Below are 499,191 nucleotides of genomic sequence, written 5' to 3'. Positions count from 1 at the left end.
TTCCTTGACAGATGTGTCCAGCATGACTTAGGTAGTTTTCCCTTTTTAACCAAAGTGTCACGGCTGACTCCGTTTTGTTTTATATAATCTATGCGATCTTGACTAGACCGCTGTCGTTTTATTGGTCCTGCTCTCCACAACGATCAGGTACAAAAGCTCTCATGCGGTATGATTCCATTTCTGCAGAAAAAGGAGCGTAAGACTGGAAAGCAACTTTGGTTAAGTAACATGTTATGTCTTTAGTTATTTGCAGTTGAACTCTCTCCCCCCCTCCCCCAAGTGAAGAGCCACGTGTGTTATATTAATTAAGCTACTTAAAATCTAAGATGCACTTCGCCAAACATGAACGCACACCATATTTCCAGGGGCTACCCTGAGAGCGCGTTCACGGAGATGCTGACCTCGCCCAAATCCGGAGACCAAACTGCCGGATCTCCGTAGCTTGAGGCCGACCCGCGCAGGCCTCATCCCATTTCCGGTCTCTTTACCCAGCCCACCTTGAAGCTCCGGATCCTCTCGTTGTCCTTGCTCCACCGGCCTCCCTTTTGCTCAGTACTGCCCCTCTTCTTTGCGGTTGTCTGGCTGTGCGGCTGAAACTTCTTTAGTTTGCGACTCTGTCGTGTAACGCTACACTTTACGGTCGCGGGTACGGACCAAGCCGGCGCCAAGGCCACACCCTCCGGGAACGAGTTCGGGAGAGTGACGTTGAAGCTCGGCGGTGCGGCTAGCGTGGCGTCTGGCCGGCTTTTCCCCAACGCGGAGCAAAGACGGGTCCCGGGAGCTGCGGGGTCGGCGTCCAGGGACGGCTCAGGGAGCTTCTGCAGCGGCGGTGGAAGCGCAGCAGGCGGCTCCGGGACTGGGAGTGGAGCCCCGGTGGGCTTCCCGGGCAGGATGAGCTTGACCCCAAAGGAGCTGTCGAGCCTGCTGAGCATCATCTCTGAGGAGGCGGGCGGCGGCAGCACCTTCGAGGGACTGTCCACCGCCTTCCACCACTACTTCAGTAAGGCCGACCACTTCCGCCTGGGCTCCGTGCTGGTCATGCTGTTGCAGCAGCCGGACCTGCTGCCCAGCGCGGCTCAGCGGCTCACGGCACTCTACCTGCTCTGGGAGATGTACCGCACCGAGCCGCTCGCCGCCAACCCCTTCGCTGCCAGCTTCGCGCACCTGCTCAACCCCGCGCCGCCCGCCCGCGGCGGCCAGGAGCCCGACCGGCCGCCGCTCTCAGGTGCGTCCCGCAGGCGTCTGAAGCCCAGGGTACGTTGTGGATAGTTAGGTTCGTCCGCTTTCCACCTGCAAGTGAAATGAAATCTTTTAAAACGATTTCCTCCGCCTCCAGCTCTGAAGTGTGGAGAAATGGTAGTTTAATTTCAAATTCATGGCACCGAAAATAATCCTCTCAGTAGTACAGGCCTTTAAGTCATGCAGCGCAAACGTGGAGCTAGACATTTTTAATACCTTAAATACAGTTCGTTTTTGTAAAACCCCTCCTAGGAGTGTGACATTGTAACTAATGACACGCTGCATCTCCTGGTTTTAAGTCTCAGACGAGTAAATAGAGGCCATTATTCGGAACCCGAAGTTGTTAGGCGGAAACACATAAAACAGCATTTACAAATTTTGCAGTCACCTTCGCTGGGCTTTTAGGTGGCCTTGGATAATTTGATGGAAGCAGAGGATAGAAGGTAGTTTCAAATTCACGGCCTAGGTCAGAAAACGCATGATTAATGAACATTGCGTAAAATGTGTGTGCAACATATATGAGATCGGATCAGTGGGTCGATGCGAGGCTGCCTTTTTGTTTTTCCTTCTTTTAAAACTCGAGATGCTTAATGAGACTCACAGGAGAGGAGCAAGGCACAGTGGGGATTGTGAGGGTTCCTGGAAGACTTAGACAAGGACCAGTGTAGTGGGGGCGGGGCGGGGGGTAGCAGATAGTTGGAGGTGGGAAACGGCTTGATCTTACAGTATTTAACGCATGGGAAAAAGGGCAAATCACTCCCTAGGTAGGGGCCACTTATACGGGGAGTCAAAAGGTTAAACCGCGGAGGTTTTCATGGCACAGCAAGGCTTCTAAATTTTAAGCTAGCCTGTGATTCTGCTTGGAAACCCTCTGTATCTAGAGCATCTCCTGGTTTGTTGTTTCCTTTGCTGCCCTTGTCTAGGAGGGGAACGTTTGTGGTGGTTGAGATGCCCTAGGGTTTCAGGAAGTTTGAAAGTGCCGGGAAAATGAATGTAACCTGCGTATGCGTGGCCAAAGCCCACCACCGTAAGATGCCCTTAGCAGAGGATGGGGACAAGGTGGGATTTAGGTCACATGGCCCTTTGAATTCTTTAGACAGGTTAGACAAAGGAACTGTGATTTATATGATGTTATTTTCAAATGCTATGATCCAGGTGGTAGACGGCATTGTAAACTCAAATTTGTCAGGGAAGAAATCCATGGATTGGTTATTTTCTCTCTGTGCTTTAGATTTTTCATCTGGAAAAATGCAGTAATTTCTAGGTGGTAGACATGAGGAATAAATGTTACCCATTGTCATCATTACCTTCATTAAATTAGGTAGGGATGGTGCTGAATATACAACATATGGAATATTGGTGCCAAGACTCAGGATATTGTATGCATAGGGTACATCTAATGGGTATGTATGTTGAAGTTTTTCACATGATTTTGATGCAGAGTCAGGGTTGAGAATGTATCTGGAAGTAAATAAGAAGGCTTCCTTGTACTCCTTAAGCTTGCAGTCTGGTTAGGAAGATGTAAAAAACATAGTCACAACACAGTGTGTGGTAAGGGCTGTGCTACGTGTCACATACAAAATGCTTGATAGCATAGAGGAACAACTACCTGAGTGTAAATGAAGAGATTCTCAAAAGGAGTGATGTTTTTGCTGGATATTGATTGGAGATGGGTGGTGGGGGGAAAAGGTATGGCTCTGCCAGGTTTTAAAGAACTGGGTGTATTAGATGTTTTGAAATCTGGAATTGGAGAAGCAAAGAGAATTTGCAGATGGAGTGTAGGGTACATGGATTAGAGAGGAATTCAAGACATGAGTTTAGGAAAGTGGGTCAGGATCAGATTATAAAGGGTTTTATAATGGTGCAGAAGTTTGGGTTTATTTCTGTGTAAACAGTTAAGTAATAGTAGCAGATTTGTATCTAGAAATGTAACTAAATGGTAAGTGGGAGTGTGGACTGTGGGTGGTGGTAGAGGCAGAAGTCAAAACTGGGAGCTGCAGAAACCAGGAAGGCTGTCCTGAATGTGGTTCAGGCAAGAGAAGGGGACATGGAATGGTGATGTGGGAATGGCATCTGGCAACATTGCTTTGGTAGGATAGACAAGGCTTGGTGAGCAATTGAATATGGGACAAAAAGGAAGCAACATTTAGCACTGGGAATTTTGCAGCTGCATTATGTATTGTGAAGCAGGTATGTGAAGTGTATTGCTGATGAGTGTTTCTTTGTCTCTTCAACCTTTACACAGTTGCTGGTAGCAGCAGAGAAGAAAACAATTTTTGAATGTTGCAATTTTTAAATTTGTTTTTGCTTTCAGGAATTGAGGCATGTTCAAAGCAAAGTTCTTAATAATAATAAAAATCTTAAGTTTTGTTGATACTACCACAAATCATAGAATTTCAAATGACATTTAATTAAATTTTAATAAATATATATATTTGGGTAACTGAAACTTAAAATAATTTTGTTTTCAAAATGTGTAAGTTGAGATGGCAAGTAGCAAATGCTAATTTTACCAGATTTGTATTAATTTTTAAAAATAACCACTGGAGAAATCATTATACATCTTTGTTTGCAGGATTTTTACCTCCTATAACTCCACCAGAAAAATTTTTTCTTTCCCAACTAATGCTGGCACCCCCAAGGGAACTCTTTAAAAAGACACCGCGACAGATTGCTTTGATGGATGTTGGAAACATGGGCCAGTCTGTGGACATTAGTGGGCTTCAACTAGCCTTGGCTGGTAAGGAGGAATTGGTGGTTTGGGCATTCTTGTGTAGTAGTATTAAGCCTTCTTTCTTAAGGTACTCCACTTAAAATGAAGGTTTGTGGTTGCGCCAAAGGTTAATATTTTCCATGAGAAACAGAGGTTCAGTTTTATTTGAGTTTTCACTTGAATGGATTGCTTTTCCAATTTAAGAAGAATGCTGGATAAAATTTAGTCTGTTAAAAAACTTAAAAAAATTTTCATCATGTCAGTTCTACTTATATTCAGTGCAATTCCTATCAAAATCCCAACAGTATGTTTTGTAGAAATGGAAAAACGCATCGTAAAATTCATATGGAATCTCAAGGGATGCTGAATAGCCAAACAATGTTCTCTTGGCACCATTGTTGAAAATCATTTGAGCATATATGGGAGTGTTTATTTCTGGCATCTCTGTTTTGTATCACAGTTTATACGTCTGTATTTATTCTATTACCACACTTTTGATTATGGTAGCTTTGTAGTAAGTTTTGAGATAAGTGTAAGACCTCCACTTTGTTCTTCTGTTTCAAGATTGTTTTGGCACTTTGTGTTACATATGAATGGGTGCTCTTGAAACAGAAGCTTGTTCTGATAGAAAATAGGGGGACCTTCTTGAACTGCGTAGTGAGAGAACTTCTCTGATGAGTGAAGAAGAGGCACCTTTTTGCTTGCTTGCTCTGAGCAAAAATACAGATGTTCAGGTCTTACCACTTGAGAATGATTCATTAGGGGAATTCCAGTATATAGCCAGATTTGTGACCTTTGACCTTGTGATTAAATGAGCAATATTAATTTTGACTGCCCCACACTTAGACTAAACACACCTGTGATATTTCTCTGCTTATAAAAGGTGACATCTTTCAGTAAACTACTTTTTCCTTGCACCATTCTGAATCTCACTTTTTAACTACTGGATATTAATAATATAACAATGGTTATTTTTTTGAAAGCAAGGGAAATTGTTTTAAGACTTCTAAAATTAAAGGTACACAGAAGTACTTATTAGTCACTGGTGCCACATATGATCTGATTAACAGAAATAAAATGATAATTTCCATAACCAAAGATAGTATGAAAATGGGGTACAGAAGTGATAGACAATTTCAATCACCTGAACTTTTAGAAGCGGTATGTATTTTGAGGGTTCTAACTTTGTATTCCATAAAGTGAGAATCAAATCTGACTCCTCAAACTTGTGATGGCTTGAGTCAGCCTGTGAGAAAGTTTTAAAGCATGTCAAACTCAGAAAGGAATATGTGACTAGAATTAGGATTGAGAAGGTTGGCAGAGTGGCTAAGTTTGCTGCTTGCTGTCCCCTACCCAAATTGAAGATACTGTAAGCCATTCATTACACAACTGCAAAAAAAAAGTGCAAGGTCACCTATCTTCTCTGACGCTAGCGACACACATCATCTTTGCAGAGGCCTGAAATATACGTCTCACAGTGAGATCCATGGACCAAAGGTGTGGTATAAATAAGCACAACACATTTTCTTTATCCATTCATCCACCGGTGGACATTTAGGATACTTCCATAACTTGGCTATTATAAATAATGCTGCAGTGAATATAGGGGTGCATATATCTTTTGAATTACTGTTTTTTCCTCTTTGGATAAATACCCAGAAGTGGAATTGCTGGATTATATGGTGGTTCTATTTTTAACTTTTGAGGAGCCTCTATATTGTTTACCATAGTAGATGTAGCAGTTTACAGTCCCACCAACAGTGCATGCGGGTTCCCTTTTCTCTACATCCTTACCAGCATTATTGTCTGTCTTTTTGATGATGGCTATTCTGATTAGTGTGAGGTGACATCTCATTTCAGTTTTGATTGGCATTTCTCTGATTACTGATGTGGAACATCTATTCACGGCCATCAGTTTGTCGTCTTTGGAAAAATGTCTATTCAGATCTTTTGCCCAATTTTTGGTTGGATTGGTTTTTGATATTGAGTTTTAAGTATATATTCCAAATAATAAAATACCAAGTTCTTTACGTGCTCTACTGTTGATGGACATAATGTTGCTATGAACATTTTTGTATATTCTCCTGGTGTGCATGTGAAAGAGTTTCTTCTGGATGAAAAGATAAGTGTGATGTAAAAGACTTTAATGGCAAAGTGGTTTCCAAAGTTGTGCCACTTTTTATTCCTATTATCAGTCTGCCAGTAACCCTACAACTTCCTCTGCATTTGATAATGTCAGGTTTGTTAATTTTCCCCAGTCGAGTGGGTGTGTAATAGTATCTTATGTTTTAACTGATTTTCCCCAGGTTTCTAATGGGATTGAACATTTTTTGTCAAATGTTTAGTGCCCCCTTAAGCTTTTGTTTTTTAAAAATAAAATGCTTGTTGAAGTCATTAGCCCATTTTTTCCTATTTATAAAAATTTATTTGTAGGAGTTTTGAAAAAAATATATACATATTCTGAATCTGGCCCTTTGCTTATGTGTTGCAGATAGCTTTTCCCAGTTAGTAGCTTGTCTCTTTCACTTTCCTCACGGTGCCCTAAATTTTAAAATGTCTCCTTTTTTAACCTTTTCAGAACGCCAGTCTGAATTGCCAACCCAAAGTAAGGCTAGCTTCCCTAGTATTCTCAGTGACCCAGACCCGGATTCTTCTAATTCTGGATTTGACAGCTCAGTTGCCTCTCAGATCACGGAAGCATTAGTCAGTGGACCAAAGCCGCCTATTGAAAGTAAGTATATAGTTTATACTCTTGATTTTATTTTATCGGCTTGCCTGTCAGATCACGGAAGCATTAGTCAGTGGACCAAAGCCACCTGTTGAAAGTAAGTACATAGTTTATACCCTTGATTTTATTTTATTGGCATCCCCTGAGATGGTTTTCTGAAACACTGTTATTTTCATTGCTTCCTAAACTAGAATTTAATGAGAAATTTCTTAGTATAGTGCCTGGAACATAGTGGAAATGCTTGGTAAAGGCTACCTTCTTTAATAAAATTATATGCCAAATTTTTTATCACATATCTGTCATCAGCATATCTGAAGATGTAAATTGTCTGATTTTACTGAAATGAGTCTATTTTTGTAGCTTATTAGCTGTTTTATACCTCTTTATTAATTTAATCACTATCATTCTTCATTGTAAAGTTTTACTAATCTTATAGCTCTTAATTTACCTTAATTCATTTTTTTTATTATTCTTTTATTCTTCAAATACATTTGTTTCCATTTTCCCGCCATCACTTTCCCCTGCCCCACCCACCCCCACCTCCCACCCTCAATCCTTCCCTACTTTGGCTTTGTCTGCAGGTCTTTTATACATATTCCTTGATTTGATCCTTTCCCTTTTCCCGTTACCTGCCACCCCCCCCACCCCCCGCCTTCCCCTCTGGTAACTGACATTTTTTTTTCTTTCAATTTTGCTGGTTATATTTTTCTTGCTTGTTTGTTTTTGTTGATTAGGTTCCACTTATAGGTGAGATCATATGGTATTTGTCTTTCACCGCCTGGCTTATTTCACTTAGCATAATGCTCTCCACTTCCATCCATGCTGCTGCGAAGGGCAGTAGCTCTTTTTTTCTTTCTGCTGCGTAGTACTCCATTGTGTAAATGTACCATAGTTTTTTGATCCACTCATCTACTGATGGGCACTTAGGTTGCTTCCAGCACTTGGCTATTGTAAATTGTGCTGCCATTTACCTAATTTACACAAAACATCTATTGAACGTGAAATATTATAGCTGCATCTTTTTGGTTTTATAGGCTTCTATGTGGTTTTAATAATGGCCTTTCTGCTTAGGGATAAGAACATGTTCTCCAGATTACAGTATCCACATGAGATTAAAACTTACTTTTTATGCCATTTACAGTAAATCTTTGGCATAAATGGATTTAGTATTTAAGTCTCAGCTGGTCACAAGTGTGCCTGAAGGTCCAAGGCACATACTCACTCAGGTGCAGTTTTGACTGCATGGGCTGCCAGAGAGGTGTGTGAAAAGCAAATCTATCAGACAGTAATTGAGTAAACAAATACCCAGCATCTTTACCTCATGGAAATTTGATCATATTTTGTTGGCCAGAAAGCTCATTTAGTTTTAAGTAAAAATAAAAGACACATTTTTCATTTTCACCAATTACTTTATTGAACAGTGTATTCATTGTTTTGTTCCACTGCCTTCAGGCAACTTCGTAACTCCATCTTCCCAAAACTTATCTTTTTGAGTAAAAAAGAACTGTTCAGGTGCCTTTTGCAGTCCTCCAGGAATTGAAATTTTTTTAATTAAGAGAATTTTGTAAAGACTGAAAGAAATGGAAACCTGAAGGTGCAATGTCTGGTGAATATGATGGATGAACCAGAACTTCCCAGCCAAACTCTTAACAGTTTTTGCCAGGTCATCAAAGAAATATGTGGTCTTGCATTACCCTGATGGAAAATTATGTGTTTTCTTTTGACTAAATCTGGATTGTTTTTCCTTGAGTGCTGCTTTCATTTGGTCTAACTAGGAGCAGTAATCATTTGGTTTTCCAGAAGGAGCTCATAATAGAAGACTCCCTTCCAATTCTATGATATATACAACATCACCTTCTTTGAAGACTGGCCTTTGGTGTGGTTAGTGGTGGTTCATTTTGCTTGCCCCATGATCTCTTCTGTTCCATGTTATTATAAAATACCCACTTTTCATTGCCCATCACAATTTGTTTTCAAAATGGAATGCTTTCACCCTGGCTGGTGTGTTTCAGTGGATTGTGTGCCTGGTTTGATTTCTGGTCAGGGCACATGCCAGGCCAGGCCCCCAGTGAGGGGTCCATGAGAGGAGAGGCAACCACACATCGACACACATCGATGTTTCTCTCCCTCTCTCTCCCTCCCTTCCCATCTCTGTGAAGATAAATAAATAAAGTCTTTAAAAACAACGTTTTTGTTATGTTTAAGTAGGGAATTGCTTGTGGAAATATGGTCAAGGTTTTTTTTCATTTAACTTATGTGAGACCCGAACATCAAAATGATTAACATAACCAAGCTGGTGCAAATGATTTTCAGTGCTTGTTGGAAATTTTGAGTATGTCTGCATAGTGTAATATTAATTGTTCTTAATTACTGTCTCAATTTGATTGCTGTCAACTTCATCTGGTCCACCTGATTGGAATGTCAGTCAAGGGAGAAAGCTCCAGCACGAAACTTTGCAAATCACTTTTGACACATTTGATCAGTCACAGCACCTTCTCAATATACTGCACAAATCTTTTCTTTTGCATTTCCGTTGCATTTTTACCTTTCTTGAAATAGGAAAACATAATATGCTGAAAATGTTGCTTATTTTCTTTCATCTTCAATATTAAAGTGGCTACACAAAAATTCACCAATTTTGATGTTTCTTTAAATGCATACTGATGATGACATCTGTCACAATATAGCAAAATTGTTTCAAATTAAATTAAGACAACAAAGCTCTACTAGAGCCAGCTTACAGGGAAACCAGACAAACTTTTTGGCCAACCAAGTAGTGCTTCTCACGAAGAGATTCAGGTACTAGTTCTGGTGATATATAGTTTGAACTAAGGTGATTAATTCTTAGCTAGAAAACAGAGATTTTCAATAAAGTAGAGTATAATCTCAAATTTGGTAGGGGCTAGGATCTATGATAGAAACAAAACATCTTGGGCCTTATCTGGAAACCAGAGGTGTGAAACTTGTTCAGAAGTCCAAGCCAGCATTTACTTCAGTGGATTTCTAACTTAGGGATCAGTCTTGTTTTATGAAATAGGTGTTGTGTCTTTTCCTGTTGTACTTTAACTGTTTTATGGAAATGAATATGGTATTTGTGAATTTATGGAAGTCTTCAGATTCATTTGAAAATGTCAAGTCTACCATACTTTTTTCCTCCCTGACTTTTCATCTCCAGTCATTTGCCACTTCAAGGTTGTAAGATGCAGAGATATAACTACAACTCATAGTGGTCTCTGAATAAAATAGTGGTAACTAAGAATAGGATGAGTGAGATCAAATAGTATTTCGTTTTTCCCATTGAAAGACTTTTACCAATATAGTAGGTTATGTCCTTTTGCTGTTGAGTGGTAATCATGCTTGAATGGAAAGTTGTCAGGTCATGGCAATACATTGCTCTCCTCTCTCTAAAATACATAGATTTGGTCTTTGGCATAGTAATGTTATATTAGTGTTTCACTTTCTTCTTTGTATTATGAATAAAACCCTGACTTTCTATATCCCTTCTGTTTCTGGTTTTGAAGTCTCAGTTTTATTCTGTTATCCTTATTATAAAAGGGTGATAGTGTAATTCATTAAGTCTAACGTATGAGATGTATACAGATGTTTACAGGTGTTGGCTTCCTGACAAAAGCAGTCACATGTTACTATGCTCCTTTACAGGCCATTTTCGGCCAGAGTTTATTCGTCCACCACCTCCACTCCACATTTGTGAGGATGAGCTGGCATGGCTAAATCCAACAGAGCCTGACCATTCAATTCAGTGGGATAAATCAATGTGTGTTAAGAATAGCACAGGTGTAGAGATCAAGCGAATAATGGCCAAAGCCTTCAAAAGCCCCTTATCTTCTCCTCAACAAACACAGGTAAACCTTTTCTTTAATCCCTCAAGCATTTATTTCTGTTTTTCATAACATCATAAATGACCAATAAAATGATATTCTCAACATGAACCAGTAGTAGGCAGTTTTTGGGGATCCAGAATCTTTGGATCCCTGTAGTTCTTTTCTGCCGCTCCCACTGTGGTGGGGCAAGAACTCTGAGGACTAAACACATACCAACATTTGTTTGGGATCATTGTGACTCTGGGAGGAGGGATGGGATGGGTCTCACTTTTTTGGTACTTTGCTCCTGTTCTCTGCCAGCTAGACAAGTTACGTACTGTCACATTGAAACTGGACAGTAACTCTTCCTGAGGGTAAGTGGGTTTACTAACATTTTGGAAGAGGAAAAAGGCTCAGGTAAGGTAAATGAGCCCCCCTGTTGCCCAATTAGAAGACTCCCCTTGGGGGAAAGACAAGGACAGCCTGTGGGTAGTTTCTGGTTGGTGAGGTATATTCAGATTGCATGCTTTCACATTAGAACTTGTCATAAGATGTTGACCATCTCCAGTGCAGTTTATCACCAAAAATACTATTTTCAAAGTCAATAGTTGTTTGTAGTTCACTTTACTTAGTAGACCATGCTGAAACATATTCCACTGTTGTACATATAAGTAGATAGGGAAAGAACATAGAATTTTTTAAAGAAAAAGCAATTATTTGGCAGGAAAAAATTGTTTTAGAGGATATCTCTTCCAATTGCACAGTGTGAATGCAACTTGAACCATAAATACTGCAAATGGATGGGCTGTAGGACAGATCTCCCTCTTCCCATCCTAGTTCCTTCTTAGGAATTTCTCTTCCCCACCTGGAGCTGGGCTCTGCTCTTGTTTTAGATGCTCCTCAGTTCCGTAAGGTCTGTGCTTTTTGGGAGAACTAGTTGGTAATTAAAATTATTTTTGGTTATAATAGATGACAGAAAAACCCACAAAGGACTTAAGGACAATGTAACAATCTATACAGTATTTTATTCAACTGAACAATATTGAGTCTGGTTTAATGCCTGGGAAGAATCACTGGCGTATTTATAAACTATCTTAAAAGTGTTTATACTTTAGTATCTTTATAATGCAAATGTAAATTGAAAAATATCAAGTTGTTATGAACATGGCTTTCAGGGAAGAAAGTTATGAAGTTGGTTCAATGCAGGTAATTTTAGTTTTTTGTGTAAAATAAAAATTTTTGTATGCAGGAAACAGAATGTGCACTTTGACTAAAGAACTCCTTTCTGTTTTTAAAAATCTGATTGTGTTTAGCTCCTTGGTGAGTTGGAAAAAGACCCCAAACTTGTTTATCATATTGGCCTCACTCCAGCCAAACTTCCTGACCTAGTGGAAAACAACCCTCTAGTAGCCATAGAAATGTTGCTGAAGTTAATGCAGTCAAGCCAGATCACCGAGTATTTTTCAGTCCTGGTCAATATGGATATGTCTTTACATTCCATGGAAGTTGTAAATCGGTAAGTTCCTACACTTGACTGGGGGTATGTAGATCCTGGTTACATGACCAGGAGGGAGAACTAGCCAACAATTTTTTCTGATCTTGTTAGCCTGAGACAACCCATTAAATATGAGCTTTAGGGGTTCACAGGAAAAGAACCCAGAAAGTAGGATTTCAAATATTTAGCATTAATAGACATAATTAATTGCTGAAGTTTATTTCTGTATATAATTGTATATTCTCTACCTCTACACAAATAGATGTTGCATTATTTTTTGTTAGTGACTAACAGCTATATTGTGGCAAAGTATGGGTTTTAAGACCTGCAAGAATTCTGGGAACGTCACCCTAGAAGTCCTTGCTCTGTTTTCCCACCCTCTTGACTCTTCTTACTCTGTTGTCATTAACTATCAGAGAAATGTAACGCATTCCCTTTCTGATACTCTCTGTACAGTGTCTTCCCATTTTATACTATTTTCCTTAAAAAAGTTTTAGGTAAATTATAGATTTACTAGGCTTGTGGGGGTTAGCTTGCTAGCCTACTATTTAATGAAGCTGTTTATATATAGAGTAGCCATATGCACAGGTTTGTTTGAGTAGTCCCAATTTAGGCTTCCCTTGTCCTTCTTTCATGTGGTGTCCTGTCTGGGGTGCTAAATTATATTTATATGGTCTTCCTGCTACGTGGGGAAATCCACTCTGAGGGCCAAGCAACTGAACTTCAATTAGAGCAAATTTTCTGACACCTGTTAATTTTTAGGATTTTTTAAAACCTCCTTGCAGTTGTACTAGAGAATATGTCATTTTAAGTTGATCAGCTGGTGAAAAAAGCCTAGGTGAAGACAGGGGACTCCAAACATGAGAGAGTGCATCCTTTTCTGGGTGGGAAAAGCAGGATAAGGTTTTCAACATTTTTGTCAGCGGCAAAACTGGTTAGCTGCTTCTTTAAAACATGCTACTTCATTTCTGCCTTCTCCTTGTTCAAGACTTTCCCCTACTGTTAAGACTCACTCTTCTTTTAGGTGCTGCATTCTGTCAAGTTTTTTGGGTTGACAAAGCTCTGATCACTCTGAGAGCTCACTTCTTCCCCTTCACCACATTCTTGTAGGAGTTATTGTCTACCAGACATTTGGCACTTGGTCCAAGAATAACTACGTCTTCCTATCAATAATTTCAAGGACAAGATCTGCTCTTTGTGCTCTACCCCCCAAATCATAGAGCATCACCCATAAGTGTGGAACATCTTGTGACTGCAGCAGCCTATGGCAGTGTTAACTTGGAATAGTAGTTTGTCAGTGCCTTATGGGATAAAGTTCTACACTCAAGAAAGTTTAGTTTCTTCTGGAAATTCATACTGTATAGTTAGCACGCATACTTTTATATGAACATGGAATCCCCACTTAATTTTTTCATTTTTCCTTAAATCATCCCATTGAATCCTTTGAAAAATACCAGCCTCCCCTTTTGAGACTCTAAACTGATCTGCTGCCATGCCATGCCTTTTGCTAACTTCCAGCCAGGTCTTGCCCACTGTGCTAATCCCTGATTCCAAGCTTTACTCACATCCTGTACTTCTCCACTGAGCTGTCAATTTAAGTAATTTGCTCTTTTAAGATTTTTCCCAACTCTTTTCACACATTACTTTTTGCAAGTGCCTCATTTTAGCATTTAGTTAGTAAACTTACACCCCCTTCAGACACACTGCTTTGCATAGCACCTAACATATAATCACGGTTTAGTAAATGAATAGTCATTACCAAGGCTATTAGAGCTTGGAACATAACAATTATATGATTCAGCTAAGAACACACTGGGTCATTGTGCTCAAAGAATTGGCATAGACAAAAAATGGACGTACCATTTATTAACAAATGGGTGTGGCTCTTAGGTTTATTTGCATTAGGTATATTTAAAACTAGATAATTGGTCATATATCAGAAATTTGCACTAAATGAGCAAGGGAAACTTCCTATTTTATGGTTAACAATGTTTTTTAATGTTAGCAAATATAATGAACAGCCCTAATCTTCTAACTTCATGAAACAGACTGACTACAGCTGTTGATCTACCTCCGGAATTTATTCACCTTTATATATCAAATTGCATCTCTACCTGTGAACAAATTAAGGATAAATATATGCAGGTAAGTAATAGAAATTTTAGTAAATTTTATAAATACCTGCCAAGAAAATGGGCACATGAATTTTTTTTTTTCCTTCCAGAATCGTTTGGTGCGTCTTGTGTGTGTCTTTCTCCAATCCTTGATCCGTAACAAAATTATTAACGTTCAGGACTTGTTTATAGAAGTGCAGGCATTCTGTATTGAGTTCAGCAGGATACGAGAAGCTGCTGGCCTTTTCCGGTTGTTGAAGACATTGGATACTGGGGAAACACCTTCTGAGACCAAAATGTCGAAATAATATCCCATCAGAACCACCCCATTCATTGTTCAGCTGTACTGTGATTTAATTTTTAAAACTGTTAAAACCCTGAGTGAATTTTTTGGTGTAATAGATATAAACAACACTTGAGCTACTTAAAAGAGTTTTACTTTTCTTTACAAGAATTTTTGGTAAGAATTTGCTGCTGTAGTTTTCAGGGTCCTCCCCGCCCCTTGAGATGTTCATTAGTTCTTTTGTTATTAGTCTTAGATAGCCATTTTTTGTTTTAAGGAGAAACAGTCAGTGCTTTGGAAAGTAATACCATCGCTGAGGATCTGTCATGTAAAACTGCTTTGTGAATAGACTCTGCACTCTGGTTTGTGGTGGGGCAGGCACACTGAGAAGTAGGAGAGCAATAGGGCATTGTGTGGGCTGTCATCACTCATTTAACTTTGGACAACAGTGCCTTACATTAAAGTTCTTTTTTATAGATTCTGTATTATCTGAATGTATTTTTTTCTTGAAGAAACCGAAAAATTCTTTATGTACTGAGGTATTTTCAAAGCACATTTTATAGGGAAGTAATCTGTTAAACAGTAATTACCTTCCAGTTCAGTCCTCAGCAAAAGTTTAAGAAAACCAACTCTAGTGGTTTGGATATAAATTTCAATCTTGAAATACCTGCAAGAGTAGTACTCTTAGATTTGTAATAAATTTAATTGTAAGTATCCTTATGAAAATGAGGGATTTATTAATATTTACTTAAAATGACCCAAGTTGAGGTAACAGAGGAGCACCTTCAGACATCCAAAATGATGGTAACAAACTTGATTTTTTCTAAATACCTCAAAATGGGCATCACTATTTTTTGTGTATTAGCCTGGGGGCAGAAGTAGGAGGAGTTCATTATTCAAGTACTTCTGGGAACAGCAAAGTTTCAACCACTGCCACTGTTGGAAGCAGCCCAACGTTAGGCTCCTGATTCTCTGATAACATTGAACTCATGGCCAGTAGTACTGGAACTCTTGCCTGAACAAAGCTTATTTAACATACATTTTTTCTGTGAGGCACATCACATCCTTGTGCTTGGGACCAGTAGACAGCATTTAAGCACTATACTTGGGGCCATTTTAAAGAAACCATGCACAAAAAGTACAAACTGGCAGTAAATAGACCATGAAAAGACCATTAAAAGGTCACATGTTGACAGTTTGAGAGCTGAAACAAGACTCTTCCTCAACTGGAGCGTGCATGTCCACAAACAACTGCAAAAGCACTGCCTAAACTGATTTTCAGGTTACAAATAAATTTTAGTAGGCAAAGTCACAGACAAGGACTCTGAGTAGAGTGATGGATGCTGATCATTTCAGGATCACAATATTGGCGTTTTCTTGAAAGAGGAAAGGCTTTCCAATTTATTTCAAATAGCTTTCAAAAAGTAGTTATATTTACAGAACATAATATATAAACCAGATTTAAGATTTATATTTAGAATATCAGCAAAAGGTTCTTCATTAAATAGGTTTAAAAGCAGAGGGAATTTATCTGAAATATAAGAAACTATAATCCTGGGATTAAGTAAGCACAATCAAGTTTTCATTTGTTTTTCTTTTTTTTCTCTTTTTGTGCAATCAACTTTTAAGCATACTCAGAGGAGTTCAGTTTAACTGTTGTCTTTAAAAAAAATCTGTAATTCTCTGGATTTTCCAGTTCCAATTTTTTGCTTTAATATCTTCAAACCATCTGTTAAAAAGAAGACAACACTAAATAACAGGGTAGAAAGAAGTTACTTCAAAAACAGTATTTGGGACCCTAAAATACAATTATTTAAAATAATTTAACAGTATAGTATTCACTTAACCTTAAGAAATGGTATGGAAAATAGTACCATTTTATTCTTGAAGGTACATTTTCACATAAATTTAAGCAGCACACACCATCTTATATATTCTGTAATGATTTACCTTCCCATGACGAATGAGGGAGCATATACCTACTAGGTCAGCAAAAGCAGGTTTACAGTTCTGTGTATGCAAGACAGTTTAATTACTATATTTTCCATATGACAACTAAAACCTGCTTTTGCCCCATCCTACATTTTAAATAAAATTTTCAGTGATAGCCCTTTAAGACTGTATTTTAAGGCTATCTGGAAAACAACTGGAAGAACTATTTACATGTTCATTAAAATTCCTGCACCTACTAAGATGCAAAATTTTTTTGTTGTTGCTGACTTCATATTCTGTTTCCTCTTTGCAGTCACTGCTGTTTTGCAGAAAAACCCCAAGCCACTTCCAAAAGCACTCATAACATCCTGGGATTCAATGATGTAAATCAGTGCACAGAAGTAATGGTGTTCCTAGATTTCTCAATAGCCCATAATACACAAGCCTACAACTCATCAAAAAAAGAATGGATTGACTTTTTAGTGTTGTATTAATTTTAAATTAATGCAGTACTTTTCTCAATTTACAACTTAATACCTTGTCAATTTCTAGTGGTATCACTGACACTAAAATTTTCACTTTATAACACAAATCAGTATTTTTAAAAATGAAATGCTTATAAGTGCTTTTAAAACTTCAAAAACTAGCTAGGAAAGGTGTAGGTGGCTTTTCTAATTGGTTGTGTCACAGGAGTACAACATATTTTATGCCGCAAGACTAGCTTTGGTTCAGGCCAACATCCTGTGCTTTGTAAATTCCAGAGTAGGGTTTACACAGAGCCTAAAGAAACTGCTTTTTAACTAAGACCTACAATTGCCTCATGTTCAGGTTAGTAATAAATACACACTGATTTAATCTCAGCATTCACTAAACAAACTTTAGTGCTAAAAAGAAGAAACTTGCCAAATTAAGCTATTTTAACTGGGAAATTTGATTATGTTGGGTCGTTCATCCACATGGGGACACACCTGTTCTTGAAAGTTTATTATTATGATTCCAGCCATCTTTGATTCAGCCAATATATTGTAAAGTACACAGGCATTTATTATTCATTTAAGGCGTAGTGTTGTCCAAGATTCACTTATTATTTTTCCTTAAAAATACCTGAGCTATTTGGAGTGTTCCTTGGAAAGCTTGCCCAAACATGAAACTTCCATCCTTTTACTGAGGTCAGACCAATGGTTCGCTTCAGGAGATTTTGTCATCGTGCACCCACAGAGAGCAAACTGCTGATGGAAGCACTGCAATTCGGCCTTTTATTGTCATCATTCCTCAGTAACCACAGGGAGCAAGCTTTTTGGAAAGGCTGTGTATAGTCAAGATCCCTAAAAAGACAGCATGCAAAGAATTACCTGATGTGGTACTGTTTCCATGCTTCTCCTCCAGACCTTCCTGGCAAGAAGCATGTGGGCAAGCAGGGGACCACGTTGGATGCTTCAAGTTCATGGACACACTGCCTCCTTCACAGGCTGCCTGCCAACTTTCAAAGTTAAAACTTTTTACGTTATTTGTGAAAAAATAGCTTTTATGACAATTATTAGAATGAAAATGATTATCCTGCCATAAATAATAACTACTCTTATTTAGTATACTTTCTTCACTTACATTCCTCGTATTCCCAGCAATTTATCAACTTTTACATTTTCAGCCCAAATTTGAGTAGCATTTGACTGTTTTCCTATTTCTTTTCATCTTTAAAAATACCTACCAAAGGAAATATTTTCCTTTTGAAGTACTGAATGAAGAGTTTATCTTCAGTTTTTTTCTGTTGTTAGAGATCTGTGTTTCTAGAGAAGAAACCTCAATTTTTACACTCTCTTCTATTTATAATTTAGTGTTCAAACTTTTGAATTAAGGAAAGCTCTATCTGACGGTCGCTGATTATAAAATTACAGTATTCTTTTAGAACTCAGCCTCATTGGCTACTGGAAAAAGTTGTTAAAGCATTTTTCCCTAGTATGTTTCTTATAATACAAAGAAGCAATTTACTCAGTATAGAACCAAGGACACATTTTCCTATTCACAATGAACCAGACAAGGCAGATTTTAAAGATAATGATTATTATGAAAACCTACTTTGAGGCTGTTTAAATGAGAGTTCAAAGTACAATAAATTTTCTATTTTAATAGCTCTTCAAACAATTCACTGAGTGGTTACAAAGTGTGGTAAATAGTTTGAAAAAAATATGGTATCTAAAACTTTGTATCTTAGATACAGCTATTAAGTTCTTTAAATTTTGTAAAATATATTCTCAACATTTATTTTTACCCCCCCAACACAAAAAAGATATACACAAGTAACGAGAATCAAAGCAACATATGACTACAATTTCAAATTCTAAAAAAACTCTAGGCCCTGGCTGAGTAGCTCAGTTGTTTAGAATGTTGTCCCAATATGCCAAGGTTGTACGTTAGAAAACCAAGGTTGCCCATTAGAAAACATAGAAGAATGAACTGATGAATGCATAAATGAGTGGAACAACAAATCAATCTCTCCCTAAAATATCAATAAAAACATAAATTACTGTCCCTCATCCTCCTCAACTTCCACCACTAATGAGTGACAGAAGAGCAGGGTGTGTGTCTTTAATCACTTTGTATAAGTCCATCTCCAAATGTTTTCTTTATATTTGCCTGCTCCTTTCACTTACAAGAACAGCAAACAAAAGTAAATAGAAATAGATGATTAAACAAGGTCATGGTCACTAAATTTGCTTTAAAATAAAAAAACTGGCTACGTGTTTATTTTGTTACAACAATCAAAAAGTCTCCATCCCTCACCTTTATGACTGTAAATATTAAACTGTAATTGGAATAAATCAATTACATTCATCATTTACAAAGAAAATGTTTCTACTTGATTTCCTAACAAAGCAATGAAGAACTTAATGCTCATGTGAAATACAGATTCTTAGTACTTTTATTTGTTGAAAAAAATGAACAAACTTCCCATCAAGGTGTCATAAGAAATTAGATAATATAATAATGAAAAAGTGCTCTAAGGTTTTGAAATCTCTGTAATACCAGTGTACACGAAAGCTGTAGAGTTCTCTCATTTGTAAGTTTAATGTTCTAAAAAAAGAGTTTCCTCCAGGGAAAATTGATGTGGTCAATTTATAGAATTTAATTACACAATTTCATTTCAACTAATCAATTCAGTGCACTTAAATCTAAAACCATCCTTAAGAGATAGGATTAATCTTGTTTATATAGTACCATAGGAGCTAGTCTAGTATTTAGAAACACTGTCCATCCTGACATTATCCTGCCTTCCCTAGTCATCTCTTCTGTAAACAACCTGGAATAACTATTTATTATAACTGATACACTTTAGTAGATAAATATATGACACTAATGAAATAGTCTCTTTAAGAAGAAAGTATCTTAGTCCTTTGTATATCATTTCAGAACATGAAAGGTAAAGGAATGTTCATTATTTTCAAATAAACAAACTACGTGTTAAATTAGAAAAAATAAAATGTCTTTGAATTCAAAGTTCTGTCTGTGCCACTCTCAGGGGCTAATGTGCTAGGAGATGGGTCCTTCATGCTGAAGGTTGCTCTGGCCCATTTCTACAACAAAGCAACAAAAGCCATTGGTCAGTTGGCATATTCTGAACTTCAACTGAATGAACAACAATACTCACGTAGGGACTGTAAGGCAATCAACAAATTGCAAAAAATTCTAAATAAAATTTATATGTAAAAATGGCAACCCATTCAAGACAGTCAAGTCACATATAGTTTGAGACGCTTTCCAGTATTAGCCTAACCAACATTAATCTGATCAACACGGTGTCATAAAAAAAATGATGGCGTCTAAATTGGTGTTTCAGTGTGTTTCCAAAAAGTAAAACGTAGCTTTGGTGATGACGATGATGAGGTCACTGCCCATGAAACCAATAGCTACCATTTATCAGGCAATATATATTGACCCAAGGTAGACACTATATATTATCCCCATTTTACAGATGAGGAAACTGAAGCACAGAAAAGTGAAAATATCTTGGAATCTGGTATTCAAATCCTGACAGTCTAATATACTAGGCAAAGGAGTACAAAATAATTTTAGCACAAAAGATTTCTTAAAATAATAGAATAGTTCCTTAAATGCATAAGAACCAAACACTTTGAACTCACCTACATTAGAGCTAAGTGCAAGGGAAACTGGACAAGTGAAGTAGAACAAACCAGAGAAATATATTCTCTGGTGAGTGGTCTACCATTGTTACTTTGTAATCTGGCTTCTTTTTATACAACTTTACTTCTATTATTTGAAATTATATTATCTTAGTTTTAAGAGGGCATTTGAGGAAGGACCCTGACAAACATGCATTACAGGTAACAAGAATGAAGAAAAATCTGGAAACTATTTTTTTTTTTTAAAGATTTACTTATTTTTAGATAGAGGGGGAGGGAGGGAGAGAGGGAGAAAAACATCAAGGCGTGGTTGCCTCTCACGCACCCCTCACTGGGGACCTGGCCTGCAACCCAGGCATGTGCCCTGGATTGGGAATCAAACCTGTGACCCTTTGGTTTGCAGACCGGCAATCAACCCACTGAGCCACACCAGCCAGGGCTGGAGACCACTTCTGAAGGATGTTCAGTCAGGGGAGAAGTTTTATCTGTCTTTAAACATCTCAAGGGTGGCCAAATATTAGAGAAGCAAATTTCCTTTCCTTTCTGGGGACTGCCAGCAATGGCACAAATTACATTGGTATGCACTTTGCCTCAACACAATGGAATTCCTAAAAATAAGAGTTGTGTATATACAAAGGCACTACCTTGTAAGGTAGTTTACTCCAAGCAGGCCAGAGAATTAGTTAGAAGAATGCCTACAAGATATCAACCTCCCAACTTTTTAATTCTCTAAAATACAGAATCTTGCTTTCCTTCCACAGTGCAGTCTTTCTTCCTCTAGTACCCATTTAAAATTTAAGCTCTAGCTCTAGTATTTCTACCTTTGCCTCACAGATTCGAAACATGTTAAAAAATGAGAGAAACTGATTCAGTTTGTTACAAATTTGGAAAAACATACTTCCTCTTCCAGGATGGCAAATTTTAAAATTAGAAGCATCAATTATTTGTAATGTAATTCAGTTACAATAAAAATTCTGATGGGACTTCCTTTTACTTGACAAAATGATTTTAAGATAATCTTAAAAAATGTAGAACAGCGCTGGTCTGCAAACCAAAGGGTTGCTGGTTCAATTCCCAGTCAGGGCACATGCCTGGGTTGTGGGCTGGGTTCCCAGTGAGGTGTGTGAGGCAACCACACATTGATGTTTCTCTCCCTCTCTTTCCTCTCTGTCTAAAAATAAATAAATAAAATCTTTAAAAAAAAATGTAGAACAGGCCAGATTATTTTTTCATTGCAGCACATTTCAAAATCACTTCGTACTGATTTAAGACTAGAACACACACTATCATTCAAACTCCAATTTATCTTCTCAAGTGAAAGTCTAAACACAGGCATTCAAAGACTTCTACAATCTACAAAGGTTTCAATCAAGTGAATACATTCCTGTCAGAGTATCTTAAGAATATAGATGCTAAAATTTAAAGTCTTGGGATTTATTTGATAATCAAAATACATCATCACTTACAATATTGATGATCAAATACTGCCTAGACCACGAAAATTAAAGTTTTACTTTTATAATACCATTGTGTACAATGTTATGCCTGAAGATGAAAAGTTAGAACATATATATGAGAGGTGTCCTCCTCCCCCACAAAACGAGAATTATCTTCTCCAGGGTGGGCCCCTGTAGTACAGGCTCCCCCTGGTAGGTGACTGTTCTAGGAACTGAGCTGTATCAGTGTGCCCGCTGGTGGTATTTTGAGAGGCTGCGTTCTGCATCAGTGAATTTTTTCTTTTTGGAGACTCCATGTGTTCGCCCATTTCATGATGGGTGATTTACAAGCACACCTGTCTATACCATGCTAAGTGTTCAGCAGTTTTTGATCAAAAATGGCATGACTCCCGTGCACCACCATCCCTATTCACCCAATCCTGGTCGGATGAAAAAAAGTCCTCAAGGGGAAACATTTTGCCAATGTGGAAAAGGTGAAACAAAAAATGGCAGAAGCACTAAAAGACACCAAAATCAATGAGTTCAAAAAATGTTCTGAGCAGTGGAAAAAACATCTTGATAGTTGTATTGCATCAAATGGAGAGTACTTTGAAGTTGACTGAAGTTTAAATGTGTAAGAATATATACACAATTTTTTATAAATAAATTTGGTTTTTGGCAGTCCCCCCTTATTGTTGTAAATTTTATATACTACAAGTATATATTTACCATTTATGTATTTATTACAAAAGTGATTTTCCAAATAAATTGCAATAGTACAAAAAGTTATTTTAAATAAAATAATAAAAGTACTATTTACTTAAATGTTCCAACAAATGAAATATTTTTGCAATACAATTTTTTAAAAAGTCCAATTTTCCTCTTGGTGTTTATTAGAAAATAAATGCAACCCACAGAATGAAATGTACACAGTAAAACTTCATTAACTGGAACCAAGGGAAGGACATATGAATGGTAGAATATTTATTAAGAAACGCAATTTTGCTAACCTCCCTAGTCTTGTACCTTTATTTAGCCTGTCAAAATATTAAGAGGCAGTACTTGGCATATAATAATATGAATGTTCCTGCATTCATTCAAAGTATAAAGATGTTCATGTCTATTGCAATTACTCTGTTAGTAAGCAAACACCCTTTTAAAGGGCAAGGCTTTCATCTCTGAAGCAGCTAGTTTCCTTAAAATCTTTTAAACTTCTCATTTTTGTTTTTACATGATGTAAAGCAGTAAAGTCCTAATTAATTACCCTAATTAATTTTTACTATGTTTGGGAATTCATATATTAGACACTGTTTTGATATCAAAATAATAAGAATTCAGTACACAAATCATTTCTCCTCCCCCTAGACGTGAAATTTTGTTTTTCTGAGACAAGGTCAACTAGTCATGGCAAATTAAAGTCTGACTTTCCAATACTTAAAACATTCATGCTTTTACCTCTTTTATACCAATCTATGCTGTTTGAATATGCTCAATGAATACAAAATAACTTCATATTACAACCAAAAATAGGAAATACAAAATCAAAACAAACCATATGGCATTATGAAGTTAAGATTTAAGTTATTCCATGATTATGTGGCTTTAGAATTATACCCTCCAACAGTATATACTCTAAAAAGCTGACTTTTCTAGACAAAAATAATGTGAGTTCCTAAGCTACAGTGAAAACTATCTTGAAATAAAAGGTTTTAATAATCTCAATGCCCTTTTGCAAATGCTACCTAACTTTTGTAAAGTCAAATATACTCAAACCAGTGACATTATATGAAGGTCACCAATACCAAAGAAATCAGCAGAAACTATGACTATGTTCTATGACTTTAGAAAACTATGCTAGTTACTGTAATGTTCTAGCATTTAAATAATACAATGTAGACCTGGGCTGAAAGGACAGTGAAGTGAGAAATACAAATAATTATTAAGTAGACAAACAAATGAAACACCATACTATATTTCACATGATCTTGAGGACTGCAGGAAAAGTTATTTTTTAATTGAAAATATACTTTAACCAAAAGAAACACTAACTGAATAACCCCGTATTGCTGTGTGAGAGGTTTAAAGGGAGATACAGTACAATATTTTAGCTAGATTCAGCGAGAAAAAAATTTACTATTTTTTTCGCCAAATCTGGTTAAATAAGATATCCCCAAAGTAATGAACACTCATTTTAAATGATAACTGCTTACAAGTTTTATTTAAATAGTAATTGTTAATAGTGGTTTTTACTGAATTCCTCGTATTTACACTTTATGTACATATTTATACTTAGAAGGTAAACTGTACAATAATAAAAATGAGAAAAAGAAATACAGTAACTTAGGTCCAATTCAGGAAACAAGTAAACATAAGTAAGATTAGATTCAGGCAGGTAGTATAACCTCAATGAAATTACCACCAGGGTTTACAGTCCCTCCATCAGGGCTACCGTAGGAAGGAAACAATTACCTCAGTCAAAATTAATCTTAAAAAAATGCAGAACAGGCCAGAAATTTTTTAAAAAGAATAAAGATGAAAGCATTTGCATTGTCTTGCAAATATCAAAACATATTATTCATAAATAACTTATTTACTACACAATATTAGGATAATTGGTTAGACACGTGGGGAAAAATAGGTTAGCTGAATCTCCCTTTAAACTATGTGGATTAAACATTTAAATGTAAAATTAAAAATCACAAATATTAGATAAAAATTTATAATTTCTTTTTAAGCAAAATACATCAGAAAATCAAAGGATACTGAAATTGGGGGGGAGGCACTGATGATATATAATACATATGACAAAGACCAAAGTGCTCTTGGAATCAGTGTGAAAAATTAGTTTCTCTACAGAAAAATAGGCTAAGAATGAAATAGAGAACTTATAAAAGAATGACCAACAAATATGAAAAGGTAATCTCATCAATAATTTAAAAATACAATTCACTCTATTTTACCTATCAGAATGACAGAAAACAATTAAGCAACTGATAAATATACGCATAATGATATAAAAGTATTACTGACAGAAGTTCATCAACAGGGTGTGGTTTAAAGAAATGACTATAGTAAACCCAAAATGTAACACTATGCAGCTATACAAAGTTATCTATCTAGAGCCCTGGTCAGGTAGCTTAGTTGGTTACAGCGTTATCCTGATCCGTCAAGGTTGTGGATTTAATCTCCGGTCAGGGCACATACCAATAATGCATAAATCAACCAATACATGCATAAATAAGTGGAACAAATAGATGTTTCTCTCTTCAAAAATCAGTACATTTAAAAATCATATAAAATAATGTATCTAGTGATATAGAAAGAGCTTCATACACTACATAAAAATAAACAGGTTACCTAGTAACACAGAACTGACATTCTCCTCATCCTTAAACACAGAAAAAACTTCAAAAAGATATTTATTAAAATGGCACTTTATGTTTTTCTTCATTTTCTTTCAATAATTAATAGTGTCAGTTTGTCTTATAATCTGCAAGCTACTTACCTAGTAAGGCTGAGTTTTCACCTGCATCTTCTTTAACATGTACATCCACTGTGCCATGGATTCATTAATGGAAGGTCATGGTGAATTGCTCCCATCACTCCTGTTACCATCTGGTACAGTAATATTCAAATTTGCAGCCAAAACACTTCCCAAGGCCAATTCTGGAGTGGATATCCTTAAGCTCTGCTTTGAGAGTTAGCACAAAAGAAAATGTCTTTTCTAAGTAACACAACCAAAGCTTATCTATCATCTTTTGTTTATAATTCACACAAATGTTTACTTACATACAGAATATGGCAAAAAGCACATCGATGTCTTCTCTATGTGACAATGAATTACTTCTCAATAAGCAGCTTTCCAGGACCTAAACATTTTTATTCTAAAAACCATTTTTCCCTTGATATAAGCAATGCCACTGTTTAAACTATTTTTTGACAGAAAGTGAAATGTTACAAACACTCTGCTGCACTCTTGAACAGATGGTGGAAATCAGCCTGGCTGTTTGCTGCAGATCACTTCTGGCCTTGGCCGTGAGTTCCAGTCACTGCCTGGAACTGCTCTACTGTTTTAGAGTGAGGTGCTAGGGTGTCAGAGATGAACAAGGTTTCTGAACAACACAGAGCTTCAGACTGGATTTTGGTTCACTTAAAAATATTGGCTGTCAATTTGCCTCAAACTTCCCCTCTTCCCCACTTGCTGCTTTAAAGAAGAAAATAAAATAATAAAAGGACTGAGACTCTAGATGATTACTACGTTAAATCTCAAAATTTGGGGGCTATCCAGAAACTTGTTTGATTAATGCCAGAGTCAAAGCTGTGTTGTGATTAAATGAAACTGCTAGTGACCTATTATATGAGGGGTGACTGTGGATTTACTGTGAGCCTTGCCTGAGACTGTCACCTTTGCTTCAAGTGAACACTTCACAGTCCTTCCCTCCGCCCCTCCTCTGGGCTCTCAAGGCCAAAGGCATATTGGCATGCTGCTCCCGTTGCAGCTCCACCTGTGTCCTAGAACACCCCACACCTGTCGGCTACTGTGTGGTATACTGCCGCCTTCACATCAGTAATGAACACTCAGGACATGACTCCTGACATATCACACACCAAATTTTGCGGAGTTTGCATAATGTCCAAACTTGCTCAGTCTACCCTAATCATATTTTCCAGGTATTTCTCTAAATACGTGCCAAACTTAACTACCTGCCAGCCTCAAACCCTACATGTTCACGCCCCTGCAATCTGCTCATCTGTCAGACAAATCCTTTAACTTCCAGCTCAGGTGTCCCTCTATGAAACCACTCCCTGTCCCTTCCCACATACACTTGGCACAGAAAACCCTCCTTCCTCTGCATTCCTTCAGCCTCCTCTGCCATGTTGTGTTTGGGTGGATGTCCTGGCCCCCACCAGCCCAGATATTGAAATCCCCAAAAGCCCAGAGTGAAAGGGCTGTGTCTTACTCATCACTGATTCCCCAGAGCTGGGTTCAGATCCAGCACCTTAGACAGTATTTCTTTGATAAATGCTTGCCAAATTAATGAAAACAACAGTGATAAATGGCACAGCAATGTGGTTAAAGCTGCAAACCAAAGGTCTACCTTTGATGTCTGTGTGAAGGACACAGGGAACAGATGACTGGTCTCCCACAGGGAACATTTTCTTGGAAATGACAACTAGTTATAGTTACTACATGAGAGTGTATCATAACTACCTATGAATCCAACAAAGGGGGGGCCAATGGATCAAAAGAAAATGGCTTATTTGTCAAAAGATTTTAAAAAAATTAAAAGCAAGACAAGTTAATTACTTAGTTTAATTTACTTAGTAATTACAGATTAATTACTAAATTTGATTTAAAGTTACTACAGGTTTACCTTCTTCAAAAAGATATTAAGCTTTCTAGGGATACATTCTAGCTTTCTGAAACTAACATAAGAAAACCCAATCTTATGTAAAATGAAGAATCTTAATTTTGAATACATAAATTATATTTCCAAAAACAAAACTCATGAGGATTAAAGTCTTAATACTAATTGTCAGTGAAATTCCTTTTATACAAATTTTTAGAAATGCTAAACAGGTTTAAAATCCCTAACTCATGAAGTTACTTTAAATGAGCTTCAGAGTGTAACTAGGGAAGGGAAAAGGAAGAAGGAAAAATTTGTCAAGAAAATATGTCAAGCTGCCTGGATTCTGTTGTGTAAAATGCTGTTCCAAGAAGGTGCATTGCCGTGTCTGGAGCAGAGAGGGGGTGGGTCTAGTTCACTAAGAAAACATGTTACAACATTCTACACAGAGCTATCATTATGAAAAACTATGGAATTCTATAGGAAAGACAAATTTTCTAGATATCAAAGCAAATGAGATTTAAAGAAGACAGTTCTTGAATGCTGATCCTTCTTCCTTTCTTTGTACCTATGGTGAGGGCATTCCAGAACTCACATTTGAAAAATATAATTCATAGGAAATTATGCTGGTTACTAAGGTAGTGGTCTCTCAACTATCTTCTGCAGATATGTTAAGCTAGAAGACCTAGAGACTTAAGGGCTATTATGGCTTTAAGAAGAATAAAATGATTATTAAAAAAAAAATTCTCTGTAGTTTCTAACTATAATAAATACTAGAAGAAACTCTAAAAATATGTTTAGCAAGAAGAATGTACTTTATATTTACATTAGTTCTTTCAAAGATCTTTATTCCAAAACTATTTACTATTTAATCAAAAATATATTGAGACACTGATTTGATTATATGAAGACTAAAAACAATAAAAAATAGAACAATCTAGAAAAATCTGTTTTCTTCTCTTTATGTCTCCCCTTTTGGGTAGTACAGTAGTTAAGAGCTTGGAAATAAGCATACTTGTTTCTGAAAGCTGACTCCCCATTAACTAGCTGTGACCTTGGGTGAGCTATTTAGCATCTCCTCAATTTGAGTTTCTAAGTAACAAAACAGAGATGGTGCAGTACTTACCTCATACAGGGCTGTGACGGGCAAATGTAATAATGTATATGGGATTTAGCACATGGCGTGGTTGCTATTATGTGCTCTCTCTCACTTTGCCCTAGTGTCTGTTTTCTGAGAAAGGTCCTATGACCATCTAAGTATCAAACTGATGGAGTAAATTCAATACAGGACACATTTCCCCAACAGCATTTGACTCTGAAACCCAGGAATCAAGAGAACTGGTGTCAGGAAACACTGGCTTTGACTTCCTCATGTGCCAAGATGTGCACTTTGAGCCAGAAAACATCCGGGGCTCCTTCCACTTCAAACATTTCATAATTCTTATTTATACAAGACTGACCACCACATACACATTCTGCAATGTATTATACCAAAATATACTGCTCTAAGTAATCACAAACTCTCTAAGGAAACATCAAGCATATTATTCTATAATCACAAATTTAGTTCATTAATTTTTTTGAAATGTCTTAATTCGTTTTTAATGAAAAAGAAAATTTCTTCAGAGAACCACAAGGATGTTAGAGGGAGTATTCAGTCTATCTCTCTTGCCTCTGGTCAGTGATGACATTGCATCCCTCAGGGAGAACCAGGGCAAAGACTGAATATTAAAAAAAAGGTAACAAACCAAATATCCCAGGGCTCTGATGACATCAAGTTTACACATGTGACACGTGCGGTGATCCAAAAACCATGGGTCAATGCACATTCTATGAAAAATATGCCTAAAAAATTAAGTGAAATCAATATTTGTATTTCATAAAGGAAACAACACATTCTACCAACTTATCTTCTCAATACAAGTTAAATAATGTCCAATCAACATTCTAGTTTATTCACTTACCCTAAGTTCTTATCTATTTTCCATGTTAAACAGAATCTTACAGGGAAATATCCCCTTCGTTCTACAAAAAATAGCAGGGTTTATTTGTGCTTTATGCTAGATTATGCTTTTATGTGCTTTTGAAAGCCTTTTGGGAACAAATGCAGAGTAAGTTAACCAACAGTAAACTAATAGTGATAAACTAATACTAAACTGATAGCATCTTATGTAAGTCTATAAAATGGCTCAAATGGAAAGACACCAAAATATTGCAAGATCATCTTTGAGTTGTAGGCTTTAAAAAGCACATTTCCTGTCATGTATTTTTGTATATGCTATATATTTCTGTAACATCTATCACTTTCAGATAAAAAAAATCATGTACATATTTTCTTTTTACTGACTTGTCTTTAGTGGCTCTTATGTAATGAAGATAAGGAGTTAAGTGTACTAGGTGTTGGACCAGACAGACTGGGCTCAAATTTCAGCTGTGTGACTTGATGCTGTGACTTTGAACTAGTGCTGTTACCTCTCTGCACCTACAATGCAGGTTCTTTTGAGGAGCAAACATGTAGTGTGCTTATGGTATTGCTGGGAACAGGAATTACTCAGGAACTGTTCATCATACAATAATCTGCTAGTGCAATTAAAAATAACAGTACTTAATTACACAACACCATCTACCCCAGTTCTTTTTTGACCTTTCCATCTGCAAACTGAAGCTGACTCACTCAAAGGAAATATTTTTACAAAAACATAAAAGAAACATGTTGGCTTTATTGGGAAATTCATTAAATAAAGCATAGGAGAAAATGGAGTAAAAAACATCAAAACCCATAAGGAGACCAGGAAATGTGCACGTCTTGTCACATGTGTGTTTATGAGGGTCAAGTACAAACCCCAGTTCAGCCATCAGGATATATCTGGTGCTTCTCTGTGCAGAACCATGAACATCATTTTTAAGTCCTTAACCCACTTAGAGTAAAAATACTTTCCTATTTCAATAATTTTCTACAGGACGTGATCAACCTGTATTGACCCCAGTTCATTAAGTACCTACCACACCAACCAACTATAAATGCCTATAGATTTAAATTATATATTTTTATTCAGGAAACTTTTGTTATTCTGATATTACTCATTTCCTCCACAATTACTGAGAACTCCATCTACTATAAAGTACTTGTATATACATTAAAATACTTGTAAGCATAATTATGTACAGGGTAGGGCAAAAGTAGATTTTCAGTTTTTGTATGGAAAATAATACAATAATTACTAAATAATACAGGAATAAACTGTGTTTCATGTACTCACAACTGTAAGCCTACTTTTGCCTTATCCTGCCTGTGTTAACTGTTGACTTGCTTGTAATAGCTGCAAAATATAATTAAAACTGATTAGACTTAAACATATTAATATTGTAAACTTAGTACACCCTTCCGCTAAGAAAGTAGTTTTTAAAAAAGTTATTAAACTATCCCATTATTAAAAAGGAAATATAACTTCCTGTTGCTAAAAGCCCCCCAAGCCCCTAATGTACTTAAAGAGAGGAATATTTATTTTATGCAACCCCCAAAAGAACCCAAACCTAGGGTACAAATAATAGCAAACCACTGCCCTCCCTGACCTCCTCTCTGCCACCCTATTCTAGCCCCTGACCAGGGCCTTCACCTATCATGCTTCAGTTTCCTTGCTCATTATGCCAGCACACTTTTAAAAAGCCCATCCATGACAAAGATATATTATGGGTCTCAGAAGGTCTTAGCTACAGTTTCCTAAAAAGCAATTTTAAAGGTATTTAAAACAGGAGTCTTGAAGACTGGAAAATGTTTTTTGTGAAGATCATCATGAGATCATCACGACAGCAAGATCTTCATGCCATGAAGACATGAAACTCTTCTACTGGAAACGTGAAGCCTGTCAAAGAATTTTTAACATCTCAGGAGGAAAAAAGAACATACTTGCATGGCAGAATTCTGATAACATCCTTCACTTTAAAATTTTCAATATATATTGCACAATTCTCAGCATCAACATTGATTCCCTGTAAAAAGAAGGGGAGAGAATATTAACCTGGGTAGACAGAATATCCTTGGTAAAACTTACTGTACACCTGGGAAAACAGTGATGAATTCTAGTCTACAAGGGTACAACCTGAAACTAAATGCACAATTTCTACTTGGTATTTACTTTTTACCACTATCAAGAGACTATTTAAAGAACTTGTGTGAAAAAAAAATTTCAATGCCTAATCAGATATGAACAGTAGTTATATACTATGATTGTGTTCATGGTTTTATGTGTTCATGCTTTAAAGGCTTTAGAAATGCAAATGTCTGCTTTACTCTGTAAAATTAATTATTTTTCAAAGACAAAATTTCTAAAGAGAATGAATATCCAATAAGCTGCTTGTTTACTGAAATCATTAATAAGAAAAACGAGCATATTCACGAAAATTTGCTGAAGTACAGTTACAACTTGCAAAGGAAGAAATGCAAATGGCTAAATATCTGAAAATATTCACCTCACTGGTGATTAAAAAATTACAAATTGAAATGTTACCATTTTTTAATCTATCAAGCTAACAAAGGTAGAAAGAAACAAAAATTGCAGAGGAGGAAGCAGTCTTATGGCAAGATTTCCACTTCTAAGAACGCATGGGTCAAGCCCTGTCCCCCGCCCCCCCCCTCAACTCCCCAGCCAATTTTCCTGGGTAGCAAAGCTCTACCCACCTGGCCTCATCCCATCAACGAAAGCAGGTGAGGCCAGAGTGATCATCTAACCCAGAAGGCTAATGAGATGGGGGATTCTCATTCTGGGATGGGGATTCAGGAACCACTAATCAGTGTCTGCAGGTGGCTGCAACTCTAATGAGTTAATTTTATGGAACTTTGGCTATACCATAATTATCTTAAAATATATTTAGTCATATGTATCACCTGTTAACAAGCAAACAATAAAAACTGACTTTTTATGTAGCTATGATTATCAAAGACTGTATTAAAATGAACCTTATAACAACACTTAAAATTGTATGTTACAACTAAATATTATCACTTACTATTTATTGTGTGCCATGCAAGAGTGATGAAATTATTTTAAAGTCCCTAATGACTGACAAGCTTATACATTACTGTGAATGTGTCTACAAGAGAAAAATTAGAAAACAAACACTAATCTCCAGATTTAAGAAAACAGTATTTTTCCATATACATTTAAAACATAAAATCGTCAGAAAATCCACGTATATTATCTTGTGGACCATATGGATCCTCTTTTCTAAACCACCATTTTGACAACTTTCAAAAAACAGTACATGGAAGCATATTTTTAAAAATGTTCTATATAGAAAGACGATAATATCAATTTACTTATGTTCTCAAAGACCTGACTCAGTAAATTATTACATATAAATTCTATGTCTTCTCATTTAAGGACTGAGAATTCCTACTATGAAAAGATCTATTCCAACAGAAACATAAACCTACACGCTTGTCAAGTCACTGGCTATACCAAATACATGTAGTTTGTAATAGGCATTCATCACTGGAGACTTTGTCCCCAGGGACCCTTGTTTTGTAAATTGGATACTAATCTAAACAGTTAAGATGGGAAACTTTTTTTTAGCTTTTTCTGTTCAGTTCACTTGCATGGCAAGAAACCTTGTACAAACTATTAAAACTCAACTGTTATTACAATGTGAAGGCTTTAGGGAAGGAATGATAGCCAACAATACAATGCCAGGAATATCTTAATATTAATATTAAGTTATTAATATTAAAATTAAAGATATCACATAAACCATTAATATCAGATTCCAAAGTTTTTAAATCAAAGACCTGTATGTTATTTCTGTTTTGATTCTTTAAGTAGGTCAGAGGAAGAGGTAAGTACCCTAAGTGCAGTTTTTCTTTTTTTTGAAGGAGAGACTAGATTAAGGAGAATAGATTAAGTTTCAACAACTTGGTGAGATAAAATCTAAATCAAAACAACTGAACCAACTCACAGCTACATCAACACAGTTAACATTAACGGCATAAAAAGAAAAACACCACTGCATTTTAGCACCTGTTTTCCTTTTAAGGAATCCACCCTCTCAAATATGAGATTCCAGACTCAGGATCTGTCCTAGTCTACAAATGCTTCAGCTCTGGTATAATTCTGGCCTGTTAAGTCTCAGGTTGACCATGTCAAAGTGTTTGCTTGTTTTGGTAAAAAACTACATTTGAAAACATTTCTTCTCCCTTTCTCCACACATTTTCTCCCTGTAATTAAAGGAATCAGAGAGAAGGAACATAGAGTCTCAGATTCAAAACAGATAAATTTAAATTTTCAAGGGTCTGTGGTAGAGACTTTAGCATATATATTTAAGAGTTTATTTATTTGCTTTTAGAGAGAGGGGAAGGAAGGGGGAAAGAGAGGGAGAGAACATTGCCTGGTTGCTACTTACATGTGCCCTGATCCTTGACTGAACCCCCTACCCAGGCATGTGCCCTGACCAAGAATCAGTCAGGTGCCTTTCGCTTTGTGGGACAAAGCCGAACTAGCTAAGCCACACAGGTGAGGGCTCTCCTTTATCTTCTTTAGAGTGATCTAAGTGTGACCAACAGGCAGAAGTTTTTTCAATGACAGACTTACTGGCACTGTCCAGGATGGTAGCAACTAGCCAATGTGAGTAATTTGAGCACTTGAATGTAGGTAGTGTGATGGAGGAACTAAATTTTGAGTTTAATTTAATTCATTTAAACTCTAGTAGCCATATATGGCTACTGGCTACCCTTAGTCTGTCTCAACACATACGCAACAAAATTATTTCTGACAACCCTGCTTTAAAATGAACACACATAAAATAAGTCAGTGCTAATTCAAACTAGTTAGAACTCCACGTCTAATACTGTGAATTTGGCAGATTGGAAAGCATTACTTAGATACAAAGACACACATAATCTAAACCAAAAACAAAGCAGAAGAATACAAAAATATTACCTTTTCTCCATGTTTTATAGTAAGAAGTGGAAGCTATCCCATAACTTTCTTGGTTTCTTTTCTATGGCTCTTAGGTAGGAAAAAATTATTATTATTGCAAATTTTATGTAAAATCACTTTTTAAAAACATAACATATAAGGTAATTTATAGAAAAAATTCACTTAAAAAGTGAAGTTAACTGATTATAATGAAAATAACTTTAAATATTACCACTTGTCTTAATATATAGAATAAGCACATATAACTTAAGAGCTGTTTGATCAATAATACTTATTTTCACTTAGCATAATACCCTCTAGATCCATCCATGCTGTCGCAAATGAGTCAGAGAAAAACAAATACCATATGATTTCACTTATATGTGGAATCTAAAGAAAAATATAAACGAATAGATAAAACAGAAACAGACTCATAGATACAGACAGACTGATGGTTGCCACAAGGGAGGGGACTCAGAGGACTTAGGTGAGAGCAGTGAAGGGACTGAGAAGTACAAATTGGTGTTAACAAAAAAAGCATGGGGATGTAACGTATAGCATTGGAAATATAGTCAATAATATTGTAATAACTATGTATGGTGCCAAGTGGGTACTAGAAATATTGGGGGGAACTCTACAAAGTATATGATTGTCTAACCACTACAAAATAATGCTGAATGTAAACAGTAATTGAGGGGGGTGGGGGGAATAATACTTATTTTCAATGCTATACCTGAACAAGAACCCAATTCCAATTCTTATGTTCAAACATTGGAAAGAAAGTAGCAAGATGAGGATAGGGCTACCGTCTAGTAACTTCCCTAAAAGAAAAGAGGTTTCCTAGTCATCAAGTAGAAGACTACTCAAAAATGACTACCTAATGCCTACGAAGTCAGGAAACATTACTTTTCAAGACAACAGAGATAAGTGTGAAATTCAGTAAGTCTGTTCTGGAAGCCTCTGGCTCTTCAACTGCCCCCCTCTTTGCTGTTACTGAGACTGTTGCTGCAGATAAATAAATGGCCTGAAAGTTGTCCCACAGTGGAAACAGGGAAGCCCCTCCCAGTCCGCTCTTCACCTTAAGGCCCAGAGTTCTCTTTTTAAGCACAAAACCTCATCCCATCTACGTCATGCCCTTTTGTCATTTCCTCACGTCAGGAAAAGGACAAAGACGGTATTTTCAGGAGCACAACATGCAAAAAGTGACCTGGATTTCAAGATATCTAATTTTCCACTGAAGAGAAAATTTAATACATTCTAATTTTAAGTTATTTTCAGAAAAATAATACTAATACTTAAATTATGAGAGTAAAAGTGAAATTAAGAATAGGGTCCAACACAACTTCAAGAAATACATATGGCAAATATTTACAAACTATCTTTGAAAAAGCAAACTTAGAGTTACTCATAATTATCTGACTTATAAACTGTGAGCCAATATATAGGAAATGCTGTATGTAGTAAAATATCAGCCACACTAAAGATAATCATCATGGCGATGAAGGCAATGGCCACACAATACAGAAGACTGACAACTGATGAATTCCTGTACATGGGGGGTGCCCACCCCTATGGTCATGTAGACTTGAATTTTTTTAATATATATATTTTATTTTAATATTTTTATATATTTGATTATGCTATTCCAGTTGTCCCATTTTTTCTCCCCTTTATTTCCCTCCACCATGCACCCCCCTCCCACCAGCATTACCCCCACCTCCTTAGTTCATGTCCATGGGTTGTACATGTAAGTTCTTTGGCTTCTCCATTCTCTATGCTATTCTTAACCTTCCCCTGTCTATTTTGTACATACTATTTATGCTTCTTATTCCCTGTACCTTTTCCCACTTTCTCCCCTCTCCCCTCTGATCTCCATTTCTGTGATTCTGTTCCTGTTCTAGTTGTTTGCTAAGGTTTTTTTTTTAAGGTTCAGTTGTTGATAGTTGTGCGTTTGCTGTCATTTTACGGTTCATAGTTTTGATTTTCTTTTTCTTAGGTAAATCCCTTTAACATTTCATATAATAAGGGCTTGGTGATAATGAACTCCTTTAACTTGACTTTATCTGCCCTTCCATTCTAAATGATAGCTTTGCTGGACAGAGTAATCTTGGATTTAGGTCCTAGCCTTTCATGACTTGGAATACTTCTTTTCAGCCCTCTTGCCTGCAAGGTTCCTTTTGAGAAATCAGCTGATAGTTTTATGGGAATTCCTTTTGTAGGTAACTGTCTGTTTTCTCTAACTGCATTTAAGATTCTCTCCTTATCTTTAATCTTGGGTAATGTAATTATGATTTGCCTTGGTATATGCTTCCTTGAGTCCAACTTCTTTGGAACTCTTTGAGCTTCCTGGGTCTCCAGGAAGTCTATATCCTTCACCAGATTGGGGAAGTTCTCCATTATTTTTTTTAAATTAAGTTTTCAATTTCTTGCTCTTCCTCTTCTCTTTCTAGTACCCCTATGATTTGGATGTTGGAATGTGCAAAGTTGTCCAAGAGGTTCCTAAACTTCTCATTGTTAAAAATTTTCGTTTATTCACTCTGTTCTGGTTGAATGTTTATCTCCTCCTTCTGTTCCCAATCATTGATTTGAGTCCCGGTTTCCTTCGCTTTACTGTTGGCTCCCTGTATATTTTCCTTTATTTCTCTTTACATAGCCTTCACTTTTTCCTCCATTTTGTGACCATACTCAACCATTTCTGTGAGCATCCTGATTACCAGTGTTTTGAACTGTGTATCTGATATGCTGCTTATCTCTTCACTTAGTTCTATTTTTGGAGCTTTGATCTGTTCTTTCATTTGGGCCATATTTGTTCATCTCAGCGTGCCTGTTACACTGGAAGGAGTGGAGCCTTAGGTATTCGCCAGAGTGGGGCAACCCAGGTCACTGCATTGTGGCACTGAATGTGGGGGAGGGGTCAGAGCGGGAACAATGCTGCTTGTTCAGCTCTTGGCAGGCTTTCACTCACTTCCCCCACTACCCACAAGCAAATTGGGCCCTTCTGGTGCTGATTCCTGGCTGAGTGGGTTTGTGTATGTTCTAGGACCCTGTGGGTCTCTTCAATGAACTTTCCTGTGAGGCTGGGAGTTTCTCCTGCAGGTGCATCCGCCACAGTTTTTTACAGCCAGAGGTTTTGAAGCTTCCTTTTCCTGCACTAGAACCCTGGATTGCACAGTCGGTCTCACTTCCCAGCTGTTCCTCCCAGTTTATCCACGTGCAAATATGGGAGCACTTGGTCTGCCAGACACTGCCTAGCCATGCCTCCCCGCCCCAGCTGCCCATCTCCGCCCCTCCTACCAGTCTGGATGAATGTTTCTTCTTTAACTCCTTGGTTGTCAGACTGCCATGTAGTGATTTTTGGGCAATTGTGGTTATTTTTTGTTTTAAAATTTGTTGTCCTTCTTTTGGTTCTGCGAGGAGGCAAAGTGTATCTACTTACGTATCCATCTTGGCTGGAAGTCCTTGACTTGAATTTCTTTTTGCACTAGATCCAAAATCTCTTTTCCTTTTGGGTAGCTAACCATAATGACCACTATATTTCCTGTTCCTGTGAGAAAGAACAAAGAAATCAATATAAGGAACACAAGGTAAGATACAGAGTAAGAGTACCATAGATCATCCATGCATATACATCCAAAAACTTTGATAAAATGAGTATTTTTAAGAAAAGCATAAGTTACCAAAACTAGCCCTAAAAGAAAAAACAGACTGATTACATGAGAAGTAGAATAAGTCTCTAAGAACTACCTCCTCAAAAGCAAGAGCCCCACTCAGTTTCACAGGTGAGTTCTACCACCAAACCTTTTAAGGATGAACACCACCAATAATATTTAAATTGTTCCACAGCAGATTTTAAAAAAATGATTTCTAAGATCATAAAACCTAACATGGTAATAAAAAAAGCAAAATAACCATAAGGCCCAATTTCCCTTATGACTATAATGCCTAAAGCATGCACACTGTACCTAGGGAGGCAAGCTGAGCTCTTGTGATCACTAGTATTTAACACTCCTCTGGTAAGACAAAACATAAGTGAAGGAGTGAAATAATCAATTTCATGAGTATCTCTGGAAGTTAATGCAATAACTGTAAAAAGTCAATAGGATTTTAAAAATCTTAAAAATGCTGCTCCTGAGGTCCACTTCGGGGAAAAATAATCAAGGATAATCAGGAAAACCTTTCGAACAGTAAAACCCGGACTAGCCTTTTTTTAAAAGTAATTAAAACAGTGTGTAGTAACATATGAAGATGGTAAGAATAAAGCGGCAAGATTAAAAATCTAGGCTTTAGACCCAAATACATAAAATAATTTAAGAAATAATAAAAGTGGAATTTCAAATCAATGGGGTAAATGAATTATTTTTAAAGAATAGTGAGGGGAGGCAACTGGGTATCACCTGAGGGAAAAAACTGGCTATTGTCCCTTCTTTACAACTTATGACAAAATAAAGTCTCAAGATTTAGAATCAAATACTTAAATATTTAAAATGTAAATACAGCCCAGTCAACGCAGGGAGGCCAGCACGGCTGTCAGCTGAGTGCAACTGGGTGGGGTCGTGAGGCTGGGAGTCACCGGAGGCTCTCAGAGTACACGCCACCCTGGCACTGGTGGCCTTGGGCGGCGTCTTTATCCGGATCCAGAGCCCTGCCCCAGTGGCCACGATGCCACAGAAGCTGTGACCGGGAGTAAGGCGGTAGTGCAGGGGCTGGGGATTGGGAAGATGGCAGAGGAGTGAATGGGAGTCACGCTGACCTCCTCCCAAGACCAAACTGGAACTGCGACTAAATAGTGGAGAAATCACCTGGAAAACAATGGAACGACAGTGGGACAGGAGACCTGGAGCTGCGGATGGACAGTGGATTCAACTCTCACACATCCCAATGGGTGAGAACTGTGGAGGCTCGAGAGGGTGGGCTGGGTGCCCATGGGGCACCAGCACCAGAGGGACATTGAAATGGCCAGATAGCTCCCCCTGAGAAGAACGGGGTCTGAATCATAAACAGGGACCCATAGACTACAGCAGCTGAAATTAGGAAAATCCACAGACAAAACGCAACCCCACAAAGCTTAGGGGGGCTCTCTGCCAGAGACAGGTGGCAGGGAATGCAAAGAGACATTTAAAGGGCCAACAGAAAAATTGCAGTGGCAGCCACCCTCATTGATCTCTGGGTAGAGGTGGCAGCAGAGTGGGCTGGTGCCTGGGAAAAGATTGGTGAGGAAAACTTTGTGAAGAGAACTGAGACAGCGGCCAGTGGAGCCCGGTGATAACGCACCTCCCACTCTGCAGCTACCATCTCGCTCAGGCATAAGGGAATCAATTAATCTGCCTTTTGTGCACTCCGCACACAGCTTGTGCGCATGTGAGCTGGGGGCTAAGTGCAGACAAGCTGGAAGAAATAGAGGATCCCTGGCCAAAGGGGTCACACAGCTGCATTGAGAGCCTTGAGGAGAGACTTGAAATGGAGGCGTTGGGGAAAGAACGGGAGGAGGAACCGGGGAGTCCCGACTCCCTCCCCATTCCGTAGTCTTCATCTTGGGCAGGCAGGGAGTGCCCCCAAAGAGGAAAAAGCAGAGCGCGCAGGAACCAACCTGCCCGTGATTGCAACGCGGTCCATACAAATAGTGGATCCTTGGCCGAAGGGGTCACAGAACTGCCCCGAGACCCCTGAGGAGATTGGAGACGGCGGTGTTGGGGAAAGAACGGGAGGAGGAATCGGGGAGTCCCGACTCCTTCTCCTTTCTGTAGTCTCCATTCTGCGGGAACAGGCCACACTCCCAAAGAGCCAAAAGCTAAAAGCACACAATAGACAGCCCAAAACCACCCAGTGCAGGTGTGCACACTTGCACCTAGTGGCCTGCGAGGGTTGGTGAGCACGTGTGTGGACCTGCATGAGCTGGCGAGGGCTCGCGCAGGTTGGCTCCGACGGGGCCTGCAAGGGAGTGCGCAGATTGGCGAGGGCAGGCATAAACTGACCTGCGTGGGCCCAAGAGTGCAAAGCGATACGCAGAAATAGTGGATCCCGGGCCGAAGGGGTCACAGAGCTGCCCAAAGCAGGAGTCAGACACAGACAAGAGATTCCTGGAAAGCTAAACCAAACGACCCAAGGACATATAGGGTCAACAACTGACATCATCAGAGGCAGGCCCAGAAAGAAAACTAAAGAATAAACACATGAATAAATAAATAAATAGACCTGACTACTACCATAAAAAATTAACAAAGTTAGGAAATCTAGATGGCCCAAATGAAGCAGAAGCATCAATCAATCAATCAATCAATTAATTATTGAAAAGACTCTCACAAAAATGGGAAGAAAAAGAAGTTCCCCCCAAATGAGTGGAAAAGGGGACTCCCCACAGAGAGAGCTAAATGAAATAGAGGCAAGGGAACTATCAGATACTGAATTCAAAACAATGGTTCTAAGGAAGCTCAATGAGCTCAGCCAGCTCAAAGATAACTATGAGAAACTGCAAAGAAACTATCAAGATCTTACAACAAACTATATTTACCTGGAAAAGGACAAAGAAACTATCAAGACACAAGAGGATATGAAGAATACCATTTCTGAATTGAAGAACACAGTAGAAGGAATCCAAAGCAGGCTGGATGATGCCGAGGATCGAATCAGTGAGATGGAGGATAAGGCAGAAAAAGCTCCCAGAAAGAACAAGAAATGGAAAAAAGACTCAAAAAGAATGAAGAGGCATTTGGGGAAATGCAGGACAACCTGAAATGCAGTAATATCCGCATACTAGGAATACCAGAAGGAGAAGAAGAGGAGCAAGGGATAGAGAACCTCCTCGAAAAAGTAATGATGGAAAATTTCCCCAATTTGAGGAGAGAAAAGGTCTCATGCATCCAGGAGGCAAAGAGGGCCCCACTCAAGAGGGACCCAAGGAGGTCCAATGCAAGACACATCATCATTAAAATGGCAACTATCAAAGACAAAGAGAGAATCATCAAGGCAGAAAGGGAGAAGGAGAAAGTAACATACAAAGGGCCCCGATGGGGCTGGGAGCTGACTTCTCAACAGAAACACTACAAGCCAGAAGGGAATGGCAACAAATACTCCAAGTAATGAAAAGCAGGGGCCTACAAGCAAGGCTACTCTACCCGGCAAGGCTCTCAATTAAAATAGAAGGGGAAATAAGGAGCTTTCCAAACAAAAGAAGGCTAAAAGAATACGTCTCCATCAAACCAGCACTACAAGATATGCTAAAGGGACTGGTTTAAGAAGATGAAGGAAAAGAGTGAGAAAAACATAGGTATAAAGGGAAAAAAAGAATAGGTTTCTATCAGTAATAACTCTCAATGTAAATGGTCTAAATGCCCCAATCAAAAGACACAGGGTAGCTGAATGGATAAGAAAACATGACCCACACATATGCTGCCTACAAGAGACCCACCTCAGAGCCAAAGACCTACACAGATTGAAAGTAAAGGGATGGAAAAAAATACTCCAAAGAAATGGGAAAGAGAAAAAAGGAGGGGTTGCAATACTTATATCAAAGTAGATTTTAAAACAAAGGCCATAAAAAGAGACCCAGAGGGACACTTTATAATACTGAAAGGAAGAATCTATCATGAAGACATCAACATTGTAAACTTACATGCGCCCAATATAGGGGCCCCCAAGTATATAAGGAAATGCTGGACAACTTCCAAAAAGATGTAGACAGCAACACACTGATAGTGGGGGATTTCAACACCCCACTGTCAAAAATGGACAGATCTTCCAAACAAAACATTAATAAACATATTGTGGCGCTGAATGACACATCGAATCAGAGACTTAACTGACATAGATAGAACCTTACATCCCAAAGAAGAAAAATACACATTCTTTTCAAATGCTCATGGAAGTTTTTCAAAGATAGACTACATGATAGGACACAAAGCAAGCCTCAGCAAATTCAGGAAAACTGAAATAATACCAAACTTTTTCTCGGACCACAAGGGCTTGAAACTGGAAATCAACCTCAAAGAGAAACTTCAAAAACTTGCAAACTCATGGAGACCGAACAGTAGACTATTAAACAATGAATGGGTCAATAATGAGATAAGAGAAGAAATCGAAAAGTTTCTGGAAACAAATGAAAATGAACAGACAACAGTCCAAAACCTATGGGACACAGCAAAGGTAGTCCCGAGAGGGAAGTTCATAGCAATACAGGCTTACCTAAAAAAGAAACATTTCAAATAAAAGACCTAACGCTACAACTCCAAGAGCTGGAAAAACAAATATATCTCAGAGCAAGTAGAAGGAAGGAAATAACCAAGATTAGAGCAGAACTGAACACATAGAGACAAAAAGAACAATTCAAAGGATCAACCAATCCAGGAGCTGGTTCTTTGACAAGATCAACAAAATCGCCAAGCCTTTAAGCAGACTCATCAAGAAAAAAAGGACGAGGACCCAAATAAATAAGATCAGAAATGAAAGAGGAGAAATAACAACTGATACCACAGAAATACAAAGGATTGTCAGAAACTACTATGAACAATTATATGCCAAGAAATGGGAAAACCTGGATGAAATGGACAAATTTCTAGAAAAGTATAATCTTCCAACACTGAAGGAGGAAGAAACAGAAAGCTTGAACAGACCTAACAGCTGGCGATATTGAGGCAGTAATCAAGAAACTCCCGGCACACAGAAGCCCAGGCTGGACGGTTTCATAGAATTTTACAAAACATATAAGGAAGAGCTAACCCCTGTCCATCTCAGACAGTCCAAAAAATCGAAGAGGAAGAAAGACTCCCAGACTCTTTTCATGAGGCCAGTATCAACCTAATCCCATAACCAGATAAAGACCCTACAAAGAAAGAAACTACAGGCCAATTTCACTGATGAACGTAGATCCTAAAATTCTCAACAAAATATTGGCAAACTGCATACAGCAATACATTAAAAAGATTATCCACCATGATCAAGTGGGTTTCATCCCAGGGATGCAGGGATGGTGCAATATACGCAAGTCAATAAACGTGATACATCACGTAAATAAAAGACAAAAACCATGTGATCATCTTGAGAGATGCAGGAAAAGCATTCAAGAAGGCACAGCACCCATTTATGATCAAAACACTCAGCAAAATGGCAATGAATGGGGCATTCCTCAACGTAATAAAGGCCATATATGAAAAACCGACAACCAACATCATACTCAATGGGCAAAAACTCAAAAGCTTTCCCACTAAGATCGTGAACACGACAAGGATGTCCGCTTTCACCACTTCTTTTCGACATCGTATTGGAAGTCCTAGCCACAGCAGTCAGACAAGAAAAAGAAATAAAAGGCATCCAAATAGGAAAAGAGGAAGTAAAGGTATCATTGTTTGCAGATGACACGATAGTGTACCTAGAAAACCCTGTAGACTCCACCAAAAAACTCCTCAACCTAATAAGTGAATTTGGCAAAACAGCAGGATACAAAGTCAACATTCAGAAATCAAAGGCATTTTTGTACACCAGCAATGAAATAGAAGCTAAGAAATCAGAAAAAAACCCCCCAAAAAACCCAAAAAACAATTCGATATAGCAACAAGAAAAATAAAGTACATAGGAATAAATTTAACCAAAGAGGTAAAAGGCCTGTACGCAGAAAACTATACAACATTGAAGAAAGAAATTAAGGAAGACACAAATGAATGGAAGCATATACCGTGCTCATGGATTGGAAGAATAATCATCAAAATGTCCATACTACCCAAAGCAATTTATAGATCCCTATTAAGATATCAATGACATATTTCACAGAAATAGAACAGACACTTTGAAAATATATGGAATCATAAGTGACACTGAATAGCCGCAGCAATTGTGAGAAAGAAAAATAAAGTAGGAGGGATCACAATACCGGACATCAAACTCTACTACAAAGCCACTATACTCAAAACAATCGGGTACTGGCACAAGAACAGACCCATAGACCGGTGGAACAGAATAGAAAGACCAGAAATAAGCCCAGATCTATTCGGGCAGCTAATATTCGACAAAGGGGGCAGAAGCATAAAATGGAGCAATAATAGCCTTTTCAACAAATGGTGTTGGGAGAGCTGGACGGCTACATGCAAAAAATTGAAATTGGATCATCAGCTGACACCATACACACACACAAAAAATGAAGATGGATAAAAGACTTAAATATAAGTCGCAACGCCATAAAAGTCCTAGAGGAGAACATTGGCAGGAAACTCCCAGATATCTCACGCAGCAGTTTTTTCACTGATATGTCTCCTAAAGCAAGGGATATAAAGGAAAGAATAAACAAGTGGGACTTCATCAAAATAAGAAGCTTCTGCACGGCTAAAGAAAACATCAGCAAAATGAAAAGGAGCCAACTCTATGGGAAAATATATTTGCTAATGATACATCAGAGAGAGGTCTGATCTCCAAGATATATAAAGAACTCACTCAACTCCACTCCAAGAAGACAAACGATCCAATCAAAAAATGAGCAAAGGACCTGGGCAGACGCTTTTCCAAGGAGGAGATACAGAGGGCCCAGAGACATTTGAAAGGATGCTCGGCATCACTAGTCATCAGAGAAATGCAGATCAAAACCACAAGGAGGTACCACCTCACACCGGCCAGAATGGCCCTCATAAACAGATCAACAAACAACAGGTGCTGGCGAGGTTGTGGAGAAAAGGGAACCCTAGTACACTGCTGGTGGGAATGCAGAGTGGTGCAGCCACTGTGGAAAGCAGTGTGGAATTTCCTCAAGAAGCTGAAAATGGAAATGCCTTTTAATCCAGGGATTCCCCTGCTGGGACTATACCCTAAGAACACCAAAACGCCAATACAAAAGAACCTCTGCACCTCAATGTTCATAGCAGCACAATTTACACTAGCCAAGTGTTGGAAGCAACCTAAATGTCCATCAGTAGATGACTGGATCAAAAAACTATGGTACATTGACACAATGGAATACCACGCAGCAGAAAGAAAAAAAGAACTACTAAACTTCACGGCAGCATCGATGGCACTAGAGAGCATTATGTTTAGCGAAATAAGCCAGGGGGCGAAAGACAAATACCGTATGATCTCACCTATAAGCTGAACCTAACCAACAATACAAAGATACATGGAAAATAAGACCAGCAACACTGAAAGGAAAGGAAAGCAACAGAGACAAGAGGGAAGGAGGGAGGGGGGCGGCGGGGGGAAAAGGAGAGGAAGGGGAAAGGCAAGGAACATATAGCAAGGACTCATGGACAAAACCAAAGGTGAAGAGTTGATGGAGGAAGGGAGGGAGGGAGGGGGCAAGGGAAAGTGGTGGGGGGAAGGCAGGGAGAAATGTATTTGAAGAAATATATAAATTAAAAAAAACCCCCAAAATTAAAAAAAAAACGTAAATATATGAGCCAGAAGAGCCCTGGCCAGTTTCGCTCAGTTGGTTGGGCATCATCCTGCAAACTGAACGGTCACCAGTTCAATTCTGGTCTGGGCACAAGCCTGGGTTGTCCGTTTGGCCCAGAGTTGAGGCACATCCAAGGGGCAACCAACTGATGTTTCTTTCTCATATTGATGTTTCTCTCCGTTTTTTCTCCCTCCCTTCCCTTTGCTCTAGAATCAATAAAAGGGGAAAAAAAAATTTAAAGAGCCAGAAGAAACATGGGGATTTAAAAATATATGATACTGAAGAAAAACTTTTCAAAGTATCGAAGACCACCTCAAAATTCTAAAAAAAAAAAAAAAAAAAAGAAAGAAAAAGAAAAAGGGATTCGATCAATGATATATAAATACAAATTTTCTACATGGCTGAAGAGTAAAATCAAAAAATCAAGATCAAAAGAGTAATTGGACAATTGGAGAAAAATACATGTACTATTAAAAAAACAAAAACCAAAACCTAATTTCCTATACAAAAAGGAACAGAAAAACAAAGTAAATGTAGTTTGCAGAAAGAAAAATAGAAATGGTTCTTATTTTTTAAAATAACAGCTTTAGTGAGGTACAATTCACATGCTGTAAAATTCATCCTTTTAAAGGGTACAATCCAGTAGCTTTTAGTATATTGGGTTGGCCAAGAAGTTTGTATGGTTTTTTCCATAAAATAAAAGGCACATTTTTCATTTTCACAATTAACTTTATTGAGTTGTATATTTTGAGTAGGTTGGCTATCTCCCGCATGGTGTAATGCTGACTGTTCTCAATTAATGCCTCAATTCAATTGCTATCAACTTCAAATGGTCTACTCGACTGTGCAGCATGAACCAGTGAGAAATCACCAGCATAAAACTTTGCAAACCATTTTTGACATGTTCGATCAGTCACAGTACCTTCTCCATTCACAGCACAAATCTTTGTGTTTCAGTTGCATTTTTATCTTTCTTGAAATAATAAAGCAAAATATGCTTTATTCAATATATTCATTCAATATATTAAATATATATTTAATATAGATTTGTTATGTATATATTATATACACATAAAATATGTATATAATTATATCAAATATGTAATGCTTATAGTTATGTTAATGTTTATAAATAGGTAAAATTTACATATTTATTAAATTAAATATAAATATGTAATTATATAATGTAATTATATAACTATAAGTAATTTATATATAATTATATAAAGTACGTATATGTATATAATATACAAATTTTGTTATATAATACATATTTTACATAATTATATAAAAACTATATATAAATTATATATATCTTATATGTAATATAAATTCTATTATTTATAAATTACTTATATATTTATTTAATATATTAATACATAATATATATCTTATATAATATATAAGTATATAAAATATAAATATGTAATATATATAATTATTATATATTATGCATAATGTAAATTATATTATTTATAAATCATAAGTTATATATTTATATAATTATACAAATAATACATACTTTATATAATTATATAAATAATTATATATAACACATATAATTATATAAAATTTGTTTATGTATATAATATACATAATATTAACATATAAATATATTAATATATTTATATTTAATCTAGATTGGATATATCCAATCATTCAATATATTAAAATGGCTACACAAAAATTCACCAATTTTCGTAAGTTTTAAAAATGCATGCTGATATGACAGCTGTCACAATACAGTCTAACAAAATTGTTTTGAATAAGTTAGAGATAACTAAGTGCAACTAGAACGATCTTACAGAAAAAAAAAATTAACTTTTTCGGCAAGCAATATTTACAAAGGTTGTGAAACCACTGCCATCTAATTCCGTATCATTTTCATCACTCTAAAAAAGTCTTTACAGTTTCTCTCCAATAAATAGATTTTAGACATGAAAACTTGTACACATAAAAATATACTTATAACACTGGCAAAGATAATGTTTTATATACTATACTGGCAAGAGTGAACACAAATCTGCATTCTTGCACACTACCAGGTAGTGAATTATTACAATCTGGTATGGAGGGCAATGGCTATCAAACTTTTTTTTGTAAATGCACATGTCTCTTTGACCCAGTGATTCCATATCCAAGAACTAAATTGCACAAATATGCCTACACATGTACACGTGAGGTATCTATATAGATATTGACTGCCAATGATTTTTCTAAGTTTTTGCTATCACAATTGAAATGTCCACCAGTAAGAAAAGTTATATAAAGTAAATGTACACAGAGGTAGCATCTCTGTCAATATGATAGCATCGAGGTATGCAAACAATAGAAAAAGCAACATGTAGAACTGTGTGACCCCGAGATTCATATGGTCACGACAATATAGACAACCGCTGGAAGACAACCCCAGAGCCTGGGAACCCTACTGCCTCGGCAAGGAGTTGGGCATAGTAAAAATTCTGCACCATGTGCACATATTAATCAAAATTAATTTCAAATTAATCAAATTAATCAAAAATTAATTTCCAAATACATATAAGCCCTGACTGGTCTGGCTCATTTGGTTGGGCATTATCCCACAAGGCAAAAGGTCGCCATTTCATTCCCAGTTAGGGCATATGCCTGGGTTGTGGGTTTGGTCCCAGCTGAGGCATGTATGAGAGGCAACTAATTGATGTTTCTATCCCCCTTCCCCTCTCTCTAAAAATAAATTTAAAAAAAATTCAAATCTTTAAAAAAAAATAAAAAATACATATATAATATTCTTTGATATTACACTAAAACACATTATAACAGTAGTTTAACTTAGAAATATAATCTGTAGCAAATCCACTGAGGCCCTGAGTCATCATGATTTGGTTACTGAAATACCAGAAGGGCATCCTTCTAAGTGGCTGCCGTCTGGAAGCTGGATCATATGACCTATATTAAAACTGTTGCCTCACAAGAACTTGAAGTTGTCACACAATCTACCATGTCATCACTAGAAGACATAATGAGGACTAAGACATTTCCTGCCTTCAGGAAAATAAACATCTAGGAGCTAAGAAAGACAACTATAGAAACAATTATGATAGTTATACCACTTACAATTATATGGCCCTTTACAAGCTGAAAGCCTTTTTAATAAAGCTCCTTTTGTGGAAATTTTCAGGAATGTACTAAAGTAGGAAGACCAGTATAAGGAACTCCGTGTACCTGTCTCAGTTAAAAACTGTTATACAGAAGACAAACTGTCTAAGCCAGCTGGGGAAAAACAACTTTGAAGCACTTTCACATTTATATTTCACTTGAAGCAGAAAGAGGCCACATTATCACTTTACAGATGAGGGCACAGGAGTTGTTAAGAGCTGCCCAATGTCATAAAGTACCTGGAAAAAGTTGATTCTAGAAGGATAATCACCTATGTGGTCATGGGGGGGGGACACAGTCTTCAGAGCCACAGGGTTCAAATCTCACTGTGTTACCACTGTCTGGGTCAGGAGAATCTGTCCTCTCTGAGGATATTTCTTCAGCTATAAAATGGAGTGAGAGGGAAAAAGATGGTGGTGAAGTAGGTGGGAGCTGAGCCCACTTGCTCCTGCGCCCAAATGAGACACTTAGCTGATTTTCAGAAAAACAAAGTGAACAGCAAACAGAATCTTAGCTGATAGGAACTTTGGAAACCAAAGTGTGCAGAGGATGTTTCCAAATGGGTGGTAAGGAGGTTTTATAGGTGGAGAGGGAAAGTCCTAGGGCATGGCCCCAGAAACAGTGGCTGCCTTGGGGAAAACATCAGAGGAGAGCTGGATCAGTGATAGCAGCCTAGTGGCTCCCTCCCTTTAGGGTAAGAAAATCAGAGACCAGCACCAGAAGAGACTTGAAGTCCCCGGGGGAATAAAAGACAGCACACATGCACACAGCTTGGTAGTGACACAAGCTGGGGTGGTGGTCTCCAACAGGACAATGCCAGAAGAGTGAGGGGGGATCCTGGTGGCACTTGGAGCTGAGAGAAGACATGGGCCATGACTGGCTGTGACTGAGATAGACTATGGACCTGTCAGAGAGGTGGAGTGTGTGGAAAGTTGCCCGACTCATAGCAGCAGCGGCACGCACAGAGACTTTTTTCAAACGTGAGTGATGCACTCTGGGCAGGGACCTCTGTGTACAGCTGCCTGGCCAAAAAGGAGGGAGGGTTGTGGGCGCAATTTCCTCCCACTCAGTGCACCTCGTGGATTGATCGAAAGGGTGCAAAAGTTTATCAGCACCAGCCCAGCACAATTGTACAGAGTGTAGAGGGTGGAACGCACAGTGCTCTAAGAGCCTGGGCTGGAAACTGGGCACCTGTGATTATTGTAGCCCAGACTGAGCTGGAACCAGCAGAAAGGGAAAACTGAGCCCAACCCCCTACCACAGGCAGGAGCCTAGGAGACCTGCAAAACCCACTGGGCAGGCTTAACCAGCTGGTGTCATTTTTCCCTGCCAAGAGTAAGACCTGGAGTTGAGAGAAAACCAGAGACAGATCCAGAAAGAAGTCAGAAGACAAACACCAACAGCTGAGACAAATTTCACCTTGCTCTGCATCAGAAACTTGCATGTTTTTAAAAAATTTCTCTACTTTTCATTTGTTTTAGTTTTCTTTTTGTTTTTTGTTTGCTTGATTTTGCTCCCTTTCAGATTGCATTTTATTTTTTCTTCTTCCACTTCACTTGTATTCCAAATAACTTAATACTCTTGGTCTTTTACTTTTTACTCTTTTAAGCATATTATCACTACAAATCCTGCACAGCAGCCTTCCCTGGTCTTAATCCTTTTCACCATCTTCCTGAACTTTATTACTGATGTTATAAACGTTATTTTCTCTCAAACTAGGCCATGTTCCTATCCCTTACCCCTACTCTTCCTCCTCCATCTAATCCTCCCATAAGTGCTTTTCTTTAAGTCAGCTCACATTCTTTTTCCCCTCTTGTAAGAGTCTTATTTCTTTTCCACATTTTATAGAGTGGCTAGTTGGGGGAAATATCACAGTTATTGCTGTTCTTTTCCAATGGAACTCCTCTATTTGTTCACTGTTTGTTTGTACTTTAAATCCTACAGAATACTCCCAACCCTGACTTACTCCATTTAGCTTCTACCCCATGCTCTCACCAGTTGAGTGAGGAATTTTATTTCATTGTTTTTCCCCACCCCCGCTCAGCTTGGCCTTTACTCCTTATTCTTATCAGTTTCCTGCCCTTATCTGCTCAAATCCATTTTTCTTTACTACAGACATCTCATATTCACTTTTTGCTTTTCTACAATATTGTTTTTTTAAAATATTTACTATTTTTAGATTTTATTTTTAAATAATATTTATTCTACTACAGTTGTCTCAATTTTCCCTCTGTTGCCCTCCTCCACACATCCCACCCCAGTCAATTCGCTCTCTCTTGTCCATGTCCATGAGTCATTCATAAATGTTCTTTGTTTAGTCCCTCCTCCTCCTTTCCACCATTGTCCTCCTCCCCTTTCCCCTCTTCACTTTCAGTCTGCTCTATGTTTCCTTGCCTGTGGTTTATTTTGTTCGTTACTTTATCTTGTTGAATAGATCCCACTTATAGGTGAGATCAATATGGTATTTGTCTTTCAACGACTGGCTTATTTCGCTTACCATAATATTCTCCAGTTCCACCCATGCTGTTGCAAAAGGTTGGAGATCCTTCTTTCTTTCTTTTTTTTTTAAAATGAAGATTGATTTTATTTGTTTTTTAAAATGTCAAGATCCATTATAAAATATTTAAAAAATTTAAATCCATTATAAAGTCTCAGCAATTAAAACATGACATCAGCACAGAAATAATCAAGTAGATCAATGAAATAAAATGAGCATTCTAGAAACAAATGTATGTATCTACCTAACAATGGAATATATGATGAAATTGATATTTCAAATCAATGGGGAAAATAAGGCTTATTTAACAAATAAGGTGCATGGACCACTATTACTTGAAATAAAACAAATCTAGAGCCTTATTTCACACATTACATAAAACATTTTCAGGTGAGTTAAAAATCAATATGTAAAGTCTAAGCAGTTTTTGGAGAAAATACAAAATAATATTTTTCATACCCTGAAGTAAAATATTCAAACCCAGAAGCTATAAAGTAAAATATTGACAATATGACTATATTAAACATTTAAGGCTATACAGTAATATACATATAAGAAGTGAAAGGACAAGTAATAGGAATAGGATAGAATAGGAATGTATTTGCAACACATCTAAAAAAGGATTAATAGTTTGTTTTTGGCTTTTTCTTTAGGGCAAAAATTCCACAAACAGTAAAAAAATGGATAAAGAATACCAAAAAGTTATTTAAACCTTTTTAAAAATAATAGAAATAAGAAATATACAAAGACAGGTTTAGTTTCAACAAATAATAAAGTAACAATTAAAATAACACATCATTGTCCTAATCAGATTACTAAGTAGTAAAAATATTGGTAATATCAAGTATTGGTGACTGTGAAAGGGACTGGGTATTCATAGACTCTTTCTTCATCTTCTTAAAGCAGTCCCTTTAGCATATTTTACAGTGCTGGTTTGAGGGAGATGTATTCCTTTAGCCTCCTTTTACCAGGGAACCTCCTTATTTCACCTTCCATTTTAATTGTGAGCCTTGCTGGGTAGAGCAGTCTTGGTTGCAGGCCTTTGCTTTTCATGACTTGGACTATTTCTTGCCATTCCCTTCTGGTTTGTAGTGTTTCTGCTGAGAAGTCAGCTGCTAGCCATATCAGGGCTCCCTTGTATGTTACTACCTGTTTCTCCCTTGGTGCTTTTAAAATTCTCTTTTTGTCTTTGAATTTGGCCATTTTAATGATGATATGTTGTGGAGTGGGCCTCTTTGGGCTCCTCTTGAATGGGACCCTCTGTGCCCCCTGGATTTGTGTGACTTTCTCCTCAAATTAGAAAAGTTTTCCATCATTACTTTTTCAAAAAGGTTTTCTGTTCCTTGTTTCTCCTCTTCTCCTTTTGGTATCCTTATTCTATGGGTATTATTACATTTCATGGTGTCCTGCATTTCCCTTAATGCCTCTTCTTTTTTCTATTTTTATTTTTTCAGTCTTTTATCATTTTCTTGCTCTTTCTGGGAGCTTTTTCCACCTTGTCATTCAGCTCGCTGATTTGATCCTCTGCTTCATCTAACCTGATTTTGATTCTACTGTGTTATTCAATTCAGAAATTGTATTCTTCATTTCCTCTTGCCTCTTTTTGAGAGTTTCAATGTTCTTTTTCATGCTGATATAGTTTGAAGTAAGTTCCTCATAATTTCCCTGTAGTTTTTGGTAATTCTCCCTGAGCTTGCTGAGCTCACTGAGCTTTCATATAACAATTGTTTTGAACTCAGTATCTGATAGTTTACTTTCCTATATTTCATTCAGTGCTCTTTCTGGGGACTTCTCCTTTCCTTTTGATAGGGTGTTTTGTTTGTTTGTTTGTTTGTTTTTTGTCTTCGCATTATTTGTGAGACTGTTCTTGTTGCTTCTGCCTCTTAAATCAATCTGTTTTGACTCCCTGTTTTTGTGGTATGAACTTCTATGGTAGGAGACCTGTGAGAATCAGTAGTGCAATCTCCTTGATCTCCTGAACCTGATGCTCATTGGTTGCCTTTATGCCATTTATGTTGACTTCCTGGAAGTAATTGGGTTTTGATTGTCGTTTGGTCATTACCTGTCGTTTGGCAGGTCCTGCCCTCCAGGTGGTTGACTGACGGTCACTCTGCCCATCACATCTTGTGTGTTTTTGTGCAGGTGCTTCCAGAACAAAACCTTAAAACCTAGGAAACAAACTCACATCTGCAAAATAACTTCTCCCTGCAATCTCACTATCAACAGCAAATGAACCAGTATTAATACAGCTTTAAAGAGATTAAAAATTTTATAAGAAAGGAGAGAAATAAGCTGTTAGTATAAAAATCTAATGACATAATATGCACAAATTTGATGGAACCAAAATGAATGTTAAAAAGCTGTTAGTAACGAAAATACTGCAAATCATGAAGAAGACCACAGTGGATTTCCTCTCAGTAGCCTCTTGTATTTACAGCTGTTTTTTCTTTCTGGATCTGCCTCTGGTTAGATCAGATGTTGACCCTATCTGACCTTAAGCAGTCTGTTTGATACTTCCAGCAATCTACTGTCTGTGGCTGCCTCCTTCAGTTGTTAATCTAGTCACTCTGCACTCAGCCACTAGGTTATGCACCACAGGCCTAGGGCAGAGTCCCTCCTGTGGGTGCGGCTAATTTTCCTCTCACTCGGTGCCCCTCAGGGGAGTGAGCTGCCTGAGCACTATAGTTGCTGCTGTATGGAGGATGACTCACTGTTGGTATCCTGGGGGCTAGTCTGTCAGTTCTCTCCCCAAAGCCTCCATCTCCAGTCTCTCCTCAAATGTCTCTAGTCCACTCTGCCCCCTCCCCATTCCTTTGCCAGGGATCTACTATCTGTGGTTGCCACTCTGCACTCAGCAGTCAGGCTTAGGCACCATGGGGTCAGGGCAGAGTCCCTCCTGGGGTCGGGGTTACTGTTTCCTCTCATGCTGCTGCCGCTCAGGGGCGTAGTCTGCCTGAGCATGATGGCTGCTGCCTTATCCTTATGGGTGATGACTTAACACTGGGATCCTGCCAGCTACTATTTCAGTACTCTCCCCAAAGCCTCCATCCCCAGTCTCTCCTCATGTGTCTCTAGCCCACTCTACCCTGCCTTTGCTGAAGCGCAGGGTAAGTGGCTGCAAATAAAAATATATGTGTTGACCCTTTAAACGGCTCTTTGCGTCTCCAGCTGCCTCTCTCTGGCAGAGAGAGAGCAACCCTGCCACTTTTCGCAGCTGGCTGTTATCTGTGTACTTTTTGGGCTCTGGCGCTATAGGCTGGGGATCCCTGCTTATAGTTTAGACCCCACTCTTCTCAGGGGGACCCAACTGGCTGTTTCAATATCGCTCTGGCTTTGCCTCTTGCTGGATCCCCGCCTGCCTTCTCGCGTCTCGACTGTACTCCTTACCAGTCAGGTTGTACTGAAGCTGATTCTTCTGTCCGTCCAAGGTTATTAGTCTTCTCTCATTATTGTTCAGTTGTTTGTTCCGGATGACTTCTCTCCAATTTAGTTGTAATTCCAGATTGGTCCTGGGAGGAGGTCAATGTGACTTCCATTCACTGCTCTGCCATCTTGCACCTCCTCCGTGTATGTACTCACTTTTCTACAACATTCTTATACCCATTCCACTTTTATTAAACTTCATTTTGCTGTTGTCGGTATCAACCCTGCTGGGGTTTTTCTGCCATTTTGCTCTTATTGTTCTAATACCATTTCAATTTTACTTCTAACCTCATAGTGCAGTCTTCTCTTTTCTTACCCCCTTGTTCCCATCCTCCCGTGTTTTACCTAACGTTTTAAATTTTGTTCTCTCCCTCTCTTCACCTCGGTTCTATCCATCGTCATCACTGTCCTCCCTCATACCACTCAATAACAGTGTCCCTTTTTTTAGTCTTCTCATATTCCCTTTGTCATATATTATAATATTTGTAATCTCTCTTCATCTTTATTAATCTTTGCTCAATTGTGGTTGAGACTGCTGATGTGGTAGCGGGGTTCTTTTTGCTGGCTTAGGTTTGGTTGTCTGGTAATACTGCTTTGTTAACCAACACCTGTACAACAGCATACAAGACAAGGTGAGAGTTGTGACTAACAGTAAGCACAATGGAGGAGAGAATGCAACAAGAAATAAAGCCCATGTTCAACAGGAGAGCCCACACAAACAGAAGGAGGGGCAACCATAGAGCATCCAGACAAGCAGATCAAAGAAACCACCCCACTGAGTCCCACAAAACTCCTATTACAGAGGTCCACCTGACAAAGACAGGCTGGCAAAGCAGAGCACCCTGAGGCACAGTAACAAACAAAAAGAGTCACCTAAAATGGGTAGACAAATAAAGAACCCCCAAGCAAAAGGAATGGAAGAATCCACAGTAAGCTAAATGAAATTGAGGCAAGCAATCTATCAAACAGAGAATTAAAAATAATGGTTATAAGGATGTTCAAGGAACTCAGTGGAAACTACAAAGCAATAAAAAAGAAAGAAAATTAAAACAAGGAAGAAATGAAGAATACAAGAGCTGAAATAAAAAAATACATTAGAAGGAATTACAAACATGCTAGATGAAGCAGAGGGCTTAATCAGTGAGCTGGAAGAAGACAAGGTAGAAAAAAATACACTAGTAGAACAACAAAATGAAAAAGAACTAATGAAGTACAGGGATAACTTAAGGAAACTTCAGGAAAATATGCAACATAACACTGGTATCACAGGAATAGTACACGGAGAAGAAAAGGAGCACGGGAAAGAAACCCTGTTTCAAAAAATGACAGAAAACTTCCCTAACTTGGAGGGGGTCAAGCCATGCAAGCTCAAGAAGGACAGAGGGTCCCAATCAAGATGCTCCCAAAGAGGCCTCCTCCAAGAAACATCATATATAAACTACCAAATTTTAAACACAAAGAGAGAATCTTAAAATCAGCAAGGGAGGAACAATAACATACAAGGGGACTCAGATAAGGCTATCAGCTGATTTCTCAAAAGAAATACTACAAACCAGAAGGGAATGGCAAGAAATATTCCAAGTCACGAAAAGCAAAGGCCTCCAACCAAGAATACTCAACCAAGAAAGGCTCTCAATTAAATTAGAAGGTGTAATAAGGAGTTTCTCAGACAAAAGAAGGTTAGAAGAACCCCAGCATTGCAAGAGATGCTACAGGGAATGGTTTAAGAGAATGAAGTTATAGAGCGAGAGATAGAGGAACACAGGGACAAAAGGAAAAAATGGAAATGAGTATGTACCTATCAACAGTAACCTTACATGTAAGTGGATTAAATGCTCCCATCAAAAGACATAGGGTAGCAGAATGGAAAAGAAAACCTGATCCACATATATGCTGTCTACAAGAAACTCACATCAGAACAAAAGACCTATACAACTGAAAGTGATGGGTTGGAAAAAAGTAGTCCAAGTAAATGGACAGGAAAAAAATGCCGGGTTAGCAACACTTCTTTCAGAGGAAATAGATTTCAAAACAAAGAAGGTCATTTCATAATTCTAAAGGGAAGACCCCCCCAGGAAGGAATAAACATTATAAACCTATATGCACCCAACATAGGAACACCCAAATATATAAGGAAAATCTGGGAGGACTTCAGGAAAGATACAGACAGCAATGCACTGATAGTAGGGGACTTTAACAACCCACTGTCACCAATGGGTAGATCTTCCAAACAAAGAATCAACAAGGGCACTGTGGCACTGAAGGACACACTAGAGCAAATGGGCTTAACTGATATATACATAACCTTTCACCCCAAAGAAGTGAAATGTACATTCTTTTTTAATGCACATGGAACATTTTCAAAGATAGACCACGTGCTAGGACACAAAACAAGCATCAGCAATTCAAGAACACTGAAATCATATCAAGCATTTTTGTCAATCCACAAGGGCTTGATGCTAGAAATGAACCCCAAGAAAAAAACTCAAAATTATTCAAATACATGGAGACTGAATAATATGTTATTAAACAATGAATGGGTAAACAATGAGATCAAGGAAGAAATAAAAAGTTTCTGTAAAGAAATGAAAATGAACATACAACAGTCCAAAACCTATGGCACACAGCAAAGGCAGTCCTGAAGGGGGAGTTCATAGCAATACAGGCCTATTAAGAAAAAAGACAGAAAATTTCAAATAACCTAACCCTACATCAACAAAAACTAGAGGACCAACAACAAACAAATCCCTGGGTGAGTAGAAGAAAGGAAATAATCAAGAACAGAGTAGAATTAAATGACATGGAGACTATTAGAACAATGCAAAGGATCAATAAATCCACAAGCTATTTCTTTGTGAAGATAAACCAAATCGACAAGCCTTTAACCAGATTCATCAAGAAAAAAAGACAGAGGACCAAATAAGTAAAATCAGAACTGAAAGAGACGAAATTACATCCGATACCACATTACTACAAACAAGTATATGCCAAGAAATTTGAAAACCTGGGTTTAATGTACAAATTTCTAGAAACACATAATCCTCCAAAACTGAGTCAAGAAGAAGCAGAAAGTCTGATTAGACTGATAATAATTAGTGAAATTGAAACAATAATAAAAAAAAATCCCAGTACACAAAAGCCCTGGCCTGGATGGCTTCACAGGAGAATTTTACCAAACATTTAGAAGAGCTAACCCCAATTCTTCTCAAAATGTTCCACAAAATCCAAGAAGAAGGAGGACGCCCAAACTCCTTTTTATGAGGTCAGTATTATCCTAATTTCAAAACCAGATAAAGACACAAGAAAGAAAGAAAACTCTAGGCCAATACCACTGAGGGACATGGATGCTAAAATCCTCAACGAAATATTGGCAGCCCAGATCCAGCAATATATAACAAAGATCATACACCATGATCAAGTGGGATTTATCCCATGGATGCAAGGATGGTTCAATATACACAAATCAATAAGTGTAATACATCACATAACAGAGGAAAGAGAAAAATCACATGGTCGTATCAATAGATGCAGAAAAAGCATTTGATATGTACACCCATTTATGATAAAAACACTCAACAAAGTGGGAAGAGAGGGAGTGTATCTCAACATAATAAAGGCCATATATGAAAAACCTATAGCCAACATCATACTCAATGGGCAAAAACCAAAAGCTTTCCCCCTAAGATGAGGCACAAGACAAGGTGTGCACTTTCACCACTTCTTTCAACATAGTATTGGAAGTTCTTGCCAGAGCAAACTGACAAAAAAATGAAATAAAAGATATCCAAACTGGAGAAGATTAAATAAAGCTGTCACTGTTTGCAGACAAGATGGTATTGTTCTATTAACACCCTGTCATTTTTTGTAGGGAGTCTAAAACCCAACAGACTCCACCAAAAAACTACTCGAGCTAATAAATGAATTTGGCAAAATGGTGGGATACACAGTCAATATTCAGAAATTGAAAGAATTTTAGTATACCAACAATGAAATATCAGAAACAGAAATCAGGAAAAAAATCCCATTTACTATAGCAACAGGAAATATAAAATACTTAGGAGTAAATTTAACCAAGGAGGTAAAAACCGATATTCAGGAAAATACTGAAAACTGAAGAAAGAAATTAAAGAAGACATAAATGGAAACATTTACCATCTTCACGGAGTTAAAGAATTAACATAATTAAAATGTCCATTCTACCCAAAGCAATATACAGATTCAATGCAATCCGTGTTAAAATACCAATGATGTATTTCACAGATATAGAATATTCAAAAATTTTTATGGAACCATAAATGACCCAGAATAGCCTAAGCAATATTTAGAAAGAACAAAGTAGGAGGGATCACAATAATTGATATCAAACTTTATTGCAAGGCCACTGTAATCAAAACAGTCTGGTGCTGTCTTAAGAACAAACACATAGACCAATTAAACAGAATAGAGAGCCCAGAAATAAATCCATGTCAATACGGTCAGTTAAACTTTTTTATTTTTTAATTGTTAGAGAGGGTAAGGAAGGGAGAATGAGAAGGAGAGAAACATCAATGTGTGGCTGCATCTTGCATGCCCCTTACCGGGGACCAGGCCTGCAACTCAGGCATGTACCCTGCACTGGAAATTGAACTGGCAACCCTTTTGTTTGCAGGCTGGTGCTCAATCTACTGAGCCACACCAGCCAGGGCTATGGTCATTTCAACTTTGACAAAGTGGGCAGGAACATAAAATGTAGTAAAAATAGCTTCTTCAATAAACAGTGCTGGGAGATAAGGACAAGAATGTGCAAAAAAAGGAAACTAGACCACCAACTTGTACCATACACAAAAATAAACTCGAGATGGATAAAAGACTTAAATATAAGTTGAGATGGAATTTCCTCAAAAAACTAATATACTCATAAAAGTCCTAGAGGAGAACATAGCCAAGAAAATTTCAGGTATCACATACATCAATATTTAAACTGACACATCATCTAGTGCAAGGGATATAAAGAAAGGAATAAACAAATGGGACTAGTCACACTATAGAACTTCTGCACGGCTAAAGAAAGCATCAATAAAATGGAAAGGGAACCAACCATTTGGGAAAACATATTTGCCAATGATAACCTTGGACAAGGGTCTGATCTCCAAAATATATAAATAACTCACACAACTCCAAACCAGGAACACAAACAATCCAATTAAAAGATGGGCAAATGACCTAAAGAGCTATTTCTCCAAGGAGGATATACAGAGGGCACATGGACACATGAAAAAAAATGCTCAACATCACTAGCCATTAGAGAGATGCACATTAAAACCACAATATGATACCACTTCACACGGGTTAGAATGGCCATCATTAACAAATCAACAAACAACAAGGGCTGGGTAAGGTTGTGAAGAGAAGGGAACCCTATGGTACTGTTGGTGGGAATGCAGACTGGTGGAGCCACTGTGGAAAACTGTGGAATTTCCTCAAAAAACTAAAGATGGACTGTCTTTTGATCCAGCAATCCCAGTGCTGGGGCTATATACTCAAGAATCTTGAATCACCAATTCAAAAGAACCTATGCACCCCAATGTTCATAACAGTGTTACTTACAATAGCTGAGAGCTGGAAACAGCCTAAGTGTCCCTAAGTAAATAAGTGGATCAAATAACTGTGGTACACTTACACAGTGGAATACTATGCAGCAAAAGAGTTCCTTGGAGCCTCGGACAAACTGTGGAATTGGCTTTCGCACAACCTAAAGGGTTGAGAAGTGCAATGGAGGCTCGAGATGGTGGGCTGGGCGCCCCTGGGGGGCTAGCACCAGAGGGATATTGCAATGGCCAGTTGGATCCCCCTAAGAAGATCAGGTTCTGAATCATAAGTGGGGACCTCTAGCGTACAGCATCAGAACCTAAAAAAGCACAGACAAAAGACAGCTGTGGAAAGCGTAGTGGTGGTCTCTGCCAGAGACAGGCAGCTGGAAACACAGAGACATTTAAAGGGCCAATGCAAAAATTTGCAGTGGCAGCTACCTTCCTTGGTCTCTGGGCAGAGGCAGGGACAGAGAGTGGGCTGGAGCCTGAGGAAAGACTGGTAAAGAAGGCTTTGGGGAAAGAACTGAGACAGTGGCCAGCAGGGCCCCGGTGATGACTCACCTCCCACTCTGAAGCTTCCATCATGCTCAGGCATAAAGGACACAATAGCCTCACCCTCAGGACACTCTGCCCCAGCCAGGAGTTGTGCAAAGGCCTGGGTGCTGAGTGCAGAGGGGTTGGCACAGAAAGTGGATCCCTGGCTAAAGGGGACACAGAGCTGTCTAGGGATGCCTGAGGAGAGACTGAAGACTTGAGGCACTGGGGAGAGAACTGTGGGAGTAACTGGGCGGTTCCCGGTATTGACCCCTTCCCCATTCTGCAGTCTCCATTTGCTCAGGCAGGCCATGTCCCAGAGAGGCAGGAGCAGGCAAGGAAACAATAGCCCTGCCCTCCAGACACTGTACCCTGGCCAGGAGTTGTGCACAGGCCAAGGTGCTGAGCGCAGAGTGGCCAGCACAGAAAGTGGATCCCTGGCTAAAAGGGACACAGAGCGGTCTAGAGACACTTGAGGAGACACTGGAGACAGAAGCATTAGGGAGAGAACTGAGGGAGAAGCCAGGGGGAATATCGGTGCTGTTTCCTCCCCCACTCTTCAGCTTCCATGTTGCTCAGGCAGACAACTTCCCTGAGTGGCAGCAGCCTGTAAGGACACAATAACCCTGCCCTCAGGAGGCACTGCCCCGCCCTGTGGTGCCTAAGCTAGATGGATGAAGGCAGAGTGACTACGTTAACATTTGCAGGAGAAAGACAGACAGTAGATTCCTGGAAGTCTCAAACACACTGCTCAAGATCAGAAGAGGTCAACATCTGACATTATCGGAGACAGACCCAGAAAGAAAATAAAAGAAAAAAAAAAGACCCATCTCCTACCATAGAAGTTGGCACCATAAAGTCAGGAAATCAAGACAGATCAATTTAAGAAACAGAAGAAAAAAGAAAAGTCTCACAAATTATGAGAAGGAGAAGAAACACCCTACAAAAAAGGGGAGAGGAGGAATCCCCACAGAGCTAAATGGAATAGAGGCAAGTAAACTATCAGATATTGAATTTAAAACAATGGTCCTAAGGAAGCTCAATGAGCTCAGTGAACTCAAAGAGAATTATGAGAAACTACAGGGAAACTATGAAACTTACTGCAAAGTATATCAACAAGAAAAAGGACATAAAAACTCTCAATAAGAGACAACAGGGAAGGAAGAATACAATTTCTGAATTGAAGAACACAGTAGAAGGAATCAAAAGCAGGCTAGATGAAACTGAGGATCGAATGAGTGAGCTGGAGGATGAGGAAGAAAACCCCCCAGAAAGAGCAAGAAATGGAAAAAAGATTCAAAAAGAATGAAGAGGTGTTTAGGGAAATGAAGGACAACTTGAAACGTACTAATATCCATAAAATAGGGTTCAGAAAGAGAGGAGGAGCAGCAGGGATAGAGAACCTCTTTGAAAAAGTCATGATGGAAAACTTCCCTAACTGGAGGAGAGAAAAAGTCTCACGAGTCCAGGAAACACAGAGGGCCCCATTCAAGAGGAACCCAATGAGGCCCACTCCAAGAAACATCATCATTAAAATGGCAAATATCAAAGACAAACAGAGAATCCTAAAGGAAGCAAGAGAGAAAGAGGTAGTAACATATAAGGGAGCCCCAATACAGCTAGCAGCTGACTTTCAACAGAAACACTACAAGCCAGAAGGGAATGGCAACCAATATTCCAAGTCATGAAAAGCAAAGGCCTGCAGCCAAGACTGCTCTACCCAGTACGGCTCTCAATTACAATGGAAACTCCCAGAAAAAGGCTAAAAGAATACACCTCCACCAAACCAGCACTGTAAAATATGCTAAAGGGAGTGATTTAAGAACATAAAGAAAAAAAGAGTATGAAAGAGAACAGAGGTACAAAGGGAAAAAACGAGTAAGTATCAAAAATAACTTTAAATGTAAATGGACTAAATGTCCCAATCAAAAGACACAGGATAGCCAAATGAATAAGAAAACATGACCCACACATATGCTACCTACAAGAGACCCACCTCAGAACAAAGGACCTACACAGACTGAGAGTAAAAATATTGGTTAGAAAAAAATATTTCAAGCAAATGGACAAGAAAAAAAAAGCAGGGGTAGCAATATTTATATCAGGCATAATAGATTTCAAAACAAAGGCCATAAAAAGAGACTCAGACGGACACTATAATACTCAAATGAAGAATCCATCAAGAAGACATAAACATTGTAAACATATATGCACCCAACATAGGAGCACCCAAATACATACTGAAAATCTTGTAAATCTTCTCCTTCTCATAATTTGTGAGACTTTTCTTGAGGACTTCAAGAAAGATATAGACAGCAACACATTGATATGAGTGGCATTAACACCCCACTGTCTAATATGGCTAGATCTTCCAAACAAAACATAAAAAAGGATATTGTGAAAATGAACCATGCATTAGATCAAATGGGTTTAACTGACATATATAGAACCTTTCATTCCAAAGAAGCAAAAATACACATTCTTTTCAAATGGACATGAAACTTTTTCAGAGATGGACCACATGATAGGACACAAAACAAGCCTCAAAAAATTCAGGAAAACTGAAATAATAACAAGAATTTTCTTGGACCACAAGGGCTTAAAACTGGAAACCAACCTCAAGGAAAAACCTCAAAAACTTTCAAACTCATGGAGACTGAATGGCACACTATTAAACGATGAAAAGGTCAATAATGAGATCAAAGAAGAAATCAAAAAGTTTCTGGAAACAAATGAAATGAAGACGCAACAGTCCAAAACCTATGGGACACAGCAAAGGCAGTCCTGAGAGGGAAGTTCATAGCAATACAGGCCTACCTAAAAAAAATAGAAACATTTCAAATAAATGACCTAACCCTGCAACTTCAAGAACTGGTGAAAGAACAACAGAAACATCCCAGAGCAAGTAGAAGGAAGCAAATAATCAAGATCAGAGCGGAAATGAATGACATAGAGACTAAAAGAACTATTAAAAGGATTAACCAATCCAGGAACTGGTTCTTTGAAAAGATAAACAAAATCGACAAGTCTTTAAGCAGACTCATCAAGAAAAAAAGGGAGAGGACCCAAATAAATAATATCATAAATGGAAGAGGAGAAATAACAACTGATTGCACAGAAATACAAAGGATTGTAAGAAATTACTATGAGCAATTATATGGAAGAAATTTGAAAACCTGGATGAAATGGACAAATTTCTAGAAAAGTATAACTTCTCCGCATTGAATGAAGGAGAAGCAGAAAGCCTGAACAGACTGGTAACAGCTGGGGAAACTGAAGCAGTAATCAAAAAAAATTCCAGCACACAAAAGCTCTAGACTGGATGGTTTCACATGAGAATTTTACAAAACATTTAAGGAAGAGCAAATCTTTTCTTCTCAGATTATTTAAAAAAATCCAAGAGGGAAGACTCCCAAACTCTTTCCTGAGGCCAGCATCACCCTAATCCCAAAACCAGATAAAGATACAACCAAGAAAGAAAACTAAAGGCCTATATCACTTATGCACATTGACGCTAAAATCTTCAACAAAATATTGGCAAACTGCATCCAGCAATACATTAAAAGGATCATCCACCATGATCGATCAAAGTGGGATTCATGCCAGGGCTGCAAGGATGGTTCAATACATGCAAATCAATACACGTAATACATCACATAAACAAAAGTAAAGATAAAAACCACATGATCATTTGAATAGATGCAGAAAAAGCATTTGATAAGGTACAGCACGCATTTATGATAAAAACACTCAGCTAAATGGCAATGAATGGGGCATTCCTCAACGTAATAAAGGCCATATATGAAAAATCTACAGCCAACCTCATATTCAATAGGAAAAACTAAAAGCTTTCCCACTAAGATTGGGAACAAGACAAGGATCTCCACTTTCACCACTTCTATTCAACATAGTTTTGGAAGTCCTAGCCATAGCGTTCAGACAAGAAAAGAAATAAAAGGCATCCACATTGGAAAGTAGGAAGTAAAACTATCATTGTTTGCAGATAACATGATCGTACACACAGAAAACCTCACAGACTCCATCAAAAAACTACTAGACCTAGTAAGTGAATTTGGCAAAACAGCAGGATACAAACTCAATATTCAGAAATCGAAGGCATTTTTGTACACCGACAAATGGTGTTGCGGGATCTGGACAATGAAATAGCAGAATGGTAAATCAGGAAAAAAATCCCATTTGCTATAGCAACAAGCAAAATAAAGTACCTGGGAATAAATTTAACCAAGGAGGTAAAAGACCTGTATGCAGAAAACGAAACAACACTGAAGAAAGAAATTAAGGAAGACACAAATAAATGGAAGCATATATCGTGTTCACTGATTGGAAGAATTAACATCATTAAATGTCCATACTACGCAAAGCAATTTATAGATTCCACACAATCCCTATTAAAATACCAATGACGTATTTCACAGACACAGAAAAGACATTTCAAAAATTTATAAACAACCATAAAGACCCTGAATAGCCACAGCAGTTTTGAGAAAGAAAAACAAAGCAGGAGGAATCACAATACCGGACATAACTATGTTACAAGGCCACTGTAGTCAAAACAGTCTGGTACTGGCACAAGTACAGACGCACAGATCAGTGGAACAGAATAGAAAGCTCAGAAATAAACCCATGTCTCTATTGTCTATTAGTATTTGAAAAAGGGGGCAGAAGCATAAATTTCAGTAAAAATAACCTCTTCAACAAATGGTGTTGGGGGATCTGGACAGATACATGCAAAAAATGAAACTCGACCCACGACTGACACCATACACAAAAATAAACTCTAGATGGATAAAAGACTTAAATATAAGTCGCGACACCGTAGAAGTGCTAGAGGAGAACATAGGCAGGAAACTCTCAGATATCCTATGTAGCCATATTTTCACTGGTATGTCCCCTAAAGTAAGGGACATAAAGGGAAGAATAAACAAGTTGGACCTCATCAAAATAAGAAGCTTCTGCAGGGCTAAAGAAAACGTCAGCAAAATGAAAAGGGAGCCAACCGTATGGGAAAATATATTTGTCAATGATACTTCAAATACGGGTTTGATCTCCAAAATATATAAAGAACTCACATGACTCCACTCCAAGACGACAAACAATCGAATTAAAAAATGAGCAACTGACCTGGACAGACACTTCTCCAAGGAAGAGACACAGAGGGTCCAGACACATATGAAAGGATGCTCAGCATCACTAGCCATCAGAGAAATGCAAATTCAAACCACAATGAGACACCACTTCACCCCGGTCAGAATGGCCATCATAAACAGATCAACAAACAACAGGTGCTGGCGACGCTGTGGAGAAAAGGGAACCCTAGTACAATGTTGGTGGGAATGCAGACTGGTGCAGCCACTGTGGAAAACAGTTTGGAATTTCCTCAAAAACCTAAATATGCAACTGCCTTTTGATCCAGTGATTTCCCCACTGGGACTATATCCTAAGAACTACAAAACACCAATTCAAAAGAACTTATGCACCCAATGTTCATAGCAGCACAATTTACAATACACAAGTGCTGGAAGCAACCTAAGTGCCTATCAGTGAATGAGTGGATGAAAAAACTATGATACATTTACACATTGGAATACTACGCAGCAGAAAGAAAAAAGCACTACTACTCTTCGCAACAGCATGGATGGAACTGAAGAGCATTATGCTAAGTGAAATAAGCAAGGGGGCAAATGGTAAATACCGTATGATGTCACCTAAAGTAGAATCTAACCAACAAAATAAACAAGTAAGGAATATATAACCAGCAACATTGAAAGAAAAAAGAAACCAACAGAATCAAGAGGGAAGGAGGGAGGGGAGACGGTGGGAGGTGGAGAAAGGGAAGGGAAGGGCCAAGTCAAGGAACATGTATAAAGGACCCATGGACAAAGCCAAAGTGGGAAAGGATATAGGGAGGGAGGTGGGGGAGGGGGACAGGGGAAAGTAGGGGAGGGAAAATGGAGACAAATGTATTTGAACAATAAAAAATATATTAAAATTTAAAAAAATTTTTAAAAAGTATTTTGCAGTATATGGAGAAGGTGCTGTGGCTGATCAAATGTGTTAAAGTGGTTTGCACAGTTTCTTGGTACTACTGACATTTTGGCCAAATAATTCTTTGCTGTGGGGCTGTCTTATGCACTGGAAAATGTTTAGCAGCATTCCTGTCCTCTACCCACTAGAAGCCAAAGCGGGAGATAGACAACATACTCAAAATATCTAAATCAATGAAGTTATTGGTGAAAATGAGGAAGGTGTCTTTTATTTTACAGAAAACCACACAGACTTTTTGGCCAAAGCAATACTATAAATTAATAAAATTCAGAATGAAGACTCAGTCTATCCTGTGATTTGCTTTTCTGGGACATTTGCTGGGGTAAACAGGAGGTAGGGCAGTTGAGTCAAAATGGACTAGCTTGGGGTCATTCTCTGCACAACCCCAAGGGCGCTTGTCTTGTCCTCTCGTGATGCATCTCTGTCAAATCCCGGAGAGTCTCAGTGGCAGATGATAGTACATCACAACTTCTTCTTAAATAAATAGCTGGATTTCTTCACAGAAGGCAGAGACACTCTAAGACTTGGGACTGGTGAGAAAAAAAATCCTTAGAATTATTTTTCTTCCCTAGGCCTTAACATTGCGACCAATCAGATTTGACTAAAAGAAAGTCATCTTGCGCAACCCTCCCATGCTCCCCAAAATAATCTATACACATCACCAGACGAAAATTTGAGGCAGTTTGTTTTATACTTATCACAGGTTTTTGCACATAGTACATAATTAAAAAACCCATTTGTCAAATTATAATAAATACCAAATAAAGTATTCTTTAGCAAGCTAAATTATCTACAAAACTCTTCTATGCCCATAATAAAACTGGATGTATTTCTGTTTCCTTTCAAATTTCTGTGTTCCTCCTACCACCTTGTCAAAAACAAAATGTTAAAAAAAAAAATCTGGTTGGTAGCTAATAGCTTCAAAAGTCTAGAAAGTGACCGTTGAGTCTAGTATACCATTTCTTCTCCCAACAAAACTATTTCAAGAAGATTTCAATATTCTGTTGAAGGAGATAGGAACTACTGAAATATTTAAAGTAGTGGATTAGATTTCTGTTCTACAAAACTAATTTGGTAGCAGGAAATACATTTTAAAGTTCTAGCAAAAGAATTCCATGAACTTTCAGGTTTTCTTATTTCCAATAACTTAACTTCCATAACCTCTCCACCTTTTTTCCCCAACCTGGAGACTTCCTGGTAAATATTGAAGGTTCAGCCTAAGCTCAAACTAAGGTTTTTCAGCAGCACCCATTTTTGAGTATGCAATGCATCAAAGTCTCTTAGATATACCTCTTTTTATGCACTTACTATAAATTCTTTGTAGGTCTCTCTCCCTCACTAAACCAGTACTATCTGCTCTTATTTATTGGGTTTTGTACCCCAGCATCACACTAATGATTTATAGAAGGGTTTCTGAATGAGTAAATCTGAAAAACTGACTTATCTCCTAGTATTAGAGTTGAAATGACCCAATAAGGAGACTATTAGCTCCTTTGCAGGGGAAATAGTACACTAAATCTGAATGTAAATGTCTCCAAAATTTGAAGTTATTTCACATATTTTTATGGTTGGCTTTGAGTGAGGGAAGAGGACCCAAAAATAAACACAATTCTCTTTTTGGAATTTTAAATTATGTTTTGATAATTTAGTTTGCTCAAAAATATTTTGTATTTGTTGAACAAACTACTCAGCAATCTTATTGGGGACATTTTGCTGTATTTCTAAATGCATTACTTTATTTCAGGCATTCAGCCTTTTGCAGTGCTAATCCCACCACCCAGAATGCCCTATAGCCCACCAACCCTTACCTAACACCATACATCCCAGAGACAACTTCTCCATCATCTTCAAAATTCAATCTTTCTGGAAACTGTTCTTAGTTGTTTCTACCATTTCTGTCTCCCCATAGCACCAAAATACATTCTACATTCAAAGGTAAATTTTTAGATCATTTGTGGGAGAGCACTGAAGATCATCAAGAATTTATTATTTGAGTCTTAGGGTCAAGATGGAGTTGTAGCTAATCTGGTACTTACCTTCCTCCACAACCACATCAAAATTACCATTCAACTGCAGAATAACCATCATTCAGAACCACCTGAATTCCACCTGAACAAAAGTCCTACAACTAAGGATATAAAGGAGAAGCTACAATGAGACTGATAGGAGTGGCAGAGACACAGAACAGAATAGAATTGGCAGGTACCGTATACCCACGTGTGCCAGATAAAATTGGGAGGGACCTCTTGGCTGTGGAAGTCCCCCAGAAGAGCCAGGGGACCAGGCCCATACCAGGCCCTCAGCACAGAGTGCCAGTGCTGGGAAGAGAAGTCCCATAACTTTTGGCTGTAAAAACCAGCAGAGATTGAAGCTGAGTGAGACAGAAGAGTCAGGTGTTCCTCTTAAACGGACCCCACACTAACTTACTCTGACTTACTCCTCCTAAGCTCCAGTGCTGGGCCAGCAGCTTGAAAGAAACCAGGGACACATGGGAAGAGCTGAACTGTCTGGCTTCAGGGTGAAAGCTAGTGGGATGCCTTTCTCCCAGACAGAAGTGCTGGCAGAGGCCTTTATTCCTTTGATAAGCCCTCCTACCATAGAGCAAGCAGGCAGGCACCTTATCTGAGACTCCATCAACCTGGCTAATACTGTTCACCCATCTGTGGTGATTCCCTGAGACCTCATCCCATTCAACTTTCAGCGCCCCCAAAGTGGCTTTTTCCACAGACACAGTCTGCCTTGGCTCATGCTTCAGACTTCCCTAAAATCTCTCAAACAAGCAGCATCTGGCCTCTTGCTAAATTGCCCCAGCCCCGGCACTGGTGGCAGCTGGCTTTGATTCACAGCTTGGCCTCTTCTGGGCACCTCCAAACCCAGTACAAGTAGCATCCATCTGTAGATCATATTGTAGCTCATGCTAGGTGGCCCCAGGCAGAACACAGACACTGGCTGACCTTTACCTACACCTCCCGGAAGGCCCCAGAGCCAGCACAACTGGCGGACAGCTTCAGATCACATCAAAGCATCACCCAACCACCTCCACAAGTGATACACTCAACGGGTGGGCTTAGTAGGCACAGGAGCCCCACTTAAGTCCTGTTTCATGGACTGTGCCCCTTTACAGCTGATTCTCCATGGTAGCTGTAGCCAGTACTTGCAGCTGATCAGCCTAGGGGTAAATACACCCCACTGATGTGCCAACAGCAAGCAAGGCTCAACTATACCAGGAAGGTGTACACAACCCACATGAGGGTGGAGTGGTGGTACACATGGAGTTTGTAGCTTGGGTGATTGGGGAGGCTATGCCACTGGACCCTTCAGGACACCTACCACATAAGGCCACTTTATCACACCTGGGAGACACAGCAGCTCTATCTAAAACACAGAAACAAACACAGGAAGGCAAAAAAAAAAAAAAAAAAAAAAGACAAAGAAACATGTCCCAAATGAAACAACAGAGCAAAAAATTCAGAAAAAGAACTAAACAAAATGGAGACAAGCAATCTACCAGATACAGAGTTTAAAACACTGGTTTTAAGGATGCTAAATGAACTTAGGGGAAGAGTATATGAACTTAGAACTTCAACAAAGAGATAGGAAACATAACAGTACTAGAAAACATAAAAAAGAAACAATGAGAAATGAAGAATACATTAACTGAAATGAAGAACACACATGGGAAATCAACAGTGGAGCAGATGAAGCAGAGGATCAAACCAGACATCTGTAAGTTAAGGAAGCAGAAAACACCCAATTAGAACAACAAAAAGAAAAAAGAATCCAAAAAATGAGAACAGTATAAGGAGCCTCTGGGACAACATCATGCATACCAAAATTTGCGTCACGGAGGTGCCAGAAGGAGAAGAGAGAGCGCGCAAGAAATTGAAAACCTATGTGAAAAAATAATGACAGAAAACTTTCCTAACCTGGTGAAGGAAATAGACATACAAGTCCAGGAAGTGCAGAGATTCCCAAACAAGATGAACCCAAAGAGGCCCACACCAGGACACATAATTAAAATGCCAAAGTTTAAAGACAAAGAACCTTAAAAGTAGCGAGAGAAAAGCAGTTAGTTACCTACATGGGATCTCCCATAAACTGTCAGCTGATTTCTCAGTAGAAACTTTCTGGGCCAGAAAGGATTGTCAAGAAGAACCAAAGTAATGAAAACCAAGGACCCACAACCAAGATTACTCTACCCCGCAAAGCTATCATTTAGAATTGAAGGACTAATAAAGTGCTTTCCAGACAAGAAAAAGCTAAAGGAATTCATCATCACCAAACCAGTATTATGTGAAATGTTAAAAGGTCTTTTTTAAGGGAAAAAAAGATTAAAAATATGAACAATAAAATGGCAATAAATACACATCTATCAACAAATGAATCTAAGAAACAAAATGAACAAGGCAGAACAGAAATACGGTCATAGATACAGAGAATATTTTGATAGCTACTAGATGGGAGGAGTGTTGGAAGGGATAGATGAAAAAGGTGAAGGGATTAGGAAACACAAAGTGGTTATTACAGAATAGTCATGGGGATGTAAAGTACAGTATAGGAAATATAGTCAATAATATTCCAATATTATACCAATGCATGGTATCAGATGGGTACAAAACTTATCAGGATCTCTTAGTAAGTTACATAATGTTTAATCAATGGGTTGTACACATATATACCAACTGTACACACACACACACACACACACCCCAACTGTAATTAAAAAATAAAAAATCATTTAAAGTAAAAGAAATACTATTCATAAATTTTACTGTGATCTGCAAACACAAATTGCACATCTTTCTTACGGTTAATGACTTCTTACACCCTGTCATCCCTCTACACTCCAACTCTGGTCTCTTCCCCAAACACAACTCTAAGCCTTGCCAGTACTTGGCACTTAGTAAACAACTGTTAACAGTATAAAAGCACCATTCCTAAAAAGGTTATCCTAAGATTTCAGCTAAATCATCATCTTATTTATTATTCCAATAACTACACTAACGCCAATACTCCATAAAAGTTTTTATTTTAATTATTTGACTTGTATCCATTTTTACCCATCTTGTTCAAACCAACCTCTAGTCATCTTTACAGTATCCCCATTACATGTCCTTCAGTTATGCTTTCTAAGTACCTGTGCATATAATTCTGTCCAAAGCACACTGTCTGGAAAACTGTTTATTGCTCTCATTAGGCCACTAACTCCTCAAAGGCAGGCATGTGCCTTATGCATTTCTGCCTTTGAGAAGGCACATTACTTGGCTCAGTATTTGTCTGCTAAAGGGAATTAACTCTGGGCACTAGAGAAACAGTTCTTACAGTTGTTTCTGACAGAATATTACTTGAAAGTCATGATTTATTTTAGAGTCACTATTTAATACTGATATAAATCCAAAATATCTTTTTTTAACTGGAAAATTGTTTTTAATCTTCCCCTGAGGACATGTATATTAATTTGAAAGAGAGACATAGAAACATTGACAGATGGGTTGACTCCTGTATGTGATGGGTGATTGCAAAGACCCACAATCTGAGAATCCTGACACACTAAACTCTTGTGGGATAGAACTACCAAACTTGGGGAACACTACTGATAGGATGTATCTGGAATGCTATGTGAAATCTGACAGGCAGGACCTTTCATGAGAGTCTTGTAGAAACATGGCTTGGATACAATGACAACTGGGCAGATTTGTAATCACTAGAATAATTACACCAGAAGTGATGCCTAACCCAATGCTATCAATGGACATCTGCTCCATTTCCTCTCCAAATCCACTGCCTTTCTGTTTTAACTAAGGAATTTTCCCTCTACTATCTGAGGCCAACTCCTCCACAAGTATTCTGGACATAGCCTCTCAAAGACCTTCCTCTTTCAGTTACTTCGTCTCTATCCTAGATCTCTACCAGATCACTCTCCTTCAATTTCAAATATGCCACACCACTGTCCATCCCTCTCCCTGGCCCCACAGTTTCAGCCCTTTTCTCAGCACCTCTCAAGCCCTCCCAGTCAATCGTCTTGAAAGCGTTGTTTTATCTCCACTTCCTCACCTCTCAACTTACTTTAGTTCCTATCACTCTGCTAAAATAGGACAAATCCAGTCATTTTTCTGTCCTTATTTTACTGTTAGCATCTGAACTTCACAAAGCCAAAACACAAAGAAAAACAAAAGTACAGGAAAAAGGATACCCGACTTGCAGCCGCAGGGACTTTGAAAATAGATGTTAATAACAGTAAGTTGAGAATGGGTCATGATCTTGGCAGGAAGGAAATACACTACTCTGTAGTGCACTGGTCGAAAAGCATTCGGATTCAGTTCTGAAGGTATCTTACGAAATAGCCTTTTTTAAACGACCACTACCGCTTGAAGATGCAACCTGTTGCCCTAGGGAATACGTGTATGTAAGAAGGCTCGCCTTGCAGAGAGCAAGATCTTTTCTTGAACGAACAAGGTTTTAAAATTTTCATTTAAACTCAAGACTAAACAAATCTCACAGGCAGTCAAGCCAGTACTATAACCCTACGTTTTGTGAGACAATATACCCAAATTTAAATCCAGGCTTTCAGATTCAGAGTTAAATCCGATTTTCTAACTCACAGTTTAGAATATTCAGACATATTCCAAGAAAGTCAAGAAACCAGAGTGCTACCAAGCCACCACTTTCCCCTAGTGAACGGGCAGCCAGACCCTAGAGTCCTTTGCACCTGACTTTGGGAAACACTGAGTGGAAAGGGACCCATGATGAGACCTCCCAGGTTAGAACCATACTCTTTTTCCAGTGGGTTTTAATTTCTCTCGTTCTCCCTATTGTCTCCAGGAGATTGGCCTCACAAGACTCCAAAGGGCACACCGAGCAAACCTAGTGTTTCCGTGAAAGTTCCCGACTGCCACAGGCCGTGAAAGTCGCACCACCGCTGCCCCTCCATTCGCTCAGGGATACAGTTGGAAGGAGACGTGAAGTCCGTCCGCCAGGACCGCGCTGCAATGACGCCCCCGCCACCTCCCGGGGTCCATAGCCCGACTCACCGGCATGGGACGTGGGCGCAGTGAGGTTCCCGTGGCGCTCCTCGTTGTAGATCACGACTGCCGAAGCATTCCTCCGCGCCGCCACCGTAGTACTTGTCCTTGAAAATGCAGCCCCCGCGCGCCGCCGGGACGACCCAGGACACTGCACTCCGGCCACCTGGCCGGGGCACAACGAAGCGCGTGTGCGGTGCGCAACCCTCAGGGTCACCGTCTACCTCGAGGGACGCCCACCATGCTTAGTGCGCCCTCCTTTAGTGAGCTGTCGCCATAGCGGACGCTCTCCCAGACGCTACACATGGTCCGGATGTTCTGCCTGTCCACGTACTCGACGTTCCCCACGGCTGAGTACCGAAAAGAGCGCCCGGCGCGGGTCGCGCACCAGGCCAGCGCCAGTAGCCGAGCGCTCTGCGGCCCTCGCAGCTCGCATCGGGCCGCCGCCACCTCAAGGCTTCACTGCCCGCCGACGACGACGCGGCCGATCGACTTCCAGAGGAAGAGCAAGCGTCAGTGAAAGCCTCTGAGAAGCATGGGCTAAAAACCGTTTCTAGCCCAGCTCGAGAAGAGGGAAGCCGGCCGCTGGGCGGGGCCGGCGCAAGCGCACCTGGTGCAGCGGCGGGGGGGCGGGGGGAGGGGGGGCGAGCGCTGTGAAGGGCGTAAACCCGGGCCCGCCCCATTCGGGTGAGTTGCGCTTGGGCTGGAACCTCCCCTGTGCTTGTGGTATTCTGGTGCCTTGCCGTCCCCTAGTGCTGAGACCGCGGAAGCCTCTCGGATTGAGAAGGTGCTGCGTATAGCCCACGAGATGGCTTGCGTTATGCCTGCCCAGTTGTGGCTGACCTCGGCCAGGAGAAGCTCTGGCGACCCGGAAGCCAGAGGAAGTGACTCTCAGAGAAACAGGAAACTTCTTCGCGAAGGGTGGGAGCGGGATTGTGTAAAATCACTCAACGGATGTTTATGAAGGATTTACTGTAGCAAAGAACTTACTTATCTAAAACATTTAAAAGTCCAATTTAAAAAATCCGAAGCTACACACATTTTCCAAATTCTTGCTGTTACCAGTTTTGTAATTCTAATTGATCCTTGATGGCTTTTCTCAAGTATTATACTCACAAGAACCCTCTTTATTATGTATCTTGTATATAATCTGCAGTTTTGAAGTAAGTGCATCAAACACATTGTACAGCAATAAATAAATGAATGAATGAATAAATAATTTATTTGGAAATAAACTTGCCGTGGATACAAAACCTTACTGCTGCAGGAAAAACAAGTTAAGAAAACCTCTGACTCACAAGTATCTAATGGTTGGAAGTAGGTTGTTGCCACTCACACCAGGTGTTTTTGTTGGGCCTTACACTCTTTTACATTTCCCGTTATCAATATTTTGTGGACTGCATTTTATTTTATTTTTTAACAAACAAATCATTTTTCATTAAATATTTTTTTGGACTGCATTTTAAAACTGCTCCAAAATGTAGTCTGGCCCACAAACTGTAAGTTTTACTTGAGGTTGGAATTGCCTGTGTTGCAATCTCCCTAGGCTGGGCAGATCCACTCCAGACTCGGGTAGACCGAAGAAGATGCCTGGAGCCGTGGGGATGCTTGACATGCCTTTATTCAGGAGAGTCACACAAGCTGCAAGCCCGTGTCTGTGTCAGTGCCTGACTCCCCTCCCTTATCCAAAGCTCCTACCCCTTAAGTACTAGCCCAGACAAAGCCAGCTGCAGGCCAAGTGAAGTAATCTAGCGTGAACTGCGCATGCAAGCCTATTCAAGGTGTGAGACCCAGGCCCAAGGCTGTGAGAGCACTGCTTTTTGTAAGACTCCTTCAAGGTTGTGAGAAGTTGCTCCCTCCAGTTACCCAGGCATCTGGGTGAGGAGGCCAGACTGAGTACACTTACCCTAGAGCCTCTCACTTTCCCATCAAGAAACTAGTTTTAAAAGACTGAAAGGGTCCCAAGCCTAGAGTAAGGTACTATGGGACAGAAGGACTGGCCCTGAGTGGGTCTGCCTAGGGCCAGCCAGTAGTTCTCGGCTTTGTGTAGGAAAGATGTCACAACAGGAGTTCAGGAGACTATGAGGGTTATGTTTATTAAAGCTGGGGACAGTGAAACAAGGAAAGGCTTAGCATAGAAGAACCAACAGGAGAGCCCTGGCTCTCTGGAAAGTCAGAGAAAAGGGGGCACTGCGGACAGGTTTGGCCTGGGACAAGCTGCTGCTGCCCATTTCTTACCTGGTTGCAAGAATTGTGGGGTCCCTTAGAGTTTAGGAGATTTGTGGCTGTGGGGGAAGAAGAATGGGAAGGAAGTGGCCTGGGCTGCTCCACAGACGGGAGCACACTTGAGCTGGGTCCTTTAGGCTTTTATCTTTCTCTTCCGCAGGAGTCTTAGGGGAGGTCTCAGGGGAGGGTTTCAGTAGAATATTTATCAGTTCTCCAAGTGAGTCTTTCAGGTCATGGTCTCCACTGATTGGTCAGGGCACCGGGTCATTAGTCCTTACAGTTGGTCCTGGAATTACCCACCTGGTTTTGTTGCCTTTCTGTGCCTGGAGCTGAAATACAACTGAGGCCTGATAACAGCTGATAACATCAGCTAACAACTGATTTTATCTCTCAGGAGGTGACCTTCCGTATCTGGCTGTAAATGGCTCAGCCAGTTTGTTCAGCTATATGTCTGTTTCCTTATTCCACTTGCCAGGGAATTTTCTTTGCCTGGTTTCTTTCTATCTTGTCTCAAAGCAAGATAAAGTATGGTGGTTGCAGCAGACTAGGGGCAGGTCCTAGGACCCCCACATTGTATTCCAACAAGGAAAATACTTGTGGTCTTGTGGTTCCCAGAACAAGCCTTGCAATTTCATGCTATGTTTTACTTTTTCTTTTTCTTTTTTTTACTACTTCTTGAAATCCTGCTCCTTGCTCTTGTCCTGGAAGACACCAACTTAGTCTTCAAGTTTTAACTCAAAAGTTCTTCAGTGAGACCTTCTCTGGTTCCTACAGGCAAACCAGCTTAGGCGCTCCTCCTATTTTCCATGTTGCTTGTATGTAGTTATGCTTACACATTAATGTTGTATCAGGAATATTGCTTTCCAATACAATTTTTAGCCTTTTTATAATACTGAGTATCCTGAGGGCCAAGATTGCATCTTTGCTGTTTTTCATGAGTCTCCCTCAGCTAGCAGAGAATCATGTGTCTAATCAATGTGCCTAAAAAGAGCAAAATATCTCTTTTGACTGCTTCAGAGTCAAGGACTGATGATTGTTGTCAGGCTTGTAGCTCAGTGAAGTCCAACAGGCTATTAGTAACAGGTCTTAACAGCTATTGAGCCCCAAGGCCCACCCCAGCTTTTTGGTTTTTATTTTCTATTATCAACTCCCAGCCTCAAGCTGGTTTGCCACTGATCCAAAGCTGCCACCACTGACTCAAACCTGCAGAGCTTTCATCCCCTACACTAGTTGCCAAGTACCACTCACTCTCTTCCCTACTGTCTCAGAAGAAAAGCCGATAGGCTTCACCCACCACTCTTTACCCAGGAGGTGGGTTGGTAGGGGGAGGCAGGAATCATTCTTTTCCTTCAATAGTTTTTTTTTGGTAAAGATTTTATTTATTTATTTTTACACAGAGGAGAAGGGAGTGAGAAAGAGGGAGCAAAACATCAATGTGTGGTTGCCTCTCACATGCCCCCTACTGGGCACCAGTCCTGCAACCCAGGCATGTGCCTCAACTGTGAATATAGCTGTTCACCCTTGGGTTCCCAGGCTGGCGCTCAATCCTCTAAGCCACACCAGCCAGGGCTTTTTCAATAGTTTATTATGGAAAATTTCAACTGTTTCCAAAAGTAGATGACTTGTATAATGAAGCTCTATGCACCCGTAGCAGATTCAACACTGATTGACTCACGGCTAATTTCATTTTGAGTATACACCCAGTGACTTCCAAATACCACTATTGGATTATTTGAAGGAAGTCCCAGACGTTGAGGGGAAGCAGAATTCGCCACTCCAAAATATGTCTTTTTGGGATATTGATTATTTTAAGCTGGTTATTTTTAAGAAACATAAGACTCAGAAAGAAACTTTGATCCTCTCCCATTACCTGCCTAAATGAATTCTGATAAAAACACTTGCTTTAGGAAGAGAGCCTTATTATATTCACCTTGGCATGTAAGAATTAAGTGTGGCAGACAGGGAAGATCCACGTAAGCCTTTTGTTAGAATCCCTCTGTGTCCCATTGTGTCTGGGTGGCCTGGCAAAAATTTGCCCTTTTTCAACTACCTGTGAATTACCTACTATCTCTTTGAAATCCCAGACCCATCCCTTCTGCTCTTTTGTCCAGAATGGCATATAAATCTCAACTGCTGAATGGCTCTTGGGTTTCATATTTATTCTTTTTTTCTTTTAAAATCATTTTATTGTTTTTTAACCAGAGAAATTTATTAGAAAAATTATTTATTTATTTATTTACTTTATTGATGTTCTATTACAGTTGTCCCAGTTTTCCCCCTTTGCTCTCCCCTGCCCTGCCCACAACCCCAGAGTCAATCCCCACCCTGTGTTCATGTCCATGGGTCATTTATACTTGTTCTTTAACTAGGCCCTTCCCCTTCTTTCCTCCCTTATCCCCCCACCCTCTTCCCTCTAGTCCCTGTCATTCTGGTCCTTGTTTCCATGCCTGTGGTTCTATTTTGCTTTTTTGTTTGTTTTGTTGATTATGTTCCAATTATAAGTGAGATCATATGGTATTTGTCTTTTGCCTCCTGGATTTTTTCACTTAGCATTATACTCTCCAGTTCCATCCATGCTTTCCCAAGGATAGGAGTTCCTTTTTCCTTTCTGCTGCACAGTATTCCATTTCTTCTAGTGTAAATGTACCACTATTTTTTGGTCCACCTTTTACTGATGAGCACTTAGGCTGTTTCCAGCACTTGGCTATTATGAATAACGCTGCTATGAACATAGAGGTGTGTAGGTACTTTTGAACTGGTGTTTAAAGATCCTTAGGGTATAATCCCAGGAGCGGAATTGCTGGTCAAAAGGCAGTTCCATTTCTAGTTTTCTAAAATTCCAAACTGTTTCCCACAGTGGCTGTACCAGTCTGCATTCCCACCAATAGTGCACTAGAATTTCTTTTCTCCATATCCTCACCAGCACTTGTTTGTCGATTTGTTAATGATGGTCATTCTGACTGGTGTGAAGTGGTATTTCACTGTGATTTTAATTTGCATTTCTCTGATGGCTAGTGATTGTGAGCATCTTTTCATATGTCCCTGGGCCCTGTGTATGTCCACCTTGGAGAAATGTCTCTTCAGGTCCTTTGCCCATTTTTTAATTGGATTGTTTGTCTTCCTGGAGTGGAGTCGTGTGAGTTCTTTATATATTTTGGAGAGCAAACCCTTGTCCGAGGTACCATTGGCAAAAATATTTTCCCATTTGATTGGTTCTCTTTTCATTTTGCTGATGTTTTCTTTAGCTGTACAGAAGCTTCTTATCTTGATGAAGTCCCATTTGTTTATTCTTTCCTTTATGCCCCTTGCTCTAAGGGATGTATTGGTGAAAATATTGCTGCATGGGAAACTCCTTATTTCACCTTCTATTACAAATGAGAGCCTTGCTGGGTAGAGTAGTCTTGGTTGCAGGTCTTTGCTTTTCATTGCTTGGGATATTTCTTGCCATTCTCTTCTGGATTGCAGTGTGTCTGTTGAGAAATCCGTTGCTAGCCTAATTGTGGCTCCTTTGTATGTTACTACCCGATTATTCCTTGCTGCTTTTAAGATTCTTTTATTTCATAATTAAACTTGGCATTTTAATTATGATGTGTCTTGGAACAAGCATTTTTGGATTCATCTTGATTGTGAATGTCTGTGCTTCCTGAATGCGGTACCCCCTCCCCCCCCCCCAGGTTCAGGAAGTTTTTCGTTATAATTTTTTGAAACAGGGTTTCTATCCCTTGCTCCTTTTTTTCTCCTTCTGGTATTACTAAGATTCAAATGTTGCATTTCATGTTGTCTTGTAGTTCCCTTAAGCGATCGTTTTATTTTTTGAGTCTTTTCTCATGCAGCTGCTCCGCTTAGGTATTTCGCTCCACTTTGTCTTCCAGCTCACCAACTCAGTCTTCTGCCTCATCCAGCCTGTTAGTAATTCCTTCTAGTGTACTTTTTATTTCAGATATTGTATTCTTCATTTTTTCCTGGTTCTTGTTTATAGATCCTTTTTCCTTTTTCATACTGTTGTAGTTCCCACTCAGTTCCCTGTAGTTGTCAGTGAGTTCCTTATGCATCCTTATAAGCATTCTTTTGAATTTTCTATCTGATAGTTTGCTTTCCTCCATTTCATTTAGCTCTTTTAGTGAGGAGTCTTCCATTCCATTCAATGCAGGCTCTTTCTTTGTCTCCACATTTTTGGTGACTCTTTTTGTTTGTTTCTGTGATTTGCGATGCTCGGCTTTGCCAGCTATCTTCATAGTGTGAACTTCTGTGGTAGGAGTTCTGTGGGACTGAGTGGTGTGGTTTCTTTGATCTCCTCGTCTGGATGCTCTAGGGTTGCCCTTTCTTCTCTTTGTATGGCCTCTCTTGTTGTACTTGGGTTTTTCCTGTTTGAGGATCCTTTGTTGGTGGGTTCTCTCCTCTAGCAGGTTCACTGGTATTCACAACTCCCACCTTATCTTGCATGTGATCAGGGGAAAAAGGAAGATGAACTAGATTAGGACAATGGGAGAAAATTCTATGGGATTTAAAATATCAACAAGTAGAGAAGCAATAGGAGATCCTTTGGAGAAGTACAATAACTGTGATAATTCACCCAACTGGCCACTTTTTATAAAGGGTAAGACTGTTATTAGAAGGGAAAAAGAATATGATCAGATTCCAGAAAGGAGAGTGCTTATGTGAGGTTAGAGGGTGAGATACATTGAGAGTAAGAGGTAGAACATGGGGTATTATGGTAGAGAATAAAGTTATCCACAACAGTAATAAAGCTAAGGAAGATAGAAAAAGAGACCAAGACCAGTGAAGGGTGCTGTGTGGGATTCGGAACAATAATAATATGACTGGAAATATATAATCTGAACAAAAAGAAAAAAAAGTAAAAGACCAACAGCAGTGTGTTATTGGAATATGAGATCAGTGACAGAAGAAAGACTAAAATACAATATGAAAGAGAGAAGAAGAAAAGCAGTCCAACGATGAAATCAAACACACAAACAAAGAGAACTCAATGGAGGGACAAGAAATAGAAAATAAATTTAAAAAATAAGAAAAAATAAAAGGCAAGTTCTAAAGTATAGCAAAGTAAAATTTTTTTCTCAGTTGTTGACATTAGCCTTCTGATCTCTCTGTGGATCTGTCTTTGGTCCTTTCTCAACTCTAGGTCTTATTGTCTTACACTTGCAAGAAAAGAAAAGAAAAAAAACAGAAAAGAGAGAAAAAAGCCTACTAGTGACTTTAAACCCTCCAAGTGGGTTCTTCCCTGATGCTGCTGGTCTTTCCCAATGATGCTGGTCTTCCCCAATGCTGCCAGCAGAGGGAGACTGGGCTCCAGTTTTGTTCCTTTCCTGTGGATCTTTGAGTTTGGGGGGCTCCTTCTGGGCTGAAATATTCCTGGGTTCCCAGCTTCCAGCTCAAGCCCTCAGAGTGCTGCATGACCCACACTGTCCATATGCATGAGGCCAGTACCTTTAATCTGCCTCGATATGCAATTCTTTGATTAGTCTGTGAGGTGAGGTGCACCGAGTGGGAGCAACTTGCACCCGCACTCCTCACTCTGCTGGCGTGGGCACTGCATGCATGCAAAGTCCCTTCAGGGCAGTTTAGTTTCCCTATTAAATTAAGTCTCTCTGGGACTGCTACCTCTCTGGTCCTTGCTACCCTTCTTTGATCAATCCATGGGGTGCTCTAATTTGGACCACATCCCACTCCTCCTCCTTCTTTGCTGTCCCAGCCACTGCATGCAAGAAGTCCTTTTACAGTGGCTGAGAGCCTTTTTTTGAGTGACTTCCCCTTGGTTGTGGGCGGTCTTTCCTAACCAGTGCTGGGCTTTTCACACAGCCCAACTCTCTGACAAGTCCAGGGACTATCTGGGTCATGGTCAGTTGTGGTCCATCTCTTCTCCCACCTCCTGGTGTCACCTGGCCCCTCAATTTCTCTGGTACTGCTCCAGCCTGTGACCACAGTCCCCAATACCACTCAAAGCACCCCCTACAATATCCCTCCCAATATTTATCTGCACACACGGGTGTGGAACCATCCCATTCCATGTCTCTACCTCTCTTACCAATCTCAATGTGGTTTCTTCTTTAATTCCATAGTTAGTTTCTTCATTAATTCTATAGTTGTAGGATTTTCATTCAGTTCAATTTCTGATGGTTCTGAATGATGTTGTTCTATAGTTTAGTTGTAATTTTGATGTGGTTGTACAAGGAGGAGACCCATGTTTACCTATGTTGTCATCTTGACCAGAAGTCTTCCATTCTTTTTTCCCTTAATTATACTCATACATTTATATCTTCATCCATTATAAGCCAACAACACAGTTTTATAATTATTGCTTTATGCAGTGTCTTTCAAATCAGATAAGAGAAGAAAAGAGTTACAAACAAAAACCACAATTAAACTATCTTTTTGTGTTTTATGCAGTAGTTGCGTTTATCAGTGTTACCTATTGCTCTGTGTGGGTTCAATTTGCTGTTTAATGTTCTTTCATTTCAATCTGAAATACCCTCTTTAATATTTCTTGTGGATTGGGTTTGCTAACAATATGTTCTCTTAATTTTTTGTTTTTGTATCTGGGAATGTTTTAATTTCTCTTACTTTCTTGAAGTATAGTTTTTCTGGGTTTAGATTCCTTGGTCAACAGGCTTTTAATTTCAGCATTTTAACTATGTCATCCCATTGCCTTCTGTTCTCTAGGGGTTCCATAAAAAATCATCTATTTATCTTATTTAGGATTACTGATATATGATGAGCCATTTATTTTTCTCTTGCTTCTTTGAAGATTCTCTCTTTCAACAGTTTGATTGTAATGTGTATAGATGTGAATCTCTTTGAGTTTATCCTACTTTGAATTTTTGAGTTTCTGTGATGTGTAGTAAAATGCTTTTTCATCAGATTTGGGGAGTTATAAGCCATTATTTCTTTAAATATTTTTCTCATACTTATCTCCTTTGGGACTCCCATCACATGTACATGGAATGCTTGCGGTGTCCCACAGGCTTTTGAGGTTTTTTTCATTTTGCTTGATACCTTTTTCTTTTTCTTTCCCAGACTGGATAATCTAAAATAAACTATCTCCAATTTTGCTGATTATTTCTTTGGCCAACTCATATCTGCTCTTGAGCTCCTCTAGTGAATTTTTCATTTCAGTAATTGTACTTTCAACTCCAGAGTTCCTATTTGATTGTTATATTTATTTATTTTTTGCTTTTATTTTTTATTGTTGTTCAAGTACAGTTGTCTCCGTTCCTTTCCACTACCATCCTCTACCCCTCTCAACCCCACCTCCCACACTTGATCTTACTCCCCTTTGGCTTTGTCCATGTGTCCATTATACATGTTCCTTGATGACCTTTCCCACTTTCCCTCCTCTTATCCCCTCCCTCCCCTATTTCAATGTCTGGTTATGTTTGGCTTCCTTATTTTTTTTTTTTTGTTGTTGATTAGCTTCTACTTATAGGTGAAATCATATGGTATTTGCCTTTGACTGCCTGGCTTATTTCACTTAGCATAATGCTCTTCAAATCCATTCATGCTATGGCAGAGTAGGAGCTCTTTCTTTCTGCTGTGTAGTATTCCATTGTGTAAATGTACCATAGTTTTTTAATCCATTCTATTTGACTGTTTTAAAAAATCTTTTAAAAATAATTTCTGTATCTTTATTGGTATTATTTATTTGGTGAGACATCATTCTCATACTTTAATTCTTTTTTCATCTTAAAATCATTTTTATTTTTTGATTATAGTTGGCATACATTATTATATTAGTTTCACATGTACACGACACTGATTAGACATTACATAACTTACTAAGTGATCATCCCAATAAATCTTGCACTCACCTGACACCATACATAGTTACTAGGATATTACTGACTATGTGCCCTGTGCTGTACTTTACCTCCCCATGAATATTCTCTAACAACCAATTTATACTTCCCAATCCCTTCACCTTTTTCACCCATTCCTTCAACCCTCCTCCACTTGGCAACTGTCAAATGTCCTCTGTAACGATCAGCCTGTTTCTATTCTACTTGTAGTTTATTTTTATTTTTTAGACTACATTTTAGTGATTATGCTATTGCAGTTGTCCCTTTATTCTCTTCCACCCTGCACCACTCCCTGCCAGCATTCCCTGAACTTAGTTCATGTCCATGGATTGTACATATCAGTTCTTCGGTTTCTCTGTTTCCTATACTATTCTTAACACCCACCCCCGTCCATTTTGTACCTATCATTTATGCTTTTTATTTCCTGTACTTTCCCCACATTCTGCCCCCTCAGCCTCTCTATTGATAACCCTCCATGTGATCCCCACTTCTGTGATTCTGTTCCTGTTCCAGTTGTTTGCTTAGTATTTTTTTCTAGATTCACTTGATGATAGTTGTGAGTTTGTTGTCATTTTATGTTCATATTTTTGATCTTCTTTTTCTGGATAAGTCCCTTTAACATTTCATATAATAAGAGCTTGGTGATGATGAACTCTACCTCGACCTTATCTGGGAAGCACTTTATCTGCCCTGCCATTCTAAATGATAGCTTTGCTGGATAGAGTAATATTGGATGTAGGTGCTAGCCTTTCATGACTTTGAATATTTCTTTCCAATTCCTTCTTGCCTGCAAGGTTTCTTTTGATAAATCAGCTGATAGTCTTATGGGCACTCCTTTGTAGGTAACTGTCTCCTTTTCTTTTGCTGCTTTTAAGATCCTCTCCTTCTCTTTAATCTTGGGTAATGTAATTATGATGTTCCTTGTTGTGTGCTTCCTTGGGTTCAACTTCTTTGGGATTTTCTAAGCTTCCTGGATCTCCTGAAAGTCTATTTCCTTGGCCAGATTGGGGAGGTTCTCCATTTTTTTTTCAAATAAGTTTTCAATATCTTACTCTTCCTCTTCTTCTTCTGGCACCCCTATGATTCAGATGTTGGAATGTTTAAAGTTGCCCCAGAGGTTCCTAAGCCTGTCCTAATTTTTTTGAATTCTTGTTTCTTCATTCTGCTCTGGTTGAATGTTTATTTCTTCCTTCTGTTCCAAATCATTGCTTTGAGAGCCAGTTTCCTTTCCTTCACTGTTGGTTCCTTGTGTATTTTCCTTTAATTCACTTTGCATAGCTTTCATTTTTCCCTCCATTTTGCGACCATGCTCAACCATTTCTGGGAGCATCCTGATTACTAGTGTTTGGAACTCTGCATCTAATAGGTTGCTTATCTCTTCATTGCTTAGTTATATTTTTTCTGGGGTTTTGATTTGTTCTTTCATTTGTGCCTTATTTCTTGGTCTCAGCAGGCCTGTTACATTGTAAGGGGTGGAGCCTTAGGTATTCACCAGAGTGGAGCAACTTGCATAGCTACATTGTGGCACTGTATGTTGGGGAGGGGTCAGAGAAAGAACAATGTCACTTGCTTAGCTCTCAGCTGGCTTTCAGTCACTTCCCCCACTACCCACAGGTAACCTGGACCTTTCTGGTGCTGATTCCTGGGTGGGTGGGTCTGTGTGCATTCCGGGAATCTGTGGGTCTCTCCAATGAACTCTCCTGTGAGGATAGGAGTTTCTTGTGCCACTGCAACACCCACAGTTTTTATAACTAGAGGTTTTGAGGCTTTCTTTTCCCAAGCTGGATCCCTGGGTTGCACCATCTGTCTTGCTCCCCAGTTGTTCCTCCTGGTTTACCTACATGCAGATGTGGAACCACCCATTTGCCAGCCATTGCCACCCTCACTTGGCCCTCCAGCTGCCACATTGCCTTGTGCCCTCTCTGCCCTGGCTTCCTGTCACTACTCCTCCTACCACTCTGGATGAATGTTTCTTCTTTAACCTCCTAGTTGTCAGACTTCCATGCAGTTCAATTTTCTGGCAGTTCTGGTTGTTTTTTGTTTTTAAATTTGTTGTTACCCTTTCTTTTGGTTGTGCAAGGAAGGAAACTGTATATACCTATGCCTCCATTTGACTGGCAGTCTATTTATTTTGAATTTTAGATTCAATTGTTGATAGATATATATTTATTGCCATTTTATTGTCATATTTTTGATTTTCTTCTTCTTATTAAAGAAGACCCTTTAGCATTTCATGTTATACTGGCTTGGTGGTGATGAACTCCTCTAGCTTTTTCTTGTCTGGTAATTTCTTTTTCAGTTCTTTGATTCTAAATGATAACTTTGCTAGAGAGAGTAATCTTGCCTGTAGATCATTGCTTTTCATCACTTTGAATATTTCTTGCAAATTGTTCTGGCCTGCAATGTTTCTGTTGAGAAATCAGCTCAGTCTCTTTTTTGAAAAGATTTTATTTATTTATTTTTAGAGAGGGGAAGGGAAGGAGAAGGAGAGGGAGAGAAAAATCTATGTATGGATGCATCTCACATGCCCCCTATCAAGGACCTGGCCTGCAACCCAGGAATGTGCCTTGTACTGGGTATCGATCCTGCAACCATTTGGTTCACAGGCTGGTGCTCAATACACTGAGCCACACAAACCAGGGCTTTATTTTTAAATTTATATTTTTATTGTTCAAATACAGTCATCTCCATTTTCCCACCACTTCTTTCTGCCCCCCGCACCCATCCCCACCTGCAACCCTCAATCCTTCCTCACTTTGTCTTTATCCATGAGTCCTTAATACATGTTCCTTGACTTAACCCTTCCCTTTCTTTTCCCCATTACCCACTCCTGCTTTCCCTCTAGTTACTGTTGCTTTGTTTTTTCTTTCAATGTTGCTGGTTACATTTTTCTTGCTTGTTTGTTTTCTTGATTAGGTTCCACTTATAGGTGATATCATATGGTATTTGTCTTTCACCGCCTGACTTATTTTGCTTAGCATACCATGCTGTTACAAAGGTTAGTAGCTCTTTCTTTCTTTCTGCTGCATAGTATTCTACTGTGTGAATGTACCATAGTTTTTTGAGCCACTCATTTATTGATAGGCACTTAGGTTGCTTCCAACATGTGGCTATTGTAAACTGTGCTGCTATGAACATTGAGGTGCATAAGTTCTTTTGAATTGATGTTTTGGGATTCTTAGGGTATGACCCCAACAGTAGAAATTGCTGGGTCAAAAGGCAGTTGCATTTTTATCTTTTTGAGGAAATTCAAAATTGTTTCCCACAGTGGCTGCACCAGACTGCATTCCTATCAACAATGTGCTATGATTCCCTTTTCTCCACAACTTCGTCAGCACTTGTTTGTTGATTTGGTTACAATGGCCATTCTGACTGGTGTGAAGAGGTATTTCATTGTGGTTTTAATTTGCATTTCTCTGATGGCTAGTGATGCTGAGCATCCTTTCATATGTCTCTGGACTCTGTGTATGTCATCTTTGGAGAAGTGTCTGCTCAGGTCCTTTGCTCATTTTTTAATTGGACTGTTTGTCTTCCTGGAGTGGAGTCCTGTGAGTTCTTTACATATTTTGGAGATCAAACCTTTTTCCGCGGTGTCATTGGCAAAAATATTTTCCCATATGGTTGGTTTCCTTTCCATTTTGCTGATGTTTTCGTTAGCTGTATAGAAGCTTCTTATTTTGATGAAATCCCATTAGTTTATTTTTTCCTTTATGTCCCTTACTTTAGGTGACATATCAGTGATAATATTGCTGCATGGGATATCTTAGAGTTTCCAGCCTATGTTCTCCTCTAGGACTTTTATGGTGTTGCAATTTATATTTAAGTCCTTTATCCATCTTTAGTTTATTTTTGTGTATGGTGAAAGTTGGTGGTCATCTTTCAATATTTTGCATGGAGCTGTCCAGGTCTCCCACCACTTGTTGAAGAGGTTATTTTTACTTCATTTTATACTTCTGCTTTCTTTGTTGAATATTAATTGACCATAGAGACATGGGTTTATTTCTGGGCTCTCTCTACTCTGTTCCATTGTTCTATGTGTCTGTTCTTGTGCTAGTACCAGACTGTTTTGAGTACAGAGACTTTGTAATATAGCTTTTATGTCAGGTATTGTGATCCCTCGTACTTTGTTCTTCTTTCTCAAAATTCCAGCAGCTATTTGGGGTCATTTATGGTTCCATATAAATTTTTGAAGTGTTTGTACTATGTCTATGAAATACGTCATTGTTATTTTAATAGGGGTTGCATTGAATCTATAAGTTGCTATAAGTTTGCTTTGAATTCTGCATCTAGAAGATTCCTTGACTCCATTTTGTTTAGTTCTTTTTTCTGGAGTTTTATTCTGTTCTTTTTTTAGGGACATTTTCCTTTTTACCCCCCTCGTGGCAGCCTCTTTATGTTGGTTTCTTTGTCTTAGGTAGAACTGCTATGTCTCCAAGGCTTGGTAGAGTGGGCTAATATTGGTGTTCTGTACAGTCCAGTGGCACAGCTTCCCCAGTTACCCAAGTTGGGCAGTTGAGGGCCACACCCCTTGTGGGATGTGTACACCCTGCTCTTGTAGTTGAGCCTTGATTGCTGTTGGCATGTCAATAGAAGAAATATACCGCTGGGCCAATCAGTTGCAAGAAATGGCTGTGACCACTGACCACCAATCTGAGATCACTGTGAAGGATCAGCTGTGCTGGGATACATACCATAGAGCGGGACTTAATTTGGTGGGGCTCTCGTGCTTTCTGATTCTGTCCATTGAGTTTGTTGATTGTGGAGGTGGCTGGGTGGTGATGCTTTGATGTGGTCTGAAGCTCTTTACTGATAACACTGGCTCTGGGGTTCCTCAGGAGGTGCAGACCATGGTGAGTTGCCACCTGTGTTCTACTCAGGGCCACCTGTCATGAGCTACAAAGTGATCTGCAGATGGCATCTACTTGTGCTCAGTTTGGAGGTGCCCTGGTGAGGCCTAGCTCTGAACCAAAGTTGGCTGCTGCTAGGGCTGGGCATTGTGCAACTTAGCTAGAGGTATGGGGCACACTGAGGCCAGATCCTGCTTCTGTGAGTGATTTTAGAAAAATCTGAAGCATAAGCCAAGACAGGATACTTGTATGGAAAAGACACTGGAAAAAGCTTGGGTAGATCGGCAAATTTGGTGAGACAGGGCCTCAGGGACTCAACAGCATGGGGCAAACAGTGTTAGCCAGGTTGATGGAATCTCAAATATGGACCCTGCCTGCCAGCTCTGTGGAAGGAGGTCTCATCAAAGGAACAATGGTCTTTGCTAGCACTTCTTTTTGGGAGAAAGCTGTGCCTCCAGTACTTCCCTGATGCCAGCAAAATCAGTTCCTCCTGTACGTCTTCATGTTGTTCAAGCTGCTGCACCAGCACTGAAACTCAGATGGAGTGAGTCTGACAAAGTCTGTGCATGGACCCTCTAAAAACTGCCTGAGATTCTAGAAACTCTCCATTTCTCTCAGCCTCAATCTACCCTGGTTTTAACATCCAGAAATTATGAGAACCTCTCTCCCTGACACTGGAACCCTGGTCTGGCCTGTTGTGAAGCTGTCTTCTTACTCCTCACAGGGGACCTTCTCAGCTAAGATATCCCTCCCAATTTTTGTCTGCCACAGATGGGTGTGGGACCCACTTGTTTCCAGTCTCCACCCTTCCTACCAGTCATGTTGTAGATTCTTCTTTAATACTTTAGTTACAGAACTTCCATTCAGCCATATTTCAGGTAGTTCTGAATGATGGTTGCTCTGCATTTTAGTTGTATCCTTAGTTCTTTAGACATAGTTTTCTTTAGTTCTTTGAACATATTTATAATTGCTAACTTAAGGTCCTTGTTTAGTAAGTCCCATGTCTGGGTTTCCTTAGAGATAGTTTCTACTGACAGCTTTTATCTCTGTAGATGCTTCTGTTTCTCTACTTATCTCACATATTTTCATTTGAAAACTGGACTTGAAAATAATATAATGTGGCAACTCTGGTAATTAAACTCCTCCTTCCTTAGGGTTTGCTCTCGTAGTTTGCTTGTTTAGGAACTTTTCTGAACTTATTCTGTGAAATCGGTATTCTTTCTTGGGTGTGCTCCCTGAACTCTCTATCAGTTAGCTTTTGGCCTGTTAATGACTGGCCTGAAATTTTCTTAAATGTTTTGAACCAGTACATCTCCTAGCCTTTGCTAAAGAGTTCTGCGTATGTATGTGTGAAGGAGAGGCATGTTTTCGATGTTCCAGAAGGCAGCTTACAATTTTGTCTTACTTCTCACTTCTGGATTGTGAAGCACCTCAAGGTCATCCAGAGAAGAGAGATTAGGGCGCTTTCCTGAACATGGACACACTTCTGTACAGACATGTGGCCTTTTAGATTCACCAAACTATGCTGGATGTGTTCATAGTTCCTATAGCCATTTCACTCTTCAGTTTTTCAAGTTTTTTGGTCAGCTTCTCATTTGTTCCAACTGTTAATACCACCTCAGGCAGGTGAAAAGTTAAAAAATTGTTGCTGGTTATTTTCAAAAAGTGTCTCCAGGAAAAGGCCATTGCCAATGTACAAGCTCTGCATGAGGTCAAGTACAGATAAGCTTTATTGTAGGGATTTTCTGAGAACTTTCACATAGGTCAAATCATTGAAGTCCCTGGGAATAGAGTATGAGAAGCTCTGAGCCCATTATACTAGGCTGAGTTGGTTGCTTGAATACTGGTTTTCATGCCTATCACAATCACAAGGCTGTTGATTTGAAAGGCTACTGTGGAGCAGGTGGGGATGCGGATGAAAGTAGAGCATGTTAAACCCATAGAAAACTCACAGTTCTCACCAAGATTCGTCCATTTTTCTTTTTCTTTTCTTTTTTTATAAGATTTTAATCATTTATTTTTAGAGATATGGGAAGGTGGGGGGAAAGAGAAAGAGGGAAACATCAATGTGAGAGAGAAACATTGATCAGTTGTTTCTTGTATGTGTCCCGACTGACAACTGAACTCACAACCCAGGCATGTGCCCTGACTGGGAATCGAACTGGCAACATTTCACTTTGCAAGATGATGCTCAACCAACTGAGCCCCACTGATAAGTGCCACCCATTTTTCTTGAAATAATGTTCCTTGGATTGTTACAAGTCTTTGGTTAACTTTCAGAGTTCTGAAGAATTAATTTTGACCCTATTCTGGCAGTGTTTTTGTTGCTTTTGTGAATATGTAGATATTCAGAGGTCCTTAATCTGCTATAGAAGTACTCTTTCCCTGTGTATTATATTTCATAAAGTTGTCTTCATGTTAACTTGCCAAGATGAAAGAGACTGTATGTTAAAAGGCAATGAAAAACTTAAAAATATCTTAACTTCCTCAAAGAAGAAAAGTCAGGTTGGGAGAATTCAGGAAAAGAAGGAAAGTAAGGTTGGGAGAAAGCTCAATGAGTTCATTTTCAGTGGCAGACACTATTGTCACCTGCTCTATACTTTATAGGAAATTGCACATTTGGTCTCAACAATTCCTGATGGGCCAATATGTAGATGGTAGTAACTTGTGGCTAAATTAATAGAACTATCCCTCCATTACAATCTCAGAATGAAAGAAGGAAGTAGGATAGTATTATGGGTTGAATTATGTTCCCCTCAGAATATGTTCCCCCCAGAATATGTTCCCCCTCAGAATGTGACTTTATTTGGAAAAGTCATTACAGATGTAATTAGTTAAGTTGAAGTTAACCTGGAGTAAGGTAGGCTCTTAATCCAATATAACTGGTGTTTTTGCAAGAAGAATAGATGCTCTGATTGGTGTGGCTCAGTGGGTTGGGTGTCATCCCACAGACTGAAAGGTTGCTGGTTCAATTCCTAGTCATGGTATATGTCTGGGTTGCAGGCTAGGTCCCAGTTTGGGGGTGTGCAAGAGGCAAATAATTGATTTTTCTCTCACACATTGATATTTCTCTCCCTCTGTTTCTCTCTCCTTTCCTTCTCTATAAATAGAGAGACACACATAGAGGAGAACATGACATGGAAGCACAAATAAGAAGGAGATGGACATGTGATTACAGAGGCAGAATTTAGAGTGATGTATCCGAAAGCCAAGGAACACCAAAGATTGCTGGTAAACATCAGAAGCTAGAGGAGGCAAGAAAAGTTTCTCTTCTACAGGTTTCAGAGGGAGCATGACCCTACTGACACCTTGATTTCTGACGTTTAATATCCAGAGCTGTGAGAGAATCAATTTTTCTTGTTTTAAGCTGCTTAGTTTCTGGTATTGTACTTTGCTATTTTAGCTCTAGGAAACTAGTGCAGTAGGAAATTATCAATAGGGCCTAACAGCTGACATTAAATGGGAATTAGTTAGTTAAAAGATCATTGGCAATGATTTTTACTAGAGTGGAGTAAGACTGTCCAATGGCCAAGATGTTCATTCATTTAAAATGTATACTGGACCTTACTGTGTCTTAGGATAGTACTACTTGAAGTGTGGACTGGTGCCAGTCAGTGAGTGGTTTGTTAATGGTCTACCATGAGGTAGGAATCTTGTACCAGTGTGTAAATTAATGTTTTATTTATAAAAAATGTCTTGATACAAAAAGAAAAATTTCACCTTGACTGAGCAGTGGCATAATGGATGTGGGCTAGACTTTGACTGTATGTGGCACTGTTTGAGGGGATGCAAAGATAAATCTGACATAAGCTTACTTACAACTGAACACCAGAGATAAGATGTTCATATTCCTGTCTTGTTTCTAGGTAAACTGTAGTAAGTACCAAAAGAAGCTCCAAACAATAGGGAGAGAGCTTCCAAGTGGAAAAATTTTGAAATGTTTCATAAAAGCAGTGAATTTGAACCAAACTTTGAGTGAGAGTTAAAATATTTTTTAGGGAGAGGCATAATTGACAAATAAAAATTGTGTATATTTAAGGTGTATAATGTGATGACTTAATATACTTACATGTTGTGAAATCATTACCACAGTCAAGAAGACACATCAATCACCTTGCATAATTACCCTGTTTTTTTGGTTGTGAGAACCCAAGATTTTTTCTCTTAGTAAATTTAAAGTATACCATAAAGTATTATTAACTGCTTTCACAATGCTGTACATTAGATATACAGAACTTATTTACTTATGACTGAAAGTTTTTTCAGTTTGACCAACATCTCCCCATTTTCCCCATCCCCTAGCTTATAGCAACCATCGTTCTACTCTCTGCTTGTATGAGTTCAACTTTTTAAAATTTCACATATGAGTGACATGATGCAGTATTTGTCTTTCTAAATCTGGCTTATTTCACGTAACATAATGTCATACAAATTCATTCATGTTATTGCAAATGGCAGGACTTCCTTCTTCTTTTTTATGGTTTAACTATATATATCTCACATTTTCTCTGCCCACTCATCCATTGACAGATGACTAGGTGGTTTCCACATCTTCTCTATTCTGAATAATGCAATGAACATGGGTAGAGATATCTCTTTAAGATACTGTTTTATTTTATTTATTTATTTATTTATTTATTTATTTATTTTTTCAAATACATTTGTCTCCACCATCCCCCAACCACCTTCTCCTGCCCCCTTCCCACCTCCCTCTCTCAATCCTTCCCCTTTGGTTTTGTCCATAAGACCTTGCTACAAGTTCCTTGACTTTCCCCTTCCCTTCCTTTTCGCCCATCCCCCCCCCCACTCTATCCCTCTTGTCTGTTCATTTCTTTTCCTTTCAGTGTTGCTGGTCTTGTTTTCCTTGCATCTTTGTATTGTTGGTTAGGTTCCGCTTATAGGTGAGATCATATGGTATTTGTCTTTCGCCCTCTGGCTTATTTCTCTTAGCATAATGCTCTCTAGTTCCATCCATGCTGTCATGAAGTTTAGTAGTTCTTTTTTACTTTCTGCTGTATAGTCTTCCATTGTGTAAATGTACCATAGTTTTTTGATCCAATCATCTGATGATGGGCATTTAGGTTGCTTCCAACACTTGGCTACTGTAAATTGTGCTGCTATGAACATTGGGGTGCAGAGGTTCTTTTGTATTGGCGTTTTGGTGTTCTTAGGGTATAGTCCCAGCAGGGGAATCACTGGATCAAAAGGCAGTTCCATTTTCAGCTTTCTGAGGAAATTCCACACTGCTTTCCACAGTGGCTGCACCAGTCTGCATTCCCACCAACAGTGTACTAGGGTTCCCTTTTCTCCACAGCCTCGCCAGCACCTGTTGTTTGTTTATCTGTTTATGATGGCCATTCTGACCGGTGGGAGGTGGTACCTCATGGTGGTTTTGATCTGCATTTCTCTGATGGCTAGTGATGCCGAGCATCCTTTCAAATGTCTCTGGGCCCTCTGTATCTCTTCCTTGGAAAAGCGTCTGCCCAGGTCCTTTGACCATTTTTTGATTGGATCGTTTGACTTCTTGGAGTGGAGTTGAGTGAGTTCTTTATATATCTTGGAGATCAGACCTCTATCTGATGTATCATTAGTGAATATATTTTCCCATAGGGTTGGCTCCCCTTTCATTTTGCTGATGTTTTCTTTAGCCATGCAGAAGCTTCTTATTTTGATGAGGTCCCACTTGTTTATTCTTTCCTTTATGTCCCTTGCTTTAGGAGACATATCAGTGAAAAAATTGCTGCGTGGGATATCAGGGAGTTTCCTCCAAATATTCTCCTCTAGGACTTTGATGGTGTTGTGACTTATATTTAAGTCTTTTATCCATCTTGAGTTTATTTCTGTGTATGGTGTCAGCTGATGATCCAATTTCAATTTTTTGCACGTAGCCGTCCAGCTTTCCCAAAACCATTTGCTGAAGAGGCTATTATTGCTCCATTTTATGCTTCTGCCCCCTTTGTCAAATATTAGATGCCCATAGAGACCTGGGCTTATTTCTGGGCTTTCTATTCTGTTCCACTGGTCTATGGGTCTGTTCTTGTGCCAGTACCAGATTGTTTTGAGTATAGTGGCTTTGTAGTAGAGTTTGATGTCCGGTATTGTGATCCCTCCTACTTTATTTTTCTTATTCAAAATTGCTGAGGCTATTCGGGGTCTTTATGGTTCCATATAAATTTTTGAAGTGTCTGTTCTATTTCTGTGAAATATGTCATTTATATCTTAGTAGGGATTGCATTGAATCTATAAATTGCTTTGGGTAGTATGGACACTTTGATGATATTAATTCTTCCAATCCATGACACTGTATATACCTCCATTTATTTGTGTCTTCCTTGATTTCTTTCTTTAATGTTGCACAGTTTTCTGTATACAGGTCTTTTACCTCTTTGGTTAAATTTATTCCTAGGTACTTTATTTTTCTTGTTGCTATATTGAATAGTATTTTTTTTTCTGATTTCTTCTTCTTCTATTTCATTGCTGGTGTACAAAAATGCGTTTGATTTCTTAATATTGACTTTGTATCCTGCTGTTTTACCAAATTTACTTATTAAGTTGAGGAGTGTTTTGGTGGAGTCTACAGGGATTTCTATGTACACTATCATATCATCTGCAGAAAATGATAGCTTTACTGCCTCCTTTCCTATTTGGATGCCTTTTATCTCTTTCTCTTGTCTGACCGCTGTGGCTCGAACTTCCAATACAATGTTGAAAAGAAGTGGTGAAAGTGGACATCCTTGTTGTGTTCCCGATCTTAGTGTGAAAGCTTTTAGTTTTTGCCTGTTGAGTATGATGTTGGCTGTAGGTTTGTCATATATCACCTTTATTATGTTGAGGAATGCCCCATTTATTCCCATTTTGCTGAGTGTTTTGATCATAAATGGGTGTTGAACCTTATTGAATGCTTTTTCTGCGTCTATCGAGATGATCATGTAGTTTTGGTCTTTTCTTTTATTCATGTGATGTATTGCATTTATTGACTTGCATATATTAAACCATCCCTGCATCCCTGGGATGAATCCCACTTGATCATGGTGGATAATCTTTTTAATGTATTGCTGGATGAGGTTTGCCAATATTTTGTTAAGGATTTTAGCATCTATGTTCATCAGTGAAATTGGCCTGTAGTTTTCTTTCTTTGTAGGGTCTTTATCTGGTTTTGGGATTAGGGTGATGCTGGCATCATAAAAAGAGTCTGGGAGTCTGCCCTCCTCTTGGATTTTTTGGAATAGTCTGAGAAGGACAGAGGTTAGCTCTTCCTTAAATGTTTTGTAAAATTCTCCTATGACACTGTCTGGCCCTGGGCTTTTGTGTGTTGGGTGTTTCTTGATTACTGCTTCAATATCCCTAGCTGTTATTGGTCTGTTCAAGCTTTCTGTTTCTTCCTCCTTCAGTGTTGGAAGATTATACTTTTCTAGAAATGTGTCCATTTCATCAAGGTTTTCAAATTTGTTGGCATATAATTGTTCATAGTCATTTCTGACAATCCTTTGTATTTCTGTGGTATCAGTTGTTATTTTTCCTCTTTCATTTATGATCTTATTAATTTGGGTCCTCTCCCTTTTTTTCTTGATGAATCTCCTTAAAGGCTTGTCAATTTTTTTTTTATCTTTTCGAAGAACCAGCTCCTGAATTGGTTGATCCTTTGAATTGTTCTTTTTGTCTCTATGTCATTCAGTTCTGCTCTAATCTTGACTATTTCCTTCCTTCTACTTGCTCTGGGATTTACTTGTGGTTGTTTCTCCAGGTCTTGAAACTGTAGTATTAGGTCTTTTATTTGAAGTGTTTCTATCTTTTTTAGGTAAGCCTGTATTGCTATGAACTTCCCTCTCGGGACTACCTTTGCTGTGTCCCATAGGTTTTGGACTGTTGTCTGTTCATTTTCATTTGTTTCCAGAAATTTTTTGATTTCTTCTCATCACATTATTGAACTGTTCACTGTTCAATAGTCTGCTGTTCAGTCTCCATGAGTTTGCAGTTTTTTGAGGTTTCTCTTTGAGGTTGATTTCCAGTTTCAAGCCCTTGTGGTCTGAGAAAAAGTTTGGTATTATTTCAGTTTTCCTGAATTTGCTGAGCCTTGCTTTGTGTCCTATCATGTGGACTATATTTGAAAAACTGCCATGAGCACTTGAAAAGAATGTGTATTTTTCTTCTTTGGGATGTAAGGTTCTATATATGTCACTTAAGTCTGTTTGATTCAGTGCGTCATTCAGCTCCACAATATCCTGATTGATGTTTTGTTTGGAAAATCTGTCCATTTTTGACAGTGGGGTGTTGAAATCCCCTACTATCAGTGTGTTGCTGTCTATATCTTTTTTGAAGTCATCCAACAATTTCCTTATATACTTGGGAGCCCCTATGTTGGGTGTATATAAGTTTACAATGTTTATGTCTTCTTGATAGATACTTCCTTTCAGTATTTTAAAGTGTCCCTCTGGGTCTCTTTTTATGGCTTTTGTTTTAAAATCTATTTTTTCTGATATAAGTATTGCAACCCCTCTTTCTTCTCTTGCCCATTTCCTTGGAATATTTTTTTCCATCCCTTTACTTTCAATCTGTGTAGCTCTTTTGCTCTGAGGTGGGTCTCTTGTAGGCAGCATATGTGTGGATCATGTTTTCTTATCCATTGAGCTATCCTGTGTCTTTTGATTGGGGTATTTAGACCATTTACATTGAGAGTTATTATTGATAGAAACCTATTTCTTTTTTCCCTTTGTACCTGTGTTTTTTGCTTTTTCACTCTTTTCCTTCATCTTCTTAAACCAGTCCCTTTAGCATATCTTGGAGTGCTGGTTTGGTAGAGATGTATTCTTTTAGCCTTGTTTTGTTCTGGGAAACTCCATATTTCCCTTTCTATTTTAATTGAGAGCCTTGCTAGGCAGAGCAGCCTTGGTTGTAGGCCTTTTTTTTTCATGACTTGGAATATTTCTTGCCATTCCCTTCTGGCTTATAGTGTTTCTGTTGAGCAGTAAGCTGCTAGCTGCATCAGGGCCCCCTTGTAAGTTACTTTCTCCTTCTCCCTTGCTGCCTTGAAGATTCTCTTTGTTTTTAATAGTTGCCATTTTAATGATGATGTGTCTTGGAGTGAACCTCTTTGAGTCCCTCTTGAGTGGGGTCCTCTGTGCCTCCTGGATCCATGAGAGCCTTTCTCTCCTCAAATTAAGGAAATTTTCCATCATTACTTTTTTGAGGAGGTTCTCTATCCCTCGCTCTCTTCTTCTCCTTCTGGTATCCCTATTATACGGATATTATTTCATTTCAGGTTGCCCTGCATTTCCCTAAATTCCTCTTCATTCTTTTGGAGTGTTTTTTCCATTTCCTGTTCTTTCTGGGAGCTTTTTTCTACCTTATCCTCCATCTCACTGATTCGATCCTCGGCTTCATCTAGCCTGCTTTGGATTCCTTCTACTGTGTTCTTCAAATCAGAAATGGTATTCTTCATATCCTCTTGTGTATTCTTCATAGTTTCTATGTCCTTTTCCAAGCAGATATAGTTTGCTGTAAGATCCTGATAGTTTCTCTGCAGTTTCTCACAGTTATCTTTGAGCTGGCTGAGCTCATTGAGCTTCCTTAGAGCCATTGTTTTGAATTCAGTATCTGATAGTTCCCTTGCCTCCACTTCATTTAGCTCTCTCTGTGGGAGTTTCCCTTTTCCACTCATTTTGGGGGAACTTCTTTTTCTTTCCATTTTTGTGAGAATCTATTAAGTAAATAAGTAATTAATTTATTTATTTTTGCTTCTGCTTCAATTGGGTCATCTAGATTTCCTGACTTTGTGGATTAAACTTCTATGGTAGTAGGTGGTCTTTTTATTTATTTATTTATTTATTTATATTTTTTAATTTTTTAATTTTTTAATTTTTTAATTTTTTATTTTTTTACTTTTCTTTCTGGGCCTGCCTCTGATGATGTCAGTTGTTGACCTTATATGACCGTGGGTTGTTTGTTTGAGCCTTCTAGGAGTCTACTGTCTCTGTCTGACTCCTGCTTTGGATACCTTTGTGACCCCTTCAGCCAGGGATCCACTATTTCTGTGGATCACTCTGCATTCTCATGCTGGCTCCTTGAGCACGCTCCCCGGCCGGCAGGATCCCCCACCCGCCTGTGCTCGTGCAGGCTTGCCCCTGCCCTGAGGTGCTTATTCGTGACCTTGCACACTTGTCTGGCCCCATGCCCGGCAGGCACCCCGGAACTGGTCAGTTTAGGGTGTTCTATTGTGTGCTTTCCCTGTTTTTGGCTCTTTGGGGTCATCCCCTGCTCACGCAAAATGGAGACTACAGAAATGGTAGGAAGTCTTCTCCAGGGCTCTGGTTAATCCTGTCCCCAGTCTCTCCTCCAGGGTCTCTGGGCAGCTCAGTGACCCCTTCTGCCCAGGATCTACTATTTCTGTGGATAGCTCTGCACTCGCGGGCCCATGTGGGCCAGTTTACGCCTGCGCTTGCCAATCTGTGCACTCCCTCATAGGCCCCTTGGGCGCCAACCTGTGGGAGCCCTGGCCAGCCCTCAAGGGTCTGCACACGCGTTCGCCAACCCTCACCGGCCACTTGCCGCGTGTGTGCGTGCCTGCACTGGGTGATTTTGGGCTGTCTATTGTGTGCTTTTTAGCTTTCGGCTCTTTGAAGGCGTTGCCTACCCACGCACAATAGAGACTATGGAAAGGAGAAGGACTTGGGATTCCCCATTCATCCTCCTGTTCTTTCCCCAACGCCTCCGTTTCCAGTCTCTCCTCAGTGGTCTCTGGGCAGTTCTGTGACCTTTTCAGCCAAGGATCCACTATTTTTGTGGACCGTGTTGTATTCACAGGCCATCTGGCTCCTGTGTGCCTGCTTCTGCCTCTTTGCGGGTGTGCCCTGCCTGCCCAAAATGGAGACTATGGAATGGGGAGGGAGTCGGGACTCCCCGGTTCCTCCTCCTGTTCTTTCCCCCATGCGTCTGTCTCCAGTCTCTCCTCAGGGATCTCTGGGCAGTTATGTGGCTCCTTCGGCCAAGGATCCACTATTTCTGCAGACCACGTTGCAATTGCGGGCAGTCTGGTTTGTGCGTGCCCTGCTTCTGCCTCTTTGGGGGCACGGCCTGCCTGCCCAAAATGGAGACTACGGAATGGGGAGGGAGTCGGGACTCCCCGGTTCCTCCTTCTTTTCTTTCCCCAACGCCTCCGTCTCCAGTCTCTCCTCAAGGCTCTCAATGCAGCTGTGTGACCCCTTTGGCCAGGGATCCTCTATTTCTTCCAGCTTGTCTGCACTTAGCCCCCCAGCTCACATGCACACAAGCTGTGTGCGAAGCGCACAGAAGGCAGGTTAATTGATTCCCTTATGCCTGAGCGAGATGGTAGCTGCAGAGTAGGAGATGAGTTATCACCGGGGCTCTGCAGGCCGCTGTCTCAGTTCTCTTCACAAAGTTTTCCTCACCAATCTTTTCCTAAGCACCAGCCCACTCTGCTGCTGCTTCTACTCAGAGATCAAGGAGGGTGGCTGCCACTGCAATTTTTGCGTTGGCCCTTTAAATGTCTCTTTGCATCCCCAGCCGCCTGTCTCTGGCAGAGAGCGCCCCTAAGCTTTATGGGGTTGCGTTTTGTCTGTGTGTTTTCCTGGTTTTAGCTGCTGTAGTGTAGGGGTCCCTTGTTTATGGTTCAGACCCTGTTCTTCTCATGGGGAGCTAACTGGCCGTTTCAATGTCTCTCTGGTGCTGGTGCCCGTTGGCGCCCAGCCCACCCTCTCGAGCCTCCACCACTCTTCTCACTCGTTGGGATATGTGAGCTGAATCCACTGTCTGTCCGCAGCTCCAAGGCTCCTCTTCCACTATCATTCCATTGTTTTCCAGGTGATTTCTCCACTATTTAGTCACAATTCCAGTTTGGTCTTGGGAGGAGGTCAGGGTGACTCCCATTCACTCCTCCGCCATCTTCCTTCCAGAATCTACTAGAATTGATAAATGAATTCAGCAAAGTAGCAGGATACAAAATTAATACTGAGAAAATCAGTTTCATTTTATATGCCAATAATGAACTAACAGAAAGGGAAATAAAAGACAATCCCACTCTAATTGTTTCAAGAAGAATAAAATACCTAGGAATAAACTTAACCGAGGATGAAAAAGACCTGTACTGGGAAAATTATAAGACACTGAAGAAAAAAATAGAAGAAGATACAAGTAAGTGGAAGTACATACTATGTTCATGCATAGGAAGAATTAACATCATTATAATGTCCATACTACTCAAAGCAATCCATAGGTTCAGTGCAATTTCTATCAAGATTCCAATTATGTGTTATCATAAATGAGTGCTGGATTTTATTCCAGTGACAAATATTTCAAGAATGTATATGGAACCACAAAAGGCCCAGAAAAGTAAGAGTGATTTTGAGAAAGAACAAAGTTGGAGGAATATGCTACCAAATATTAAACTATACTATAAGGTTATAGTAATCAAAACAGCATGTACTGGCATAAAAACAGACACATAGATCAACAGAACAGAGTAGAGAGCCCAGGAATAAACCCACACCTTTATAGTCAATTAATGTTTGACAGAGGAAGCAAGCACATGCAATGGGCTAAAAGTAGTTTATTCAATAAGTGGTGTTGGGAAAACTGGGCAGATATGTGAAGAAAAACGAAAGCATACCACTTTCTCACACCACACACAAGGATAAATTCAAAATGGATCAAAGACTTAAATATTAGATCTAAATCATAAAAATCCTAGAAGAAAACATAGGCAGCAAAATGTTGGACATTGCTTGTAGCAATATTTTATCAGATACATCTCCCCAGGCAAGAGAAACAAAGGAAAAAATGAACAAATGGGACTACATCAAACTAAAAAGTCTTTGCACAGCAAAGGAAATCATCAACAAAATTAAAAACCCATAGAATGGGAGAACATATTCACTGATAAAACTGGTAAAGATTTAATATCCAAATTTATTAAGAACTTACAACCCAGTTAAAAAATGGGGAAAGGACCTGAATAGACACTTCTCCAAAAAAGGACATACAGATGGCAAATAGACATATGAAAATATGTTCAAATGTCATGAATCATCAGAGAAATGCAAATTAAACCACAGTGAGATATCATCTTATACCTTTCATAATGGCTACTATTAATAAATCAACAAACAAGTGCTGGCCAAGATGGGGAGAAAAGAGAACCCCTTTGCACTGTTGGTGGGAATGCAGCCTGGTGAAGCAGTATGGAGATACATCAAAAATTTAAAAATGGATCTTCTTTTTGACCCCACAATCTCACTTATGGGAATATTATCTGAAGGAACCCAAAACACTAATTCTAAAGAATATAAGCACCCCTATGTTCATTGCAGCATTATTTACAATTGCTAAGATATGGAAGCAACCCAAATGTCCATCAGTAGATGAGGGATAAAACAACTATGGGACATTTACACAATGGAATTCTTCTTGGCCATAAAAAAGAGACAATTTTACCTCTTTGAACAGTATGGATGGATCTGGAGAACATTACGCCAAGTGAAATACGCCAGTCAGAGAAAGACAAATACCATATGATTTCACTCATATGTGGAATCTAATGAACAAACTGAACTAACAAGGAAAATGTGGACAGACTCATGGATGGAGAGCAGGATGACAGCTGGTAGTGGAGGTAGGTAAGGGGAGAGAGGGATTAAGCAAAAAAAAAAAAATAAAAGGACTCATGGACATGGACAACAGTACGGTAATTGCTGTGGGTAGGAGGTTATAAGGGGACTAAATGATAATGGAAAAAATTATAATAAAATTTAAATAAAAATTAAAAATAAAATAATCACTGGGTCTAGATGGGAGTGTGACTGAGGTTGGAGGCAGGACAATCAACTGACTAGGAAGCTACTGAAGTAGGCTAAAGGAGGGACAGAGAGAAACTGAGGGCTTGAGTTAGGGCAGGTGGTAACATGATCCCAGGAAAACTGAAGCAGGCTTCTTTTCTCCTTTCACAGAAAGTCTCAGACCTCATGTTCTCTCTGCAGTGTCCCTACCCTACTGCCTTCTTGACTGGAACCTGTATGACCCATGAGCTCACACTGGGAAGGTAAAAATTTCCAAATGGATCAAACTAGGATCAAGATTCCCAACATGAGTATTGAACAGGGTGCAGGGATGGTGGGTAAAAATAGACATTATCCTATTCTGTGGGCAGTCTGTGAGAAGCCAGCAAACAATGTGCAAAGATTTATTGAAGAGTAGGGAGATAGCTGGGGCAAGCTTGGTGATGACAGTGGCCCTAAGCTGACCAAAGGAAAGTAGGACTGGATGGGGAGGGGACGTTGGAGAGAGCTCTAAGCATAATGGAGAAACTTCACACTGGCAGAAGGGGGAAAACAGCGATTTCCAGAACCATAAAGATGGTACCTACACAGCAGGTGTATACTAGTGTTTAAAGGAAGCCATGGTTAGCCTTGAACAGACAGAGAGCCTGGTGAAAGTTGTATCAGAGACCATAACTTGGCAGCTGAAGGAAAGTAAAAGTGTTCTAGAAAGTCAGCAGGGAGCCAAGACTACAAAGAAGAACACGCTGATGCCCCCATAGGCTGTGAGAAACTTAAAGATATGGGAGGACTTTCTAAGGAGAATTGTGTATTTTTTGAAGCTTCTCTGGGAGACCGCATAAAGCACAAAGATGTGGAAGAATGTTGGCCAGAGCCTGCTAGAGGGGCAATGAGTGAAGATTGCAGACTGCCCCAGGGAGCTAGTTGAAGAATAATGGTATTCAGCAGGCTGCCTGGAGGCACCAGCCACATTCTCTCTGTCTTTATGACAGTCAGGCACCTTTTCCATACCTTTAACCCCTTGAACCTGTCAAAACTCCATGATATTATTCATTAGAGGGAATCAGTAAAAGGGTGTGGATGGATCAGCACAGGAATACACCACTGGCACTAAAACACAAGCCAGGTGGTCTGAAGCGGAATTGTATTTGTGCATGTAGGGGAAAAAGCGTTACACAGCTGAGAGATCCTGCCCAGTCTGAAAGCCGAATTCTGTATCTACTCTCACAGTATTTACTTTTCCTGTTAAAACCTACCTTTGAGTTTGGAGATCTGTAAGAGGGCTGGAAAGCCATCCAAAGTATTAAGCAGCCAAAGTTTAAGTTTCTTACTAAATAACTGGACAGATTTCCAGTTATGTAAATAGAAACATCTTCCAGAAAATCATTAAGGAGAACATCTTTAATTCCCCACAACAAAAGTGAAGAGATATTATGACTGCTGGCCAGTGCAGGTATCCTCTAATTACAAGTAGCCAAAGGTCACATATGCCACGAATTCAGAGAGAAGGCCCCACCTAGTCAAAGCGGGCAGCCATGCTGCAGCTGTTGCCACAGTTCACTGAGCAGGAGCAGAATTTGAATTTTATTTGAAGGTGTTAAAATATTGATAATGGATTCAAAAAATGTTTTTAATCCTTACCTGAGGAAGAGAGAGAGAGACACAAACACAGAGACAAAGAGATCAGTGGCCTCCCACAAGTGCCCCAACTGGGGATCAAACTCAAAACCTAGGTATGTGCTCTGATGAAGACATGAACCCACATTTTAGTGGGTATGGGAAAATGCTCCAACTAACTGAGTCACCCAGCTAGGACTGACTTAAAATTTAAAGCAACACTATACTGGCCAATAGTAGGTGGGTCAAACCAAAATATTTAATGGCTGAACCTAGGCCCTGGTTTTCAACATTTGTATTAAAAACTCAGAATCACAAGATTGTTTCCTAAAAAAAAAAAGAAAAAAGAAAGATAATGGTTCATGATTGCTTAAAAAACAAACAAACAAACAAACAGATATTCACCACAGAAACTGTAGTGAAAATATAATTGGCCCCCAAACTATAATAATCACTCTAGAGATAGAGTATAAAAACAAACAAACCCAAAACTCCTGGCAGTTATGTATATTTTATTTTAAAGCACTTATTCTAATAACTCATTTTAACATGTCTTCTTTTATTGAAATTACCTGAGAAAGAATTTTGACTCAGTTTGGGGTTCTTTGGTCGCTGAAACCAAAGGCTACCATGTGTACTGGCTTCTACCTTCCATGAGGTAACTCAGACTCTCACTAAATTCAGAAGGAAAAGCTGAGTTTTAGGGAACTATCAAAAGCTTGTGATCCTCCAACCCTGCTCTTTACTGCTCAGACCCCTAAAGTCCATGGACACTGTGGAGAAGGGCTGTGGTTCTACCCCAGCCTTTGGCACCCACTTCTGGAAGGATAAAAACCAGAAACTCAACTGATATTTTCTTACCTTGTACTTCTGTACTTCATAGGGTTTAAAGAGCTGGCACACCTCAGGCAATGACATAAGCATGACAGTATCTTGCTGCAGAGATTTGCAGAAGGAAGTAAGGAAGTTCTCCACCTGAGGTAAGGAATGGAAGGTATCTCCAAAAACTTGTTTTGGGTCTGGTGAGACTGAGTCCCCATATGTACTTAATTAGCCCCAAGTGATAATAGGATGAGTTTCATTCCAATTAATGTAAAACTTAACCTATCAGCTTTTCCATTTGGGTAGAATAATGAGGAACACATTTTCATGAAGTTTTTTTGAAAGGAAAAGAGTTTGAACCACAAGAGGGCCTCTGTCGATTATAATAGGATGAGGAAATGGCCAGGGGGGTACAGAGCAGAGTTTAGAATGAATGTTCACTGACTGGTTGACCCTGTTATTTTTCAGGTCTGAAAAAGGATAACAGTACTTAATAAAAGAGGCTTCCTCCTTGACCTTGAGTTAGAATTTACCTAAGGTTTCTGTAAGCAAAAGCGGCCTGGAGTCATTCTACACAGGAGCCTTCTTTAAAGACTGATGTGGACAGCTTTTATTGAGGAACATGTGAATGAAAAGGGGCCACATATTAACCTGACAAGCTCAGGGAAGGCCTGTGAGGCAGACTTACAAACTCAGAGACTTAAAGTAACCACAAAGGATGGTCTGAAATTAGAACTTATTAACTAAAAGTAGTCATGGTAGGTAGTCATGGCCAAGGCTGGTATTTTTCCCTAACAAAGATCAATTTTTACATTAACTGAGCCTGTCTGCTGTCTTTTTGCACCTATGATAACATACTTTGGAATGTCAAGGTCACTTTTCTTTTTCCAAACCCCTTGGGACTATAAATTCCCTCATTGTTATTGTTAACATGTAAATTTTTTTCTGTTAACTATCCTGTATTCACCTGTATAAAACAAACACGTGTTTTATCATTTTACCTTTTAACCAATCCCAAAGTTCCCCCACCCCAACTTTTTTGCTTTTTCCTATCTCCTTACTCTATCATCAATGGATTTCAGGTAGTCCCTTTATGTTTCCTCCTTTGATTGTAATGTATAAAGTAAAGTGCTAAACTGCCATTCTCCCAGAGCATTTCTCAATTTGTTGAGACTTTGCTTCATGGCAATTGTTGTCAGTTTGGCTCAAATAAACTCACCAAAAATTCTCTACACATTCAAATGTTTGTTACATTGACAAACAAAACAGCAGCTTCCTTTTCTTTATTTTCTCCCATGTTGATTTTTCAGATTCTGTGGCTGAACCTTGTGGCCAACCTGAGTTGCCAGTTATTAATAACTCTTGACTATTGGGGATTTCTGCAGGTTCCAGTATTCTAAGGCATGCAGCCCTGACACAAGGGCCCACCAGGGACTTCAGGCGAGGCACTGCTCCCCCTGTGCAGGCTGTCAAGGAAGTTGGGGCCAACCCTTGAGTTACCCGATCTAAAACCCTGTTATTAGGTGCATGACTAAAGTGTATAGAACAAGCCATCTCTACAGAGACTCATAGTTATTCAACAAGATATGCAGTAGTGGGACAAGTGGGATATGTTAACCCTTTCCTTCTTAGGTCGGTAAGTTTGGAGCATGACCTTTTGGGGTTGGTGGGTTTCAATGAGAGTAGCTATGGGCTCATCTCTGTTTATTCCCTCACCTCCCATGTCCAAGTTATCAAATCCTGTTGCATCTACTTCAGAAATATTTCTCTCTGATGCCATCGTCACTGCTCCCCATCTGACAGCCCTCATCATTTCTTACCTTGCCTATGACAAAACATCCTGACCATACTCTCTGCTCCAATATGGCAATCGGTGTCACTGCTCCCACACTGTCTTCTCAATAATCATGATTCTTTACAGGGCATACAAGGCATTTCCTAACACCAGCCTACTTTCCCACCTCCCCTTTGGCTTCCCTCCTTTAAAGATACTAGCCACAGTGACGTTTTTGTCATTTGTCTGTACACATCTTGCTGCCTTTGAATGCACTTATTATTCTACCTGGAATCCCTTTCCCACTCCCTTTTAGTCTGTTGAATCTCTGCTTTTCCATTGGAGTCCAGTGCATGGCCACCTCTTTGGAGTCCACCCTAGCCATCTCTACTTCTGGGCACTCACAACAATCTAATCATGCTGCTATTCTACAGTTTACTATACAGTAAAATACTTATTGGCTTATATTGCTCCTTTTAGTACCAGACTACAACTTACCAAGACTTATGGACACTACTTTACTAGTTTCAGAAATGGTACTGGTCACAGGGTAAGAATAAGTTAATATTAATGAGTGAATGAAGAAAAGGAGAAATATAATAGATATCCAGTGTGGGTGTATATTTTAAACATTGCATTAATAGGACAGGGGCCACTTTTAAGACATCTTGGTCTCTACCTCACTACTATGCCTTATACTGAAAAAGTATTTACTAAATGTGCTCATGCTGAATGAATATAATCACCCAAAGCTGAAGTATTTCAAACACTAAAACATCAGAAAAGCTTTTATTTAAATGTGTACTTGTTTCCCTAGGTTTCCATTTTTCTACTGCAAAAGATAAAACTCAGGATGGTTAAAAGATTTATTTGTGTTTTCCACAGTTCATTTATGATAATATCCATGTCAAATCATCCTACTTGAAAACCATGCTTCTTTTTCAGTTAGCATGCATCAATAAAATGACTAGCATTATTGAAAATCCCAGGATGAATATTACCAATACTCTATTCAAAATCAGCTGGAATTAGGATCTAAAAACATAACTGAATTATATTTAAAGCATAAAGTTAGATATATTAGCACCTTGGAAAATTCCCAAATGATTAAGCTGAATAAAAATATCACCCTCAAGAATTCATTAATTGTAAAATAGCTGAATTCTGTGCCCTTCAGTGCAGTGAATTACCAGTAGACATGTCTTGTGGGGTTCTTTCAAGTAAAATGGTTAATAGTGAGTCATAAACACTTGTATTTTATAGATAAAATCATACCCTTTCAGGTTCTTGGTTCTTCACATTTTGTAAAATGCCTTGACAATAGTTGCAGTATTCATCAGCAAGAAAAGACATTTAGGAAAGAGGTGAAAAATTATTTCAGTTTGCAGTCTATTTTAAGAATGAACTTGCTCCTTAAAGGCCATTATGAAGTCTTTGGAGGCTGTTGCAATTCTGATATGACAGTAGTTGAGTATCTTTGGAGTAATGCATACTTTATTGGCCTAAAACTGATGTAGCTTCAATTTAAATATCGTAACTCCAGGGTCTGTACCACCCTTTATAAATGTCATCAATCATTGATACCTTTCTCCTTAAACCCCAATTTCCCCCCTCCATAACCCCAGACCCAGTTTCTAAAAAATCCACATTCTGTTCCCTTCCCAGTCATGGAAGGCTCTCACTCTAGAAGATGATATAGTGGTCCCAGGTATAGCCTTTCTATAGAACAAGAGAGGAAGACCTGAATTTCCTGACTACCACTAAGCCCAGGAGGAAAGGTTGGTCTTCATGTGCCTGAGAGAAGGCAGATATTACTCATCTGGTACAGCAATCATAATAGGTAAATAAAAAGACATTTACTGCCTGGGGTATCAAAAGCATAAAAAGCAAGTCTCCCCAGAGTGCAGGGCTACCATTTCATAGTGGTACTTCTTTGCCAGTTCTTGCTCCCAGAATAGACATCTCCTGAATTCAGACAAAGGCAATCCTACTGGCTCTGTTATCAGTGAATGATTTTCATACTAGAAACCATTTACACATGGATTATTTTTTTAATAAAATGTATTTTCTCACATATAAAGCATATAATAATCACATCACTACCATAGGTTAGTGTTCTGTGTAATCTTTTATCCATACCTCTGCAGACTTTATTGATCCCAGCAACTTTCCCCTTTATTTTATTTCAAAAGATACTTTCTGTTATAATTCTATTAATTATGGTCATCAAGAAAGAGTTAGAACTTAATATATTAGCCAGATGTATCACTCTCATGATCATGTATTACAAGTGCTGTATAATTACATGCAATGAAAATATTATCTATAAATAATTTAATGCCACAAATATATTTTTACACCTCTTGTCCACCTAATTGTCCCTCCTTGAGTCACCACATCTGTAAGTGGCTAGTTCTATCAGAAATCTTAGGCCCAAACTAACAAGGAAAATGAGAGGTGCAGACTTTCCTTTAGAAAAACAATTTACGGAAAGGTAAACTGTTTCTATCAAGGAGGAAAGAAGGTAACCCTTAATGATCAAAGCCAGCATTTCTTGAGTGTCCTGAAAACATCTATCTTAGAATCTGTGGGGGTGCTTGGGGGTCATCTCCTTAGGGTTTTCGTAAATCAGATGAGGCCAGAAATCTAATTTTAACTAGCTTCCTAAGTGAGCCCTATGTACACTCAAGTTGAGAACTTCAGCTCTAGGCAGACTGTTCTTTGTCCAACTTTGCATGAATCTATATATTGCCACATGGAAAATGCATCATAATTTCATCTGTTCTGAAGAAGTCACTTGAAAATACACTATTATAGTACTTTAAGAAATTATTACAAGGAGAATATGAGTAAGCATATATTGTAATAATAAAAATAATAAAAAGTAAATTCATGTGTCTCTGAGGTCAATTCTCTCAGGCCTTTTCCTGTGAAAGGAATTAATCTTTCGGTAAACAAAAAAATTTAAATCATAAACTGAAATATTTTCTTCAAAATATAAACAATTATAAATCTAAAAAAGTGTGGGAAAGAACTTCACTAAAATTTGAAACTGTCCAGGAGAAGGCACTCAGTAAAAAATTAGAGGGATTCCCATGCTAGAAAAGTCATTCATCAAAATAACTTTGGGATTTTCAAAAGATCCAGAAATGTCATTGGAATTATTGTCATTCATTTATTCCACCAACCTTCAGTGAGCACATATGATGTGGCAACCTCTAGAGATACAATTGGTGGGGGGCTTCCTGTCATGGCCCACCCCTTTAGGCACCATCTGCCTCCCCTAAGTTACTCCATAAATTCTCCTTTATGCTTTTTGTTTTTTTCTGTATCCTTGAAGATATTACTCCCAAAATTACCACCCCAAAGCAAATGTATCCTATCACTTTCCTTCGGAAAATGCCTCAGTGGTTTCCTACAATCTTCGGGTGAAACCCAAATTCCTCAGCCTGGCATTGACAAGCTATCTATCATCTGGGCCTCACCCAGAGTCTCTTGCTGCCCAATGTCCTTACTTCTGGCTCCTCACTGCCCACATACCTCCTAGGACAAATGCAAGCTAATGCCCTCAAGGTGAACATCTCCTAAAGAAGGATTCTTGTAACCCAGAACTAGCTCAAGGGCAGTGTTGCATGCAGAATAATGGCTCCCCAAAACTTCCACATCTTAATGCCTGGCAAAAGGGACTTTGCCGATGTGATTAAGGATAAGGACCTTAAGATGGAGAGATTATGCTGGATCATCCAGGTGACCTTGGTATAGTAAAAAAGGTCCTTAAAAGCAAAGGACCTTTCCTAGGTGCAGAGAATCATAGAGATGGAAGCATGGAGAAAGACTCAGCTGGCTGGCTTTGAAGACTGAGAAGAGCAACAAGCCCAGGAACAGGGCAGCTTCTAGAAAGTGGAAAAGGCAAGGAATGGATTCTCCCCTAAGTCCTCCAGAAGAAACACAGCCCTGCCAGCCCTTTGCTCTTGGCCTGGTGAGAACTGTGTTGGACTTGTGACATGTAGAACTGCAGGACAATAAGTTTGTGCTGCTTTAAGCCATCACATTTGTGTTAATTTATTACAGCAGCAATAGGGAATGAACACAGGCTATCTTTTCTGAGAAGGCCCACCCTTCTTTGAAGTTCCATAACTACTGATAGCCTTCACTGTGCATTGAGTAGAACAGTTGTTTCATGGCTACCTGAATTCTCCAGCTACAAAACAGTATTCTACTCAGGTAAAGGGACCATGAATATTTTTTTTGTGTGTTTTTAGTTTTCTTTCATACTTCATTCAGCCTTCACTAGTGCTGGTCACAAAACAGGTATTTAAAACATTTCCATTCAATGACATTTGTCAACAAGACTGCATCAAAATGCTATTGTGTTGTCTTGGCCAACTAAAATAAAATTCAACTCATGATGTCCTAGCTATTAACAGTTCTAGTATTCTAATTCAAAGAGCTATAATTGTAATATAGAGACATTTTTACACAGATTTATTGTTCAAAACCTATGCATCCATTTAAGTTACAGTGAAAGAAACACATTAAAGAGCAGATGGGCAGCCACAGAGGATGCTGCTTGATGCTGCTTGATGCTGCTTGAAGACAGGGACCTTATCTCTCCCAGCATAATGTGTGGCACATAGTGAACATTCAACAATCAATGATGGTCAAATGGGTGAGTGGTTATGGCTACACATAATAACATTATACACAGGAAAATAGTGGCACCTAATTAAGCAGTTACTAAATATTTCAGGGTCTTTTAGAGTAAATCTATTTTATTCAGTACTCATGATACAACTTGTTGGATAATGCCGTAATAATTAGTAGATTTTTCAAAGGCAATGACATCTCCATTGTGACAGAACAGATAACAGAATAATAATTTTAGTAAGACACCTGTTTCTGAACACAGGGACAAAGTTTCTTTCACAGTGAGTCTATTTGTATGAGATAAAACTTATTTCAAAACCATCTTTCAAGTTTCTATCTACAACTCACCAGTTATTGCAGTTATAAAAATCCATTCTGTGATTGAGACAAATACATATTTATTTTTAAAGGTTTATTCCTTATAAAAGAAGGATATGATATCACCATGGGTAGAATTTGCTCCTGTGAGAAAAGAAAAATCATCATGGATATGAAGTCTTATACTTTTATCTTTACAATTTTATTTTTATTTTTTAAATTTATAAATCATGTTTATTCTATTATAGTTGTCTCAATTTTTACCCCTTTACCCCCTTCCACCCATCCCACCTCCTGCCCCCACAGTCAATTCCCACTCTGTTGTCCATGTCCATAGGTCATTCATACATGTTCTTTGTCTAGTTCCTTCCCCTTCTTTCCACCATTGTCCTCTTTCCCCATCCCCTCTGGTCACTTTCAGTCTGCTCCATGTTTCCGTGCCTGTGGTTTATTTTGTTTGTTAGTTTATTTTGTTGAATAGAGTCCACTTATAGGTGAGATGATATGTTATTTGTTTTTCATCAACTGGCTTATTTCACTTAGCTTAATATTCTCCAGTTCCATCCATGTTGTCTCAAAAGGTAGGAGTTCCATCTCTCTCTCTCTCTCTCTCTTTCTTTCATGCAGACTGATTTTTTTAAAATGTCAAAGTTAACTATAAAATATTAAAAAAAATTTAAAACCATTATAAACTCTCAGCAATTAAACCAACATTACACCAGTACAGAGATAATCAAGTAGATCAATGAAATATAATAAGCATTCTAGAGAAAAACATATATATCTGTCTAACAAGGAAATATATGATTAAGTTGATATTTCAAATCAATGGGGAAATAAGCTTATTCAACAAATAAGGCACATGGTTCACTATTATTTGAAATAAAACAAATATAGAGGTCTATTTCACACATTATACAAGAAAGATTCAGGTGAGTTAAAAATCAATATGTAGAATCTAAGGAGTTTTAGAAGAAAATACAACTAATATTTTTCATGACCTGAAGTAAAATATTCAAACCCAGAAGATATAAAGTAAATATTGACAATATGCCTATATTAAACATTTAAGACTATATAGTAATATACATATAAAAAAAGTTAAAGAACAAGGAGTAGAATAGGAAAGTATTTGCAACACATCTAAAACATGGTTAATAGGGGTTTTTTTTGTTTGTTTTTTTAGGGAAAAAGTTCTATAAATCTTTAATCAATAAATGGATAAAGAATATCAAAAAGTCATTTAAAGCTTTTAAAAATAATAGAAATAGGCAAGAAATATACAAAAACAGGTTTAGTTTTAACAAATAGTGAAGGAACATTTAAAATAACATCATTGTCACAGTCAGATTAATGAGTATTAAAAATATTGGTAATATCAAGTATTTGTAACTCTGAAAGGAACTAGGTATTCATAGAAACTTTTTCTTCATCTTAAAGCAGTCCTTTTAGCATATTTTGCGGTGCTGGTTTGGTGGAGGTGTGTTCTTTTTAGCCTTCTTTTGTCAGGGAAACTCCTTATTTCACCCTCCATTTTAATTGTGAGCCTTGCTGGGTAGAGCAGTCTTGGTTGCAGGCCTTTACTTTTCATGGCTTGGAATATTTCTTGCCATTCCCTTCTGGTTTGTAGTGTTTCTGTTGAGAAGTCAGCTGCTAGCCATATCGGGGCTCCCTTATATGCTACTACCTCTTTCTCCCTTGCTTGCTTTAGGATTCTCTGTTTATCTTTGATATTTGCCATTTTAATGATGATGTTTCTTGGAGTGGGCCTCATTCGGTTCCTCTTGAATGGGGCCCTCTGTGCTTCCTGGACTTGTGTGAATTTTTTTCTTTCCTCCAATTAGGTAAGTTTTCCATCATTACTTTTTCAAATAGGTTCTCTATCCCTTCCTCATCCTCTTCTCCTGCTGGTATCTCTATGATACAGATATTATTACATTTCAGGTTGTCCTGCATTTTCTTCAAAGTCTTTTCATTCTTTTTGAGTCTTTTTTCATTTTCTTGCTCTTATTTCTACCTTATCCTTCAGCTTGCTGAATTGGTCCTCAGCTTCATGTAGCCTGCTTTTGATGTCTTCTACTGTGTTCTTCAACTCAGAAATTGTATTCTTCATTTCCTCTTTTCTCTTATTGATAGTTTCTATGTCCTTTTTCATGTTGATATAGTTTGCAGTAAGTTCCTCATGGTTTCCCTGTAGTTTTTTGTAATTCTCTCTGAGCTCACTGAGCTCATTGAGCTTCCTTAGAACCATTGTTTGGAACTCATTATCTGATAATTTACTTGCCTCTATTTCATTTAGTTCTCTTTCTGGGGATTCCTCCTTTCCCTTCGAGTGGGGAGTGTTTCTTTGTCTTCCCATTATTTGTGAGGCTCTTCTCTTTTGCATCTTATTCTTAAGTTGATCTGTCTTAATTTCCTGACTTTGTGCTGTGAACTTCTGTGGTTGGAGACCACCGTTTTTACTTTCTGGATCTGCCTCTGATGATGTCAGCTGTTATCCCTGTCTGACCTTAGGCAGTCTGTTTAAGACTTCCAGTAATCTACTGTTTGTGGCTGCCTTCTTCAGCTGTTAATCTAGTCACTCTGCACTCAGCAGGTTACCTTAGACAGCTCAGGGTGGGGTGGAGTCCCTCCTGGGCGTGGAGTTACTGGGTCCTCTCTTGCTGCTGCCATGTGGGGGAGGAGTCCTCACTGGGATCACGCCGGCTACTCTCTCCATTCTCTCCCCAAAACCTCTGTCCCCAGTCTCTCCTCAAGTGTCACCAGACCTCTCTGTGCCCCTCTTAGCCAGAGATCTACTCTCTGTGGCTGCCACCCAGGACTCAGCAGGTGGCTTAGACAGTACAGGGCAGGGTGCAATCCCTCCTGGGGGCTGGGCTATTGGGTCCTTTGATACTGGTGCCGTTCAGGGGCAGTGGTCTCTGCCTGAGCTAGATGGCTGCTTCCACATGGGTGATGAATCAGCACCAAGATCCCACCGGCTATTCTCTCAGTTCTCTCCCCAAAGCCTCCTTCCCTAATCTCTCCTCAGGGTCTCTAGCCCACTCTGCCCCCACCTTTGCTGGAGACCATGGTAAGTGGCTGCAAATAAAAATTTACACGTTAGTCCTTTAAACAATTCTTTGCGTTTCCAGCCGCCTGCCTCTGGCAGAGAGAAACTGTGCCGCTTTTCACAGCTGGCTGTTTTCTGTGTATTTTTGGGATCTGTTGTTGTGGGCTAGAGATCCCATGCTTTTGGTTTAGACTCCACTCTTCTCAGGGGGATCCAACTGGCCATTTCAATAGCCTTCTGGTGCTGCTGCCCATGGGTGTCCCACTAGCCTTCTTGAATCTACTGTATTTCTTACCAGTTAGATTGCGCTAAAGCCGATTCTTGTGTCTCTGAAGTTACAAGGCTCTTCTCTTGCTATTGTTCAGTTGTTTGTTCCAGGTGATTTCTCCACAATTTAGTTGTAATTCCAGCTTGGTACTGGGAGGAGGTCAGTGTGGCTTCCACTTACTACTCCGCCATTTTGAAAAATTTGAAGTCTTATACTTTCTGATCTGGGTTTTTTTAAATGATCAATTCAGAAACAATGATATTCTCTGAGTTGAGAGATATATCAGAGAACCTTCACAGAACAAGAAAACTGAGAATAACATGTAAGTTCCATCTTATTATGCCTCTTGAATACATATATTACACTGGAGACATGTATGTATCATGAAGAATAAACTCAGTATTGTCCAAGTGGTGTGGTATATTTTCCCTTTAATTGTGGGCATTTGTGAAACTGGAAAATATGGACCCTCGCTTTGCACAGGGAATGTGCATTCTCCAAATGCCAGACTTGGTAGCTTCACCTTCCCAGTGTCCTTGCTATTCAGAGGTGCAGCAGCTCTGTCCACTCCAACACATGTCCTCACACCTGATTGTTACATCTCTACATAAACACACTCTGCTTCTGGAAACAATGTCTTCAAGGCAGAGATGGCCTGGGATGGGAGGTGAGTCAGAGAGGAGATGAAAGGAAACAGCTTTCATCTCACACATCCCACATCCCCTTCCAGCCTCTCCAAGACCCCAGGAATATTTGTGTCAATTCATTCTCCAACCCAAGTCATGGAAAATTGGGCAGAAAAATTGACATCCATCTGGTCAATGTTTCCATGTAACACTCTATTAAAAACAGGGCAGATAGATTGAGGGTCTGGAAATAAACCCACTAAAAACACTCCCTTTTAAATTACTTAACAAGAGTTGTTATCATGATAGGAATTGAACTTTGAACTGCTTAATGGCAAGAAAGTTTCAGGACATAGGATATGTTCAAACTGGAAGATTAGACACACACACATACACACACACACAATTGACCCTTGGACCGTACTGGGGTGAAGGTGGGCATGGGTGAAGTTGATAGAGTTAGAAGCTCCCACTGCCTGCAAAGTTGAAAATCTGTGTATAATTTAAGCTGGTCCTTTGAATATGTGAATTTCCAGCCACCAGTTGACCCTTCAGAAACTAGGTTTGATGTGCACAGGTTAATTGAACTGAGCAGGCCAAATGAAAAACAATCTGCATATTAGTGGATCCACACAGTTGAAACCTATGTTGCTCAGGAGTCAACTGTATATCTCTACATAGGATGATGCAACGAAAGCCAAAGGTGAAGAATTTAAAATGTTAGTATTCTATTTGTTATGTTTTGATGATTTTTTTTCAATAACTGTGGACAATGGTAGGGTTTCTCCAAGTAAAATTTATAAACAGCTCATTGCCACACAGATTCTAGGGTATTGTAGCAACAAAAAACTACAAACAATAAAAACAATGAATAAAACCTAGAATAAAAGAAGACTGAAGAAAATATTGGAAATAAAAGTTCACTGAATAGACCACGCGCTCTTTCTTTCCAGCTTGAGCCTGGCATAATGGCTCCCGCAAAGAAGGGTGGTGAGAAGAAGAGCCATTCTGCCATCAACAAGGTAGTGACCAGAGAGTACACCATCAACATCCATAAGCGCATACATGGAGTGGGCTTCAAGAAGCGTGCCCCTTAGCCACTCAAAGAGATCCAGAAATTTTCCATGAAGGAGATGGGAACTCCAGATGTGCGCATTGACACCAGGCTCAACAAAGCCGCCTGAGCCAATGAAATAAGGACTGTTCCATACCGTATCCGGGTGCGGTTGTCCAGAAAATGAAATGAGGATGAAGATTCACCAAACAAGCTCTATACATTGGTCACCTAAGTACCTGTCACCACTTTCAAAAATCTATAAACAGTTAATGTGGATGAGAACTAACTGCTGATTGTCAAAGTTATAAAACTACCTTTGAAAAAAAAGTTCACTGAATAAAGGGCTATGATAGAAAAGGAATTTAAATAGAAAAATATGATCATCAACCTTTAAGACATGTCTTAAAAATCACTTGAGACTTTCTTCAACTATGATCATTCTACACTGTGTTAACATGCTACTCTTAATATGTTTTCTTTGTAAAATGAAAGCAAGATCATAGTACAATATGAATATATTCCATTCCACCCACCACCCATCTCTCATTCATTTATCAAGCAGTCATTGTGTGCCTAACCTATGTTGTGCATTGTGTGAGGTCCTAGTGGCTATAACTGGCAGACAGGTCTGTTCTCACAGAGCTTATGGCCTAAGAGGAGAAAAGATAGTGCACAAATAATTTCAAAGATAGAGTGAAGGTTTTGACAGCTGAAATACAGGGTCTTGGGGAACATATATCGGGGGGCATCTTATTCTCTTCTTAGTTCAACAGTTTACATCACTGTGAACTGGCAGCTGGATAAGCTCAAGGAAGTTCACTTGTGATTGCTTCATCTGATTTGTTGGCACTTATTACAACACCATACTTGGACAGTACTTAATGAAACCCTTTCCATGATGACAATAACCTTCATGGGACATACCTTTGAATACTCAGAAACAGGAATCTGGAAGCTGGTTTTTACTTAAAGAAATAATACAGGAAACCCTCACCTATTGCTCATTCCTGTCCCCTCCTCTCACCATGGTAGCTTTGGAGGCCAGTAAACTGAGTGGTGCTGTCAATTATTTTGTATTTTTAAATGAAACTCCCAAGTTTGTCATGTTTTCAATGTAGAGTGAGCTTAATTCAAAAGTTAATGAAAAGAGGTTGGTTTCATCATCTTCATTGTTATAAGGAAGACTAAAAGGGAAATTCCTGCCATAGAGAAGTCGACATGTGGCAGACATAGGGGCAAAATCTCAGTATAGTCACTGGGGACCTATGTTGTTTTTGTGGTTTCAATAATTGTTTCAATGTTATACAGGGATTTTATGTATTGAAACAACAATAATTGGAAAAAGAAAATTTATCAGCCTCATGGAAAGATAAGGTTATCTGTGAAAAAATAATCATCACCACCTGGCCAGGCAATGACAATTGACTTGTTCAAAGGGACAGTGAGGCTATCTTTCCCCACCTTTGGAATGCCCTAAGTGAGATGAATGGATCATCACATGGATTGACATGTATGTTTGGTGGTAGCCTATTTATTTATTTTAAAATTATCTAGTCTTAGAGAACATATACAAGTAAAGATATGCATGATTGCCTTGGCTTATGTGGCTCAGTGGATTGAGTGCTGGCCTGCAGACTGAAAGGTTGACCGTTCAATTCCCAGTCCCAGCTTGGCCAGGTCCCCAGCTGGAGAGAGGCAATGGATCGATGTTTTTCTTGCACATCGATGTTTCTTTCCCTCTCTTTATCCCTCCCTTCCCCACTTTCAAAAAATAAATAAAATGTTTTAAAAATTTTTAAAGAAAAAAAATATGCATGATTGGAGGGTGAGTGAGAGGCAATATTAGAACCAGGCTACTGAGCAGATGAGCAGGGAATCAGTGCTGGAGGCCTGCCTCAGGCAAGAGGGTAACTGTGAGGGGCCAATTTAAGGGCATTGGCACCTAGAGTATCTAGACAACTATGTTGAATGAACCCTGCAAACAGTGACTTTGCTTTAATCTTGCAGGTAAGGCTGGGCTGGGCTAGAAAGTGAGACTATGTAGATAGGCACTCTGCCAATGGCACCTCCTTTCCCATACTGGGGCCTAATCCCCAAAAGGAGAAATGGTGAAGGTGAGAAGGCCAAAGCAGCATTAGAGGTCACAATTTCAGCTCACAGAATGCCAGCTGGAATGGACTCATGTTCTGGGGTTATTGCCTCTGGGTCATTTCCTGTGTGTGATTCTGCATAAGTCCTTTGGGATATTTATTAGGTTATAATCAAAAGCAGTCGTTACTAAAATATGGCTCTAATAAAACCACAGCAAACATCCAGGGCTAGCTTTGTTCTGAAAGAAGGTCTTCCTCCATTGTTCTCTGAGGTTTGATATGCTGTAATTGTGCCAAACCATGATGACAGAGGAAAAAGGCCCATGACACAGGAGTGAGTGACCTGAGGGAATCAGCCCAGTGAGGTCACTTGGGTTCCTTGTGAGCTCTTTCCTCAGCATCTGCTCCACAGGTCCCAAGCCAGGCAGGACCAGGGTGTTAAGATTCAGCTACTGAGGAAAAGGGAAAGGGCTCAGAAGTTTCCAGGAAGGATTAGGGGAATGGAGGAAGAGAGAGCAGACAGAGTGGTACCAGAGACAGAAGGAAGGTCTGGAGAACAGCTCTGTCACTAACTTGCTATGTGGCCTTACACACATTGCTTGCACTTTGAGGATCTCAATTTTCTATCCCTATAAAGGGAGAGAATGGGATTTGAAGTTCGTAAGAGTTTTTCTAGCTCCCAGAGTCTAAAACCTTGTGAACAAGTGGCCTCAGTGCTGCAGGTCTTCTATGACGGTTAAAAGATTCTTTCTGGGCCTTGTACAGGGTCAGTGCAGGGAGGTCTCTCTGGAACCCACAAATTGTCCATTGTACTCAGTGCAGTGCAGATACAGCACAGCAATCACATTTTACCACATTTTACATTAATTACTTTTCATGATCTGTTTGGCTAAAAAGGATCCAGCATAAAGAGAATTGAGACATGATTATATGGCTCACAACTTATCTCCCCATGGTCCATAAAACTTTTCAAATGTAGTGTTAGCCTGATATGCTTTTTGGCTTTTAACTTTCTTTTAATCTAACTACACTTTGTATTCACATTCTCAGGTTTTGACATCATTTGTCATTAATCCAAACTTCCATTTACATCATTTTGGCATTGTAATTTGCCCTCTCAAATCACTCTAACACCAAAGGAACAACTTGAAGCAATTATAAAGGTAAGAGGATAAAAATGTAATAAAACCTATTTCATGTACCATGCTTGTTTAGTGTCAGTTTGCAGAGCAAAGATGCTTTGTCTTCCAATCATTAAAGGATCTTATTCCAATTCTTACTCAAAGCACACAAATTAATTATTTTGGTTTTGTTTAGGAGAAGAAACCCTTAATTTAATGAATATTTTTATATCTAAAGTTAAAATAGTAAATATATGTATTCATATAAAGGCATGTGTCATTATGATTACAAAACACTATATTTAATATCATCTTGATTATACTAATACTAATCACTAAAATATACTGAGCATTAACTCATTGCTAAGTGCTTTTCTCGTATTACCATAATTCTCACAATGACTCATTAGGTAGGTAGATAGTAATTCATTATTATCCCAATTTTACATATAGGAAAAGAAAAACAGAACTTTAGAAATGGAAACCCTGCTCTGACTTTACGGCCTCACTTCTATTATCCACTGTAATCCATCTTGTAAAATATATGTGTGTGATAAAAAATAATGTACATAAGAAGAACAAAGGAAGTCAAAGTTTTGAATCTTAAAACAGAAAAAAACAACCTTATTTTTAAATGCGGTTTGCTAAGAATTGTGGATTAGTCATTTTCTGCATTGGAAATGGGTGCTATTATACTGTTTAACTCTATCCTAACCCATTTGATTTTATGAACAATTTAATTGCAAAATGACAACCTGGCTGGAAGTGTTTAAAGTCAAACTTATTCACATTCACCTTCTTGACGCAAAATTCAGTAGCTGGAAGTCAGTGTTCATTGGCAAAGAGCAGAGATCATGTTGCATTGTCATGGGCACCTCTGGGCTGGGGATGGGTGAGGGAGGGATGTTTTGTATAAATGAGACAGTTCCTCGTGTTAGGGAGCTTAGGAGCATTACTAGCTTTTCAAACCTTTCCCAAGCAAAGGTGCAGTCTAAAGCATAATTCCCCACACATGCATTTGTTTGAGCTGCTAGAAAACAATCAGGTAATGCATATATATTTTTTAACTTTAATAAGTTAACCAGCCTTGAAAACCATAGTGTGGACAGGGCCAAAAAGTGAGTGGCAACTTGGACATCTTATTAGTATCCAAGAGTTGGGTCCTCTGGGCTGATCAGAGCCCTTGCAGGGGGCCCCACACCCAAGAAATCTCAGGTGCCCTGGCTGCACGAACAGAAGGAAAGGAAACTCTTGTTGGGGCTGAAGAGCACCTCCGAAGGAACTGCTGGTGGTGCTCCTGTGACATCTGTAGATCTGTGATGGCCACAAGTGCCAGGCTGACAACTCTGTGACCTGACCCTCCTCCAGTGCAGTAAGGCCTAAAAGATAAACCCTGTGCCTTTCTGCTTTGTTGACACAGCTAGCCAGCTGCAGACCCACAGCCTTGGATTCTCCAGGACCTGTTGAGGCCCAGGCAACCCCCTGAACTCATGAGCTGGCAAAAGAAGAAAGGAATAGAAGAACAAAAGCATAAAATGTTGAAGGCACAATTCTAGACGCTTTTTTAAAGGCCTTTAATATGTTAACTTGGACAACCTCTGTGTGTGCATGTATGTGGGTGGACTGAGGAGGTAGGAATGAAGGCAAGGGTTAGTTTCCATATATCCTGATAGAAATATGAAACTCTATACAATGAATTTCAGAACTTACATGAGATAGAATGGGGATTCATCTATTTGGAAAATGATAAACAAATTTTCTTTGAAGCATATTACCAAGGGATTTTGCCTAAGAGGTAGACAATAAAAGTGAGTTAAGCAGAAGTATTTCTCCAGATGTGAGAAAAATACACACACACACACACACACACACTTCTCCTTTCTCCCCAGACAATAATGAAACGCTTTCTACTTTGGCCTCAATTCTTCAGTAAATTTCTAGGTCAGCAATTATACCAGGGTCCAAGTCTCAATCTGGTTGCCAGCTAAACAAGATTGAAATCTGGGGACATCTATTCCCTGTGAAATGATGTTATGCTGGAGAGGGGAGCAGGGAGGCAAAACATTCTGGATTTTGTGAAGGGGTCCCTTTCATATGGTGCATACTGCATATTTATACTCATTTTCTTTTAAAAAATAGCCTCAAGCTTTTCATTTGTTTTAAAAAATCAAGCCTTGGTTTCTCCTTGGTTCAGGGCAGATGCTGCCTCAGCAGTTTTTAGTGAGATTCACCACAGCCTCCATTTAGTTTTTAGAGAGATTCACCACACCAGTGAAAATGAAAGCTATTGAGAGCAGGACTCCTTATCTGCTCTATGGCCACTTATTCAGATGTACATTTTAAGGGGGTCATCAGTGTCATTGTCCCTGGCTCAAGACTACATCCTCCTGCTGCTTCTGCTGGCATGAAGAAAAGTGGTATGATAGATGGTGTTTGAGACCTGGGCACAGAAATTCTGTAGTGATGGGGCTTCGGAGGAGCAATATGTGGAACATAGGAAAGATGTAAGGGCTTAGCTTGAGACAAAATTAATTTTAATTAGAAAGTAAGCGTATTTGCAGTGCCTGATAGTGGTGGGCATGAAGAAACCAAGTCATCAAAAGTCCCTCAAAGCGACTTCTTTGCTACCAATCCTGTTTCCAGGCCAGATCTCTCTATGCTCTTAGTGGTGTTTCCATTTCTTTCCTTAACAAAAGACCAGGAAAAAACGACAAACAAGATTGCAGTAAGGCAGTTGGAAGTTACACTCACCTCCTCCCAGCACCTAACTGGAATTACAACAAAAATATAGAACAATCAACTTGAATAACAAACTGAAGACTAGCTAAACAGAAGTCTTATAACCAAGGATTTACAGAAGCAGCCACATTGAGATTGGTAGGAAAGACAAAGACAAGAAAATGGCTAAACTTTTTCCCACAGGTGGCAGCAGAGAACCTGGAGGGATATCTCAGCTGCAGGGGGGTTCTCCTGAGGAGCATGAGGTCTCAACCCCACATCAGGTTCCCCAGTCTACAGCACCAGACCTGGGAAGAGGTGCCCACATAACATTTGACTGTGAAAATCAGTGGGGTTTCTGTCTGCCAGGGAGAGACAGTCTTCTAGAGACCCAGGCACTCTTTAAAAGAGCCAGTGCACAAGATCTTGTCTGCAGCCATTCATCCAGGGCTCTGGAAAGGAGATGGCAGATCTGACTAGAATGGTGTGAAAAGAGACTGGGGTTTGTGACTCTGGGTAGGATCCCTGTGCTGAGATAATTTTCCACACATTAGTCACCAACTTTCTTTGGTGGAGTACTCTCCTCAGTATGGCATCAGATTGAGAGAAAGCAATTGCCCCACCCTCAGGACTCCCTATGACCCACCCTTAAAATCTTATGCTTTATGAAGGAGTCAGCTGCCTGGGATGGTGTGTAGAGATCCAGAAGGACTCAGGGGTGTCAGTGACTGAGTTGCCATTCCCCCCACCTTCTCACAAACTGATGCCTCCCCTCCATGAGAGATCCACTAGCCCTATCCTTGTGGACTCCCAGTGGCTGCATTTTGCCCATCTCAGGCTCTCCAAAAGGACTGGCAGAATCTGGGTCAGATTGATTGGTGTGGCTTTAGGAGAAGGCCCGTTTTTCCCTTGCACACTCAACTGGTGCAGAGCCCTCCCTTCACATGGCCAAATCTTGGTCTGTTTGGGTGTAATAACCTTTGCTGGCCTCACCCTGACAACCCCTGGGGACTCCACAAATGTATGCATGCATATGGCAGGTGGCAGCTAAACTTGTATGCCCTGAGACTTTTTCTGAGTGGCCTTACGAAAAGCACTGGCACTGAGTTTGAACCAGTATCAGTCTGCCCCTACCTGGTGACTCACTTAGAACTTACATCATGCACTTGAGTAGAGCTAGAGGTTCTAGCATGCAGAGACACATCTCAGGGTGCCATGGGCCTTTTGCTGAACTGTCCCCGGGCTTGGTGTTGGAGAAAGCCAGGCTTGGTGCACAGCTTCGTCCATTCTTTGTCAAGGTTATTTGAGCTATTTAGGGCCTTGCCTTGCCATATAACTTTTATAATAAGCTTGCCTATGTCTACAAATAAAGATTGCTGGGATTTTTTTAAAACTTCATTGAAAGATAATTCATGTACCATACAATTCACCTACTTAAAGAGTACAATTCAGTGTTTTGTTTAGTATATTCACAGGGTCATGCAATTGCACAGAAAAGAGATCACAGAACAGTACTGAGACTGCTATGCCTAGACATGCCTGCTTGCAAGACTGGTCCTTGGCTGGCTCTGGGAACTTAGTTCCCAGGATGTCCCCTGTTAACAATGAACTGATAAGGGAGGTCCACTGTGCCTAGAATGTTTGTGCAAACAATATAGTAGTTTATGCTGAATAACCTGCTTTTTTGGGGGGAGATCTATAATTTTGGCACATGCCAGGAAGAAGGGACTTATGTGACTAGCTCCCCCCAAAATCTTTGAAAGTGGAGTCTCTACTGTGCTTCCCTGGGCAGAAACATCACAATCGTGTTGCTGAATTTTCTCTGCTGAGGGAGGATACGCTTTGTGTGACCCTAATGGGAGGGAGGAATGTGGGAAGCCTACATGTTGATTCCCCAAGACTCTGCATTTTTCCCCATGTGATAGACTGTGTATGCCTACTAGATCTCTGCAGGAAATTTTAGTTGGATATGAATATATTATTTTTGTTTTCCTGGTTTATCTGGTGCCTCCTGGGCCCTCTGCTGGTGCTGCCTGAAGGGCTGGAGGACTTTTCTCTCTGTAGGGGAAGGGGTCCCTTTGTTTGTGTCCCCTCAGCTGCCTTTGGCTGGAGTGGGGGACAATGAGACTCCTTGAACCAGGCTACTTGCTGTAGCTGGGTCTCCCTCACTGAGTCTACCTGAGTTATCTTCTCCTGCGGTGTCAGCAATGGGAAACACTGGGTCTGGGTGGAGCTGAAGGATGCCACTTTGCTGGTTATACCGTTCTGGGGTCTCCAATCAGCTCAATTTCCTCTTACCACTTTTTGGAGTTTTCCTTTGGTTTCCTCTTCCATTATTTCAGGGTTTATAATTGTGGATAGCAAAAAGGAGCAGAAAGAAATGGGTCTATACCATTTTGTCACAACCAAATTTGCCACCATCATATTTTAATTCATCGTATTTTCATTTCTTAGGCACCATCATATAATTAAGTGGGCCATTCACTGGAAACATTGATTTATAATGAATATATGGTCTGTTTTCAAATGTTTCTGAGGTAGCTTGAATTAAGTACAGGGAATAAGATAGTGTAGGTTCACTCTTCCTTGTTCCTGCCCTCTAATACAAATAAATACCCTGAGAATTATTCAATAGACCACGATAAAGGACTCTGAAAGCTGGAAACAAGAAGGTGGGTTAACCAGGGAACACAGGACTAGAGAAGACATTGTGGTGAGTCCCCTGGATTTCCTTTTTCTTTCTCATATATATCTGCACTGGGGACTGGAGAAAACTTTAACCCAGAAATGTCAACAGGCATAGACAAAAGTCCCAAGAAAAGCTTGAATTCTGTGGGGAGAAGGCCAGAAACGATAAGCCCAGTGGAGACCTAGAGGGGCTACAATCCTTGTTCCACAAGACGATGGGCTGGCCGCCCAATCTGCCCACAGTGGCAGCTTCAAAATCTTGATGAGCTGACCCAACTCCCCTCCAAAGCATACTCAGGGCACGAACAGGTGGGCTGGTCTCCCCACATAGACAGTATCATAGCCACTGACCAATTTAACACCCAATCTACACTTGCAGTGAAAGATAGGCATTCTATCTATAGTGGCAATGCCAGCAAAAGCTGGTATCTCTCTGCTCTACAGCAAGTGGCATAAGGGGGCCCAGGCACAGCTACTGTGGCTCTCCCCACTCCCTGCAGAAGGTGGCCCCAGGAAATGGGGTCAGTCCCTATAGGTAGCACTAGTAAGGAATTGATCAGAAGTCTTAGTAGTGCCATAAGAATGAAGCAGACAAGAATAGCACTCAAAGGTTCGGAAAAGAAAATTATCTTTGGAACTACATCCCACAAAAGTAGGTCAGAACCAATATGTTAAAGGTGACTGGTGCTAAAATTGATTTAAAGAGGATAGAAAATATCCTAGCATCATAACCCAAATGCCCAGGATACAATGGGACAGAATAAAGAGTTCAGAAATAAACCCATGTGTATATGTTCAATTAATTTATGACAAAGGAGGCAAGAATATATAATTGAGAAAGGACAGTCTATTCAATAAATGGTACTGGAAAATTGGATAGCCACTTGCAAAAGAAGGAAACTGGGTCACCACCTTACAATATGTACAGAAATTAATTCAAAATGTTTTAAGGTCTGAATGTAAGATCTGAAACCATAAAAGTCCTAGAAGAAAACATATGCAATAAACTCCTTGACATTGGTCTTGGCAATGATTTTTTGGATTTGACACCAAAAGCGTAGGCAACAAAAAAATAAATAAATAAATAAATAAATAAGTGGGACAACATAAAACTGAAAGTTTCTGCACAGCAAAGGAAACCATCAACAAAATGAAAAGGCAACCTACTGAATGGGAGAAAATAGTTATAATTCATATGCAAGGGCTCAGTGTCTAAAATATATAAAGAACTCATACAACTCAATAGCAAAAAAATAAATAAATAAATAAATATTGGGCAGAGGAACTGAATAGACATTTTTCCAAAGAAGATATACAGATGACCAATAAGTACATGGAAAGATGCTCAATATCACTAATCATTAGGAAAATGCAAATCAAAACCACAACCACAATTTCACACTTGTTCAAATGGCTATTTTTAAAAAAGAGAGAAACAAATACTGGCAAAGGTGTGGAGAAAATAGAACCTTGTGCACTGTTGGTGGGACTATAAACAGGTGCAGCTGCCATGGCAAACAGCCTGGAAGTTCTTTAAAAATGAAAAGTAGAGCTATCCTACAATCCAACAATTCCACTGCTGGGTATTTGTAAAAGGAAATGAAAAGACTAACTAAAAAAAAAATATATGCACCCGCATGTTCATTGCAGCATTATTTACAATAGCCATGATAGAGAAACAACCTAAGTGTACATCAGCAGATGAATGGATAAAGAAGATGTGCCACATATATACAATAGAATATTAGTTAGCCATAAAAAGAATGAAATGTTGCCATTTGCAACAGCATAGATGGACCTTGAGGGCATTGTGCTCAGTGCAATAACTCAGACAGTTTACTAGTAGTTGAGCCAGGAAGTTTGTTCCAGGGTCTCTGCTCTTATTAATGTGCGGTATTGCATGCTTTATGCTGCCTTTTGAGAGAATTACATTTATGTCAGTGAGAAACTTCATGAGCCATCTCTACCAGGGCTGGCCACTCTACCTCTTCTCCCAGCCCAGTCTCAGCAGAGTTGACTGGAGGATCTCCATTTAGAATGCAAAGCAGACTACTTCACTCCCCATCTTGAAACTCTCCAGTGGTCCCTGTCACACTCAGATTAATACCTCATCTTCTTCCTCAGACTTAGAGGTCCCTGCCTGTGTTTTCACATTCCTTTCCTCCCACTCTCCTACTCATTCACCAACCCCAAACCTTAGACTTTCTGGCTGTTCTTTGCATTTTTCCCTGCATCACGCCCTTTGCACTTGCTCCTTCCTCTGCCTAGAATGTTTGTCTCTCAGACCTTCACTTGGCTGGCTCCTTTGCACAGTTTACTGCTCAAAGCGCATCTTCTCAGGGAGGCCCTCCCACGAACTCCAGATCAATTGTCTTCGGATCAGTCTCACTATTGCTGTTGTTTAATTGTCTTCTCCTTCACTAAAAGTGACAAGAGGGGAGGCCTTGTTTATCTTGTTTACTGCTTCATCACTAGTAGCAAGAACAGGGCCTGATTTATTGTAGGAATTCAAATATTTGTTGAATTAAACAAATAAATAAATGGATGAGTTACATAGTTTTAATTATCTGAAAACTGGAGATAAAGGTTGTATTTTGAGGATTATTTTTAAGAGGAATTTGTCACACATGTCCTTACATAAACTATATAATAAAATAGAAGACATTTTCATCAGTTTAGTTCATAGGCTATTAACTACAGTATATCACTTATTATATTTTTGCCTTCTAAAATAGGTATTTAGTATTTCTTAAAATGTGGAATTGGTAAGGAAACTACCCTTAAGTCTTAATGCTTAAAAAAAAATCTTTTAATTGGCCAAGGCACTAGACTTCCTCAATTATCAAACACAGGTTGAGCACAGGGTACTTGTGAAGTGTTTGCTGCTGGGCTTATCTCATGAATAAGCTAATATCACCTTTGTCCTTATCTTTGTCTACTGACAGCCCTCCTCTGTAGCTGAGGATAAAGTCAATTTTTTCCCCCACAAAGACCAGTTCCAGTCTCTCTTTCCGTTATATCAGCCCAGAGTCCTCAGGATGCTAATGGCCTCTCGCCCCTGCTGATTGCCAGGTTTGTCATTGTTTTACTCTGGTGAGTTTGTGTGTAGGGCTCTCCAAACTGTCTGTTAGTTGACAGACTGCTGGGTGCTCTGGAGCAAACCAAGAACATCAGATTCTGGGCCTAGCCTTACAGGAGTGGATGAGTCAGTCAGTAGGAGAAAAGATTTGCACAAAGAAAGTTCTCATTGTTATTGGAAAAAATCTCTCCCTAACTTCTCTATTTTAGATGATGTAATTTTTTTCATCATTGTTCCTAAGGGATGAGTAAGGGATTGAAGAGGAAGCACTGGTTGGAAGCAGAACATAATGAATATATTCAACCTCTATTTGAGGTTGAATTTGAGGTTGAGTTTGAGATTTCATTGGGACAGGCTGGGCTCAGTGATCTCTGACCCTTCTAATGACACTGAGACTCAAACAACTAAAGACACTGCATGAACAGGCCTTTCCAACCTGCCTTTTTTGTAGCTCAGGCACTCACTTGAGTAGCTGTGGCAGCCTCTCCAGTGGTCACCTTCTCCTCAGTCTATTCTGCAACCTCTATTCAGACTTCTTAGTTCTTCAACAGCTAGTTCAATTGCCACTCTACTTCCAAACAATACTGGGTTAAGAACAAGTAAAACTCCATTGCTGCTACATTTGTGGAAATTCCCATGAGGATACCATCCCGTTTCTCAAAGGAAGTCTCAAAGGCTTAAAGACGGCCAACCCCCTAGCCAGGTGTTCAAGGCCCTCTGAACTCACCCTCCAGGTTTACCCTGTGCTACAGCTCCACACATTCCCACGTTCCCACATTCACACATAGCAGAAAACCTCTGACTTCTCATTCCTTTTTCTTCACTCACATTCCTCCCCAAGTCTGCATGTCCTCCATGTTCCTGCCTCCTTCTCTCCCTCCATCTGCCCTACCTGTCAACACTCTAAACTCTCCTTCATAGCTTCACTCAAATCATGACTCTCTCATAGATCCCCATGACTGTCTGCTCTAGATGTCTGCTCTCTGAGTTCTCATGGGACCTTTTGTATACTTCTGACACCCATCATGTTACACCTGGCATCAAGTTCAATGTGTACCAATCTCTGCTATTAAGCTATCAGAGAGAAGGGTCCCTGTCTTATTCATATTGGTGGCTCCACCTCAGCAGCTGCTTTACATACAGGGTAACTTCTACAAAAATTGATCATATAGTTCGTTATAATTTATTGCCCAAGCCAGGACACTTTTGATAGTGAAAGGGCCATTCTTAATAGTTATGCTGGGCTACAAGTAAAACTAAAATTGTTCCTGGCTACTCAGTCACATGGTAGTCTATTTATGCCAAATGAAGCCTCAATGAATAGCTTATGAATTAAGTGGAAATGCTTACAATGTAGTAGCCAGTCATCAGTGTAAAGAGTTGGAGGAAAGTGTCTTTTGTAAAGCTGGTATTGCTGAGGATGGTTCCACTGAACAGGTGGTCCCTGAGGTATGACTAGAGGGAAGGAATAGGATTCAAGAAGGTCTACTTAGAGAAAAAAAGGGATGACAGAACCACATTTGATACATTCAGAGAAAAGGGTTCATGGCTGAAATTGATGGTTTATATTGAGGAAAAATAGGCACCATGGTTGGAAATTGGAGCAGGAAGAAACTGGAGTGCTAACACCAGGATGTATGTGTGGGGGGAGGGTATTATAGTCTTTATGAAGGAGGTAAGAGCAGCAAGCACCTGAGTGTTTCTGAGCAAGAAAGAGACAAAGAAAATGTAGCATTTTGGGAGACTGTTCTCATGGTCATATATAGAGAGAGGTGAGGCTGAGGAGACGGAGGCCACATGGATCCATGGAAATAATCTCAATGTAAGATGACAAGAATTTAAAGGAATGAGTAAATCAGGACAACTGAAAAAGTAGGACTAACAGCACTATGTGACCCAAAGGAGTTGGGGATAGTTTTGGGGTAATAATAGGTACAGATTCATTCTGTTGGAACCATAGATTGAAATAAGGAATCAAGAAGCAGAGATGATTTGGATGAAGATTATAAATTTATTGTAAATTTTTACCCACTAATTATGAGGCACCAGCAAGTCATCTAAATGGGAATATCCAGAAATAGCCAGACAGGAATGCCCAGGAGGTGGGAGAAATGAGACTGAAACCAGAAAAGCTGGGGTTCATGCTGCCTGTCACCTACCAAACCCAATAAGCAGAGACAGGGATTGAATCTTTATGAGTGCTTTATTCAGATGGCTGGCAATCTGAGAAGACAGCAAGTATATACCTTAGCAGACCACCTTACACTTCCTTTCAAGCCAGCCCTTTGAATAAGGGGCAAAAGTATAGGTTAGAGGTCTGGAATTAAAGAGAAAAAATTGTAGATAAGGGATTTGGAATTCAGGAAAGAGGTTAATCAGATAAAAGCTGCAGTCTGGTAATTTCCCTGATACCCTTTCATTCACTGACTGGTCATTTTCTTTATCTGTGTCCTGTACCCTGTGTCCTAGGTGATTTTCTTTATCTGTGTAAAGACTGTCTCTCCCTGGAATGCAATGGCTCAGATACCACCTTGATTGCTTATGGTCTCTTCTGGAGCACAAAGGTCACTTATCTCCTGGAGTCAGGGTGGGTTTGAGGCAGGAGATTAGTCAGGAAGGAGGAAACTCCAGAGGTGCCCCAGGGCTAAGATAAAGAACCTGGATAAAGGGTGGAGACCCTGTTCTAAGACTGATAGTTCATGCTTTCTGGAAAAGCATTGAATCCTAGTGAATGCACCTCTGTAGAAGATGCTACCTGACCCCTCCTTAATTATAATAGCATTATAATAAATTAGCATTGTGGGACCCCCTTCCCAGTAGCCAATCAAGGAAATCATGGTAGACTTACCCTAAGAAATAAAAGCCCTCTAGCCCCTGAGTTTGGGGCTGCTGTGAAGCTGCTGCTGTTAGGCTCTGCTTTGCTCTTTCTCTGCTCCGCTCTGCTCAGAGCTGGCCTGCTCCCATGTGCTGTGTGGCTTAATAAATCTGCTTTCTCTTACTTTGTGCTATAAACTCTGTGTGTTTGGTTCAATTTTTGCCTGTGATCACCAAGAACCTGGTTACCTGTGCCCACCTGTGACAGGCTGTACCTGCAGTTTGTAAAACAATAGCTTTTTACATGCATTAACTACTAGGCTTATTAAATATTACCTTAAACTCAAATTTTCCAACTCTTGAGTCCCCCATTAAGACCAGAGGGGATGATTTAGGGGGAGCCACCCATGGGATTGTAACAGGTGTGGAACAAGGTTTAGAACTTGGGATGCCTAGGAATATAGGAAAAAACTCCCACAGCCATTGCTTGGAGGCTGGGGAAGTGGACAGACCAGTTAAGAGGTACTTTGCATATCAGTAACAGCTGGCTAGCTTCTAGTTATGTTAAGTAGCTGTGGCAGGGATTTGGAGTGGGAGAGATGGGCATGGGTTTAATCCTTGATGTAGCCAGGAGGTGGTTCCTTGGTTGCTGTGCCTGCATGAGAGGAGGAAGGAGGTTCCCTTACTTCACAGGGCCAAGCCTGCCCAGACTAACAATGACAACCGAGAAAGGCAGAAGAAACCAGATGGGCAGATGTAGCTGATTGTGGGAGGATTTGGAAATAGGGTTGAGGAGAAGGTTCAGGGATTTAAACTCAAATGTGAGGCAGCCATGTTCTCTGGACCATGTGGCTTGGAAGGGAGTAGGAGAGCCATGAGGGGTTCTCTCTCTCTCTCTCCCTCTCCTCTCTCTCTCTCTCTCTCTCTCTCTCTCTCTGGCATGTGGCTTAGAAAGGACAATTAAAGCAGGATGTAGCAGCTGTGTGGAGCTCTCCTGACCATGTGCGTTGGGAAAGAGAAGCCCTCTTGGCCATGTGAGGAGTAATAGTAAGGGAAGAGACATGCTGTCTGTAGCAAGAGATTAGGCCATGCACTGCTACTATGATCCTGTCTGCTCTAGCTGACTCCAGAGCTGCAAAGGACTTCTTTGCAAGATGCTGTCTTGCAGACTTGGACTTTACCTGGAATATTAAGACTTGTGCTTTTCCTGAGTTTTACCATGATCCAGAGTAACACAAAAATGCTTTCCTGGACTATGATACAATGGCTGATGGTAATATATTCCAGGTCCTGAACAGATAAGGCCATGGGGAACATTTGGGGATGTCTTTGGCTCACAGTCTGCTGGGGAGCATGGGAAGTAAATGGGTCTCATGGGAAAGGAGGGCTCTGAGCTTAGGTGATCTGAGCTTCTCTGAGGTTAGAATGTTATAAAGATATGTTCCTTTCAGTATTAATTGTTGGGTCTTTCACCAAGGCACTATGTGGATAGGCCCTGGTCTGCTTGCTTGCAGTTGTGGTGAGCTCTGTAACAGGATGAGCAGTAGGTAAAAGGTATAAAAGGATGAGGTGTCTTGTGGCCAGGCAGTAGGAAGATTACCAAGTGTTGGATCTCAGAAAAATGTCTGCACTTAAAGGGGAGGGGAGATACAAAGAGTCTGAGAAAGGACCACTATCCAGTGATTTGGCAATTGAGATAATAAGATAAAAAATATCTAAGGAAATGAATTGTAAATGCATTTCTCTGTCTCATGGTATTGCCTGAGACGGATTTTCTGCCCATGTCAAAAGCATGTTGAGGTGCTATGTGTGTTTCCATCCTGAAAAAAGATTAATGGCAGAACAGCTTAAAAGCCAGTTAATTCAGCAAAAGTATGAATGGTTCTAATATTACTGAGGCTGTGACTCATGACCAAAATCTTAAACAATAGATACTAACCTGTGATATCTTTTTTTCAGTCAGAAGATAGCCATATTGGGCATAAAAGAAAGAACTTTTCTTGATACAGATTCCATCATAATGATGCCTGAAAAATAAAGGTTGTCTTAAAGATTATGGCAAACCACTGACATGTTTTATAGGAGACACAGCACAGACTAGCTAATGAAGGCTTGGAGGGGGGTTCTTCTCTGGGTTTTATCACTGACTCTGGTTATTAGGAAAAGCTAATTAGTCATTCAGTCTGATCAGGCTCTGATAGGCAGAAAATTTCATACTATTTCAAAAGCATCAGTATTGAAATGGGCTTGGAATGTTCTACTATGCTTTCCCAATTTATGATAATCTAATCTTAGGGGTGCAACAGGGAAAGCCTCCTGTTGCTGCCTCCATTAACCTCTTCAGAGTGAAGTAAAGCTACACCAAGGTTCCCTTCTCCTGGGAACTGGACTCTGGTTCCCAGAAACCCTGTGAATAAGCTGGTTCCCTTTCTGCAGCCCCCACCCTCTTCTGTTCAGCCCAGGAAACTGCAGCAGCTTGTCTGGGAAGAACAAAATTCTTTCAAATGTACTATTGCACAATGTTCAATTTGGCAAACTCTTCCACTGTCTTCAATTCCTTCATGGGTGGCAGGCCCCTTTCCTAATTTGGTTTCCATTTCCTCTTACCGATTTCCTGATTACTCCTGATTTTTATTCATTTAAAACATCAAATAACAGTAATAATTGAGTGACAATTATAACACCATGTACCAAATAACACTGAAATTTCCTTTTGTGTTAAAAATATAGCCTAGGTATCTAGCCTGCTGAATATAATTTAAATGTGCTAATTAGATGTTGGAAATTTTAGCTTAAACAGTAACTAAAACAGTTCTAATTATTTAAATATTTCAACAATTAGGTATTTACATATCTAAATAGTTAATGTTTTGATACAAAAATATATTGTAACTTGTGTTTCAACAAAATTCCTAAGAAAATAGAAATTAATATTTGGTTCTAGCATTACCTGACTGACTTTCGGCACTGGGATTTCAGTTTGAATTATGAGACCTTTATGGTAAGAGCTGATACTTATAATTTGTTCAGTTTTGTATTTTTGGTTGTTACGGAAAGCCAAACTCAAGACACGATTCAGGGAACGGAGTAAGCCTTTATTCACACGCGCGGGCTCAGAGGAGGCAGTCTCCAAATTCTGAGCCCCGAATCGGGGTTAGATAGAGGTTTATAAGCCCTAGCATTCCGGGCGGGAAACGGATGGGCTTCCCAGGTGGGGGAAGGGATTAGCATTCAGGTGGGAGATTGATGAGATTGATGTGCTACCCAGGCGGGGGAAGGGATGTGAAAACGGGCTACAGGAACAGATAAGCAATGATTAACAGTTAACCTGGGAGGGGTCTCTGGCTAGGCTGCTCCTCCCAAGTCATCTTGCCCTTATCATTCCCCCCTTTGATGCTAGACGAGATTGGCCTGAGTCTTAGCATCATCACACAAGCCATGGTGGTCACTCTGTTGGGGTTGGATCGGGAGTCTTTGGTATCGGTGATGCTGGAGGAGCAGCACTCGAGCAGCGGCTCGTCTGGTGACCGCGGTCTCTAGGTTATTAATGAGGGTGCGCAGCAGCCAGGGTCCTAGACTTATTCCTAAGAGGAGTAATATCAGGGGGCCTAGGAATGGAGCCAGCCAGCGGAGCCAGATTTGGGTATCTAAGCTCCATGTCCCTTGCCCTGACTCTCGGTAGCGCTTCGCACCATCTTTCAGCTCCTTAACCTTCTGGGTTAAGATTCCAGCCTAGGAATAGGCAAGTCCCCCCCTTTTCTGCTGTGAGGAGATCTAGGGCTCGCCTATTCTGCAGGGATCATGCCTTGGTTGCCGACTAAGATGGTTGGTCACTACTCTGGGGTGGGATCAGGTCTCTGGTTCCTCGGGTAGACGGCCCACTGTCCTTCAGTTCTCTTCAGCCGGACTGTGGGGGCTCCCTTCGAGGTGGAGGTTCGGTGGCTCCAAAGTCCTGGCTCGTCTGGATCTGCTGCTGCCTTGGCTCGAGTGTAGTGGATCCAGGGGGTTATTCCTGTAACTTTAAGGGCAGTAGGGGTGGTTAATAGTACTAGATGTGGGCCCGTCCAAATGGGTTGGAGTGGTTCCTTTTTCCAATCCTTTACCCATACATACTGGCCTGGACGGAAGGGGTGTGCTGGCCTCCCTCGGGGTTTGGGTTCCTGGCCCAACTGGGCCCTGTAGATCCTGTCTAGGGTCTTACCCAACTGTTGTAAGTACTGGGTCTGCTGTAACTCCCCCTTCTGTCGAAGATCATTGGGACTTCCTATTCTAGTTATAGGTGGGGGTCTTCCAAAAACTAAGTCATAGGGAGTATACCCCGAGGGGTTCGGGGCATTCCTAACCCGTAGCAGGGCTAGTGGTAACAGGTCTGTCCATGGCAGGCCGGTTTCTTGATGGAACTTAGCTAGGGTTTCCTTGAGAGTTCGGTTCATTCGTTCCACTTTACCGGAGCTTTGGGGCCGATAGGCCGTGTGTAGCTTCCAGTCGATGCGCAGGAGCCGGGCGACCTCCTGAACCACCTGGGCGATGAACGCCGGGCCATTGTCACTACCAATGGTGAGTGGGAGCCCATATCTGGGTATAATTTCCCTGAGTAGGATTCGGGTTACTTCCCGAGCTTTCTCAGTTTTGGCGGGGAAGGCTTCTACCCAACCCGAAAAGGTGCAGATCAGGACCAGGAGATACTTAAATCCTCGGCTGGTCTTGACTTCTGTAAAGTCAATCTGGAGGTCCTCGAAGGGCTGGGACCCCTTGTGTTGGACTCCCGGTGGGGCCCCTTGATGCGGGGCTGCATTGTTCCTTGCGCAGGTAACGCATTGAGCCAAGGCTGTTGAGCACAGGGTTGACAGGTTGGGGAAATAGAAATACCTTTTGAGCAAGTTTTCCAGGGAGGTCTTACCCAGGTGGGTCAGATGGTGGCAGTTTCTGACTAAATTGCTGGCCTGGCTCTGGGGCACATATACGCGCCCATCAGGTAACCTCCAAGTTCCCTCGGGGGGTTTCTTGTCCTCCGGCCTGTTGGGCCCATTTCATTTCTGCTGGCTCATAGTCCCAACGGTTAATGGGGTTCCCCAGCAGGGGTCCGAGAAGGGAGGGCTGTACTTCTGCCATCTCACCACATACTGCGGCAGCCTTTGCTGTCGAGTCGCCTTCTGGTTCCCGCGGGCCGGTATGGTGTCTTGTTTGGAATGGCCTTTGCAGTGGATGACGGACACCGCAGTTGGGGCCCAAACTGCTTCGAGGAGACGCAGGATTTCTGTCTTGTTTTTAATTTCCTTTCCTTCTGCTGTCAGCAGCCCGCGTTCTCGGTAGATGGCCCCGTGGAAGTGCAGGGTGGCGTAGGTGTACTTGGAGTCAGTGTAGATATTGACTTTCCGGTCCCGGGCCAACTCCAGTGCTCTTATTAAGGCCCAGAGTTCCGCTCTCTGGGCCGACCATCCAGAGGGCAAGGCTTTGGCTTCTACCACCTGGTCAAGCGTGGTTACTGCGTACCCTGCCACTCGGACCCCTTCTCTCATATAACTGCTGCCGTCTGTGAAATAGGTCACGTCAGCATTGGGCAGAGGCTGGTCCCGCAGGTCCGGTCGGCTGGCATAGACCTCCTCAGTAACCTCTAGGCAGCAGTGGTCTGGGTCCCCTAGTTCGGTCGGCAGGAAGGTTGCAGGGTTTAATCTTTTTACAGTCTTTACCTGGACCCGAGGATTCTCTTGGAGTATGCCCTGATATTGTGTCAGTCTGGGGTTGGACAGCCATCGGTGCCCCTGTCCTGCCAGGAGGCTATGGATGCTATGGGGAACGCATAGAGTGGTCTCCTGCCCCAAAGTTAATTTGTCCGCTTCTTGTAGCAGGGATACCGCGGCTGCAACTGCCCTCAAGCAAGGGGGCCACCCGGCCACGATGTTATCCAGTTGCTTAGACAGGTAAGCCACTGGGCGCTCCCAAGGTCCGGCTGATTGAGTTAAGACCCCCAGAGCAACCTTGTCCTTTTCATGCACGTGTAGATAGAAGGGCCGGCTGGGGTCTGGTAGGCCCAGAGCTGGGGCTTTACTAAGGAGGTCCTTTATTTGAGCAAAGGCCTGTTCCTGTTCTTTTCCCCATGCCAGGGGTAAGGTGTCTGGCCCACGCAGGGCCTGGTAGAGTGGCCTTGCTCTGGCTGCGAACCCCGGGATCCAAATTCTGCAAAAGCCGGCTGCTCCCAGGAACTCACGTAATTGTCTTCGTCCGCTCGGGGCCGGGAAGCGGGTAATGACCATTTTCCGGTCTGTATTTAGGGATCTTTTGCCTTGGGGAATTAGGAACCCTAAATATTTGACTTCTTTTTGGCAGATTTGTGCCTTTTTCCGTGAGACTCGGTACCCTTGTTGGGTTAGCAGTTTTAGGAGTGCTCTTGTCCCCTCTAGGCATCGGCTCTGGTCGGGGGCAGCTAAGAGGAGGTCATCAACATATTGGAGTAGAGTTAAATCCTTTCCCTCGTCTGAGAAAGATTGCAGGTCCCGGGCTAGCGCTTCGCCGAATAACGTGGGGGAGTTCTTAAATCCCTGTGGCAACCGGGTCCATGTCAACTGTGTCTTTACCGCCGTATGCGGGTCTTCCCATTCAAAGGCAAAGATAGGTTGGCTGGCTGGAGCTACCGGGATGCAGAAGAAGGCGTCCTTTAAGTCTAGGCATGTGTACCAGGCGGCGGTTGGCGGGAGTCGGCTCAGTAGGGTGTATGGGTTCGGGACTACCAGGTGCAGTGTGACGACGGCTTCGTTTACCACCCGGAGGTCCTGCACTGGACGGTACCCTGTTCCGTCAGGTTTCTTGATTGGCAGGAACGGGGTATTCCACGTTGATTGACAGGGGACCAATATACCCTCTTGGAGGTGCTTTCGGATGACCTCCGACATTCCTAGGCGGGCCTCCCTTGAGATAGGGTACTGTCGCTGGCGGCATGGTTTAGCCCCCGGTTTGAGTTCAGTTATTACTGGGACCTGGTTTCTGGCTAGTCCAGGGGGATTGTCCTCGGCCCAGACCGTGGGGAATTCCTGCAGCAGGTTGTCTCTAGCCTCAGGTCTGGGGCCATGGTCACCAGATTCCTCAGAATACAACTGGTATTCTTCCTCTCATGGCAAAATGAGTGCCATGAGCCTAGGGCCGTCCACTTGCAGCGAGGCCTCCCCTGACTGCTGGAAGGTGATTCGAGCTCCCAGCTTTGATAAGAGGTCTCGCCCTAACAGTGGGACAGGGCATTCAGGTAGGTATAAGAACTCATGTCTAATCCGGTGGCCTCCCAGATCAACAATTCGGGCCTGGCAGAAGCGTTTTGGGCTACTTGGCTGACCAGTGGCCCCTACGATGGTGACTTCTCGTCCGGATGGGGGGAGCTACAGGGGTGGTGACGACCGAGTGCTCTGCCCCGGTATCTACCAAGAAAGAGAGAGTCTGGCCCCCAACAATCGCTTCGACCATGGGCTCATGGGGGCCTAGATTCAGGGAGCCCGGTCTTCCTCATTCTGAGTCTAGGCCCGCCAGGCTAAGGATGGTGGGCGCCGGCTCAGAGGGCGCCGGACCAGCCTTCTTTTTCCGGTGCGGGCATTCTCTTTTCCAATGTCCTCTTTCCTTACAATAGGCACATTGGTCTCTCTCTACCTTGGCGTGCCCTTTCTGGTCTTTCGGTCCCCCTTTGCCTTTTGCTGCCGGCTGACTGAGGGTGGCTGCTAGCAGTGCGGCCTTTTTCTCTAATCTTTTCTGGGCTGCTTTCTCAGCGGCCTCCTCCCGGTTATTGTAGACTTTATTTGCTACCTCAACCAGCTGACTGATGTTCATGCCTGCAAAGCCCTCTAGCTTCTGGAGCTTTTTGTGGATGTCAGGGGCCGATTGGGAGACAAAAGCAGTGTTTACCATTAGCCGTGTATCTGGGCTTTCTGGGTTGAAGGGGGTGTATATCCGGTAGGCCTCTAGGAGCCTTTCTAAGAAGTCCCCGGGACATTCATCTGGCCGTTGGACAACACTGGCCACCTTTGACATATTGGTCGGTTTTCTGGCCCCAGCTCTGACCCCCCTGGAGGATGACTTCCCTGTACCGGTCCAGGGCTGCTCTTCCCTGTTCGGTGTTGTGATCCCAGTCGGGTTGGGTCTCTGGGGCTGCCACCCGAGCGTACTGGGCTGGGTCTATTGTGCCCACTGGAGCGTTGGCTTCTAGATATCTCTGGGCCTCCTGGAAGACTCTGCGCCTCTCTTCCGTATTAAAAAGGGTTAGGAGCAATTGGCGGCAATCGTGCCACGTTGGCCGGTGAGTTTGCATAATGGACTCCATTAGGTCTACGAGTGCCTGGGGCTTCTCCGAATATGAAGGTGTGTGGTGTTTCCAGTTCAAGAGGTCAGTAGTGGTAAAGGGCTGATAGTAAAACACAACCGGTCCCGGGTATAAGGTCCCATCAGGCCCCGTTCGTGGCGGGCCCGGGGTCTCTCTCAGTGGCATCTGGAGGGACTGGTGGTGTCTTAAGCGGGAGGCGATAGGAGATTCTGGGGGCGCTGTTGCCTCGGGCTGCGGGGGCGAGACTGAAGGGGGCGGTGTTTCAGGCGCCTCTGCCTGACCTCCCAAGTTCCTAGCTGGGTAAGGGGGAGGCTGCACCGGGGGGTCTTCCTCTGGCGGGCCTTGATAGATAGGGGGTCTCGCCACTGATTTGGCAACTAGGATGCGGGTTACATCCCTTTCCTTTGATTGGGAGCAACAGTTCCGGGCTCCCCTGGCTTGCCCTCCCGTAGCGCCTAGGTGACGAGGTTTGACCCCCGCACCCTTCCAGAGCCAGTCGGGCATCTCTTGCGCTAGCTCCTGCCACTTTTCTATGTAGAGGAATTGGTTTGGGTGTCCTGGACTTCCTGTGACTATGAGATGGACAGCCCTAATTATGTCTAGGTCAAGGGTTCCTTCAGGAGGCCAGCCTACCCCGAACCTGGGCCACTCAACGGAACAGAAAATTTCTAATTGCCCCGGATCCATATCGGGCTGCTGGCCCCGGAACCGGTCGAAATTCCTTAACATGCAATCTAAGACGGTAGACTGTCTGCCCCCCATGATCCCTCCCGAAACGGCGCAGACAAACGGGGGCAGCAGGGATACTTTCACTTTCGCCCGCCTGGCCTCTCCTCTCGCGAGGGACTTGGGTCTGTCTTAGCTAAGGCTGCCCGAGTAGAGTCCGGGTTAGCTTCCCAGCCGTTATGCCGTATGACAGACCGAGGACCCGCAGGTTAGGGCTCACTCAGACTCCGAAGGCTCGGGGGGAACACCGCTGGCCTGTGGAGCCACACAGTCAGTCACTCACTCAATCACACAGAGGTTAACACTTTCCCTCCCGACAGGGAAACCGTGCCAGAGGCCGGTCGGCCTGAGAGGTGATCAGCCTCTCCTTCCACCACTTATAGGTGGGTCTGATTCGGGTCTGGTCCCCGGGGCACTTAACAATCTGGCGCCTTCAGGTAGGCTTGGGTCCGCTCCCCGAGTGCCCGGGTTATGGAACGGCCCGAGGTTGGGGCCAAGGGGAGCCCAGCCCCTCGGGACCCGAAATCACCGGGGCACGTGCTTCCCTCTGGAGTCTGGGCTCACCCGGTCGACCCCAGCCGTCTTCACTGGAGGCAAATGGCCTGCTCGTGTGAGTCGTTTCCTGGTCAGGGAACCAAATGTTACGGAAAGCCAGACTCAAGACACGATTCAGGGAACGGAGTAAGCCTTTATTCACATGCGCGGGCTCAGAGGAGGCAGTCTCCAAATTCTGAGCCCCGAATCGGGGTTAGATAGGGGTTTATAAGCCCTAGCATTCCGGGCGGGAAACGGATGGGCTTCCCAGGTGGGGGAAGGGATTAGCATTCAGGTGGGAGATTGATGAGATTGATGTGCTACCCAGGCGGGGGAAGGGATGTGAAAACGGGCTGCAGGAACAGATAAGCAGTGATTAACAGTTAACCTGGGAGGGGTCTCTGGCTAGGCTGTTCCTCTTAAATCATCTTGCCCTTATCATGGTCACTTATGTTGTGATTTATTTTTTTAAATAAAAAAACATGATAAACATACCTGGGACTTCCTCTCATGCTTAGTTTCTCCGTGCCGAGATCAGGAAAAACTAAGAGTGCAAGCTTAAAGAATAAGTCAGATTTAAAGTTTTAATTCAAAAATTTAGAAATAAAACATCAGATTTCTTCTCTCATACTGTTTAAATTATAGTTCCTCTTTTCTGATGATAAAGAAAATATATGTAAATGAAATTAAAATAAATCAGACATATGAAGAAGAAAACATACCACTCAGGAAACCACCATTTAAACCTCAATGCATTTCCTTCCAATCTTTTATTGAAGCCTCAATATGTGTATGTATTATATGGGTATATACATGAAATAACTGACATCACACAATTAGCATGTCTGCAATCTTGCTTTCTATTTTCTTCCCTGCATATTTCTTATCTTTTGTTTTTTATTTTTCTCTTTTTATTTTTAAATCATGTTTATTCTATTACAGTTGTCTGAATTGTTCCCTGTTTGCCCTCCTCCACCCATCCTACCCCACCCCCTGCTCCCACAGGAGTCAATTCCTACTCTGTTGTCCATGTCCATGGGTCATTCATACATATTCTTTGCCTAGTCCCTTTCCCCTTCTTTCCAACATGGTCCTCCTACCCTACCCCCACTGGTCACTTTTGGTCTGCTCCATGTTTCCATGCCTGTGGATTCTTTTGTTCATTAGTTTATTTTATTGAATAAATTCCACTTATAGGTGAGATCATATGGTGTTTGTCTTTCAATGACTGGCTTATTTCACTTAGCATAATATTCTCCAGTTCTATCCATGCTGTTGCAAAAAGTAGGAGTTCCTTCTTTCTTTTTATTTTTAATGCAAATTTATTTATTTATTTATTCATTCATTTATTTTTAAATGTCAAGATCCATTAACATATTTAAAAATTTACATTCATTATAAAGTCTCAGCAATTAAAACAGGACACCAGCACGGAAATCATCAAGCAGATCAAAGAAATAAAATGAGTATTCTAGAAACAAATGTATATATCTGTCTAAAAAGGTAATATATGATTACATTGATATTTCAGATAAATGGGTAAAATAAGGTTTATTCAACAAATAAGGTCCATGGACCACTATTACTTGAAATACAATAAACACAGAGTCCTTATTAACACAGTATACAACAAATATTCAGGTGAGTTAAAAATCAATATGTAGAATATAAGGAGTTTTAGGAGAGAATATAAAATAATATTTTTCTTACTCTGAAGTAAAATCTTCAAACTCAGAAGCTATAAAGTAAAATATTGACAATATAAGACTATACAGTAATGCATGTATTACAAAAGTTAAAGGACAAGTAATAGAATAGGAAAGTATTTGCTACACATCTGAAAAAGGGTTACTAGTCTGTTTTTTTATTCTCTTTTTAGAAAGAGTTGGGGGGGAGTTCTACAAACATTTAATTAAGAAATGGAAAAAGAATACCAAAAAGTAATTTTTTAAATTAATTAATTTTTTTTCTTTTTTTCTTTTTTTCTTTTTTTTTAATTTATTTACTTTTTAAATACGTTTGTCTCTGCCTCCCCCCAACCTCTTTCCCTTGCCCCCGTCCCACCTAAATACATTTGGCTCCACCTTCCCCCCACCACTTTCCCCTGCTCCCCCTCCCCCCTCTCCCTCCCTCAATCTTTCCCCACTTTGGTTTTGCCCATGAGTCCTTGCTGTATGTTTCTTGACTTGCCCCTTCCCAAAAAGTCACTTTAAGCTTTTAAAAAATAATAGAAAGAGGCAAGAGATATACAAAAACAGATTTCATTTCAACAAATAATAAAGGAACAATTAAAATAACACATCACTGTCACAATCAGATTAATAAATATTAAAAAAATTGGTAATATTAAGTATTGGTGACTGTGAAAGGAATGGGGTATTCATAGACTCCTTTTCTTCATCTGCCTAAAGTAGTCCCTTTAGCATATTTTGGCTGGAGGTTTATTATTTTAACTTTCTTTTGTCCGGGAAACTCCTTATTTTACCTTCCATTTTCACTGAGAGCCTTGCTCAGTAGAGCAGTCTTGGTTGTCGGCCTCTGCTTTTTATTACTTGGAATATTTTTTGCCATTCCCGTCTGGCTTGCAGTGTTTCTTTTGGGAGCCAGCTGCTAGCCATACCAGGGCTCCCTTCTGTGTTACTACCTCTTTCTCCCTTGTTTCCTTCAAGATTCTGTTTGTCTTTGATATTTGCCATTTTAATGTTGAGGTATTTTGGAGTGGGCCTCATTGGGTTCCTCTTGAAGGGGACCCTCTGTGCTTCCTGACTTGAGTGACTTTTTCCTCTCCTCTAATTAAGGAAGTTTTCCATCATTACTTTTTCAAACAGGTTTTCTCTCCCTTGCTCCTCTTCCTCTCCTTCTGGTGTCCCTATTATACACATATTATTACATTTCAGGTTGTCCTGCATTTCCCTCATTTCCTCTTCATTCTTTTTGAGTCCTTTTTCATTTTCTTGCTCTTTCTGGGAGCTTTTATCTACCTTGTCCTCCAGCTCGCTGATTCGGTCCTCAGCTTCATCTAGCTTGCTTTTGATTCCTTCTACTGTGTTCTTCAAATCGGAAATTGAATTCTTCATTTCCTCTTTTACTGATAGTTTCTATGTCCTTATTCATGCTGATATAGTTTGCAGTTAGTTCCTCATAGTTTCCCTGTAGTTTTGTACAATTTTCTCTGAGCTCACTGAGCCCATTGAGCTTCCTTAGAACCATTGTTTGGAACTCAACGTCTGATAGTTTACTTGCCTCTATTTCATTTAGTTCTCTTTGTGGGGATTCCTCCTTTCACTTTGAGTGGGGGTGTTTCTTTTTCTTCCCATTATTTGTGAGACTCTTCTTTTTAGCTTCTGCTTCTTAAATTGATCTGTCTTGTGGTGTGAACTTCTATGGTTGGAGACCGCTGTTTTTTCTTTCTGGATCTGCCTCTGATGATTTCAGATGTTTTCCCTGTCTGACCTTAAGCAGTCTGTTTGAGACTTCCAGGAATCTACTGTTTGTGGCTGTCTCCTTCAGTTGTTAATCTAGTCACCCTGAAGTGAACAGGCTGCCTTAGACAGCTCAGGATGGGGAGGAGTCCCTCCTGGGGGTGGGGTTATTGGGTCCTCTCATGCTGTTGCCATGTGGGGGAGTAGTCAGCACTGGGATCCCTCCAGCCATTCTGTCTGTTCTCTCCCCAAAGCCTCTGTTTCCAGTCTCTTCTCAAGTGTCTCTAGACCACTCTGCGCGCCCCCCATCAGGGATCTACTATCTGTGTCTGCCACTCTGCACTCAGTAGGCATCTTAGCACAGGGCAGGGTGGAATCCCATCTGGGGGAGGGGCTATTGTGCCCTCTGACACTGCTGCCCCTGGGGGAGTGTTCTCTGCCTGAGCAAGATGGCTGCTGCTGCATGGGGAATGAGTTAGCACAGAGATCCCACTGGTTACTCTCTCAGTTCTCTCCCCAAAGCCTCCATTTCCAGTCTCTCTTCAAGTGTCTCTAGCCCAGTCTGCCCCTTTCTTTGCCAGAGACCATGGGGAGTAGCTGTAAATAAAAATTTACACTTTGGCCCTTTAAACAGTTCTTTGCGTCTCCAGCTGCCTATCTCTGGCAGAGAGTAACCTTGCTGCTTTTCACAGCTGGCTGTTTTCCATGTACTTGTTGGGCTCTGGTGCTATAGGTTAGAGATCTCCGCTTTTGGTTTAGACCCTGCTCTTTTCTCAGTGGGATCCAACTGGCCCTTTCAATATCCTTCTGGTGCTGCCGCCCCTGGGTTCCCCACCTGCCTTCTGGAGTATCTAAAGCACTCCTTACCAGTTAGATTGCACTAAAGCCAACTCTTCTGTCTCCGAGGTTACAAGGCTCCTCTCTTGTTATTGTTCAGTTGTTTGTTCCAGGTGATTTCTCCACAATTTAGTTGTAATTCCAGGTTGGTCCTGGGAGGAGGTCAGTGTGGCTTCCACTCACTCCTCTGCCATCTTGATCCTCCCCAACTGGTCATTTCAATATCATTCTGGTGGTTCCGCCCGTGGGTGCCCTGCCTACCTCTTGAGTCTCTACCTCCCACCTTACCAGTTAGGTTGTTCTAAAGCTGATTTTCCTGACTGTCCGAGGTTCTAAGGCTCCTCTTTTGCTATTATTCAGTTGTTTGTTCCAGGTGATTTCTCCACAATTTAGTTGCAATTTCAGATTGGTCCTGGGAGAAGTTCTGTGTGACTTCCATTCACTTTGCTGCCATATTGATTTTCAGGAAATGTTATTTTTAAAAAAGAAGTCAGTGTTATGGAAATCTTATCCATGTAAAATGACCACTTTTACTAGGAATGAGTATCACCCATCATGTCCAGGTCTGCCAAAGGGAGCAAGAGACATTCTCACATCTACACAGGAGCTGCTATGGAATGTGGAATTGACTCCATTCCCAGGGAGGGAGGAAATGAGAATGGGTATTTTGTTGTTCCTCTTGTAAACAATATTTTGGATCATATCCTTTTCCCTTTCCTCTCCTTTCTTTGTTTAGTCACAAATTCAGCAGCACAGGGCCCATTCCCAATCCCAGCTCCACTGAACTGGCCCATTCTTCAGGTAAATTCCCAAAAAGAGCTGCAAGTTAGTGTCTTTGGGAATGGATTCTCAAGGAACGGATTAGGATGAAAAATGCTGATAAAATACCCATTGTCATATACGAAAGACAACTTCTAAGGAAATCTAAAACAGACTTTGAAAAACAGTCTTTGATTTCTTAGAAAAGAAAGTAGGGATCGTACAGAGCCAAATCATGTCAAGCTAGAGTCACCCCACTTCCATCTGGCCAAGCTGTCAGGCAGGTAGATGAGGAGGAGGCTGCAGGGCCCAGAGCAGGCCAGTAGAGAGAAGTAGAGTCCCTGTGATTAAAGAATGTACCAGACAGAGAAAGAGGAGGTACCTGATGATTCACCATCTAGTTGTGGGATGACGTAGGTGGAAACCACTGGCCACATGTAACTAATGAGCACTTAAAATGTGCCTAGTCCAAACCGAAAGGGGCTTACATGTAAAATAGACTGGATTTTTTAGATTTAGTTGGAGAAAAAAATGAAAAAAAATAGCTCAATGATATTTAATATTGATTCCATGGTGAAAAGGTAATATTTTAGATAACTTGGATTAAATTTGTAAATTATAAAAATTATTTTCACCTTTAAAAAAACTTTAAAAGTGAGGATACTCAAATATTTAAAATTATGTCTATGGCTTCCATTAAATTTTTGTTGCACAGCACTGGACTAGATTCTGTGAGGCCCAGTCCAACTTGCCATTGGATTGGGTGAGATATCCCTTTTCCTTAAAGTCCTGTCTCCTTCTGCTTTATATTGTCCCTTAGCATTTAACCCATCTAATATACTTTATATTTAACCTTATTTATCTGTTTCCCCCAAGTATAATATAATAAGTTCAGTAAGGGCAGAAACATCCTTTTCATTGTTGTATCCTCAGCATCTAAAAGAATGTCTGGAACATAGAGGCTGCTTAATAAATATTTGTTAAATGTGGAGGGTATCAGAAGACTATCCTCTGTTAACATTTTCTGTATATTGTATAATCTAAACAAAGCTCCGGATAGAGTTTTTAATTTCCAGAAGACGTTTTTAAGAGCTAATGAGTTTTCTAAGTATGACCAAATTATGGGAAACATCAGTTGTCTGACACTACTAAGTGGCTCCTAGAACTTGTGTGGAGCTGAATTTGGGCATTTCCATGTAGGGAATAATGGCCCAGCAAAACTAGCTGAGTATCTGGAGCTGCTATAGTTTCACTCTCTGAGGGGTCATTCTGTTCCTTACCTTTCGTGAGCCTTCACTGTGGAGTGTGGACAAAAAAGGATGGATTTTTCACAGGGATGGAGTACAATAGTATGTTAGCCATCTGGTTGGCTTCCCAGAGCAAAGCCAAATTATACCCATTGAGAACCCATTAGACTCGAACAAATTCTAACATTGCTTTATCAATTAACATGGGTTCTTTTATTGTTTTTTGTTTTTTTTTTTAACTCAGGAATACTACACTTTCATCTTCACAACATACTTTCCCAAAAGTGGCTGGGCTGACTTGGTTCTGGCTGGGTTGACCTGGTTCTGAACATTTTGCCCACAGATGTCCATGTAGATCTCATACATGAAACAACGAGGCATGCTTCACCCTTCACAAATGCAGAAATTGTTCACCAGCCTGGGGGAGAGGAAGATGAGGCAGAGGAAATTGGCATCAGTTTTTCTAGAACAGGACATTTTGATGAGGATTAGTGGTCAGCATAAGTGTGGGTCAGTGGTCAGCATAAATGAAACATGTTTAATTTATTGAACACAAATGTTCACCAATCAACATCAGTAATGTATTGTACTCTTTTGTTCTCAGCTTAGAGTTAAGCACAGGGTGGGGCAAAAGTAGTTTTACAGTTGTATATAAAATATCAATTAACAAGAAGCGTATTATTATTTATTAATTATTGTATTATCGTAACTGAACAACCAACCTGTGGGGTCCTAGCAGTCACTGCCCATAGGCAAAAACTCTGGAGACAGTCTGGTGGAAAGGAAAAAGGAATACTTTTTTTGAGGGGGTAGATTTTTTAAACTTTAAAATATGCACAGCAGGTTTCTTGATGCCTCTACCCACCCAGAGGAGCCTGCAGGCAGCTGGTGGATGCCTCCCATGGCTTCATGCGGAGGGAAGTAGCATGTGGCTTGCTGCCAGGTTGCAGGTCTCCCAGGACCTGCCGGTCCAAGTCTCCTCCTCTTCTTACCAGCCTAGTGCCTGCAGTGCTCCTGGTCAGGCATGGAATGCTCAAGGAGAGATGCAGGGCCTGTTCCCCAGCTACACTGGGGCCCTACTGACAAGCCTGCACTGGCGTGGGCTGCGGGCAGGCAGTTGCCATTGCAGTTTCCAATCTGGTGAAGGGATGTGGGCCTTGCCAGCCAGCCACACTCTTTAGCCCGCCACCTTGAGCCTGCCCTCTGCCCTCTTACCAGAATCTGCTGCCCTCCTGGCCAGGCAGGTCCTGGAGTGCTTGTATAGGGACGTGGGGAAAACTGGGAAGGCCTGCCAACTGAGGAACCTCAGGCAAAGTCCACTGACTCAGGAACTTCAATCTCCCAGCTGCAAAACTACCAGACAGGAGATGGGGAAGCAAAAGTGTGTATTTTCCATGTGCTCTGCTTTTTAAAACTGCTGCCATAATCCCCCGCACAGCAGAAGTAGATGGGAGGGTATGTCCCTACCTTCCAGTTACCTCCACAGCTTTTGGCTCCAGCCCTATGTGCCTTTTTTTCTTTTTTGCTGTTTCATGCTCACATTGTCCTGGTTGCCAGGACAATGCATGCATGTGCTGTTTTTAGTGCTTCTCCACCTCTTCCCATTTATGGAGGGGTCCCCCTTTACATTATTTTCCATATGAACTGTAAACCTAATTTTGCCTCATCCTGTATATTAATTTTGGGCCATTAGATTAACAAGGTGGTGGGTGTTTGTTGTTATTTGATATTTTTGCAATGTAGGCATACTGAAAAAAAGTACAAATTAATGGGCTCAGCAGACACTGTTTCACATAACTTTATAAAGGTTGCAGCCAAGATCTCTATAACTATAAAGTGGAAAATTATTTCTTTTCTAAGACACAAAGTAATGCTTTACAGCCCCTTACAGTCTATTACCCCTGCAGGTGACTGCAGGAACCAGCATGTCTGCCAGTCCCTGTGGCCTGTGACCCAGTACAGAAATGCATAGCTCATACCCCTGCCCCTTCTTCCTCTGAAGCAGTTATTCGCATGATTTTTAAACCCAAGTGATTTAATGCAGGCCACTATATTTTGATTCTTTAAATTACAATGAGATATAAAATGTAAAACACCAAGAGACAAAGAGGCAGTGTGCTTTCATTCTTCTTTATTTCCTGCTTGGGACAGAGCTAAGTGGTATTCAGGTGTGATATGCAAGCCCTAGGCCTCTGCTCTGCTTAAGTGAGATCTTCAACTGCTCAGGTTCTCCTAGACCCTGGGGCAGTTGGGGTTCCACTGGTGATGAGGGGCTCTGCTAGTGACTCATAGCTTGCAGCTTGACCCATAGGGACAGCCAGCCAGGTGCCTGTTCCAGCAACAGGTATGTGAGTGTGTGGGGGCATGTAGTGAGGGTGACTGGGGTCGGAAAGTGTGGTCCATAATGACATCCATTCACAACCTTGCTAGGTTTCTTCTCTGCTCATACTTTTTATTTTTATTTTTATTTCTATTTTTGATTTGTTTTAGAGAGGGGAAGGGAGGGAGAAAGAGGAAGAGAAATATCAATATGAAAAAGAAACATTGACTAGGCTGCCTTCCACGTGTACTCCAACAGGGGCCTGAACCTGCAGCCCAGGCATGTGCCCTGACCAGAATCATACTGGTGACTTCTTGGTTTATGGGACAGTGCCCAACCAAGTTCTGCCTGAAAACTGCTCCTCTAGGCATCTTGTAACAACACCTTCAAGGATCTCAGACTCTGGATTAATAATTGAGGGGGCTCTGTTGTTTTTTTTAAAATCATGTATTTCTTGATTGTGGTGAAACATGCACAGCATTAAATTTATTATTTAAAAATGTACAATTCAGTGACATTAACTATTTTCACATTGCAAATAACTTTTTCCGTCTTGCAAAACTGAAACTCTGTACCCATTAAACACTAACTTCCCATTTTCTCTTCTCCCATCTCCTGGCAACTGCCATTCTACTCTCTGCCTCTGTGAATTTGACTTTAGGTATCTCATATGAGTGGATTCATACAGCATGTGTCCTTTGTGACTGGCTTATTTCATTAAGAACAATGTCTTCAAGCTTCATCCATGTTTTAGCAAGTGTCAGGATTTCCTTCCTTTTTAAGGCTGAATAATAGTCCATCATCTGTGTAAACCACCTTTTGTTTATCCTTTCATCCGTGGATGAACACTTGCATTACTTTTACCTTTTTGTTATTGTCAATAATGCTGTTATGAACATGAGTCCAGATGTCTGTTTGAGTCCCTGCTATCAATTCTTTGGGGGTACATACCCAGAAGTGGAACTGGTGGATCATATGCAAGTTCTGTTTTCAAGGTTTTGAGGAACCACAGTGGCTGCACCAATTTACATTCCCACCAACAGTGCACAAGAGCTCCAACTTTGCCACATTCTCCCTAACACTTGTTATTTTCTATTTTTGTTTGTTTGATAATGGCCATCCTAATGGGTGTAAAGTGGCTGGGTCTGTGTTTTTAATGTTAGTGTTAATGCCACTGTTAGCATATGTAACTGGATATTAATAAAGGAAAAGAATGAGGGAATCAGACATTATTAAGCATAAGCAACTGAGGAGCATGAGCCTGCTTGCATTGCCAGGAAGTTACAGCTTCACACACTTCCCAGGGAACCACCAGTCTGTTCCCTGAAGATCACTGAGGGAAGATGTAAATAATAAAAAGGGAGGTAAGCATGTATGTGTGCAATAGGAGCCAAAATGGCAACCAAGAGGCCTGTCAATCTAACCTGGGGAAACGATTGGTTGGAAGGTGAGCTCTCTGCAAGCTCAAGAAAGCTTGAGAAGTTGATTGGTTATTTTGAAAAAAATGCCTGGTCCTTCCCAATCCCAAGGTGATGTAATTCCAGGGAACAAAGCCCTTCGCTTTCTCTTGCCCAGTAACACGCTCAGCCAGGCAGGCCTAGCAGCCAACCAGGGTCTACAACAGACCACATGGACTCAAAAGGACTAAGCTTTAATAAGGTACAGAATCTCTGGACATTGGCCCTATTTCTGGCCCTGATTTCCCATGGCAGGACAGACAGATATGAGACATTAGGAACCCAGGAGGAGCACTCTTTTGATTTTGCATCTGATATTACAAATAAATCTTGCCACACCTTATTCTCCCTTGTGGGTCTCCTAAAGGGCTTTCCTTGTGACACCACAAGAACCCCACTTCCACTGGCAACATCCTAAGTACTAGTGATCTGTTAAACATTCTCCTAAGACTGGATGCCTAAAGAGCAGTCCTCCAAGGGGAACTAAACCCCTCCTCATCTCCATTGTCTCACCCACTCCCCTTGAAGAGAGTAGATGAAGAAGGGGTCATATACTAAATCTGATAAGCTCAGAGGATACCTACGTGGCAGCTGTACAAACTCAGAGACCTAAAATAACCACACAGATGGTCTGAAATTAAAATCTTCTAACTAAAAACAGTTCATGGCAAATAGTCATGTCCTAAAGCAGTATTTTGCTTAACAAAGGTCAATCTTCACCTTAACTGAGACTGTCTTTTGTTTGTTGCATCTATGATAATGTTCCTGATAATATACCTTTGGAATATCAAAGTAATTTTTTTCCAGACCCCTCAAATCACATGGTTTCTTCTGGACCCCTCAAAATTATATGGATTTAATGTAAATCCCTTATGCCTCCTCTGATTGTAATGTATAAAATAAGGTGCATAACTGCCATTCTCTGGAGTATTTTCTCAATCCGAGATTTTGCTTCCTAGCAATTATCATCAACTTTGGCTCCAATAAACTCATATAAATTCTTACAGGTTTGGACATTTCTTACGTAGGTCAGAAGCCTGTAAGGGTAAGGACTTGTAGCATAGGACTTGAATTATTAATGCAACTCACTGCCAAAACGATCTATAGCCAGGGGTGTCCAACCTGTAGCCTGTGGGCTGTATGCGGCCCAGGATGGCTATGAATGCAGCCCAACACAAAATTGTGAATTTACTTAAAACATTTTTTGCTCATGAGTTTTCATAGTATTTGTGTACTTAATGTGTAGCCCAAGACAAGTCTTCTTTTTCCAGTGTGACCCAGAGGTTCCAAAAGGTTGGATGCCCCCGGCACCATCCTAAGTGATTTAGGGTACCTGCACTGTTTGTGCAACCTGTATTCCTTCAGTTCACAAACTGCCTTAGGAGGATATTCAGATAGTTTTTGAATCTCAGTTGTTCTTTCAAATCTCTGGAGCATAACTGCAAACCCCAGAAACTAGTTTACTAAAGGTGGTCTGAAATTGTTGACAAAGGCCTTCCCTGTATCCTTTCTTCTAAGAGGGTAGTGACATTCTGAGGGGTCTGAGTTAATGACTGTAAAAGAAATAGAGCACTGCTATGTAACACTTTGAAAACATCATGTTTTAATACTTATTCTTTTGATTTTTTTCTCTTAATGTAGATAAAATATATCAAAAATTTTCCTTGGGAAGAAAGGCATAACCTTTTAGGCCTTTTTGGGTTATAATCACAAACACATCTTTCTTTTTTTCTATTCACTCATGTAACTTTTTAAGAAAGTCTTTCCTGAGAAATATTACTTAAAACTTTTTTAAAAAGTAATCAGATATCTACTATTTATTCACCTTATAAAACTGAGGTTTTAGGACTGGTTTCAATTATTTTCCTACTTACGAAGAGCTGCAAACCCGTAAATTTCATTAATCCCAAGGGCTAATAGTATTTTTCTTTTCAGTTTTTTTCTGCCTCTACTTGAACAGCCAGAGTGAACGTCACAAACAATGTGGAATGTATTGTTAAAGCTAAAAATTGCTTTAAATTAGGAAACATTCTATTCTGGATCTCAGACTAAGACAACGTTTCCTCTCCTGGGCAACCCCTCCTCGCTTTCAGATGTACATGCAAGCACGGTTCAACCAACAAGCCACAGTCCTCCTCCCTCCACCCGAATCACTCTGAGCTCGCGCTCCGCTGTGGGGGCAGGCTGGATTGCTTTCCACGGGAATTACGACCAACAGGGAAGCCCCCGGATAAAAGCCACACTGCGACATCACTGACTTCCAACCCGTAGACACGTGTGTGTGTGTGTGTGTGTGTGTGTGTGTGTGTATGTGTGTGTGTGTGTGTGTGTCCAGTTCCGTCTGCAGTTCGGCCAACCAGCATCAATAGTTGCTGGTTTTGGGTCTGAATGGCTGTCCTTTTAGACTTTTTATCCAGGCCCCAGAGCGCGGGCTCTGCACACTGGCAGAAGGTCCTGGGGGCAGCAGAGGGAGCGACTCTCTTCCTAGCTCCAACCTCACCTCTTCCATTCTTTGGACCAAGAGTGCCCCTAGCCCCCACCTCCCCTGCCCAGTGAGAAGGCGCCGGCCGCTCATCACTGGATGATTCCACTGTGCAGGCCAAGGCTGACCCAGATGCCCCATGGGAGGCCTGCACATCTTTGTGGCTCAGACCCCGCAGCAGCTCCGTGGCAGGTGACCTCTTGTGGTGCTGCACAGGTTCCTCTGGGTCGCTCCTCAGTGTTTACTTAGAGATAGCCACGCGGTGGCCGGGGGGGGGGGGGGCGCCGGGGGCGCGGCGTGCGCAGGGCAGTGGGGCCACAGAGCCAGCCCACCAGTCTGGGGGGTGGGGGTAACGGGCGGCGGGGGGCGGCGCGCGTGCAGGTAAGGAGGCTCCGGTCACGCCCTGAAACCTACTGCGAAGGTTTGGGTGGGGCAGGGTCACCTCCCCTTGGATGAAAAGTTCGGGAGAGAAATACACCTTCCACCCTTCTACCAATAGATCAAACGAACAAGGAAGCAACAAATACCGATGTATATATTTCAAATCAGGTCCCATTGTTTATTAGCAGTGGTCCTAAACCCTGACTGCGCTTTGGAATCACTTGTGCAGGTTTCAAAAATATTGGAGGCCAAGGGCTACTCCCAGAGGTTCTGATGTAATTGAGATGGGGGCTGCCTGGACAAACTGGCTTTTACAAGCTCCTCAGGAGTTTGGCGATGCTGATGTGCACCCTGAGCTGAGAATAGTTGGTCTTGGGAGTTTGGGGGTAAGGGGCAGACACTGCGAATTTTTAGAAGACAACCCAAGGTGCCTCCAATGGCAGTTGGGAGTGAGAACTGCTGCCCTAGAGAGAACCCCTACATCTGCAGCCAGGCCCTGGCAGTCCTTCCCCTACAAAGCTGCTTATGTTAATATTCCTATGTGTCCCTGAGCTACTCACTCACCCAACCCCACTTCTCTTACCAGTAGTTGTGTGGTTATCGTAAGTATTAAGTGAGCTAATAAACATAGGGCAAATGGTGGCATGAGTAAGAGCTCAGGCCACTGCTACTTTGGTGACTGCTTCAGGTCCCTCATAAGGATTTCTCCGTCTAGACTAGGAACACATTTGACAATTGAACAAGAACAACACAGCCCAATTAAAAATGGGCAAAGGACTTGAATATCTTCTCCAAAAGAACATATACAACTGGCCAGTAAATACATAAAAAGATGTTCAATATCATTAGTCATTAGGGGAATGCAAATTAAAACCACAGTGAGATACCACTGCATGCTCATTGGGATTGCTATTATTTTTAAAAAAAAGAAAAAGAAGAAAATAAGTGTTGGCAAGGATGTGAAGAATTGGAACCTGGTTCATTGCTGGTGTATGTTCGAAAAGGTACAGTTGTTATGGGAAACAAATGGTTTCTCAAAAAATTAAAATTAGAATTACCATATGATGCATTAATTCTACTCTGGGTATGTATGTCAAAGAATTGAAAGCAGGAACTTGAACAGATATTTTTAATTAGTACCCCCATGTACACAGCAGCATTATTCATAAGAATCAAAAGGTGGAAACAGCTCAGTGTCCATCAACAGATGAAGGGTGGACAAAAGGTAGTATTTTATTCAGCCTAAAAAAAGGAAGGAAATTCTGATACATGCTACAGCATGGATGAACCTTGAAAACATTATACCAGGTGAAAGATGTCAGATAAGAAAGGATGATTCCACTTATATGATGTACCTGGGATAGTCAAATTCATAGAGACAGAAAGAATGGTGGTTGCCAGGGGCTGGGGAAGAAGATAATGAGGAGTTGTTGTTTCATTGGTACAACAGAGTTTTAGTTTGAGATGATAGAAAAGCTCTGGAGATTTATGGTGGGGATAGTTGCATCACAATGTATATGTACTTAATTCCACTTACTGTCATTGTACACTTAAAAATGGTTAGAATGGCAGATTTTATGCCTTTTATATGACAACACTGGGATATAGTTGTTCTAGCACTTTCCCTCCAGCATGGACACCATAATCAGAGTGTCAGGCAGGCATAAAGTTCAAGGGCAGTGCAGAGGAGAGATCACAGGACATTCTTAGAAAAGCCTGAGCCTTCAAGTTTGATAGGTCACTGGAGCCAACCCGGGTTGGCATCTAGCTCTCTTCTGGGGGGCTGTGCCAGGGATCAGCCCAATCCTGAAATTTGAGGACAGTTTTGGGGGGTTGTGGGTAGAGGTGGGGTAGATGGGTAAGTGGGAAGGACTTATAATCAATAAGTGACTGGGGCCTCCCACAGTGAGACAGGTCTTTATAACCCGTGGCTGCTGAGAACATGGCTCCTTGCATCCTTTGTGCTGCTTCGACAGCAACTCCCTGCTACTCAAGAAACTTCCCAAGATGCCCACCATTTCCAGAGAACAGAAATAAACAACAGAAGAACCTCCTGTGATTTACAGCTGACTTGAGGTCTTATTATGTCACTGCTGATTATGTAACATTTGCATATTTTTTAAATTAATTAATTTATTTTTCCAAATACATTTGTCTCTGCCTTCCCCCTACCACTTTCCGTTGCCCCCTCCATCTCTCCCTCCCTCCCTCCCTCCCTCCCTTAACTCTTCCCCTTTGGTTTTGTCCATGAGTCCTTGCTATATGTTCCTTGACTTTCCCCTTCCCTTCCGTTTCCCCTGCCCCCAGCCTTCCTTCCCTCTTGTCTCTGTTGCTTTCTTTTCCTTTCAGTGTTGCTGGTCTTATTTTCCTTGCATCTTTATATTGTTGGTTAGGTTCCACTTAGAGGTGAGATCATATGGTATTTGTCTTTCGCCCCCTGGCTTATTTTGCTTAGCATAATGCTCTCCAGTTCCATCCATGCTGTCGTGAAGTTTAGTAGTTCTTTTTTCTTTCTGCTGTGTAGTCTTCCATTGTGTAAATGTACCATAGTTTTTTGATCCAATCATCTGCTGATAGGCCTTTAGCTTGCTTCCAACACTTGGCTAGTGTAAATTGTGCTGCTATGAACATTGGGGTGCATAGGTTCTTTTGAATTGGCGTTTTGGGATTCTTAGGGTATAGTCCCAGCAGGGGAATCACTGGATCAAAAGGCAGTTCCATTTTCAGCTTTTTGAGGAAATTCCACACTGCTTTCCACAGTGGCTGCACCAGTCTGCATTCCTACCACCAGTGTACTAGGGTTCCCTTTTCTCCACAGCCTCGCCAGCACCTGTTGTTTGTGGATCTGTTTATGATGGCCATTCTGACCGAAGTGAGGTGGTACCTCATTGTGGTTTTGATCTGCATTTCTCTGAAGGCTAGTGGTGCCGAGCATCCTGTCAAATGTCTCTGGGCCCTCTGTATTTCCTCCTTGGAAAAGCGTCTGCCCAGGTCCTTTGCCCATTTTTTGATTGGATTGTTTGTCTTCTTGGAGTGGAGTTGAGTGAGTTCTTTATATATCTTGCAGATCAGACCTCTATCTGATGTATCATTAGCGAATATATTTTCCCATTGGGTTGGCTCCCCTTTCATTTTGCTGATGTTTTCTTTAGCCATGCAGAAGCTTCTTATTTTGATGAGGTCCCACTTGTTTACTCTTTCCTTTATGTCCCTTGCTTTAGGAGACGTATCAGTGAAAAAATTGCTGTGTGGGATATCCTGGGTTTCCTGCCAACGTTCTCCTCTAAGACTTTTAGGGTGTTGCAACTTATATTTAAGTCTTTTATACATCTTGAGTTTATTTTTGTGTATGGTGTCAGCTGATGATCCAATTTCAATTTTTTGCATGTAGCCGTCCAGCTCTCCCAACACCATTTGTTGAAGAGGCTATTATTGCTCCATTTTATACTTCTGCCCCCTTTGTCAAATATTAGATGCCCATAGAGACCTGGGCTTATTTCTGGGCTTTCTATTCTGTTCCACTGGTCTATGGGTCTGTTCTTGTGCCAGTACTAGATTGTTTTGAGTATGGTGGCTTTGTAGTAGAGTTTGATGTCCGGTATTGTGATCCCTTCTACTTTGTGTTTCTTTCACAAAATTGCTGCAGCTATTCGGGGTCGTTTATGCTTCCATATAAATTTTTGAAATGTCTGTTCTATTTCTGTGAAATACGTCACTCGTATCTTAATAGGGATTGTATTGAATCTATAAATTGCTTTGGGTAGTATGGACATTTTGAGGATATTAATTCTTCCAATCCATGAACACGGTATATGCTTCCATTTATTTGTGTCTTCCTTAATTTCTTTTTTCAATGTTGTATAGTTTTCTGCATACAGATCTTTTGTGTCTTTGGTTAAATTTATGCCTAGGTACTTTATATTTTTTCTTGCTATATCGAATGGTATTTTTTTTCTGATTTCTTCTTCTATTGCATTTCTGGTATACAAAAACGCCTTTAATTTCTGAATGATGACTTTGTATCCTGCTGTTTTGCCAAATTCACTTATTAGGTTGAAGAGTTTTTTCGTAGAGTCTACAGGGTTCTCTATGTACACTATCATGTCATCTGCAAACAATGATAGCTTTACTTCCTCCTTTCTTATTTGGATGCCTTTTATCTCTTTCTCTTGTCTGACCACTGTGGCTAGGACTTCCAATACGATGTTGAAAAGAAGCGGTGAGAGCAGACATCCTTTTCGTGTTCCCAATCTTAGTGGGAAGGCTTTCAGTTTTTGCCCGTTGAGTATGATATTAGCTGTAGGTTTTTCATATCTGGTCTTTATTACGTTGAGAAATGCCCCATTTATTCCCATTTTGCTGAGTGTTTTGATCATAAATGGGTGCTGTACCTTATCAAATGCTTTTTCTGCATCTATCGAGATGATCATGTGGTTTTTGTCTTTTCTTTGATTTATGTGGTGTATCATGTTTACTGATTTGCGTATATTGAACCATCCCTGCATGCCTGGTATGAATCCCACTTGATCGAGGTGGATAATCTTTTGAATGTATTGCTGGATACGGTTTGCCAATATTTTGTTGAGGATTTTAGCATCTATGTTCATCAGCGAAATTGGCCTGTAGTTTTCTTTCTTTGTTGGGTCTTTATCTGGTTTTGGGATCAGGGTGATGCTGGCCTCATAGAAGGAGTCTGGGAGTCTTCCCTCCTCTTGGATTTTTTGGAATAGTCTGAGAAGGACAGGGGTTAGCTCTTCCTTAAATGTTTTGTAAAATTCTCCTGGGCAACCGTCCAGCCCTGGGCTTTTGTGTGCTGGGAGTTTCTTGATTACTGCTTCAATTTCCGCAGCTGTTATCGGTCTGTTCAAGCTTTCTGTTTCTTCCTCCTTCAGTGTTGGAAGATTATACTTTTCTAAAAATTTGTCCATTTCATCAAGATTTTCAAATTTCTTGGCATATAATTGTTCATAGTAGTTTCTGACAATCCTTTGTATTTCTGTGGTATCTGTTGTTATTTCTCCTCTTTCGTTTCTGATATTATTAATTTGGGTCCTCTCCCTTTTTTTCTTGATGAGTCTGCTTAAAGGCTTGTCAATTTTACTTATCTTTTCAAAGAACCAGCTTCTGGATTGGTTGATCTTCTGAATTGTTCTTTTTGTCTCTATGTCATTCAGTTCTGCTCTAATCTTGACTATTTCCTTCCTTCTACTTGCTCTGGGATTTATTTGTTGTTGTTTCTCCAGTTCTTGAAGTTGTAGTGTTAGGCCTTTTATTTGAAATGTTTCTATCTTTTTTAGGTAAGCCTGTATTTCTATGAACTTCCCTCTCAGGACTGCCTTTGCTGTGTCCCATAGGTTTTGAACTGTTGTCTGTTCATTTTCATTTGTTTCCAGACATTTTTTTATTTCTTCTCTTCTCTCTTTATTGACCGATTCATTGTTTAATAGTGTACTGTTCAGTCTCCATGAGTTTGCAAGTTTTTGAAGTTTCTCTTTGAGGTTGATTTCGAGTTTCAAGGCCTTGTGGTCTGAGAAAAAGTTTGGTATTATTTCAATTTTCCTGAATTTGCTGAGGCTTGCTCTGTGTCCTATCATGTGGTCTATCTTTGAAAAACTGCCATGAGCATTTGAAAAGAGGGTGTATTTTTCTTCTTTGGGATGTAAGGTTCTATATATGTCAGTTAAGTCACTTTGATTCAGTGTGTCATTCAGCGCCACGATATGTTTATTAATGTTTTGTTTGGAAGATCTGTCCTTTTTTGACAGTGCGGTGTTGAAATCCCCTACTATCAGTGTGTTGCTGTCTATATCTTTTTTGAAGTTATCCAACAATTTCCTTATAAACTTGGGGGCTCCTATATTGGGGGCATATAAGTTTACAATGTTGATGTCTTCTTGATAGATTCTTCCTTCAAGTATGATAAAGTGCCCCTCTGGGTCTCTCTTTATGGCCTTTGCTTTGAAATCTACTTTGTCTGATACAAGTATGGCAACGCCAGCCTTTTTCTCATGTCCATTTGCTTGGAATATTATTTTCCATTCCTTTACCTTCAATCTGTGTAGGTCTTTTGCTCTGAGGTGGGTCTCTTTTGGGCAGCATGTGTGTGGGTCATGTTTTCTTATCCATTCAGCTACCCTGTGTCTTTTGATTGGGGCATTTAGTCCATTCACATTGAGAGATATTACTGATAGAAACATACTCATCTTTTCTCTTTGTACCTGTGTTCCTCTCTGTCTCATTCTTTTCCTTCATCTGCTTAAACCAGTCCCCTTAGCATATCTTGGAGTGCTGGTTTGGTAGAGGTGTATTCTTTTAGCTTTCTTTTGTCTGGGAAACTCCGTATTTCCCCTTCTATTTTAATGGAGAGCCTAGCTGGGTAGAGCAGCCTTGGCTGTAGGCCCTTGCTTTTCATGGCTTGGAATATTTGTTGCCATTCCCTTCTGGCTTGGAGTGTTTCTGTTGAGAAGTCAGCTCCTAGGCGTATCGGGGCCCCCCTTGTATGTTACTTTCTCCTTCTCCCTTGCTGCCTTGAGGATTCTCTCTTTGTCTTTGACATTTGCCATTTTAATGATGATGTGTCTTGGAGTGGACCTCCTTGAGTCCCTCTTGAGTGGGGTCCTCTGTGCCTCCTGGATCCATGAGAACCTTTCTCTCCTCAAATTAGGGAAATTTTCCATCATTACTTTTTTGAGGAGGTTCTCTATTCCTTGCTCCTCTTCTCCTTCTGGTATCCCTATTATACGGATATTATTGCGTTTCAAGTTGTCTTGCATTTCCTTAAATGCCTCTTCATTCTTTTTGAGCCGTTTTTCCATTTCTTGTTCTTCCTGGGAGCTTTTTTCTACCTTGTCCTCCATCTCACTGATTCGATCCTCGGCTTCATCCAGCCTGCTTTGGATTCCTTCTACTGTGTTCTTCAATTCAGAAATGGTATTCTTCATATCCTCTTGTGTCTTCTTGATAGTTTCTATGTTCTTTTCCAGGTTGATATAGTTTGCTGTAGGATCCTGATAGTTTCTCTGCAGTTTCTCACAGTTATCTTTGAGCTGGCTGAGCTCATTGAACTTCCTTAGAACCATTGTTTTGAATTCCATATCTGATAGTTCCCTTGCCTCTATTTCATTTACCTCTCTCTGTGGGGAGTCCCCTTTTCCACTCATTTGAGGGGAACTTCTTTTTCTTCCCATTTTTGTGAGAGTCTGTTAAGTATTTTTGTCCTTTACTTTTCTTTCTGGGCTTGCCTCTAATGATGTCAGTTGTTCACCCTATAGGGCCTTGGGTTGTTTGTTTGAGCCTTCCAGGAGTCTAATGCCTGTGTCTGACTGCTGCTTGGAGCAGCTCTGTGACCCCTTCGGTCAGGGCTGGGCTATTTTTTGGGATCTCTTTGCGCTTTCACGCAGGCTCCTTGAGTGCGTTCCCAGTGCGGCAGGGTCACCTACCTGCCTGGGCTCGCATGTGCTTGCCCCAGACCAGGGGGCTTCTTTGCGACCTTGCGTACTCATCTGGCCCCCCTTGGCACGTGAGCTTCGCGGCACTGGTCAGTTTAGTGTCTTCTATTGTGCATTTTCCCCGCTTTTGGCTCTTTGGTTGCGTTGCTTGCCCTCACCAATTGGGGACTACGGAAATGGGAGGAAATCAGCTCTAGGACTCTCCGGTTAATCCTGTTTCTGGTCTCTCCTCCAGGGACTCTGGGCAGCTCTACTAATTTTGTGGGCCGCTCCGCAATCGCGGCGGGCAGGTCAATTTACGCCTGCCCTTGCTGCTCTGCACACTCCCTCGCAGGCCGTATGGGTGCCAGTCTGTGTGAGGCCTTGCCCGCCGGTGCAAGTGTTCGCTAGCCCTCATGGGTCACACACAGGCTCGCCAACCCTCGCCGGTCACTCGGTGCAAGTGTGCGTGCCTGCTCTGGGTGTTTTGGGGATTCTATGTGTGCTTTTCCGCTTTTGGCTCTTTGGGGGTGTGGATTCTTCCCGCTCAATGGAGACTACGGCAAGGAGATGGAGTAGGGACTCCCCAGTTCCTCCTCCCGTTCTTTCCCCATGCCTCCGTTTCTAGTCTCCCCTCAGGGGCCTCTGGGCAGTTCTGTGACCCCTTCGGCCAAGGATCCACCCCCTGTGCGGACTGCATTTCAATCGCAGGCAGTCTGGTTCATGCGGGCCCACTTCTGCCTCTTTGGGGTCACACCTTTCCAGCCCACAATGGAGACTACCGAATGGGGAGGGAGTCGGGACTCCCCGGTTCCTCCTCCCGTTCTTTCCCCAACGCCTCCGTCTCCAGTCTCTCCTCAAGGCTCTCCTATCCAGTCTGCACTCAGCCCCACAGCTCACACGCGTACAAGCTGTGTGCAGAGCACACAAAAGGCAGGTTAATTGATTCCCTTATGCCTGAGCGAGATGGTAGCTGCAGAGTGGGAAGTGCGTTATCACCCGGGCTCCACTGGCTGCCATGTCAGTTCTCTTCACAAAGTTTTCCTCACCATTCTTTTCCCAGGCACCAGCCCACCCTCCTGCCACCTCTACCCAGCGATCAAGGAGGGTGGCTGCCGCTGCAACTTTTGTGTTTGCCCTTTAAATGTCTTTTTGCATCCCCAGCCACCTGTCTCTGGCAGAGAGCGCCCCTAAGCTTTTTGGGGTTCCGTTTTGTCTGTATTTTCTTGGCTTTAGCTGCTGTAGTTTAGGGGTCCCTGTTTATGATTCAGACCCCGTTCTTCTTGGGGGGAGCACACTGGCCGTTTCAATGTCCCTCTGATACCAGTGCCTGTGGGCACCCAGCCCACCCTCTCGAGCCTCCACTGCAATTCTCACCCGTTGGGATGTGTGAGAGTAGAATCCACTGTCCGCAGCTCCAAGGCTCCTCTCCCACTATTTGCTCCACTGCTTTCCAGGTGATTACTCCATTATTTAGTTGCAATTTCAGTTTGGTTTTGGGAGGAGGTCAGCGTGACTCCCATTCACTCCTCCGCCATCTTCCTTCGTTTTCTCCATTCTTATAATGTCCTTATTATCTCTCCACCTTTATTAATCTTTGCTCATTTGTTGTTGACATGGTGGTTCTTGCACTTCTTCAATTTTTCCTAGATATTCACTATTTTTGTATTTCAAATCTCAAATTTTACTGTTCCACTCTCCTAGTCTATTTTGCCTTACTCCTATTCTTTCATTTTTGCATTTTATATTTTACTTTTTCCCTCACGTAGCCTGGTTTTCATTCCTATTATCATTTCTTTTCCCTCTATCCTTTCAAAATCACTTTTCTTTCCTTTAGATGTCTCATGAGCTTTTTTCTTTCTCTTTTCCATCTTATTTCCTTTCTACCTGTATTAATCTTTACTCACTTGTTGATATTGCTGTGGTGGAAGTTTTATTTCAGTTTTGTTCCTATTTTTTTATTATTTAAATATTTTTTAACTGCATACTGTACTCTTCGTTTTTCTCACTCCATTTTTTCTTTCTTCCATACCTTTTTTAAATTTAGAATTTAAATTTTATTGTCTTTCTTCACCTGTTTCTATTCTATACTTTTATTATTTCTTCTTCCTCAAGCCTCTCAAGATAATTTTTCTTTCCATTAGTCATCTCATATTCATTTTTACTTCCTTATAATAGCCTTAATATCTTTCCACCTTTATTAATTTAATATTTGCTCATTTGTTGTTGATAATGTGATTGAGGGTGGGTATTATTTTTATGGGTGTGGGTTTTGTTTCTTGGGTTGCTTTGTTTTGTTCGGGCAACACTGACAACAGCATATAAGATGCGGTGGGTCATGTGACTCTTAGTCAGCCAGCTGGAGGAAAGAACCCACCAAAGAACAACTCAACAACCACCAAAACCTAATTACAGCAAAAGAGCCCACATGAACAGCATAAAGGGCATTCTAAGAGAATCAAACTCTCTTTGGAGTTTGATCAAGGAGACTGCACCACTAAATCCCAGAGTTCTCCTGCAACAGAAGGCCATGCCATGAAGACATGGAGTCAAAGCAGGTCAATATAATATGCAGAAACAAACAATAAGAGCCACCTAAAATGGAGAGACAGAGAAGCAACCCCCAATCGAAAGAAAAAAAAGGAATCCCCAGAAGGAGTGCTAAATGAAACTGAGGCAATCAATCTGTCAGACATAGACTTCAAAATAATGGTAATAAAGATACTTAAGGGGCTCAGAGAGGACTACAAGGAACTCTGTGGAAGCTACAAGGAACTTACTGGGCATTGCATCAGTATGAAAAAGGACATAAAAGCCATGAATAACCGCCAGAACACAATGAAGAATACAATATCTCAAGTGAAGAATACAGTAGAAGGGATTAAAAACAGGCTAGATGAAGTAGGTGATTGAATCAGTGAGTTGGAGAACAAGGTAGAAAAAAACACCCAGACAGAGCAACAAAACAAAAAAGACTCTAAAAGAACAAAGATAGTTTAAGGAAGCTGCAGGGCAACATGAAACATTTGTGTCATAGGGATACCAGATAGAAAAGAGGAGCAAGGGATAGAAATCTTCTTTCAAAAAGTAATGACAGAAAACATCCCTAAATTGGTGAGAGAAAAATTCACAAGTCCAGGAAGCACGGAGTGTCAAAATCAAGATGAACCTAAAGAGGCCTATTCCAAATACATCATAATTAAAATAGCAAAATTTAAAGACAAAGAGAGAATCTTAAAGGCAACAAGGCAGAAACGCTTAGTAACATACAATGGAGCTCCAATAAGTCTGTCAGCTGATTTTTCAACAGAAACACTACAGGCCAGAGGGAATGGCATGAAATATTCCAAGTAATGAAAAGCAAAGGACTGCATCCAAGCTACTCTACCCAGCAAGACTCTCAGATAAATTGGAAAGTGATATAAGGAGCTTACCAGACCAAAGGAAAAAAAAAAGGTTGAAGAGTACAGAGTACATTTCCAAAAACCAGCATTGCAAGATATACCAAAGGGGCTGCTTTAAGAGATGAAGAAAGAGAGGAATACAGGTACAAAGAGAAAAAAATGGCAATGAATAATTACCTATCAATAATAACCTTAAATGTAAATGGATTAAATGCTCCAATTGAAAGACATAGAGTAGCTGAATGGATAAGAAAATATGACCCACACACAGACTGTCTACAAGAGACCCACCTTAGAAAAAAAGATCTACATAGCCTGAAAATGAAGGGATGGAATAAGATATTACAAACAAATGGACATGAAAAAAAAAAAAAGAGCTGGTGTAACAATACTTATATCAAACAAAATGGACTTCAAAACAAAAGCCATAAAATAGGCAAAGAAGACCAATACATAATATTTAAGAGAGTAGTCCTATAAGAGGATATAACCCTTGTAAACATATATGCACCTAACATAGGAGCACCTAAGTATAAAAAAAATCTTGGAGGACTTCAAAAAAGGTAGTGACAGCAACATAGTCATTGTAGGGGATTTTAACACACCACTGTCAAAAATGGATGTCTTTCAAACAAAGAATCAAAGGATATTTGGCACTGAATGATGCTCTCATTCAAATGGACTTAATCGATATATACAGAACATTTCACCCAAAAGAAACAAAATATATATTCTTTTCAAATGCACATGGAACGTTTTCAATGATAAATCACATGGTAGGAAACAAAATAAGTCTCAGAAAAACAAAAATATTTAAATCATATGAAGCATGTACTCAGATCACAATAACTTGAAACTAGAAATGAACAGCAAGGAAAAACTCAAAAAAATTCAAATTCGTGTAGAATAGGTAGCATGTTATCAAGTAATGAATGGTTTAAGAATTAGATTAAAAAAAGATATGATCTCCAAGATATATAAAGAACTCACTCAACTCCACTCCAAGAAGACAAACGATCCAATCAAAAAATGGGCAAAGGACCTGGGCAGACGCTTTTCCAAGGAGGAGATACAGAGGACCCAGAGACATTTGACAGGATGCTCAGCACCACTAGCCATCAGAGAAATGCAGATCAAAACCACCATGAGGTACCACCTCACACGTGTCAGAATGGCCATCATAAACAGATCCACAAACAACAGGTGCTGGCGAGGCTGTGGAGAAAAGGAAACCCTAGTACACTGTTGGTGGGAATGCAGACTGGTGCAGCCACTGTGGAAAGCAGTGTGGCATTTCCTCAAAAAGCTGAAAATGGAACTGCCTTTTGATCCAGTGATTCCCCTGCTGGGACTATACCCTGAGAATCCCAAAACGCCAATTCAAAAGAACCTATGCACCCCAATGTTCATAGCAGCACAATTTACACTAGCCAAGTGTTAGAAGCAACCTAAATTCCCATCAGTAGATGACTGGATCAAAAAGTAATGGTACATATACACAATGGAATACTACGCAGCGGAAAGAAAAAAAGAACTACTAAACTTCACGACAGCATGGATGGAACTGGAGAGCATTATGCTAAGCAAAATAAGCCAGGGGGCGAAAGACAAATGCCATATGATCTCACCTCTAACTGGAACCTACCCAACAATACAAAGATGCAAGGAAAATAAGACCAGCAACACTGAAAGGAAAAGAAACCAACAGAGACAAGAGGGAAGGAGGGGGTGGGGAGGGGGAAACGGAAGGGAAGGGGAAAGTCAAGGAACATATAGCAAGGACTCATGGACAAAACCAAAGGGGAAGAGTTGAGGGAAGGAGTGAGGGAGGGAGCGGGTAAGGCAAAGTGATGGGGGGTAGGAAGAGACAAATGTATTTGAAAAAATTAATTAATTAATTAAAAAAAGATATCAAAAAGTACCTGAAAACAAATGACAGTGAACACACAACAACCCCAAACTTATGGGACACAACGAAGACTGTATAGAGAGGGAAGTTCTTAGCAATACAGGTCTACCTAAATAAAAGAAAAATCTGTAACAAACAACCTAACCCTGCATCTACAAGAACTAAAGTAATAAAAATAAACAAAGCATAGAGTGAGTACAAGGAAGGAAATAATCAGGATCAGAACAGAATTAAATCACATAGAGACTAAAAAAATATTCAAAGGATCAATGAATCCAGGATCTGTGTTTTTTTAAAATAAAAACAAAATTGACAAACCTTTAACCAAACTCATCAAGAAAAAAAGAGAGAGGGTCCAAATAAATAAAATCAGAAAAGAAAGTGGAGTAGTTACAACTATACTACAGAAATACAAAACATTGTAAGAAATTACTATGAACAATTGTATGTCAGGAAAGTGGACAACCAGGGAAAAATGACAAACTGATTCAATATGAGGCCAAAAGCCTGAATAGACCAATAACAACTGGTGAAACTGAAGCAGTAATAAACTCCTGGCATACGAAAACCCTGGACCGATGTCTTCACAAGTGAATTTTACCAAACATTTAAAGAAGAATGAACTCCTATCCTTCTAAAACTAGTCCAAACAATTCAAGAAGAGGGAAGAATCCCAAACTTTTTTTTATGTGGCCACTATTATCTTAATTCCAAAACCAGGTAGAGACACAACAAAAATAGAAACCTACATGCCAATATATTTGATGATCATAGATGCTAAAGTCCTCAACAAAATAGTGGCAAACCAGATCCTGCAATATATTAAGGAGATCATTCACCATGGATCAAGTGGGATGCAAGCATGGTACGATATGTGCAAATCAATAAATGTAATACATCACATAAACAATACAAAAGACAAAAACCACATGATCATTTCATTAGATGCTGAAAAAACATTTAATAAAATCCAGCACCCAATTATGATAAAAACACACAGCAAAGTGAGAATAGAGGGAGCATACTTCAACAAAATAAAAGCCATATATGACAAACCCACTGCCAACATCATACTCAACAGGCAAAAACTAAAAGTTTTACCCTTAAAAACAGGAAAGGCAAGGCTGTCTGCTTTCACCAATCTTATTCAACATAGTACATCGTTAATATTCAACAACAATCAAAGAAGAAGAAATATATGGTATCCAAATTGGAAAGAAGGAAGTAAAAGCGTCATTTGCACACATCATGATAGTGAACATAGAAAACCATATAGGCTCCACAAAACACTTGGCCTAATAAGTGAATTAGGCAAAATAGCAGGATACATAGTCAATATTTAGAAAATGAGAGCATTTTTGTACACCAACAATGGAATGTCAGAAAGAGACACTAGGAAAAAAAATCCCATTTCCCATAGCAACAAGAAAAATAAAGTACCTAGGAATAAAGCTAACGAAGGAGGTAAAAGACCTGTACTTGGAAAACTAGAGAATATTAAAGAAATAAATTAAGGAAGATATAAATAAATAGAAGATTATACCGTGTTCATCAATTGGAAGAATTAACATATCAAAATATCCATACTACCCAAAGCAATCTCTAGGTTCAATGCAATACTAAAATACTAATGACTTATTTCATAGATCTAGAATAAATATTTAACTAGTTAATGGAACCAAAATGACCCAAATAGCCTTAGGAATCTTGAGAAAGAAGGGCAAAGTAGGAGACATGACAATATCTTATATCGAACTATATTATAAGGTCATTTTAATCAAAAGTCTGGTACTGGCATAAGAACAGACACATAGGTCAATAGAAGAGAATTGAGAGCCCAGAAAGAAACCCATGTTTCAAAGTTCAATTAATATTTGACAAAGTGGGCATGACCATACAATGGAGTAAAAATAGCCTCTTTAATAAGTGGTATTGGGAGAACTGAACTGGAACAGGCAAAAAAATGAAATGACCACCAACTTACAAATATCCCAGAATAAACTCAAAATGAATAAAAAACTTGAATATAAGCCATGATACCATAAAAGTTCTAGAGTAAAACATAGGCAGTAAAATTTCAGATATCACCATAGCAGTATTTTTGCCAATATATCTCCTAGGGCAAGGGAAATAAAGGAGAAAATAAACAAATGACAAAAACCACATGATCATTTGAAATACATCAAATTAAAAAGCTTCTGCACAACTAAAGAAACCATCATGAAAATGAAAAGGAAACTGGACGTATGGTAGAACATATTTACCAGTGACACATTGGACAAGAGTTTAATCTCCTACAGAGGGCCCAGAGGCATTTGAAAGGATGCTCTGCATCACTAGCCATCAGAGAAATGCAGATCAAAACCACCATGAGGTACCCCCTCACACCGGTCAGAATGGCCATCATAAACAGATCCACAAACAACAGGTGCTGGCGAGGCTGTGGAGAAAAGGGAACCCTAGTCCACTGTTGGTGGGAATGCAGACTGGTGCAGCCACTATGGAAAGCAGTGTGGAATTTCCTCAGAAAGCTGAAAATGGAACTGCCTTTTGATCCAGTGATTCCCCTGCTGGGACTATACCCTGAGAACACCAAAACGCCAATACAAAAGAACCTATGCACCCCAATGTTCATAGCAGCACAATTTACAATAGCCAAGTGTTGGAAGCAACCTAAATGCCCATCAGTAGATGACTGGATCAAAAAATTATGGTACATATACACAATGGAATACTACGCAGCAGAAAGAAAAAAAGAAGTACTAAACTTTGCGACAGCATGGATGGAACTGGAGAGCATCATGCTAAGCGAAATAAGGCAGGGGGCGAAAGACAAATACCATATGATCTCACCTATAAGCGGAACCTAACCAACAATGCAAAGAAGCAAGGAAAATATGACCAGCAACACTGAAAGGAAAAGAAATCAACAGAGACAAGAGGGAAGGGGGGGGGCAGGGAAAGGGAAGGGAAGGGGAAAGTCAAGGAACATATAGCAAGGACTCATGGACAAAACCAAAGGGGAAGAGCTGAGGGAGGGAAGGTGGGAGGGGGCAAGGGAAAGAGGTGGGGGGAAGGCAGAGACAAATGTATTTAAAATGTAAATAAATAAATTATAAAAAAAAAAAAGAGTTTAATCTCCAAAATATATAAATAACTCATGCAACTTAACACCCCGAAGACACACAATCCAATTAAAAAATGGGCAAAGGACCTGAATAGACACTTCTCCTAGGAGGACATACAGATGGCCCATAGACATAGGAGAAGATGCTCAATATCACTAGCCATCAGGGAAATGCAAATTAAAACCACAATGAGATATCACCTCAAAGCAGTCAGAATGGCCACCATTAATAAATCAACAAACAACAAGTGCTGGCAAGGATGTAGAGAAAAGGAAACCCTAGTGCACCGTTGGTGGGAATGCAGACTGGTGCAGCCACTGTGGAAAACAGTATGGAATTTCCTCAAAAAATTAAAAATGGAACTTCCTTTTGACCCAATGATTCCACTGCTGGGAATATACCCTAAGAATCTTGAATTACCAGTTCAAAAGAGCCAATGCACCCCTATGTTCATAGCAGCACTATTTATAGCAGCCAAGTGCTAGACACAGCCTAAATGGCCAAGAGTAAATGAGTGGATCAAAAAACTATGGTACATTTACACAACGGTATACTACACAGCAAAAAGAAAGAAAAAAAATTTATTTTTGCTACTTTTTGCAGCAGCAGGGATGAAACTGGAGAATATTATGCTAAGTTAAATAAGGCAGTTGGTGAAAGGCAAATACCATGTGATCTCACCTATATAGGTACCTAATGAGCAAAAATAAATGAACAAACAAAATGGAACTAGAGCATGGAAACATAGAACAGACTGATAGCTACCAGAGGGGAAGAGGGAGGAGATAATGGTGTAAAGAAGGGGAAAGGACTAGTTAAAAAACATGTATTAATGACCCATGGACATGGACAATAATATGGGGATTAACTGTGGGAGCTGGGGTCAGAGGAGTGCATAAGGGGGAAAAATTGAGACAAGTGAAATAGAATAACAGTAAATAATTTTAAAAAGAACATGTGTTTGTATGTTTTGTTGCAGGACAAAGGTAGCTGCATCTCAATACATGCCTAAAGATAGTTAAAGTTAAGCATATTTTATGAAAAGAATCATGTCTTCACCTAGGTTAAAAACTACTAATATTAAAACTCCAAGGAGCCAATAGCTTTCCAGATGGCTTCTTTCAAATATAAATGTCACATGTCATCACTGAACATAGGCTGAGATGCTTGCCCTGTGCATCGCCTCCACATCCATGTGCAGCTGAGTGGTCCAGATTGTGCCTCTCTTACCTCCTTCTGATAGTTCCCTGGCCAGACCACTCAGCTTGGCAACACTTTTTAGAACCTTGTGGAAGAAACACATGAGGTGAGGGAAGATGAAGTGAGAGGCCCTAGAACCCAGGTGAGGAGAGCTGGAGAGAGGAGATGCCTGATAACTTTCTGGTTACCAAGTAGCTAGGCTGTCCCTCCTGAAGTAGAATTCCATGGGATTCCTCTGTGTACTTCAATAAATGACCTTTCCACTTGAGCTAGTTTGTTCAGATTTACTTTTCTTATAACAAACTGATGTGTTACTAATACTTGTCATTTATCTTCCCAGTGAGGATTCTGGGAGAAGCAGGTTGCCCCCACACCAATCTGGAGGTGACAGTTGGTGATTCATGGGTAAGCAGAATGAGGGTTAGATTTGAGCCACTCATTCAACAAATATTTATGAAGCACCCATATGAGCTACATGCATGCAAAACATTGGGCAGACATCAGTGAGGACACATTGCAATAGTAACTTCCCCCATGCTACCCTCAACAAAGACACAGGAATGAAAATAGGGCTACCCCAAAAGACTCTGTAAAATAGAACACATTAGATAATGAATGAAGGTTTAGCTAGGGACCTTGTCAGAACAGTCATGTAGCTCTAGACCACAGGGTTGGCCTCTTGGCAGGAAACATGGAGTGGGAGGGACATAGCCCACAGAGCCATCAGGAGTAAGAGGGAACAAATCCTCCAAGAAGGGTGACTGAGCCATGCTGCCACCAGAGCGAGCAGTACTCTGAGGATGAGGGCATTGTCTCTGTGTGCCAGGGCCAGGGAAGAGGGCAAGGCTTGGGAAGAGTCCCATGAGGGTGGAATTTGCCTAGAACAGTGCCAGCTTATGTCTGCTGCCTTTGTGCTCTCTTTTCCATTCTTCAGAGTGCCCTGGCTTAAACCATGAGTTATGTAGTCCTCTCACATGATTAGCTACCCCTCTGCCCAGCATGGTCTGGGGCCATCTTAGGGAAAGATAGGAGGGAAATGAAACAGAGATAAATCATGTTTGTCTAAGGAGATTGGGCATGATCTCAGAGGACTGACCGAATCATTACATTGGGTTAACTCTAGCAGATCAGACTAAAATTTAGATGCTTCTCACTGGCCCTCAGGCTATGCAGAAGGACAGCAGTACTTCTTAGGTTCTTATACAGGAGTCTGTGAGTTCACTAGTATTGAGTAGAATTGTTTACCTCATTCTATAGGGAGGAAAAGAAGACTTGAAGAGACTTAAAGTGACCTTGTATCAAGTCATACAGCCGATAAGTGGCAGAACATATAGGGTTCCAGGCTTACCTGCTCTGCTGGGGGATGGCTAAGCAACAGTTTTCTTGCTTGTAAAACAGACCACTAAAGTAGCTATTGCTGAGTGTAGCTATGAGACAAAAAGACAGTTGATAAAGCTCTTAGAACAGTGACTGGCCCATAGTAAGTGTTCAATATATTTTTGGTGTCTATAACTTTTCTTGAAAGGAAATAGTTAAAATGATTTCAGTTATTTCAACATTTTTTGGGTAATAAGAAAATCATGGTTATGTTTTTAAAGAGAATCCTTATCCATTTTAGAGATACATACTAAAATATTTACAGATGAAATGAGATGATATCTGAGATTTTGTTCAAAGTTGACAATGCAGAGGTTGGGAAAAAGATAGGGGAGGATAGAGGAAACAAGATTGATAAGTACTGAGGATGGCTGAAGCTGGGTGTCAGGTCTGAGGGAATTGTTATATTCTGCTCCCCACTTTTCTATGTGTTTGAAATTGTCCATGATAAAAAGTGTTTATATATATATACATATATATATATATATATATATACACACACACACATATATATATGATGTATTTTTTGAAGCTGTATTCTGAGAGTGATGCATAAAAGCTACTTTTACACACACAGACACACACACACACTTCAGATCTGCCTAAAAACCCTCTTCAACATGTAGAAGACACAAAGTATATTATTAACAAGCTAATTAACACTAATGTTCTAACATCATAGCTTTATTAAGACTCTATTTTAGTGTTCTGCAGAACACTCTTGTAACTAAGAGTTCTGCAAACAAACAAACAAAAAAGATTTCTCTTTTGGAAACTCCCAAACACTATATCTCTGTATCTCTGTCTCAGTAATTCACAGGAATATTGTCATATTAAAGGATCTGAGTGGTCCTACAGTAAATAAGCTTGTTTAACTTTGTAATTTGGTGTTTCTAAATTTAATTGTCTACAAAATCCTACCCCTTCTTATTTGTTTGCTTATTTGTCTTTTTTGCATAACATTATTCACCACTGATAGAGAGCTTGAAAGATATTGGGTTCCATGGAACTCAGTTTGGGAAACACTGGTATGAGGTATATATCACAGAATGTCATATCTCATGGGTTATCCTAGTACTGTATGGTGTTGTCAAATAACATGGTTTCCAGAGGTTTGACAAAAAGGAATCTTTGTGTCCTTATCTCATACCTCCTTTGTCTAGTTCTTCCTTCTCTTCTTCCTCATGGCCCAGCCACCAGTCACCACAGGCTGGAGAAGAGATGGGGTAGCCTCATGAGCACACTGGTTCACCTCTGCCACAGGAGAGCGTCTCTAACTCTGGCATAGACAGGAGGCTACAGAAGCATTTCCAGTTTCTTGAAGATGGGGGTAAAGGTTCAGATCCCATTCTTTCCTCTCCACAACTGCACACAGCTGGTATGTCAAGCAGGATTTATGTCAGTTCTTGGTTCTCTCCAAGAAGAGGTAACATGTGAAATTAAAAATATACATACAGTTTTATACATGAATGTTTTATACATTCAGCATTCTAATATGATGCAAATACATTTTCTCTGGTTTTCCTCTTAGTGAGCACCTGAACTCATGTTTTTTTCTGTGCATTGAAAAAAGCACTATGAAAACTGAATAGAGTGATCAATATAGGATTCCCTTGCTCTGGCAGTTTTATTTAAAAACAAAAAGCGTATGATCCTAACTGCTTAAGAAACACCCTGAGAGTCATAGACTGTTGATTCGCAGACTCATTTTTTTATTTATCTGCTCATGATACATTTAGCCACTTCCCCTTCTGCACCCATCTGCAGCCCCGCCAAAGGCTGGCTTGCTTCCTCCACATCCTTCAGGCAGGCTTTCCTCTATCAGCAGCCCGAGGGCTTCTGGGATTTGGAATTCCTGCATTCCCACACACTCTTTCACCTTATCTTCTTTATTTTTCTTTCCTTTCCATCTCTTATCACTTGGAGGGTTGGGAAGAATGATTAACCCTGTGATGATGGTAATGAAGATTATGATAACAACACTTATGCTAAATACAGTGTTCCTGAACACAGTTGTTACCATTATATCATGTTTGCACCTAAAACTTATAAAACACTTTTGTGTCTATCCATCCACAGCATAGATATTTTTATGGTTTTGTAGGTAAATAAATGGGTCCTTAGAGAAACTAAGCAGTTTGCTTAAGATCATAACAGTTTTAATTTTGTTGCAACTAAATCTGTGACCTGCTTAAATTTTTACCATCATTCATATTTTCGTTGTACTCTGGATCCTCAGTTTGCCAAAAATGACTGTAATGACATGATCACACACCTGAGGATTTCTTTTCTTCTTCACAGGTATAGACATATAGTTTCAGATGTTCATGCAGAAATTACTCAGATTTGAACAACTGCTTCTCTAGCCTTATCACACTCACATTCCCAAAGCATAGAACTTATAGTTCCTTGAGGAGCTGCACACTTGCATATCTCAGTGCCTTTGCACAAGCTACTCTTGCTTCCTGGAATCTCTGGACTTATCTTCTCCTGGTTAACTGCTGTCCAGCCTACTTCAGCTCAATCTCCCTTTGTCCTGGAAGGCTTCCCAGATCCCCTTCTTTTTCAACCAGTTAATGTGGGGGTTCCCCAGTGCCTTCTCATACTCCCTTGGACTCAACTCCATCTCAGCCTTGCTCAGTCTGTGTGTGTGGCTGTCCTTTCTTTATAAAGTGAGCTCCTTCCTTAAGGCAGGGACTGACTAGATATAGTGCTGGACAGATGCTGGTGGGTGCTGAATAAATGTTTGTTGAATTACTCTCATTATAAGAAATTTCCTGTAAGAATATATGATAGAAACTTCAGTTTCTGTTTCTTAAAAGGTCCACTGCTTGCATTTTTTTTTTGTTTTTTACTCAGCATAATAGTTTCTATTTTATAAGAGGGGGGATGGTGTGTGTTTTTTGTTGTTTTTTTTTTTCACGCGGGCATCAGAAACTCTAGTCTGTAATGGTAATTCATCCTGCTCAAGGGATGGTGTTTTTGATTGGACCCATCCTAGGAGCCACCACTTGAACCCCTTGACTTTGCTTCTTTAGCCACATCAGAGACAGTTCACCATGAAGCGGACTGCTGCAATAGATTTCCTCTGTAAGGAGGAAAAGCAAAACAAAACAAAAGCCTCAATTTATCACAAAACCCAACACAGGAAATCTTAAACAATGGTTCCCATACTCAGCTCTTAGTCTCTTAAAACCAACAAAGGCAACTCATCTTCCTGGATAGAGCAGCTTTGCCGGAATGAGAGGAACATTCACAATGCAGGTTGATGAACAAGTGACTTTTCCAACACTTGGCTATTGTAAATTGTGCTGCTATGAACATTGGGGTGCATAGGTTCTTTTGTATTGGCGTTTTGGTGTTCTCAGGGTATAGTCCCAGCAGGGGAATCACTGGATCAAAAGGCAGTTCCATTTTCAGCTTTCTGAGGAAATTCCACACTGCTTTCCATAGTGGCTGCACCAGTCTGCATTCCCACCAACAGTGGACTAGGGTTCCCTTTTCTCCACAGCCTCTCCAGCACCTGTTGTTTGTGGATGTTTATGATGGCCATTCTGACCAGTGTGAGGTGATACCTCATGGTGGTTTTGATCTGCATTTCTCTGATGGTTAGTGATGCAGAGCATCCTGTCAAATGTCTCTGGGCCCTCTGTATCTCCTCCTTGGAAAAGCGTCTGCCCAGGTCCTTTGACCATTTTTTGATTGGATCGTTTGTCTTCTTGGAGTGGAGTTGAGTGAGTTCTTTATATATCTTGGAGATCAAACCTCTATCTGATGTATCATTGGCAAATATGTTTTCCCATATGGTTGGCTCCCTTTTCATTTTGCTGATGTTTTCTTTAGCCACGCAGAAGCTTCTTATTTTGATGAGCTCCTACTTGTTTATTCTTTCCTTTATGTCCCTTGCTTTAGGAGATATATCAGTGAAAAAATTGCTGTGTGGGATATCCTGGGTTTCCTGCCAATGTTCTCCTCTAGGACTTTTATGGTGCTGCGACTTATATTTAAGTCTTTTATCCATCTTGAGTTTATTTTTGTGTATGGTGTCAGCTGATATGATCCACTTTCAATTTTTTGCATGTAGCCATCCAGCTCTCTAAACACCATTTGTTGAGGAGATTATTATTGCTCCATTGTATGCTTCTGCCCCCTTTGTCAAATATTAATTGCCCATAGAGACCTGGGCTTATTACTGGGCATTGTATTCTGTTCTACTGGTCTACGGGTCTGTTCTTGTGCCAGTACCAGATTGTTTTGAGGATAGTGGCCTTGTAGTATAGTGTGATGTCCAGTATTGTGATCCCTCCTACTTTGTGTTTCTTTCTCAAAATTGCTAAAGCTATTTGGGGTCATTTATGGTTCCATATAAATTTTTGAAATGTCTGTTCTATTTCTGTGAAATACGTCACTCGTATCTTAATAGGGATTGAGTTGAATCTATAAATTGCTTTGGGTAGTATGGACATTTTGATGATATTAATTCTTTCAATCCATGAGCACGGTATATGCTTCCATTTATTTGTGTCTTCCTTAATTTCTTTTTTCAATGTTGTATTGTTTTCTGCGTACAGGTCTTTTACCTCTTTGGTTAAATTTTTTCCTAGGTACTTTATTTTTCTTGTGGCTATATTGAATGGTATTTTTTTCTGATTTCTTCTTCTTCTATTTCATTGGTGGTGAACAAAAATGCCTTTGATTTCTGAATATTGACTTTGTATCCTGCTGTTTTGCCAAATTCACTTATGAGGTTGAGTATTTTTTTGGTGGAGTCTACAGGGTTTTCTATGTGTACTATCATGTCATCAGCAAACAATGATAGTTTAACTTCTTCCCTTCCTATTTGGATGTCTTTTATTTCTTTTTCTTGTCTGACTGCTGTGGCTAGGACTTCCAATATGATGTTGAAAAGAAGTGGTGAAAGCGGACATCCTTGGTGTGTTCCCAATCTTAGTGGGAAAGCTTTTAGTTTTTGTCTGTTGAGTATGATGTTGGCTGTAGGTATTTCATATATGGCCTTTATTATGTTGAGGAATGCCCCATTTATTCCCATTTTGCTGAGTGTTTTGATCATAAATGGGTGCTGTTCCTTATCGAATGCTTTTTTTGCATCTATCAAGATGATCATGTAGTTTTTGTCTTTTCTTATATTTATGTGATGTATTATGTTTATTGACTTGCGTATATTGAACCATCCCTGCATCCCTGGGATGAATCCCACTTGATCGTGGTGGATAATCTTTTTAATGTATTGCTGGATGTGGTTGCCAATATTTTGTTGAGGATTTTTAGCATCTATGTTCATCAGTAAAATGGGCCTGTAGTTTTCTTTGTTTGTAGGGTTTTTACCTGGTTTTGGGATTAGGGTGATGCTGGCCTCATATAAAGAGTCTGGGAGTCTTCCCTCCTCTTGGATTTTTTGGAATAGTCTGAGAAGGACAGGGGTTAGCTCTTCCTTAAATGTTTTGTAAAATTCTCCTGTGAAAGCATCCGGCCCTGGGCTTTTGTATGTCGGGAGTTTCTTGATTACTGCTTCACTTCCCCCAGCTGTTATCGGTCTGTTCAAGCTTTCTGTTTCTTCCTCCTTCAGTGTTGGAACATTATACTTTTCTAGAAATGTGTCCATTTCACCCAGGTTTTCAAATTTCTTGGCATATAATTGTTCAATCAAAAGGTTTTGATAATCCTTTGTATTTCTGTGGTATCCATTGTTATTTCTCCTCCTTCATTTCTCTATTATTTATTTGGGTCCTCTCCCTTTTTTTCTTGATGAGTCTGTTTAAAAGGTTGGTGATTTTATTTATCTTTTCAAAGAACAACCTTCTGGCTTGGTTGACCCTTTGAATTGTTCTTTTTGTCTCTATGTCATTCTGTTCTGCTCTAATCTTGATTAATGCCTTCCTTCTACTTGCTCTGGGATTTATTTGTTGTTGTTTCTCCAGCTCTTGGAGTTGTAGTGTTAGGTCTTTTATTTGAATTGTTTCTATCTTTTTTAGGTAAGCCTGTATTGCTATGAACTTCCCTCTCAGGACTGTCTTTGCTGTGTCCCATAGCTTTTGGACTGCTGTGTGTTCATTTTCATTTGTTTCTGGAAACTTTTTGATTTCTTCTCTTATCTCATTATTGACCCATTCATTGTTTAATAGTCTACTGTTCAGTCTCCATGAGTTTGTAAGTTTTTGAAGTTTCTCTTTGAGGTTGATTTCCAGTTTCAAACCCTTGTGGCTTGAGAAGATGTTTGGTATTATTTCAATTTTCTGGAATTTGCTGAGGCTTGCTTCGTGTCCTATCCTGTGGTCTATCTTTGAAAAACTTCTATGCGCATTTGAAAAGTATGTGTATTTTGCTTCTTTGGGATGTAAGGTTCTATATGTGTCAGTTAAGTCCATTTGATTCAGTGCATCATTCAGCTCCACAATATCCTGATTGATATTTTGTTTGGAAGATCTGTCCATTTTTGACAGTGGGGTGTTGAAATCCCCTACTCTCAGTGATTTGCTGTTTATATCTTTTTTGAAGTCGTCCAAGATTTTCCTGATATATTTGAGTGCCCCTATGTTGAGTGCATATAAGTTTACATGTTTATTTCTTCCTTATAGATTCTTCCTATCAGTATTATAAATTATTCCTCTGGGTCTCTTTTTATGGCCTTTGTTTTGAAATCTACTTTGTCTGATATAAGTATTGCAACCCCTGCTTTCCTCTTTTGCCCGTTTGCCTGGAATATTTTTTTCCATCCCTTGACTTTCAATCTTTGTAAGTCTGTTGTTCTGAGGTGATTCTCTTGTAAGCAGCATATGTGTGGGTCATGTTTTCCTATCCATTCAGCTATCCTGTGTCTTTTGATTGGGGTATTTAGACCATTTACATTGAGAGTTATTACTGATAGAAACCTATTTCTTTTTTCCCTTTGTACCTGTGTTTTTCTCTTTCTCACTCTTTGACGTCATCTTCTTAAACCAGTCCCTTTAGCATATCTTGGAGTGCTGGTTTGGTAGAGATGTATTGTTTTAGCCTTCTTTTGTCTGGGAAACTCTGTATTTCCCCTTCTATTTTAATTGAGAGCCTTGTGGGGATAGAGCAGCCTTGCTTGTAGGCCTTTGCTTTTCATGACCTGGAATATTTGTTGCCATTCCTTTCTGGCTTGCAGTGTTTCTGTTGAGAAGTCAGCTGCTAGCCATATGAGGGCTCCCTTGTATGTTACTACCTGTTTCTCCCTTGCTACCTTGATAATTCTCTCTTTGTCTTTGATAGTTGCCATTTTAATGATGATGTGTCTTGCATTGGACCTCCTTGGGTCCCTCTTGAGTGGGGCCCTCTGTGCCTCCAGGATCCATGAGACCTTTACTTTCCTCAAATTGGGGAAATTTTCCATCATTACTTTTTCAAGGAGGTTCTCTATCCTTTGCTCCTCTTCTTCTCCTTCTGGTATGCCTATTATGTGGATATTATTGCGTTTCACGTTGTCCTGCATTTCCCTAAATGTCTCTTCTTTCTTTTGGAGTCTTTTTTCCATTTCTTATTCTTTCTGGGAGCTTTCTTCTACCTTATCCCCCATCTCACTGATTCGATCCTCGGCTTCATCCAGCCTGCTTTGGATTCATTCTACTGTGTTCTTCAAATCAGAAATGGTATTCTTCATATGCTCTTGTGTCTTCTTGATAGTTTCTATGTCCTTTTCCAGGTTGATATAGTTTGCTGTAAGATCCTGATAGCTTTTCTGTAATTTGAGCTGGCTAAGCTCATTGAGCTTCCTTAGAGCCATTGTTTTGAATTCAATATGTGATAGTTCCCGTGTCTCTATTTCATTTAGCTCTCTCTGTGGGGATTCCTCTTTTCCACTCATTTGGGGGAAACTTCTTTTTATCCTATTTTTGTGAGAGTCTATTAAGTAATTAACTAATTTATTTATTTTTGCTTCTGCTTCAATTGGGTCATCTAGATTTCCTGACTTTGTGGATTAAACTTCTATGGTAGTACGCAGGTCTTTTTATTTATTTATTTATTCTTTACTTTTCTTTCTGGGTCCGCCTCTGATAGTGACAGTTGTTGACCCTATCTGACCTTGGATCATTTGTCTGAGCCTTCCAGGAAGCTAGTGTCTGTGTCTGACTCCTGCTTTTGGTAGTTCTATGACTCCTTTGGTCAGGGATCCACTATTTCTGTGGATCGCTCTATACCCTGATGCAGGTTCTTTGAGTGCGCTTGTCCCACCCTGGGACCAGCGGTCTCGCCCAGCAGTCTCACCGCACCTCGCGCTTGCCTGGTGTAGGGCGCCTGCTCCGGGAACTGGTCCGTTTATGGTCTTCTATGGTGTGCTTTCCCCACTTTTTGCTCTTTGGGGGTGTGGTCTGCCCCCACAAAATGGAGACTATGGAAATGGGAAGAAGTCAGCTCCAGGACTCTGGTTAATCCTGTCTCCAGTCTCTCCTGAAGGGTCTCTAGACGGCTCTGTGACCCCTTCGGCTAGGGATCCACTATTTCTGCGGAGTGTAATTGCGAGGCTTCTGGCTCCCACGCCGCTTCTCTGGCATTATTATTTTGTTTAATGAAAGCAATATTTGTTTATTTTGCCTATATGTTCGCCATTTTTATTTTGCTTTTTGTGTTGTTCCTTCTTTAATCACAGTACTTCCATCTGGCATTGCTTTCCTTCTACCTAAAGACTGTCCTTTAGAATTATCTTTATTGAAAATTTGCTCTTGGAAAACTCTTAGGTTTTATTTCTAAAGATATCTTTATTTTACTTTCTCTCCTGTAAGGTGCTTACACTGGTTCTAAGATTTTTAACTGGTGGTTGCTGCCTTCAGCATGTTGAAAACATTACTCCCTGGGCTTCTGGCTTCTACCATCCATGCCAAATAGCCAGGCATAAGTCCATTTGTTCTCTGAAGGCAATATGTCTTTTTTTCTATCTTCGTTTAAGTTACCTTTGATTTCAGTGTTCTTAAATTTCGTTATGATGGCTTTGGTGTGGCTATCTTATATTTTATCTTACTGGAAATTTGTTTCATTTTCTGAATGAAATAGTGTTTTCCATCATTTGAGAAAATTTTCCAGCCATTAACTCTTCAAATATTACTTCTATGTCATCCTCTCACTTCTTTCCTTTTGAAACTCTGAGTAAATGGATGTGAGACTTTTTCACTCTATTTTTTAAGTCTTTAAATCCTTCTTCATGCATTTTTTCCTTCTGTTTAATTTATTAACTGAGTTTCTTAATATTAATAATCTTATTCTTCATTTATAGAAGTTCTGTTTGGTTTTTTAACTATTATAACACATGTTATAATAAAACATGTGTTTTATAACCTTTTATGAGCTTTTATTTAAAAAAAAAAATACACCAGGTATTTGTTTTATATTCTGTCAGATAATTATCTTAAGACTTTGCAGTTCAGTTTTTCCAATTTACTATTTTACCTGTTTTTTTCTCTCTCAAGGTGTCTGTTACTTTGCATGCTTGTTTGCTTTGGCTACATGTTGGCCACTGTCCTTAAAAAATAACTTTTGAGATTTATCTTCACAAGGCCAAAGGTGCTTTTTTCTAGTGACAATCTGTGCTTATTTTTGCCTGCCATCTTGGGACACTACTAGTCCAGGAGAAGTTTAAACTACCCTCAAGGCTTGAGTTTTATTGGCCTGCCAGGTTATATGGTTAAGGACTGCAAATCCACACAAGTGCTAGCTTGTGATTATGACTTTTGAGAAATTTTTATTTCTCATATTCTTCTCAGTATTGATTCAATCTTCCTCAAGTACTCTTGTGGATGTGGCTTGAGGAATAGTCTTTTTTTGGTCCCACCATTATGGAGGGAGGGTCTCCCATAAGACCAACTTCACCTTGGTCATGCCCTAAGTGTTCATTTTTCTCCCATGGTCTCATGAGACCAAAAAAACCCATACTCAATTTTGATTGCATTTACACATGCACCCAGGACAGAAGGAATGTCAGAGCTTCACTTCACTGTTTAGGATTTCATTTAAATATTAGCCTTGGTAATTACATATTATCCTGTTAGCTCTTTGATGTTTTTAATTTAGTGAAAGTGAACTTGAAAAAAATGATTAGAGGTCTTGGGGCTGAAACAATCTCTACTATTTTCAAACTTTAAATGGGTAAGAAGGGATTGGGGAATATGGTAGAGGAGCTAGTGGAAGTCACACTGATCTCCTCCCAGGACCAAACTGGAGTTGCAACTAAATTGTGGAGAAATCACCTGGAAAACAATGGAACAATAACAAGAGAGGAGTCTTGGAGCCTGGGACACACAGTGAAATTGGCTTTTGCATATCCTAATGGGTGAGAAGTGTGGTGGAGGCTGGAGAGTGTGAGCTGGGCGCTCATGGGCACCAGCACCAGAGAGATATTGAAATGGCCAATTGGATCCCCCTAAGAACAGGGTCTGAATCATAAGTGGGGACCTCTAAACTACATCTGAACCCCCAAAAGTACACAGACAAAAGACAACTGTGGAAAGTGTAGTGGTGCTCTCTGCCAGAGAAATACGGCTGGAGATGCAGAGATGTTTAAAGGGCCAACGCAAAAATCTGCAGTGGCAGCCACCTTCCATGGTCTCTGGGCAGAGGTGGGAGCAGAGTGGGCTGGAGCCTGAGGGAAGATTGGTGAGGAAAGCTTTGGGGAGAGAACTGAGATGGTGGCCAGTGGGGCCCTGGTGATGACTCACCTCCCACTGTGCAGCTTCCATCTCGCCTTGGAAACAATACCCCTGCCCCCAGGGCACTCTGCCCAGGAGTTGTGCACAGGCCTGGGTGCTGAGGGTAGTGCAGCCAACAGAGCTAGGAGATCCCTGGCTAAAGGAGACATAGATCTGCCTAGAGACCCTTGAGGAGAGACTGGAGATGGAGGCATTGGGGAGACAACTAAGGGATTAGCTGGGGGCATCTGGGTTCTGACTCCTTCCCCATTCCACAGTCTCCATTTTTCTCAAGCAGGCCACACCCCAAAGAGGTAGCAGCCAGAAAGGAAACAACAGCCCTGCCCTCAGGACAGTTCAGCCTGGACAGGAGTTGCATGCAGGCTTCGGTGCTAAGTGCAGAGTGGCCTGCAGAGATAGTAGACCCCTGGTTAAAGGGGACACAGAGTGGCCTAGAGACAAATGAGGAGAGACTGAAGTCAGAGGCATTGCGGAGAGAAAAAGCAGAGGTAGCAATACTTATATCAGGCAAAATAGATTTCAAAACAAAGGCCATAAAAAAGGACACAGAAGGGCCACTTTATAATACTCAAAGGAAGAATCCATCAAGAAGACATGGGAGTAGCTGGGGGATCCTGGTGCTGACTCCTTTCCCATTCCATAATCTCCATCTTGTTCAGGCAGATCACACCCCTGAGTGGCAGAAGCCTGTAAGGACACGATAGCCCCACCATCAGGAGGTCCTGCCCTACCCTGTGGTGCCTAAGCCTGACAGCTGAAGGCAGAGTGACTAGATTAACAATTGCAGGAGAAAGACACAGACAGTAGATTCCTGGAAGTCTCAAACAGACTGCCTAAGGTCAGACAGGGTCAACAACTGAAATAATCAGAGGCACACCCAGAAAGAAAAGAAAAAACAAAAAGACCCACCTACTAAAATAGAAGTTGAATCTGCAAAGTCAGAAAATCGAGACTGATCAATTTAAGAAGCAGAAGCAAAAAAAGAGAATAGCCTCACAAAAAAAAGGAAGAAAAAAAACACCCCCGAAATGAGGGGCAGGGAGGAACCCCCACAGAGAGAACTAAATGAAAAAGAGACAAGTAAACTATCAGATATTGAATTCAAAACAATGATACTAAGGAAGCTCAATGAGCACAGTGAGCTCAAAGAGAACTATGAGAAACTACAGGGAAACTATCAGAAACTTTCTGCAAACTATATCAACATGAAAAAAGGACATAGAAATGATCAAGAAGACACAAGAGGAAATGAAAAATACCATTCCTGAATTGAAGAACACAGTGGACAAACTCAAAAGCAGTCTAGATGAAACAGAGGATCAAATCAGCAAGCTGTAGGATAATGTAGAAAAAACCACCCAGAAAGAGAAATAAAGGGAAAAAAGACTAAAAAAGAATGAAGAGGTGCTTAGGGAAATGCAGGACAACTTGAAAAATAATAATATCTAAATAATAGGGATATCAGAAGGAGAAGAGGATGAGGAAGGGATAGAGAACCTATTTGAAAAAGTAATGATGGAAAACTTCCCTAATTAGAGGAGAGAAAAAGCCACACAACTCCATGAAGCACAGAGGGTCCCATTCAAGAGGAACCCAATGAGACCCACTCCAAGACACATCATCATTAAAATGGCAACTATCAAAGACAAACAGAGAATCCTAAAGCAAGCAAAGGAGAAAGAGGTAGTAACATATAAGGGAGCCCTGATATCACTAGCAGCTGACTTCTCAACAGAAACACCATAAGTCAGAAGGGAATGACAAGAAACATTCCAAGTAATGAAAAGCAAAGGCCTGTAACCAAGACTACTCTTCCCAGCAAGGCTCTCAATGAAAACGGAAGGTGAAATAAGGAGTTTCCCAGGCCAAAGAAGGCTAAAAGAATACATTTCCACCAAACCAGCACTACAACATATGCTAAAGGGGCTGGTTTAAGAAGATGAAGAAAAAGCATGTGAAAGAGAAGAAAACAGGTTCGAAGGGAGAGAAGAAATACGTACCTATCAATAATAACTCTAAATGTAAATGGACTAAATGTCCCAATCAAATGACACAGGATAGCTGAATGGATAAGAAAACATGACCCACACATATCCAACCTACAAGAGACCCACCTTAGAACAAAGGGCCTACACAGATTGAAAGTAAAAGGATGGAAAAAAATATTCCTAGCAAATGGACAGGAAAATGAGCAGGGGTAGCAATCCTTATATCGGACAAAATAGATTTCAAAACAAAGGCCGTAAAAAGAGACCCAGACGGACACTTTATAATACTCAAAGGAAGAATCAATCAAGAAGAGATAAACATTGTAAACTTATATGCATCCAATATAGGAGCACCCAAATATATAAGAAAATGTGAAATACTTCAAGAACAATATAGACAGCAACACACTGATAGTAGGGGATTTTAACACCTCACTCTCAATAATGGATAGGTCTTCCAAACAAAACATAAACAAAGATATTGTGGAACTGAATGATGCATTAGATCAAATGGACTTAACTGACATATAGAATCTTTCATCTCAAAGAAGCAAAATGTAGATTCTTTTCAAATGCTCGCGGAACTTTTTCAAAGATAGATCACATGACAGGACACAAAACAAGCCTTAACAAATCCAGGAACATTGAATTCATAACAAGCATTTTCTCAGACCACAAGGGCTTGAAACTGGAAACCAACCCCAAGGAAAAAACTCAAAATGGACTAAATGAATTGGAAGAATTCATTTAGTCCATGGATTGGAAGAATTAGCATCATCAAACTCATGGAGACTGAAGAGCACACTATTAAACAATGAATGGGTCAATAATGAGATAAGAGAAGAAATCAAAAAGTTTCCAGAAACAAATGAAAATGAACATACAAGAGTCCAAAACCTATGGGATACAGCAAAGGCAGTTTTGAGAGGGAAATTCATAGCCAAACAGGCTTACCTAAAAAAGATAGAAACATTTCAAATAAAAGATCTAACACTATGACTTCAAGTACTGGAGAAACAACAACAAATAAATCCCAGAGCAAGTAGAAGGAAGGCATTAGTCAAGATTAGAGCAGAATTGAATGACATAGAGACGAAAAGTACAATTCAAAGTATTAACCAAGCCAGAAGCTTGTTCTTTGAAAAGACAGATAAAATCACCAAGCCTTTAAGCAGACTCATCAAGAAAAAAAAGGGAGAGGAAGCAAATAAATAATATCAGAATTGAAAGAGGAGAAATAACTGATACCACAGAAATACAGAGGATTGTAAGAAATTGCTATGAGTAATTATGTGCCAATAAATTTGAAAACCTGGATGAAATGGACAAATTTCTAGAAAAATATAATCTTCAAACACTGAAAGCAGCAGCAGCAGAAAGCCTGAACAGAGTGATAACAGCTGGGGAAATTGAAGCAGTAATCAAGAAACTCCTGGCACACAAAAGCCCAGGGCTGGATGGTTTCTCAGGAGAATTTTACAAAACATTTCAGGAAGATATTACCCCAGTCCTTCTCAGACTATTCCAAAAATCCAAGATGAGGGAAGACTCCCAGACTCTTTTTATGAGGCCAGCATCACCCTAATCCCAAAACCAGATAAAGACGCTTCAAAGAAAGCACATTACGGGCCAATATTGCTGATGAATATAGATGCTAAAATCCTCAACAAAATATTGGCAAACTACATCCAGCAATACATTAAAAAGATCATTGAACATGATCAAGTGGGAGTCATCGCAAGTATGCAAGGATGTTTCAATAAATGCAAATCAATATATGTAATACATCACTTAAACAAAAGGAAAGACAAAAACCACATGATCATCTCAATACATGTGAAAATGCATTCGATAAGGTACAGCACTCATTTATGATCAAAACACTCAGCAAAATGGGAATAAAGGGAGCATACCTCAACATAATAAAGGTAATATATGAAATACCTATGGCCAACATCATACTCAATGGGAAAAAACTAAAAGCTTTCCCACTAAGATTGGAAAAAAGACAAAGATGTCCGCTTTCACCAATTCTATTCAACACCGTATTGAAAGTCCTATCCACAGCGATCAGACAGGAAAAAGAAATAAAAGGCATCCAAATTGGAAAGGTGGGAGTAAAACTATCATTTTGTGCAGATGACATGATAGTGTACATAGAAAACCCTATAGACTCCACCAAAAAACTACTCAACCTCATAAGTGAATTTGGCAAAACAGCAGGATACAAAGTCAATATTCAGAAATCAAAGGCATTTTTGTACACCAACACAGAAATATCAGAAGCAGAAACCAGAAAAAAAAAACAAAAAACATTTGCTCTAGCAGCAAGAAAAATAAAGTACCTAGAAAGAAACTTCACCAAGGAGGGAATAGACCTGTATGCAGAAAACTATAAAACACTGAAGAAAGAAATTAAGGAAGACACAAATAAATGGAAACATGCCATGTTCATGGATTGGAAGAATTAGCATCATCAAAATGTCCATACTACCCAAAGCAATTACATTATAGATTCAATGTAATCCCAATTATTGCTAATATGTTAATACCAATAACATATTTCAGAGACATATAACAGACATTTCAAAAATTTATATGCAACCATCAATGACCCTGAATAGCCTCAGCAATTTTGAGAAAGAAAAACAAAGTAGGAGGAATGACAATATCGGACATCAAACTATATTACAAGGGTACTGTAATCAAAACAGTTTGGTATTGGCACAAGAACAGATACATAGATCAGTGGAACAGAATAGAAAGCCCAGAAATAAACCCATGTCTCTATGGTCAATTAATATTTGACAAAGGGAGCAGAAGCATAAATTGTATGTAGTAAAATAAACTTTTGAACAAATTGTGTTGGGAGAGCTGGACGGCTACATGCAAAAAATTGATATTGGATCATCAGCTGACACCATACACAAAAATAAATTCAGAATGAATAAAAGACTTAAATATAAGTTGCAACACCATAAAAGTCCTAGAGGAAAACATAGGCAAGAAACTCAGATATCCCATGCAGCAACATTTTCACCAATATGTCCCCTAAAACAAGGGACATAAAGGAAAGAATAAACAAGTGGGACCTCATCAAAATAAGAAGCTTCTGCATGGCTAACGAAAACATAAGCAGAATGAAAAGGGAGCTAACCGTATGGGAAAATATATTTGCCAATGATACATCAGATAGAAGTTTGATGTCCAAGATTTATAAAGAACTCACAGGACTCCACTCCAAGAAGATAAACAATCCTATTAAAAAATGGGCAAAGGACCTGGGCAGACATTTCTCCAAGGAAGAGATACAGAGGGCCCAGAGATATATGAAAGGATGATCAGCATCACTCGCCATCAGAGAAATGCAAATTAAAATCACAATGAGATACCACCTCACACCGGTTAGAATGGCTATCATAAACAGATCAACAAACAACAGGTGTTGGTGAGGCTGTGGAGAAAAGGGAACCCTAGTACACTGGTTGGTGGGAATGCAGACTGGTGCAGCCACTGTGGAAACAGTTTGGAATTTCTTCAAAAAGCTAAAAATGGAATTGCCTTTTGACCCAGTGATTTCAGTGCTGGGATTATACCATAAGAATCCCAAAATGCCAATTCAAAAGAACCTATGCACCCCAATGTTCATAGCAGCACAAATTACAATAGTCAAGTGTTGGGAGCAACCTAAATGCCCACAGTAGATGAGTGGATCAAAAAACTATGGTACATTTACACAATGGAGTCATAATTGAAAAAGGAGAAAAATTGAAAGACAAGAAGAAAGGGGGGAAAATCCCATGCAGATTATTTTATATTTTCTATGATAAAATTATATAAATTAAGGATAATGACAGCTTTTGTTTCTTCCTATACTGCTTTTATATATTTCTTTCTTTCTTGACATCACTGTTAACCTCAGTCCATACCCATGTGGACCTTTATCTTGTTCCTATCCCCCCCAAAACCATTTTGATGTTTTAGCAATTAAATATATTTACTATAGTATTAAAATTGATTAAAGATTTTTTTTCTTTAACTTGCTAGAATTTTTTTTACCACACACTAATGTATTTTATCAAATACCTTTTCTGCATTTATTTATATAATCATGTGATATTTCTCCTCTCTTTCAAACTGGTTAATGTAGCTAACTATAATTGTTATTGTTAGAAAACAACCCAAATTGGTCATGATATATTATCATTTTTATAACATAGTTTGTAATATTGCTGAATTTGAATTGCTAATATTTTGTTTAGGATTTTTTTTTTCTGTGTATGTTCTTCACTGAGAATGCTCTGTATTTTTTTTTTTTTAAACTATACTTGGTACATTGGGAAATCTAGTTCAGCTCATACACTGAATTAGGGAATATTGTCTTGTTTTGTATTCTCTAAAACATTTAATACTGGGGTTAGCTCTGTAGGACTCATTCTGGAGGTCACTTGGACCTGGATTGTTTTTTGAAAAGTTTTAATTATAGATCCATCTTTAAAATACTTATAGGATTATTTAGTTTATTTCTTTCTCCCATGTGCCAACTTGGTAAATTAAAATTTCCTACTAATTTAAAAATTGTAAGGTTCTTCAAAATATTCTCTTGAGTGATCTATAGCTATAAGAACCATATCATTCCTGATGTTAGTTGTTTGTTGCTTTTTCTTTTTTCTCTTGATAACTCTTTGCAGATGTTTATTACTTTTATTTCTCTGTTGAAATAACCAAATTTTGACTTTGTTGATATTCCCTGTTGTATATTTTTCTCTATTTTTCATCTTTTATTTAAAAATATTTTCTTTGTGCTTTTTTAGGTGGTTATTTTATCTCTTTTTTTAAAAAAAGATTTTATTTATTTCTTTTTAGAGAGAGGAAGGGAGGGAGGAAGTGAGGGAGGGAAACTTTGAATGGTTGCCTCTCATGTGTCCCAGAAGGTGGGGGCCAAACCCATAACCCCAGCATGCACCCTGACCCACAATCAAACCAGCAAACTTTTTGCCTTTACTGGATGATGCCCTGTAGGGTACATGGAGGTGGTCTGGTTCCCTCACCTAGATGCGTGGGTAACCAGAGGGTGCAGCTCTCTTGAAGGAGTCTGATAAAGCAATGTTCCCACAGGCTTTGGCCCAGGTCTCACCGCCTTGAACAATAAACTGCCCTGTAGCCTTGGGCAGGATCTTGTGCGCACCTCATGATAGTTACTTCACCTTTCTGGCCTGTTGCCTGCTTTGTTTGGGGCTAGTATTTAAGGGAAAGGAGCTTTGGACAGGGTGGGGAGTCGGGGCGCTGACTTGGATATGGGTTTGTGGCCTGTGTGACTCCTTCCACATGGGCTTGTGGACTGTGTGTGGTGCAGATATAAGCTTTGTGGCCTGTGTGATTTCCCGGGACCTGGTTTGTGCCTGTGTGACTCTCCCAAATAAAGGCATGGCCAGCATCCCCAAGTCTCCATTCATCTTCTTCTGTCTACCTGAGCCCCAAGAGGCTCAGCCTAGAGAGGCTGCAACACACGCCCAAACATCTGAATCATACCAGTGTTATCCTCTTGCGATAAACCCTTTGCTCACTAAATTTAGGCTTTTTGCACTTAGATTTGAATTCAAGAGAGAAATTTTTTAACTGCTGCTTTAGCTGCATCCAGCAAATTTTATTATTTTTATAGTATTTTTATCATTTAGTCCAATTATTTGTACCTTATATTATTTCTGTTTTGATTTATAAGAAATATGTTTCTTGATTGTAAACATGTTAGAATTGTTTTTCTTTTTGTGATTTATTTTTTGCATAACCATACTATGTCAGAGAACAGAATTATGATACCATGTTTTGAAGTTTGATGAGATTTACTTGATAGCATAGTAAATCACATCTGCTTTTGAAGAATATAAATTCTGCAAATTATTCATATTTCCTATTTCCTTTTTTTAAAACCTCATGCTACAATTGTGGACTTATCTATTTCTCTCTGTACTTTTTCAAACATTTCTTATATATTTTGAGGTCATGCTATTAGGTATAGAGTGATGTAATGTACATTACTATTAATTTTTTATGTTTTTTATGCTGTTAGAGCTGTCCCAATTTATCCTTGTTCTCTCCCCTCTGCCAAGCCCACCCCCTTCCATACTCAAACCCCACACTGTTGTCAATGTCCAAGGGTCCTTCATATATGTTCTTTGACTAATTCCTTCACCTTTCAAACAGTCCTCATTTCCCTCTGTCAGTCTGTTCCATGATTCTAAGCCTCTGGTTCTATTTTGTTCATTAGTTTATTTTGTTCACTATATTTGCCTTATAAATGAGATCACATGGTATTTGGCTTATTTTACTTACCATAGTAGTCTCCAGTTCCATCCATGCTATCACAAAGACAGTAATTTCTTCTATTTCTCTGCTGCATAGTATTCCATTGTGTAAATGTACCACAGTTTTTAATCCACTCAACTACTGATGGGCACTTAGATGTTTCCAAATCTTGGCTATTGTAATTAGGCTGCTATGAACATAAGGGTGCATAAATTCTTTGAATTGCTGTTTTGAGACTCTTAAGGTATATTCCCAACAGTGGATTCGCTAGTCAAAAGATAGTTACATTTTTAGATTTTTGAAGAAATTCCATAGTGTTTTCCACAGTGGCTGCACCGCTCTGCATTCCCACTAACAGTGCACTCGGGTTCCCTATTATCCTCATCCATGCCAGCACTTGTTGTTTGTTGATTTATAGATGATAACCATTTTGGCATGTGCGAGGTGATATCTCATTGTGGTTTTAATTTGCATCTCTTTAGTGGCTAGTGATGTTGAGCTTTTTTTCATATGTCTGTGGATATCTCCCTTGGAGAAGTGTCTATTCAGGTCCTTTGTCCATTTTTTAATTGGATTGTGCATCTTACTGATGTTAAGTCATAAGAGTTCTTTAAATATTTTGGAGATTACTTGCACATTATATCTTTGGCAACATGTTCTCCCATAAAGTTGGTTCCCTTTAAATTTTGAAGATGGTTACCTTAGCTATGAAGAAGTTTTTAATTTGATGTAACCCATTTGTTTATTTTTTCCTTTATTTCCCTTGCCCTAGGAAATACATTGGCAAAAATATCGCTAAGTGAGATATCTAAAATTACACAGCCTAAGTTTTCCACTATGGTTTTTATGATATCAGAACTTATATTTAAGTCTCTTATCCATCTTGAGTTTATTTTTGTGTATGGTGTAAGTTGATGGTCGAGTTTCATTTTTTTGCATGGGGCTGTCCAGCTCTCTGAACACCATTTGTTGAAGAGGCTAATTTTACTCCATTTTATGCTTCTGCATCCTTTGTCAAATATTAATTGACCATAGAGAAATGGGTTTCTTTCTGGGCTCTCTATTCTGTTCCATTGAACTATGTGTCTGTTCTTATGCCAGTACTAGACTGTTTTGATTACAGTGGTCTTGTAATATAGTTTGGTGTCATGTATTGTGATCCCTCCTACTTTGTTCTTTCTCAAAATAGCCATATCTATTCAGGGCAATTTATGGTTCCACATAAATTTTTGAAACGTTTGTGTCTGTGAAATATGTAAAATTGGTATTTTAATAGAGATTGCGTTGAATCTATAAATGACTTTGAGTAGTATGGACATTTTGATGATGCCAATTCTTCCAATTCATGAACACGGTATATGCTTCCATTTATTTGTGTCTTCCTTAATTTCTTTCTTCAGTGTTTTGTAGTTTTCTGAATACAGGGCTGCTACCTCCTTGAATAATTTTATTCCTAGGTACTTTATTTTTCTTGTTGCTCTAGCAAATGAGATTTTTTCCTGATGTCTGATGCTGATCTTTCATTGATGGTGTACAAAAATGACTTTGATTTCTGAATATTGACTTTCTGTCTTGCTGTTTTGCCAAATTCACTTATTAGGTCCAGTAGTTTTCGATGGAGTCTATGAGGTTTTCTGTGTATACTCTCATGTCATCTGCAAACAATGACAGTTTTACTTCCTCCTTTCCAAAAATTTGGATGCCTTTTATTTTTATTTTTATTTTTTTTGTCTAATTGCAGTGGCTAGGACTTCCAATACTATGTTGAATAGAAGTGGTGAGAGCAGACATCCTTATCCTGTTCCCGATCTTAGTGGGAAAACTTTTAGTTTTTTCCTGTTAAGTATGATATTGGCTGTAGGTTTTTCACATACGGCCTTTATTATGTAGAGCTATCCCCCTTTACTCCCACCTTGCTGAATGACTTTACATAAATGGACATTGTACCTTATCAAATGCTTTTTCTGCTTCCATTGATATGATCATGTGATTTTTGTCTTTCCTTTGTTTTTGTGATGTATTATGTTTATTGATTTGCGAATATTGAACCATCCTTGCATTCCTGGGATGAATTGTACTTCATCATGGTGGATGATCTTTTTTTGGATTGCTGGATGCGTTTTGCCAATATTTTGTTGAGGATTTTAGCATCTATGTTTATCAGCAATATTGGCCTGTAGTTTTCTTTCTTGGTTGTGTCTTTATCTGGTTTTAGGATTAACATTATACTGGCTGCATAAAAAGCGTTTGGAAGTCTTCCTTCTCCTTGGATTTTCTGGAATAGTCTGAGAAGAAGGGGGTTAGCTCTTTCTTAAATATTTTGTATAGATCTCCTGTGCAACCATCCGGTCCACGGCTTTTGTGTGCCAGGAATATTTTGATTACTGCTTCAATTTCACCAGCTGCATTTGCTCTGTTCAGGCTTTCTGCTTCTCCTTCATTCAGTGTTGGAAGGTTATATTTGCCTAGAAATTTATCTATGTCATCAAGGTTTTCACATTTCTTGGCATATAGTTGTTCATAGTGATTTCTTACATTCCTTTGTATTTCTGTGGTATCAGTTTTTATTTTTCCCCTTTTATTTCTGATTTCATTTATTCGGGTCCTCTCCTTTTTTTCCTTGATGAGTCTACTTAAAGACTTGTCAATTTTGTTTACCTTTTCAAAGAACCAGCTCCTGGATTCGTTGATCCTTGGAACTGTTCTATTAGTCTCTATGTCATTCAGTTCTGCTCTGATCTTGATTATTTCCTTCCTTCTACTTGCTCTGGGCTTTGTTTGTTGCTGTTTCTCCAGTTCTTGAAGCTGTATGGTTAGGCAATTTATTTGAAATATTTCTATCTTTTTTAGAAACTATATTGCTATGGACTTCCTTCTCAGGACTGCCTTAGCTGTGTCCCATAAGTTTTGGACGCTTGTGTGTTTATTTTCACTTGTTTCCAGAAATGTTTTGATTTTTTTCTCTTATCTCATTATTTACCCATTCATTGTTTAATAGTGTGCTGTTCAGTCACCATGAGTTTGAATGTTTTTGAGTTTTTTCCTTGAGGTTAGTTTTGAGTTTCAAGACCTTGTGGTCCATGAAAATGCTTGTTATGATTTCAGTATTCTTGAATTTGTTGAGGCTTGTTTTGTGTCCTATAAAGTGGTCTATCTTTGAAAATAGTCCATGTGCATTTGAAAAGAATCTACATTTTGCTTCTTTGGGATGAAAGGTTCTATATATGTCAGTTAAGTCCATCTGATCTAATGCGTCATTCAGTTCCACAATATCCTTGCTGATGTTTTGTTTGGAAGATCTATCCATTTTTGACAATCGGGTGTTAAAATCCCCTAGTATCAGTGTGTTGCTGTCTATGTCATTCTTGAAGTACTTCACATTTTCTTATATATTTGTGTGCTTCTATATTGGATGCATATAAGTTTACAATGTTTATGTCTTCTTGACGGACTCTTCCTTTGAGTATTATGAAGTGTCCTTCTGGGTCTCTTCTTATGGATTTTGTTTTGAAATATATTTTGTCTGATATAAGTGTTGCTACTCCTGCTTTTTTGCCCCTGTCCATTTGCTTGGAATTTTTTTTCACCCCTTTACTTTCAGTCTGTATGCCCTTTGTTCTGAGGTGGGTTTCTTGTAGGGAGCATATGTACAGGTCATGTTTTCTTATCCATTCAGTTACCCTAAGTTTTTGATTGGAGCATTTAATTCATTTACATTTAAAGTTATTATTGATAATAGCTTTATCAATTGATAAAGTTATATATTGATAAAGTTATTATTTCTTTCCCTTTGTACCTGTGTTCTTCTCTTTCTCATTCTTTTTCTTCACCTTCTTAAAGCAGTCCCTTTAGCATATCTTGCAGTGCTAGTTTGGTGGAGTTGTATTCTCTTAGCCTTCTTTTGTCTGGGAAACTCCTTATTTCACCTTCCATTTTCATTGAGAGCCTTGCTGGGTTGAGCAGTCTTGGTTGCAGGCGTTTGCTTTTCATGACTTGGAATATTTCTTGCCATTCCTTCTGGCTTGTAGTGCTTCCATTATGAAGTCCACTGCTAGCTGTACTCGGGCTCCCTTGTATGTTACTACCTGTTTCTCCCTTGCGGCCTTATTTGTTCTCTCTTTGTCTTTGGTATTTGTGACATTAAATATGATGTGTCTTGGAGTGAGACTCACTGGGTTCCTCTTGAATGGGACCCTGTGTGCCTCCTGGACCTCTGTGACTTTTTTTCTTCTCAAATTGGGGAGTGTTCCATCATTATTTTTTAAAACAGTTTCTCTATCTCTTCCTTTTCTTCTTCTCTTTCTGATATCCCTATAATATCGTTATTATTATGTTTCTGGTGTCCTGCATTTCCCTCAATGCCTCTTCATTCTTTTTGAGTCTCTTTTCATTTTCTTGCTCTTTCTGGGAGCTTTCTTTTACCTTGTCCTCCAGCTCACCGATTTGATCCTCTGCTTCAACTAGCCTGTTTTTGATTTCTTCTACTGTGTTCTTCAATTCAGAAATTGTAATCTTCATTTCCTTTTGCCTCTTGATAGTTTCTATGTCTTTTTCCATGCTGATATAATTTGCAGTAAGTTCATCATAGTTTCCCTGTTGTTTTTGTAATTTTCTCTGAGCTCACTGATCTCACTGTGCTTCTTTAGAGCCATTGTTCTGAACTCATTATCTGATAGTTTAGTTGTCTCTATTTCCTTTAATTCTCTCTGTGGTAATTCCTCCTTTCCCTTCAGTTGGGGGGTGTTTCTTTGTCTTCCCATTATTTGTGAGGCCCTTCTCTTTTGCTTCTGCTTCTTAAATTTATCTGTCTTAATTTTCTGACTTTGTGGTATGAAGTTCTATGGTAGGAGAATCCTGTGTTTTTCCTTCTGGATTTGCCTCTGATGATGTCTGATGTTGACCCTGTCTGACCTTAGGCAGACTGTTCAAGACTTCCAGGAATCTACTGTCTGTGGCTGTCTCCTTCCGTTGTTAATCTAGTTACTCTGCACTCAGCGTCAGGCTTAGGCTTCAAATGGCGGGTTAGAGTCCTGCCTGGGGCAGGGTTATTGGGTCTTCTCATGCTACTGTTGTTCAAGGGAGTGGTCTGCCTGAGCCATATGGCTGCTGCCATGTGGAGGAGGATTCAGCATCAAGATCCCGCTGGCCACCTCCCAGTTCTCTTCTGAAAGCCTCTATCTTCAGTCTCTCCTCAGTTTCTCTGGACAACTTTGCATCCCCTTTAGCCAGGGATCTACTATCTGTGACTGCCACTCTGTACTCAGCAGTCAGGCTTAAGTACTACCAGCTCAAGGGAGATCCTACTGGGCCTGGTGCTATATGTCATCTCACCATTCCACTCAGGGGAATGGTCTGCCTGAGCAAGATGTCTATGCCGTTAAATTATGCCCTGATTTTGATTATTTTCTTCCCTCTATTCACTCTGGACTTTTTTTGTTTTTGTTCATCTAGTTTTTTTAGATATAAGGTTAGCTTGTTTCTTTCTGTTTTCCTATCTTCTTTAAGTAGGTCTGTATTGCTATGAACATCCCTCTCAGGATTTCTTTTGTAATTCCTTTAGGTTTTGTGTTGTTGTATGTTTATTTTCATTTATTTCCAGATCCTTTTTGATTTCTTTCTTGATGTTATTGCTACCCCAATCATTATTTAATAACATGTTATTCAGTCCCTATGTATTTGAATGTTTTAGAGTTTTTCTTGTGGTTGGTTTCTAGTTTCAAACCATTGTGAAGTGAGAAGATGCTTGATACGATTTTAATTTTCTTGAATTTGTTGAGGCTTATTTTGTGCTCTACCATGTGGTCTATCTTTGAAAATATTCCATTTGAATTTGGATAGATGTATATTTTGCTCTTTTGAGGTGAAAAGTTCTGTAAATATCAATTAAGTCTATTTGATCTAGAATGTTTTATAATGTCATTATGTTCTTGTTGATTTTTTGTTTGGAAGATCTATCCATTGTCGACAGTGGGATATTAAAATCCTTTACAATAACTGTATTGTTGTTGATCTGTTTCTTAAATCCTCCAAGATTTTCTTTATCCATTCTGGTGCTCCTATGTTAGGTGCATATATGTTCACAATGTTTATGTCTTCTTGGTGGATTCTTCCCATGAGTGTCCTTATATGTCTCTTTTTATGCCTTTTGTTCTGAAGTCTATTTTGTCTGATATAAGTATTACTTTTTTTCATGTCCATTTGCATGGGATATTTTTTCCCATCCCTTCACTTTCAGCTTGTGTAAATCTTTTGTTCTGAAGTGCATCTCATATAGATGGCGTATTGTGGGTCATGTTTTCTTATCTCTTCAGCTATATCTTTTGATTGGAGCATTTAATCCAGGTACTAGTCTTTATCTTCTTAAAGCAGTTCCTTTAGTATCCCTGGCAATGTTAGTTTAGTGATGATGTACTCTTTTAGCTTTTTATTTATTTATTTATTTATTTATTTATTTATTTATTTATTTATTTATTTATGTCTGGAAAACTTCTTATTTCACCTTCCATTTTAAATTAGAGCCTGCTAGAGAGAGTAGTCTGGGTTGCAGTTTCTTGCTTTTCATTACTTGGTATATTTTGAGCCAGTCCATTCTGGCTTGTAGTGTTTTGGGTGAGAAATCAGCTGATAGCTTTATTAGAGTTCCCTTGTATGTTATTAGCTGTTTCTCCCTTGCTGACTTCAGATTATCTCTTTGTCTTTAAATTTTGCCATTCTAACTGTGATGTGTCTTGGAGTGGTCTTCTTGGGGTTCACCTTGACTGGGACTCTGTGCTTTCTGAACTTTGTGTGACTTTTTCCTTCAGTATTTTATGGGAGTTTTCTGTCATTTTTTTTTTTAACAGGTTTTGTATCTCTTGCTCTCTTTCTTCTCTTTTTGGTATTCCTTTGATACAAATATTGTTAACTTTCATGGTTTCCCAAAGCTCCCTTAAACTATTCTCATTCTTTGTAAGTCTTTTTTTGATTTGTTTTTCTGACTGGGTGTTTTCTTCTACCTTGTCTTCCAGCTTGCTGATTCAATTCTCTGCTTCATCTAACTCACTTTTAATACCTCCAGTTTATTCTTCATTTCAGACATTGTATTCTTTATTGTCACCTGGCTCTTATTCAAAATTTCTATGTCCTTTTTCATGCTAATGTAGTTCCCACTGAGTTCCTTCTAGCTCCCATAAACGTCCTTCTAATTATCACTAAATTCCTTGAGCATCCTTATAACCATTACTTTGGACTCTATGTCTGATAAATTACTTGACTCAGTTTCACTTAGCTCTTTTTCTGGGGATTCCTCCTTTCTTTTCAGTTGGTGTTTTTTCTTTGTCTCTCCACTTAAAGCGGATATTTTTGTTTGTTTCTGCATATTAGATTGATCTCCTTTGGCTCCCTTCTTCATGGGGTGGCCTTCTCTCGTAGGAGTTCTGTGGGACTCAGTGGTGCAGTGTCCTTGATCTCTTGAGCTGGAAGCTCTAGGGATGCTCTTCATACAGTGTGTGTGGGATCTCCTGTTGTATTTGGGTTTTGATTGTTGTGGTTCACTTGTTGGTAGGTTCTCTCCTTTGGCTGGCTGACTAAACCCTCACAACATCTTGTATGCCTTTGTACATGTGCTAACAGAACAAAACAACATAGAAAGAAATCCCACATGAGCAAAAACACCCCGTGCCAACAATAGCAATATCAAGAACAAATAAGCAAGTATTAATAAAGTTGGAAAGAGAATAATATTATAAGAAAAAAAGAATATGAGTAGACTAAAAGATAAATGATTCTGAGAAGAGGGAGGAAATAATAAGAGTAAGAAATAGGAACAAGGAATTGCCACAAAAGGTCAAAGAAAGGGAAAAATAAATTTTAAAATGAAAATAAGAAAAGGAAGAATGCAAAATGATGTAAGAAAAGGGAAAAGGGAAAATGATGTGAAATTTAAAAACTGAAAAAATAAGAAAATATTGAAAAAGAAAAAATGTTAAAAAGCTGTGTGAAAGAAAAAATAATGCAAGTAATGAAAAAGAATGAAGTCGAATTTGTCTCAGCAGAGTTTAGTGCTTGCTTGTTGGCTTCTCCTTCTGCATATGACTCTGGTGTTATCTGAAGCTGGAGTAAGACAATGTGAGATGCTGTCCCAGTTGAGCTCCAGTCAGTCTGTTCAAAGCTATGAGTTATCCACAGTCTGTGATTGTCTCCTTCAGGCTTGGCTGCATCTGGAACGATCTCAGTGCTCTGCAATGGTAGCTTTTTATCAACACAAAGTGTGAGGTGGGCCAACAAATGACAGAAAGAACCACAGGTACCACCTCCACCTGCCTTTGCCTGCAATCTTGCCGTTAGTCTTAGTCTAGCTGCTGACCTATCTGTTTCTGAGCGGGTTCCTGGTGTAATCCAGAGGATGAGGACCTGGATCTCCTGTGGGATGTGCTGTTCAGACTTCAGGGAAGATTATGGGTGTGCTCACACATCTGAGTCTGTCCCAGATTATTTCCCTGAACTAAGCAGGATAAAGCCCCTGGTAGGATAGCAGGTTGGGCCTCCAGAGCCCAGAGTTTGGGTCTGATGGAAACCAGGAGGGCATCTCTAGGCTCTTCAATGAGGTGGAAGTACCATTCTTGTCCCAGGAAAGTGTATGGAGTGCAGTTCCCTAAAGCCAGTCTCTAACACCCCTGAGTTTGACTATATGCTGTCTTTTCAGGAGGGGATGAGATGCAAGTTGGGGGAAAGTAAGTAAGAAAGAAAAAGAAAAAAAAAAGATGCTGGTTGGGGCAAGCAGGATTTCAAAGGATATAGCCAGTGAGATTCCAGAAGATGGGAGTAGGAGGTTTTCAGAAACTGGGACAAGGATTTTTCCCACAGGGTGGGTAATTGTTTTTCCCCTGGGTGGGACTTGGTCTTCTCAAGTAAAATGGCAGTTGCAGTATTATGTTATATCCTAGCATTGGGAACACAGCAACCATTTCCTGATGACTCTCCTTCAGGCCTCCCACTCCAGACTCTCCTTGTGCTACTGCAGTCCATGTTGCCCTCACTTCTCTCCAGTCAAAGGTAAGAGTGGCTGGGAATGCAAACCCTGTGCACTGGCCCTTTTTAACAAAAGAAAGGATAAAAATAAAAGAAAGAAAAAAGGTGGCTTAGTCACCAGAGAGCTTTGTCTTTTTCTAGCAGGCAAAAAACATGTGGTCTTTCACTGCTGGATGCTGCATAGGTGGGTGATCCCAACACTGGCGCTCTGTGCTTGGGAAACCAGTCTGAGTTCCAGGTCTCACTCCTCTTTGGGAGAAGCTCCCTCAGCCCTGTGGCCACCTCAGCTGCCACCCATGAAAATGGTGCTGACCCTTTTCTTGTCCCTGCCCATTCTACCAATCCTGAGGTGGTTTCTGTTCATCCTTGGTTAAGTATCTTCTTTTTAGGTAGTCTTCAGTTGTTTATTTTGGGTGGATGTTCTCTTTATTTTTATTTTCAGCTTGATTCTGGGGGACAGTGTGAGAGAAATTCTACTCCACTGCCATATTACTGCCCCTCAGTTGCCTCATTTGGACAAATCACTTCACCTCTTTATACTTCAGTTTCATATACAGCTTGTTTTGGGCACAACAGGACATTTAGGTCTCCACACCACCTGCCCAAATCTTCAAGTATACATATAGGATTTAACGGGGTTCAGTCACATATATTGTCCAGATGGTCTCAACACTACATTGCTCTCTCAAGACAGTGTACTTGAAAAAGTCACATTATTATTAACTAAAGTCTCATAGCATACAATAAGGTTTACTCTTTGCACTGTGCAGTTCTATGGGTTTTGACAAATGTATAACATCATGTATCCACCATTACAGCATCATATAGAATATTTCATGGTCCTAAAAATCCCTTTGTTTCAACTCTCCATCCTTACTCCCTTCTCCTGAACCCCTGTAAACCACTTGATTCTGTTTTTATAGTTCTCAATTCTCTGCCAAAATGGTCAAGCCTTTTTTTCTTGAAGCATAGTGAGCATAGTTATTTTATAATCTGTGCTGGCAATTTGCATATCTGAAGTCCCTGTATCTAAAGTTTGCACTTTCTTCAATTTCTTATTAATATCATCTCTTTTACACATTATAATTTTTGTTTGTTAGTGTCAGATATTTTTAATAGTTTTTATTGTGGTAAAATATACATAACATAAAATTTACCATATTAAGCAGTTTTAGATTCCATTATATTAAGTACATTCCTTTTGTTGCACAACCATCACCACCATCCATTTCCAAAACTCTTCATCTTAAAAAACAAATATACACATTAAAAAGTAACTCTCCTGTTCCTTCTTTTTTCCAGACCCTAGAAACTATCATTTTACTTTTTTTCTATAAATTTTACTACTCTAAGGATCCCATATAAGTGGAATCAAACAGTATTGTGTGTGTGTGTGTGTGTGTGTGTGTGACTGGCTTATGTCACTTGGTGTAATGGCCTCAAGGTTCACTCATGTTCTACCATGTGTAAAAATTTCCTTCCTTTTTGAGTTGGAATAACACTTCCTTGTGTGTATTACCACTATGAACATAGACATTAAAATATCCCTTTAAGGCCCTGCTTTTAGTTGTTGGGAATATACCCAGAAGTGGAATTTTTAGATTATGTGGTAATTTTATGTTTAATTTTTTGAGGAACTTCCATACTGTTATCCACAGTAGCTGCATCATGTTATGTTCCTATAAGCAAAGCACAATGTTTCCAACTTCTCCACATTCTTATCAACATTTTATTTTATGTATTTTGATAGTAGCCATATTAATGGGTATAAAGTAGGGCCTGAATGTTTTGTACTATGCGCTTAACATTATGTTTGAGAAATTATATGTAGAAATGATTTGAAGTTTAGGATAATGTTGTCTACTCTTATAAAAGATTTTATTTGTTTCTGTCAGGTGCATGGGGGCCTTATTGACATACTATGACCCTAATCCATCTTTAGAGCTAGATATTTTCTGAGTCACCAAGGGACTCAAAATCTGGTTGTCAACATGCTCAGGCTGATGTACTTAGGTTTACTCTTACTCTTTGAAACCAGGCCTTGTGGTCCCTGCCTGAGGAAGGAAATTAATTTAGCAAGGCACTCACCCTTAGCAGAGTCTCAACTCTGACTTTGTACTCCTATGTCATAAGACTCTCAAAAGTGCAACTCAGCCTGAGTCACTTATCCCAACTTAGGAAATACCCCCACAGCAAAGTAATTCTAAATGCATAGCTCATTCCTCTGGATGCCTGGACTTTCCTGGATTCTGGCCTGGTAACATTTCAGTGTTACATTAGCTCCTTGATGCTTATAACTTTTCTTAAAATTTTTGTTGTTCATTTTTTAATTTGTCTTTATCAGGCAGTTGGTCTGAATTATTTAGTTGTTATCAGCTGTATATCATCTGTTCATTTCTTTTTCCTCACCAGATCTAAAAATTATTAAGGTCAGAGACTGTGCTGTATTCATTTTTGTGTTCTCAGAACCTAGGACTTATGGATAGTGCCTGACATATTTTTAGGAGCTTACCAATTATTTGTTAATTTAATGAGTTCTTGCAGTGGGTTAATTTATCCCTATCTCAGCAAAAATATCAGAAGAACTTGTATAATGTCAAAATAAAATCTGCACAATATTGCAAAAATATATTTTAGGGACATGGCCAGGGTCAGATAGCAAAATACCTATGAAAGAAATATCTCAGCAAAGCAAATGAAAAAGAAATGAAACTGTCATCAAAACAGATAAGAAGAAGGCATAAACTATAAGATAGCTGGTAATTAACATTGGTAATCCTTCAAATTTCAATGAACAGTTTTGTTGATTATGATTTTTTATTTGAGAAATGCTATGTATCATTGTTACAAAATTGGTTATGAGATCAATTTAATAGTTCAGAATAATGCTCACTGATGCCAGGCTATACATAATTCAGTTGATAACTCACATTGCACTCATTGGAGACCATATGGCTTAGCAGAACATGAATCTTGGTAGTTGATTAAACCAGAGTTCAGAACTTAGCGCCCAGCTTTGCCACCACGTGATTGTGAACAAGCTTCTCAACATTGTGATCTCATTTCTTGGCCTGTAAAAGGAATGAGAATAGCTTCTCTTTGAGGTCGTTTGTGAACGTTAAATGATCTGAAATAATGTCAGTAAAGTGCCTGACATGAGTGGGCACTCATTGAACAGTGTCCATTCTTGTTATCTTATCCAATGAGCTCAGCAAAGACTTGAACAGGCTGTTTCCACTCCCATAATAGGTAACAGAACACCTTCCAGACACAGGCATTTAAAATATTTATTGCTTATTTTGCCTTGGAAATTAAAGGAAACAAGATAATTTCTCTGTTTCCAGCCCCAGGGCCTCTTCACTTGTGGTCAAGGTCACTAGTTTTCAAACTGACTTCCTTCCTTTGTGCCCTTAAGGCACTCTGTCTCTAAATCAGTGCCTACTAATTATTTTTTATGTCATTTAAATTAATTATTTAATTAAATAATTATTCCAAATACAGTGATATCATTCTCTGCAATGGGCTAAATGCTTCCATGTTGGCTCCTGATGTTTGAATATACTAATATGTGTTTCTCTGACTGAAAGTTACTTAACATTTTTCTAAATAAAAATGGCTACCTTCCATCCCCTTGAAAAGATCAAGACTGTCCTCAGTTTTTAGTAAGTTGAAGCCATTTAATTCCCCTGGGGTGATGTAGAATAGCTGTTTTAGTAATATAAATAAGGGATCCTTTGCTGAAAATTGTGTCAGATTTTTACAGGTGAGATCAAAGACAAGGTCCCAGTTGAATTGAAAATGGTTCTATTAGATTTTATGTCCACTAACATCCCTGAATGATGATCCTGCAGACTATCCAATGTCATGCTCCCAACAGAGCAGCCCAGTGATAAGCCAGACTGACTTCTACCCAACAGCTTTCTTATGTATGGAAGAACCTCAGTTTCCCTTGCCTGTCAGTCCTTTTTAATCTAAAAATGCTTTCAGGGCTCGAGCTCTTTGATGGCAAAAACCTGTGTTCCTTTTGACCTAAAGTAACACAAAGAAGGAAGGAGAATTATCAGAATGAACTGGAAGGATGTCAGTATTAGGCATTCTATCTGAAGTCCCAATGGGATGCTAAGGACAAAAAAAAAAAAAAGTCAAATAAAAGCTGATGAGAATGTTGGCTCACAACATACTGGTTAATATCAATATGTCATCACACATCACAAGAGTTAACAATGGAACATTTGGAAATGAGTACTCAGATGGAACAAATGTCAAATGGAAAAACAAAAAGATAATTTTATGGTTTTTTATAAAATTTATGTCAAAGTAGAATGTTTAAAATTTTAAAAACATAACTTTCGTACAAATATAGGTTTATTTAGCACATTAGTGAGAGATTCATCAGGATATTAAAACTATTTCAAAAAAGAATTCAATAACTTAGCCAGGCCCTTATTGCTGTGGATGAGTTGGTTGGGTGTCATCTTGCAAAGCAGAAGGTCTCTGGTTCGATTCTCAGTCAAGGCACATGCCTAGGTTGCAGGTAAGGTCCTGGTTGGAGTGCATACTAGAGGTAGCTGTTTGATGTCTCTTTCTCATAGTAATGTTTCTCTCCCTCTCTTTCTGCCTCCTTTTTCCTCTCTCTAAAAATAAATAAGTAAAATCTTTTGAAAAAGAATTTTGTCAGGAAAGACATGATGAAATGACTTTATTAGGTGTGTTGGTTTACAAAGACTAACATAACAACATACCACAGACTAGGGGCTTAAACAACAGAAATATATTTTTTTACAATTCTGGGGGATGGAAAGTCAGAGAGCAATGTGTTGGTAGGGCTGGCATCTTCACAGTCCCTTTTCCCCCAACCTTTGGCTTGTATATGGAGGGGTATTCTCCCAGTGTCTTCATTCAGTCTTCCTTAATTCCTTCCTCCAATGGCGCCAGTCAGATTGGATTAGGGCCTACCTTCATGACCCCATTTTAACATAATTACCCTTTAAAAATATTTAAATACATTGTGAGGTACTGGGTGTTAGGAATTCAACATATAAATTTTAGGGGGAACAATTCAGTTTATACCAGTGTTTAGAGAAAAACATAATTTCTTAACAGAGCAAGACAACTAAACTTTAATGTAACTTTCTTTACCAGACAGAAATCTTTGAAAATCTACTAGATAAAAGTCTACAATTAAGAATGTAGGCCAGGCCCTGATCAGTAGCTCAGCTGGTTAGAGTATCATCCCCATATGCTAATGTTGCTGGTTTGATCACTGGTCAGGGCACATACAAAAATCAACCAATGATACATTGGTAAGTGGAACAACAAATCAATGCTTTTTTTGCTCTCTTCCTTCCATTCTCTCTCTCTCAAAAAAAAAAAAAAAATCCAGTCCATAATCAAGCAATTCAAGCAAAGTTACACTCCCTAGAGAATCAAAAAATCCTTGAGCAGGCCTTTTCAACAATGTCCTAAAATAATATTCAAAGGAAATACAGTCACCTTTTTATTTTAACCATGTGTAGTTTTTTCTAAAAATAATTAATTAATTTTTTTCAAATACATTTGTCTCTACCTACCCCCCACCACTTTCCCTGGCCCCTCCCTCTCTCCCTCCCTCAGCTCTTCCCCTTTGGTTTTGTCCGTGAGTCCTTGATATATGTTCCTTGACTTGCTCCTTCCCTTCCTTTTCCCCTGCTCACCTCTCCCTCCTTCTTTCTTGTCTCTGTTGGTTTCTTTTTTCTTTCAGTGTTGCTGGTCTTATTTTCCTTGCATCTTTGTTTTGTTGGTTAGGTTCCACTTATAGGTAAGATCACATGGTATTTGTCTTTCGTCTCCTGGCTTATTTCACTTAGCATAATGCTCTCAAGTTCCATCCATGCTGTTGTGACGTGTAGTCATTCTTTTTTTCTTTCTGCTGCATGGTATTCCATTGTGTAAATGTACCATAATTTTTTGACACAATAGCCAAGTGTGTAGTTTTTTTTAATGTGTATAACAAATATAACAAAATGTAAAAACAGACAAGCAAAAATACAAGTGATTAGGAGGCTGAGTGATATACAGCGTGCATTCAAGAAATTGTCAGGCTTAAACTACACTCAATGGACTGCCCCCAACAGCTCCAAGTTTAGGTTATTAGCAAAATCCATTTAATAACATTGAAACTATCTTATCACCTCTTCTAATTTATATGTAGATTTAAAAATCACAACAAAACTCAATAAATTAGTAAGTATTCATTAATTAATTTAGTTACAGTTTTAAACATTGCACTATTGAAAAATGTATTTAAGAAACAAATATTATTTTTCATACATGTTTAAATTTACTTTACAATAGTTATTTTCATGTAATTAATGTATCTATTACAAATGATCCTGTCAAAAATTCCAATAAATCCAGTTGAACCTCAACTCCCAAACACTCTCTTAGCTATTAATATTATGCTGGTTTAAGCTGATCTTTGTGTTGCCTTAATGTTTGACAGACACTCCCCTGCACTCAGTCATTTCCATGTTCTCCAAATTATGCCAAGTAAATGAGATATCATTGCTTCCTTCTATGGCATACAAATAAAGAATATTCTATTCATTTTTAGAAAATTTTAATTACATACTTTATTTTTCCCCTCAATAGTAATAGCATTATTATTATTATAATAAAGACAATGTGTTGATTTGGCCAAAAAGTACATTCAGTTTTAAAGTAAAACTAAAAGATATATTTTTATTTTCACCAATAACTTTATTAAACCTTTTCACCATTTTATTTCACTATCTTTTGCAGTCTTTCAATCTTCATAATTCCATCTTCTCAAAACTTTTTATCTTTTTCAGCAATGTTCTAAGTGCTCTTTCAAGTCTTCTAGAGAATTAAAACTTTTTCATTGAAAGAATTTAGTAAAGAACAAAATAAATAGAAATCCAAAGGTGCAATGCCTGAATACAGAAGATGAATCAGAACTTACCAGGCAAGATGTAACACTTTTTACCTGGCCAAAAAAGAAACACGCAGTCTTCACTCCCCTCAGCAGCAGCACCTGAGAGGAAACAATAGCCCTGACCCCAGGTGGGACTCTGCCTTACCCTGTGGTGCCTAAGCTTGACTTCTGAGTGAAGAGTGAGTATATTAATAACTGAAGGAGACAGTCACAGACAGTAGATCCCTGGAAGTCTGGAATAGGCTACTTAAGGTCAGATGGGGTCAACATCTGACATCACCAGAGGCAGATCCAGAAAGAAAAAAACAGTAGTAAATACTACAGGCTACTGAGATGAAATCCACTGTGGTCTTCTCCATGATTTGCAATGTTTCTTTATTACATAGCTTTTCAACATTCATTTTGGGCCCATCAAGTTTGTGCCTATTAAGTCATTAGATTTTATTACTTTGTAGTAATTAAATACAGTGTGATAAATACTATGATGATATTAGCATATGTTGTTATAGTAGACTCATCTTGTTGGGAAGAAATGTTGTCAAGGTACAGAGAGCTGGCTCAATGGCTTGGAGACGTGAATTTAAAAGTGAATTTAACTACAAGTTTGACCTAAAAAAAAATTGATGTAGGTGTGTATATGTCACTGACAGAATTCAGATTTCATACATTAAAAACTTGTTTAAAAAATAAAATAAAATAAAATGGAAGGCAAAATAAGGAGTTTCCCAGACAAAAGTTGACTAAAAGGACACAACTCCACCAAAACAGCAGTGCAAGATATGCTAGAGACTGCTTTAAGAAGATGAAGAGAAAAAGCAAGAAAGAGAGGAACACAGGAACAAAGGGAAACAAATGAGTGAGGACCTATCAATAATAACTTTAAATGTAAATGGATTAAATGCTCCAATCAAAAGACATAGGATAACTGAATGGATAGGAAAACGTGACCCACAAATATGCTGCTGACAAGAAACACACCTCAGAACAAAGGACCTACACAGAATGAAAGTAAAGGGTTGGAAGAAAAATTTACAAGCAAATGGACAGGAAAAAAAGCAGAAGTAGCAATAATTATATCAGAAAAAAATAGATTTCAAAACAAAACCATACAAAGAGACACAGAAGGACAATTCATAATAATCAATGAAGAGTCCATCAAGAAGACATAAACATTGTAAACCTATATGTACCCAACACAGGAGCACCCAAATATATAAGGAAAACCTTGGAGGACTTCAAGAAAGATATAGACAGCAACACACTGATAGGAGGAGATTTTAACACCCCATGTCAACAATGGATAGATCTTCCAAACAAAACATAAACATGGATATTGTGGATTTGAACAGTGCATTAGATCAAATGGATTTAATTGATATATATACAGAACGTTTCCACCCAAAGAAGCAAAATACACATTTTTTTCAAATGCACATGGAATATTTTCAAAGACAGGCCACATTATAGGACATAAAACAGGTCTCAAAAAATTCAAGAAAATTGCAATCATAACAAGCATTTTCTCGGACCACAAGGCTTGAAACTAGAAACCAACATGAATGGAAAAACTAAAAAATATTCGAACTCATGGAGACAGAATAACATGCTATTAAACAATGAATGGGTCACTAATGAAATCAAGGAAGATATCAAAAGGTTTCTGGAACAAATGAAAATAAACACACAACAGTTCAAAATCTATGGGATGCAGCTAAGGCAGTCCTGAGAGGGAAGTTCATAGCAATACAGGCTTACCTAAAAAAGTAGAAACATTTCAAATAAATAACCTCAACCTACAATTTCAAGAATTGGAGAAACAGCAACAAACAAAGCCCAGAGCAAGTAGAAGGAAGGAAATAACCAAGATCAGACCAGAATTAAATGACATAGAGACTAAAAGAACAATTCCAAGGATAAACAAATCCAGGAGCTGGTTCTTTGAAAAGATAAACAAAATTGACAAGCCTTTCAGCAGACTCATCAAGAAAAAAAAGGAGAGGTCCCAAATACATAATATCAGAAATGAAAGAGGAGAGATTACAACTGATACCACAGAAATACAGAAGACTGTAAGAAATTACTATGAATAATTATATCCCAAGAAATTTGAAAACCTGGGTGAAATGGACAAATCTAGAAAAATAAAACCTTCCAAACTGAATTAAGAAGAAGCAGAAAGCCTGAACAGAGCAAATGCAGCTGGTGAAATTGAAGCAGTAATAAAAAACTCCAAGCACACAAAAACTGCAGACCTGATGGTTGCACAGGGGATCTATACAAAATATTTAAGAAAGAGCTAACCCCTTTCTTCTCAGACTATTCCAAAAAATCCAAGAAGAGGGAAGACTTCCAGACTCTTTTTATGAGGCCAGCATAATCCTAATCCCAAAACCACATAAAGACACATCAAAGAAAGAAAACTACAGGCCAATATCGTTGATGAACATAGCTGCTGAAATCCTCAACAAATTATTGGCAAACTACATCCAGCAATACAATGAAAAGATCGCCCACCATGATGAAGTGGGATTCATCCCAAGGATTCAAGGATGGTTCAATATTCACAAGTCATAAATGTAATACATCACATCAAAAGAAAAACAAAAACCACAGGATCATTTAAATAGATGTAGAAAATCACTTGATAAAGTACAGCACCCATTTATGATAAAAACACTCAACAAAGTGGGAGTAGAAGGATCCTGCCTCAACATCATAAAGGCCATATATGAAAAAGCTAGAGCCAACATCATACTCAATAGGCAAAAACTAAAAGTTTTCCCACTAAGACCAGGAACAAGATAAGGATATTTGCTTTCACCACTTCCATTCAACATAGTATTGGAAGTCCTAGTCACAGAGATCAGACAAGAGAAAGAAATAAAAGGCATCCAAACTGGAAAGGAGGAAGTAAAATTGTCATTATCTGCAAATGATATGATAATGTGCCTAGAACACTCTATATACTCCATTGAAAAACTATTCAACCTAATAATTGAATTTGGTTAAACAGCAGAATACAAAGTCAGTATTCAGAAATTGAAGGCATTTTTGTACTCCAACAATGAAATATCAGATACATAAACTAGAAAAAAGTCCCGTTTGCTAGAGCAACAAGAAAAATAAAGTACCTAGGAAGAAACTTAACCAAGGAGGTAAAAGACCTGTACTCAGAAACTGCAACAGTGAAGAAAGAAATTAAGGAAGACACAAATAAATGGAAGCATATGCCGTGTTCATGGATTGGAAGAATTAGTATCATCAAAATGTCCATATTACCCAAAGCAATTTATAGAGTCAATGCAATCCTTATTAAATTACCAATGGCATATTTCAGAGATATACAGCAAACATTTCAAAACTCTATATGGAACCATAAATGACCCTGAAAGCTGTAGCAAGTTTAAGAAAGAAGAACAAAGTAGGAGGCATCACAATACCTGGCATCAAAATATATTACAAGGCCACTGTAATTAAAACAGTCCGGTACTGGCATAAGAACAGACATATGATTCAATGGAACAGAATAGAGAGCTGAGAAAGAAACCCATGTCTCTATAGTCAATTAATATTTGACAAAGGGTGCAGAAGCATAAAATGGAGTAACAATAGCTTCTTCAACAAATGGTGTTGGGAGAGCTGTACAGCTCCATGCAATAAAATGAAATTCTACCTCCAACTTTCACCATACACAAAGTGAACTCAAGATAGTTAAAAGACTTAAATATAAGCCACAACACCATAAAAGTCCTAAAGAAGAATACAGGCAGAACCTCAGATATTCCATGAAGCAATATTTTTACCAATATGTCCCTAGAGCAAGGGACAAAGAGGAAAGAATAAACTAATGGGACTTAATCAAAATAAGAAGCTTCTGCATGGCTAAAGAAAACATCATTAAAGTAAAAAGGGAACCAACCATATGGGAAAATATATTTTCCAATGATACCTCAGACAAGAATTTGATCTCCAAAATATATAGAGAACTCACATGACTGTACTCCAGGAAGACAAACAACCCAATTAGAAAATGGGCAAAATACCTGAACAGGAGGAAGACAGAAACAGGGCCCAGAGACATATGAAAAGATTCTCAGCATCATTAACCATCAGAGAGGTGCAAATTAAAACCACAATGAGATACCACTTCACACTGGTCATAATGGCCATCATAAACAAATTAACAAACAACAAGTGCTGGCAAGGTTGTGGAGAAAAGGGAACCCTAGTACACTGTTGGTGGAATGCAGACTTGTGCAGCCACTGTGAAAAAAGGTTTGGAATTTCCTAAAAAAGCTAAAAATTGAACTGCCTTTTGATCCAGCAATTCCACTGCTGGGAGTATACTCTAAGAACCCTGTAACACCAATTCAAAAGAACCTATGCACCCCAATGTTCATAGCAGTACATTTTACAATAGCCAAGTACTGGAAACAACCAAAGTGCCCATCAATAAATGAATGGATCAAAAAACTATGGTACATTTACACAATGGGATACAGTACAGCAGAGAGAAAAAAGGAACTGATATCCTTGGTGAGAGCATTGGTGGAACTGGAGAGCATTATGCTAAGCAAAGTAAGCCAGGGGGTGAAGGACAAATACTGTGTGATCTCACCTGTAAGTGGAACCAAATCAACAAAACAGACAAGCAAAGAAAATATAGCCAGTAACATTGAAAGAAAAAACAAACTGACAGTAACCAGAGGGGATGAGGGAGCAGGATAATGGGTAAAAAAGGGGGTTGGGTCAAGTCAAGAAACATATATAAAGGACCCATGGACAAAATCAAGGTGGGGAAGTATTGAAGATGGGAGTTGGGGGTTGGTGGAGTTGGGGGTTGGTGGAGCAAGGTAAAATGGAGACAATGTATTTGAACAATAAAAATATTTTTAAAAAGAGGGAAACATGTGGTGTTCTGTTGTCCTGATGGAAGATTGTGGGGGACTCTGGCCCACGAAGTCCCTTGATTTGCTGAAAATGAAAGAAAGGGTCATTTCAGACACCATTTGCCTATCAAGGAAAGGGGAAGGCAAATCTCTCTAAAGGAGAATACCCTGTGCCCTGTGCTGAATGGCTTTTATTGAGAGGGTTATAAGCAGGGGAAATGTAGCAGGGATGTATAGGTAATCTAATTACATTAGTAACTTAAGTTTACAGAAAACAGATGTTGTTTAAAGAAGACAATGACAGAAACACACCGAACTGCTTGGGTCTGAATTGAGCAAATATTATGGCACCAGGTGGGATTTGGGTCAGGGTCCAGGAATTTTGTAAATTTCTTTTCCAGCCTTGAGCTCCTTATCTGATATAAGATTAACAGAGTTTGAGGGAGAAACAAAGAATGCTTCAAGGAGTGTAATTTACTTCTAGGCCTGATTTCCTTGGTGGCCCTGAGCGTTATTTTTGGGTCTTGCCTATTAACTGCATTACCAGTGTTCTGCCCAAGTCTTATGGGTCCTCTCCCAGGCACTGCTTGTGTGAAACTACAGTCGCCAATACCACTCAAAGTGGCACCCTATGAAGATTATGGGTTTTCTATTTAATTCTGTATGCTTTTCACTGAGTGCTGCTTTCAGTAAGTCTAACTGGAAGCTGTATTTGTTGGAATTAGTCATTTGGTTTTCCAGGAGGAGCTCATAATAGAGGTCTCCCTTCCAATTCCACCATATACACAACATCACCTTCTTTGGATGAAGACCAGCCTTTGGTGTGGTTCATGGTGGTTCATTTTTCTTGCCCCATGATTTCTTCTATCCCACATTAAAAAAAAAATCCCCTTTTCATCACCTGTCACAATTTGTTTTAAAATGGAATTTTTGTTTTATGCTTAAGTAAAGAATTGCATGTGGAATACAGTCAAAAAGTTTTTTTTCACTTAACTTATGTGAAACCCAAACATCAAAGCAATTAGCATAACTCAGCTGCTTGCAAATGATTTTCAATGCTTGATATGGGTATTTTGAGCATGTCAGCTATCTCTCACATGGTATAACATTGATTGTTCTCCAGTACTGTCTCCATTGATTGCTATCAACTTCAACTGGACTACCAGACTGTGGAGCATCATCCTGTGAGAAATCTCCAGTATGAAAATTCATGAACTACTTTTGACACATTTGATCAGTCACAACACCTTCTCCATACACTGCACAAAACTTTTTTTGCATTTCAGTTGCATTTTTACTTTTCTTGAAATAATAAAGTATAATATGCCAAAAATGTTTTTACATTTTCTTCCACCTTCAAGGTTAAAATCACTACACAAAAATTCACTAATTGTGATTTTTTTAAATGAATGCTGATATGAAAGCTGTCACAATACAATCTAACAAAATTGTTGTGAATGAAGTTAAAGACAACTAAATGATACTAGAGCCATCTCATGGAAAAAACTGAACAAATGTTTTGGCCAGCCTAATATTTTTGTTGTTAAACAAAAAAAACAGTGGGGTGGGGGAAGACTGAATGTGGGAGGTGGAGAGTGGGTAGGGCAGGGGAGAATAATGGGGGGAAAATTGGGACAACTGTAATTGAAAAATTAAATAAATAAAAATAATTAAAAAACTAAAAATTGGAAATAACTGACATTAAGAAAAAAACAAACGAATTCTACTTGACTCCCTCATTTTAAACAATGGAGCAATTAGGAATATTCTAGAGAGTTTTCTATACAAGTGAATGATTCTTTCCTTATGTATTTTTTTAGACATGAAATTGTTGGGTGAAGGAGCATGCCTGTTTAAATTTTTAATAGATCCTGTCAAATTGTTCTATAGAAACATTGTTCCAGGAGTTTCTGCCAAGAAGAAGGCATAGGTAGGTATGCTTTGCTCCTTGCCAAACAAACAAAAAAAAAAGGGCAACAACAAATTTCAAAACAAAAACCCCCCAGAACTACCAGAAAATCAAACTGCAAAGAAGTCTGACAACCAAGGAGTTAAAGAAGAAACATTCATCCAGAGTGGTAGGAGAGGTGGAGATGTGAAGCCAGGGTGGAAAGGATGTGGTAAGGTGGCAGCTGGAATACAGGGGTGGGCAAGGCAGCGGATGGCTGACCAGGATATTCCACATTTGCATGTGGATAAACTGGGAGGAACAACTGGATAGTGAGACAAACCACACAACCAAGCATTCCAGTGCACAGAAATAAAGCATCCAAACCTCTGGCTGTAAAAACTGTGGGGGTTATGACATCAAGAAAAATTGCCAGTCTCATAGGAGATTCTGTTGGAGATGCCCATGGAATCTTAGAATGTCAACAAGTCCACCTACCTGGGAATAAGTACCAAAAGAGTCCAATTTGTTTGTGGGTAATGGGGGAAGTGACTGAAAGTGGGGTGTTCTCTCTCTGACCCCTCCCCAAAGACAGTGCCACAAATCAGTGAAGTGGGTTGCGGCACCCTGGCCAAAACCTAAGGCCTACCCCTTACAATGCAACAGGTGCACTGAAACAAAGAAATATGGACCAAATGAAAGAGCAGATCAAAACTCCAGAAATATAACTAAGCAACAAAGAGAAAGCCAACTTATCAGATGCAGAGTTCAAAACACTGGTAATCAGGATGTTCACAGAAATGATTGAGTATGGTCACAAAACAAAGGAAGAAAGCTATACAAAGTGAAATAAAGGAAAATATACAGAGAAACAACAGTGAAGGGAAGGAAACCAGGGCTCAATCAATGATTTGGAGGAGAATGAATAAATAAACATTCATCTGGAACAGGATTAAGAAACAAGAATTCAAAAAAATGAGGAGAGGCTGAGGAACATCTGGGACAGCTTTAAATGTTCCAACATCCAAGTCATAGGGGTGCCAGAAGAAGAGGAAGACCAAAAGATTAAAAAGTTACTTTAACAAATAATGAAGGAAAACTTCTCCAATCTGGCAAAGGAACTAGACATGCAAATCCAGAATGCTCAGAGTCCCAAAATAGTTGGATCCAAGAAGAAACACACCAAGACACATCATAATTAAATTACCCAAGATTAAAGATAAGGAGAGAATCTTAAAAGCAGCAAGAGAAAAGGAGAGAGTTACCTACAAAGGAGTTCCCATAACACTACCAGCTGATTCTTCAAAAGAAACCTTGCAGGCAAGAAGGGGCTAAAAGAAGTATTCAAAGTCATGAAAGGCAAGGACCTACATCCAAGATTACTCTATCTAGAAAGCTATAATTTAGAATGGAAAGGCAGAAAAAGTGCTTCCCAGATAAGGCCAAGTTAAAGGAGTTCATCATCACCAAGCCCTTACTATATGAAATGTTAAAGGGACTAATGTAAGAAAAAGAAGAAGATCAAAACTATGAACAGTGAAATGAGAACAAACTCACAAATATCAACAACTGAACCTAAAAACAAAAACAAACTAAACAAACACGACTAGAACAGGGAGAGAATCACAGAAATGGGGATCACATGCAGGGTTATCAGCAGAGATAAGGAGAATGGGGGAAAAAGTCACAGGGAATAAGAAGCATAATTGGTAAGCACAAAATAGACAGGGAGAAGTTAAGAATAGTATGAGAAAAAGAGAAGCCAAAAAACTTAACCCATGGACATGAACTAAGGGAAGGGAATGATGGTGAGAAGAGCAGTGCAGGGCAGAGAGGAATAAAGTGGAGAGAAAAATGGGACAACTGTAACAGCATAATCAATAAAATGTACTTTTAAAAAAAGAAATGTTATTCCTTCCTTTCCTGCCACACCCAAATGTTTGAGAATGCCTGCTCATTTCTCCATAACTTGGTCAATGTTAGATATTTATGGTTTGTTTTTTAAGTCAATTTTTAAAAAAATGCTGCTAATCCAATCAGGGTTTTTTTCCTCATTTCTATTTTAATTTTAATTTCTTTGATTTTTAGTAAAGTTATTTTTCTTTCTCACATTTCATGCCTTTTGAATTTTTTTGTGCATTTATCAATCATATTATTTATCTGGTTGTCTGTTAGAGTGCTTGATTTTTTCTAATTACATTGATAAGAGTTTTACCTATAATAAGGATTAGAATTTGTATATTAACATTTCAGTTGGCTATGTGGTAAATGTTTCTCTCTGCCTTTCCTTTAATCAATTAATTATTGTGGTGAATTTTTGCCATATGCAAGTGCTATATTTTAAGGTAGAACTTTGAAAATGTAATTTGTGATTCTAATACCAAGATAAAATAATACTGTATGTACATTTAAAAAAATTTTAAATCATGTTTTTTCTAATACAGTTGCCACAATTTTTCCCCCATTGCCTCCTTCATCCATTCTACCCTGCCTCCCTCACTCACACTCAATTCCCACTCTGTTTCCATGTCCATGGGTCCTTCATACATGTTTTTTTGTTTAGTCTCTTCTTCTTCCCACCATTGTCCTCCTTCCCCATCCCCTCTGGTCACGCTCAATCTGCTCCATGTTTCCTTGCCTATGGTATATTTTGATCATAAGTTAATTTTGTTGAATAGATTCCACTTATAGGTGATATCATATGGTATTTGTCTCTCACTGACTGGCTTATTTCACTTAGCATAATATTCTCCCTTTCCATCCATGATGTTGCAAAATGTAGATCTCTCTCTCTTTCTTTCTTTCTCTTTCTTTCTTTTAAATGCAGATTGATTCTATTTATTTACTTTTTTAAATGTCAAGATCCATTATAATGTATTTAAAAAATTAAATACATTATAAACTCTCAGCAATTAAAACAGCATGACACTGTCACAGAAAACAAGTAGATAAATGAAATAAAATTAGCATTCTAGAAACAAATATGTATGTGTGTGTATATACACAGATATATATATATCTGTCTAACAGTGTAATATATGATTAAATTGAGGTTTCAAATCAATGGGGAATATAAGGCTTATTCAACTAATAAGGTGCATGAACCACTATTACTTGAAATACAACAGTAATAGAGACCTATTTCACGCATTATACAAGAAATATTCAGATGAGTTAAAAATGAATATGTAAAACCTAAGGAGTTTTAGGAGAAAATACCAAATATTTTTCTTACCCTGAAGTGAAATATTCAAACCCAGAAGCTATAAAGTAAAATATTGACAATATGACTATATTAAACATTTAAGACTGTATAGTAATATACATATTTAAAAGGTTAAAGGACAGGTAATAGAATAGGAGAGTACTTGCAACACATCTAAAACAGGGTTAATAGGGGTTTTTTTAGGGATAAAATTCTACAAACATTTAATCAAAAATTGGATAAAGAATACCAATAAAGCTTTTAAAAATAATAGAAATAGGCAAGAAATATACAAAACCAGGTTTAGTTTCAAAAAATAATAAAGGAACAATTAAAATAACACATCATTGTCACAGATTACTAAGTATTAAAAGTATTGGTAATATCAAGTATTTACAACTGTGAATGAAAGAAACTGGGTATCCACAGACTCTTTTTCGTCATCTTAAAACAGTCCCTTTAGCATATTTTGCTGTGCTGGTTTGGTGGAAGTGTATTCTTTTAGCCTTCTTTTGTCTGGGAAACTCCTTATTTTGCCTTCCATTTTAATTGGGAGCCTTGCTGTGTAGAGCAGTCTTGGTTGCAGGCCTTTGCTTTTCATAACTTGGAATATTTCTTGCCATTCCTTTCTGCCTTGTAGTGTTTCTGTAGAGAAGTCAGCTGCTAGCAATATCGAGGATCCCTTATATGTCATATAAGAGAGCACCCCTTCCTCTCTTGCTTGCTTTAGGATTCTCTGTTTGTCTTTGATATTTGCCATTTTAATGATGATATGTCTTGGAGTGGGCCTCCTTGGGTTCCTCTTGAATGGGGCCCTCTGTGCTTCCTGGACTTGTGTGACTTTTTCTCTCCTCTAATTAGGGAAGTTTTCCATCATTACTTTTTCAAACAGGTCCTCAATCCCTTCCTCCTTTCCTTCTCCTTCTGGTATCCCTATTATATGGATATTATTATGTTTCAGGTTGTCCTGCATTTCCCTCAATGCCTCTTCATTCTTTTGGAATCTGTTCTCATTGTCTTGCTCTTTCTGGGAGATTTTTTCTACCTTATCCTCCAGCTCACTGATTCGTTCCTCTGCTTCATGTAGCCTGCTTTTGATGCCTTCTACTGTGTTCTTCAATTCAGAAATTGTATTCTTCCTTTCCTCTTATCTTTTATCGATAGTTTCTATGTCCTTTTTCATGCTGATATAGTTTGCAGTAAGTTCCTCATAGTTTCCCTGTAGTTTTTGGTAATTCTCTCTGAGCTCACTGAGCTCATTGAGTTTCCTTAGAACCATTGTTTTGAACTCAAATCTGTTAGTGTAGTTGCCTTGATTTCTATTATTTCTCTTTGTCAGGATTTCTCCTTTCCCTTCAGCTGGGGGGTGTTTCTTTGTCTTTCCATTATTTGTGGGGATATTCTCTTTTGTTTGTGCATCTTACATTGATCTGTCATGATTTCCTGACTTTGTGATGTGAACTTCTATGGCAGGAGACTGCTGTTTTGTTTTGTTTTTTCCTCTCTGGATCTGCCTCTAATGATGTCAGATGTTGACCCCATCTGACCTTAGGCAGTCTGTTCAAGACTTCCAGGAATCTACTGTCTGTGGCTGTCTCCTTCAGCTATTAATCTAGTCTCTCTGCACTCAGCAGGCTGGTTTAAAGACACCACAGGGTGGGGCAGAGTCCCTCGTGGGGGTGGGGTTATTGGGTCCTCTCTCACTGTTGCTCCTCAGGGGAGTGGTCAGGAGAGTGGCCTGAGCCAGATGGCTGCTGCCTCATGGGGGAGGAGTCAGCACCGGGATCCTGCCAGCCACTCTTTCCATTCTCTCCTCAAAGTCTCTGTCTCGTCTTTTCTTGAGTACCTCTAGACCAATCTGTGACCCCTTTAGCCTGGGATCTATTATTTATGGCTGCCACTCCGCACTCAGCAGGCTGGCTTAGAAAGACGACAGAGTGGGGCCAAAGCCCTTCTACGGGTGGGTTATTGCATCCTCTCATGCTGTTGCTGCTCAGGGGAGTTGTGTGCCTGAGCAAGATGGCTGCTGCCATATGGGGGATGAGTCAGCACTGGGATTCCCCTGGCTACTCTCTCAGTTCTCTCCTGAAAGCCTCCTTCCCCAATCTCTCCTCAGGTATCTCTAGCCCACTCTACTCCCACCTTTGCTGGAGTCCAGGGTAAGTGGCTGCAAATAAAAATTTATACATGGGCCCTTTAAACAACTCTTTGCATCTCCTGCTGCCTGTCTTTGGCAGAGAGCAACCTTGCCGCTTTTTGCAGCTGGCTGTTATTTGTGTACTTTTCAGGCTCTGGTACTATTGGCTGGAGATCCCCACTTATGGGTTAGACCCCACTCTTCTCAAGGGGATCCAACTGGCCATTTCAATATCCTTCAAGTGATGTCACCCCTGTGCCCTGCCCACATTCTTGTGTCTGTACTGCACTCGTTACCAGTTAGGTTGTGCTAAAGCTGATTCTTCTGTCTGTCCCAGGTTATAAGGCTCCTCTTTCACTATTGTTCAGTTGTTTGTTCTTGGTGATTTCTCCACAATTTAGTTGTTATTCCAGGTTGGTCCTGGGAGGAGGTCAGTGTGACTTTTGCTCACTCCTCTGCCATCTTGGTTCTCTCTGTATGTACATTTTTGCAGCTTATATTTAAAATAATAATTTCTGAGGTTGTCAGGAAAATGGTGGTGACGTAGGCGGGAGCTGAACCCACTTGCTAGTACACCCAGCTGGGACTCCTAGCTGATCTTCCAAAGAACAGAGTGAACAGCCAAGAGAACCCCAGCTGATTTGGAAGCCAGAGGTTGCAGAGGATACTTAAGAAGGGATGGTAAGGAGATTTTGAAGACCAGTGGGAAAGTCCCCAGGCCTTGCACTGGAGACTGAAGCTGCCACAGGAACATTGGAGGAGAACCGAATCAGTGATTGCAACTTAGTGGCTCCCTACCCTCCCCGAGCAGGGAAGTCACAGACCTGAACCGGGAGAGACCTGGAAACTTAAAGTCACTGGGGGAGACAAAGAGGCAGTAAGAGACACACAGCCAGTGGCATACTGCGGCTGGGGTGGCTGATGCTGGCTGGGACAGAGAAATTGGGGAGCTGGGTAACACCTGGAGTTGGGAGAAGACATATACTACAATTGGACATGACCCAAAGAGACTCTGGACTGGTCAGAGAGTTGGTCTATGTGGAAAGCGAGCTGTCTGTTAGGAACAGCAGGCTGCACCCATGTGGATCTTCTCTCAAAAGAGGGTCACAGCCGCTGTGCAAGCACCTCTCATGCACAGGGACCTAGTGCACACAGGGTCCTCGTCCACAGCAGCCAGGCCAGTGAAGAACAAGGAGTGGGGGTGTGATTTGCTTCCACTCAGGGTGCCTCACGGATTGATTAAAGTGGGGCAAGAGGGACTCAGAGAGGTAGCAGTGCCCAGAGAGACTACTTTCAATAGGGGAACCAAGCTGCTCTGCAGGGACTTTGCAAGCACGCAGTGCCCAGGCCAAAAAAGGGGAGGGGTTCTCCTATTCAGTGCACCTCAGGGACCGATCAAAGGGTTGTGTAATGAGGTGGATTACTGGCACTGGTCTGTCAAGTATGCCCAGAGTGGACAGTTCAAGCCACACAGCACTCTGAGGGTGTGGGCTGGAAACTGCGCATCTGTGACTGCTGTAGCCCAGACTGAACCCCCATCCTCATGGAACCATAGGAGAGGAAAACAATGGAGCCCAGCCCCCTTCTGCCTGCAGGATCCCAGAAGACCTGCAAAACTCTTTGCTTGGCAGGTTTAAAGTTAGCAGGAGGCTTCCCCCAACCCCAAAAATAAGACAATATGATCTGGAGCTGTGAGAAAAGCAGAGACAGATCCAGAAAGATGACAGAAGGCAAACACCAACAGCTGAGACAAATTTCACTTTGCTATCCTTCAGAACTTGCAATTTTTTATTTCTCTTTTTTATGTTTAGTTTTCTTTGTTTGATTTCATTGTTGATTTCTTTTCTTATTTTCCCTTTCATACTGTATTTTAATTTCTCTTCTTTCACTTCAGTTGCATTCCAATAGCACACTACTCTTGGTCTTTTACTTTTAATTCTTTTTTTCAGATTATATATTTCTTATCATACTAATGTTGTTCCAAATCCCACAGACACCATTCCCTGGTCTTAATCCATTTTACCATCTTCTTGAGCTTTATTACTTTTGTGGTTAACTTTATTTTCTCACAACTATGCCAAGTTTCTATCCCTTACTCTCACTATTTCTCCTCCATATAATCTTGCAAAAACACTCTTCTTTCTAAATTCAGTTCACGTTCTTTTTCCCTTCTAATAAGAGTCGTACCTCTTTTTCGCCTTTTTAAAAAGTAGTAGTTGGGTAAAATATCATGGTTATTGCTGTACTTCTCCAAAGGATCTCCTATCTGTTCTCTACCTGTTAGTAATTTAAATCCCATAGAATACTCGCTTGCTGTCTTACTCCATTTTACCTTTGCACTGCCCTGATCAGTTGAGTAAGGGATTTTATCTCATTGTTTTCTCTCTCCCTTTTTCTTTTTTCATTCTCCTTTGTTCTCTCTCTTTTTCCCTTCTCTCAACCTGGGCTTTCCTCCATACTCTCATTAGTTTGCTTCCCCCATTCTCTCAAAATCATTTTTCTTTACTGTAGACATCTCATATTTTTTTACTTTTCAAGGTACTTTATTGATTATTCTATTACAGTTGTCCCATTTTTCCCCCTTTATACCCCTCCACCATGTACCCCACCTCCCATCAGCATTCCACAACCCTGAATTCATGTCCATGGGCTGTACATATAAGTTCTTTGGCTTCTTCATTTCCTATAGTATTCTTAACCACTTCCTGTCTATTTTGTGCTTACCAATTGTGCTTCTTATTCCCTGTGACTTTTTCCCCCATTCTCCTTATCTCTACTGATAACCCTGCATGTGATCCCCATTTCTGTGATTCTCTCCCTGTTCTAGTCGTGTTTGTTTAGTTTGTTTTTGTTTTTAGGTTCAGTTGTTGATATTTGTGAGTTTGTTCTCATTTCACTGTTCATAGTTTTGATCTTCTTCTTTTTCTTACATTAGTCCCTTTAACATTTCATATAGTAAGGGCTTGGTGATGATGAACTCCTTTAACTTGGCCTTATCTGGGAAGCACTTTTTCTGCCCTTCCATTCTAAATTATAGCTTTCTAGATAGAGTAATCTTGGATGTAGGTCCTTGCCTTTCATGACTTTGAATACTTCTTTTAGCCCCTTCTTGCCTGCAAGGTTTCTTTTGAAGAATCAGCTGGTAGTGTTATGGGAACTCCTTTGTAGGCAACTCTCTCATTTTGTCTTGCTGCTTTTAAGATTCTCTCCTTATTTTTAATGCATTTAATTATGATGTGTTTTGGTGTGTTCCTCTTTGGGTCCAATTTCTTTGGGACTCTTTGAGCTTTGTGGACTTCCTAGAAGTCTATTTTCTTTGCCAGATTGGAGAAGTTTTCCTTCATTATTTGTTAAAGTAACTTTTCAATTTTCTGGTGTTCCTCTTCTTCTGACACTCCTACGATTCTGGAAACCCTATGATTTGGATATTAGAATGTTTAATGTTGTCTCAAAGGCTCCTAATCTTCTCCTCATTTTTGTAAATTCTTGTTTCTTCATTCTGTTCTGGTTTAATGTTTATTTCTTCCTTCTATTCCAAATCATTGATTTGAGTCCTGGTTTCTTTCCCTTCACTGTTGGTTCCCTGTATATTTTTCTTTATTTCACTTTGTATAGCCTTCACTTTTTTGTTTATTTTGTGTCCATACTCCATCATTTCTGTAAACATCTTGATTATCAGTGTTTTGAATTCTGCATCTGATAGGTTGGCTCTCTCCTCCTGACTTAGTTCAATTTTTGGAGTTTTTATCTGTTCTTTCATTTGGACCATATTTCTTTGTCTCTGGGCACCTTTTACAGTGTAAGGGGTGGAGGATTAGGTATTCTAATAGGCATAATAATAGGTATAATAGGCATCTAATAGGTATAATAATAAGGGCAGGGTAACCCACTTTCCTGCCTTGTGGCACTGTCTGTTGAGTAAGGGTCAGAGAGGTAACATTGCTACTTCCTCGGCTCTCACCCCACTTTCAGTTACTTGCCCCACCACCCACAAGCAAATTGGGCCCTTTTGGTGCTGATTCCTGAGTGGGTGGGTTTGTGTACATTCTAGGACCCCATGGGTCTCTCCAATGAACTCTCCTGTGAGGCTGGAAGTTTCTCCCACTGTAAAACCTCCCACAGTTTTTTACAGCCACAGGTTTTGAGGCTTTAGTTTCCCCATGCTGGAGCCTTGGGTTGCATGGTCTGACTTGCTCTCTAGTTGTTCCTTCCAGCTTATCCGCATGCAAATGTGGGACCACCTGGTCCGTCAACCACTGCCTTGCCCACCTGTTCCCTTCCTGGCTGCCTGTCTCTGCCCCTCCTACCAGTCTGGATGAATATTTCTTTAGCTCCTTGGTTGTCAGAATTCCATACAATTCAATTTGCTGGCAGTTCTGTTTGTTTTGTTTTTAAATTTGTTATTGTCCATCTCACTTTTAGGTTTTCTACATCATTCTTATTCCCATTCCACCTATATTAAATTTCATTCAATGGCTGTTGTTATGGTTTTTCTGCAATTTTTCTCCTATTGGTCCAAGTCTCATAGTATACTTATTAACCCAATTTTACTCCAAATTTTACTCCAAACCTCATAGTATACTATTCCCTCTTGTTTTTTTTTTATTTTATTTTTTTTTATTTTTAATTAATTTACCTTTTAAATACATTCGTCTCTGCCTTCCCCCCCCTCTTTCCCTTGCCCCCCTCCCACCTTCCCTCCCTCAGCTCTTCCCCTTTGGTTTTTGTCCATGAGTCCTTGCTATATGTTCCTTGACTTTCCCCTTCCCTTCCCTTTCCCTGCCCCCCCTTCCCTCTTGTCTCTGTTGATTTCTTTTCCTTTCAGTGTTGCTGGTCATATTTGCCTTGCTTCTTTGCATTGTTGGTTAGGTTCCGCTTATAGGTGAGATCATATGGTATTTGTCTTTCGCCCCCTGGCTTATTTCGCTTAGCATGATGCTCTCCAGTTCCATCCATGCTGTTGCGAAGTTTAGTACTTCTTTTTTCTTTCTGCTGCGTAGTATTCCATTGTGTATATGTACCATAATTTTTTGATCCAATCATCTACTGATGGGCATTTAGGTTGCTTCCAAGACTTGGCTATTGTAAATTGTGCTGCTATGAACATTGGGGTGCATAGGTTCTTTTGTATTGGCGTTTTGGTGTTCTCAGGGTATAGTCCCAGCAGGGGAATCGCTGGATCAAAAGGCAGTTCCATTTTCAGCTTTCTGAGGAAATTCCACACTGCTTTCCATAGTGGCTGCACCAGTCTGCATTCCCACCAACAGTGGACTAGAGTTCCCTTTTCTCCACAGCCTCGCCAGCACCTGTTGTTTGTGGATCTGTTTATGATGGCCATTCTGACCGTTGTGAGGTGGTACCTCATGGTGGTTTTGATCTGCATTTCTCTGATGGCTAGTGATGCAGAGCATCCTTTCAAATGCCTCTGGGCCCTCTGTATCTCCTCCTTAGAAAAGCGTCTGCCGAGGTCCTTTGCCCATTTTTTGATTGGATCGTTTGTCTTCTTGGAGTAAAGTCGAGTGAGTTCTTTGTATATCTTGGAGATCAAACCTCTATCTGATGTATCATTAGCAAATATATTTTCCCAAATGGTTGGCTCCCTTTTCATTTTGCTGATGTTTTCTTTAGCCGTGCAGAAGCTTCTTATTTTGATGAGGTCCCACTTGTTCATTCTTTCCTTTATGTCCCTTGCTTTAGGAGACATATCAGTGAAAAAATTGCTGCGTGGGATATCTGAGAGTTTCCTGCCAATGTTCTCCTCTAGGACTTTTAGGGTGTTGCGACTTATATTTAAGTCTTTTATCCATCTTGAGTTTATTTTTGTGTATGGTGTCAGCTGATGATCCAATTTCAATTTTTTGCATGTAGCCATCCAGCTCTCCCAACACCATTTGTTGAAGAGGCTGTTATTGCTCCATTTTATGCTTCTGCCCCCTTTGTCAAATATTAGATGTCCATAGAGACCTGGGCTTATTTCTGGGCTTTCTATTCTGTCCACTGGTCTATGGGTCTGTTCTTGTGCCAGTACCAGATTGTTTTGAGTATAGTGGCTTTGTAGTAGAGTTTGATGTCCGGTATTGTGATCCCTCCTACTTTGTGTTTCTTTCTCAAAATTGCTGCAGCTATTCGAGGTCGTTTATGGTTCCATATAAATTTTTGAAATGTCTGTTCTATTTCTGTGAAATACGTCATTGGTATCTTAATAGGGATTGCGTTGAATCTATAGATTGCTTTTGGTAGTATGGACATTTTAAGGATATTAATTCTTCCAATCCATGTGCACGGTATATGCTTCCATTTATTTGTGTCTTCCTTAATTTCTTTTTTCAATGTTGTATAGTTTTCTGCATACAGGTCTTTTGTGTCTTTGGTTAAATTTATCCCTAGGTACTTTATCTTTTTTCGTGCTATATCGAATGGTATATTTTTCCTGATTTCTTCTTCTTCTATTGCATTGCTGGTGTACAAAAACGCCTTTGATTTCTGAATGTTGACTTTGTATCCTGCTGTTTTGCCAAATTCACTTAGTAGGTTGAGGAGTTTTTTCGTAGAGTCGACAGGGTTCTCTATGTACACTATCATGTCATCTGCAAACAATGATAGTTTTACTTCCTCCTTTCCTATTTGGATGCCTTTTATCTCTTTCTCTTGTCTGACCGCTGTGGCTAGGACTTCCAATACGATGTTGAAAAGAAGCGGTGAGAGCGGACATCCTTGTCGTGTTCCCGATCTTAGTGGGAAAGCTTTCAGTTTTTGCCCGTTGAGTATGATATTGGCTGTAGGTTTTTCATATATGGCCTTTATTACGTTGAGGAATGCCCCATTGATTCCCATTTTGCTGAGTGTTTTGATCATAAATGGGTGCTGAACCTTGTCAAATGCTTTTTCTGCATCTATCGAGATGATCATGTGGTTTTTGTCTTTTCTTTGATTTATGTGGTGTATCACGTTTACTGATTTGCGTATATTGAACCATCCCTGCATCCCTGGGATGAATCCCACTTGATCGTGATGGATAATCTTTTGAATGTATTGCTGGATGCGGTTTGCCAATATTTTGTTGAGGATTTTAGCATCTATGTTCATCAGCGAAATTGGCCTGTAGTTTTCTTTCTTTGTTGGGTCTTTATCTGGTTTTGGGATCAGGGTGATGCTGGCCTCATAGAAGGAGTCTGGGAGTCTTCCCTCCTCTTGGATTTTTTGGAATAGTCTGAGAAGGACAGGGGTTAGCTCTTCCTTAAATGTTTTGTAAAATTCTCCTGGGAAACCGTCTGGCCCTGGACTTTTGTGTGCTGGGAGTTTCTTGATGACTGCTTCAATTTCCCCAACTGTTATCGGTCTGTTCAAGCTTTCTGTTTCTTCCTCCTTCAGTGTTGGAAGATTATACTTTTCTAAAAATTTGTCCATTTCATCCAGATTTTCAAATTTCTTGGCATATAATTGTTCATAATAGTTTCTGATGATCATTTGTATTTCTGTGGTATCAGTTGTTATTTCTCCTCTTTCATTTCTGATATTATTAATTTGGGTCCTCTACCTTTTTTTCTTGATCAGTCTGCTCAAAGGTTTGTCCACTTTATGAATCTTTTCAAAGAACCAGCTTCTGGATTGGTTGATCCTCTGAATTGTTCTTTTTGTCTCTATGTCATTCAGTTCTGCTCTAATCTTGACTATTTCCTTCCTTCTACTTGCCTTGGGATTTATTTGTTGTTGTTTCTCCAGTTCTTCAAGTTGTAGTGTTAGGTCTTTTATTTGAAATGTTTCTATCTTTTTAAGGTAAGCCTGTATTGCTATGAACTTCCCTCTCAGGACCGCCTTTGCTGTGTCCCATAGGTTTTGGACAGTTGTCTGTTCATTTTCATTTGTTTCCAGAAATTTTTTTATTTCTTCTCTTCTCTCATTATTGACCGATTCATTGTTTAATAGTGTACTGTTCAGTCTCCATGAGTTTGCAAGTTTTTGAAGTTTCTCTTTGAGGTTGATTACGAGTTTCAAGGCCTTGTGGTCCGAGAAAAAGTTTGGTATTATTTCAATTTTCCTGAATTTACTGAGGCTTGCTTTGTGTCCTATCATGTGGTCTATCTTTGAAAAACTGCCGTGAGCATTTGAAAAGAATGTGTATTTTTCTTCTTTGGGATGTAAGGTTCTATATATGTCAGTTAAGTCTCTTTGATTCAGTGTGTCATTCAGCGCCACGATATGTTTATTAATGTTTTGTTTGGAAGATCTGTCCATTTTGGACAGTGGGGTGTTGAAATCCCCTACGATCAGTGTGTTGCTGTCTATATCTTTTTTGAAGTCATCCAACAATTTCCTTATAAACTTGGGGGCTCCTATATTGGGAGCATATAAGTTTACAATGTTGATGTCTTCTTGATAGATTCTTCCTTTAAGTATGATAAAGTGCCCCTCTGGGTCTCTCTTTATGGCCTTTGCTTTGAAATCTACTTTGTCTGATACAAGTATGGCAACGCCAGCCTTTTTCTCATGTCCATTTGCTTGGAATATTGTTTTCCATCCCTTTACTTTCAATCTGTGTAGGTCTTTTGCTCTGAGGTGGGTCTCTGGTAGGCAGCATATGTGTGGGTCATGTTTTCTTATCCATTCAGCTACCCTGTGTCTTTTGATTGGGGCATTTAGTCCATTCACATTGAGAGATATTACTGATAGAAACTTACTCATCTTTTCTCTTTGTACTTGTGTTCCTCTCTGTCTCATTCTTTTCCTTCATCTGCTTAAACCAGTCCCCTTAGCATATCTTGGAGTGCTGGTTTGGTAGAGATGTATTCTTTTAGCTTTCTTTTGTCTGGGAAACTGCGTATTTCTCCTTCTATTTTAATGGAGAGCCTAGCTGGGTAGAGCAGCCTTGGCTGTAGGCCCTTGCTTTTCATGACTTGGAATATTTGTTGCCATTCCCTTCTGGCTTGGAGTGTTTCTGTTGAGAAGTCAGCTCCTAGGCGTATCGGGGCCCCCTTGTATGTTACTTTCTCCTTCTCCCTTGCTGCCTTGAGGATTCTCTCTTTGTCTTTGACATTTGCCATTTTAATGATGATGTGTCTTGGAGTGGACCTCCTTGGGTCCTTCTTGAGTGGGGTCCTCTGTGCCTCCTGGATCCATGAGAGCCTTTCTCTCCTCAAATTAGGGAAATTTTCCATCATTACTTTTTCGAGGAGGTTCTCTATTCCTTGCTCCTCTTCTTCTCCTTCTGGTATCCCTATTATACGGATATTATTGCGTTTCAGGTTGTCCTGCATTTCCCTAAATGCTTCTTCATTCTTTTTGAGCCGTTTTTCCATTTCTTGCTCTTTCTGGGAGCTTTTTTCTACCTTATCCTCCATCTCACTGATTCGATCCTCAGCTTCATCCAGCCTGCTTTGGATTCCTTCTACTGTGTTCTTCAATTCAGAAATGGTATTCTTCATATCCTCTTGCGTCTTCTTGATAGTTTCTATGTCCTTTTCCAGGCTGATATAGTTTGCTGTAAGATCCTGATAGTTTCTCTGCAGTTTCTCACAGTTACCTTTGAGCTGGCTGAGCTCATTGAGCTTCCTTAGAACCATTGTTTTAAATTCCATATCTGATAGTTCCCTTGCCTCTATTTCATTGAGCTCTCTCTGTGGGGAGTCCCCTTTTCCACTCATTTGGGGAGAACTTCTTTTTCTTCCCATTTTTGTGAGAGTCTGTTAAGTATTTTTGTCCTTTACTTCTTTCTGGGCTTGCCTCTGATTATGTCAGTTGTTGACCTTATAGGGCCTTGGGTTATTTGTTTGAGCCTTTCAGGAGTCTAATGCCTGTGTCTGACTCCTGCTTGGAGCAGCTCTGTGACCCCTTCGGTCAGGGCTGGGCTATTTTTTGGGATCTCTCTGTGCTCTCACGAGAGCTCCTCGAGCGCGTTCCCAGCGCGGCAGGGTCCCCCACCTGCCTGGGCTCGCATGTGTTTGCCCCAGACCAGGGGGCTTGTTCGCGACCTCCCATGCTCATCTGAACTCCTTGGCACGCGAGCTTCGCGGCACTGGTCAGTTTAGAGTCTTCTATTGTGTGTTTTCCCCGCTTTTGGCTCTTTGGGTGCGTTGCTTGCCCTCGCCAAATGGGGACTACGGAAATGGGAGGAAATCAGCTCTCCGGTTAATCCTGTTTCTGGTCTCTCCTCCAGGGACTCTGGGCAGCTCTACTTATTTTGTGGGCTGCTCCGCAATCGCGGCGGGTAGGTCAATTTGTGCCTGCCCTTGCCCCTCTGTGCAATCCCTCGCAGGCCGTATGGGTGCCAGTCTGTGTGAGGCCTTGCCGGCAGGTGCAAGCGTTCGCCAGCCCGCGTGGGTCACACACACGCTCGCCAACCCTCGCCAGTCACTCGGCGCAAGTGTGCGCGCCTGCTCTGGGTGTTTTGGGGGTGTCTATGTTTGCTTTTCGGCTTTTGGCTCTTTGGGGGTGTGGCCTCTTCCTGCGCAATGGAGACTTCGGCAAGGAGAAGGAGTCAGGACTCCCCGGTTCCTCCTCCCGTTCTTTCCCCAATGCCTCCGTTTCTAGTCTCCCCTCAGGGGCCTCTGGGCAGTTCTGTGACCCCTTCGGCTGAGGATCCAACCCCTGTGCGGACTGCGTTTCAATCGCAGGCAGTCTGGTTCATGCGCGCCCCACTTCTGCCTCTTTGGGGGCGCGCCTTTCCAGCCCACAATGGAGACTACCGAACGGGGAGGGAGTCGGGACTCCCCGGTTCCTCCTCCCGTTCTTTCCCCAACGCCACTGTCTCCAGTCTCTCCTCAAGGCTCTCCCAGACAGTCTGCACTCAGCCCCGCAGGTCACACGCGCACAAGCTGTGTGCGGAGCGCACAAAAGGCAGGTTAATTGATTCCCTTATGCCTGAGCGAGATGGTAGCTGCAGAGTGGGAAGTGCGTTATCACCCGGGCTCCACCGGCCGCAGAGTCAGTTCTCCTCACAAAGTTTTCCTCACCAGTCTTTTCCCAGGCACCAGCCCACCCTGCTGCCGCCTCTACCCAGCGATCAAGGAGGGTGGCTGCCGCTGCAACTTTTGCGTTTGCCCTTTAAATGTCTTTTTGCATCCCCAGCCACCTGTCTCTGGCAGAGAGTGCCCCTAAGCTTTTTGGGGTTGTGTTTTGTCTGTATTTTCTCGGCTTTAGCGGCTGTAGTTTAGGGGTTCCTGTTTATGATTCAGACCCCGTTCTTCCCGGGGGACGCTAACTGGCCGTTTCAATGTCCCTCTGGTGCCAGTGCCCGTGCGCACCCAGCCCACCCTCTCGAGCCTCCACCGCAATTCTCACCCGTTGGGATGTGTGAGTCGAATCCGCTGTCCGCGGCACCAAGGCTCCTCTCCCACTATCGCTCCACTGCTTTCCAGGTGATTACTCCATTATTTAGTTGCAATTCCAGTTTGGTTTTGGGAGGAGGTCAGCGTGACTCCCTTTCACTCCTCCGCCATCTTTTTCTCTCCACTTAACATCTATTTAGTCTGAGTGCAGTAGCTCAAGAACTGCTAGAATGTCCTGTTTTTTCTTTCTTATAATGATGCTCAAAACTTAAGTGATCCATTTGAATGTATTCCCTCCTCTTCAATGCCTCAGAGACCCTTCACTGTTTTCACTTCTGCAGCCACTCCTATTCCCTCTTCTTAACCCAATGTTCCCATTGCCCTTTTGTGTTTTATATATGCTGTAAATTTTGCTCTTTCCTTATCTTCTTAGTTCTATACCAACTTTTGTCAACTCTCTGCCCTCTTACCACACAAAATTTTCCCCTCTTATAGTCATCTCATATTATCTTTGTCATATATAATATCTGCAAAACCTCTTCACATTTATTAATCTTAGTTATATCATGGTTCAGACTGCTGATGTGGTAGGGTTTTTTGTTTGTTTCTTTTTGCTGGCATAGGCTTGGTGGTCTGGTAATACTGTATTGTTAACTAACACCTGTAAACAGCTTACAAGACAAGGTGGGAGTTGTGAATACCAGTAAACTTGCTAGGGAGGAGGACCACCAGCAATGGAGCCACCAACAGGTAAAGCCCAAGTACAACAAGAGAGCCCACACAAATGGAAGAAAAGACAACCCTAGAGCAACGAGGCAAGGAGGTCAAAGAGACCACACCTCTGAGTCCTACAGAACTCCTACCACAGAAGTTCACCCTATGAAGACAGCTGGTAGAACAGAGCATCAGGAATCACAGAAACAAACAACATGAGTCACCTAAAAGGAGGAGACAAAGAAAGAGTCTGCATTGAAAGAAATGAAAGATTCCCCACTAAAAGAGCTGAATGAAAAGGAGACAAACTATCAGATATAAAATTCAAATAGTTATAAGGATGCTCAAGGAACTTACTGACAACTACAGGAAACTTAGTGGGAACTACAACAGTATGAAAAAGTAAATAAGATCTGTAAACAAGAACCAGGAAAAAAAACATGAAGAATACAATATCTGAAATAAAAAATACAGTAGAAGGAATACGAACAGGCTGGATGAGGCAGAGGGCAGAATTAGTGAGCTGGAAAACAAGATAGAAAGAAATACCCAGGTAGAACAGCTATATGAAAAAAGACTAAAAAATGTGAAGATAACTTAAGGGAACTGCAGGACAACATGAAACACAACAGTATTTAAATCATAGGAATGCCAGAAGGAAAAGAAAAAGATCAAGGGGTAGCAATCTTGTTTAGAAAAACTAATGACAGAAAACTTCCCTAACTTGGACAGGGGAAAAGCCAGACAAGTTCAGGAAGCACAGAGGATCCCAATGAAGATGAATCCAAAGAGGCCTACTCCAAGGCACATCATAATAAAAATGGCAACATTCAAAAACAAAGAGAGAATCTTAAAAGCAGCAAGGGAGAAAAAAGAGGTTACATACAAGGGAGCTCAGATAAGGATAGCAGCTCACTTCTCAACAGAAACACTACAAACCAGAAGGGGATGGCAAGAAATATTCCAAGTAATGAGAAGCAAAGGCATGCAATCAAGACTAGTCTACTGAACAAGGCTATCAATGAAAATGGAAGGTGAAATAAGGAGTTTCCAAGACAAAAGAAGGCTGAAAGGATACACTTCCAACAAACCAAGACTGCAATAAATGTTGAAGTGACTGTTTTAAGAAGAGGAAGTCTGGGGTGGGGGGAGAGAGAGAGAAACACTGGTACAAAGCAAGAAAAATGAATAAGTACCCATCAATAGTAACTTTAAATGTAAATGGGTTAAATGCCCCAATCAAAAGACATAGGGTAGCTGAAAGGATAAGAACACATGATCTACACATATGCTGCCTACCAGAGACCCACCTCAGAGAAAAACCAACACAGACTGAAAGTGAAGGGTTGGAAAAAAATATTTCAAGCAAATGGACAGGAAATAACAAACCGAGGTAACAATACTTATATCAGACAAAATAGACTTCAAAATACAGGCCATACAAAGAGACACAGAAGGATACTTCGTAATACTCAAGGAAATAATCCATCAAGAAGACATAACAGGGAGAGAGAAGATGGCGGAGGAGTGAATGGGAGTCATGCTGAACTCCTCCCAAAACCAAACTGGAATTGCAACTAAATAAGGGAGTAATCACCTGGCAAGCAGTGGAGCGATAGTGGGAGAGGAGCCTTGGTGCCGCGGACAGTGGATTCTACTCTCACACATCCCAACGGGTGAGAAGTGTGGTGGAGGCTCGAGAGGGTGGGCTGGGTGCCCGCAGGCACTGGCACCAGAGGGACATTGAAACGGCCAGTTAGCTCCCCCCCCGAAAAGAACGGGGTCTGAATCATAAACAGGGACCCCTAAACTACAGCAGCTAAAGCCAAGAAAATACAGACAAAACACAACTCCAAAAGCTTAGGGGTGCTCTCTGCCAGAGACAGGTGGCTGGGGATGCAAAGAGACATTTAAAGGGCCAACGCAAAAGTTGCAGTGGCAGCCACCCTCCTTGATCTCTGGGTAGAGGTGGAAGCAGGGTGGGCTGGTGCCTGGGAAAAGACTGGTAGGGAAAATTCGTAAAGAGAACTGACACTGCCGTCGGTGGAGCCCCGGTGATGGCACGCCTCCCAGTCTGCAGCTACCATCTTGCTCAGGCAAAAGGGAATCAATTAACCTGCTTTTTGTGGGCTCCACACACAGCTTGCACACGTGTGAGCTGCAGGGCTGAGTGCAGACTGGCTGGGAGAGCCGTGAGGAGAGACTGGAGACAGAGGCGTTGGGGAAAGAACGGGAGGAGGAAGCAGGGAGTCCCGACTCCCTCCCCGTTCGGTAGTCTCCATTGTGGGCTGGAAAGGCGCGACCCAAAGAGGCAGAAGCAGGGCGCGCAGGAACCAGACTGCCTGCGATTGAAAAGCAGTCTGCACAGGGGGTGGATCCTTGGCCGAATGGGTCACAGAACTGCCCAGAGACCCCTGAGGAGAGACTAGAAACTGAGGGGTTGGGGAAAGAATGGGAGGAGGAAACAGAGAGTCCAGACACCTTCTCCTTGCCGTAGTCTCCATTGGGCGAGAAGAGGCCACACCCCCAAGAGGCAAAAGCCGAAAAGCACACGTAGACACCCCCAAAACACCCAGTGCAGGCACGCACACTTGCGCCATGTGACCAGCGAGGGTTGGGGAGCGCGTGTGTAACCCGCGCGGGCTGGCGAATGCTTGCACAGGCCGGCAAGGTCTCTCACAGATTGGCACCGATATGGCCTGTGAGGGAGTGCGCAGAGCAGCAAGGGCAGGCGTAAATTGACCCGCCCGCCCGCGATTGTGGAGCGGCCCACAAAATTAGTAGAGCTGCCCAGAGTCCCTGGAGGAGAGACCAGAAACAGGATTAACCGGAGAGTCCTGGAGCTGACTTCCTCCCATTTCCGTAGTCCCCATTTGGCGAGGGCAAGCAATACACCCAAAGAGCCAAAAGCGGGGAAAATACACAATAGAAGACCCTAAACTGATCAGTGCCGGGGAGCTCGACGGCCAGGGGGCCAGATGAGTACTCGAGGTCGTGCATAAGCTCCCTGGTCTGGGATAAGCACATGCGAGCCCAGGCAGGCGGGGGATCCTGCCACGCTGGGAGCACGCTCAAGGAGCCTGCATGAGAGTGCAGAGAGATCCCAAAAAATAGCCCAGCCCTGACCGAAGGGGTCACAGAGCTGCTCCAAGCAGGAGTCAGACACAGGCATTAGACTCCTGGAAGGTTCAAACAAACAACCCAGGATCCTATAGGGTCAACAACTGACATCATCAGAGGCAGGCCCAGAAAGAAAAGTAAAGGACAAAAACACTTAACAGACTCTCACAAAAATGGGAAGAAAAAGAAGTTCCCCTCAAATGAGTGGAAAAGGGGACTCCCCACAGAGAGAGGTAAATGAAATGGAGGCAAGGGAACTATCAGATATGGAATTCAAAACAATGGTTCTAAGGAAGCTCAATGAGCTCAGCCAGCTCAAAGGTAACTGTGAGAAACTGCAGAGAAACTATCAGGATCTTACAGCAAACTATATCAACCTGGAAAAGAACATAGAAACTATCAAGAAGACACAAAGGATATGAAGAATACCATTTCTGAATTGAAGAACACAGTAGTAGGAATCCAAAGCAGGCTGGATGAAGCTGAGGATCGAATCAGTGAGATGGAGGACAAGGTAGAAAGAAGCTCCCGGAAAGAACAAGAAATGGAAAAATGGCTCAAAAAGAATGAAGAAGCATTTAGGGAAATGCAGGACAACCTGAAACGCAATAATATCCATATAATAGGGATCCCAGAAGGAGAAGAAGAGGAGCAAGGGATAGAGAACCTCCTCGAAAAAGTAATGATGGAAAATTTCCCTAATTTGAGGAGAGAAATGTTCTCATGGCTCCAGGAGGCTCAGAGGACCCCACTCAAAAGGGACTCAAAGAGCTGCACTCCAAGACATATCATCATTAAAATGGCAAATGCCAAAGACAAAGAGAGAATCCTCAAGGCAGCAAGGGAGAAGGAGAAAGTAACATACAAGGGGGCCCCGATATGCCTAGGAGCTGACTTCTCAACAGGAACACTACAAGCCAGAAGGGATTGGCAACAAATATTCCAAGTCATGAAAAGCAAGGGCCTACAGCCAAGGCTGCTCTACCCAGCTAGGCTCTCCATTAAAATAGAAGGGGGAATACAGAGTTTTCCAGACAAGAAGACTAAAAGAATACATCTCTACCAAACCAGCACTCCAAGATAGGCTAAGGGGACTGGTTTAAGCAGATGAAGGAAAAGAGTGAGACAGAGAGGAACACAAGTACAAAGAGAAAAGATGAGTAAGTTTCTATCAGTAATATCTCTCAATGTGAATGGACTAAATGCCCCAATCAAAAGACACAGGGTAGCTGAATGGATAAGAAAACATGACCCACACATATGCTGCCTGCAACAGACCCACCTCAGAGCAAAAGACCTACACAGATTGAAAGTAAAGGGATGGAAAACAATATTCCAAGCAAATGGACATGAGAAAAAGGCTGGCGTTGCCATACTTGTATCAGACAAAGTAGATTTCAAAGCAAAGGCCATAAAGAGAGACCCAGAGGGGCACTTTATCATACTTAAAGGAAGAATCTATCAAGAAGACATCAACATTGTAAACTTATATGCTCCCAATATAGGAGCCCCCAAGTTTAGAAGGAAATTGTTGGAGGACTTCAAAAAAGATATAGACAGCAACACACTGATAGTAGGGGATTTCAACACCCCACTGTCAAAAATGGACAGATCTTCCAAACAAAACATTAATAAACATATCGTGGCGCTGAATGACACACTGAATCAAAGAGACTTAACTGACATATATAGAACCTTACATCCCAAAGAAGAAAAATACACATTCTTTTCAAATGCTCATGGCAGTTTTTCAAAGATAGACCACATGATAGGACACAGAGCAAGCCTCAGCAAATTCAGGAAAATTGAAATAATACCAAACTTTTTCTCGGACCACAAGGCCTTGAAACTTGTAATCAACCTCAAAGAGAAACTTCAAAAACTTGCAAACTCATGGAGACTGAACAGTACACTATTAAACAATGAATCGGTCAATAATGAGAGAAGAGACGAAATCAAAAAATTTCTGGAAACAAATGAAAATGAACAGACAACTGTCCAAAACCTATGGGACACAGCAAAGGCGGTCCTGAGAGGGAAGTTCATAGCAATACAGGCTTACCTAAAAAAGATAGAAACATTTCAAATAAAAGACCTAACACTACAACTTGAAGAACTGGAGAAACAACAACAAATAAATCCCAGAGCAAGTAGAAGGAAGGAAATAGTCAAGATTAGAGCAGAACTGAATGACATAGAGACAAAAAGAACAATTCAGAAGATCAACCAATCCAGAAGCTGGTTCTTTGAAAAGATTCATAAAGTGGACAAACCTTTGAGCAGACTGATCAAGAAAAAAAGGGAGAGGACCCAAGTTAATAATATCAGAAATGAAAGAGGAGAAATAACAACTGATACCACAGAAATACAAATGATCATCAGAAACTATTATGAACAATTATATGCCAAGAAATTTGAAAATCTGGATGAAATGGACAAATTTTTAGAAAAGTATAATCTTCCAACACTGAAGGAGGAAGAAACAGAAAGCTTGAACAGACCGATAACAGTTGGGGAAATTGAAGCAGTCATCAAGAAACTCCCAGCACACAAAAGTCCAGGGCCAGACGGTTTCCCAGGAGAATTTTACAAAACATTTAAGGAAGAGCTAACCCCTGTCCTTCTCAGACTATTCCAAAAAATCCAAGAGGAGGGAAGACTCCCAGACTCCTTCTATGAGGCCAGCATCACCCTGATCCCAAAACCAGATAAAGACCCAACAAAGAAAGAAAACTACAAGCCAATTTCGCTGATGAACATAGATGCTAAAATCCTCAACAAAATATTGGCAAACCGCATCCAGCAATACATTCAAAAGATTATCCATCACGATCAAGTGGGATTCATCCCAGGGATGCAGGGATGGTTCAATATACGCAAATCAGTAAATGTGATACATCACATCAATCAAAGAAAAGACAAAAACCACATGATCATCTCGATAGGTGCAGAAAAAGCATTTGATAAGGTACAGCACCCATTTATGATCAAAACACTCAGCAAAATGGGAATACATGGGGCATTTCTCAACGTAATAAAGGCCATATATGAGAAACCTACAGCTAATATCATACTCAACGGGCAAAAACTGAAAGCTTTCCCACTAAGATCGGGAACACGACGAGGATGTCCGCTCTCACCACTTCTTTTCAATATCGTATTGGAAGTCCTAGCCACAGCGGTCAGACAAGAGAAAGAGATAAAAGGCATCCAAATAGGAAAGGAGGAAGTAAAACTATCATTGTTTGCAGATGACATGATAGTGTACATAGAGAACCCTGTAGACTCTACCAAAAAACTCCTCAATCTAATAAGTGAATTTGGCAAAACAGCAGGATACAAAGTCAACATTCAGAAATCAAAGGCGTTTTTGTACAGCAGCAATGCAATAGAAGAAGAAGAAATCAGAAAAAATATACCATTCGATATAGCACGAAAAAAGATAAAATACCTAGGGATTAATTTAACCAAACACACAAAAGACCTGTATGCAGAAAACTATACAACATTGAAAAAAGAAATTAAGGAATACACAAATAAATGGAAGCATATACCGTGTTCATGGATTGGAAGAATTAATATCCTCAAAATGTCCATAATACCCAAAGCAATTTATAGATTCAATGCAATCCCTATTAAGATACCAATGAAGTATTTCACAGAAATAGAACAGACATTTCAAAAATTTATATGGAACCATAAACGACCCGGAATAGCTGCAGCAATTTTGAGAAAGAAACACAAAGTAGGAGGGATCACAATATCGGACATCAAACTCTACTACAAAGCCACCATACTCAAAACAATCTGGTACTGGCACAAGAACAGACCCATAGACCAGTGGAACAGAATAGAAAGCCCAGAAATAAGCCCAGGTCTCTATGGACATCTAATATTCGACAAAGAGGGCAGAAGCATAAAATGGAGCAATAACAGCCTCTTCAACAAATGGTGTTGGGAGAGCTGGACGGCTACATGCAAAAAATTGAAATTGGATCATCAGCTGACACCATACACAAAAATAAACTCAAGATGGATAAAAGACTTAAATATAAGTCGCAACACCGTCAAAGTCCTCGAGGAGAATATTGGCAGGACACTCTCAGATATCCCACGCAGCAATTTTTTCACTGATATGTCTCCTAAAGCAAGGGACATAAAGGAAAGAATAAACAAGTGGGACCTCATCAAAATAAGAAGCTTCTGCACGGCTAAAGAAAACATCAGCAAAATGAAAAGGGAGCCAACCGCATGGGAAAATATATTTGCTAATGATACATCAGATAGAGGTTTGATTTCCAAGATATATAAAGAACTCACTCAATTCCACTCCAAGAAGACAAACGATCCAATCAAAAAATGGTCAAAGGACCTGGGCAGACGCTTTTCCAAGGAGGAGATACAGAGGGCCCAGAGACATTTGACAGGATGCTCAGCATCACTAACCATCAGAGAAATGCAGATCAAAACCACCATGAGGTACCAGTCACACCGGTCAGAATGGCCATCATAAACAGATCCACAAACAACAGGTGCTGGCGAGGCTGTGGAGAAAAGGGAACCCTAGTACACTGTTGGTGGGAATGCAGACTGGTGCAGCCACTGTGGAAGGCGGTGTGGAATTTCCTCAGAAACCTGAAAATGGAACTGCCTTTTGATCCAGCGATTCCCCTGCTGGGACTATACCCTGAGAACACCAAAACGCCAATACAAAAGAACCTATGCACCCCAATGTTCATAGCAGCACAATTTACAATAGCCAAGTCTTGGAAGCAACCTAAATGCCCATTAGTAGATGATTGGATCAAAAAATTATGGTACATATACACAATGGAATACTACGCAGCAGAAAGAAAAAAGAAGTACTAAACTTTGCGACAGCATGGATGGAACTGGAGAGCATCATGCTAAGCGAAGTAAGCCAGGGGGCGAAAGACAAATACCATATGATCTCACCTATAAGCGGAACCTAACCAACAATGCAAAGAAGCAAGGAAAATATGACCAGCAACACTGAAAGGAAAAGAAATCAACAGAGACAAGAGGGAAGGGGGTGGGCAGGGAAAGGGAAGGGAAGGGGAAAGTCAAGGGACATATAGCAAGGACTCATGGACAAAACCAAAGGGGAAGAGCTGAGGGAGGGAAGGTGGGAGGGGGCAAGGGAAAGAGGTCGGGGGGAGGCAGAGACAAATGTATTTTAAAAGTAAATAAAAAAAAAAAGAAAAAAAAAGAATGAAGAGGCATTGAGGGAAATGCAGGACAACCTGAAACATAATAATATCCATATAATAGGGATACCAGAAGGAGAAGGAAAGGAGGAAGGGATTGAGGACCTGTTTGAAAAAGTAATGATGGAAAACTTCCCTAATTAGAGGAGAGAAAAAGTCACACAAGTCCAGGAAGCACAGAGGGCCCCATTCAAGAGGAACCCAAGGAGGCCCACTCCAAGACATATCATCATTAAAATGGCAAATATCAAAGACAAACAGAGAATCCTAAAGCAAGCAAGAGAGGAAGGGGTGCTCTCTTATATGACATATAAGGGATCCTCGATATTGCTAGCAGCTGACTTCTCTACAGAAACACTACAAGGCAGAAAGGAATGGCAAGAAATATTCCAAGTTATGAAAAGCAAAGGCCTGCAACCAAGACTGCTCTACACAGCAAGGCTCCCAATTAAAATGGAAGGCAAAATAAGGAGTTTCCCAGACAAAAGAAGGCTAAAAGAATACACTTCCACCAAACCAGCACAGCAAAATATGCTAAAGGGACTGTTTTAAGATGACGAAAAAGAGTCTGTGGATACCCAGTTTCTTTCATTCACAGTTGTAAATACTTGATATTACCAATACTTTTAATACTTAGTAATCTGTGACAATGATGTGTTATTTTAATTGTTCCTTTATTATTTTTTGAAACTAAACCTGGTTTTGTATATTTCTTGCCTATTTCTATTATTTTTAAAAGCTTTATTGGTATTCTTTATCCAATTTTTGATTAAATGTTTGTAGAATTTTATCCCTAAAAAAACCCCTATTAACCCTGTTTTAGATGTGTTGCAAGTACTCTCCTATTCTATTACCTGTCCTTTAACCTTTTAAATATGTATATTACTATACAGTCTTAAATGTTTAATATAGTCATATTGTCAATATTTTACTTTATAGCTTCTGGGTTTGAATATTTCACTTCAGGGTAAGAAAAATATTTGGTATTTTCTCCTAAAACTCCTTAGGTTTTACATATTCATTTTTAACTCATCTGAATATTTCTTGTATAATGCGTGAAATAGGTCTCTATTACTGTTGTATTTCAAGTAATAGTGGTTCATGCACCTTATTAGTTGAATAAGCCCTATTTTCCCCATATATTTGAAATATCTATTCAAACATATACCACATTGTTAGATATATGATTTTTTTTAGAATGCTCATTTTATTTCATTGATGTACTTGATTACTTCATTGCTGGTGTCATGTTTTAATTGTGCGACTTTATAATGGATTTAAATTTTTTAATATTTTATAATGGATTTTGACATAAAAAATAAATAAAATCAATCTGCATTTAAAAAAATTAAAAATAAAAAAGGAAGAACAAAAATCACATGATCATATCAATAGATGCAGAAAAAGCATTTAATAACATACAACATCCATTTATGATAAAAACACTCAGAAAACTGGGAATAAAGGGTGAATACCTCCACATAATAAATGCCATATATGAAAAACTTCCAGCCAACATCATACGCAACAGGCACAAACTACAAGCTTCACCACTAAGATCAGGAACAAGATGAAGCTGTCTGCTTTCACAACTTCTATTCAATAGACTTGGAAGCCTTAGCCACAGCAATCAGAGAAGAAAAAGAAGTATAAGGCACCCAAATTGCAAAGGAAGAAGTAAAACTGTCATTGTTTGCAGATGACATGATAGTGTACATAGAAAACCCCATAGAGTTCACCAAAGAACTTCTGGACCTAATAAGTGGATTTGGCAAAACAGTAGGATAGAAAGTCAGTATTCAGAAATTGAAGGCATTTTTATATGCCAACAATGAAATATCAAAATCAGAAATCAGGAAATTAATCCCACTTTCTATGGCAACAAGAAAAACAAAATACCTACGAATAAACTTAACGAAAGAGGTAAAAGACCTGTACTGAGAAAATTACACAACACTGAAGAAAGAAATCAAGGAAGACACATATAAATGGAAGCATAAACCATGTTAATGGATTGTTAAGAATTAACATCAATGAAATGTCCATTCTTCCCAAAGCAATTATAGATTCAATGCAATTCTCATTAAAATACCAGTGACATATTTCATAGATATAGAACAAACATTTAAAAAATTTATATGGAACCATAAATGAGCCCGAATAGCTGCAACAATTTTGAGAAAGAAGAACAAGTAGGAGGGATCCCAATACCTGATATCAAACTATATTACAAGGCCACTGTAATCAAAACAGTCTGGTACCGGCATAGAACAGACACATAGATCAATGGAACAGAATTGAGAGCCCAGAAAGAAACTCATGTCTCTATGGTAAATTAATATTTGAAAAAAAGAGCAGAACATAAAATGGAGTAAAAACAGCCTCTTCAATAAATATTATTGGTAGATCTGGACAGCTACATTAAAAAAAAAAGAAACTCAACCACCAAATTACACCATACACAGAAATTAACTCAGGATGGATAAAAGACTTAAGTATAAGTTGTGACACCATAAAAGTCCTGGAGGAGAACAGAGACAGGAATACCTCTGATATTCCATGCAGCAATATTTTCACTGATATGTCCCCTAGAGCAATGGACATAAGGGAAAGAATAAACTAATGGGACTTCATTTAAAAAAAAAATCTTCTGCTCTGCTAGAGAAAACATCAGCAAAATGAAAAGGGAACCAACTGAATGGGAAAATATATTTGCCAATAATACCTCAGATAAGGGTTTGATATCAAAAGTACACAAAGAACTCACATGACTCCACTCCAGTAAGACAAACAGCCAATTAAAAAATGGACAAAGGACATGAACAGATGTCTCTCCAAGGAGGACATACACAGGGCCCAGAGACATAGGAAAGGATGCTCAACATCACTAGCCATCTGAGAAATGCAGATTAAAACGACAGTGAGATACCACTTCACACTGCTCAGAATGGCCATCATAAACAAATCAACAAACAAGTGCTGGTAGGTTGTGGAGAAAAGGGAGCCCTAGTACACTGTTGGTGGCGATGAAGCCTGGTTCAGCCACTGCGGAAAACTATGGAATTTTCTCTGTAAACTAAAGATGGAACTGCCTGTTGACTTGGCAATTCCACTGCTGGGTTTATACCTTAAGAATCCCAAAATACCAATTCAAAATGACCTATGCACCCCAATTTCATAGCAGCACAATTTACAATAGCCATGTGCTGGGTGCAACCTAAGTGCCCATCAGTAAATGAATGGATCAAAATACTGTGTACATTTACACAATGGAATACTAAGCAGCAGAAAGGAAGAAGGAGCTCCTACTCTTCACAACAGCATGGATGGATCTGGAAATCATTATGCTAAGTGAAATAACCCAGGTGGTGAAAGACAGATACAATATGATCTCACTTGTAAGTGGAACCTAATCAACAAAACAAACAAGCAAGCAAAATATAACCTGAGACATTGAAATAAAGAAGAAACCTGTGACAGTAACCAGAGGGGAGAGTGGAGGGGGATAGTGGGGAAAGTAGGGGAAGAGTTGTCAAGTAACGTGTATAAAGGCTACATGGACATAGCCAAATGGGGGTAGGGTTGAGGGTGGGAGGTGGGGGTGAGGCGGGGTAATATAAAGGCCACTGTACTTGAACAACAATAAAAAATTCTGTAATGAATTCAGAAATTTGTCAACCTAAAAATAAATTCTAATTACTTATTTTAATTTCAATAAACATTGAAAATTCTGAAAAAATTAATATCTCAGAAGGTAGGACTAATGTTACATTCTTATCCATCTTCTGGATATTGTGGAAATTGGTATTTGTTAAACAGCAACAAATATGTATGTAAGTAAAAAATTAATTGCTTAATAATAAACAATGGCACACTAAGAAAAAAATGACCATACCAGAAAAACAAAAGCCTGAATAATTTCCAACAATGTGCTTAAAGGAAAAACTAAAAGTCTACATGTGATACAATGGGTAACGGAAGTAGTAGTTAATTACATTCTTGATTTTTTTTTTTCACAAGTATACTTGCTCTTTATAAAGTTGCAGTCCCTGGAAAAAGAAATGAAAAGCTCTGGAAAGTAATATAATTTTGTTTTAAAATGCAAGAAGCTGAAGCTCTTTGATAATGTAGCCTTTTTGGGAAAATGTCAGGAATTGAGATCTAGCCACAAGAATAAACCTAATGTACTTTATGTCATGAAATGAAATAAAAATTTTAAAAGTATACTTTCAGCAATTTTATGGCCATTTTCCAGGAGATCAGTTACAACCACAGAAGTCAACATAACTGAAAAGCTAAAATATATTATTGCTGTTTTTGCCATATTCCCCAAGAAAATTCTGCAAGTACCTCCCATGTCAGGTGTTCTTCAGCCACAGCCCCTACTCTTGACCACACTAGTTTCCCTGACCTGATATCCTCACCAGTAAGCCTCAAATTACTTTAGATTTCTCCTTTTTTTTTCCTCTCACAGTCTTATATCTAAATGGTGGGCATAGGGCATTCCTCCCTTCCAGGAGTTCTCCCAAATCCTGTTGGAAAAGCTCTCGATTACACGTCTACAAGAAAGGGGCTTTTTCCGTGACTGAGCTCATCACAGCTTTTGTCTTTATGGTCCATGTACATCCCTGCAACATAATAGCTGCTCACAATGGTTTCTTGGGTTGAAATTAAATTCAAGAGACCAGTCACCCCTATGGTGTATTTTCTATGGCCAAGAAGAGTCTGGCTACTGTTTTTATCAGTGCTGCTCCTTAATCCTTGATATGCCATTGCTATAATTTTTATGATAATTCTTCTCTGGCTTGGGATTCATGGAGTTTTTTTGCAGCTTTTAGTACCTGCTTACAAAATTCTAGACTGTACCTCCAAAGCATGAATTAGTCTCTGTAAATGAAGAGACCACTGTGCTCACTTTTTATTTCTAAATCACAGAGCTACCTATGATGACAGGCATTTTGTAACCTTTGGGAAAAATACTTTTGTGAGCCATTTTCATGCATCTCATGAGTAGCACAATGAAAACATACTCCTTTTTAAAAGGAAATTCTTCTTTTTAGTCTGTTTGCAGAAGTAGCTTTCACATTATTTTACGGAATACAGTTTAAACACTTTTGTGCTCCATACACCTAAATAATGTTACTTGAGATCAGTTTGTAAACAGACTGCTGGAGCAGGAAGTTTAACCTGTCACCTCTGAAGAAAACAGTTTAATCCGCTATCAGAACCAGCCAGCTCCTCGTCAGGTGGACAATCACAGTGATGGAAAAGCTGGATAGGCAGGTGGTCATGAGAGATACATGGCTAGCTCAGGTAGCTCCTGAGGGCAGGGACTTGATCCTAGTTACCATTTTATTCCAGAATGTTTCTCACAAAAGGCCCTTGGAGAAGTTTACTGTTTTGAGATATGCACAAACTCCCCTTCAAATAGAGACTGTTCTGTGCTCATTTTCTTGGGGATGGACATGATTGTTCAGTAGGTGACAAAGTGGTTTCCTGGCTTCAGGCTCAGATAAAGTATTAGAGAGAAATAGCAAGAATAGATTTCCACTAATGCAAATTAAAATCACAGTGATATATCAGAATTTGTTATTTATTATCAAAGTTAATGAATAGCAAGTGTTGGTGAGGATGTGGAGAAAACAGAACACTTGTACACTCTTGGTAGGATTGTATATTGGTGTATTCACTATGGAAAACAGTATGAAGGTTCCTCAAAAAATTAAAAATAGAATTACCATACTACCCAGCAATTCCACTTCTGGATATTTATCTGAAGAAATATAAAACAATAATTAGAAAAGATATATGCACCCCTATGTTCTTTGCAGCGTTATTTACAGTAGCCAAGATATGGAAGCAGCCTAAGTGCCCATGAATAGACAACTGGATAAAGAAGAAGTGGTGGCATATATACAATGGAATATTACTCAGCCCTAAAGAAAAATGAAATATTACCATTTTTGACAACTGGACAGTGTTATGGTAAATCAAATAAATCAGACACAGAAAGATGAATGCTATGTGAATTCACTTTTATTTGGTATATTCAGTATATATAAATATAGAGAGAGATCAGAGAGTAGATTAATGGTTGCCAGGCTTTGGATGCAGGGGAATGGGGAGTGACTGCTTATGGATAAGGAATTCTACTTTGAATTATTGAAAATGATTTGTAAGTAGATAGAGGTGGTGATTTTATAACATTGTAAATGTACTAAATGCCACTGAATTATATACTTTTAAAATGGTTAAAATTGCACATTTTATGTTTTGTATATTTTACTACAACAGAATTTCCCGTAGCTCATAGATGGCAATCATCATCATTTAATACAAACTGTATAAAGCTGTGAAGGGCCGCCATGATAACTGCAAAAGTTTGATTTTGAATAAATAGAAACAGCCCTTTCTCTAAAAACTAATAATAGGCACTGAGAGCTTCACATCAGGTGGTAAAATGGAAACCAAGCAGATTCTGGTGACAAAAACAGGTACCATAAAAAACTGTAAGGGCTGGTGGGCTGGAACATAGTTTTCAGATTGTGGACCCTGGACCAGCAATGTGGGTATATGCAGAACCTGCCAGAAATGCAAATTCTCAGGTGTACCTTGAACTTTCTGTGTTTAAAATTTACAATGGTGGGCTCAGCAAACTGTTTTAACAAACCCTGTAGGTGATCATGATGCACACTCAACTTTGAGAACAACTGGTGCTGGTGTTGGTGCTGGGAACTCTGGTTCCTGGGCCTAGATGATAGCTATTGTCACCTGAGGGGTGGCTGGGTAGGCCAAGGTTCATTATTGGCTCAGGAGACCTCCAGGCATACAACCAGCTCTGCATTAGCCCATCTTCCAGGACCAGGCCTTAGCGCCTCTCAGAAGCTGGCATCCAGCCTCTTCTTTTTTTTCCCTTCCCTCTCTTCCTCCAATGAGTCTTGTTTCTCCTAAATTTTCCTCCTACCTCTCTGCCTCCTTTCAATCTGAGGAAAAAGCTTCCCATTCCATTTTCTTATTTCCCTTCATTCACTTTTGCTTTAGCCTAAAAGAGGACAAAAAAAAGAGTCCCTTTTTCCTCATAGCTGGGTTCTCACACCCTCCCAGAAGAGAGCAGTGTACTGGTGGTCCATCCTTCTCAAGGTAATAATGCTGCAGCATGACCATCCTGGAGTACTGCACTATTCCTAAAAATAGTCCTTTTATTAATCTCCCTTCAAATGACTCCATCTGAGATTCTGATTGTTCCCTGATAGGAACCTGAGGCACACTCATTGTAATCATTGTATCATATTCTTATTTTCTTACTTTGAGTAATTTTTTGTTTTTCAATTACCTACTTAAAATATTATATTAGTTTCAAGTGTACAGCCCAGTGATTAAACATTATATAATTTAATGATCATTCCAATAAATCTAGTACCCACCTGACACTATACATAGTAATTACAACATTATTGACTATATTTCCTATGCTGTACTTTACACCCATGACTATTTTGTAACTATTAAATTGTATTTCTTAATCCCTTCACCTTTTTCACTCAATCTCCCAAACCCCTTCTCCCTATTGTATCAACCAGTCTGAGCTCTGTATCTATGAGTTTGTTTTTGTTTTGTTTGCTTGTTTATTTTGTTTTTTAGATTCCACATATAAGTGAAATCATTTGGCATAACTCTTCCTCTGTCTGATCTACTTTGCTCAGCACAATACCCTCCAGGTTAATCCATGTAGTTACAGATGGCAAGATTTCATTCTTTTTTTTTTTATGATGAGTCTTATTTCATTGTATATATGCACCATTTCTTTATCATTAATTTATTGATGGACACTTAGGTTGCTGCCATGTCTTAGCTATTGTAAATAATGCTGAAGTGAAAATTAAGATTTATATGTCTTTTTGATTTAGTGATTTGTGTTTCTTTAGGTAAATATCCAGAAGTGGAATTGCTGGGTGGTTCTTTGCTTCTTGTTATATAGCCTTTGTTTTAAAGTCTATTTCATCTGGTATAAGTATTGTTACTTCAGCTGTTTGTTTGTTTCCATTTTCATAAAATATCTTTTTCCATCCCTTTACTTTCTGGTTGTGTGTGTCTTTTGATCTGAAGTGAGTCTCTTTTTGAATTATTTTCATTTTGTTGTTTTGATTGGGTGTTTTCTGCTTCCTTATCTTCCAAATCTTTGATTTGATCCTCTGCTTCATCTACTTCACTGTTGATTTCCTATAAGTATTCTACATTTTAGTTAATGCATTCTTCATTTATGACCCATTCTTTTTATGTTTTCTAGTTCTGTTTTTTTTTTTTTGGTTCCTATCTCTTTGCTGAAGTTCTCTCTAAGTTCATCTACTCTTACCCAAAGTTCATTGAGTATCCTTATAACCAGTATTTTAAACTCTGCATGTGGTAAATTGCTTGTCTATTTTGTTTAGTTCCTTTTCTGGAGTTTTGTTCTCTTTTTTCATTTGGACATCTTTGTCTCCTCATTTAGGCTGCCTCCCTGCATTTGTTTCTATGTATTAGGTAGAGCTACTCTGTCTCACAGGCTTGGTAGAGTGACCTTAATGTAGTAAGTATCCTATAATGTCCAGTGACACAGCCTTCCTGATCACTCCAGGCTGGGCATTCCAGGTGCTCCCTCCCTGTGTGGGCTTTTTTCACTATGTAGTTGGGCCTAGATTGCTCTTGGCACCTCAATGGGAGGGATTTACCTCCAGGTTGATCAGCTGCGATGACTGGGAGTGACCACTGTGTAGGATCTGCTGTGCAGGGACCAACCCCACAGAGCAGGATTTACTTTAATGGGGTTCTGATGCCCGCTGAGTCTGCCCCTTGAGTTTGTTGCTTGTAGAGGTGATAGGGTGGTACTTTGATGTGGTCTGATGCTGTTCACTAGGTGCCCTGGCTCTGGAGCCTCTTGGGAGGTATAAGCCAAGGTCATCCACCACCTGTGTCCTGACTTGGGCCACCAAACATAAATTACAAAATGGTCTGCAGGTGCACAGAAGAGGCCAAGCTGTGAGCCAAAGCCAGCTACCACTAGTGTCAGGCATGGGGCCACTTAGTAAGTGACCCCAGGCATGCAGAAGCTAGATGCTGCTTGTTTGAGAGGTTTTAGGAAAGTCAGAAGCATGAACCAGGACAGGACGTTTGTATGAAAAAGTCACTGGAAACGGCTTGAGTGGGCCTGCAAGTTGGGTGGGACAGGATCTCAGGGAATCACCAGGGCAGGGCAGACAGTGTTAGCCAGCTACCGAGTCTCCATCATATCTGCCCACCAGTGAGGGGAGAACTTATCAAAAGAACAATGGCCTCTAGCCTCTGCTAACACTTCTGTCTGGAAGAAAGCTGCCTCTCCAGCTTTCATTCTGAAGCCAGACAATTCAGTTTTTCCCTATATGTCCCTGGTACCTTTCTAGTAGCTGCCCCAGCACTAGAGCTCAGAGGGAGTGAGTCAGAGTAAGTATATATGGGGGCATCCTTTAAGAGGAACACCCATGACTCCACCATCTTATGTAGCCACAATCCCCACTGTTTTTTTACAGCAAGAATTTATGGGGCTCCTCTTCCTGGCACTGGAACCCAGCTGGGGAACCTGGTGTGGGGCTGGGACTTCCACAGACAAGATATCTCTCCCGATTTTATCTGCTACATGTGGGTGTGGGATCAGACCATTCCGTTCCGTGTCTCTGCCCCTCCTACCAATCTTAACGTGACTTTTTTCTTTATGTCTTTGGTTATAGGAGTTCTGCTCAGCTAACTTCAGGCAGTTCTGAATGATGGTTGTTCTATAATTTAGTTATAATTTTGATGTGGTTGTGGGAAGATTCAAGTACTGCATTTATTTATGCCACCATCTTGACTGGAACCCTTTCTACTCTTTTAATGTAATAAAAAAGACACAGAAATGTGTGGGGAAGTATAAAATAATTAGAATAAGTTAATATAAGGTAATAAGTATAAGTAGGTAATTTTGCAAATAAACCTCCTTCTAAACTCATTTGACAAAGTTATCTCTACAGCTATTGGATCAAAGCCAGAAAAAAAAAAAAAAAAAAAAAACGTGGTTGGTTGTGGCCATTCAGACATGCAAGGAAAGGGGCTCAGGAACTGCCATTTATGGCCAGACACCTCCATGTGATTATTCTCTGCCCCTTGCTATTTCCTTTGGCAAAGGTGGGATCAGGAAGTTGACACTCAGAAGATAGGTGGGTCCAGTTAACTCAGGTGGGGGTGCCTGGGCTTTCTGCTGGACAGGAGACAGAGCTCATACTCCTCATTTGCAGGAACCACACAAATATAGCATTTTATTGAATTTGGGATTGCTTTTATAATTGGGAGAGTAGGAAGAGGAAGATGGTTGTGAAGGGAGAGGAGGAAGAACTGGGAGACACATCTGAGCCTACTCCCAGAAACTGCTCCTCCCAGGGCAACATGCAGGAGGAGGCAGTGTCAATTTCTTTAGGCCTCTGCTAAAGGAGACAGATGGGTGAAGGTACATCTGGCAGCACCACATCTATGTGGTCACTGCAGGAACCATGCAAAATGACCTAGACCCATTTCCCCATGCCCAGTGTCCGATCCTCTCAGTCAGGGTGTTTCAGTCCTCCTGGCACTCTGTTCAACATCTGGGTTTTTTTGTAAGCAAGGGACTGGGGAGGGGTTTAGGGTAGGAAAGGGTGCTGAAATGTTCTCTGGTTTAAGGGGCTATTATTTAACTCCTTTTCCTCTGTGCTCTTAAATTCTTATCTCTACTAGACTCTTCATCTTTAGGAAAAGATACTTTTGAGTAGTTAGGCCTCAAAGAAGGCAAGGAAATGAGGACAGGCGGAATTTTTTACTTTGAAAAAGTTTTCTTTGCTTGCAACTAAACCAACAGCACATTTGACACAATCTTAGGTGCAGAAGATGAGAATTTTAATTTTGTGGCAGACACCTGAGTGGAAAGCTAGGCTGCCACTGATAAGCTCTTCAGGCTCTATTGATACCAGGCTGAGACCTGGGTGATAAGGCTGTGTTCCTCCTCACTCAGTGGATATTTACTAAATACCTGCCATGTGCTGGGCACTGGGTATGTGGAGACCCAGTGGAAAATAACACACAGTCTCTACACTTAAGGGGCTGAATGTGGGCCTAGAAAAGAAAAGAAGCAAATAACCACAAAGGAGAAACTCTTCTTTATCTAATATTTGCTCATTCATTCATTCATTCATTCATTCAGTGTTTATGCAATGTTGATAGCGGACCACTGGCACTATGGGACAAGCTAGCTGGTGGTGGGAGGGAGACAGGTGAGCAAGAGCAATGGGGAATTAGATGAAGGGAATATGATGGGGCTGCATGCAGAGTTCCTGGGAGGACCACAAGATGGGGCTTCAAGAAAGAAGTGGGTTGTTTTTGAGGGATAAAAAAGTTGATTATTTTTAAAAATAAATTAAAACTCAACAGAATAACAAGAAGAATAGTAAATCTTAGTAAACTCCTATAAGAAACTGATGGGTTAAGCTGACAAAAATTAGTAAGGACTTAAAAGACTTGAACAAGTAAATGTACCCAATACATAGGAATATTTTAAGAAGACATTTTTAAAAAACAAAACTAACATTTATAAAAACAAATAAATATAACATGTTCTAAAGGGGCTCCTTTAAAATGGATAGAGACCACACATGCTTTTATTTAAAAAAAATTATTGTTGTTCAAGTACAGTTGTCTCCATTTTCCCCCATCACTCTCCCCTGTCTTACCTATCCCCACCTCCCACCCTCTATCCTACCCACCTTTGTCTTTGTCCATATGTCCTTTATACATGTTCCTCGATGACCCTTCCCTTCCCCCTTCCATTATCCCTTCCTCTCTGGTTAATGTCAGTTTGTTCTTTATTTCAATGCCTCTGGTTACATTTTGCTTGTTTGTTTGTTTTGTTGATTAGGTTGCACTTATAGGTGAGATCATATGGTATTTATCTTTCACCCCCTAGCTTATTTCAGTTAGCAGAATGATCTCCAGATCCGTCCATGCTGTCATGAAAGATAGGAGCTCCTTCTTTCTTTCTGCTGCGTAGCATTCCACTGTGTAAATATACAGTTTTTTGATCCACTCATTTACTGATGAGCATTTAGGTTGCTTTCAACACTTGGTTATTGTAAATTGTGCTGCTATGAATGTTGGAGTGCATAGGTTCTTTTGAATTGAATGGAAATGCCTTGGATCCAGCAATTCCACTACTGGGATTATATCCTAAGAAAGAAGTGTTTTATAACAACAAAAACTGCTCAGGGCTCAGCCTTTTGACAGAGAAAATTGATGAAATTGTTCCCTCCTTTCTCTCCCCTAAGAAAATTTGATTTTTTTTTTTTTTGCCTGTTATTTTCTCTCCCCCTTCTCTCTTCTAAAGAAAGAACTACTTTTTTTCCTCCCCAAAACCAGTCCCCAAACTTTTTGTGGTGCAGAATGGGAGGAAAGGTAAGGAGATAGGACTGAGCAGGAGGCAGGCTCTGAGCTTTGCTTTGTGGGGGACAATCTGCATGATGGCAGAAGCACCAGAAATCTCAGGCAAAAAGCTAAATAAATCAATCTACGTAGTTGGGAAGGTGTGATGGGCAGGGAAACGTGGAAAAAGTTGGCTGTTGTTATATTGGATGACCATAGTATCTCTAAACATACTGTGACCATGTGCTGTATAAGTCCTGAGTTCCCTGGCACTCTGGAGCTTCCTCTCTCCCTGAAGCAAGTATGGGGTAAATGACTCTTTCATGACCAGTTCAACTTATGATTTAATTAAATGGAGATATGGTGAGAGATAATGTGCTCAGAGCTAGAAATATAGAGTATAACATTGTTAAGTCTTTTTCCCAGCTGTACAATTCTGAAATAACATCCTTCAAAAGGTCTGAAGTCCACAGCACAGCAGCATATCATGGCGTTACAGACTGAATGTTTGTGTTTCCTGTGATGGAATTAAAGCCTTCATTATGAAGATGAAGAGAGCCCAGAGTTTCCTTCTTTCTGCCTTTGAGGGCACAGCAAAAAGATGTCTGTTTGCAAGCCAGGAAGAGAGCTCTCCCCAGGAACAGAATTGACCAGTATTATGATCTTTGACTTCCAGCCTCCATAACTGTGAGAAATAAATGTCTGTTGTTTAAGTCCATCAGTCTCTATGGTATTTCATTAAAACAGCATACTTATAACCCAACTATTTAGTATTAGTAGTGTTAAATTAATTAGTGTTCAGTTTGGACAAAATTTTGTGGGTTTTTTTGCTAGTGATTACTGATAGAAAAAGTCCAGTCATTGTTAATATAACAAGAACTGTTTGAACAACATCTATGTAACCTGGCTGCCAAGGAGAGTGGACTGGAATGCACATGAGTAACAACTGAGTTCACTGTACTAGTCAGTGGGTATAGTAGATGCTGTTGAGTGAATATGTGTACCGTGTAGGTATCACATTCAAAATGACTGAGTGAGTAGAGCGAAGAATTTCCATCAAATTTTGTGTTAAGCTTGAACATTCCTCCTGTGGAAACTTTGGATGATTCAGAAGGCCACAGCTATGGGGAACTGGTGATTGGCAGCTTCATCACAATGTGCCTGCTCATGCTTGGCATCTCATGCAGAGTTTTTTGGTGTAATATGAAATCACCCAGGTGACTCAACCCCCCTACAGTTCAAATTTGGCACCCTGTGACATCTGGCTTTTCCCAAAACTAAAATCACCTTTGAAAGGGAAGAGAATTCAGACTGTTCATGCAATTCAGGAAAATACAGAGGGGCAGCTGATGGTGAGTGGGAGAACTGTGTGAGGTCTCAAGGTGCCTACTCTGAAGATGCCTGGGGCGTTATTGTCCTATGTACAGTTCCTTGTATCATCTTCAATAAATTTCTCTATTTTTCACATTACATGGCTGGATACTTTCTGGACAGCCCTGGTATAGAAAGTTTGATAAAAGACAATTTTACTTCATGTTTTTTGACCATTATTGTTATTTAGTCTATGTAATGATTATCATTGGAATATATTTTTCTATAAAAAAGGGAATGAGATTAAAAGCTGATAATTCCAGATGTCAGGTACACTGGGTACCCACTGCCAGTGCTCACACATTCTTCTGATAACATTATAGCATGAGGCTAACATTTCCTGCCTGTTTCCTACACCAGAGAGACCTCAGTCAGTGCTTTCTATATGTTATCTCAATGCTCACAAAGACTTCATTTTACAGATGAAGAAATAGCCGAGAGTCACATACTTGTAAGTGGAGAAGCTGAGACTCAAACACATGCCAAGACTATTAGCTATGTCACTAACTGGCAACTCATAGAAAACCCTTCATCTGCTTAAAGCAACAAGTTTTGTTTTTCTTACTGTTTGACTTGTCACAGGGTGGTCAGCACCATGATTTCTTGAGCCAACTTCTCAACTGAAAAGAACAAAAGGTGCCTACCCCTGTCCATTAGTGACTGCTTTGTACTGAACTTGGCTGATCCCACTGACAGAGATTCTGTAGCAGCAGACGTCAAATGCTTCCTACCTGACACTACCCCTGAGGTCCTGGGATAGTTAAGGACGCAACACTTGCTTAGGATATTTTTTAATCTGCTTGTCTACACGTTAGTTCTTTTAGGACAGGGACTGTGTGCAGTGCATGGGTGCAACTCCAGCTCCTCCCAGAGTCCTTGGCACATAAGATAAGCTTAGGAAAGATTTGTGGCACTTGGCTGGGTCAATGAAAACTATTGGCAGAGATGGTGCTTGAAAACTCTCTGGGAATTTTGTTTAATAAGACGAATCTGATCTCCCATGAATGATGATCAGCCTGGGTTTTTCTGCCAGAGGGATTTTCCCTCTGCAAATATGAGGCATTGAAAAAGGAGAAGAAAGTAAAGCTGAGATTCTGGTAGGATAACCAAAGTTAGCATGGTTGTAGAACAAGTTCAGTCACATTGCCAATACAAATACAATTATTAAAGCCATGCACAGATATTTCAATTCTTCTCTCCTTCTGGGAGCTGGTAGGACTGTACTTCTCTGCACCCAGTGAAATTAGGCATGGCCATATAATTTGATTTAGCCAATGAACTGTTGGTGGAGCATTAGGAGCTTGTGTGTAATTCACCATGTTACCTTCTTCATTCCTTAGGGATCAGGGAATTGTACATAGTGAAGGAAGCTCCATCAACTTGGGTCTCCCAATGATTGTAATGACTAGGAATCCTCCACCAACCCATAGACATATGTAGCATGAACAAGAAATAAACACTTATTGTATTAAGTCACTGAGCTATTTAGAGTGATTATTACTATAACAGCACCTAGTATTTTCTGACTAACACAAAGAATCTGAGGCTGAGGAGGACATCACAGACTGAAGAGTTAAGGAAAAGAGAAACAGGAAATGTGGGTCAAGAGGCCAGATGATAAAAGGATCTGGAGGACACTGAAGCTGAGACCATTGCCTGTGGCTAGGCCTCACACACTGTGGCAGGCAGGCTCCCTGGAAAGATGCAAGGTAGAGAAGGTAAATATAGGTCATGGAATGAAACCATCCAGGAAACATACCCGTGATGATTTTGTGGTATATGCTGACAGTTGGTCACCACTGAATGGGAAAATGGTGGCAGGAATAGGGTCAGGAAGCATGTGTGTCATGTACAGAACAGTTTGATCCCAGAAATTTCTAATTCTTCTCAAGAATGAATGTATTGGGACATCCACCAAAGAGGCATCACTCAGACTTCCTGTGTGGGGCACATGCTTCACTATTGGTGAGTTATCACTTTATCACACATAGCTAGTGGCTAAAACACTTACTCTGTGATTCTGCAAATACTTGAAATACTAGCCATTGAGTTTACCACAGTGAGTAGATAGGATTCATGGATATTATTGCCTGCATATAGCCAAAAATTAATAGCGATTTACAATATGGATTAAGTACATGGACAGAGGTACAGGTTGTCCAGAAGAAGAGCACATAAGGTAGGCCAGGAGAGGTACAAAAATGAGGCTGCAAGCAATCAAATTGGGAGTGAAGTACCAGCTGCTGTATAGCAAACATCCCCATACTTACAGATAAATGCAACCCTTCCTTTCATGGACCAGTGAGAACAGAAAAAAAAAATATTGAGTTGCCCAAGGATTTGAATGCAGATAAAAAATATGTTCTGAAATTTGGGTGTCTTGAAAAGAATATTTATGAGCTGAAGGCTTATGATTCATACTTTTGGGTTACTTTGTGGTCAAACAAAAAACAGCAGTTAGAGAACTTGAAGAAAGCCAAGTACATGGGATGAATCAACTAGTTTCTCCCTCTTTCTCTCTAGCGCTACTAGAAACTCAAGGGAACTGAGACTATTAGGAAATTAGAATGATAATGGGGCTGGGTGCCCCACTGTGGGCACCCATCTAAAGTTAACTCTTCCCTTTCCACAGAGTCCCACCACATCTTCCCTCTTCATTCTGTTCCACTGACCAAATCCTTTCATCTTTTAAAGCCTAGCTTAAAATCTATCTCCTGGTATCATACAAAGCAAATTCTACACAGTGGTGACCTGTTGAGAAGGGAAGTGAATGGAGGAGTGAGAGGATGGGCCACTTTTTTGCTTTTTTTTCAACTTTTATAAGCATGTATTATTTTGTTTAATTAAAACCAAAACTAAATCTACAAGGAACAAAAGTTCCACCTTCCTCATGGAAGGTTCTCTGATTCTCTGTTGTAGAGTGACCTCTTGGTGTTCAGGTCTTATTTCCTTCCACAATTAACTACCATCTCACAACTAAGTCTTTTTCTTCCTTTAGACTATAGGTCACAGCTGGAACCATCTATAGAGTGAGCATGGTATTGCTCACATACTGGCAACTCAACTAATATTTGGTGAATGATAAATCCCTCTGGTGCCCAGTTCATAGGTATGTGTGTATGTGTGTGTGTGTTCTAGAAATTCATACCTTTAACAGAGTCTCTAAAAGTATGTTGTTTTGTAGATGTAACAAAAGTTTAGTACATGTTTTTTCATTCTGTTCTGGTTTCCACACGCTCACATCAGGAAGAGGTGAGCCCACCATCTCCTCCAAAAAATGTGAAATGATAATACACAGGAGCTGATTGGAGTTGGGGAAATCTACAACTCTTCCTCTTGTGAGGGAACAGGACCTTGAGCCAGACTTGGTCCTAAAATGCCTGCTTCCATCTGTGTGGGCCTGGGAAGATGGCCTCCCCTGCACCTTCTCCTCACATCACTGTGCATTTTTCCCATGGGGATCAACTAGATGACTTGTGACAAACACAATGACTTTGAAGAGGCCCATGTTAGGAAAAGAAATACTTCCTTGCTTATCTGTTAGTTTGCTCTCTCTTATACCATTTGTCCCCATAAATACTTTGAAGTATCACTAATATAAAAAATGAATGTTATGTATTTGAGAATGGAGAAAATGTTATGTCAGAGCTAAAACTATGGTTCTTCAAGCAGAGGTTTCTGATTCTTGGCAGAGCAATAACTAATTTTCTGGGTATTGGTGTTTTGTTAATCACAACATAAACAGCTCTGCATAGAAAAAAAAAAGAAGTAAAATAAGTCTGAACCCACCAGGTATCTATTAAACTAAAGAAATGGCAAGACCTAGTATTGGTGGGTGTGTGAGATACAGCAGGTTCATTGCATGTTTCTGTTGCTCTGCAAAAACTGTGACTTTTGCAAAACAATATGGCTTTATATAAAAGCCATAAAGTAACCATACTCTTTGAGCAGGAAACTTTACTCTGAGGAAAACTCTAAAAGTTAGGAAAAAAGCAATCAGTATAAAAGTGTTTAGAAAAAACTTGGAAACAACCTGAATGGTCAAAATAGGAAGGACTCAGTTGACTGTAATATATCAATATAACATGTGGGCATTAAAATGGCTGCCTTTGCCAAGATGCTAGGAGGAAGTAGACCATGATTGGATTGAAGACAGCACAATGCAGACTTTTGGGAAGACAGTGTTGGAGGAGGTCTGAGTCCATTTGGGCTGCTATAATAATATGGCATCAACTGAGTAACTAAACAGAAATTTCTCATAGTTTTAGAGACCCAAAAGTCCAAGACCAAAAGACCAGCTGATTCAGTTCTTCATCGTGGCTCTCTTTCTGGCTTGCAGACAGCTATATTCTTGATATGAAAGGATGTCTTCATAGGGCAGAGAAAGAAAGAGCTCTGGTCTCTTCTTCTTCCTACAAGGACACTAATGCCATCATGGGGGCCTCATCCTTGTGTCTTTATCTAAATATAATTACCTCCCAAAGGCTCCACCTCAAAACACTATTGCATTGGGGCTTCAACATATGAATTTTAATGGGATACAAACACTTAGTCAATGAGAGGGGACAGTTCCACCAGCAGATGTTAGGGAGTGCACAGAAATAGCCCAAGCCACAGGAAGGCCTGAAAGCTTCTTCTTTTGTTGGACTAACTTGGTGCAGTCCTGGTTCTAATGGAGAGAAGCTGGGCACTCCAGAGCTAGTCCACACATGCACAGTTGACTTAACATCTGTTCATCTTGCATCGCTAACAGTCAATCAAAAGCTTATTCAAACCACTGCACAATTACATGTTGCACAATTTTGTATGTGACTTAGGGCCTACAGGCTTGAACTACTTTAAGGAACAGTCTGGTAATCCCAGGAAAGAAGCCTTATGATAAAGCAATATTTGTTGGATGATCAGATCCCACAGGGAGGCTTTCCTGGCATCCTTTCCACTGCAGTGAAAATGTCAGAATATAAGGCAATACTGATCATTACAACATAAAAAAAATTTGAGCACTGACAAGTTAAGCATTGCAAGTTAAGAAGGGTGATATAGAGTATAAGCTTTCTTTCCTTTCTCCTATAAGATTATAGAGTTAAAAACAAAATTTAAAAACTGCTCCAAAAGATTTCCTCAGATTTGGGGACAGCTTTCACAATTACATATTTAAAATATTTATTGGGCACCTACTGTGTACTAGACCCTGTGCTAAATATTGGGATTATATCATTGAACAACACAGACACTGTCTTTACCTTTATCAATCGCAGTCTAGTGGATAAAGCTTCGATAGTTACATAATAAATTAATGCTATGGTGATAAATACTACAAAGGAAAACATGGTGTGGGAGTGGAGAATCAGGATTTTTTTTTTTAAGTTAATGTGTTTTAAACAGAGACCTGAAAGATAGAGGTTACCTGAATGTATCAGTCAGCTTGAGTTGCCATAATAAAACACTGCAGATTGGGAAGCTTATACAACAGAAATTTATTTGTTGCAATTCTGGAGGCTGGAAATCCAATATTAGGGTGCTAGCTGATTTAGTTCATGGTAAGAATCCTGTCCCTGGCTTGTAGACATTGTAGACAGCTGGCTGTATTCTAGCTGTGTTCACACACCTGATGGCCAGGTTCTATCAGTGGTCTTAGATGTCTCTTTTTATATGGACATGAATCTTATTGAATTAGAACCCCACCTTTTTACCTCATTTAACTTTACTTCTGTAAAGGCCTTATCTTGAAATATAGTTACATTGGGAGTTGGGACTTCAACACATAAATTTGGGGGAATGCAAACATTCAGTGTATAACACTAAAGATGGGGAAGGAAAGATATTGTGAGTAGAGGAAGCAGCAAGTGTAAAGGGCCAGGGGCAGGAAAAGAAGGAATGACCATGTGGCTAAAAGGAAAAAAATGGCAGGTAGAGGAAGAAGGACAGGATTAGCCTTAGCCTGGGTCTTGTAGGCCAAGTTCTATCCTACAAGCAATGGAAATCTACTGGAGTCTGAAGCAGGGGGGTGACACTGGGGGGCAAGAATGGATGTGGGGCAAGTAGTCAGGAGGCAAGAGATGATGAGGGCCTGGATTAGAGTGGTGGTTGTGAAGATGAATATGGACTTTCAATATGTTTTAAAATTAACAGGACTTAGTAAAGGCTTGAAGATGGGAAGTGAAAAAGAGGGTGTCAAATGGGACTCATGGTATTCAACATGAACAACACTATAGATATTGGCAATCAGGATGGCTTTGTAGGAGAAGTTGGAAGGGAAATTGCGAACTCAATTTGGATGTGGTAAATTGGAGATGCCTGTTAGACCTCCAAAGATGAAACTGGACACAGAGAAGAGGTCAGAGCTGGAGACACCCATTTGGGAACAAGTGAAAAGGATTTAGCTAAGGAGAGAATGTAGAGTGAGAAAAATAGAAAAGGAAGGACTGACCCTTACAGAACATCAGGATTTATAGGTAGGGGAGGGGGAGGCAGCAAAGGAAACTGAGAAATGGTTGCTGAAATAGGAGAGAACTTAAAAGGATAGGATTCCATAGAGACAAGTGGAAGAGAGTATTTCAAGAAGAAAGTGGTGGTTAACACCAGTGAGTGCTGCCAAATGGAAAAGATTAAGACGTCCCTTTTAACCAATTTCCATTTCCTTTTTTGGAATGGCAGGTTTTGTGGCATTGTAGGGCATGGGACAGTTTGAGGTAGGTTGAGAAGTAAATGGAAGGGTGTGGGACTAGAAGAAATATGGGACTGAAGGATGGGTTCCTCAAGATGGAAGAGACTTGATTGGGTTCCAATGCTGACTAGAAGGATCTATTATTTGACAGGAAGGAGTTCAAGATCTCTTTACTGGGAAGATGAAGAGGATGGGTTTAGAGCCCAGGAGAAGTGCTCGCTTGAGAAAGACACAAAGCTCCCAGATTATCAAAGGAGAAAAGGGAGTGGAATAAATGGCCTCTCCCTTACCCCCACCTCACCAAGTCCCCAGACAAAATTCTGACCCTTAGATCAGATGGTCCTATTTAGAGCATAGTTTTGGGGAAAAAAAGGCTGATTGAATGTTTTGTTCTAGGATTGGGGGAATACTGTTGACGGTTAGCTCCTCAGCAAGGTGATCTTCCTGGGGTCATGTATTGGGAAACCCCTGATTCCAGTACTTTCAGGTCTTTTGAGCCTTCTGACCCCCTGAGGAGAAGCTTCCAGCACCACCCCCGCCCCGCCATGACAGGTAAAGATTTGTCAACTTGTGTTCTGGGAGCTGAGCGAGAAAAGAGGGCTGGCCATTGCAGCTTCCAGTAGGTACAATTCGTATCATTTTCTAATTCTTTCAGTGCAGGACCCCTGTCCTCAGTTGTGCCTGGTGTTCCTAGTCTCAAGGCTCTCTATTTGCTCTCTCTATAGACTAAATATCCAGTCTTCTGATGGGGTTGTAAAGGGGTGGTAGGGCACTTCCAGACCTAGCTGTTTCTCTAACACTTTCCAACTCTTCTCCATTACCCCCACTTCCAGAAGTACCTGGTGCAACTATTTCCTGAACTTTTTAAGAGTGCTGAAATGTAAATTGTGTATAATCTCAGCTTTCTGCAATGTTAGGTTTAGGTTTCATCTGCTTTCCATCTTCCTAAACCTTATCACTTCTTCCCCTGTTCTCTCTTTTAAAGCACTTTTTGAACTTATTGATTTTAGAAAGAGAGAGACATCAATTTGTTGCTCCACTTATTTGTGCATTCATTGTTTGATTTTTGTAGGTGCCCTGACTGGGGATTGAACCCATAACCTTGACATAATGGAATGACATTCTAACCAGCTGAGCTACCCAGCCAGGACTCTCCTCTGTTCTTCTTATTACAATTTAACAGGGTTATAGGAGAGATCAAAATCAGAGTCAGGTATTCAAACTTCCATCTTTATCTAGAAGTTAACACCAGAACCTATTGATTGTGAAAGAATACTTTTGCTTTGGTAAAAATAGAAAAGGCCCAGAGACTCCTATCTCCTATGCTGTTGTGTGGATACCAACACCTCAAACCAAGCCTGCCCATCTGGTCCCATCAACACAAAACTAATCAAAATAAACATGATACTGGAGTCTGAGGTGCCTTCAGCATGGGTTTGGAATTATGTAAGCCCAAAGCTTTTAGACCCACTGATGGCCAAAGACAAAATGGGACAAATTTAGGAATATGTTCTTCATTTTCCTAACGTAGTGATTGATGCAATGTCCTTTAAGTCCAGACAAATGATTACTCTTTCTGAAGCCTACAAGAAATTTTATAAAAATATTTGCAGAAATCCAAATAAAAGAAAAAAAGAAACCATAACCTGCTACCTACAACACATGATTTTGTTTTGTCTTGTTTTTCAGGTTTTCAACAAATCCTGGTTCACAGACATTCATAATATTACAAAAATAATCGATTTATATGTCAACTCTTGTTGGTTTGTAAAAGCAAGCTTTCCTCTAATCCATTCATTGCCTATGCTGGGCCCCCTTGGGAAGAGCATGAACTATTGGGAAGAGCAAGAGACAGAACAATGCTTTTGTCTAAATGAAGGATTGGGGCACCATCCCCTCCTACTGAGAGACTCCTTGGTCAGGTGATTAAGCAAACTGGGGAGGCAAACATTGATTTGCAGATTGTGGAGAACTTGGGCTCTGAATGCCCCCAACCTCCTCTTTCATCTGCTACATGCCTCACTTCCTCCAATTACGATCTTTTTCTGGGAGGTTAAAACATTGTGCCTCATAACAGTACCATTTTAGAGTTAGAAAGGGCCTTATAGGCCATTTGGCCTAGTACTTTGCACAGTGCCTGAATCTCCCTCACAGCACCCCTGACTAGTGGGTGTCTATCCTCTTCTTTAATGTTCCTATAGCCTAAGCTCCAATGAAGTTCAGACACATCCCTGAGACTATATAATTATCAAGCTCCTAGTTCCTAATTTATATATTCTTATGAATTAATTATGCTCAGGTAGTGTGACCAATAGAGACTAGGCCAGGTTGGGCACTACTGTGGAAGTATGAGGTACCCAGATGGAATGTGGGTTCTCAGCTGGGTGCTAGATACTGAGTAAGCAGTAATGGGCACAAAGCGAAAGCTTTGCCTATTCATGTTAGCCCAGAGGGTTCTGCAGAATTCATAGCTGAACTCTTCCTGCATGTGCAAATTCAATGTAGTCCATGGAATGGATTTGTTTATCAGGAGCTCTGCAGCCCCTAGTGACATTCCCTTTTTTAGTTATTCACACATGCTAATCTGTTCTTAACCCTATCTCACTAAGTCCCCAGACAGAGTTCTGACCCTTAGATCAGATGGTCCTACTTAGAGCATAGTTAATACTTACACCACCCCCCCACCAGAGGATACTATGGACTGTCCCATGTCATCCATTACAACCCCCTACACCCCTATCTAGGGTGCCTTCTTATTCTGTAGACACTGGAAAGGTCACAACTACATTTCCCAGGTTTCCTTGCAACCTGGTTTCTGTCTGTGATCTAGTCTCTGCCAATGAGATGCACCAAAGCAGGGACTCAGTGTAGACCTCAGCTGAGGGAGAGCAGGCAGCATGTAAGGCAGTCACTTTGCCAGCACTGGATTGCTGTGAAGAAAGTGAGTTCATAGGAGGACTTTCTGCAGTGCGGTGCTTCTGAGTCCAAGAATTATTTCTGGAACCCACCACTCAAATAATCTTCTTACAGTGATCACTTCCTGCACCTGCCATTTCTTCAAACTCCTTCAGCTTTAAACATTCAATGTCAAGATTCCATATTTGGGGGTAGCACATGCTGAACCCATAACATTGCACCTTTGGTTTTGAATTTAATCTATATCACTTATTAATAGTGTGATCTAGAGTAACTAATGTAACAGATTTAATCTCTCTGAGGCTCAGGATCCTCATCTATAACATGGGTACAATATATCAACCTTATTGGTGAATTTAAATGAACGGAGATAGCATGGATTCACTTCACACTCATTCTTTTGAGGCTATAAGATGCAGCCTCCATTGACATAGAACATTAAAACTGCCTTCCAGACAAAGCTGTTAAAATTTGAATTGGGGCCCTGATCATTCTGATCATGTGGTTAGCTCTCAGTGTACCTAGGAAAATTGATCTTAATGAAATCCATCAAGTCATCTCAGCTTACGCTTATTTCAGATACTTGTTTATTTGTGATTATTTTTTTAATCTTCACCTGATGATATGTTTATTGATTTTTGGAGAGAGAGGAAGAGAGAGTTTGAGACACTGATGTGAGAGAAACATCAATTGGTTGCCTCTTGTACATACCTGCTGGGAATCGAACCTGCTACCTAAGCATGTGTCCTGACTAGGAATCAAACTTGCAAACTTTTGGTGTACAGGATGACACTCAAACTGTTACTGAACAAAAACCAGACTGTAGCTGCTGGTCACTACAAAAGCCAAACTCCTGAGGCAGGCGCTGGTGCAAAAGGAAAGAGGTTTATTCAGGTGCCACACAGCCTGGGAGAATGGTGGACTCCCATCTCAAAAACCATCTTATCTTCCTGCTCAAGCCCACAGTTCTTATAGGGATAGGGAAGGGATGGCTTCTTTTTTCCTAATCCAATTATCTTTCTAGCTTTTGGCATGCTCAGGCCCTATCCATTCATATTTCTAGCTTTTGTAAAATTGGTGTAAGAACCTTCCCCTGCTGCCATTGGGACCCTCGTAATCTTACGAGGGTAAATGAATCAAGGTCTCATTCTCCTGCATTTATTTCTTGCTGGCAAAGGCTGTAGTCTTACCTATCTCTGGGTTCAGAGAGTCTTACTATCTAACAAAGGAAGAGGGATGGGATCAGGAATGGAGAGAAGGCTTTACACTGTCTTTGGCGGGTAGTACATACAGTGTCTAAAAGATGGCACTGTTGAACAAGTGAAGCTGGCAGACTGCTTAATGTTTCAAGAGATGGTGTTGCAAAGGGGCTTCCAAAGTGAGACCTACTGTTCAGACAATCATGTGTTTAATGAGGGGTAAGAAACTGGAGAGACTAAAGGACCCCCATGATCTAACCCTGATGGGGGTTTTGGGTGGCACACCCAACAGTAGAATAAATTTTCCGAGGGAGCCACTGTCTGGAAAATGCAGAATAAAATAAAAAGTAACATTGTCACTTAGCTTTGGAGGGCATGCCCCTTTCTGAAAGGAATTTTAAATCTCTTGCAGGAGTGCAGATCCAACTTTCCCTGCAGTATCAACAGCAGCAAGATATGAATCCTCCTTAGGCAGTACCCACTTTATCTGAGTGTGGGGAACCCAAGACTTGATTTCTGTGAGCTTTAGGGAAGAGTGTATTGTAAGCAGGACATCACAGGGACCAGTCCATTGCTCAGCTAACTGCTGTTCAGGATCTTGAGTCTTCCAGGTCTTTAAAAAAACTCCATCTCCCATTTGGAACAGGTGTAAGGATTTGTCAAACAGGTAGATGGACCTGCAATGAGCAAACTTGTGAAAAATTCTTAGTGTTTGCCCTAGGTGTTGTACATATTTTTTAAATTTTGAAACAAGCTCTAAATCTAAAGGGGGTATTCTTAAGACAGAAATTTGGGAGGGGGGTCTCTAAAACTACTTCAAAAGGACTTAACTTAAGCCTGCTTCAGGGTGCTACCCTAATCCAGAGCAAGGTTATAGGGAGTGCCTGGTCCCATTTCCATTATGTTTCCTGGCATATTTTTTCCAAGGTCCTTATTGTGTGGTTCGTTTTTTCATTCTTCCCCATAGACTAAGGTTTCCAAGATGCACATAGCTTTTACGTAATCTGTAAAATTCCTGCTGTTAAAAATTCAGAAGGACCTTCATTTGGTTTCTGTTGAAAGGCCTTTATCATATTCAGGCTCTTTTGTTTAGGTACTCCTTTATTAAGCCCTTCCAAGATGTACCTTTAATAATATTCTAGGAAGGCTAGGTCCCTTCTATTCCGGTCTCAGTTGGGCACTGTCAAGGGAATTGCTCTGGCTGGGTTGGGGGTTCTGTTAGAGGTGATGAGCCTCTTCATTATCTTTATGTATAACTAAGTGTCTTTCATCTGTTAGCAGGATGTTAAGGAGAGCTTGTATGTCTGCCCAGTTTGGATGATGAGTGGCAAAAGTAGAGGTGATGAAATATGCCATGCTGAGGATCCTTCCTATATGAGGAGTTGAAATTCTTCCAATTCAGTAAATCTGAAGTGGAAAACAGAGTATGGTCCTAGTAACCAGTGGGCTGGCTTTCCTTGTTTATTTCACCTATAGGGTATGCCTCAAAAGGAATTGTCTTGCTCTGGAGAGGGATGTTCCTTGACCAGATTAAGTGTCCTGCTAGATCTTTGAAGGGGAGATGATTCCTTCATCATACAGGGCTATTGCCCCTCTGGGCCCTATTTTAGTGCTATCTAGCAGTGGGGGTGGTAAGAGGGGAACTCTTCCCTCTGTTAGTCTTGGGTCCCCTGATTTTAGGACATTAAAAAGGTACATTTCCTCATTTCTCTTTTCTTCCTGTGTTTTACTATCAGGGAGGGGTTTTGAAGCCACATTCGTTCTCTGTATCATAAGGTTGTCCCCTATCTTTACTGAAGCCTTATTGTGTAAAGACATAAACACCTGGACATAATGGATTTCATCCCATTTCCCTGACAGTTGGCAAAAACAATTCCAACTGCATGATGGTGTAGTAATTTAGGAAACCATCTAGGGGCCATTTCTTTCTTGTAGTCTAATGTATACATAGGCCAACCAGTGTTAGAATAGAAAACCAATTTCTTAGATATTGGATGAGAGTTGTACATGGACAATCTGCTAAAATTTGGCCCAGTGTGTTCCCTTTAGGAGCCAAAACAGAGCAACCCTTGATGACATGAAACTGCAAACCATTACCATAACATTACCATACCATGTAATACCTAAACCATTACCATAGCAAGATCCCAGTCAAAGTAGGAACATTATGAACAAAACTTGAACGCACAATTCTAGTATTCTAAATGAATGTTCACAAGCAAGTCTTGGTGTCTTATCTCCTGTCAACCAGTACTCCAAATGGTCCCAGTAAGACTCAATGTCACAAAGCCTAAGTGGCAGGGATTGCCTGTCAGCTGGTACTGCAAATGGTCCTAACTGTACCCAAATGGTACAAAGGCCAAGGAGCAGGGATCGAGGACCCCTGCATGCCAGTTAGACTCACCCAGTCTTGGAGTCTGTCTCCTTCTCAGACCCATTTCCTTTCACCAGACAGGCATTTCAGACAGCTGATGCCTTGAACAGGAGCGCAGGGAAATTTCCCAAGAATGGGAAATCCCCACAGTCCCACTTTTGGGATCTACCTGGCACAGGCAGCTGGGACCTGAACCTGAGCCCTTTGGGACTTACCAAGATCCATGCAGTCCCATCAGGAGTAACCAAACTCTTACCAAACAAAATGGAGGCTCAGTGGCCTGCCACCACAAAAGCCAAACTCATGAGGCAGGTGCTGGTGCAACAGGAAAGAGGTTTATTCAGGTGCCATACAACCTGGGAGAATGGTGGACTTCATCTCAAAAACCATTTCAGTTTCCTACTCAAGCCTACAACTCTTATAGCGATAGTGAAGGGAGGGCTTTTTCCCCTAATCTGATTATCTTTCTAGCTTTTGGTGCACCCAGGGACATATCCATTCATCTTTCTACTTTCTGTATGCACCTGGGCCCATCCACTCATATTTCTAGTTTTTGGCATGCTTGGACCCTATCTATTTATGTTTCTAGTTTTGGCATGCTTTGTATAAGGACTTTCCTCTGATGCCATCTTTGTCAACAGGCAAAGACACCCTTGGCGCTTCAACTGACTGTTTTATGGTAACACAATCAACTGAGCTGTGGCTATTGTTTTAAAGGATGCATAGGCTTCCTTCAAGCAAAGGGTCCAAGAACAAAGAAGATGCATACTGCTGCCCAGAATATTGTCCCCTAGGTTCATGCATGCACAATGATTATCTGGAGTTTCAGAAATGCTTTCCTCAAGTGCAGGTGTCCAAACTCTCCTTCAACATAACTGAAAGAGGCAAAGCTCATTCTGCTTTTATATTGCGTGAACACAAATCTAAGATCACATTGCCAGGTTCAGATGGGGCCTATAGAGCATGACCCAGGTCAGAGGCAGGACTGAAAACATGCAGCCCCATTGTGAGGCAGGTGGAATATGTGCTTACAGTATTGTTTTCTTTCCTGCAATAGCTCAGCAATTTGCATATTTGAAAGGAAACCAACTGGGCTTTTGTTATTTAGTGTGAAAAAGAACCTATTCTCTGCTCTTCTAAATGACAAAAAGAGTTGAGTTGCGACATTTTAAAAATTAGTAGTAGGCATGGACTTGAGCATGCCTTTATACAGAAGATCACATGAAAATTGTCTCTGGGTTTCCCAGGATGGTGTCTATGCAGTGGGGGCTTCAAGACCATGGATGTTCTCTGCTGACCGGAAGGAATTAGGGCACTTTAATGTGAAATTTTGGAGTCTATAACCTGTGTTCAAAGTAGAACTGGCAGAAGTGGCCAAGTTCACAGCTGCCTTCCAGAATCCCTTCAGAAAAAATACTGACCAGTCAACTGATGAATATGTATTGAGGACATTCTCTCCCCAAGACCCTAGTTGGTCAAAGTTTTGAAACAGGACTATATAGTGACCAGCAAAGAAATATGAGTAGGAGGTTGTACTGTATCTAGAAAGAAAACTAACAAGAAGAAAAAATGCTCTTTGTTGAAGGAGGAATCAGACACAAAGTGACATAGAAGTTCAGGTGGAGAGAGACCATGATGCACAGGAAAAACACTGGTGTATGTGATTAATTTGAGTTGGTCAGGTAGAAAGAACAATGGCTTTGGAACCACTTACTAGCTGTGTAACTCTGAAAATTTCTGAGCCTTGGAGAAGTGTCAGACATTATAAGAAAACTAAGAAAAATAGTATCAGGACTGGGTCATTGTGGAAATCAAATAGCATATTGCATGTCAAGAGCTTAGCATATAATAAATGGTAATTATCATCTTTAATGATAGGTGCATTGGTTTTGGGAGTTAAATATTAAGAGAAAATGGATCAATTCAGAAACCTCTGAAGATAAGGCAGTAGACAATCTGTTTCTCCTCGCCTTACTTTTACATAATGTACATGAATCAGAGTACATGTACAGAAGTCCTGCCTCTGACCTGGGTCATGCTCTATAGGCCCCATCTGAACCTGGCAATGTGATCTTAGATTTGTGTTCACGCAATATAAAAGCAGAATGAGCTTTGCCTCTTTCAGTTATGTTGAAGGAGAGTTTGGACACCTGCACTTGAGGAAAGCATTTCTGAAACTCCAGATAATCATTGTGCATGCATGAACCTAGGGGACAATATTCTGGGCAGCAGTATGCAGTATACATGAATGGGACAAATATTTTTCATATAATTTAGACACAGAGATTAATATAACTAACTAGAGTTGCCAGATAAAGTATAGGCTGTCTCTATGGGACATATATTAAAATTTATTTATACTAAAATATTATTTGTCCTTTATCTGAAATTCAGTTAAACTGGGCATCTTGCTTTTAAAAAAGGGTTTTTTTGCTAAGTCTGGCAACCTTATACCTAAATTCCTATGTACCCAATACCCAGGATTAACAAATATTAGCATTTTGCTATCTTAGCTTGAGCTATTTTTATATTTTAAATAGAAAGCTACAGATCACAATAGAAATCTCTTTGTAACCTTTCCCAAGTAACTCCCTTCACCCCATACTGTTCTCCTCCAAAGAAACTTATTGTTTCTTTGAGTATCCTTAAGCGGGTCTTTTTATGCTTTTACTACATGTATGTTTCCAGAAACAAAATATGCTCTTGTTTTGTGTGCTTTACAAATTTATGCAAATGACATCTTAATGTACTTTTGGCCACATCTTTTCATTTTAAACTTATAAAATATGTGATACAAATATTATAAATGTTATATATAAGATATACATATCATGATCATCATCATCAAACCAGAACCTGTGTGCCCACCCCACAGAAGTAGACCATGCCGATACTTCTGAATTGCCCATGAGTCCCTCTGCCCCCATGATAGACCATTGCTTCCTTGAGTTAGTGTTCATTGGTTTTTTATTTTTTTTAATAATTTGCCATAATATATGTAATTCTGAAAAACACACTATTTAGTTTTGATTGTTTTTAAACTGTGTACAGAATATGAGGTCTGTCTGGCAAAAGTCCAACCATTGTTAATATAATGAGAACAGTTTGTGTGACATTGATGTACACAAAGGAGAGTGGCAGCCACAGAGAGTTGACAGGAATGCACATGCATGAAAAATGATGACTTCATTGTACTAGTCAGTGGAGGTGGAAGATGCCATGGATGAGCATGTATACTGTGTGGCCATCACATTCAAAATGACTGAGTGAGTACAGCAATGAATCTGCATCAAATTTTACATTAAGCTCGAACATTCCTCCACGGAAACTATTCAGATGATTCATAAGGCCACAGCTATGGGCAACTGGTGATTGGCAGCTTCATCATGACAGCTTGCCTGCTCATGCATCACATCTCATAGAGAACTTTTTGGCAAAACATCAAATCACTCAGGTGACTCAACCCCCTTATAACCCAGATTTGGCACCCTGTGACTTCAGGCTTTTCCCAAGACTAAAATCACCTTTGAAAGGGAAGACATTTCAGACTGTCAATGAGATTCAGAAAAATATGATGAGATATCTGATAGCAATTGGAAGACTGTGTGATATCCCCAGGTGCCTCCTTTGAAGGGGACTAAGGCATCACCGTCCTATGTACAGTGTTTCTTGCATCATTTATCTTCTTCAATAAATGCCTCTAGGAGAATCAAGATGGTGGAGGAGTGAGTGGAAGTCACACTGACCTCCTCCCAGGACCAACCTGGAATTATGACTAAATTGTGGAGAAATCACCTGGAACAAACAACTGAACAATAGCGAGAGAGGAGCCTTGTAATATTGGAAATAGAAGAATCAGCTTTAGTGCAATCTAACTAGTAAGGAGTGCGGTACAGACCTGAGAAGGGGGATGAGGCGCCCACAGGTGGCAGCATCAGAAGGATATTGAAATGGCAAGTTAGATCCTCCTGAGGAGAGTGGGGTCTAAACAAAAAGTGGGGATCTCTAGCCCACAGCACCAGAGCCCAAAAAATACACAGAAAACAGCCAGCTGCAAAAAGCAACAGGGTTGCTCTCTGCCAGAGACAGGAGGCTGGAGACGCAAAGAACCGTTTAAAGGGCCAACGCAAAATTTTTATTTGCAGCCACTTACCTTGGTCTCTGGCAAAGGCGGGGGCAGAATGGGCTGGAGACACCTGAGGAGAGACTGGGGAAGGAGGCTTTCGGGAGAGAACTGAGAGAGTTCCCAGTGGGATCTTGGTGCTGACTCATCCCCCATGTGGCAGCAGCGTGAAAGGACCCAGTAGCCTGGCCCCCAGGAGGGACTCTGCCCCTCCCTGAGCTGTCTCAGGCAGCTTGCTGAGTGCAGAGTGAATAGATATAATGATTGAAGGAGACAGCCACAAACAGTAGATTACTGGAAGTCTTGAACAGACTGCCTAAGGTCAGACAGGGTCAACATCTGACATCATCAGAGGCAGATCCAGAATGAAAAAACAGCGGTCTCCAATCATAGAAGTTCACACCACAAAGCCAGGAAATCAAGACAGATCAACTTAAGAAGCAGAAGCAAAAGAGAGGAGCCTCACAAATAATGGAACAACAAAGAAATATGCCCCACTCGAAGGGAAAGGAGCAATCCCCACAAAGAGAAAGAAATGAAATAGAGGCAAGTAAACTATCAGATAAGGAGTTCAAAACAATGGATCTAAGGAAGCTCAATGAGCTCAGTGAGCTCAGAGAGAATTATCAAAAACTACAGGGAAACTATGAGGAACTTACAGCAAACTATATCAGCATGAAAAAGGACGTGAAAACTATCAAAAAGAGACAAGAGGAAATGAAGAATACAGTTTCTGAATTGAAGAACACAGTAGAAGGAATCAAAAGCAGGCTACATGAAGCTGAGGACCAAATCAGTGAGCTGGAGTATAAGGTAGCAAAAAGCTCCTAGCAAGAGCAAGAAAATGAAAAAAGACTCAAAGAGAATGAAGAGGCATTGAGGGAAATGCAGGACAACCTGAAATGTAATAATATCCATATAATAGGGATACCAGAAGGAGAAGAGGATGAGGAAGGGATATAGAACCTGTTCGAAAAAGTCATGATGGAAAACTTCCCTAACTGGAAGAGAGAAAAAGTCATGCAAGTCCAGGAAGCACAGAGGGTCCCATTAAAGAAGAACCCAATGAGGTCCACTCCAAGACACATCATCATGAAAATGACAAATATCAAAGACAAACAGAGAATCCTAAAGGAAGCAAGAGAGAAAGAGGTAGCAACATACAATGTAGCCCCGATTCAGCTAGCATCTGACTTCTCAACAGAATCACTGCAAGCCAGAAGGGAGTGGCAAGAAATAGTCCAAGTCATGAAAAGCAAAGGCCTGCAACCAAAACTGCTCTACCCAGCAAGGCTCTCAATTAAAATGGAAGGCAAAATAAGGAGCTTTCCAGACAAAGGACGGCTAAAAGAATACACCTCCACCAAACCAGCACTGCAAAATATGCTAAAGGGACTGCTTCAAGATGCAGAAAAAGTTTTTATGACTACCCAGTTCCTTTCAGAGTTGCCAATTGTTGATATTACCAATATTTTCAATACTCAATCTGATTGTGACTATGATGTTATTTTAATTGTTCCTTTATTATTTGTTGACACTAAACCTGTTTTAGTATATTTCTTGCCTATTTCTGTTATTTTTTAAAAAAAACTTTAAATGACTTTTTGGTATTGTTTATCCATTTATTGATTAAAGGTTTGCAGAACTTTTTTCCCTAAAAAAAACCCTTATTAATCATGTTTTAGATGTGTTGCAAATACTTTTTCTATTCTATTCCTGGTCCTTTAACTTCTTTATATGTATATTACTATATAGTTAAATGTTTAATACAGTCATATTGTCAATATTTATAGCTTCTGGGTTTGAATATTTTACTTCAGGTCATGAAAAATATTAGTTTGTATTTTCTCCAAAAACTCTTTAGATTCTACATATTGATTTTTAACCCACCTGAATATTTTTTGTATAATGTGTGAAATAGGACTCTATATTTGTTTTATTTCAAATAATAGTGGTCCATGCACCTTATTTGTTGAATGAGCTTTATTTTACCCATTCATTTGAAATATCAATTTAATCATATATTGTTAGACAGATATATACATTTGTCTCTAAAGTGTTCATTATATTTCATTGATCTACTCGATTATTTCTGTGCTGGTGTCATGTTGGTTTAATTGCCAAGACTTTATAAGGGTTTTAAATTTTTTTAATATAATTAACTTTGACATTTAAAAAAAATAAATCAATCTACATTTAAGAAAGAAAGAAAGAGAGATGGAACTGCTACCTTTTGTGACAACATGGATGAAACTGGAGAATATTATGCTAAGTGAAATAAGCCAGTTGATGAAAGACAAATACCACATGATCTCACCTATAAGTGGACTCCATTCAACAAAATAAACTAATGAACAAAATAAACCACAGGCATGGAAACATGGAGCAGACTGAAAGTGACCAGAGGGGAGGGGGAAAGAGGACAATGGTGGAAAGAAGGGGAAGGGACTAGACAAAGAACATGTATGAATGACTCATGGACATGGACAACAGAGTGGAAATAGACTGTGGGAGTGGGGGCTGGGAGTGGGATGGGTGGAGGGTGGTAAATGGGTAAAAATAGAGACAATCGTAATAGAATAAACATGATTTATAAATTAAAAAAATAAATAAATAAATAAAGTAACAAAAAAATAACAAAACAGATGGGAAGGATTTGAGAATAGTATAGGAAATGGAGAAGTCAAAGAACTTAACTCATGGACATAAACTAAGGCACAGGAATGCTGGTGGAAGTGGAGATGCAGGGTGGAGGTGGATAAAGGAGAGAAAAAAAGTGGGACAACTGTAATAGCATAAACAAAAATGTACTTAAAAATAAAAAAAATAAATACCTGTATTTTTTATATTACATGGCTAGATAATTTCTGTACACACCTCATATATAGTGTGTTTTCTTTTGAGCTCATATATTTGTGCAATTCATCCATGTTGACAAATAGTCATTGTTCTTTGATTCTTTTTCCCACTGATGTGTTATGTTCCATTGGATAAACACACTATATCTTTTACTGCAATTAGATATTTAGATTGTTGCAAGTTTTGACTACTAGAAACATTACTGGTGTAAACATTGTTGTATTTTTTCTGGCATACATATGCAAGAATTTCTCTATGGCAAATACCTAAGAGTGGAATTTCTGGTTCCTTTATTATATTTGTTATTATAATTTTTCAAAGTAGTTCTACCAGTTTATACTCCCTACGAAGTTTTGACCAGTCTATACCTTTACCCACAGTGTTTAAGTGTTCTGGATATTTTATGATCTTTTCAACATGTGCCAGTCTACTAGAGACAAAATAATTTCTTGCTATAGATTAAATTTCCATTTCCCTGATGTTGATCATCCTATCATATGATTATTGGTTACTTTTCATATGACTACTGGCTACTTTAGGTTCCTTTCTATGAAGCAACTACTGTCCATTTTTCTACTGGGTTTGTCTTTTTTCTTACTGATTTGTAAAACTTTTTATATACTCCGCATATTAATCCTTAATTGGCATATATATGTTGCAAATATTTACTTCTGGTTTTTGGCTTGTCTTCTCATTTGTTATGGTGTTTTGAATGAAGAAGCATTCTCAATTTCAATGTAATCAAATTTATCGATTTTTTCCTTTTATGCCAAGCATTTTGGAGTCTATTTAAGAAAAGCTTCTTTATTCTGACAACATAAAGGTATTCTCTTATATTTCCTCCCTAGAGCTCTAAAGTTTTCCTTGTCATATTCAAGTGTTTAATCTACAAGAACTTGATGTTTGTACTAAGGTGTAAGGCAAGGATCCAATTTCACATTTTTTCCTTTTATATAACCAATCATTCCAGTGTCATTTATTGTGAAAGCTATCCCATTCCCACTGAACTTTTCCATATGTGCATGGGTTTACTTCTGGATTTCTTCTGTTCTATCAGTTTGTCTGTCTCTGCACTAATTCTGTACTGTCTTAACTATCAGAGTTTTATAATAAATTTTGATGCCTGGGAAAAAAAGTATCTCTAGCTTCTTCTTCACAGTGTCTTGAATACCTTCAGTTGTTAACTTGCAATCTAATTTTTCATACAACAAATTTTTAAAGGATTTGACCATGTAAATATATATATACACACACACATATATAAAATTCTATATTGTTTAACTGACATTTATTTACATGTACATATTATATTTATGTATTCCACTTATAAACATACCAGAACTGATTATCTATTTCCCCAGTAGTAGACATTGAATGGTTCCCCAATTTTTTCTATAGTACTATTAGTGGAGTTATTGGGTTACAGAGTGTGTGTGTCTTCAAATTTTCTATATAGTGCAAAATTGTCCTCCAAAGTGGTTGAACCAATTTATACACCCACCAGCAGCATAAATTTCAGTTGGTCTGCATCCTTTAAAACCCTTAGACTAACTTTAAAAAAAAACAAAACTACACCTGAGGATATGTTTATTGATTTGAGAGAGAGAGAGAGAGAGAGAGAGAGAGAGAGAGAAACACATCAATGTGAGAGAGAAATGTCAATTGGTTGCCTCCCATATGTGCCCAGGAAACCAGGGATCCAATGTGCAACCTAGGCACATGCTCTGACCAGAAACTGAGCTTTCAACCTTGCTCCAATAAAGAGAGCCAATGACAGACCACTTAGACTAACTTTTTTTTTCAAACGGAATGGTGTAATGTTATCACATAATGTTGTATTTTAATTTGTACTTCTCTCTTTCCTTGCAAGAACCTCTTTTGTATGTTTATCAGCTATTCCATTTTATGTTTATTTTGTTTGCTCATCTTCCTGCTGGACTCTCTCTATTCTTATTGATTTGTTCATTGATCATTCTATATTATAAACACTAATTCTTTTTTATACTAATTGAAATTATCTTCTCTAATACTATAGATCAGGGGTAGGAAATTATGGCCCTTGCCCAAGACCTATTCTTTTTAGGTCCTTGAATTAAGAATGGCTTTTATACCTTTAAGCTTATAGAAAAAGAAGAAAAAGGAAGAGGAGGGAGAGAATAAGTGACAGAGTAAAATATTTACTATTTGGCCATTTACAGAAGGTGTTTGTTGAAACATGCTTTCAATTTTTTCTAACTTGGTTTTGTTATGTTTAATTTGTATGTAGCGTAATGTATTGTTTTTTTGTTGTTATAGTTTAGAATAGAATGTGTTTTTGTCTCTCTGGTTTCATTAGTCTATTCATCTACCACAATGCTAATTTACTAGTGTTCCAAAATAATTTTTGGTGTGGGATAGGCCCACCCCAACCCCTAAACTATATTCTTCTTTAAATTGTACTTGTCAACCAATGAACTTCTTCACTTGGTAATGACCAAGTTGATTCAACATATGAATTGATTTTTATGTTTACACATTTCAACTGTCAGTACATAAGAATGAAAGGAATTTTTTTTTCTGACGGATTATTTTACTGCTATCCTGACAAAAAGTATTTTCCAACCCATGACAGGTGTGGGTATTAGTGGTAAGTAGGAAACTTTTTGAATAACGAAACTCTTTTTGGGGACATCTGTTTAGCTTTCTTTGTCCTTCTGCTTGCTTCCAGTGCAGGAGCCTACCTCTTAATTAATTGATTAGTAATTCCTGCTGAGAAGAGCAGCCGCTTTCACTCAAGAAAGCATAGCAAATAGTAAATTGCTCTAAATAGACAACCAAATTTACTAAATAGCTATTTCTTGAAATATTATTAGGTAAATAAAACCAGTCTTTTTGGAGATCTATCAGTTAAATTCATGTAATCAGTCCAGGTTTTAACTTCAGCAGAAATGGTTTATACCAGAGTAGAGCCAACTGGACTACAGTTGGATTTTACTTCTCCATACTTTGTGTTTTCAAGATATTAAATAGCTCTGTATAAGTATAATCTAGACACCTTTAAATTCGCTCAGTGAAAGTTTAAATTCAACAGTTTTTAACACATTTATGGAGGTGTGTCACTATCATCACAATACAATTTTTTAAGATTTTCATTAGCCCAAAAAGGTCTTTCATGCTTGTTAATTAGGTAAATTAGGGAACCACTAATCTGCTTTCTGTATATATAAATTTGCCTTTTTTGAACATTTAATACAAATAAAATCATACAATAATTTGCCCTTTTCTGTCTGGCTTCTTTCACTCTATTTCAGCATAGTATTTTTGAAGTTCTTCTATGTCATTGGGTATATTAGTAGTTTTTTTCTTTTTATTGCTAAATAGTATTCTATTGTGTGCATATGACACATTTTGTTTATCCATTTACTGAGTAGCAGACATTTAGATTGTTTCTAGTTTGAAGCTGTTATGAATAATACTGCTCTGACCATTTGCATACATGTTTTTGTGTGGACATGTGTTTTCATTTCTCCTGGGTAGATTCCTAGAAGTGGTATTACTGGGTCAGGTGGTAAGTTTAAATTTCTAAGAAAATGTCAGACTGTTTTTCAAAGCGACTGAACCATTTCAAATTTCCACTGGCAACATATGAGAGCTACATTTCTCTACAAACTCATTACACTTCATATTGTCTTTTTGGTTAGAGCCATCTTAGTGAGTGTGCAGTGGTGTCTCATTGTGGTTTAAATTTAAATTTCAGTAATAACTAATGGTGTTAAACATCTTTAATTAGCCAATGGTATAACTTCTTTGATGAAATGTCTATTTAAGTCTTTTGACCATATTTACATTAGATTATTTTCTTTCTTATCAACATGCTCAGAAATTTTTATAGCTTGGATATGTCTTTTTGTCTATACAGTATATGCAATTTATTGCACAAATATAGCAAAATATTGGTATTTTTCCCAGAAATCTTGAAATCTGTTTTCAAATTCTTGTATCAGATCAAAAAGTAAGGATGCATATTTTTCACTGCTCACAGGACTGTGTTTAATCAACATGTTGAAATGCATAAAATTGTTTGCCATAATTTGAGCTCGCCATATTTTCAGTTTCATTTGGAATGCTGTTATGGTTTGAAACATGATATAGATAAGTTGTTCTTCACCTTAAAGATGTATGTTTAACTCATTTAAATGAGCAGTTAAATCCGCTAAAAATGCTAAAACTGTAATCCAGTTTTCATCATCAAGTGCCAGCACAAATTTGTTTTTTAATACCATAAATGACTTGATAACATGACACAAATCACAAAATCTTTTCAACATTTGGCTTCGGCTTAGCTCTCTGACTTCTGAAAAGTAAATGATGTTGCCATAATCAGCATCAATATTTTTAAGGAATTCCTGGAATTGATTATGATTCAATTCCTTGGCTCTCATTAAATTCACAGCCTTGATGATTCGCATGATGTTATCCATTTTTAAAGCTTTCATACATAAATTTTCTTGATGTAGTGAAATGATACTTCATCAAACATGAGTTTTGGGTGAAAGTTGCATCGTCTCCTATTAATTTTACAAGCCCTTCTTTTACCTATTGCCAGGGCACCATTAATAACTATACCAGATATGTTAACAATGGACAGAGAAAATTGCTATAACTTTTTTCACGGCTTCGTATAAATCTCTTGATTTAGTTGTGTCTTTTAATAGCACTAAAGAAGCTGTTTCTTTGGTGATATTATATTTATTATCAATACTTCTAGTAAAAAAGTTGAGCCATATCGGTAGCATCAGTGCTATCATCCCTCACCAAAGCATAATATTTAAAATTAGCAGCTTTACTCCAAACTTCTTTCAAATGATTTTCCAATTTCTTCAATTCAGCTGGCCATAGTCTGGTGAGACAAACTGATTTTAGACATATCCTTCTTTTCTTCAAGGCAAATTATATTTGTCATGCTTTCTATACATTGCTTAATAAACTCACCATTAGTAAATAGTTTTGATTTTTTTTTGCTATTAAATATGACACCACATAACTGGCTTTTACAATGGAATCCACTAAGGTTGTAAGTTTTTGAAAAAAATTTTTGTTGAGCAGACAAAGGTTTTTCAGTTCTGCTATTTTGTCCTTATGACACAATCCTTCATATGCATTGAACCTGGCAGCATATTTTTGCATATGCCTTTTGAAATTATAGTCTTCAGAAATTTGCACAAATTCTCTACAAATTAGGCAGAGTGCCTTACTACAGTATTTGCCTCAACAAACAAGGAGTCATCTGTCCACTTTCCATTAAACAATCTTCCTTCATCTGTAATTTTTCTTTTGGGACGTTATTTTTTCCTTTGAGACATTGTAGAAGCCATGCTGAAATTTAAAAATAACAATAGATAAGGGATTTTATTTACTTTTATTGTGAAAAGTAATTGACAGAAAAATAAAAATCAAGGTTTGGGCCTTTCCACAGCCCTCTCAACTGCCATTTCAGGGCAAGGCAGAGAGCCAACTGTAAAGCATGTGTGAAGTACCGCCGAGGTGTGGAAGTACCTTTAACAATTAAATAAGAATGCTTACCTGACCTCTAAATAACATTAAATGCTTAACGTTGCAATGGTAGGTCGAAATATTACTGTTAATCGCTGCCTTGATAAGTCACCACGAGCACATGTAACATTTGATGATGTCAATTCTACTGTCTGCACTTGGAAGATAACACACTGGAAGCCACACACCACTGTAAAACTGAAGCCATGCATGTGTATAAATAATGAAAGCATACATATGTTTATTTTACATGACATTGTGACACATAATCACAAAAAAACTCATAATGTTTTAAGAAAAAATTAAAATTTTGTGTTGGGCCACATTCATAGCCATCCTGGGCTGCATGTGGCCTGTGGGCTGTGGGTTGGACACTCCTGTTATAGAAGAAAATTTTGGATTTGCTTTTTCACTAGTCAGTATGATGTTGGCACTGGGTTTGTTCCATGTGCCCTTTATCAGGTTGTGAAAGACCCTTCTTCTTCCTAATTTATTGAGTTTTTTTAAATTACAAATGAGTTTTGGATTTTGTCAATGCTCTCTCTGAATCTATTAAGATGATCACATGGATTTTCTTTATTCCATTAAAATTGTATTATATTCATTTATTTTCAGATGTTCAACCAACTTTGTATTTTAGAGGTAAATCCCATTTGGTCATGGTGTATCATCTTTTTTTATATTGTTGGATTTAGTTTGCCAATATCTTGTTAAAATTTAATGCATCTATGTACCCTAGGGATATTAGCCTATAGTTTTCCTTTCCTCTCCTCTCCTTTCCTCTCCTTTCCTCTCCTTTCCTCCCCTTCCCTCCCTTCCCCTGCCCTTCCCTTCCCTTCCCTTTCCTTTCCTTTTTTCCTTTTCTCTCTCTCTTTCTTCCTTCTCTCTCTCTCTCTTTCTCTCTCTCCCCCCCTCTCTCCCTCCCCTTTCTCTTTCTTTTAGGTGTTTTTGTCTGGCTTTGCTATCAGGAAAATACTATCCTCTCAGAATTAGTTGAGAAGTATACCCTCTTTCATTTTATAAGCTTGTAAATGCTTGGTACTATATCTTCTTTAATTATCTGGTATATCTTCTTTAGTTATTTGAAGTCATCAGGTTCTGAGCTTTCTTTTTGGGAAGTTGTAAACTAATTCAATTCTTCCACTTCTTAGAATTCTATTCAGATTTTTATTTCTTCATGAACAAGTATTGGTAGTTTTTGTCTTTCTAAGAATTCTTGTACTTTTAAGTTCTTTGTTATGAATTTGTTTGTAATCATCCTCTCATAATCCCTTTAATCTCTATAGAACTAGTAATGATGTCTGAGGGGCGTACCATGTCCTTCTCAGAATCCCTCTGGGTTGCCATGGATGGAGGAAAATAAAATAAGTTGTTTCAGACACTTCTCAGTCTGCCAGGAAAAGGTGGTGGCAATTCCCTCGAGTGGGGAATGCCCCAAGCCCTTCTCCTGAAGTGGCTTTTATTGAGAATAATATGCACAGGTGTATACAGCATGGATGCAAAGCTCATCAATCAATGTCAAAGGCTATGTTTACAGAAAACAGATAGAGATCATAGATAACAATTGAAGGAACACAGAGATTTGACTCACGTCAGGTCTGGTAGACAGGATGATGCCCATTCAGCCTTGAAACCTGGGAAACTGATCACATTCTATGCTCAACTTCAAACATCAGTACTCATTAACTTGAGGGCATTCTTAGAAAAGTAAGTTTCATCGGATTCAGTGCATTTATTTTCCAGGCCTAATTGTCCCCCGGAACCACCTGATCCAGCTTAGGGCTGTACCTGCCTTTAGTATTGTTTCAATACTGAGCCAAATGCGTGGAGCAGCAGCCAAGAGATAAGGAGACTTCTTTCAGATAGAATGAGGATTCCAGCCTTGACGAAGCCAAGAAGTGAGGGTCTTTTGCCCCTTTCCTGTGTCCCCCAAGTCCTTCCCGGATGGCCCCTATGTGCCTGTCTTAAGTTGCCCCTGCTATCAAGGGGTCTTACCTGTCATTGACTAACCAGCCATCCTCCAGAGCCAAGTAGGGTGATGTGAGGGAGGCAGGGCCTGTGCTCCTGCCAGGGGGACAGGTTTTGTTTCCTCAGTGGCAGATTTTTACAAGGCCTCCTTACTTAGCTCTAACCTTAGGGCCCTCTCACCCGTCAGCGAGGCTACAGTCCCTGAAACCAGGTGGGATGGTTCCCAACAGGTCTCTTCTCATTTCAAAATCATTTCATGCTCTTTTGGGAATTTGTACCTTCTCTATCTCTCTTTTTCATCAGTTTAGCTAAAGACATCTCAATTTTATGGGTTTTTTTTAAAGAACTAATTTGAATTTCACTGATTTTTCTTTTTTAAATGTTGCTTGCTTTCATTTTAAATTTATTTTCTCAGATAGATTTGTCTCTGCCTACCCCCCACCACTTTCCCTTGCCCCCTCCCTCCCTCCCTCCCTCCCTCCCTCCCTCAGCTCTTCCCCTTTGGTTTTGTCCATCAGTCCTTGCTATATGTTCCTTGACTTCCCCCTTCCCTTCCTTTTCCTCGCACCCCTCCCTCCTTCCCTCTTGTCTCTGTTGGTTTCTTTTCGTTTCAGTGTTGCTTGTCTTATTTTCCTTGCATCTTTGTATTGTTGGTTAGGTTCCACTTAGAGGTGGGATCATATGGTATTTGTCTTTCACCCCCTCGCTTATTTCGCTTAGCATAATGCTCTCTAGTTCCATCCATGCTGTTGCAAAGTTTAGTAGTTCTTTTTTTCTTTCTGCTGAGCAGTATTCCATTGTGTATATGTACCATAACTTTTTGATCCAATCATCTACTGATGGGCATTTAAGTTGCTTCCAACACTTGGCTATTGTAAATTGTGCTGCTATGAACATTGGGGTGCATAGGTTCTTTTGTATTGGCGTTTTGGGATTCTTAGGGTATAGTCCCAGCAGGGGAATCGCTGGATCAAAAGGCAGTTTCATTTTCAGCATTTTCAGGAAATTCCACACTGTTTTCCACAGTGGCTGCACCAGTCTGCATTCAAACCAACGGTGTACTAGGGTTCCCTTTTCTCCACAGCCTCGCCGGCACCTGTTGTTTGTGGATCTGTTTATGATGGCCATTCTGACCAGTGTGAGGTGGTACCTCATGGTGGTTTTGATCTGCATTTCTCTGATGGCTAGTGATGCCGAGCATCCTTTCAAATGCCTCTGGGCCCTCTGTATCTCCTCCCTGGAAAAGCGTCTGCCCAGGGCCTTTGCCCATTTTTTGATTGGATCGTTTGTCTTCTTGGAGTGGAGTCAAGTGAATTCTTTATATATCTTGGAGATCAAACCTCTGTCTAATGTACCATTAGTGAATATATTTTCCCATATGGTTGGCTCCCTTTTCTTTTGGCTGATGTTTTCTTTTGCCGTGCAGAAGCTTCTTATTTTGATGAGGTCCCACTTGTTTATCCTTTCCTTTATGTCCCTTGCTTTAGGAGACATATCAGTGAAAAAATTGCTGCATGGGATATCTGAGAGTTTCCTGCCAATGTTCTCCTCTAGGACTTTTAGGGTGTTGCGACTTATATTTAAGTCTTTTATCCATCTTGAGTTTATTTTTGTGTATGGTGTCAGCTGATGATCCAATTTCAGTTTTTTGCATGTAGCCGTCCAGCTCTCCCAACACCATTTGTTGAAGAGGCTGTTATTGCTCCATTTTATGCTTCTGCCCCCTTTGTCAAATATTAGATGCCCATATAGACATGGGCTTATTTCTGGGCTTTTTATTCTGTTCCACTGGTTTATGGATCTGTTCTTGTGCCACTACCAGATTGTTTTAAGTATAGTGGCTTTGTAGTAGAGTTTGATGTCCGGTATTGTGATCCCTCCTACTTTGTTTTTCTTTCTCAAAATTGCTGTGGCTATTCGGGGTCATTTATGGTTCTATATAAATTTTTGAAATGTCTGTTGTATTTCTGTGAAATATGTCATTGGTATCTTAATAGGGATTGCCTTGAATCTATAAATTGCTTTCGGTAGTATGGACACTAATATGATATTAATTCTTCCAATCCATGAACACGGTATATGCTTCCATTTATTTGTGTCTTCCTTAATTTCTTTTTTCAATGTTGTATAGTTTTCTGCATAGAGGCCTTTTACCTCTTTGGTTAAATATAATCCTGGGTACTTTATTTTTCTTCTGGCTATATCGAATGGTATTTTTTTTTCTGATTTCTTCTTCTTCTATTGCATTGCTGGTGTACAAAAATGCCTTTGATTTCTGAATGTTGACTTTGTATCCTGCTGTTTTGCCAAATTCATTTATTAGGTTGAAGAGTTTTTTCGTAGAGTCTACAGGGTTCTCTATGTACACTATCATGTCATCTGCAAACAATGATAGCTTTACTTCCTCCTTTCGTATTTGGATGCCCTTTATCTCTTTCTCTTGTCTGACCGCTGTGGCTAGGACTTCCAATACAATGTTGAAAAGAAGCGGTGAGAGCGGACATCCTTGTCGTGTTCCCGATCTTAGTGGGAAAGCTTTCAGTTTTTGCCCATTGAGTATGATATTGGCTGTAGGTTTTTCATATATGGCCTTTATTACATTGAGGAATGCTCCATTCATTCCCATTTTGCTGAGTGTTTTGATCATAAATGGGTGCTGTATCTTATTGAATGCTTTTTCTGCATCTATCGAGATGATCATGTGGTTTTTGTCTTTTATTTATGTGATGTATCACTTTTACTGATTTCCATATATTGAACCATCCCTGCAAGCCTGGGATGACTCCCTCTTGATTGTGGTGGATAATCTTTTTAATGTATTGCTGGATACGGTTTGCCAATATTGTGTTGAGGATTTTAGCATCTATGTTCATCAGTGAAATTGGCCTGTAGTTTTCTTTCTTTGTAGGGTCTTTATCTGGTTTTGGGATCAGGGTGATGCTGGCCTCATAGAAGGAGTCTGGGAGTCTTCCCTCCTCTTGGATTTTTTGGAATAGTCTGAGAAGGACAGGGGTTAGCTCCTCCTTAAATGTTTTTAAAATTCTCCTGTGAAACTGTCCTGCCCTGGGATTTTGTGTGACGGGCTCTCTAGATTCCTGACTTTGTGGATTAAACCTCTATGGTTGTAGGTGGGTTTGTTTGTTTATTTATTTATTTATTTATTTATTTATTTCCCCCTTTACTTTTCTTTCTGGGCCTGCCTCTGATGATATCAGTTGTTGACCCTATATGACCTTGGGTTGTTTGTTTGAGCTTTCCAGGAGTCTACTGTCTGTGTCTGACAGCTGCTTGGGGCAGCTCTGTGACCCCTTTGTTCAGGGCTGGACTATTTTTTGGGATCGCTCTGCACTCTCACACCGGCTCCTTGATCGCGCTCCCTGGCCCGGCAGGATAACCAGCCCTCCTGGGCTCTCGCGTGCTTGGCCCAGCCCAGGGGGCTTATTCGTGACCTCACGTACTGGTCTGGCCCCCCTGGCCAGCTAGGTCCCCGGCCCTGGTCAGTTTAGGGTCTTCTATTGTGTGTTTTCCCCGCTTTTGGCTCTTTGGGTGCGTTGCTTGCCCTCGCCAAATGGGGACTACGGAAATGGGAGGAAGTCAGCTCCAGGACTCTCCAGTTAATCCTGTCTCCGGTCTCTCCTCCAGGGACTCTGGGCAGCTCTGTGACCCCTTCGGCCCGGGATCTACTAGTTTTGTGAGCCGCTCCTCAATCGTGGGCCAGGAGGGTCAATTTATGCCTGCCCTTGCCGCTCTGTGCATTCCCTCACAGGCCATATCGGTGCCAATCTATGGGAAGCCTTGCCGGCTGGTGCAAGTGTTCACCAGCCCACGCATGTCACAGACACGCTCGCCAGCCCTCGCCGGTCACTCGGCGCAAGTGTGTGCGCCTGCACTGGGTGGTTTTGGGGTATCTATGTGTGCTTTTCAGCTTTTGGCTCTTTGGGGGCGTGGCCTCTTCCTGCACAATGGAGACTACAGCAAGGAGAAGGAGTCGGGACTCCCCGGTTCCTCCTCCAGTTCTTTTCCCAATGCCTCCCTTTCCAGTCTCTCCTCAGGGGGTCTCTGGGAAGTTCTGTGACTCCTTCGGCCAAGGATCCACCACTTGTGCTGATTGCATTTCAATCACGGGTAGTCTGGTTCGTGCGCACCCCACTTCTGCCTCGTTGAGGTCATGCCTGTCCAGCCCACAATGGAGACTACAGAACGGGGAGGGAGTCGGGACTGCCCGGTTCCTCCTCCTGTTCTTTCCCCAATGCCTCCGTCTACAGTCTCTCCCAGCCAGTCTGCACTTAGCCCCCCAGCTCACATGCGCACAAGCTGTGTGCAGAGCGCACAAAAGGCAGGTTTACTGATTCCCTTATGCCTGAGTGAGATGGTAGCTGCAGAGTGGGAGGTGCGTTATCACCGGGGCTCCACCGGCCGCCGGGTCAGTTCTCTTCACAAAGTTTTCCTCACCAGTGTTTTCTCTGGCACCAGCCCACCCTGCTGCTTCCTCTACCCAGAAATCAAGGAGGGTGGCCGCCACTGCAATTTTTGCGTTGGCCCTTTAAATGTCTCTTTGCATCCCCAGCCACCTGTCTCTGGCAGAGAGCACCCCTAAGCTTTTCGGGGTTGCATTTTTTCTGTATTTTCTTGGTTTTAGCTGCTGTAGTTTGGGGGTCCTGTTTATGATTCAGACCCCATTCTTCTCGGGGGAAGCTAACTGGCCGTTTCAATGTCCCTCTGGTGCTAGTGCCCATGGGCACCCAGCCCACCCTCTCGAGCCTCCACCGCACTTCTCACCCGTTGTGTTGTGTGAGAATCGAATCCACTCTCCGCGGCTCCAAGGCTCCTCTCCTACTATCTTTCCATTGTTTTCCAGGTGATTAATCCCTGAATTTCACTGATTTTTCTCTGTTGATTTTCCTGTTTTCTTTTTTTGTTGTTGTTTTTGGAAATTTGAATATAATTACTTATTTTATCATTGAATTATTCAAGTTAATTTTTTTTTGTTCAAATACATTTGTCTCCACCTTCTCGCCAGATTTTCCTATTTTCTATTTCATTGATTTCTCTCCTAATCTTTATTGCTTTCATTTATCTACTTGCTTTGTATTTCATTAGTCTTTTTTTTCTATTTTATTAATGTAGAATCTTAGGTTAATGATTTGAGAACTTTTTCATTTATTTATATTTTATATATTACATTTTTAATTTTTATACTCAAAATTTACACTTTATCTATAAAATATAAATATCCATTTAAGCACTGCTTTATCTGCATTCCATACATTTAATATGTTGTGCTTTCATTCACACTCAGCTCAATATATTTAATAATTCCCTTTGCAATTTCTCCTATAACTCAGGTATTTTAGAAGTGTGTTGTTTAATATCCAAATATTATGGGGTTTCTGGGATTTTTTTGTTATTGTTTTTTAATTTAATACCATTGTAGTCAGAGAAAACACTTTATATAATTGATTTGCTTAAATACTGTGGGACCTGTTTTATGGCCTAACAAATGGTTTTTCCTAGGAAATGTGCCATATGCACTTGCAAAGAATGTGTATATGCAGTTAGAGTGTTCTCTGTTATGCCAGAGTGGATTGGTTGAGAGTATTGTCCAACTCCTCTATATTCTTGTTGATTTTATATCTAGTTTTCTATCAATTATTAAGGGGAATATTGAAATATCCAACTACTTATTATAGAATTGTTTATTTCAACTTCAATTCTGTCAGTTTTTGTTTCATGTATTATGAAGCTCTGTTTTTTCAGTAAATATATATTTGTAATGGTTTTATCTCCTTTATCCTTATGAAATATTCCTTTATTTCTCTAATAATACTCCTTGCATTACATTCAAGGAGTACTATTAGAACAATATTGAAATATTGTTCAAAATTTGTAAGCCTGTTGGGCTCTCATATGGATATTGCTTTGAATATCTTTTTCCATCATTTTACTTTTTCCAGGTGTCTTTGTGTTTTTAATTTTTTTTATTGTTGTTCAATTATGGTAGTCCCCATTTTCCCCCTATTATTCTCCCCTGCCCTACCCACACCCTGCCTCCCACATTCAATCCTCCTACCTTATTGTATTTTTCCATGGGTCCTTTATATATATTCCTTAACCCTTCCACTTCCTTCCCATGTTATCCTCCTCTTACCTTCTGTCAGTTTGTCATTTATTTCTATGTCTCTGACATTGTTTTTCTCATTTGTTTCTTTTGTTAATTAGGTTTCACTTACAGGTGAGATCATGTGGTATTTGCCTTTCACCACCTGGCTTATTTCACTTAGCATAATGATCTCCAGATCCATCCATGCTGTTGCGAAGGGTAGGAGTTCCTTCTTCCTTTCTGCTGCATAATATTCCATTGTGTAAATGTACCAGTTTTTGATCCACTCATTTACTGAAGGGCATCTAGGCTGTCTCCAGCACTTGGTTATTGTAAAAAAAACCAAACAAACAAAACAATGCTATGAATATTAGGGTGCATAGGTTCTTTTGAATTGGTGTTTCAGGATTCTTAGGATATAGACCCAGCAGTGGAATTGTGGGGTCAAAAGGCAGTTCCATTTTTAGATTTCTGAGGAAATTCCATACTGCTTCCAACACTGCTTCCTACAGTGGCTGCACCAGTCTGCATTCCCATCAATGGTGAACTAGTGTACCATTTTCTCCACAGCCTCACCAGCACTTGTTGTTTCTTAATTTATTAATGATGGCTATTCTTACCAGTGTGAAGTGGTACCTCATTGTGGTTTTAACTTGCATCTCTCTATGGTTAGTGATGCTAAGCATCCTTTCATATGTCTCTGGGCCCTCTGTATGTCCTCCCTGGAGAAGTGTCTGTTGAGATCTTTTGCCCATTTTTTATTGGATTGTTTGTCTTCCTGGAGTGGAGTCATGTGAGTTCTCTCTATATTTTGGAGATCAAACCCTTGTATAATGTATCATTGGTAAGTATATTTTCCTGTATGGATGGTTCTCTTTTCATTTTGTTGATGTTTTCTTTAGCCATACAGAAGCATTTTATTTTGATAAACTTCAATTTGTTTATTCATTCCCTTTATGTTCCTTACGGTAGGGGATATATTGGTGAAAATACTGCTGCATGGAATATCTGAAATTTTCCTATGTTCTCCAGGAATTTTATGGCATCACAACTTATGTTTAAGTCTTATTCATCTTGAGTTTATTTTTGTGTATCGTGTAAGTTGGTGGTCTAGTTTCACTTTTTTGCACTTAGCTCTCCAGATCTCCCAACATCATTTGTTGAAGAGACTATTTTTACTTCCATTTTTTGTTCCTGCCCCCTTTATTAAATATTAATTGACCAAGAGACATGGGTATATTTCTAAGCTCTCTCTTTTGTTCCATCAATCTGTGTGTCTGTTCTTATGCTAGTACCAGACTGTTTTGATTACAGTGGCATTGTAATATAGTTTGATATTAGGTATTGTGATCCCTCCTACTTTGTTCTTCTTTCTCAAAATTGCTGAGGCTACTTGGGAAAATTTATGATTCCATATAAATTTTTGAAATTTTGTTCTGTATCTGTGAAATATGTCATTGGTATTTTAATGAGAATTGTATTGAATCTATAATTGCTTTGGGAAGAATGGACATTTCATTCATGTTAATTCTTAACAATCCATTAACACGATTTATGCTTCCATTTATTTGTGTCTTTCTTAATTTCTTTCTTCAGTGTTCTGTAAATTTGAGTACAGGTCTTTTGCCCCCTTGGTTAGGCTTATTCCAAGGTAGTTTATTTTCCTTTTTGCTAAAACAAATGGGAATTTTTCTTAGTTTATGTATCTGATATTTCATTGTTGGTGTACAAAAATGTCTTCAATTTCTGAATATTGACTTTTTATTGTGTTGTTTTGCCATATTTATTTATTAGGTCGAGTAGTTTTTGGGTGGAGTCTATAGGGCTTTCTATATACACTATCATGAAATCTGCAAACAGTGACAGTTTTAATTCTTCCTTTCCAATTTGGATGTCTTTTATTTCTTTTTCTTATCTGATTGCTGTGGCTAAAAATTCCAATACTATGTTGAATAGAACAGGTGAAAGGAGGCACCTTTCTCTTGTTCCAATCATTAGGGGGAAAACTTTTAGTTTTTGCCTGTTGAGTTTGATGTTGGCTGTAGGTTTCTTGTGTATGACCTTTATTATGTTGAGGTATGTTCCCTCTACTCCCACTTTGGTGAATGTTTTATCATAAATGGGTACTGTACCTTATCAAATGATTTCTCCACATCTATTGATATGATCATGTGATTTTTGTCTTTCCTTTTACATGATGTATTATGTTTATTGATTTGCAAATATTCTACCATCCTTGCATCTCTGGGATGAATTCTATTTGATCATGGTGTATGGCCTTTCTAATGTATTCCTGCATGTCATTTGCCAATATTCTGTTGAAGATTTTAGCATCAATGTTCATCAGCAATATTGGTCTGTAGTCTTTTTGTGTTGTGTCTTTATCTGGTTTTGAGATTAGGATGATGCTGGTCTCATAAAAAGAGCTGGGGAGTCTTCACTCTTCTTGGATTTTTTTTGAATAGTCTGAGAAGGACAGGGATTAGCTATCCCTTAAATGTTTTCTAAAATTCTCTTGTGAAAGAGTCCAGCCCAGGGCTTTTGTATGCCAGGAGTTTTTTTTTTTTTTTTTTTTATTACTGCTTCAATTTCACTAGTGGTTATTTGTCTCTTTAGGCTGTTGGCCTCTTCTTGATTCAGTTTGGGAAGATTACATGTTTCTAGAAATTGTCTATTCCACTGAGGTTTTCAAATCTCTTCGCATTTACTTGTTTGTAGTAATTTCTTACAATCCTTTGTATTTTTATTGTATCCTTTTTAATTTCTCCTCTTTCATGTCTGATTTTATACATTTGTGTCCCCTCTTTTTTCTTCTTGATGAGTCTGGATAAATACTGGTTGACTTTGTTTATCTTTTCAAAGAACCAGCTCCTGCATTTATTGATCCTTTGAATTGTTGTTTTAGTCTCTATGCCATTTAATTCTGCCCTGATCTTGATTATTTCATTACTTCTGCTCACTCTGGGTTTTATTTGTTGTTGTTCCTCTAGTTGTTATAGATGTAGAGTAAGGTTCTTTATTTGAAATGTTTCTGTCTTTTCTAGGTAAGCCTGTATTGCTATGAACCTCCTTCTCAGGACTGCTTTTGCTGTGCCCCCTAGGTTTCTGACTGTTTTGTGTTCATTTTCATTTGTTTCCAGAATCTTTTTTTAATTAATTAATTAATTTTTTCAAATACATTTGTCTCTGCCTATCCTCCACCACTTTCCCTTATCCCGTCCCTCCCTCCCTCCTTCCCTCAGTTCTTTCCCTTTGGTTTTGTCCATCAGTCCTTGCTATATGTTCCTTGACTTTCCCCTTCCCTTCCTTCCCCCCGCCCCGCTTCCCTCTTGTCTCTGTTGGTTTCTTTTCATTTCAGTGTTGCTGGTCTTATTTTCCTTGCATCTTTGTATTGTTGGTTAGGTTCCACAAAAACATTCAAACTCATGGAGACTGAATAGCATGCTGTTGAACAATGAATTGGTTAAAAATGAGATTAAGAAAGAAATAAAAAAGATTCTGTTTCCAAAATCTCTTGAGATTTTTCTGTGAGGTTGGATTCAGTTTCAGGTCCATGTGGTCTAAGAAAATGTCTGATATGATTTCAATTTTCTTGAATTTTTTGAGGCTAGTTTTGTGTCTTATCATGTGGTCTATCTTTGAAAATGTTCCATGTGCATTTGAAAAGAATGTGTATTTTGCTTTTTGGGAGATGAAAGTTTCCATATATCTATGTATCAGTTAAGTCAATTTGATCTAGTGTGTTGCTCAGTGCCAAACTGTCCTTGTTGACATTTTGTTTGAAAGATCTATCCATTGCTGATAGTGAGGTGTTAATCCTTTACTATAAGTGTGTTGCTGTCTATAACTTTCTATTTTATATTATTTTAAATTCTTTTTATTGTTCCAATACATTTTCTCCATTTGCCTACCACCACTCTCCCCTGCCCCACCCACCACCACCTCCCCATCTCAATCCTCCCACATCTTGGCTTCATCCATGTGTCCTTCACACCTGTTCCTTGATCTGACCTTTCCCCTTCTCCTCTCCAGTACCCCCTCCCTCCCTTCCACCCTCTCTCCCATACCAGTAGCTTTCTTCTTTCTTTCAATGTTGCTAGTCATATTTTCCTTGCTTCCTTGCTTGCTTTGCCAGTTAGGTTCCATTTATAGGTGAAATCATATGATATTTGTCTTTCATCACCAGGCATATCACTTAGCATAATGCTTTCCAGTACCATCCATGCTGTTGCAAAGGATAGTAGCTCTTTCTTTTTGATGCATAGTATTCCACTGTGTAAATGTACCACAGATTTTTGATCCACTCATTTACTGATGGACATTTAGGTTGCTTCCAGTGCTTGGCTATAATACCGTAAATTGTGCTGCTATGAACATTGGAATGCATAGGTTCTTTTGAATTGGTGTTTTGGGATTCTTAGGTTATAATCCTAGCAGTGGAATCACTGGGTCAAAAGGCAGTTCCATTTTTAGCTTTTTGATGAAATTCAACACTGTTTTCTACAGTGGCTGCACCAGTCTGTATTCCCACCAACAGTGTACTAGGGATCACCTTTCTCCAAAACCTTGCCAGCACCCATTGTTTGTTGATTTTTTTATGATGGTCATTCTGACCAATGTGAAGTGGTATCTCATTGCAGTTTTAATTTGCATTTCTGATTGCTAGTGATGATAAGCATCCTTTCCTATATCTCTGGGACTTGTATATGTCCTCCTTGGAGAAGTGTCTGTTCAGGTCCTCTGCCCATTTTTTAATTGGATTGTTTGTCTTCCTGGCATGAGGATGTGTGAGTTCTTTATATATGTTAGAGATCAAACTCATCTGAGGTATCATTGACAAACATTTTTTACCATATGGTTGGTTCCCTTTTAATTTTGCTGATGTTTTCTTTAGCAGTGCAGAAGCTCCTGATTTTGATGAAGTCCCAATTGTTTACTCTTTCTTTTATGTCCCTTGCTCTGGAGGACATAACGGTGAAAATATTGCTTCATGCGATATCTGAGAGTTTCCTGCCTATGTTATCCTCTAGGACTTTTATAGTGCTGCGACTTACATTTAAGTCTTTTATCCATCTTGAGTTTATTTTTGTGTATGGTGTAAGTTCGTGGTCGAATTTCAATTTTGTCTCTGTAGCTGTCCAGCTCTTCCAAAATCATTTGTTGAAGAGGCTATTTTTACACCATTTTTTGCTTCTGCACCTTTGTCGAATATTAATTGACAATAGAGACATGGGTTTATTTCTAGGCTCTTTATTCTGTTCCATTGAGCTATGTGTCTGTTCTTATGCCAGGATCAGACTCTTTTGATTACAATGGCCTTGTAATGTAGTTTTACATCAAACATTGTGATCCTTCCTACTTTCTTTTCTTTCTCAAAATTTCTGTGGCTATTCAGGGTCATTTATGGTTCTATATAAGTTTTTGAAGTTTCTGTTCTATGTCTGTGAAATATGTCATTGATATTTTAATAGGGATTGGGTTGAAACTATAAATTGCTTCAGGTATAATGGATATTTTGATGATGTTAATTATTCCAGTCCATGAACACAGTATATGCTTCTATTTACTTGTGTCTTCCTTAATTTCTTTCTTTAGTGTTGTGTAGTTTTCTGCATACAGGTCTTTTACCTCCTTGGGTAAATTTATTCCTACATACTTTAATTTTCTTGTTGTTATAGCAAATGGGATTTTTTTTCCTGATTTCTGATTCAATATTTCATTGTTGGTGTGCAGGAATTCCTTTGATTTCTGAATATTGACTTTGTACCCTGCCATTTTGCCAAATGCACTTCTTAGGTCAAGTAGTTTTTTTGTAGAATCTATGGGGTTTTCTATGTATACTATCATGTCATCTGCAAACAATGATAGCTTTACTTCCTCCTTTGCAATTTGAATGTCTTTTATTTCTTTTTCTTCTCTGATCATTGTGGCTAGAACTTCCAATGCTATGTTGAATAGAAGTGGTGAAAGTGGATATCCCTGTATTTTTCCCGATCTTAGTAGGAAAGCTTTTAGTTTTTGCCCATTGAGTATGAGGGTGGCTGTAGCTTTTTCATGTATGGCCTTATCATGATGAGGTATGCCCACTTTATTCACACTCTGCTGAGTGTTTTTTTTTTTATCATAAATGAATGCTGTACATAAATGAATCTATTGATATGATCATGTGATTTTTGCCTTTCCTTTGTTTATGTGATGTATCATATTTATTGATTTGTGAATATTGAACCATCCTTGCATCTCTGGGATGAATCCCACTTGATCCTGGTGGATGAGCTTTTTAATGTATTGTTGGATGCAGTTTGCCAATATTCTGTTGAAGATTTTAGCATCAATGTTCATCAGCAATATTGGTCTGTAGTTTTCTTTTTGTGTTGTGTCTTTATCTGGTTTTGGGATTAGGATTATGCCAGCCTCATAAAAAGAGTTGGGGAGTCTTCCCTCTTCTTGAATTTTTGGAATAGTCTGAGAAGGACAGGGTTTAGCTTTTCCTTAAATGTTTTGTAAAGTTCTCCTGTGAAACCATCTGGTCCAGGGCTTTTTTGTGCTGGGACTTTTTTGATTACTGGAGCTTCAATTTCACCAGCTCATACCAGTCTAGTCAGGCTTTCTGCTTCTTCTTCATTCAGTATTAGAAGGTTATTTTTTATTTAGAAATTTGTCCATTTCATTGAGGTTTTCAAATTTCTTGGCATATTGTTATTTGTGGTAATTTCTTACAATCCTTTTTATTTCTGTGCTATCGGTTGTAATTTCTCCCTTTCATTTCTGATTTTATTTATTTGGGTCCTCTCCCTTTTTTTAATTGATGATTCTGCTTAAAGGCCTGTCAATTTGGTTTATCTTTTCAAAGAACCAGCTCCTGGATTGGTTGATCCTTGGAATTGTTCTTTTAGTCTCTATGTTATTCATTCCTACACTGATCTTGATTATTTCCTTTCTACAAGAGTTTCTTTCTATGTTATTTCCTTTCTACATGCTTTCTACAAGAGCATGTAGAGTCTACATGCTCTGGGCTTTGTTTGTTATTGTTTCTCCAGTTCTTGAAGCTGGAGGGTTAAGTTTTTTATTTGAAATATTTCTATATTTATTAGGTAGGCCTGCATTGCTATGAACTTCCCTCTCAGGACTGCCTTAGCTGTGTCCCATAGATTTTGGACTGTTGTGTGTTTATTTTCATTTGTTTCCAGAAACTTTTTGATTTCTTCTTTGATTCCATTATTGAACCATTCATTGTTTAATAGCATGCTATTCAGACACCGTGAGTTTGAATATTTTGCGTTTTTTCCTTGATGTTGGTTTCTAGTTTCACACTCTTGTGGACTGAGAAAATGCTTGTTATGATTTCTATTTTCCTGAATTTGTTGAGGCTTGTTTTGTGTCCTTTATGTGGTCTATCTTTGAAAATGTTCTGTGTACATTTGAAAAGAATGTGTGTTTTTCTTCCTTGGGATGAATGGTTCTATATATCTCAGTTAAGTCCTTTTGATCTAATGCATTGTTCAGTTCCACAATATCCTTATTGATGTTTTCTTTGGAAGACCTATCCATTTTTTTTTACATTCTCATTTTTATTTTTTTTAATTTATAAATTATGTTAATTTTTTACATTAGTCTCAATTTTTACCTCTTTACCCGCCTCCACCCATCCCATCCCCACCTCCCACTCCCACAGTCTATTCCCACTCTGTTGTCCATGTCGATGGGTCATTCATACATGTTCTTTCTCTAGACCTTTCTCCTTCCTTCCATCATTGTCTTCCATTCCCATCCCTTCTGGTCATTTTCAGTCTGTTCTATGTTTCCATGCCCGTGGTTTATTTTGTCCACTAGTTTATTTTCTTGAATAGAGTCCACTTATAAGTGAGATCATATGGTATTTGTCTTTCATCAACTGGCTTATTTCACGTAGCTTAATATTCTCCAGTTCCATCCATGTTGTCACAAAAGATAGGAGTTCTGTCTCTCTTTCTTTCTTTCTTAAACGCAGATTGATTTTATTTATTTTTTAAATGTAAAAGTTTATTAGAAAATATTTTTAAAAATTAAAATCATTATAAAGTCTCAGCAATTAAACCTGCATGGCACTAACAAACAAATAATCAAGTAGATCAATGAAATATAATGAGCATTCTAGAGACAAACATATATATCTGTTTAACAATATCATATATGATTAAGGTGATATTTCAAATCAATGGGTAAAATAAAGCTTATTCAAAAATGAGGTGCATGGTCCAGTATTACTTCAAATAAAACAAATATAGAGCTCTCTTCCACACATTATAAAAGAAAGATTCAGGTGAGTTAAAAATCAATATGTAGAATCTAAGGAGTTTTAGAATAAACTAGAACTAATATTTTTCATGACCTGAAGTAAAATATTCAACTGCCAAAGCTATAAAGTAAAATTGACAATATGCCTATAATAAACATTTAATTGTATAGTAATATACATATAAAAAAAGTTAAAGGACAAGGAATAGAATAGGAAAATATTTGCAATACATCTAAAACATGGTTAGAAGATTTTTTTTTTTTTTTAGGGAAAACTGTTCTACAAACCTTTAATCAATAAATGGATAAACAATACCAAAAAGTCATTTAAAGTTTATTTAAAAAATACTAGAAATAGGCAAGAAATATACAGAAGAGATTGTTTCAACAAAGAGTAAAAGAACAATTAAAATAACATCATTGTTACAATCACATTGAGTATTGAAAATATTGGTAATATCAAGGATTGGCAACTCTGAAAGGAACTGGGTATTCATATAAACTTTTTATTCATCTTAAAAGCAGTCCCTTTAGCATATTTTGCAGTGCTGGTTTGGTGGAGGTCTATTCCTTCAGCCATACTTTGTCTGGGAAACTCCTTATTTTGCCTTCCATTTTCATTGAGAGCCTTGCTGGGTAGAGCAGTTTTGGTTGCAGAACTTTGCTTTTCATGACTTGGAATATTTCTTGCCATTCCCTTCTGGCTTGCAGGGTTTCTGTTGAGAAATCAGCTGCTAACCATATTGGGGCTCCCTTATACATTCCTACCTCTTTCTCCCTTGCTTGCTTTAGGATTCTCTGTTTGTCTTTGATATTTGCCATTTTAATGATGATGTGTCTTGGAGTGGGCCTCACTGGGCTCCTCTTGAATGGGACCCTCTGTGCTTCCTGGACTTGTGTGAGTTTTTCTCTCTTCCAGTTAGGGAAGTTTTCCATCACTACTTTTTCGAACAGGTTCTGTATCCCTTCCTCATCCTCTTCTCCTTCTGGTATCCCTATTATACGGATATTATTACATTTCAGGTTGTCCTGCATTTCCCTCAGCACCTTTTGATGCTTTTTGAGTTGTTTTTTTTTTTTTTTTTTCATTTCCTTGCTCTTTCTGGGAGCTTTTTTTTACCTTATACTCCAGCTCACTGATTCGATCGTCAGCTTCATCTAGCCTGCTTTTGATTCCTTCTACTGTGTTCTTCGATTCAGACTCTGTATTCTTCATTTCCTCTTGTCTCTTTTTGATAGTTTCCATGTCCTTTTTCATGCTGATATAGTTTGCTGTAAGTTCCTCATAGTTTCCCTGTACTTTTTGGTAATTCTCTCTGAGCTCACAGAGCTCATTGAGCTTCCTTGGTTCCATTGTTTTGAACTCAATATCTTATAGTTTACTTGCCTCTATTTCATTTCTTTCTCTTTGTGGGGATTGCTCCTTTCCCTTTGAGTGGGGCATATTTCTTTGTTGTTCCATTATTTGTGAGACTCTTCTCTTTTGCTTCTGCTTCTTAAGTTGATCTGTCTTGATTTCCTGGCTTTGTGATATGAACTTCAATGGTTGGAGATCGCTGTTTTTTCATTCTGGATCTACCTCTGATGATGTCAGATGTTGACCCTGTCTGACCTTATGCAGTCTGTTCAAGACTTCCAGTAATCTACTGTTTGTTGTTGTCTCCTTCAGCTGTTAATCTATTGACTATGTACTTTGAGATCACCTTAGCCACCTCAGGGTGGGCAGACTCCATCCTGTGGGTGGGGTTATTGGGTTCTCTCATGCTGCTGCCCTATCGAGGCAGAGTCTGCACTGGGATACTCCTGGCTATTCTCTTCATTCTCTCCCCTAAGCCTCTGTCCCCAGTCTCTCCTCAATTGTTGCCTGACCTCTCGGCACCCAATTTAGCCAGGGAACTACTGTCTCTGGCAGCCTCTCTGCACTCAGCAAGTTGCGTAGACAGCACAGGGTGGGGTGGAATCCCACCTGGGGGCAGTGATATTGTGTCCTTTGATTCTGGTGCTACTCAAGGGGAGTGGTTTCTACCTGAGCAAGATGACTGCTGCCACAAGGGGGATAAGTCAGCACCAAGATCCCACAGGCGATAAATGTGACCAGGATTAAGATGGCGGAGGAGTGAATGGGAGTTACGCTGACCTTCTCCCGCCAAGACCAAACTGGAATTGCGACTAAATAGTGGAGTAATCACCTGGAAAACAATAGAACAATAGTGGGAAAAGAGCCTTGGAGCCGCGGACAGATGGTGGAATCGACCCTCACACATCCCAATGGGTGAGAAGTGTGGTGGAGGCTCAAGAGGGTGAGCTGGGTGCCCATGGGCACTAGCACCAGAGGGACATTGAAATGGCCAGTTAGCTCCCCCCAAGAAGAGTGGGGTCTGAATCATAAACAGTGACCCCTAAACTACAGGAGCTAAAACCAAGAAAATACAGACAAAACGCAACCCTGAAAAGCTTAGGGGCGCTCTCTGCCAGAGACAGGTGGCTGGGGATGCAAAGGGACATTTAAAGGGCCAATGCAAAAATTGCAGTGGTAGCCACCCTCCTTGATCTCTGGGTAGAGGAAGCAGCAGGGTGGGCTGGAGCCTGGGAAAGGACAGGTGAGGAAAACTTTGTGAAGAGAACTGACCCGGCGGCCGGTGGAGCCCTGGTGATAACGCACCTCCCACTCTGCAACTACCATCTCACTCAGGCATAACGGAAGCAATTAACCTGCCTTTTGAGCGCTCTGCACACAGCTTGTGCATGTGAGCTGGGGGATTGAGTGAAGACTGGCTGGGAGAGCCTTGAGGAAAGACTAGAGACAGAGGCAATGGGGAAAGAACAGGAGGAGGAATCAGGGAGCCCCAACTCCCTCCCCGTTCTGTAGTCTTTATTGTGGGCTGGAAAGGCGTGCTCCCAAAGAGGTAGAAGTGGGGCGTGCATGAACCAGACTGCCCGCGATTGAAAAGCAGTCACACAGGTGGTGGATCCTTGGCCGAAGGGGTCACAGAACTGCCCAGAGACCACTGAGGAGAGACAGGAAATGGAAGCATTGGGGAAAGAACGGAAAGAGGAACCTGGGAGTCCTGACTCCTTCTCCTTGCTGTAGTCTCCATTGTGCAGGAAGAGGCCACACACCCAAAGAGCCAAAAGCTAAAAAGCAAACATAGATACCCCAAAACCACCCAGTGCAGGCGCGCACACTTGCGCCGAGTGACCGGCGAGGGCTGGCGAGCGTGTCTGTGACATGCGCGGGCTGACGAGGGCTCACACCAGCTGGCAAGCCCTCCCACATATTGGCACCGATATGGCCTGTGAGGGAATGCACAGAGCGGCAAGGGCAGGCATAAATTGACCCACCTGGCCCACGATTGAGGAGCGGCTCACAAAATTAGTAGATCCCGGGCCGAAGGGGTCACAGAGCTGCCCAGAGTCCCTGGAGGAGAGACCGGAGACAGGATTAACTGGAGAGTCCTGGAGCTGACTTCCTCCCATTTCCATAGTCCCCATTTGGCGAGGGCAAGCAACGCACCCAAAGAGCCAAAAGCGGGGAAAACACACAATAGAAGACCCTAAACTGACCAGGGCCGGGGACCTAGCCGGCCAGGGGAGCCAGACCAGTACGTGAGGTCACGAATAAGCCCCCTGGGCTGGGCCAAGCACGCGAGAGCCCAGGAGGGCAGGTTATCCTGCCGGGCCAGGGAGCGCGATCAAGGAGCCGGCGTGAGAGTGCAGAGCGATCCCAAAAAATAGTCCAGCCCTGACCAAAGGGGTCACAGAGCTGCCCCAAGCAGCTGTCAGACACAGACAGTAGACTCCTGGAAGGCTCAAACAAACAACCCAAGGTCATATAGGGTCAACAACTGATATCATCAGAGGCAAGCCCAGAAAGAAAAGTAAAGGGGGAAATAAATAAATAAACAAACAAACAAACAAACAAACAAACCCACATACAACCATAGAAGTTTAACCCACAAAGTCAGGAATCTAGACAGCCCAATCGATAGCAGAAGCAAAAATAAATTAAAAAATAAGTAAATTACTTAACAGACTCTCTCAAAAAAGGGAAGAAAAAGACATACCTCCCAAATAAGTGGAAAAGGGGTCTCCCCACAGAGAGAGCTAAATGAAATAGAGGCAAGGGAACTATCACATACTGAATTCAAAACAATGGTTCTAAGGAAGCTCAATGAGTTCAGCCAGCTCAAAGATAACTATGAGAAACTGCAGAGAAACTGTCAGGATCTTACAACAAACTATATCAGCCTGGAAAAGGACATAGAAACTATCAAGAAGACACAAGACGATATGAAGAATACCATTTCTGAATTAAGAACACAGTAGAAGGAATCTAAAGCAGGCTGGATGAAGCCGAGGATCGAATCAATGAGATGGAGGATAAGGTAGAACGAAGCTCTCAGAAAGAACAAGAAATGGAAAAAAGGCTCAAAAAGAATGAAGAGGAATTTAGGGAAATGCAGGACAACCTGAAACGCAATAATATCCACATAATAGGCATACCAGAAGGAAAAGAAGAGGAGCGAGGGATAGAGAACCTCCTCGAAAAAGTAATGATGGAAAATTTCCCCAATTTGAGGAGAGAAAAGGTCTCATGGATCCAGGAGGCAAGAGGGCCCCACTCAGGAGCGACCCAATGAGGCCGACTCCAAGATACATCATACTTAAAAGGGCAACTATGAAATATAAAGAGAGAATCTCATAGAAGAAGGGAGAAGAAGAAAGTAACATACGAGGGGGCCCGATACGCCTAGGACCTGACTTCTCAACAAAAACACTACAAGCCAGAAGAGAATGGCAACAAATATTCCAAGTCATGAAAGGCAAGGGCCTACAACCAAGGCTATTTTACCCAGCAAGTCTCTCCATTAAAATAGAAGGAGAAATACGGAGTTTCCCAAACAAAAGAAAGCTAAAAGAATACATCTCTACCAAACCAGCACTCCAAGATATGCTAAGGGGACTGATTTAAGCAGATGAAGGAAAAGAATGAGACAGAGAGGAACACAGGTACAAAGAGAAAAGATGAGTATGTTTCTATCAGTAATATCTCTCAATGTGAATGGACTAAATGCCCCAATCAAAAGACACAGGGTAGCTGAATGGATAAGAAAACATGACCCACACATATGCTGCCTACCAGAGACCCACCTCAGAGCAAGAGACCTAAACAGATTGAAAGTAAAGGGATGGAAGAAAATATTCCAAGCAAATGGGCAAGAGAAAAAGACTGTGGTTGCCATACTTGTATCAGACAAAGTAGATTTCAAAACAAAGGCCATAAAGAGAGACCCAGAGGGGCACTTTATCATACTTAAAGGAAGAATCTATCAAGAAGACATCAACATTGTAAACTTATATGCTCCCAATATAGGAGCCCCCAAGTTTAGAAGGAAATTGTTGGAGGACTTCAAAAAAGATATAGACAGCAACACACTGATAGTAGGGGATTTCAACACCCCACTGTCAAAAATGGACAGATCTTCCAAACAAAACATTAATAAACATATCGTGGCGCTGAATGACACACTGAATCAAAGAGACTTAACTGACATATATAGAACCTTACATCCCAAAGAAAAAAATACACCTTCTTTTCAAATGCTCATGGCAGTTTTTCAAAGATACACCACATGATAGGACACAAAGCAAGCCTCAGCAAATTCAGGAAAATTGAAATAATACCAAAATTTTTCTCGGACCACAAGGCCTTGAAACTCGAAATCAACCTCAAAGAGAAACTTCAAAAGCTTGCAAACTCATGGAGACTGAACAGTACACTATTAAACAATGAATCGGTCAATAATGAGAGAAGAGAAGAAATCAAAAAATTTCTGGAAACAAATGAAAATGAACAGACAACTGTCCAAAACCTATGGGACACAGCAAAGGCGGTCCTGAGAGGGAAGTTCATAGCAATACAGGCTTACCTTAAAAAGATAGAAACATTTCAAATAAAAGACCTAACAGCACAACTTCAAGAACTGGAGAAACAACAACAAATAATTCCCAGAGCAAGTAGAAGGAAGGAAATAGTCAAGATTAGAGCAGAACTGAATGACATAGAGACAAAAAGAACAATTCAGAGGATCGACCAATCCAGAAGCTGGTTCTTTGAAAAGATAAATAAAATTGATAAGCCTTTAAGCAGACTCATCAAGAAAAAAAGGGAGAGGACCCAAATAAATATCAGAAATGAAAGAGGAGAAATAACAACTGATACCACAGAAATACAAATGATCGTCAGAAACTATTATGAACAATTATATGCCAAGAAATTTGAAAATCTTGATGAAATGGACAAATTTTTAGAAAAGTATAATCTTCCAACACTGAAGGAGGAAGAAACAGAAAGCTTGAACAGACCGATAACAGCTGGGGAAATTGAAGCAGTAATCAAGGAACTCCCGTGACACAAAAGCCCAGGGCCAGACGGTTTCACAGGAGAATTTTACAAAACATTTAAGGAAGAGCTAACCCCTGTCCTTCTCAGACTATTCCAAAAAGTCCAAGAGGAGGGAAGACTCCCAGACTCCTTCTATGAGGCCAGCATCACCCTGATCCCAAAACCAGATAAAGATCCTACAAAGAAAGAAAACTACAGGCTAATTTCACTGATGAACATAGATGCTAAAATCCTCAACAAAATATTGACAAACCGTATCCAGAAATACATTAAAAAGATTATCCACCACGATCAAGTGGGATTCATCCCAGGGATGCAGGGATGGTTCAATATACGCAAATCAGTAAACGTGATACATCACATCAATCAAAGAAAAGACAAAAACCACATGATCATCTCGATAGATGCAGAAAAAGCATTCGATAAGGTACAGCACCCATTTATGATCAAAACACTCAGCAAAATGGGAATAAATGGGGCATTCCTCAACATAATAGAGGCCATATATGTAAAACCTACAGCCAATATCATACTCAACGGGCAAAAACTGAAAGTTTCCCACTAAGATTGGCAACACGCCAAGGATATCCGCTCTCACCGCTTCTTTTCAACATCGTATTGGAAGTCCTAGCCACAGCGGTCAGACAAGAGAAAGAGATAAAAGGCATCCAAATAGGAAAGGAGGAAGTAAAACTATCATTGTTTGCAGATGACATGATAGTGTACATAGAGAACTCTGTAGACTCTACGAAAAAACTCTTCAACCTAATAAGTGAATTTGGCAAAACTGCAGGATACAAAGTCAACATTCAGAAATTAAAGGCGTTTTTGTACACCAGCAATGCAATAGAAGAAGAAGAAATCAGAAAAAATATACCATTCGATATAGCACGAAAAAAGTTAAAGTACCTAGGCATAAATTTAACCAAAGACACAAAGACCTGTATGCAGAAAACTATACAACATTGAAGAAAGAAATTAAGGAAGACACAAATAAATGGAAGCATATACTGTGCTCATGGATTGGAAGAATTAATATCATCAAAATGTCCACACTACCAAAGCAATTTATAGATTCAATGCAATCCCTATTAAGATACCAATGACGTATTTCACAGAAATAGAACAGACATTTCAAAAATTTATATGGAACCATAAACGACCCCAAATAGACGCAGCAATTTTGAGAAAGAAACACAAAATAGGAGGGATCACAATACCGGACATCAAACTCTACTACAAAGCCACCATACTCAAAACAATCTGGTACTGGCACAAGAACAGACCCATAGACCAGTGGAACAGAATAGAAAGCCCAGAAATAAGCCCAGGTCTCTATGGGCATCTAATATTCGACAAAGAGGGCAGAAGCATAAAATGGAGCAATAACAGCCTCTTCAACAAATGGTGTTGGGAGAGCTGGACGGCTACATGCAAAAAATTGAAATTGGATCATCAGCTGACACCATACACAAAAATAAACTCAAGATGGATAAAAGACTTAAATATAAGTCGCAACACCATCAAAGTCCTCGAGGAGAACATTGGCAGGAAACTCTCAGATATCCCACACAGCAATTTTTTCACTGATATGTCTCCTAGAGGAAGGGACATAAAGGAAAGAATAAAGAAGTGGGACCTCATAAAAATAAGAAGCTTCTGCACGGCGAAAGAAAACATCAGCCAAAAGAAAAGGGAGCCAACCATATGGGAAAATATATTTGCCAATGATACATCAGATAGAGGTTTGATCTCCAAGATATATAAAGAACTCACTCGACTCTACTCCAAGAAGACAAACGATCCAATCAAAAAATGGGCAAAGGACCTGGGCAGTTGCTTTTCTAAGGAGGAGATACAGAGGGCCCAGAGGCATTTGAAAGGATGCTCAGCATCACTAGCCATCAGAGAAATGCAGATCAAAACCACCATGAGGTATCACCTCACGCCGGTCAGAATGGCCATCATACAGAGATCAACAAACAACAGGTGCTGGTGAGGCTGTGGAGAAAAGGGAACCCTAGTACACTGTTGGTGGAAATGCAGACTGGTGCAGCCACTGTGGAAAGCAGTGTGGAATTTCCTCAAAAAGCTGAAAATGGAACTGCCTTTTGATCCAGCGATTCCCCTGCTGGGACTATACCCTGAGAACACCAAAACGCCAATACAAAAGAACCTATGCACCCCAATATTCATAGCAGCACAATTTACAATAGCCAAGTGTTGGAAGCAACCTAAATGCTCATCAGTAGATGACTGGATCAAAACAGCATGGTACATATACACAATGGAATACTACGCAGCAGAAAGAAAAAAGAAGTACTAAACTTTGCGACAGCATGGATGGAACTGGAGAGCATCATGCTAAGCGAAATAAGCCAGGGGGCGAAAGACAAATACCATATGATCTCACCTATAAGCGGAACCTAACGAACAATGCAAAGATGCAAGGAAAATATGACCAGCAACACTGAAAGGAAAAGAAATCAACAGAGTCAAGAGGGAAGGGGGGGGCAGGGAAAGGGAAGGGAAGGGGAAAGTCAAGGAACATATAGCAAGGACTCATGGACAATGCCGGGACGGGGGGGGGGGGGAGGAGCTGGGGGAGGGGAGGTGGGAGGGGGCGGGTGAGGTGGTGGGGGGGAGGCAGAGACAAATGTATTTAAAAAGTAAATAAATTAAAAAAATAAAATAAAATAAAATTTAAAAAAATATATTATATCTTATTATCAGAGCAAAGTTGCATGGTAGGTGTTAATCTAGCATTCTAATATAAGTGAGTTTAATTAATAAAATGGTAAAAAAAAAAAAAAAAAACCATTGCCAGAGACATTTTCTCTAAAATAGAAACTTTCAGCAGAGACATACAGATGATATTTCACAAGATAAGAACATAGATTTTTGTGTGTTCAACACTTATAACTTCAAGTGTCACAGTATCCCATCAGTAGGATGTAGAAGGTAATATTTTTATGACCATTTTTCAACTGGCATAACTGTTATTAAAAGATGACTAACAATAACGTTTGAATGCTTAAGCACTTGACACCGTACCAACTGTTTCACTTACATTAACTGTGAGTTGGGAATTATTACAAACCCACACTTTAGAGTTAGGAAAGTAACCTACCATAAGTCCCCAGCCAATAACTGGGTTCTGAAGCCAGGTGATTAAGCACCAGAATCCAAGTCTTTATTTTCTACACCTTGTGACTTTGTGACAGCTCTTCAAAGTTACATGCCTGGAAGTGATTAATCAATAGAAAGGTGGTGAGTTTTAACCTATTTAAACATTAAAGGCAGGAACAAGGAGACAGTGTTTATGCCCAAGTCAGATATGGAAAGTATAACTGCTTGCTATAACTAATTATCCCCTAAATGTGCTTGACTGGAGTCATTCATGAGAGACTTTCAGTATATCCAGCCACTTAAGTGGCCCACACTGAGTGTGATGAAGGGCTGGAAGGGGGTAACCCCTTCTAAGGACAGTAACTTCTATCTGTGGGTGTGTGGGTGGTGCATCCTTATTGGGAAAGTCTTTCTCTTCTCAATAAGTCAAGTTAATAAGGAAATTGAGGGCCATCCAGTTTCCTCATTTTAAAGATGAGGAAATTGAGGTTTAGAGAAGTGACCCTTTCCTAATGACGCTTCAAAGGCCACTTCAAAACTGATCTCTTCCATGAAGCCTTCTTTGTTAGGACGCTAGTCATTACTCCTCTCCTATCTCTGAATTCCTTTAGTGTGACTAACTTGCTTCATTCAGGGAACCTTGTTCTGGCTGGCTAAGTGCTTTGATTCTCATGAGATATCTTAGAGCCATAGCACAAGCTGGAGACCAAACTGGGCAGTTACATTGGCCCACAGCATGAACGCTCTCTCACCATACACACTGTAGCAGAAGGCAGTGTGGCAGCCTGTCTTGTTTCTCGGGAAGCATCTCAAACACAGGGCCTTCTAATAGTGGGCATCATTTCTCAGTTACATGGTCATATATATTATTTCCTTTTCCCTCTCTTTCTTTCCCTTTGTTTTTCTCCGGCTCTTGGAGATATAAGGACAAATAGGATTGTGGGATAATATTGTACAAAAGCTTCCCAAAAGTGAGCCTCATATCCCTATGACATTGGAGTGAGAGAATTTTTTCCCCCAGCCCTTCTCTTCCCACTCTCCAAATGAAAATGATCTCATAAATATATCATGGGCATCCTTCTTCCACATTATGCACAATTTAAGAAGACATAAAAGGCTCATGGACAAAATTATTTCTCCCTACTCTCTGACATTGCCTTCCCTCAATCCTTTAGTGATATGGTAACTCCAAACCCAGAAGTTACTTTGTCATAACCAGGAACACTTCTGTGCCCAGAGGAAGTATCCAGAGTTGCCTAGTGTCCCAAATCTTCAACTGCCATCTTGTTCCATTCCTATTTCCACATCTTCAACCCTAGCAAAACCACCAAAAGTATGAAATCTAGCCATAAGAGAACTTTTAGCCCAAACACATTTTTTTCTAATAATTAATTCTAATTGTTAATACTAATTTTTGAACTTTTAGTAAGAAGACCACTGCCTGGATTCTTCTGGGGTCATAAGGTCTCTGTCTTGAACAACTCAAGGATGGATGGTAACCATGCATTGAGCTGAGGAAAAATGAGCATGTCCATGTCCTTTACATGTATGCAGTCATGACTCCTTTAGCTTGACATTAAGATAAATTGTAGTTTATTAGTTAATGAATTATATGGGCAGACATGAAGAAGAGCCAAACATGACTCAGCCCTGTCCATTTTCCTAAAGCACCTATAGATGTTGGTAGCATGGCTTCTGATGTTTTTAGAGAGAGCAATATTATATAAAATTCAAGGTGGTACATGGCTATTTTTTTTCCCAAGGTGATTATTTTCTTTTTTTTAAGATTTTATTTATTTTTATTTTTAGAGAGGGGAAGGGAGGGAGGAAGAGAGGGAAACATCAATGTGTGGTTGCCTCTTGAGTGCCCCCTACTGGGGAATTGAACCAGCAACCCTTTTGGTTCACAAGCCCCGGCTCAATCCACAGAGCCACACCAGCCAGGGCACCAAGGTAATTATTTTCAGACACATGACCAAACAGTCCAAAGTGTTTGGGCCACCTAAGCCTAGGCATCCATCCTTTTGAGAAGGTTCATTGCAATAGTATAAGAAAGACTGGATGTAATTAGAGTCACATTATTAAAGTGGGAAAAGTACTGTGAGGAGGTTTAGGCCATCAGGCAGAACATGACATTCAAAAGGTAGAGTAACAGAAGACAGATGGTGGGGCAGCCTAGAGAAGTCAATCATTGTCCTTTTCTGCTGATACTGTTGGTAACACCAGCAGAAGTGGTGGGGATGTTGTTTATGTCAGGGGTTGTCTAACACAAACAAATAAATATTAGTTGACATCAGGGGAGAGTACAGTTATGAATCCAGCATCAGGAAAGCCAGTGGGCAAGAGTATCCAAATGTTAGGGACATCTGTTAAATCTGGGACACATGTTGCGTATTGCATTTCAGAAAATTATGAGACGGAGAGCACAAGGTCATGGCAAGGTGAGTAACAAGAAAAATTTAATGCTGAGTATTGTGATAATGTCCCTTAACTTTGCTAAAAGCAGCATCTTTTAGGCAGTATCCTAAGGCCATCTGATATGGCCTTAGTCTTGAGGAGTAGTAGCAACTGATATTGATGAAGGTTCAGTCCCACATCGCTGTATCTTGACATAACTGTCATGGCTTATGTGGCTGAGAGAAAGAAGTCACAGAAGAAAGGAAGGCTGATCATAGTGGTTCAAGATCAATGTACAGAAACAAGTTGGGCAAAACAGTAACCTAAAATGAAGTCTGAGTTAAGTGACTCAGCACTGATGATTCATTGCAGAAGAGACTTAAAACCAAATATTGCATCATGAAAAGTTTCAAAACTAGAGGTATAGTGAATAGACAAGGAACTGTTAACAGACATAGAGAATAGTAAGAAAAGGATGCACTTTCCCCAGCGCCAATGGGACATAGGAGTTTAAGGAGTTACAGAACATGTGTCTTAGGATGCAGAATATAATTGAGTTTTTAAATATGTTTTACTCTTTAGCCAATCTGAAATTTTACATTTTTTAATTAGACTATTTAGACTATGTATATATAATGTGATTATTGATATAATTGGGTTTAAATCTACTATCTTGCTATATGTCTTATATTTAGTCCATCTCTTCCTTATTCTCTTCTTTCTCAATTTCCCCCTTCCTTTTGACCCATTGAGCATTTTTAATACTTAAATTTTATCTCCTTTGTTAATTTATTTGCTATAGCTATATATTGGGTTTTTACATTGGTTTCTTTATGGTTTAGCCTAGGACAGTCTATTTTCAAGTAATATACAACTTCATATATAGTACAAGAAACTTAAGACACTGCTTCTGTTTCTCCCCCACCCTCCATAGTCTTTGTGCTATTGGTGTCATGCAATTTATTTTACATATGTTAAAAGTCCAAAATATATTATTAATGTTACTGCTTTACATAACCAGTCATCTTTTAATAGGTTTTTGAATTGTTGTTCAATTACAATTGTCCCACATTTTTCCCCATTGCTCTCCCCTGCTCCCCCACACCGTACCCCCACAGTCAATCTCTACCCTGTGGTCAGTGCCCATGGGTCATCTGTATATGTTCCTTGATTTGCCCCTTCCCTTTCTTTCTCCAGTTAATCTCTCCCTCCTCCCCTCTGGTCACTATCAGTTTGTTCTTTATTTCCCTGTCTCTGGTTCTATTTTGCTCACTTGTTTGTTTTGTTGATCAGGTTCCACCTATTGGTGGAATCACATGGTATTTGTCTTTTGCTGCCTGGCTTATTTCACTTAACATAATATTCTCCAGTATCATCCATGCTGCTGTGAAGGGTAGTAGCTCTTTTTTTCTGTATGCTGCATAGTATTCCATTGTGTAAATGTACCATGGTTTTTTGATCCACACATTTACTGATGGGCACTTAGGCTGTTTCCAGCACTTGGTTATTGTAAACAATGCTGCTATGAACACTGAAGTGCATAGGTTCTTTCAAATTGGTGTTTCAGGATTTTTAGGGTATAATCCCAGCAGTGGAATCACTGGGCCAAAAGGCAGTTCTATTTTTAACTTTTTGAGGAAATTCCATACTGTTTTCCACAGTGGCTGCACCAGTCTGCACTCATCAACAATGTACTAGGGTTCCCTTTTCTCCATAACTTCACCAGCACTTCTTGTTTGTTGATTTCTAAATGATGGCTGTTCTGACCAGTGTGAAGTGGTATCTCGTTGTGGTTTTAATTTAGATCTCAGTTCCTCAGACAAAGGATCAATCTCTTGTCCAAGGTATCATTGGCAAACATGTTTTCACATATGGTTGGTTCCCTTTTCAATTTGTCACTGTTTTGTTTAACTGTGCAGAAGCTTTTTAATTTGATGTAGTCCCATTTCATTCTTTCCTTTATAACCCTTGCCCTAGGGGATATACCTGTGAAAATATTGCTGTGTGGGATATCTGAAAATTTCTTGCCTGTGTTCCCCTCTAGGGTGTTTATGGTGTCACAACTTACATTTAGGCCTTTTATCTACCTTGAGTTTATTTTTGTGTATGGTGTAAGTTAGTGGTCATTTCATTTTTTTGCATGTATTTTTCCAGATCTCCCAGCACCATTTACTGAAGAGGCTATTTTTACTCCATTTTAAAGTAGTAAGAAAAAAATTGTAATATTTACCCATTTGGTTATCATTTCCAGAACACTTTATTCCTTTGTTTGGATCCCAGTTTCCATCTAGTATCATTTTCCTTCTGCCTAGAAGATATACTTTATCATTTCTTGGAGTGCAGATTTACTGGTCATGAATTTTTCAGCTTCTGTATGTCTGGAAAAGTCTTTATCTTATCTTTGTTTCTGCAAATATATTCTTTGGATATAGAATTCTAAGATGGCAATTTTACCTTCAGATATTTGCCCCACTGTCTTCTAGCATTCCTTGTTTCCCACAAGACATCTGTTATTGTTATCTTTTTTCCTTTGCACATAAAATATCCTTTTTAAAAAAATCCCTGGTGGCTTTTAAAACTATTTACTTATCCATGTTTGAAAATAACTGTATATTCTACACCTTGGTGTATTCTTCTTTGCATTTTGTGCAATTAGGTTTTGCGAGACATCTTAGATTTTTAGTTTTCTTTATTTTATTTTATTTTATTTTTATTTTTTACTTATTTTTTCAAATACATTTGTCTCTGCCTACCCCCCACCACTTTCCCTTGCCTCCTCGCTCCTTTCCTCCCTCAGCTCTTCCCTTTGGTTTTGTCCATCAGTCCTTGCTATATGTTCCTTGACTTTCCCTTTCCCTTCCTTTTCCCCCGCCCCTACTCCCTCCTTCCCTCTTGTCTCTGTTGATTTCTTTTCCTTTCAGTGTTGCTGGTCTTATTTTCCTTACATCTTTGTATTGTTGGTTAGGTTCCACTTAGAGGTGAGATCATATGGTATTTGTCTTTCGCCCCCTGGCTTATTTCGCTTAGCATAATGCTCTCCAGTTCCATCCATGCTGTCACGAAGTTTAGTAGTTCTTTTATTCTTTCTGTTGCATAGTATTTCATTGTGTATATGTACCATAATTTTTTGATCCAGTGTGCATTGGTTCTTCAGTATTGGCGTTTTGGTATTCTTAGGGTATAGTCCCAGCAGGGGAATCGATGGATCAAAAGGCAGTTCCATTTTCAGCTTTCTGAGGAAATTCCACACTGCTTTCCACAGTGGCTGCACCAGTCTGCATTTCCACCAACAGTGTACTAGTGTTCCCTTTTCTCCACAGCCTCGCCAGCACCTGTTGTTTGTTGATCTGTTTATGATGGCCATTCTGACCGGTGTGAGGTGGTACCTCATGGTGGTTTTGATCAGCATTTCTCTGATGGCTAGTGATGCCGAGCATCTGTTCTAATGTCTCTGGGCCCTCTGTATCTCTTCCTTGGAAAAACATCTTCCTAGGTCCTTTGCCCATTTTTTGATTGGATCATCTGTCTCCTTGGAGTGCAGAGAGTTCTTATATATTTTGGAGATCAAACCTCTATCTGATGTTTCATTAGCAAATATATTTTCCCATAGAGTTGGCTCCCTTTTCATTTGGCTGATGTTTTCTTTAGCCATGCAGAAGCTTCTTATTTTGATGAGGTCCCACTTGTTTTTCTTTCCTTTTATGTCCCTTGCTTTAGGAGACATATCAGTGAAAAAATTGCTGCGTGGGATATCTGGGAGTTTCCCGCCAATGTTCTCCTCTAGGACTTTTATGGTGTTGCGACTTATATTTAAGTCTTTTATCCATCTTGAGTTTATTTTTGTGTATGGTGTCAGCTGATGATCCAATTTCAATTTTTTGCATGTAGCTGTCCAGCTCTCCCAACACCATTTGTTGAAGAGGCTGTTATGGCTCCATTTTATGCTTCTGCCCCCTTTGTCAAATATTAGATGCCCATAGAGACCTGGGCTTATTTCTGGGCTTTCTATGCTTTTCCACTGGTCTATGGGTCTGTTCTGATGCCAGTACCAGATTGTTTTGAGTATAGTGGCTTTGTAATATAGTTTAATGTCTGGTATTGTGATCCCTCCTACATTATTTTTCTTTCTCAAAATTGCTGAGGCTATTTGGGGTCATTTATGATTCCATATAAATTTTTGAAATGTCTGTTCTATTTCTGTGAAATATGTCATTGGTATCTTAATAGGGATTGCATTGAATCTATAAATTGCTTTGGTAGTGTGGACATTTTGATGATATTAATTCTTCCAATCCATGAGCACGGTATATGCTTCCATTTATTTGCATATTCCTTAATTTCTTTCTTCAATGTTGTATAGTTTTATGAGTAGATCTCTTTACCTCCTTGGATAAATTTATTCCTAGGTTCTTTATTTTTCTTGTTGCTATAATCAATAGTATTTATTTCTGATTTTCTCTTCTTCTATTTCATTGCTGGTGTACAAAAATGCCTTTGATTTCTGAATGTTCACTTTGTATCTTGCTGTTTTGCCAAATTCACTTATTAGGTTGAGGAGTTTTTTGGTAGAGTCAACACGGTTTTCTATGTACACTATCATGTCATCTGCAAACAATGATAGCTTTACTTCCTCTTTTCCTACTTGGATGCCTTTTATTTCTTTTTTTGTCTGACCTCTGTGGCTAGGACTTCCAATACGATGTTGAAAAGAAGCGGTGAAAGTGGACATCCTTGTCGTGTTCCCGATCTTAGTGGTAAAGCTTTTAGTTTTTGCCCATTGAGTATGATGTTGGCTATAGGTTTTCATATATGCCCTTTATTACATTGAGGAATGCCCCATTTAACCCCATTTTGCTGAGGGTTTTGATCATAAATGGGTGCTGTACCTTATCGAATGCTTTTTCTGCATCTATCGAGATGATCATGTGGTTTTTGTCTTTTCTTTTATTTATATGATACACTATGTTTATTGACTTGCATATATTGAACCTTCCCTGCATCCCTGAGATGAATCCCACTTGATCATGGTGGATAATCTTTTTAATGTGTTGCTGGATGCGGTTTGCCAATATTTTGGAGAGGATTTTAGCATCTATGTTCATCAGTGAAATTGGCCTCTAGTTTTCTTTCTTGTAGGGTCTTTATCAGGTTTTGGGATTAGGGTGATGCTGGACTCATAAATAGTCTGGGAGTCTTCCCTCCTCTTGGAGTCTTTGGAATAGTCTGAGAAGGACAGGGGTTAGCTCTTCCTTAAATGTTTTGTAAAATTCTCCTGGGCAACCGTCCGGCCCTGGGCTTTTGTGTCACGGGAGTTCCTTGATTACTGCTTCAATTTCCCCAGCTGTTATCGGTCTGTTCAAGCTTTCTGTTTCTTCCTCCTTCAGTGTTGGAAGATTATACTTTTCTAAAAATTTGTCCATTTCATCAAGATTTTCAAATTTCTTGGCATATAATTGTTCATAATAGTTTCTGACGATCATTTGTATTTCTGTGGTATCAGTTGTTATTTCTCCTCTTTCATTTCTGATATTTATTTGGGTCCTCTCCCTTTTTTTCTTGATGAGTCTGCTTAAAGGCTTGTCAATTTTATTTATCTTTTCAAAGAACCAGCTTCTGGATTGGTCGATCCTCTGAATTGTTCTTTTTGTCTCTATGTCATTCAGTTCTGCTCTAATCTTGACTATTTCCTTCCTTCTACTTGCTCTGGGATTTATTTGTTGTTGTTTCTCCAGTTCTTGAAGTTGTGCTGTTAGGTCTTTTATTTGAAATGTTTCTATCTTTTTAAGGTAAGCCTGTATTGCTATGAACTTCCCTCTCAGGACCACCTTTGCTGTGTCCCATAGGTTTTGGACAGTTGTCTGTTCATTTTCATTTGTTTCCAGAAATTTTTTGATTTCTTCTCTTCTCTCATTATTGACCAATTCATTGTTTAATAGTGTACTGTTCAGTCTCCATGAGTTTGCAAGTTTTTGAAGTTTCTCTTTGAGGTTGATTTCCAGTTTCAAGCCCTTATGGTCTGAGAACAAGCTTGGTATTATTTCAATTTTCCTGAATTTGCTGAGGTTTGTTTTGTGTCTTATCATGTCGTCTATATTTGAAAAACTGCCATGAGCATATGAAAAGAATGTGTATTTTTCTTCTTTGGGATGTAAGGTTTTATATATGTCAGTTAAGTCCATTTGATTCAATGCATCATTCAGCTCCACAATATCCTTTTTTATGTTTTGTTTGGAAGATCTGTCCATTTTTGACAGTGGGGTGTTGAAATCCCCTACTATCAGTATGTTGCTGTTTATATCTTTTTTGAAGGCCTCCAAGATTTTCCTTATATACTTGAGGGCTCCTATGTTGGGTGCATCTAAGTTTACAATGTTTATGTCTGCTTGATAGATTCTTCCCTTAAATATGATAAAGTGCCCCTCTGGGTCTCTTTTTATGGCCTCTGTTTTGAAATCTATTTTGTCTGATATAAGTATTGCAACCCCTCCTTTCTTCTCTTGCCCATTTGCTTGGAATTTCTTTTTCCATCCCTTTACTTTCAATCTGTGTTGGTCTTTTGTTCTGAGGTGGGTCTTTTGGGCAGCAGATATGTGGGTAATATTTTTCATCCAATCCGCTACCCTGTGTCTTGATTGGGGCATTTAGTCCAATTACATTGAGAGTTATTATTGATACCAACCTATTCATTTTTTCTCTTTGTACCTGTGTTTTTTCTCCTTCTCATTTTTTTTCCTTCATCTTCTTAAACCAGTCCCTTTAGCATATCTTGTAGTGCTGTTTTGGTGGAGGTGTATTCTTTTAGCCTTCTTTTGTCTGGGAAACTCCTTATCTCCCCTTCTATTTTAATTGAGAGCCTTGTTGGATAGAGCTGCTTTGGTTGTAGGCCCTTGCTTTTCATGACTTGGAATATTTGTTGCCATTCCCTTCTGACTTGTAGTTTTTCTGTGGAGAAGTCTGCCCCTAGGCATATTGGGACCCCCCTTGTATGTTACTCCCAGTTTCTCCCTTGCTGCCTTTAGGATTCTCTGTTTGTCTTTGATAGTTGCCTTTTTAATGATGATGTGTTTGGAGTGGACCTCCTCGGTCCCTCTTGAGTGGGGCTCTCTGTGCTTCCTGGATTCATGAGACGTTTTCTCTCCTCAAATGGGGGAAATTTTCCATCATGACTTTTTCAAAGAGACTCTCTATCCCTTGCTCCTCCTCTTCTCCTTCTGGTATCTCCATTATGTGTCTATTATTGCATTTCAGGTTGTTCTGCATTTCTCTAAATTCCTCTTCATTCTTTTACAGTCTTTTTTCTGTTTCTCGTTTTTTTCTGGGAGCTTTTTTCTACCTTATCCTCCACCTCACTGATTCAATCCTCAGCTTCATCCAGCCTGCTTTGGATTCCTTCTACTATGTTCTCAATTCAGAAATGGTATTCTTCATATCTTCTTGTGTCTTCTTGATAGTTTCTATGTCCTGTTCCAGGTTGATATAGTTTGCTGTAAGATTCTAATAGTTTCTCTGCAGTTTCTCATAGTTATCTTTGAGCTGGCTCAGCTCATTGAGTTTCCTTAGAGCCATTGTTTTGAATTGAATATCTGATAGTTCCCTTGCTTCTATTTCATTTAGCTCTCGGTGTGTGGATTCCCTTTTTCCACTCATTTGGGGGGAACTTCTTTTCCTTCCCATTTTTGTGAGAGTCTGTTAAGGAATTTATTTATTTATTTATTTATTTTTGCTTCGGCTTCAACTGATCCATCTAGATTTCCTGACTTTGTGGATTAAACTTCTCTGTTGTAGGCAGGTCTTTGTATTTATTTATTTATTTAAGGTTTTTTTTTCCCTTACTTTTCTTTCTGGGTCTGCCTCTGATGATGTCAGTTGTTGACCTATATGACCTTTGGTTGTTTGTTTGAGCTTTCCTGGAGTCTACTGTCTGTGTCTGAGTCCTGCTTTGGGCAGCTCTGCAAGCCCTTCGACCTGGGATCCACTATTTCTGTGGATCACGTTGCCCTCTCATGCCAGCTCCTTGAGCGCGCTCCCCGGCCAGCAGGATCCCCTACCCGCCTGGGCGCTTATTTGCCCGACCTTGCGCTCTCATCTGGTGCTCATACCCGGCTGGCGCCCCGGAACTGGTATGTTTAGGGTCTTCTATTATGTGCTTTCCCCACTCTTGGCTCTTTGGGGGTGTTGCTTGTCTGCGCAAAATGGAGACTACAGAAATGAGAGGAAGTCAGCTCTTGGACACTCTGGTTAATCCTGTCTCCAGTCTCTCCTCCAGGGTCTCTGGGCAGCTCTGTGACTCCTTCGGCCTGGAATCCACTCTTTCTGCAGACTGCTCTGCACTTTGGGCCCACGCAGGCGCTGGTTTACACCTGCCCTCACCCAGTCTGTGCACTCCCTCGCAGGCCCTGTGGGCGCCAACCTGCAGGAGCCCTCACCAGCCTGCACAGTCATGGGACCGCACTGGCGCTTGCCAACCCTCACTCTCCACTCAGTGCGTGTGTGCGTGCCTACACTAGGTGGTTTTGGGCTGTCTATTGTGTGCTTTTCAGCTTTTGGCTCTTTAGGGGCATGGCCTGCCCATGCACAATGGGGACTATGGAAAGTATAAGGGGTTGGGATTCCTTGGTTCCTCCTCACGTTCTTTCCCCAACACCTCCGTTTCCCGTCTCTCCTCAGGGGTCTCTGGGCAGTTCTGTGACCCCTTCGGCCAGGGATCCACTATTTCTGCCAACTGCATTGAATTGCGGGCCATCTGGCTCGCACGCCCCCCTCTTCTGCCTCTTTGGGGGTGCGTCCTGCCTGTGCAAAATGTTGACTACAGAATGGGGAGGGAGTCAGGACTCCAGGTTCCTCCTCCCATTTTTTCCCTAACACCTCTGTCTCCAGTCTCTCCTCAAGGCTCTCTATGCAGCTGTGTGACCCCTTTGGCCAGGGATCTTCTATTTCTTCCAGCTTGTCTGCACTTAGCCCCCCAGCTCACATGCACACAAGCTGTGTGCAGAGCACACAAAAGGCATGTTTATTGATTCACTTATGCTTGAGCGAGATGGTAGCTGCAGAGAGGGAGGTGAGTTATCACCTGGGCTCTGCAGGCCACCATCTCAGTTCTTTTCACAAAGTTTTCCTCACCAATCTTTTCCCAGGCACCAGCCCACTCTGCTACCGCCTCTACCCAGAAATCAAGGAGGGCAGCTGCCACTGCAAATTTTTGCATTGGCCCTTTAAATGTCTCTTTGCATCCCCAGCCACTTGTCTCTGGCAGAGAGCGCCCCTAAGCTTTTCGGGGTTGCATTTTGTCTGTGTGTTTTCCTGGTTTTAGCTGCTGTATTCTATGGGTCCCTATTTATGGTTCAGGCCCTGTTCTTCTCAGGGAGAGCCAACTGGCTGTTTCAATGTCCCTCTGGTGCTGGTGTCCATGGGTGCCCAGCCCCCCCTCTTGCACCTCCACTGCACTTCTCACCCGTTGGGATGTTTGAGAGTTGAATCCACTGTCTGTCCGTGGCTCCAAGGCTCTTCTCCCTCTGTCATTCCATTGTTTTCCAGGTGATTACTCCACTATTTAGTCACAATTCCAGTTTGGTCTTGGGAGGAGGAGGTCAGCATGATTCCCATTCACTCCTCCGCCATCTTCAAATCTCTTAGGTTTCAAATTTAATTTTCTCCCCTCTTTGCCTCTTTTCTATTCCATACCCTTATTATTTCTCATTCTTCTTTTCCCCTCAAAATCAGTTCTCTCCTTTAGTCATCCCATATTTTTTCCTATCTAAATATATTCTTAAACTCCTGCCACTTTATTAATATTTGTTCATTTTCTATTGATATTGCTGACATGGTAGGGGATTATTATTGTTGGCATGGGGTTTGCTTTTCTGGATATTATTGCTTTGTTAACCAGCACTGGTACAACAGCATACAAAAGGTAGCAGGGGTTGTGACTCCCAGTCGGCCAGCTGGAGGGGCGAACCCACCAATGAATGAGCCTAATAATCAAAGCCCAAGTACAACAAGAGGGCCAATGTAAACTGAATAAAGGTTAACCCTGGATAATACAGATCAAGACATCAAAGAGATTGCATCATAGAGTCCCATAGAAGTCCACCACATGAAGACAATCAGGCAAAGCAAGCTGAGATAAAGAAACAAACAGAAAGTATCACCTAAAATGAGGAAACAAAGAAAATAATACCCAATCAAAAGGAAAGGTGAAATGCACAGAAAAGGAGCTAAATGAAATTGAACTATGCAACTATCAGACATAGAATTCAAAATAATGGTTATAAGGATGCTAAAGGAATTCAGTGAGAACTATAAGGAACTTTATGGGAGAAACAAGGAACTTAGTGGGAACTACAACTGCATGAAAAAAGGACATAGAAACTGAATAAGAACCAAGAAGTAACTAATAATACAATATCTGAAATGAAGAATACACTAGAAGGAAGCAAAAGCAGGTTAGATGAAGCAGAGGATAAAATAAGTGAGCTGAAAGACAAAGTAGAAAAAGCCCCGTCAGAGAAACAAAATGAAAAGAGAATAAAAAAATGAGGATAGTTTAAGGGAGCTTCAGAAAAACATGAAAGGTAACAACATTTCCAGCATAGGAATATCAGAAGCAGGAGAAAATGACCAAGGGATCAAAAATGGTTTGAAAAAATAATGACAGAAAACTTCCCCAACTTGGTGAGGGGTAAACTTAGGCAAGTTTGGAAAGCACAGAGGGTCCCAATAAAGATGAAACCAAAGAGGCCCATTCCAAGACACATCATAATGAAAATGGCAAAATTTAAAGGCAAAGGGAGAGTCTTAAAGACAGCCAGGGGAGAACAGCTAGTAACGTACAAGCAAACTCTATAAGGCTATCAGCTGATTTCTCAACAGAAACACTACAAATCAGAAGTAACTGATATGAAATACTCCAAGTAATGAAAAGCAAGGACCTGCAACCAAGATTATTCTACCAAGCAAGACCCTCATAAAATAGGTTAAATAAAGAGGTTCCCAGAAAAAGAAGGCTAAAAGAGTACATCTCCACCAAGCCAGCACTGCAAGAGATGCAAAAAGGATCGCTATAAGGAGAGAGAGAGAGAGAGAGCAACACAGGTACAGAATAAAAGGCAATGAATAAGTACCTATGAATAATAACGTTAAACATAAATGGATTAAATGCTCAAATCAAAAGACATACAAGAGACTACCTTGGAACAAAAGATCTAAACAGGCTGAAAGTGAAGGGACAAAGAAATATATATTCCAAGCAAATGGACATAAAAAAAGAGCTGGTGTAGCAATACTTATATCAAACAAAATGGACTTCAAAGCAAAGGCCATAAAATAGGCAAAGAAGACCAATACATAATACTTAAGGGGGTAGTTCAACAAAAGGATAAAGGATATAACCCTTGTAAGCATACATGCACCCAACAAAGGAGCAACAAAATATATATGGAAAATCTTGGAGGACTTCAAAAAAAGATATTGACAGCAATACAGTCATTGGAGAGGATTTCAACATCCCACCATCAACAGTGGAGAGAGCTTCCAAACAAAGAATCAACAAGGCTATTTTAGCAATGAACGACACCCTATTCAGTTGACATCAATTGACTTAATTGACATCTACCAAAACTGTCACCACAAAAATACAAAATATACATTCTTTTCAAATGCACATGGAATATTTTCAAAGATAGACCACATGCTAAAACAAGCCTCAAAAAAATGCAAGAAAGTTGAAGTTACATCAAGCATATTCTCAGACCACAAGGACTTGAGACTAGACATGAACCTCAAGGAAAAAACTCAAAAACATTGAAATATGGAGAGTGAACAACATGTTATTAAACAATGAATGGATAAACAATGAGATCAAGGAGGAAATCAGAAAGTACTAGAAAACCAATGAAAATGAACATATAACACGAAACTATGGGACTCAGAGAAGGCTGTACTGAGAGGAAAGTTCATAGCAATATAGGCATACCTAAATAAATGAAAAATAATAAACAACCTAAATCTATATCTACAAAAATTAAAGGAGCAACAAACAAAGCTCAGGGTGAGTAGAAGGAAGAGAATAAGGTCACAGTAAAATTAAACAAGGTAGAGACTAAAAGACAATTCAAAGGATCAATGAATCTAGGAGCCGTTTTTTTAAAAAAGATAAAAAATATTGACACACTTTTAACCAGGCTTATCAAAAAAAAAGAGAGGATCCAAATAAATAACATCAGAAATAAAAGTGGAGAAGTTACAAGCAATACCACAGAAATACAAAGGATTGTAAGAAATGACTGTGAAGAACTATATGCCAAGAAACTGGACAACCTGGGCAAAACGGACAGATTTGTAGAAACATACAATCTACAAAAATGAGTCAAGAAACAAAAAGCCTGAATAAATTAAAAACAACTGAAGAAATTGCAGCAGTAATCAAAAAACTCCTGGCTCAGAAAAACCTTGGACCAGAAGGTTTCACAAGTGAATTTTACTAAGCATTTAAAGAGGAACTAACTCCTATCTTTCTCAATCTATTCCAAAAAAAATTGAAGAAGGATGATTCCCAAATTCATTCTCTGAGACCAGTATCATCCTAATTTCAAAATCAGATAAGGACACAAGAAAGAAAGAAAACTACAAGCCAATATATCTGATGAGATAGATGCTAATATCCTCAGCAAAATATTGGCAATCTGGATTCAACAATACATTAAAATGATCATACACCATGATCAAGTGGGATTCATCTCAGGAATGCAAGGATGGTAAAATATTCACAAATCAATAAATGTAATACATCACATAAACAAAATGAAGGACAAAAATCACACAATCACATCAATAGATGCTGAAAAAGCATTTTATGAAATCCATCACCAATTTATGATGAAAACACTCAGCAAGGTGGGATTAGAGGGAGGATACCTCAACAAAATAAAGGCCATAGATGGAAAACCTACAGCAAACATCGAACTCGATGAGTGAAAGCTAAAGACTTTCCCCTTAAGATCAGCAATAAGCAAAGGTGTACCTTTCCACCATTCTCAACACAACATTGGAAGTTCTTGCTACAGCAATCAAATAAGAAAAAGGAATAAGTCATCCAAATTGGAAAGGAGGAAGTAAAACTGTCATTGACAGACAACATGATAGTGTACATAGAAAACTCTATAAACTCAAAACTCAAAAAACCACTTAACCTAATAAGTGAACTGGCAAATTAGAGGGATAGAAAGTCAATATTCAGAACTCAAGGGCACTTTTGTAAAACAAAAATGAAATATCAGAAAGAGTAACTGTGAGAAAAAATCCAAAAACTCTATAATACTGAAGAAAGAAATTAAGGAAGATACAAATAAATGGAAGCATATACCATGTTTATGGGTTGGGATAATTAACACCATTAAAATGTCCATACTACCCAAAGCAACCTATAGATTCAACACAATCCCTATTAAAATACCAATGTCATACTTCAAAGATTTGGAAAAAATATTCCAAAAATTTATATGAAACCAAAAAAGACCGTGAATAGCCTCGGCAATCCTGAGAAAGAAAAACAAAGTTGGAGGATCACAATACCTTATATCAAACTATACTACAAGGCCACTGTCATCAAAACAGCTTGATACTGGCATAAGAACAGACACATAGATTGATAGAACAGAATAGAGAGCCCAGAAATAAACTCATGTCTCTGTAGTCAATTAATATTCAACAAAGTGTGCATGAACATACAAAGGAGTAAAAATAGCCTCCTCAATAAATGGTATTGGGAGAGCTGGATTGGTACATACAAAGAATTGAAACTAGGCCACCTACTTATACCATACAACAAAATAAACTCAAAATGGATAAAAGATTTAAATATAAGTCGTGATAGCATAAAAACCCTGGTGGGAAATGTAGGTAGTAAAATTTCAGATATCCAAGATAGAAATAATTTTGCTGATATATCTCCTAAGGCAAGGGAAATAAAGGAAAAAATAAACAAATGGGACAACATCAAATTAAAAAGTTTCTGCACAGCTAAAGAAACTGTCATTAAAGTGAAAAGAGGACCTTCCACATGGGAGAGCATATTTGCCAATGATTTATTGGACAAACGTTTGATATCCAAAATATATAAAGAATTTATACTACTCAACACCAGGAAGACAAACAATACAATTAACAAATGGACAAAGAACCTGAATAGACACTTCTCTGAGGAGGACATACAGATGACCCATAGACATATGAAAAGATGTTCAACATCACTGGCCATCTGAGTGATGCAAATTAAAACCACAACGAGATATCACCTCACAATGGTCAGAAAGGCCATCATTAATAGATCAACAAACAACAATATTGGTGAGGATGTGGAGAAAAGGGAACCCTAATGCACTATTGGTGGGAATGCAAACTGATGCAGCCACTGTGAAAAAGAGTAGGGAATTTCCACACAAAAAAAATCAAACCTAACAATAGAACTGCCTTTTCTTTTTGATTTATTTATTATTTATTGTTCAGTTACAGTTGTCCCACCATTTTCCCCAAGCATACCCTTACACCACCCCACCATCCCCACATTCAATTCACACCACACAATGTCCGTGCCTATGAGTCCTCTATTTGTGTTCCTTTGCTTGCCCCTTCCCCTTTTTTCCTGTTATCCCCCTACCACCTTCCCTCTGGTCACTGTCAATTTGTTCTTTTTTAAAATGTCTCTAGTTCTATTTTGCTTATTTGTTTGTTTTGTTGATAAGGTTCCACTTATAAGTGACATCATATGGTATTGTCTTCATTGCCTGGCTTATTTCATTTAGCATGGTGTTCTCCAGTTCCATCCATGCTGTCGTGAAATGTAGAAGTTTTCCCCTTTTTTCTGCTGTGTAGTATCCCATTGTGTAAATCCACAGTTTTTGATCCACTCAATTACTGATGGGCACTTAGGTTGCTTCCAACACTTGGCTATTGTAAATTGTGCTGCTATGAACATTGGGGAGCATAGGCCCTTCTGAATTGGTGTTTCACAATTCTTAGGGTATATTCCCAGCAGGGGGATCTCTGGATTGAAAAGCAGTTCCATCTTTAATTTTTTTGAGGAAATTCCATACTCTATTCCACAGTGGCTGCACCAGTCTGCATTTGCAGTGCACTAGGACTCCCTTTTTTCTACAACCTTGCCAACATTTCCTATTTGTTGATTTACTAATGATGGCTATTATGACCAATGTAAAGTGGTATCTCATTGTGGTTTTAATTTATCTCTCCCTAATGGCTACTAATGTTAAACATCCTTTCATGTGCCAATGGATACTCTGTACATCATCCTTGGAGAAGTGTCTGTTTAGGTCCTTTGCCCATTTTTTAATTGAGTTGTTTGTCTTCCTGGAGTGGAGTTGTGTAAGTTATTTATATAACTCGGAGTTCAAACCTTTGTCTGAGGTACCATTAGCAAATATGTTCTCCCAATTTGTTGGTTTCCTTTCCATTTTTCTGATGTTTTCTTTAGCTGTGGAGATTTTTAATTTTTTAATTTATAAATCATGTTTATTCTCTTACAGTTGTCTCAATTTCGCCCCCTTTACCCCTCTCCACCCATCCCATTCCCACACCCCGCTCCAACAGACAATTCCCACTCTGTTGTCCATGTCCATGGGTCATTTACACATGTTCTTTGTCTAGTCCCTTCCCCTTCTTTCCACCATTGTCCTCTTTCCCTATCCCCACTGGTCACTCTCAGTCTGCTCCATGTTTCTATGCCTGTGGTTTATTTCATTTGTTAATTTATTTTGTTGAATAGATTCCACTTATAAGTGAGATCATATTGTATTTGTCTTTCCCCAACTGGCTTATTTCACTAAGTATAATATTCTCCAGTTCCAACCATGTTGTCACAAAAGGTAGGAGTTCCATCTTTCTTTCTTTCTTCATTTCTTTCTTTATTCCTTCCTTCTTTCTTTCTTACTTCCTTTCTTTCTTTTTTAAATGCAGATTGATATTATTTATTCTTTTACATGTCAAAGTGAATTATAAAATATTAAAACATTTAAAACCATTATAAAGTCTCAGCCACTAAAACAACATGACACCAGCACAGAAATAATCAAGTAGATCAAGTATATATAATGAGCATTTGAAAAATAAATGTATATATCTGTCTAACATTGTAATATATGATGAAATTGATATTTCAAATCAATGGGTAAAATAAGGTTTATTCAACAAACTACTGCATGGACCACTATTACTTGAAATAAAACATAGAGCCTTATTTCAAAATTATAGGAGAAATATTCAGGTGAGTTAAAAGTCAATATGTAGAATCTAAGGAGTTTTAGGAGAAAATACAAACTAATATTTTTCTCACGCCGAAGCAAAATATTCAAACCCAGAAACTATAAAGTAAAATATTGACAATATGCCTATAATAAATATTTAAGACCATTTAGTAATATACATATAAAAAAGTGAAAGGACAAGTAATAGAATGGGAAACTATTTGCCACACATCTAAGAAAAGGTTAATAGTTTTTTTTGTTGTTTTTTTAGGGAAAAAAATTCTAGAAACCTTTAATCAATAAATGGATAAAGAATACCAAAAAGTCATTTAAAGCTTTTCAAAAATAATACAAATAGGCAAGAAATATAAGAAAACAGGTTTAGTTTCAACAAATAATAAAGGAATAATTATAATAACACATCATTGTCACAATCAGATTAATAAGTATTAAAAATATTGGTAAAATCAAGTAATGGCAACTCTGAAAGGAACTGAGTATTCATAGACTTTGTCTTCATCTTCTTAAAGCAGTCCCTTTAGCATATTTTGCAGTGCTGGTTTGGTGGAGGTGTATTCTTTTAGCCCTCTTTTGTCTCAGAAACTCCTTATTTTGCCTTCCATTTTCATTGAGAGCCTTGCTGGGTAGAGCAGTCTTGGTTGCAGGCCTTTGCTTTTCACGACTTGGAATATTTCTTGCCACTCTCTTCTGGCTTGCAGGGTTTCTGTTGAGAAGTCAGCTGCTAGACATATTGGGGCTCCCTTCTGTGTTACTACATCATTCTCTCATGCTGCCCTTAGGATTCTGTTTGTCTTTGCTATTTGCCATTTTAATGATGATGTGTCTTGGAGTGGGCCTCATTGGGCTCCTCTGGAATGGGACCTTCTGTGCTTTCTGGACCTGTGTGACTTTTTCTCTGCTCCAGTGGGGAATTTTCCCTCTTGACTTTTTCAAACAGGTTCTCTATTCCTTGCTCCTCTTCTTATCCTTCTGGTATTCCTATTATATGGATATTATTATGTTTCAGGTTGTCCTGCATTTCCCTCAATGCCTTTTCATTCTTTTTGAGTCTTTATTTTCTTTCTTTTTCTGGGAGCTTTTTTTTTTATCTTGTCCTCCAGCTCACTGATTCTCTGCTTGGCTTTTTCCAAGCTTCTTTTGATTCTTTCTACTGTGTTCTTCAATTCAGAGACTGTGTTCTTCATTTCCTCTTGTCTCTTATTGATAGTTTCTATTTCCTTTTTCATGATATAGTTTGCAATAAATTCCTCATAGTTTCCCTGTAGTTTTTTCTAATTGTCTCTGAGCTCACTGAGCTCATTGAGTTTCCTTATAACAATTGTTTGGAACTCAATATCTGGTAGTTGGCTTCCTTTTATTGAACTGAGTTCTCTTGGTAGGGATTTCTCATTTACCTTCGATTAGGGGGTGTTTCTTTTTCTTCCTAATATTATGAGACTCTTCTTTTTTGCTTCTGCTTCTTAAATTGAATCGTCTTCATTTGGTGACTTTGTTATGTGACCGTTTATTGTAGGAGTCCACAGTTTTGTTGTTCTATTCTGGATCTGCCTCTGATGATGTCAGATGTTGACCCTGTCTGAACTTAGGCAGTCTGTTCAAGACTTCCATGAATCTTCTATCTGTGGCTGTCTCCTTAGCTGTTAATCTAGTCACTCTGCACTCAGCAGGCTGGTTTAGACAGCTGAGGGCTGGGCGGAGTTCCTCCTGGGGGTGGGGTTATTGAGACCTCTCACGCTGCTGCCACTCATGGGAGTAGCTTCCCTGAGTAAGAAGGCTGCTGCTGCATAGTGGAGGAGTCAGCATCAGGATCCCCAAGCCATGGAGAAGCTTTTTAACTTGATGTAGTCCCACTTGCTTCTTGTTTCATTTATATCTCTTGCCCTAGGAAATGTATTGGTGAAAATGTTGCTGAATGGGATACATGAATTTTTTCTGCCTATGTTTTCTGCTCGGGCTTTTATGGCGTCATGACTTATATTTAAGGCTTTTACTTATCTTGAGTTTATTTTGGTGTATGGTGTAACTTGGTTGTCTAGTTTCATTTTGTTGCATGTATTTGTCCAATTCAAAGATCAACCAATCCAAGAGCTGGGTCTTTGAAAAAATAAACAAAATTGACAAGCCTTTAAGCAGACTCATCAAGAAAGAAAGACAGAGGACTCAAATAAATTAAATAGATATGAAAGAGGAGAAATAACAACTAATACCACAGAAATACAAAGGGTTGTAAGAAATTACTATGAACAATAATATGCCAAGATACTTGAAAATATCGATGAAATGGATGAATTTCTAGAAATATAACCTTTCAACATTGAATGAAGAAGAAGCAGAAAATCTGAACAGACCAATAATGGCTGGTGAAATTAAAGCAGTAATCAACAAACTCCTGCCACACAAATCCCTGGACTGGACGGTTTCACAGGATAATTTTACAAAACATTTAAGGAAGAGCTAACCCCTGACCTTCTCAGACTATTCCAAAAAATCCAAGAAGAAGGAAGACTCCCAGACTCTTTCTATGAGGCCAGCATCATCCTAATCCCAAACCAGATAAATACACAATAAAGAAAGAAAACTACAGGCTAATATTACTGATGAACCTAATGCTAAAATCCTCAACAGAATATTGGCAAACCACAACCAACAATACATTAAAAAGATCATCCACCATGATATGTGGGATTCATTCCAGAGATGTAAGGATGGTTCACTATTTGCAAATCAATAAACATGATACATCACATAAACAAAAGAAAAGACAAAAACCACATGAACATCTCGATAGACGCAGAAAAAGCATTCAATAAGGTACAGCACCCATTTATGATCAAAACACTCAGCAAAATGGGAATAAATGGGGCATTCCTCAACGTAATAAAGGCCAGATATGAAAAACCTACAGCCAATATCATACTCAACGGGCAAAAACTGAAATCTTTCCCACTAAGATCGGGAACTCACCAAGGATGCCCGCTCTCACCGCTTCTTTTCCACATCGTATTGGAAGTTCTAGCCACAGCAGTCAGACAAGAGAAAGAGATAAAAGGCATCCAAATAAGAAAGGAGGAAGTAAAGCTATCGTTGTTTGCAGATGACATGGTAGTGTACATAGAGAACCCTGTCGACTCTACCAAAAAACTCCTCAACCTAATAAGTGAATTTGGCAAAACAGCAGGATACAAAGTCAACATTCAGAAATCAAAGGCATTTTTGTACACCAGCAATGCAAAAGAAGAAGAAAAAATCAGAAAAAAAAATACCATTCGATATAGCAAGACAAAAAATAAAGTACCCAGGAATAAATTTAACCAAAGAGGTAAAAGACCTGTGCACAGAAAACTACACAACATTGAAGAAAGAAATTAAGGAAGACACAAATAAATGGAAGCATATACCGTGCTCATGGATTGGAAGAATTAATATCCTCAAAATGTCCGTACTACCCAAAGCAATTCATAGATTCAACGCAATCCCTATTATGATACCTATGACATATTTCACAGAAATAGAACAGACATTTCAAAAATTTAAATGGAAGCATAAACGACCCCGAATAGCTGCAGCAATTTTGAGAAAGAAACATAAAGTAGGAGGGATCACAATACCGGACATCAAACTCTACTATAAAGCCACCATACTCAAAACAATCTGATATTGGCACAAGCACAGACCCATAGACCAGTGGAACAGAATAAAAAGGCCAGAAATAAGCCCAGGTCTCTATGGGCATCTAATATTTGACAAAGGGGGCAGAAGCATAAAATGGAGCAATAATAGCCTCCTCAACAAATGGTGTTGGGAGAGCTGGACGGCTACATACAAAAAATTGAAATTGGATCATCAGCTGACACCATACACAGAAATAAACTCAAGATGGATAAAACACTTCAATATAAGTCGCAACACCCTAAAAGTCCTAGACGAGAACATTGGCAGGAAACTCTCAGATATCCCACGCAGCAATTTTTTCACTGATATGTCTCCTAAAGCAAGGGACATAAAAGGAAAGAATAAACCAGTGGGACCTCATCAAAATAAGAAGCTTCTGCATGGCTAAAGAAAACATCAGCAAAATGAAAAGGGAGCCAACCCTATGGGAAAATATATTTGCTAAACGATACATCAGATAGAGGTTTGATCTCCAAGATATACAAAGAACTCACTCGACTTTACTCCAAGAAGACAAATGATCCAATCAAAAAATGGGCAAAGGACCTGGGTATACGCTTTTCTAAGGAGGAGATACCGAGGGCCCAGAAGCATTTGAAGGATGCTCAGCATCACTAGGCATCAGAGAAATGCAGATCAAAACCATCATGAGGTACCACCTCCCACCAGTCAGAATGGCCATCATAAACAGATCAACAAACAACAGGTGCTGGCGAGGCTGCGGAGAAAAGGGAACCCTAGTACACTGGTGGTAGGAATGCAGACTGGTGCAGCCACTATGGAAAGCAGTGTGGCATTTCCTCAAAAAGCTGAAAATGGATCTGCCTTTTGATCCAGTGATTCCCCTGCTGGGACTATACCCTAAGAATCCCAAAATGCCAATACAAAAGAACCTCTGCACCCCAATATTTATAGCAGCACAATTTACAATAGCCAAGTGTTGGAAGTAACCTAAATGCCCATCAGTAGATGATTGTATCAAAAAGTAATGGTACATATACACAATGGAATACTACGCAGCAGAAAGAAAAAAAAGAACTACTAAACTTCGTGACAGCATGGATGGAACCGGAGAGCATTATGCTAAGCAAAATAAGCCAGGGGGCAAAAGACAAATACCATATGATCTCACCTATAAGTGGAACCTAACCAACAATACAAAGGTGCAAGGAAAGTAAGAGCGGAAACACTGAAAGGAAAAGAAATCAACAGAGACAAGAGGGAAGGGGGGGGCGGGGAAAAGGAAGGTAAGGGGAAAATCAAGGAACATATAGCAAGGACTCATGGACAAAACCAAAGGGGAAGAGCTGTGGGAGGGAAAGAGGGAGGGGGCAAGGGAAAGTGGTGGGGGGTAGGCAGAGACAAATGTATTTGAAAAAGTAAATTAAAATAATATTAAAAAAAATTATTTTTTATTTTTCAATTGTAGTTGACTACAATATTATATTAGTTTCAGATGCACAGTACAGTTAGACATTTAAAAAAAAGAACCAATGGACAAATACAATGGGGAGAAAGACTGAATGTGGTAGGTTCTGGGTGGGCAGGTCAGGGGAGAGTAATGTGAGAAAAATGGGGACAACTCTAACAGAATAACAATAAGAAATTAATAAATAAATATTTATGAATAAAAAGTGAATGTTCTATTCATGATCACTTTCTTGTCAATAAAGACATTTGAAAGAATGAGAAAGATAAATAAAAATAAATAAGAATGACAGTATGACATATCAAAATTTCTGGAGTGCAGTGAATACAGTAATAAGAGAGGAGTTTACATCATTACAGGCCTATCAATAAACAAGAGAAATCCCAAGTAAACAACCTATCATTACATTTTAAAGAACTTTAAAAAGAGTAACAAAAGCAAATCAAAGTCAATAGAAGAAAGAATATAGGAAATAATAAATATTACAGCAGAATTGAATACATAGAGAATGAAAAGACTACATTAAAATTTGAGAACAAAATGTTGGTTCTTTGGAAAAGTTAATAAAATGACAAACCCCTGGCTACATTTACTAAGGAAAAAGAGATAGATAAAAACAAAATCAGAAATGAAAGCAAAGTTACCATAGACATCAGAGATGTACAAAAGATCATACTAGAATACTATGACAGACTATATGCCACCAAATTTAATAAACTAAAAGAAATGGGTAAGTTAATATTTAACTTTCTTAGACTAAATCATGAGGAACTGGAAAATTTATATAGACTGATCAGCAATGAGAAAATTAAAACAATCATAAGGAAACCTCCCCCAAAACAAGCCCTGGCCAGTGTGGCTCAGGTGGTTGCATGTTCTGCAAACCTTTCGGTCAGGTCACATGCCTAGGCTGCAGATTCAGTCCCCAGTTGGAGTGTGTGCAAAAGGCACCTGATTGATGTTTCCCTCCTACATTGATGTTTCCCTCCCTTTTTTTCTCCCTCCTTTCCCCTCTCTTTAGAATTTAAAAGAAAAGAGAAAAAACTTTAAAACCTCCCCAATAATAAAAGTCCAGAACCAGGTGGCTTTAGCAGTGAATTCTATCAAACATTCAAAGAAGATTTGAAACCTATACCTCTCAAACTCTTTTAAAAAATTAAAGAAACAATATTTCCTAAGACATTTTTTGAAGCCAAAATAACCCTGTTGCCAAAACATGAGAAGGATAACATACAAAAAAGAAAACCACAGACCAATATCTCTACAGGGGCAAAAATTCTAAACAAAATACTACAAATCAAATATAACAATACATTAAAAAATAATACATCACAATCAAGTGGTGTTTATTCCAGGGGCACAAGGAATGTTCAACATATGCAAACTGATCAATGTAATACACTGCATTAACAAAAGAAAAGATAAAATAGATGCAGAAAAACAATCTGATAAGATACAACATCCATTTATGAATAAAACACTCAGTAAAACAGGTATAGAAGGAAAGTACCTTAATGTAATAAAGGCCATATATGACCAACCCTCAGCCAATATCACATTCAATGGTGAAAACCTGAAAGCTTTTCTTCAAAATTCAGGAACAAGACAAGGATGCTCACTCTAACCACTGTCATTCAACAGAGTTCTAGATGTCTTAGGCAGAGTAATGATGCAGGAGAAAGAAATAAAAAACATCCAAATTCAGAAGAATAAGTAAAAATGATACTTTTTGCAGATAACACGATTGTGTACATAGAAAACCCACCAAAAAGCTATTGAAAACAATACAAAAAAATGCAGTAAAGTTGTAGGATTAAAAAAATCAATGTACAAAAATCCAGTGCTTTACTATATACCAACAACAAAATTTCAGAAAGTTAAAAAAAAATTCATTTTGCAATTGCAACCGAAAGAATAAAAAACCTAAGAATAAATTTAACAAAGGATGTGAAAGACCTACATACTGAAAACTATAAAACATCATTAAAAGAGATTGAAAAAGACAGTGAAATGAAAATATTTCAAGTTCATGGAGTGGAAGAATCAACATAGTTTAAATGGCCATATTAACCTGAAGTAATACACAGATCAAATGCAATTATTATCAAAATCCCAATGTCATTTTTTAAAGAAATAAAACAAAAAATTATCAAATTTTTATGGAACCACAAAAGACCCCAAATAGTCAAAGCAATCCTGAAAAAAAGAATGAAGCCAAAAGTATCACACTACCTCACTTCAAGTTTTACTACAGAGCTACAATAATCAAAACAGCATGGTATTGGGAGAAAAAGAGACACACATATCAATGGAACAGAACTGAGAGAAGAGAAATAAAACTGCATGTGTATAGGCAAATAATTTTCAACAAAGGAGCCAATAACACAAAATAAACTCTTTGCAACAAATGGTGCAATAAATGGAAAATTGAAAAGCCACATGCAAAAGAATGAAACTAGATTACGGTTTTTCTCCATGAACAAAAATTAATTCAATTCAGATCAAGGGCCTAAACATAAGATCTGAAATAATAAATTACAGAGAAGAAAATAGGTAATAAACTTGGTATGGATCTTGGTCATAAAGAACATTTTATGAATTTGACCCAATGGCAAGGTAAGTAAAAATAAATAAATGGAACCATATATAACTAAAAGCTTCTGCACAGCAAAGGAAACCAACAATGACACAAAAGAGCAGTTGACCAAATGGGAGATAATATTTGCAAACAACAGCTCCAACAAAGGGTTAATGTTGCAAATATATAAAGAACTCATAAAACTCAATACCAAACAATCTGATTAAAAAATGGGTAGAGGGTTTAATACACACCTCTCTCAAGAAGACATAAAAACAGCCATATGAAAAGATGTTTAACTTCACTGCTATTAGTGAAATGCAAATCAAAATTACAATGAGGTACCACTTCACATCTGTTAGAATGGCTATTATCAACAAGACAGGTAATAACAAGTTTTGGAGAGGTTGTTAAGAAAAGAGAATCCTCATTCACTGGTGGAAATGTAGACTGGTACAGCCATTTTGGGAAACAGTCTGGGGCTCCTCAAAAAATTAAGGATAGAGTTACATGTGACCCAGCAACTCCTTTTCTGGGTATCTACTCCCAAAACTTGACAATATGTAATCACAAAGGTATATGCACTGTTATGTTCACTGCAGTATTATTCATGGTGGTGAAGACACGGGCACAATCAAAGTGCCCTATAATAGAGGACTGGGGAAAAAAAAGTGGTAAATAGTGGTAAATATATACCATGGAATACAACTCAGCCATAAGAAAGGATGAAATACTGACATTTGTAACAACATGGATAGACCTCAAGACTATTATGGTAAATGAAATAAGTCAGTCAGAAAAAGCTAAGAACCACGTGAGTTCACTCATATGTGAGGTATGAAGGTGAAACCCATGGACACAGACAGCAGTGTGGTAGTTAACAGAGAGAAGAGGGTAAAGATGTTGTAGGAGGTAGAAGAGGCCTAATATATGGTGACAGAAGATGGTTTGACTTCAAGTGGTGAGCACACAGTGCAATATACAGATATTGTATCATGAAAATGTACACTTGAAACCTATATGATCCTATTAACCAATGTCATCCTAATAATTTAATTAAAATGTGAAAAAAAAGATTATACACCATCAGTAAGTGGGATTTATTCTTGGGATGCAAGGTTAGTACAATGCCTACAAATCAGTAATAGTGATACACCACATAAAAAATGAAGGATAAAAATTACATGTCATATTAATAGATGCAGAAATTTAAAATTTAATATGCATATTTAATAAAATCCAGCACTGATGTATGATAAAAACTCTCAGCAAAGTAGAAATAGAGGGAACATATCTCAACATACCAAAAACCACATATAACAAAACCACAGCCAAAGTCATACTCAGTGGACAAAACTCAAAGCATTTCCCTTAAGATCAGGAACAAGACAGGAATGTCTGATTTCATTACTCTTATTCAACATGGTACTGGAACTCCTAGCCAGAGCAACCACATAAGAAGAAGAAATAAATGGCATCCAAATTGGAAAAGAAGAAATAAAACTGTACTTATTTGCAGATGACATGATACTGTATGTAGAAAACCCTAAATATTCCACAAAGAAACTACTAGAACTAATAAACTAATTAAGTAGAGTGGCAGGATACAAAACAAATATCCAACTCTGGCTAGTGTGGCTTGCTGGATTGAGCACTGGCCTGTGAACCAAGAGGCCACCAGTTTGATTCGCAGTCTGGGCACATTCCTGGGTTACAGGCCAAGTCCCCAGCTGGGGGGCATCTGAGAGGCAATTTGCACCTCAATTCTCTCTCTCTCTCCTCTCCTGTCTCTCTAAAAGTAAATAAATAAAATCTGTTATAAAATCCAGAAATTATTTGTGTTTTTATACACTAACAATGAGTTATTAGAAAGGGAAACTAAGAAAACAATCTCATTTAAGATGCATAAAAAATAAAATACCTAGGAATAAATTTAATCAAGGATGTAAAAGACCTGTACTTGGAAAATTATAAGACACTGAAGAAAGAAATTGAAGAAGATACATATAAGTGAAAGCATATACCAATCTCACTGAAAAGAGAAAGTAAGATTGTTAAAATGTCTATACTACTCAAAGCTATCTATAGATTTGATGCAATTTCTATCAAAATACCAATGGGATATTTCATAGAACTAGAACAAATAATCTAAAAATTCATATAGAACCACGAGAGACCCTGAATAACCACAGCAATCTTGAGAATAAAGAACAACGTTGGAGGAATCATGCTACCTGGTATCAAACTACACTACTAGGTCATAGTAATCAAAGCAACATGGCACTGGCATAAAAACACATAGATCAATGGAACAGAATAAAGAGCCCAGGAGTGACCACAAGAAAATTCAAAAAGAGTCAAAACAAAACAACCAGTCCAAGGCAAAGCTAAATTTTCAAGCTTCAGAATTCGGGCAATGGCATCCTTTCCGCTATCGCCCCTACTGCTGAAGCAGCTCTGGTGCATACTACTGGGGAGAAGAAAAGATGGCAGAGGAGTGAATGGGAGTTAGGCGGGCCTCTTCCCAAGACCAAACTGGAATTGCAACTAAAAGGTGGAGAAATCACCTGGAAAACAACGGAACAATAGGGGGGAGAGGAGCCTTGGAGCTTCAGACAGACAGTGGAATCAACTTTCACACATCCTAATGGGTGAGAAGTGCAGTGGAGGCTCAAGAGGGTGGGCTGGGTGCCCACGGGCACCAGCACCAGAGGGACATTGAAACGGCCAGTTGGATCCCCCTGAGAAGAACAGGGTCTGAACCATAAACAAGGACCCCTAGACTACAGCAGCTGAAACCAGGAAAACACACAGGCAAGATGCCACCCTGAAAAGCTTAGGGGCGCTCTCTGCCAGAGACAGGTGGCTGGGGATGCAAAGAGACATTTAAAGGCCCAAAGCAAAAATTTGCAATGGCAGCCAACTTCCTTGATCTCTAGGTAGAGGCGGCAGGAGAGTGGGCTGGTGCCTGTGGAAGGATTGGCGAGGAAAACTTTGTGAAGAGAACAGAGATTGTGGCCAGCGGAGCCCCAGTGATAGCTCACCTCCCATTCTGCAGCTACCACCTCGCCCAGGCATAAGGGAATCAATTAACCTGCCTTTTGTGTGCCCCGCACACAGCTTGTACATGTGTGGGCTAGGGGCTGAGTGCAGACTGGCTGGAAGAAATAGAGGATCCCTGGCCAAAGGGGCTACACAGCTGCATAGAGACCCTTGAGGAGAGACTGGAGACAGAGGGGTTGGGGAAAGTACTGGAGGATTATCTGAGATCCCCAGAGCAGAGTCCCTCCCCATTCCATAGTCCCCATTTGCACAGGCAGGCCACACCCCCAGAAGCAGAAGCAGGCCCACCATTATGGTCTGCAGAAATAGTGGATCTCTGGCCGAAGGGGTCACAGAGCTGCCCAGAGACCCTTTGGGGAGAGACTGGAGACAGGATTAACCGGAGAGTCCCGGAGCTGACGTCTTCCGATTCCATAGTCTCCATTTTGCGCTGGCAGGCCAAGCCCTCAAAGAGCCAAAAGCAGGGAAAGCACACAATAGAAGACCCTAAACTGACCAGTGCCGGGCCGCATGGTCGCGAGGTCGAGCGAGTACGTGGGTTGGGTGATCACGCTCATGCAGGCTGAAGGGCAGGTGCACCTGGGCCAGCAGGGAATTCAGCTTGGGTGCCGAGCGTGCTCAAAGAACCAGCGTGAGAGTGCAGAGTGATCTGCAGAAGTAGTGGATCCCTGGGCGAAGGTGTCACAGAGCTGCCCAAAGCAGGAGTCAGACACAGACAGTAGATCCCTGGAAGGCTTAAACAAACAACTCAATGTCAGATAGGATCAACAAATGACATCATCAGAGACAGACCCAGAAAGAAAAGTAAAGGAAAAATAAATAAATAGAAAGACCTATTACCATAGAAGTTTTATCCACAAAGTCTGGAAATCTAGATGGACCAGTTGAAGCCAAAGCAAAAATAAATAGATAAATATAAATAAATAAATAAATAACTCTTACAAAAATGGGAAGAAAAAGAAATTCCCCCTAAATGAGGGGACAGGAGGAATCCACACAGAGAGAGCTAAATGAAATAGAGGCAAGGGAACTATCACATACTGAATTCAAAACAATGGCTGTAAGGAAGCTCAATGAGCTCAGCTAGCCCAAAGATAACTATGAGAAACTGCAGAGAAACTATCAGGATCTTACAGCAAATTATACCAACCTGGAAAAGGACATAGAAACTATCAAGAAGACACAAGAGCATATGAAAAATACCATTTCTGAATTGATGAGGAACACAGTACAAGGAATCCAAAGCAGGCTAGATGAGGCTGAGGATCGAATCAGTGAGATGGAGGATAAGGTAGAAAAAAGCTCCCAGAAAGAACAAGAAATGGAAAAAAGACTCCAAAAGAATGAAGAGGCATTTAGGGAAATGCAGGACAACCTGAAACGCAATAATATCAGCATAATAGGGATACCAGGAGAAGAAGAGGAGCAAGGGATAGAGAACCTCTTTGAAAAACTAATGATGGAAAATTTCCCCAATTTGAGGAGAGAAAAAGTCTCATGGATCCAGGAAGCACACAGGGCTCCACTCAAGAGGGGCCCAAGGAGGCTCACTCCAAGAAACACCATCATTAAAATGGCAAATAGCAAAGACAAACAGAGAATCCTAATGACAGCAAAGGAGAAAAAGGGAGTAATATACAAGGGAGCCCCAATATGGCTAGAAGCTGACTTCTCAACAGAAACACTACAAGCCAGAAGGGAATGGCAAGAAGTATTCCAGGTAATGAAAAGCAAGGGCCTACAACCAAGGCTGCTCTACCCAGGAAGGCTCTCCATTAAAATAGAAGGGGATATAAGGAGTTTCCCAGACAAAAGAAGGCTAAAAGAATATATCTCCACAAAACCAGCACTCCCAAGATATGCTAAAGGGACTGGTTTAAGATGATGAAGAAAAACAGTGAGAAGAAGAAAAACACAGGTACAAAGAGAAAAAATGAATAGGTTGGTATCAGTAATAACTCTCAATGAAAATGGACTAAATGCCCCAATCAAAAGACACAGGATAGCTGAATGGATAAGAAAACATGACCCACACATATGCTTCCCACAAGAAACCCACCTCAGAACAAAAGACCTACACAGATTGAAAGTAAAAGGATGGAAAAAAATATTCCAAGCAATTGGCCAAGAGAAGAAAGCAGGGGTAGCAATATTTATATCAGACAAAATATTTTTTCAAGACAAAAGCCATAAAAAGAGACCCAGAGGGACACTTTATAATACTGAAAAGAAGAATCTGGCAAGAAGACATAAACATTGTAAACTTATATGCACCCAACATAGGAGCACCCAAATATATAAGGAAAATCTTGGACGACTTCAAAAAAGATATAGACAGCAACACTGATAGTAGGGGATTTTAACAGTAGGGAAGGAACTAGACAAAGAACATGTATGAATGACCGATGGACATGGACAACAGAGTGGTAATTGACTGTGGGAGCAGGGTGTGGGGTGGGATGGGTGGAGAGGGGTAAAGGGAGAAAAATTGAGACAACTGTAATAGAATGAACATGATTTATAAATTTATTTTAAAAAGGTGAAAAAGAGTGAGAAAGAGAGGATCAGGTACAAAGGGAAAAAATGAATACATACCTGTCAATAATAACTTTAAATGTAAATGGATTAAATGCCCCAATCAAAAGACATAGGATATCTGAATGGAAAAGAAAACATGACCCACACATATACTGCCTATAAGAGACCCACCTCAGAACAAAGAACCTACAAAAGGATGGAAAAAATATTTCAAGCAAATGGACAGGGAAAAAAAGCAGGGGTAGCAATATTTATGTGACACAAAATAGATTTCTAAACAAAGGCCATAAAAAGAGACCCAGACAGACACTTTTTAATACTCAAAGGAAGAACCCATCAAGAAGACATAAACATTGTAAACCTATGTGCACTCAAATACGAGCACCCAAATACATAAGGAAAATCTTGGAGGGCTTCAAGAAAGATATACACAGTAACATACTGATAGTACAGGATTTTAACACCCAACTGTCAAAAATGGATAGATCTTCCAAACAAAACATCATCAAGTGTATTGGGGAACTGAATGATGCATTAGATCAAATGGACTGAAATGACATATATAAAACCTTTTATGCCAAAGAAGCAAAATACACATTCTTTCCATATGCACACAGAATATTTTCAAAATTACACTACATGATAAACACAAAACAAGCTTCAACAAATTCAGGAACATTGAAATCATAACAAGCATTTTCTCAGACCAAAAGGGCTTTAAACTAGAAACCAACCTCAAGGAAAAAACTCAAAAGCATTGAAACTCATGGAGACTAAATAGCACTCTATTAAACAATGAATGGGCTAATAATGAGATAAGAGAAGAAATCAAAAAGTTTCTGGAAACAAATGAAAATGAACAGACAACAGTCCAAAACCTATGGGACACAGCAAAGGTGGTCCTGAGAGAGAAGTTCATAGCAATACAGGCTTGCCTAAAAAAAAATAGAAACATTTCAAATAAAAGACCTAATACTAAGACTTCAAGGACTGGAGAAACAACACAAATAAATCCCAGAGCAAGTAGAAGGAAGGAAATAGTCAAGATTAGAGCACTAATGAATGACATAGAGCAATGACATAGATCGAAAAGAACAATTCAAAGGATCAACCAATCCAGAAGCTGGTTCTTTGAAAAGATAAATAAAATTGACAAGCCTTTAAGCAGACTCATCAAGAAAAAAAGAGAGGACCCAAATAATATCAGAAATGAAAAAGGGGAAATAACAACTGATACCACAGAAATACAAATGATCGTCAGAAACTATTATGAACAATTATATGCCAAGAAATTGGAAAACTTTGATGAAATGGACACATTTCTAGGAAAGTATAATCTTCCAACACTGAAGGAAGAAGAAACAGAAAGCTTGAACAGACCAGTAACAGCTGGGGAAATTGAAGCAGTACTGAAGAAACTCCCAGCACACAAAAGCCATGGGCCAGACGGTTTCACAGGAGAATTTTACAAAACATTTAAAGAAGAGCTAACCCCTGTCCTTCTCAAACTATTCCAAAAAATCCAAGAGGAGGGAAGACTCCCAGACTCTCTTTATGAGGCCAGCATCACCCTAATCCCAAAACCAGATAAGGAACCTAACCAACAATACAAAGATGCAAGAAAAATAAGACCAGCAACACTGAAAGGAAAAGAAACCAACAGAGACAAGAGAGAAGGAGGGAGTGGGGGCAGGGGAAAAGGAAGGGAAGGGGAAAGTCAAGGAACATATAGCAAGGACTCATGGACAAAACCAAAGGGGAAGAGCTGAGGGAGGGAGGGAGGGAGGAGGCCAGGGAAAGTGGTGGGAGGAAGGCAGAGACAAATGTATTTGAAAAAATAAATTAATTAATTTTTAAAAAGATCTAAAACAAACAAACAAAAAAGACCCTACAAAGAAAGAAAACTACAGGTCAATTTCACTGATGAACATAGATGCTAAAATCCTCAACAAAATATTGGCAAATTGCATCCAGCAATACATTAAAAAGACTATCCACCATGATCAAGTGGGATTCATCCCAAGGATGCAGGGATGGTTCAATATATGCAAATCAATAAACATAATACATCACATAAACAAAAGGAAGGGCAAAAACCACATGATCATCTCAGTAGATGCAGAAAAAGCATTCAATAAGGTACAGCACCCATTTATGATCAAAACACTCAGCAGAGTCAGAATATAGGGGGCATACCTCAACATAATTAAGGCCAGATATGAAAAGCATACAGCCAACATCATACTCAATGGGAAAAAACTAAAAGTTTTACCACTAAGATCGGAACACGACAAGGATGTCCGCTTTCACCACTTCTCTTCAACATGGTACTGGAAGTCCTAGCCAGAGCGGTCAGACAGGAAAAAGAAATAAAGGGCATCCAAATTAGAAAGGAGGAAGTAAAACTATCATTGTTTGCAGATGACATGATAGTGTACATAGAAAACCCTGTAGACTCAAACAAAAAACTACTCAACATAATAAGTGAATTTGGCAAAACAGCAGGATACAAAGTCAACATTCAGAAATCAAAGGCATTTTTGTACACCAGCAATGAAATAGAAGAAGAAATCAGAGAAAAAATACCATTTGAGATAGCAACAAAAAAAATAAAGTCTTAGGAATAACCAAGTACTTAACCAAGGAGGTAAAGTACATTTAACCAAGGAGGTAAAAGACCTGTATGCAGAAAACTATACAACATTGAAGAAAGAAATTAAGGAAGACATAAATAAATGAAAACATATACCGTGCTCATGGATTGGAAGAATTAACATCATCAAAATGTCCATACTACCCAAAGCGATTTATAGATTCAATGCAATCCCTATTAAGATACTGATGTATTTCAATGACGTCTTTCACAGAAATAGGACAGACATTTCAAAAAATATACGGAACCATAAATGACCCCAAAGAGCTATAGGGAGGAAGTAAGCTCCAGGACTCTCTGGTTAATCCTGTCTCCAGTCTCTCTTCCAGGGACTCTGGGCAACTCTGTGACCCCTTCTGCCCGGGATCCACTATTTCTGCGGGTCCACTCTGCACTCACAGCCCGCGAGGGTTGATTTACACCTGCCCTCACTGATCTGCACAATCCCTCGCAGGCCCCATCTGTGCCAACCTGTGGGAGGCCTTGCCAGCCCACGCAGGTCCACACACATGCTCTCCAACCCTCGCCTGCCACTCAGCACAAGTGTGCCAGCCTGCACTGGGTGGTTTTGGGCTGTCTATTGTGTGCTTTTCAGCTTTTGGCTCTTTGGGGGTGTGGCCTCTTCCCACACAATGGAGACTACGGAAAGGAGAAGGAGTCAGGACTCCCCGGTTCCTCCTCCCATTCTTTCCCCAACACCTCTGTCTCCAGTCTTTCCTCAGGGGTCTCTGGGGAGTTCTGTGATCCCTTCAGCCAAGGATCCACTATTTGTGCGGACTGCATTTCAATCGTGGGCAGTCTGGTTCATGCACGCCCCGCTTCTGCCTCTCTGGGGGTGTGCCCTGCCTGCCCAAAATGGAGACTACAGAATGGGGAGGGAGTCAGGAGCTCCCCGGTTCCTCCTCCCGTTCTTTCCCCAATGCCTCCGTTTCAAGTTTCTCCTCAAGGCTCTCAATGCAGCTGTGTGACCCCTTTGGCCAGGGATCCTCTATTTCTTCCAGCCAGTCTGCACTTAGCCCCCCAGCTCACATGCGCACAAGCTGTGTGTGGAGCGCACAAAAGGCAGGTTAATTGATTCCCTTATGCCTGAGCGAGATGGTAGCTGCAGAGTGGGAAGTGCGTTATCACCTGGGCTCCACCGGCTGCCGTCTCAGCTCTCCTCACAAAATTTTCCTCACCAATCTTTTCCCAGGCACCAGCCCACTCTCCTGCCGCCTCTACCCAGAGATCAAGGAGGGTGGCTGCCACTGCAATTTTTCTGTTGGCCCTTTAAGTGTCTCTTTGCATCCCCAGCCACCTGTCTCTGGCAGAGAGCGCCCCTAAGCTTTTCGGGGTTGCGTTTTGTCTGTATTTTCTTGGTTTTAGCTGCTGTAGTTTAGAAGGTCCCTGTTTATGATTCAAACCCCGTTCTTCTCTGGGGCAGCTAACTGGCTGTTTCAATGTCCCCCTGGTGCTGGTGCCCATGGGCACCCAGCCCACCCTCTCGATCCTCCACCACACTTCTCTCCCATTGAGATGTGTGAGAGTTGAATCCACTGTCTGTCTGCTGCTCCAAGGCTCCTCTCCCACTATTGTTCCATTGTTTTCCAGGTGATTACTCCACTATTTAGTCGCAATTCCAGTTTGGTCTTGGGAGGAGGAGGTCAGCGTAACTCCCATTCACTCCTCCACCATCTTCCTCCTGAACTGCCTTTCGATCCAGTGATTCCCCTGCTGGTACTATACCCTAAGAATCCCAAAATTCCATTTCAAAAGAATGTATGCACCACAATATTCACAATAGCACAATTTAAAATAGCCAAGTGTTGGAAGCAACCTAAATGCCCATCAGTAGATGATTGGATAAAAAAATATGGTACATTTACACAATGGAATACTAAGCAGCAGAAAGGAAAAAAGAACAACTAAACTTCACGACAGCATGGATGGAACTAGAGAGCATTATGCTGAGTGAAATAAGCCAGGGGGCAAAAGACAAATACCATATGATCTCACCTCTAAGTGGAACCTAACCAATAATGCAAAGATGCAAGGAAAATAAGACCAGCAACACTGAAAGGAAAAGAAACCAATAGAGACAAGAAGGAAGGAGGGAGGGGTGGGTGGGGAAAAGTAAGGGAAGGGGCAAGTCAAGGAACATATAGCAAACTCTCATGGACAAAGCCAAAGTGAGGAAGGATTGAGGGGGGAGGGGAGATGGGAAAGTGGTGGGGGGAAGGCCGAGACAAATGTATTTGGAAAAATAAATAAATAAATTTTTAAAATAAATTAAATAAATAAATAAATAAAATCTTAAATAAAATGAAATAAAAGTGTGAGAAAATACATTTGTGTTATGGAATCCAAGAAAAAAGAAAAGAAATAAAGAGCCCACAAATAAATCAACACCTTTATGCTTAATTAATATTTGAGAGAAAGACAAGAAAATACAATGAGGTAAAGACAGTATAGTCAATAATTGGTGTTGGAGAAATCGAATAGATATATACAAAAAAATGAAGTTAGACCACATTATACAATACACAAGAATAAATTCAAAATAGATCAAAGACTTAAATGTAAGACTCAAAACCATAAAACTCCTAGAAGAAAACAGGCAGTAAAATCGCAGACACTTTTCATAGCAATATTTTTTTCTTATTTAGCTCCTCAGGCAAGGGAAAGAGAAGAAAAAAAAAAAAAAGACAAATGGGACTACATCAAACTATCAAGTTTTTGTACAACAAAGGAAATTATCAACAAAACGAAAGGACAATTCCCTGAATGAGAGGACATACTTATCAATGCTATATATGATAAAAAAAAACTCCTACAACTCAATACCAAAATAACAATCCAATGAAGAAATGGGCCAAGGTCCTAAATTGACAGTCATCCAAAGAGGACATATAGAAGACCAATAACATATGAAAAGATGCTCAATGTCACTAATTATCAGAGAGATATAAATTTAAACCACAATGTATCATCTCACACTGGTCAGAATGGCTATATCATCAGTAAATCAATGAACAAGTGTTGTTGAGAATGTAGAGAAAAGGGAACCCTCATGTTCTGGGTGGGAATACGTATTCGTGCAGCCACTGTGGAAAATAGTATCAAGTTCTTTCAAAAAAATAAAAATGGATGTGCCTTATGACTCAGCAATCCCACTTCTGGGAATATATCAGAAGAAACCTGAAATACTGATTCAAAGGATATATGCACTCCTGTGTTCACTGCAGCATTTAGAATAGCCAAGATTTAGAAGGAGCATAATTGCTTACCAATAAGTGAGTGGATAAAAAAGCCAAAGAAGCCATATTCATCCAAACTGGTAGGAGGGGGCTTGACAGGGAGCTGGGATGGAGAGGACACTGTGTGTCGGTAACGGAGTGAGGCAGCAGTGAGGCAGTGGCAGCTGGTGGAACAAGCAGTCACAGATTTACATGGTGGATAAAATCAGGAGGGATACCTTGGGAGTGAGCGATCCCAGCCCCAGGCCAGATTTGCAGTCTCGGGTTCCAGTGACAGGAAAATAAAGCCTCATAATTTTGGCTATAAAAACCAGTGGGAATTGGGGCAGCAGAAGAAACTGCTGGTTTCTCGGGGGAGTCTGTTTAAAGGGCCCACATGGTCCTAGAACAAACACAAACCTACCCACTCTGGGAACCTTTGGGGAACGCCCGGCCTCGTTTCAGAAGCTGTAACCCTGCCAACACGCTGGAGGGCCCCGAGGCTGGAGATAATCAGGAGGCCTTGGAGAAACAGGCTCCTGGGGAGACTTGGCCTGTCTGCCCCGGCAGGGGCATAGCGCCTGCCTCTCTGCTTTGCCATGGTTGGCCAATTAGCCCATGATGGGTAAGGGACTTCACGCTGAGGTTTTCAACCTAAGACAGGTGTTAGCCTGATTTGGGCAGCAGATGAGAAATTGGGAGATACGGAGAAGGGCAGAAAAGGCCCCCACACCCCATGGCTTGGCTTGGACATGGCCGGAGTCCTCATTGTTGCTGAGAAGCAGTCTCCTTATCTCTTGGTGGTTCCTTCCCCCGTCTGGCTCATGCTTGAAACAATGCAGGGGTAAAAAACAGCCCTAAATCAGTTCTGGTGGATCCCAGGTAATCAGGCCTGAAAATAAACTCTATAGAGTGTGCTCTGTTCCTCCCTCAAATCTCTGGTCAGCCCATGCTGCGAAGGACATTCACATTATTTACATCCCTTTCCTTGTCAAGACATTTGCTTTATTTACAACTTTTACCTTATATCTTTAAGACACCTTTAAGTCTACATCCTCCTTATCGATAGTCTCTATTGTTGATTCTTGCTCCCTCTCAGACCCAAGTAAATCACTGATTTTCTGTCACTTGTTTTCCTAGAGGTATCTATTCTCTGTGAAACTTATCTTGCAAATGTAATAAGTATATGTATGCTTTCCTGTTATACCCCATTGATAAGATTTTCAATAAAAGCCTTGGGAGAAGGAGCAACAGGACCTTTCCCGTTAGGGGGATGTGCCACAGCCTTCTCTGGTAGGAGAGAAGTGCCCCCGTCTGCTCTCCCAGCAAACAGAGAAGTGTTTGTATGTTTGTGTTTGTCCCCCTCATCCATGACGACCCCAGGACAGGCTCTGTGGGTTTCAGAGCCCTGATCCCACCTCAGCTGGCCCCAGACGGTTTCCCTCAGGTTTCAGGGAGTGCTGGGCTCTCTGTGGTGCTCCCCCGTGTCGGCATGTCTGCTATAGCCAGCCATGCAGTGCGAAAGGGAACCACCATTAGGACAGCAGCTAGAGGGGCACCAGTTGCACGGGAAGGGGGTAAAATGACTGGAAATTGGGTGAGTGGCAAGCATGCCTCCAACAACCAGATAGTGGCATTGTTCCCCCTCTGACCCCTCCCCCGCATATAGAACCACAAAGTGGTGAAGTGGATTGTGCTGCCCTGGGGAATACCTAAGGCTCCGCCCCACACAACTTAACAGGGGTGCTAAGGAACAGAGTCAAAGCAGCTCTACCTAATACACAAAAACAAACACAGGGAGGATGCCAAATTGAGCAGACTAAGATATGGCCCAAATAAAAGAACAGAACAAAACCCCAGTAAAAGAACTAAGTGAAATGGAGATAACCAGCCTATCATATGCAGAGTTCAAAAAACAGGTTATAAGGATACTCAGAGAACTTATTGAGTATGGCAAAAGCACAAGGAAAGAAACAAAAGTTACATTAAGGAAATAAAGAGAAATCCACAGGGAACCAACAGTGAAGCGAAAGAAGCCACAATTCAAATCAACGATTTGGAACATAAGGAAGAAATAAACAATCAACTAGAACAGAATGAAGAAACAAGAATTCAAAAAACATGAGGAAAGAATAAGAAGACTCTGGAACATTTCCAAAAGTGCCAACATCTGAATCATAAGGATGCCAAAAGAAGAGGAAGAGCAAGAAATTAAAAACTTATTTGAAAAAATAATGAAAGAAAACTTCCCTGATTTGGTGAAGGAAATAAACACACAAGTCCAGGAAGCACAGAGAGTCCCAAACAAGTTGGACCCAAAGAGGGCAACACCAAGACACATCATAATTAAAATGCCACAGGTTAAAGATAAAAAGAGAATCTTAAAAGCAGCAAAAGAAAGAAGAGAGTTACCTACAAAGGAATTCCCATAAGACTATCAGCTGATTTCTCAAAAGAAACTTTGCAGGCAAGAAGTATTCAAAGTGATGTAAACCAAGGACCTGCAACCATGATGACTCTATCCAGCAAAGCTATCATTTAGAATTGAAGGGCAGATAAAGCACTTCCCAGACAAGGTAAAGCTAAAGGAGTTCATCATCACCAAGCCCTAATTATATGAAATATTAAAAAGACTTCTTTAAGAAAATAAGATCAAAACTATGAACATTAAAATGACAACAAACTCAACTATCAACAACTAAATCTAAAAAAACAAAAACAAACTAAACAAACAACTATAACAGGAAGAGAATCATAGATATGGAGATCATTTGGAGGGTTATCAATGGAGAGGGGGAAGGGAGAGAATGGGGGGGAAAGTAAAGGGATTAAGAAGCATAATTGGTAGGTACAGAATAGACAGGGGCATTTTAAGAGTAATATAGGAAATGGAGAAACCAAAGAACTTATATGCATGATGAGTGGACATGAACTAAAGAGGGGATTGCTGGAGGAAAGAGGGTACCTGGTGGAGGAAGGCAAAGAGGAAAAATTGGGACAATTTTAATAGCATAATCAATGAAATATATGTAAAATATGAAAATAAACTAACAAACAAAATAGAAACATATTCATAGATACAGAAAACAGACTGACAACCGTCAGAGGGAAGGGTGTTTGGGGAGGTGGGTGAAAAATGTGAAAGGGTTAAGCAAAAAGGAAAGCTACTCATAGACACAGACAACAGTATAGTGATTACCAAAGGGACAAAGGTTTGGAGGTAGGTAGAAGAAGGCCAAGGGCAATAGAAGGAGATTTGACTTGGGATGATGAACACACAATACAATATACAGATGATACAGAATTGTATACCTGAAACCTATATAATTTTATTAACCAATGTCACCCCAGTAGATTCAATAATTTTTTTTAAATCTGGCCCCCCTAACACTGGGAGGCAGAAAGTCTGCCAGAAAATTAACCTGTCATTTGCCAGTGGCTGCTCATCAGTGCATGTGCTCTGCCATGGACAAGTGTGCAGTGAACGGTCCAGGAAGCACTTTGATCCTATGATTCCTGCCTCCACTCTGTAGGACTCTGTTTCCTGAATGCAGCCTGGAATTCTGTATGAAAAGCTAAATATGTCATATTTTGCCATGTATAGTGCACACTTTTTTGCCCACTTTTTTGAGGGGAAAATAAGGATGCACATTATACATGAGTAGTATTAATTCTGTATCTATATAAATGTTTTTAATTATTTTATTTATGCTTATGCATTAAAAGTATGACTCTAGAAAGCAGATGGGACAAATCTACCCCTATGACCATCTTTAAAAGAAAAACATTTCAGAAAGAATAGATTCCAAGTAGAATTATCATCCACATGCATGAAAAAGGATAGATGAATGAAGAAGACATGAAAATCTGGTTTAACAAAGTCTGGTCAGAAGTCCTGGAGGATTACTTAAAAAAAAACAGCTTTGCTTGTTTTTGATTATTGCAATGCCCATGTCACACAAAGTGCAAAAGCAGTCGCAACAGACCTGAAGACCCAGCTTGCTGTGATACCTGGTGGGCTAACCAGCCAACTGCAACCTCTTGATGAATCAGTAAACAAGCTCTTTAAGGCCCTAATGAAGAAACAGTGGGTGTCATGGATGCTGTAAACTGGTAATGATTTAACACCTATAGGCAGGATAAGAAAGCATCTATCACCCAGATTCATGATTGGATCCTAAGATTGTGGAATAGTGTCAAGAAGGAAGTGGTTGCAAAATCATTTTAAAAATGTGGCATCAGCAGTGCTATGGATGGAACTGAGAATGATAAAATTTACCAGGATAAGGAAAGTGACTTCATAAAACACCAGTAATATAGAAATTGAAGAAGATGATACTTCTGATATTGACAGTGATGAAGAGTTCTTGACTTTCTATGATGTGTAAATATTGCAAAATTTGTTACCAGTACATAAAATTTTTTGTACTTTGTATCTGTTCTTGTGTATTGTATTTATTTGTAACATAAAATTTCTTGTACCATAATATATTAAAAAATAAATGCTAAAATTCCTTTATAATACTAAAAAACAAGTATCTAAATATAAACAAACAAACAAACAAATAAATAATTGAATTAAAAAATTAAAATGAAATTTTTTTTCCTGAAAGTTTGGACCAAAACCATGGTGGCACATTATACACGGCAAAATATGGTAATCCCCAATGTAACATTTCTGGACAGGAAATGCAGTTTGAAAGTGAGGAAAGTGATAAACATACTGACAAAGGTGACGAAAACATAAGAATGTAGCCAAAAGAAAAATAATGGCCTTCATTTTGCAGACCCAGAAGAACCTATTTAAGGTGTCCTCTGTTTCTGTTTCTGTTTTAGGGAAGCCAAAGTAGGATGTGATGCAAAACTAGAACAATTCAAACTTCTTGTTTTCTTTGAGAAAACCATCAACCATAACTTAGGTAGAACATTCAGAACAGAGCATTTTAGAGTTGCTTATAACTTTGCTTTATATTTTGTTGGTGTCTTTTTCATTTTTAAATACCATCATATCTATTTTATTTGAAATACCAGCACATGAAGGCTTCTGATAATAATTGAAGTTATGCGGCTTTAGTCTGTCCTTGGAGACGCTGGCTCTCTTTTTTTCACAGCCTTTTTGACTGTTCTTTGTATATTTCACTCTCTAGAATTTCACTCTGGTTTAAAAACAGGTGCTGTTCTTCCCTTTCCACTAGCAATCTGTGTGCTGTTTCTCTAGCCCTGTGGGCATGCCCAAGTCCCCATTAATCATTCAAATGATGGGTTAACGATTCATAAGCTAGACCTGAATAGATAATTTTTTTAAGTTGTTTTAAGCTTTACACTTTGAAGAATATCAAGTGTATACGAAAGAGATAGAGACTTCTGATCGAACCTCCAAATGTCCATCACTAACCTCAGTAATAGCCATTGTCTATACCCCTGCTAGCTTCCTGCTGCCAGGTTTATTTAGAAACAAATTCCCCAAATCATAACATTTCATCTGTAAATATTGTGCATTTCAAAAATACAAAGGCTTTTTAAATTACCGAGAATACCATTTTCACACAAAAAATATTTACAATTTTTTAAACATTTAATATACCTCCACTAGATTATTTTAAAGCAAGTGACAGACATCCTGATATTTCACTGGTAAGTATTTCGGTCTCTACATTTAAAAAATAAACACCTTTTACTTTTTTGTATGCAAAACCACAGTGCCATTATCACACTTAAAAAAAAAAGGCAGCAACTAATCCCTTACGTATCAGGTATCAGTCAGTGTATAAATTTTCCCTGTGTTTTCATAAATGTTATTTTACAGTTGATTGTTTGAATATGGGTCTAAACAAATCTCTACTTGCATTTGATAGATATGTCTCTTACATTTATTTTAATTTATGGGTTCTCATTTCCTCTTGTTTTTCTTAGTAATTAATTTGGTAAAAAAAAAGTGTCTGTCTCACATTCTGGATTTTTCAAAATTACAGTCCGGTAGTGTTTTTCTTCTGAAGACATTTTGTTTTGTCTTTATTCTTTTTTTTAAAAAAGAAAGCTTTATTAGGGCATAATTGACATACAATAAACTGCACATAAAGTATATAATTTGATAAGTTTTGATGGATGTGTATAGTTTGAACAGTGCCACAATCAAGATAACATTTTTCACTCCCAGGTACATTTTGTTTTCTGAGTCTGAGCACACAATTTCTCCCAGTCTTAGTTTATTTTCTAAAAAATGAGGGTTGTAAACAGTAGGTGTATAGAGTTAGATGTTCCATATATGTAAAATTTTTATTATTCTTTCTCTATAGGCTTGTCACTCTATCAAATGTTAGATATAAAATACACAGATGGAATGCTTAGGTTAAATTAGTTCTTTTATATTTCATAGGGTTATTTTCTTTCATTGAAATAAAATAAGAGGCTACTTTCTTTCCTGCATACAAGAAAGATTTATAAATTCATTGCTCATTCACTACTGAATACTGGCATGTTTCTTTTTAAGTTTCTGCATCACAGATCTCCCATTCTGAACCTTTGCAAAGAACTGCCCTTCTTCCAGCCACACTGAACAGGGTGTAGGTTTAGTGCCATGAAATTTCAGTCTGTCCCTAAAAGAAGAAAGCATTTGGGAAAAAAGTATCAAACTCCCCCCAGGGAGGGGCTTAGAGAGGTGCCTATTTTAAAATGTTAAAGGGGTGATCAAAATGATTATGGCAGGAAAGCGTTTAAACCTGACAAAATTGAACCAAAGTCAGTTTGAATAAAGTGTTATCTATATGCTCTAGTCTGGTCAAAAACTCCTGGCAGAGCATGAGCAAATTTGGGCCTATGGTGTTAATAAAAAGTATGGCTAATATTGTCTGGGAGATTTGAAAAGTTCAATGAACTCCAAAGCCTTCTGAGAAAAACTTTGGTGCATTCATTTATTCGCTCACTTGGGGCTAGGTAGCAGGGGGGTCTAGGAACACTAAAATATATAGTCCACAGTCCCCTAATGAACAAAGATGTATGCTTGAATATCTACTATACCAAGCAGCCCAGAATTAGAGCCATAGTTTCCCTTCCCAAGAGAGTTAGACTTTAGCATTTAAAAAACAATTCAAATGAAAATTTCAATTGAATCTTTGAACATATCTGTCCTTTAGTGTAAGAGTCTCCAATTAAAAATGTCATATAAATAGACTTCAAGATGGCAGAGGAATGAGTGGAAGTCACATTGACTTCCTACCAGAACCAATCTCAAATTACAACTAAACTGTGGAGAAATCACCTGGAAAACAACTGAACAATAGTGAGAGAGGAGCCTTAAAACCTCAGACAGACAGTGGAACTGGCTTTGGCACAACCTAACTGGGAAGGGATGCGGAAGAGTCTCGAGAAGGTGGAATAGGCGCCCATGGGGGGGCAGCACCAGAGGGATATTGAAATGACCAATTGGGTCCCCCTGAGAAGAGCAGGTCTAAACCATAAGCAGTGATCTCCAGCCTACAGCACCAGAGCCTGGAAAGCACACAGATAGCAGCCAGCTGTGAAATGCGGCAGAGTGCTCTCAGGTAGAGACAGGTGGCTGGAGACAAAAAGAGCCATTTAAAGGGCCAATGTAAAAATTTGTAGTTGATGATGGGGTCTCAGTACTGACTCGCTCCGCATTCCACAGCTGCTGTCTTGCTCAGGCAGACCACTCCCCTGAGTGCAGCAGCATGAAAGAACACAATAGCCCCACCCACAGAGGGACATTGACCAGCCCTGACTGCTGAGGGCAGAGTGATGAGATTAACAACTGGAGGAGACAGACACAGACAATGGATTCCTGGAAGTCTCTTAAAGACTGCCTAAAGTCAGATGGGGTCAACAGCTGACATTATCAGAGGCAGATCCAGAAATAAAGAAAAAAAAAAAAGTGGTCTCCTACCATAGACATTCACAACACAAAGTCAGGTAGTCAAGAGAGATCTCTTTAAGAAACAAAAGAAAAAAGGAGAGACTCACAAATAATGGGAAGAAAAAGAAACACTCAATTGAGGCAAAGGAGGTGTCACCACAAAGAGAACTAAATGAAATAGAGGCAAGTAAACTCTCAGATATTTAATTCAAAACGCAGTCCTAAGGAAGCTCAGTGAGCTCAGAGCGGTCAATGACAATTACCTAAAAACTACAGGGAAACTATGAGGAACTTATTGCAGACTATATCAGCATGAAAATAGATATGGAAATTATCAATAAGATGCAAGAAGAAATGAAAAATACAAGTTCAGAAATGTAGAATGCAGTGGAAGGAATCAAAAGCAGGCTCGATGAAGGAGAGGATCGAATCAGTGAGCTAGAGGATAGGTAGAAAAAAGCTCCCAGAGAAAGCAAGAAAATGAAAACATCTCAAAAAGAATGAAGAGGCATTTAGGGAAATGCAGGACAACCTGAAACATAATAAAATACCTATAAGAGGGATACCAGAAGGAGAAGAGGAGCAAAGGATAGAAAACCTGTTTGAAAAGTTAAGATGGAAAAGTTCCCTAATTTGAGGAGAGAAAAAGTCACACAAGTCCAGGAAGCACAGAGGGTCCCATTCACGAGGAACCCCATGAAGTACACTCAAAGACACATCATCATTAAAATGGCAAACAGCAAAGACAAACAGAGAATCCTAAAGCAAGCAAGGGAGAAAGAGGTAGTAACATATAAGGGAGCCCCAATACAGCCAGCAGCTGACTTCTCAACAGACACACTACAAGCCACAAGGAAATGGCAAGAAACATTCCAAGTCATGAAAAGTAAGGACCTGCCACCAAGACTGCTCTACCAAGCAAGGCTCTCAATGAAAATGGAAGGTGAAAGAAGGAGTTTCCCAGACAAAAGAAAGCTAAAAGAATACGTCTCCACCAAATCAGCACTACAAGATATGCTAAAAGAACTGCTTTAAGAAGATGAAGAAAAAGAGAAAGAGAGGACCACAGATAGAAAATGAAATATGACTAAGTGTCTATCAATAATAACTTTAAATGTAAATGGATTAAATGCCCTAATCAAAAGACATAGGATACCTGAATGGATAAGAAAACATGAGCCACACATATGCTGCCTACAAGAGACCCACCTCAGAACAAAGAACCTACGCAGACTGAAAGTAAAGAGATAGAAAAAAATATTTAAAGCAAATGAACAAAGAAAAAAAGCAGGGGTAGCAATACTTATATGAGACAAAATAGATTTAAAAACAAAAGCCATAAAAGAGACACTGAAAGACACTTTTTAATACTCAAAGGAAGGCTCCATGAAGAAGACATAAACATTGTAAACATATATGTACCCAACATAGGAGAACCCAAATATGTAAGGAAAATCTTGGAGGAATTCAAGAAAGACACAGACGGTAACATACTGATAGTAGGGGATTATAACACCTCACTGTCAAAAATGTATAGATCTTCAAAACAAAACATCAGCAAGGATATTGTGGAACCGAAGGACCCATTAGATCAAATTGACTTAACTGACATATATAGAACCATTCATCCCCAAAAAGCAAAATACACATTCTTTTCAAAAGCACATGGAACATTTTCAAAGATAGACCACATAATAGGACACAAAACAAGCCTCAACAAATTCAGGAAAATTGAAATCATAACAAACATTTTCTTGGACCACAAGGGCTTGAAACTAGAAACTAACCTCAAGGAAAAAACTCAAAAACATTCAAACTCATGGAGACTGAAGAGCACACTATTAAACAATGAGTGGGTAAATAATGAGATCATAGAAGAAATCATAAAGTTTCTGGAAACAAATGCAAATGAACACACAACAGTCCAAAACCTATGGGACACAGTGAAGGCAGTCTAGAGAGGGAAGTTCATAGCAATACAGACTTACCTAAAAAAGATAAAAACATTTCAAATAAACAACCTAACCCTCCAGATTCAAAAACTGGAGAAATAATAACAAACAAATACCAGAGCAAGTAGAAGAAAAGAAACAATCAAAATCAGAGCATGATTGAATGACACAGCTACTAAAAGGACAATTCAAAGGATCAACTAATCCAGGAGCTGGGTCTTTGAAAAGTTAAACAAAATTGAAAAACCATTAAGTAGATTCATCAAGAAAAAAGTGGAAAGGATGAAAATAAAGAATATCAGAAGTGAAAGAGGAGAAATAACAACTGATACCACAGAAATATAAAGGATTGTGAGAAATTACTATGAATAATTATATGTCAAGAAATTTGAAAACCTCAATGAAAAAAAAATAAAAATAAAAAAAAAAACCTCAATGAAGTGGACAAATTTCTAGAAAAATATAACCTTCCAACACTGAATGAAGAACAAGCAGAAAGCCTGAACAGACCAATAACAGCTAGGAAAACTGAAGCAGTAATCAAAAAACTCCCAGCACATCAAAGCTCTGGACCAGATGGTTTCACAGGAGAATTTTATAAAACATTTAAGGGAGATATTACTTCTGTTCTTCTCAGACTATTCCCAATAATCCAAGAAGAAGGGAGATACCCAAATTCTTTTTATGAGGCCTGTATCATCCTAATTCCAAAACCAGATAGACACAACAAAGAAAGCAAAATACAGACTAATATTGCTGATGAACATAGACGCTAAAATCCTCAACAAAAAATTGGCAAACTGCATCCAGCAATACATTAAAAGGATCATTTACCATAACCAAGTGGGATTTTTCCCTGGGATGCAAGGATTGTTCAATATTTACAAATCTAGATACGTAGTACATCACATAAACAAAAGGAAAGGCAAAAACCACACAATCATCTCAACAGATGTGGAAAAAGCATTTGATAAGGTACAGCACCCATTTATGATAAAAACACTCAGCAAAATGCGAATAAAGGGGGCATACCTCAACATAATAAAGGCCATATATCAAACACCTACAGCCAACATCATACTCAATGGAAAAAAACTAAAAGCTTTCCCAATAAGATCGGGATGAAGACAAGGATGTCTGCTTTCACCATTTCTATTCAATATAGCATTGGATGTCTTAGCCACTGCAGTCAGACAAAAAAAAAAAAAAAAAGAAAGAAAGAAAGAAAAGAAAAGAAATAAAAAGTATCCAAATTCGAAAGGAAGAATAAAACTATCATTATTTGCAGATGACATGATAGTGCACATGGAAAACGCCATAGACTGAACCAAAAAACTACCCCACCTAATAAGTGAATTAGGCAAAACAGCAGGATACACAGTCAATATTCAGAAACTGAAGGCATTTTTGTACACCAACAATGAAATATCATAATCAGAAATCAGGAAAAAAATCCCATTTGCTCTAGCAACAAGAAAAATAAAGTACTTAGGAGTAAATTTAACCAAAGAGGTAAGATATCTGTATGCAGAAAACTGTACAACACTCAAGAAAGAAAATATGGAAGACACAAATAAATGGAAGCATATACTGTGTTCACGGATTGGATGAATTAACATCATCAAAATGTCCATACTACCCAGAACAATTTATAGATTCCATTGAATCCCTATAAAAAATCAATTATGTATTTCAGACATAGAACAAACATTTATAAAATTTTTATGGAACCATAAATGGCTCCAAATAGCCACAGCAATTTTGAGAAAGAAAAACAATGTAGGAAGGATTGTAATACCTGACCTCAAACTATATTACAAGGTCACTGTAATCAGAACAGTCTGGTACTGGCATAAGAACAGATGCATAGATCAATAGAACAGAATAGAGTGTCCAGAAATAAATCCATGCCTCTATGGTCAATTAATATTCGACAAAGGGAGCAGAAGCACAAATTTGAGTAAAAATAGCCTCTTCAACAAATGGTGTTGGAGAGCTGGACAGCTACATGTAAAAAATTGAAATTTGACCATCACCTGACACTATACACAAAAATAAACTCAACGTGGTTAAAAGACTTAAATATAAGTTATGACACCATAAAAGTCCTAGTGGAAAACATAGGCAGGAAACTTGGATCTCCCACACAGCAATATTTTCACCAATATATACAAGAATAAACAAATGGGGCTTCATCAAAATAAGAAGCTTCTGCATGGCTAAAGAAAACATCAGTAAAAGAAAAAGGAAAACACTGTGTGGGAAAATATATTTGCCAGAGATACCTCAGACAAGGGTTTGATCTCCAAAATATATAAAGAACTTACACAGCTCCACTCCAAGAAGACAAACAGTCCAATTAAAAAATGGGCAAAGGACCTGAAGACACACTTCTGTGAGGAAGACATACACAGGGACCAGAGACATATGAATGGATGCTCAGCATCACTAGCCATCAGAGAAATGCAAATTAAAACCACAATGAGATACCACTTCACACCAGTCAGAATGGCCATCATAAGTAAATCAACAAACAACAGGTGCTGTTGAGGTTGTGAGAACAGGGAACCCTAGTATAATGTTGGTGGCAATGCAGACTTGGGCAGCCACTGTGAAGAACAGTTTGGAATTTCCTCACCAGGCTAAAGTGGAACTGCCTTTTGACCCAGCGATTCCACTGCTGGGTTTATACCCTAAGAATCTCAAAACTCCAATTCAAAAGAACCTATGCACCGCAATGTTCATAGCAGCACAATTCACAATAGCCAAGTGCTGAAAACAACCTAAGTGCCCATCAGTAAATGAATGGATCAAAAAACTATGGTACATTTACACAGTGAAATACTACACAGCAGAAAGATAGAGTTCCTACCCTTTGCAACAGCATGGATGGAACTGGAGGGTATTATGCTACATGAAATAATCCAGGGGATGAAAGAAAAATACCATATGATCTCACCTATTAACCAGCAAAATAAACAAGCAAGGAAAATATAACCAGTAACATTGAAAGAAAAAAGAAACCAACAGAGTCAAGAGGGAAGGAAGGAGGGGTGAGTGGGGAAAGGGAAGGGAAGGGTCAAGTTAAGGAACATGTGTGGAGGACCCATGGACAAAGCCAAAGTCAGAAAGGATTGAGGGAGGGAGATGGTGGAGGGGGGCAGAGTTAAGTGGTGGCAAGAAGGTGAAGACAAATGTATTTGAACAATAAAAAAAAAATTTTTAAACAGAAAAAAAGAAAAAAGAAAGAAAGAGCTCCTACTCTTCATGACAGCATGGATGTAACTGGAGAGCATTATGCTAAGGGAACTAAGCCAGACAGTGAAAGACAAATACCATATGGTCTCACCTGTAAGTGTAACCTAATCAGCAAAGCAAGCAGACAAGGAAAATATAACCAGCAACACTGAAAGAAAGAGGAATCTGATGAGGATGGGAGGGAGAAAGGAAGGGAGGTACTGAGGTGGGGGGAAGGGGAAGGTCAGATAAAGGAACAGGTATGAAGGACACATGGATGAAGCAAAGGTAGGGAAGGATTGAGGGAGGTAGTTGGGGGTGGGTTGTTGCAGAGGAATATGGGTGCAGGTAAATGGAGACAAATGTATTTGAAAAATTAAAAAAGATAAAAATAAATAATTTTTTTAAAAAATACATAAAAATGTGATGTAATAATTCAGCATTTATTCATTCATCCATAATGTCTCTAACATTCTGGGCACAGTTTCTTCTCTCTAGAAACCTTTCCCATCCTTTTCCCTGGCTAATTCTTATTCACTTTCATGTCTCAATTTAGGGAAATCCTGTCTGACTTTTAAGTTTTAGTTAGTACACTTCTTTGTCCCCCATCATGCTACTTATCAAGTGCTTGTTACTCCTTGGAACCATCCACTTGCATTGTGTAGTAAAAAAGAGTAATTGGCTAGATTAGTTAGCTACTCCTTTTTTTTTTTTTAGTCTCCAAGGTGAATGCCTTAAAATCACTGGCTTGGCTGGCCTTGCCTAGTATCCTCAGATACCTGTGGTCATCTGGGAACTGAACGACCTGGGGCCTCCTCTGGGCCACTCACCTCTGCCCATTCAGTCTAGCTCAGAAGCTCTTCAGAGGTCCTTTCAGCCAGTCTGTTGGTTAAAAGTCACAAGCTCAGAATCAGAGGGTCAAGAAATAAACTTCACCTTTTGATGGAAGGTGTTGCAAAATACTGTGGCCACTTGCAACCCACTGTCTTGATTTTAAAACAGACAGTGTTTTCCTCAAGGAGTGTGCTTGTCTAAAACAAGGAAAGGAGTCCTCAGAGAATTGTCAAGATAGACTTGGGGAAAAAAAAAAAGAGACTTTTCTGAATGCAAAAGAAAAAAAATTTCTATTTTACATTTCCATTTGTGCCCAGTAAGTGAGATGTCTGTGGGGAGCAAGAAGGGAGGTGAGGTCTATGGCAATAATAGCTACTTTTCTGTGAGGACTAATGCAGGGCCTCATACACTCACACACATTATTCCACATTTTATTAAGGTTTTCCATTAACAGCCAGGCCATTGACACTTCTGAGAATAAGGTGAAATGACAGGTGTCCAGCAAGGTGACATGGACTGACAAAGAGGAACTGAAAAAACTTATACCTGTGTAACCTCTGATTTTTCCTTTAATATGGGCAAGTTTTAGGACATCATTTTATTTTGTATGTGCTGTAAGCAATGACACCTTTTATTTTTTTTTACATTTTATCATGGTATATTCCAAACATATACATAAAACAAACAGAACAATCTAGGAAACCCCCTTGTACCCAGATTCCTGCTCCCACCATGATCAATTCGTGACTATCTTCCTTCATTTATGTCTACTCATCTTTTGCCTACCATATTGCTTGAAGCAAATCCAGGGTCCCTCCTCTGTAAGTGGTTTAATAATGTATTTCTAAAAGGTAGGAAATTGTTTTAAAAGTGCATAACCATATACTGATATTACTACTTTAAAAATTAACAATTCCTTAAAATTATCAAATATCCTGTCAATATTCAAACTTCCGATTCATACTAAGGTTTACACATTGCAATGATTAAGTCTGTTAACCTACAAAATGCCCTAAGTAAACTGATTTGAAAATCTATTGCTTAGGCATTTTGGATATCCTCTCTTTAACATATTTATTCAACATACCAGGTCATTTGTGCTACCAAGTTTCCCCTGGTCGGATTTTGAGAGTGGCAGCTTCATGCTGCCATATAACGTGTTCATCTGGCTGCTGTGTTTCCAGTCAATGGTAATTGACTCTACAGGCTTGATTGGTTTCCAATTTATTTATTTTGGAAAGACAGCTTTGGAGTTTTGTTGCTCCAAGCCAAGGAACTACCAGAAGCTAAGAGAGAGTCCTGAACAGATCCTTCCCTAACTTCTTCCAAGGGACTGTGGCCCTCCCAACACTTTCACTGCAGATTTCTGATCTTCAGAGAAGTTCGTTGTGAGACAATACATTTCTGCTGTTCAAAGCTACTAGTTTGTGTTACTTTGTTATAGTAGCCCTAGGAGAATAATACACACTCATAGCCTTTTGGATTGACTCCCTGTGAATGCAAATGTTCTGTGGATAGAAGAAACTTCAAATACTGTAAGAAACATCATAACTGACTAACTTTGGGCTTTTTACTTAAATTCTCTAAACCCCAACTTTCTTATCTGTCTAAAAGAGATAAAGATGAGTGTGAGGATAAATGTGACCTTGAACTTAAAGCAGTTAGCTTAGCTCTCAGCACATTGAAAGTTCTCAATAACTGATGGTGGTGATATTATCCCCAGCAGTCAAGGCTCACTAGAGCAGTGACACCAGGGAGGTGTCTGGATGTGGGGCTGGAAAAGTAGGTGGAATGAGATTATAAAACTGAGAAGGATGTCAGTGAAACCTCATAGCCTGGTACCTCTTAGTTTCAGCCAGCCAATCTATTTCCTCACCTGTCTCCACCCCATTTTCATCCCCTTCTTTCTTCTTGTTGTTATACTTAAAAGTAAAGAAAATGTATCTAAGTTTGTGGTTCATGGCAATTCCATCATTTAGAAAAATGGGCTCTATTAATCCACCTAATTGGTGGAAACTAGCTTATAATAATATTTGTGAAATAAGTAAATATATAAATGGATGAGTATTTGAATGAATGAATGAATCTCTTGGTTCCACAGGCTCTAAATATTTATTCCCAGGAACCCCGCTGAAAAGTAGTTTGGTTTGGTCCCTCTGTCATCATTCAAATGGTAGCAACTTGACTTTCCAAGGTTTAGCAGTTGCATAAGAAGAAATTATGTGTAAACATGAGAAGAATGACAATGAACTTTTACACTTTCCTACACTTCCTACTTCAATAGCTAAACATAACTTCCTAACCTGGCTTTGCAGGACCTTCTACACTAGCCTTCCTTACTCATCCCATTGCTTCCCACCCAGCCCAAGCCCAGCTCACCTGGTGACTAACTTCATTGCTTATACACCCTCTAGATCCTCAAAAAATAAAAATAAAAAAACCTACATACACACATTTGCTCTAAGATGATCCCTATCAACATAAATCTTCGGCCTCTGTTCCTCTCTACATCTCTGTAAGGTTGGCTGTCACACAAGGTGGAAGCATAAAAATAACAGAAGATAATCCTTCTCTCTGGTCAGTATTTTTTCCTACCACGATGTCATAACTAACTTAAACCTTCCTAATTCATACCCTTGATGTTGAAACTGCCTGTTTGCTTCATCCTGACTCAACCTGTAGCTCACCCATGGCCAGGAGACTTGCAGGTTGCCTGCCACTATCCTGACCCCAGCGTTCCAGAGCAATGTTTTGTTCTCTTACAGTTGGGCTATCCTTAATTTGCTGCCATGATTCCATGGGAACTCATTCTCCCTGGGGACTCTGGACATTCTGTCTACTTAACACAGTCCTTATTTTCCCCCAGTACTACTCTTTACTTCTCACATACACCTGAGAAATTCACAGCTCCATCCTCCCCTTGTACATACTCAGCTTGCAATGCACTAACTCATTATTTTTCCATCTGAATTAATCATCATCTTCGAAAGAACAGACATTTTTACTCTGTTTTAGATAATTCCATGTTCTTTGTGCATAGTAGAGAAGAATCTAAATTGATCAATGTACCAGGATCTGGTCTACCTCTGGAATGACTGAGAAATTTCAACCTGAGCACTAACCTCAGGGGTCAGTGTGTCTGTTGGAGTTCTGGGACTTGAGAAATTTAGGTTCATATTTAGGCTCAGGTTGCAATCAACCAGTGACATACCTAGGCCACCTATTCACTGATTCCTTAGCTCCATCTCCCTCCATGAACATCCTTTAGGAAAGGGAGATTTTGTGGCCAATAATGGGTCGGGGGTCTCTGGTGTTGCCCAGGAACCAAACCATGAGAGTGTCTTAGTTGAAAATGACCTTTGCCTCTAATATTAAACTTGTCCCCATTTGAGGCCCAGGGCTACCAGGAAAGTGGGTGAAGCAAGATACAAAGTGAAAGACTCTGACTTCTGCAACAACCATTAATTTATCCTGGGGCCTTGGAACATCATTGCATTCTAGACAGAAGTAAGCCTTAACAAGCCAGGGTTCATTAAAGTAATGTTGTCTTTATACAATAGACTCTGGAGACTGAGATACTTGGGCTAACTGTCCACCTAACCCAAGTATCTCAGCCTAGTACTTAATAATATCTAAGAGGTTCTTTAACATGATACTTTAAGAAGGTGGAGAATGACCCTTACTGTATAATAAAACTGACTTTCTGATGTAAATCATAATTATCCAAAACAGACTGTATAGGCCTCTCAGCCACTTGGCTTTCAACCTTGAGTCCTCCAATGACTGAGGGACTAGTTCTGGTCCAGCTGGGACCTTCTTTGGCCTCTGCTCCTGCTCTGTCCTTTACTCTTATCTTCTACTGTCTGGTGGTCCCTGGACTATTTGAATCCTTGGCTCCTTCTTATGCACAACCAGCATCACATATAAAAAGTGAATACTTACCAGTTTATGTCTACAAAATTTTGCTGCCCTTCAAAGTCCTCTGCCAACTCCTGGCTGTGGCAGTGGATGGCTAGAACTCTGTCTCTTGAATGTCTGTGCCTACATTTTTCCCTGAAAAGCTGTTCTAGGAAGGGATGCTAGAATTTCTTTTGGCAGGAAGGGTAATTTCTTCTTTGGAAGGGTAGGTAAAATTCATTCCTCTATTTACATAAAACCCTGGCATTTCCTAGTCATGTTATTAGCATCTCCTTTATCACAAACCACTACGTCTTTGTAAGACAATCTCCTTCAATCACTTTGTGCCTAACAGCATGTGTCTTATACTTGGATAAATTATTTCCACTTACCTTCTTGCCACACAACTAGGAAATGGGCCTGGGGCTTGACTTTTGTGAGAAAGGTCTGGAAAAACAAGAAAAATAAATGATTTAACAAAAAGATGCTAAAATATGGCGGGGGGGTGGACAGAAAAAAAGAGCCATCTTTATTGATCTTTTAAACTCTTAAACAACAATGATGACTTCTTTTTTTTAACAAAACAACTCTCCCTTTTGTAAAATAGTCCATGAGGATGAAAATTTCTTTTTTCATTTTAGTATTTTCAGTTAAACACTAAAAATAAAGGTATGCTTTTAATATCCTTGTGTTTTGTAATGAAACATCACCTCTTCATCCATTTCACAAGAGAATCTGGAAAGTGAGAACTGAGTGTCCTTGTTCTCAATTGCAAGACCACTCCCACCAGCAAAGGTATCTTGGCTGACAGTCACCTATTGAGTCTCACCTCCACCTCCATCCCTAGAGGAGGCTGTTGAGGGCCATGGGGAGTCTGTATCTTCCTCTCACATTGCTGCCATGCAGCTACAAGTCAAGTTTTTGGTATGATTACTAAAATAATGCAATGCAAGGCAAGATTCACAAGCTTTCTGGCAATAGACAAAATATTTGCTTTGTTTGAGAGGAACTCTGGTCCTCTTCTTTCAGTGATTCTAAGATAGGAACCTACAACTGCCTCTTTGTCATTCTTGATTCAGCAAGGCCTTGCAGTGGGGAGAGCAGCTTAAGCATCAGGGGAAGCTATTGAGCACATCACCACACAGCCCACTGTGGAAGGGGCCCTCAAGGTGTCAGAGATTCAGTATCTCTTTTGCCTTCTCATCAAATCTCCTTTGTCACCTAGGGAAGGGATGTCATAACCACATTTGCATTTTCCCTAAATCACACTATTGGTTGTAGAGAAATGGGTGTATCTTCCATCATGCAGCAGTGTGAAATGACTTTGTTGCCCACCTCCCACACCTCTGAGCCAGTGTTGTGATCTCTACACTGCTATTGTGATGGTTAATTTTATGCATCAACTTTACTGGGCCACAGGACACCCAGGTGTTATTCTGCCTGTGTCTGTGAGGGTATTTATGGATCAGATTCACATTTAAACAAATGGACTGAGTATATAAAGCAAATTGCCTTCCAAAATGTATATGGGCCTCATTCAATCAGACAAGGACCTGAATAGAACAAATAAGGGATACTTCTCATATTTGACTTCCCTTAAACTGAGACATAGGCTTTTTCATGCCTTCAGGCTTGAACTGAAATGTTGGCTCTTCCTGGGTCTTTAGCCTGTCAGCCTTTGGAATGGAACTCACACCACTGACTCCCTGAGTTCACAGATCTTAGGACTCAGACTAGAACAACACCATGATTTTCCTGGTTCTCCTTATTGTTTAGTCACTCTGCAGATCTGGGAACTTGCCAGGCTCCATGGTTGGGTGAGCTGATTCATTATGATAAGTCCCTGCCCTTCCCTCTGTATCTCTGTCTGCCTGTCTGTCTTGATATAAATATAGATAGGCAGATATAGATAGATGATATAGATTATAAGTATAGATATATAGAGATTATAGGTATAGATAGATAGCTATGGATATAGATTAGATGATATAGGTAGAGATGATAGATATAGATATATAGATACAGATGACATATATATAGATGATATAGATATATAGATATAAATATATAGATATAAATAGATATAGATTAGATATAGATGATTATAGATAGATGATGATATAGAGATATACAGATATAGATGATATAGATAGATATAGATATATAGATATAGATAGCTATGTAAACACACCCTACTGGTTCTGCCTCTCTGGAGAACTCTGACTAATATAGCAATAAGTGAGACTAAAGAAGGAAAGCCAAGGACTTGATATCCAAGTCTGAAGACTCTTCCCTTTTCTTAATCTTCAGAGTTCTGAAGACTAGAACCCTCAACCCAACCTTGGCTGACAGTCATCTGTTGGGTGTCACCTCTACCTCCATCCCTAGAGGAGGCTGTTGGGGGCCACAGGGAGTCTCTTTGTGAAATGGGGCTGACAGTTCCTTTCAATAGGAACTATATTCCAAATGTCTTGTTAAGGACCAGTGCCCTCATTGTTCTGAGGATGGTCATCTTTGTGGACCCTCTCCATAGCTATTTCCACAGCACCTCAGTACAGAGTGATCTCACCTAATGCAAAAAAAAAATTTGAATTTCTGGGGAAAGCAGGAAGGACCTTATGGTAGAATTGGGGCTTGAAATGCCTTTTAATGGCCACTGCAAAACACAGCCTGAATATTAAAAAATGTCTTGATTTATTTTCTTTTTCAATTTTCATACAAATACCTGTAAACAGAAAGGAGGGAAGGAAGGAAGAAAGGAAGGAAGGAAAGGAATGAAAAAAGGAAAGAAAGAAGAGAGGGAAAATTCCTCTAAACCTGAAGCAAAGAATTATATCACCATATTTATCAGAGACCAAATCAAACATGAACCAACTTACATTATTTGCAACATCTTAATTTGGACTGATTAAGAGAATTTTGTGTAATTTCCTTCCCCTCCCTTTGCCATAACATCTCTATTTTGAGATAGGCAAATATCTTTTCCCCTTCAACTTTTTTTAAACTGGTCATTAACACTTGGCTTTCTTCCATGGATCAAACTAGTTTGCAATCAACTGAAATGCTCTGAAAGGAGATTGAGCTTGGATGCTCCTTGGTTCATTATGCTCCACGTGAATGGATTTCCACATTTGAGCTATAACCTGGAGTAGGGAGTGTGCCACGAGGAAAGCAGATTAAAGGGGAAAAAGATGGCGGAGGAGTGAAAGGGAGTCACGCTGACCTCCTCCCAAAACCAAACTGAAATTGCAACTAAATAAAGGAGTAATCACCTGGAAAGCAGTGGAGCGATAGTGGGAGAGGAGCCTTGGTGCCGCGAACAGTGGATTTGACTCTCACACATCCCAACGGGTGAGAATTGCGGTGGAGGCTCGAGAGGGTGGGCTGGGTGCGCACGGGCACTGGCACCAGAGGGACATTGAAACGGCCAGTTAGTGTCCCCCCGAGAAGAACGGGGTCTGAATCATAAACAGAAACCCCTAAGCTACAGCAGCTAAAGCCGAGAAAATACAGACAAAACGCAACCGCAAAAAGCTTAGGGGCGCTCTCTGCCAGAGACAGGTGGCTCGGGATGCAAAAAGACATTTAAAGGGCAAACGCAAAAGTTGCAGCAGCAGCCACCCTCCTTGATCGCTGGGTACAGGTGGCAGCAGGGTGGGCTGGTGCCTGGGAAAGGACTGGAGAGGAAAACTTTGTGAAGAGAACTGACACTGCGGCGGCCGGTGGAGCCCGGGTGATAACGCACTTCCCAGTCTGCAGCTACCATCTTGCTCAGGCATAAGGGAATCAATTAACCTGCCTTTTGTGCGCTCCGCACACAGCTTGTACGCCTGTGAGCTACGGGGCTGAGTGCAGACTGGCTGGGAGAGCCTTGAGGAGAGACTGGAGACAGAGGCATTGGGGAAAGAACGGGAGGAGGAACCGGGGAGTCCCGACTCCCTCCACGTTCAGTAGTCTCCATTGTGGGCTGGAAAGGCACGACCCCAAAGAGGCAGAAGCGGGGCGCGCATGAACCAGACTGCCTGCGATTGAATCGCAGTCCGCACAGGGGTTGGATCCCTGGCCGAAGGGGTCACAGAACTGCCCAGAGGCCCCTGAGGGGAGACTAGAAACGGAGGCATTGGGGAAAGAACGGGAATAGGAACCGGGGAGTCCCGACTCCTTCTCCTTGCCGAAGTCTCCATTGCGCGGGAAGAGGCCACACCCCCCAAGAGCCAAAAGCTGAAAAGCAAACATAGACACCTCCAAAACACCCAGAGCAGGCGCGCACACTTGCGCCGAGTGACTGGCGAGGGTTGGCGAGCGTGTGTGTGACCCACGTGGGCTGGCGAACGCTTGCACCTGCCAGCAAGGCCTCACACAGACTGGCACCCATACGGCCTGCGAGGGATTGCACAGAGGGGCAAGGGCAGGCGTAAATTGACCTACCCGCCGTGATTGCGGAGCGGCCCACAAAATAAGTAGAGCTGCCCAGAGTCCCTGGAGGAGAGACCAGAAACAGGATTAACCAGAGAGTCCTAGAGCTGATTTCCTCCCATTTCCGTAGTCCCCATTTGGCGAGGGCAAGCAACGCACCCAAAGAGCCAAAAGCAGGGAAAACACACAATAGAAGACCCTAAACTGACCAGTGCCGCGAAGCTCGTGTGCCAGGAAGGCCAGATGAGTACGCGAGGTCGCGAATAAACCCCCTGGTCTGGGGCAAACACATGCGAGCCCAGGCAGGTGGGGAACACTGCCGCGCTGGGAACGCGCTCAAGGAGCTCTCGTGAGAGCACAGAGAGATCCCAAAAAATAGCCCAGCCCTGACCGAAGGGGTCACAGAGCTGCTCCAAGCAGGAGTCAGACACAGGCATTAGACTCCTGAAAGGCTCAAACAAACAACCCAAGGCCCTATAGGGTCAACAACTGACATCATCAGAGGCAAGCTCAGAAAGAAAAGTAAAGGACAAAAATAATTAACAGACTCTCACAAAAATGGGAAGAAAAAGAAGTTCCCCCCAAATGAGTGGAGAAGGGGACTCCCCACAGAGAGAGCTCAATGAAATAGAGGCAAGGGAACTATCAGATATGGAATTTAAAACAATGGTTCTAAGGAAGCTCAATGAGCTCAGCCAGCTCAAAGATAACTATGAGAAACTGCAGAGAAACTATCAGGATCTTACAGCAAACTATATCAGCCTGGAAAAGGACATAGAAACTATCAAGAAGACACAAGAGGATATGAAGAATACCATTTCTGAATTGAAGAACACAGTAGCAGGAATCCAAAGCAGGCTGGATGAAGCTGAGGATCGAATCAGTGAGATGGAGGACAAGGTAGAAAAAAGCTCCCAGAAAAAACAAGAAGTGGAAAAACGACTCAAAAACAATGAAGAAGCATTTAGGGAAATGCAGGACAACCTGAAACGCAATAATATCCGTATAAAAGGGATACCAGAAGGAGAAGAAGAGGAGCAAGGAATAGAGAACCTCCTCGAAAAAGTAATGATGGAAAATTTCCCTAATTTGAGGAGAGAAAGGCTCCCATGGATCCAGGAGGCACAGAGGACCCCACTCAAGAAGACCCAAGGAGGTCCACTCCAAGACACATCATCATTAAAATGGCAAATGTCAAAGACAAAGAGAGAATCCTCAAGGCAGCAAGGGAGAAGGAGAAAGTAACATACAAGGGGGCCTGATACACCTAGGAGCTGACTTCTCAACAGAAACACTACAAGCCAGAAGGGAATGGCAACAAATATTCCAAGCCATGAAGCAAGGGCCTACAGCCAAGGCTGCTCTACCCAGCTAGGCTCTCCATTAAAATAGAAGGAGAAATGCGGAGTTTCCCAGACAAAAGAAAGCTAAAAGAATACATCTCTACCAAACCAGCACTCCAAGATATGCTAAGGGGACAGGTTTAAGCAGATGAAGGAAAAGAATGAGACAGAGAGGAACACAAGTACAAAGAGAGAAAGATGAGTAAGTTTCTATCAGTAATATCTCTCAATGTGAATGGACTAAATGCCCCAATCAAAAGACACAGGGTAGCTGAATGGATAAGAAAACATGACCCACACATATGCTGCCTGCAACAGACCCACCTCAGAGCAAAAGACCTACACAGATTGAAAGTAAAGGGATGGAAAATAATATTCAAAGCAAATGGACATGAGAAAAAGGCTGGCGTTGCCATACTTGTATCAGACAAAGTAGATTTCAAAACAAAGGCCATAAAGAGAGACCCAGAGGGGCACTTTATCATACTTAAAGGAAGAATCTATCAAGAAGACATCAACATTGTAAACTTATATGCTCCCAATATAGGAGCCCCCAAGTTTATATGGAAATTGTTGGATGACTTCAAAAAAGATATAGACAGCAACACACTGATAGTAGGGGATTTCAACACCCCACTGTCAAAAATGGACAGATCTTCCAAACAAAACATTAATAAACATATCGTGGCGCTGAATGACACACTGAATCAAAGAGACTTAACTGACATATATAGAACCTTACATCCCAAAGAAGAAAAATACACATTCTTTTCAAATGCTCATGGCAGTTTTTCAAAGATAGACCACATGATAGGACACAAAGCAAGCCTCAGCAAATTCAGGAAAATTGAAATAATACCAAACTTTTTCTCAGACCACAAGGCCTTGAAACTCGAAATCAACCTCAAAGAGAAACTTCAAAAACTTGCAAACTCATGGAGACTGAAGAGGAGACTATTGAACAATGAATGGGTCAATAATGAGATAAGAGAAGAAATCAAAAAGTTTCTGGAAACAAATGAAAATGAACAGACAACAGTCCAAAACCTATGGGACACAGCAAAGGCGGTCCTGAGAGGGAAGTTCATAGCAATACAGGCTTACCTTAAAAAGATAGAAACATTTCAAATAAAAGACCTAACACTACAACTTGAAGAACTGGAGAAACAACAACAAATAAATCCCAGAGCAAGTAGAAGGAAGGAAATAGTCAAGATTAGAGCAGAACTGAATGACATAGAGACAAAAAGAACAATTCAGAGGATCGACCAATCCAGAAGCTGGTTCTTTGAAAAGATTCATAAAGTTGACAAGCCTTTAAGCAGACTCATCAAGACAAAAAGGGAGAGGACCCAAATTAATAATATCAGAAATGAAAGAGGAGAAATAACAACTGATACCACAGAAATACAAAGGATCATCAGAAACTATTATGAACAATTATATGCCAAGAAATTTGAAAATCTTGATGAAATGGACAAATTTTTAGAAAAGTATAATCTTCCAACACTGAAGGAGGAAGAAACAGAAAGCTTGAACAGACCGATAACAGTTGGGGAAATTGAAGCAGTAATCAAGAAACTCCCAGCACACAAAAGCCCAGGGCCAGACGGTTTCCAAGGAGAATTTTACAAAACATTTAAGGAAGAGCTAACCCCTGTCCTTCTCAGACTATTCAAAAAATCCAAGAGGAGGGAAGACTCCCAGACTCCTTCTATGAGGCCAGCATCACCCTGATCCCAAAACCAGATAAAGACCCTACAAAGAAAGAAAACTACAGGCCAATTTCGCTGATGAACATAGATGCTAAAATCCTCAACAAAATATTGGCAAACCGCATCCAGCAATACATTCAAAAGATTATCCACCACGATCAAGTGGGATTCATCCCAGGCATGCAGGGATGGTTCAATATACGCAAATCAGTAAACGTGATACACCACATCAATCAAAGAAAAGACAAAAACCACATGATCATCCCGATAGATGCAGAAAAAGCATTTGACAAGGTACAGCACCCATTTATGATCAAAACACTCAGCAAAATGGGAATAAATGGGGCATTCCTCAACGTAATAAAGGCCAGATATGAGAAACCTACAGCTAATATCATACTCAACGGGCAAAAACTGAAAGCTTTCCCACTAAGATCGGGAACACGACAAGGATGTCCGCTCTCACCGCTTCTTTTCAACATCGTATTGGAAGTCCTAGCCACAGCGGTCAGACAAGAGAAAGAGATAAAAGGCATCCAAATAGGAAAGGAGGAAGTAAAGCTATCATTGTTTGCAGATGACATGATAGTGTACATAGAGAACCCTGTAGACTCTACCAAAAAACTACTCAACCTAATAAATGAATTTGGCAAAACAGCAGGATACAAAGTCAACATTCAGAAATCAAAGGCGTTTTTGTACACCAGCAATGCAATAGAAGAAGAAGAAATCAGAAAAAATATTCCATTCGATATAGCACGAAAAAAGATAAAGTACCTAGGGATAAATTTAACCAAAGACACAAAAGATCTGTATGCAGAAAACTATACAGCATTGAAAAAAGAAATTAAGGAAGACACAAATAAGTGGAAGCATATACCGTGCTCATGGATTGGAAGAATTAATATCCTCAAAATGTCCATACTACCCAAAGCAATTTATAGATTCAACGCAATCCCTATTAAGATACCAATGACGTATTTCCCAGAAATAGAACAGACATTTCAAAAATTTATATGGAACCATAAACGACCCCGAATAGCCGCAGCAATTTTGAGAAAGAAACACAAAGTAGGAGATATCACAATACCGGACGTCAAACTCTACTACAAAGCCACCATACTCAAAACAATCTGGTACTGGCACAAGCACAGACCCATAGACCAATGGAACAGAATAGAAAGCCCAGAAATAAGCCCAGGTCTCTATGGACATCTAATATTTGACAAAGGGGGCAGAAGCATAAAATGGAGCAATAACAGCCTCTTCAACAAATGGTGTTGGGAGAGCTGGATGGCTACATGCAAAAAATTGAAATTGGATCATCAGCTGACACCATACACAAAAATAAACTCAAGATGGATCAAAGACTTAAATATAAGTCGCAACACCATCAAAGTCCTCGAGGAGAACATTGGCAGGAAACTCTCAGATATCCCACGCAGCAATTTTTTCACTGATATGTCTCCTAAAGCAAGGGACATAAAGGAAAGAATAAACAAGTGGGACCTCATCAAAATAAGAAGCTTCTGCACGGCAAAAGAAAACATCAGCAAAATGAAAAGCGATCCAACCGTATGGGAAAATATATTTGCTAATGATACATCAGATAGAGGTTTGATCTCCAAGATATATAAAGAACTCACTCGACTCTACTCCAAGAAGACAAACGATCCAATCAAAAAATGGGCAAAGGACCTGGGCAGATGCTTTTCTAAGGAGGAGATACAGAGGGCCCAGAGGCATTTGAAAGGATGCTCTGCATCACTAGCCATCAGAGAAATGCAGATCAAAACCACCATGAGGTACCACCTCACACCGGTCAGAATGGCCATCATAAACAGACCCACAAACAACAGGTGCTGGCGAGGCTGTGGAGAAAAGGGAACCCTAGTCCACTGTTGGTGGGAATGCAGGCTGGTGCAGCCACTATGGAAAGCAGTGTGGAATTTCTTCAGAAAGCTGAAAATGGAACTGCCTTTTGATCCAGCGATTCCCCTGCTGGGACTATACCCTGAGAACACCAAAACGCCAATACAAAAGAACCTATGCACCCCAATGTTCATAGCAGCACAATTTACAATAGCCAAGTGTTGGAAGCAACCTAAATGCCCATTAGTAGATGATTGGATCAAAAAATTATGGTACATATACACAATGGAGTACTACGCAGCAGAAAGAAAAAAGGAAGTACTAAAGTCTGCGACAGCATGGATGGAACTGGAGAGCATCATGCTAAGCGAAATAAGCCAGGGGGCGAAAGACAAATACCATATGATCTCACCGATAAGCGGAACCTAACCAACAATGCAAAGATGCAAGGAAAATATGACCAGCACCACTGAAAGGAAAAGAAATCACCAGAGACAAGAGAGAAGGAGGGGGGCAGGGAAAGGGAAGGGAAGGGGAAAGTCAAGGAACATATAGCAAGGACTCATGGACAAAACCAAAGGGGAAGAGCTGAGGGAGGGAAGGTGGGAGGGGGCAAGGGAAAGAGGTGAGGGGGAGGCAGAGACAAATGTATTTAAAAAGTAAATAAAAAAAAAAAAGAAAATACAGGTTCAAGGAGAAAAATCTACCTTAGTTCATTTTTTAATGGATATTGGTAAATATAAAACTGTTATAATTTTGGAATTTCATTGTAAAGTTTTTAAAGATTATTTTTTATGTTTAATATTTGCATCAGTGCAATTATCTAAACATTTATGTAAAATTATGTAAATTTTAAAATGTCAACTTAAAATATGCAATGGAGTGAACAGTTTCAAAATTATTTTAGAGAGTATGTGACAAAAATCTTTGTAAACTACTCTTCTTCAAAGTAGTAATGCCTCACGAAAAGAGTATTTGATCAAATAAATTGGGGGATGTTTCAAATCCCCATTTTAAAAACTTACAACACAAAACTCTGAGAAATCCTATGATAAAGAAGCATGTTTGTTTAATCCAGTGTTTCCCAAACTTATTTGTATTTTCTTAAATATTACCTTTAATAACTATGGGATAGTTTCAGGAAAAAGCTGCCCTATTGCCCTATTATATCCCCCTAGCTACTTAATGAATATCCTGAAAAAAAAATTTCAGGACATTTTGTGAATAAAACAGTACATGAGAAAAGTAAACTAAAATAATATTCACACACATAGCAACTATGCAAAACTGTTTACTGGTTGAAACAATTTTGGGCCAATGTAAACAGCTTAGCAGTATAAATCTGCTATTTTTTTTTTCTGTAAAGTTGCTTAAGAGAAAGATGACAAGTCATAAGAGAAGGGAGGGTGTGCAAAGGCAGGCAGGAAGGGATGACAGCTGGTTCACTGATTCAGGAGAAGATGCTCAGCACAAAATAGAGTTCTGGGTCCTGGAAGGTATATGGGATCTACACAAAACATCAGTATCTGGGGAACTGTCTCAACCAAGGAACTTGTTTTAACCTGTAGAGCTCAGGTCTTGAGAATAACTATTCAGTGTGATCTGGTGCACACAGCAAGCTTAACGTGTCAGGGGGAAAAGGGCCAGTCTCAAAGTTGGGTGGGAACTGTCTATGCTCTTTGGACAAGCCATCTCTAGTTCAGTCCCTTTTGGAAGAACTGGAGCAGCTGGCTGGGTTTCATGGTCTCCAGCATTGCTGTGTCCCTTTTTCCCAGAGAATTCATCTCTTACAGATGCTGACAGTTCTGTGGCAGACTCAGCTCAGATTGTCACATTTTAGAAATAACATCAAAGCATCTGTGAAACAAAGTGTCTTACTTTTAAATGGAAGAAGGGATCTTATGTGAACAATGCCATAGCAAATCTAATATAAGGCCTTCTGGCACCCATAGGGGTGTGAACACATCTAGCAGGGCCGCCAACCGGTCTCATTCTTCCAAAGGGATCTGCATGAGGACAGGAACTACTGGAACTCAGCTAAGCCTAGATGGCTATAGTAGGGAAGAAAATGAGCTATACTATCTTCACTCTAAGGAAATATTTGGGCATTTTAGCTCCCTAAATAAAGCTTCCACTCTGTAAATGACAAAGTCTAAAATAATTGACCACTGATTATCTGAGAGTTTATCTAATTGTATATATGTATATGTGTTCTGAAAGTAGACAATTATCCTACATGTTTTTTTCACATTACTACTGAGAGGAAATTCACATGACATACAATTAACCATTTTAAAGTATATAATTTAGTGGTATTTAGGATATTTACAAGGTTTTGCACCCACAAGCTCTACCTAGTTTTAAAACATTTTCATTATCCCATAAAAACACCCCGTACCTGTTAATGATCTCTCCCCACTCCTACCTCCCCTCAGTGTCTGGTGACTTCTAATCTGCTTTCTCTTTGTATGAATTCATCTATTTTGGATTTTTTTTAGTCTATAGTCATAAGAAATATTGGTTTGCAGTTTCTTGTGGTATCTTTGTCTAACCTGGGCATCAGGATAATTTTGGCCCCATGGAGTGTGTTAGAAAGTGTTCTCTTTCCTTCTGTTTTTTAAGAGTTTGAGTAGGATTGGTGTGAATTCTTTTTGAAATGTTTGGTAGAGTTCATTAGTGAAGCTATCTAGTTCCGGGCTTTTATTTTTTTTACAGGTGTTCATAAAAGCTTTATTTGTAATAGCTAAAATCTGGAAATAAGCCTAATATCCATCAATTTATATATGGATAAACAAATTGTGATATATACATATAAGGGAATATTACTCAGTAATAAACAGGTACAAACTATTTGTAATGTGGGGGGATGGAGCACCTCGCGGGGAGCGCAGCACTCTGGATCTGAGGGTTACCATCCAGGGCCAGCCGAGATAGGAATGAAGACTCTTAATCCTTCAGTGCCCATCCCAGGGTTGTTAACGGATAGGGGGAATAAACATGAGTCATTGCAAACATTTCTCTGTTTGCCAGGAGAGGGGATGTGATGCATCCCTCCAGTGGGGAAGGCCCCAATCCCTTTGTTCGAAGGCTTTTATTGAAAAGGTTTTCAGTGGAGCCAGGTAACAGGAATGCACAGGTTATCTCATTACATCAGTATGTTAATGTTCACAGAGAATGGGTGATGTTTTGAAGAAAACAAATGGCAGGAACACACTGATTTACATGGGTCTGAGAGGAGACTAGTAAACAAGAGAGATGACTAAATATGAGAGGGTAGTAAACATAAGAGTGCCTAAGGGTATAGGGTTAGGATCTGTGAATAATGTAAATTTCCTTCCCAGCATGGGTTGGCTATAGCTTCTGAGGGAAGAACAAAGCAAAGCACACTTTAAAGAATTTACTTTTAGGCCTGATTTCCCTGGGGACAGCCATATCTGGTTTAAGACTGACTCCAGTATTGTTTCATGTCTGAGCCAGGCAGGGGGAGGCAGCCACCAAGAGACAAGGAGACTTCTTTTGGATAGAATGAGGATTCTGGCCATGTCCAAGCCAAGCTGAGGGGTGTGGGCCTTTTTGCTCTTTCTCTGTGTCCCCCAATTTCTTGTCTGCTGCCATTACCTGATCAATAGCTGTCTTAGGTTGTCATCTCTGCATGAGATAACTTACCCATCATGGATTACAGATCATCACAGGGCAAAGCAGAGAGGCAGGAGCTATGCCCCTGTCAGGGGGAACAGGTTATGTCTCCTCAGGTGCCTGTTTCTCCAAGGCCTCTCTGATTATTTCCAGCCTTGGGGCCCTCCCACCTGTTGGCAGGGTTATAGTTCCCGAAACCAGAAAAGGCATTTCCCAACACTATTGATACACACAATAATATGATTGAAGCTCAGAATGTTATGAAGAATGAGAACAAGACCAAAAAAAAAGAATACAATCTGTATAATTTTATTTATATAAAACTAGAAAATACAAGCTAATCTACAGTGATAAAAAGCAGATCAGTGGTTGCCTTGGGATGAGGAATAAGAGGAAATGGAAGGAGAAACTACAAAGAAAAGGAAATATAAGAAAAGTTTTCATAGTAATGGGTATGTTTGCTATATTATAGTGATAGTTTCATGGATTTATACATATATCAAAATGTATCAAATTGTATACTTTAAATATGTACAATTTATTGTATATCAATTTTGCCTCAAAAAAGCTGTTAAAAAAATAAAACTGCTATGGGTCAACCATGAGCAAGATAATAAGATACAAATCTCTAAACTATAATCTGCTTAACAGGGAAGAGGTTCAAATAACATTTAGTATTATGTACAATGCATGTGGGATGAATGCATTACAATAATACAGACTCATATAGGGCACTAAGTAAAGAGATCTTACACACAAGTCTACTTGGATGTTTACATGAGCTCTGACACTAATTAGTTGGTGTTAATTGGTTAAATTGTGTCCTCCAATAAAAAATATGCTAATTCTAAATTCAGTATCTCAGAGTGTGATCTTATTTGGAAGTAGGGTTATTGCAAATATAATCAGTTGAGACTTTGAAGCTGCAAGCCAACGGATGCCAAAAATTGCTGGCAAACCCTAGAAGCTTAAAAGAAGCAAGGAAGGATTCTTTCTTACATTTTCAAATGCAGCATGGCAGTTCTAGTCTTTTCTGGATTGGGAGTTTTTGATTATGGAGTCAATCTCTTTACTTGTTATAAATTTATTGAGAGATTTTATTTCTTCTTGAGTCAATTTTGGTAATGTGTTTATTTTTTATTATTGTTCAAGTACAGTTGTCTCCATTTTCCCCCAATACTCTCCCTGATTTCATCCATCCCCACCTCCCACCCTCCATCCTGCACCCCTTTGGCTTTGTGCATGGATCCTTAACACATGTTCCTTAACAACCCTTCCCCTTTTTCCCCTGTTAGCCCCTTCACCTTCCCCTCTGGTCACTGTCAGTTTGTTCTTTATTTCATTGACTCTGGTTATATTTAGGTTGCTTGTTTATTTTGTTGATTAAATTTCACTTACAGGTGACATCATAAGGTATTTGTCTTTCACCAACAAGCTTATTTCCCTTAGTATAATGTTCTTCAGATCTATCCATGTTGTTTTGAACAGCAGGAGTTCCTTCTTTCTTTCTGCTTCATAGTATTCCATTATGTAAATGTACATTGTTTCTTGATCTACTAATTTACTTATGAGCACTTAAGTTGCTTCCAACTTAATACAAGTATAATACAGTAACACTTGGTTATTGTAAATTGTCTTGCTTTGAACATTGGGGTGCATAGGTTCTTTTCAATTGGTGTTTCAGGATTCTTAGGGTATAATACCAGCACTGGAGTTGCTGGGTCAAAAAAGAGTTCTATTTTTAGTTTTCTGAGGAAATTCCCATACTGTTTTCCACACTGGCTGCACCAGTCTGCATTCCTACCATCAGAATACTACTAGAGTCCACTTTTCTCCGCAACCTTGCCAGCACTTGTTGTGTGTTGATCTGTTTATGATGGCCATGTTGACCGGTGTGATGTGGTATCTCACTGTGGTTTCAATTTACATTTCTCTGATGGATGGTGATGATGAGCCTCATTTCATGTCTCTGGGCCTTGTGTATGTCTTCCTTAGAGAATTGTCTCTTCAGGCCCTTTACCCATTTCTGAATTGGATTATTTCTCTTCCTGGACTGGAGCCTTCTGAGTTCTTTATATATTTTGGAGATCAAACCTTTGTCTGAGGTATCATTGGCAAAAATATTTCTCCATACCATTGGTTTCCTTTCCATTTTGCTGCTGTTTTCTTTAGCCAAGAAGAAACTTATTTTGATGAAGTCCTACTTATTTATCCTTCCCTTTATGTCCCTTGCTCTAAGTGAACAAATTGGAGAAAATATTGATGCATGGGATATCCAAGAGTTTCCTGCCTATGTTCTCCTCTAAGACTTTTATGGTGTTGCAACTTATATTTGTCTTTTATCCACTCTGAGTTTACTTTTGTATATGGTGTAACTTCATGGCTGAGGTTCATTTTTTTTTTTGCATAGCTGTCCAGTTCTCCCAACACCATTTGCTGAAGAGGCAATTTTTACACCAATTTATGCTTTTGGCCCCTTTGTCGAATATTAATTGACCATAGAGTAGAGTTTATTTCTGTGTTCTCTATTGTGTTCCATTGTTCTATGTCTGTTCTTACGCCAATATCATATGGTTCTGGTTACTATAACCTTGTAATATAGTTTGATATCAGGTATTTTTATTTCACTGCATGGCTTTGATCCCTTCTACTTTGTTCCTCTTTCTCAAAAATGCTATGGCTTTTGGGGTCATTTGTATTTCCATGTAAATTTGTGAAATGGTTTTTCTACATCTGTGAAATATGTCACAGGTTTTTAATATGAATTGCATTGAGTCTACAAATTGTTTTGGGTAGTATGGACCTTTTTTTAATTTTAAAGATTATGTTTATTACTTATTATGTGCAGAGGACTTTGTTGGGCTCAGTGCATGATACAAAGCTGTATTAAGCATATTTCATTATTTCAAAGAAATTGAAGCATGTACTGATGAGTGGTGTCATAAGACTAAAACAGCTAAGATTGAAAACTATTACCCCTTAGATAAGCATCTTAAAATTAATGATGGACAAAATAAAATGAAAAGACACCTTTTAAAATAATGACATTTAGAAATGTGACACCAATGTATTTCTAGTCTCCTAATATAAATTTGTTCTAGCATAATTCCTCAGGCAAAAATTTTTGAAGTAAATACACAATGAGGGATTTATACCATAGGCTTGATTTACGGTAATTTATGCTATGTATTTATATATATATTTTTTCAAATACATTTGTCTCTGCCTACCCCCCACCACTTTCCCTTGCCCCCTCCCGCCCTCCCTCCCTCAGCTCTTCCCCTTTGGTTTTGCCCATGAGTCCTTGCTATATGTTCCTTGACTTTCCCTGACCCCTTCCCTCCTTCCATCTTGTCTCTCTTGGTTTCTTTTCATTTCAGTGTTGCTGCTCTTATTTTCCTGGCATCTTTGTATTGTTGGTTAGGTTCCACTTAGAGGTGAGATCATATGGTATTTGTCTTTCGCCCCCTGGCTTATTTCCCTTAGCATAATGCTCTCAAGTTCCATCCATGCTGTTGCAAAGTTTAGTAGTTCTTTTTTTGTTTCTGCTGTGTAGTATTCCATTCTGTATATGTACCATTACTTTTTGATACAATCATCTACTGCTGGGCATTTAGGTTGCTTCTAACACTTGGCTAGTATAAACTGTGCTGCTATGAACATTGGGGTGCATAGGTTCTTTTGTATTGGCGTTTTGGTATTCTTAGAGTATAGCCCCAGCAGGGGAATCACTGGATCAAAAGGCAGTTCCATTTTCAGCTTTTTGAGGAAATTCCACACTGCTTTCCACAATGGCTGCACCAGTCTGCATTCCCACCAACAGTGTACTAGGGTTCCCTTTTCTTCACAGCCCCGCCAGCACCTGTTGTTTGTTGATCTGTTTATGATGGCCATTCTGACCAGTGGGAGGTGGTACCACATGGTGGTTTTGACCTGCATTTCTCTGATGGCGAGTGATGCTGAGCATCCTTTCAAATGTCTCTGGGCCCTCTGTATCTCCTCCTTGGAAAAGCGTCTGCCCAGGTCCTTTGTCCATTTTTTGATTGGATCGTTTGTCTTCTTGGAGTGGAATTGAGTGAGTTTTTTATATATCTAGGAGATCAAACCTCTATCTGATGTATCATTAGCAAATACATTTTCCCATAGGGTTGGCTCACTTTCATTTTGCTGATGTTTTCTTTCGCCGTGCAGAAGCTTCTTATTTTGATGAGGTCCCACTTGTTTATTCTTTCCTTTATGTCCCTTGCTTTAGGAGACATATCAGTGAAAAAATTGCTACATGGGATACCTGAGAGTCTCCTACTAATGTTCTCCTCTAGGACTTTTATGATGTTGCGACTTGTGTTTAACACTTTTATCCATCTTGAGTATATTTCTGTGTATGGTGTCAGCTGATGATCCAGTTTCAATTTTTTGCATGTAGCCATCCAGCTCTCCCAACACCATTTGCTGAAGAGGCTATTATGGCTCCATTTTATGCTTCTGCCCCCTTTGTCGAATATTAGATGTCCATAGAGACCTGGGCTTATTTCTGGCCTTTCTATTCTGTTCCACTGGTCTATGGGTATGTTCTTGTGTCAGTACCAGATGTTTTGAGTATAGTGGTTTCATAGTAGAGTTTGATGTCCGGTATTGTGATCCCTTCTACTTTTTTTTTCTTTCTCAAAATTGATGCAGCTATTTCAGGTTGTTTATGGTTCCATATAAATTTTTGTAATGTCTATTTGATTTCTGTGAAATATGTCATAGGTATCGTAATAGGGATTGCGTTGAATCTATGAATTGCTTTGGGTAGTATGGACACTTTGATTATATTAATTCTTCCAATCCATGGGCACGGTATATGCTTCCATTTTTTTGTGTCTTCCTTAATTGCTTTCTTCAATGTTGTATAGTTTTCTGCGTACAGGCCTTTTACCTCTTTGGTTAAATTTATTCCTAGGTATTTTATTTTTCTTCTTGCTATAACAAATGGTATTTTTCTTCTGATTTCTTCTTCTTCTATGGCATTGCTGGTTTACAAAAATGCCTTTGATTTCTGAATGTTGACTTTGTATCCTGCTGTTTTGCCAAATTCACTTAGTAGGTTGAGGAGTTTTTTCGTAGAGTCGACAGGGTTCTCTATGTACACTATCATGTCATCTGCAAACAATGATAGCTTTACTTCCTCCTTTCCTATTTGGATGCCTTTTATCTCTTTCTCTTGTCTGACCGCTGTGGCTAGGACTTCCAATACGATGTTGAAAAGAAACGGTGAGAACGGGCATCCTTGTCATGTTCCCGATCTTAGTAGGAGAGCTTTCACTTTTTGCCCGTTGAGTATGATATTGGCTGTAGGTTTCTCATATCTGGCCTTTATTACGTTGAGGAATGCCCCATTTATTCCCATTTTGCTGAGTGTTTTGATCATAAATGGGTGCTGTACCTTATCGAATGCTTTTTCTGCATCTATCGGGATGATCATGTGGTTTTTGTCTTTTCTTTTATTTATGTGATGTATTACATTTATTGACTTGAGTATATTGCACCATCCCTGCATCCCTGGGATGAATCCCACTTGATCATGGTGGATAATCTTTTTAATGTATTGCTGGATGCGGTTTGCCAATATTTTCTTGAGGATTTTAGCATCTATGTTCATCAGCGAAATTGGCCTGTAGTTTTCTTTCTTTGTAGGGTCTTTATCTGGTTTTGGTATTAAGGAGATGCTGGCCTCATAGAAAGAGTCTGGGAGTCTTCCCTCCTCTTCGATTTTTTGGAGTAGACTGAGAAGGACAAGGGTTAGCTCTACCTTAAATGTTTTGTAAAATTCTCCTGTGAAACCGTCTGGCCCTGGGCCTTTGTGTGCTGGGAGTTTTTTGATTACTGCTTCAATTTCCCCAGCTGTTACCAGTCTGTTCAAGCTTTCTGTTTCTTCCTCTTTCAGTGTTGGAAGATTATACTTTTCTAGAAATGTGTCCATTTCATCCAGGTTTTCCAATTTCTTGGCGTATAATTGTTCATAGTAGTTTCTGACAATCCCTTGTATTTCTGTGGTATCAGTTGTTATTTCTCTTCTTTCATTTCTGATCTTATTAATTTGGGTCCTCTCCCTTTTTTTCTTGATGAGTCTGCTTAAAGGCTTGGCGATTTTGTTGATCTTTTCAAAGAACTAGCTTCTGGATTGGTTGGTCCTTTGAGTTGTTCTTTTTGTCTCTATGTCATTCAGTTCTGCTCTAATCTTGACTATTTCCTTCCTTCTACTTGCTCTGGGAATTATTTGTTGTTGTTTCTCCAGTTCTTGAAGTTGTAGTGTTAGGTCTTTTATTTGAAATGTTTCTATCTGTTTTAGGTAAGCCTGTATTGCTATGAACTTCCCTCTCAGGACTGCCTTTGCTGTGTCCCATAGGTTTTGGACTGTTGTCTGTTCATTTTCATTTGTTTCCAGAAATTTTTTGATTTCTTCTCTTCACTCATTATTGACCCATTCATTGTTTAATAGTGTACTGTTCAGTCTCCATGAGTTTGCAAGTTTTTGGAGTTTCTCTTTGAGGTTGATTTCCAGTTTCAAGCCCTTGTGGTCTGAGGAAAAGTTTGGTATTATCTCAATTTTCCTGAATTTGCTGAGGTTTGCTTTGTGTCCTATCATGTGTTCTATCTTTGAAAAACTGCCATGAGCGTTTGAAAAGAGGGTGTATTTTTCTTCTTTGGGTTGTAAGGTTCTATATATGTCAGTTAAGTCTAATTGATTCAGTGTGTCATACAGCTGCACAATATGTTTATTAATGTTTTCTTTGGAAGATCTGTCCATTTTTGACAGTGGGGTGTGAAACCCCCTACTATCAGTGTTGCTGTCTATATATTTTTTGAAGTCATATAACAATTTCCTTATATACTTGGGTGCTCCTATATTGGGAGCATATAAGTTTACAATGTTGATGTCTTCTTGATAGATTCTTCCTTTAAGTATGATAAAGTGCCTCTCTGGGTCTCTTTTTATGGACTTTGTTTTGAAATCTACTTTGTCAGATACAAATATGGCAACCCCGGCCTTTTTCTCATGCCCATTTGCTTCGAATATTTTTTTCCATCCCTTTCCTTTCAATCTGTGTAGGTCTCTTGCTGTGAGGTGGGTTTCTTGTAGGCAGCATATATGTGTGGGTCCTGTTTTCTTATCCATTCAGCTACCCTGTGTCTCTTGATTGGGGCATTTAGTCCCTTCACATTGAGAGATATTATTGATAGAAACTTACTCATCTTTTCTCTTTGTACCTGTGTTCCTCTCTCTCTCATTCTTTTCCTTCATCTGCTTAAACGAGTCCCCTTAGCCTATCTTGGAGTGCTGGTTTGGTAGAGATGTATTCTTTTAGCCTTTTCTTGTCTGGGAAATTCTGTATTTCCCCTTCTATTTTAATTGAGATCCTTGCTGGGTAGAGCAGCCTTGGCTGTAGGCACTTGTTTTTCATGACTTGGAATATTTGTTGCCATTCCCTTCTGGCTTGTAGTGTTTCTGTTGAGAAGTCAGCTCCTAGGTGTATCAGGGCCCCCTTGTATGTTACTTTCTCCTTCTCCCTTGCTGCCTTGAGGATTCTCTCTTTGTCTTTGGTAGTTGCCATTTTAATGATGATGTGTTTGGAGTGGACCTCCTTGGGTCCCTCTTGAGTGGGGTCCTTTGTGCCTCCTGGATCCATGAGAGCCTTTCTCTCCTCAAATTGGGGAAATTTTCCATCATTACTTTTTCGAGGAGGTTCTCTATCCCTTGCTCCTCTTCTTCTCCTTCTGGGATCCCTATTATGTGGCTATTATTGCATTTCAGGTTGTCCTGCATTTCTCTAAATGCTTCTTCATTCTTTTTGAGCCATTTTTCCACTTCTTGTTTTTTCTGGGAGTTTTTTTCTACCTTATCCTCCATCTTACTGACTCGATCCTCAGCTTCATCCACCTTCTTTGGATTCCTTCTACTGTGTTCTTCAATTCAGAAATGGTATTCTTCATATCCTCTTGTGTCTTCTTGATAGTTTCTATGTCCTTTTCCAGGCTGATATAGTTTGCTGTAAGATCCTGATAGTTTCTCAGCAGTTTCTCATAGTTCTCTTTGAGCTGGTTGAGCTCATTGAGCTTCCTTAGAACCATTGTTTTGAATTCAATATCTGATAGTTCCCTTGCCTCTATTTCATTTAGCTCTCTCTATGGGGAGTTCCCTTTTCCACTCATTTGGGGGGAATCTTTTTATTCCCATTTTTGTGAGAGTCTGTTAAGTTATTTATTTATTTATTTATTTTTTTTTTTATTTTTGCTTCTGCTTCAATTGGGTCATCTAGATTCCCTGACTCTGTGGATTAAACTTTATGGTAGTAGGTGGGTCTTTTTATTTATTTATTTATTCATTTTTCCCTCTACTTTTCTTTCTGTGCCTGCCTCTGATGATGTCAGTTTTTGACCCTATATGACCTTTGGTCATTTGTTTGAGCCTTCCAGGAGTCTACTGTCTGTGTCTGACTCCTGCTTGGGGCAGCTCTGTGACCCCTTCGGCCAGGGAACCACTAATTCTGTGAGCCACTCCGCAATCTCGGGCTATGTGGGTCAATTTATGCCTTCCCTCGCTGCTCTGTGCACTCCCTCGCAGGCCATATCAGTGCCAACCTGTTTGAGTCCTTGCCAGCCCACACGAGCCCTCACCAGCCCACATGGTTCCGCACACACTCTTGCCAACCCTCGCCGGCCACTTGGTGCAAGTGTGCACGCCTGCGCTGGGTTGTTTTGGGTTCTCTATTGTGTGCCTTTCGGCTTCTGCTCTTTGGGGGTGTGGCATCTTCTCACACAATAGAGACTATGGAAAGGAGAAGGAGTCGGGACTCCCCGGTTCCTCCTCCCATTCTTTCCCCAACGCCTCCGTTTCTAGTCTCTCCTCAGGTGTCTCCGGGCAGTTCCATGACCACTTCAGCCAAGGATCCACCCCCTGGGTGAACTGCATTTCAATCGTCGGCAGTCTGCTTTGTGTGTGCCCGCTTCTGTCTCTTTTGGGTCACGCCTTTCCAGCCCACAATGGAGACTACGGAATGGGGAGGGAGCCGGGACTCCCCAGTTCCTCCTCCCGTTCTTTCCCCACACCTCCATCTCCAGTCTCTCCTCAAGGCTCTCCCAGCCTGTCTGTACTCACCCCCCAGTTCACAGGCGTACAAGCTGTGTGCAGAGTGCACAGAAGGCAGGTTAATTGATTCCCTTATCCCTGAGCAAGATGGTAGCTGCAGAGTGGGAGGTGCATTATCACCGGAGCTCCACTGGCCACCATCTCAGTTCTCTTCACAAAGTTTTTCTCACCAGTCTTTTCCCAGGCACCAGCCCACCCTGCTGCTGACTCTACCCAGAGATCAAAGAGAGTGGCTGCCACTGCAATTTTTGTGTTGGCCATTTAAATGTCTCTATGCATCCCCACCCACCTGTCTCTGGCAGAGAGCACCCCTAAGCTTTTTGGGGTTGCATTTTGTCTGTATTTTCTTGGTTTTAGCTGCTGTAGTTTAGGGGTCCCTGTTTATGATTCAAACCCTGTTCTTCTCGGGGGGAGCTAACTGGCCGTTTCAATGTCCCTCTGGTGCTAATGCCCGTGGGCACCCAGCCCACCCTCTCAAGCCTCCACCGCACTTCTCTCCCATTGGGATGTGTGAGAGTCGAATCCATTGTCTGTCCGTGGCTCCAAGGTTCCTCTCCCACTATCGTTCCATTGTTTTCCAGGTGATTACTCCACTATTTAGTCACAATTCCAGTTTGGTCTTAATTGGAGGAGATCAGCGCGACTCCCATTCACTCCTCCATCATCCTTTTTTCCCATATATCATAGTATGGACATTTTGATGATGTTAATACCTCCAATCCATGAGCACAGTGTATACTTCCATTTATTTGTGTCTTCCTTAATTTCTTTCTTCAGTGTTGTGTAGTTTTCTGAGTAAAAGTCTTTTACCTCCTTGCTTAGGTTTATTCCTAGGTACTTTATTTTTCTTGTTATTCTAGTAAATAGGATTTTTTCCTGACTACTATATCTAATATTTCATTGTTGGTGTATAAAAATACCTTCGATTTCTGAATATTGACTTTGTATACTGCTGTTTTCCTAAATTAATTTATTAGATTGAGTAGGTTTTTTGGTGGATTTTCTATGTACATTATCATGATCTCTGCAAACAATGACAGTTTTTCTTCTTCCTTTCCAATTGGGGTGCCTTTTATTTATTTTTCTGGTCTAATCGTGGTGTCTAGGACTTCCAGTACTATGTTGAATAGAAGTGGTAAAAGCAGACATCCTTTTCTTGTTCCTGAACTTAGTAGGAAAGCTTTGAATAGATAAACAAAATCAACAAGATTTTAGGAAGACTCATCCAGAAAAAAAAGAGAGGACAAGAATATTTAAAATCCAAAATGAAAGAGAAATAACAACTGATACCACAGAAATACAAAGGATTTAAGAAATTGCTATGAACAATTATATGCCAAGACATTTGAAAACCTCAGTGAAATGGACAAATTTCTAGAAAAATATAAGCTCCCAATACTGAATGGAGAAGAAACAAAAAGCCTGAACACACTGAAACAGCTGCTAAAATTGAAGCAGTAATCAAGAAACTTCCAGCATACAAAAGCACTGGGCTGAATGGTTTCACAGGAGAATTTTACAAAACATTTAAGGAAGAGCTAACCCCTGACCTTCTGACTCTTCCAAATAATCCAAGAAGACAGAAGACTCCCAAAGTCTTTTTATGAGGCCAGTATCATCCTAATCCCAAAACCAGGTAAAGACATAATGACAAAACAAAACTACAGTCCCATACTACTGATAAACATAGATGTTAAAATCCTCAACAAAATGTTGGAAAATCACATCCAGCAGCACATTAAAAAGATCATCCACCATGATCAAGTAGAATTCATCCCACGAATGCAAGGATGGTTCAATATTCTCAAATCAATGAATGCAATACATCAATAAACAAAAGGAAAGACAAAAACCAAATGATAATATCAATAGACACAGAAAAGCATTTGATATGATACAGCATCGATTTCTGATAAAAAAAATTCAACAAAGTGGGAATAAAAGGGGCATACCTCAGTATAATAAAGGCGATATATGGTAAGACTACAGCCAACATCATACTCAATGGGCAAAAGCTAAAAGCTTCTCAGTACGATCAGGAACAAGACAAGGTTGTCTGCTTTCACAACTTCTATTCAACATAGCATTGTAAGTCTTAGCCACAGCAATCAGAGAACGCAAAGAAATAAAAGGCTTCAAAAATGCAAAGGAGAAAGTAAAATTGTCATTGTTTACAGATGACATGATAGTGTACCTAGAACACTATATACTCCACCGAAAAACTATTCAACCTAATAAGTGAATTTGCCAAAACAGCGGGATACAAAGTCAATATTCAGAAATCAAAGGCGTTTTTGTACACCAGCAATGAAATGTCAGAATCCAAAATCATGGGGAAAAAATCTCGTTGGCTAGAGCAAAAAGAAAAATAAAGTACCTAGGAATAACTTTAACCAAGGACTTGTACTCAGAAAACTAAACAACACTGAAGAAAGAAATTAAGAAAGACACAAAGATATGGAAGCTTATACTGTGTTCATAGATTGGAATAATTAACAGCATCAAAGTGTCCATACTACCTAAAGCAATTTATAGATTCAACACAATCCCTACTAAAATACCAATGACATATTTCACAGATAGAGAACAAACATTTCAAAAATATATGGAACCATAAATGACCCCAAAAAGCCTCAACAATTTTGAGAAAGAATAACAAAGTAGGAAGGATCACAACACCTGACATCAAATTATATTACAAGGCCACTGTCATCAAAACAGTCTGGTACTGGCATAAGAACAGACACATAGATCAATGGGACAGAATAGAGAGCCCAGAAATAAACCCATGTTGCTATGGTCAATTAATATTCAACAAAGCAGACAGAAACTTAAAATGGACTAAAAATATCCTCTTAAACAAAATGGTGTTAGAAGAGCTGGACAGGTGCATGCAAAAAGTTGAAATTCAACCACCAACTTACTCCATACACAGAAATAAACTCAAGATGGATAAAAGACTTAAATATAAGTCACAACATCATAAAAGTCCTAGAGAAGAACACAAGCAGGAAATTCTCAGATATCCCACACAGTAATATTTCACCAATATGTCCCCTAGAGCAAGGGACATAAAGGAAGGAATAAACAAATGGGACTCCATCAAAATAAGGAACTTCTGCACGGCTAAAGAAAACATCAGTACAATGAAAAGGGAACCAACCATATGGGCAAATATATTTTCCAATGATAACTCAGACAAGTGTTTGATCTCCAAAATACATACAGAACTCAAAGGGCTCCAGTCCAGGAAGAGAAATAATCCAATTCAGAAATGGGCAAAGGGCCTGAAGAGATAATTCTCCAAGGAGGACATACACAAGGCCCAGAAACATACGAAATAAGGCTCATCATCACTATCCATCAGAGAAATGTAAATTGAAACCACAGTGAGATACCACGTCACATCGGTCAACATGGCCATCATAAACAGATCAACACACAACAAGTGCTGGCAAGGTTGCGGAGAAAAGTGAACCGTAATATACGGATGGTGGGAATGCAGACTAGTGTAGTCAGTGTGGAAAACAGTATGAAATTTCCTCATAAAGCTAAAAATGGAACTGCCTTTTGACCCAGCAACTCCAGTGCTGGTATTATACCCTAAGAATCCTGAAACACCAATTCAAAAAAAGAACCTATGCATCCCAATGTTCAAAGCAGCACAATTTACAACAAAGTGCTGGAAGCAACCTAAAAGCCCATCAATAAATGAGTGGATAAAAACAATGTATATTTACACCATAGAATAATATGAAGCAGAAAGAAAGAAAGAGCTATTACCCTTCACAACAGCATGGATAGAACTGGAGAGCATTATGCTAAGCCTGTTGGTGAAAAACAAATACCATATGATCTCACTTGTAAGTAGAACTTAATCAACAAAATGAACAAGCAAGGAAAATATAACCAGCAATACTGAAAGAAAGAATAAACTAATAGTAATGAGAGGGAAGGAGGGAGGGGAGTAATGGAGAAAAGAAGAAAGGTCAAATCAAGGAACATGTGTAAAGGACCCCTGGACAAAGCCAAAGTGGAGTAGGATTGAGGGTGGGAGGTGGGGTGGGTTGGGAAGGGGAAACTGGTGGTGGGAAAATGGAAACAAATGCATTTGAACAATAAAATAAATTAATAAATAAAAAGAAATTTAGAGAGAATCAGGATGGAGGAGGAGTGAGTGGAAGTCAAGCTGACCTCCTCCCAGGACCAACCTGGAATTACAACTAAATTTTGGAGGAATCACCTGGAACAAACAAGTGAACAATGGAGAGAGAGGAGCGTTGTAACCTCGGAGACAGAAAAATTGGCTTTAGCGCAATCTAACTGGTAAGAAGTGCAGTGCAGACCTGAGAGGGCAGGCGGGGCACCCACGGGCAGCAGCACCAGAAGATATATTGAAACGGCCAATTGGATCCCCCTGAGAAGAGTGGGTCTAAACCAAAAGTGGGGATCTCTATCGCACAGCCCAAGAGCCTAAAAGGTACACAGAAAATAGCCAGTTGCGAAAAGCGGCAGGGTTGCTCTCTGCCAGAGACAGGTGGCTGGAGACGCAAAGAACTGTTTAAAGGACCAACGCATACATTTTGATTTGCAACCACTTACCCTGGTCTCCAGCAAAGGTTGGGGAGAGTGGGCTAGAGACGCTTGAAGAGAGACTGGGAAAGGAGGCTTTGGGGAGAGAACTGAGAGAGTAGTCAGTGGGATTTCTGTGCTGATTCATTCCCCCCCTGCAGCAGTGGCCATCTTGATCAGGTGGAGACCACTCCCTCTGAGGGGCACCAGGGTCAAAGGACCCAATAACCTCACCCCCAGGTGGGATTCCACCCTGCCCTGTACTATCTAAGCTGCCTGCTGAGTGCAGAGTGGCAGTCACAAACAGTAGATCCCTGGCTAAAGGGGGCACAGAGACATCTGGTGACACTTGAGGACAGACTGAGGATGGAGGGTTAGGGGAGAGAACAGATAGAGTAGCTGGTGGGATCCCATAGCGGACTCCTCCCCCATAAGGCAGCAGCGTGAGAGGACCCAATAATCCAGCCCACAGAAGGAACTCCACCCAGCCTTATGCTGTCTAAGGCGGCCTGCTGAGTGCAGAGTGAATAGATTAACAGTTGAAGGAGACAGCCACAAAACAGTAGATGACTGGAAGTCTCAAATAGACTGCCTAGGTCAGAAAGACTCAACATATGACATCATCAGAGACAGATCCAGAAACTAAAAACAGCAGTCTCCAACCATAGAAGTTCACACCACAAAGTCAGGATATCAAGACAGATCAATTTAAGAAACAGGAACAAAAGAGAAGAGTCTCATAAATAATGGGAAGATAAAGAAATATGTCCCACTTGAAGGGAAAGGAGAAATCCCCAGAAAGAGAACTAAATGAAATAGAGAGAAGCAAACTATCAGATATTGGGTTCCAAACAATGGTTCTAAGGAAGCTCAATGAGCTCAGTGAGCTCAGAGAGAATTACCAAAAACTATAGGGAAACTACAAGGAACTTACTGCAAACTATATCAGCATGAAAAAGGACATAGAAACTATCAATAAGAGACAAGAGGAAATGAAGAATACAATTTCTGAATTGAAGAACACAATAGAAGGCATCAAAAGCAGACTTGATGAAGCTGAGGACCAAATCAGCGAGCTGGAGTATAAGGTAGAAAAAAGCTCCCAGAAAGACCAAGGAAATGAAAAAAAGACTCAAAAAGCATGAAGAGGTGCTGAGCAAAATGCAGGACAACCTGAAATGGAATAATATTCATATAATAGGGATACAAGAAGGAGAAGAGGATGAGGAAGGGATAGAGAACCTGTTTGAAAAAGTAATGATGGAAAACTTCCCTAATTAAAGGACAGAAAAAGTCACCCAAGTCCAGGAAACACAGAGGATCCCATTCAAGAGGAACTCAATGAGGCCCACGCTAAGACGCATCATCTTTAAAATGGCAAATAGCAAAGACAAACAGAGAATCCTAAAGCAAGCAAGGGAGAAAGAGGTAGGAGATTATAAAGGAGCACCAGTCCGGCTTACAGCTGACTTCTCAACAGAAACACTACAAGCCAAAAGGGAATGGCAAGAAATATTCCAAATCATGAAAAGAAAAGGCCTGCAACCAAGGCTGCTCTACCCAGCAAGGTTCTCAATTCAAATCGAAGGCAAAGAAAGGAGCTTCCCAGACAAAAGGAGGCTTAAAGAACACACCTCCACCAAACCAGCATTGCAAAATATGCTAAAGGGACTGCTTTAAGAAGATGAAGAAAAAGAGTCTCTGAAAACCCAGTTCCTTTCACGGTCACCAATACCTGGTATCACCACTATTTTTAATACTTATTAATTTGATTGTGACAATGATGTGTTATTCTAATTGTTATTTTATTATTTATTGAAACTAAACCTCATTTTGTATATTTCTTGCCTATTTCAATTATTTTTAAAAATCTTTAAATGACTTTCTGTATTTTTTATCCATTTTTTGATTAAATGGTTGTAGAATTCCCCCCCAAAAAACAACTATTAACCCTTTTTTAGATGTGTTGCAAATACCTTCCTGTTCTATTACTTGTCCTTTAACTTTCTTTATACATATATCACTATATAATCTTAAATGTTTAATATAGTCATATTGTCAATATTTTACTTTATAGCTTCTGGGTTTGAATATTTTACCTCAGGGTAAGAAAAATATTAGTTTGTATTTTCTCCAAAAACTCCTTTGATTTTACATTTAATTTTTAGCTCACCTGAATATTTCTTGTATAATGTGTGAAATAGGGCTCTATATTTGTTTTATTTCAAGTAGTAGTGGTCCATGCACCTTATTTGTTGGATAAGCCATATTTTACCCATTGATTTGAAATATCAATTTAATCATCTATTTCATTGTTAGATATATACATTTGTTTCTAGAATGCTCATTTTATTTCATTGATCTACTTGATTATTTCTGTGCTAGTGTCATGTTGTCTTAATTGCTGAGTCTTTATAATGGATTTAAATTTTTTAAATATTTTATTATGGATTTTGGCATGTAAAAAATAAATAAATAAAATCAATCTGCATTTGGGGAAAAAAAGAAAGAAAGAAGGAACTCCTACCTTTTGCAACAGCATGGATAGAACTGGAGTATATTATGCTAAATGAAATACGCTAGTCAGTGAAAGACAAATACCATATGATCTCACCTATAAATGGAATCCATTCAACAAAATAAACTAACAAACAAAATAAGCCACAAGCATGGAAACATGGAGCTGACTGAAAGTGACCAGAGGGAATGGGGAAGGAAGACAATGGTGGGAAGGAGGAGAAGGGACTAAACAAAGAACATGAATGAATGACCCATGGACATGGACAACAGAGTGGGAATTGACTGTGGGAGTGGGGGCTGGGAGTGGGATGGGTGGAGGGTGGTAAATAGGTAAAAATAGAGACAACTGTAATAGAATAAACATGATTTAAAAATTTTTAAAAAGAATAGTCATGGGAATGTAAAGTACAGCATAGAGAATACAGCCAATAATATTCTAACAACTATGTATGATGTGATACAGGTAGGAATTTTATTAGGATGATCACTTAGTAAGTTATATATGATGTTTAATCACTGGGGTATATACTTTAAACTAATATAACATTGTATGTTGAGTGTAATTGAAAAGTTATAAATGATTTAAATTAAAAAAGAAGAAGTGACATAAAGAAATGTTCAGGAAAATATCAATCTAATTGTAACATGTAGATTCCTTAAAGAGACAAAAACAAGAGTCCAGATACAAGGATGTACCACAAGAATCAGAGCATGAAGCCAGGGGGCCAAGTTAGGATGTGGCAGTGGGAATGAGAAAGTGGGGTCAAAAAAAAAGTCACTAAGGCAAAGTGGACAGGCTGTAGCCACTCAAATGAATGAAGATGGCAAAAGAGAGAACTCAAAAAGTAACCCAGTCTAAGCCTGAGGTGATGCACAATGGCAGTGCAACCAAAAAATAAAAAAAAATTAGAATAGCAAAGACAAGGAGGCTGGTATAGACAAAAGGATGCAGAGACAAAATAAAGATACAAAATTTAACCTTAACCACATGGAGTTGGCAGTGTCAATAGTATGTCCCTAGTCACTTGGTAAGAAATAAATTCAGTGAGATTTTATGGGCTTGTAACTGAAACTTAGGATGCTAAGAGTGAGAGAGAGAGAGGTGGGTCCCATAGACATCCATAAACTCATGAAAGTAAATGACACCATGGGCAGAAAAGAGGAGTGTTTGCAGTGAGTAAAAGAACAGAAAATGGAGTTCAAGATAGAATTCTGAGAAGTCTGTTGCCCTTGCAAGTGTATGTTCCTCTAATGTATTAGGCAAAGAGAGTGCCTGTGGTATGGTTGACCCTCCATTATTACACTTCCCCCTTGGCCCCTCTCAGCACTACCTTAGGCAGTTCATACTGCTCTTCATCACCTGAACCTTTGGGTTCCCTGCTTTTTCTCAATAGGATATATCTCAGTGGGGTGGGGATGGTGCAGAGATTCAGCATGTTCCCTTTATGGGATGCCCCTTATTTATCCAGAAAACCACTCAAACAAGGCTCTGGGCATGAAAAAAATCTTTATTTAAGTTTGGGGAATAATTATAGGAAATGATAATGCAGAAAAGAAGAAAACTTAAGGCCCCCTGCTAAATAGATTATTATACCTCAGAATCTTAGAGAAAAAGACAATGCCATTCCTTTCACAGGGCACGTTTGACTGTCTAGTCTTGCTTTCATGACCTGAAGCCCATCTTTTTCTTTCTCTCCTTAAAGAAAAGCCCATCTTACTTTTCATTATTGCTGTGCAAATCTCCACACCTCTGTCTGAACCCAATGGATTCTCTAACACTGGACCACATCTTTGCGCCATCCTGGCACAAAAGCCAGAGCATACATTTGGCTACCAAGACATTTCCCAGAGTGTGAGCTAATCCATTTAGAATAACAACACAGGTGGCTTCAGAAGAAGAGTCCACAAAGGTCTTTTCCACTGCAAGTTCACTCCTTGTTCAGGCACCTTCATGGTGGGAGGTAAGGATACCACTTTAAATTGTCCTGCATATAACATGAAAACACAACTTCACAAACCCTTTTTAAGGACAAACAATAATCCTTAGAGAAAATGTAATCTAAATAAACATTAAGGAAGATAAAAATTTTCTAAAAGGCAATATAATCTATCAAAATTTCCCGAATCTATCACTGAAGTAGTTTTTGACATCTTGAGGGGAAACAAGTTTTCCCCTTTTTTCATTCCCCTTCTCTAAGACATGCCAAGGGCTTACCTGCGAGACACTTGGCTTTCCAACAACAGAATCATCCACCCACCCCAAAGACTCTGCAGAAACTTGAAATTATACTTGTCTTATAAAAAGTGTGAGGAAAGTAGCTATCTACAGTAAGGAAAAGTAAAAGAATAAGGAAAATAGAATTACAATTTAGGCCAAGGGAAAAGTAAACTTAGGGGAAAGTAGGCCACAGTTTCATGTACTCCAAAGAAAACAACATAGAAGAAAATAACAAAAAGTCACTGCCAATCTAAATGTAATTGGTGACTATCTAAAAAGGAGTTTTAATAGAATGGGGTGGTGTAGAATAAAAACCACAATGCTTTGCTCTTGAGAAAAGTATATCAATGTATAGAAGGGAAAAGAAGAGATCATGGCTTAAGATGGTAGGAGATTTGGGGTATGGTTTTATGCAAATGAGAAATACCTAGAAATGGTTTTAAGCAGATAGATAGGAGAGATTTAAGACAGATTATCTCTAGTTGATGAAACAAGGCTAGGTGGGAATTGGGGAGACAGGAGATAGAAAGATGAAGCCATGTTGACCCATTTTATCTTGAGAATGGGAGAAAAACAAAAATGTAGGGCTTAACAAGTGGGACCTCATCAAAATAAGAAGCTTCTGCATGGCTAAAGAAAACATCAGCAAAATGAAAAGGGAGCCAACCGTATGGGAAAATGTATTTGCTAATGATATATCAGATAGAGGTTTGATCTCCAAAATATAGAGAGAACTCACACGACTCCACTCCAAGAAGACCAACGATCCAATTAAAAAATGGGCAAAGGATCTGGGCAGACACTTTTCCAAAAAAGAGATACAGAGGGCCCAGAGATGTTTGAAAGGATGCTCAGCATCACTAGCCATCAGAGAAATGCAAATTAAAACCACAATGAGATACCACCTCACAACAGTCAGAATGGCCATCATAAACAGATCCACAAACAACAGGCGCTGGTGACACTGTGGAGAAAAGGGAACATTAGTACACTATTGGTGGGAATGCAGACTGGTGCAGCCATTGTGGAAAGCAGTGTGGAATTTCCTCAAAAAGCTGAAAATGGAACTGCCTTTTGATCCAGTGATTCCCCTGCTGGGACTATATCCTAAGAACATGAAAATGCCAATTCAAAAGAACCTAGGCATCCCCATGTTCATAACAGCACAATTTACAATAGCCAAGTGTTGGAAGCAACCTAAATGCCCATCACTAGATGACTGGATCAAAAAAAAATATGGTACATTTACACAATGGGATCTACACAGCAGAAAGAAAAAAAAAGAACGACTATGCTTTGCAACAGCATGGATGGAACTAGAGAGGATTATGCTAAGCAAAATAAGCCAGGACGTGAAAGACAAATACCATATAATCTCACCTATAACTGGAACCTAACCAACAAAACAAAGATGCAAGGAAAATATGACCAGCAACATTGAAAGAAGAAAGAAACCAACAGAGTCAACAGGGAAGGAGGGAGGGGTGGGCAGGGAAAGGGAAGGGAAGAGTCAAGTCAAGGAACATATATCAAGGACTCATGGACAAAACCGAAGTAGGGAAGGATTGAGGGAGGGAGATGGGGAAGGGGGCAGGGGAAAGTGGTGGGGAGAAGGCAGGGACAAATGTATTTGAATAAAAAAATAAATTTAATAAATAAATAAATAGTGTTAGAAAATAGGACAGCTAAGTAAAAGAATGACATTAGGCCACTTTTTACAACATATATGAAAATTAATGGAAAACATATTAAGGACTTAAATGTAGGACCTGAAAGGAAAAAAAAAAAAAAAAACTCCTAGAAGAAAACATAGGCAGTCTACTCCTAGACATAGGTCTTGTCATTTAGTGAATCTGACTCCAAAATCAACATCAACAGAAAACAAAATTAACAAGTGGGACTATATCAAACTAAAAAAGAAATTACCAACAAAATGAAAAAGCAAACTAGTGAATGAGAGGAAATAATTAGATAATCATATCTGATAAGGTGCTAATATCCAAAATACATAAAGAATTCATGCAACTCAATAGCAAAAAACAAGAACAAAAACAAAAGAACAGCAAAAAAAACAACAAAACAACAAAACCAAAAAAAAAAAAAGGCATAAAACTAAATAGATATTTTTTTCAAAGAAGGCATAAAGATGGCCAACAGGTACAGGAAAAGATACTGAAATCATTCATCATCAGAGAAATGCAAGTCAAACTACAATGATATCACCTCATGCCGGTTAAAATGGTCAAAAAGACAAGAAATTACGAGTGTTAGCATTGAAGAAAAGGGAATCCTCATGCACTGTGAGTGGGAATATAAACTGGTACAACCACTATGGAAAACAGTATGGAGGTTCCTCAAACAATTGAAAATAGAACTACCACACAATCCAGCAATTCCACTTCTGGACATTTATTTAAAAAGCCTGAAACACTAACCTGAAGAGATATATGCACCTTCATGTTCACTGCAGTGTTATTTGCTATAGCCAAGATAATGTAACAACCTAAGTGTCCAATGATGGATAAATGGATAAAAAATGTTATATATTTTATAATGGATTTTGACATTAAAAAAATAAATACAATCAATCTGCATTTTAAAAAAAGAAGAAGGAACTCCCACCTTTTGTGACAACATGGATGAAACTAGAGAATATTATGTTAAGTCAAATACGATATAATCTTCCATATAAGTGGAATCTATTCAACAAAATAAACTAATAAACAAAATAAACCACAGGCATGGAAACATGGAGCAGACTGAAAGTGACCAGAGGGGATGGAGGAACAGGACAATGGTAGAAAGAAGGGGAAGGGACTAGACAAAGAAAATATATGAATGACCCATGGACATGGACAACAGAGTGGGAATTGACTGTGTGGGGGAGGCCAGTGGGATGGGTGGAGGAGAGCAAAGGGGAAAAACTGAGAATTTAGACAACTGTAATAAAATAAACATGATTTTAAAAATAAATAAATAGGAAAAAATTTTTAAAAGTTATATAAATAAAAAATGTAGAGTTTAATATCCAGAATATATAAAGAACTCATAACTCAAAAACTAAACAAACAACCCCATTTAAAAATGGACAAAGGAAGGACTTCATAGACACTGTTCTAAAGAAAATATACAAATGACCAATAAGCATATGAAAAGAATCTCAACATTTCTATTTATTAGGGAAATGAAAGTCAAAACCACAATGACATAACACTTTACACCTACTAGGATGGCTCTAATAAAACACAAACAAACAAAACCAGAAAATAACAAGTGTTGGTAAAGATGTGGAGGAGTTAGAACACTTGCACATTGCTAGTAAAAATGTAAAATAGTGTAGCGGCTCTGGAATACAGTTTGGTGGTTCCTCAAAAAGTAAAAGATAAAGTTACCATATGACTTACCATATGATTCCATTCCTACACATACCTTGAAAATTGAAACAGGAACTCAAACAGATATTTGTTCATGAATGTTCATAGCAGCATTATTCATATTAGCCAAAAAGTGGAAACAATCCAAGTGTCCTTTGACAGATTAATGGATGTCTTAGTTAGGCTTTCCCAGAGGAACAATAGGTTAGATAGATACATAGATATAATAAGACTTATTACAAAGTATTGGCTCCCATGATTATGGAGTCCAAAAAGTCCCATGAGCTGTCTCTACAAAGCTGAAGACCCAGGAAAGCTGGTAGTGAAGTTCAAAGACTGGCGAACTGAAGAGCACTAATATAGATCCCAGTCTCGGTCTGAAGGCCTGAGAACCAGAAGCTCTGAGAGAAGGAGAAGGCTGATGTCATGGCTTAAGCATTCAAGAAGAAAGTGAATTCAGTCTTTCTCTGCCTTTTTGCTATCCTTAGGCCCTCAGCATATAGGATGATCCCTACCCACATTGCAGAGGGCCATCTGCTTTACTCAGTCCACCAATTCACGTGCTAATGTCTCCCAGAAACATCTTGCAGATACACCCAGAAACAGTGTTTGATCAGATACCTGGGCATCCATGGCCCAGAGAAGGTGACACCTAAAGCTAACCATCACAACAGATAAGCATGTGAATTGGTGGACTGAGTAAAGCAGATGGTCCTCTGCAATGTGGGCAGACATCATTCAATCTGCTGAGAGCCTAACAAAATGTGGTATATAGAAGATATTCTTCAGCCTCAAAAAGAAATGAAATTCTGAAGGAAGAAGATGGTGGCAAAGTAGCGGGGAGCTGTGCTCACTTGTTCATGTGCCCAACTGGGACACTTAGCTGATCTTCTGACAAAGTGAACAACAAACAGAATCTTAGCTGATTTGAAGTGTGGAAGCCAAAGTGTGCAGAAGACACTTCAAAACAGGCGGTAAGCTGGCCTGGGGGGCCAGACGACTACCTGAGGTCGCGAAGAACCCCCCTGGGCTGGGGCAAGCACGCGCGAACCCAGGCAAGCGGGGGATCCTGCCGGCCAGGGAGCGTGATCAAGGAGCCGGCAGGACAGTGCAGAGCAATCCACAGAAATAGTCTATCCCTGGCCGAAGGGGTTACACAGCTGCCCTAAGCAGGAGTCAGACACAGACAGTAGACTCCTGGAAGGCTCAAACAAACGACCCAAGGCCAAATAGGGTCAACAACTGACATCATCAGGGGCAAGTCCAGAAAGAAAAGTAAAGGAAAATAAATAAATGAACAAACAAACAAACAAATAAATAAAAAGACCCGCCTACTACCATAGAAGTTTAATCCACAAAATCAGGAAATCTAGACGGCCCAATTGAAGCAGAAGCAAAAATAAATAAGTAAGGAAATTACTTAACAGACTCTCACAAAAATGGGAAGAAAAAGAAGTTCCCCCCCAAATGAGTGGAAAAGGGGACTCCCCACAGACAGAGCTAAATGAAATAGAGGCAAGGGAACTATCAGATATTGAATTCAAAACAATGGTTCTAAGGAAGCTCAATGAGCTCAGCCAGCTCAAAGATAACTATGAGAAACTGCAGAGAAACTATCAGGATCTTACAACAAACTATATCAGCCTGGAAAAGGACGTAGAAACTATCAAGAAGACAAGAGGAAATGAAAAATATCATTTCTGAATTGAAGAACACAATAGAAGGAATCTAAAGCAGGCTGGATGAAGCCGAGGATCGAATCAGTGAGATGGAGGATAAGGTAGAAAAAAGCTCCCAGAAAGAACAAGAAATGGAAAAAGACTCCAAAAGAATGAAGAGGCATTTAGGGAAATGCAAAACAGGTGGTAAGGAGGTTTTATAGGAAAGACCCTGGACATGGCACCAGAAACTGCAGCTGCCATGGGGACAACATTGGAGGAGAGCTGGGCCAGTGATAGCAACTAAGTGGCTCCCTCCTCTCCCAGGGTGGGGAAATCACAGACCCACACCAGGAGCAACTTGAAGTCACAGGGGAAAAACAGTATAGACACACAACTGGCAGCCAAGTTGGGGTGCAGGTCACCAGCCTGTGCAGTGCCAGAGAGTGGGGGGATTCTGGCAGCACCTGGAGCTGTGAGAAGAGGTGGGCCAAGACTGACCACGACTCAGATAGACTCTGAACTTGCCAGAGAGTTGGAGTGTGTGGAAAGCCAGGCAATGGCTTGGAGTGGCAGTGGCACCCATAGAGATTTTTTTCAAAAGGGGAACTGAGGCACACTGGGCAAGGACCTCAAGCATGCAGCTGCCCAGCCAAAAAGGAGGGAGGATCGTAGGCATGATTTGCTCCCAGTCAGTGCACCTTGCAGATTGATCAAAGTGTGCAAAGCGAGGTAGTTTATTGGCAGCACCCAAGCACAGCTACTTAAAGTAGAGAGTGAGGGCTGCACAGTGCTCTGAGGGCAGTGGGCTGGAAACTGAGCACCTGTGATTATTGTAGCCCAGACTGAGCCCCCTTCCTTGGCAGAACCACCGGAAAGAAAAAACTGAGCCCAATCCCCTACCACATGCAGGAGCAGGAAAGATCTGCAAAACTGGTTGGGCAGCCTTAACAACCAGCAGAGAGTTGGTTTTTTGTTTTTTTGTTTTTCTTTTTTAGAGTAAGACAGCAAGGCTAGTGCCTAACAGAGCCCATGTTAACCTCCCCACAAGGAGACAAAGTACACTGGGTCCTAGGGCCCTATTTCACTAAGGCTATCAAAACAAGATGTTAAAAAAGTGTACATCTAGGGGGAATCAGGGCACCACCAAGACTTGTCTCACACACAGAGTTGCAAACTACAGCAAGCAGGAGAGACCTGACACTCTTGCACAGATTAACCCCTACCCCAATTTCCCCCATGAAATGGACAACTATTTAAGCAGAAACTATACATTATTGGAAATAAACTGGAACAGACTAAGATGAGAGGTAGAGAGAACACACCCACAATTTTCCCAGAAGGCTGAACAGTGCCTCCCAGGCAAGACACAGAGACCTCACCCTATGAATAGCAACAGAAGCTCCCTCCAGAGGCAGGGGTAGGACATACAGGTGGTGTTGCCAAAAGTTGGACCACCCAGCTGGGATCTGGAGCTGACAGAAAATCAGAGACGGATGCAGAAAGAAATCAGAGGGCAAAAACCAGCAGCTGAGACAAATTTCACCTTGCTGTTCATTAGAACTTGCATTTTTTTATTTTTTATTGTTTTTGTTTGTTTGTTTTTCTCCCTTTCATATTACATTTTAATTTTCCTTCTTTCACTTCACTCGTATTCCAAATAACTCACTACTCTTGGTCTTTTACTTTTTATTCTTTTTATTCAGATTTTATATATATATATATATATATATATATTTCATATTATTATCTACGTCCCACACAGCACCCTCCCCTGGTCTTAATCCATTTCACCATCTTCCTGAGCTGTTGTTGTAAACTTTATTTTTCTCTCACACTATGCCATGTTCCTATCCCTTACTCTCACTATTTCTGCTCCATTTAACCTCTTGTAAGCGTTCTTCTTTCTTAAATCAATTCACATTCTTTTTCCCCTCTTATAAGAGTTTTATTTCCTTTCCACCTTCTATAAACAGTGGCTAGCAGGGTGAAATACCACGGTTATCGCTGTACCTCTCAAACAGAACTCCTATTTGTTCATTCTTTGTTTGTACTTTGAATCCCATAGAATACTCTCCCCCATCTTACTCCATTTCACCTTCTCCCTGATCAGTTGAATGAGGAGTTTTATTTCATTTTCTTTCCCCTTCTCTCAACCAGGGCTTACTCCTTATTTTTACTAGTTTTCTTCCTGCATCCTCTCAAAATCATTTTTCTTTACTGTAGATATCTCATATTCACTTTTCGCTTTTGTATAATACTTTTTTTCCCATTCCACCTTTATTAAGTTTCCAACTTCATTAAGCTGTCATTACTATTGACCCTGCTATGGTTTCTCTGTAATTTTTCTCCTGTTGGTACAATACCTTTTCAATTTTACTTCAGACCTCATATTTTTCTCTTCCTTTTTCTTACTCCATTGTTTCCATTGCCCTTTCGTGTTTCACTTATATTTTAAGTTTTATTTTCTTCCTTTCTTGGCCTTGGTTGTATCCCTATTCTTATCAATTCTCCTCTCTCTTACTCCTCAATAACATTTTCCTCTCTTTTAGAAATCTCATATTCTCTTTGTCATAGCTTAAAATATTTTAACCTCTTCTCATTTTATTAATCTTTCCTCAATTGCTAATGTGGTAGTGGGATTCCTTTAGCTGGTGTAGCTTTGGTTGCCTGGTAATGCTGCTTTGTTAACCAACATTGTACAGTAACATACAAGACAAGGTGGGAGTTGTGACTACCATAAGCACACTGGAGGGGACAACCCACCAACAGGTAAAGCCGAAGTACAAAAAAGAGAGCCTACACAAACAGAATAAGGGGCAACCTTAGAGAATACAGACAAGGAGATCAAAGAGACTGCAACATTGAGTCCTGCAGAACTCTTACCAGACAAGTCCACCAACAAAGATAGGCAGGCAAAGCAGAGTACTCTGAGATGCAGAAACAAAAAAAAAGAGTCACCTAAACTGGGGAGACAAAGAAAGAAACCCCAATGGAAAGGATTGGAAGAATCCCCAGTAAAAGAGCTAAATAAAATTGAGGTAAGCAATCTATCAGACATAGAATTCAGAAAACTGGTTACAAGGATGCAAAAAACTCAGTGACAACTATGAGGAACTTAGTGGGACCTACAAACCATGAAAAAGGAAATAGAAACTATAAACAAGAACTAGGAAGAAACTAAGAATAAAATATCTGAAATAAAAAATACATAAGACGGAGTTACAAGCTGGCTAGATGAAGCAGAGGACCAATCAGCAAGCTGGAAGACAAAGTAGAAAGAAATACCCAGGTAGAGCAACAAAATGAAAAAAGACACAAAAAGTATGAGGATAGCTTAAGGGAACTTCAGGACAACATGAAACCTAAAAAAAATTGTCATCATAGGAATACCAGAACAGGAGCAAAGGATAGAAACTCTGTTTTAAAAATTAATGGCAGAAAACTTCCATAACCTGAAGAGGGGAAGAGCCATGCTGATTCAGGAAGCACAGAGGGTCTCAATCAAGAAAACCCAAAGAGGCCCACTCCAAGACACATCATAATTAAAATGCCAAATTTTAAAGACAAAGAGAGAATCTTAAAAGCAGCAAAGGAAAAACAGATAGTAACATACAAGGGAGCTCTGGTAAGGCTGGCAGATGATTGATCAGCAGAAACACTACAAACCAGAAGGGAATGGCAAGAAATATTCCAAGTAATGAAAAGAAAGGGCCTGCAACCCATGCTACTCTACCCAGCAAGGCTGTCATTTAAAATGGAGGGCTAAGTAAGGAGTTTTCCAGGCAAAAGAAGGTTAAAAGCATACACCTCCACCACACCAGCACTGCAAGATATGCTAAAAGGACTTCTTAAAGAAGATGAAGAAAAAGAGTGAGAGAGGAACATAAGTACAAAAGGAAAAAATGGCAATGAATATGGACCTATCAATAACCTTAACTGTAAGTGGATTAAATGCTCCAATCAAAAGACATAGGGTAGCTGAATGGATGAGAAAACATGACCCACATATATGCTGTCTGCAAAAGACCCATCTCAGAACAATAGGCATACACAAGATGAAAGTGAAGGGATGGAAAAAAAATATTCCAAGCAAATGGACAGGAAAAAAAAGCTGGGGTAGCAATGCTTGTATCAGAGAAAATAGATTTCAAAACAAAGGCCATAAAAAGAAACAGAAAAGGACACTTCATAGTACTCAAGTGTTGAATTATTCAAGATGACATAAACATTGTAAACATATGTGCACCCAACATAGGAGCACCCAAATATATAAGGAAATATATATCTTCAAGAATGATATAGACAGCAGCACACTTATAGCAAGGGATTTTAACACCCCACTGTCAACAATGGATAGATGTTCCAAACAAAGAATCAATAAGGACATTGTGGCACTGAACAACATGTTAGATCAAATGGGCTTAACTGATATATACAAAATCTTTCACCCCAAAGAAGCAAAATATACATTCTTTTCAAATACACATGAAACATTTTCAAAGATAAACCACATGATAGGATAAAAAACAAGCTTCAACAAATTCAAGGAAATTGAAATCATATCAAACATTTTCTCACATCACAATAGCTTAAAACTTGAAACCAACACCAAAAAAAACCCCTCAAAAACATTCAAATACATGGAGACTGACTAACATGTTATTAAACAATAAATGAGTGGACAATGAGATGAAGGAAGAAATCAGTTGCTGGGAACAAATGAAAATGGACACACAACAGCCCAAAACCTATGGGACACAGAAACAGCAGTCCTGAGAGGGAAGTTCATAGCAATACACACCTACTTAAAAAGAGAAAACTTTCAAACAAATGACATACCCTTACACTATAAAAATGAAAGAACAACACCAAAGCCCAGAGTATAAGGGAGGAAACAATCAAGATCAGAGCAGAATTAAATGACATAGAGATTAAAAAACAATCCCACTTACTATAGCAACAAGGAAAATAAAATACTTAGGAATAAACTTAACCAAGGAGGCAAAAGACCTGTACTCAGAAAACTACTTAACACTGAAGAAAGAAATTAAGAAGACACAAATAAATGGAAGCATATACAATGTTCATGCATTGGATGAATTAACATCATTAAAATGTCCATACTACCCAAAGCAATCTATAGATTCAACACAATCCCTGTCAAAATACAAATGACATATTTCACAGATATAGAAAAAAATATTTCAAAAATTTATATGAAACCACAAACAACCCTGATTAGCCTCAGCAAATCTGAGAAGGAAGAACAAAGTAGGAGGGACCACAATACCTGATACCAAACTATATTACAAGTCCACTATAATCAAAACAGTCTGGTGCTGGCATAAGAACAGACATGTAGCACAATGGAGGAGAATAGAGAGCCCAAAAGTAATCCCGTTCAATCACAGTCATTTAGTATTTAACAAAGTGGGCAGGAGTGTAAAATGGAATAAAAATACCCACTTCAATAAATGGTGTTGGGAGATCTGGACAAATACATGCAAAAAAAAAAAAAGGAAAAGAAACTAGCCCACCAATTTACACCATACACAAAAATAAACTCAAGATGAACAAAAGCCTTAATATAAGTTGTGACATCAGAAAATCCTAGAGGAAAACAGGCAGGGAAATTTCAGATATCCCACCCATCAATATTTTCATGGATACATCCCCTAGGGCAAGAGATATAAAGGAAAGCATAAACAAATGGGACTACATCCAACTGAAAAGGTTTCCAAATGAAAATTTTATGTTATATATATTTTACCACAATAAAAAACTTGATTAACATACTTGACTGCCTTAACAGCAGAGAAAAGCCATATGGTTATTTCAATAGATGTAGAAAAATCATTTGACAAAATTCAAAATCCTAGTGACCTAAAAATAGAAAAAAGTGCCTTGATCCAATGAAAGGTATTGTGCCCGCTATCAATCTATTGCCTTTCAGCTCCAAATTCACCCTTCGGTACCTGCTCTGTGACAGACTGGATCTTGAAGCATTTTTTCTTTTACAATTACATGAAACTTTGCAAAAAGAGAGTGCTACAGCAATGCTACAGAGAAAGATGGCTTCTCTTGTTGACTCCAATGCAGTTTTGCTTTTTCTTGCCCCTGCTATACAGGTGGTGATAGTTGTATGTGTTGGAGGGGATGCATTTGAGAGTTCACTTCTCCAGCTGTGAGCCCAGAGTATGCAACCCAGCAGTTGCCCAGCCTCAGCCAGACCCAGCAACTATCTCCCCATGTCCTTTCTAAGATCTTGGTGTCAAAACCACATGGAACTCAATTCCTTCTACATACCCACCAGCCAGCCTTAGATGACCTGAGTCCTAAAGGGTTGTTTCCTGCTTGCCAATCAACTATAGCCCCTCACTAGCCTGAGCAACCCAGCAATCTTCTCTACCCAGAGTGCCTGCAACCACATCATCTGCACTGAGGGCTAAACCTCAGACTTGGGAAGGGAGTCCACTTCCAAGTTTGTTCTTCTTCCTTCAGCCCTTGGGTGGCCTTTAATATTCTCTCCATACCTTTCTAGTTGCCCTCCTGTCATGATTTAATAGTTCTTCATATCAAACTTCCCCTGTTTAAATTTCTGTGTGGTTTCAGATTGGGTCTGATTGGATTTGGTCTGATGAAGATGGATACAAGTACCTACAAAGTATCTACAGTAAACATCCTACTTAATGGTTAATGTCGAAAGCTTTTTTCTTTGAGATCAAGAACGAGATAAGGCTCTTTTCCAGGGCTCCTGCTGTAGTTTAATCTATATTCTCAGTTTCTCTTAAATAAAAGATAGGAGGATCGAACTCTTCTGGGAATTGTGTCCTCCAATTCTCACCCTTTGTTTTAAAGTCATTTTGGGGATTGCGGAGAGGCCTACAAAATTAGTAGAGCTGCCCAGAGTCCCTGGAGGAGAGCCCGGAGACAGGATTAACCGGAAAGTCCTGGAGCTGACTTCCTCCCATTTCCGTAGTCCCCATTTGGCGAGGGCAAGCAATGCACCCAAAGAGCCAAAAGCGGGGAAAATACACAATAGAAGACCCTAAACTGACCAGTGCCGCGGAGCTCGACGGCCAGGGGGCCAGATGAGTACTCGAGGTCGTGCATAAGCTCCCTGGTCTGGGATAAGCACATGCGAGCCCAGGCAGGCGGGGGATCCTGCCGCGCTGGGAGCACGCTCAAGGAGCCTGCATGAGAGTGCAGAGAGATCCCAAAAAATAGCCCAGCCCTGACCGAAGGGGTCACAGAGCTGCTCCAAGCAGGAGTCAGACACAGGCATTAGACTCCTGGAAGGCTCAAACAAACAACCCAGGGTCCTATAGGGTCAAAACTGACATCATCAGAGGCAGGCCCAGAAAGAAAAGTAAAGGACAAAAATACTTAACAGACTCTCACAAAAATGGGAAGAAAAAGAAGTTCCCCTCAAATGAGTTGAAAAGGGGACTCCCCACAGACAGAGCTAAATGAAATAGAGGCAAGGGAACTATCAGATATTGAATTCAAAACAATGGTTCTAAGGAAGCTCAATGAGCTCAACCAGCTCAAAGATAACTATGAGAAACTGCAGAGAAACTATCAGGATCTTACAGCAAACTATATCAGCCTGGAAAAGGACATAGAAACTATCAAGAAGACACAAGAGGATATGAAGAATACCATTTCTGAATTGAAGAACACAGTAGAAGGAATCCAAAGCAGGCTGGATGAAGCTGAGGTTCGAATCAGTGAGATGGAGGACAAGGTAGAAAGAAGCTCCCAGAAAGAACAAGAAATGGAAAAATGGCTCAAAAAGAATGAAGAGGCATTTAGAGAAATGCAGGACAACCTGAAATGCAATAATAGCCACATAATAGGGATCCCAGAAGGAGAAGAAGAGGAACAAGGGATAGAGACCTCCTCGAAAAAGTAATGATGGAAAATTTCCCTAATTTGAGGAGAGAAAGGCTCTCATGGATCCAGGAGGCACAGAGGACCACACTCAAGAGGGACTCAAGGAGGTCCACTCCAAGACACATCATCATTAAAATGGCAAATGTCAAAGACAAAGAGAGAATCCTCAAGGCAGCAAGGGAGAAGGAGAAAGTAACATACAAGGGGGCCCCGATACACCTAGGAGCTGACTTCTCAACAGAAATACCACAAGCCAGAAGGGAATGGCAACAAATATTCCAAGCCATGAAAAGCAAGGGCCTACAGCCAAGACTGCTCTACCCAGCTAGGCTCTCCATTAACATAGAAAGGGAAATACGAGTTTCCCAGACAAGAGAAGACTAAAAGAATACATCTCTACCAAACCAGCACTCCAAGATAGGCTAAGGGGACTGGTTTAAGCAGATGAAGGAAAAGATTGAGACAGAGAGGAACACAGGTACAAAGAGAAAAGAAGAATAAGTTTCTATCAGTAATATCTCTCAATGTGAATGGACTAAATGCCCCAATCAAAAGACACAGGGTAGCTGAATGGATAAGAAAACATGACCCACACATATGCTGCCTACAAGAGACCCACCTCAGAGCAAGAGACCTACACAGATTGAAAGTAAAGGGATGGAAGAAAATATTCCAAGCAAATGGGCAAGAAAAAAGGCCGGGGTTGCCATACTTGTATCAGACAAAGTAGATTTCAAAACAAAGGCCATACACAGAGACCCAGAGGGGCACTTTATCATACTTAAAGGAAGAATCTATCAGGAAGACATCAACATTGTAAACTTATATGCTCCCAATATAGGAGCCCCCAAGTTTATAAGGAAATTGTTGGAGGACTTCAAAAAAGATAGAGACAACAACACACTGATAGTAGGGGATCTGAACACCCCACTGTCAAAAATGGACAGATCTTCCAAACAAAACATTAATAAACATATTGTGGCGCGGAATGACACACTGAATCAGAGAGACTTAACTGACATATACAGAACATTACATCCCAAAGAAGAAAAATACACCTCTTTTCAAATGCTCATGGCAGTTTTTCAAAGATAGACCACATGATAGGACACAAAGCAAGCCTCAGCAAACTCAGGAAAATTGAGATAATACCAAACTTTTTCTCGGACCACAAGGCCTTGAGACTAGAAATCAACCTCAAAGAGAAACTTCAAAAACTGACAAACTCGTGGAGACTGAACAGTAGACTATTAAACAATAAGTGGGTCAATAATGACATAAGAGAAGAAATCCAAAAATATCTGGAAACAAGTGAAAATAAACAGACAACAGTCCAAAACCTATGGGACACAGCAAAGGCAGTCCTGAGAGGGAAGTTCATAGCAATACAGGCTTACCTAAAACAGATAGAAACATTTCAAATAAAAGACCTAACACTACAACTTCAAGAACTGGAGAAACAACAACAAATAATTCCCAGAGCAAGTAGAAGGAAGGAAATAGTCAAGATTAGAGCAGAACTGAATGACATAGAGACAAAAAGAACAATTCAAAGGATCAACCAATCCAGAAGCTGGTTCTTTAAAAAGATCAACAAAATTGCCAAGCCATTAAGCAGACTCATCAAGACAAAAAGGGAGAGGACCCAAATTAATAATATCAGAAACGAAAGAGGAGAAATAACAACTGATACCACAGAAATACAAAGGATCCTCAGAAACTATTATGAACAATTATATGCCAAGAAATTTGAAAATCTTGATGAAATGGACAAATTTTTAGAAAAGTATAATCTTCCAACACTGAAGGAGGAAGAAACAAAAAGCTTGAACAGACCAATTACAGCTGCGGAAATTGAAGCAGTAGTCAAAAAACTCCCAGCACACAAAAGCCCAGGGCCGGACGGTTTCAGAGGAGAATTTTACAAAACATTTAAGGAAGAGCTAACCCCTGTCCTTCTCAGACTATTCCAAAAAATCGAAGAGGAGGGAAGACTCCCAGACTCTTTCTATGAGGCCAGCATCACCCTGATCCCAAAACCAGATAAAGACCGTACAAAGAAAGAAAATTACAGGCCAATTTCGCTGATGAACATAGATGCTAAAATCCTCAACAAAATCTTGGCAAACCGCATCCAGCAATACATTCAAAAGATTATCCACCTCGATCAAGTGGGATTCATACCAGGCATGCAGGGATGGTTCAATATATGCAAATCAGTAAACGTGATACATCACATAAATAAAAGAAAAGACAAAAACCACATGATCATCTCGATAGATGCAGAAAAAGCATTCGATAAGGTATAGCACCCATTTATGATCAAAACACTCAGCAAAATGGGAATAAATGGGGCATTCCTCAACATAATAGAGGCCATATATGAAAAACCTACAGCCAATATCATACTCAACGGGCAAAAACTGAAAGTTTTGCCACTAAGATTGGCAACATGCCAAGGATATCCACTCTCACCGCTTCTTTTCAACATCGTATTGGAAGTCCTAGCCACAGCGGTCAGACAAGAGAAAGAGATAAAAGACATCCAAATAGGAAAGGAGGAAGTAAAGCTATCATTGTTTGCAGATGACATGATAGTGTACATAGAGAACCCTGTCAACTCTATGAAAAAACTCCTCAACCTACTAAGTGAATTTGGCAAAACAGCAGGATACAAAGTCAACATTCAGAAATCAAAGGCATTTTTGTACACCAGCAATGCAATAGAAGAAGAAGAAATCAGGAAAAAAATACCATTCAATATAGCAAGAAGAAAAATAAAGTACCTAGGCATAAATTTAACCAAAGACGTAAAAGACCTGTATGCAGCAAACTATATAACATTGAAAAAAGAAATTAAGGAAGACACAAATAAATGGAAGCATATACCGTGTTCATGGATTGGAAGAATTAATATCATCAAAATGTCCACACTACCCAAAGCAATTTATAGATTCAACGCAATCCCTATTAAGATACCAATGACGTATTTTCCAGAAATAGAACAGACATTTCAAAAATTTATATGGAACCATAAACGACCCCGAATGGCCTCAGCAATTTTGAGAAAGAAACACAAAGTAGGAGGGATCATAATACCGGACATCAAACTCTACTACAAAGCCACCATACTCAAAACAATTTAGTACTGGCACAAGAACATACCCATAGACCAGTGGAACAGAATAGAAAGGCCAGAAATAAGCCCAGGTCTCTATGGGCATCTAATATTTGACAAAGGGGGCAGAAGCATAAAGTGGAGCCAAAATAGCCTCTTCAACAAATGGTGTTGGGACGGCTACATGCAAAAAATTGAAATTGGATCATCAGCTGACACCATACACAAAAAGGAATTCAAGATGGATAAGAGAGCCGCAACACCCTAAAAGTCCTAGAGGAGAACATTGGCAGGAAACTCTCAGATAGCCCACGCAGCAATTTTTTCACTGATACGTCTCCTAAAGCAAGGGACATAAAGGAAAGAATAAACAAGTGGGACCTCATCAAAATAAGAAGCTTCTGCACGGCTAAAGAAAACATCATCAAATGAAAAGGGAGCCCACCCTATGGGAAAATATATTTGGTAATGATACATCAGATAGAGGTTTGATCTCCAAGATATACAAAGAACTCACTCAACTCCACTCCAAGAAGACAAACGATCCAATCAAAAAATGGACAAAGGACCTGGGCAGATGCTTTTCCAAGGAGGAGATAAAGAGGGCCCAGAGGCATTTGAAAGGATGCTCTGCATCACTAGCCATCAGAGAAATGCAGATCAAAACCACCATGTGGTACCACCTACCACCGGTCAGAGTGGCCATCATAAACAGATCAACAAACAACAGGTGCTGAGAGGCTGTGGAGAAATGCGAACCCTAGTACACTGTTGGTGGGAATGCAGACTGGTACAGCCACTGTGGAAGGCGGTGTGGAGTTTCCTCAAAAAGCTGAAAATGGAACTGCCTTTTGATCCAGTGATTCCCCTGCTGGGACTATACCCTAAGAACACCAAAACGCCAATACAAAGAACCTATGCACCCCAATGTTCATAGCAGCACAATTTACAATAGCCAAGTCTTGGAAGCAACCTAAGTGTCCATCAGTAGATGATTGGATCAAACAATTATGGTACATAAACACAATGGCATACTATGCAGCAGAAAGGAAAAAAGAACTACTAAACTTCGCGACAGCATGGATGGAACTGTAGAGCATTATGCTAAGCGAAATAAGCCAGAGGGCGAAAGACAAATACCATATGATCTCACCTATAAGCAGAACCTAACCAACAATACAAAGATGCAAGGAAAATATGACCAGCAACACTGAAAGGAAAAGAAATCAACAGAGACAAGAGGGAAGGAGGGAGGGGCAGGCAGGGAAAGGGAAGGGAAGGGTAAAGTCAAGGAACATATAGCCTGGTCATGGACAAAACCAAAGCGGAAGAGCTGAGGGAGAGAAGGAGGGAGGGGGCAAGGGAAAGTGGTGGGGGGGAGGCAGAGACAATGTATTTAAAAATAAAGAAAGAAAGAAAGAAAAAAATAATAAAGTCATTTTGTCAGATAAAAAAAAAAAGAACGAGATAAGAATTCAGACTGTCACCACTTCTATGAAACATTGCTGGACGTCCTAGTAGTCTTTGTCATAATTATTGGGAATAAATTTTTTTCTTATTTACAGATTATAGTGATAATGTACATTTAAAACTGCGAAATGATCTATTCTTTTTAGAATTAATATATGTAATTAGCAAGATTACAGGATACAAATGCAATACACAAAAATTAATAATCTTTATATAATTATATGTATAATTATTAATATAATTGTATTTATAACATAAATATAAATAATATAATTACATGTTAAGGACACTTTTTTAAATACCATTTACAACATAAAACATTAAATACTTAGCAATAAGTGTAACAAAGATGTGCAAAAAAACTGTAAGATATTGTGAAAAATCAAAGAGATCTTTAAAAATGGATAGATAACGTTTTCATGATATTATGAACTCAACATTGTGAAAATGTCAATTATCCTACAAAACTCATATCTAGACTCAAGGTAATTATAATAAAAATTCCTACAGGTATTTTTTTATTTTATAGGATATTGAGAAACCTATTTTTAACATTTATATGGAAATGAAAAGGTTGTTTAAAAATCAAGACCCTTTTGAAGAAGAAAAACAAGGAAGAGTTGCTCTACCAAATATCCAGCCTTATTATAAAATGTAATAATTAGAATGGTATGACATTGGCATAAACATGTGGATCAATGGAGCAGAATGGAGTCCAAAAGCAGACTCATGCATATACAGACATGACAAACTTGTCACTGCAGAGAAGGTGTGAATCTTAGTATTTTAAATAAACTGTGCTAGGAAAATTGGATACTCATGTGGGAAAACAAAATGAAACTTGGCCCTTACCTCACTCCCTATAAAAACTAACTTCAGATAAATTATAGATTTACATGTGAAAGGCAAAAAATAATCAAAATAATATTTAATTAAACTCCTAGAAAAATGTAGGAAAATATCTTTTTTGTCTTACAGTAGGGAAATATTTCTTATATACACTATAAAAAACACTAATGAAAGGAGAAGATCAATAAACAGGACTACATTAAAATTAAGAACTTCTCTTCATCAAATGTATTAGTTAATCAGCTATACCCAAAAGGACTCCTACAAATCCCAAAACAAAAGACAGACAACTCAACAGACAAATTGACAAAAGATGAGGACAAGAACTGATCGAAAGAAGGTATCTACTGGCGCAGGATGATGACTGAGCTCATCACTGAAACCTCCTACACTAAAGAGTACTGGGTTTCCAGAAGAACTCAGAGAGGTAAGGAGCCTCTCCTTCTGTTGCTGTGGGAACATGCAGACCTCCCCCTTTCATCAAGCCTGGGAGTCCCATTGGCTGACCTTACTTTGTAAACAACATATTCCTAATAATTCTGACTAAGCTGAATTTTTTTAAAATGCACTTTAAATACACAGGTCAGGGAAACCTAACTATTTAAAGGCATAGTGTTCTAAAACATTTTAGAAAGAGAAAAGACGAGAGGGAGAAAGAAGAGAGAAGGAGGAAGGAAGAAAGGGAGGGAGGGAGGGAGGGAAGAAGGGAAGGAGGGAGAGAGGGAGGGAGGGAAAGAAATCTAATAGTGTAAGAACTCACTCCTTAAATTTTCTCTTTGCATGTTCATATTTTTATGTTGTGCAGAGTTTTATTAGATTAAAACATTACCACAGTACTTGCCAAAAACCATATTGCTTCAGGCTTTGGAATTTAGAAGAAAAATGAGTTGTAGTTTATGCTGCTTTTCTTCAGTAATTAAAACAAATGTGAAGGTAGGGAGAAACCTGGGGATTTGGGCAAAGCTCTCTACTTGTCTGCACCTCTAGTTGTCATGGAGAATAACAGTTTTAAAGACATCTTTAAATAAAGCCAGCCCTGAGCTAAAATCTTTCTTCTTGGGTGAGAAAGAACACTAAGGGGCTGGGTCGTGGGGCAGGTCTATTTGCTGTTCTAAACAGCAAATAGTTTAACTAATTGAGCTTTGTGCTTTTTCAGAAGAGAAATTCAGTGAGGCAGCACTATGGTCAGTACTATCTGGGGCCACCCTCATACCATCAGACCCAGTTTTTGACTCAGTTGCTGACCTAACACAGGTCTCTGAGAGCTGGTTCTCTCCTCACGTTCATCAGGCTACATCCTCCAAATACTCTGCTTCTTGGTGCCTGTTGCCCTGAAACTCCCAAGAACATAGTCCATTCTTTTCTATGTTTACACTAACTTTCTTTTGCCCATGTGTCCTCTTTCTTCCTCTCTTCCTGGGGGTTTCTCTTGTTCCATTTATGTTAAGGAAGAGAGGGACTAGTTAATATAATAATGGGTATTTATTAAGCACCCAGCAAGCAAAGGTTGCCTCATTTTATCTTCCAACAATCTTAAGAAAGGTCCTATTTCTACCTCTTTCACAAAGGAGAAAACAGTCTTAGGAACATGAATAACCTGATCACAAAGGTAGCAAGTATCAGAGTTAGGGTTTAACCCAGACCATCCAACTCCAAAGTGTCTATTTGTATTGTCACCCCATCTAATCATTCATTCATTTATATAAAAAATATTGAGGCCTCACTATGTGCCAGGGACTATTCAGGGTATATAGTAACAATAGAGGTAAAAGAGGTTTCCACCCTCATTATGATGCTTTGTAAAAGGAGAGAGACAAGAAATGAACAAATAAGTAAATTTGTGAGTAATAGGAGCTGTGGAGAAAGACTTCAAGGAAGGTGACAGAAGAGTGGTCCTCAGATTTGACATGTATGACCTCACCTGGAGGCTTGTTGAATCATTAATTGCTAGGCCTCATTCTCCGAGCTCAAGGTCCAGCAAGTCTGGGGTGGGGACTGAGAATTTGCATTTCTAACAAACTCTGAGGTGATGTTGATAAGGCTGGTCTGGGGCTGTACTTGGAGAATCACTGGGATGGGTAGTGGTTGGGATTGGAGTGGGAATAAGGGAGCTTCTCTAAGGCGGTATATGTTTGAGTTGAGATCTGAATGATGAAAATGAGTAAGCCACGAGGAGATATGAAGAAAAAGGATACCAAGTAGAGGTACATAAAGTACACATTCCTCAAGGTAGAAATGAGCTGTGTACAGAAAAGACAAAGCAAAGATCAGCTGTGTGTTAAATAAGGAAATAAAGAGAGACAGACAAGGCCAACTCAGACCCAACACAGTTCAGTTCTTTCTTTTCCTTCTGCTCCACTGGGCTATGTAGTTTTAACATGAAAACGAAAATGTTTTTCACCAAAAGTTACTGGCTGTTAGTTGACATAGAAAATAAAGATCCAATATAAAATTACTTTAAATGGATATCTCTTCTGACACATTAAAAATGATTCAGTTACCCTTTGCTCCAATGCCATTTTTAATTATAATTTTTCAAGTGAAAACAATCTGTTGTGTTATGTGAATGCACATTAGTGTTGTACACTATTTTATTTTTATTATTATTAATATTATTTTAAAGATTTTATTTATTTATTTTTAGGGAAAGGGGAAAGGAGGGAGAAAGAGAGGGAGAGAAACATCAATGTGAGAGACCAGCGTAATGGGTTGCATCTTGTATGTGCCCTGACCAAGGACTGAACCCACAAGCCAGGCATGTGCCCTGATGGGAAATCAAACTGGTAACATTTTGCTTTGGGGGATGATGCCCAACCAACTGAATCACACTATAAGGGCCATTTAATTATTATTTTTGAAAATCTGTATGACTTGTCAAATCTGCAAGTTGTTGCAAAAGATCAAAGACAGAACCCAATGCCCTTTTTTTCCTGATTATTTCACCTTAGTGTTTTTCAAATTCAAATGTGCTTAGAACTGAACATGCCTAACAGTATCCCTGGACAAAGACATGGAGTAAGAAAGAATGATCTAGATGAAGCTCTGTTTTTGCGAAGCTCCTGGTCCATCCCTTCCCGCTGAGGTAAGGAGCACTGAGCTGGAAAATGATGTGGTCTGGGCTTCTGTGGGGTTCTCAACCAAGGTGAGGCCCATCTGTGTCAGGATAATTGGCTCCTCTCTTTCCCTCAGTAAACACTGGGGCTACTTCTCAGGCAAGGTCTCTGATGTCTTCCTTTGCTTTGGTCTGTTCTTATGCAGCAATGATGGTCTGCATGGATGATAAAGGTAACCTGTTCATCTCATTCCTAAAAGAAATGGGGACTTTCAAGCATTTCAACTTCCTAAACATTACATAATTGGTAGTTAGCTGGAGCACCCAAAAATTTACTGTTGGTGAGTGTTATGGGCTAAATTATGACCTCCCCAAATCAGTATGTTGAAGTCTTAACCCCTAGTACCTCAGAATGTAACTGAAGTTAGCAGTAGGGTCTTTGCAGAGGTAATTAATATTAACTGAGGCCAGTGGAGTGGGCCCTACTCTAATATGACTGGTGTTCTTACAAGAAGAGACTAGGACATTGACATGCAAAGAAGTAAGACCACATGAAGATTCAATGAGAAGAGGGCCATATAAGTAAGCCAAAGGATGGCCACAGAAGAAACCAACCCTGCTGACACCTTGAGCTTGGACTTCTGCTGTTTAAGCCTCCCAGTCTGTGGTACTTTGTTATGGTAGCCTGAGCAGACTGGCATCATGAGTATTTGTGTCTTAGATCCTTATAGAAACTTTGTTATACTTTTCATTCCATGCTTAAAAAATTTATGTTTATAAAATAAATTAAGAAAACCTGGCCCCTCCTCTGAGAGTTTCTTTTCAGCTGGAAACCAGTGGGCGAGAGCTAGAAGGAGGAGCTATAACCCCTGGACCTCCTTCCTCGAGTGGGGCTCTCTTGCCTCTACTATCAGTTTTGGTGCCTGTGGCTCTGGCCCTGAGAGAGCACTACCCCTTGACTTCTGTTTGTTTGGCTGACTGGCCTGGTTGGCAAATTGGGCATTTCTAGATTGTTCCTTCTGCTTTGCATTTGGCTGAAATATACCCTGACCCAGATTACCTCATTTAGTTGGGAAGAAACATTAAAGGAGTTCTGAGAAGTGCCCTTGCCTCTGAGGTTCAAGGAGTGCCAATGACAAAGTTTTGGTATCCGCAAAATAGTAGCCAGGCGTGGAGAGGACACCAACGTGAATTCTATGAACTCTGTTGAGGGAATTTCCTATCTGGATAAGGCAGGATACCTTTGGTTGTAGGTGACAGAAAACCAATTCAAACTAGCTTAAAATGGAAAAAGGAAGGGTGTAGACTTAAGCATATATAACTGAGATGTTCAACACATAAATGGGTTTTGGTACAGCTTGATCATAGTTTCAAATTCTGTCATCACGAAGTTGTCTATCTCTAACTAGAAATTCTGATTCCCTGTTTTTGGATCTAAGACAAAAACTCCTAGTGTGTTGGCAAAGGTGGCCGCTGACTTATCAGTCATAGAGGCAGCGATCCTCTTCAAAAGAACGTGTCTCTTTTCCCAGAGTTATAGCAAAATTCTTAAGGACACTCCTGAATGATCCAGCTTGGGTCTCCTAATTTCTAACCCAGTCATCGTAGCCAGGATGATAGAGTACTCTGGGTCACATGCCTATCCAAGGGGGTGAGAAGTGGGGTGGGGTGTTGGCTTCATCCAAGCCACTGAGAATTGGAGGGTTGGTTCCTTGGAGATGTGCCGGGAAGAAAAAAGTAACATATCAGATATGAATCTAGTACTACATTAAACTGGCTCATAAAAAAGGCTTGTATAAAGTACTTAAATGACAAATTAATAAAAAAAGGGAAAAGTGCTGTTTCAAAAATTTAAAAGGCCATTATATGGGAGCTCAAAATTACACAAGGAAATTAGAAAAGAAGCAGATTTCAGCTTAATGTAAGGAAAACTCTTCTAGAAGTGAGAATAAAAAGGGAGTGCTTCATGAAGTGGTAAGCTCCCCTTTCCTAGATGAGCCCTAGTGGGGATAAATGGCCCTCCAGAAGTGCTGTAAAAAAGAGGGTTCCAAGTCAGGTGTGTGGGGGAAGACTGATCCCAAAGGCCTCCTCCAACCTCAATCTAATTTCCAAACTACTTGTTTCCACTTAGAAAACACTGAGGCAGCCAAGAAGGTTCAGACCAGAGGGGAGCACAGCGGGTAGGATGGAGGGGTTTAGATGTTTTTTGCATTAACATTTTCTGAGGCATTACTGTGTGCCAGGAACTGACTAGGAGTTTGCATTCCTTGTCCCATGTAATCTTCACAGCAACTCTTGAAATAAGTTTTAGTGATCCCATTGAATGAATGGGATACAGAGGTTGAGTAACTTGCCAAAAATGACACGATAAGTAGTGGAACTGGGACCTGAATGTAGGCTATTGTCATTTAAGCCCAAGCTTCCAACCCTTTACACTTGGGGTTCAGGCAGGGCGGCTTCTTTCCAGAGTGACATCATGTACCTCCTTCTGGTTGCCCACCCCCTCGTTCCCTGCTCAGGAAGAAGGTCAAGAGGGTCAGGGCAGCAGGTAGGTTTAATGAAATGTGAAGAATATGACTCACAGGGAGCCAAGAGCCACTGGGAGGAAATCCCAAGATTCACATCTTCCCACTTGTGATGTCAAGAGCAAATGTTGTGGCCATACAATAAAACTAACACAATGATAATAAAGCCAAGTGTTATCACTGAACCCTTTCTAACTCCATTCCACCCGGTTGCTTTACTCATTGAATCAATAAAGCCAGGTAGGCCCCTGTAGTAACTACTACCTTTCTTCTGGACCTTTACAACAAATTACTTAGTTTTTATAAGTTTTCACCTCTTTTATCCTTTTTAAAAACTGATTTTCTTGCATACTTAAAGAGATATCAGAAAATAAAGAGGTATCAGAAAGAAAGTAGAATTATTTTGTTTTCATTTACCTATTTGCTAACCTGATTTTATATACCTATAGTATTTATTTACTATAAATACTGTATGTATTTATACTATGTGTAAGATCCCATGTTTTGTGGCAAAGATAGATAATTTTTTCACTTAGCAATTGACAACACACATTTTCTTGAGTAAATAATGGAAGAATCCATCATCAAAAGCCATACTAATTTCTGGTGGCCATCAGTAATTGAGCCACTGGAATTCATACTAAAAGCTGCAGTAGTTACCCTGGCATAAAGGGCCATCTTAGGAAATTGTCAGAATGGGAATTTTACAGTAGGTTCCTCACACTGCAAACAACAATGAAGAGTCTTGTGCTGCCATCAGACATCATGACACTTGAAGTTTCTGTTAGGTTCTTCAACATGCATACTGCACACTATGTTGATGGCTTGCCCTAGAGCAAAACAAAGAAAGCAAGACAGCCTCCCTATTCAAAACTAAACTAACTAATATCCAGGCTTTCTCCAGAGTACCAGGAAGAAAACTCTTAGATGCAGAGGGGCAGCTAACGTGGACTGCTCAAGTCTGCCCTGGTTCCTCACTCTGTTCTTAGTGCCCAGTGAGCCCAGCTGTGCCTCCAGTCCTGGTCCCAATACAATCCTTTCCCTTTGTGGCCTCAGGATGATTGACAAAGCCAAACTCTTATATCACTTAATACATTAAGTAAGTAAGAGAGATTAAGAAATAAATAGTCGAAAAAGCATAAGAACATCCAAGCTTAGAGGGAACCACTTCCAGTCCTACTCCCTTGCTGCTCATGAACCAGATTCCTAAGCTCTATTCCAATTGTTCTCTGGAACCCTGCCTGCATAAAAGCACCGGGAGTAGTGTGTGTGTGTGTGTGTGTGTGTGTGTGTGTGTGTGTGTGTGTGTGTGTTGTGGTGCTAGTTCCCTGGACCTCACTCTCCAGTGGTTTTGGACTTTGACTGGCTATCCTATGGATGGCTCCCAGGTAATCTAGTATCCCACTGGGTTGGGAACCACTGCCCCAGACCAAATGAAACAGAATGAACTGGACACTGTTGAAGAAGCTTTCCAGGTACAGTTGACTATATTTCTAAAGATGGTGCAGCACTACCTCCCAGCCCTCATGGCCTTCTACAATGTACGCTTCACAATGCACTCCTATAAAGATGGGGCCTAATTTCCTTCCCCTTTCATCTGGATGGGCTTGTGTCCTTCATGATGGAGTGTGGCAAAGGTATGTGACTTCTATGTAGCTATGTGACTTCTGAGGGGATATGATAAAGGCCATGCATTTCTACCCCCTTTACTTGAGAGTCTGAAGCAGTCTAATGACCCTGAGATTGCTATTCTAGAGAGGCCACATGGAGGCACTCAGGTCAACAAGCACAGGTCACTCACACAAACACACCACACAGGTAGTAGAGCCAACGTGGATCCAATCCAGCCCATCCACCATCTGACTATCACTGAGGAGCTGCCACAAGATCCGAAGAACCATCAGCTGAGCTCTACCTAGGTTCCAATTCCATGGGTGTAGTACACTGGTGGTTTTCCACACCACTAAGTTTGGGTGAATTTATTATGCAGAAATGTTAACTCGAATACCAGTGGACTCTAATGTGCAGCCAGGGTGAAGAACCACCTCTCATTCTATAGCCATTTGCCTACATAATCACATTAGTGCAACCTGGCCTCTTGCCTTTCTAGAGCTTCCTGGCCTCTTGCCTTTCTAGAGCTTCTGGCCTATATATCCCATGATTCCAAACAGGGCTTCCTGTCTCTAGCAAACTTCTCCCTTATGGCACAGTCATAGAGGAATAATCACCCAGGTCAAGTCCTGGTCTGTGGGTCCTGGTCTGTGAGCAGACCTCCTCTATAGCTGGTAGGCCAGCCTGTGGCAATCACCATTGGAATCACCTCAAGCTCCTTTAATGTGGCCTCAGTCCAATTTGTCATAAGTCTCAAATATACACTGTCAGAACCCTGCATCTGCCATCCCCAGTGTCCACACAGCCAACACTGCCCACAGGCCCAGCCTATCTTTCACAGTGACAGGTGATATATCCACTCCCCACAGAGTAGCATGGTAAAGACAGAAAACTAGATCTTCTTACATCTGAGTCCTTAGCCTTGATCCATCAGCTGCTTGCAGGCCCATTTTGAATGGTTTTACCAGTTTATTCAGAGTCTTTTTTTTCCAGATGCCTTTTGTTTCCTCTCAAACTGGTAAGAAACTCCTGCTAAGGCACTGAGAATTACCTAGGATTTTATGATTTCCTTTTTAAGAGGAGGAAAATCTTGAAATAAAGCAAGGATAGATAACATGGAAGACTCCTAGAGTTTGGGACCAAGTGTTGTTTGTTAGAAGAGGGTTGAAGAGGGCAGGTCCACATCTCCAGATGTAATCAACAGTTAGGCTGCTGCTCTGTGAGCTTCAGTTCTTTGTTCATATTTCCTGTTTTCTCCTTTCCTTTGAGCCTGATGCGAATAGTCAGATTTCCAGGTTAGTCACAGCTCCAGAAAATTTCACTGAGGCGTGTGGTGATATAAGTTGATCTTCCACCTTCCTTTCTTTTTTCATCAGAAAGCCCTGCAGTTAATGACAGACACTTTAGTAGCCATTTATCAAATAACAGTTACTGAAAGATAGCCTGTAATTAACAGGCAAGCTCTAAAAGGCCGAGGGCATGGGTTTCTTAAGGTAAGTGAGTGTTAGCATTGACAGGGGTATATTTTGAGAGGTTAACATGACACTAAAGAAAGGAGGCACAGTTTATTTTAAAGGAAGGTCTTAGCTCAAGCCCACTAGCTCAGAGGCTTGAATGCAACAAAAGGCAAACTGAGTTTGGCTCTTACCTCCTGTGAACACCATGAGTTGTGTCCATGCAACCTTGAAGTATGGCTTCTGAGACAATGTCTCATTACTGAGGTTTTGCACTGTGTTGGGAAAAAGTATGCAGGCATGTTATTAGAATACATCAGTTATATAGAAGAACATCAATGCTAGATTTAAAGTGAAATTCAAATTCCTTGATGGTAACAATTACATTGACTCTTCCTATATACCCTGAATTAAGATTATATTTCAGTAAAACTTTATTTTGAAACCACAAATGAATGATTTTGTTGCCAGTAGAAATCAGGTTTTTCCATGGGATCACAAGAAAATCATTCCAGGGACCCCAATGGGCTGTACTGCCATGTGATAAGGTTTATTTGGATGGAAGGATGCCCCTATGTCCCATCTCCATCCATTCCACCATGGAAAAAGTCCAACCTTGTCTTCAGCAAGGCCAAAACAAAGGCCAGTGTCTAGAGCTTGTACTTCATATTAAAACTTAGTCCTTTGGAGACCGTGCCAGCCCAGTAGCTGCCAGACCCACATGGTCACATGTGTTGGAGTGAAAGAGAGAGAATGCACACACATGGGGCAAGGGTGTCACTCAGAAAGAGAGAGAGATTCTTGCTTCCCCTGGGGTTATATCCAGGAGCTTTTTCAAAATAACCAATCAACTTTCCAAGTATTCATGGGCTTTTGATGGGTCCACCTGTTAGACTGACAGGCCTCTATGGTCAAAAACCTCCAGTTTAACAATCTGGTACTGTAGGGTAGACAGTATTCCTGGGAAAATTTTCTATGCTCCTAGGATTAAGTCTCCTCAGCAACAGTCCCCTAGAGTGCATGAATGAGTCTGTAAATGATATCGCTTCCTGACCAAACAAGCAAGCTTATTTTCCCCAGTTTATAAAACTGAAGGTCTAATTCCCTTTGCTCTCTTTCTTATAAATAACTATTTAACTACCTTATGTTAACAGTTTAACTTTTTATTCAGTCACCTAAAAAGTACAACAACAGTATCCAGGAGGAATAAAATTGTATTTCAGAGATCTAATGTGATATTTTTGGAGTAAGGAAATATATGGGTTTTAATGATGATCTCTGAGTTGGGCTTCACTCTAAACTGCTGCAAATAAGCTACTCCTGAAGCACACTGAAATATTTCCTTTTGTTTTTTAAAGAATTATCATGTTTTATCAAGAATTATTATGAATATTTGAAGGAGACTTTACTACAGGATCCCCATAATTTTTCTCTCACTTCCCTAGTTAAAAAAAAATGATATCTGTGACTCAAAATCTAGTCACAAGAAAAAAGAACCTAAGATAGACCTTGTTGTGCCTGCAATATTGCAAATAGATATAATGTTCTTCTGAGTTCCTAAGATTAGTTCAATTAAAGACCAAAACTGTTAGGTAACATTAACAGGGTATAGAAGGTGTGATGAAGTATAACATTTAAAAAAATTTTTAAATAAGATAAAATAAGTCATAGGTGCCTACCTGTGATTACTCTAGGGAGCTCTCTGTCTGAAAAGATAGGGCTTTGCATCTTTACGGGTTAAATAGAGCTAAGAAATGGAGACATCAGAATGTAGCTGGACAAATCAGTGCCATCAGTTTCAGCTTTAAAAATTGTTTTAATTTAAGATAATATACACAGAGAAAAATGCCCATATTATGTGTCCAGCTGCATGAATTTTCACTCCCTAAACATACCTGTTTAACCAGCACTCAGTTTCTGAAAAAGGACAGACATGCTACTTAGCATAATACATTCTAGGCCAATCCATGTTGTAACAAATGGCAAGCTTTCATTCTTTTTTATGGCTGAGTAATATTCTACCACCTCTTCTTTATTCATTTGTGTATCAGTATACTTCAGTTGCTTACATATCATAGCTTTTGTAAATAATGTTGCAAGTACCATATAATTTCACTTATATGTGAAATCTGAAAAACAAAATAAACAAGCAAAACAGAAACAAATTTCTAGATACAGAGAACAAATTGCTGGTTGCCAGATGGGAGGGGGTTTGGGAAGATGGGTGAAAAAGGTGAAAGGACTAAGTATAAATTACCAGTTATAAAATTAGTCACAGAATATTGTAATAACTATGTATGATGTCAGGCAGGTACTAGACTTATGTGAGTGATCACTTCATAAGGTATATAAATGTCTAATCACCACAGTATATGTTTGGAACTTATGTAATACATGTCAACTATAATTAAAAATGAAATATTATTAAAATTAATTTAAAGAGTAAAGAGAATATAACCAGCACCCCAGAAGCCCCTTCATTCTACCCCCGCCAAGGGTAACCAGTATCCTATTCTAACACCATGGTTTAGTTTCACCTATTTAGTATTTCCTATAATGGAATTTTCCCTTTATGCCTGGTTTCTCTCACATGTCACATTAGTGAGATGCATATATTCATATGCATATATAGATGGTACTTTTATTTTGCTGATGGGTGCTCCATTATATGAACCCACCACAGTTTGTTTATCCATATTACAGCTGATTGGCATTTGAGTAGTTTCAAATCTGGTGCCATTATAAAGAGCCAGCTGCATGAGCACTTACATTGGTTGCACTGCGCTGGAACCCAGAACACTTCTTAATTGTGTGAATGCTGCATGGAAGTGTTTGGAACAGCGGCGGTCCCTGAGCTCCTGATGGCATCATCAATCCTAACCTACTGGCAGAATGCAGGCCTTAGCAGACAAAGGCTACAGCTCCCCACCTGTGAAAATGGACTCTTGTTTTCATGAAAAAAGGTTTTTAAGTAGACCAACAACTGAGAATAGAAGCAAGTATTGTTGCATTATCAGAGAAACTTGAGCAGCTGGCCACAGGGAATTTGATCAGAGATAATAGGGTAACTTACTGGAACAGGATAGAGCCTAACAATTCTGGAACAAGGACTAGAGCATACCCAGGGAAGTGGGATATAGTAAAGACTAAGTGAAACACTGCTGAGAAAATTTAACTGAATCATCTCATCTCAACGGGTTACAAGTTTAAAAGAAGGCAAAGAACCAAGATTCATTATAAACAAAATCACCAGCTTAACTCTTCCCTGGGAAAGCGAGGTTCACAACACAGCTTGGCCACCCTGGGGTTACTGCCTAAGCACTGTAAAGTTCCGCTTCTTGTCTGTAAAGAGAAGGTGATAACCCCACTTTTGGTGGGCCGCAGTGTTAATGAGACCTCGTAAGTGAAGGTGCTGGGAACACTGAATAAGTGCTAGTCAAATGCTATGTTCCCTGGGCCCCCAAGTGCTGGGCTTTAGATAAGAGATTTAGAACACTGAACCAATAGCTCATTCACTTAAGTGGCCTAGAATGTAGTGAGTTGGAGGAAAGTCAGAAGATCAGCCACTTGTTCCTTTTGAAAATGCAAAAGAAAAAAAGTGAGAAGAATATATTGGTGCCAGCCCAGAGCAGAAGGATGAGTGGTGGAGAGATCAGTCTGCTCTAAACAGGGTGAATGATGGCCAGAGGCAGGACCAAGGGACTGTGCCTCTGTGCCAAGAAAAATGACCAGATTTATTCAAAAGATATTTAAGAGGCAGGGCTGATAAGGATTGTGGGAAAACTGAATAGGGAACAGGAAAATGAAGACATCTTCTAGGTCTTCATGGATGACTGTGCCAACCACTGGGTGGCCTTAGAAGATGACCAGATGTGGGTACAAAAGACATGAGACGGACCATTCACTTACTGAGTTTTTGGTGCCTTTGAGGCATACAGGAGGACCTGCCAGACATGCAGTAGATACCTGGGTCTAGAGCTCAGCAGAGAGGTCTGAGACAGAGATGTAAGTCTGAGAGTTACCTGTGTGTAGGCTCTCAGTGGACACAGTGGGTATGGATGAGATCACCTGCTGAAAATAGAAGAGGGAGAAAAGAGGAGGCCTTGGAGCAAACTGTGAGGAGCTCCACAAGTACAGAGCTGAGGGGGTGAGCTTGAAAGAAAAGAGGGAGTGAAAAAAGAAGAAGAGGTCCCAGTGGCCAAAGATGGAAGAGGATGTTGCATTATGGATAGACTTGCTTGGCTCCCAGGTTGGACTCCATGGCAGGGTCACCCCCCGCCCTGACAGCCCATGGCTGGTACATAGCTGTGTGTCATGCCCTCTCACTCAGGCCCTCTCAGTGACCTATTCCATAACCTTCACAAGAGCTGACTCACTCCAGCCTCACAAGGATCTTATATTACTTCCCTCATTCCTCAGATGGAGAAACCAAGGCTCAAAGAAGGTAAAGGAGTTGCCCACGTCACATAGCAAGCAGGCAGCAGTCTGAGATTTAAAACCTAGAGTCCATGGTCTTTATCATCAGCTGCACTAGCACTCCCCAGACTTTCACAGTCTCCTCTTTTAATAGTGCTGATACAATATCAGACCACTTGCAAAGGCCAAACTTCAAAGTCAGTAATAAAAACATTTGTTCTCAATGCAAATACAAGGTATGAGCCAATCTTTTCTTCACCATTTGGTTAAGATCATGATGCAGTCTTGATTATTTCCCACTCCCACCCACACTCCCTTCTATCTTCCTAAAGAATTGCTTTGCCACCATCTGGGAGCATTCCTGAGCTCTGGGAGGCTTCCAAGAAGCTTTTGAGATCAGTATCCCTGCAGAGGGACACTGAGCCATTCAGGCCTTCCTTTCTCTCCTGGGTGGTGGCAGGAATAGCAGTGCCAGAATACACTGGAGTCATTCATGATGCAATCGGCCTCTCAGCCAGCCTATATTGCCCTGGACCCTGTGCAGAACAACTCTCCACATCAGCAGAGCTTGACCAGAGTCTGATTTGGGCCTGTTTCAGCTGTAACCGGAGTAAAAGATATTCTCAGCTAGAGGGTTATCTCATCATTTTGTATGACCTTGAAGGCTCCTCATCTCAGTAAGCTGCCCTTGAGCATCCTGCAGACCAGGCTTCAGACCTGTCCTGCAATGTCCATAACCAACATCTTTTTGTTGCTATTCCCCTTACAATTTCAAGTGAATTTCTTTAACAGTTTGAAAACCTGCATTTAAAATGAAAAAAAAAATCTTGCCATGCAACCAATCTTGTCTTTCACAGGACAGAACAGGAGTTTTTCTTTGGCTTCATAAAATTTCGGTGCAGCCAAGGGCATATTTCAATCACCTTGTATCCAAACAACATTCTGATTTGATGAAAAACTGTGTTTAGTCTCATGAAATATAAGTGTGTTAAAAACACCAAATTGTTATTGTGCAGGCTCTTCTAATAGCCTATCAGAACATCTTTCACTTCAGAAATGACACACTTTGGGGTAAAACTTCCTATTTTAAAAACCATAGGAACGCCCCCAACCCATTCCCCCTCCAACACTTTAGTAACCTGATTATGTAGACTACTTATTTTCCCACTGTGATTGACACTTGGCATTAAACATCACCAAGCTCTGAAAAATGCATAGGAATGCAGTCACACTAAGGCAGAGTTGCTTTTGTTTTTTGTTTATTTTTTTCTTACTTAAAGGTCAGACACTCAGTATTTCCCCCAACTTGGCTCACTGCCATCAGGACCTATCTGGAAAATACATTATTGCCCTATGGCCAGAACCCAGAGGGAAATGTGTTTGCCTTTTCATTAATGTGATTATTATGTGGATTTTGCAGTTTGAAAAGAAAGCAACTCTATTTTGCCTTATAGAAATCTGACCTGTGGTTGGACTGACTAATCTCATCAATGAATTAATCCCACCCTGATTTCTCTACTTCTTCATTCTCAGCAACAAATTGTAGGCATGACTTCTATGAAAGACCAACTTTCTTTTCTGGTTTGGCCTGGCCTTACACTCTTCCTTAGGGATTTTGTACACAGGGTGATTTTCAGTCACAAGTCTGATGTGAAGCCCTTCCTCTCATAGTATTAGTGTTAAGGGCTGTGGAAGTAGAAAGACCTGAGCTCAAATTCTCACTATAGAGTCAACCATCTAAATTAGAAACTACTTAGGCAGGTCTCCCTTGACTTCTCCTTTCCTTTACTTGCCCTCCAGATCAAATCAACCACCAAATTCTGTCATTTCTGCCTCTTAAGTGTCACTCAACTGCATCTGCCTCTCTCCATCCCCACGGCCATACCCTGGCACAGCATTCATCACACTTGGCCTCATTATAGTCACCTAAATGGTCTCCCTGCCTCCATATATGGGATTAATCATTATAAGGACTCTTTTAAAAATGCAAATTCAACTACAGCACTCTTCTGTTTAAAACCATCACCTGTAGGTTGGAGCCAAGGTACCTTGTTATTACCCTGAAGTCTTCTTTCAGGACAGGACCCAGGTTTCTGTCCTACTCCCACTGTCACTTCAAGCCATCTCACACAGCTTACATGGGTACATACATAGTGTGCTGATTAATCCTCCATGCCTTGCATCTTGGCATTACTTTGGAGGTACCTCTCTTCACCCAGGTCCTAAGTATCCCCAGCACAGAACTTAATGGTCTCTAGAAAGTGGCTCTGCATCCTTGTCCTGCACCCCGCCCCACCTTCATTCATTCCCCCAGAATCCCATTTGCCTGACTCCCAAGCTCCCTGAATACCCTACTTGATAGAATTTCTCTTTGAAATTCTCTACCTCATCTTCAAGGCCAAAGTCCTTGTAGGTTAGGACAAGTTGTGTTTTTCCTACCTCCAGCCCAGTACAAAATCTATCTGGTTGGTTGGTGATAGGGTTCTTAGGCTACCAGCCGTCTATCTACATCCCATAGAAAGCTCCATTTAGGTTCCCAGAAATATTTGACTCAAAGTTTATTTTTAAAAGATTGTTAAATTGTTTTGCATTCTGTACTATAATAGACTTAAATGTTATTTAGAAACACATGACACGTTGCAGACCAGCAGGCTGTGTTACAAGAATAAATCATTTTTGTAAAGAATAAATCTTCGATCATTTGCTGCTTCCTCAAAAAATATCCCAACATTACAAAGCTTGTTAGTTACAGTTTACAGCCATTTATCTGTGTGAATTTGGAATTTCTTATTACAATATGACCAAAGAAAACTGGAGAAATAAACTAGATCCTGAGGCTTGTATCAAATTGCAATGGATTCCCATAACTCCAATGTATATTTTTCCATTTATTAAAACAGATTTTAATTTTCATTGGATTGCTTTACAAGGTGTGAGTAATTTAGCCTGAAGTTATAACAGAAACATATACTAATAAAATGTACCTTGAACTACTTGATATTTTTGGGATTCCTCTAAGATGTTTGAAAGATGGACTTATCTATTTCTTTAAAAATTTGAAAAGTGCTAGCTATGGGAAGCAGGGTCTTAAGGCTCAGGCTGCCCAGAGATTTAGCTCCCAGCTCCTGAGAGAACAAGGCAACTGCCCCAGGACTGGGCCTAGGAGGGCAAGGGGAAAGCACAAAACCTGGGAAGGGCATTCCGGAGCTCTGATGAGCAGAAAGGGCCAGGGTTGAATAGGAGTGGCTCTGTGTCCTCCTGCACACCCAGGACCTCTAATCTCAAAAGTCCATGGTCACTCATTGTCCACTTCACAATGGCACTCTGCTCTGCTGCCAGGAAGACCTGGAGGCACAGATGCCCATATGCTTGCTTGTTGGTTGCTGGGAGGACAGTCCCTGACTCTACAGTGCTGCAAGGGGAATTCTGAGGGGCAGAGATGAACAGAAACCCAGCCTCAGACTCTTTATAGGAACCCAGTGGAGGTAAACAAGGAGGTGCAATCCAGTGAACTCTAGAATTAGGGGCAACACAAAGATACCTTCTTTCTTCCTCTACACATCACACCAAGCCAGTCCTGTGGGTTAGCTGTCCACCTGGGCTTTGTGCTGTCTCCCTTGTTCCTTTTCATTCATTTAACAAATGTTGATTGGGTATAACATGCTTGGTCAGGCCTCCCTCTGAGGTTCCTACAGCCATGCTTATCCTGAGATTCCTAAATCCCACCTCCAAAAATCCTTCCCCTGATTCTTGTTTTCCCCCAAGCTACAGAACTTAATGATCTCTAGAAAGCTGCTCTGCATCCTTGTCCTGCACCCAACCGCACCTCCCCATGCCCCAATTCACCTGCCCCCTGAGCTCCCTGAATACCCTATGCTTGATGGAATTTCTCTCTGAAATTCTCTACCTCATCTCATGTGTGCCCTTCAAATTGAAATTTCTCCTCCCACCCCTGAGACCATCATGTCACCCCCATCCCTACCTAACTGCACCTGGTTTTCCCCTGGTGTACCCATGACATCATTCTCTCAAAGGTTGCCAGTGACTTCCCAATGTTATATCTGTTGGCTTTCAGTAAACCCTGCATCCTTATTGACAACTGGTCACTGTCCCTCATGCTTGAGAGATTCCTTCTTTTTGTGATGACACCTCCTGCTTCTCCCTCCACTTCTCAGACGACTTCTAGGTTGGAAGTCCAAGATCAAGGTGTCAGCAGGGTTGGCTTTTCCTGAGACCTCTCTCATTGGTGTGCAGACAGCCATCTTCTCTCTGTGTCTTCATTCTGTGTGTGACTGTGTCCTAATTTCCTCTTCTCACAAAGACATAAGTCTTATTGGATTAGGACCTACCCTAATGACTTCATTTGAATTTAATTACCTTTGTAAAAGCTCTGCACCAAATACAGTGGTGCACACACTCTGAGGTATTGTAGGTTAGGAATTCAACATGCAAATTTTAAGGGGTAAATAATTTAGCCCATGACAAGGGTATTCCAGATTCAGTTCTTGATCTTTTTTTAAGTTTCTTTCCTACAGCCATTTTGAAAGCTTTATGTATTATGGAGTAAATGATTTTATAAATTTCATTTTTAAATTATGAAACTCATCTATCTCATTAAAATAAAATGGAACAACCTGACTCACCGATGGCAGAGGAGTGAATGGGAGTGAAGCTGAACTCCTCCCAAGACCAAACTGGAATTGCAACTAAATAGTGGAGTAATCACCTGGAAAACAATGGAACGATAGTGGGAGAGGAGCCTTAGAGCTGCAGACAGACAGTGGATTCAACTCTCACACATCTCAATGGGTGAGAAGTATGGTGGAGGATCGAAAGGGTGGGCCGGGTGCCCATGGACACCAGCACCAGAGGGACTTTGAAACAGCCAGTTAGCTCCCCCAGAGAAGAATGGGGTTTGAATCATAACCAGGGACCTCTAAACTACAGCAGCTAAAACCAAGAAAATACAGACAAAACGCAACCCCGAAAAGCTTAGGGGCGCTCTCTGCCAGAGACAGGTGGCTGGGGATGCAAAGAGACATTTAAAGGGCCAATGCAAAAATTGCAGTGGCAGCCACCTTCCTTGATCTCTGGGTAGAGTCGGCAGCAGGGTGGGCTGGTGCCTGGGAAAGGACTGGTGAGAAAAACTTTGTGAAGAGAACTGACACAGTGGCCGGTGGAACCCGGGTGATAACGCACCTCCCACTCTGCAGCTACCATCTCGCTCAGGCATAAGGGAATCAATTAACCTGCCTTTTGTGCACTCCGCACACAGCTTGTGCATGTGAGCTGGGGGACTGAGTGTAGACTGGCTGGGAGAGCCTTGAGGAGAGACTAGAGACATTTGGGAAAGAACAGGAGGAGGAACCAGGGAACCCTGACTCCCTCCCGGTTCCGTAGTCTCCATTGTGGGCTGGAAGGTCATGCCCCCAAGGCGCAGAAGAGGGGTGCGCAGGAACCAGACTGCCCACGATTGAAACGCAGGCCACAATGGTGGTGGATCTTTGGGCGAAGGGGTCACAGAACTGCCCAGAGACCCCTGAGGAGAGACTAGGAACGGAGGCATTGGGGAAAGAACGGGAGGAGGAACTGGGGAGTCCCGACTCCTTCTCCTTGCCATAGTCTCCATTGCGCAGGAAGAGGCCAGGCCCCCAAAGAGCCAAAAGCTGAAAAGCACACATAGACACCCCAAAAACACCCCGTGCAGGCGCACACACTTGCACCGAGTGACTTGCGAGGGTTGGGGAGCGTCTGTGTGACCCACGAGGCTGGCGAACCCTTGCACCAGCCGGCAAGGCCTCCCACAGATTGGCAACCATATGGCCTGCGAGGGAGTGCACAGAGAGGCAAGGGCAGACTTAAATTGACTCACCGGCCCCCGCGATTGCGGAGCAGCCCCAAAAATTAGTAGATCCTCAGCGGTAGGGGTCACAGAGCTGCCCAGAGTCCCTGGAGGAGAGACTGGAGACAGGATTAACTGGAGAGTCCTGGAGCTGACTTCCTCCCATTTCCGTAGTCCCCATTTGGCGAGGGCAAGCAACGCACCCAAAGAGCCAAAAGCGGGGCAAACATACAATAGAATACCCTAAACTGACCAGTGCCGTGAAGCTCGCGTGCCAGGGGGGCCAGATGAGTACGCGAGGTCACAAATAAGCCCCCTGGTCTGGGGCAAGCACATGCGAGCCCAGGCAGGCGGGGAATCCTGCAGCGCCTGGAGTGGGCTCAAGGAGCCAGCGTGAGAGTGCAGAGAGATCCCAATAAATAGCCCAGCCCTAAACAAAAGGGTCACAGAGCTACCGCAAGCAGGAGTCAGACACAGACATTAGACTCCTGGAAGGCTCAAACAAACAACCTAAGGTCATATAGGGTCAACAACTGACATCATCAGAGGCAGGCCCAGAAAGAAAAGGACAAAAATACTTAACAGACTCTCATAAAAATGGGGAGAAAAAGAAGTTCCCCTCAAATGAGTGGGAAAGGGGACTCCCCACAGACAGAGCTAAATGAAATAGAGGCAAGGGAACTATCACGTACTTAATTCAAAACAATGGTAGTAAGGAAGCTCAATGAGCTCAGCCAGCTCAAAGATAACTATGAGAAACTGCAGAGAAACTATCAGAATCGTACAGCAAACTCTATCAGCCTGGAAAAGGACATAAAAAATATCAAGAAGACACAAGAGCATATGAAGAATACCATTTCTGAATTGAAGAACACAGTAGAAGGAATCCAAAGCAAGCTGGATAAGCCAAGGATCGAATCAGTGAGATGGATGAAAAGGTAGAAAAAAGCTCCCAGAAAGAGCAAGAAATGGAAAAAAGACTCCAAAAGAATGAAGAGGCATTTAGGGAAATGCAGGACAACCTGAAATGCAATAATATCTGTATAATAGGGATACCAGAGGGACAAGAAGAGCAGCAAGGGATAGAGAACCTCCTCAAAAAAGTAATGATGGACAATTTCCCTAATTTGAGGAGAGAAAGGCTCTCATGGATCCAGGAGGCACAGAGTACCCCACTCAAGAGGGACTCAAAGAGGTCCACTCCAAGATACATCATCATTAAAATGACAAATGTCAAAGACAAAGTGAGAACCCTCAAGGCAGCAAGGGAGAAGGAGAAAGTAACATACAAGGGGGCTCCAATACGCCTAGGAGCTGACTTCTCAACAAAAACACTACAAGCCAGAAGGGAATGGCAACAAATATTCCAAGCCATGAAAAGAAGGGCCTACAGCCAAGACTGCTCTACCCAGCTAGGCTCTCAATTAAAATAGAAGGGGAAATATGGAGTTTCCCAGACAAGAGAAGACTAAAAGAATACATCTCTACCAAACCAGCACTCCAAGATAGGCTAAGGGGACTGGTTTAAGCAGATGAAGGAAAACAATGAGAGAGAGAGGAACACAAGTACAAAGAGAAAAGAAGAATAAGTTTCTATCAGTAATATCTCTCAATGTGAATAGACTAAATGCCCCAATCAAAAGACACAGGGTAGCTGAATGGATAAGAAAACAGGACCCACACATATGCTGCCTACAAGAGACCCACCTCACAGCAAGAGACCTACACAGATTGAAAGTAAAGGGATGGATAAAAATATTCCAACAAATGGGCATGAGAAAAAGGCCGGGATTGCCATACTTGTATCAGACAAAGTAGATTTCAAAACAAAGGCCATACACAGAGACCCAGAGGGGCACTTTATCATACTTAAAGGAAGAATCAATCAATAAGACATCAACATTGTAAACATGTATGCTCTCAATATAGGAGCCCCCAAGTTTATAAGGAAATTGTTGGATGATTTCAAAAAAGATATAGACAGCAACACACTGATAGTAGGGGATTTGAACACCCCACTGTCAAAAATGGACAGATCTTCCAAACTAAACATCAATAAACATATCGTGGCGCTGAATGACACACTGAATCAAAGAGACTTAACTGACATATATAGAACCTTACATCCCAAAGAAGAAAAATACACATTCTTTGCAAATGCGCATGAAAGTATTTCAAAGAGAGACCACATGATAGGACACAAAGCAAGCCTCAGCAAATTCAGAAAAATTGAGATAATACCAAGCAGTTTCTTGGACCACAAGGGCTTGAACCTGGAAATCAACCTCAAAGAGAAACGTCAAAAACTTGCAAACTCATAGAGACTGAACAGTAGACTATTAAACAATAAGTGGGTCAATAATGAGAGAAGGGAAGAAATCAAAAAATTTCTGGAAACAAATGAAAATGAACAGACAACTGTCCAAAACCTATGGGACACAGCAAAGGTGGTCCTGAGAGGGAAGTTCATAGCAATACAGGCTTACCTAAAACAGATAGAAACATTTCAAATAAAAGACCTAACACTACAACTTCAAGAACTGGAGAAACAACAACAAATAATTCCCAGAGCAAGTAGAAGGAAGGAAATAACCAAGATTAGAGCAGAACTGAATGACATAGAGACGAGAAGAACAATTCAAAGGATCAACCAATCCAGAAGCTGGTTCTTTGAAAAGATCAACAAAATCGCCAAGCCTTTAAGCAGACTCATCAAGACAAAAAGGGAGAGGACCCAAATTATAAATATCAGAAACGAAAGAGGAGAAATAACAACTGATACCACAGAAATGCAAAGGATTGTCAGAAACTACTATGAACAATTACATGCCAAGAAACTGGAAAACCTTGATGAAATGGACAAATTTCTAGAGAAGTATAATCTTCCAACACTGAAGGAGGAAGAAACAGAAAGCTTGAACACCCGATAACAGCTGGGGAAATTGAAGCAGTAATCAAGAAACTCCCGTGACACAAAAGCCCAGGGCCGGACGGTTTCAGAGGAGAATTTTACAAAACATTTAAGGAAGAGCTAACCCCTGTCCTTCTCAGACTATTCCAAAAAATCCAAGAGGAGGGAAAACTCCCAGACTCTTTTTATGAGACCAGTATCACCCTGATCCCAAAACCAGATAAGGACCCTACAAAGAAAGGAAACTACAGGCCAATTTCGCTGATGAACATAGATGCTAAAATCCTCCACAAAATATTGACAAAACGCATCCAGCATTACATAAAAAGATTATCCACCACGATCAAGTGGGATTCATCCCAGGCATGCAGGGATGGTTCAGTATACGCAAATCAGTAAACGTGATACAGCACATAAATAAAAGACAAAAACCACATGATCATCTCAATAGACGCAGAAAAAGCATTCGATAAGGTACAGCACCCATTTATGATCAAAACACTCAGGAAAATGGGAATAAATGGGGCATTCCTCAACGTAATAAAGGCCAGATATGAGAAACCTACAGCCAATATCATACTCAACGGGCAAAAAGTGAAAGCTCTCCTACTAAGATCGGGAACATGACAAGGATGCCCGCTCTCACCGCTTCTTTTCAACATCGTATTGGAAGTCCTAGCCACAGCGGTCAGACAAGAGAAAGAGATAAAAGGCATCCAAATAGGAAAGGAGGAAGTAAAACTATCATTGTTTGCAGATGACATGATAGTGTACATAGAGAACTCTGTCGACTCTACGAAAAAACTCCTCAACCTACTAAGTGAATTTGGCAAAACAGCAGGATACAAAGTCAACATTCAGAAATCAAAGGCATTTTTGTACACCAGAGATGCAATAGAAGAGGAAGAAATCAGAAATAAATTACCATTCGATATAGCAAGAAGAAAAATAAAGTACCTAGGCATAAATTTAACCAAAGACGTAAAAGGCCTGTACGCAGAAAACTATACAACATTGAAGAAAGAAATTAAGGAAGACACAAATAAATGGAAGCATATACCGTGTTCATGGATTGGAAGAATTAATATCCTCAAAATGTCCATACTACCCAAAGCAATTTATAGATTCAACGCAATCCCTATTAAGATACCAATGACATATTTCACAGAAATAGAACAGATATTTCAAAAATTTATATGGAACCATAAACGACCCCGAATGGCCTCAGCAATTTTGAGAAAGAAAAACAAAGTAGGAGGGATCACAATACTGGACATCAAACTCTACTACAAAGCCACTATACTCAAAACAATCTGGTACTGGCACAAGAACAGACCCATAGACCAGTGGAACAGAATAGAAAGGCCAAAAATAAGCCCAGGTCTATATGGGCATCTAATATTTGACAAAGGGGGCAGAAGCATAAAATGGAGCCATAATAGCCTCTTCAGCAAATGGTGTTGGGAGAGCTGGATGGCTACATGCAAAAAATTGAAATTGGATCATCAGCAGACACCATACACAAAACTAAACTCAAGATGGATAAAAGACTTCAATATAAATCGCAACACCATAAAAGTCCTAGAGCAGACAATTGGAAGGAAACTCTCAGATATCCCATGCAGCAATTTTTTCACTGATATGTCTCCTGAAGCAAGGGACATAAAGTAAGGATTAAAGAAGTGGGACCTCATCAAAATAAGAAGCTTCTGCATGGCAAAAGAAAACATCAGCAAAATGAAAAGGGAGCCCACCCTATGGGAAAATATATTCGCTAATGATACATCAGATAGAGGTTTGATCTCTAAGATATATAAAGAACTCAGTCGACTCCACTCCAAGAAGACAAACGATCCAATCAAAAAATGGTCAAAGGACCTGGGCAGACGCTTTTCCAAGGAGGAGATACAGAAGGTCCAGAGGCATTTGAAAGGATGCTCAGCATCACTAGCCATCAGAGAAATGCAGATGAAAACCACCATGTGGTACCACCTCCCACCGGTCAGAGTGGCCATCATAAACAGATCAGCAAACTACAGGTTCTGGCGAGGCTGTGGAGAAAAGGGAACACTAGTACACTGTTAGTGGGAATGCAGACTGGTGCTGCCACTGTGGAAAGCAGTGTGGAATTTCCTCAAAAACCTGAAAATGGAACTGCTTTTTGATCCAGTAATTTCCCTGCTGGGACTATACCTTATGAATCCCAAAATGCCAGTTCAAAAGAACCTATGCACCTCAATGCTCATAGCAGCACAATTTACACTAGCCAAGTGTTGGAAGCAACCTAAATGCCCATCAGTAGATGATTGGATCAAAAAGTAATGGTACATATACACAATGGAATACTACGCAGCAGAAAGAAGAAAAGAACTACTAAACTTCGCAATAGCATGATGGAACTGGAGAGCATTATGCTAAGCGAAATAAGCCAGGGGGCAAAAGACAAATGCCATATGATCTCACCTCTAAGTGGAACCTAACCAACAATACAAAGATGCAAGGAAAATAAGACCAGCAACACTTAAAGGAAAAGAAAACAACAGAGACAAGAGGGAAGGGGGTGGGGGAAGGGAAAAGGAAGGGAAGGGGAAAGTCAAGGAACATATAGCAAGGACTCATGGACAAAACCAAAGGGGAAGAGCTGAGGGAGGGAAGGAGGGAGGGGGTAAGGGAAAGTGGTGGCCAGTAGGCAGAGACAAATGTATTTGAAAAATAAAATAAAATTTTTTAAAAATGTAATAACCGTTTACAGTTTGAAGAAAATGTTAATGAGAGGATATGATTTCCAAATAAATAACTGTACTCAAAGTTTTTTCTTTTTCTAATTTTATTTTTTGATTACAGTTTGCATTTAACACTTTTTTTGTATCAGTTTTGGGAATATAGTGCAGAGGATAGATATTCATATAGGTTACAAAGTGTTCCCTTCAAAAATTCAAGTGCCCATCTGGCACCACAGATAATTATGACAGTATTTAAATTTTTTTCTGAGTTCTAAAACCAAATTCCCAGTGTTTTGAAGCACCTCCCTATGATGGCCAATATATATCACACACAATGTGTTTTTCCCGCAGACACCATCTGAATTCTTATTCTTTGTTTGTTCCCTTAAATTCCCCACAATTTTTTCAATTATTTTTCTCTTCTGCCCTCTCTAGGTCTAAATATTCTGTCAGTCCTAGATCAGTCCCCTTCTCAAGACTGGCTACATTATTTGCAAGATTCAGCTCAAAATCTGTGGGACTCTTTGTTCAAAATTTGTTAAAAATTTCAAGTAGGGGCAGAGGATTAACTCTAGCTCCAGTACTTCAGAGCAAGGTACCTATGAAACTATGACGATCAGGTCCTTGCAGCTGGCCCAGTCCCCTCTCCATTATCTCTTCCACTCCATCCTCCACTCCATCCCCATTGATGCCAGAGTTCCACAATGACCTCTTGTGACCCTACATCTGTCTCACCTTTGCCCATCCCATCCATCAATGACATCTGTACTTGGTATCCTCTGCTCAAAGCCTTTGGTATTTCCTCATTTCCCACCAAACTAGGCACAGACTCTTCAGGTCAGCATTTTAGGCCCTGGTTTCCTGAATTGATTCCTACTCACACCTCTACCAGACACAAAGCTTGGGGCAGATGTTCTTGTTATTTTTCCCCTGACAGTTCACACAGCTTGACCACACAGCTCTGTCTCTCTGAAATCCTACTAATCAGATCTGTGTCATTGAAACCTTTCCAGAGGTTAAGACCTACCTCTTCCAGAAGTGCTTCCTGACCACTAACCTGGCCTGACAGCTTCTTCCCCCTCTGCCTCACACGCTCAGGTACCAAGGCAGGCATTTACTGAAGAATGCTCCCTGCCAAGAATGTATGTGCTTTCATTCTTACCCCCTCCATCCCCAAAGCAGGTTCTGTCACTATCCCTGTGGGGTTTAGAAGGACTGGTGGTGTTGCATGGACTCACAGTGGCAAGTGGTGAACCAGAGTTCCAACCCAGCAGTCAGAGTCATGACATTTTTATACCTTGTTCAGCTGATATTTGTACATTTCTCCTATACCCACATTGGACAGTAAGCAGTGAGCCCTTTGAAGAGAATAGCTCTTTTTCATCCTTGTTTTCCTTGATGCACTTCCTTTGCCTCCACATTCAGCCCATGTTGTTTATGTGATCAGGAAGGAAGCAGTGAAACACTGGGGTTGCCCAGGAACTTGCAGCAACCAAATATATATTACTTTATATTTCTTTTTTTAAAATTGCTGTTCAATTACAGTTGTCACAATTTTTCCCACCATTGCTCCTGTTAAGGGTTCTTTTGAGTGACGATGAACCCTTTCAAAAGCAATGTGCTTACAAAACCTTAGGAAATGTTTGTCAGGTACACTTGGCTAATTAACTGGTAGACTCAGTGGGCTCATCTTCCTTCCCCAGGGAATCTCTGATTGGAGGGAGGCCCTCCAGCTCCCTCACACTTACACTTTTGTTTGGTTCTGTGTGAACCTATGTTAAAATCCATGTCAAAATCTCCCTACCTGAGGCTAGGTGGTAAAAGGGTAAAGGAAAAAACCAGATTTCTTAGTCTCCCAATATTCCTTTCATTCCCATAGGCACTGGGGGAGCCAGCTTCTTCCAGAACTTCTGTGTGGCCCACATGGAAATTGTTCTCTTCTATTTTCTTTAGTCCCTTTTCTGCCCAAGAAGCAGTGATACAGAGGAAAAACTGAGGAGGTTTTAGATATGGAAAATGTTCAGCATATATTAGTTCAGCATATATTATGAGGGGAAAAAGCAGATTACAAAGCAGTATGTGTAGTAGGATCCCAGTCTTATATTTATTTAACCATAGACATTTGAGAAAATATTTATTTTAAAAGAAAGATATACTTCCCAAATAAATTCACCAAAATGTTTTTAGTGTTTGTATGTGAGCAGCAAATTTTCAATGAAATTATTTTATTTTTAAAAAAACATTTTTTAAAAAAATGTCTGCAGTTAAAGTGCATTACCTTGGGATGTGGTTGTGTTGAATTGGAACCTGAGAGAAAAACCTGCATGTGACATATAGGCTTGGCTCCTCTGGTGTCCATCTCCTCAACTCACACAATTTTCACCATGGGAGCTGTTGGGAAAACAGGAGGAACAAGGTGACATGAAAGACTGTGGTGCAGGCATGTGAGTGCCCATACTGGACTGGAACTTCGTCAGGAGTTTACCACTTCCCCTTCAAGCAGGAATTCCAGGGCTGAGGTGGTGATGTGACATGACTTGAGAGGGTATTCTAAGCCAGGAGGGAAAGGGAATTGAGCAGAGCTCCCCTAAGTCAACATCTTTTGTTTTTACCACAGAGCTCTCAGTTCCTTAGTTATTCTTTGCCACACTTGGGGCTAGTGTCAGCCCAGAGCTCACTGTTTACTCCCTTCCAGGGACTATGTGAGGTAGGGATGATAGCTCAGAGGAGTCCTTCCACCTTGTCAGCCAATGTCCCTTCTCTGTGTACCTCTTGCCCTTCTACTTCAAAATCCTATTACTTGCCCTGGCCCTGACCTCTTCTCAGCCCACTGCAATCTGCCCACCATAAGCTGGCACATTGTGGAAACCCTAGAAATGCTGGTTGAGTGCCCAGGTCTTCATATTCTTCATGCCCAACTTTGATACCACCTCTACTTAGATAGAGATCTTCATAACTCCAGCCCTCTCCTACCATACTCAAATCTACCTTAAGGAAACAGGAAGGATATAACTTCAAATAACATCACTGTCCTGCTCCTCAACATTTCCCAGCTTCAGATAAAAGGAATGGCTAAAAAATGAATATGAACACAATAAAAACAAGCCAAGAGTAAAAAGTAGGACACTGTGTCTTATTTATCCCTGACACACCATCAGAACTGAGACCTGTGTTGTCCATGCTTTTGCTGATCATCCAGCTTGGACTGCTATCCTTCCCCCTCCCTCCAGCCATACTTCTTCACAAACCCTTCCCACCCATTTCAACACAAGAGCTGCTTGTGAAACTGCTTATATTATGATTTCACTGTTCATCTGTTTATATCTTATCTGCTCCCAGAACTCTTCAATGACTGAGATCATTCTTAGATTCAGCATGCATTGGTCTTGAGACTGAGACCTGGGCAAAATACCTGGCTCAAACCCTTGGTGGTAATAAGACCATAGGTAAGTAGCATGAACTGCTTTGAGGCTTGGTTATTCCATCTGCCAATTAGACAACAATAATCTCTACCTCATAGGACTGCTAGAATGAAGGAATGAGACAATCTCTGTAAGGGTTCTGGTAATGTAGTTATTTCCCCAATATTTGACATTGTGTGCATCCTTCACAATACCTAATGCGGGCCTTTCATGTAGCTGGTGTTCAAATCATGTAGCTGATTGACAGGTTGTTAGTTACACTTCATTTTTCCCTGAATCTCAACTGTATATCTCAGAAAGTTGGTCCTTAGCAAGTATTATAGAAGGATTTGGATGTACACCTTGACAGGCACAAGAAATTAAAGATAACTATTACTGATTTTTATGTAAAGATCCATCTATAAAGTAGTCTAATTTTTTTTTGTTCCATTAGTTTCCTATAACCAAACAAAAATAACATGAAAATAACAAGTTTGAGAAAAAGTCCATGCCAGCCAGTCCTAATGGAATAGGACTTGTATGAGCAATTAGTAGTCTCTACCACAAAAGAAATTTAAGAAAATGTGACCTATCCAACAGAAAGTAGGTTTACATATGGGTCAGGGATTTGGCCAGAAACAGAATGGCATATTCAAAAAGAGTAAGTGAAAAAAAGTTCGTTAAGGGGGCTTTTTATTTACAAAGGGTTGGGAGAGAACAAAAAGGAATGGTGAATATTCCAGGTTACAACAGTGGAGAGCTTTAGCTATCCTAGATCTAAGGGGCAAAAGGAAGTAGGAGTTCTTGGTAGCCAATAAGAGCTGTACCTGTGAGAAAAAAGGCCTCCTGATTAGAAAAGATGGCGGAGGAGTGAAAGGGAGTCACACTGACCTCCTCTCAAAACCAAACTGGAATTGCAACTAAATAATCGAGTAATCACCTGGAAAGCAGTGGAGCGATAGTGGGAGAGGAGCCTTGGTGCCGCGGACAGCGGATTTGACTCTCACACATCCCAACGGGTGAGAATTGCGGTGGAGGCTCGAGAGGGTGGGCTGGGTGCGCACGGGCACTGGCACCAGAGGGACATTGAAACAGCCAGTTAGCGTCCCCCCGGGAAGAACGGGGTCTGAATCATAAACAGGAACCCCTAAACTACAGCCGCTAAAGCCGAGAAAATACAGACAAAACGCAACCCCAAAAAACTTAGGGGCACTCTCTGCCAGAGACAAGTGGCTGGGGATGCAAAAAGACATTTAAAGGGCAAACGCAAAAGTTGCAGCGGCAGCCACCCTCCTTGATCGCTGGGTACAGGCGGCAGCAGGGTGGGCTGGTGCCTGGGAAAAGACTGGTGAGGAAAACTTTGTGAAGAGAACTGACTCTGCGGCCGGTGGAGCCCGGGTGATAACGCACTTCCCACTCTGCAGCTACCATCTCGCTCAGGCATAAGGGAATCAATTAACCTGCCTTTTGTGCGCTCAGCACACAGCTTGTGCGCCTGTGACCTGCGGGGCTGAGTGCAGACTGTCTGGGAGAGCCTTGAGGAGAGACTGGAGACAGTGGCGTTGGGGAAAGAACGGGAGGAGGAACCGGGGAGTCCCGACTCCCTCCCCGTTCGGTAGTCTCCATTGTGGGCTGGAAAGGCGCGACCCCAAAGAGGCAGAAGCGGGGCGCGCATGAAACAGACTGCCTGCGATTGAAACGCAGTCCGCACAGGGGTTGGATCCTCAGCCGAAGGGGTCACAGAACTGCCCAGAGGCCCCTGAGGGGAGACTAGAAACGGAGGCATTGGGGAAAGAACGGGAGGAGGAACCGGGGAGTCCTGACTCCTTCTCCTTGCCGAAGTCTCCATTGCGCGGGAAGAGGCCACACCCCCAAAGAGCCAAAAGCCGAAAAGCAAACATAGACACCCCCAAAACACCCAGAGCAGGCGCGCACACTTGCGCCGAGTGACTGGCGAGGGTTGGCGAGCGTGTGTGTGACCGACCCGGGCTGGCAAACGCTTGCACCTGCCGGCAAGGCCTCACACAGACTGGCACCCATACGGCCTGCGAGGGATTGCACAGAGGGGCAAGGGCAGGCGTAAATTGACCCGCCCGCCGCGATTGCAGAGCGGCCCACAAAATAAGTAGAGCTGCCCAGAGTCCCTGGAGGAGAGACCAGAAACAGGATTAACCGGAGAGCTGATTTCCTCCCATGTCCATAGTCCCCATTTGGCGAGGGCAAGCAACGCACCCAAAGAGCCAAAAGCGGGGAAAACACACAATAGAAGACTCTAAACTGACCAGTGCCGCGAAGCTCGCGTGCCGGGGAGGTCAGATGAGCACGGGAGGTCGCGAATAAGCCCTCTGGTCTGGGGCAAACACATGCGAGCCCAGGCAGGTGGGGGACCCTGCCGCGCTGGGAACGCGCTCAAGGGGCCCGCGTGAGAGCGCAGAGAGATCCCAAAAAATAGCCCAGCCCTGACCGAAGGGGTCACAGAGCTGTTCCAAGCAGGAGTCAGACACAGGCATTAGACTCCTGAAAGGCTCAAACAAACAACCCAAGGCCCTATAGGGTCAACAACTGACATCATCAGAGGCAAGCCCAGAAAGAAAAGTAAAGGACAAAAATACTTAACAGACTCTCACAAAAACGGGAAGAAAAAGAAGTTCTCCCCAAATGAGTGGAAAAGGGGACTCCCCACAGAGAGAGCTCAATGAAATAGAGGCAAGGGAACTATCAGATATGGAATTTAAAACAATGGTTCTAAGGAAGCTCAATGAGCTCAGCCAGCTCAAAGAGAACTATGAGAAACTGCAGAGAAACTATCAGGATCTTACAGCAAACTGTATCAGCCTGGAAAAGGACATAGAAACTATCAAGAAGACACAAGAGGATATGAAGAATACCATTTCTGAATTGAAGAACACAGTAGAAGGAATCCAAAGCAGGCTGGATGAAGCTGAGGATCGAATCAGTGAGATGGAGGATAAGGTAGAAAAAAGCTCCCAGAAAGAGCAAGAAATGGAAAAACGGCTCAAAAAGAATGAAGAAGCATTTAGGGAAATGCAGGACAACCTGAAACGCAATAATATCCGTATAATAGGGATACCAGAAGGAGAAGAAGAGGAGCAAGGGATAGAGAACCTCCTCGAAAAAGTAATGATGGAAAATTTCCCTAATTTGAGGAGAGAAAGGCTCTCATGGATCCAGGAGGCACAGAGGACCCCACTCAAGAAGGACCCAAGGAGGTCCACTCCAAGACACATCATCATTAAAATGGCAAATGTCAAAGACAAAGAGAGAATCCTCAAGGCAGCAAGGGAGAAGGAGAAAGTAACATACAAGGGGGCCCCGATACGCCTAGGAGCTGACTTCTCAACAGAAACACTCCAAGCCAGAAGGGAATGGCAACAAATATTCCAAGCCATGAAAAGCAAGGGCCTACAGCCAAGGCTGCTCTACCCAGCTAGGCTCTCCATTAAAATAGAAGGAGAAATACGGAGTTTCCCAGACAAAAGAAAGCTAAAAGAATACATCTCTACCAAACCAGCACTCCAAGATATGCTAAGGGGACTGGTTTAAGCAGATGAAGGAAAAGAATGAGACAGAGAGGAACACAAGTACAAAGAGAAAAGATGAGTAAGTTTCTATCAGTAATATCTCTCAATGTGAATGGACTAAATGCCCCAATCAAAAGACACAGGGTAGCTGAGTGGATAAGAAAACATGACCCACACATATGCTGCCTACAAGAGACCCACCTCAGAGCAAAAGACCTACACAGATTGAAAGTAAAGGGATGGAAAATAATATTCCAAGCAAATGGACATGAGAAAAAGGCTGGCGTTGCCATACTTGTATCAGACAAAGTCGATTTCAAAGCAAAGGCCATAAAGAGAGACCCAGAGGGGCACTTTATCATACTTAAAGGAAGAATCTATCAAGAAGACATCAATATTGTAAACTTATATGCTCCCAATATAGGAGCCCCCAAGTTTATAAGGAAATTGTTGGAGGACTTCAAAAAAGATATAGATAGCAACACACTGATAGTAGGGGATTTCAACACCCCACTGTCCAAAATGGACAGATCTTCCAAACAAAACATTAATAAACATATCGTGGAGCTGAATGAAACACTGAATCAAAGAGACTTAACTGACATATATAGAATCTTACATCCCAAAGAAGAAAAATACACATTCTTTTCAAATGCTCATGGCAGTTTTTCAAAGATAGACCACATGATAGGACACAAAGCAAGCCTCAGTAAATTCAGGAAAATTGAAATAATACCAAACTTTTTCTCAGACCACAAGGCCTTGAAAGTCGAAATCAAACTCAAAGAGAAACTTCAAAAACTTGGAAACTCATGGAGACTGAACAGTACACTTTTAAACAATGAATGGGTCAATAATGAGATAAGAGAAGAAATCAAAAAATTTCTGGAAACAAATGAAAATGAACAGACAACTGTCCAAAACCTATGGGACACAGCAAAGGCGGTCCTGAGAGGGAAGTTCATAGCAATACAGGCTTACCTTAAAAAGATAGAAACATTTCAAATAAAAGACCTAACACTACAACTTGAAGAACTGGAGAAACAACAACAAATAAATCCCAGAGCAAGTAGAAGGAAGGAAATAGTCAAGATTAGAGCAGAACTGAATGACATAGAGACAAAAAGAACAATTCAGAGGATCAACCAATCCAGAAGCTGGTTCTTTGAAAAGATTCATAAAGTGGACAAACCTTTAAGCAGACTCATCAAGAATAAAAGGGAGAGGACCCAAATTAATAATATCAGAAATGAAAGAGGAGAAATAACAACTGATACCACAGAAATACAAATGATCATCAGAAACTATTATGAACAATTATATGCCAAGAAATTTGAAAATCTGGATGAAATGGACAAATTTTTAGAAAAGTATAATCTTCCAACACTGAAGGAGGAAGAAACAGAAAGCTTGAACAGACCGATAACAGTTGGGGAAATTGAAGCAGTAATCAAGAAACTCCCAGCACACAAAAGTCCAGGGCCAGACGGTTTCCCAGGAGAATTTTACAAAACATTTAAGGAAGAGCTAACCCCTGTCCTTCTCAGACTATTCCAAAAAATCCAAGAGGAGGGAAGACTGCCAGACTCCTTCTATGAGGCCAGCATCACCCTGATCCCCAAACCAGATAAAGACCCTACAAAGAAAGAAAACTACAGGCCAATTTCGCTGATGAACATAGATGCTAAAATCCTCAACAAAATATTGGCAAACCGCATCCAGCAATACATTCAAAAGATTATTCATCACGATCAAGTGGGATTCATCCCAGGCATGCAGGGATGGTTCAATATACGCAAATCAGTAAACGTGATACACCACATAAATCAAAGAAAAGACAAAAACCACATGATCATCTCGATAGATGCAGAAAAAGCATTTGACAAGGTACAGCACCCATTTATGATCAAAACACTCAGCAAAATGGGAATCAATGGGGCATTCCTCAACGTAATAAAGGCCATATATGAAAAACCTACAGCCAATATCATACTCAACGGGCAAAAACTGAAAGCTTTCCCACTAAGATCGGGAACACGCCAAGGATGTCCGCTCTCACCGCTTCTTTTCAACATCGTATTGGAAGTCCTAGCCACAGCGGTCAGACAAGAGAAAGAGATAAAAGGCATCCAAATAGGAAAGGAGGAAGTAAAACTATCATTGTTTGCAGATGACATGATAGTGTACATAGAGAACCCTGTAGACTCTACCAAAAAACTCCTCAACCTAATAAGTGAATTTGGCAAAACAGCAGGATACAAAGTCAACATTCAGAAATCAAAGGCGTTTTTGTACACCAGCAATGCAATAGAAGAAGAAGAAATCAGAAAAAATATACCATTCGATATAGCACGAAAAAAGATAAAGTACCTAGGGATAAATTTAACCAAAGACACAAAAGACCTGTATGCAGAAAACTATACAACATTGAAAAAAGAAATTAAGGAAGACACAAATAAATGGAAGCATATACCGTGCTCATGGATTGGAAGAATTAATATCCTTAAAATGTCCATACTACCAAAAGCAATTTATAGATTCAACGCAATCCCTATTAAGATACCAATGACGTATTTCACAGAAATAGAACAGACATTTCAAAAATTTATATGGAACCATAAACGACCTCGAATAGCTGCAGCAATTTTGAGAAAGAAACACAAAGTAGGAGGGATCACAATACCGGACATCAAACTCTACTACAAAGCCACTATACTCAAAACAATCTGGTACTGGCACAAGAACAGACCCGTCGACCAGTGGAACAGAATAGAAAGCCCAGAAATAAGCCCAGGTCTCTATGGACATCTAATATTTGACAAAGGGGGCAGAAGCATAAAATGGAGTAATAACAGCCTCTTCAACAAATGGTGTTGGGAGAGCTGGATGGCTACATGCAAAAAATTGAAATTGGATCATCAGCTGACACCATACACAAAAATAAACTCAAGATGGATAAAAGACTTAAATATAAGTCGCAACACCATCAAAGTCCTAGAGGAGAACATTGGCAGGAAACTCTCAGATATCCCACGCAGCAATTTTTTCACTGATATGTCTCCTAAAGCAAGGGACATAAAGGAAAGAATAAACAAGTGGGACCTCATCAAAATAAGAAGCTTCTGCACGGCTAAAGAAAACATCAGCAAAATGAAAAGGGAGCCAACCATTTGGGAAAATATATTTGCTAATGATACATCAGATAGAGGTTTGATCTCCAAGATATACAAAGAACTCACTCGACTTTACTCCAAGAAGACAAACGATCCAATCAAAAAATGGGCAAAGGACCTGGGCAGATGCTTTTCTAAGGAGGAGATACAGAGGGCCCAGAGGCATTTGAAAGGATGCTCTGCATCACTAGCCATTAGAGAAATGCAGATCAAAACCACCATGAGGTACCACCTCACACCGGTCAGAATGGCCATCATAAACAGATCCACAAACAACAGGTGCTGGCGAGGCTGTGGAGAAAAGGGAACTCTAGTCCACTGTTGGTGGGAATGCAGACTGGTGCAGCCACTATGGAAAGCAGTGTGGAATTTCCTCAGAAAGCTGAAAATGGAACTGCCTTTTGATCCAGCGATTCCCCTGCTGGGACTATACCCTGAGAACACCAAAACGCCAATACAAAAGAACCTATGCACCCCAATGTTCATAGCAGCACAATTTACAATAGCCAAGTGTTGGAAGCAACCTAAATGCCCATCAGTAGATGATTGGATCAAAAAATTATGGTACATACACACAATGGAATACTACGTAGCAGAAAGAAAAAAAGAAGTACTAAACTTCGCAACAGTATGGATGGAACTGGAGAGCATCATGCTAAGCGAAATAAGCCAGGGGGCGAAAGACAAATACCATATGATCTCACCTATAAGCGGAACCTAACCAACAATGCAAAGAAGCAAGGCAAATATGGCCAGCAACACTGAAAGGAAAAGAAATCAACAGAGACAAGAGGGAAGGGGGGGCAGGGAAAGGGAAGGGAAGGGGAAAGTCAAGGAACATATAGCAAGGACTCATGGACAAAACCAAAGGGGAAGAGCTGAGGGAGGGAAGGTGGGAGGGGGCAAGGGAAAGAGGGGGGGGAAGGCAGAGACAAATGTATTTAAAAAGTAAATAAATTAATAAAAAAATATATATAAAAAAAAAATAAAATGTAAAGTCAAAGTTTCAAAAAAAAAAAAAAAAAAAGGCCTCCTGACATGAGCTGTGGCCTCTATTAGAGGAATACAACCTGTAACAGGGAGCTAGTGGAATCAATAGCCCAACCTTTCTCTCCACCTCTCTTCCAATATGCTGGGGCTTACATTGGCCCAACCTAATCAAGCACCAAAGAGCTGGGGGGCAATGTTGGCAGCCCTTTGAAATTAGTCCCTGAGGCACAGAGTGAGGTGGAGGGTACATCTAAAGGGCAAATTGAGAATATCAGCATGATAGGAAAGGGGAAAGACAAATCAAGAGAAATTAATTATAAATAAGAATAACAACAAAAAGTAGATGCTAGAAATTAAATCCAAATAGGTTAGTCATCATAAAAATAGATGAAAGGGAGTCTCAGTTTGCAAAAGTAAAAAGACAAACTACCACAATGTCCTTTAAAGAAGTCATAATCTCAAGCATAAAGAGATTGATAGGTAGAAAATAAATAGAAAAAGATATACCATATAAACACTAACTGAAGGAAGGTTTCTCTAGCAATATTAATATCAAACATAATAGAACTTAAGGTGGAAAGATTCAATGTAAATGAAGAAACCAACACACCAAAAAAATATAAAATCATGAAATCATACTGAATAATACAATCTTAAATGACAGAAAACTAAAATTAATGGATTTACATGGGGAAAGTGACAAATCTACAGTCAAGGAAGAGTTTAAAGCATATCTCTCAGAAACTGACAGATAAGCAGACCAAAAACTGAAGGCCCTCCAAATTTTGCAAAACATTTAAAACAGGCTAACACAGGTTCTTGCACCTGTCAAATAAATAACACACATTGTTTCAAGCACAAATGAAACATTTTCACAACTTGTTGACACTAGACCACAAAAAAAGTTTCAACAGATTTCTGTAAATAAGTATCATAAAGACCACCAAATCCTCTAAGAGAATGCAATATTAATTATTAGAAATCACCAACAAAAAGATATTCAAACCATTTTTCTCATATATAGCAAGTCCTCTAATAATGTCGTTTTGTTATAATGTTGACAAGAAAAAAAATTGATTCCCAGCAAAGCCACTATTATTGTGAAGTATTGACTGGGTGCTCTGGTTTCCTCCAAAAACCCAATGATATGTGCATGAGGGGAACTGCTGTGTCTACATTATCCCAGTCTGACTGAGTGTGGATATATGTGGGTGGCCCTGAGGTAGAAGGGCATCCTACCCAGGGTGCAGTCTTGCCTGGCACCCTAAGATGACAGGATAGGCTCCAGCACCCAAAGCTCTGAACTGGAATCAGTGGGTTGGAAATAATTCCCTTACTTTTTATTCATTTCTTTTAAAAGTATGCCCAGCTCACATTTATTTCAATGTTTAATATTAGAAGTGTTTGGGGTCTTTATTAGAAGTTGGTGATGTTTTATGACATTAAATAAGCCATAAGAACTTAACTCTTATTTATATTAATTAGGCTATGGTAAATTGGGTTCATTATATATCATTTACCTAAAATCACAGTTTTCAAGAACCTATTGACAATGTTAAGTGAGGACTTTCAATATTTTACAACTAAATGTCATACTTCTAACCAGTTCATAATTTAAGAAAATTCAAGGGAAATTATAAAACATTTAAAATGAATAGCTATGAAAACAACATATCAACTATTTTTGAATGCAGCTCAAGAGTACTTCAGGGAAAATTAGAGCCTTAAATACATATTAGAGAACAAAAAAGACTATTAATGAATGAGCTAAGCATTAAACTCATGAAGCTAGAGAAAACAATGTTGAATAGAATGTCTTAAAAGTGCTATATTTCAGCTGTATGACATCTATTTACACATGTATATATATAACCCATGTACAGCAGTTTATAAGGTGCTCTTTTTGCTGCTGTAACTGCTTTACTTACTCAGTGTTTCGTAGATACTAGGTGCTCAGTAAATGCTTGATTAATGAATGAATGAGTGAATGCTCCATAAATTTTCCATTATCTGGCAGCCACATTAAAAGAGTAAAAACACAAAACAAGTAAAATAATTTTAATAGCATATTTCACTTAATTCACTATATCCAACATACTATTGCTTCAACATATAATCAGTATAAAAAAATCATTGAGAGACTCTACAATATTTTGTCCTGCTAAACCTTAGAAAACCAGTGTGCATATTACATTTAAAGCATTCCTCAATTCAGATGCTAAATTTTCATCAGAAATACTTGACCAATTCTTGTTTTATTTTTTTTAATTTTTTTTCTTCAAATACATTTGTCTCCACCTTCTTGCCAGCACTTTCCCCTGCTCCCCTCCCCCACATCCCTGCCTCAATTCTTCCCCACTTTGGCTTTGTCCATGGGTCCTTTATACATGTTCCTTGACTTGACCCTTCCCTTCCCTTTCTGGCCCACCCTTGCTTCCTTCCCTCTTGACTCTGTTGGTTTCTTTTTCCTTTCAATGTTGCTGGTTATACTTTCCTTGCTTGTTTGTTTTGTTGGTTAGGTTCCACTTATAGGTGAGATCATATGGTATTTGACTTTTGCCCCCCTGGCTTATTTCACTTAGCATAATGCTCTCTAGTTCCATCCATGCCGTTGCAAAGAGTAGTAACTCTTTCTTTCTGCTGCATAGTATTCCATTGTGTAAATGTACTAGTATATTGATCTACTCATCTACAGATGGGCATTTAGGTTGCTTCCAACATGTGGATCAATTTTTAGACTTCATAAAATTTACCATGGAAAAAAATGTTCACATACCCAGTTGGTTTGAAATTTACTTAAAAGTTTTCCAATAAATGAATTAAGGGTCAGTTTTTAAATGTGAACATTAAAATTAAATAAAATTTAAAATTCAGTTCTTCAGGCATATTGCGCACATTTTAAGTGCTCAATAAATAGCTTCATGAGGCTGGAGGCGACAGTATGGGACAATGTAGTCTAGTCCATATATCCATGCAGCAAATATTCTACTTTGACTGCTCTACTGTCTTATGGTATATGAAACTTTCAATTCAGACCTCAGTAAAAAGCAACTTTCCTACTTCAGCCACCATACAAAAGTAGGTAGCCTTGGACTCCCAAATCATCTCCTCCACCAACAGCTCCTGAAATTTTCAATATAACAATATCACTAATCACACTATTTTCTTTCTTTGTCAAGAATCAGTAATCTGGGATTCTGGAAGACGGCAGAGGAGTGAATGGGAGTCACACTGACCTCCTCCCAAGACCAAACTGGAATTGCAACTAAATAGTGGAGAAATCGCCTAGAAAACAATGGAACAATAGAGGGAGAGGAGCCTTGGAGGTGTGGACAGACAGTGGATTCAACTCACACATCCCAACGGGAGAGAAGTGCGGTGGAGGCTCCTGAGGATGGGCTGGGCGCCCACGGGCACCAGGACCAGAAGGACATTGAAACTGCCAGTTAGCTCCCCCTGAGAAGAACAGGGTCTGAATCATAAACAGGGAACCCTAGACTACAGCAGCTGAAACCAGGAACACACACAGATAAAACACAGTCCCAAAAAACTTAGGGGCACTCTCTGCCAGAGACAGGTGGCTGGAGATGCAAAGAGACATTTAAAGGGCCAACGCAAAAATTTGCAGTGGGAGCCGCCCTCCTTGATCTCTGGGTAGAGGCAGGAGCAGAGTGGGCTGGTGCCTGAGGAAAGATTGGCGAGGAAAACTTTGTGAAGAGAACTGAGATGGGGGCCAGCGAAGCCCCTGTGATAACTCACCTCCCACTCTGCAGCTACCATCTCGCTCAGGCATAAGAGAATCAATAAACCTGCCTTCTGCACGCTCTGCACACAGCTTGTGCGTGTATGGGCTGTGTTGCTGAGTGCAGAGTGGCTGGAAGAAATAGAGGATCCATGGCCAAAGGGGACCCAGAGCTGCCTAGAGACCTTTGAGGAGAGGCTGGAGATAGAGGTGTTGGGGAAAGCACTGGAGGAGTAACAGGGGAGTCCCAGAACAGACTTCTTCCCCTTTCCATAGACTCCATTTTGCACAGGCAGGCCAAGCCCCCAAAGAGGCAGCAGGGTCGGGGGAGAAATAATAGCCCTGCCCTCAGGACAGTCTGGCCCAGACACGAGTTGTGTGCTGGCCTGGGTGCTGAGTGCAAAGCTGCCTGCAGAGACAGTAGACCCCCAGCTAAAGGGGACACAGAGATGCCTAGAGTCTCAAGGAGAGACTGGAGGTGGAGGTGTTGGGGAGAGAACTAAGGGAGTAGCCAGGGGGGAATCCCAGTGCTGACTCCTTCCCCAGTACATGTTCTCCATCTTGCTCAGGTGGACTATTCCCCTGAGTGACAGCAGCCTATAAGGACACGATAGTCCCGCCATCAGGAGGCACTGCTCCGCCCTGTGGTGTCTAAGCCTGACAGCTGAGGACAGAGTGACCAGATAGACAATTGCAGGACACAGACACAGAGAGCAGATTCCTAGAAGGCTCAAACAAATGGCCCAAGATTGGACAGAGTGAACAACTGACATCATCAGAGCCAGACCCAGAAAGAAAAGAAAAAATAAATAAATAAAAAGACCCACCTACTACCATAGAAGTTTAATCCACAAAGTCAGGAAATCTAGATGGCCCAATTGAAGCAGAAGCAAAAATAAATAAATAAATAAGTAAATAAGTAAATTACTTAACAGACTCTCACAAAAATGGGAAGAAAAAGAAGCTCCCCTCAAATGAATAGAAAAGGGGACTCCCCACAGAGAGAGATAAATGAAATAGAGACAAGGGAACTATCAGATATTTAATTCAAAACAATGGCTCTAAAGAAGCTCAGCGAGCTCAGCCAGCTTAATCATAATTATGAGAAACTTCAGGGAAACTATCAGGAACTTATGGCAAACTATATCAAACTGGAAAAGGACATAGAAACTATCAAGAAGACACAAGAGGATATGAAGAATACCATTTCTGGATTAAGGAACACAGTAGAAGGAATCAAAATCAGGCTGGATAAAGCAGAGGATTGAATCAGCGAGCTGGAGGACAAGGTAGAAAAAGCGCTCAGAAAGAACAAGAAATGGAAAGAAGACTCAAAAAGAATGAAGAGGCATTTAGGGGAATGCAGGTCAACCTGAAATACAATAATAGCCACATAATAAGGATACCAGAAGGAGAAGAGGAGCAAGGGATAGAGAACCACTTTGAAAAAGTCATGATGGAAAATTTCCCCAATTTGAGGAGAGAAAAGGTCTTGAGGGTCCAGGAAGCACAGAGGGCCTCACTCAAGAGGTATCCAAGGAGGTCCACTCCAAGACACATCATTATTAAAATGGCAAATATCAAAGACAAACAGAGACTCCTAAAGGCAGCAAGGGAGAAACAGAGAGTAACATACAAGGGAGCCCCGATATGGCTAGGAGCTGACTGCTCAACAGAAACACTATAAGCCAGAAGGGAATGGCAAGAAATATTCCAAGTAATGAAAAAGAAAGGCCTACAACCAAGGCTGCTCTGTCCAGCAAGGCTCTCAATTAAAATAGAAGGGGAAATAAGGAGTTTCCCAGACAAAAGAAGGCTGAAAGAATACATCACCAAACCAGCACTACAAGATATCCTGAAGGGACTGGTTTAAGAAGGTGAAGGAAAAGACTGAGAAGAAGAAAAGCACAGGTACAACGATAAAAAATGAATAGGTTTCTATCAGTAATAACTCTCTATGTAAATGAATTAAATGCCTCAATCAAAAGACACAGGATAGCTGAATGGATAATAAAATATGACCCACACATATGCTGCTTACCAGAGACCCACCTCAGAGCAAAAGACCTACACAGACTGAAGTAAAGGGATGGAAAAAAATATTCCAAGCAAATGGGCAAGAGAAGAAAGTAGGAGTAGCAATACTTAGACAAAATAGATTTCAAAACAAAGGCCATAAATGGAGACCCAGAGGGACACTTTATAATACTTAAGGGAAGAATCTATCAAGAAGACATCGACATTGTAAACTTATGTGCACCCAGCATAGGAACATGCAAATGTATAAGAAAAATCTTGGATGACTTCAAAAAAGATATAGATAGCAACTCACTGATATGAGGGGATTTTAACACCCCACTGTCAAAAGTGGACAGATCTTCCAAACAAAACATCAATAAGGATATTGTGGAACTGAATGACACACTGAATCAAAGAGACTTAACTGACATATATAGAACCTTACATCCCAAAGAAGAAAAATACACATTCTTTGCAAATGCACATGAAAGTTTTTCAAAGAGAGACCACATGATAGGACACAAAGCAAACCTCAGCAAATTCAGGAAAATTGAAATAATACCAAACTTTTTCTCGGACCACAAGGGCTTGAACCTGGAAATCAACCTCAAAGAGAAACGTCAAAAACTTGCAAACTCATAGAGACTGACAAGTAGACTGTTAAACAATGAATAGGTCAATAATGAGATCAAAGAAGAAATCAAAAAGTTTCTGGAAACAAATGAAAATGAACAGACAACAGTCCAAAACCTATGGACACATCAAAGGCAATCCTGAGAGGGAAGTTCATAGCAATACAGGCTTACCTAAAACAGATAGAAACATTTCAAATAAAAGACCTAACACTACAACTTCAAGAACTGGAGAAACAACAACAAATAATTCCCAGAGCAAGTAGAAGGAAGGAAATAGTCAAGATTAGAGCAGAACTGAATGACATAGAGACGAGAAGAACAATTCAAAGGATCAACCAATCCAGAAGCTGGTTCTTTGAAAAGATCAACAAAATCGCCAAGCCTTTAAGCAGACTCATCAAGACAAAAAGGGAGAGGACCCAAATTATAAATATCAGAAACGAAAGAGGAGAAATAACAACTGATACCACAGAAATACAAAGGATTGTCAGAAACTACTATGAACAATTATATGCCAAGAAATTTGAAAATCTTGATGAAATGGACAAATTTCTAGAAAAGTATAATCTTCCAACACTGAAGGAGGAAGAAACAGAAAGCTTGAACAGACCAATAACAGCTGGGGAAATTGAAGCAGTAATCAAGAAACTCCCAACACACAAAAGCCCAGGGCCAGACGGTTTCACAGGAGAATTTTACAAAACATTTAAGGAAGAGCTAACCCCTGTCCTTCTCAGACTATTCCAAAAAATCGAAGAGGAGGGAAGACTCCCAGACTCTTTCTATGAGGCCAGCATCACCCTAATCCCAAAACCAGATAAAGGCCCTACAAAGAAAGAAAACTACAGGCCAATTTCGCTGATGAACATAGACGCTAAAATCCTTAACAAAATTTTGGCAAACCACATCCAGCAATACATTAAAATGCTCCTCCACCATGATCAGATGGGATTCATCCCAGGGATGCAGGGATGGTTCAATATACACAAATCAATAAATGTAATACATCACATAAACAAAAGGAAAGACAAAAACTACATGATCATCACGATAGATGCAGAAAAAGCATTCGATAAGGTATAGCACCCATTTATGATCAAAGCACTCAGCAAAATGGGAATAAATGGGGCATTCCTCAGTGTAATAAAGGTCATATATGAGAAACCTACAGCCAACATCATACTCAACAGGCAAAAACTAAAAGCTTCCCCACTAAGAGTGGGAACATGACAAGGATGTCTGCTTTCACCACTTCTATTTAACATAGTATTGTAAGTCTGAGCCACAGCGGTCAGACAAGAAAAAGAAATAAAAGGCGTCCAAATAGGAAAGGAGAAAGCAAAACTATCATTGTTTGCAGATGACATGGTAGTGTATATAGAAAACCCTGTAGGCTCCACCAAAAACTACTCAGCCTAATAAGTGAATTTGGCAAAACAACAGGATACAAAGTCAATATTCAGAAATCAAAGGCATTTTTGTATACCAGCAATGAAATAAAGGAAGAAGAAATTTTAAAAAAATACCATTAGAGATAGCAACAAGAAAAATAAAGTACCTAGATATAAATTTAACCAAAGAGGTAAAAGACCCATACACTGAAAACTATACAACTGAAGAAAGAAATTAAGGAAGACACAAATAAATGGAAGCATATATCGTGCTCATGGATTGGAAGAAGTAACATCATCAAAATGTCCGTACTACCCAAAGCAATTTATAGATTCAATGCAATCCTTATTAAAATACCAACGACGTATTTCACAGAAATAGAACAGACATTTCAAAAATTTATATGGAACCATAAACGACCTCGAAGAGCCGCAGCAATTTTGAAAAAGAAGAACAAAGTAGGAGGGACCACAATAGTGGACATCAAACTATATTACAAAACCACTATACTCAGAACAATCTGGTACTGGCACAAGAACAGACCCATTGACCAGTGAAACAGAACAGAAAGCTCAGAAATAAGCCCAGATCCATATGGATAACTAATATTTGACAAAGGGGGCAGAGGCATAAAGTGGAGTAAAAATAGCCTCGTCAACAAATGTTGGGAGAGCTGGACACCTACACGCAAAAATAGAAATTTGACCACTAAATTACACCATACACAAAAATAAACTCAAGAGGAATAAAAGTCTTAAATATAAGTCACAACACCATAAACGTCCTAGAGGAGACCATTGGCAGGAAACTCTCAGATATCCCACGCAGCAATGTTTTCACCGATATGTGTCCTAAAGCAAGGGACATAAAGGAAAGAATAAACAAGTGGGACCTCATCAAAATAAGAAGCTTCTGCATGGCTAAAGAAAACATCAGCAGAATGAAAAGGGATCCAGCCTTATGGGAAAATATATTTGCTAATGGTACATCAGATAGAGGTTTGATCTCCAAGATATATAAAGAACTCACACAACACCACTCCAAGAAGACAAATGATCCAATCAAAAAATGGGCAAAGGACCTGGGCAGACGTTCTTTCAAGGAAGAGATACAGAAGGCCCGGAGACATTTAAAAGGATTCTCAGCATCACTAGCCATCAGAAATGCAGATCAAAACCACCATGAGGTACCACCTCACACCGGTCAGAATGGCCATCATAAACAGATCAACAAACAACGGGTGCTGGCGAGGCTGTGGAGAAAAGGGAACACTAGTACACTGTTGGTGGGAATGCAGACTGTTGCAGCCATTGTGGAAAGCAGTGTGGAATTTCCTCAAAAAGCTGAAAATGGAACTGCCTTTTGATCCAGTGATTCCCCTGCTGGGACTATACCCTATGAATCCCAAAATGCCAGTTCAAAAGAACCTATGCACCTCAATGCTCATAGCAGCACAATTTACACTAGCCAAGTGTTGGAAGCAACCTAAATGCCCATCAGTAGATGATTGGATCAAAAAGTAATGGTACATATACACAATGGAATACTACACAGCAGAAAGAAAAAAAAGAATGACTACACTTCATGACAGCATGGATGGGACAAGAAAGCATTATGCTAAGCGAAATAAGCCAGGAGGTGAAAGACAAATACCATATGATCTCATCTATAAGCTGAACCTAACCAACAATACAAAGAAGCAAGAAAAATAAGACCAGCAACACTGAAAGAAAAAAGAAACCAACAGAGAAGAGGGAAGGAGGGAGGGGTGGGTGGGGAAAAGTAAGGGAAGGGGCAAGTCAAGGAACATATAGGAAGGACTCATGGACAAAGCCAAAGTGGGGAAGGATTAAGGGAGGGAGAGGGGGGAGTGGTCAGGGAAAAGTGGGGGAGGGTGGCGGAGACAAATGTATTTGAAAAAAATAAATTAAAAAAAAGAAACACAGGAGATTCAATAAAAAATAACAATGCAAAGGAGAAAATGATGATGTGTACCTGAAGTGCTGAATTATGTACAGCATTCTAGGGCACAGAAAGCACACCAGCAAATATGGCAGGGGAAAGGATGACTAAGAATTTGTAAAAGAGGACACTGGACCCAGACTGTATATATCACTTTCCAAATTTAGAATGAATTGAGAATGTTTAGTAGCTACAGCAAGTGCTAAAGTTTACTGCCCTGGTTTAGTCATTTCCAGTGACTAAACCAACACTGTCACACACACACCCTTTTGCATTGTTTAACCAAAAGGGGAACACATGAACTTGGTGTCCATTGGTGGTCTACCACTTTGCTTCCCAGCTGGAGCATGACCCAGGATGGGCCTATGGAGCTTTATCAAAGTTTTGTTTGTGACAGGTTCAGGGTTACTGCCCCTTCACTCCTTAAAAGTTGCCCTTGGATAGATTTGTCTGGTAAGAAGAAATCTCTCAGCATACCTGATCTCTAAACTGAGTGAAAAATCACATATGTATGTAACCACACTCCACTTTCTTCACATCAGGAGTCAGCTCTTTTTCAACAGTGCCTGACATGCAGCCAGTGTTACTGGTGCAGCCTGGCACTGCCATGGGACCAGGCCCTCTCCTCTGTGAAACAGCGGAGATTGTAACCATTTTCTAGTAAATCAATTTTCAACATTTTAGAAAGTCCTTTGGTAAAGACACTCAATTTCTTTTTTTTCTTTTTCTTTCTTTCTTGCTTTGTTCTCATGAAAGTTTAAGGAAAGCTTCCTTGAAGGTCACTGTTTCCTCTGATGGCAGTGCTGAGTCCTGGTGACCAAAAGGCAGCTGTGGCTTTGATTGTGTTCACATCATTCTAACAAAGTTTTGGGAAAGAGTGAGACTGTGAGCAGCATATGTGCATAAACTGTTGGCCAGGATGGTCCTCTTCCATCATGTTCTGTACACATTTATTATTAAGCAGTTAATGTCCCAGTCACAGGGCATACAAAAATGAATGACCTTATTCTTAACACCTAGGTGTCTTCAGTCTGGTGAAGGCAACCTCCTTGCAAATCATACAAATAGCTGCCATTATTGGGGGCCAGGTGCTATGGCAGTATGATTTCAATCATACTCTACAACACTTCAAGACAGGTTTTGTTAGGTTCTTTCCACAGATGAAGAAGAAGAGGCCTCAGGGAGCATGGAAAATGTGTATAGAACACAGGAGAGCCCAGGTAGAGGCTGGGTGGGATCTGCCTCAACTGCACAAAAGGCCCACAGTGAGAAGCAAGAGAGGGCACAGAAGCTGGGAGTTATGGTAAGCAGCAAGGAGTATAAGAGACCAGAAGCCTGGAGACCAGAGACTTCCACAGGAACAGAGTCCCCAAGCCATGAAGATGGAGAGGTAGAGAGGGCAGCACCTGTGACCTGGAAGCATGCAACAGCTCTGCTTCCAGAGCAAAGATGGCTTGATCTCCTCTCCCCCTTGGTAGCCAACTGGACTCAGTCAGCCATCATGAAACTTCGGGAAGACAAACACAAGGGAGCTGTAGAAAGAGCATTGCTAAATCTACTTTCCTTGGAAGGGTAACACTCCACCAGGAGTGATGGCAGAATCACTTCAACATCCAGCAGAGCACGTTGTGCATCTACCATTGACCAAATATCCCAGCGGGAGGGAGTGGGCATGTGGGCTGGCTGAATTAGCACAGGTCCCAGAAGTTTATTTACCTTTTCCCCCACTTCCCCAAAGTTTTGCTGGTAGTGGTCAAGCCTGATGTGACATTGAGCTAGGTACAGTCTTGTAGATGCTTTTTGACTCATCTGAAAAACAGAGAGGATTGGACTAGGTGATTTTCAAGGTTCCTCCCTGCTTGTAATATTCAAGAGCCTAAGTCAGCACTCTGAGAAGCAGGGTGTATTCTCTCACCTCTTCACCCCTATATGATGAACTATTTTAATTGCAAAAGTTGAACTTTACAGATGAAAAAGAAGTATCCTAAGCATATTAACAGGATACAGAAATGTGGGTGTTGAAGATTTTATAAGTAGTGGTGTCAGAGAATGCAGGTTTTAGTCTAGACTCTATCACCGATTGGTTCCTGATATTTAGATACACTCTGCCCAAACCCCAGTTTCTGTATTTGTCAATTGTAGGAAATTGTATTCTTACCTTAGAGAGTTGTTGCAAGATCAAATAGGATGATGGATACAAAAGAGTTTTTGGAAAGATAAGAAACAAGACAAGTGATGTTAAGACTAGAATTTCCAGCATTAAATTCCTGATGGTCCAAGATTTAGCTGGCAGGAAAAAGGCAGGAGAAAATGGAATCATGAGTGAGGCCAGGGATGTATCAGGCCCCCTAAAGAGGGGGAATAGCTTGCCGACAAAATGAGCAACAGAGAAAATGTGATTTAGTTTCAGTTGAGGAGAAAAGAGGGAGCTATTGCAAGCAGTACTGAGGACTTCAGTTGTCCAGAGATAAATCTATTAAGCATATTCTTCCTGATGTAAGTGTATGTCTTCCTATGGGAAAGAAGGAACTAGTGTCAGAGAGTGCTAGAGTTCATTTTGCTTCTCAGATTGCTCACCTAGGATCATCTGACTGCCCCGACCAGAGCACTTAAGGAGGAGAAAACAGGTCAGGAAAGATAAGATTGTTACCGGGGAGAGATCTGAGTCAGGGAGCACCCCACCCCCTCCCCAATCTTGTTACTCGGTTCTGGTCTCGCCTGAGACAAATTCAAACAAGAGACAGCACATGGAAATGAGATAACAAGTTTATTTATGAAATACATATGAGATGAAGCTGTAAGCAGGCACCTGGCTAGTCTGAATGCTTCACATATAGAAGAAATAAAGTTTTAGTAATTTTGTTCTACGTACTTGAGCTGAGATTACAAGTGGGCACTCAGCTAAACTGAGTTCACCAACTATTGGGGTTCAGGGAATATATACTTTAGTCAGCCTTTAGGTTCCTCCCCTTCCTTCTCCCCCTTCTAAAGTTTGGGAATAATGTATAGCTACAAAGATTTTCTTTCTCAACTAGTAAAGGCTCTGACTTAATTAAGTGAAATTGCTACAGAGGCTCCCTTTCCCAGCACAGTCTCAAGGACTCCCCTCCTCCTGCATTATCCCTGCTTGTAGTGTTCAGAACGCCTGGCAATCTTATTGGACCAGGCTCAGGACTGCTGAGTCAACAGGTGAAACATGTCTCCCTCCTCCTCCCTTGCCTTCATTTACTACCTATCCTACTTAACAAGATGACTTACCTGAGGTCACAGGAGCAAACTTCAGGGGCCTAGAGAAATCCATCAGAGTGAGGGGGGCATTCAGGAGCTTCACGTGAGCCAGAATTTGGACTGTACAGAGCACAAGTCTCACCTAATTCTAAAGGGGTTGTGCAGGATCCCACCAGGAAAGGATGTAAGCCTGAGAGGTTAGAGTTAATAGGCAGTTTCCTCTTGTGTGAAAAGCAGCTAGAACCAATAGGGCACAAATATGAATATTAAGCTGTATGAAGCTAGATTCAATGATAAAATGTAAGTTTCTATATTACCTCCCACTATACAGTACAAATACAATAGATTCCTTAATGAAGAATTTGTACTCTATGGGGCTTCCTGGGCATAGGTTGTGCAAATAAGGCAGTAACAATTGGTTTGTTGTTATCCCAATTAAAATAATGGAAATTATTATTTTGTTATGTTATTATGGTTCTTATTTACTCTGGGCTTCCAATCTGTACAATGACCCATTAACATTGGCATTACAGATGAGTAAACTGAGGGTCTGAAAAGTTAGGTAATTTGCTTGAGGTAACACAGCTGGTAAGTGGCACAGCCAAGATTTAAACCCTGTTATGCCTGGTTCCAAAGCCCAGCCACTGCTCTGTTCATGAGTGCATTCTGCTCTAGGCCACAAATGATGGCAGAGCCATATTGCAAGAGCCAGAACTATGGAGATGCCCTGTATCTGAATCATTAAAACCAAAAGTTTAAACTTAAATCAGCAATCTAAGTCATCATTGCTGCTCTATTTAGTTCAAGACATCACTTCCTAGGTTTGGCATAGAGAGCAAGTGTACCAAGGTAGCAGGTAGCCCATTAGCATAGGATCTCAAAGTGAATGAGGGCCTAACCCAAAGTGAGTGAGGTGTCGAGCATGACACAGGGAAATATTTGTTCTCAGGTGACATTAGCTGAGTCAATTCAACAGGTCCTTTTTGAACGTCAGCATTTACTAAATCTTGTATACACTCCCTGGAAGGAGTGATTTCTCTTTAAGACTTACAGGTGACATATAGGAGGATGTTATTACTTCTGACTAATATTTATTAAGTGTCTTGGAACTCTTTTTGAAGACAACTTTTATTAGCTGACTCTAATTTCATCCAGCTGGGTTGTGTTAGAAAAATGATTAAACCAAGCCCCATTTTTATATGTTATTTAGAGATCTAGAAGATAAGTAAAGAAAGAATAGAAGTGAAGTGATAAGTTTGGCAACATGAATCAGTGTTTTAAGTAAGATGAAGAGGAATACAGTGGCCCCAGACAAGCAGGGTCCCTATGTTGCTACTATAGGGATAGCCAAAGGTCCTGATGATGGCTACTCACATACCTTGTTGTCTCCAAGGATACTCCTGTTATCCCTGCACAAATGTCTGGGAAGAGAGATGGTAGGTAAGCCAAGCTGGAAACATTCTAGGAAGGTGGTACTGAATCTTAGGGGTCACTGACCATACTTTTGGAAGCTGCCCCTTTAAAAGATATCCATTAATAAAAATAGCAACTTTTATTAAATAACTGCTAAGAACCAGGCACTGTGGCAACATCTACAGATGCTATCTTTGTTCATTATCAACTACCTTGTTAAGTAGAATTGAACATCTGATTTTTGAATATAAAAAAAGACAAAAATTCAGCGAGGTTCACTTGCTCAAGTGTACATATCCAAGGTTTTCGCCCTTGTTTTCTAATTCTAGGATCTAAGTGTTTCCCTCCATCTTATACAACTTTCCACTCTTAAAGCCAATCAACATTTACTGAACCTTTGCTCTGAATAGCCAGAAACTGTTGCAGAGGAAGGAATTCAAGACAGCAGAGAAAACATACTTCTCAACAGGAGGAAAAGCAAATCTGGAAAAGCAAACAGATTTTTCACATAAATAACTCTCACAATTATAGGCAATAAAGAGATGACTGAGTGCACGAATTACAGGCTGGCAGAGACAGATGAGGAGTGTTACCCTAGGCAGAGATGGAATTGTGCATGTTCCGGAATCAGTCTTGGAGGAATGAGTAGAAATCAGATCAGAACAAAGCAGGATTACATACAAGGAGGTACCCCTCCAAAAACCAGAATTATCTTCTGGAGGGGCAGGCCCCTTATACTACAGGTTTCCCCAACTAGGAGAGTGTTCTAGGAACCCATCTGTATCAGTGTACCAGCCAGCATTGTTGTGAGAAGCTGCATTCAGCTTCAGTGAATTATTTTTGGAGACTCTTTTAACACATTTGCCCATTTCATGATGGGTGATTTATAAGCACAGCTGCCCACTCCACGCTGAATGTTCAGCAGATTTTGACCAAAACTGGCATGATCCTGATGCCCCACCCTTCATATCCACCCAATCTCACCCCAAGCAATGATTTTTGTTTCTCACATGAAGAAAGTCCTCAAAGGGAAACGTTTTGCCCATGTGGAAGAGGTGAAACAAAAAATGGCAGAAGTACTAAAGATCATCAAAATCCGCACATTTAAAAACTGTTTTAGAGCAGTGGAAAAAATGTCTCAATAGGTATATTACATCAAATGGAGAGTACTCCTAAGGTGACTGAAGTTTAAACATGTAGAATACACAGTTTTTTTATAAATGAATTCTGAGGTTTTTGAGGGGTCCTCTTCATGTGTCCCAACAGGAAAGACTTTCCACAGTGAACTTCCCAGATCCAGGGTAAGCAAGAACTAAAACCCTGGTACTTCTGGAGTTTGGGAGAGAAACAGCATGAGCATTCTGGAGAAATTTTGAAAGTCTTCCTAATTTAATTTTCTCCTTTTTAGTTAAAAAAAAGGCATTGAGGTAAAATTTACATGCAGTGAAATGCACAGACCTTAAGTATAAATTCAAAGATTTTTGACAAATGTCTACACTTAGGTAATCACCACTCTAGTCAAAATATAAAACATTTTTGTTAATCCAGAAAGTTCCATCATGTCCCTTCTCAGTTAATCTCCATTCCCCACCCCTATAGGCAACCGTTGTTCTGATGTTTATATTCATAGATTAGAGCTTCATATAAAAAGAGTCACATGGTGCCTGGCTTCTTTTGTACTGCCCATTGCATTTGAGATTATTTCATGTTGATGCATGTATCAGTAGTTCCTTTCTTTTTATTTTTGAGTGGTATTCCATCATTTTGTTTATTCATTATTCTTATGTTGATGGACATTTGTGTTGTTTCCACTTTGAGGATACTCTGAATGAAGTTGCTATGAACATAGTTGTTTACCTCTAATATCATTTTAAAATCCACTTTCTAGTCTCTTCTTTTTTCTACTTTGTTTGTATTATGAAAATTCAGATGACACCCTGCCACAGACACCAAAAAGACCTGGAGCTGAAGCTCCTTTTCTGCTTCAGTAATTACACATACAAAAGCTTTTGTTTCGAGCCACCCAAACAAAACAAGAAAAATAATAATGCATGTGTACTTCAGTATATTAATGAAGAGTTTTGATGAAATTATTTGCAGAAATTTTGGAAATAATGTTTTACAATTTATATTCGTGGAAGTTCTTCGCTGCCCCTTCTCCCATTTTAACTACTCTGCTGCTTCCTGGGCAATGTTATAGTAACAATTTCCCCAAGTCCTACACAAGGATATCCCACCCACCAATCTATGAATCCGTGCTGTTAAGAATGAAAGCAGGCCCTCTCTGGGTGGCTTACTTGGTTAGAGCATCGTTCCTTCACACCAACATTGTGAATTTAATCATGGTTAGGGCACGTGTAAGAATCAACCAATGAATACATAAATAAGTGAAACAACAAATCAATGTTTTTCTCTCTCCTCTCTCTCTCTCCCAAAAGTCAATTTAAAAAAAAAAAATGAATGAGCCCTGACTGATGTGGCTCAGTTGGCTGGACAACATCCTGCAAACAAAAGAGCCACCAATTTAATTCCCAGTTAGGGCACATGCCTGGGTTGCAGGCCAGAGCCCCGTCTGGGAATGTACAAGTTTAGAGGTGTACAAGAGGCAAATGATAGATGTCTCCCTCTCTTCTCTCTAAAATAAATAAATAAAATCTTTTTTAAAAAGCATGAAAGCAGTAGATACATTTCTCTTTATCCTTCCTCCATTGCAACAAATTAATTTGAAACAAATTAGTAAGAAACTAATAAGGAGATAAAATTTTTATTTATTTATTTATTTTATTTTTTTAAAATACATCTCTCTCTGCCTACCGCCCACCACTTTCCCTTGTCCCCTCCCTCTTTCCCTCCCTCAGCTCTTCCCCTTTGGTTTTGTCCATAAGTCCTTGCTATATGTTCCTTGACTTTCCCCTTCCCTTCCTTTTCCCTGCCCCCCTCCTTCCTTCCCTCATGTCTCTGTTGATTTCTTTTCCTTTCAGTGTTGCTGGTCTTATTTTCCTTGCATCTTTGTATACCTTTTGATTGGTGTATCTAATTTGTTTACACTTAAAATTATTATAATATGTACCTATTTATTGCCATTTTATTCTTTATACCTATGTTTCTTTTTCTCCTCTATTTCTTTTTCTTAAAGAAGGCCCTTTAACATTTCTTGCAATACTGGTTTGGTGGTAATAAACTTCTTTAAGGGGTGTATTTATTTATTTATTTTGTCTGGGAAGCTCTTTATTTCACTTTCATGTGATAGCCTTGCTGGATATCTCTTGTAGAGGACATCTTGGTTGTAGGCCTTTGTTTTTGTTCACTTTGAATATTTCATGCCAGTCCATTCTGTTGAGAAATCAGCTGAGAGTTTTATGGGAGCTCCTTAGTATGTAACTAACTTTCTCTCACTGCACTTAAGGTTCTCTCTCAGTCTTTCACCTTTGCCATTTTAATTATGATGTATGTCTTGGTGTAGGCCTTTTTGAGTTTATTTTGGGACTCTCTGTGATTCTTGAACTTGTATGTATCTCACTTCTCATTCTGGTACTCCCATGATGCAAATGCTGTTACACTTGATTTGTCCCAGAGGTCCCTTAGACTTTCCTCCTTTTTAAAATTCTTGTTGTTGTTATTGTTTTTGTTGTTGTTGTTGTTCTGCTTGGGCATTCTCTGTTATCTTGTCCTCTAAACTGGTGATTCAGTACTCTGCATCATCTAACCTGCTGTTGATTCCTTTTAATATATTGTTTATTTCAGATATTGTATTCTTCATTTCTGACTAGTTCTTTTTATATGGTTTCTATGTCCTTTTTAATGTTTACCATCTCTTTTAAGTTCTCACTGAGGTCATCCATTATTTCTGGACTTTTAAATTGCTTAGGAAGCCTCTCCTCATAGTCAGTTGATAAAAATATTCTTCACTCTTTTCTTCTAATATGCTCAGACATTTTTACTTTAAACTTTCTTAAATTCTTTTGAAATTTATTTGTGTCTATGATGTGAATTAGTGATCTAAATTTATTCTTTTCCCAATGGATAACAAATGTATGATCATCCTTAGCCTCCACTAATTTGAAATGCTACTTTGATTATGTAATAAATTCCTACATAGAATATAAACAGATTTTTCTATTTATTTATTCTTGCCTGACTATTATCCTGCTTTACTTGCTATAGCTTTTCAGTTTATTTTGCTATCAAATAGAGCTATTTCCCTGTTATTGACCTTTTTTTTCCACGTCTTGTTTGTTCCTGTTGTTTTTGTATTCCTGATGCATTTCAGAATCAGTTATAAGTTTTGTCTAAATATCCAGTTTGCAATTTGGGGGGAATTATTTTGAATTTAGACTGGTTGTATTGACTGGTTGAGAACATTGACATTGTAAAAACATTGAGTCTCAATTTAAGAACAAGGGTTGCTGTAATATTTAGTCAGGTTTTCTTTTCTTTGTGAAAGTTTCATGCTTGTCTTAACTATGTCAGTTCTAAGCCATTTGTTGTTGTTAATGTGAAAGAGGTTCTTTTCCCCATGGATTTTTAAATTGCTTAATGTAGGTGTACAGAAAACTTCAGATTTTTGCATATAGCTTCTTATTGAGCCTTATTTCTATTTTAATAGCTTTTCTGTTGGTTCCCTGGTATTTTCTAGACAGACTTTCATACCATCTATGAGCCAAAATGGTTTTTCCTTTTTGTTACTCACTGGAATATCCATCATGCTGTCAAATTGCAATGATAACAGCTACTATCCTTGAATCTTCCTAACTTTTTAATTAGAATATTTCTATTATTTTACCATTAAGTATACATTTATTGAAGGAATTTTTTTCTAACTTATTAAGAAAAAGATGTAGAAATGTAACCAAAGTATTTTACATATGAGATGATTACATTTTTTTCTTTAAATTATATCTGTTGAATTTCAATAACAGGTTTCTTAATATTGAACTAACCTTATATTTCTGGATAAACTCTATTTGGCCAATCACATTAGAATTATCCTTTAAATACACTGTAAATTTTATTTGTTAATATTTAGTTTGTACTCTGATTTAGAATTTTTGCATATATATTTTAAGTGATGTTCCTTTATAGTTTTTATTTATTATTTGAATTTTTTTCATTCAAATATTTTTTATTTTTCTGCATAGAATGACTTGGGAAACTTTTCATCTTTTTCTAGCCTCTGGAAATTTTATATGCTACTAAAGAACTGTGAGAGCATTACTATAGCTATCTGAGACAAACAGTTTTTAAAGATAACTCTTGCACTGATTGATTTCTATAGAGATTAATCTGTTTTTCAACCTCTTTAACAGTCATTTAGGGTGTTCTGGTCAAGATGGTGACTTAGGTAAACATGGTACTCTGTACCTCCCACATCCACACCAAAATTACAACTAAGTTACAGAATAGCCACCATTCAGAACCACCTGAAATCTAGCTGAACAGGGATCCTGCAACTAAGGATATAAGGAAAAAAAGCCACATCAAGGGGTAGAGACAGGGATCAGGATGGTCCCACAACCATGGGTGGTAGGTAAAAAAATCAAGAGGGATATCCTAGTTATGGAAGTCCTCTTGTGTGGCAAGAGATCCCAGTCCCACACCAGGCACCCAGTCCAGGGTTCCAGTGCCAAGAGGAGAAATATCCATACCTTCTGGCTGTAGAAATCAACAGTGATTGTGACTGAGTGAGGCAGAGGGCTCCTGGAGTCCCAAACAATCCTCTTCAAGGGCCCACACAAACTTACTTGGTCTCACTGGCTCTGAGCTGCCATCCTGGGGCAGCAGCTCAAAAGGCACCAAGAACATAGGGGGAGAACTGAGTTGTCGGGCATTAAGACGAGAGCTAAAAGGCTGACACACTCCCATACAGGAGCCCTGGCAGAAGCCATTATTACTTTTTTGAGCACTATCTCCCACCCCAGGGATCAGGCAGGAGGACATAATATCTGAGACTCCATCAGCCTAGCTATCACTCTTTGCCCCACTATGGTGATAACCTGAGACCCCAGTTACACCCAACTTGCAGGCCTACCAAAATTGTTTTCAGTGGCTTTTCCATGCAAACAGCCTTTCTAGCCTGCTTGGGTTCACAGTTTGGCTTCTCCTGGGGACCCACAAGCCAAGCACAAGTAGCAGCCATCTGCAGATTTCTCTGCAGCTCATCCCAGAAGGCTCCGGGCTGGGTACAGGCAGTGGCTGACCTTGCATGTTCTGGAGGCTCCAGAACCAGTGCACCCAATGGACAGCTTCAGACCACACCAGATTATAACCCACAAACACCAAAGCCCCACTGAAGCAAGTCCTGCTCTGTAGGGTCAGGTACTGCACAGTAGCTCCTCTGCTGTTATCACAGCTGGTCCTCACAGTCAATCAGCCAAGGGGTCAATCACTCTCAGTGACACAAACAGCAATAAAAGCTCAACTACAACAAGACAGTGCACACAGCCAACCAACGGGCACATCTGGAGTGCCTTCCTTAGGTGACAGGGGAGGCCATGCCACTGGGCATTATAGGAGGACATCTACTACAAAAGGCAACCCTACCGAGTCCAGGAAATACAGCAGCTCTACCTAATACATAGAAACAAACACCGGGAAGAAGCCAAAATGTGGAGACAAAGAAACAGGTCCCAAATTAAAGAACAGGAGGAATCTCCAGAAAATGAACTAAATGAAATGGAGATAAGCAAACTACTAGATACAGAGTTCTAAACAATGGTTATAAGGATGCTCAAGAAATTTAATGAGAGCATTAAAAAAGGAATAGACACAATGTAAAAGATTCAGTTAGAAATGGAGGTTACATTAACTGAAGTGAAGAATAAATTACAGGGAATCAAGAGTAGAGTAGATAAAGCAATAATCCAATTACTAATTTGGTATATTGGGAAGCAGAAGACACCCAATGAAAACAGAAAAAAAAAAAAAAAAAAGAATCCAAAATACTGAGGATAGTGGATAGTGTAAGGAATCCTGGGGCAACTTCAGGCATACCAATGTTTGCACCATGGAGGTGTCAGAAAGAGAAGAATGAGACAGAAAGAAATTGAAACCATATTTAAAAAAATAATGATGGAAAACTTCCTTGGTCTACTGAAGAAATAAATGTACAAGTCCATGAAGCACAGAGAATCCCAAACAAAATGAACTCAAAGAGGTCCTCACCAAGACACATCATAATTAAAATGCCAAAGTTTAAAGTCAAAGAGAGACTCTTAAAGGCAGCAAAAGAAAAGCAGTTAGTTACCTACAAGGGAGCTCCCATAAAACTGTCAGCTGAATTTTTTCAAGATGGCAGCAGAGTAGTGGAACTTGTGTTCACCTCCTCCCAGAACCAAACTGGAAATTCAACTAAATTGGAGAATATTCATCCTGAATGATCAACTGAAGACTGACTGATGAAAAAATTTATAGCCAAAGAACTGCTTCAGGCAGGATGCTGAGGGCTTAGGACACAAAATAACTTAAAATTCAAGAGATTTGAAATCATATCAAGTTCTTCTTGAATCACAATGACATTAAACTAGAAATCAACTACAATTAAAAAACTCAAAATCATGCAAACACATGAGGGTTAAATAGCATGTTACTAAACAATAATGGTTTACCAAAAAGATCAGATAAGAAATTAAAAATTACATGGAAACAAGTGAAAAATGAACACATATCAACACCAAATCTATGGGACACAGTGAAAGCAATCCTAAAAGTGAAGTCAATAGCATTACAGACCGACTGTAAGAAACAAGAAAATCTCAAACAATCTAACCCTATACTTAAAAAAAAAAGCTAGAAAAAAAGACAATGCCCAGAGTAACAAGAAAGGAGAAAATAATAAATATCAGAGAAAAAATAAGTGATATAGGCACTAAAAAATTACAAAAGATCAATGACACTAAGAGCTGATTCTTTATAAAGAAAGACAAGATTGATGAACCTTTAACCAGACTAATCTAAAAATAGAGAGGGGACCCGAATAAATAAAATAAGAAATGAAAGAAGAGAAGTAACAACCACCATCACATAAATACAAAGGAATGTAAGAAAATACTATGAACAACTACATGCCAACAAATTGGAAAACTTGGGAGAAATGGACACATTCTTAGAAACATACAGTGTTCAAAAAGTGAATAGATGGAAGAATCAGAAAATCAGAATGGATGGATTACAACTAATGAAGTGAAAGCGGAAATCAAAAAACTCCCAGCAAACAAAAGTCCTGTACTGCATGGCTTCACAGGCAAACTTTACCAATCATTCAAAGAGGAGCAAACACCTATCCTTCTCAAACTATTTCAAAAAAATTCCGAAGGAAAGAAGACTTCCAAGCTCTTTTTATGAATACACCATTATTCTAATTCAAAAACAAGTTAAGGACACTGCCAAAAAGAAGATCATGGGTCAATATCTGTATTAGCATATCAGATCCAGCAATACATTAAAAAAATCATGTACCATAATCAAGCAAGATCTATTTGGGCATGCAACGTTGGTACAATCCACGAATCAGTAAATGTGATATAGCACATAAAATTAAAGATAAAAAAATCACACAATCACATGAATAGTTAAAGAAAAGTCTTTTGATAAAATTCAGCAACAATTTATGATAAAAACACTCAGCAAAGTAGAAGTAGGGGGATCATATCTCAATATAATAAAGGTCATTCATGAAAAGCCTATAGCCAACATCATACTCAATGGGCAAACTCTAAAAGTGTTTCCCTTAAGATCAGGAACAATACAGGGATGTCCACTTTCACCACTCTTATTCAACCTGGTACTGGAAGTCCTGGCACTAACAATCAGACTAGAAGAAGATAAAAAAAAAAAAGTCATCCAAATTGGAAAGGAGGAAGTAGAACTGTCATTATTGGCAGAAGAAATGATAGTATACATAGAAAACCCTAAAGGCTCCACCAAAACACTACTAGATCTGATAAATGAATTTGGTAAAGTAGCAGGATACAAAATTAATGTTCAGAAATTTGGTGGCATTTGTACACCAAAAATGAACTATCAAACAGAGAAAAGAAGAAAACAATCACATTTGTTGCAACAAAAAAATAAAATACCTAGGAATATATTTAACCAAGCAGGTAAAACACCTGTACTTGGAAAACTATAAGACATTGAAGAAAGAAATTGAGGAAGATACAAATAGGGGACATATAGCATGTTCATGGATTGGAAGAATTAACACCATCAGAATATCCATACTACCCAAACCAATTTATAGATTCAATGCAATTCCTATTCAAATATCAATGACATATTTCATAGACCTCAAAAAATTCTAAAATTATTATGGAATTTAAAAAAGACTCTGAATAGCCTTAGCAACTTTGAGAAAGAAAAACAATATTAGATACAATACCTAATATCATATTATACTACAAATCCATTGTAATATAAACAAGAAATACAAGAAAAGCCTTGTATTGGCATAAGAACAGGCCTATAGATGAATGGAACAAAATAGACAGCCCATAAATAAAACCATGTCTCTCTGGCAAATTAATATTTGACAAAGAAAGCAAGAGGATGCAATGTAGTAAAGACAGTCTCTTCAGTAAACGGTGCTGGGAAAATTGGACAGGTACATGCAAGAGCATGAGTGGAGACTACCAAGTTATACCATACACAAGGATAAACTCAAAGTGGATTTAAAAAACATCAATTTAAGTCACAAAATGATAAAAATCCTACAAGAGAGCATAGATGGTAAAACCTCAGACATCTCTTGTGGCCATATTTTTGTTGATATGCCTCCCAGGGCAAGGGAAATAAAGGTAAAAAAAAAAAAAGCCAAATGGGACTGTATGAAACTAAAAATGTCCTGCACAGCAAAAGAAATCAACAAAATGAAAAAGAAACTCATTGTATGGGAGAATATATTTTCCAATGATATATCTTATAAGGGGCTAATTTCCAAAATATATAAAGAACTTATACAACTAAACACCAGGAAGACAAATAATCCAATTTAAAATGGGCAAAGGACTTAAGTAGACACTTCTCCAAAGAGGACTTACAGATGGTCAATAGACATGTGAAAAAATGCTCAATGTCTCTAAGTATCAGAAAGATGCAAATTAAAACTCCAATGGGATATTGTCTCACACCTTCCAGAATGCCTACCATTAGTAAATCAAGAAACAAGTGCTAGTGAGAACGTGGAGAAAAGGGAACCTTAGTGCACTATTGGTGGGAATGCAGACCAGTGCAAGCCACTGTGGAAAACACTATTGAGTTTTCTAAAAATAATAAACATGGAATTGTCCTTTGATCCGGTGGCCCCACTTCTGGGAATTCCAAAACACTAATCAGAAAGAATACATGCACTGCTATGTTCATAGCAGTGTTATTTGTAATAGCCAAGATCTGAAAATAGCCCAAGTGTACATCAGTATATGAGGGGATCAAAAAACTGTGGTACATTTACACAATGGAATACTTTGCAGCAGAAAAAAGAAGGAATTCTTACCGTTTGTAACAGCATGGATAGACCTGGAGATTAGTATGCTAAATTAAAAAAGCCAGTCAGAGAAAGATACATACCATATAATCTCCCTTATATGTGGAATATAATTAATAATATAAACTGACAAACAAAATAGAAACAGAGGCATGGATTCATGGAACAGGCTGGACAGGGGAAAGGAGGAGAACTTAATGAAAGAAGGAGAAGGGATTAGCCAAAGAACAGATGCATAACACATGGACACAGACAATAGAGTGGCAATGGCCAGTGGGAAGATGAATAGGGGCTGAGTGGAGATGGGCAAAGGGGGAGGATGAGGATATCTGTAATAATGTCAGCAATAAATTTTTTTTTAAAAGAAAGAGCCCTGACTGATGTGGTTCACTGGGTTGGCCATTATCCAGCAAAGTGAAAGGTCACTGGTTTGATTTGTGGTCAGGGAGCATGTCTGGGCTATGGGCCAGGTCTCCAGTTGGGGGCATTGGGAGAGGCAATTAATCAGTGTTTCTTTCACACATCAATGTTTCTCTCCCTCTCTTTCTCCCTCCCTTCCCGTCTCTCTAAAAATAAATAAATAAAATCTTTTAAAAAAAGAAAAAAAAGACTGTCAGCTGACTTCTCAACAGAAATCTTGCAGGCCAGAAGGGAATGGCAGGAAATATTCAAAGTAATCAAAAGTGAGGAACTACAACCAAGACTACTCTATCCAGCAAAGGCTATCATTTAGAATCAAAGGACAGATAAAGAGCTTCCCTAAGAAAAAAATGTTAATGAGACTCATTACCACCAAACCAGTATTATAAGAAATGTTAAAGTCTTCTTTCAGAAGAAAAAAAACCCAAAAATATGAATAATAAAACAACTATAAAAAAAGAACAAAATTTACCATTTGCAACAGAACAGCATGGATGGACCTAGAAGGTATTATGCTAAGTGAAATATATCAGTCAGAGAAAAACAAATACCATGTGACTTCACCTATATGAGGAATCTAAAGAACAATATAAACAAACAAAACAGATACAGACTCTTAGGTACAGAATAATGGTTGCCAGAGCAGAGGGCAGTTGGGGAACTGAATGAAAAAAGTGAAAGATTGATAAGTACAGATTCATAGTTACAAAATAATCATGGGAGTTCTAGCCAAGATAGAGGTGTAGGTAGATACACTTCGCATCCTTGCATAACTGAAGAAGAAAACAACCAATTAAAAAAAAACAAAACAGCCAGAACTGCCAAAAACTAAAACTGTGTGGAAGTTCAACAATCAAGGAGTTAAAGAAGAAACATTCATCCACACTAGTGAAAGGGATGGAGATGGACAGCTGGGTGGATAGGATGCAGAGCAAAGCAGCAGCTGGCACCCAGATGGCCCCACATTCACATGCGGATAGACTGGGAGGAACAACTGGGGAGAGAGACAGACCACACAACACAGGGTTCCAGGGCAGGGAAAATAAAACCTCAGATTCTCTGGCTGTAAAACCTGTGGTGGTTTGTGATAGCAGGAGAAACTGCCAATCTTTTGAAAGGAGGGTGAGAGCCAAGCAAGCAGCTTTGTTCCCTCTATGACCCCTACCACACATACAGTGCACAATGTGGTGAAGTGGGTTACCCCTTATGATGTAACAGGTGCACTGAGACAAAGAAATATGCCCCAGATGAAAGAATAAATCAAAACTCTAGAAAAAGAGATAAGCAATGAGGAGATAGCCAACCTACCAGATGCAGAATTCAAAACACTGGTAATTAGGATGCTCACAAAAATGATTGAGTATGGTTGCAAAATAAAGGAAGAAATTAAGGCTATACAAAATAAAATAAAGAAAAATATGCAGGGAATCAACAGTAAAGGGTAGGAAACCGGAACTCAAATCAACAATTTGTAACAAAAGGAAGAAATAAACATTCAACCAAAACAAACTGAAGAAACAAGAATTTTTAAAACAGTGAGCAGAGGCTTAGGAACCTCTGGGACAACTTTAAACATTCCAACACCCAAATCATAGGGATGCCAGAAGGAGAAGAAGAAGAGCAGAAAATTGAAAACTTATTTGAGAAAAAGAATGAAAGGAAACTTCCCCAATCTGGCAAAGGAAATAGACATACAAGTCCAGGAAGCTCAAAGTCCCAAACAAGTTGGACCCAAAGAGGAACACACCAAGACACATCATAAGTAAATTGCCCAAGATGAAAGATAAGGAGAGGATCTTAAAAGTAGCAAGAGAAAAGGAGAGAGTAACCTACAAAGGAGTTCCCCTAAAACTATCAGCTGATTTCTCAAAAGAAACCTTGTAGGCAACAAGGGGCTGGAATGAAGTTTTCAAAGTCATGAAAAGCAAGGACCTACATCCAAGACTACTCTATCTGTCAAAGTTATCATTTAGAATGAAGGGCAGTCAAAGTGTTTCCCAGATAAGGTCAAATTAAAGGAGTTCATCATCACCAATCCTTACTCATATGAAATGTTAAAGGGACTTATTTAAGAAAAAAAAGATCAAAATTATGAATAGTAAAATGACAACAAACACACAACTATCAACAACTGAACCTAAAAAAAAACAAAAACAAATTAAGCAAACAACTAGAACAGAAACAGAATCACAGAAATGGAGATCACATAGAGGAAGACCAGTGGGGAGGGTGGAGTATGGGACGAAAGGTACAGGTAATAAGTAGCATAAATGGTAGGTACAAAATAAAGAGAGGGGTTAAGAATAATATAAGAAATGGAGAAGTGAAAGAATTTATATGTATGATCCATGGACATGAACTAAGGTGGTGGGTATACTAGAGGGAGTGGGGTTACCAGGTGGAGGGGGATAAAGGATAGAATAAAGGATGGGACAACTGTAATAGAATAATCAATAAAATATACTTAAAAATAGTCATGGGGTATAAAGAATAATAGTGTAATAACTATGTATGGTACATTTTGGGTATTGGAAATATCAAGGGGAATACTTTATAAAGTAGATAAAAATGGAAAAAATTTGGAAACATAGCGGTGATGGTTGCACACCAGTTTGAATGTAATTAATCCCACTGAACTGCACTCATAAAATGGTTAAAATGACATATTTTATATTACATACATTTTATCACAATAAAAGTTTTAATCTACATAAAGTCCTTTTTGTATTAAAGAAGTCTTTTTGGTAATTTATATTTTCCTAGACTACCTTTCATTTCCTTTGATATTTAAATTTATTGGTATAAATTTATAGTTTTGTCTCTTTCCTTAATTGTATTTATTTATATGTTTTTCCTCCTTTTCTGTTGTCCAGGCTTGTCAAAACTTGTCTATTTTATTGTTTGGGTTTTTTTTCCTGACCATGAAATGGCTTTTGGTTTCATTAATAAAATATGCTGTTTTTTTCCTTGTTTTTTATGTATTCTTATTGCCTTTATACATTTCTTTTTTTAGGAATTATTGTCTTTTTTGGTTTTCTGTTTTTCTTATGTAGTCCCCCCACTGTCCTTAATTTCAAATTAACTCACAATTTTAGTTTTCTTTTTTTAATTTTAGGGATTCAATATTTTTAAAATTTACAAGAAAATTGATATTTTTCTTTTTGCTACCCTTTAATTCTTGCTCTTTTCTAATTTTATTGTCTTTTGCATAAAAAGGGGCCACACAGTAAACCTGAAAAGCTCAGGGAAGGTCTGCATGGTGGCCTTTCAAACTAAGAGACAGAAAGTAACCACATAAGATGGGTCTAAAATTAAAACTTTCTAACTAAAAAAAAGCGAGTTATGGGAGGTAAGTCATTTTCTAGGCCAGCATCCTTCTTGACAAAAGTCAGTCTTTACCGTAACTGAGCCTATCTATTTTCTTTTTGTGTCCAGGATAATATACTTTTGGAATGTCAGGGTAATTTCCTTTTTTTGTTCTTTTCCCAGATCATTCACTGCACCAGAGCAGAGACTGCTATTCCTCTCGTTATTGTGTTGCATTTTTTTTATTGTTGTTCAAGGACAGTTGTCTCCACTTTCCCCCGTACATTCTCCCCCACCCCACCCACCTCCACCACTTACCCTCAATCTTACTCCCCTTTGGCTTTGTCCATGGGTCCTTTATACATGTTCCTTGACAATCCTTCTCCTTTCCCTGTTATCCCCCACCCCCTCCCCTTTGGTTACTGTCAGTTTGTTATTTCCATGTCTCTGGTTCTATTTTGCTCCTTTGTTTATTTTGTTGATTTGTTTTTAGGTTTCACTTATAGGTGAGATCATATGGTATTTGTCTTTCGCCTCTAGCTTATTACCTATCCTGTACTCACCAATGTAAAAGAAGTACGTGACCATTCATTTTACTTTTTATCCAATCCCACAGTGTTCCCCAACTTGCTTTCTCCAGCCTCCCTAATCCATCACCAATGAATTTCATGTCACCCTCTTATATATTCCTCTTTGACTCCTCTGCTGTATAAAATAAGTGGTAAAACTGCTATTTTCTGGAGCATTTTCTCAATCCATTGAGATTTTATTACTGGCAATTGTCAGCTTGGCTCAAATAAACTCATAAAAATTCTCTACAAGTTTTTGTTTATGTTGACAACCTTATGGGCAAGTCATGTTTCTTGTGTATATGACTTGTACTTTTTGAACTACATTGAGATTTTTCTATGTGGCCTATTTTGTAATAGCTTTTATGATTGTTCTGAGGTCAGCAGAAAAGAATGTATGTACATATATAAGTATGTCTGTACATATATATGCACATATATGTGTGTGTGACTCTGTAGTTAATTATTCAGATCTTCTGCATATACAGTATTAATTTTTATCTGTTTAATCTTTTAATTTCTGAGAAAAATATGTTAAGATGTCCCACTAAGATTTTTGTTTGTTGATTTATTTTTTCATATTTGCACATATATATTAAAGCTATGTTATTAAGAGGGCAATGTCCATGACAATATATTTGATAATAATATTGCCATACTTGCTGTCTTTAATTATTTTTAATCTGCATTAATTTAAATTTATATGGATATATGGTTTTAAAAATAAAATAATTTTTCAAGACATATCAAAATGACTTCCTTGCCTCTTCCCTCCCACTCTAATTTTATTCCTCTAGAAACAACCAGTTACCACTCTCTTTTTTGTTTTTTTCCAATAATTGCTTCCCACTGTTACCTCTTGATTTTTCGATTTTAAATTTTTTCAAAAATTACTTCATTTTATTTTTTTAAGTTGTTTTTAACAAAGAAATTATATTTTATTTATTTATTTAATTGTTGTTCAAGTATAGTTTTCTCCATTTTCCCTGTACCACTCCCCCTCACCCCACCCATCCGCAACTCCCACCCTCGATTCTACCCGTCTTTGGCTTTACCCATGTGTCCATTATATATGTTCCTTGATGATCCTTCCCCTTTTTCCCTCTGTTATCCCTTCCCCCTTTCCCTCTGGTTACTGTCCATTTGTTCTTTATTTCAATGTCTCTAGTTATATTTTGCTCGCTTGTTTGCTTTGTTGATTAGGTTCCACTTATAAGTGAGATCATATGGTATTTGTCTTCCACAGCCTGGCTTATTTCACTTAGCATAATGCTCTCCAGTTCCATCCATGTTGTTGTGAAGGGGAGGAGTTCCTTCTTTCTTTCTGATGAGTAGTATTCCATTGTGTAAATATATCATATCAACAAACAATAAGTGCTGGTGAGGTTGTGGAGAAAAGGGAACCCTAGTACTCTATTAGTGGGAATGTAGTCTGGTGCAGCCACTGTGGAAAACAATATGGAATTTCCTCAGAAAACTAAAAATGGAATTGCTTTTAGAACCAGCAATTTCACTGCTGGGATTATACCCTAGGAATCCCAAAACACAAATTTAAAAGAACCTATGCATCCCAATGTGCATAGCAGCACAATTTACAATAGCCAAGTACTGGAAGCAACCTAAGTGTCTTTAGGTATGACTTTCCACCAGAAGTGTAAATCTCCCTTCCATATCACACAGTGTACTCTCTGCCTTTTTGTGCTTTTGATTGATCTCAAGGTCTCCTGCATCATTATCCTCCTTGGATTTCTGTACACCCTCATCCTGGGCATTCCCTTGAATGTTCTTCTGGGTTTTATTCCCTACTTAATATCATGGGGTTTTTTTTTCCAGTGGACTAGACACAAAGCTTCTTGATACTAGGTCCATAAAGATGGCCTGTCTAAAGCTGTCTTTATTCTACTCTTACATTTGATTGATATTTGGGGGATATGCATGGAATTCTAGGTTGGAAATTATTTTCCTTCAGAATTTGAAGGTTTACTAGTTTCCAGCATTGTCGTTGAGACATGCACTTCCATCTGATTCCCACTCTTTTGTCTGTGGCCTGTTTTGTTTCCTGGAAGCTTTTAGAATCTTCCCTTTGTCCTGAGTGCTCTGAAATTTCACAGAGTTGCTGTGGTATAGATTTCTTTTCACCCACTGTGCTGGGCATTACTTGGTGATTTCCATCCAAAGCTTGTGTCTTTTATTTCTGGGAGATCTTTTGAATTGATGGCTTGATAATTTCTTTTACTTTATTTTCTCTCTGGAACTCCTATTTCTCAGGATAATGAGCCCATTAAATTGATACACCAATCCTCTGTCATTTCTAGTCCATTTTCATTCTCTTTCATACTCATGATCTTTACTTCTCCCACTTCCTGGGAGACTTTCTCAAGTGTATTTTCTTATCTTTTTCTCATGGAATTTTTCATATGTACTATTGAATTTTTAATTCCCAAGACACATTTTGAATTGTTCCTTTGTTCATAGTATGCTGATCTTTTTTCGCAGATATGATTATCTTCTTTTACTTCTCTGAAAACAACACGTTGTTCTGCTTTCTAAGATTCTTGTACTTCTGCATTGTTTTTGTCTCCCCCAAATATGTTTTCTGCTTCATGAGGAAATTTTCTTCAAATATCTGGTGATCCTTAGAGGTCTTCCATAGTTAGAAGTGGGTCACTTAAAGGCTTCTTGGAGGCTTTCTGTGAGTGTGTATGGCTTGTTTCCTATGGGCTCAAAATAAGGAGATCTGTCTGGGTGGTGTGGTTGGAGGGCACCAACCACCAATGTTTGAAGGTCTTTTCTCTTAGGCTAGTCAGATTCCTGAGAGAGATCATCTCCAGTGCTGGAGGCTTACAGTGCAGATTACCTGCATTCTTGGAACCAAGTGGATGGAGGAAGCCAGGGTTCTCATACTTCATTCTATGTATGTATGTATTTTCCTTCACCCTGTTGTTCTTCATTCCTCACCTAAATCCTGAGTCAAGTGTCACTCTAGGTCATTCTCTCTCTAGTGTTCTGCGGAGGTGGAAGAGTTGGAGATTCAACTACATCATTGTAGGGACAATGGAGTCAGTCAGGCTCATATAATGTTGAGTAGAGGCCCACACATGCCTACCATGAAGCTCTGTTATATAAATAGAAGGTTAATATTGGCACTCTGCCGGCTTGATGTACACATAGTATATAAGGAGGTTGGGGCTTCCCATGGTGTGAGTTGGGGCATTGTGGCGCACATGGCTCACCACACGTTAGAATAAAGACATGTCAGACATCCGGAAGTCTCCATGTATATTCTTCCATCTGCCTGAATCCTGTATGAACCTGCTTGGCCTTGAATGCTTGCAGGACAATCATATATGGACTTCAATCAATAACCTCAATTTTAATCTCACATATATCCCACCTTCCATACCCAGAGAGGTACATCCTACTCTTAAGCCTTCCTGGAGGTTTGTGGCACAAAGCTGCCTACTTCTCGATTTCCCCTACTGCGAACTAGACATTAACTTTTGTTTTGGTTTTTAAGTTATTTACCAATTAGATGTCTAACCACTCTCCTTTCCCTAAAATACCTCTTTATCATTATGTGTCTACTATTATATATTTAAAAAATCCCCTTATTTTATCTTTAGTAGGTTGTTGGCTGGGAGTGGGAGCATCTTCAATCTGTTATAGGTAACTCAATGCTCACTATTTATTTTCATTAGTATTAGGTTGCTCCTGTATTTTTAAACTTAAAATATGTCATTTGATTTCAAGTGTCTCTTATAGTACTAATAAGAGTTATTTATTGAACACTGTCTTCTAGACAATTTACATGTACTGTATATATAATGAGTATAAGTACTATACATGTATTATCTCATTTATTACTCATGACAACATTATGAATTAGATAATACATACTATTTTTATGCTCACTTTACATATACCTAGTAAGTAGGTATATGATTTCCAAGATGAAAATCCAAAGTCTGCACTATTTTACCAATCACTGTAGTACTAGTAGTGGCATCTAGATTTTTTCTTTAATCCATTAGAGTCTTTGTCCTTTAATATAGGAATTTCAACCTATTACATTTATTGGGATAAGTGCTATGTATGAATGTATTCTTATATCTGGGGTAACATAGTATTACTAGCAAAAATTCACTCTCTTTTCTGTTTTAGAGATGGTTATACTTCAGTACCCTTTTGATGCTGGGTTTAGATATGTCCTTCATTTTAGCCAGTTGAATGTAGGTGGCCTCTCCTTCCCCTCTGCCACAAACACAAGTACGTCTCAGATAAAGGTGCCACTTCATTCCATGTACCAGAATGAGAAAACACATGGAAGTAGAAACATACACAACTCATAGTCATCATGTAAAATGAGCTGGAAATAAACATTTACTGTGATAAGCTACTCAAATTTTTGAAATGTTTGATATAACATCCCTTATCTTCTAATTTCTATAAAAACTTATTTTCTTTTGCTGAAGGACTTTTGTTTTTAAACCAAGCTATGGCCATTTTAATTAAAGAAAAATTTTGCATTATTTGCTTTTCACCTGTCTGTTCTTGCATGCTCCTAATGATATCAGAATCACTTGGATCAATGATAGCTAGTGTGCACATTCGTTCGTATTTTCCACACACTGTGCTCACTTCAATATTATTGCCACTGTAGTGATGGACACCAGTCTTGGCCAACATGGTATCATACCTTATTTCAGATTTCCTCAAGGCTGGAGAGGTGTTGGCAAGAATGACCTGTTTCACTTTGCCTTGCATGATCATCCTCAGAGTCTGCCTGTCCCCGAAGACATATTTTCCACTTTTCATAACAAATTGGAGCACAGAATTGGTCGACTCCAGTGACTATTTTGTCTTTTTTGCAGCCATCATCTTCCTGCCTTAGGTGTGGGATGGCCCCCCAACCAAGAGCAGCCCCTGAGGACATTCTTGAAAATTATCTTTCTAAGAGACCTGTGGATATAAACTTTCTTAATCTTAGAATGTCTAAGAATGTCTTTATTGTTGACCACCTACTGGAAGGGTATAAAATTTGAAGTTTGAATTAATTTTCACATGGAATTCTGGAGTTATTTTTTTCCCTTTTTCCCCCTGTGTATATTGTTTCTAATGCTGATCTGGGTATCAGTCCTTTCTAGACAACCGTTTTAGTCTTTTGGAAGTTTTAACCTTGTGTACATAGTTACAATGATGATCTCTTTCACCTTGTTAAAAATTGAGGTATAACTGACATATAACATTATATTAGTTTCATGTGCACAGCATAATGATTTGATATTTGTCTACACTGCAAAATGCACCATAGTAAGTTTAGTTAAAATTCTTATATAATTATAATTTGTTTTCTTGTGATTAAGTTTTTCAAGATTTACTCTCTTAGCTGCTTTCAAATATGAAGTACAGGTACTAACTATATCACCATACTTGTTTACATCCCCATGACTTGTTTATTTTATAACTGGAAGTTCGTGCCTTTTGAATTCCTTCACCCATTTCCCCTACCTCCCACACCCCACGTCTAGCAACCACCAACCTGTTCTTTGTATCTAAGAACTTGTTTTTGTTTTGTGTGTTTTAGGTTCCACATGTAAGTGAGATCATATAGTGTTAGTTTTTCTCTGTCTGACTTATTTAATTCAACATAATATCCTTGAGTTTCATTCATGTTTTTACAAATGGTAATATTTCATTCTTTTTTATGGCTAAATAATATACTTTATCTTTTAGCACAATAAGAGGAAAAGTTTCTTGGAATATTCCTCTGTGTGTGTGTGTGTGTGTGTGTATGTAGTAATATCCATTTATCCAGCAGAGGACACTTTGGATGTTTCTATAGCTTGGCTATAGTAAATAATGTTGCAATGAACATGGAGGTGCATACAGATTTTGAGTTAGTGTTTGCATTTTCTTCAGATAAGTACCCAGAAGTAAAATTGCTGGATCATATAGTAGTTCTGTTTTTAATTTTCTGAGGAACCTTCATACTGTTTTCTTAGTGGCTATACCAATTTACATTGTCACCCATAGTGTTCTCTTTTCTCCACTTCCTTGCCAACACTTGTTTCTCTGTTATTTCTTACCTTTTTGACACAGGGAGTATGCCATCCTAACAGGTGTGAGGTAATGAGCTTTACACTTTTAAGGTAAAATGTCTACATTATTTTTTCTCTTTTTTTTGCTCAAAACACAGTGGGCTCTTATATCTAAAAACGCCTATTTTCTATAAGGTGTGGGAAATTATTTTTAATTATTAATTTGAATATTTCTTTCTTTCTTTTGTCCCTTTTACATTTAGAACTCTTGTAGGAAAAAAGTTTAATTCCCTGTCTCTCATGTATTGTACTTTTAATCTCATAACTGATCATTGCCATTATTTATCCTTTAGCACTATATTGAGAAAAAAGTTCTTGGGTTGATCTTACACTTTCAGCTGATTCCAGTCTTCTATTTTATCCAATTATTTGCTTTAATTTCATAAATTATTAATAGGTGTCTAAGTTAGGATTCAAATACAGAGCCTATGCTACTACATGACTAGTAAAGGGTAAAAGGAATTTTTTTTTGACCCAGTTAGAGTCTTTGTCCTTTAATAATGTTAACTCTTCTACATTTATTGGGATCATTGATATGTATGAATGTACTCTTACCGTCTTGCTTTAAGGACATGAAAACTGTTAAAATTTCTCTGACAGTATCCCTTATAAAGTATTATTTCCTTTTCTCTATGAAGACTATTTACTTAAGAGAGGTTTTGTGTTTTGTTTTGTTTTTTTCAGTTTGATGATTTTGATATCTTACTTTTCTCAGAATTGCTTTTCCACAAATACTAGGCTAACCTTGGCTTTCTATGTTTGTATTTGAGATTCCCCTTCACCTGTTATTGAATGTTTTGACTAGTCAGTTTCCTTCTAATCATGGAGAAGAATCAGGATTTGGAATTAGGTTCATATGGGAAACTTTTCTTCTGGGTCTCTCTACCTCCTGGAGCCCTATTACTATTCTATGGGCCATCTGTGCCAAATTTCCCACTTAGGAGATGTATTCTTATAGTTTGGAAGTGAACACTGAGTCAGCTCTTTCCACCTCTTTCTTCTGGTCTCTAATGTCTCTATAAAGGTCTGGAAGAACTTCAGAGTCAACCTGTATCTTTCTTTAACTCCAGCACTTTGAATATTTCTCCTTTTTTTTAATCCTCACCTGAGGATATTAGAGAGAAAGATAAAGAGAGGGAGGGAGGCAGAGAGAGAGACAAAGATGGAGTAGGGAGAGAGAGAGAGAGAGAGAAATCTATGTGAGAGAGAAACATTGATCAGTCACAACTCATATGTGCCCCAACCAGGGGTCGAACTCACAACCTAGGTGTGTGCCCTCCCCAGGTGTTGAACCCTCAACCTTTTGGTGTAAAGGACAGGACTGAATCACCCAGCTAGTGCTTTTTTTTTTTTATCTGAATACTTTTTGTTTGAAAGTAGTTCAAAGTGTTTTAACCCGGCTACACATGCTGTTGTCACCATTGGATATGGACAGTGAAAGAGGAAGGAAAAGTACTGCTCCAAATAAAGATATTTAACTAACTGCTCTGACAATTGCTTGAAATTCCAGGCCTATTAGTCTTTGTAGCCATTTATGCTGAGTGTGGAGAAATTTTAGAATTGCTTTTGTGATCCTAGATTTTGAACAAGGTTTTTCATGTTGTTGTTTTCCCACTAATGCAGTCTTATTCACTCTTTGTCTTTTAGAAATTTCTAAAATACTGGACCAAGGAAACTTCTTTACTGTGTTTTTTGTATTGTTATTATGTTTATTATTCCTTTAATAGAGAAAAGGATAGAACAGCTACGGTTCTTGAGTTATCCCGCTTGATTCAGTACCTTCTACTTCATTTCAAAAACATATTCCTTGTCTCTAACACAGAGTAAGTAAGGAAAGGGAAAGGGGGTACATTTGTGTGTAACTTGCTTCCTCACAGCCACTCTCAACAGGCTTAACTGAGAGATTGTTATCATTGACCTCAGAGTCCACATCCAGTGGAGACTATCGTGCCTGGCCAAACCAATTAATTACCTTTTCTAATTTCTTGGTGCACTCTACCTTTTAGTTTGACCTTTCACTTGCTCTCCTGCCCCAAACTTAACTTTCACTAACTTGAATATTCAGAGTCTACTTTCTCCAATATAGAAAATTATCTGAAACACTAGGTTGCATTAAAATATTAGAAATTCAGTATATTTTATTTACCAGTACTATGTGTATTTTGAGAATGATGAATGAAGGAAAGCAATGCTTTCCTAGGGTTTGCTATGGACTCAGTGTTTGTACTCTCCCCAATTCATACATTGAAATGTTAACCAAGTGCTAGTATTAGAAGGTGGGGCATTTGAAAAGGAATTAGGTCCTGAAGGAGAAGCCCTCATGAGTGAGATTAGTGCCCCCATAAAAAGGCATGAGAGAGCTTGCTTCTGCATCCTATGCCCTTTCTGTCTCTAAGGATACAATAAGTCAGCAGTCTGCAACATAGAAGAGGTTAGCAACAGAACCTATGTTGGCAACTGATCTGACTCCCAATCCCCAAAAATGTAAGAAATAAATTTCTGTTGTTTATAAGCTATCCAGTCCATGGTATTTGGTTATAGCAGCCCCAGTAAGATAAGCATTGATAAATAGGTAATGGTGGCCCTTTAGATATCTCATAGGGAGAGGTCTTCAAATGCAGTTTTCAGACCACTGCCACCTTGGTTTTTCATAAAGATATCCCTGCCTTCTACAAATGGGGTCCTCCAGCAACTCTGCTCACGTGAACAATGTGAACTGCTCAGAGTCATTTAGTTTCTCTCCCTAGGCCTTTGTAGACAGAGATAATGCTTACTATTACAATTGTGAGCAAAGATTCAACATAGCCCCCTGGACATTTATTGGGGGTGACCTGTTGGGTAATTATAAATGGGCACCTTTGGAGGGTAGAGAACATGGTGGATGAGTGTGCAAAGTAGGGGTCTCCCTTTTACTTTAATGACTTCAGACTTTTCTCTAGAAATGGCACAAAAACAATTTAAGTTTCTAAAAAGTCTTACTTCCTGTTTAGGGATCTATCACTGTAGGGATTTTCCTGGAAGGAAATAATCCAATTCTGCACACTTGTGCCTGGAGATTAATCTACCCGAAGTGGTCCATTTATCACTGTCAAATTCCTGAGGTATACATATAAAACAGGTTAGTTATTTCTTATTTTTTAATGTAAATATTTTGTTGTTTATGTTATTACAGTTCTCATATTTTCCCTTTGTCCCCTCACCCAGCCTACCCCATACTCCTACAGTCAATCCCCAGACTGTTGTCCATGTCTATGGGTCATTCACATATTTTTTTTGAACTAATCCCTTTACCTTCTTTCAAATAGTCTCCACAAACCCCCTGGCCCTGCCCACAGATATCAGTCTGTTCCATGTTTCTATGCATCTGATCTATTTTGTTTATTAGATTCCAATTATAAGTGAAATCATAATGTATTTGTCTTTCACCATCTGGCTTATTTCCCTTAGCATAATGGTCTCCAGTTCCATCCTGCTGTTGCAAAAGGTAAGAATTCCTATCTTTTTACTGCTGCATAGTATTCCACTGTGTAAATGTACCACAGTTTTTTGATCCATTCACCTCCTGAAGGACACTTAGGCTGTTGACCGATTTTAGCTATTGTAAATAACACTGCTATGAACATAGGGATTCATATATTATTTTGAATCAGTGTTTTGAAATTCTTAGGGTATATTCCCAGCAGTGGAATCACTGGGTCAAAGACAGTTCCATTTTTAATTTTCAAGGAAATTCCATAGTGTTTTCCACAGTGGCTGCATCAGTCTGCATTCCCACCAACAGCGCATTAGGGTTCCCTTTTCTCCACATCCTTGCCAGCACTTGCTGTTTGTTATTATCAATGATAGATAGCCATTTTGGCAGGTATGAAGTGATATCCTATTGTGTTTTTAATTTGCATCTCTCTGATGGCTAGTGATGCTGAACATTTTGTCATATGTCTATTCACCATCTGTATGTCCTCCTTGGAAGGTACCTATTCAGCTTCTTTGCCCACTTTGTGATTGGATAATTTGTCTTGCTGGTGTTGAGTAGCATAAGTTCTTTATGTATTTTGGAGATTAAACCCTTGTCTGATGGATTGTTGATAAATATGTTCTCCCATACAGTGGGTTTCCTTTTCATTGTGATGATGGTTTCATTAGCTGTGCAGAAGCTTTATAATGTGATGTAGTTCCATTTATTTATTTTTTCCTTTCTTTCTCTTGCCCTAGGAGATATATTGCCAAAAATATTGCTACATGAGATATCTGAAATTTTACTGCCTACATTTTTCTCTAGAATTTTTATGGTGTCGTGACTTATATTTAAGTGTTTTATTCAATTTGAGTTTATTCTGGTTTATGGTGTAAGATGGTAGTCTAGTTTCATTATTTTGCATGTACCAGTTCTCACAATACCATTTATTGAAAAGGCTGTCTTTACTCCATTGTATGCTTTTGCTCCTTTGTTAAATATTAAGTGAACATAAAGATGTGGGTGCTCCTTTACTTCTGGATGCTCTATTCTGTTCCATTGATCTATGTGTCTGTTCTCACGCCAGTACCAGGCTGTTTTGACTACCGTAGCCTTATAGTATAATTTGGTATCAGGTATTGCGATCCCTCTAACTATGTTCTTCTTTCTCAAGACTGCTGAGGCTATTTGGGATAATTTTTTGTTCCATATGAATTTTTGAAATATTTGTTCCCGATCTATAAAATATGCCATTGGTATTTTAATAGGAAAAGTGTTGAATCTATAGATTGCTTTGGGTAGTGTGGACATTTTAATAATGGTAATTCTTCCAATCCAAGAACATGGTATATGCTTCTACCTATTTGTATCTTCCTCAATTTCTTTCTTCAGTGTCCTATACTTTCCCACATAGAGTTCTTTTACCTCCTTAGTCAAATCTATTCCTAGGTACTTTATTTTTTTGTTGCAAAGATAAATGGCATTTTTTTCCTTAGTTTCTCTTTCTGATGGTTCATTATTGGTATATAGAAATGCCATTGATATCTGAGTATTGATTTTGAGTTGCACTCCTTTGCCAAATTCATTTATTAGGTCAAGTAGGTTTTTTTGGTGGGGCCTACAAGGTTTTCTGTATATAATATCATGTCATCTGTGAAAAATGACAGTTTTGCTTCCTCCGTTCCAATTTGGATGCCAAATAAAATTTCTTCTTCTTGTCTGATTGCTGTGGCCAGAACTATGTTGAATAAGAGTGGTGAAAGCAAACACACCTGTCTTGTTCCCGATCTTATGGAAAACACTTTTAATTTTTGCCCACTGAGTATGATGTTGTTGGTAGGTTTTTCACATATGGCCTTTATATGTTGAGGTATGCTCCCTCTACTTCCACTTTGCTAAGTGCTTTTTAATCATAAATGGGTGCTGGATTTTATCAAATGCTTTTTCTGCATCTGTTAATATAATCATGTGATTTTTGTCTTTCATTTTGTTTATGTGATATATCACATTTATTAATTTGTACCAACCTTGCACCACAGGATAAATCCCATTTGATATTTTTAGTGTGTTGCTGGATCTGGTTTCCTAATATTTTGTTGAGAATTTTAGCATTTATATTCATCAGGGATTTTGGCCTGTAATTTCCTTTCTTTGTTGTGTCTTTACCTGGCTTCGAATTAGGATGATACTGGTCTTGTAAAAAACAGTTTGGAAGTCTTCCCTCTTCCTGAATTTTTTGGAATAGTTCAAGAAGGCTGTGTGTTGGTTCTTTGAACAAGTGCTAGTATTCACCTGTGAAGTCATCTGGTCCAGTACTTTTGTTTACTGGGAGTTTTTTCATTACTGCTTCAATTTAATTTGTTGTTATTTGTCTACTCAGGTTTTATGCTTCTTCCTGATTCAGTTTTGGAAGATGTATGTTTCTAGAAATGTATCCATTTTGCCCAGATTGTCCACTTCTTGGCATATCATTGTTCATAGTATTTTCCTGTAATCCTTTGTATTTCTATGGTATCAGTTGCTACTTCTCCTCTTTCAGTTCTGATTTTATCTATTTGCGTCCTCTATTTTTCTTGATGAATCTGGTAAAAAGGTTGATTTATTTTGTTTATCTTTTCAAATAACCAGGTCCTGTATTCATTGATCTTTTTAATTCTTTTTGTCTCCATGTCATTTATTTCTGCTCTGAGTTTGATCATTTCCTTCCTTGTACTCACACTGATCTTTGTTTTCTGTTGTTTTTCTATTTTTTAGGTGTAGGGTTAAGTTGTTTATTTGAGATTTTTCTACCTTCTTTAGGTAAGCCTGTAATGCTATGAAATTCCCTCTCAGGACTGCCTTCGCTGTGTCCCATAGGTTTTGGATGTTGTGTGTTCATTTTCATTTGTTTCCAAGTACTTTTTGGTTTCTTCCTTGATCTTATTGTTCACCCATTCATTATTTAATAACATTTTATTTAACCTCCATGTATTTCAATGTTTTGGAGTATTTTTTTAATTGAGGTTAATTTCTAGTTTCAAGTCATTGTGACCTGAGAAAATGCTTGATATGATTTCAATTTTCTTGAATATCTTTATGTCTTATTTTGTGTCCAACCACATGGTCTATCTTTAAAAATGATCCATATGCACTTGAGAATAATGTCTATTCTGTTGCTTTGGGACAAAACATCCTGTGAATGTCTTAAATTCCATTTGATCTAGTGTGCTATATAAGGTACATGTTTTCTTGTTGATGTTTTGTCTGGAGGATCTATCCTTGGTGAGAGTGGGATGTTAAAATCTCTGACAGTGACTGTATTTCTATAGGTCTCTTCCTTAAAGTCCTCCCATTATTTCTTTGTATATTTAGGTGCTCCTATGTTGGGTGTATGTATGTTTACAAGGATTATATACACTTGTTGTATTGATCCCTTTATGATTATAGAGTGACCTTCTTTGCCTTTTGTTATGGTCTTAGTTTTGAAGTCTATTTTGCCAGATGTAAGTATTGCTGCCCCATTTATTTTTTTCATTTCCATTTGCATGGATTTTTTCCATCCCTTCACCTTCAGCCTGTGTAAATTGTTCTGAGGTGGGTCTCTTGTAGACAGCAAATATATAGGTCATGTTTTCTTATCCATTCAGCTACCTTTTGTGTTTTGATTGGAGCATTTAATCCATTTACATTAAAATTATTATTGATAAGTAGTTATTCATTGCCATTTTTTCCCTTTGAACTTGTGTTTCTCTGTTTCCTTCTTCTTCCCCTCGCCCTCCTCTCCCCACCCTTCCCCTCCCACTTCTTCTCTTTCCTTCTTCTTCTTCCCCTCCTCTTCCTCCTTCTTCTCCTTTCTCCTTCTCCTTCTCCTCCTCCCCCTCCTCCTCCCCATCTCCCCCCCCCCCCCCACTTCTTTTTCTTTCTTCCTGCCCCTTTAGCATCTCTTGCAAAGCTTGTTTGGTAGAAATATATTCCTTCAGCCTTTTTTTTTTTTTTTTTTAATGGGAAGCTCATTTTTCACCCTCCATTTTAAATGAAAGCCTTGCTAGATAGGGTAGTCTTGATTGTAGGTCCTTGCTTTTCATTACTTGGAATACTTTATGCCAATTCCTTCTGGCCTGTAGTTTTTCTGTTGAAAAGTCAGCTGAGAACCTTATTGGATCTCCACTGTAGGTAACGCTCTGTTTCTCTCTTGCTACCTTTAAGAATTTCTATTTATTTTTAAACTTTGCCATTTTAATTGTGATGTGTCTTGCTGTGGGTGTCTTTGGGTTCACCTTGATTGGGATTCTGGGTTCCTGAATCCATGTGACTTTTTTTCTTCATCAGGTTAAGGATATTTTTTGCCATTATTTCTTCAAAGAGGTTGTCTATCCTTTGTTCTCATTCTTCTTTTTCTGGTATCCTTGTGACGTGAATATTGATATGTTCCATGCTGTTCCGAAGCTCTGTTAAACCATCCTCATTCTTTTAAAGGCTTTTTTTTTCTTTTTGTTCTCTTACTGGGTGTTTTTTCCTACCTTGTCTTCCAAATGCTGATTCTCAATACTCTACTTCATCTAGCCTGCTTCTAATCCCTTCTAGTGTATCCTTCATATCAGATATCTCATTCTTCATTTCCAACTGGTTCTTATTCATAGTTTCTATGTTCTTTTTCATGCTGATGTAGTTCTCACTAAGTTCCTTGAGCATACTTACAACCATTTCTTTGAAGTTTATATCTGATAATTTGCTTGCCCTAATTTCATTTAGCTCTTTTTCTAGGGATTCCTCCTTTCCTTTTGTTTTGAGATTGTTTCTTTGTCTCCCCATTTTAGCTTCCTCTTTTTGTTTGCTTCTATGTATTATATAGATCTGCTCTGATTCCCTGTCTTTGTGGCCTTATATGGTAGGAGTCTTTTGGGACCAAGTGGTGCAGTCTCCTTGGTCCCCTGAGTTGGATCCTCTATGAATTATCTTGTGTGGGTTTTTCGGGCTCTCCTGTTGTATTTGGATACTGATTGTTGTTGGCCTGTTTGTTGGTGGTATCTCCCTTCCATCTTACTGACTAAGAGGCTCAACTTCCAGCACATCTTGTTAGCTGTTGTACAGATGCTGACAGAACAAAGCAATGCAAGACAAAAAACAAAAATAAAACAAGCAAAAAAACCCCAAGAAAAACAGCAAAATCAATGACAAAAGAACAAAGAATATTAAAATTGGAAAGAGAAATAGAATAGTATATAGAAAAATAGAAAGAAAGAAAAAAATAATAAGAGAAGACCAAAGGAAAGAAAAGTGATTATGAGAGGAGAAGAGGAAGGGAATTGATACAAGGAATGAATAGGAAGAGGAAAACAGGAAAAAGTGGCAAAAAAAAGAGAAAGAATAACAAAAACAAGAAAAGGAAAGAAGGGAAAATGGAATAAGCAGAGGTAAGAGTAAAATAAGACATGAAAAAATAGAGCAACAAAAATAGAAAAAGAAAAAATAATAAAAAGGGTATGAAAAAGAAAAAATAATGAAAATAATGGAAAAGAACAAAGTAGAAATTGTCTCAGCAGAGTTTAGTGCTTACTTGCTGGGTTTTTCCTTTGGATATGGCTCTGATGTTGTCTGAGGCTGGTGTATGCCAATGTTAGGTGCTGTCCACATCTAGTCCTTGGTAGCCTGTTCAAGATACAAGCATTCCACAGTTTGTGCTGTTTCCTCTGGGTTTGGCTGTGCACAGATGGGCCAAACTGTGCTGCAACACAGGCTTTCATAAGCTCTGGGTCCAGGAGTGGGTCAGCAAATATTCCAAGGAACTGCAGGGAACTGCAGGAATTCCTCATCTGCTTCTGCTTGCCAGCCTGCTGTCAGCCTTAGACTAGTCACTGGCATGACTGTTTCTGAGAGAGCTTGTGGTACAATTGGAGGACAGCACTCCTGGATCTCCATGGGAGGTCCCTTTCAGACTTCAGGGAAGATGTTGTGTGTATTCCCCTGTCCCTGAGCCACTTGTCTAAATCTGTCTGGGATTATTTTCCTGAACTCAACAGGGCAGAGCCTCTAGTAGGCTACTGGATGGGGCCTCCAGAGCCCAGAGTTTGGAACTGTGAGAAACCATTAGGGTATTTCTATGACTCTCCCATGAGGGGAAAGCACCAGTCTGATTCCTGGGAAAATGTACAGAATGGCTTTGCCCAAAAGTCAGTGTCTGACATTCTGTGAGACTGCTTATGTTGCTGTCTCTTCAGAGTTAAGAAGCATGATAGGAGAAAAGAAAGGAGAAAGGAAAAATAATCCTCCCACCAAAAGAAGAGAGATGCATGGTGGGAAAAGCAGGTTTCCAGTGGATGAGGCAAGCAGGGAACCAGAGAATAGCGCAAATAGGATTCCGGAGGGTGTGGTAAGCAGTATCCCACAGGGAGGGGTAATTGCTTTTCCCCTGGAGACACTTGCTCTTTTCAAGAAAGATGGCTGTTATGGTATCAAGGTATACCCCAGCACAGAAATCCTCCTCAGCATTGGTGTTGCTCCATGCTTGGGGGCCTGGTTTGGGGTCCAGGCTTCTCTTATCTCAGGGCGAAACTCCCACAGCTATTCTCTAAGCCCGTCCCACTGCCCATGGAAGGGGGCCACCCCCTTTCACGTTCCCGCCCTGCCTACTAGGCTCTAGTTGGTTTCTGGTCATCCTTGGTTAAAAGTCTCTTTTTCAGTTAGTCTTTGGTTATTTATTTTGGGTGGCCCTTCCCCTCTTTAGGCTTATTTCCAGTTTGGTTCTGGGAGGAATTAAGAGAAAGATCCTTCTACTCTGCCACCATCTTGCAACCCCCAGAAATATTTCTGATATTTCCCCCAATTATTAGATCCCCTTATTTTGGGTACAAGTATCTTAACAGCTTGTCCAGGTTCCATACCTGTCCTGACACTTTTGGGTTTTTAACAACTCCCTTCATTTTCATTTAATTACTTGAGTGAGCTTGGATTAGAGGTCTCTGATTTACCATCCTCTAATTTGGAATTCTTTCTATTTTACCATTTTGATTCCTGTCAAATGCAGCAGTGTTTGTTTTTAGTTGAGGTATAACACACAGTAATACACATAAAGTGTATACTATGATAGATTTTTACATTAGGGTATACCCCATCAGCCAGATCAAGCGTAGCCATGAATGGCTAACCTAATTGTTTTACTATTATTACATTTACTATTACTATGAGTAAACACAAGAAAGCTGCAGAATTCCACCACAGTTTAGAATTAGAAAAGCCAGGATAACAGATTTACTATAATATCACTATCTTTGCGTGCTCTTTCTGGAGCCATTTTTTGTAGGAACACCAAAGACCCTGTGTTAGCTATACCTTATTACTGATCCCCGTCAAAATCAGTTTCAGGGTTCAGTGTGCTATTCTCCTCTTCTGGATGTCACTCATGGTTACTTTAGAGGCACAGTGGAACCAAAACCCAAATACCAGCCAAGTCCCTGCAGAGCTAAAAGTACAACTCACTGAAAACTGTCTCATGCTTCTTATTCTTGCCCCACTACAATACTGTGTAAGAGAAGGAGGTATTTAATAAAGTGTTAATACATGTGAGCACACATGTGTGTAATATATTAAATATATCTGAAATGAATAGGCAAATCTGGGAATACTGTCTAAGACTTTGTTTTCTTCATCTTTAGTGCACTTCAGTGCACATCACAAACACAATGGCCCTTGGCTTTCTTGTTTCAATATTTAAAATTGACACAGAGACTCATACTTGGGGTTGAGCCTGTTTACCTTTATTCAAACCAACAAACTGGGCATTGTCTTTGTACTGTCGGTCAGAGTTCTGAGGAGTTGTCAAGAATGGAATTACCCAAAGTGTCCTTTTTCAGATCCTATTTTAACTAAGTATATTCCCCTCATTTCTCCTATTAGCCAGGTTTGTTGACTTGTCCAGATTGTAAGTCCAAAGGCTCTGGACCATCTGCATCTAGGATAGCACCTGTAATTGTGTGGCTGATATTCAGCACATGTTGAAAAATAAAAATAATTCCTTGTAGAGAAAGTTCAAAGACTTCTTAATACAATGCCAAGTATTTTCACTTCTCAAGTGACAGAATCTTTGACACAGATATTTTCTTGAGGAGAGGCTGCCTGATGCAGGAGAGGACAAGCCAGATATGGTCTGGACTTCTCTGCATAGACTGGTGTGACTGCATACATCACTTACTTCACCTAAATCTGACCATCATCATCCACAAAATCCTGATGGCTATAGAGCTGCACCATTCTAGGGCTGTGATAAGGATCAGAGGAAACAGGACAGGAAAATCCTTTGTAAACTAGTCAGTGTTCCATCATCTTTACTAAGCAGCAGTAGTCCTACATGCTTCTCAGTGACCCTGAACTCACTGCCTTGAGCTGGGAAGGCAGTGCAGGTCCCTGAGTGATCCCACTTCCTCTGCACCTTTTCCTCTCTATATCTAAAGAGCTAAGCTGTGATTCTAAAGATCATATATTTTTGTGTAGTACTTCTCCACAAGTACTCTTTTAAATCTGAATACACTTTTTTTAGAAGCAAGGCAGGAAATAGTGATAAGCCCTAATGCAATAAAACATGCAATTCTATAAGAATAAGTGGTCCTTCCTTTTTGTGACTCTGAGTTGTATACCAGGAGCGCTGTCTCCAAACAAACTTTCTTGTCCAGCTCTTTCCATTCCCCAACACCTCCCTACTCATCAACTCCCAACCAATCTCAAGGAACTCTCTGTAGTCAAGAATCAAGACAAATCCAGGATTTAGGTCAGTCGTGGCTGGCCTCTTGACCTGGTCCTGACTATATTTTCTAAATTAGTTGGCTACCAAGTGTAGAATATAGAAATGGACAAAAGAGTAAAGATGATAATTATTTTTATTCAAAAGAATAGAAAAGGCCTAAAATTTTATAATTCATAAATATGGCATTTACAGTTCATAGTTTATTATTGGTATATCACCACAATCTTTTATTATAGAGCATATGTGAGAAGATTTTGAGACTGGAATCAATATAATTACTGAGAATTACAAATCAACAGGACTGACCAGGTTGCAATATCACTAATGGAGCACTGTTGGTTGACTCATGTTTGAAGTGATAAACTTGACTGTGATTGAACTCCCCTTCAGTGGTCATTCTGATGCATGTTGCCTGGGATCTGATGCATCATATGCAAACTCATGATTCTAGTTCAGTTGTGACATAGAGAGGTTCACTGGTCTGGTTTCTTTCTAAGGTCACTTCCTGCACAAGCTTAGTTAGAGCACAAATATGTGATCAAGTATAAATCAAATCTGTTATCTCTTCAGTTAGCAGGGCTACCTTGGCCTTCCCTTGGCAGAGCCTCTGATTCCCTTCGCCCAATCACCTATCAAAACCAGACACACCTAACAACTACTACTCCCAACCACTTCCTATGGCTACCATCTTGATTTCTAAAGCTCAGAGTAACTCTAACCTCATTTTTGAGGCCACTAGAGGATTTTGTTGGTTAAGAACTTTTCACCAATAAACTTGATTTAAGCAATTCTCATATATAAAATATAAATGTACAAAAGGTTAAGTTAACCTTTAAGAGAGAAGGGATAGTAATTCCCTTCTATAAAAGACTTCAAATGGGTCTTTTATGAACAGCAAGTTCTTCTGTATTGAAAAATATTATTTTGTAAGTGTTTACAAAAAGCTTGAACACAGGTACACATAAAATAAGGTAAATGCACATTTTCTCCTTTTCTAGCTAGCTAGGTCCATCTAGATCAGCTGCCCACAAAGATAACCTGTACATCAACACACTCATTGACTTATCTCCATCTCATGTTTTACTTTCTCATCCCTTCACTCTCCTTCCTGGGATTGCCTTTCAGATAAACTCCCTGCAGCAAATCCTTGCCTCAGGATCTCCTTTTGGAAGACCTGAGCTAAGACAATTTCCTCATCACAAAAGTGACAGCATCTATAGCCCTGGCAGCTGGGGTAGGATGTCTGTCTTACCTCTGGTCCACTTTTGTTGCCCTTTGATCTGCTTCTGCATTCCACACCTGCCATCCTTTTGTGCACTAGTACTTGCTTCCTTTTAATTCAACTGATACACTAGTTAGATGGAGTCTGAGTCTGCCTACCCATGCTTAAAGCTGGTCTTTAAAGGGCTAAGCTCTGCTGCTGAATCTACAGCATTCCACATGTTTCATTAATTCCCTTTGCTCATGGCAACCCCTTTTCACTATGGGCTGAAACCAAGGTTACATAAATCAGTGTCTTCAAGGCCCTATAGGACTTTTCGATCATTTCTACCCAATCCTCTAATATTGCATATTGGAAAACTGAGGGGCAGAGAAGGTAAGCATTATTTCAATACCTTGTCCATCAGAGATTAAGAACTCAGATTTCTGAGTTCTATGATCCCTTAAGATCCCTTAAGCCTGTGCTTTTCCCTGTCTGAGTTTTTCCTGCACACATCCCACCATTGTTTCTTTTGCTTGATCTAATTCCCCCTGCTCACCACTACTTCCATCATTTATTTCCAGTTAACCTAAATCATCTATGACCTTCAGATATATTAAGCTCTTAAGATATATTCAGGTTCAGTTTCATAGCTCTGATACCCTCCTTGCCTTGCTCCATTCTAAGGCTGAAAATAAATTTTCGTCAATATTTTAACAATAAAGAAAAACCTAGGATATACATAAAGTGATCTTGTCCATTTTGACCTCTTGAGTAACTTGGCTCCCCTGGAGTTTCTATGACTGGGTGTCAGCTGATTTACCCTGCAAAGAGGCACATTTATGTCCCTTGGCTTGTGGAGCTCTCACCTGCCATGAGCTCTTGAGAGCTGAGGCTAGGTTGTTTCTCAGTTGACTTGACTGATAATCTGGGCTTGGTTTTTAACCCCCGCATTGCCCATGCCTCAGTTTTTTCTTCTGGTCCCTCCTAAACCATCTAGTTTTATCTCTCAGGGTTCTCTGAATTGAGTGCTCTGGCCCAGGGTGGCCAGTGTCCTCATTCTTTTAGCCTCTCATTCTTTGTTCAAGTATCTTATTTTTTCCTCCAGCCTAAAATTCCAAATTTGTATTTATTTTCCAAATTATTATTTCGAATATATTTTTGGATGGTTTTATTTTGTGTTCTTAAATAGATACTTGAGGACAAGGGCCATGACTGAAGTCTATGTCCTGGCATCACATATTACACATGGCTTGTTATGGACTAAATATTGGTGCTTCCCTGTATGTTGAAGCCCTAAGCCTCTGTAATGTTGAAACCTTAAGCCCCAGTGTTACCGAACAAAAGGACATGTCGTGAGGCGGATGCCCAGATGCTATTACCGAAATAACGACACCTTCCTTCCCTGGGATCCCTTGGTTGTGGGTCCCTTGCCGGCCGCCCTTGGAATTATGGCTCTGAATGACAGAGTTTGGTGAAAAGGAAAGGAACTATTTATTCAAAAGTTATACAGGTTTGATTAATGGCTAAATGTCACCCTTAAACCTCGAAATCCCTTCAAAACAATCACCAGCACACACACCACCCTGGGGCCTTCCCCGCTTTGCCCAGTTAGGCCAGTCAGGGTTACTGTCCTTCAGAAGAAAAAGAACAGAAGTCCGGGGCTCAGCTAGGCAGGCCTCTCACAGTTCTCAGCACCATCCACTGCGTCGCCGCGATCTCCAGCTCTTAATCCATAACAATGTGGCACCTTCTCCTGGCCCACTAGCTAGAGTCCTTTCTCCACTCTTTCTTCCCGCGTGGTCTTCACACTGTTCCCCAGAGTCTGTGTCCCTTGTTTTTCCTGCAGGCCCCTGTCTTTCCTCTTTCTCCCTCAGTTACATTCTGTATTTAGTCTTTTTTAACCTTCCCGATTAGCTTTCGTGATATGCAAAATAACCCTTTTTGCAAATGAGGAATGAAGCTATCCTGTTATTGACATGCAAAGTGACTCTCAGTGGCCCTGCTCAAGGCTCCGATCCCTCTTGGCAGCGCGCCCTGGGGTGGGGAGAATATATTTTTTCTTGGACACCCCATTTTCTGAACCCCATTACAAATACCCTTTGTGGGGGCCCTGGCTGTGCCCCGTTACACCAGTGTGGCAGTGTTTAGAGCTGTGGCCTGTAAGGAAATAATTAAGTTTAAATTCATAAGGTCATAAGGGTGGGACCCTGATCCAATAGAGAGAATTTTTTCTCTGTCTGTGTACAAGTACTCAGGAAAGCCCATGTGAGGACAGCGAGAAGGTAGCCATCTGTAAGTTAGGAAAAGATCTCTCACTGGAAACCAAATCAAGTGGAACCTTGATCATGGACTTTCAGTCTCCACAACTGTGATAAAATAAATTTTTGTTATTTAAGCCACCTAATCTGTGGTATTTGCATGACAGCCTAGCTAATGTGTGCCTGTTGATTAAGAACATGCCCCTATTCTTTGAACTTGAGTAGAGTGGCATGCTGGGCAGGGGTATGCTGCTTCTGTGTGAACAATTAACTAACTTTGCACAGAGTCCAAAACCAAACCTTCCTTTGCTACCACCACTCAGCAACTCTAATGACAATTCCTCTCATGACCTTTCCCTTGTCCATGACAGCATCCTCCCAAATGTGAACAGGTTCCCAAGGACAGAAGCTGTCTTAAGAGAGTCTACTGGCCCAAGAACTCTTATATCTCCTGTCACCAGGTCTGATTATTCTGCCTGTGCTCTTGAGATGGCCTTTTTTTTTTTTTTAAGATTTTATATATTTATTTTTACAGAGAGGGGAAGGGAGGGAGGAAGAGAGGGAGAGAAATATCGATGTTCCAGAGAAACATCAGTTGGTTGCCTTTTCCATGTGCTCTGAATGGGAGCAAAACTGCAACCCAGGTATGTACCCTGATTGGGAATCAAACTGGTGACCTTTCACTTTGCAGAATGATGCCCAACCAACTAAGACACAGGTCAGGGCTCTTGAGATGGCTTCTGAACTATCCTTCCTACCTCCAGTCTTCTAGCATACAGGTGAGAAAGCAAAGGCTCAGAAGTTAAGCAACATGTGTAAGCTTGCACAAATGACAACAGAACTAGGTTCAAATCCAGTTCATTTTTTTCCCTAAACCCAGAATACTTTCCATTGGACCTCTTTTTGTGTAGCCAGAATTTATCATGTTCTAATTTATTATATAAATTAGTTGTAGCTATTAATGAAATTATCTTACACCGATTATCAGCTTGTAAGTGCTGAAGGTAGGATGTCTTAATCTTCCTTCTATCTCGGAAAATGGTTAAGTCAGTGCCTTGCACTGGGTAGGCACTTCAAGAAAAGGTAATGAACTGAAAGTGGGAAATAACTGCCACAGTGATGATATGGGAAATACTAGCATAGGAGACAAATTTGGAGAAAGTTTATAGGAGAAGAAAGAGATGGTTTCTGAGTTGAGCTTGAGGTAATTGAGAGAATTGGCTAGACAAAGAAGAAAATGGTCTGAAGCAGGCCTTAATGAATGAGCTTAGAATGAGTTGAGTTGAGGCTGTGATCCTGGGAGTGGAGTAGGGGCTGCAGTTTGTGCATCAGTTTCAGCTATGCACACCAAGCAAGTCACTCAACTTCTTTAGACACTGGTTTCCTAATGTGGAAAGTGGGGAAAATAAGAGCACCTACTACTTGGGGCTAATGTGAAGAAAAATCAAATAATACATTGTCTGGACCCAATACACATTAGCTATCCAAAACAATAAACACTATTAAAATACTATTACTAGTAATCTGGTCTGAAAGTTCACATGTGCATCAGTCTAGCTGTCTAGTAAGTTATTTAATTTACACTCACAGATAATGCCATCACTGTCGATAGATTAAGAAACAAATCATTTAAAGCACTATTAAATTCACAGTAACATTCTGGTTATTATAAATTTCTTAGCCAATGGATTCCAGGAGACTTTGTATTTTACCTTAGGGATACCTGAGAATCCCTAAGGGATTCTCACAGTCGAAAATCTTGGAAACCAAACTGTTGGGAGGCAGGAGACTGCTAACCAAATTCTAGGTCAAACACTAACTTGGCTGAATCAGAGACTTTTATTTTGGGAATACGCTGAGCTGCTCCCCATCCAGACTGTGCTTTAAAGAAATTTAGGCACATATATTACCTCAGCACTCTGGTTTCCTCATCTCTAAAATAAGGATATCATCACTCCTGGCTAACAGAAGTACTGTATGCAAAGCAACAATTGGTAGACGATGATGGTGATGTTTGTGAAGCCTAATTATGAAGGGCCTTGAATTTACATCCTGTCTCAAAGTTTGATCCCAGTAACAGCAATGTTAGCTTAGCATCCTCTGAGAACTTGTTAGAAATACAAGTTATTAGGCCTATTCCCGACCTGCTGAATCGGATACTGGAGGTGGGGTCAGCAATCAGTGCTCTTATAATACCTCCTGGTGATTCCCTGCGCTTAGGTTTGAGAACCTTTTGTGAGGTAAGAGGGAGCCATTGAAAGTTTTCATTCAGTAAAAATTTTTGGTTACTAGGATTAAAATTGGTTAATAGGAAAAAAATTCTTGGTTAATGGGAAAAAAATTCTTGGTTAATAGGTCAATAATTGTCTAACCATCGACAAGCCTCCAAGGTTGCTGGAAGACGCCTGTTTATTGATCCTGAATGATCTGTAGGCACAGAACTTGGGTCAATACTGATGACCCCAAGTTCTTTACTATTCACCTAAGGAAACCCAGCACAAATCAA

The 499,191-nt window shown here is 39.7% G+C and overlaps 3 protein-coding genes, 1 non-coding gene and 2 pseudogenes across 4 annotated transcripts; 2 read left to right on the top strand and 4 right to left on the bottom strand.

The window, feature by feature from the left end:
- Nucleotides 1–678: 678 nt before the first annotated feature.
- CNOT11 (CCR4-NOT transcription complex subunit 11) lies at nucleotides 679–14,540 on the top strand. Its single transcript, XM_054578024.1, has 7 exons — nucleotides 679–1,225; nucleotides 3,815–3,979; nucleotides 6,531–6,683; nucleotides 10,341–10,543; nucleotides 11,815–12,017; nucleotides 14,045–14,141; nucleotides 14,221–14,540. The coding sequence occupies exons 1-7, from the start codon at nucleotides 892–894 to the stop codon at nucleotides 14,416–14,418; spliced, it is 1,353 nt and encodes a 450-aa protein (XP_054433999.1). The 5' UTR covers nucleotides 679–891; the 3' UTR covers nucleotides 14,419–14,540.
- A 1,300-nt stretch (nucleotides 14,541–15,840) lies between these two features.
- RNF149 (ring finger protein 149) lies at nucleotides 15,841–83,834 on the bottom strand. The gene is given in 10 exon segments (XM_054578036.1): nucleotides 15,841–16,122; nucleotides 17,430–17,805; nucleotides 25,406–25,588; nucleotides 31,156–31,238; nucleotides 37,596–37,703; nucleotides 73,781–73,871; nucleotides 73,873–73,996; nucleotides 73,998–74,221; nucleotides 74,382–74,631; nucleotides 83,821–83,834. Coding segments are annotated over 7 exon segments (825 nt in total). The 3' UTR covers nucleotides 15,841–16,122; nucleotides 17,430–17,805; nucleotides 25,406–25,588; nucleotides 31,156–31,224.
- Nucleotides 17,489–17,602, bottom strand: LOC129074278 (small nucleolar RNA SNORD89). The gene has a single exon (XR_008529531.1). It is a non-coding gene; the product is annotated as a small nucleolar RNA SNORD89 (small nucleolar RNA).
- A 19,138-nt stretch (nucleotides 83,835–102,972) lies between the features above and the next one.
- Nucleotides 102,973–334,590, bottom strand: RFX8 (regulatory factor X8). The gene is given in 11 exon segments (XM_054578035.1): nucleotides 102,973–102,977; nucleotides 103,699–103,792; nucleotides 103,795–103,852; nucleotides 104,922–105,034; nucleotides 107,931–108,008; nucleotides 108,569–108,676; nucleotides 111,448–111,511; nucleotides 133,080–133,160; nucleotides 141,188–141,249; nucleotides 147,252–147,375; nucleotides 334,547–334,590. Coding segments are annotated over 11 exon segments (831 nt in total).
- On the top strand, nucleotides 116,505–116,909 carry LOC129074258 (60S ribosomal protein L31-like; annotated as a pseudogene).
- A 144,522-nt stretch (nucleotides 334,591–479,112) lies between the features above and the next one.
- Nucleotides 479,113–479,833, bottom strand: LOC129074271 (60S ribosomal protein L30-like; annotated as a pseudogene).
- Between the last annotated feature and the right edge of the window lie 19,358 nt (nucleotides 479,834–499,191).

The sequence above is a fragment of the Pteronotus mesoamericanus genome, unplaced genomic scaffold (assembly GCF_021234165.1).
Source record: "Pteronotus mesoamericanus isolate MK-2021 breed Mesoamerican mustached bat unplaced genomic scaffold, CSHL_Meso_final contig_48, whole genome shotgun sequence".
Classification (NCBI taxonomy): Eukaryota; Metazoa; Chordata; class Mammalia; order Chiroptera; family Mormoopidae; genus Pteronotus; species Pteronotus mesoamericanus.
The sequence above is the reverse complement of the archived record's forward strand: the minus strand, read 5'-3'. Positions and strand labels throughout refer to the sequence as shown.

Bases quoted from the DNA above. Each gene is read 5' to 3' on its own strand.
- CNOT11 (XM_054578024.1), top strand. From the start codon at position 892: ATGAGCTTGACCCCAAAGGAGCTGTCGAGCCTGCTGAGCATCATCTCT. The intron at 12,018-14,044 runs GTAAGTTCCTAC...TTCATGAAACAG, and splicing joins TCCATGGAAGTTGTAAATCG to ACTGACTACAGCTGTTGATC. The intron at 14,142-14,220 runs GTAAGTAATAGA...TTTTCCTTCCAG, and splicing joins TTAAGGATAAATATATGCAG to AATCGTTTGGTGCGTCTTGT.